General features: G+C 36.5%; 1 protein-coding gene and 1 pseudogene across 1 annotated transcript; both read right to left on the reverse strand.

Moving 5' to 3' along the window:
* Nucleotides 1-93,919: 93,919 nt before the first annotated feature.
* LOC110218587 (ATP synthase F(0) complex subunit C2, mitochondrial pseudogene) lies at nt 93,920-94,340 on the reverse strand (annotated as a pseudogene).
* A 45,504-nt stretch (nt 94,341-139,844) lies between these two features.
* Nucleotides 139,845-483,106, reverse strand: NDST4 (N-deacetylase and N-sulfotransferase 4). Its single transcript, XM_078148164.1, has 13 exons — nt 481,873-483,106; nt 369,218-369,305; nt 340,985-341,139; nt 297,508-297,693; nt 293,754-293,882; nt 213,142-213,324; nt 182,468-182,564; nt 170,945-171,068; nt 168,737-168,911; nt 159,116-159,286; nt 157,437-157,546; nt 147,303-147,405; nt 139,845-144,686 (listed from the first exon to the last, which is right to left on the reverse strand). The coding sequence occupies exons 1-13, from the start codon at nt 482,851-482,853 to the stop codon at nt 144,567-144,569; spliced, it is 2,622 nt and encodes an 873-aa protein (XP_078004290.1). The 5' UTR covers nt 482,854-483,106; the 3' UTR covers nt 139,845-144,566.
* Nucleotides 483,107-576,716: the final 93,610 nt, after the last annotated feature.

Here is a 576,716-nt window from a genome sequence, read left to right on the forward strand (position 1 = left end):
CATGGCCTACACTAGATTGTGTTCCTCTCTCACCTTACTGCAACAGACCTTTCCTGCCGACCTGCCAAGTTGTCCTGGGCTGGAATTTGTTTCACTCCATCTTTTTGTGGGTTCTTTTGCTCTAGAATTTGTTTAGAGTCTTTTTTTCAGCAATTGGGGTTAAGTGACTTACCCAGGGTCACACACTAGTGACAAGTGTTTGATCTGAGGCTGGATTTGAACTCAGGTCCTGCTAACCTCAGGGCTGGTGCTCTATCTACTGTGCCACCTAGCTGCCCCCAGAGTCATTTTTTAAAGGTATTTGGAGGGGTTTGGGGGAGAGCTTGGGCAAGTCTCTGTCTTTACATTCTACCATCTTGGCTCTGCCTCTGGTAATAGCATTTTTAGGGGGCACATGTTGTGAGCTGGATGTTTACTCTCTCACAAAAAATAGAAATAAATAAGAAATAGAAAGAATATGGAAATAGAAAAATAGAAAGCGAACTTGGAAACCTGAGAAATAATATTTCACTTCTACTTGCCAAAATAAAGAGGGGGAAAAAAGACATTAAAAGGTTTTTACCATTTTGGAAAAGCTGAAACCAAGGAACCAGTGTCCAGTCAGAAACTAGCTCTCCTAGCTCAGCTTTCATACGTAAGGAAACATTGAAATGAGGTCGAAAACACGGAGGAAGTCTGGCTGCAGTGAAGTGACATATTGGTTCTGCAATTTTGGTGCAATTAACACTTTCTACCTCTCTCCAATCGATAGTGAGGTGTTTATACTCCTCGCTGTATGGCCCCGAAAGACTTCTAAGATTGATTGTGGGGACAGGATCCCAGCTCAGCACATGCTCTAAATTGTAGAGGTGAATTCTCTGGTTGTGTGGAGCTGGTGGGTGCTTAAGTGATTCTGCAAAGGCAAGTGAGAAACTCAGGCAGCAGCAGCAGCAGATGGGAAGCATCTGGAGCGCAGTGGCCGGACCTGCCCAGCGGGCCTTCTCCTGGGGGCCTGGTAACCAGGCCTGCAAACTCTTACTTAGAGACAAGGGCAAAGCCACGGAGCCAGGGAACGGGGAAGGGAGTCCATCTGCCTCCTCCACGCCCTGCCCTGAGATTTTTTTAAAAAAATGATTTTAAACAGGTAGTGCAGCACCAGCTATTAAAACTTAGAACTTCACTAAGACTTGTGTGTGTGGATAGAAAACATGACTGAATATATGTATATATGTACATATATGCATATATACACATATATGTATATATGTCTGTGTTCAGTCATTTCAGTTGTGTCTGACTCTCTGTGACCCCATTTAGGGTTTTCTTGGCAAAGATATTAAAGTAGTTTGCCATTTCCTTCTCCAGCTCATTTTATAGATGAGGAAACCGAGGCAGAGAGAAGTGTCTGATCCCAGGGTCACACAGCTAGTTAGTATCTCAGGCCAGATTTGAGCTCAGGAAGATGATTCTTCCTGACTCCAGGCCTAGTGCTATATCCACTGTTCCATCTAGCTGCCCTTTGTGTGTGTGTCTACACTATACACACATATATGTGTGTATATATATGTTTTTTATATATATATAATGCTTATGTATATATATATATGTATATATGATTTTATACATACATAAATATCAGTCCTAATAAGCTCAAACTTGACACATTTATACTTTCAAAAACTAGATGAAATATCTAAATTTTATTTCTTTGAGATACCTCATACTATACTGGCAAAAATGGAATTGTGCTCAGTATAGTGTCTGACATAGAGTGAGCACTTCATCAGCTGTTGTTGACTTGACTCAATTAAACTGTGCGCTATGATGAATTTAATCATCATATTTAAAGTCTACTACTCTGTTTTAGACCTATATATTAATAGGACTACATTATAAATCTAGTACTCTTAATCTTCAAGCTACTTTAGCAAGGCACTGTCTAATACTTAACTGAAGCATGGCCTTAAGCCTAACATTCAGGGTCTTTCCATAGTCTGACTCTGCTCCTTTAATGAACTTCACACTCACTGCTCACCTATGTGAGCTCACGTTCACATTGTCTCTTTCCTATCTATCACTTACTTTCCCACAGTCTACTCCTATTTTCCTCAGCTTCCTCAATATATATTTGTTGATTTATTACTCAACCAATCTGTTTTCCACCACTGACACTGTTAAGAACTATTGGTTCAAAGGCCCATGATGACCTAATTGCCATATCACCTTTTTTTGTTTCCCATCCACCTTGAGCCCTATGTAGCACTGGGCCTTCCTCTTTTGATGATTTTATTCTCTGTTTCTGTGATATGAGTCTCCTGGTTCTTTTCCTACTACTGTCAACATTCCTCTGTCTCCACTGAATCTTTTTTCTCCTCTACTCCCCTTCAAGTAGACCTTCCAACAAGCCTTTATTTTCAGTTTCCTCTAAGCTGGCTTTATTTCCATTGTAGGCATGGGTGAGGTGGATGTAAAGGTGACTTTGGAGCCAAGATGAAGGGCCTTGGATGCATCCTTGCTTTGTGATTCTGAGCAAGTTACTTGAGATCTCAGTGGTCTAGGCTACTCTCTTAGACTTTAAGTTTCAGGGAAGGTACTAGTTTGCACTGATATAGAGAGTATTCTCATGTAGGAATTCACTATGCCAATGAAATCACCAGTCCAATCCCTAACCCTATGGAATAGCTTCATCTTTAGAGGTGATTCCCACATCATATCTCCAGCCATGTTGTTCATCCTTTGTTCTCAAAACCAATGACATCAACAGGGTAATGTCTTGACTTGCAAGTGAATTGCATTTAAGTAAGGCAGAGCCTTGCAAAGTCATCAGCCTCACTCTCTCCACCAGTCGTTGGAATCCAGTGGCAAGACATAGGTGAAGACAACTGGTGATGGCCCCAGATGCAGTGGGAGACCTTGGTCTTTTTAGGCTAAGGGTTTTTCCGAGGTCCCGGTTCATCTGAGGCAATGCCCATTCAGTAGTAAAAGGCTAGGTAAGAATTGAGGTAAAAGATGGCCTACTTTGCCTTCATGAAAGAGTCAATCTGGGGAGGGGAAGGCCCTCAGGGTTTCTGGTGAGAACAGAAAGAATTGCTAATTACACTCATGCTGAGCCATCAAAACTCAAACTATGAACAAGTGAGACCTATTATTGGCCAATGAGAGTGTACAAATGGAAGTAATGTGTAACAATGGTGGATAGATAAGATGGAATCATAGTGGGAAGATTTTAAAATGCCAATCGGATGAATATGAATTTTATCTGAGAGTCAACAGGGAGGCATGGAGCTTCTTGAGCCAGGGAGTGACATGGTTCTAATATTACGTGCTTAAGTATAACACTGCATCACTTTATTAAACACTTGTATTATGCCAGCCAGTTTTTAACTAGATAGGTGAAAAAGATATCAAGGATTGATCTGTATTTCATAGGATTATAGATATATACCTGAAAGGGATCTTAGCAGTGACCTAGCTCAACCCCCTGTTTATCTAGAAAAAGAAACTGCAACCCATGGAGGTTACAACTTGCTCAAGGACAAGTATGTAGTTAAGTAATAGAGCCCCAGAATTCAAACTCAGGTCCTGTGAATCCAAATTCAGTCTTCTTCCCATTGCACCATATTTGTCCTCTAAATATACTCATAATTAAAAGTTTCACCAAAAAAAATCTCCATTTTAAAAACAGTTCTAAAGTTTGAGATTGAGGCAGTCACTCTTTGCTTTCCCTCTCCTCTTTCCTCTCCTCTCTTTTCTTTCTCTCCCCTCTCTTCTTTCTAGTCTATTTCTTCCATTCATATATATATATATACATATATATAGGCATTATATACACATATGTATTATATATACACATATATGCATGTACATGTGTATACATGTGTGCTGCATAGATGTCTATGCACATGTATGTGTCAGTGAGAATATATGTTCTATTTTTAAACTTTCTTTTACATTGGAATCAAATGCTTCTCTGTATGTTGCCTGGTTACTTGTTTCTAAGTTCCTTTGCAGAGGGAGGGGAAGGTATATGAAGGGGAAAAGAAAAAAAGAGTTAAAATAGGAAGGTAGAATCTTCAAGTTAAAAAAAGAATTAAAACTAACAAAATCTACTCAACAGAAATTCATTCAACAAACATTTGTCCAGAACCTATTGTGAATAAATCACTGTGCTAGGTGCTGAAACACTTAGTCACCTTCTTGTCCTCTTTCTAGTAGTTCTTCTGACCCTGAGCACAATTTAGTCAGAGACTAATTACCAGAGAGACCTAATTAATCAAAGAACATTAAGTACCTTTTGTGTGCCAAGCACTATGCTAAGTGCTAGAGATATAGACAGGAATGTGGGATGATTCCTGCCTTCTAGGAGTTTACATGCTACTAAAGGAGTATAAAACGGCCACTGATCAATAGATGCAAGAAACGTGGTGTCCCAAAAGTCTTAGTGCAGTTTTAGCACTAAGACTTTTGGGACACCTTGTCCATACAAATTAAATAGAAAGTAATTAGAAGTGAAAAGTACAGAAACAATGGAAGGAATCAAGAAAGGCTTCATGAAAAGAGGTGGCATTTGTGTTAAGCCTTGAATGGAGGTAAGGGTTCCAAGAGCCATAGGTGAGGAGAGAGCACATTCCAGGCCTGGGAAATGCTTTATGCAAAGATGCATAGCATGTCTCTGGTTCATAAAAGGAAAGAAGCAAATGTCCCATGCTAAATATCAGGACGTTAGGAGGATAATTCCCAGTGAAAGAAACTGGGATTGGGGCTCAGAGTTGGTAAATTTTATTCTTCTCTGCTTACTCAACAAACACTTATCAACTATCTATTATGTTCTGAGCATTATCCTTATACTATTGTTGATTTATCAGGATAGGATTTGGCCTGAAAGGTAGGGATGGAAGCTTTTGGGGGGTAGGATGTGTGGTTTGCATCGTTCACCTTTGCAAGAGTTGTGGAAAGAACAAAGTCAAGGCCTGTTCTCCTTTTTAATATAAGTGGGAATACCATACAGGGTAATGATTAAATGAAATAATTATACAAAAGCACTGTTGTAAATTGTAAAGTGCTATGTCGATATATTATTATCCCTCCCTTATCTCCCAAGCTAGTTGGACTCCTATTTCATACTTTACTCCCCTCCTTGACTTTATCTTTATCTTGACTACAATATTGACAATAAAAATTTAAGGTCTTGTGTACTCTACTGAGTCATGGTGGTTGGACTGTGAATTTTATATATCATACATTTGAAAGCTGTTCCATAGCACATAAGACCATGTGATTAAAAAAAAAATCTTTTGGTTCCTGTGAAAAGTATAACAGTTAACAAACTCAAGCATCCATGAGGCAACTGTCTCAGAAACTGTAACCTTTACTATAGATAGGCATGTACGTGGACACCCAAGCCCTTGTCTGCTTCAATAGGACTCAGTAATAAATTTTCATTTGAAAATGTGAACTTAATTTTCAACAAACATACATACAAGTTGTAAAGAAAAACAAGAAAGTGGATATTATAAAAACAACTTCTGTTCCAGAGGTGTTTTTTTAAATAACAAACATATAGAAGTGTATTAAATTTAACAATTAATATTTAACAATATTATTCTTTATTTCCCTTCACTTTTTTCTGTGCATTTTAAAATGTTTTATTGACATGCTCTTTATTTTGTATTTCCATTACTACCCACTAATTTCTCCTCTACCAAATAAAAGCCCTCCATTAACAAATGTGTGTGTATCTTGCTTGATACCTGAGAAATGCAGAGGTCTGATTATTTTTAAAAAAATTTCTACAATGTTCAGCCAATCTACTTTAAGCACCTGTTATGTGCAAGGCACTCATGTTAGGTACTAGGGTTGCAAAGATGCAACACTTCTGCCTCTTAAGAAAATTACATTCTGGTGGTGTGAAATGCACTGGCCCAATTATCTATTATAAGAGAGAAAGTCAAATCAGATCAAGGGGGAATAACATCGAAGGAATAGTTAGGGAAGTGCAAAGGATAGGTCCAGAGAAAGCTATGAGCAGTTTGGAGAGGGAAGGACCACTTGCATCTGGGAAAGGAAAAAAAAAAATCAGAGAAAGCTCCATAGATGAGGTGGCATGTGATGTAAGCCTTGAAGAAAGGGAGGGACAAACAGAAGTGCAGGTAGAGCAAGAAAACACAGGGAGATGGAGGTGCAGATAGAGTGTAATCTGGAAGTCACATGAGTACAAGAGATAAAGAAAAGTCAGGAGAAGACGAAGAGAAAACTGCTGGAAATATAGAGTCTATGAAGTAGTTTGTCTGGGATGGAAGATTGAAGGCAGATTGTAGAAGGCATTAAATGCCAGTCAGGAATTTACACTTAATTCAATTGGCAAAGGGGGAAGGGCATTACCAAAGTTTTTTGAGGAGAGAAATGACATGAACAGAGAAATGTGTTAGGAAGTTTATTAGAACAATAATGCGAAGGGAAAGTGGAAAGGGGATAGGTGGAAAGCAGGAAGACCTTTAGAAGGCTATGACTAAATAGGGGGGAAAAACATGGTTGTAGGAATTGAGAAAAGGATGCATATGTTACAGAGTTAAAACTGGCAGCAAGTTTGGGGGCAGGTGAAACATAAGGAGTCAGAAAACAGGAAAGGAGCAGTTGAAGAAGTTGGCAGAGAACCTGTAGAGCCCAGTGTCATGGAAGCCCAAGGAGAAGAGAATATTCAAGAGAAGGTAGTCCACAGGGTCAAAAGGAACAAGGAGGCCAAGCAACAAACCGGTCATTGAATCTGAGGTAGGATGGTCATTGCTGTGGACAAAGCTGTTTGAGTAGAGTACTGGGAAATGGAAGCCAGATTATGAAGGGATGAAGAAGTTGGAGCGCTACTGTTTCTAGATTGTTGGGCATAAAGGGAAGGAGGGATATAGGGCAACAGCTTAAAGGAATTAAAAAAAAAGTTTTGTTTTACTTTTTCTTTTAGGATGGGAAAGCTTGATCGTATTTGTGGATAGAGCTGAAAGAGCCCATGAAAATAGAGATATTGAGAATGCCTGAGAAAGAGGATAATTGATTAACAAGGAGATGGGATAAAAGGTGCAGGTGATCAGGTGAGCATTGTCAAGGAAGATTCCCACTCATCTAGACTAGAAGGAGGAGGGGATGGGGTGGAGATATGAGAGTAAGATAGGAATTGAAGGGTTAATTAGTTCAAGTAGAATAGCCAGGATCTTTTTTAGAGGAAGTAAGGAGGTAAAGTTGGAGATTTGAGATAAAAGGTTTCAAACAACCCAAAATGTGTTTTGACCGTAGGTTTCAAAAATGTATGTTCTCCTGCCTCTTAATAATTTAAATTTTTTTTATTAAAATCAAAATAATTTTAATTTAAAAATTGATATAGTATTTTTGCTACCATATTATAGTAAGAAATGATCCCAGCTCTCTATCACTTACAAGAGAAAATACTAGTCACCATCAGCACACCTCATTCACAGTTATCCTGAGGAAAAATGGATAAAAACTCTGAACTGCTTGGTAGACACAACGTCAATAAAGGAACAATTGTTATCATTCCTGTGTGTAGGACAGATTTTTTTTAACTGAACGTGTGATTTGGGATCTGCTCCAGATCAGCATTTCCTCTGAAGCTTGTGGGCTTACCGAGATACCTTGGTACACGGAGAGTTAAGTGACTTGCTCAGGGTCTTACAATGTGTGTTGCTAGGGGACTTGAACCCAGGTTTTCCTGACTTAGAGCCAGACTCAGTATCCATGATTCCATGATGCCTCTAGTAGGACCAACATTACTTAACAAAAGCTAAGACCACATACAACTGACCTCCTTGACTTCCTTTAAGTCCTAACTAAAATTCTTCTTTCTACAAGAAGCCTTCCTCAATCCTTCTTAATTTCAGTGCCTTTCCCCTGTTAATTATTTCCTTTTTATCTTGTATATAGCTTGTTCTGTGTGTATGTGTGCATGTGTGTGCATATGTGTATGTGTGTGTAGGTATGTATGTATTTGCATGTTGTCTCCCCATCAGATTGTAAACTCCTTGAGGACAGGAACTATCTTGCCTCTTTTTGTATCCCCAGCACTTAATGAATGTTTTTATTGATTGATTACAAAGGGGATAAACTTCCAAATGAACCATTTCTGACTCAACTTCCAAATAAGATTTCTGGAAACCTGCTCTATTTGACCCTGAAATTCTTACCTGTGAGAGTCTTTATGAATGAGATGTTTAACTTGGTTTTCCCTCGAGGTGTCTCTGAATCCGTTGTATCTTCTTCAGGAATTTGTGAGGTTGATTCTGGCACTGGTTTTTAAGGAGAATACAAGTATAATAAATAATTCTGATTTGCAAAACCATACAAAATAAATATTCTCACTCTGTTTATACTGAGGCCCAGGAGAAATAAAAACAGCCCTAAAATATAACCCTACTGAGGCTTTCCATGGTCCAAGCCAGTGACCTAACAAAGTGCTTACTTTCCAAATTATTTGTTTGTAAATGCTATGAAACAAAGTCCTGCTCCAAGGCCTCATTGTGTTATGGGTTGCTGTCTCTTGTGGCCTATGCCGGCTGAACACAAACTCCTCCTACACTGGGCAGATTCCTAGAATGGTCTGAGGACTAGCCTGGATGAGGTAGAGCTGTTGCTACAGAAGGTTGAATACTGAGCAAAAATTACTTTGCCTAAAGCAACTCAATTATTTCATCCACTAAGACAGGGTAGTGATCTTATCTGGGTAAGGTACTTCCACATGGATGAAATCACAGATCCCTGAGACATCCAAATTCTTGGTCTCCTAGAGAAACTTTATTCTCTCCAGTAATGGCCATCACCAAATACTTGGTAGCAATGCGTTTGGAAGACTGGGTGATCTAACAGAACACCCAGATTGAGGGATTTGTTTTTCCTCTGTTTGGCGTGTCTTCATAACCTGGCCCTTTCCTACCTCCCTGACCCCTTCCTACCTCCCTGCCCCCTGAAGACTGGGAAATCAAATCAGTTCAACAAGCATTTATTAAGCACCTCATATGTGCTAGGCATTGTGCTAAGCATTCAGGACATAAAGTAAGGCCAACAACTCCATACAAATAAGATACATAAAGGATAAATTGGAGATAATCGCAGAAGGAAGGCAGTTGCATTCCTGCCTGCCCTCTCCTGGTTCTCCTTGGTTGGATCCTCACCTAGGTCACCACTGCTAACCAGGAGTGTCCCCCAAGGCTCTGCTTTGGGCTCACTTCTCTTCTTACTCTATATCATTTTCTTTTGGTGATCTCATCAGCTCCCATGGATTCAATGATCATCTTTATGCAAATGATTTTCAAGTGTTTGTCCAGCCCTAACCTCTCTCCTAACCCCCAATCTCTCATCGCCAACTGCCTGTTGTACATCTTAAACTGGATGTCATGTAGACAGTCTTAAACTCAACATTTCCCAAGTTGAGCCAATTATCTTTTCCCCCTGAACATTCCCCTCTTCGTTACTTCCTTATTACTGTCAACGGTACCTTCATTCTCCCAATCCACTCCTCTACCCTGAGTGTCATCCTCTACACCTCCCTCTCGCCTCTGAACCAACCAAGTTGCCAAGATCTGTCATTCAGACCTTGGTAACATCTCTCACACATGCTCCCTTCTTTCCTCTGACACTACCAGGCCCTCATCATCTCATTGCCTCATCCAATCTATTCTCCACTTAGAAGTCAAATTGCTCTTAAAGCACAGGTCATTCCATGCCACCATCTTATTTAATAAACTCCAGCGGCTCCATATTCCCTCTAGGATTAAAAACAACAAACAAAACTGTATTTGGATTAAAGCCCTGTTCATGCCCTGGACCAGTCCTACCTTCCTTTTATCTTCTTAAAAAAAATTGTTAATGAGATTTTTTTTTGGTAATGTAAAAAAATAGAATTGCAATCAAATTTATTTAGAAAATAGATCAGGGGCAGCTAGTTGGCACAGTGGATAGAATACTGGCCCTCAAGTCAGGAGGACCTGAGTTCAGATCTGGCCTCAGACACTTACTAACTGTGTGATCTTGGGCAAATCACTTAACCCCAATTGGAAAGAAAGAAAGAAAGAAAGAAAGAAAGAAAGAAAGAAAGAGAAAGAAAGAAAGAAAGAAAGAAAGAAAGAAAGAAAGAAAGAAGGAAGAAAGGAAGGAAGGAAGAAGGAAGGAAGGACGGAAGGAAGGACGGAAGAAAGGAAGGAAGGAAGAAAGAAGAAAAGAAAATGAATCAGATCAATTGCCTTCTGTATGGCACCTTTTCTGGTCCCTCTCTTGGTCCCCTTCTCCCCCTCCCCAGCTGCTGGTGCCTTCCCCTCTAAGGTTACCTTGTACTCACTTTACCTTTTGTGTATGTATTTGGCTTTATATATATTTCATCCATGCCTGTATATATCCATATATATGTGTGTGTGTGTGTGTGTGTGTGTGTCCTCTTTTAGATTATAAGCTCCCTGAAAACAAAGCTTCATTTTTTGTCCTTGTATCTCCTCTAGTACTGAACCCACAGAGGACCCTTAATAAATGTTTGCTTGCTTATTTTCTTGCTTTCTTACTTATTTGATTCAAACAAGTATGTCTTTGCATAACAAACAGTTTGAATAATTTATTTCGACTATTAAGGCCTTATTTTTGGTTTGTACTTAATGGTGTCAAATCCCAATTACTTAGTTCACAAGTATTTCACAAGAATAAAATGGTAGCATTGTTAAAGGACTTTATAAATAAATATTAATAATATTAGATGTCCCTAGTAGTATTTAGAGAGGTAGGTTGATTGGTGTGAGAATACTTGAGTTTTATGTACCATCAGCAAATGATAAGACTATTAAATTTGAACTTAGATTATCTAGGCTTGAATCCTGACTCTGTAACTCATTTTTTTGTGTGACCTTGGGCAAGTCATGACTTCTCAAGCTATAGCTCTTTGGCTGTAAAATGAAGGCTTCTAAATCCCTTCTATCTCTAAAGCTAAGATCCTTCTGGGTGCTTTTGTTTCTGTATAATGCACTTTATTTGGGAAAAAAATGTACTGTTCAGCACAACCCAACAGGATAGCCAATGTTTGCATCATGTTATTATGCTAATAAGGTATTTTCACTAACATGAACATTTTCCACATACCAGAAATGTCATAATTTGGGCTGGATTTCATGAAAGGCAGCCATGGAGTAAAGACTTTCAGTTTCGTTTTTTGTGAGGGATTAGCTGGTGAGAGGTATGGTCCGTCAGAATCTGTACTGGTGTGATTCTTGGAATCTTCCAGAAAGTAGAAGCCATCTTTAAGATGGGAAATCTGTTCAGAAGCTGTGTCCAGGCCCTAGGAAGCAAAGAATTGTATAGGAAAAACAAAAAGGTCCTAGAAATAGAATTACCATTAGACGTGTTCTATAATATGAAGATGTGTTTCACTATAGATAAACAATTTTTTAATCTGTTAAAAATGTTGAAAAACAATTTTACCCACATATGCTTAGTGTTTCCTTTATCTTTATACTTTGGGTATATCAAGCATATCAATAATTAGTGATGGAATTACTTTCATGGGTGGGAGAGGTTTTTTGTTTGTTTTTTGTGCCGTTTTTATTTTTGCCCTCTAGTCAGTGAAAATTAGGACATTTCATTTTAAAAATTATACAGCCAGCCTCATCAGAATTTTTTTTCAAAAAGTACGGTTATCACCACTTTACTGCATTTGTTTGTTGACACAGGCTACTAAAATGAAAACCTTTATGATTTTAAAGGGGATTTTCCTAAACCAGTACTTCAGGTTAGGTTTAACACTGCTGCAGAGGTTAAGTGACCCAAGGATATCTTATTTTGAAACATAAGTCTTCAGTGCCATCTAGTGGGAAAAAAATAAACTGACTCTATTCAAGAAAAATATTAGTTAACGAGGATTTTAAAGAGAACCACCGTGTCACCAAACGATATAAAGACTCTTGTTTTGTTAGGAAGTAATACATAAAAAAGGGGGGAGAGGAAGATGCTTTCCTTATGTAGTACAGAGAAAATTAGAAAGTCTGGAAGCTAATTTCATAAGATCATAGATTTCGTTTTGGAAGGCTTTAGAGGCTAGCTCATCTAACCCAATCGTTTTGCAAAGGAGGAAACTAAGGCCCAGAGAGATTAAATAATTAGCTAAAGTCACCCAGCTAGTAAGTGTTAGAACCTAGATTTGCATTCAGGTCCTCAAATACCAAATCCGGCAATGACTTGCATCTTTTTAAAAGGATTTAAATTATGAACTTAACATTCATCAACAAACAAACATTTTAACTTTTGTCATATCATAATTTAAAGGCATTTCTCTTTAGCCCTTTTTATTGTCTACATTCAGGTGAATTCTTGTGGTAGAAGAGGACTAGAAGTATAGGAAATGTGTCCCATTTTCTCCCCTCGTAAAGGAGCTATGTTGATAGAAACTACTTCCTTTCACTTTTCACAGCAATCAAACAATGGCTAGATTAATATTGATGTTCTCCCCTTTCGTTAAAATAATAAATGACTCAGTGAAGAGAATGTTGGATTTGTAGTCAGGCAGACCTGAGTTCAAATCTTTCCCAGATATTTACTATCTAGGTGAGTCTGAGAAAGTCACCTAAACTGTCTTGGCTTCAGTTTTCTGATCTGTTAAAAAGAAATGATGACAGTTACTTCCCAGTGTTGTGAGTATCTATGCAGAGAATTTTATAAACTTTAAAGGGCTATATAAATGTCAGTGGTAATAGTAATAAATTGCCACTTTGCTCCTAAATTATTACTCCGTTTATAATCTTTCACTGAACTGGGTCTCTGTGTCTCTAGGGCAGTTATTTAGTAGGTCAAGTTCTTGCTCTTAATCCTCAGAAAAAACACCTCTAAAAAGTCAGGTGCCATCATTCACCCTTATTTGCTTTGTTAAATTCAGGTTCTGTGGATGGGCCCAGCTTTCTTCCAAAAATTGAGATAAATCTGTTTCACTTAGGTTCCTCTTTTTCGTGTTAGAAGACTGTTGGGCAATTGCCAACCAAAATGCCATGGATGGATTGAAAAATTGGGAAAGAAAGTACCTTTCTACCTCTCCATCCCATTAAGTCTTTCCTCAATAATGGAGTGGGGTTGATTCAAAGCTTCCTTTATGTAGTTTTAAGGAACTGCTATATACCATATATCCACCTGAATGTAAGCCAGCCATTCAGCCTCTCTGTCACACAAAAGCAGAATTCAAGAGCAGCCGATCTTGGTGTCCTTGTGTTCTCTCCAAAATAAGATTTTCCTAGTTGAGGTCTAAGGCTTTGGTTGTGTATTTAAAAGGAAAAAAGAAAAACAACTAAGCAGAAAATAAACCTTAATATGAATCCACCGTTAGTGAAGATCACCCCCTGTTGTAAGCAATAGAATGTTTAATTATGTTTCACGGGTACAAGCATTGATTTATTTGTTTGGGGAAGTAGGCACAGACATTTTTCCTTCTTCTCCCTACACAATCTCATTATAGTTCTTCACATTCCGTGAATTCTAAGCACCAGGGAGTACATTTTCCTTCCTCTAATTCAATGTGGTTTGCATTAATACTTAACAGATACATTATCATCTGCAGTGCCCTTCTGTTTAAAGCTTGAGAAATCTCTGTGTCTCTTCCTGCTACGTCCTTTTCAAAATAAACAAATGGCTCTCTGAATGGCGGTGGGGGCTGGTAATTATATATAGCTTCCCATTGAGTTATTATCCAGTTAAAAGATCAATCCTCTTCCATTATTAGCATCTACAAAGTACTGACCTCTTCAAGGTGTTTTTGAAGGTTGGTCAAAGCCATGGTGGTATTTTCCAACTGTTTCTCCAGTATGTTCAGTCTCTCATCAACAAGGTGCTGTAGGCATTGAAATACAAGAATCACACAGAGGTTTGGGCTTTGTTACAGAATATAGACAGTCTTATCAGTGGATGAGGAGTCTGTCAGGTTATTCCAAACAACTCTGTTTCTGAGCCACTCATGTATTAATCAAGTTCTCCTCTTCAATGTACTAGCAATGGAGTCCATCGTACTAGGAGATGGAGCAACACTGACATCAAATGGAGAAACAAATTGAACTAGTTTTTTTTCTCCTCCCTTGAGAAGAACAAGAGATTTTCAAGCTGTTCCACAGAATGCATCTTAATGGAAGGAAGTCATCCGATTTTGTAGTATATGTGTTCCAACTGTCCAGCTTGAAAGCTGTACTGTAATGATCATTTTAGTCATATAAATACGTCAACATCAAGTCCCCGGCTGCAGTGCAGGTGTGAGGATCTTGATGAATACAAAGATGGTGCAGAGGAACATATTTCAATCACATGTTTCTTAGCACAGTGGGATCTGTTCAGCAGCTAACCAAATGCCACTTAATTATTGGCAAACTGTAGTCATGACCTTAAAGCAAATTTGAGACATGTTAGTTACAAGAAAGAAGTTCGTAACTGTGGGTTTTCTTAGTAATTTCATACGGACAGCCTGAGAGAATGTTCCATTGGTTTTGTATTACCGTGGAACCAATATATTTTAGCAATAGTAAAAAAGGCCAACCTATAGAGCTTTTGTCCTAAATCATAGCTTTGCCTATGCATTTCCTGTTTATGTCTAGAAAACCATTGAAAGCAAATGCAAATCAGAATCCTAATAGTTTTCCTACCAGCAGAAAGTCTACAGGTTATTAGTACAAGTATACTAAAGGAAAACAGACAGTTTAGGAATTGTATATTGAAAACTCAAAGGGTGATTAATGGGAGAAGATTGGTCAAAAATAAAATTTGAGGAGGTGGGAGTGATTTCATCATTGTGAAAACTCCTTCCATCAATGCAGATGGGCAACTTGTCTGCCAAAGTGCTCAACATAGTGTCTGACATATATTAGATGCTTAATAAATAATTTTGGACCTGACTTAACAGTCTTTAGAAAATTGTTAAACAGGAATTCAGTTATCTAGTTATCCTAGTTATGGCCTATGAGTGGGATGGAATACTGTAAGATGTGATGAAAGAGATGATTTCGAAGAGACAAGAAAAGACTTTTATGAGGTGAGCAGAACCAGAACAATTTATATCATAATAATATTGAAAAATGAACAGTTTTGTAGATTTTCTGAACTAATAAAGAATGAAATAAGCAGAACTGGGACAATAATTTGTAAAGACAACTTTGAAAGTTTTTAGAACTCTGATCAACACAATGATTATCCATGATTCCAGAGGATGATGATGACACATGTTATCCACCCCCTAAAAGAGAAGTGTTGGACGGATTCAGGGTACGGGGGTGGGGGACCTGTGGCCTTGAGGCCATATGTGACCCTCTAGGTCCTCAAGTGCAGCCCTTTGACAGTTCTGTGAAGTTTAGATTCAAAGTGGTGCACTTGAGGACCTAGAGGGCCATAGTGTGGCCTTGAGGCCGTGGGTTCCCCACCTCTGAAAGTAAGCTATATATGCATATATATGTGTATACACATATACGTATATGTATATATATGTGTGTGTATATATATGTATTGAATGTAGCCAAGGAGAGAATTTGTTTTGTCTGACTGTATATTTGTTATTAAGGAGTTTGGTTTTTTGCTCCAATGATATGGAGAGAGGGAAAGAAAATAGATTACTGTAAATTAAAAAAGAAATTTAACAACAACAAAAAATGGGGCTCACCAGGGCACACCCCTGTTTGAGAAGTCAGTGGCTTCTAGTTGCTGCCTGGGACACTCAGGTTAAATGACTTGTCTCGGGCTGTAAAGCCAATATGTATCTGAGGAAGAACTCTAAATTCATGCTTTCCTGACACCAAAGGGGGCTGCTGTCCACTGTACTACGCTGCCTCTCACAAAACAGTCTCACAAACAACATTTAGGCAAATCAAGTTGTAGAAATAAACTAAGTCCTTATTCCAGTCCTGAATATGTCTTTGGTGCTTCCTAATGAGTGCCCTTTGAAAATGAAGGACAATCTATACTCTCTCTTATCCATGCAGAAACCAGCGTGATATAATGGGGAAAAAAAACTCTAGGCAGACCATCAGGTCCTGCCCTGCTACTAACTTGCTACAGAGACGAATTCAAGGGAAGGCAACTAGATGGGGAATTGTGATTCTAGTCCCAAACGTCATTAATTTGTTCTGTGACATTTTACCTCTCTAAGTTTCAGTTTTCTTATCTTTTAGTTGAAGTGTTTAGCAATATGACAACTTGGAGGTTTCTTCTAGCTTGAATTTTCTACGATTTGAAGCAACAGATTTTTAGTTATGTATGCCTTGGTTTCCTCAGCTCTAAAATGAAAGGGTTGGATGGTGCTAGATTAAAGTATGTAAATGTTGTTGTTTTTGAGTTGTTTCAATCGTGTTCGACTCTTTCTGACTCCATTTGGGGTTTTCTCAGCAAAGATACTGGAGTAGGTTGCAGTTTCCTTCTCTAGTTCATTTTCCAGATGAGGAAAACAGTATTAAATGACTTGCCCAGTTAGTAAGTGTCTGAGACCAGATTTGAACTCACGATGATGGGTCTTCCTGACTCCTGCCTGGTATTCTATCCACTGCTCCACCTAGTTGTCCCAAAGTATACGGACTAGTTCTAAAAAACATTTTAGTTGAGTGTCACATCCCTGACTGCTATAGTATTTGCCTCAGTGAGCAAAAGCATCTACATAATGCCAAGTGAGAGTTTTGTGGCCATCTGGTAAATGAAACAACTAATTGGTTGGACTTCAGCCCTTAAGTGGAATGCACTGGTGTGGTATAGATGCACTTTCAAAGTTACTATGCTAAGCATCATATGTATATATGTATAGATATACACATTTTCATACATGCATGTATACATATACATATGTGTATATATGTGTATATATGAATTTGTATATGTATATATGAATTTTGTATATATAAAATCTCAATTGGGCATCTCAACAGTCCTTAGATGTAGATGCTATCTTTCAGACTAGGAAACTGTGGCAAACAGAGATTAAATAATTTGCCCTGGGTCACGCAGTTAGCAAGTATCTGAAGCTGGATAGGATTTGAACTCAGGTCTTCCTGACTTCAGACCCAGTGCTCTATCTGCCACTTCACATAGCTGCCTATGGTAGGTGGGTGGGAGGTCCGAGTTTAGTTTTCTATATGTTGACTTCGAAGTGTTAGCAGGACATCTGACTGAGTTGTCCAGCAGGCAATTGGAAAAAAGAGACAAGTTCAGGGAGCTAGAGGTTAGAGTTAGAGATACAGAACTGAGCTGATCTGCAAAAAAGGTGACAATAGAATTTACTGTAGTGGATGAAATTGCCAACGAAGAAATTGTGGAGAGGACAAGAAGGCCAATATCTGAGTCTGAGGGGTGGGATAACAGAAATGGGTGCCCACACAAAAGGGACTAGATAATTGGGCAATATTTTGATAAAATACTTTGATAATCTTGTATTTTGAGAAGACTCTATCAAAGCATAGCAATTCTAGGTTTCTCTCTCTCTCTCTCTCTCTCTCTCTCTCTCTCTTCTTTTAACTTTGCAGAAAAGTATGAATAAGAATAGTCTTCGGGCAGCTTCCTATATCAAAGTATTGTATCCCCAATGTTAACGAAAACAGTTAAAATCTTTTTTTTTACAATGGATAAAACTTTTGAATTAATAAATCATTCAGTGGGTGACTTTATATTGCCTCACAATCCAAAACTCTTTTTTTCGGTCATCTTTTAGGATAACTAATCTTTACAACTAACCCTCAACTAGGATCCATTCTAGTTCTACTAAATGAAAGGAAGTTTGGGTTCTGGAAGGCAAAGTCGTGTTGGAAATACCTTGGGAATGGTCTCTATATGAAGTCTGTAGTTAGAAGACCAGCCTTACCAAATATATAATAGTTCATCACCAGAAGCTTAACTACCAGATGACCATTTATTTGTTTGTTTTGGCCGTGACAGCTCTTAGGAAGTAACTATCTGAATGAGTGAATAATGAAAACATTAATGTTCTAAATAATCAAAGTAGTAAAGAGTTAAGGAGGGAGAGAGACAGGGAACATATCTCAAAGTGAATGGAAGAGAAAGAAGACTCCAGGTAATAACTTTGGTACGTGCAAGATGGCAAATTATTCTCTTTTGTCACTGATTGCCGATGGCATGTAATAGGAAATCATTAGAAATCATGTCACAAACAAAAGGCAATACATGAAAATACGTACCTGAGGATCGCCAGAATGGACCAGAGACTCAATAGTAGTTTCCATAGAAAGAAATTGGTCTGTTAAATTGAGTAAATGGTTTTGCAGTTGAATGATTATTTCTTCAGTTTTGTGGAGCTCCAGATTTGTGGACATATTTAATTTATAAACACACTCAAGAACATAGGTAACTTCCTGTATAAAAAATGAAGGGATGGAGGAAACAAAGTGATTAAATTAAGAAAAAGACAGTCTCCTAATGTCTTTCTTGGAATTGACTAAGTTGCAGACTGAGGAGGGAGGGAGAGAGGGGAAGGAGGGAGGGAGGGAGAGAGAGAGAGAGAGAGAGAGAGAGAGAGAGAGAGAGAGAGAGAGAGAGAGAGAAGACAGTGAGAAGATAGTATTGTACCTGAAGAACTCATTGATATAAGCAGAGCTGATTTTTAGCAGAATGAGTGGCATTTCAGTGAAATCAGCCTGGTTCTATTTTTGTTATCCCTGTATAGTAATAACTCACTAGAAAACCAGATCACAAAGGGAGATATTTTACTTCTCAAAATGGCAGTTGTTTTGAAATTTGAGCTATTGCTTTTTTTCCTCCTTTAAGTACTTGTAGGTATGCCCCTTGTTAAGTCAATCACAAAAATCAAATAAATATGGGCAGGAATCAAACCGAAAAACTCCAGTACTCATCAAATGGTAGGGTGGAATTTCCCCCTGAATACATTCAAGTGAGTCTAGTGATTTAACTGAATCCTTGAAATTTCTGCTTTTGGAGTTAAAATGTGAAGAGATGTCATCCATGCTACTCATTTCTCTCCCCTTAAAAAATTAAAATAGAATAAACCATCTAGATATTGTATGAAATCACATGTCTAGACCAAGTATTATTATGCCTGGAAAATAATAACTTTTATTTTTCTTTCCTTTTCATCACAAACTTAACCATCAACAAAAATAAACATTTCAATATACAAAGGAAAAGGGGACACCGATTGAATGATAGTTTTCTTAAAGAATACTATTGTTTGTTTTAAATGTTCTTAGAGTTGAAATAAAGGTTTGGTTACCTAAATACAACATGTTTTCTGTAAGTATTATAAGCTAGTATTATTTCATAAGATAATAGAATTAAGGCTGGAAGGGACCATAGAGATAGAATGAATCAGTGAATCAAGAACTGTCTCTCTTGAAAGAAAATTAGTCTTGTTAAATGACTTTATAAATAAGGAAGAAAACATATGTAATTAAGTAGCAGAGCTGGAATTCAAAGCCAGGGCCTTGGAATCTATATCCAAGATTCTTGTCATTATATCATAGTTTACACTGGAGATGAGAGATGAATGAAGGCATGTCATTTTTATGAGTTTGTAGGCATGCTGTCTTCTTTGGCGGTGCTAATGGTCTCCATTACCGTTATGGACCAATCATTTCACCGATATTGGGAATTCTTGGAGAAAGAAAATACATTCCCTCTACCGATGCAGATCAGTTGCTTCTCTGCACATACACTCTTACTTAGAGACTTGTTTAGAGCCTCCAAAATAGGGGTCTTGGCCTGATCTCAAGGGATGTATGATCAGCCTATCAGAAGATGGGAAGATATGTCATGTTCCAACTTTCCCTGAGTTGGATCTTATTTTCAGTACTGCCACATCTTCCTTTATCCCCCAGCATTCCTCTATTCCAACCCTTTTCTTTGCTGTGTAAGCTTGTCTCTCCCCTTCTGAGTCAGGAATAGGTGTTTCTTTTTTTTTCTTTTAAATAGTATTTCTAATTACAAATAAAGACAATTTTAAACATTCGTTTTTCAAATAAAATTTTGAGTTTCACATTTTCTTCCTTCCTCCTTCCCGTCCTTTTCCCTAAGATGGTAAACAATTTGATGTAGGTTATATATGTGCAATCATGTAAAACTTATTTCCGTTATTAGTCATGTTGTGAAAAAGGAAACAAAATAAAAGGAAAAAAAACTATGAAAAAAATAAAGTGAAAATAGTATGCTTTGATCTCCATTCAGACTTCATCAGTCAAGAATAGCTGTTTCAGGTTAATTTTAACCTGCCCACTAGCTTCGTACTCAAATTAGGACATTGGTGTCATTGAGAGAATCACCCCACCATATTCACCATTTGTAAAATACCAGAAGAATTACACAGACCTCACCCCTCCCCACCATATTCACCCCTTGCTCCCCAGATCAAATGGTGGCTGAGCCAGGTATTCTTCCTTGGAGGGTTGGCTCTGTACTCTAGGACAATTATCAATGAATAAGAGCTACCTTCCCCTTTTTCATTTTGGGTGGGACCCAGAATTTCATAAGAGGACCAGGTAAGGATGGATTGCCATTTGCTTTGTAGATCTCAATATATTTTCTTTTCCCGCATACCCATCTCTCTTCCCTATTTTTGTCATGCGTACCACTATCCTCCCAGTCATCAGATATCCCAATCTCTACTGTCTTTAACTACTTATTTTCACCCCCTCTAAATGAATGAAATGGCTGCATATCCTATGAATTTATGTTCCACGTTGCTAATTCCATCATTTGCCTCCTCAAGGTATACCTGTGGGCCCTCCTTTTGGTTAGTTAGTTTTCTTTTGTCTCCTACTTCCATTTAAAGCATGAATGTATAGATGAATACAATTCAATTCAAGAATGTCTAGATTGTGCAATTTAATTCCTTCATTAGTATATCTACTTAATGGTCATTGGATGAGGATCCCTATTTTGTGTACCAACAGCTAAGTGAATGTTCATGGTGACATAAAAACTCTGTAATTCTTAGCATTCTGTGCCCCACCCCCACCCCAAAGGGTACTGCATAGCACTATGGCCCACTTTGTCTTTCTTTGTTTGTTTGTTTCACTGGTCTCTATAGAAAAAAAAATTCATGACCAAATGACCAGTCCAATGGTGATGAGTCTGTTTGTACTTAATTAGGCAGGTGTTCAGGATGCAGACATATTCTATGGCCAGGACTATCTATGCCCAGAGTCTTTAGTACATGACAGAAAATGCCAGGGTTAATAATCTACTGGCATGCACTTCAAGAATCCAGGATAACCCATAAGGCATAGAGTAGATCACAGAAGGTAAAATGAACAATTTTAATTATCTAAAATTAAAATATGTAATATAACAAATTAAAATTTTGTTTTTGCAAAAACAAAACTGATGCAATTAAAACTATAAATGGAAGAGGTAATTAGTGAAACATCTTGGCAACAAGTTTTCTTATAAAGAATTCATTTCCAAGACCTATAAGGAGATGATAGAAATGTCTAAACAAGGGCCATTTCCCAATACATAAATAGTCAAAGGATATGAACAGGCAGGTCTCAGAGGAAGACAAGCAAACTACAAATGGCCAAATTTTAAAATGGTCCACATCATTAATAATTAGAGAAATTCTAGTTAAAGCAACTCAGGGGTTCCAAGTCACACCTACCAGATTGGCAAAGATGACAAAAAAGGAAAATGACACATTGGAAGGGCTGTAGGAAAGCAGCCACATTAATGTGCACTATTGTTGGAGCTGTGAATTGTCCAACCATTCTGGAAAGCAATTTATAATTATAACCAGAAGTGTACTAGTAGATGTATAAGAACTAGCACTCTGGGGAGATATATGCATACACACGTATGTATGTATATACATATATTTGCATATATACACACATATGACACACTTTTGAATGTAATCTGCATTATTCAAATGTTTTCCATCACTTTCTTAAGCTTGGACAATTAACAGTGCAACAAATTAAGCTGTGATCTGAAGTGTTTGCTAGTTTTCAAGGTGTAGCTGACATTGAAAAATTATCAGCTCTGTCTCGTCAGTTTGAGCTAGCTCCTGCACACCTCTGACTGTAATGCCAAAGTCACTAAAGTACACATATCCTTTGACCCAGCAGTAACACTGCAAGGATTATTCATAGCCAATGCAGATCAAAGAAATAGGAAAAGGAGCTACATGGTCCAAAAATATTTAAGTTATCTCTTTTTGTAGTAGCAAAAAAAAAAAAAAAGGAAACTAAGTAGGTATCAATCTATTGAGGAATGGCTTAAAAAATGATGGCATATGAGTACCAAGTACCAGAGATAGAAAGACAAACACAAATTACCCTTGTTTTCAAGGGGCTTACAATCCATTGGGGAAATACTCATTCAGGTAAATACAAATATATAAAAAGTAAATACAAAGTATATTTAGGGGAACACAGCTGAAAAAGCTGATGTCAGAAGCAAAAAAAGGGCTTATGTAAGAGTGGTTTGGACATATGGAATTCTAAAAGGTGGAGGTGAGGAAGCAATGCATGGAGAAGTGCCTGGGAGATGTGGAACTGAAACATTGAATGTAGAGGGCATTTTAGATGAGTTTGACCAAGAAAAGAAGTGGTGTAGGATTAGAATTTATATGGATGATCAAATGAAGTTTCTTAAAGGATGAGCTTAGAAGAGTGCTGCACATAAAGTAAATGCTTAATAAATGATTTTTCATTCATTCGTATGGAAGATGGGAATGTTTGTAGGCAGTGGGGAAAGAGTCAGCAGATAAGGAGGATTGTAAATGAATAAGAGAGAATCAATCAACAACCATTAAGTGCATATTGGAAATGATCAAAAGAAGAATCTCTCAGAGGAGACTAATGAAAATGGGAGATAGCAATGTCACATGAATGAATGAATGAGCTTTTTATTAAATGCTTATTATATACAAAGCCATATACTTAGCACCAAGGATAAAAATTTAAAAAAGTAAAAAAATCCTTGCTTCAAGGAGCTCAGTCTAATGGGGGGAGATAACATATATGGGAGGTTTCAGCCACAGTGTTGGTGGACAACTGATGTGTTGGCTGGGAAGCTCAGACTTCATGATACCACAGGGCAAACATCTCTGCTCAAATTTAGGGAAAAAAAAAATAAAAGTTATTCAGTCTATATAGGATAAACTGTAACTCCAGGGCACTTTAAATAATATGGCCCTAGATAGGTGAGATATACTTATATGGTGGATTACACTTAAAAGCAGACCACTCAGTGATCAAACCAAACCTATAGCTCACGCCTGAGCCCATACCTGAGCCTATAGCTCAGTTTACCCCGCACTGTAACACACCCTTATTTATAGAATCATGGGATGTCCCAGGAAGGAATTCTAGGAGGCTTCTAGTCCAACCACTCTGCAAGGTGGTCATTCAGCCTCTACTTAAAGACCTCTAATGATAGCTAACATTTTAGATCACTTTGAGATTTGCAAAGTCTTTACATACCATATCTCACTTAATCATCACAACAATGCTGTAAGGTAGTTACTATTATTCTTATTTTACATATGAAGAATCTGAGGTAGATGGAAGTTAGCGTCTGAGGCTGGATTAGAACACTATTCTTCCTAACTCCAAGATCAGTGCTTTGTTTACTACATGACATAGAGAGGGAGAAACTATCTCTACTTCTCTTTTAAAAGCCTCAAATTTGGGGTCCTTCTTGAGCTCCCCCTCAATAAATCTCCTTGAAGAAAGTAAAAACACTCATCCTGACCAGGTGACTGGCTTTGCTCATTTATAATTGCTTCTACACCCAGCTTATGACAGTGACTAAAAAGTAAAATGGCAGATTTTTAGCATGCCAGAATTTGTATATCCAAATTAGTGCTGCTTCTTTCAAACTCCCATCATTACTCAAAACATCTGAGGCGCTTTTCTTTTGGAATTACCTTTCAACCTTAAGGTGCATATCCGAGGGTTGCAAATGTTTCTCTTTTGAAGGTGAATTGAATTTTTTGAAACATCAGAAGTTGCAAGATTGTGGATCAGGATCAAGAAGGGATCTTGGAGCATCTTTCAGATGAGGAAAATGAAGCTCAAGGACAAATGACTTGCTCAAAACTACAAGGTCAAAAGACATTAGAGAGGCAGCTAGGTGGCACAGTAGGTAGAGTACCGGCCCTGGAGTCAGGAGGATCTGAGTTCAAATCCAGACTCAGACACTTGACAGTTACTAACTGTGTGACCCTGGGCAAGTCATTTAATCCAAATGCCTAGCCAAAAAAAAAAATCTATATCTATCTCTATATCTATCTTTATATCTCTATCTCTATCTCTATCTCTATCTCTATCTCTATCTCTATCTCTATCTCTATCTCTATCTCTATCTCTATCTCTATCTCTATATCATCTATATCTATATCTATATCTATATCTATATCTATATCTATATCTATATCTATATCTATATCTATATCTATATCTATATCTATATCTATATCTATATCTATATCTATATCTATATCTATATCTATATTAGAGGAAGTATTAGAACTGAGATCATTTACTTCCAGAGTTTATGCTCCCAGTATACCAAGCAAACAACTCTAATAAAACAAAACAAAACATCCTTAAACTAAGTTAAGAGACCTACCTGAGTAACAGCATTTTTGGTCAGGGATATAAAGTAGTAAGAAATTTGTTTGCCTCTCCATAGCTAGTTCTAAAGGAGGAGTCCTAAAAGCCTCTTGAGCAATAGCATCTAAGTTAAAATAAGAGACTGGAAGATAGTCGTTTCATTTAGCATTCACTCATTCACTTCTGAGGAATATACACTTCGAGAACTTGGCACTTCTGAGTATCAAACAGAAAAAGATTATTAGAATTAGTTTTCGTAAGAGTATATCTTCCAAATATATATGTATACACATATATATGCACACTGACATGCATATCTCATACACAGATACATACATACATACATATATACATACATACATACATACATACATACATACATACATATGTATATAGCATCCCCCTGCAGTTTTAGGCTTTCATATACATATATGTATGTTCATACCTGGATACACACATAAGCAAACATAGATGCCATCCAGTTCAACCTATGGTTGAATGAGAATCCTTTCATCAAAACTGCTAACTGATCATTCTCTTTGTTTAACTTTCAATGAGTTGGGTCTACTACCTCTTGGGGCATTTGTCAGAGACAAACATCTTCATCACAGTAGCTTTAAGAGAGTCTGAATGTTTTCCTCCCTCTAATTTTGTCAGGGATGATTGGCACATTTACAGATAGACTTGTCTGGTGCGAATAGGCTATTTTGTGTATATGGGTGTTTTGAAACCCCACCAGTCATTTGGAATCAAGCCTAGGGATTTAGCTTTCCTGGAGGTGTCTCTTTTTTCTTTCATAAAAAAAAAGACACCTGCCAACTGTAAGGTGTTTGGAGCAATATTTTGATCTTAATGAAATGAATGGGATCAAAATATCAAGCAGGGGGGAAAAAGGGATGAGAAATTGTTATCGCTACTGGGAAGATCCTAAAGCATGATTTTTTTTTTCAGGAAGACATCTGTTTCCCTGAGTCTCCAAAGACTTTTCCATAAAAGGTGACAAAAAGATCGTAGTCCTTGTCTTTTTTTAGCTATCAATAAATAGTCAACATGCCTCCTGAAGAAAAATTCAAATGGAAGTACTTTATCTATAAGGACATAGTTTTCCTCTTGCCTAAAGTTTCGTGTGTACTCGGAGTCATAGTTGAATGTTTTTTCATCATTATCAGTATTTTTTTTTTAGGCAACTGGGGTTAAGTGACTTGCCCAGGGTCACACAGCTAGTAAGTGTCAAGTGTTTGGTCTGAGGCAGGATTTGAACTCAGGTGCTCCTGACTTCAGGGCCAGTGCTCTATCCACTGTGCCACCTAGCTGTCCCTCATCATTATCAGTATTAACAAAGCAAAACAAAACCTCACTTATCGAGTACCTACTAAATTCTGTAAAATATGAGGTCCTCGAAAGTCAGGACTATTTTCATTTTTGGTTATTAACCTCACATAGAGGCAAAAGGTGGAAAAAGCAGATAGAGTGCTAGACCTGGAGTCAGGAAGACTCATCTTCCTGAGTTCAGATCTGGCCTCAGATACTTACTAGCTGCGTAACCCTGGGCAATTCATTTAAACTGTTTGCCTCAGTTCCTTACCTGTAAAATGAGCTGAAGAAGGAAATGGCAAACCACTCCAGTATCTTTGCCAAAAAAACCCAAATGAGGTAACGAAGAATTGGACACAACTGAAAAAAAACAATTGAACCCTCACACAATGACTAGCACATAGTAGATACTTAATAAATGCTTGCTGAATTGAACTGCTTTGCAGGCCACTGTGCTAGGTATCAAGAACACAAAAAGTTCTATTGTATCTGTCTTTAATTGGCTTATTGTCTCTCTTGGGTCCATGAGGACACCATAATAACCCAACCACAACTGTAAAGACTATAGAATGTGCACATAAGTGAAAAACCAGATAATTTCTACAAATAGATATGAAATAATAACTCTCTGAATATTAAAATAACACAAAACATCAGTGCAATGTGTTACTAATGAGAGCTTGCATAAAGCAAAAATATCTTCTCATAGATTTTGCATTAATTAACCAATAATATCCATCCATTTTTGTTAAGGGCCCTGGCATACATGTCACTATCTAACTTTTTGCTACCTTTTCCCCTGAAAATAAAACTGAAGCCCCACTAATTCAGACTAATTGGGGAAAAGGCCAGTCAGAATTGAATAAAATGTCTAAATTATAACCTAATGGAATTAGGTTATAGGAACAGCAGTTCAAATGTGGCTAATAAACAATTTAAGCAGAGTACTGTAGAATCACAGAATTTCAGAGTTTGAAGTAACCTCATTGACCATCCATTCTTTATCTATGGATGAAGAAGAATCCTCTCTCCAAACATGGCAGCTGGTCCTCTAGCGTTTGCTTACAACTTCCAATGAGTGTGAACCTACTTCCTCTTAAGGCACCCCATTCCACTGTTAGATCATTCTAATTATTAGGGAGATTTTCCTTATGTTTAGCCTTAATTTTCTTTTTGCCACTTTTAACCCATTATTCGTAATTCTACTGAGTGTAGTCAAACTCAGTCTGCCAACAGAAGAGCCCATCAGGGTAAAATATTTTGAACTGTCTATAAAAATAAAAATCAAACCACATGTCACATTAACACCGAAATCCAGGGGAATAGTCTCTGTGGGGAGGTTCATTTTAGTCAAACCAGCTGAATGATTTTTCATCCCCCAGCAGCAGGGGCTGCCGTGTGGCAGATAGGGACTGCTGTGGGGTTGGCAGGGCCCTCTGTGTGACTGGCAGGGGCTGCCATGTGGCAGCTGGGATCACCAGGAAGCAGCTGTGGCTAGCATGTGGCTGGCAGGGGAGACTGTGAGGCTGCCACCTGGAACGGCTGTTGCCAGCAGTTACCATGCCGAGCCATTTCCCTCTCTGTGTTCTCTGGGGTTAGAGAAATAAAGGGTTGGCATCAACTAATTCTAAAAATATTCACATGGGCCATGGGGACTAAATACACATACATACACACAAACACGACCTTTGCGTGCTGGGAGCAGAATGTCCTATTTCATGGCTAATAAACATTATTTCCTTCCTTTCCTTTCCCCTTCCCTTTCTCTCTCTTTCCCTCCCCTTCTTTCTCTTCTCCCCCTCAAATATCTTGCTTTTCTTAAAGTGAGAAATATATCTGTGAGTTCTGTACAATAAAGAGCCGTTTGCCTCCACCCCTGTGAGTATCTGATTCAATTCAGGGGAACGATTTTAAGTGTTAAGCAAGGTATAGGTTGGTGATGCACAAAGGTAACTTTCGTTTTATTGAAACAAGGCTGTAATCTACTATTAAAGGAAGGTCATGCCCTCAGCACTGAGAGCCTATATTGTGCCTTGGCAGTGGTTTTGATAGCGAGTACATCCAAATGAATGGGATGTCAGGGAAGCCAAGGCTGTTGGGCTCATCTTGGGGAAGAAAACAAACAAATAAATAAAAACTCCCCCACAAACAAACAAAAACAAACTCATCAAAGTGTTTCTGGGTATACCAAATGGAACATGCAAAATATAAATAGGAGAAAGGGAGAATGAAAACAGCAGGCATTTTTTGTTAACCAGATTTGGTAAATGTCGTTGTGTTTTTGTTTCATTTTCATCTTTATACCCCCAGCATCCAGCGTGGTGCCTAGCACAAGGTGGGTGATTAATATATGCTGGTTGATTGTTAACTGCGGTACTGTTGGCTACTATTATCAAAAACAACTCTGCACCCGGACCCCCGCCTCCAACCTAGTATGGATTAGCAGTGTGGCATGGTGGAAAGGATCTTATTTCTAGAATCTAGAAGACATTGGTTTAAACCCCACCTCAGAAGCTGTGCTCCCCTGTATGTCCTTGGTTTGGAGAATCCATTTTACAGGCAAAATCACAAGCAATGTTTAGCAAATTGAATTGAATCAAACCACCAAAGGCATTAGTTTCCTCATCTGTAAAATGAGGGCATTGGTTAATTGGCCTCTCACTTCCCTCCCAGACCTAGATTGAGGAAGCTGGGATTTTCCATTCTGACAATGATGACCCCCAGGGAGATTCTGGGTTTGTGCTAAGGGATGGTTGCTGCTGAAACAACAGACCCTCATGGGGGACGATCATTGTGGCTTTTGGCTCCCTTTCCTCTCCCCACTGTATGCCCCAGGTTTTCTGTTAGCTAGGGGCAGCTAGGAGGCACACTGGATAGAATGTAAGGTCTGGAGTCTGGAGGCCCTGAGCTCAAATCCAGCCTAAGTCACTTACTAGCTGTGCAAATCACTTAACTTTCCTCAACTGTAACTTAGGAGATAATAACCTACCCCTTGGGGTTGTTGTGAGAGTCAAATGAGATATTTATAAAGCTCTTAGCACTTTAGCAAATTATAAATATGTAATAAATGCTTATTTCTTTCCTTAGCATCATGTTAGTCGGTCTACATTGACTCTACTCTATTGTCCTCTCCTTTTTTTTTAAATTAGGGAAACAAAAAGGGAAATAGGAATTCCATTTATTAATAGCATGAAATTCTTGCTTCCCTTTTAGGGATCAAGAAAGTCATGAGAGAAATTGAGGAATTTTTAATTTTTTTTTAGAACCATGTCCTACATCAGGGCTCTTAACCTGGAGTTTGTGAACTTTTTTTTTTTTAACAATACTTAGATAACTGTATTTCAATTACCATCAATCAATCAATATTTGTTAAGCATCTACTGTGTGCCAGGCACTGTGCTAAGCTCTAAGGATAAGGCAAAAGAGAAATTCTAAAGGAGCAGAACCCACAAAAAGACAGAGTGAAACAAATTTCCAGCCCAAGACAACCTGGATGGCTGATCAGAAAGGTACATCGGGCTGGGCTGTGAGAGGAGCACAGAGCGGCATGGGTGCGCAGGCCACAGTCAGAGGACTGAATCGCGGGCAGCTGTGGTGGCTTCCAGACTTCTCAACCCATGAACAGCAAAGACAACTTAGAAGGTCAGTGGGAAAAGTCTGTTTTGCGGTGCCGAGAGAGGAGCGCTTGGTCTCAGATCCTGTTCCCCAAGAGCGCAGCCGTGGGGGGGTGGGGGCAGGTGCCTCCTGAACTTCCGGCCCACAGACTGAGGGGGAATCCAGCAGCTGATCAGAGAGGGATTGCAGGGATCTCTTTGCCAGTGTTGAGGCAGGAATCTCTTGCCTTGCCTGTGCTTGGATCAGGGTCACAGTTCTGGGTGGTGGTCTGGGGAGGAGGAGCACTGTGTGGTGGAGCTTGTAGTGGCTGTGGAAGAAACCCTCCTCACAGTTCAGGACAGAAAGGAGTACTTGTGGTCACTCACAGGCACAGGCCAGGAAAGGAGTAAACACCTCGCCCCTTATCATCTCTCCTTGGAAAAACTGAAAATTTACACATCCCTACAAGTGTCTCTGAAAACAGCTGTACAAACCCCTGAAGTTTGGGACAGTACATTCTCCACATTGGAAGCAGACTCTTACCTTAACAAAGAGTTTAAAACTCAAGTAATTGGCTGGGATCATGAGCAAGCAGCAAAAAGAGTCAGACTATATTATCTTACTTTGGTGAAAAGAAGATCAAAATATACAACCAGAAGAAGACAACAAAGTCAAAGCTCCTACATCCAAAGCCTCCAAGAAAAATATGAATCAGTCCCAGGCCTTGGAAGAGCTCAAAAGGGATTTTGAGAAGCAAGTAAGGAAGTAGAGGAAAAACTGGGAAGAGAAATGAGAGTGATGCAAGAAAATCATGAAAAACAAGTCAACAGCTTGCTAAAGGAGACCCAAAAAAATGAAGAAAATAACACCTTAAAAAAGCCTAACCCAAATGGCAAAAGAGGTCCAAAAAGCCAATGAGGAGAAAATGCCCTAAAAAGAAAATTGGCCAAATGGAAAAGGAAGTCCAAAAGATTACTGAAGAAAATACTTCCTTAAAAATTAGGATAGAGCAATTGGAAGCTAGTGACTTTATGAGAAATCAAGACACTGTAAAACAAATCCAAAAGAATGAAAAATTAGAAAACAATGTGAAATATCTCATTGGAAAAACAACTGACCTGGAAAATAGATCCAGGAGAGAGAATTTAAAAATTATTGGACTATCTGAAAGCCATGATCAAAAAAAGAGCCTAGACATCATCTTTCAAGAAATTATCAAGGAAAACTGCCCTGATATTTAGAACCAGAGGGCAAAATAGAAATTGAAAGAATCCACAGATCTCCTCCTGAAAGAGATCCCCAAAGGAAAACTCCTAGGAATATTGTAGCCAAATTCCAGAGTTCAAGGAGAAAATATTACAAGCTGCCAGAAAGAAACAATTCAAGTACTGTGGAAACACAATCAGGATAACACAAGATTTAGCAGCTTCTACATTAAAGGACTGCAGGGCATGGAATATAATATTCCGGAGGGCAAAGGAGATAGGATTACAACCAAGAATCACCTACCCAGCAAAACTGAGTATAATCCTTCAGGGGAAAAAATGGTCATTCAGTGAAATAGAGGACTTTCAAGCATTCTTGATGAAAAGACCAGAGTTGAATAGAAAATTTGACTTTCAAATACAGACTCAAGTGGAACATGAAGAGGTAAACAGGAAAGAGAAATCATAAGAGACTTATTAAGATTGAACTGTTTACATTCCTGCATGGAAAGATGATATTTATAACTCATGAGACCTTTGTCAGTATTAGGGTAGTTGGAGGAAAAAAATTATATGTATGTAGATAGATAGATAGATAGAGGGCACAGGGTGAGTTGAAGATTAAGGGGTCATATCTGGAGAATAAAATTAAGGGATGAGAGAGGATTATACTAGAGAAGAAGAAAGGGAGAGGTAGAATGGGGTAAATTATCTCACAAAAAAAAAAGAAAAGAAAGTCTTTACAGTGGAGGGGAAACAGGGGAAGGTGAGAGGGAATGAGTGAATCTTATTCTCATAGGATTTGGCTTAAGGAGGGAATAACATACACATTCAATTGGGTATGGAAATCTGTCTTACCCTACAGGAAAATAGGGGGAGAAGGGGACAAGAGAGAGGGGGATGATAGAGAGGAGGGCAGATTGGGAAAGGGGTAATCAGAAGCAATACTTCTGAGGAGGGACAGGGTCAAAAGAAAGAATAGAATAAATGGGAGGGCAGGATAGGATTAAGGGAAGTAGTTAGTTTTTCACAACATGTCTACTGTGGAGGTGTTTTGCATAAGTGCACATGTATGACCTGTGTTGAGTTGCTTGCCTTTTCAATGAGGGTGGGTGGGGAGGGAGGAAGGGAGAAAATTTGGAACCCAAAGTTTTGAAAACATATGTTTAAAAAAAATGTTTTCACATGCGACTGGGAAATAAGAAATACAGGAAATGGGGTACAGAAGTTTATCCTGCCCTACAGGAAAATAGAAGGGGAAGGGGATAAGAGAAGGGAGGGGGGAGAGATAGAAGAGAGGGCGGACTAGGGGAAGGGATATTCAGAATGCATGCCATCTTGGGGTGGGGGAGGGGCAAAATGGGGTGAAAATTTGGAACTCAAAATCTTGTGGAAGTAAATATTGAAAACTAAAAATAAATAAATTTATATTTAAAAAAAGGCAAAAGACAATCCTTACCCTCAAAGAGCTTACAGTCTACTAAGGGGGAAAACATGCAGACAAAATATACATATTTATATATATATGTGTATATAAGTTACATACACGATAAATAGGAAATAATTAGCAGAGGGAAGGCATTAGAATTGAAGAGCTGGGAAAGGCTTCCTTGTAAAAGATGAGATTTTAATTGGGACTTAAAGGAAGCCAGATATTCCTTTGGATTCCTTCATAATCCTATGTATTTTATTTTATGCATTAAAAAATTATTCTTGGAAGCAGTGCAAGGGCTTTGCCAGATTGACAAAGGGGTTCATGATCCTCAAAAGGGGAAGAATCTGTGGCCTAGAGAATGCCTGAATTCTATTCCTACTTAGGCCACTCACGGATTGGATGTTTTGTGCTAGCTGTAAGATTTTTTTTGGCTCCTGTCCATGACCTACAGAGGGACAAATAATTCAGTTGCATTAGCTTTCTGTCCAGCTGTATTCCTAGCCTTCTTCCAAATTTAAGTACCATTTGTTCAGGAGGTTTTTCCTAATCCCCCCAGCTGCTCCCTCTCTTGGAAATTGCTAACTCAGAATGCAGTTACCATGGTTTGCGATGCTGATATTAAAAAAATGCTTTAAGATCAGGTAGCTTTTTTCCACCCACCTTTTTGGGATTAGAAGGAAAGAACGGTTTACCATGCTCATTTGAATCAGAATAGTTTTGGATGTGCTGTGATCTTGTGTCCTCATTAGACACTATTTAGCACCTCCCCTCCCCACCAAAAAATCTCAGATTACCTTTGTATGTTATAGCCAGCTCCTGATCAGAGTGAATAAGGAAACCCTGAAGTCATCACTTTATTTGAATTTATATGACATATTTCCATGGTCTGGAACCAATGACCATATTTTACATAATTATAGCTTCAAACAGTATGAATTCTAATAAATGCAATTCTAATAAATGGTTGGTACCTACGTATAATTTGTATTTACTTATATGCATACACATAGTCTCCCTGATTGAATATATCATGTGTCTGAGGCCAGATTTGAACTCAGGTGCTCCTGACTCCAACAAGCATTTATTATGTGCTAGGGACTAGGTATACAAAGAGAAAAAACATAAATCCCTTCCCTCAAGGTTCTTATAATCTAGCTAGGGATGTACATACAGAGAGATATATTCATTTTATCTATCTTAAAAATTCAGGGGTTGGCATTCAAGATTGGTTGGGAAGAAGAAGTCTTTATATAAATTTCTTGAGGGTAAAAGAGTGGGGTAATGTGTTTTTTTTTTGTCTTTTATCTGGTACATAGTAACTACTTAATTAATACTTGTTGATCAACTGATTGATTAAATCCAAAAGTTCTTTGAAATCTTATAAAACAGCAACTTGATCAGACCAAGTAGTCATTTGTTCATGCCCCATCTCCCTTAATACCTTCAATATTATATCATCTTTCCCAAGTTTCTTTTCTTAAATTTTCTGAATTTTAATCTACTGTCTTTTACCAGCATGTCCATTTTGATTTTGAATATGTACGTCAAGAAAAGAACAAAGTAAGGATTAGCCTTCAGAATTCTGATGTCAATTTCTTTTTCCCTCAGAAAAATTACCTGGTTCACAAATGTGAGCACCTGGACTTTTTGCCTCAAGATTTTCAGCTTTACATTGTTCTCAGTGTATGCTGACTGAGACTCAGTTTACCTAAAAATAATCATCTCTGTGGAGTTAATGTCCTGAAGGAAAGTTTTAGCTAAGCTATGACAGAGTACAGAGGCAAAATAATTTGTGTTTCTCAGAAAGCCAAGTGGTCGCTTCCTTAGCATGAACCCTGAGAGGTCAAAAAATTCCCTCTTAGACTTGTTTCTTTGTGCCTTTGGACCTTGAAGGTCAATTAGCCTGGCATTATAAAATAGAAGGAGACCTTCCTGGAATCGAATGACAAATGGGAATCGTAGTTAGATCAATCACAGAATTTTAGGTTTACAAGGGTCCTTGAAGGTCATTTAGGCAACCCCCTTATTTTACAGATGAGAAAGCTCAAGGGCAGAGTGGTTAAGGGACTTGTCCATGCTCCCAGCTAGTGCCACAGGTGGGACTCAACCCAGATACCCAGCTCCTAGTTTTATGCTAGTGCCGTCTTGACACATTAGATAGAGTAGGTGCTGTTTCTGAAAATATGTGAGTCAGGTGTGTGGTGGTGAAGGCCTGTAATCCCTGCTACCTGAGCAGCTGAGGCAGATGGATCTCTGGAGTTCGAGGTGTTCTGAGCTGCAGTGGGTTATGCCAAGCAGGTGCCTGCTCTAAATTCAGCATCTAATATGGTGACTTGTTGTATGTGTGTGTGGGGGTGGGGGTGGAGTGGTGGAGACCAGGTTTCTGAAAGGGTGAACTAGCCCAGGTCTGAAACACAGCAGGTCAAAACTTCTATTAGGAGGAGGTTGATGAGGAAAAAGGAGGGGGAGAAAAAGGAGGAAGAGGAAGAGGAGAATGAGGAGGAGGAGGGAAGAAAAGAAGATATATGTAAATATTCAAATGGATCTGTGATCCAACGTAAATATTCCCTGTAATAATAGAGATCACAACCCATCCGTGATGGCCCATGCTGTGTGACTCTGCTCACATTCTTTCATTAGTTCAATACAGGGGCCCATCTAATGCTCTGGGAGCTTTCTGAGAGTGGTGTTGAAAGGATGCCAGTTGAATAGGTAAGCTGGCTGCTAGTTATCACTCTCTTATCTAGTTTTACTTCTGATACTCATTTTTAATTTTGTGAAAATATATAATCATAAAATGTGATAGGTGAAAAGAGTATTGAATGTTGATAAACCACCAGCACACACACACAAAAAAGCATGAGTCTCCTTTACCATGTTCTGGACAAATGTTCATCTAGCCACTGCTGTCTCTTTCTTTCTTTCTTTCTTTCTTTCTTTCTTTCTTTCTTTCTTTCTTTCTTTCTTTCTTTCTTTCTTTCTTTCTTTCTTTCTTTCTTTCTTTCTTTCTTTCTTTCTTTCTTTCTTCTTTCTTTCTTTCTTTCTTCCTTTCTTTTCTTCTCTTTCTTTCTTTCTTTTTCTTCTTTCTTCCTTTCTTTCCTTCTTTCCTTCCCTCCCTTCCTTCCTCCCCTTTCTTTCCTCCTCCTTCCTTCCTTCCATCCTCCTTTTCCTTTTCCTTTCTTCTTTCCTTCCTTTCCTTTCCTTTTCCTTTCCTTTCCTTTCCTTCCTTTCCTTTCCTTTCCTTTCCTTCCTTTCCTTTCTTTCCTTTTTTTTCCTTTCCTTTCCTTTCCTTTCCTTTCCTTTCCTTTCCTTTCCTTTCCTTTCCTTCTCTCTCTCCCTCGTTCCTTCCTTCCTTCCTTCCTTCCTTCCTTCCTTCCTTCCTTCCTTCCTTCCTTCCTTCCTTCCTTCCTTCCTTCCTTCTCTCTTTCTCCTCTTCTCTCCTTTTCCCCTCTCCACCTCTCTCTTTATTCAGATATCGGGTCTCCCTATCTCAGCCAGGCTGGAAGTGCAATGGTCATTTACGGGCCTCTCATCCCATTGCTGATGGGAATAGAAGCTTTAGCCTGCTCTCTTTCTGACCTGGGCTAGTTTACCCCTTCCATTAGGCACCCTTTCCATATGCATTTCATAGGGCTGCAATGGAATACTATGTTCTTACAAAAAAAAAAAAAGGAATGTGAGAATTCAAAGAAAAAATGATAGACTTTTATAAAATTATGCAAAGTGAAGAAAATAGAACCAATCGACTATACAGACATAGATACATATATTAAATTGAAATAATACAGAGCCCTCCTCATCCCCACCAAAAAAAAAAGAAAAGAAGAAAAAGATTTTTGAAACAATTTTTAAAATGCATACAAGAGAACAGAATGAAGTTCAGAGAGACAACAAGCAGAAAAGCTTTGAAAGTAAAATGTTGAATTTATTATATTTTTAAAAAGCAACTTGTATGTAATAGAGATGAATATTTCCACATATAATCTGCCTTTTGTGTTCTACTTTGTATATTAATGTGCTCTTTTTGGATATTGATTAAATTTAGAATTTTAAATAAAAAAATCTACAGATCAATAATGTAAATGAAAACAACACTGATTGATTCATCTGAACTGAGTGGACTTTCAGCATTGCTTTTAACATATCATTAGCTCAAATTGAACTTGTAGTTAAAGCAGAACCCTCATTCTTTTTCACATGAATTGATGTCTAGCCATGTCTTTCTTATCCTGAGCTCATGTAGTGGTTTGGTTTGGTTTGGGTTTTGTTTTTTTTTTGGTGTGAATCTAAGCACTTTAGGAAGCATAGAATGTACATATACAAGGTATTTGTTATTGCTTCTATTTATATTTTAAGTAGACACAATTAAAATCTTTTGCCACCTCTGTAGTTTGTACTATGTTTTCTTATCATTCCTGCTGAGCTGATGCTGGTTGCTAGCTAAGATGTAAAGCAGCTGTGTGGCATGGTGGAAAGAGCTCTGAGCCTTGAGTCAGGAAGACTTGAGTTCAAAATCTGGCCTTAGACACTAACAGGGTGACCCTGGGCAAGTCACTTAAACCTGTTTGCTTTAGTTTTCTCATCTGAAAAATGAGCTGGAGAAGGAAATGCCAAATCACTCAAATGTCTCTGTCAAGAAAACCCCAAATGGGGTGGTGAAGAGTTGGACATGGCTAAGATGGCAGAGCAGCAAGCTTGATAATCTCTACTGAAGAAAAAAATGGTTAAGTTAGTTTGCTTGTCTTAACCTGAGAAAGTTTTGAACGTCTTAATGACAGCCACATCACTGATCCCATCAGTCTTTACACTTCCAACATGTTTGTAGTCTTTGCCCAGGCACAACTTATTCATGTACTGAGAAGGAAAATGAAAGTTCAACAAAACCAAGCAGTACACCACCCTCGTCTGCAAGCATATGCAGTGTTACGCAGCCGTTCTGCAAAGGAAGATGACTTCCTGAGTCTTAGACAAACAAACACACAAAGACCTCCTTGAACAAATTATATGAACTCTGTAAATGAAGAAAGGAAAGCAAGGGAAATGATAGGCACAATGCCTAAATTAATACAAGATAAGACCACACCAAAAGATAGAAGTCAAATCAAATACAATGAGTGATGATGGTTCCAGCTGATGGATGAGAAAACATGCTTCCTTCCCCTTTTCCATGAAATGGTAAACACAAGTGTGGAATGTTGTATACCCTTACAATCTTTATATCAAATAATGTTTGTGTAACTTTTTTGGGTATGTGTGAGGAAAGGTAGTCTGGGAGTTCACTGGGAAGTTATCTTTGTGTAAAAAACAAAAAGTTTCAATTAAATGCTTTTCATATGTGATCGTGGGTAACTCACTTATGCTGTCAGGGCCTCAGTTGATGGGAGTGGATTACAAGATCTCTAAGGTCTCATAGGCCTAGATCTATGTTCCTGGAATATAGATAGGAGGATATTTTTACATATACATACACACATATACTTATATTCTATAAAATTAACCAGTTAACACCTACCCAGCCAAAAGAACATGCTTTTCTCCACAAATTTCTTTCCTAATCACTGTCAGCCACACATCTCCCACCCCTGCCTTTTTTTTTTTTACATTGCAGAGTTTTTAGCAAAAGTAGACAAAGCCATCATCTGATCATAAGTGGCATACCGATTCTTACTGAAAGTATTAATGGTAACTGGGCTGAGGTGGAGAAGTAAGCTATTTTAATCACATGAATTACCATTCTGTTGGAAACTCTGGAGAGGGGAGCCAACTCTCGTGTGCTGTGAAAAATGATTTTTCTTTGTAATCATTATCTTGGAGACTCAGGGCTTGCCCAATCCCCCTTTCTTCCAAAGTTCAGTTTCTTCTTCAGAAGGATATTGAGATCTAATCTAAAGGGTCTATTCCTGCTCACTGTGTTGCCCAGACAGGTCTGGAGAAATGTTGATTCCTCCCTATTGTGAAGATGAATGATAGGGAAATTGATGTCTCTTTGACCCAGATCATGACCTAGTGTCCCATACCCCAAGACCCTTATTTTAATATAGGCCACCTCCCAGTGTGTTGACCAATCAGAGTTGATTAGCACCCCTTGGGAACACCTACTCTTCGAAGGGCACACCCCCAAACCCCAAATTAGCCAGTTCTGGACTGGCTGGCTCTCTTGGGGAGCCCAGTTCTGGACTGCAACTGCCATACGATGCATGTGTGTCGCCAGCTTGAGAGAAGTTAAAAACATGGACAAAACCTAATTTCGTTGGTCTTTCTTAGAGCAAACTCTGAGAGGTTGATAGTGCCAAATAGAAAAGGTAAAAAAAAATCAGAAGGGGAAGTAATGTGATGGGATGGGATGTGTGTGTGTGTGTGTGTGTGTGTGTGTGTGTGTGTGTATGTGTGTGAAGGAAAAGGAAAGCAAAGCAGAAATGAAGAAAAGTGCTCTCCGGTTCTCTGGAATGGTTCTGTTCAGCACATGCTCATCACCAATACAAGTGTGCCAGACTTTTTTCCCACAAATTCTTTAAAATAACACTTACACTTCCTATTTATTCCCCTCAATTGTGTCTTCTGCCCTACCTGTGGTTCTAAAATCCAGATCCAGGTTTGGCAGGCTGTGAATCTCCCTTTACCTGCTGGTTTAAGTGCCTCCACTTGGAATCCTTCTGATCCTGTCTGCTGTGATTTGTTTCCTCATTCTTCTGCTCTCTGGCAATGTCAAAAGATCCTGTTCCATGCAAACAAAAACACGTACTGTGTGTGACATCATGCCTCAAACATGCTTCAGCTTAGGAGCACATTTCTTTGTTTAAAATATGTGTCTTTTTAAATGAACGAGTGGTAGAATAGGTACAGAGTTCACCTCAAATCTAGGAAGAACCGGGATCAATCTTTCCTCTGTTACCTCAAAAAGGCACTTAACCTCTCAGTACTCTAGGCAAATCTCTAAGAGCATAGATGGCATAAAAGGTGCCAGCCTGTGTTGGTAAAGGGAGTTTCCTCACCCAAGAGTTCCCTATATGGATGAAATTTCAGATCGGGTCTATATTCCTATTTTAGAAAGTGTTATGGACAGAAATATGTGCACCTTACATTTATTTAGAAATCCTTCCCAACATTCCCCTCAAAAAAAACAACACCTAAGTTTATTAAGTTTAAGTGGAATAAGGGTTATATGGTCAGATGGTGGCCAACCTTTGTGTGAGGAGCTCTTCAAAACTTAAAAAGGTTTGTCTTTGACAGTCATATTCATTATTGGCCAAATGAGGAGTGGAAAAGAAGGAAAGGAACAAGCTTTTATTAAATATCTACTGCATGGGGCAGTTGGGTGGTGCAGTGGATAGAGCACCGGCCCTGGAGTCAGGAGGACTCAGTTCAAATCCAGCCTCAGACATATAACACATACTAGCTGTGTGACCCTGGGCAAGTCATTTAACCCTATTGCCTAGCCAAAAGACAAATAACAAAACAAACAAATATTTACTGTGTGACTGTGCATATAAATACAAGCAAAAAATAGATCATTCCTGTCTTCAGGAATATTACATTGTAATGAGGGAAGACAAAACAAAAAAGAAAACTTAAAAGGGTGAGGGGTAGGATGAAATCACCAGGTACAGGGGCATGGTTTTGAAATATAGAGAAAGTCAGGAATAGGGCAAGGAGGAAAAAGAAGGCAGGCTAGCCTCGATTCCTCCAAAAAATTGAGGCTTAAGCAGGAAACCATTAGTGGGACAAGGGGAGTGGGTTTGTGGAGGGGTATTTCATGGTGAGTGGGCCATAGAGGTGATATACTGTTCCAGGTACTGAGGGAAGTTCTAGGATGAGCAAGCAATAGAGGGGGGCATAGTTTTGAAGTCCAGAGGAGATCAGGAACAGGGCTGGGAGGAGAATGAAGCAATAAGATACAACAAGTGATATATTTCCGGGATATTAAGACTCTCAAAATATGGTGTTCTGAGGTCCACACCAAACTCTGAGTGACTTTTTGCCACTCAAGAAGCACTATGTTCATCTATCCAAATGCATTTCCTGGAGTGTTTATCTTCTATTATAAAATGAATTCATAAATAAAAATAGAGCTGTCAGATGCTCTGAATTTACTGAGCACAATTGATATGACTTTAATGACATTCAATTGAGAAAGCTGGAGCCTCTGGATAATTTTAATTAAAATTCAAAAGAGCTCAGTGGGTTCTACCATTACCCTATCAACCTCTAGAGTCCTAGGTTCACTTTTTAGGTCACTGTGGATAACAAGCACACAGCCATCTTTATACACCTCTCCAAACCATGGCCTGGTTTACAGTAGGATCTGGCAATTGGCAGGCACTTCCAAATGAGAAGAAAGGGAGCAGTGTTGTAGGTCAGGGCTGTAGTGCATTGAAATAGCTGTGTAATAAAGAAAATACAGCCTTAACTTGTAGTCTTTGTGATTGAATTCATTGTTCTTGGACCCCAACTGAACTTCCCTCCTCCCAAGCATTACACTGCATTTTAAATCAGTATCCTAGATATTTGTACTGAGCCCTTTGATGTTAAGGATTCTTGTGAGCAATGACAGAGTGATGATGATGATGATGATGATGATGATGATGATGATGATGATAAATATCACACAAGTTAAAATACAGGCCAACAAAACTGAAGTATTTCTGCTAGGAGTTGCTTTCACGCCATTTTCCAAAGTGGCTCAGTGTATTGTTGTTAATTGCTTCAGTAACATGGACTAATAACAGATAACCAAAGCTTGCCCACAGAGCAAATAACATCTGCTGATTTTTGAAGATAAGCTGAAATGGAGAGTCAGTGAGGCAGAGTTCCCACATCTTTTAAATGGGGATGATAATAATAGCACTTACCTCCTAGGTCGATCAATTGAGACGATAATTGTAACACTCTTAGCACAATGCCTGGCACATAATAGGCAATATATAAATGTTAATTCTTATGTTACTTTGGAAAACTAATGAAAAGATACCTGTCACATAAACTGAAAAATTCCAAACAGTCCAGTGAAGAAGAGAACAGTATGGTATGTCTAGCAGCTAAACTTTAATTGGCCTTCCTCATGTCAAAGGAAGTCATTTCCCCACTTTAGAGAGTGTTATGGGAGCCATAGCTTTTTGCATACTCTGCATAAGGATAGTCATATGCAGACAGACAATGTAGGGGCCGCTGGGTGGTGCAGTGGATAGAGTGCCAGGCCTGGAGTCAGGAAGACTCATCTTCCTGAGTTCAAATCTGGCCTCAGGCACTTACCAGTTGTGTGACCCTGGGCAAGTCACTTAAGCCTGTTTGCCTCAGTTTCCTCATCTGTAAAATGAGCTGGAGAAGGAAATGGCAAACCACTCTAGTATCACTGCCAAGAAAACCCCCAATGTAGTCACAAGGAGTCAGACACAACTGGAACAGATGAACGAGGAGGCAAGTTAGACCGAGCCTTGAGTGCTTAGTGTAGGGAAGGGCTAAGAGCTTTAGGCTTTTGGCTAAAAGCCTTTTTGTTTAAGGAGACTCTTCACCTACATCTCAGCCAGAATTTTTTTCTTTTTTCTTTTTCTTTTTTCGGCTAGGCAATGGGGTTAAGTGACTTGCCCAAGGTCATACAGCTAGTAAGTGTTATGTGTCTGACGCTGGATTTGAACTCAGGTCCTCCTGACTCCAGGGCCGGTGCTCTATCCACTGCGCCACCTAGATACCCCAGATTTTTTTTTTTTAATAAGTCATACTATCCTCTTTACCCAGGGGCACATCTCTTACATGGACCAACCAGCTGGACAAACCTTTCCCAGCTTCATTTTCCTCATCTGTAAAATGGGAATGATAATAGCAGCTACTTTACAGGTTGTTATGAGGACCAACAGACAGAATATGTATAAATGCTTTGCAAACCTTGATGAGCTAAATCAATTGAGCTATTTTTATTATTAATGAGACAAAAGCTATCAGAGTTCTTCTAATAAAAACATTCTATTACCACCTCCACTATTTTGTTTCCTTTTGGGCAGGAAAAAACAAGGTTCTTCTTGGAAGCAAGGCTTCCTGTGTCATAAATTCGCCCTCAGAGACTTCCATTTTCTCTCCCTCCTGTGCTCTGCCTCTCAGTTTGCATTTTCTAATTGATACCAACATGAGTCTTAGAGCACAGAACATGTAGGCCAACTGGGGTCAGCCACTTTCTGATTTTACAACTGACAAAGGTGTTTCTCCTATTAGGGGCAGCAGCGGCAGCTTTGACAGTGGCCATACCTTCCTCAGAGAAGAAGGGCTGTGTGCTTGTTATCACATCCCCCAAAGTTTTGCCCATGGTAAGTGCTTAATAAATAGGGATAGGCACTGTATCTGCGATTTCATTGATACTGGGAGCTCCCGAATGAGGAAACTTCCTCCCGTTAAGGTCTGCAAAGTGTAGCACATACACTATTTCATTTAATCCTCACAACAATAGCATGAGGTGGGCGCTGTTACCACCCCCATTTTAGAGATGGGGAAACTGAGTCTAAGAAAAGTGAAGTGACTTGCCCAGGATCATGCATCTGATAAACTTCTGAGGCAGGATTCAAATTCAGGACTTCCTGATTCTGCTAGCTTTCTCCATGAGATCATGCTGTGACACTTGAGATGTGGAGCAAGTTCCTGAGGAAAACATTTGACTGCTTTACATTGGTCTCATCAAATTTTAGGGACCTGGTGCATTTGTCTGGGACTGTATATCCCAAGTGCAAATTTCTCCCTCTAGAGGTTTCCCTTTTAGGAACTTTAGTAACAACATAATTAAATAGCATTAACCACATTTTATCTATTTTTTACATAATCTATGTAAAGTATATTTGACCATGACACATCCTTTCCTGATGAACCTTGGTGTTCCCCTATTACCTCCAGAATCAAATAGAAAATCCTCTATTTGGCTTTCAGAACTCTTCATAATCTGCACTTCACTCTCTATCATGTACTTTATGATTCAATGACACTGGTCTTTCTGGTTCTTGTATAAGACGCCCCATCTCCTGACTCTGCATTTTCACTGGTTATTCTCCAACAGCTAGGTGGTGCAGTGGATAGAACACCAGGCCTGAAGTCAGGAAGGCTTCAGTTCAAAGCTGGCCTGAGACACTAGCTGTGGGATGCTGGGGAAATCACTTAATTCTGTTTGCCTCAGTTTCTTCATCTGTAAAATGAGCTGGAGAAGGAAATGGCAAACCACTGCAACATCTTTGCCAACAAAACCCCAGATGGCATTATGAAGAGTCAGACATGACTGAGATAATGGCACATTATCCCCCCCCAATCAAAAATCAAAGTAAAATCCTTGTTATACACACACACACACACACACACACACACACACACACACACACGTATTATTTTTTCAAGCAAAACAAGGTCCCTCATTGGTCAAGTCCAAAAATAAATCTTATTCTGCATCTAGAGCCCATCACCTCTCTGTCAGGAAGTGGGTAGCATGTTTCATCATCCTTGAAAGTTACATGATAAATTATGTACTTAAAAAGAAAAGCAAGCCCCACATAATAGAGATGCACTATTTCATGTACAATCCTCTCTGTTTTACAATGTAAATAGACATGCTGATTTTAGTTGGGGTTTTTCAATTTCAAAATAAACTTTAAAATATATATTGTTGAGAAGCATTTGGGAGAAAGGAAAGGAATCTTCCTTAAGGAACAACATAAATTAAGTAACCAGATGGTTTTGATGCTACAAATCAACTGAAAATGACTGAAATAGGGTTAACTTACTTAAGACTTACTATATTTTGCTGTCTAAGTATTGCACAAGAACCTTTTTAAATTTAAGACAGATAAAAAAATCTATTTCTGAAAGACAATAGAATTTAGAAATAACATCACTTACTTGCTTTCCTTTAAAAATAAAAATTCTTTGCTCTAGAAATCTACACTCTTGATAATAATAACATAAGAATAGATACCACTAATGATGAGTTTCTTTAATCTTTTATCCATTTGCATGGCCTGTTCATTTTTTAGTCATATCTGATCTCCATGACCTCATTTGGGGTTTTCTTGGCAAAGAGACTGGAGTGGTTTGCCAAATTTCCTTCTCTAGCTTATTTTATGGATGAGGAAACTGAGGCCAACAGGGTTAAGTGAAGTGTCTGAAGCTAGATTTGAGCTCTGGTCTTCCTGACTCTAGGCCAAGTCCGCTATCTACTGTGCCACCTACCTGCCATTTGTACGGTCTACTTTTAAATAAGGAGGAAAGCTATCTCCAACTGTCTCTCTGATTAGGAAAGAGTGAGGAGTCTATAAAAATGGGAGCTGGTGTGGTGGAAAGGGCACTTGATTTGGACTCAAATAACCTGACTTTGAATCCCAGTTCTATTACCTTCTAGCTCTCTGACCTTGGTCAGATCATTTGACATGCCTGGGCCTCAGTTTCCTTATGCATAAAATGAGTGTCTTAGACTAAATGGCTTTCAAAGTCCACTCCAGTGCTAGGTCTATGACACTATGCTGCCTCAGCATGGAAAATGTCATATATTTTTGAGAAGCAGACCATTTGCTTTCGGAAAGAAGGAAGAAAGAAATGACATATACACAGTAGAAGGGAGACATGAATTGCAAATCAGAATACACTGCAAATGAACAAATGAGGGCAGATAGAAGGACAGATGAATAAATCTGCTAAGAGTCTTTTTCTTGAGTGCTGGCATTAAGCCTCTCTCCAGCCCCCATGACTGAGTTTGAATCTAATATACTCTGTACTTTACAATACACGATTGTGGTTCATGTCAAGGCATGTTCTTAACTGTGGGAGAACTGAGCAATTGGCCTAAAATACTCAGGGTAGCACTGAGGGGGGAAAATTTCCATAAATGCACAATCGGGGAGAAAATAACATTTGGGAGGAACTCATGGGGTATTAAAAAGTAACCATCTCATTAAGATGGAGATACTCTGAATTTCTTTAGAGCTGAATATCCTCTTCCAAATGTATTTTTCATTACACGTGTTACTAAGCAAGCATAGTCCAGTGATTTTCTCTTATAAATCGGACTTGAAAGACCGTATGAAATATAACAGAGAGAAGCTGTGGTAGGAATTGCCCTGTAGCCCTCAGTGGGGTTGTTGAAACTAGTGGGCAGGGTTTTGCTCTGCTCCTTCATAGCTGAAGGTAGCAGCCTGAGTGATGGAGATTAACAGAAGAAGGAGTTAAAAAGGATATGACACTGATAATTAAGGAAGGAAGGAAGGAAAGAAGGAAGGAAGGAAGGAAGGAAGGAAGGAAGGAAGGAAGGAAGGAAGGAAGGAAGGAAGGAAGGAAGGAAGGAAGGAAGGAAGGAAGGAAGGAAGAAGGAAGGAAGGGAAGGAAGGAAGGAAGGAAGAAGGAAGGAAGGAAAGAAAGGAAGGAAGGAAGGAAGGAAGGAAGGAAGGAAGGAAGGAAGGAAGGAAGGGAGAAGGAAGGAAGGAAAGGAAGGAAGGAAGGAAGGAAAGGAAAGGAAGGAAGAGGGAGGGAAGGAAGGAAAGGAAGGAAGGAAAGAAAGGAAGGAAGGAAGGAAAAAGGAAGGAAGGAAAGGAAGGGAGGAAGGAAGGAAGAAAGAAAGAAAGAAGAAAGAAAGAAAGAAAGAAGGAAAGAAAGAAAGAAAGAAAGAAAGAAAGAAAGAAAGAAAGAAAGAAAGAAAGAAAGAAAGAAAGAAAGAATTCTTCCTGGCTTAGGGCAATTTTTACAGGCTGCTCCTTAAATTACATCCATTGTGTGATTTCCAGGGTGCCTCCTTTTATCTGGAGAGCCATCTGGACCCAAACAGTAACCACCACTTTTTTGACAACCGCCTCAAAGCAGGCTCTGTTCTCAGAGTCCATTCTGGATTTCTGCTTAGTCACAACCGGGTCACAAATGAATTGAGGGAAAAACATGAACCATTTTCAGACTCCAACTTCTCTTTTTGGTCCCTCTTAATCAAGGCTGATGGGTGGTCCCCAAGCTATTTCTAGTGTTTCTGCTATTGTGGGAATGTACCAAATCACCGTCATTTCTGCCAGCATCACCATGGGAACATGTTGACAAGAGAAATCGATGCAATGATATATATATATATATATATATATATATATATATATATATGTGTGTATACATATATATATACATACACACACACACACACACACACACACACACACACACACACACACATATATATGTTGCCCAGTAGCTGGAATAATCCAAATAATTTTTTCAGCTGTTGAACATCTGGAATATACCAAAAACAGGGAAGGAAGGGGAAGGAAAGAAAAGGTTCCATTTCCCTTCTTGATTACCGCTGCATCATAGATTTAAACCTGGAAGAAACCTTAAATACCATCAAGTTCAACTCTCTTATTTTAAAGATGAGGAAATCAAGGACTGGAGAGATTCGCTCAAAGTCAATCAGAAAGCATTTATTAAGCTCTTACTCTACGCTAGGCACTGAGCTAAGTGTTGAATATACAACAAGGTCACATGGGTAATAAATATCAGAGGTAGGATTTAAACTCAATGCCCTCTGACCCAGTGAATTTTTTTTGTGGTACCACATCTTCAGGTCATGTATATGGAGTCAGCTAATCTTTGATGAAATCATCTAAGATACAGAAAACTGGTTGATTTTTTTCTAGGCCCCTTGGTGTGTGATAGTCCAAAAGCTTCCAACATATTTTTATTCAACAAAGATAAAGGCAAGAAGAAAATAAAAAGTTGTTATTTTTCCCAAGTAGCATTATTTGTTTTACCCATCAATAGACATGGGATTGGGGAGAAGGCCATAGGATTTAACAAGAGCAGCCTTCCGGGGATTTACTGAAATAATTACTTAAGTGAGGAACTTCTCCAGTTGGTCAATTCTTTCCATTGGTAAGAAACATTTTAGGGTGGGCTTTATGAGAGCACTGGGCAACTTTTGGAGGCCAAAGCATCCCTCCAACAGCACATCATTAAGGTCTCAGATCTACAGAAAAAGAGCACTATGACCTAGTATCCTTTCCTCTTGCTAATACTTTAGGCTTTACCTGATATTACTTATGCCACCCAGCTGTGCTGTGAAGGAAAGGCTCTATAATTTAAAGACCCACCAGTAGCAGGTGCCAAATGCAGCTTGTCAGAGTTACAATGCTCAGTGATATCCTGTTCGATTGTCAAAATATTAACAGATTAGTTACTCATGCATCAGATATGATCTGGTGAAAGCACCCAACCTCCATTATTGATGGCATGGCATTGGACAAATTATTCCACCATCCTGGACTCAGTTTACTCATTTGTAAAACCAGTGGATTGGATTAGATGGCCCCTGTGGTCCCCTCCAGCTAGTTCTAGCTCAGTGATGTTATGATACTTTCTCTATTCCCAAAGATGAGCCAGTGACCGTTAATTCCTTCTTGCCTCTAGGATAAAATACTAACTCTTCCATCTGGCATCTAAAGTTTTTCACAGTCTGGCTGCAACCTATCATTCCAGGCCAATTACACTGCACTCCTTATCACAAGCTCCTACACTGAGTCAGACTGGTCTTTGCTCTTCCTCATTTGACAAGATACAATCTCCCACATCTTTGCCTTTGTACAAGCTGTGTCTCCTTCCAAAACTCAACTTCTCAAAAGCTCAAGGTGACTGCAAGTTTAGGTTAAGAGTCACCTGCTATAGGGAGCCTTTCCTGATTTACCCAATTTTAGTGCCACCCCCATGGCTTTGCAATTGTCATGCACGTATTTGTATTTATGTGTGTACACGTTATATCCTCCCAGTGGAATATTAAATCCTTGAGGGCAAAGACTGCTTTATATTTCTCATTGTATCCCTCGCACCTAGCACACTGCCTGGTACGTAGCAACTACTTAATAATGTTTGTCAAATTTCATTAAAATGAACTGTATGATTGAAAAAAGCTCATCTGTGACCAGTTATGACATCGTTGATTAGTTATTGATAAAAGGAGTAGTTATGTTTTTTTTTTAATACAAAAAGACATTGCTGATCATGTATAAATAAGGAAAGTGTTTTGAGGTTCTTCCCCCAGTGTTAATGATTGATTTGTGCTGATCTATTTACATTTTCCAGATCTTTCCTTGCACGCTGGGTCCCATACGTGACCAAAAGAAAACAGTGAAAAGTTAATATGCTCCTGCAGGAATTGACCCCTTGACTTGGACCTTATTAGTATAAACTTGAATTCATTGAAGTAGAGCTAACTACTGTATATATGACACTTTTTTTTTTTCTGGGAAAGAAATCTCTGTCTTCTAGACACTTCCATTTTATGGGTGAAAGTTATATATTCAATGGGATTAATAAGAAGTGAGCATGTTTAAGGTAATTCAACAAACATTAAGCACTTAATATCTGAGGGACTGTGTTAGGTGCTAGACACACAAAGATTAAAAAAAAAGATTCTATTCACTCTTAAGAAGCTTACATTCTACTGAATGCTGGAATATAAAATCAGCCTTTTGATGAATGATTACTACAAGCTCAGGGTAGAGACTGGGGCTGAGTATATATGCTTGTAATTCTGCTACATAGAAAGGGTCATTGAACCACTGGAAGCTGATGAGTTCATTTAGGGAGGCAGTATACAGAGCAGTGAGCCCTGGGGCACCCACACTGAGAACATGGGAAACGCTGAGGAGGATTCAGACAGCTAGGGGAAGAATTACAAGTGGGCTATGGCATAGAAACCATGGGAGAAGAAAGTATCCAGAGAAAGTAGCCACAGTGTCAAAAACTGCAGTGAGCTAAGAAGGATGAAAAGTAACACACAATAACTGGTTTCATCAGTTAAAGAGTTATTGAATTAACTTTTGAGAGAGCAGTTTTAATAGTTTCTATGAGGAAGAAAGGAAATAAGTATTTATTAAGCACCTACCATGTGGTAGTCTCTGTGCTAAGCACTTTACAAGTAGTTTATTGTTTAATCTTCACAGCAAGCCTGTGGTAGGTGCTATTACTATCCTCAATTTAAAGTTGAGGAAACTGAGGCAGGCAGGGTTATGTGACATGCCAAGGGTCAGACAGCTAGGAAGGGACTGAGGCTGGATTTGAAATCAGATCTTCCTGGCTCAAGGCTACCTAGATGCCTATCAGCAGCTCAATTTCAAGTTGCTGAGAAGTGAAAACGTGCATGTATTTATCTTTCATCACCTAACCCTTGTCTCTAACTCTTTTTAAAAATCTAAATTTGTCAGTGAGTACTCTTGTGTATTCACATTCCTTTCCATTTAGATAAATTGCCCTTTTCTTCCTAACTGTTTCTATTTGTGTCTTCAGCATTTTATTTTTCAAGACTTTTAAGACTGTATTGTGATGACTTCTGTAGAATTTTGTTCCCATGGGATTCTACCAATTCTTCCTTTGAATGATCAAAATTTGATTTCCTTAAATCTACATTGTGCATCAGACTATTTTGGGCTTTCCTGTCTTCTCTATCACAAATTTCAACTGGCATATTCATATCCCCTGATAGTTCCCATCCCTTTCCCAGCCAGTTCTCCTTGATGATCAGAATTTGTTTCTAAAAAGTAATTCCATTCATTGCCCATAGTTGGTGCTTAATAAATGCTTGTTGGAGTTTAGCTCCTTTTTTTTTCTTTCCTATTTTGGAGAACAAAATTAAAGGATTATATGATCATAGATTTAGAGCTTAGAGTTCATCTAGGATAAGCCTCTAATTTTTATAGACGAGGAAACTAAGGCTTTGAGATATTAACTATCTTTCCTAGGTCTATGAAACTCATAAATGTCTTGAGGAAGGAAATGAACCTAGGTCTTTTTGATTCCAAGTCATGTAACCTATCCACTGTGCCAGGTCAAGCATTTATGAGTTTCTTTTCTTTTGTTGGAGAAAAAGTCCAGATAATTGAAGTGTCCTATCTTTACTATATCATACCTCTGTACCATATTTGTGACATTTCCTGAATTTCTCATTTCTTTCTTCCTTCCATAAAATGATCTGTTTTATATTTACATAACAATATCACTTCTGTTTCTCTTTCCAAAGATTCTCACCTAAATGATCTCTCCTTATTTTCCTACCTCCAGTTCATGATTTAGAATATATGAGCACATTAATTTTTCGCCTATGTTGTGCTTGCTATCCCAGTCTGTTTTCTGACTTAGCAGATGTCTATAAAATGAGATGGTTGGTCTTGATGACATCTAAACTTCCTTCTGGCTCTAAATATATGATTGTATCCCATATATTTGTCAGCATTTTCCTCCCTCCTTCTCCCTCGTCAGTTAAAAGCTCTGCGCATCCAGGTATGCAAGATTTAAGACCAAACCTTCTTAACTCTTTTGTGTCACGGACCCCTTCAGCAGTCTGGCGAAGCCCATGGATTCCTTCTCAGAATGTTTTTAAATTCACAAAAAGAAACCAATTACATGGAATTACAAGTTCACAGATCCCCTGAAATTTATCCGCAGACCTTGGGATCTGTGGACTCCAAATTACAAATTCCTACTTTAGGCAAATATATGTTTTACCAGTGATTGTTAGGTGTATGATTGGATAAGATTTAATCATTTGAATATTTTAAGCTATAAGTTAAAAAATCCCAATTCTTTTCTCCTATTAGATCTTTTTAATAAGCTCTTCATTTGCTCAAGTTCTGAAGTGTCTGCTTTCAATAATCAGTAACAGCCCCATCTGTGATCCCAAGGACTGAAGTCTCCAAGGTTCCTACAATACGTTGTAAGCTCCTTTTGACACTTGTCTCCAGATGAATCACCAGGAGGTGATAGTGATGACTGGGTTTGCTAAGTTAGGAGGTTTCCTGGCAGGTTCAAAATATATGCCCCGGGAAGACAGCAAATCTACCTAAAATTTTGGTTCAGGTTTATTGATAGCTACTTCAGTACACCTGAACAGAGAGTTTCCAGCTCTTACTGCCCATTTCTTCTTCTGTATTTGATAATACTTTTGGATTATAAAAGCTACATCATCTCAGATAGTCTTAGAGGGTCTGAGATCCTCATACCCACATATATCTAAGTGTTCAGTAATCTTTTGCCTTTTCAGTTTTCTTTGTGACTTTTTCATCATTCCCTTTCTTTCCTGACATATACTAGAAGCTCTCTTATTGGAGCATGTGATTTGGCTCCATTGAATATGGAACAGGGATTTCAACTCTGATAAAAGGCAGACACAACCAGAGATTTCTTAGTGGTCCCCATACGTTCTCCCCAATGCCATAACTGGGGTCTATATGGAATATGATTATCAACTGAATGGCAAGTGATATCCACTCAATAGACTTTGAAAGGAGAAACGACTTCTGCTTCTTTGTCTCTGTCTCTCTGCTTGTCTTTCTCTCTCTGTCTCTGTTTTTTCCTTCTTTCTCTCCCTCTCTCCCTCCTCTTAGCAGTCACTCTGGCTACAAGAAGAGTGATAATATCCTGTGACAGAATATTAAGTTTCTAGCTACTTCTGCTTTTCATTTCTTTACCTGAACGTAGGTGACTAAAAGGGGATTTTGAGATAGATGTGTTGCCTAGGTGGCAACATCATGAGCTCAATAGGTCAGGAACCCCTGGGTCCAGGTGTTATTTGCTCAGAATGAGGTAACTTCCATAGCATCTCAGAGAAGAAATGACCACCACTAAGATGATACTTTGGATAAAAGGACTAAGAAAGTCCAAGCCAGACTATGATTGCCAGGAGATAAACACTAGGCAGTTGTTCAGACAGAGAAGTCCCAAAGTGAAATTCAATTACTTCTTCATCTGTCCCACAAACTGTTTCATGTTTTCATATTTTAAGTGTCAGCCTCTCATGAGAATAGAATAGCAGTGATGGGTGACTGTTTCATGTTTTAAGGATTTGTCAATGTGTGCTTATGAGTCTTTCCCAGTTTATGCATTTCTTTGGTGGTGAAGAAAATAAATACCTGTGCTTATCTATTTTGTGCAATAAGTACCTTTCTAGAAGAAACCTTATAAGTCCCTCTGGGGAAGGATCCTGGATTTGAGCCATTGCTAAACTTTGTTTTAGAGATTTTTTTCTCTGTAGGTTTCTTCTGGGGGTTGAGGATAATGAGCCAAAGAGTTAAATAAAAACCTGAATCCTCTCTTTGAGGTCAAGTTATCCCAGAACTGAGCCAATGCCATATGAGTCCAGAACTGAGACTTCTTTGTGGGAAGACGACCATCCTATCTTTTCAGGGTATCTGGTCCAAACAGCTATAATCCTCTCCTGCCCCTTCAGGTTTTTTCTTTGAAGCACTTCTCTATTATATTTGAGAAACATTTCAGTCCTTCTGATGTTTTTGAAAAGCAGAGAAGAGAAAAAAATTCTAGCTCTTTAAACTTCTCCTCTGGTATGAGACTACTCTGGTCTTCATGCACAAATAGTTGTTACTTGTCACTGGCATAAACTAAATCTACTCCCTCTTCAGATCACTAAAAACATCCTCTTGTCTCCATACGTGCAGGAAGAAAACTTCTCACTTCTCTGCCCTGACTACTGAGCTCATCACGAATTCATAAAGGTAAACTTTGATGACAAATTGTCATGCTCATTCATGATGTCAGGTGACTCAGTCACTGGGGGCTGTTGAATGAGGCTCTATTTACAGCGGGTTTCTTGACTTTTAGGTGTGATAACTAACTTATTCGGCTCCCTTTAATTGGCAATTAACAAATATTCGATGAGCCTTAATATAAGGAGACAGTTGCCCTTAGCAATCTTCTGTGAGAGGGTCTTGAGTTAGAAACATAATTATCTGGCACTTTGCATCTTTTCCAGCTACTTCTACCTCTTCTCCATCCTATTTTCCTCTCCTCTCCCCACAGACTGACTTCATATACCACTTCCTTTTTTTGTTTCTCTATTGTGACCTTTTTCTGAAAAAAAAATGTATTTACCATCTTTCCATATGCTGCTGTGTGCATTTCTATATGCCATCCATCAGACCTGAGACAGAACTGTATTTAGACATTTAATCACTATGTGCCTATGAGCGAGTGACTAAAGCTCTTTCAACCTCAGTTTCTGCATCAGTGAAATGGAAATAATAATAGCATGAACTCATAGGAATTCTGTGAGGCTCAAACTTTGAAGATAGTATATAAATTTTATCCAAGGTTATGCTGGGAAACATTTAACAATCATCCCTGAAAAAGCAAGATCCACTTTTAAATTTGATCTGCATTATTGTTATGTTCCCCACAATTTTTAAAGTCTAATTAAGAAATGGATAAATCAAGTATTGATTTGTAGCATTTGAGGTGTAAATGCTTACATTGAAAATTTAACAATCTGTTTTTGAAAGCCTGCATGAGTTGGCTCTGGCATATCCTTCATCTTCGTTGTCATCCACTCATCTTCATTATTTCTTCAGCAATTCTGATGAAGAGAGTGTCTTAGTTTAGTTTGAGTGAGGTTCTGGGTATCAAGGTGTAATGCTAAGTGTAGCACCCCCAGACAGGACTAAATAGGAAAGGGGAGTCAGAAGAGAGAAAGGAAGCAAGTCATCTTTATTGAGTAGAGTGCCCCCAGGGATTTGTGGTTGGCTCTGTGCTGCTTTATACTTTATCAATAAAGGTATAAACATCACGGTTATGCATGTGCGATTGGCACAAAACTGGGAGGGACTATTGGATGATAGAGTCAGGATCTGAGGAAATCTCTATAAATTAGAACATTGGATTGAATTGGACAAAAAGGAATTTACAGGAGATTCATTGTATTTAAAATCTTACACTTGGGTCCAAAAATTAGTTTCATGAGTGAAAAATAGAGAAGTGGTGGCAACACAATAATTTGCCAGAAAAAAAAATTGGGGAGTCTTAATGGATTGCAAGCTCAGTATGAATCAATCATAATATGACAGCCAAAACAGATTCTGTGATCTGAGCCCCATTAACAGAGGAGGAACAGAGACAAATTAGGTGATCACGCATAGTGTTCTTTCCCAGTCAGACCATATCTAGAGTATTATATTCACTTCTAGGCATTGCATTTTAAAAGGGTAATCATAAATTTGCAGGGAATCAGAAGTGAAGAATGAGGACGAGGAAGGGACTCAAGAAATAACATAAGAAGATACATTTTTTAAAAATCAGAAATGAAAAAAAGAAGAGTTGGAGAAGAGGAGAAAGCATGGTAGTAGTCTTTGAGTGTTTCAAAGATAGTCTGGTAGAGGAGAGAAGAGATTTGTCCTATTTATAGTTCAAGGGCAGAACAATAGTGTGAAATTGCAGAAAGGCAGATTTTAGCTCAACAAGATAAGGGGACAAAATTTTTTTTCTAACAATTACAGCTATCTAAAAGCAGAATAGACTGTTATAGGAATGTGGAAGAATATTTAAACACACTTCATTTCAACTGAAAATATTAAGAATTAACTATCTTTCCATTCTAAAGTCCTTTCTAAATATAGTTGAGTGAAGGAAACTTTATCAATATTTAAGCAGACTTGTCAAGAAACAATCCCCACTTCTAAAATCCCTTTTCTTAGATCTAACCCCTTTTCCTTAGGGAAGCATGTACAAGAACCCTGGAAAACAGGTTGTGTGATAAACAAATTCAGGAAAAATATCTCTTGTCTTATTAGGACAATTGATCCCCTGAAGGCATTTGAGTTTTTATCCATCTAAGGACAGCAACCTCTTTTTGAATTTCCCAAAAGGCTTAAGGTATTGGTCAGAGGGAAGAGGCTGTTTAGATTACATGTGGTCCCCAGTGAGGAAAAGCTTGTTGGCCCAGTGGATAGAGCACGGACCTTGGAATCAGGAAGACTCATCTTTGGATCCAGTCTCACACACTTACTAGCTGTGTGACCCTGGGCAAGTCACTTAACCCTGTTTGACTCAGTTTCCTCATCTGAAAAATGAGCCGGAGAAGGAAATGACAAACCACTCCAGTGTCTTTGTCAAGAAAACCTCAAGTGGGGATCTGGATAATCTGAAAGGGAGAGTTTTAGGAGAATGTTTTTCCTGGGATATTCCAGAAAGATCCAGTGATTATTGTTCTATGAAGAGAAAAAAAAAACCTGTTAACCCCACACTGTGTTTTATCTGATAGTAACATTTTCCTTATTCAAGATTCTTATGCATTGCTTCCAAATGTTCTGTTTGAGACAGATGAGAAAGGGTATGAGGGAACTCTGCAACTTTGTACGTTTCTCTCTATGCAAAACAGTGCTTGGCTTTAGAATAATGTTAAATTGATTTTTAAAAAAATTATCTGAAAGATTCATGCCCAAATGTAGAGAATGATATTATTATTATTTATAATTATAATTATAATTATAATTATATTTTTATTCAACAGTTAGTATGTTCTTTGACACTGGAAGTCTTCAAATGAAGGTGGGATAGCTTCTTGTTGGAGATCTCGTAGAGGAAATTTTAATCAGATGTAGACCAGACTAAATAACTCCTTTTCAATCTCTACAGTATTACAAATATGTGAATTATTTCTACTGGTCAAAATTGTCTTCCTTTCAGCCTAGCATAGATGTTGTGTTCTCCATGTAAGTGTTCTCCATGTAACTCTCCCCATTCCTCCATCTAGAAGTAATCTCACAGTCCCAGACTCTGTCATCCTCCACATGCTTAAGTATATGCCATTGAATCATGGTTACTGTCTTTGTATACTCTGATCTCCCCTATCCCTCATACTTTTTAACCTTCCAGTATACCACCCTGGACATAGTGGGCGCTTAATAAACTATTTGTTGAATTAAAGTTTTCAGGTTATTGTGGGGACCCAGATGCTTTATTTTAGAAACATGTCTTACATATCGGTGTCTCTCAACCAAATACAAAAAAAAGAGATAGATACAATTACTCCCTTTTCCTATACCTTCATCTTAACCCCAACAACAGCAAAACTGATCAATCTTAGTCCAGGTGTTTTCTTAACCATAAAACCAGCCAGTTCTAATGTCTTTCCTAACACAAGCTCTATTCTGCTCCGCGTAGCATACAGATTATCATCCTTTTTGGTCTTTGGATCCTTTAAAATTTATTGAGGACCCTTGCCCCATGCCAAGTGCTTTTGTTTATTTAGGTCATAGGTATCGATATTTTGTATCATATCAATATTTACCATGTCAGACATTAACACATATTAAGATTACTATACAAATAATTCTGACTTCATGAAAGCTCTGAAATGGTCTCAGAGACACCCAGGGAATCCCAGACCATTTTTTGATAACCAGTGTGGACCTTCATTTTCATTGGTGAAGGGAGTCTTCTGTAATTTATCAATTTAATGAGATGCCCATGAACACTGAGAGGTTCACTTGCCCCTGGTCATAAAACTAACATGTGTGAGTGGAAAGACCTGAATTCAGGTATATCTAACACCAAGGCTAGCCTCCTGGCCACTATCCTCCTAGTTCTCATTCTACACCTAGTAAGTTATTCAATATATGTTTTTTGAATTGTATTTTATGGTATTCTAGTCTTCTCTTATATAACACTCATAATGTGTTTGCTATTGTTTTAAAAGTTTCATGCAGAAAAACAGTGGCATAGGGGAAATAACGCTGACTCTGACACTTTGCTTGGCCATGGATCAGTCACATTGATTCTCTGAGTAAACTTCCTCTTGAAATAAAATAGGTATTATAATACTTGCACTATTTACCTTAACAGGGTTGTTGCCAAGAAAGCTTCACGAGCTCATATTATTAAAATTACATCTGTTTGTAGACTTCAGATTCCTAGTTGTGTCCATTGAAAGAGGATACCTCTTATAGAATTATAAGAATTTGTTTGTATTCTTCTTTTGCATCAGATAAGAAACCAGTTTACTGTGTTTTGTGATGGACTCTCCTTTCACAGAGAGACAGAAGCTGCTGTATCTGTAATTGATCTCTTTCTTTCTAGGCAAATAAGCATGCACTTTAACATAGATTCGTAGCAAGGATTCTTAATCTAGGATATGTGAACTTAAAAAAACGAAAACTGTATGACAATATACCTTTGCAATCCTATGTACCTTATAGTATACATTTAAAAAAGCATAATTCTGAAAAGAGGTTAGATTCACCAGGCTGCTGAAAGGGTCCCAATAATACAAAAAATAGTTAAGAATGCCTGCTTTATAGGGTTAGGGCTATAAAAAACTTTAGAGGTCATTCAGTCCAACTCTTTTATTTTTTAGATGAGAAAACTAAGGCCATTTGAGGCCTTAACAATTTGAGGTTAAGCAAATGGTCCAACGTCATACAATGTGTGACTAGCAGAGCTGCGATTTAATCCAGGTTTTCTGATTTCATATTTGAGGTGCTTTCTACTATTTTACAGTTACCTCTCAAAGCTTTGGTTGTAGATAGTCTTGCTGGTTGTGTCTCTGGAAAGAGTCGGGGGAGAATAGAGAAGATTGCAATAGGGTGATTATGGTAGACTTGCATAGAATCATAATGGTTAGGTATTTTAGGTTGTGTGCAAATATCGTCAAGTGACTAAAGACCATTTTGTTGTTAGGGCAATTGTTAGATGGTGTTTACATTTTTTTGTACACACACACATATATACAAAAAAATATATGTAAGTGTGGGAGTTTAGTTAAGATAAAAGTCATAACTCTAGGCTACTGCTAGAGGATATGATGGGTTTCTTTGTATTACAACGGAAACCAGTCCTTAGTAATGGAAGAATCACCGACTCCTAAAAATACAGGACAGTAGAGAATTAATTCAACAGCTAAAGTCAAAATTCCAGGCTCACCTTACTTACAGTTCAACACATGATGAAACTGAAAACAAACAAGTCTTCCCCCTCCATTTTCTTACCATTCTTTTGTATGGAAGCTTCTCCTTGCTTACATGTTTCCAACTTTTGGTGCAGTTTCAGGACAAAGAGACTCAAAAATATCTGGGAAGTTATTATCAGTAGGAGAGAAAAAGCAGGGCAGAACCACTGGGACTGACAGCAGGTTGAAAACTTCTTAGCGTTTTGACTTCTTGAGTATGGTTTCCTGCTGAAATATAGACAATGTGTTATATTAATTAACTTGGAGGTACTTTGTACCCTTGTAGCTAGAGCACAGCTGTACTTCCTTCCAGTGAACTGTGAAACTGCTTTAGACATATAATATATAAAAGAAAAAATATTGAAAAATAGAATAAGTTGAATTTCTTCTCCATGCAGCAGAAGTGTGAGTTGAAATGTATAATTTAGATATGATTGGATTCAAATATGTTTTGTGTATTTGATAGATAACTAGATCTGCTTTTACAGGATATTTGTTTTGTGTGCATAATGAACATATGAAGTCAGATATTATAATTAACAGAAGATGATCATTTCTGTGGGTATTAACACCTGGTGGATAATTCAATTAAGCAGAAATCCATTGTTTTTTGCAGAGTCTGTCATATACAATCAACTTTATTATTGAAAATTAAATAAGCCCAACTCTTTTGCTGGTCAAATAACCATGGAGAGATAACCTTGGTTACTTTTCTCTTTACAAATGGATTGTATTTGTGAAGTTGATTAAAAAATTATATTCATATATATATATGTATTCATATACATATATATATACATGAACAGAGATGATAGATAAGATAGATGATCGAGATAGATATGTTTATTTGTGTTTGTGTTGGAATGACAGGAGAGGAGTGGAATGTGATGGGGTGATTAGCATCTTAAGGAGTAAATGGCTGGGTTCTTTTTCTATCTGTCATATGTGACATAGTGGCTCCATTTAGAGTAGCCAGAATATTATATAATGCAATGAGAATAAGCTAGATGCACCCAGTAATGCTGAAGGGAGAAAGAAAAAAATCTTTTATCTCTTTCCAAAAGGCCAATAAATTGTTTCCTTTAAAATCAAAGAAGAGAATTCAATAATTTAAGAAGAGCGAATAAAGTCAATATTTATGTCTCTTGCCACATTTGGCTACTAGCACCAATTAATTTAGGTAATTTGTTTTGTCCTAATGCAATTCTTCCATATAAGAAAATTCCACTATATTTAGCTATTTATCTAATCTAAGAATATACTAAATTCATCAGTGAAACTGAACTTTGTGTAGACAGAGGTATGAAATACTAATAGAAGTACATACTTAGGCAGCTATAGTAGGTAACATACAATTAGACAGAGACACTAACTTTAAACAAGACAACCAAAAGTTAGCAGTGTTATGATCTCTATGTCTTTGTCAAGTGTAGTATCATAAAGATGTGGTGTACTGTCATTTGATCATGAGATTCATAATTGCTCACTTTGTCCTATCAATAAAAGAAAAACAAAGTGAATAAAGTATTCTATTGTTCATTGCGTAGACAATGTCTATATATTGCACATTGTCTCATGTACAATGGATTGGACAGTCTCTAGAGTTCACCTATCATTAGCTATATCTCAGGCAGACACTACCTATAGACAATAATTTGAGCCCAGAATTGAATTTGAGAAAGAGAGTAGGTTGTGTTGTCCTTAGGAAATTGCAAAATCATCTTAATGACCACAAACTTCTTCCTAAAACATCTTTTTAATATTAATATTCTTCTGGTGTTATAGATGGTTGCAAAACATGTTATAGTCTCCAAAAAACTGAAGGTGATAATCACCCAAAGGGCAATAGAGAAGCACATGGTGACATGAGTAGACTGTGGGACATTGCAAACAAGAAATTGCAAAGGGAAAGCAGTATAAAGGATATTAATAAAAATGTGCAATCAATAAAGAAGGGCTGGTAATGTGATAGGAACAAATAATATCTGGTATATAGTTCATGTGTTCCATTCCATATAGAGTCAAGAAAACTTGAGAAAGGACTCAACAATGTTGGGAAACTACCCCATCCCCTCACCACTGCCATACCCAACCTTATGGAGGATTAAGGGGAGGACATGGACATGAGCTACACAGGTTGAACAGGAAACTGTGTTATTGTACAGAATGTCTATATTTATAACCTCATTGGAGTATTCTCCTGGCAATGGTACATAGTAGCAAATTATGGAACTCGACAACCTCAGAAAGTTCAAAAATATAGGTGACTCAAAATACAGTGGAATAATTCATTGTGGGTCTAAGTAGGGAAATCATTTTTACCAAAAGTGATGTGAGCAACAAGTGAAGTAAAAGACATGATCCAGGACATAGATGACAACAAAAGAAATAGGCCAGCCATATAGTGAAAATAAGAGAATTCATTGAAAATCCGATTGCTGGGTTGGTGTTCACAAAACATTTAAAGCATGACAATAACTTCTGCAGCATGTCAGATAGCTCTTCTATGGAGAATTTACAGAAAACTGTAGAATCGCATAGATTGAGAAAATATAGATGAATTGTGTCTAGCAGTTTGCTTGCTAGGTGTTGAGGATTTTAAGAAAAGACGAAACTTCCCTTGCCCTCAAGGAGCTTACATTTAACAGAGGATAATAAAAATGTACACAGATATATAAATGCAAAATATGTATAAAGTAAATACAAAGTAATTTGGTAGAGAACACTAACATATGGTGGGATTAGAAAAGGCCTCATATAAAAGATGAACCCTGATCTGAGCTGAGGATGGACCTTGAAGAGAGCTGAGGTCTTCAAGAGTCAAAGCAGAGGAAGAGGGGCATTGGGAACAGCCTGTATGAAGGCACAGAGGAGTGATAAGTCTAATGGAAAAGTCACATTTCACTGAAATTTAAATTATGGGAGGGAGACTAAGGTAAAAATCAGTTTGGAAAGATAGATTCAACCTAGATTATAAAATTTATTGAAATAAAAGAATCTGTATTTTATCATAGAGAGGATTGGGAGCTACTGAAGCTTTATCACCATATTAGACAGGAATAACTTTATGAAAGATGAAATTCCAGTCTTTAGTAGCATAAATAGGGAAGTGTTTAATTCCATTGTATTTAAAGGAATTTATCCTTTTTATAATGTAAACATTTATAGAAATAGTAATAAATAAATGAAAAACAATTAAAGGGATCCAATCATAAGCATAAAAATTAAACTTTTAAAAACCTAAATAGAAAAATTCATACATCTCAACAACAATAATAAAATTCATTTGCTGTGTCCTCTTTTAAATTCATCTGTGTGACAACTTCTGTAGTTTAAAAAAACACCATGATTTTAATATTTTGATTATTAAATGATTAATATAAAAATGCAATAATTTAATTGCTAACAAATCAACACAATAGTATTTTTATTTTAATTCTACTAATTTCATGTTTTACTGTTTCATATGTCTTTTGTATTTGCCCTTTTATTCATCTCATTCATCATTTCTGGTAACACAATTAAATTAATATAGCATAATTTAGCCGTTCCCCAATTGTTGGTCACATAGGCTGTTTCCAGTTTTAAACTATTTTAAATAAAGCAGCCATGAATGTGTTTTGAACAGATAGTCCTTTCCCCCCTTTTAATTATATCTTTCGGTAGGATAAAGTCCCAGCTAGGTCAAAGAGCATGATCAGTTTTATGCATCATTAAATATTGTCAGATTGCTCTAAAAAACATTTACACCAGTCTATGCTCTTGTTAACAATGTAAAAATGTCTTTTTTCCTGCATATCTGCCAAAATTAAGTTTTATTTTATTTTACTTTTTTATCTTTTTGCCAAATTATAGGTTATAAGTTTATATTTTAAAGCGTCCTAATTTGCATCTCTCTGATTAAATTAAAATTAAAATAGTTTTTTATGTGGTTATTAAAAACTCATTCTTCCACTTTCAAAATTGCCTTTTTATATGTTTCTAATATTTCTCCACTGGGAAATGAAGTGTTATTATAGGTATGCATTAGGTCCTTATAAATTCCAGATTTCAGACCTTTCTTTGATATATTTACTATAATTTTTTTTTCCTAATCTGTGCCTTCTGCTTTCATGTCAGGATCATTCCTTTTTGTTGGGGCTAATAATTTAACTTAATAAAATCAAGCCCACTGATTTAAATTTCAACAATTTCTTCCATTTGTTTGATTGATGAATGCCCTATTTGACCTCCTCTATTTCTGCAGAGACTAGGGTCAATTGGTGAAAAAAGTTGCCAAGGATCACAGGGATTTTGGATCGTCTATAAACTTTAACTTAGCTATTTGTTCTCTCAATTTGAGATCCTTGTTCAATCAGCAAAAAATCATACTGCTAGAGGAACATGATCATATCAATCTTAATATTTTGTCTATATATGAAAACAGAAAGAAGTTATAGCTAAATGGAAGAATCAGGTCTTCATCAGAAAGAAAAAAAAAGAGGTTGCTTTTATCATGCATACAAAGAAATGTAATTTCATGGGAGGTTTGGTTATCTGTTGTTGCAGTGTGTAGGACAAGTTTTTGAAAAAAGGCTGCTATGAAAATATTAATACATCTTCTACCATTGTCTATTGGAGGGGCTGAAGAGGTAGGAAATTATATAACAAATTTAATAATACTCTCCAAATTAAATCAAATTTGATACTTGGTGACCTGAATGCAAAGGTGAGAATGTGTGAAAATGGTGACTGATATATTGAGAAATGTAGATCAGGAATAAATCAGTTAATAAGGAAGTTTAAAGGCCAAAAACTTACAGACCTATCCTGAAAACTGATGACTATACATCATGAATACTTTCTTTGAGAACAGAAGCAAAAAGCATATAGTAATATTATGCAAAGTTCTTTAAAAGGCAGGACACCAGAGCTAAGTTTGTTCAAACTCTGGAAGACTGTAGAACCTTCTAAGAAAGATCTTAATGCGTTTAATAGAATCTTACCCGCTTAAAAGAAAAAAAAAACCAACCCCCAAACTAAACCAAAACAAACAAAAAACCCAGAGCTAAGCAATTATTATTGCTCAGATTGTGACATGCAATTAGAAAGACAATCTATAAAGCTAACATAGTCAGCATATATATCCTGTACTGGCACAACTGATGAGTCGACACAGAATTTAAAAAGAGGTATAAATCAAGCCTTTGGGGAAATCACAATGTTCTTTTAATGCTTTTCTTTCTTTTAACCATCAGTTTAATCTGTGAGGTAGGTGCTATGACTATCCTCATTTGCAACTGCAGAAATTGGCTTTGAGAGCTTAAGCACAGGGTCACAGAACTAGTAAATGTTTGAAGTGGGATTCCAAATGAGAGTTTTTTTGTCTTGTTTTGTTTTGTTTAATTCTAAGTCTAGACCTCTATCTACTACCTCATCCTGCTGATTGCTTTCTTGGTATTAAACATCCATTCTTTGCAGTTACAGATTCTACCTGGTCACTAATAATTTTTAAATGTATTGCTATATTCATCAATTTAATATAAATTTAATGTTTGTATCTATTTTCACCAATTCTACTGTTGTGTGATTTTTTTCAAGCACAATTTTAGTCATTTGGTGTTCAAAACTACATTTTCTTCACAGAAGTAATCAGTAATTGCTATAATTCTTTGTGGTTTTTAAGGAATATATATACACATATATGCATACACACATACATGTATATGTGTATATGTATACACACATATATATGTATATTGTATATATGTACACACACACTCTGGAGCAGTTAGGTGGTACAGTGGTTAGAGCACTGGGCTTGGAATCAGGAAGATTCATCTTTATGAGTTCAAATCTGGCCTCAGATTTTTATAGTTGCGTGACCTTTGGTGAGTCAGTTAACCCTCTTTCCCTCAGTTTCCTCATCTGTAAAATGAGCTGGAGAAGGAAATGGCAAACCACTCCAGTAACCTTTGCCAGTAAACCCAAATGGGGTCACAGAGAGTCCGATATGACTGAAATGATTCAACGACAACATATATGTGTGTGTGTGTGTGTGTGTGTTGTGTGTGTGTGTGTGTGCACATGCATATTTTACAACAAATAGATGAAATAATTAGTTTGTGAATCTGCCTGGTTCTGGTGTCTGTTTTCAGAGAAACTAGTCTGTCATTCCTATTTCTGGGTTTCATCTATTTTGGTTATTCACATATTATTTTGTCAATTTTGATATTTTCTACTTTCAAATATTCTTAAATTTAAATTAATTTAAAATAATTTAATTTTTAAAGTTTCAAGCTTAATTCCATAGAGTTATAAGTGGTAAAGGAAGAGAATTTATATAGCATATACTATATGCTAAGCACCTTTTACAAATATTATGATCAATTGATCCTCATGACCACTCTTCAAGCTAGGTGCTATTATTGTCTCATTTTATTATTTTCTTATCCTGAGTTGAGGAAACTGAGGCATTCAGAGGTTGTGACTTGCCCAGGGTCACACAGCTAGTAAGTAGCTGAGACTACTTTGAACTCAGGTCTTCCTGATTCCAGGCTCAGGGCTCTATCGACTACCTCTAAGTAACTAATAGACTGGAAATTTTCTTGCAAGTCACAGATTTACATTTTTTTATTTAGATAATTTGTTCTTTCTTTAGCTCTGCCTAACAGAGTTACTCTCTTCCTTCTTCACTGTGATATCTTTTGTGATTCCTCCAACCACTAGGGTCCTCTCTCAAAAGCTATTTAACTCTGAAGTATACTCATTATTTAACTACTGAGTATATACGTTCTATACTCTATACTTATGTACTCACCTCACCTATTTGAATGTATGCACCTTGCAAGTAGAGATTGTTTCATTCTTTGTCCTGTATTCCCAGAGACTAGCACCTTGCTTGCAACTCAAGCAGTAGGGACTCAATCAATACTTTCTGATTGATTATTAGACTAGTTATTAACAATTATTTTGATCTTTTAAAATGATGTTTGATTTATTATTTAAATTTTCAAATTTTCCAACTTGTTCAGCATTGCTCGTGTTTGCCTTCCACCTCCTTTTATGGTTTCTGTTGTTATATTCATTTTTTTCAAAAATTTTTCAGTGGTGAGTCATTTTGTTAAGTTTCTCTTTTTCAGTGATGTAGGCCTTTAGCTATTTAATTTGCCTCTGAATATTGCTTTAGCTCCGTTCCTTTGATATTCATATATACTACTTTATACCCTTTATCCTCGGTATAATCCACTTTTTTAAAAAAGAAAAATTATATTATTTAATGTATATATTATTTAGTTACTACTTAGTTTATGTAGATGTGAATGTTTTGTTTACAGCATCATCATTTACTGTAAAGTTTATTGCATTCTGATAAAAAAAAAAGAGCACTGTCTGGAGTCAAGAAGACCTTAATTAAAATTTGACCTCAGACACTTACTAGCTGTTTGATGCTGGGCGAGTTACGTAAGTGCTATTTGCCTCAGTTTCCTCCACCGTAAAGGTATGTACCTTTCGGGATGTTATGAAGATCAAATAAGGTAATATTTGTAAAGCACTTAGCACAGGGCCTGTCATGTGTAGGCAATTAATAAGGCTTGTTCCTGCCTTTTCCCTATTTTATCAAATGTCATCAATTTTATAAATGTTCCATGTATTTTTGAAAAAAGAATATCCTCTACTTTTCTCATTGAGTCATTTTCATAGAACTATTAGATCTAATTTTCTTAATATTCTATTTAGCTCCATGATATATATGGCATTTATCACTGCGGGACTTATCATATTCTGATTAGTGGGACATTAACATTTCCTATTATTGTTAAATTTTACAATATTTCTTCTTACAAGACTTCACATCATTTTTGGGGGCAAATTTTACCATAAGTATTTGGTGCTTCCATATTTTAAATTAATGTTATCTCTTTTTGAAGAGAAACTTTTAGCATGAAATAATTTCCTTGCTTAGCTCTCTTATTACCATTTTTAAACAAATCCCCTTGTTCTGATATTATCTTTCCCACTTTTCATGTATTAAGAGTACCATGACTATTTTTAGCATATTTTTTCCATTCCAATCTAAGCATCCATGTCTCTGTAAACAACATGTTGGATTTTATTCTTTAATCCATTCCTTAATCCTTTTAAAAATTTGTATACTTCAGTATAATTATACTTAATTGCTATAATTGTTACATTCATTTTTCTATCATTCTTTGTGAAATTACTATTGCATTTATTGGAATGTGACACTGCCTTTATTATGTTTATTATTACTGTAATCAGCTCCAAACTTAATAAAAACACACTAACCAAACTTCTTATATGATATACTATTAGTTTTGTTTATATCTTAATTCAGAACTACTACTTTATCAATGATAAACACTTCTCTTTGGATTTTATAGTATCCTTCCTTCTTTATTTTTTTTTTTTTATCTGAAACACCCTTCTAGAATAGTTCATCATTTGACTATTAGAGTCTGAATGTTTTTTCACTCATTTTTATACTGATTTATTGGGCTTTGCAAATGTCACTTGTTCTTAATATTTCTATTATATAGCTTGAAGGCCTGCTGATATTTCAAAGGCAGGTTTAAAGTGAATGTATTTTTCTCTTCAGAATCTGAGTAATTGGCAAATATCCATATTTTAATGTACAGATGATTTTCCTGTGTGAGTAACTCTGGGTTGGTGTTTCTCAATTTTGCACATGAAAGATGATGATGACTATTTATATAGCACTTTAAGATTTGCAAAATACTTTACTAATTACAAGGACCCTGGAAGCTAGGTGCTATTATTATCCCCATTTTATAGATGACTTGCCCATAGTCATACCACTAGTAAGTATCTGAAGCCAGGTCTTCCTAACTCCAAGTCTATCGCACAGCATCACTGAGTCACTTAGCTGTCTTTTAAACTGTGATGCTACAATTCATCTCATCATGTTTGGTTTGCGCTTACTATGACCAGTAAGGATGTATATAAGTATGTTTCCTTCTTAGAAATGTTTACCTTAATACCTATGGGATACATTGATATTATTTTCTATAAATGTATATAAGCAATGACATATTCATACACGGCTATAGCAATGATTGAGAGGTAGGAAGACTCAGTAGAGAGCAAGCTGGCTTCGTAGTCAGGAAGCCCTGATTTCAAATCTTCCCTGTAGGGACAGCTAGATGGTGCAGTGGATACAGTACCTGCTCTGGAGTCAGGAAGACCTGAGTTCAAATGTGGGGTCATACACTTAGTAGCTATGTGACCTTGGGTAGGTCACTTAACCCCTTTGCCTCTCTTCCCAAAACAAAAACAAATCCTCCCTGTGCGTGCTAGGGTTACATCACTTACCCTCTGTACACCCTAGACAGCTCTCTAAGAATTTTCATCGTGGAGCAAGTACTGAACTACACTGAAAGAGGGAGTTTCCTGACCAGTAAACTCCCTATATTAGTTAAGGAAATAAATGTTTGTATAGTGCCTACTTTATACCAAGAACTGTGCTAAGGACTATTTACAAATATTATCTCATTTGATCTTCAAAACAACCCTTCACAGTAGGTACTATTATTATCCATTTTGCAGTTGAGAAAACTGAGACAGGCAGAGGGTGAGTGACTTGGGGGAGTGGGGAGGGGAGGTTACATAACTACTAAGTGTCTGAGGATGGATTTGTACTCAGGTCCTTCTGACTCTAGTTCCAGTGCTCCCAAATCAATTAACAATGAAGAAAATTGTATTGAATATTTACTTTGTGCCAGGTACTGTGCTAAACTCTGGAAGTACAAACGAATCCATGAAGAAAATAATAAATTAAATCCTGATTTTAAAAGTCTGCCAAGGTATAAGGGCTCGCATTGAAAATTTAACAATGAATTTTCTGACTCCTCGAAGCTGGCTCCAGCACAGCCCTGGGTGGAAGTCATGTGCAATGTGTGAATTTTGGGGCTAGAATGAGCTTCCAGCATGAAGAGGCACCTCGCAACAGTCACTTGTGCCTAAATGACTCCATAACTCCTCAAATCACAGAGATTTTCCTGTCTCTTCTTTCAGTAGATCTTGAGAGTAGATGGCTGCAGGGGTGGGGAGTTGGGGTGAGGGAGGGAATTCGAATCCTATGCCACTCACCCTGGTCAACTAGTTACAAAGCTCAACAATCTTAATGTGTAAGCCTGGAAACAGAGATAACAAATTCACCTACCCATCAATTCGCACTCTGGAAGTCAGGAAAAGTGACTTTCCTAAACACCTATCAAAGATGAGATATTTTCTGTACAGAAGAGGGAAGCTGGGAAGCTGTCTTAGCAGGTCCCATATCATGGCCCCAGAAGGAATGCAGACTTGAAGAAGTGCAATGTCTGGGGCAGCTAGGTGGCCCAGCAGATAGAGCACTGGCCCTGGATTCAGGAGGATCTGAGTTCAAATCTGGCCTCAGACACACATAACCCTTACCAGCTGTGTGACCCTGGGCAAGTCACTTAACCCCATTGCCTAACTAAAAAAAAAAAAAGAAAAAAAAAGAATTGTAATGTACCTCCAGGCTTTCTGAGACTTCATTCAGTTGTGTAGAATATCCTTGAATAAATTCGTCTCCCTTGGACACTTTTCAATCTTGTTTTGAGATTTTTTTTTCTTGTTGCTTGTTTAGTTTGCATGCCAATTTACCATTCATCTGGAGGGGCCTTTGCCACCCAATACAAGACTTGAGATCAATAGAGGAAACTGACCAAATCTCTTTTTTTAATTTTCCATTTATAGAACTCAGAGGAAGAAATTAAAATTTTGTTGTTGTTGTTGTTGTTGCAATGAGGGCCTCTGATTTTAGCCCGTCGTTTTCCAATAGCTCTCTTCATTTATGGTCTTCCTGGGGAAATCTGCTATGACTCTGATTGATGTCCCTGGAGTTGTCATACCTGTCTTTGTTTTTGTAGGTTGAAGAATGTTTTCCTTGGGTCGTAGCTCAACCAGATCGTGTCTGGAAGAGTTGAGTTTTATGTTCCTGTGGGTCCTATAATTTATTTCTACTTATAAATTATTGCTTATTTTGTATAATTTATATAATGACAGGGTATTTCTTTGATTGATTTCAGGGAATACTGCGGCCTGATTCTTTTTTTTCTCAATTTTCTGGGATGTCAGTAATGCTAACATTACTACATATTGGCTTATACTCTATGTATGTCGCTCATGTCTTTATGGCTTCCAATTTTCTCAAAGGATGGATTATTTTACAAGCTTTTCCAAATGAATTTGTCTTGTATACAAATTTTGTGTTTTAGCTGCAATGAGTCTATCCTTGGGTTCTTTTATTGGTATTTTCAAGTTTTTTCTATTATAGTCTTTCCATTAGTCACTTTTTTCCATTACTTCCTTTTATCTTTTAAAGAATCTCAGCAAATGTAATTCTATCTGCGAGGCTACTGGTATAAACAATTTGCCTTAAAACATAAAAGTAGTCTGGAGTCCCCAAAATGAAGATGTCAGTGGGTTCCTTTAATGTTAATGTGGATAGTCTTAGCTTAAAATTTTTAATTTCTAAACATTCTAATATCTTCAATCCCTGTAAACATTCATGGATAATTTATAAATGTTTATGTAAAATACATAATTGTCCACAAATAATCTATAAAGGACCTTCTAACTCAGGATTCAATGTTGGGATTAATATTTACCTAGTAGCACTGTTCAGTGCATTCTTTGCCAATAGACCAGGAAGAAACTATAATCTAAACTGCAAAGCATGTAATAGAAAAATAAATAACAGAGAAAATGAAACAATAGAATCGTTCTCAGCAACCTCTCCCCCACCTCTGTGCTGGAAAAGATTCTTATGCCAGTAGGGAAGCAAATAAATCCCCAGAAAGGGTTGTATCCATGGCTCCATCTTCAAGGGGACCAGCTGTGCCTCATGGCTTGTTGGCTCTGCCTCTTTCTACCTTGATACCACATTTTAAGACCATCTCTTCAATTATCATCTGCTGATGCTGAATCCTCTGCTACTGTTTTATAGCTCTGAAGCTTCTTACATCTTCTCTGACAAGCTTCACATCAATATATGTATGTATATACATACATACAAACACACACATTATATATATATATATATATATATATATATATATATATATTATGTTTGTTTTTTGTTTTTGTTTTTGGCTAGGCAATGGGGTTAAGTGGTTAAGTCACACAAACATATAATTTTAAAAACAGACCTTTAATTCCATTGTTAAGGGGGCTCTCAATGAGAAAATTCTCTCTACCAATACATTGCTTGTTTTGTGATCTGTGGTCTAAGAGTTGCTTGGGACATTAACTGTATAAGGAGCTTGAACATGGGTTATGGAGCCAGTATGTGTCAGAGATGAAACTCGAATCCTGGTCTTTTTGTCTGTCAGGACAACCATCTATCCACTATGCCATGCTTTCCTCTAACATCTAACTCTAATTATTCCCACACTAAAATTGTTATTTATTATAATTTATTTATGTTATAAATAGTACATAATTTATATATTTTATATTATATAATAATATTATATTATTATAATATAATATATTATAATATCATGTTATACTTTATTATAATATTTATTATAATGTTAGTTATTGTTCAACGATTGTTAAATAGCATCATTAAACTGGTCAACTGTTCCTCTTTACAAGACATGGTATATGATCGTAAAGGAATACTATAATGCTATATAATACTATAATAATACTATAAGCAATGATGAACAGGATATTTTCATTAAAACCTGGAAGGATTTGCATGAACTGATGCAGAGTAGAGTGAGCAGAATCAGGAGAACATTGTACACAGTAACAGTAATATTATATGAGTATCAACTGGAATGACTTAGCTATTGTCAGCAATGCAATGATCTAAGACATTTCCAAAAGACTCATGATGAAAAATGTTATCCACCTTCAGAGAAAGAACTGAAGGAGTCTGAATGCAGATTGAAGCACACTATTTTCCACTTTATTTATTTATTTTATCTGTGTTTTCTTTCACAACATGACTGATATGGAAATATATTTTGTGTGATTACATATATACGATAATTCATCCTGATTGGACCTGTCAGGGTTCAGTTCCAGTTAAAAATAGGCATTCTTACAGGAGCCGTGTTAAACTTCTATTATGATTTAGGAGCTCCACTGGTAATATTCAAATTTAACCTTGTATTTAGACCCCTTTTCACCCCCAAGCTACCTATTCTATCTTATATGGTTACAGAATTTTGAAGTCTTATGCAATTCATTTTGATTTAATATTTATGAAGCCTTCTATGTATAACTCTTTGTTCTAGGTACTAGGTATACAAAAGCTTTAAAATAATAGGCCTTGTACTTTAAAATATTATAGTTTAATTAAAGGGATAAGACAGACACCAATAAGTATGACACAAAAGAGAAAAAGGCAAGAGGAAAAGAAACAAACAAGCTTGTTTAAGAGAATTTGAGGAGGGGTTATTTTTAGTTGTTATCAGAAAAAGATTCAAGGAGAAAAGGTTTTTAGGAGATAGAAAGGTATTTTAAGAGTAGAAATGAAGAAGGAATATGTTCCAGGTATGGAGAATGCCTGGATGAACATATGGAAACCGGAGAACATAAAAATGAGACCAGTGAACAGGTGGTAGTCCAGTTTATCTGTTTGACTAGAGCTTAGGGTATGTGATAATTTAGTAAAACATATGCTGAGTTTGAGGTTCTAATGGAAGACTTTTGCAGAGGTGGCCAGCAGGAGGCTGGAGGTATAGGACTGGAGCTCAAGGAAGAGACCTGGAAGAAATCATGGAAACCATGGAGTAGATGAAATAGACAAATACGTAGAGAACTGAATCAAATTTCTAAGAATACAAGTCATCCCCCAATTGATAAATGGTCAGAGGACATGAATGGCCAGTTTTCATATAAATAAATCAAAACTATCTATAGTTATATGAAAAAATACTCTAAATCATTATGGCTTAAAGAAATGCAAATTAAAACCACTCTGAGGTACCACTCTACACCTATCAGTTTAGCAGGAAAGGAAAATGATAAATGTTGGAGGAAATGTGGGAAAATTGGGGCATTGATGCACTGTTGGTGGAGTTGTGAACTGAGCCAACCATTCTGGAGGGCAATTTGGAACTATGTCCAAAGGGCTATAAATTTGTGCATACCCTTTAATCCAGCAATACCACTACTAGCTCTGTATGCCAAAGAAATTTAAGAAAAAAAAAAGGAAAGGAAAAGGAACTATTTATACAAAGATATTTATAGCAGCTCTTTCTGTGGTGGCAAAGAATTAGAAATTGAGAGAATTCCCATAAATTGGGGAATGGCTGAAGAAGTTGTTGTATATGATTGCAATGGAATACTGTAACACTATATAATGCTGTAATAATGCTATGATGCTATAAGAAATGATAAGCAGGATATTTTCATGAAAACCTGGGAGAATTTATATGAAATGATGCAGAGTAGAGTGAGCAGAACCAGGAGAACATTGTACACAGTAACAGCAAGATTATATGAGAGTCAACTGGAATGACTTAGCTATTCTCAGCAATACAGTGATCTAAGACATTTCTAAAGGACTTATCATGAAAAATGCTGTCCTCCTCCAGAGGAAGAATTGGTAGAATTTGAATGCAGATCAAAACATACCACTTTCCACTTTCTTTGTTTCTTTATATTTTAATCTGTTTTCTTTCACAGCATCACTAATATGGAAATATATTTTGTGTAATTACACATGTATAACCTGCAACAAATTGCTTCCCATCTCAGACAGGAAAAAAGGGAAGGGAGGGAAATTTGTAGCTCAAAATTTAAAAAAAATGTTAAATTTGTTTTACATGTAATTGAAAAAATAGAATATTATTCAAAATTTTAAAAAAGTAAATGTCCACTCTGAACCTACTCAACTTACCCTCTTCAAAGTCCCTCAAATCTGCTTTGGCTTGGCTTTATTTTCAGTCTCTCTTTCTATCTCTGTTTCTCTCATTTTCAATCAGTCTTCAAGTCTTACTAACAACTATATTCTATGTACTAGAGAGGTCAGAGTGAGAAGAGAGTCTGGAAGTTGGATACAAAGGAAACTTCAAAGCTTCAATCTTTAGGATTTGGAAACTGATTAAATATGTGAAGTGAGAAGAGGGAAGAGGTGAGAGACAGCCTTCACAGGCATCAGAGAGAAGGGGAAATTTTGTTCCCTTGCATGAAATTGGGAAACCGGAATAAGGAGAAGGTTTAAAGTGGAAAGATTAGCTCAATTTGAGGTATGTTGATTTTAAGGTATTGCCCAGATATATGCATAAAACCGATAGTCAGTTGGATATTCATAATTCAAGCATAGAATGTCTAACTCTATATAGTCAGGACTTGAAGTAATGGTTTCAGAATAATCTGTGTCAGGGCAGCTAGGTGGTACAGCAGATAGAGCACTGGCCCTGGATTCAGGAGGACCTGAATTTAAATCTGGTTTCAGACACATAACACTTATTAGCTGTGTGACCCTGGGCAAGTCACTTAACCCGATTGCCTAGCCAAAAAAAAAAAAAGACTAATCTGTGTCGATAGAATTGGCAATGGAAATGAATTTGCCACAGAGAGTGAGGAAGAGGACCAAGGGCAGACATTATAGGAACAAACATCAAGGGAGAGGAAAGGTGATGAGCAACCAGTGATGGAGACACAATAGTGCTTCAAGAGTAGGATAACCAAGACAATGTGGTGCCTCTGAAACCAAAGGAGGAGTGAAGGAGTGAATGGACGAAAAAACCATTTATTAATCACTCACAATACGCTAAGTCTTGTCAATGAAAATAGACAATCTCTATTCTCAAAAAAACCTCATTTTAATAGGGGTGAAAATTCATATCAAAAGATGTCAACTCTAAGTTGGATTGAAATGCCCACTGGTCCTCAGGGTACAGTAGCAAAGCAGATGGCAACGTGATTTAAAGTTGCTTCCACTGACAAAACAAATTCTTTTTCTAAATAATTTTTTTTTCAGTTATCCAACATTTATTTTTTCTCCCTCCTATCTCACCCTGCCACTTCAAACAAAAAGAAACACAAAACCCTAGTAATAAATGTTGTCAAGCAAAATAAATTCTCACACAGGCCATATTCAAAAATGTGTGTCATATTCTGCATATTTAGTCCATCACCTCTCTGTCAGAAGCTAGGTTGCATTCTCCATTATCTATCTTCTGGAATAACTTCATCTATCAGAATTCATAAATCTTTCAAAAGTATTTTTTAAATATTGTTCTTCTTAGAGTATAAATTATTCTCCTGGTTCTTTTCCCTTCACTCTGCATCAGTTCATGCAAGTCTTCCCAGACTTTTCTGAAACCATTTTTTAAGAGTACAATAGTGTTCCATCACATTCATATATGTCAGCCATTCCCCAATTGATGGGCAACACACACACACACACACACACACATACACACATATACACACATGTATATATGGTGTGTGTGTGTATGTGTAAAACACATGAATATGTTTTTCAATGGAAGTATTACTGTGCAGTTGTTTCAGTCATGTCTGACTCTTCACGACCCCATCTGGGGCTTTCCTGGCAAAGATATTGGAGTGGTTTGCCATTTCCTTCTCTAGCTCATTTTACAGATGAGGAAACTGAGGCCAACAGGATTAAATGACTTGCCCAGGGCCACACAGCTAGTAAGTGTCTGAAGCTGGATTTGAACTGAGGAAGATGAGTCTTCCTGACTCCAGACCCAGCACTCTATCCACTATACCACCTAGCTGCCATGATATTCTTGTCAATATTACTTCATATTGCTAGTTACCCATTTCCTCCATATATCCTGTTTTCCATCATAAACACCTTGAGGTCAGGGACCATGGTTAATATCTCTTTGTTTAGAAGCTCAATAAAAGTTGTTGATGTCATGTCAGGCACTATCTTCAGGATTTCCCCCATCTCACAGTGACAATCTGAAATATGTTAAGTATCAAGATAAAGTGAAGTTTGGAGTGTAAGGAGTCCTGAAGAGCTCTTGAGTCAGAGAACCTGCAATCAGATCTCATCTGTGATGTTTCCTAGCTGTGTGGCCTCAGGTAAGTCACTTACCTCCCTGGGCCTCTGTTTTCCTCATCTGTAGAATGAAGGATTTGGGCTAGAAGGCCACTGAGATCCCTTCCCTTTCTAGATTTACAATGATTGCTCTCCCCCGTGCAATGCTATTCTACTGAATTGTATTGTGTTCATCATATAACGCTGGCATTAGGACAAAACTTACACCTGGCTTTTACATAAACCAAGAAATAAAGCTCTCCACTTTACCTTCAACAACAACAATAGCCCAAGTACTTGGGGAACTGGAGCTCAGCATTTAGGGGGCCTCTCACATCTAGAATGTTAATCATTGTGGATTTTTTTCCTGTCCTTTCTTTGAGCCTTTAATAGACTTTTAATTCTCCCTGACAAAGATATTGATAATTCTTGTCTAACTGGGGAGGGGAGAAAGAAAGAGAGAAGGGGTTCAGAGTGGAACAAGGAATAACCTCTTGTAAATATTGTTTCCCTCAGTTTCTGAATTTATCTGGGAAACTAGTATATATCTACTCTGAAATCTGAGAAGATTTAGGTTTTTCTCCGAAAATTGCAATCACCAGCCTCTGTCAGCAGTCCGGGTATTAAAATAGGGGCTGAAATGAATAGAAAATACCTCCACAGAAAAGGAAACCTGAAACTTGTAAAAAGGGCTACCCCAAGTGAGGTTTGGTTATTATTCTTTTAGTAACATCAGCCTCCCAGACGAGTTCTAGTTGCCAAATTTGTGCTGGTAGTGCAATAGAAATAAGAGATGAATTGTAAATTGAATTCATATCTAAGTAAACAGATCTGAAGGAAAGAAAGAGAGACAAAGAGGAAGAACAAAGTGGAAGAAAGGCATAAAGAAAAAGAGAGGGATTGAAAATAAGAGATAAAAAGAGAAAAAAGTAAGAGAGGAAGAAAAAAGAGAAAAGAAGAAAAAAGGGCAGGGAAGGAGAGGTAAAAAGAAAAGGGAAGGGAAAGGGGAAGGGAAAGGAAAGGAAGGGAAGGGAAGGGAAGAAAAGAGAAGATAAGAGAACAATTTATAAAATTTAATAATTTAAAAATTTATAAAATTTAATGAAAGAACATTTTCTTTTGGGAGGATGGAAAATTTCCTGTTCCAATTATTCAATGTCCACCACTGTTTCTTGTTTCTTTTGGCTTTTCAAAATTCATCAGCAGACAAGCATAGCAGCAGCCTAATATACTATGACTATGGAAGGAAGGCAGGAAGAAAGAGAAAGAAAGAAAGAAAGAAAGAAAGAAAGAAAGAAAGAAAGAAAGAAAGAAAGAAAGAAAGAAAGAAAGAAAGAAAGAAAGAAAGAAAGAAAGAAAGAAAGGAAGGAAAGAAGAAGGAAGGAAGGAAGAAAAAAGAAAGAAAGAAAGAAAGAAAGAAAGAAAGAAAGAAAGAAAGAAAGAAAGAAAGAAAAATTTCACCTGTGAATTCCTTCGTAGTTATCTATGCCCAATGGGAAAAGAATCTGGATTTTCTAGTAGAGAAAAAAAAGGATTATAAAATGACATTTTTAATTGCTAGTGTGATATGTTTCAGAGATACTAGAGAGAATAGGGAATGCAGTGATTCCCATTTTAATCTCTTTTACAAAAATGTGTCTGACTCCTGGACCAGGACACAAAACACTAATTCCCACTTCCAAACCTTCTCTATGTTCTTTTAAGAACCAACATTATACCTTATGAGTATTATTATGTTGCCCATCCCTACCAATAAATTCCAGTGGTTCCCTGTTCCTCTAGGATAGAACTCAAAATTCTCTGCTTGACCTTTAAAGTCCTTTGCAACGTGGCTCCAACCTATCTTGTTGTTTTTATACATCACCCTTTTTCATGCACTCTGTCATTACCAAAATGTCCTTTTTACTCAACCATGGTGGTTTCTTTACTGCCTCTGTTCTTTCAACTGGCTCTTTTTCAGGACTGAAATTTATGTTTTCCTTACTTCCACTTCTTAGAATCTCTATTTTCCTTCAAGACTCAGAACAGATGCTACAGCTTCTTCATGGAGTCTTTCCTAGCCTTACAGTTCCAGTTAGCTGCAAACACCACCTCCCAGAAAAGAGTACCTTATATCAATTTTGCAAATGTATAAATGCATGTACATATATACATATATGTATACACATGCTCTATAGGCACACCAATTTTGTGAATGGTTTCCTATGCATGTACACATACAAACATGTGTATGCATGTATATATATGTGCATATATGTCTAGCCATGTGTTTGCATATATAAGCATTTATAAAATTGATATTATACACACACATATATATTCTATGTATTTATTGTGTGTGTGTATACATGCATATATGTGTGTGTGTGTGCATGTGCGTATGTGTGTGTATGTATATATGTGTGTATTATACATGTTTGCTACCCTGCTAAATCATAAGCTCTTTGTTGGAAGGGGCGTTTGCCTTTTAAGTATCTACAATGGCACATACTATGTACTTAATACATACATGGTTGTCTGACTTGAATTTTTTCATCTCTTAAATGGCATTATCTAAGACTCAATGTAGGCTAATTATCATTGTAAATCAATGATTGTCCTTACATTTTAAGATGCTTGTTAAAGAAAAACATTCAAATATAATAAGGCAGGCCATGAATCCCAGGGCAAGTTGCTTTACAACGTCCTCGAACAGCCCAGTTTTCTCTCATTGGCTCACATTTGGTTACACAGACTTGTTTGTGCTTTCCAAATAGAATAGTGCTTTTAGCTAGACTTTTGTTCAGAGATGATTGCTCAAAGTAGATACCTAGCCACTCTAGGGATGATGATTTGTGCTTCCCTTCAGTTGCTTACAGGGATGTCCAAATGTACATCAAAAGCTTAGCAAAGATAGTAGAGGGCACATACAGCTAACTTCTAAGAAGCAGCTCTACCCATTTACTATAGTAGGTAAATAGGCACATTTGTATTTCTCTAATTAAATGTAGGTCCACCACGAATCCCCTAGAAGCTAAGAATTAGAAGTAAGTTGCCCTATCTACAGAATAAATTGACTCATCCTTTCTTCATTTTAATTTTTCTCTCCTGTTTCCTTGTTGTGGCCTTCATGCTAAATTCTTCCCTAACCTTGAACCCTCTGCTCTGAGTATTCCAGTGATCTAAGGTCAAGTGTAATACTAGTTTTTGAAACTGCTCTATTTTTCCCTTTTGGAGCTAGTTTTCAAATTGGTAATCACTTTTTAAGGGAGAAAATAAATTTAGGATGCAATGATAACTATAATGCTAACTTAAATTTAGAGATTGCTTTTGTTTTAAATCATTTTAGAACATTTCTGCGATGTTTGTAGTGTGTGGCATTATCATCCCCATTTTACAGGTTACAAAAATGATGCTCAGAGGGATTCAATGACTTGTCCACAATGCCGCACATCTCACAAGTCTTAGAGCTGGTGCTTGAATTGCACTCTTCTGAGACCAAGGCAATCTTCCCTTGTTTCACAGTGTGTCACCAAAGTAGGAAGATGACTCTCAAAAATATTTGGGATTAGAAAAAAATCATTAGACTATGTAAGTACCCAAATATGAAACTACAGAGACAGTTAGGTGTGACGGTAGATTGTGGGCTGGACTCGGAGTGAAGTAGCTCTGAAATAAAATCCTTTCTCAGACACTTACTAAGTAGTTATCCTGAGCAAGCCATTTAATTTCTCTTGACCTCATCTGTAAAATATAATAATATAATAATAATATCATCTATCTATTGTCATGGGATTAAGGGGGCCAAATATAACCATGTAAAGTGTTCTGCAAACCTTAAAACATTATCATCATCATCATCATCATCATCATCATCATCATCACTTCACCAGTATCATTAGAAAATCAATAATGGGACAACACATAGTGGAAAGAACCTTGGTTCTGGAGACAATATTGGGTTCAAATTCTGCACCTGTTCTACCTCTGTGGCCTTGAGCAAGGCCCTTAGCTTCCCTGGGCCACAGTTTTGTCATTTTTAAACTCATGGGGTAAAAAGACTTCTGAGGTTACATCTAAGCTCTACCTCTATCATTTTATAAATACTCTGAAAATTTTTAATTGCAATATTTAGTGAAATAAAAGAGCTGAAATGCTCTATTTATTCTAAAACATTAATCCCAGAATCTACAATTATATATAAATATAAAATATTTCTTAATATCAGTTCCACCCTAGTCTATTCATAATACTGTGATTTTGACAAAGTAAATGAAAGATGCCTACAGATCAATCTTTTTAAAATGACCTTATTTATAGAGAATCAATACGTTACAAAAGATGCATGATTTTTTTATCTTCTATACAGTGTCCTAGATCCTCAGACTCAGGTCAGATGATAAAGTAAAGGTTTTTGAGCTTAAACATCAATAGCAAATCTGCCTTTAGGTTCATTGATTCCTTTCTACTAAGAAATAGAGAAGTTGATTCACTTTGATCAATTATAATTACATCTTCAAGACCATTAAAAATTAGTTTGTAATGTCTGTCTGTGATGGAAAACCAGGTTCTGATGCAGAAGGATATTAACAATTGGCTATTGGCAAACTGTCTTCTGATGTAAAAAATGGCTGCCATTGGGTATTGGTAAATTATGTTCTTTTTCCCCTCCTTTACCTTACATGTAGTATCTTTGTGTCTTCTGATACCATGGTTTTCTTTAAAACAGGGGTTCTTAATCTTTTTTTGGTTACAGACCCCTTTTGAAGCCTCATGAAGCCTACAGATGGACCCCTTCTAAGAATAATGGATGTCATCCACATTCAACATTGAATTTCAGTTAGAGATTAGTGAAAATAAAAATATCTTTTTCCCACTCAAGCTCACAGACTCCCCAAAATCTATCTGTGCAGACCCCAGGTGAAGAACTCCTGATTTAATGTAATAGGGTAAAAACAATTCAAGTTTATTTCATAAGATTCCACAGCAGCCCTCTGTTCAGTTTGATGCAGTAAAGCAATTTATGTCTTTCATTCTCTATCACGAGGTAAGGCCATTCTATCTTTTAATTTTTATTCATTCCATTCCATTCCCTTAGGTTCCATCTGCCTTCAAGTATGTGTGAACTCACACCACAGAGACCCAAGTAAGTAACTGCAAATGATACACTATGAGATGGTGCAAATAAGTCTTTTTTCTGTTACAACAAAAGCATCCACTTGGGCTCAGCCTACCCCCAAACTCACCCCTCTTGAGGATGGTGCACCAGTGACGCTTTATTTTTCTCACGTTCTTCCCAGTCAGAGTCGGTGTTCAAAAGGATATACTTTTCCTGCTTGTCTGTTTCCATTATTTTCATCTTGGGAAGCCTGAGCTGCAATAGTTTCCAGGAAAAGCTGTTAAATTCCATCTTACTTTTCAATGGGCGAATCACAAAGTTGAGTTACCTGCCCTTTGCTCCTATGCCGTATTTGATCCCCACCTTGAGGGCAGATGCCTTCTCACCTGGAGTTCTCAGATTGACACTGGGTTGGCCCGCTGAAATTCCCCCCAGGAATGGTTGGGCTACCTCCTAGCTGTCCTGCTAAATAATTTCTTCTGTTTTTAGGTTAGGTTTCCAGCTCCACCCTCAAGGGACATCCGAGCAGGGAACAAGTCAGCCCAAACAAAGAAAGCTTTTTCTTTGGGATCTGAAGCTGGGGGGTCAGAGAGGGAGGGAAAGGAGCAAGGTAGATCTAAATGGTCCACTACCTATGTCATGACTTTATATCAAGATGCTTGGGGAAAGCAAAACCAGAGCATGAAAAAATAATGTTTCATTAGTGATTTCAGGTTGAGCTTTTATGTGTTATTGGGCAAAGGATTGAAATCAAGTTTAGAATAATGCCACACCCGATTCAAGATTTGTTTCATTGCTGCTAAGGCTGAAGGGACCTTGGCACTGGGAACTATGCCCTTCAGTGCCATTGAGAAGTATCACATTAGTCTCTTGTGGGCAACTTCAGATGAGTAAGTGGGAGTGCAGATAAGGATAAAGTGGGGTGAGATTTTAAAGAATGAACCCTGTTCATTGTTAAGGCAGACTGGAGACAGAGATCATACGGTTTTTAAAAAGTTGAAGAACTGGCAGACCAAAATATTCAGCAAGTTTGGAATGGGAAAGACTGTAACCCAGGTGCTAAAATTATTGAGAAGAGTGAGTTAGAGGTCAGTGATGACAGCAAGAAGGATCGAGCCAGCATGGAATAATTTTTATAGGAGGGGAAGAATTTGATGAGTGGCAATGGCAAAGGGAGGGTCTGAGAGGGACAGTGAGGAGCAAGGAGTATGCAAACCCCTCCTCCTGGCTCTGTGTGTCAGGATCATAAGGAGATCAGGGAACCTTCGAGGGGGTGGTGAAAAGAAAAAATGTCTTCAGGAGAAATGTAAGTTTCACTAAGTACAAAAAGATGGAAAGAATGTTAGAGGAAAAAATCTAGGATGGGAGGGAATTTGTGAGCAATAGCTAACTTCAGAGGCTCAGTGTCTGCTAGTGGCCCATGCTGCCTCAGCAGAGATGTTTGTCTGTGATGATCTAGAATTTCCTGCCAGAACAAATGGCCATCATTTCTTTGGTGCCTTTTAGAATGTGTGAGCTGGAAAGGCTCATGAAGATTACTATTCTCTTTGCGTTCTCCTACCTCTCGAACCTTTTCTTCCTGATCACTATGATTGATCATAGTTCCTCGAGTTTCTAACTTTTCTGTCTTTACAGTATTGTTGTTATTGTATAAATTATTTTCCTGGTTCTGCTCATCCCATTCTTTATCAGTTTATAAAAGTGGTGCGTATGAAGGATGCAGAAAGGACTAGAACCTCTGGTGTGAGGGCTTACTGAGCCCTTTTCAGGGCTGCTCATCCACTTTTGGTGTCCGTCTGCCAGCCAATTCTCACCTGTGGCTCCGAGAAGCTATAGCATGCACAGCGGCCACAGCCTATCTTGGCAGACGGGCTAAACTAGGTGAAGGGTAGCCAGGCCCCAAATTGTTGGTGAGTTGGGGGGATGTCTACCCAAAGCGCATGAAGATTTCTCCTGGAAGAATGGGTAGATGAGAACAATTTGTTTCAACAGCCATGAAGGCAGCTGAAGCAGGTGCTGTGGAGTACTGAGTGCTTGCTCATACATCGAAGATCCCGTCACCGATTATCTTGGCTTTAGTCTCGCCACTGGATTTTGATGCTTTAAAAGACGGAGTGAGGCTGATGACTGTTCAACTCTGCCTTGAATCTAATTCACACATGAGTCAAGACGTCACCCTGTGATGTCATTGGTCCTCTTCAAAAATGTAGGATGAACAACCACAGTTTGTAAAAGTCTTCAAAACTTTGCATTTAAATAACATGGGCATTATGATATAAATTGTTCTTAACAAATGGTTCTGCTTATTTCACTCTACATCAGTTCACACAAGTCATCTTGAAATGATCTATTTCCTCATTTCTTATAGCGCAATTATACTATCCATCACATTCACAGACCACAGCCATTCCTGTAGTCAGCCATTCCTCAATTGATGGACATAACTTTAGTATCTAGTATTTTACCATTACAAAAAGAGATTCTATAAATACTTTTATAAATAAAAGATCTTCTCTGTCACTCACCATAGTTGGCTGCCTATTCCTATTCAATCTACAATATTCCTCAGATATTTCTCCTCCAATACACTCATGTTTCCATAAATGAGAATTCAAGCTCTACACATCTTCTTCCACCTGGCCCACTTTAATAATCACTTGCCTGATCTCCTTGTCCCCACTGTCTCCCTACTCCAATTCATACTTCTTTCAGAACCAAGGCAATTTTGCTGATATGGACAATTATCTATATTACTTCCCTGCTTAAAAGCCTTCAGTAATTTCCCATTGTCTATAGGATAGAATTATAAACTCTATAGTCTGGCATTTAATCCCATGTACCATCTGCCCTCAGTTTACCTTTTCAAATTTATCTCAATCATCTCTCCTTCACACATTACTTTCCAAGCAAACAGAATTTTTTTCAATCTGTCCCTGCTCTTTTCTATCTCCATCCATTGTTGCCTTTCCCCATTAGAAAGTAAGTCCTATGGGGTGGAACTAATATGGCATATTTAGCAGAAAGCAGTACAGCATCTTCCTCCTACCCACCAAAATTCCTCCAAATAGATCTAGAAATTCTATCACATTGAATCATGATGGTGAAATGGAAAAAAAAAAAAGGAAGTATCAGTGAGTTATTTTTTTCCAGCCCAGGTCAGCAGATGAAGAGAGATAGATAAAACTGTGGACAATGTGTCCCAGGTCTGGCCAGGAGCACTTGAATGCAGACCACTCCTGTGCCCAGGGAGAGGCTGTACCAGGGCGAGAAGAAGTCCCATATACATACTGGTGGACAGCAAGATCAAAGCATAGGTGCCAAATGCAACTTTGTCATTCACTACCCAGTTCTCGGTCACAGAAGTGGAACTGTATCCAGGGGTGACACTCCAGAGCAGGGAGTATCTGCAAGTTCCAGACTGAAGGGAGTAAATTCAGAAACAAACAATAATTGTGTGACTCTAACTTTAGGAGCAGAGCAGAGTCTTCGATCAGATTTTTTTGAGAGCTTTAAAAGCTTGCACGTCTCCAGCCTGAGCTGTCCCTAGATCCTGGAATAACATAACATCCCATGCCCCAAGAAAGCAGTAGAAAGACCAGCCCAGATCTTTCCTGAAGAAGTTCATGAGTCCAGCCCTAACATCAAGGCCAACATGAGGAAATAGTTTGGAAGAATGAGTTAAAAAAAAAGAATCTCATCATAAAAGTCAATTATGGTGACAGTGGCACTAAAGACACAGACCTAGATGTAGAGAATGATTTCATGTACAAGCCAAGCCTCAAAGAAAATTCAATGAGCATGAAAGGAATTAGAATTCTTAGAACAGATGAAACAAGAGTTAAAATATTTTTATAAATGAAATGAGAGTTCTAGAGGAAAAAAATGGAAGAGAAATGAGAATTATAAAAGAAAGGATTGGGAGGGAAAGTAATGGCTTACCACAAAACATATTAAATCTTGCCCAAGCATCAAACTCTCTGAAAATTAGAACAGATCAAAGGGAAACCAATGACTTCATGAGACAACAAGCAATATTAAAACCAAGTCAAAAGACTGAAAAAAAAAGAGAGAGTATAGAGCATCACATAGAAAAACAACTGACCTAGAAAACATAGAGAGAAAAAACATTAGACTCATTGCTACCTAAAGGCCATGAACAAAAAAGGGACCTAGACATCCTATTTCAAGACATCTTGAAAAATGTGCAGATCTTTTAGAACACAAGGGCAAAATAGAAATAGAAAGACTACATTGGTTACCTTTGCAAAGAAACCACAAAATAAAAACTCCAAAAAATGTTATACCCAAAGAGCTTCCACGTCAAAGGAAAAAATAGTGTAAATAGCCAGAAAGAAAGAATTCAAATATCAAGGAGCTATAGCCAGCATCACACACAATTTAACAGCCGCTACCATAAAAAAGTGGCGATGTTGCAATACAATATTCCAGAAGGCAAAGAATATGGGCTTATCGCCTAGAATAACATACCCAGTAAAATTAGTCATAAACGTAGAAGGGAAAAATAAACCCCAAACCTTTAATGAAATAGAAGATTTCAAAAGTAAAGCAAAACAAAACGAAGACTGTAGAAACTCTGAGGTTCTAACAAAGGAGTTTAGAGAAACATCAAAAGGTAAACGTGAATGAACAATATTAGAGCACTCAACAAAGACGAACTGCTTAAATTTGAATGGGGGGAGAGGATCCTTATATTTCCTCTAAGCCCTATGCATCATCATTAGGGGTCGGAGAGGGAGTCCAATTAGACAGAACCTGGGAGTGGCTCTGTTATGTGATGTTAAGATGATCTTAAGAGAAGAATAAAAAGAGAGAGAAAGAGAAATATACTGAGGGGAGAGGTGAAAGGAAGGTTAGGAAAAGTTATCTTACATCATGTACAAGTAGACATCTGTAGGGAAAAAAAAGGAAGGATGAGGGAGAGTGGCTGACATGCGAACTTCACTTTCATCTGAATTGATCATAGGAAGGAAGAATACACACAAGCACACATATACACGTATACACAAAGAGCTGGGTACAGAAATATATTTCACCCTGCAAGGAAAAGGGGAGATGGGAATAGGGACAATTAGAGGGATGGTGTTTTTGAAAATTTTAAAAATTAAAAAAATACTAAGTAAAAATAAAAGATTGTGAGCTCCTTGAGAGTAGACACCATATTGTTTTCTTGTTTTTGTTTCTGTAATGCTTGGCATGGTCCCTGGTACATAGTAAGTGTTTAATAAATGTTTTAACTAATCTGATATCTAATCTCTCCTTCTTTATTCACTTAGATTTCTTTTAATTTTTTTAATCTATAGCTTTAATTTATCTAGGTTTCCTTATACTTCTTATGACCAGGCCTCGAGGAATAGTTGTGGAATTCTTCTCTTTTGAGTATACCTCTTAGCTGCCTCTTAATTCACAATATTTCTTCACTGAGTTTTTTCTGTTTACTCATATCTTTAGCCTCGGTTCCTGGTTTATAATTTTGTGCTAAAGTCAGGCTCTGCCGCCTCCCATACTTTTGAATGAGATAGTCAATTCAATTAAATAAACATTTATTAAACACCTACTATATGCCAGGCACTGTGCTAAGTGCTGGGGATACAAAAAGAGGTAAAAGACAGTCCCTGCCTTCAAGGAACTTGCAATCCAATAGTCATGAGGTGTTTGGTGCTCTCCTCAATTTTCAGAATTCCTGTCACTGGGTTTCACCAGTTAGGTCTACATTCAGAGGGTGAGCAGGCTTCAAATCCTCTTAGAATATCCCCAGTCAATACTGTGGGCATCAGACTTCCTTTCATCACTCCTGGTTTGAGCAATGTGGGCTTTCAACATCCCTGGAATGTCTCAGTCAGAAAATGCTGTGGGCTTTAGCGCTCCCTGAAATCTTCCTCATCAGAATGGGGTGGGCTTCCCTCCTCCCTCTCCAGTATCCCCGATCAGTATTGGGGGTTCCAGGTCTCCCTCGAGAGCCTCTTGTCAGAACACTCAGGTTGGTTTCTCTGGTGGATCTGTTTAATATCTCAATGACAACAGGCTTCTGATTATCTTTTTTTCATGAACTCTTGGGTTGCATGGAAGAGCTTACCATTATTTTTTCATTATGTTAATTATTAATGATTTAATCTAGTGACATTTTTAGATTTTTGTGGGAGTATATTAGAGTTGGTCTGGCTACTCTGGGAGTTTTCACACTCTACCATCTTAACCAGATGTTCAGGGTATTCTATCATTTCAGGTACCAGAGGGCACACCAAATTTGGGCTATACTAGTTTAAACAAACTGAGCATGTGCAGATGCATCTCCCAGCCTCCAGACCATCCTTAATACTCTATGATAAAAAGTAATTAATTTCCAAAAAAAAAATCACAACTTTCCACAATGATTTAAGCCTTGACCTACTTGGGGCCCCTACTCTTGCCTCTTTACTCAGAATAGCCCCAAAGCATTCAGTGACTCAATACATAGACTAAATGATTTTTTTAAACAGACCTATGATTTCCGTAACTGCATGGGTAGATGGCCTTCCTGGTAAGAAATGCCCTGTAGCAATGAAAATGGGCAATTCCTCTATAACTTCTAGTACTAGAAAATTTTCTAGGGTCATTAAGAGGTTAAATTTGATTGACAGCCAATATTTGTTGGAGGTGGAACTTAAACCCAAGTTTTTCCAACTCCAAGGTCAGCCACCATAACATGCTACCTCTCAAACGCAATTTCCTATCAGGAAATCAAAAAGCAAAAGCAACATGTAACAGCAATAAAATCCAAAGTGTTTTGAGTGGTCCCAGTTTTTTTCCCATAGTGGAAGATGATCTCTGATTTTCTACCCTTTATAATAGCTGGAACTTATGTAGTGCTTTAAAGTTTGCAAAATACTTTAGAAATATAATCTCATTTTATCCTTACAACAGCCTGGGGAAGTAGGTACTGTTATTATTCCCATTTCACAGATGAAGGAACTGAGGAAAACAGATGTTAAATTACTTGCCCAAGGTCAAATAGCTAGTTCTGAGGCAAAATTCAAGTTCAGATCTTTCTAATTCCAGATTTAATGCTTTTTCTCCTGTACCAGCTCAATGACTAGAGGGTCCTCTTTTCTGTGCCTGGGCCTTTTTCCTCACAGCTAAAAAAAGCCAAATCTAAAGGCTTTTTATATTTAAATACTCGATGTCCCGTGAGTTCACCATGATCAAACTCCCCTTCTTTCCTTTTTGCCTTCTTTCCTTCTATTTTGTTTACTTCTTGTCCCATGATCATTTATTCCAATTCAGATGTGTTGCTTCCTTAGAGACTACAGCTTGACTCCTGGTCAGCCACCTAGTGAAACCAGCACCAGAACCTCAGCAGTCTCCTCTGAGGAAACACCACTTTTCTAGGGGCACTCCTTCCCTGAATCTCTTCTCATTCTCACTGCATTCAGGGCCATCTCCAGTCATCCTGATCTATGTCTGTCCACTGGACCCAGATGGCTCTGGAGGAGAAAGTGAGGCTGGTGACCTTGCTCACCCCTCCCTCACTTACATCCAATTCACTTGCTAGTCATGGTATCACCTTCCTGATGTCATGGTCCTCTTGGAGAATGAAGGACAAAAAGCAACCTCATTGTGAAACATATGAACACTAAGTGTGTGTGTGTGTGTGTGTGTGTGTGTGTGTGTGTGTGTGTGTGTGTGTGTGTGTGTTCTTTGATGGCAGGAATTCTCTTTTGCCTCTTTTTGTATCCCCAGTTCTTAGCATAGTGTCTGGAACATAATAGGCACAGAATAAATGTTTATTGATTGATTGAAATGGGGTTTATATGGCCATGGAATGGATACCAGGGAAGGGAGAAAGGAATAAGCATTTATATAGTACTGTGCTAAGCATTTCACAAATATCTCATTTGATCCTAACAACAGCCCTGAGAAGTAGATGCTACTATTTTCCTACTTAACAGTTGAGGAAAGTGAGGCAAAACAGAGTTAAGTGACTTTCACAGGGTCATGAAGCTAATAAATGCCTGAGGTTGGATTTGAACTCAGGTCTTCTTGACTTTGGGCACATCCTTTAACCACTGCACCACTTAGCCACCAGAAGGGACTGGGAGAATCTGTGCCTGGGAGTCCAAACTGACCTGCAGGGTTCAGCAACAGAGCTTGGGAAAAAGTTTGTCCAGTGACTCCTTGTGGCCTCTAGAATCAAATATAAAATCCTCTGTTTGGCTTTAAAGTCCTTTCTAACCTGCCCTTTCCTAACTTTCCAGTGTTCTTACATGTTATTGTAGTCCACATGCTCTACAATCCAGGGACACTGACCTCCTTGCCATTCCTCTCTCCATCTCCAGACATTTTCACTGGCTTTCTCTCATGCCTGGGACCTCTTAGTTAATTGAGTCTCTAGGATGGCTTCAATACCTTTTAAGGAAAAACAATTCAAGCTTGCATGGGAGGGGTTTGAGTAATAGGTGAGTGCATAGTGAAGTATGCAAAAAAAAGGCATCAATAAATCTTATTTTTAAACAAAAATACACATAAAAGTGCAGAAGGCAAACAACAGCAATTTGTTAAACATAACACATAATACATAAAAAGCATACAGATCCATATGTCATATGCGTATGTATACATATATGTGTTATCTTTGTATTTTAAACAATATACATAATAGAAGTTTCCAATTTCTTAGGATCATAAAATCATTGATTTAGACCTGGAAAGAAACTTAGAAGCAATCTAAGCCAACCCCCTTCATTTTACAGATGAGGAAAAAGAGGAGTAAAGTGATTTGCCTAAGCTGATAAAAGACTCAACTGTCTCAGCTAGGATTCAAATCCAGTTCCTTAGGCTTCAAAGTGGATTTTCTTTCCACCATGTCGCAGTGCCTTCTCTTATTCTTTCTTGTTTTTTTTTGTGTGTGTATTTAAATGTGTCTTCATTGATGATTATTAAATTTACAATAATAAAGGAAATTTACTGATTTTAAAAAGAAATAAAACAAATAGTATGTATGTGTATAGAAACATATACATCATATACACATGTGTATATGTGCACACACATATGTAAATATGTGTAAATATAAGATTTTTAAAGGACATATGCCCTCTCTTGTCATTTATAATTATGCATCAGATCCCACCAAGTAAGTCTTAGCAATGCACATGAGAATGTGTCATTTCTTTATATTTACCTTCTTGTTAAAATGTCAAATTGACTTCATTTATTATCCATACCCCATATATGGGTATATGGACATCCGAGACCATAAACATTGACGTTAACCTGTTTCCCCAGTTTGTTTCTCCCTCAGATTACAGGATTTCTATTTAACTAATATTGCTTCTTCTATGTCATACCTACTGCCTTCTAGTTTTGTTGTGTAATCTACACATTTTCACTTTAAACTCCCTTTGATTGGGATAGTGAGTTTCCAGGTAAACATTTTTTGTCTGGAGTCAGGCACAGTTTCTACGGCAATGTGGATGACAATATTCAGATAAGGGGGTTCTGTAGGCCTGGAGGATCACAGACACACCTTCAGTTTAGAGCATTCTATTCCCAAACAAGATTTTTCTCAACCTCAAAGTCAAATCTATGACTAATTAAAACTTTCAATTTGTGCAAAAATAATCAGAAAGTATTCTGAGACAGAATTTTCCACTCAGCTTCTATTTCCATTTTTCTTCCTTTTGAAACTCTTGGCAATTCATCTCAAAGAATGAATTTATGTTCTTCTGTCTGCAGCTTCAATGCCCTCATCATTGTCTCCAGAAATTCATTTTCCTGCAAGATCACATCAGCTCTGAAGCTTACAACTCCTCCACCTTTCTCTGATTGGACGTCAGAGCTCTTCTCCCAGATCCTCTGTTTCAAGAGGAGGTCCAAGGCAGCTGTCTCATCATTTCCCACCTGTGGCTACACTTCTGGATTTCATCATGCCCTGCCGGATACCCTTCCTCTCCCTCTGTCCCCACCCCACATTTCAATTTATGTATGGTTTTCCTTCACTAGATTGTGAGTGCCTTGAGAGAAGAGACTGTTTTTTGCCTTTGTAGCACCAACCACTTAGCATAGTGACTGGTTCAGAGTACATGCTTAGTAAATGTTTATTGACTGACTGTAGTATAACCCCAAAGAATCTTTCAGTTAACATCATCTAAACTGGCTGCCATTTTTACCATTCTTTTCATGATTCTCTCTTCATGTGTGCACATTCATACAAACACGCATAAACATATATACATATGTGTACGTGCATGTACATATGTGTACACAATCACAAATAACAGGTCTATCAATGCATATAAGAATACAATATATATAAATATGCATATATGTGAACGTATATATACAATCACAAATCTCAGGTCTATCCCTCTATCCATGCATGTGCATATACACATATACATACACAAAACCTATTTTAATATGCACACATATCTATATGTGTATATAGGTATGTATATATACATACACATAAATCACAGGTCTTTCAATCCATATAGCTTCATAAGTGTAAATATATTGATGTTAATGCAAACCATAATGCATATATGTAAAATATATATACAAAAATCTATTTTGCATCAATATCTCCCAAAAATAAATAGATTAATAGATCAATCAATAGATAGATAGGTAGGTTGATAGATTTGTAATTTGTAACATAGTGCATATGGATTTTGCGAGATTTTTCAGCTGTCCCTATGTCTAATTCCTCTTCCTTTCAATTTGGTCCTCTTCTCAACCTCAGTCTGTTATTCCACCTTTCCCCACTTTCCCAAGCCATTACCCTTCTTCTAGCCTCCCTTCAAAATTTTATTCTTCAGTTAAAAAGTTCAATATTATCTTGTCTCTTGTCCCATTACCATTATTACCAATCATGCCTTCCCTGGTCCATACCCTGGCTTCCTCTCAACATCTACTTTCTCAGTTCCTGTTTATTTGCTGCTGAAACTCAACTAGAGGAATGAATGAACTAACAAACAAATCCATGAAAGAATGAAGCATTTATTAAACACTTACTATGTATAAAACACTGTGCTAAGTGCTGGATTTACAAATAGAAAAGGAAGACCATCCCTGTTCTCAAAGATCTCACCTTCCAACGGTAGAGACAACACATAAGGCAGGTTTTGGCTGTGTCAAATGGGAAAATCCCATAGTCCTTAAGGCTAAGAGGCAAAGCAGATGGCAGTGCTTATTTTTTTAATGTCATTTCCATTGATAAAATCAGATCAGGTTCTGCTGTTGAACCATTTGACAGTGTCAGAGACTTTGGAGGCAAGAGCTATCCTTTCTAGGTCTTCATTAGTTGTGACTATGGCAACTTCAGGAGCAGTTGTCAAGGAACACCTTCCCAGGAGGATGGCTGAGAGTACTGGGCTGGAAGAAATGTTCCCAAAGCTCTTCAATTCAAGGTCCTGGACTGTCTCCATCAGGGTCTGAAGGGAGGTGGTGGTCAAGTTGATGGTGGTGGTTTGGCTTGCCAGAACATGCTACCTTCTATCTCTCCCCCAGGGTACCCTGCTGCTTGTCAGTTCATTGACAGCTCTTGAGGATGGGTGTTCCCTTCTCTGTACAAGGTGCCTCCCTAGATGGTGACTGGGCAGGCTGGACTGGAAGCATGGTCAGTGGTCTTATGGATGCTGCCACTCCCAGGGCTCCTGTGCATATGTGCTAGTTAGTGGCAGTCATAATAAGCCACACATCTTGCCTGGATCCATAAATTTGTGTCATCCAGTTTCAACTGGACCTTCACTGATGTACACTCATCCTTTTACTCTTCCTTGAACCATTCTCTATTGCTCTCTCCATAGGGGCTGTAAGGAAGTTGACAGGAAGGAGGTTTTGCAGTACCAGATCTTAAATTATATTATAAGAAAGTAATTATCAAAACTATCTGGTACTGGTTGAAAAATAGAAAGCTAGATCAATGCAACAGAGTGGACATACAATCTACAGTAGCAAATAAACATTGTATTTGACAAGGATAAAGACTTAAGTTTTTTGGAATAAGAGTTCATTATTTGGTAAAAAAAATTGTTGGAAAAAAGACTATGGCAGAAATTGGGCATAGAACAACATTTTACACCATTTACCAAGATAAGATCAAAATGGATACATGACCTAGGTATAAAGAGATATTATGAGAAAATTTGCAAAATGTGGAATGTATTACTTAGCAGAATTTCAGCTAGGCAAACAATTTATAAATAGACAAGAGATGGAGAACAAAGTGAGGTGTAAAATGGATAATTTTGATTACATTAAATCAAAATTTTTTGTACAAATAAAACAAATGTGGCCAAGATGAAAAAGAAAGCAGAAAATTGGAGGAAATTTTTATAAACAGTTTCTCAGATAAAAGTCTCATATGTCAAGTATATAAAGATATTTGTCAAATCTATAAGAATATGTCATTCCCTAACTGATAAATGGTCAAAGGATATGAACAAGCAGTTTTCCAATGAAAAAATCAAAATAATTTATAGTGATATGAAAAAGTGCTCTAAATCATTATTGATTAGAGAAATGCAAATTAAAAGAACTTTGAGATATTATTTTTGTACCTATCAGATTAACTAAAATGATTGAAAGGGAAAGTGAAAAATGTTGGAGGGCATGTGGAAAAATTGGGACACTGTTTCAATGTCGGTAGAATTGTGAACTGATCTGACCATTTTGGAGAGCAATTTGGAATTATGCCCAAAGAGTTATTAAATTGCCTATACCCTTCAACCCAGCAATACCACTACTAGGTCTGTTTCCCAAGATGATTAGGGAAAAAGGAAAAGAACCTGTATGTTCTAAAATATTTATAGCAGCTCTCTTTGTGGTAGCAAAGAACAGGAAATTGCAGGGATGCCTATCAACTGGGGAATGGCTGAACAAGTGGTATATGATCGTGATGAAATACTATTGTGTTACAAGAAATAATGAACTTGTCAATTTAAAAAAACATGGATAGACTTGCATGAAATAATGAAGAATGAAATGTGCAGAACCAAGAGAATGTTGTATACAGTAATAACAATATTGTTTTAAGAACAACTGAGCAATTAAGTCATTTGGATTATTATAAATACCCCAATTAACTACAAATGACATTTGAAGACTCTATCTGCATCCAGAGAAAGAACTGATAAATAGCAGTATGTATAGAATACTTTTATGTATACATATGTGTGTATATTTATATAAACATATATTTGTGTCTAATAGTAGCCATCTTTATGGTGGGCGGGAAGGAAGGAAAAAAGGGAAAAAATTTACATGATAAATTTATTATATATTTAAGAGGAGTAGCAAGTTGTACATATAATCATCTTTTTATTACTCTACTATGTTATGGAAATGCTTGTTTTATTTTATAAATTAAAAATAAAAAATTCTAAAAAATTAAAGTAAGACATGTATAAATGTGTAACTTTGAAGAGAGCTTCAGAGTAAGCATTTCTTTCCACAATAAAGTAAAGCCTCACATAAAATGATACTCCATTGCCTCTTTTATCTAATTTGTTCCTTTGAATAATGTATGCCTTTCCATTGTGGTATTTTAGTCATGGGTCACATCCTACCCCACTCAGTCTCCATGATAGTATGAGATTATGTTTACATTGTTACAATAGGATATCTTACTCATCATGTTTATTACCCACACTTTGTGCATTTATCTATAGTCATCTGAGGCCATTATTACTACCCCCCATCCTGTATATTGTCTCCTATGAAATACTGGGCAACTATCACACTGGCTACTTTTTGTGTTACTTGGCATAGTGTGTATTTAGGGACAGTTTTACTTCTTTTCTTGCTTAATGCTTTTTTTTTAAACAGCTTATTAATACAGTATTTATTTGTCTTTTCTCTGTCAAACTCTGAGTCTATGGCTTTCTCCAGGGCTGCCTGGTAAGATGGAGGAGGAGGTATACACAGGCTGGAAGAGACATGGAGGGACCAGGACGACAAGGAGGAACATTCAGAAACATTGAGGGATAGAAATGGCTCCATCACACGGCAAAGAGGGTGAGGAATGCCATTATCGGGCAAAAATCCCCATGGCCTCAGATAGGACAAAGCCAGGATGGTGTAGGAAAAGAGCTGCTGCTTCAGGGAGGGGTTCCTACCATAACCAATGATGAGACTTCCAAACACAGTCCCAATACCAGCTCCAGAGCCGGCCACCCCTACAGTGACAGCCCCAGCCTTGATGGACATGGCTGCAGTGTCAATGGCCCTTGAGACAGCGCTAGTTTGGAATCCACATCTGGGGACAAGTGAGGTCAAGGCACCTGATGCTGCCGAAATGCTGAAGTTATCTGTCCGAACCTCTGGCCGTTTCTGCACCACCGCAGATAAGGGTCTACTCAGCGGCTGAGAGGGGCTCCTCACAAGGGCAGGGGTGGAGATGAACTTGGCACAGTGGTACATTCTCAGGGGGCAAGGGGCAAAGCTGAAGAGCTGCGGGCAGAGCAGAGAAGACAGGGGAGCTTAAAGCCATTTTCATCGGCTCCATAAATATTTTCCATCCTTCATCAGAGGTACTTTATCTACGGCTAAGAAGAGATCAGCTTGTATATATGTTGTCTTTAATTGTCTATGTTGTATAGTGATTCCTGCCTGAACAATGAAAACACCTTGAGGGTAGGGACAATTTCTTTTTTTCCCCCTATTATTATCTTCTATGTCCATCTCAGTGCCCAGCACACATTATGTCCTTGCCAACTACTTGTATAATAAAATTTGAACGAGAATTAAAACTAACATCATTTCTTCATTTTAAGTTCTGATTCTATTCCCTATCACCATTTGTTTTTCCACATCCTCTTTTGCTTTCTGACACCCACATCTTCGAACAATAACAGTAATTAAAAAAACAAACAAACAGGAAGAGGGGCAGCTAAGCAGCGCAGTAGTTGGAGCACCGGTCCTGGATTCAGGAGGACCTGAGTTCAAAACCGGCCTCAGACACATAATGCTTATAGCTGTGTGACCCTGGGCAAGTCACTTAACCCCATTGCCTAGACAAAAACAAACAAACAAAAACTGGAAAGAATAAACAAACAGACAAAAACACACTGGCTCTAAAGCTATAGAAGTACATGGTTTCAAGATGTGGCTGACATCTGCACATTGAAGGGAATACTTACACGGATGGAATCCCAGTTCCATGACAATGTCTGTTCCTCTCTCCCACTCCAATACCTATATACTTTGTACATAGGAGCCTCTTTAGCTAGCGACTTTCTGTTGAATGTTACTAAGGACCATGTACTCTAGCATTTCTCCATTCTTCTAAGTATTGATTGTAAATTATGGAGGAAGATAATACAGTATACATTAGCCCAGTACATTTTTATTGTTTTTGTTTAATTTTACACATTACATTAGCTGTGTTTTTAGATTATTTATTGTTTCATAGCATAAAAAGTGATAGACATGATTTAAAGAACTGGATTTAAAAATTAAGGATAAAACACCAAATGTGAGGATAGGCTGGGCTGAACCACCTGAGTCTACATGATAGCGTACTAATTTCCCTTGGCATAGCCACAGTGAACGAAGTTCTAATTCTGCCACACCCCCAAACTCCTATGGACTCCCTACATTTTCAGTCCTGTTGGATAAGGCATTGGTGGTGTTTATAAAAATATACATGCTGAAGTTTGAGGTAAAGATGTTTCTTTGGGAATTAGAAATAGCCTTTCTTGTTCTCCTTTTGCCCTTACGAGGGAATGTGAGCTGAGATAAATTACAACTTTCCTGGGCCTCTCGGCCTTCATCATGAAAAATGAGATGACTTGAACTAGTTGATCTTTTGAGTTCCTTTAACTTTGAGACATGAGACACAACACCTTTAACATTTATAGATCACAGAGCAGGGAACTTTCAATGGGGAAAGGGGCAGATGGAAATGAAAGTTATAGAATATGTGATGTGGGCCAGAAAGGTGAAATCTTAGTTAGGTTCCTGCAATGGGGCATACATAGCTGTGGAATGGCATCATGGCCTTAGATGTTCAAAGGAGGCAGCTGAGGTAGAAGGCTCATCCCAGATTTCCCTATTTTCCCTAGGGCTTGCCAGCTTTGTAAACACAAAGTGGTTCAACTGCTTGACTAACTGATTTATTTATTATAAACTGATTATTTACCAACTTGATTAACACATAACCTTTATCTTAATCGATCTTTTGATGTGAACATAATATTCCCAGGATTTTAAAATTCAGTAATTTACCAAAATGTTTTTTTCTTTCATTTTCCAAAAATCTGTGCTCAAGAACTTTAAGGAATTGCTTACTTTAATTGCACAGAGAGGGAATTTAAAATTAACCTGCAATTTATCTTATTTGAAAAGAGCTTTTAAAGTCACAATGAATTTAAGATAACAAGTGATACAACTATTACCACATAACCTTGCAAACTGTAATATTCAGATATTCTTACATTAAATTTCTTTATTCTAAACTTAAACACCATAAAAATAGTGCACAATAGACTACAACAAGAAGATTCAATGTGAAAGTGGGAATCTCCATTTCATAGCATTTGTTTGAAAAAAGCTTAAAGTAAATTGTACAAATTACTTTAAAAACTGCCTTTATTTATATGTGCTTCCTTCTAAACTTCCTTCTGTTCTCTTCTGGGCATTTAAAAATGTTAAGGGTCCTCTTATTTCTTTTCTTTTCTTCTCTTTTCTTTCTTTCTTTTTTTTTTTTGCATTCACTATTGCTAACCCTCCCTAATCTTTCTCCACAGCCCTCTATTAACAAAGAGAGAATAAAAACAAAACACAAAACAAACACACACAAACCCTTGGAACAGAAAGCATGGCCAAGAGAAATGAATGCATATCGTGGACAGGTGCAAAAATATATGTCTCTGTAGTGTCACCTCCTTGTCGGGAAGTGAGTAAATAACCAGCTTTGAGATAGGTCCTCTGGAGAGCAGAATTCTCAAGTCTTTCAAAGTTAATTTTTTTACACTGTTGTTGTCCTTATATAAATTGTTCTTTTCAAAAAATAATTCTCATCTTACTGTATTTATTAATGGTACAAAGACAATTTTGCTGTTCCTAAAATATTATTAATATTACATAGGAAAGTCCATTTTTCTCCTTCCTTCCTTTTCCTTTTACTCTTCCCCATACTGCCTCTCGCCATCAGAATTATTGTTTGGTACATTGCCTTTGGTTCCAGCTCTCTGCTACCTAATCTGATAAACGACTGTATTATTACTAATAACAATGAAAGACAGTATGGTGACATGGAGAGAGTCAGCTTCAGAACAGGGATAATTTGGGTTCTAGTTCTGCTTCTGGACACATAATGAGTATGTGACACTGGGAAAGTCATTTAACTTCTCAGTGCTCTAGATAACTCTCTCCGTATGTGTCTCTCTGTCTGAATCTTTGTCTGTCTGTCTCTGTCTCTCTCATTTTGTTTTGCTTCTTTGACTCTGCATTAGTTCATACCACTCAGTATTCCTCTGAAGTCATCCCTTTTATCATTTATTGTGCGATAATATACCTTCACATACCAGAATTTGTCCAGCCATTCCCTAATTGTCTAAGACTCAAATGACTCTCAGAGAGTGTGAAGCTGGTGCACAGCCCTCCCTCACTTAAATCCAATTCACTTGCAAGTCAAGACAGCACCCTCCTGATGTCATTGGTCCTCTTTGAGAATGAAAGATGAACAACAACAATCCTCTTGAGAAATAAACTGAAATATTTTACAATCTAATAATTCCCATTCCTTCTCCTCCTCCCTCCCTGTGTGTTTTTTCATCCTCTCTTTAGAATCAAGGCAGTTATTAGCTTGTAAGGATTCCCTCTCTGGTATCATCCCTCTTAACTCATCCTCAATTTCCCCTTGTTTCCTACTGAATTTGATGTCTTTCTTCACCAGACTGTATTAGTGTTCAACTCTCCTTTGCCATTTCAGAGAAGAGTGAGTATCATTCCAGGCCCACATTCCATTCCCCTCCTCCATGTCTGTATATTTGTTCTGCTCATTAACACTAATTATGGGAAGTTCCAAATTCTACTCTTTCTTCTTCCTTCCTTTACTAGTGTATTCCTCCCATTACCCTCTCTCATGTTTCCTCTTTCAAAACCTTCACAACAGACCCAGGACCCGGGACTTCCATTTTTCTTATTTAATTCCCTCAATACACTTTGAAGACACTAAGGTACCAAGAAGACGTTTGTTTCTTCTCTCCTTATTAGAATTTTAGCACTACATCATCATGTAACTCTTTTACTTGCTCAAAGAAATGCATTTTTCTAGCTTTTTCTGGACTCCTATGTTTGTGTTTCAAAGTTCCTACTCAGCTCTGTGCTTTTCATTGTACATACTTGAAAATCCACTGTTTCATCAAACCTTAATTTTTGCCCTTGTAGGGCTGTATTCAGCTTAGCAGGGTAAGTTATTTTTGGTTTTAATTATGCAACTCTTTATATGTCTTTTTGGAAAACTAAATTCCAAGATTTCTTCTGTCTTTTGAAGCTGCCAGGTTTTATGTGATCTTGACTAGTTTCTTGGTTCTTGGACTTCCTTCTAGATGCTTATGGTGATCTTTCTTTGATGTGAGAGTTCTAGATCTTGGCTAGCATATTCCTAGGACTTTTACTTTAATCATTCCTTTCAGAAGGTGAGGGATTAATAAATTCTATTTTTATTTGGTCCTCTTATTCCAATAGATTTGGACAGGTTTTGTTAATGATTTGAGATACAATGCCTGTTGTTTTTTTTTAATCAGGATTTTCAGGGAGTTTAATGAGTCCTAAATGATCTCTCCTGACCTATTTCTCTCATCATTTGTTTTTATATCAGATACCTTATACTTCCTTCTGTTTTTCAGTCCTTTACTATTTTTCTAATATTTTTGCCTCCTCATGATTTTTCCTTGGTCTATTCTAGTTTTCCGGGATTCCATTTCTTGAGTAAGTTCTAGTACCTTTTTTATCTTTCCAATTTTTCCACTGCTTTTCTCAAGTGCAGAATATTTCACTTTTTATCCTTTGCTTATTTTCTTCTAGGTATTCTTGAAGTCCTTGTGGAAAATTACTTTTTTCCTGTGTCTTTATTTGCAGTTGTTACAGAGTCATCTTTGCCACAATTTTTGATACTGAATGGTGTTTTCTTTGATTTATTCATCTCTCCAGGTTTGATTCCTGGTATAGTGCTTTGACCCAGTCAGGCTCTGACACAACTGTACTTTTGAGTGCAGTGGTCAGCCATGCTTGGTCTTACCTTGGGTTTCTTAGGTTCTTGCATTGACCTCCACTTCCTGGGATCTTCGTGACCCTTTCTGGTGTCTCTTAGGAAATTCAGAACCCAAGAGCCCTGTCTTGGTCTGAACACTATGTCACCATATTGGTCATCAATGCCCCTCACCCTGGGGCATTCTCAGGAGACCCCTCTGCTCTTGCTACCTCCAGATATAGAACATTACAGGCTGCAAAGGTCTGGGGTCATTCCTGATCTAGCTGACAGATTAATCCATTCTGGAGCTGGCTTTGCTGGTGATGATTGTCCCTGCTGACATGCACAGTTTTGGGGTGGAAAAAGACACTTTAGTCTCACATCAGACTTCTTTATTGTTATATGACCTGCTGAGAATTTTGGGGCTTTGCTTGAGTAGGGACACAAGATTTGGGTTGTGTGCCTGCCTTTCAGGTGGCCATTTGTTAAAAAGTCCTCAGGTGTTCTTGCTTAATGGAACAGATCTGTTCTAGGACCAGAAGGTATAAAATGGATTTGTAAAGAATATTCTATGGAAAAATCACCAGTTTGAGAGTTAGAAGACCTTCTTGGATCCTGGAATTGCTACTTATTAACATTATTAGGGTGATATTGGATTAAGCACCTAATTTCTCTAGTCACTGGATGTAATCTCCTTCATCAGTAAAATATGTTTGTAATAGATACTTTCCAAGTTGTCTTCAAACTCTAATGTTGTATGAATCTTTGATTCTCATTGGGTTCCATTTTCAGATAAAATGTTTATTCCACTAATTTTTTTTTTAGCTCTCGGTTATTATGAAATCACACTCTGTGTCTTAGTAGTTAAACCCAAGAGATTAAACCACTTCTCCAGGGTCTTATAGCTAATTTGTGCCAGGAATGGGATTCAAATCTAGAATCTTGCTGATTCTAAGCCTAGCACTTTTTCTACTATGCCAAATTGCCTGATCCTTTGGTTTCATCAATTTAGATGCAGCTGCAGCCCAGAAACTCCCTCTTCCAGGTGAGCAACTCATATGCAATTTATAGACTTAGGAGATTGCTTAGGTCACTTAGAGGTTAAATAAGTAGCTCATACTCTCATTCCATATACGTTAAACTCAGTACCTCACTTCAAGTCTTTCTAACTCCCAAAGCCAAACGTCTACCCACTAAGACCCTTCTCCTTTTAGAAATGCTTTGGGAGAAAAAGCAGCAATGTTAAAGCAAAAATGATAAAAACAATAAGACTTAAACACTAATAATTGTGTCATGTTCTTAAAATGTCACAAAGAATAGTGCAAGCAAAAATATAACTCTGGCCAGAAACTTAAAAGGCACAACTGTCTCTCTTAGTCTGCCACATATTCTACTTTGCTCTAGAAGTATTAAGCCTTTGAGACTTTGATCTTTGTTTCTTTATCAGGCATAAAATGGTATCAGAATATCTCTAAATTCTATTTCTCAGAATGGATTTAAGATTTAAGCAATTAATTCATTATTCAGAATCATGTTAAGTGAGTTTCTGTTAAATAAGTCATATATATTAGGATCGTAGAAGCTAGAGTTGTGATCATCTTGGGTTCTCAGAGTTGGCCTGGGGGAAGAGTTGTGCTGTTAAATGTTTAACAACCTATGGTCCAAGGAGAAATATGCACATGACACACTTTGACATTTAATCTGCATTATGAACATTTTTCCCCATCACTTTCTTAAGTTTAGACAATCAAGAAAACAATAAATCAGCCCCTGATTTGTAGCAGCTGCTTGATATTTTAGTCATTTTTTTTAGTCATTTAGTCATTTAGTCATTTTAGTTACATAGTTTTAAGTTTTTATTTATTTTCTTCCCATTTGTAATGTTTAGTCACTGTATATAGTTTCTTGATTGTTTACCCCACTCTGCATCAACTCATGTAGGTCTTATCATGCTTATCATACTGAGGTGTAGCTGCTCATAAAGTAGGAATTTAATGATGGGCTTTCTCCAGTAGGTCTGAGCTGGGTCCAGCACATCATTTCTGGGAGGTCCCCAAACCACTTTCAAGAGATCCATGAGTTCTAAGGCACCTTGAAAAGTCTCATGATGGAAAATGCTATCCACATCCAGAGAAAGAACCATGGAGTTTGAATGCAGATGGAAGCATACTATTTGCTCTTTTTTTCTTTTCTGTTTTATTTTATTTCTTCTTTCTTGTGGTTCCTCCTGTGGTTCTAATTCTTCTTTACAACATGACTAATGTGAAGATATGTTTAATAGGAATGTATATGTACAGCCTATATCAGATTGTGCACCGTCTTGGGGAGGGAGATGGGGAAGGAGAGGGAGAAAATTTAAAAATCAAAAGATTATAGAAGCGAATGTTGAAAACTAAAAATAAATTTAAAAAAAGAGAGATTCATGAGGTCAGGAACTATTGAAAACTTGGTATTGCTATCAAACTATTTCAAAACGATCAAAACTATATAAAACTTTTCCATAGTAATACTAGAACGTTTTAATTTCTATTATGGTAAATATTTGGTAGATATGTCCCACATCAACAAAAGCTCTTTGGTGAGTCCTCAATAATTTTTGAACATAAAGTATCCTGACACCAAATACTTCTTATTTTATAGGTGGGAAAGTTGAGACAAGAAGTTAAATAATATGCTCAAAGTCATGTATGCAGTAGAGCCCAGATTTGAAATCAGGTCCTCTAACTTCAGAGGTCACGTGTTTTCCACTGACCCTACATGCCAAAGCATGGAAGTAGTTTTAAAGAGTTCCTTGCAGTGAAACCTAGCAGTTTAAAGTGTTTAATCTTATATTTATTGATATATTTTATTTTTATATTATCTTTATTTCCAAACATTTTCTTTTCTCCTATTGGTGAATCATCTCTTGAAATAAAGATGAAAAAAGACAGAAAAAAAACCCCAACAAAAGCAATTCAACAAAACTAACCAACACACCGACTCTTTCTGGCAATAAATTCGATTACCTGACCAATAGTTACCCACCTCTGCAAAGAAAGGAAGGAGGTGCAATTTCTCAATTCTTTTCTAGAACACGATTAGTCATTTTAGTTACACAGTTTTGAGTTTTTATTTATTTTCTTTCCATTTGTAATGTTTAGTCACTGTATATAGTTTCTTGATTGTTTAACCTCACTCTGCATCAACTCATGTAGGTCTTATCATACTTTTCTAGATTCTTCATATTTGCTATCTCTTATGGCACATGTGTATTCTGAGATTTGTTTAGCCATTCCCCAATTGTTGGGCATCTATTTTGTTGTCAATTCTTTGTTACTGCAAAATGTGATGCTAAGGATGTATCCGTATATGTGGCATTTTGAATTCTTTGACCTTTTTGGCATATATAACAAGCAGTGGGATCTTTGGGCTCTCATCATGTAGACATCTTAGTTATTCTTTGCTTTTCTGAGTGGTTGGTCGAATTCACAGCTCTACCAACAATAAATTAATAATATATATCATATTAATTAACAATATTAATTCATTTGTCATTCTGCAATCCTTCCAACTTGAATATTTCCATCTTTGATCATTTTAGACAATTTTCTAGGTATAAGGTAAAACCTCAGATTTGTTTCAATTTTCTTTTCTTTTATTATTAATCATTTGGAGAAATTTTTCCAATGGTTGTTAATATTTAGCTATTCTTCTTTTACCAATTTGAACAATCCAAATATCATATAGAATAGAAACTACCTTTCCCCTTTTGAAAATACAAACTGAATTCAGTGACACATAGCTAAAAGAAATTTGGTCATCAAAATAAGATTCAGCTTGAGACCTCTAATAACCACAGTTCGTTAAGACTTCTTCCACAAACAATCACCTCCTAACCATTGTCAAGCCACAATGCAGGGACAGAAGGAAAATACCTTAATCACTACCTTTAAAGTAGATTTCTGAGTGTGCCTGATATGCTTTTATTTTTAATGTATATAACACCTGGCATTTTTATTTCATAGGTGCCTTTCCTCTGAGAAGCCTTCTTTGCAAAGTCGATTGAGGTTGGTTAATTATCTTCATCTATTTTATTTTGCTTCAGGAAGGCAGTTTATGACAAGGTAACAAACTTCCTTTTATTGATAATAAATTGAACAGGCTGTCATCACACTGAATCTTTAATGCTTTTATGTTTTTGAAAGTCTTCACTACAAAACTAATTTCCAATACATACACTCACACAAATAACTCCTTTAGTGTTTTTATTTTTTCTACACTTACTAAATCTCAAGATGTCATATTCTCATTGCTAATAATGAGGAAAAGTAGCATTTACATTCTCTGCTTTAACTCAGGTAGCTGTAGCTTGTTAATATCTATGTGACTCAAACTACATGGCAATACTTTTTAAGTGCAAGGGCAAGAAAGCAAAGCCCAAAAGCCTTGTTGCAAATTAGGTCATGTGCTCAGCATTGCTACTGCCATATAATATATTACCCAGAATACCTGTCTATTCTTGCAATTAATGAGTCATTAGAAACTGCACCTGGACTCATTTTTCTGCCTCACTCTTTTTTCATAAGACTTTTAAGTGCTTTGTATCAGGAAAGCCAGAAAAAAAATGCCTTCCACATTAGCAACAACACACCATTAGCATGTGAACTGAATTAACTAAGGAACACACTCTGTAAGAGAATGAAAGGGTTAAGCTGCTATTTCTAATTCACTATTTTGAATGAGAACTTTCTAGTAAGCACCAGTAAGAAGAATAGGCAAAGTTAATGTCAGTAGGGAATGAATGTCCTTTTAAATCTCTGAAATCTTCCCATCTGAATAACTGTTTTTATCCATTTATAATGGCTGCCTCTGGCAACGAGGTGGCACAGTGGATAGAGTGCTGGGCCTGGAGTCAGGAATACCTAAGTTCATATCTGGCTTTAGACACTTACTAGTCATGTGACCCTATACAAGTCACTTAACCTCCTTTGCCTCAGTTTCCTCACCTGTAAAATGAACTGGGAAGCGGTGAACTCTTCCAGTATTTGCCAAGAAATCCTGAAATGGGATGACAAAAATATCAGATATGATTGAAAGACCTGAACAACAAGGCCTGCTAAATCTTGTGTTATCCTGCTTGTGGCTCCATCATACTTGAATTTTTTTCTTTCTGGCTGCTTGCAATATTTTCTCCCTGACCTGGGAGCTCTGCAATTTGCCTATAATATTCCTGGGAGTTTTTATTTTGGGATCTCTTTCAGGAGGTGGATTCTTTCAACTTCTATTTTGCCCTCTGGTTCCAGAATATCAGGGCAGTTTTCCTTGATGATTTTTTTGATTTGATGATGTCTAGGCTCTTTTCTTTTCTTTTCTTTTCTTTTGATCTTGGTTTTCAGGTAGTCCAATAATTCTTAAAATATCTTTCCTGGATTAATTTTCCAGGTCAGTTGTTTTTCCAATGAGATATTTCACATTGTCTTCTATTTTTTTTTCATTCTCTTGGTTTTGTTTTATTGTTTCTTGATTTCTTATGAAGTCATTAGCTTCCATTTGCTTGATTCTAATTTTTAAAGAATTATTTTCTTCAGTGAGCTTTTGTACCTCTTTTTCAATTTAGCCAATTCTACTTTTTAGTAGTTTTTTTCTTCAGTGAATTTTTGTGATTTCTTTTCCATTTGGCCAAGTCTGCTTTTTAAGCCATTCTTCTCCTCATTGGCTTTTTGTACCTCTTTTACCATTTGGCTTAGTCTGTTTTTTAAGGTCTTATTTTCTTCATATTTTTTTTTTTGTGTGTGTATGTGTCTCCTTTACCAAGCAGTTAACTTCTATTTCATGATTTTCTTGCATCACTCTCATTTCTCTTCCCAATTTTTCCTCTATGTCTCTTACTTGATTTTTTTTTTTTTGGGTGAGGCAATTGGAGTTAAATGACTTGCCCAGAGTCACACAGCTAGTGAGTGTTATGTGTCTGAGGCCAAATTTGAACTCAGGTCCTCCTGATTCCAAGGCTCGCACCAGCTGCCCCTTACTTGATTTTCAAAATCCTTTTTGAGCTTTCCATGGCCTGAGACAGATCTTTTTTTGGAGGCTTTTTTTTTTTTGAGGCTTTAGATGTAGGAGTTTTGACTTTGTTTTCTTCTTCTGAGTGTGTGTTTTGATCTTCTTTGTTACCACAGTAACTTTCTATGGTCAGAATTTTTTCTTTTGTTTGCTCATTTACCCAGTCTATTACTTGACTTTTAACTCTTTGTTAAATTAGGCCTTTCTGGGACAACTAGGGATAGAGCACTGACCTTGAAGTCGGGAGGACCTGAGTTTAAATCTGGCCTCAGACCAAACACTTGAAACTTACTACCTGTGTGACCCTGGCCAAGTCATTTAAACCCAATTGCCTCACAAAAAAAAAAAGAAAAAAAGAAAAAAAAATAGGCTTTTCTTCCAGGGTGGAGGGCATACTGTCCCAAGCTTCAGGGGTTTTGTGCAGCTATTTTCATAGGTACTTCTAGGAACCTGTTTTCAGTTCTTCCAAAGTGGTATCATCTAAAGAAAGGTGTTTACTGCTCTTCTGTCCTGTACTCTGGTCTGTGAGTGGCCACAAAAACTCTTCTGTTCTGGAACTGTGATGAGAGTGACCACTCCATTGTAGCTGCAAACTCTGGTGTGCTAGTGTGCCTCCTTGCCCTCAGACTACCACCCGGAACTGCACCCCAAATCTGAGAATGGGCAAAGCAATGGAGTCCTTCCCCTAGTTCCAGCAAAGAGATCCCTGTAATCTCTTTACCCATCCCCTTACCATCTGTGAGCTGAGAGATCTGGAAACCACCTCTGCTCCCATTGATTTAGCCACCCTGAGGCCTGCTCCTGGTTTGCTGGGGCCCAGTCTGTGCTGAGTGTAACCTGTGCTGGGCTATGCCCCTCTCTCAGCTGCGTGTAACAGCTCCTTCCTGCTGACCTTAGAAGTTGTCTTAGGCTGGAAAATTTTTTCACTCTGTCTTTTTGTGGGTTCTGGTTCTCTAGAATTTGTTTAGAGTCATTATTTAGAGTGGTTTTGGGGAGAGCTAAGGTGAATTGGCTCTGCCTCTGCAGCTATATTTTTTTAAAGAATAGGTTCTGTGTCAATGTTTCCACAAAGATAATATAAAGAAGTTTCAAGTTTGTATAATATATTTACATAGTTCCTGTATATGGCATGTGGAATTTATAATATCATTAAAGGTTGTATAATCTACTTTTTTTTTTTTTGCTTAGGCAGTAGGGGTTAAGTGACTTGCCCAGAGTCACACAGCTAGTAAGTGTCAAGTGTTTGATCTGAGGACAGATTTGAACTCACGTCCTCCTGACTTCAGGGCCAGTGCTCTATCCGCTGTGCTTTCTAGCTGCCCCTCAACTTTCTGTTTTTAGAAACATTTTTTTTTTGTAATCTGAGCTTGATAAATACCAACAAACTTGAGGATTTCATTATTCAAAGAAGAGGAAAAACAGGATTACACACACATGAAACCAAGAAACTGTTACATACTGCTTGCTTTTTGAAGTATGAAATAAATACAACATTATTTTTAAAACTCTCCTGCTTCTTTGTATTGTCCCCTGAACTTCCTTGTGTTCTCTTCTATGAATTAAAAAAAAATGTTTCAATGACTCTCTCATTCTCTCTCTCCCTTTCCCACTTCCCTTTCTCTCCATGTCTCTTTTCCTCCTACCTCTCCTCCTTCCTGTCTACCTCTATTTCTCTCTATGTCTCTCCTTTCTTTCTTTCTCCAAATATACCCAGCCCTTCCCCTCATTAAAAAAAAGAAAATCCCTTGTAAAAATACCTCAAGCAACACAAATCCACATATTGGCCATATTTGAAAATGTATAGTTCATTCTCTACTTCTTGTCCTTCAACATCTCTGTCAGGAGGTAGGTAGTGTGCTTCATTATCAGTCTTTCCTAGAGGGAAGAAGTAAATCCCCATTTCATGCTGTTGCCTGGGCTTTTGGTGTAGCTACTGGCATTATATTCACTTCTTATTCATGCCTTCCATGTATTAGTTGAAACTAGCATCAAGAGTTAGGCATTTTTCTTTTTCTTTCTTTTTTTCCCCTTTTTAACATTCATTTCAAAAATTTTTGAGTTCCTAATTCCTTCACTATTCCCTCCTTCCAGCCCCTCCTCCACCCATTTAGAAGGCAAACAGTATGATATGAACAATTATACATACAAAGTCATATAAAATATAATTCCATATTAGCCATTTTGCAAAAAGAAAGCAAGAAAAATAAAGTGGAAAAGTATGTCAAGCATTTTTCATAAACTGCAATGTCTTCATCTTCTAAGCACTTGAAAGTGTCCACAAATAAACCAATAATGAAAAAGTAATCCATTTCACCTAATGAAATTTAATTCAATTATATACAGTGGAAAAGCTGAGATTTCCTGAGCATAGTAAGGGGTAGAGCTCGAAAAAAGATGGATGATGCAGGAAAGAGAAAAAGAAAGGGGAAGTTCTGGTTTAAATGTTATCACTAAGTGGCTGTCCACAATTTAGAACTTGATAACATAACAGGGATGATGGGACTGAATGTGCGTCCTGGTCACATATTATTGGCTACATGGTTGGGCCACTAGCTGGAAGTCTGAGAAAGCATTTATATTCAAAAGATCATAGATTTAAACCTGGCAGAGACTTGGGGACAATCTAGTTCAACCACTGTATTTTACATAGGAAGAAACAGAGGCACAGAGAGATTAAATAACACTCCCAAGATTGTCCCGGTTGTAATCCCCTAAACGTGAGCTTCTGTTAAGTAATAAAAAGGTCACACATTTTACACACACTTATGAAATTAATACATATCATCTTATTATTTCTTGCTGGTCGGTGAACAAAAATGACAATAAAGCTAAGAGGCCCTCATTTTAAACAAACAGATTATCTTAATTTGCAAGAGAAATATGTCTAGGTAGAGAAACATACAGAGGCAGGATTTACCCTGTTCATCTAATTCTAGAATTGATGCTCTTTCCAGTTGTATCCTAATGAAAAGCCTGCCTTGAAAAACACTAGAAGCCATCTCTCTGTACTTGTTAACAGAGAGAAGCTCTCCCTGGCTCTGTCCTTTGATAAAGGATATGCCCACCCAGTCACTCCTGGTTGGTTTTTGTGCCCCTGTGACTGGGTACTGCATTAAAGAGGATTGGTGAAAGAGCCAAGAATAGCCACTCCTGGGACTACAAGGAGTTAACAGAGAGGGTCTCTTACCTCCTTTGAAACATCCTTTTGTAAAGATAGAGCCAGTATCTTACTCGGCATTATATTTCCAAAGAGTTGATGTGCACATGGCCCACTGGAAGTGGCCTGAGTATAATCTCAGTATTATCAGCTTTTGTACTCCCCAGATTTCCTTCCTCTGAGTATTCTTGTTGTCATCTCACCTTAGACACAGACAATTCTCAGCTAAGAGTAGAGGCGGGGAAGAAAGAGAAGGAAAAACTATGCAGGAATTTAGTTAGTGAATTAAGTTCCAGAGGGAGATTAGAACACAAATCCTCAATTTTTAAATGTGAAATGGACAATGATCATACTCCTCGTTTTGAAAGAATCCTTTCTGTAAATGATAGGCAAAACAGATTTTTTTTCTTCCTACCTATTATTTAGAATTAGAAAGTGCCATAGGCAAGAACATTTGGTTTGCTATCCTTAAAATGGGAATACCATCAACAAATTCATTAATTATTTAGTAATGCCACTGAGAAAGATAACAATTAATTAAGTGTGCTAATGAATTTAAAGGATACACTTTGCTAGAAATTGTCGTTCTTTAAAAATCCCCTATGAGACTGTGCTAAGTAATAAAAAGATTACGCCATGTATACAGACTTATGAAATTCAAGCACATCATCTCATTATCTCTTGCTGACCACCAAACAATAATGACCATAAAACTAAGAGGCCCCCAGTTTAAACAAACAAATTATCTTAATTTCCAAGGGAAATATATCCTTAATTAGAATCATAAAATTTTATAGCTTCAAAGGGAACTTGAAAATCATCTAATCCAGCTCCATCATTTTAAAGAGGCAACTAGAGAAGTGAAATAGTTTGTCCAAGGTCAAAAAGCCAGTTCTTTTGCAGAGTTGGGCTTAGAACCCAGGGACCCCAAATCTAGTATTAGTTCCTGACACCACATCATAGAAAATGTGCTATGTTTCCATGGATTGTGTATGTTAGCCCAATTGACTTGAGCTGCTGAAACTTGTGATATGAATGTACCCAAAGTAGGAATAAATCTTAGCGCTAAAGGCAAAAACTGACTACAACCCAAAATGACTTCAAACAAAAAAGGAATGGATAATATCATCTACTGATGTTGGAAGTCCTTTACTTGGGTTGAAATAATTAACTTTGCACAATCCAGGATAAAGAAGATTTAAGAATAAGAGGGTTAAATGGCCCAGTGGATAGAATATTTGGCCTGGCATCAGGAAGACCTGAGTTTCTTGTCTCAGTCAGACATTTACTAGCAATGTGACCCTAGGCATGTCATTATTCTTAATCAGCCTCAGTTTTCTCAACTGTGAAATAGGGATAATAATAGAAGCTACCTCACAGGGTTTTGTGAAGACCAAATGAGTTAACATATGTAAGTACTTTATAAAGCTTAAGGTACTAAATATTATTAATTATTATTAGATAGAGCAGTTTTGTTGAAAAAGAACAAATGGTACTTTTTGTGAACTACAAGCTCAGTTCAAGTCAACAGTGTAACATAGCATTAAAAAAATTAATAAAAGATGATAATATCCTTGATTAGAAACATAATACACTGAATAAACTGGCAATAGTCTTGTTGCCCTCTGCCCTGGTCAGACCATACATGAAATATGGTGTGTGGTGACACATTTTAAGGCCTTTGTAGTCTCGTGTCCTTCTATAAGAGGGTGGCCAGGGTGAATGGTGAAGGTACTGGAGACCATTCCATAATAGAGATTGAGTAAAAGAACTGAGAATATTTAGCCCACAGAAGAGAAGACCAGAAAAAAGTGGGGGAAAAACACAAGAACTCTCTTGTAGGATTTGAAGATTTGTTATATGAAGAGGTGTTTGACTTATTCCAATTAGTCCTAGAGACCAGAATTGGGAGCTATCACTGGAAGTGTCTAAGAGGCTGATCTGGAACCAATGAAGAGTGATGTAATAGAAAGATGGCTGAAAATTTGAGAAAGGAGAGAACAAAATTGGAATCCTGTCACTGATAACTCAGTAGCTATCTTCTATGAGCCTTGGTTTCTCCATTTTGAAAATGGGGTTAATACCTACTGTTCCCATCTCATAGATGGTTTTATGAATCAAATGAAATAACATAGAAAAAGAGCTCTGTAAACTTCAAAGCCCTATATCAATACTATCATTATTATTTGATGGGAAGAAAAACTTCCTGACAGTGAGAATTATCAGAAAGCATCGTAGATTTAGAGTTAGAGGGCTATTAGAGGCTAAAGTCGGATGAGAGACTTGGGGAGATAGTTTCATTTCTTGATTGATAAGTCTTTAATCAAAGGTTGGATAGCTATTTATTGTATAGGGGATTCTTATTTAGGTTTCTATTAGACTAGATAACATCTGAAGTCCCTTTGCTATTGTTTTAATGTTCAGTGTTTAGGCTGCAAGTGATTTAAAAAAAATATTTTTCAATCATTTTGTGTGTGTGTGTGTGTGTGTGTGTGTGTGTGTGTGTCCTGAACTTAGTTTTATGCGATTACCCATAAATGCACTCCTACATTTAAAATCTTTTCTTCCTCTCCCGACCCGTCCCCCCTGTCTCCCTGTTCTGGAGTTTCTGGCTCTCTCTGTGTATCTGTTTCTCTGTGTCTCTGTCTTTCTGCCTGTCTCTCTCTTTCTCCATCACTGGCTGCCTTTCTCTCTTTTTTTTCTTTTTTTCTCTTTTTCTTTTCCTCTTCTTCTTCCTCTCCCTCTCCTCTTTCCCTCTTCTCATTTCCTCTTTTCCCTTCTCTTTTTCTCCTCTCCCCTTTTCCTCCCTCTCCTCCTCTATTCTCCTTTTCTCCTCCAGTCTCCTCCCTTTTCCTCTCCTCTCTTCTTCCCTCTCTTTCCCTTCCCTCTCCTCTCCCCTCTCCTCCTCTGCCCTCTCCTCCTCTGTCCTTTCCTCTCTTCTCCTCCTCTTTTTAACCTCAATCATTATCGTAGAGAATGTTCTATGTAAACACCAAATAGAAGTAGGATTCCTTAATTATTACAAGGCTCTGTATATGTTTCTGTTTTCAGATTACAATAATTTTATTGCATCAAGCTTCAACATAATAAATATCTTCTTCAGTGAGATCCAAGACCATTAAAAAAAGATCAGCATAACCACCAACACAGCAAAGCCAAATTGGATGAAAAATGAAACTTGCTCACATTATGACATGCCTTTATATGGGGATATGTGGATCACACTGAGATAGCCAATAGATAAGCTATACCTAGACTTCACCTATTCCTATATACATAAATATATAATTATATATAGTTGCATATAATTAGACCATAGTTTTTGTTACTATGTTTATAACTACATATATAAACTTTCTATCTATATATGTATATATGTATGTGTATAGTGCATCTTTATGAATATATACATACATAGTCACACATACACATATACCTATATTACTCTCTCTCTATATCTCTACCCAAAGCTATCATCCATCCATCCATCTGTCTGTCTATCTACATACATAGATATATCCATATGTATATATATGCACACATACAATTGTATGTAGTGTAACTATACTATAGTTATGTATCACCATGTTTATAACTATATGTAACTTTCTATCTAGACATCTATCTATACATATATGGATATTTTTATGTGTACATACAGTATATGTATCTATATATACACATTCACCCTTACACATATATCTATATATTTATGTATCTCTAGCTCTGTCTTTCTATCCAAAGCTATCATCTGGTGTCTATGTATCTGTGTATCTATCTACATACATACACACACACATACATACATATAGACATATAACTGTACATAGTATGACTCTATAATAGTTATACATTACTCCTATCTTTTTATCTACATGTATATAGATATACAATATGTCCATATACATGTATATACACATAGATGTATATTTATACATTTATATCTCTCTATTGCTGTCTCTCTATTCAGAACTATCATCCATCTCTGTCTGTCTGTCTGTCTATCTTGGGACAGGTATTACAGATTGACAAATTGGCTCTAAGGTTAAGTAGAATCAGATCAGTGGGATTAAATTTGAGAAATCATGCAATTCTTTATTAATAATTAGCTTCTCACTCCTACCAAAGTTACTCTTTGACACCAGAATTCTCCCATGATTCTATATGACTATCAAGTGTAGAGCACCACAATCTCTGAAGAAACTAAATTTTGATGTAAGACCAAGAACAAGCAAAAGATTAATGATGAGAGTTGTGAAGTAATGTATAGTTTATTAGCAATGATTCATTGGGTAAAGATATCAGAAAAAACATACTGGATTGGAAAAGTAGATAGTCCAGGCAAGCATGGAATATAAGGGATTATATAGGTGAAGAAGCTTGATGCAGCATTAGTAATTGTTAAGATATTAAGCAAATCCTCCAGTGCACTATATGGATCCATCTGAAAGATAATGGATGAAAATTGCTCAGGAATGCATGTAGAGGTTTAGGTCTGTATCAAAGGAACACCCACAAAGATGAGATCACAGGCTCCTTTGAGCATCCAAGTGTATTAAACTTCAGAGATATTTTAAACATCTTTCTGAACCCACATAAAAAAGCAATATTTTTTTTCCTTTTCAGAAATCCTCCCGATACAAAACATTGCAACATTAGCTTCCTCATCTGAGAATGTGGATGTTGAGATTTAATTCTCTTTGATAATTTGTAGAAATGTTCATGACATTTACCGTGATCAAAATGCTTAAAAAATAGGCATTTTCAGTCTATGGATGTTCTTGCATGTGAAATAAAATTATTTTACTCTTTGGCATTCTTAATCCAGAGATCTGAGTTTTAACGTTTTTAGTATAGTTCTGAAAAGTGTACACCTGGTGCTCAGTAAACATGAGCACATTTTATGGCCCCTTTGGTAGCGTACCTCATGTTTGAGATTCCACAAAGAAGTCTTAAAATATAATGTCATCATTGAGCATAACTGCATTTGGAAGTCAACCGAATTTGAAAAAATTGCAGGCCTCTTCTTCCATTGTCTAGACTGATTACAAATTCATCCATCCCAAATGCACTTTATCATTACCTAAATGAATCAATTGTGAGGCAATTTTTAAAAAAATGCCCTTCGGTGAAAAACCATACTTAGTGGTCTGGAGGGAAGCACAAAATAAGGCATTTCACAAATTGTGTTTGTGGAATTTTTGCTTCAAGGTAAAGTATTAACCCAAGGTGCTCCTACCATTTTTTCTCTTCTGATATTTGGAGCAGCAAAAACTATGGATTAAAAACAAAACAAAACTCCTCCCCCCTGCTCTGCCTTTTGGCCACAGTTTCTAGACAGCTGAATATTTGATTATTTTTAATAATCCTATTCCTTCCTGTTACTTGTGTATAGCTTTCAATATTTGTCTTAATTGAACTTAATTAATAGTGTCATTGCTGCTGCGTTTGCTATGGTTGTGGTAGCAAAATTAAAGTTGAGTTGCAGGAGAAGTTTGTGTCTGTAGGAGTTTTATTTTTAACCTCTTAAACTCTGCACTTTCAGAACTTAACGGTGAAGTTTCATTCTAATAATATGAAAGCTCTGGAAAAAAAAATAAAGATCTGTGTTCATCTTGCAACTCACATCCCAGGGGGTCTGTCCTATATCCTAACCTCTCTCAAAAAGAATGCTATATCTACAATATGTCTCTGGCCAGGTTTTATTGCTTAAAAATGGTGAAGGAAAGAGATGCCACAGGCTAAGGAAGCTGACAAAAATTACAGAAACTGGGAATAACATTGAATAGCCACTTGCTAAAATGGGTCATGTTAAACCACATCCTTTTAGTGTGTGAGCTGTACCTGGGGAGTGAGGCTGTTTCTATACAAGGCAAACAAAAAGGATTAAAGCCTGGGAAGTCAGGTCAGGGTAGTTCAGTCTTCTCACTGTTACTGAGTGATACAGCTGTGTTGAATCAAATGTCGTAACAAGAATTGCTGAGGTTGGGAGGGGTACTCAAGTGACGGTAAAATTGCCTACCTTATAGTTATTTTGTGTGTATGCTGTATATTTAAGTGTAAGGTTCCTTTAGCGGCCAACCTTAGGGAAGCTTAAATTTCAGAGATGAACGTGGAAGCTTGGGGTGGTCTTGCTTCTGCAGATAGCATGATGGCATGGCCTTTCCCCTCTCTATCCTCTGCCCTACATCCTGCCTACAAAACATTTACTATCACTTCTTTTCTCTCTGCATTGTCTCCAAGTCTGAGGTTCTACTCACATTGTCAGATTTTGTTTCCCCTAACCTGTTTCATCTTGCCTTTGTCTTCTCCCCCCATATTGAGTGGATGGGAAAAAAATTCCTGGGATGACAAACTGTCATTCCAAATATACACTTTAGAGTGAGCCCTAGTTGTCTGTGCCTAGGCCTATGCTTATATACATGTTGTCTTCCCTCTTAGAATATAAGTTCCTTGAGGGCAGGAAATGATTTGTTCTTGACTCTGTGTCCTCAGCACTTAGGACATTTCCTAGCACATAGTAAGAAGTAAAAAAAAAAAAAAACAAGCCCTGTAGCATATGTAATAGGCACACCTTGGAAAACATCTTGGAAGATGGGCTAAACCAGGTTGAGGGTAATAAATAGGCCTCAAACTCATTGATGGGTTGAGGGATTTCTATCCCAAGCATGTGAAGACTTCTGGGAAATGGTCAGATGAGAACAATTTGTTCCAATGGTCATGCACATGGCTAAAACAAGTACTGTGGGGTGCTGTAGAGCTTGGTCAAACATTGAAGACACCAAGGTCATTCACTGCGTCTTAGACCATCACCAGTCATCTTGACTTTTGTCTTCCCACTGGATTTTGATGATTCTGGAAGAGAGAGTAAAGCTGATAACTTTGTGCAACTCTGCCTCAGTTAAATCCAATTCACCCATGAATCAAGGCATCACTTGTGATAACATTGGTCTTTGAAAGTGAAGGACAAAGGGGCCGCTAGGTGGCTCAGGGAATGCAGCTCTGGACTTAGAGTCAGGAGGACCTGGGTTCAAATCCAGCCTCAGACACTTAACACTTACTAGCTGTATGACCCTGGGTAAGTCACTTAACCCTAATCACCTCACCAAATAAATAAATAAAATTTTTAAAAAAAGAAAGTGAAGGACAAGCAACATCTATCTTATCTTATCTTATCTTATCTTATCTTATCTTATCTTATCTTATCTTATCTTATCTTATCTATGTACCTTTTAGCAATGAAACCTGTTTGAGAAAATAAAAATATGAGAATACATATATATCAGGCAATGCAAAGTAAAAGGACTCTCCCATTGAAAGGTGGTGAGTGGATTCTTTCAACTTCTACTTTGTCTTCCAGTTCTTAGATAATTTTCTTTGGTAATTTCCTGAAATATTAAGTCAAGTCTATTTTTCATTCATGGCTTTCAGGTAGACCAATATTCTTAAATTATCTCTCATAGATCTATTTTTTCATGTCAGTTGTTTTACCTATATTTCACATTTTCTCTTATTTTTTTCAGTCTTTTGACTTTGTTTTATCGTTTCTTGATGTCTCCTGGCATCATTAGCTTTTATTTGACCAATTGTAATTTTTACAGAGTTATTTTCTTCAGAGAAGTTTTTTACCTCTTTTATCATTAGGTCAATTTTGATTTTTAAGAAATTATTGTCTTTAGTATTTTTTTCTGTCCTTTTGCCAAGCTAGTATTTCTCTCTCTCTCTCTCTCTCTCTCTCTCTCTCTCTCTCTCTCTCTCTCTCTCTCTCTCTCTCTCTCTTTCTCTCTCTCTCTCTCTTTCTCTCTCTCTCTCTCCTCTTTCTCTCTCTCTCTCTCTCTATATATATATATTTTTTTTTTTTGCATAGGTCTCATTTCTTTTTCCAATTTTTTTCTATCAATCTTTGATTTCTATTTTTTTCTTAAATTTTTCTTTTTTTTCCCCCAGTTCTTCTCTGTATTCTTGTTGATCTTGTGTCCAATCTACATTTTTCTTTGAGGCTTTTCTTGTAGAGGTTTTCACATCATTGTCTTCTTCTGAATTTGTATCTTGAGCTTCCCTGTCACCATGGTAGCTTTTTATGGTCAGGTTCTTTTTGTTGTTGTTTGCTCCTTTTTCTAGCCTACGTCCTAACTTTGGGCATTATGATACAGTGGGGCTCTAGTCATCATAACAGAGGGATTTCCAGTATAAACTTCTGTCTTTTATATATTTCTGTTTCTTTCACAGCTATCTTTGGGGGTACCTGTATGTTTTTGGTACTTTCAGCATGGCGTAATCTTCGGAAAGGTCTTTTACTGCCCTCCTGGTCTGTACTCTGGTCCTGACACAAATAGGACTTCTGCTCACTTGTGACTACCTGCTGCTTTTCACCTTGGAACTATGACTAGGTAATGAGAGACAGAGTCACCAAATGACACTCAGTTCTGTACCTAGTGCTAGTACAGAGTCCCCTGGGATCTCTTTTTGCCCAGATTTTCATTCCTTTTACTGTATTTGGAGGGCTGGGTTGCTCCCCACCTTTTCTACTTCATCCAGAGCCATGTGTTTCTACCACTGCTGATGCTGCTTCACTTCTGGCCATCTCCCCCCTGAGTGAACTCAATGATCTCCTTCTGTCTTCCTAAGCTATCATAAGCTGGAAAACATTACTCACTGTGGCTTTTTCTTAGATTTCCCCCTTAGTTTGCTCTGGCACATTTTCTATAGTTGTTGCAGAAATGTTCAGTTTTGGGAGCCTTGGCAGCTGTGTTCTCTCACTTCACTGTATTGATTCTGTCTCTTATGTGGTGTTTTTTTTTGTTGTTTTGTTTTGTTTTCATTTTTTTTCTGTTTAAGGACTCCTATGAGTCTTTTGCATCTTCTGCCCCTCATTTTACACCCACCTTGCTACTCTGAGTGCTCATATAGTAACTGGGAAAAGATAGATAGTATGCCAAATATAAACTATATTTAGTAGTTTTCTTGGAGTAACTCTGTAGAGACAATGTGTCAAAGTCAAATCAAATCAGCAAACACCAGCTGTGTTCCAGGCACTGTGGGATAAGTTTTGGATATCAGCCCCCAAATATCAGACCTGGTCCCTTTGAGCCCAAAGGCTTTTGTGTGGGCTATATTTCTATGTTTATAAATTGATTCTCCCCAGGAAAATGCAGACTCTTTAAGGATAGAAAATAATTTGTTTCTTTATCTTTGTGTCCCTAACACCCAGCACAGAACTTGGCATTTACTAAGGTTGTGTGCAAATTAACTAGGACAAAGTAAAATAAATTTATTGACAAATAATACATTTTATTACTTTATGTAAAACTTCTAATATGTAATATATCCTTTTGCCACCACCATTTGTTTTATATTATTTAGTATTGAAGTTCCATATTCTTTAATTCTTTCTTTGGAAAGTACACAACACATTGACTAGTAAGGGTATCTTTGATAAATAGCCTATTTTTTCAAGCCTGGTCTTAATTATAGCTCAGATATTTTCAATAAAGTTTAAATAAAGTGAGTTTCCAGGCCATTAAATCATGTTTATCACCGTATTTTGGACATATTTCTTAATGTTTTGTGACATTTGACATAATGCATGGCCATATTGCAGTATTCCATCTCCATTTGGTAATCTCTGTAATTCCAAAAAAAAAATTACTTGTTAGCATATCATCATATTTATCAGAATTTACATTTTTGAAGTCCAGAAGCCAGAAAAAAAAGGGTCCAGAGGGGAATGGAGACTGGCTTGGGCTGCTCGACAAAATGGAAACTCCAGGATGAAGTCATCAAGAAAGGAGTGAGACTGAAAGAGGGGTGTACCAAGTCAAAAAGGGTTGGGGGTGTGTGGTTAGGTTGCATGTTCCAGTGGAAGAAGGCCCAGGCACTGAAGGAATCTCCAGAATAAGACCACATGGTTTGGAAGTAAGAGATCCTGGAATACGGCTGGGATAAAATAAGAGGTAGGAGGGGGCCAGTTCGTGAATGACTTTGAATCCTAATATGATTTTATGTTTGATCCTGAAGGTGATATGGAGTCATTAGAGTTTATTGAATAGAGGTAAAATTTGTATTAAGCAAAGTGATTGATGCATTTTCTTTTGTTTGCTGTAACGTTTCATACCATACCAAGTTTTGTGGCCCACCACAAAACTTGTAGCTCACTAGGGAGCTGTAAAGGGTATCAAAGGGCCCCTTTGAGAACCATTGTCCTTCTCCTGCTGCATAAAAATAGTACACAATTCTCTAGGTGTTTTAAATAATGGCATTTATTTAAAAGCATTAAAGGAGAAATGCATTGACATGAAGAAAGTAAAAAGAATCTCCCATCATGAGTCATTTCCACTCTTAAATAATGGTATATATATTAATGGTCAACTTTACACCAATGCTGAAGGGAAAGACAGTGGACTTTGGGCATAAGAAAGACCTCCACTGGCATCATTCCTTGGGTGTTATTTTGCCATCCATGAAAGGACTGACTTGGTTTGGTTTCTGAGAATGTAATGGGAGGCTATGTACTCAGGAGCACATAAACATTACACCTAATACTTCTAATCAGTTCAGCAGAATACAAAATTCTTGAAGGCAGGGATTATGCTGTTAAAAAATGTCCTCCCAGTGCCTGGCACAGTGTCTTATCCAAATAAGGCTCTTTATTAATGTCTACTGAATTCAATTCAACTGTAAAACCTGGATGTAGTTTATACTCTGTGTCTTCCTGGGATGGATACCAGCACTGAGAAGGACACCAAGGAGAGCTACCATCGTGGTGTTATCTGCAATTTCCTCTTGTTCCTTTTTCTTAGCTCTTTAGTTATGAGAAATATATTTACTTTTGTTTTAGGTAAATCTTTACTTTCTAAAAAAGTACCTGAAGTCATCTTGAGAGGAGATCCCCACATAGACTGCGAGCCTTGGTGAAATAATTTGAGAGTATGGTATACAGAGGTCTTCATCCCCATGCAATGCCAAAGGGAAGAGAAAAGGAGTCCTCTTAGAGGTGCAGGTATGTATGTTCTAGGAAGGTTTGTGAGTCATATGATCTTGGATTTCCAAGAACACAAGGATAGGCTGGAGGGTATAAATAAGCAAGGAGAAAATTCATTGGTTATAGAGGTCCTAGTGAATTCATGATAATTAAAAGGTGAAGGAAGAGTAGGAGAAGAAAAGGAAGCTAAAATATAGAAGGAAAAGAGCACTTGTACTTAAGACTGGAGCAACTTTCCACAGTAGACAAGAAAATCTCAGGATTCAGCTAAGAGGGACTAGCCTTAAGATGTAAAATAAATCTGTCCTTAAGCTGGTTACCTATAACTTAGATAAGGGTTAGAACATGGCAGGGAGGGACTTATAAAAGATAATTTATGACTCTGAAGGACCTCATATAGCCATGAAAAGAATAATATGCCATAGGTGCTGAATGACTGACATATGTTGTGAAAAACTAGATAAATTCATCATTCATATAAAAATGAACTAAGACTTTTGGAACACTTTTGTTCCAAATATACATATACACACATATATTTGGGTATATATAGAGACTATATATATATATATATATATATATATATATATATACACACTTTCTTAATGTTTTGCGACATAATGCAAGGCCATACTGCAGTACTCCATCTTCATTTGGTAATCTCTGTAATTCAGCTCTCTCTCTCTCTTTCTCTCTCTCCCTCCCCCTCTATTTGTGTGTATATATAACGATAAAATCAGCAGCATAACACAAATGCACATATATGTACATGTATGTATGTATGTATACATATTTTTTTTTGAGAGGGGTTAGGCAGTGCAGTTAAATGACTTGCCCAGGGTCACACAGCTAGTAAGTGTTACGTATCTAAGGCTAGATTTGAACTCAAGCCCTCCTGAATCCAGGGCTGGTGCTCTATCCACTGTGCAACCTAGCTGCCCTATATTTATATTTATATATATATATATATATATATATATATATATATATATATATATATATATATATACGTGTGGGTGGGTGGGTGTGTGTGCGTGTGGTTTACATTTATATAGGAGACAGTACCCTCTCTCAGGCAAATGGTTACTTCATGATTAGATGAAGCTTTATGGTTAAATCTCTTGTATGTGTGTTTATAAAAAAAGGGTCTGTGAATTTCATGTTTAAGAGGGTACAAAAGGGGATAATTTCTTTTTGGGAAAGCAGGGTATCTTCCTTTAGCAGATTCAAAGTTGGATTAAACTTGGAGAATTCAAAATGAGATTAGGCTTTGGATGTGTGTGTGTGTGTGTGTGTGTGTGTTTGTGTGTGTAAAAGCAAATTCTACTGGACTAAAGCAGAAAAAAATAGGAAAAACAATGTCCATGCATTTGAATTGGAAATTCACTGGCTCATTGAATTAGGCAATTGGAAAATTAGTTTTTGGATTATGAAATTTCTACTGGTTTATCTTCTTATGCCTGACCAACACTGTATGATAGGATTCAACCACTAACCAGATATTGTATCTACAACATTCCTCTTTGAGAAAAATACTCAGTTCCTTTTGTTCAACATAGACATTGTAGTTTAGGCACAGGACATTCAGATAGACGATTCAAGTGGGAAAAGATGGCCTGTGGATTTCTGGGATAAGTCAATCCTGGGGTATAGTAATTTCTTTCATCTTTTCCCCCACACAATCTGCACTCCAACTGAAATTTTTTGAGTCTCCACTTGCTTTTCTGACTCCCATTATGTATTCTAGCAACATGTAAATTGCCTTGAAGGTGTGATAAGTCTCAAAATGGCCTTCCAACTTTGAACATTATGAAGGTACTGGAACAGTGGAGGAGGAAAGGCAAAACTCATGTTCCCTCTGCATAAATCTATGCTAGCATTCTTCTTGGCACTTTTTCTAGGTAATAAGTGCCCCACTATAATCTTATTTTGTTTAGCCTTTCTCTTATATTAATGGTATTAGGCTAGATATGCAGGTAGTTCTTTTTTAGATTTACCCAAATGATGTCAAATCCCCATCTTTTGTTTTAATCTTTCTTCTGGGTTCTAATTCTGAATTGTCACCAGCTCACTTCATATGTCCACCTGTTTGTCTCAGTAGAACCACATATATAATATACTTCCTACTGAACTTTCTATCTTTCCCCCAAAATTTCCTTCTCTCTTTCCATTAACGGCATGAACTAAACCTCTAGGCTTAAAATCTCAGCTATCTTTGACTTACTTTTCTGCCTCACTCCTTTCCCTCCAAGTGATTGGCTTGTAACACCCCTAAAAATGGTGCTCTTTTTTTTTTCACTCAGGTGGAAATGTTATATTCAGAAGAAAAGTTATATTAAGAAAGGATTATGATTGGAGAAGAAATCCCTTTCAAGGAAAGAGTGAAATGGTTTTAGTAAAGATTAAGTGACTCTTGCTAGTGACTGTAACTCTGAGATGTTAAGCTCAAACTGTATTTTAACATATTACAACCTTTTCCTTGTTCAGGTTTCCTATAAGGAAATTATCTTGAAGAAGATCACAGAGGGCATGGGGAGTGAGGAACTATACTGGTATGGATAGTTCTCTCTTAGGCTACAAATGCTTGGACTTAGAAGGATATTAATAAAATTCTTTCTGGCAGACTTGTTCCTAAAATACAGAAAATTGTATTGTTTTCTTTGACCCTAAGATCTATTGATTCATCTCTTCAAGTCTTTCTCCAGCCAGCACTGCACCATCCATACACAAAACCATAGGTCACAGCAAAATGGAGAAATTTTGAATGTAGAGAAGTTCACTTACCTTGGCAGTGTACTTTCCAACGACATACACATAGATGATGAGGTCGATGTATGCATTACCAGAACTACCTCAGTGTTTGGGAGGCTCCAAAGGAAAGTGTGGGAGAGAAGAAGTATTAGGCTGCCTACAAACTGAAGGTCTACAAAGCCATTGTGCTGACCTCATTGTTGCGTGTTTGAGAAACCTGGACAGTTTACCAGTGCCATGACATGGATCACTTACATCTGAATTATCTTAGGAAGATTCTGAAGATTACCTGGCAAGATAAGGTACAAGACACTGAGATTCTTTCTTGAACTAAACTACTAAGCATTCAAACTCTACTGCAGAGAGTGTAAATCTGATGGGCTGGCCATTTAATGCCAAATGTACATTTGCCTAAAAGACAGTTTTATGGAGAATTCCCACAAAGCAAGCACTCACACAGAAGTCAGAAGATACCAGGACACTCTCAAGGTCTCTTTAAAGAAGATTGGAATCAATTGTGAGACATGGGAGACACTTGCAAAGGACTGCCCAGTATGGCATGCCCATCAAAGAAGGCACTTTGTTTTATGAGCAAAGGAGAATTGCAGTGGCTCAAAAGAAACGTTGGATACACAACTTTAGAGACATCTCCACAAGGTTCACATATACTATTTGTGTCCGGCCTGTGGTACAGCCTTCTGAGCTCATGTTGGCCTCATCAGCCATGGTGAAACACACTATACTTTGACCTTGACATCATCATGTTGTTTTGGTCCTCTTTGAGAACAAAGGACAACAATGATGATAACAACCACAAAAGTCTCATAATTGTCTCTTTCTGTCTCCATTGTTATTACCTTTATTCAAGCACCTTTTTGATTTTGATTCTTCAATAATCTCTTAACTTCTCTCCCTTCCTCCATTTCTTTCCCAACTCTAATCCATCCCACTAATATGACAGGGTGATTCCAAGACATTGCCTTAACAGGTGATTAATAAAAGTGTTGATTATTTGATGCAGTTATTTTGATCATAGCAATCTGTTGCTCAAAAAAAATTTAATGGAACTCTACTTTCCATAAGATAAATATCACATTCCTTTGCCTCTAGCCGCAACCCTCATTTTTAGCTTTTTATTCCACTCTTCTTTTGAGAACCCTCTCCTCTCTTTCAAGGAAATTAAGATATTTGCTATCCCCTGAACATATCTTAAGTTTTACCTTCTGCCAACAAAAAGGTGAAACTTAGAACTGCTGAATACTCATTCTTTAGTGTTGCAGAATCTTCCTCACGGTTACTAGGAGTTATCTTTTGACTACAGTGACATTTGGATGAAGTAGAATGTTATCCCATGGATGCGGTGTTCCTGGTAGTAAGGAATGTTTAGCACTTATATTTGTAAGGTGTATGCTTGTGTGACCCATATATGTTATGTTTATATACACATGGATATATTTAAATGTGATTCATAGGGAGATATGAATAAATTTTTTGTAAAATCTTGCTCACCCTTCTACACGAGAAATTTGATTCTTCACTGGAGAGAAGAGGAGATTGGGGTAACAGGACTGGCCCTCTCTGTTCTCAGATAGGGAATACTGAATTAGAATTATATCTGTCTATCTCCCAAATATTGCTAGACTACTGGAAACAATGTTTAGGGTCAATTTTCTTTCTTATTCACTATTTCTTATTGGAAAAGCAGTTCTCCAAGATACACTTGCAAACTAATTAGATAAAGATCATAACAAATGATGATAGAAAATAAACCCATTCATCCAAGGTAATAACAAATAGTACTTAGATAAGTTATAAAGATTAGTACATATTAATAATATACATGGTGAATGAGCTCTCTTATTAGGAGTGAGAATCTCTGAGAGAGAGAGAGAGAGAGAGAGAGAGAGAGAGAGAGAGAGAGAGAGAGAGAGAGTCCCTGATTTCAGTGAAGGGGAGATTCCCCAAAGTGTCTAGTGTGGCAAACTGGGAATCATTTTGAGGGGCTGGCTTCTCTACATGTCTGTTTCTTCTGAAATTCTTTTACTCTTTCCAGAGATGTCCGCTAAAGAGAGAGGGATCAGATTGTTATGTATATGTAAAAGCCAGAAGCCAGAAGAAGATTTCTCCTTTCCTAAGCTCTTGCCATTTCCCCCCTCTCAGTTATGGAGTATCAAGTAATAATTCTCTTCACCAATGAGGAGTGCCTTATGCAAATGCACCAGGCTTGAACAAAGCCTACATATTTTTTATGGAGAAAGATTCAGATTTTTGCCAACATTCTTCAGATGAGAATCTCCAAGATTTTCCCCCACCTCAGTTCTCTCAACTTTATAGGAGAGAAAAAATCTAAGACAAACTTGGAAGAAGCATGGAAATCCATACTAGTTTTTAACATTGTTGGAAGAGCCTGGGTTTGACTCCAGTATTCAATAGATGAGCAGAGATAGTAAAAGGGTTGTTGGAATGACTATGTTAGTGCTGTTGGCAAATGAAAGGTGAAACCACTCTCGTATTTATCATTATAGGTATAGAGAATGGCCAATAGGGAGATCTTTTAGAAGTTAAGCATAGTCCCGGAGCTGTAACAAAATGACTACAACGAACTTGGGAAGGATATTAAATTAACCTATGTAGGAGCCATAGAGCCATATTGTTTAATGAATTACCTTTTCTATGTGACCATAGTTGCCAATATTCTCAATTTTAGCATGGGGTTGATATAATGTAAACACATTTAACATTTAGTGATATATGAATCCAAAAAGAAGAGTAGCTCTCTTCCTGACACAGAAATAAACAGAGCTTTTTTCTCTAGTTAGGTATTTCAGCTCAAATAGTGTTATTTTTTAAAAGTGGTAATTAGCATAACATCACCAACAATGTAATGTGTTAAAAAAAAGTTTTTTCCTATGATATATTGTTGCTAAATTACTTTTTAAAAAAATGTTCTTAAAGCTCTTCAATTAGCATTTTAATTAAAATTCTTTACTTCAATCATCCAATTAAAGTTTACTTTCCTGTTTGCTTTGAGAAAATGCTTTAAGTAAATCCAATAAGGAGAAAGAAGCAGTGGTTTTTAAAGAAGCATTCTTTATTTGTATTTTTTCACCTGCCTTACCTACACTTAACGCCCTTTTGAATTGCATTATTGGTTGCTAAATTATGGCTTGATAAATTATAACATGTGGAAGCTCACTCTGATCTATAATTCCCCAAATACATACTGTTCTCTTCTATCCTTTGTAGTATATGTTTAAATGGCTCTTTTTGGACTTGCCCAGCAGCTGAATTGAACCAGTTGGGCACTTGCTTTTTCCCCTGTTGATCTAAATCGAATTCTGAGAAATATGTTGACAGAACTCTTGCCCTTGCAGAGTTAGGGTTTCTGGAAACAGTAATCAGTGTCAGTGTGACTGCAAGTAATTAACAGCGTCACCAATCAAACCCTCTTTGGATCCTGTCTAATAATAACAGCAACAACAACAAAATAATCCCCATCTAGAGTTTAACAGTTAGTAAAAGAAAATAGCAATTTTGTGTCTCCTGCTTTCAGATCTCTATAGCTCCACCATAGTGTAAAGAAATGGTCTGCTCTCCACGTATTTCTTTTCAGTATTCTAGGGCTTCCCTCCACCATGTTTTAGGACTGGCCATTCTAGTGATTCCCCAGCTCTCATTCAGACTACTCTCATGGAAGGTCTATTCCCTTCTGTTTACTTTTATTTTTTTCTTGTTTAATCCTACCCAGGGTTTCTAAGGCCAGCATGTGGTCACAAGACATAAACAGAATCTCTTAACACGCCCCATCACCCCCATCAAATGAGCCTTTCTGAGTCACCGTTTTCTCCCATTGTTCTTTTTTTTTTTTAAATCCAATAAGAATCTTGTTATTTTCGTGGCATTGCAGTTTTCTGAGCATCTGGTTAGGGAGGCAGCCTCAGACTATCTTTAAAGAGAGACTTATGTTGTAAAAGAGGCCCCCTGACATGTCCCCACACAATTCAATCTGCAACCTCTGCTGGGGGTTTGGGGGTAGAAGATGGGAAAGGGAGGGCAGGGAGTCGGGAGATGTTGTAAATCTATGAGGCTTTCAGCTGCAGCCTTCAAATCCTATGAACGGTCTCTGGGCAATTTCCTTAGGTTTCCTGTGGGGATCTAATTCATTAGAAGCCTGCTGGAAAAATGTATGCCACAGCACCTCATGCATCAAGTCAATCAGGGAGTCTTGGTGTGGTAGAACCAGGCTGGAGGCTCATAAAAGTTCGCCCATAGAACAAAGATTTATTCACTGCTTTGCAAAGATAACTGTTTAGAAAGATTCTTGTCACACCTACCAAACCAGCAGGGCTTCCTGGGCACCCTGTATTGATGAACTCTTGTCACTGGACTTAAATTTTGGCCAGTTGTACTTGGGAAGGAGTAGATGTGCACAAGGGGCAGTCACTGTGGCTATGTGAGGAAGGAAGGAAGAGAGGGAGGGAAGAAAGAAAAGGAAGAAAGGAAGGGAAGGAAGGAAGGAAGGAAGGAAGGAAGGAAGGAAGGAAGGAAGGAAGGAAGGAAGGAAGGAAGGGAAGGAAGGAAGAAGGAAGGAAGGAAGGAAGGAAGGAAGGAAGGGAAGGAAGGAAGGAAGGAAGGAAGGAAGGAAGGAAGGAAGGAAGGAAGGAAGGAAGGAAGGAAGGAAGGAAGGAAGAGGAAGGAAGGAAGAAGGAAGGAAGGAGGAGGAAGGAAGGAAGGAAGGAAGGAAGGAAGGAAGGAAGGGAGGAAGGAAGGAAAGAAGGAGGGAGGGAAGGGCAGGAGGGAGAAAAGAAAGAAAGAAAAAAGAGGAAGGAAGGATTAAGGGGGGGAAGAAAGAAAAAATGAAGGAACAAACAGAACAAGCATTTATTAAGCATTTTCTATGTGCCAGGAATTCTCCTAAACACCTTACAAATATCTCATTTTATCCTCACCTCATCCTGGTAGGTAGGGGCTAATACCTTTCACATGAGGACAATGAAACAGACAAAGGTTAAGTGACTTGCCCAGGGTTACACAGCTAGTGCCTGAGGCTGGATTTGAATTTAGGTCTTTCTTACTACAGACTCAGCACTCTATCCATTGAATTACCTAGCTGGGGAAGCCCACTTTAAGCATGTGGGTAGGGTTTGATTTGGAATTTCTTAAGTCAGCTTGAGCCTTAAGTATAGAATCACAGATCTAGTGCTGGAAGGGACCTCAGAGCCCTTCTAGTCCAGTCTCTTCATTTAGATAAGGAAACTAAGGCCCTGGGAGGGTAAGTGATGTACCCCAGATCATATAGATCATCTTATTTATCTCTATAGACTTTGAACATGACCCCTGGCAGTGTGTTGAGGGATCTTTAGACACAGTTAAGGCTGATCCCTGAATGAAATGATTGGCTTGGAACTGTACTTGGTGTTCCTAGAGGATTAGTTTCTCTGATGGTGGTTCATCCCAGAAGTAGTTGATTAGTTCAGACTCGGGAGATAGACTTTTTGTGGGAGCAGTCATCCTTTATGTAACAGCCCATGAAAGGGAGTTTACATAATACTTTGGGCTTTTTAAAAAACTGTTCTTTTTTCTTCTGATCTCCTTTTTGCAACCTCCTCTCCCCCCAGGAAATATTGATGATAGCCTTGGAGAAGCAAATGGTAAGGCAGATATGTGCTCCCTTACATAGCTAGCGAGGGAGTTCTGAAACCTTGTTCCTAAGCTCCAACCTCCCATTTAGGTGAGGGGAATTTCCTAGGCAACATAAATCTAACCCTCCAGTCAGGGAGGGAGGATGTTTTCTGGGCAGCACAAGACTTGAGGGTTAACTTGTGATTTATTTCAAATTGAAGACTTTGAAAATTCAGACCTCTCTAGAGGAGAATTTCCCAAACCTTGCATTTAATCAAGAAAGAACGGAATCACGCATATGGTTTCTGGTGCTGAGTAGAGAGGTAGGAAATGACCCCAAAACATAATGCAAAGGAACAAGATTCCAGGACTTTGCACTATGTTAATATAGCAAATTATTTTGACAGTACGTGTTTGGTGGAAAGGAGATTGCCTTTCAGCAGCCCCAAGTGTGTGTCCCATCCAGGGCCGTCCAAGCCGTCAATGAGTCTCTGTGGGCTTAAGATATTACTCAATAGAATGTTGGCATATTAACCATATTAGTTTCTTTCCAAGGGAAATCCAAACCATGGAGCATTGCTATATCTGGAAGATTGTGGTGACCAGTGGAAAAGTGGAACTCACCAGGAAAGAAAGTTATTTCAGTTGCTTGTAGGCTATTTTCAGTTTTGTATGTTTTCTGTATTGAGTATAGGAATCTGATTCCATTGCATCTTCCTCATTTTCTATGGCATAAAATAAACTCTATCCTGATAAATGTGTTTCCTTGAACACCTATATGGGAGCTGACTGGGGCTGCTATTACTCACATCTAGAGAGAACTAGGCAACATATGTGGAGATATCTCAGAGTAAACTCTGAGTGGTAATAATGTGAGCTGAAGAAAATTGGATATTTTAGAGTTGCCCCCAAGATTGGACTCTGCCCACGTAAGTCCAGAACTAGAGGATCGCTGGACAGTGAGCTTCATAAAGACTGGAGACGTTGTCCACTTCTCAGCTATCAACCAATTTGCTTGTATTGAAAGTTCATTTCCATCTTTGATAGGAGCAGCATTTCCCAAATGTAACTTCTTTTTTTTTTCCCTACTCACAATATGGGGAGGTTTTATTCAAAAAGATGAAGATTTCCCTGGGACCTGATGCACCCCAGACTCCATGATTCATTTTCCTGGTCAAAAAGGAACAACCTCCCCCCCCCCAATTCCCAATCACATGGAGTCTAGGCCTCTTAAAATTAGCGAGTGCCCAAGACCATGAGAATCACCATGCCCTGATGAGCAATTGACCAAATACGTTTCCAGATGGAGATGAGGGGGCTCACTTGTTGAGAAGTTAAGTGCTATTATATCCTTATTGCATATTCTTGCTAGGTTAGGGAAAAGTACAACTCTTTTTCATGAATTTATACTTATTTATTTATTATTTTTTATTTGTAGGTTTATTCTTATTTATATCTTTATTTTTATATATTCACATATATAATTATAATATTTATATTTGTAAATGTCATTTCATTTCAACATTGAAACTGAACTTAGAGGGCATTAGTGTCAAGAGTTGCACCTCCTCCTGCTCCTTTACCATCTGTTTGATTTTGCAAGAGGAAATAGAGAACATAGTGTTGTAGATTTTTAGAGGTGGAAAGGACCTTAGGGATCCCTGAATCTAACACCATCCTTTTGTAGAAGAAGGAGGGTAAGGCACAGAGATATTAAGTAACTTGTTCAGGATCACATAGCTAGTATAAAGTATTAGAGGCAGTGATTAGAGTGCTGGGCTTAAAGTCAGAGTCATCTTCCTGTGTTTAAATCTGGCAAACCCTGTTGGGCTCAATTTCCTCATCTATAAAATGAGCTAGAGAAGGAAATGGCAAACCACTCCAGTATCTTTGCCAAGGAAACCCCAAATGGGGTCATGAAAAGTCAGACATGACTGAAATGACTCAATAATTAGGTAGTATAGTGGGTAGAGTACCACAGTAGGAGCCAGGAAGGCCTGAGTTTAAATTCAGCCCTTTACTTTCTTACTAGTTGTGTGAACACGAACAGGTCACTCAACTCCTACCTGCCTCAGTTTCATCATCTATAAAATAGTGGTAAGCACTTACGTCTCAGGGTTGTTGTGAGGACCAAAGGATATAATACTTGTAAAGCACTCTGCAAAGCTTAAAACATTATATAAGTGTAGGTCTGAGTACAGGGTCCAATCCATTGCACCACCGTGTGTCTTTTGTAGTACTGGAATTGGACTCAGAACATCTAAAAGCTTACTGTTACCACCTGTATGGCCTTGGACAAGTCATTTTCCCTTTTCTGGGTCTCAGTTGCCTCATCTGTATAATATTGGATGATTTCTGAGAGCCCTTTTTGTTCTGAGTGTATGACCTTGTGAGCCTTAGCTCGATAACTGAATTCCTAAGTATGATTGGTCCTTAAACTATGAAACAATAATGGGATTCTTCTAGAGAACGTGAGCAGCTAGTTTCATTTTCAGACCACATTGAAATCCTTCAGAAGAGAGCTGGGCACTCTGTCCATGCTACACTAATCTAGACTCTAATGTACTCTACTTTGGCCATGATGTACTTTGATTATAGAAGTGTCAAAGGAATTTTATGTGCTCCCAGCCCTCCAGGCTACTTCTATACCTTTAGTTCAGCTACCCCACCAAGGATGACTTGCTTGAAATAAAGAATCAGAACTCCTAACCAAACTTCTATAGAGTACTGAGAAGCTGTGATTTGCCCAGGGTCACCCAACCAGTATGTGTCAAAGACAGACCATGGGCCTGGTCTTCTTGTTCCCAAGACTGGCTCTTCATCTAGTCGCCATGTTGTCTCTCCATACAATCGAAAAAAATCAAACTTTATTAGTAAGATACAAGTCTTTTCTCATTGATTTCTGGAAACTTCTTTTTAACCACAGGAAGATTTGAAGAGTACTGTTTCTTTTCCCTTTAATTTTGATGTTTCACTAAAGCCATTAGATCGCTTTAACTTAGAATTGTTTTCTTAAAAAATTACAAAATTGGCATCAGTACATTTGGTTGTTTGGTTAGTTAGACCTCTTCAATACTTTAAAATATTAGTTATTTTATCATAGGATCATATTTCTAAACCTGGAAGCAGCCTTAGAGACCATGTGATCTAACCTCCTTGTTTTTCAAATGAAGGAACCCAGAGACGATGAGGGACTTGCCCAATTCTATACAAATTGTACATAGCAAAGCCTCATTTGAACCCAGGTCTTCTGACTACAGATGCTGCTTTCTTTGCATCTCACCACACAATCTCCTTATTCTGGCTTTATTTTGCTTTTATAGGCATTCTGATTGAACAAATACAGGTATTCAACAGATACCTTTAAGTATCTATTGAAGTATGAAGTATCTATTTTTATGTATGAACATTACTTTGAAGTCATTTGTCAAGTACTTCAGATATTAAGAATATCTAAGAATTGTTATTGGTAAAAAGAACTACCAATTTAACACTCAGGATTTAATAGACAATATTTTTTACCACAGATGAAATGGAATTGTGGAAAAATAATGTGTCTTTGTCAAATATGTCCTTAGAAATAACTGACTTACTTTGTGAGGGCAGTTGCTTTTGGAAAGCAAAAGATATCAGTCATTTGAGAAGACTGAGGATGGATGTGATTTATATTGAGTTCTTCAGAGCAGAGAGGATATGAATCAGATGAAAGCATTTGCAAGGCTTAGATAGACCATTGTCATAAGAATAAAATGAGATGATGTCATTTTAGGCTGCGAAAATTTGGTGTTGCCTATTTATTTGAAAAACAGCAGTAACACTAAACTTCTGTTGGAAGTTGGAAAAACATGAGATTCTGAAATGCTTTACTCTGTTCTTTGGTTAGAATACATGGTATGTTTGAGCTGCCATTCTAACCCTTTTCATAATTTTTTTAACCAAACTTCCACCTTTATCATTCCTAATATGCAAAATCCCTATATTTTTATATTAGAAAACAAACCTTGTTTTCTCTCTCTCTCTCTCTCTCTCTCTCTCTCTCTCTCTCTCCTCTCTCTCTCTCACACACACACACACACACACACACACACACACACACTGTCAAGTATCTTTTTGTATATAGTTTATCTCTCTATCTAGATTGTACTCTCCTTGAGGGCAGGGAAATTGTGTAATCCCAGAGAAGCTAAAATGAATTCAGAGGAAGGATAATAAGACAAAAGAATTGGAAATCATGACATGTGAGAAGCAATTGAAAGAACTAGGTGGGTTAGGCTTGAGATTTAGGAAGAACACAGCAACTGGATGTGTTTTTCAGTATAAAAAGGACCACCCTGTGTTCTACTTGATCTCAGAGGGCCAGACATTATGGGTAGACATTTCAAAGAAGCAAATTTAATTTGGTATAAGGAACAAGATCCTGATAACTAGAGCTGTCCCTAGTGTTGAATGCTGCCCTTGTCATTCCGCAGAACTAGGCCTCCTATGACCTTTGGGATTATATTTTGTGACCAAAATTGTATAGTTAATTTGTTCAAAATAGTCATTGTTTTAACAATATAGAAGTTGCTTTATTCATTGTGGATGCCTAATGAATGCTTGCTGAATTAAATTAAACATTTATTAAGGACTTAGTAATAAGCCTTGGCATAGAAATATTTTTGTTTTTTATGATGACATGGTCATTAGGGATTTAAGATGCTTACATTCTAGGGATGGGGGAGGGAGGAGGAAATAAACGGAATGTCATAGGGTCAAAGGAGTGATGGGGCAAATACTTTAGGAATAGAGGAATAGAATTTTTTGAAAGAATAGAATTTTTTCATGTCCTTTAAAAATAAAAACATTTATTGATGCCTTTTGTTTTTACATCATGATCATTTCTAAATATACTCCATCTCTTCTGCAGTGTAGCAAAGATAAACACAATAACAACATAAACAGTCCAGACAAACCAACTGACACATTTATTTCTTTGAGCAATGCATGTAACATTTCATACCTGTATTCCACTTCCACCCCCACTGCAATAAAATAAGGAACGTACATTAGAGAGAACATTTTCGGACCATTTGTTTCAGGCATGAGAAATTGTGAAGAGGGTCATGAAGAATTCAAAGTGTTTCCAGGCCACAAATATTTCAAGATAGCTTAAAAAGATGTGTCAAGAGTTTACTCACTTTATTATATTGAAGTTGAATGGTTAACTTCAGCATTCAAACTTGGGTTGGGAGGGGGAAGAAGAAGGGGGAAAGAAAAGCTTTTAAGGGCTGTCCCTAGTTAGGACTGTTCATGCAACCGACCATGTAGTTGGCATCTACCTCCAAATTTCCCTTAATTGGACAAAGGACAAAGAGACAAAAAGAAAGATGGAAACTGCACCTTATGAGAGGGCAGCATCATTTGAATGGAGAGGCTGCCAGGTTGTACAGGGTTTAGAAGAAAGGTGGAGAAGTGGAGGACAAATTGCTTAGGCCAGAGGTGGGTAACCTGTGGCCTTGAGGACACATGCGGACTTTTAGGTCCTCAAGTGCAGCCCTTTGACTGAAGCCAAACTTCACAGAACAGTTTCACAGAACAAACTGAAGTCTGGCTTCAGTCAAAGGGCTGCACTTGAGGACCTAGAGGGCTGTATATGGCCTCGAGGCCGCAGATTCTTCATGCCTGGACCCTAGACAGCTTTCCTAAGTTGTTTAGCCACAAAAAGAAAGAGATTTATGACACCTCTCCTCCCGAAGATGGAGCATCACAGTCGGCTTTTAATGGAGATATGGGAGAAAGGGAAAAAGAAACAGAACTCTACAACAACAATCAGCACAAAATAATTTGGCTTTCTCATTTGCCTTTAAATTCCTTTGGTCCTAAGTCGGATTTGCAAAACTGTGTTGTCTGCATTGTGAAAAAGAATTGTGTGAGAAAATGTCACCCCTCTAAAATATTTCATATGAAACAAATTATGTATCCAGATTCCTATGTGTGAAAATTTCTGGTATTTCTCCAAATTTCCCTGGATACTCTTCACCCCTCTCCTCCTTACTTAATCCCTAAAAGGTACTTCAGACCTTTCAGACTCCCTGGATCCATATTTATAGTTTGTATCAATTGATTTTAAACCCTGAAGTACTTTATGGTTAAATTAGTTTGGAAGATGGTGCAAACTTAAAGGAAGTATCTCAGTACATTATAAACAGTAAATGAATAATGACTGATGGTGTTTAGACTGCTTCTTACATTTTCCAGATTCTACTGAAATGATCATTTGGCAGAACGTTTTGATTAGTTCATTTGTTAGGTAACATGCTTCATTACTTTTTAGGAAATCACGGATTTGAAAGAATGCCTGTTTCCCACAAGCCAAAGGTAGACTAGTCTATGCCTCATATACACTGGTGTCCTGCAGCTGGCTCATACTAGTTAAGAGCTGATTATTAAATTTGCACTGTGAAACCGCCAATGCTACAAATCAGGGCTTGATGTATTGTTTTGTTGAATGTCTAGACTTAAGAAAGCAACAGAGGAAATGTTAATAGCACAGATTAAACTTTAAAATATTTTGTGTGTGTGTATATAATATATATATATATATATATGCACATATACACACAAATGCATATACATAGTTGAGTATATATGTATTTATACATATATAGGTAAATATTTTAAAACTAGCTTTCATATATATACATGTGTATGTATGTATACATGCATGCATGTATATAGAAGCCAGTTTTTAAACATTCACCAACATACCCCTGCTCATATATCTAACTTAGTTTGCGTTGGACTACAGGTGGCTAGAGACTATATCCTGCTTCTTGAACCATCTGTGTAGATACTTAATCTCTCCAGAATAAGATTTTCATTTTTCCCATAAGATCTGGAAATTGACCAGCAACAGGATCAGGAGAATAAGAGAGGCAAAGACGGTTGGCTTCTGTAGTCTCACTTGCCTACTTCTTACTCGGTTCTTCACACCTACTGTCTGTTGCCTTGTTTATAATGATTTATACTTAGGGAGCATTTCTTGTCATGCCTTTAGGATTCCTTATGAGTAGAACTGGTTAATTCCTAGCAAATATTGGTGAGAATAAAGTCTAACTTCATAATATTAAGAAGATTTATGAAAAAATGTTATAAGCAGCCTTAAAATAATAATACAAAAATAATTCCACACAAATGCAATGTAGGATTTGTTTTTAGCTCTACCTGAATGCAAAGATGCCAGTTCTTTGGAATTTTAACTATTTCCATATTATTATTCCTTTGGCTATGCCTACACATACATGTTTTAAGAAGATCATAAAACATTTAGAATTATTCTCTGTCAGCAGGAGGAATAAAGCAGAACACCACATGCAAGAGGACTTAAGGTCAAATATCAAATCAAATATCTTTTATCCTCTCCTAGGTGTCAAGCTTATTCTCATTCAGAGCCATGCACTTTCTCTACATTATGAACCCTATAGAAAGGCAATTCTTAGGTTTGTTTTGTTTATAAAAGGCCAGAAGAAAATCTAGTCTACTAGTACTAGGAGATCTTAAAAGCTACATGAAGTAGGAATCACAGAAACAAGTTCAATTCCAAAGATGTCTGAAAGAAATGATTCAAGGAATAGTTAGCTGAGTTGGAGCATGATGCTAAAGGGTTAGGGAACCAAGCCTTATTATTCCATGAATTCATTCCCTCATATTCTTCTATAGCACAGAGAATAATACACCAAATCTGGCCAGATCTTAAAAATGCATATAGTGATCCTAAGGGAGGCTGCAGAGGAGAAAGTGCAGTGGCTCTGAAGAACGCCAGGCTATGGGAAAAGAACACAAAGCTTGTGGTCTACTGACATCATTATAATTTTTTTTTAAATGAAAAGTAATATTGTAGGACATACAGTTGAATGGGCACCATAGTCAGAGCATGAAGTGAAATTTCTTTAAAATGCACTGCAGATAGATACTAGCCCAGACCTCATGTACAAGAGGAAGAAATGAGCTTGATTTCATTTGGAAAGTTCTGTAGCAATTTTAATCATCCCAATCTGTTGTCATTCTCTGTCTCTCTGTCTCTGTCTCTCTCTCTCTCTCTCTCTCTCTCTCTCTCTCTCACACACACACCACACACTCTCCATGCATATACAATTGTATTTATTTTTACCTTAAAATTGTAATAGATATCTTATATCTCACATCCCCTGCACAAAAAGTTATTCTGTATAACAAACAAACAAAAAAGAGGAAGAAAATATACAGCAAAACTGGAAAAAAAATTTCAAAAGGTCTGAAATTACATGTAATGTTCTGTAGCCAAAATTCCCCATCTCTGCAGAGAAGTAGAGGGAAAGAAGGGAGAAAAAGGGAAGGAAGGAAGAGAAAAATGAAGAAAGAAAGAAAGAAAGAAAGAAAGAAAGAAAGAAAGAAAGAAAGAAAGAAAGAAAGAAAGAAGGAAGGAAAGAAAGGAGGGAACGAGTTAGGAATGAACAAAAGAATGAAGGAAGGAAGGAAAAACAAAGAAAGGAAGAGAGGGAGTGAGGAAAGAGGGGAGGAAGGGAGGAGGGAAACAAAGAAGGTTGGAGGAAAGGAAAGAAGGGAAAACAAGTTATCAGGGAAGGAAAGATGAAAGAAGAAAGAGATGGAAGGAGGAAAGAGGTAAAAGGGAGGAGGGAAGAAAAGAAAAAAGGGAGAAGGGAAGGGAAAAAGGAAGGAAGAGAGGGAGGCAGAAAGGAAGGAAAGTCATTTATTAAGCACTTACAAGGTCCACTCACAGGCCAAGTACTGGGGATACAAGCACAAGAAAAAATGAAGACAACTTTTGCTCTCAAGGAATTTACAATCTAACAGTGGAAGACAGTATACAAAAGGGAACTGAAAAGCTGGAGTGGCAGAAAGAATGAAAGAAGAGGAAGGGGCTCCTCATGCTTCTTCTTTTGGGAAAAGCTTGGTCATTGTAATATCACAGCATTCATTTTTGACTGAAAACTCAATCTTTTTAAGCAACAGTATTCTTCTAGTGATGTTATATAGTGGCAAATTATGGAATCCCACAATCTTTGAAGAATTGAACTTGCAGAAAACCCATAGGTCAATGGAAAGTTCTATAGTGATATAGGTAGGGTATGGCCTATTATTCATATATGAAGAGTGGTCTCAAAAATATTATCTAGCTAAGGTATGGCTCAGAAAAGAAGGGAGATTGCTGATATTGTGCAGTTAAAGGTGAATATTTGGAACATTTGGAACACTGGAGGCTATAGAAAAAACCTAAGCCAATGCCTTAGATAATTGGGTAGATCTTCTTTGGAAGATTTCTAAGAGGTTGTGGATGAGAATCATATTATGATGAGAAGGCATGGGTGAGCTGTACTCTGCACTGTTGGAGAGAGTACCCACATGGATCTGACCATTGAAATCCTGAAGTTTAAAAAAAGACAGTAACTCAAGCAATGACATGTTGGCATGGCCTTTTGGGTCAAAGAGCAAATTAAAGAAAATAAATGAAGAAGGCCAACACTCTACTGAAATTTGGAATACATAGGCAGAATTAAAAGACCAAACTGACTTGGTATGAACAAAGTGTAGTAAACAGCTAGGTGTTTAGAACATAGACTGCATTTTCAAAAAAGAAGAGGTTATACATGGTAGTTAGTTTCTAAAGTAGCCCATTATAGATTTTTAAACTTATGATGTGGTTGACGTATTTTCTTTCTTTTTTTTTAAAAAAGGTTTTTACTGGTATTTTCTGTTTCTTACATCACCATAGCATCCCATTCATCTCTCTCCCTCGACATCCCCAAGAACTATTCCATATGACAGATAAGTAATTTTTTAAGAGAGGAATAAAAAAAAAGTGAGCAAGCTCATATATATACACACACACACACACACACACACACACACACACACACACATATACATATCATGTTTTTATATATTTATTATACATTATAAATATACCATATTTATTACATTATAAATACATCATATTTATTACATAGTATAAATACAATCATATTTGTTATATATTATAAATATGCCATGTTTATTATATATTATAAATATATCATATTTAATATCTTATAAATAAATTATATGTGTGTATGTATATATATATATGTGTGTATGTGTGTGTGTGTGTGTGTGTGTGTGTGTGTGTGTGTGTGTGTGTGTATGTATATAGTCCAAAACATGTACCATGGGTAACACTGTAGATCTCCCAAAAGGGTAGGTTGGAGCTATCTTCTCTTACCACTTCATTTTAGTTCCACTTGATCTTTATAGTTTGGTTAATTTACTTTTGGTTTGTCATTGTCCTTTCCAATTTACAATGTTGTAGTCACTGTGTATATTGCTTTCTTGGCTCGGTTTACTTCATTCTGCCTTCTTTCCTTGGCTCTAGCAGTTCAGAACTTTGCAGCACTGGTGCTTTTGGGTTGCAGGCCCCATCAGGCTTTTGCTTCTGAAGGACTGTGGTCAAGCTGGCTGTTGAGACCTGAGCAAACTTCTACAGCCTGGAGCCCAGCTCTCAATGCACTGGAAAGATTAGGCACAGTGGTGGATTTTAATGTGAGCCTGGGTTGTATCTTTGAATCTGCTGGTCCAACCTCATTGCTGGTAGGAGTAAGATCAGGGTGAGGGAGCATCAGTTCTAGGACTTGTTTCAACCTTGTTTTGGATTCTTTGTGTCCTAGCCCATGGAAACAATTGGAATTGCTTTAACTTTGGTGCATAATTTATGTTTTAGAGAGGTTTAAGTGATCTTTGGGGTCATGACATTGACATACACTTTCAATGAAAACTAGTAGAAATGTATCAATATAATACTATTAAATTAGATTGAAAATGATGATTCTTGATTGATGGTGCTTGAGGAAAAGCTTATTGAGAGCCTGGTGAGGAAGTAGACGATTTATGGAGATTCTAAATAGACTCCTGAGTACTCTTCAGGGCTCCAGAATTGCTATGAGTGATCTTTATTATATCTCATTTTACTCTGTTTTTTCTTTGCCTTAATGTAAGTCTTTCACCTGTATAAGAGAAGGACAACTTGACATGGATGTATAGTTGTATAGGTTAGTGGAAGACAGGCCCTCTTTAGTTCTACCTCTTAGAACCCCTAGATTCTTTCAAGGCTCAGCTTAGGTGCCTTTTCTGATCCATCACCCCCTATCACCCTACCCCAAACTCCTCAGGCTTCCTTGCTCCAAATTACCTTATTTTTTTTATACACATTTCTTTTGCGTATACTTTTGTTCACACATGTCATCTTCCCCATAAAATATAAACTTCTGAGGGGCAGGGACTTTTTCATTTATATCTGTATACCTATATAACCCAGAACACTATGTTCTATAGTGCTTAGGACAGAGCAAGAGATTAACACTTGTCGATTGATTAATAGTGAGCCATGCAAAATAGCTTACTTCAACTGGCAGCTCCAAGATAGTAATCTAAGAACAGTTGATAAATCTGTGATAGTGTAAGCAGCTCCTTCACTGAGAGTTCCCTTCACCAATAAAATCACAGGCCTAAACTCACCTGTCCTCCCAGCCCCCAAATAAAATGTGTTTAATGCTATTCTTACCTTTATTAGCTATGTTTAGGGACTTAGGATTGCTTAGGGACTTAGAAACTTAGTAGAGGGGAAAGGGAGAGGATGAGAGAGACAGAGAAAAACAGAGAGAGACAGATAGAAACAAACAGAGAAAGACAAAGAGATAGAAACAGACAGGGGGTCAGGGACAGGGAAGGAAGAACAAGGAAAAGAGAAAATGTATACTTCTTGTCGAAGGAGAAGGTGAGAGATTGCTTGAAGAATAATGAAAATGATGATAATGGTGATGATGATAGAGTGATAAGAGAAGAAAAGGAATAGAACTGAGTGAAATTCAACCCTTTACCTAGAAGGGAAAAGAAAGAAAGCGCTGAGGATGAGATACTGTCCCATGGTTACTCTTATTGGCCATAAAGTGACATTATCATACCAGATCAATTCAGTCAGTTCTTGAAACATTTTATAAATAGGCAGGAGAGGAAAAGCAGTCATCAGTGAGTAAGTATGGAACATTTCTAAGTCAGGTGTTTAGAACTCAGGAGATATCTGTTCATTGAAAAATGTATACCAATAGAATTTCATCTAGTAACAAGAACTTGCAAGTTTAGAGGAAAATCAATAAATGTACTCCCATGACATATTAATAGAAGTGTTTATTCTGAAGAAGTGAGAACCAATAATAAGTTGTATAGAATACAGCACTTATTTTAAACATTTTCAGTAAATACATATCTCCCCCCCACAAGAAAAATACTTTGAGTATCAAAACTTAAGAACTGTATTAGACACTTTATATGTGTACATCCATTTTTCTGCATATATACACACAGACTGTGAATATGCCTAGGTATGCTTGGAATTAAGTTGCGTTTCCATAGTCAATAGAAAATCTTGTAGGAAGCCTGTTAGTTCACGTCTAGAGTCTTTGCCTAGCATTATTTTTGAGGTACTTCCAAACAGTGCTGCCTAGATTTAATAAAATGTCCAATCCCTGGAACAATGAGCACTTGAGATAATATTTTGTTTCTCATATAAAATTTGGTTCCATATGTATATGTATGTATTTCTACATATGCATATGCACATATATATATATATATGAAAACAAATTATAAAATTTAGTTTCACATACTTTATATACATATGATATAAACATTATTTTTATATATATGCCTATATATGAAACTAAATTCAATGAGGAAACTATATATATTCAATCCTTATGATAGATGGTTTGGATACTTATGGACACACTGAAATGATGAATTGGAACTACAAGAGGATTGAAAGATAAAACAAGCAGAATAAAGCAATATAATCATTTTAACTCGAAAAAAATGCACATTGAACTAAAAGTCGCCTATAGATTTTAAATAGGCAAATGATCTTCTTTTGTAAAAACAAAAGAAAAAAAGTAACTACTCACACAATTTTCATTTGCTTTCTCTATGTTTGTCCTTTATGTCACATCCCTGGAGTTACTTGACCAAGAGTTAGGAGACATTTAACCATAACTTTTGTCTATTACATCATAACATCATGTGATGCCTTAGAGGTGTCTCTAAGAATTTGGAGTTAGACCATCATACATGTGATTAGGAATATTATCCCCCTTTCCCCCCACATTTTTCCTCTTTCAAGCAACTTCAGTTTTTTTTTTTTAATTTAACAAAATTTAGAGAGGAAGAGTAATCAAGACTGTGAGGGATTGTTGGTCGATTTTCTCTGGAATGTAACTATGATTGAATCAAGGAAATGGACTAAGGCTTGTTTAAAATACTAATAATCACTTTAATTTCCCTTGAACTATGCAATCTTGAAATATCCAATGAGTAAAAATTATAGTGTCCTGACATTTCAAAACACTTGATTAACTGAACTTGCAATTATTTTGTGTCCTGTTACAAATCAAATGAAGGCTATGCTGAATATCTGACAGAGTTGGGAAGAGCTGTTGGGGTAAATTCACATACCGGTTATTAGCCATGTGAACTTGGCAACAACATGACCTCTCGGAGCCCTCTCTTAAGACAGGAGTGATAATACTGGTATTGCCTATTTCACAGAGTTTGTGGATTTTAAGTGCTATATTAAATGTAAAATAGAACTTTCATAATCTATGTACAACACTAATAAAATGTTTTTTGGGTCTGTTAATTGCCAAACAGGATGTATGTATGTACACATCTGCATACATATACACATATACATGTATATATAAACATATATATGCATGCATATTTATATATGTATACTTACACATATATTTAAACCTAGAAACTTTCTGAGACGATACAATGATAAGGGCAGGCAATTTTTTTCTTAGATTCCATATCTGAATTATTTCTTATGCATTATTTTTTCAAATAAAAAAAACCCCACTGAACTAGAGTGATTTATATCCTGAAACAGGTAGTGAGTTGAAGTTATTGAGTTAAATGAAGAATATAGAAATGAATATAGGTACACTACATATATGTATATATATGTTTATATATATATGTATATATATATATATATATATATATATATATATATATATATATATATATACACACACACACATATATTTGTGTATATGTAAAGGTTTCCTCCCCTTCCTCCCTTATTGCTGTAATATAAAATATGCCCTTTTTCCCATGTGGGAAAAAAATAGTGACCTCCTTTTCATCAGAAAAAAAAATTATAATATGATTGCGAGTAGAGTTGACTAGCGAATCAGTCCATTTAATCCTAGAAACATGAGGGCAGAAATACATGAATTAGAGAGTGGCGGAGTCCTGCCAGGTGATTGCATTTGAGTTAAAACAATACAATGGAGAGCAGCTAGGTGGCGCAGTAGATAGAGCTCAGGAGGACCTGAGTTCAATTCTGGCCTCAGACACATGACATTTACTAGCTGTGTGACCTTGGGCAAGTCACTTAACCCCGATTGCCTCATCAAAAAGCAAACAAACAAAACAAACAAACAAAAAACCCCACAATACAATGACAGTCACCCAAGCTACTGCAGGTGTATAAATGTGAACCTTATGTTTGAGCCACACAGCAAAAGATGATAAACAGAAGAGAGCAAATCCTTGGGGCAGCATGGTACAGTAATACAAGGAGTTCCAGAGTCAGATAACTTGGGTTCCAATCCCACCTATGATACTTAGTATCTGTGTGACATTAAGCAAATCACATAGCCTCTCTGGGCCTCAGTTTCCCTATTTTTAAAAACAAGAGGTTTGGACTTACTGGCCTCTAAGTTCCCTTCTAGTCTTGATCTCTGATTTCTGATTCCACACCTTCTAATTCCTACCAGCTACTTGGCAGGAAGAGACCACGTCTTATTCATCTTTATATCCTTTAGCATCTGCTATGGTGAGAAGGTATTCAATATATATATTTGCTGAGTTGAAAAAAAAAGCACAAAAAAAACCATTAGAATTTCTCCAAAATATCAGAAGCTTATAGGTATCACTAGATAGCATGGAACAAATAAGGAGCCAAATTCTCACCCTTCTTACCCCAATCACAATGAAATGGAAATGCATGGTATAACTTAGAAATTAAGTCATGATTAACTCAAGGGAGAAAAATAAAATAAATACTAAGCTTGACCATTTCCTATTAATAAATGGTCTGGGTTTGTTTCTTTTTTAATTTGGTTGAGTTCTCAAAAATGGGTCTTTCAAGTTCCCAACAGTTACATAATCAGTAACGTTACAAGCAAAATTACTTAATTTGTTTATAGGATTAATGAAACCTAGTTTCAGCCAATGTAGAAAAGTCTTGGCCCACAATAAAACTCTTCTGCATAAAGCCTGTGTTGATGGCTAATGTTACCAAAGCAGTCCTGCTTTGTTGGCCTATGGTAATTTTATCCGTAGGGTAGCACTTTACAAATTGACAAAACCATATTAAACTTCAGCTGACTAGTGGGATTAAAAGGAATCTCTATGATAGGTAGAATAACACCCATCTAGAATTTTCAAGGAACAATGAAACCCTAAATAGAAAGGGCATATCTTTGATCTGGTATCAGAAACAAGGCATTTGGTGAGAAAATAATTTTTAAAGGGGCAAAGTAAATAGATATATTAGGGTATTTTCTTTCTTTTTATAATCAATTTTTTTCAGTGAAGAATATATGTGGTGAAGCTTGCTGTTTATAGATTTGTAAAGACAACAGCAAAATAAAACACAGGGGAGAAAAAAGATTCATGTTTCAGAATTTTAAAATCCAACAAATTTAGAGATGACAAAGGATGTGTGTGTCTTAGGATACTTTTAAGCAGATCTAAATGTCCTCAGTCTTTCCAAAAAATTAGATTTGGCTTCTGTTCCCCTCCTCCCTCTCCCCCACGTCACTCATACATATGCCACTGTCACTGTGCCAATAACTAGGCTAATTGCTTGGTTTGGTTTAGGACCCTTTTAATGATTGTCTTACATCCACCAGTGACACTATGACAAAATATTCCATGTAAAACCACATCTCAAACCATGATCATGATTAATGGGGGGTCTAGACAACCATGATGAAATACCTCTTCAAGAGTGGCAGAAAAAAAGCTAAAAAGCAAGAGGAACAGCAAAAATTACAGCACTTTCAGCAAAGTTCACACTGGTTTTGATCAGCCTGCTTCCTCCAAAGGCAAAAGGAGAAAGGGATCTTTATGTGCTGGGTCTACTTCACATAAGTTCACTTCACATTCTTCAGTAAATCAGCAGAATTCATTGAGGGTCTCAAGCTACTCTGAAAGAAATGCAAAGAACTAGGGAGGCTGGTGACCATAAATCATGGAAGTTTAAATAAAACAAATGGAGTGCAGGAAGATGTTCTTTCTTATACCAAGTTATACTGAAATTGGCTAGATAATATGAAGGAAAAGAAATAGTGAGCCACTGAATTCAGACATTGGGTTATTTTCAATCTCAAAATGCATTGACAGACATTTCGGGCCCTTGCTCCTAGCCTGAAAGATTGTAATTGGACCTTTAGAAATGATGAAGGTTATCAAATGTACATTCAATTTTGGGAATTTTCTGGTTAACAGAGAAACTGGAATATATCATAAGTCCCAGATTTGGATATCGAATAATGCCATGTTAAGTCTGCATTGTTTCTAAAAGTTGACACAGTGCTAGTAATTGTCAGTGTGTCATGTATAGTAGATTTTCTTTTTCTTTTCTCTTCATCTCTTCTTGCCTCTTCTCTTTTTTATCTTTTTTTTCAGAAAGAGAAAATGTTTCACAAAGTGCTCTACTGACAATCACAAGTGCATTGAGAAAGTACAAGGTGTAGATTGGTTTTTGTTCTTGATAATAAAGGTAATTGTCATATGAGACTGGGGTCCTTCTTTCCAGTGCTATCTTACTTTCTGCAGTTCCTGTCTCAGCCATGATGGCAGAGGTTGCCCCAGTCTGTGCAGAAGTTTGGACAGTTCCACATTATGATCTCGGTAATAACTGGAGAGGAATGCTCTAGACTGAGTGATAAGGAAACATACAAAGTAAGACAAAAACAAAGTTATTAGTTAGGTGACAATCTAGATTTTTGTGGAGGCTCTAGAAACCTCCAAATCTCTATATCTGATTACTTTTATTTGCTACCCTCCCCCTGCTTGATTTTCCTATCCGTAACCCTACCCCCATTGCCCAACTTTTCCCTTCATTCTATTGCATATTGTGTGTGTGCATGTGTTAAAAGAGGATTCCCTGATGCCTCACTGGCATAAATGTTAACCTTCCTAAGTAAGTTAAATTATCTACTTCTACATCATTCAGTCAACAGTATCCAGTGATTCCTTAAGGAGTCAACTAATGGCACTATCAGTCCGTAAGCATTAAGCATTTTTCAAGGGCCGAGGCAACAAGATAGCTTTTAAATAAAGTCTTCTCCATAAGTCTTGTGTGTCAACTAAATGAGCAGGAATAGAGTATTCATGGTGGGAAAGATTGGAAGGAGCGTCACACTAGGAATGAGTGTAGAAGGAGTCTGGCTGAAGGGACAGAAGGGGAAACTGGTAACAAGAAGAGGAAAAACTTGTATGTCTTTGGGAGACAGGCATTGACAGTAATACTAGTTCATAGAGTGAAAGTACTATATATAATCTATTAAAATGGAATGGGATCAGTGATCTAAAGCAATTTAAAATGGTACAGGGGTAGGGGAAGTATTGTCTGGTTTTATAACATCACATTTTCTCTCTCACTGTTTGGTTTCTGTAGCTTGTTTCTTAATACTTGAATTTTATCTTATTCTAGCTAGATAATTTTTAATTGCTTGACTCCCCTTATCAGATAAGGAAGGTTGAGAATGAGATGGCAGCATGTAATAATGATACCAAAGTCATACTGATGGATTTTAGTAACACGGATGCTTTGACCAAATATTTTTGCCTTAGTCTATAATTGATAAATAGTTTATCAATTTCTTGGTTTTCTTAATTTAATTGTTATGGTGACATTTTGCCATAAAAGAGCATGTTATCATGGATATGGAAATGGAATTTCCCCTGAGCTAAATGACTTAAGAGTTAGGTGTTTGGTCAAGGATGTTTCTAGATCATCTTGATGAATTTCTAATCTTTTTTTTGGGGGGGCTACTTGTGGATAAAATTAAACCTTTGATAGCATCTCCCATAAAAGAGTATGGCTTTTTCTCCAGGCACTTTGTCAAAAGAACTAAAGTCATTTCATAAGTCTCGGTGATCAGGACCAGTGGAGAGACTGCTCTTGGGAGCTCTCAAAAACTTCTGAAGAGAGTAGGGTTCAAGAACTCTTATTGTCCAGCCATCTGGGTGAGAACATATAAGAGATTAATAACCCCAAAGCTGTCATTAATGGCTCCCTCCTTTCTGTACACATTCCTTCTTCAGTTCCCACTCTCCATCCCCTTTTCCTCTTCTACTCCTAGTTCTTCTTCAGAAAAAAAGTACAAAAAGGAAAATAAGAGCACTAAACAGGCCTGTGGACTGCTTTTCATAGGCTAGCACAAAAGAGTGGCTCCTCTCAAAGGCTTCCATCTTCCAAAGTATCTGTGCCAATCAGCTCATCTTGGGGTCATGGTCAAGCTGTGAAACCCATTCCCCTCAAAAACCCAAGCCACCCACTTACTTTTATGGCAGCCCCATACTGCAGACTGAATCAGATGTCTTTAATTCTCTCAACAAGGTACCAATGAGCATAACCATATCTTCCACAGGAATGTCTTTAAAAGTTCTAAAGATTCGCTCCATCAATTTGAGCAGGCAACTAACTACCTTGAATAATCCCTATAATTCAGGGATTCTTAATGGGGAATCCATAAACATGGGCTTAATTATTTTTGATCATTGTATTTCAATATAATTGGCTTCATTTAGAGTGCCATGTATTTTATTTTATACATTTAAAAACAGCATTCTGAGATGGGTTCCATAGGCTTCACCAGAATGCTATACACAAAAATGATTAAAACACCTGGCTCTATATGGATTCTTCAGGTTCTTCAAGGTACAGCCAAAGTCTCCCACTTCTTTGAAGCCTTTCCTGACTGCTTTGGCTCTCACTTCTCTTGTATTTCTCGTCTATCTTCCCACAATTTAGTTTTATTAAATGTTATCCTCTGTCTGTCTCTAGTAGATTAATTATATTTATCTTTCCAGCTAGACTGCAAACTTTTTAGAGGCAAAAAATGTTTTAGATCTCTCTTCTGTCCCCAAATACTTAATAGAGGACTTGAAACATGTTGGTTGATTGACAAAACTTCTGAAGTCTTCCTGAAAAAAAATAAGATTTTAGAAAGAGTATAGGGGATTAAAATATTATTTCTATGCTTCTCCCTGAATTCAGCCTATTTGGTAAATGTCTAAACCATAGCGTCGTTCATACCATAGTTTTATGTAACTTTAAAGAAAATATTTTAGTATGTCCAGTATTTGTATCATCAATGGTAAGTTAGAAAATCATTTTAAACATGTCTTTAAATCTATCAAATTATTGAAAACTGACTAAGTGTAATAGGAAAATCACTATACTATCTTTGTAGCATCCTTTCCCTGGGGATGTTTTTTTTAAAGAAAATAACTCAAAAGCTGGGCAAAAACAACAATGACCAGTACCTCTAGATCCATTGGTGGGTATTTTCGGCCTTTACTTTTCCCAAGGCATTTGGTTTTTCCTCCTTCTAGTAGCTGACACCAAAATCCCTTTTGAGGGTCAAACCTACAAAGTGTTAAACCAGTAATTATTCCAAATTATATAAGGATATTTTAGGCAGAGTCTCATTAATGAGACTCTAAGAATACTTTCAGGCACAGAAGCATTAATATCTTTTCTAACTACCTAACTTACTATATACAAAAGTGTGATCAAACATATCTACTCTAATAAAATATCTCTAGGTTTTTATCCTAATTTTATATTAAGTTAATTCTCACTTAAGTCCTGAAATTTACTCATTCATTAAAAAAAATATATAGGGCTCGCTAGTCAATCTCTTGGTTTATCAGTTGTCATTGTTGTTATTTGGTCGAGACCTGTGATATCATCAAAAAGAGGATCTGTTTGCAAATGGCCTCTACCAATTCAGATCATTTGTAAAATGTAGGGGTTGGCCTAGATGGTGTCTAAGGCTCTTCCTAGATCTAAGACTATGATCCACAACTCATTTGTCACTCAGGAAAGTGAACTCTGAGGCCATTTAATCTAACTCCCTTATCTTTCAGGTGAGGAAATTGAGTTCCAGGGAAGCTAAATAAGTGACTTACCCAAAGTCACACAGGTTATAAATGGTGGGATTTGAACCTGGGTCCTCTCACTCAAGAGACAGTACTTTTCTTTTGCTTTAAGTCATTTCCCTCTAAGAGAGCTACGTAGTCTTAGTGACTTGCCCATGTTCATAACATGTTAAAGGTAGTCTTCTTAACTCCAAATCTTGACCTCTATCTATTATATCATATTACCTCTCCACAGATAGTGTATGTTATTATTATTTCCCCTTTTTTTGAGATTAAAGAATGCATCTGTGGTATGAACTTCCTTAACATTTGACTGCCACAGTCATTTATATATGTTTTTTCTCCCATGGGATTTAATGTTGCTTGTTCTCGGGGCTTACATCACATCTGTTGCACCATATCACAGTTTCCTCATCTGTAAAATGGGGGTAATAATAGTACCTACCTCCCAGGGTCATTGTAAGGACCAAATCAGATAATACTTTAAAATCACTTAGCACAGCATCTGGTACATGGTAAATGCTACATAGTCATTATCTATCCCTGTATGCCAAACACCTAGTGGAATGTTTTGCATGTAGCAGGTACTTAATGTATGTTTAATTAAACTGAATTGAATATTAGAATAGTCATTTTTACAAAATTTAAAAAAATGGTAGAAAAAAATTTTAAAAATCACAAAGATATCTCTCATAGGAGTTATCATGACCTTCAACAAGTCCTACTGATGCCATATTTTGATGCATATATAAGATGACTGATTTAGAGCTAGAAGAGACCTTCAAGATAGAATCTAACCCATTTATTTTACAGATGAGGAACTGAGGCCAAGAGAAGTTAAGTGACCCAGGTCACTCAGCCAATAAGTTGGAGGAAGGATTTTATACCCAGCACTCTTTTCTAGTGCTCTCTCTGCTAGGCCATACTAAGTTAAAGTGACTTGAAGGCTAAGTCATTAAAGCATGAGATCTGGCAAGCTTTATCATACTGGAAAAGACTTCCAGTGCAGTTCTGGTGAAAAGGCATGTCTACTTTCTAAGGATTATCATTAGTAGGCTGCCTACTAGGCCATGAATTCTTTGGCCATGGCAATCCATGAAACAAAAATGGTCCTGTGTGGTTTCCTTCCTCTTTGTCAGTGAGGGCAGAAAATGAAACAGAATGTGCTAAAGGCCGCGTGGTTTTTAAATTGCTTCTACAGATTAGCTATGACTGCTCTAAAGGTGAGGTTCATGGCCAGGCTGAACAAATAGATTGCCTGAGAGCCAAATCTAGCTCACCACCTGTTTTTTTGCACAGCCTGAGAGTCAAGAATGGTTTTTGTATTTTAAAATACAATAAAACTTTATTTTAAAATGTAAAAACAAAATATTCTTTGCTTGCAGCTGAATAAAAATGGGAGCAATTTTGGTCTGAAGGCCATAATTTGGCAACCTCTGAAATAGATGTACATCTGGAGGATATTCTTGCTATAAGTGAAACCAGAAGACAGAAAAAAAGTTGCAGTTGAATGCAAGGGTGGGTAAAAGGGAAGGCAGCAAACAATATGTTGGAAAATATGCTTTAGAGGAAGAAAGAAAGCAGGCCAGAGTTTTAAAGGCCTCTTGCCTTTAAGTGACAGTAATAGCTAAAAATAGCTAGCATCTATGTAGCAGTTTAAGGTTTGAAAAATGTTTTACATATGTTAATTTATTTGATATATGTAAAAAAAATCATGTAATATAAATTGCTTAGCTCTTCGGACAGATCTGTGATTTCGTTGATGTGGGTATTTTCTACATTGCTGCATGGTGGCAACCCATCCCTGCCTGTGTACCCTGTGCAATCTTGTCCATGTCCTTCCTTGAATCCTCCAAGCAGGTCTACCTAAAGTGGTCAGTCTTCCTCTAGATCTCTTGATCTTGTCTATTATTTTGGTAAAGTACACAAGTTATCCATCAGTTACACTTCAGTCTTATTATGTGACCAGCTGAGTTTTTCCCTCCGGTCATACATCTTTCTGATGATATCTTTAATGTCCTGTGCCTGTAAAGTTCTCTGTTTATCATTTGTTGCCTCCTGCTTACATCTACCACATGAATCTCTATTGCTTCTTTGGTGACCTTTCATTTTACTTCTTCAGAGAATACGCTATTCTAAAATGAGGAATGCAACAACATCACCAGAAGATTATTATTGTTAAAATGATGGGTATTTGATTCTCAGAAAAGACTGAAGAAAAAAAGCACCATGCATTTTCCTAAAGGCAATACAATTCATTCTCCTCCTCTTGTTCACCTCTGGATCTGGCTCATTTGTCTATTGGTATTATCTGTCCAAGACAATATCTATTGGTGGATTGGTTATCCATTGAGCTACATCTGATAGGATTTTTCCATCCACTTGGTTTTTCAGATAAACGGCTAAATGAATTAAAAAAGAATTTATTAAGCACTAAGTACCAATCACTGAGCTAAGTGCCTAGAATATAAACACAAAAATGAGACAATCCTTGCCTTCAAGGAGTTTATATTCTACTATGCATGAAGGGGACTGGTATCCAGGGAAGAAAGATTTGATCTAGGAAGCAACAGAAATGATGAGATAGGCCAAAGGATAATTAATTCAAGCAATCTTTCTAGAAGCAATGCACTGTGATTGATTACCATGCCAATAAACAAGAGGTGAAAAGTGCAGAGAGAGAGGAGAGTGGGAAAACGGGGATGAAAAAGGCAAGGCTGATTACGAGATGGTCCAGGTAAAATGGGAAATATATGGTCTTGTCTGAGGCTGGCTAAATGTAGCAGCATAGGTATTTTTATACTCATTCATTCACCATTCAAGGCGACTCAGCCACAGGATGGGATTTCCAAAGATGAGTGGAATATGTACCCCTAGAGACTAGGGGCACAGTTTCTAGAGGTCCTGTCAAGAGAGTGTGGTTAATAATAAATAATAATAAATGGTGCTTTAAGGTTTGTAAAGCATTTTACAAATATTATCTCATTTGATCCTCATAACTACTTTGGGAGGTAGGCACTATTATCATCCCCATCTAACACAGGAAAAGACTGAGGCAGACAGTTAAGTGATTTGCCCATAACTAGTAAGTGTTTGAAACTAGATTTGAACTTGGATCTTCCTAACTCCCTAGTTCCAGATGGGAAAGTGGGATAATAACAAAGTTAATGGCAGGATGACTTAGTTAAATAAATGATGAACCTTTTTTGAGTGATCATGGATCTCGTATGAGGCTGTGTAACATCCCACATGGCTTGATATAACTAAAATAAATTCTTCCACAAAGAGATAAAGCCGAAGAACTTTGCCATCTATGAAAAATTCCTCTTCCATTTGGATTCCATACTGAGGTTTCTTCCATTAGGGCAGCCAACATTTTTGGTGAGTAGAAATTCTCTCTATTTTATGCCTAGCTTGATATCAATTAACTCTACGTCATCAAACTGAATTATCTGTTAGATCTTTATGGTTTTAACATGCAAGGGAGAATTTTGGAAGAGAGACTTTAAGGTGGTATTTTGCTTTACTGAGTCAATTTTGTTTAAGTAAATAAGAAATAAGCACAACTAAACTTTGTATTTCTTATACATTTCAGTCGATTGTAAAGGTACTAAACAACTAAATCACTTGTTAAATGTGGCCTTTTATTAAGAATGAATTTCATGTGTGTGTAATCTCATAAACATTGCATAGAGATTACCACTCCTTTGTTTGCCTCTCCAAGAAGCACCTGGCAGCCATCTCTCTATGTGGCAGCAACTTCTTTTGTTTTCTGGTTTCATTTACAGCAAGAATATCAAGACTGATATAATTAAGTTCTTCTACTAATATGTTCACTTGTTGGTTACTAGATAAGAGTCAGTGGCTTAAGTTAACATTTGTAGATAGCTTACACAACTGCAGTTCTTAGGATTCTTTCCCTTCTTTTGTGCCATCCCAGTAAGCCATCACAAAAGGCTATTTTGTATTTTTGTTTGTTTCGTGGGTTGCCATGGCCAAAATTTCACCACCAATCAGTCAGTCAACAAGGATTTATTAAGTATTTACTGTGTTCCAAGTATTTTGCTAAGCACTGGGCCTACAAAGAAAGGCAAAAAGAATAAGCCTCTGTCTTCAAAGAACTTGCAGTGTAATGAGGGAAACAAAATGCAAACAATTATGTGGATATATAAATTATATACAATACAAATGGAAGATAATCTCACAGGGCAGGCACTAGCTATAGAGGGGGGACCAGAACAATTAGCACTAAGTCATGAAGGAAGCCAGAAAGTGGAAGAGCAGAGGGAGATCATCACAGGTATGGTTGACGGTTGTTGGAAAGACAGAGTAGGGAGGTGGAGAGAACAGCAAGAAGATTATTGTCATGGATCATAGAGTATGTGAAAATGAGTAAAGCATAGAAGATTGGAAATGTAGGATGGGCCCATGTCATGAAGGACTTTAAAAGCCAAATTGAGAATTTTATACTTGCTTGACCCTGGGCTAATGGAGAGCTTACTGGGTAGAGGAATGACAAGGCAGCTAGGTGGTTCAGTGGAGAGAGCAGTGGGATAGGAATCAGGAAGATTCCTCATGAGTTCAAATCCTGCTTCAGACACTTACTGGTTGTGTGATTCTGGCTAAGTCATTTAACCCTGTTTGCCTCAGTTTCTTCTTCTATAAAATAAGCTGGAGAAAGAAATGGCAAATCAGTCTCTTTGCCAAGAAAACCCCAAATGGGGTCACGAAGAGTCAGATACAACTGAAAGGACTCATCATAGCAGTATGATGTGATCAGATCTGCACTTGAGGAAGATTACTTTGATAGCTGAGTGAAGAATTGACTGATTAGAATGATGGGAGAGAATTGAGGCAGAGGCCAATCAGCCCTTAATTTCAATAGTTTAGTCACGAGGAGAGTAGGACCTGTTGGGTGAATGGAGAGAAAGGGAAACAAAGGTGTTGTAAAGGTCAGAATGACAAACCTTGGCGACAGATTGGATACGCGAGGTGAGTGCCAATCAAGAATAGAGGTATGACACTGAGGTTATGAGCTTAGATGATTAGGAGAATGGGGTTTCTGTCAACAATGAAAAGGTTGACTCATTGCAAAAGATTTATTAGACAATCTGGACAAGAGCTGAATTGGGTGATATGTAGATGGGTTGTGATCTGCGCATTTCACGCTCTGTCCCACATACTCTGTGATCTGTGACAGTGACCTTTCTACCATTCTCTCTCAATTTCTGTTTGTCTGTGGGCTGTATGTTTATTGGTTTGTTTGCTTTCTGATCCCATGAATGGCTGTGTCCATATAATAAAAGAAAGCAAGTAAAGATTGACAACCCCTTGGTCATTGGTTCAATGGGAAGAGCCAAACTTGATAATTTAGCTTTATTTAATTTTGCTCTATGCGGACATGCTTTATTTTATTTTGTTTTATGCAGATGTACTCAACGTCGCTTTTGTTCCAAAATGTACGCTCAGTATCAAAAAGGAAGGAATTTTACTTTCTTCCTTATGTGGCCTGATTATCTCTTCCAAATCCCTGATATGTCAGAATTTTCGATTAAGACAAACAACAACAGTAAAGCAAAAAGAAAAGCAGGAACCAAATGAGAAGGTAAGTTTTGAATTTATTGCTTATGGGACCTGCTGCATGCATAAAACATTGAAAGGGTTTGCATTTTTGCTGCTCAGCAGATGTTTTAGAAGGATGAAGTATAATTGGCTGGGATGTAAAGTTAATTAGTTGCAGAATATTTTGTTGCCCTGGGCCCATTTCTATAATATGAGTGCACCTGCAATTTGCTACAACCCATATGTGAACTCATTTAGGAAAAGGGAGAAATTTCCTTCATAGTTCCCTGCCCAGCCTATTAGCAGAGACCTAATCTTTGCAGCCGAGGTTTCCTAGTATTTGTATCAATTAAAATTAAATAAATCACTGATTAAATGGATAAATTGATGGTGGAGTCATTTCCAACCTGGACTTTTCAATCTGCTCCTTGCCGTGTGCATTGCTTTCCCTTTCATTAATTTCCCAAGGAGAAACAACTCAGCTAATACAAGAAGAAAAGCATTGCAGAACTATGCCCCTAAACAGCATTTTTCTGCCTCAGGATGAGTATATTTAACTGAATTAAGGTAAAAATATGGCACTGGAAACAAAGCCAGGAAATTGACACATAGGTGGAAAATGTCTCCCTTGCACTCAGGTAGAGGGGGGTTCTCAGGAAAGAAAGTGATCAGTGATTGCTCTTTGCAGCAGCTTCTCTGAGGCAGAGCTTACAACAGCACAAATACTCAAAGGGGGAAGGTTGACCTGACTGGCAGAAGTCTTTTTGGAGGGTGGGATTGCATAAACTAAACTTTACAACCTCTTAATGGTTTCATTTCCCTCAATGCACTGGGAAGAAAAATTAGTCAATCAATCGATACTCAATTTATTAATCACTTAGTGCCATTTGCTATGATGGTGGTCGATGGACATAGGAAGAAAAAAAACGAAAATTTCTACCACAAGAAGCTTATATTCTCTCAGTGGAATGGGAAATTGAGAAAATGAACTCGCCTCAAAAATTTGTCAATTCATTGTTTTATAGCTATAGTTTAAATATGGTATTAAGTGAATCAAGGACTAGAGTCTTTCCAAAATGCATATTTTAGACAAGAATCAAGATGTGATGTACAGGGAAGGCTATCTTTATTATCTCCTATATTATTATTAATTAATTTTTGCTCAGGAGAGACATATACTGAAAATGATGTTTTCTCCACTAAATTATATTCTCTCCTCCTCCAAACTGTGATTTTCTTTTATGTTTACTGAATATCAAACCATTATATAGTAAACATGGTGGGCACATTAAAAAAAAGTAAACAAAAACAGGACCCAAAGTACTGCAGATGGGCAAAGACAGGTGTCCAGGCATCAATAAATAATTCAAACATTTTTTGAAAAAATTACTGAGAATGTTTTGTCTAAAGGCCTGCCAAATTAGTCTAAGCATGAAATCGTTCATGTAGGAAAATCATTCATAAAGGAAATGCTATGTGAAGAACTACAATCCTTTCTCTTTTTAGAAGAGTGATATAAAGTGATATAAGAGTGGTATAAAAAGGAACTAAAACCAAAACATTCCTTCCTTCTAGCAGAAGCTTATATATACTTATATATGTCACACACATGTTATATATGTTATATACATGATATATACATATGTATCCTTGTATATAATATTTATTAAGCCTGCTACATTCCGGGCACCGTGCTAAGTGTTGAAGATGCAAGAAGAGGTAAAAGACAAATTCTTGTACTCACAGAGCCTATATCTACTATAGGAGGCAACATGCAAGCAAATATATACAAAGCAAGCTATGTAAATAGGATAAATATTTAAAAGTCTATTTTAAAGTCAGGAGATCAGTAGTTGGAGCATAGATGTGAGAGAGTGTTCCAGGCATAGAGGACAGGCTTTTAAGCATTCAGTCTATCAACCACCCGTTTTCCCTTTTGCCAACAATTACATCTCTGCCTCAGAGCAGCTGCTACTAAGAGCAATCACTGATCACTTTCTTTCCTGAGATCTCTGCTCTACCTGAGTGCAAGGGAGACATTTTCCACCTATGTGTCAATTTCCTAGTTTTGTTTCTAGTGCCATATTTTTACCTTAATTTGGTTAAATATACTCATCCTGGGGCAGCTATGTGGCGCAGTGGATAGAGCACCGGCCCTAAATTCAGGAGGACCTGAGTTCAAATCTGGCCTCAGACACATAACACTTACTAGCTGTGTTGACCCTGGGCAAGTCACTTAACCCCATTGCCTAGCCAAAAAAACAAAAACAAACAAACAAACAAACAAAAACAAATAAAAAAAATATACTCATCCTGAGGTAGAAAAATGCTGTCTAGGGGCATAATTCTGCAAAGCTTTGCTTCTTGTACTAGCTGGGTTGTTTCATCTTCCTGACTTCAAATCTGGCCTCAGACACTCACTAGTTATATGACCCTGGGCAAGTCACTTAACTCTGTTTGCCTTGATATCTCCATCTATAAAATGAGCTGAAGAAGAAAATGGCAAACCAATTCAGTTTCTTTGCCAAGAAAACTCCAAATGAGTTTATGAAGAGTCAAACATGACTGAAAAAACGACTCAACAAAACTCCCTAATCTTAAAAACAAACAAAAACAAAAACTTCATTTGAATGATCCTACCACCCATTCAAGCCCAGTCCTATATCTTTTCACTTTAACAGCCAAATTTTAAGGAAAACAAAATAAAAAACTACTTTCTTTCCTCTACTTCTCTCCCATGAACTTCTCAGTTTTTTATGGTCTGGTTTCCCACCTTGCCACTCAACTGAAACTGCTTCTATCAACGTTTCAGTGACTTCATAATTTTTAAATCTGATGTCTTTCTTAGTCATCATCTTTCTTGAACTCTTTAAGTCACAAGTGGGTCCCCTCTTCATGACGCCTCTTTCCTCCCTTCGTTTTTCTGACCTGTTCACATGATGGATGGCTTTCTGGATCCTCTCCCATATCATTATTGATTATTTTTTCCATGTCTACCCCCTGAATAAAATGCAAGCTTCTTGAGGACAGAGGTCATTTTTTTTTCCATCGCTGTTGTACAACACTAATATGCTGCTTTGCACAAAGTAAGTACTTAATAGATGCTTGGATTAGATTGGAATGAATCCATGATTTCATCAAAGGAGTTTTCTCACCATTGATGCAGATTATACCTTTGTTAGGTCATCCTCGTGAATTATGTAGCCCCCTATTAATTCCAGGATCAATCTTTTTACAGTAAACTCCTAAGGCTCTCCAGCCTCCATGATCTAGTATACAAAGTGTTCTATTTGTCTTCTGAAGTCCTTTTGTGGTTCAAACTCTGACAGGTTTCACCAAGCTTTGAATAAAGCTTTTTCATATTAGTAAAAAGTTTGAATTCCATTGGCATTTCCTAGAATCCAAGGGCACTTTTGTACCACAATGAGACATCAGAAGAGGACTTAGGGAAGATTTTTCCTGTTACATAGTTATATTTGTGGTGGAACAGACTGTTGAACTTGGAGCTGGGAATACTTGCACACAAAGCCCTACTTTAGACACTTATTATTAGTTGTATCACTAGTGTGTTACAAGACACTTAAGCACTTTCACTCTCAGTTTTGCCATCTATAAAATGAGAATACTGATATCCTTAGAATATATCTCATTTGGCTGTTCTTAGGAATAAAATGCAATAATGTTGGCAAAACTTAAAGTGATATGCAAATGGAAAATTATTATTATTATTATTATTATTATTGTTATTATTATTCCAAGGGAACTAATAGTAACTCATTGAAAACCCTTTTTATTTCAAAGAGAGATACTAAGTAAGTAATGGAAATTGTTGTTTTTGAGCAGCCTACTGAAGTATGAATTTCTGGCCATTATTAATGATGTTATGTCCACATCTACCAGTGATAATTTATGTTCTCAAATAACAGATGAAACCATTCACAGGAATAGACTTACGTTAGAGCTTCTGAGTAGTTATAATGAGGAGTAACTCCCAGAAACTTCTGCACTTCATCCATCACAGTAGCTGGGTCAGATCTCAACTGTTGTCCATCAATAATCAGCAACTAGAAAACCCAAAATAGTCACTTTAAGAACAGTAAAATCCTAGATGCTTCTCTTGCCATGTCATGAGACAAAAATAAGTCACTGAAGGATCAAAAGAAAGGGGATGTATACTGCCTAGAAAACCAGGGGTGCATGAAGCTTTTTTTCAATTTCTAGGGAGAGTATCTCTACCTTGGGGATTAAACATCTTATTCCAAAATTTCAAGACCTCATGCTGGAGCTAATTGTGCACTTTTTTATTTCTCACAATCCCATGACCAGGTAGGAACATAAATATGAGCTGGAATAGTCCTTAGAATCCATTTGGTCCCAAGTCTTCATTTTACAGTTGGAGCAATAGAGGACAAGAGAGGTTAAGTGACTTTTCCAAGGTCACACAGTATTTGAAGCTAGGTCCTCAGAATCCCAAACCAGTGTCTTTTGCCACAGTACTCTCTGCCTCTACTCTCTGTTCAATGGCAGTGCCCTTTACTCCTCCCTCCCTTCCTCTCTCTCACTCTTCTTTCTTTTCTTCCCTTCCTTCCTTCCTTCCTTCCTTCCTTCCTTCCTTCCTTCCTTCCTTCCTTCCTTCCTCCCTCCCTCCCTCCCTCCCTCTATCCTCTCTCTCTCTCTCTCTCTCTCTCTCTCTCTCTCTCTCTCTCTCTCTTTCTTTCTTTCTTCCTTTCCTTCCTTCTTTCATCTGTCTCCCATCTCACCCAGGCTAATAGTGAAGTAACCAGTTATTGGCCCAATCCTACCGCTAATCTGTCCAGAAGCTTTGACTCACATTTTGGACCTCATCAGTTTGCTCCTCCATAGGCAACCTGGTGGTCCCTCTCTGTCAGGATTTCACCATACTATTTCCAGACTTAGTGCTGAAATTCAGTTAGCTTCAGTTCTCCTGAATCTCAGAACCCCTAAACTCAGGTAATCTCCCAGCTTTAGTCTCCCTCAGTTGTAGGGATTAGTCATACACCACTCTACCTGGCTACTTTCCTAAATAATCCCAAAGCATTTGGTTGTTATCCTCTAAACGTTATTGTGAGACTGCTTAATTACTAGTTATTCCTTCTTGATTTTGAAACAAATTGTGTTTGATTGTGTGGATTTTGCCATGAAGATCAGGTACTTTGCAGGACAGACTAATGAGGAAGACTAGGAACCTCCTGAGAAGTGTTTCCAAAACAAGGGATCCTAGAATCCAATAGTTTATTTAGGTTATTCCTATCCTGAAGCCAAGGGCCTGTTTAGAAGAGTCCACCTAATGTTACCCTGATTGACACGCAGGATTCAGATTCCTGCTGGTCAAAGGGACATCATCATCATCTAGGTTGAAATATTTTGGTCTCAAGAATCTTTTACACTTTTACAATTACTAATGACTCACACTCCCCCTAAGAGCTTTTGTTTATGTTGGTTTTATTTTTCAATATTTATTGCATTAGAAATTTTGAAAAATCTTAAGAGTATTATAAAATAGTTCTGGCATCCTGGATCCCCTGAGGTATCTGGGACCCCTAAGAATCCCTGGACTACACTCTGAGAACTGCTAATCTAGGGAAATGGTTAAAATGATTTCAAGATATTACCTGAGAAGTAGAAAAATAAGTCAACCATCTCTCTATGTGGACTGCATACCATCCAGGGGTCAGGCATCTCTTCTGTAGCATTTTTAATTCAGATGGGGCCCAATGTCCTGTTGTAATAACTTCATAGAAATTAAACCTCAAGGCAGCTGGATCCTCATGAGATCGCTGGTGCTTGAACAAAAAAGTTAACCACAAAGTGAGTTTCTGCAGCAGAGGAATATGTAATCTATAACAGGAGTCCAAGCCTTCACATGGACACAGAAAATTTCATAAATTGATTTCAAGCTCACAAATAGGGCATTAAGCATAAGCTCTGATTGGAAATTTAGACCAGGATTTATTTGAAAATATTTTTACAGTATACACCAAGTAGTATGAGTGCAAGTAAGCCAGATACATTCATCATTGTTTTCCTCTCTAAATAATGTTTCCATACAAAGCAGAGGCACGATTTGAATGATGTCAGAAATGCCATTAGATGTCAGGCTGACAATGATGCATATACAATGAATTTGATAGAAGGAGAATGTAATGGGTATGAGCACAGCTTCCATGACTGCCTTCAAGTATCAGCTAAAATCCTATCTTATTCAAGGAGCCTTTACTGGTCCTCTTTCCCCTGAATTTACTTTCCATCTACTGTGCCTATATTTTGTTGTAGCTCCCAACAGAATGTAAACTACTTGGGACTGTTGAACTACAAGGATTATTCCTCTTCTTTTCCTTTCTTTTCTTTTTTCTTCTTTTCTTTCCTTTTCCGTATTCCTCGTAGTTTAGAAGTACCTGACATAAATTCTTATCGACTGGCTGTGTATTACTATGGACCTGATTATAGCCATAACTTCTACTGAGGTATGTGTCCTCTCCCAGTGGTTCAAGAGGAAGAGGCTAGAAGGAGGGCAAGGGAGGGGAGAGGTAGGAGTGCAGAGTGACCTTGTTGTGTTGGGGTATATGTCCTCTCCCAGTGGTTCAAGTGGAAGAGGCTAGAAGGAGGGCAAGAGGGGAGAGGCAGGAGTGCAGAATGACCTTGTTACTAGTGCCTAGCTGTCATATATTTGAGAATACATGAAGTTACTAGTTCCCACTCCTCTTATTCTTAGCATTTAGGCCCAGTTCTAATTACCAAAAGATACCAAAAAGGCAATAAGGCAAAACTGTTTTGGGTACACCGACAGCTGTAATTTGTTCAATAGAGAGAAATGTCCAAATATGAAGGGGCAACAAATTATATTTTCACATAAGCGGGGCCAGTTTACATAAGGGTATTGGCAGGAATTTGCTAGTTTGCTACCATAGAAAATAAGAGAGTAGTCCCCCCATCTAATAAAATTAGGAAAAATCCAAGGAGGTATGGGGAATCAGGGTAAGCTTTCTATACTCTTGGGGTTCTTAATCCATAGTCCGTATTCTCCTTGACTAGATAAGATTTCAAGAGATTTATGTCAGTATGTGTGTGTGTGTTGTGTTGTGTCTGTGTCTGTGTGTGTGTCTGTGTGTGGGGGGGGGGTATGTAATTTATTTGGAAACTTGAAAAGCTGTTCAAGACAACCTAAGTCTAAAAATGAAGAAACAGAGAAAAAACTACTGGTATTTAATTGATAAGCCAGAAGCCAGAAAAAATACCAGGTATGACAAAGGAAGAAGAATATAAATGGAAAAATGCAGTAATTTTCCAGAAGAGAATATTAAAATACTGATAAAACTTGTGGTCTCATTTCTGTTATAAATATAAGTAGTATGACTAATACACAAATTGAATTGGAGAGTCAAGGAGATAAATTTGTCTGCCAAGGTATCATTGAGGTTTGGGGTGATATTACTCCTAACTGGAATATAGGTACAGGAGGACATATTTTTAAAAGGATGTATTAGGTAAAGTCACATGGCAAAGAAATCCATAAATGAGAGGCAGAAAGCATGAGGGAGACCATTTGGGTGAGGGCCAATGGAAAGAGGAGAAAAACCAATTTTGTCAGAGACCATATTACAGATATCCCAGAGAGCAAGAGGAAAGATGTTTTTAGTCATCGACATACTGTAGAGGATGCAGAGGAAAGGTGACCAGAATTGTTAGTCTAGAAACTGTCATACAAACATTGCTTAAAGGAAGTGGGGATAGTAAGCTAAGAGAAGAGAAAGCTGGGGGGGAGGGAGGGTGGCAGATGTTACTTGTAGGGAGTCACCTAAAGAATTTAAAATATTAAGAAATAAACTCTAGACCTTAGTTGCGAGCAGGTGTTCTCCCAGTTGCCAAAAAATCTCAGAAGGAAAAGACTGATTTAGGAAGATTTTAATCTCCCCCTCCATGTGCAGGTCACTTCTTTAATTTTGTAGGCCTGTCAGGTGGAAGATTAAGAAATGCCCTGATTGGTCCCGGGTGCAAAATTAGGAGTAATGAATGGAACTTTCAACTTGAGTTGATGTAAGAAAAAAAAATTCTGAACAATAGAACTGTTCACAGGTTGAAAGGGCTCACTTAAGAGATAGTGAATGTCCCATCACCGGAAGTACTTAACTAGCGGCTTTGTAAAGATGCTATGGAAGAAATTCTTATTCAGATATACATTTTGACCAGAGAGTTAAGTAGATCTTAGAGACCGTTGAGTCCAACCCTTCATTTTACATAAGAGGAAACTAAGAGGCCGAGAAGCTGTTATTTGTTCAGGATCACAGATGGCAAATATTTGAAGTGGGAGTCTTCCTGATTCTATGGACGATTCTAGGTGGCTCAGTGGGTAGCACATTGCCCCTGGAGTCAGGAGGACCTGAGTCAAATCCAGACTCAGACACTTACTAGTTGTGTGACTGTGGGCAAGTCATTTCACCCTATTTGCCTCAGGGTCCTTATCTGTAAAATGAGCTGGAAAAGGAAATGACAAACCAATCCAGCATCTCAGCCAACAAAATCCCATATGAGGTCATGGAGAGTCAGGACTGACTCAAACGATGCCACAGCACAAGAACTTACTAATTCTAAGTGCTTTAAACTCTATCCGTCAATACTTTCTGCCTCGAAGGTTTTGAAGTTGGATAATCTAGTTTTGAGTGCCAGCTATTCTCCCTGTTTACCTGAGTGGCCTTGGGCAAGTTGCTCTATCTTTATGAGGCTCAGTTTCCTCACCTTTAAAATGAGGAGGTTGAGCTAGGTCATTTCCAGCACAAAATCTACGATCCTTCCTCTGAGGCTTCTTCCAAATCTGAGATCTGTAGTTCCAACATGTGCTGCTGATACGGCTTTGAGGTCCTCACCTCAAACCATCAGTCAGCAGAGGCACAAAAGGTATTTTATTTGGATGTGAAAATGGCTAATAGAATGGTTAGGCATAAAGTAGATACAAAAGGAAGAGAAGGAGCAAGGATGGATTGATACTACATAGTAGTGGCATTGATTAGGGTGGGCCATATAGTAGAAGAGATAGTGACTTGACAGATTTTGGTTTTCTGTCTGACAGTTTCTCTCTATTAGTGCAGTATTTACTGAGCACCATGTATGGAAATGCATTGTACTATGTGCTTTGGGTAATATATATATGTGTGTGTGTGTGTGTGTGTGTGTGTGTGTGTATATATATATATGCATATAATGTATATACATATGTGTACATATATTTATATGTATATTGTATACATATGTGCATTTATATATGTATATATGTCTACATGTGTGTATACACGTGTATATGTATGTATGTATATATACATACATATACATATATACACATATATATATATATATATACGTATATATATGTGTATATATGTATATGTATGTATGTATATATACATACATATACATATATACACATATATATACGTATATATACGTATATATATGTGTATATATGTATATGTATGTATGTATGTATATATACATACATATACATATATACACATATATATACATATATATATACACACACATACACACATGTATATATGGTTTGGATCTATGATTTCATTCATTAAGGATTCATGCTATCCAAGATCTGTCGCTTATAATTTTAGTGAATTTCCTGGAGCAATGAGAAGTTAAGGGTTTGCTCATGTTTATATAACTCGTACATGTCAGAGGCAAGATTTAAGTTCAGCCCTTTCTGGTTCAGAGGCCAGCTCCCTATCCCATTACATCATACCACCTCTTCACACAATACATACAGTTAGCCCAAATGTGGAAGTGACGGATGACCCAGTCAGTGCATACAAATATCAATAAAATGTAAGCATGTTATGTTAGTTCAAAAATTCTTAATTTTCTATCCCCTGGAGTGATAAATAGGAAATAATTTAATATATTTGAAAAATGGCCAAAGTACAAATATGTGTAGAAGGTTCACGATGTGAGATGTACAGAAAACAGTATTAAGCATTTACTCTGTTTTATATTGCTTTGAACAAATTCAACATAAACGTTTTTGTGGGGGGTGAGGCAATTTGGGTTAAGTGACTTGCCCAGGGTCACACAGTGTCTGAGGTAGGATTTGAGGTCAGATCCTTCTGACTTCAAGGATGGAGCTCTATCCACTGCACCACCTAGCTGCCCCTCAAAATAGACTTAAAAATAAAACCCTTTCTTCCATAAAAATGAATCAGGAAATTAGCATGTCAAAATAATAATATTGAAAATTTATAATAATATTATATATGATATAATAAATGATATAATAAAATATTATGTTATATATGATGTAACATATAATATATTATATTATACAATAATATAATATATAAGTTTGCACTTTTAAACCTCATAATAATCCTGTGACATAGTGCTATTATTGTCCTCACTTTGTAAATAAAGAAACTGAGGCAGAAAGAAAGAAAGAAGTGATTTGCCCAGTGTCATACAGTTAATAAGCACCTGAAGCAAGATTTGAACTCTGATCTTCCCATCTCGAGGTCCTCTATTCTACCCACTGTGCTACCTAACTGCCCCTTTTACAGGGATGTGAAATAACAATGGGTAGTAGTTTAGAGGAACTGTACCTTTATAGAATCCCACTCTTGTTCATTATGAAGATGTGTGCCCAGTATTTACAACAGCAGTGGACATTCGTAAGGGCCTGCTCTAGGAGCCTTATTGAACAAAGAGCAAATTTACCCTATTTACTGAGCAGAAAGGAATGGGTTAGACATTATAAGTGGGGGCTGCATAATTTTAAAATGTGGAGCTACTATCTCATTCTGCACTGAAGACTATTATCAGTTTAAAATATCTCCTTCAAAACATTCTCGTTCAGGCTTTTTACCTAAAGAAGCATCCTACATATGTGAATTTACTTCATTCAAGCTGCTCTTTGGGAAAAAGAGAAGGTTGCTTTCCTGCTTCCACTCCCTAAGAGAGCACTCTCTACCTTTTGCATGAAAGCATCCAGAATTCTTTCCTGAAGGTTTGACTTTAAACCTGTTTTCCTGTGGTTTGGGAGCTCACAGGCTCAACGATTATTTTACTTAACTCACTTTGCAATATGAGAGCCCATATGGTTAGAAAGGTACAGTGTTATGTCCTCCTTGCTCTTTAAAGGGCTTTCGTTGTGGTAGGTGATCGAGGAAATCCGGCAGATGCCTGCCAAAGAGGCTAAGAAGTGACATGTGGCCAGCTCAGTTCATGAGGACTATTTATCAAGTTTGAGGATTATCCTTGTTCCTTTAATCTTTCCCTGTAGGCTGCTGTTCAGATTTCCAGAAGCACGTGGTAGTCCCTTAACACCTTCTCAAAGGGCTGGGACCTGAGAACATTAACTAGTATTTTTTTCTATGGGCTAGATGGCTCCAGCAGAAAAGGGTTTTGGGAAAAAGATTTAAACTATTGGCTTAAGGGGTTTCTACATTATCTGTTAACGATGGGCTAATCTGATTTTGATGAGTACAGAAAATTGATAGGTGACCTTTCTTCTTGGTATGGATAACAGAAGAAATAAATTTTTTTAAATGCAGTGAATTAATTTTTATTCATTTACATATTTGGCAGTGAGATTCCAATTTTGTTGTTGTTTTTGGTGAGGAAGCTCCTTCTTCTATCAACACAGACCAATATCTACTCTGCCACATCTAGTCTTAGCTGCCTGGAGATGTTGAAAAGTTAAGTGACTTGTCTAGGGTCACATGACTAGTATAGAGGCAGGACCTGAGCCCAATTCTGCCTGGTTCTAGTGCTGGTTCTACCGGTTCTAATATGTCTTATTGCTGCTGAAGCAGAGGAATAGGGACTAGATGGACCTATGGTTTCATAGGTATAAGGTGTGCCCCAGGGTGGAAATTCACTCTACCAATGCAACTTGGCACATTTTCTGCAATTTTTTGTTTTATAAGAGAGTTGCTTAAAACCTTAAAAAGTCAAATTCTGGGTCATACTGCAAAACGTATCAGATGCCAAACCTGGACCTTTGTCAGATGCCAAGCCCATGCCTTCATGGCTTCTAGGTCAGCCTTTCTTTCCATTGATAATAATTGAAGAAAGTAAAATTTTCAAAATGTACCTTTATTATTTAATGATAACTAGTAATAATGCAACAATCTATATGCATTATTGCTAGTTATCATTAATTGATAATAATAATTATTATTTTTATTAAACTCCATGACGTATATCAGAAACGTTGGGAAGATTCCCCAGCTCTAGAGTACCTCCCTGCTGTCTTACTTAAAATTGGAACTCTACCAGAATAATTTATTTGGCTTGAGCTTTTATCCCCTGTTAAAATGAAAATTTACCCTAAAGTGGTAACATTTTGAGTTTTATCTGTGACTAGCACGTTAGTATAAATAACAGCCAGCCTGATTTGGAAAGCCATTGGCCCTTCGGGCAGAAGACTTCGGTATCAGTCAGGCATTTACCATTTAATTAATCTCTGATCCCAAGGCCAAATTCCCTATTTCCCTTGGCCTCAGTCTCTTTACCAATAAAATGGGAATGATAGCCACAGCCACCTACTTCACAGGGCAATATGGGTAAAGTACTTTTTAAACGAGAAAATGGTATAGGGAGCTTCTATAAGGATTACTGGATCTGTCTGGTGGGGGAAGTTGGGGGAGGCTAAGTTGATTAAAAGGAACAGGGCAGAGGAAAAGATGAGGTAATGGTAACCTATCCTGCATAGGCTTGTGGGTGGTGGTAAATGTTATAGAGATCCCTGCAAGAATCAACAAAGCTGACCCAGCTTTGGAGCATAGCCCACCCATTCCCTTGCTGGGCCACACACTGAGTATGGAATACAGCTGTATAGAATAATTATATCATGAAGCATTCAAGTTATTCTGTGTCCCTAGAGCCAAGAGCAGAGAAGGGGGTGAGAACTAACGATATGGTTGAATGAGGCTTCTTAAAAGCCAAATATAATGACAATTAAAAATGGAAAGTTGTATTTTACCATAAAGTTCCCATAAGCCATCAGCTGAACTAACAATAATATCTTGAATTTGTATGGTTTATATTTTTCAAAGTATTTTCACACATTTGATCTATACAACTGTACTTTAAGGTTGTCATAAAAGGCAGCAAAAACGGATGTTATCACTACTTTTAGATTTGCTAGTTTCTTTCAAAGCTCAGTTCCAGTGGCGCTTTGCACGTGTGTCATTTCCTGTCCCTCTCAGATGGTTGACTTTCCCTCTAAAATTATCTTGAATTTACTTATATATTTTACATCTACAGATTTGGGTGCATGCTGTCTTTCCCAACAGAATAGAAGTTCCAGAAGGAACTTTTTTTTTATCTTAGCATCCACACCACTTAGCACATAGAGTAAGTGCTTGTTAACATTTGTCTTGATTGATTATTAACATTTACTAGATGACAGAACGGAGGCATGAGGAAAGTTAAATGACTTGCATAAGTTTTCATGATCAGTAATGGAGCTGAAACTTGTATCCAGACCCCCTGATTCCTCATGGTTGTTCCATTATAATAACACTAGCCATACAATTTCTCAACAAAAGTAACTTCAGCTTTATTTCCTCCCGCCCAACACATATTTTGATCCTTTCTTAAAGACAACAGCCACTCATAATATGCATCCCTTCCTTATAGACTTTCATTCATAAGAAGATGAACTAACGTATTTAGAGCTAGAAGAAAACTCCAGTTCCCTAGTTCAAGTCCCTTATGTCAGAAAGTCCTTCAGATATCTAAGACTTAGCTGACTTAACACTGGTCATTCAACTAAAAAGAAGCCATGTGTACTCACATTTTAAGGAAAAATTGAGGACATTTGCTGTGAGGTTTGTCTTCTCTCTTTCTCATTTCCTGTCACTCAGATGCCTTCTGTCCTGATCTCTTCCTTCACTCCTGGCTGTCTTGTATGATGAAGTGGTCTTACTCCTTACTAAGACTACCTCTCTACCTGTTCAAGTGATCCCATTCCACCCCATCTCCTCCAACAGATTGCTTCCTCTGTCATTCCCATTCTTTCACTTATTTTCAATGTTCCTCTGTCTACTGGCTCATTTCCTACTGCCTACAAACATGTCCTTGTTTTCTATGTCCTGAAAAGACATTTGATCCTTCCATCCCCACTAATTGTCTTCCCAAACCTCTTCTTCCCTTTGTAGCTAAACTCCTTGAAAAGGCCATCTACAACATGTACTTCCACTTTCTCTACTCTTATGCCCTTTTTTGACCCCTCCCTTACAATACAGGTTCTTACCTTATTATTCCATTGAAACTTCTCTCTCCAGTGATCTTCTAGTTTCCAAATCCAGTGACTTTTTCTCAATCCTCCTCCTTTACCTCTCTTCAGCCTTTGATGCAACTGATCACCATCTTTTTTTTTGACATTCTCTTCTGTCTTGGTTCTTGGGACACTACTATTTCCTGGTTTTCCTCCTACCTATCTGGTCACTCTTTCTCACTATCCATGCCGGATCTTCATCCAGATCACATGCTTTAAAAATACATCCTCTTCAGGGTTCTGTCATAGGGCCTCTTCTCTTCTCTCTCTATGTAACTTCACTTGGTGATCTCATCAGCTCCCAAGGCTCAAATTGTTACCTCTATGCCAATAATTCTCAAATCTATCTGTCTTGTCCCAAACCCTCTGCTGACTTCCCATCTAACATCTCTGACTTCCTTTTATACATCTCATACTGAATGTCCAGAGGCATCTTGAACTCAACATGTCCAAAGCCAAACTTAGAATCTTTCCCCCTAAGCTTTTCCCCTCCTCCAACCTTCCCTTTTACTATAGAATGCAACACCATCCTCCTAGTCCCTAAACTTCACAACCAAGGGATCACCCTAGACTCCTTGTTATCTCACCCTCCCTGCCATATCCCATCTGTGGCCAAGACCTGTTGATTTCACCTCTCCAACATCTCTCATAAAGCCTTCTCCAATCTCTCTTAATTCCAATCCCTTTCCTCTGTTAATTTATCATGTACAAAGCTTGTTTTGTATATATTTATTTGTATATTATCTCCCCATTAGATTTTAAGTTCCTTGAGGGAAGGAACTATCTTTTGCCTCTTTATATCTCCAGCACTTAGGATAGTGCCTGGCACACTTGTTTAATACATATTTATTCATTCTTGACTGATTATTATTTTTATTTGCTTTCATTTTACATAACACTCAGTGAATCTTGACCACAATCATTCTATATTTAAAGCCTTAGAACATTTTAATACCTGGTACCAGGAGTATGCTCTGTCCGAGGGGTCAATGAGAATGGTGATGATCTTGGCCTTGGGAACAAGAGATGCAGCTCTCCTGGGAGCTTCCTCTGAATGGAAGTAGTTAGCGCTCTTCTCAAAGAGAAAATCATTGGTAATATTGGAGGGGATGGGGAAAAAATCCATATACCTGGCAGAGGAATGAGACAAAGAGCAGAGTCAGATTATGAACTCTTTCATTTTCTCTGTAAAAGTTCTAGCCCTTTGATTTTCAAGTTCAAATTTTACGTAGGGTCAAATTTTAATCATTTGAGGCTAATCCTTAAGTCAGCAGTTTTCCTTGAATGTAAAGAAACAATGTTCAAAGTATTCTAGTGATTCAATTCATTGGAAAAAAAATACTCCTGGCTCATGAGTCAGTGTTATCAAAAGCTAAATCAAGAAAACTAGGCTTATCATGGTTTTTAAAATGAGCCTTCCTCAGAAGGCATTTTTAAACTGCAAAATTATATGTGTGAACTTGAATGTAAAACTTCCTAAATTAAGATTAAAATGTTCTTGTAAGAAAGATGTGGAACTCAGAATAGCAATAAGATACTAAAGAGATTAGAGTATAGTTGTTCTTTGCTTTTTTTTTTTAACTTTTGCATAATTTGTACTATGTAAAGCAACATGGACACATTACCGTCTATCTAAAGTAATTAAGGAAACATTTCCTGCTGTTTTGATCCCATGGAGCCTCTGTAGGTTCACTCTTCCTTATGCCATATAAATGTTCCTCTTTGTTTAGATTATGGAGTTAGTAGGCTCTGAGGTTACACAGTGCAGTGCTTGAATTACATTTGAAACCCTCATAACTGCTCCTCACATCTGCAATCCCCAGGTGTTCCAGAAATAAATATAAGGGGAACCATTCTGAATCCATCTAAGGCTCATTTCTTCCTTGGAAACTGGAGATTGCGTTTTGCAAATGCCAACGTGAGAGGAGCCTTCACTACCTCTCTGCCCCAAATTTAGTTCTCAAGTTGGGCTCAGACATAAGAGAAAACCACTCTTTTCTAATCTCTAGGTCTTTAATGGTGACTCTAGTGTTTTCTAGTGGTTATGGAAGAGCCAGAGAGAATCACATTATCATGATACAGAGTAAGGGCATCACACACATTTAAGAATGTCCAGCCTTGCTCACTGACATCCTTGTCCCTAATCCAGGACTAGCCATGCTCACCAATGGGGATTCAATTAGGGAATTAAGCTTTTGTGTGATGTTAACTCACTGAGGCATGGCATATAAGTGTATGTATCCAAGGAAATTCTCTTCACAGAATGCTCCTTCATTTATTGAGGAATTGGGGGTATCATGCCAATATATACTTAAAATGGTTGGAATCCAAATAAATAAATTAGAGGAGACTTCAGAAGATCAGTGACAGCATCAGGTACATTCTGTTATACTCTAGAAGAAAATATGCATGTCAAAGCATTTTTGGTGATATTGGTTTGCACCATTTATGAGATGCAGCAACTATTTCTATTAAACTATGTAGCGATAATGTGGTTTTGTCAATGTTCTGTTATAATATGAATGTTGAATATCAATGTATTATAGTGCTACCTGTACAGTGTACATTAGGGACAAGGATGTCAGTGAGCAAGGCTGGACATTCTTAAATGTGTGTGATGCCCTTACTCTGTATCATGATAATGTGATTCTCTCTGGCTCTTCCATAACCACTAGAAAACACTAGAGTCACCATTAAAGACCTAGAGATTAGAAAAGAGTGGTTTTCTCTTATGTCTGAGCCCATTAATTATTAAAAAAATTCATATCCTCCTAGTTTCTCCAAGTATCAATAGGAATATAAATAAGAGAAGTGACTATATCTTTAGCAAAAAAAAATTTTTTTTCTAGACAAAATCAAATAACATACTTTAGAAAATTTAAATAACCTTATTAAATATTCTGATGAGGAATATTCCATGTTCTTTATTCAATCATATTATTTTACTAGAAAAATATTATCATTATTGTACTGTCCAAATAAAATTATGGGCAACGCTGATTAAATGTCTCATCATTATGAATTAATTTCTAATTCATTGTGATAGCACTGAGCATAACAAATTAATCTGGTAATTATGCAGATGTCCTGCATACATCTATAATTGCTCCACTGTGATTTAGCGTGTATTAATAATATACTTTCTTTTTCTTATTCTTCTTACCAGTCAATTCCCTTCTGATAGTTGTTTCCATTAAAGAACTGAACTTCTTCAAATGTTTTTGGACTGGGGAGATTGCTGATGATGGAAGGATGCATAAGTAGAAATAAATAAAGTGCAGTTGTCCCTACAGCAAAGAAGAGGAAAAAGGATTATGGAACATAAACATTGAAGAAAGGAGATGTCTCAGCTTTTACTCAAAGCAGTATTTATCAAAAGAAAAAAGAGGGGAAAAAAACATTAAGCAAAACAGTTCTCCCCAGTGTCTCAATGATTTCTTGGAGATGTTCAGCATTCTTAAACTAGCAATATCCTCAATTATAACTTGTTGGACTCAACCAACATTGATGTGACTTCATTTTTGATTTAATATGATTGTAACTAATTTATTATCAAAGAACAACAAAAAATAAGAAATTAATTCCTAAAATAAAGCTAAAACTGAGACAGAGACAGAGATAGAGAGACAGAGAGAGAGAGAGAGAGACAGAGTGGGTGTTGGAGGGAGGGAGAGAGGCAGAGGGAGAGAGAGAGAGAGAGAGAGAGAGAGAGAGAGAGAGAGAGAGAGAGAGAGAGAGAGAGAGAGAGAGAGAGAAGAGAGAGACCAGGTCTTTGTCTTTGTTGTTGCTGTTCAATTGTTTCAGCTGTTACAACTTTTTTCATGACCCCATTTGCGGTTGCCTTTAGGCAGGTAAATAACAACTGATTCCCCCGCCTCCCAAATCTCTAGAAATGGATACTCCATTATTTTACTCAGCAGTGTATTCTTATATTTCAACACTGTGCTGGATAAGAAGTTCTAAATGGAGATATTATTTTTTAATTCACCTTTTCTTTTTCTTTTTCTAAATCTTGACTTGTGTGATAACATCATTTTGGAGAATTCCCAATGTAGAAGTTCACTTCAACTTCCTCCAACAATTCAGATCAACAACTTCTCTGTTATGAGTCCCATTTTACATTTGTTTTAGAACATCAGTTCTACAAGTGAGCTATCTCGACAGGTAAATAGGATAGTGAAAATTTCCTTGTTGGTGTTGTTGAGCCATTTCAGTCGTGTCTGACTCCTCATGACTCCGTCTTGGCAAAGAAACTGTAGTCATTTGCCATTTCCTTCTCCAGTTCATTTTACAGATGAGGAAATTGAGGCAAACAGAGTTAACGGACTTGCCCAGGTTCACACAGCTAATTAGCGTCTGAGGTCAGATTTGAATCCTGTCATTCCGGACTCCAGGTCTGGGGGCACTCTATCCACTGAGCCACCTAGCTGCCCAGGGAACTTCCCTAGCTTACTATATATGGCTAGCTCCAAACCAGCTCATGCTTCATATCCCATCTGGCCACTCACCTGGATCATCCTGCCAACTGCCTGAAACTGTGTACGTCCTCTTCTGCCATGCTTTTCTCCTGTTTTCCACTTCTTACCATGATGTCAGTAAATCAAACCAATACCTTGGGCTTTACTCCCTATTCCTACCTCTTTCCAGTTTGGTCAAGTGTTGTGTCCCCCTATTGAAATATAAGCTCTCTGACAATGAGGAAAAGGGCAAGGACAGATAAAGTCTGTCTGCCTTTTGTATTTTATTTTCCATGTCTCTTATAGTACCTATCACATAGTAAGCACTTAAGAAATGATTTTTCATTCACATGCATGCATGCATTCTTCATTCATTCATTCATTCATCCACTTAGTCTACATGTCAAAGATGTTATTAAGGAAACACATCAGGGAAATTAACTTAGGCTCTTACTTTGGAGCTAGCTCAGTACTACTGCTGAAGGGCAGAAAGGAACTCGAAGAAGAACTGGAGGAAAAACACAAGATACTGCCCTCAGATAGGTGTATATACCAGTTATACATCTCTCTGTGTCTCTTTCTGTCTGTGTCTCTGTCTGTGTCTGTGTCTCTGTCTGCCCGTCTGTCTCTCCCTCTCTTTCTCATTTCTACCTATCTAGGCTAGAATTTTATGAAAGAGGGAACTCCCTGTGAATAGTGTGCTTCACCAGTGCAGATCATCAGCTTAGGTGCAATTTCTAGTCTTATAGGGTTGTGTGAGAGAATTGCCACTGAGAAATTATGTGACTTGCCCAAAGCCAGACAGCCAGGTATATTTCAGGGATGAGACTTGAGCTCAAGTCTTTTGGTCTTTGAGGGTAGCTTTCTCTCCACTTTCCCACCTTGCCCCTTATATGTTGTATTTGCATACATATAATATCACTCATAAGTTACCCCCTAGACAGGTGGAACAGCAAATAGAGCTCTGGGTCTGGAATTAGGAAGACCTGAATTCAAATCCAGTCTCAGACATGTATTAGCAGCATGATCCCAGGCAAGTCAGTCTGTCTTAGTTTCCTCAGCTGTAAAATAGGGATAACAATAGCATCTACATCCCAGGGTTGTTGGGAGGATTAAATGATATAATATTTGTAACATACTTAGCATAGTCCCTGGCACATAGTAGGTGCCTAACAAATGTTTGTTTCCTTTCTCTCCTTCCTCTACTCCAGTTGCTGCACATTCTACATTTTCTTTTTGTGTGTGTCTTCCTTTTTGCTTTAGGACCTCCACCGAGTTCATTTTGATGATGATTTCTTCCATATGACAACATGGGGGACTGGGAAGGCATACAATGTGCCATGTCCCATGGCCATGATCCCTGCTGGGCCAGTCCTGGTTCTACCTGATTCCAAATAAGGATTTTCCTGTTCTGATGCATATTAAGTTTATATATATATATATATATACACACACACATATATATACACACACATATATATATATATATACACACATATATATATACATGTAAGCTTTATATATGTGTGTATATGTGTGTACATACATGTGTGCGTATGTCAGAAAACAGTTCATGACAAATTCATCTCAGTAAAAGTTAGGAGGAGGGGAAGGGGTATATGGAGATCAGAAATTGCTCAGGATTCAGCCTTTGAGCTGCTAGGGAATAGAGAGGTTTGCCCGAGATCACATAGCCAATGTGTGTCAAAGACTAGAGCTGAACTCATGTTATTCTGATGGAGGCCTGCTCTTAGTAGGATTGTAGATAGAGCTGGAAGGGAACTTAGAGACCATCCAGGCCAACCCATCATTGTCCATTTGAAGAAACTGAGGCCCAGGAAGTTACTGTGATTTTCTCAAGGTTCAGAGGTGACACAGGATGGCAGAGGGTGGTTTCAGATACCCTTTGCATTTCCCAAGGTGTCGTGTGACCTTGTACTTTATCAGCTGAAATGTATTTCTTTTATTGCATCATCTCAATCCTTTTAGAAGTCAGACCTCTTCTATTTAGATAAAATTGAAAACTGAAATCTGATATGTGATGATGGAGCATAAAGGGATAAGGGTCTTTGAGGTTATCTAATACAAACCCCTCTTTTTGTGGTTGAAGAAACTGAGATCTTGTCTAAATTTGCAGCATCTCTGCCACAAAATGATAAATGATACAGCCGTTTCCTTCTCCCTCCCTGTCTCCTTTTCTGTCTCTGCCTGTCTTTCTCTCTGTCTCTGTCTCTTCTCTCTATCTCTTCTCTTTCTGTTTCTGTCTTTGCGTCTCTCTGTTTCTCTATCTCTGTCTCTCTTCTCTCTCTCTGAATCTCTGCATTTCTTTCTCTTCCCTTCTTCCCCCCCCCTTTTGTTCTTGCTCTTATTATAAGGGGTGGCTCTTTGGAAGGGGGAAAAGGAAAAAAAAAGATAATATAAAACCAAAACATATTGATAAAATATTTTTAAAAGAGGTGTTATCAAGAGTTGCTAGGGCCCTAATACTGGAATCCTTTTCGCTGCTATCTGACTAGGTGATGAGTTGGGTTCCACAGATACCTTTCAGGAGGTCTATGAACTTAGGTGGGAAAAAATACACCCTTATTTCAATATAATTAGTTTCCTTTGTATTTTATGCATTTAAAAACATTATTTTAAGAAGGGATCTATAAGCTTCACTAGTCTGCCAAATGGGTCTCTCTCTCTCTCTCTCTCTCTCTCTGTCTCTCTCTCTCTCTTACACACACACACACACACACACACACACAAACACACACACACACACACACACACACGCAAGCACACATGCACTATTGGACTAGGATTTTCAAGGGGTTAACACCTTTAATACTAGAGGTGTCAGTCTTCTTAACTCCTTCTGCTTCCTTCTTACTGTCCATTTATCCCTCTTAGCTCTCTACTTCATCTACCTGTGTCTGCCTTGGAACATTGGAAAGGTCAGAAGTGACAACTTTTAAAAGCTATTGCCTTTCATTACTACCTCAGGGTGCTACTAAATAAAATAATTTGGGAACCATTAACTTAATTGTTGACATTTACATTAAAGGAAGCTGGACTTCCTATAATAAGAGTTGATTGGGTACAATTCTTCCATCTCCTGTGAAATGTCTCCATTCCCCCAGTGAGCATGCCCACTGGTGTCAATGGGCATCACCTGCCACTGAAGGAAGAGGAGGCTACAGAAAAGACTTCACCTTAAACTATCAGATTCAAAGGGGATTTAGACATTTTCACATTTCTCATGTTATAGCATCATTATCTGAACTCTGAAATAATTTATTCTTATAGAATATATTTGTGTTAATAACATTTTTTATTTTTTTTTATTGTTTTTGGCAATATTTCTGATTTCATTGCTACAAGGAATCCTGGTGAGAAACCTCCTATCAAATCAGATTTATCCCTAATTTTGAGTTACCTGAGCCAACAAAGGGTTAAGTGACTTACCCGGGTTTATATAGCTACTAGAGCCATTAGTATGACTTGGACACAAAGGTATTAAATTCTTATTAGAATGTAAGCTTTTTGTACAGGAAGCACTTCATTTATTGTATTTTTATCACTGGTGCCTAACATAGTGCTCGGAACAAAGGTAGTACTTTATGAATGTGTAGGGATTGACTGATTCCTTACCGACTTCTTTTTTGTTACATCATTTTTAAAATTATTTATTTATCTACTTTTGCTAGGCAATGGGGTTAAGTGACTTGCCCAGGGTCACACAGCTAGTAAGTATCAAGTGTCTGAGGCCAGATTTGAACTCAGGTCCTTTCCAGAGCCAGTGCTTCATCCACTGTGCCACCTAGCTGCCCCTATCATTTTTTTTTAAAGAGAAAGTTAAAGACTTACATTGTCATCATGAGACCTTTGACTTATGAGTCCTTTCCAAATTTCAACATCATGACTCATCTTGTGGCCTCCCTCAGTGCCTACCGCCTTTTCACTGTAGAATATCCATCCAAAATGCCAGTTTCCTCTCATTGGTGAGTTTCTCCAGGAGGCTTCATTTTGGAGAAGGGCCCAAGCTAGCCAACTTTCATTACCCTACTGGCTGGGCTTCTGAGTTTCTGGACCATGCCTCCATTTGGGTACATCTCCCCTACTCCTTTTCAGCTCCCAATTATGTGTTATATTCTCCCATTAGAATGTAAGCTCTTTGAGGGAAGGAACTTTCTCTTTTTCCCCATTATTTATGTCTTCATTGCTTACTATAGTATCTGGCACATAGTAGTACTTTATAAATGCTTGTTTTTTTGCCTTGCATTTAAGAGGCATCATGTTATAACTGATAGAGCTCTGGACCTGGCATCAGAAAGACCTGAATTTAAATCCTACCTTACGTACTTGTTAACCATGTGGCCCTTGGCAACTCATTTAATTATTCTTGTCTTCAGTTTCCTCATCTGTAAAATGAATGGGTCACAATCACCTCTAAAGTCTTTTCTAGTTATTAATCGGTGGTCTTATGATAAATAATAAATATAATTTCTTTCTCCTATACAGAAGTAAGCAAGCAGGGGAAACCTTTTTCCATCCTATAATTCTGTAGCAGGCAATAACAACAACAAAATGTGTTGCATGACAAATGGTACAGAGTCTATTTTAAAATTAAATTTTCAGCACTTCTCTACAACTTCAGCATTTTTTTTTTACATATTTAGTAGGCTTGTCTCAGATCTGGAGCTGAAAATGACTTGGGAAAGTAAGTATATTTTAAGCCAAAAAAAAAATGAATATTTCTGAAGCTACCTAGCTGTTTTCTTACTTCCCATATATATGTATATGTATGTATGTATAAAACATGGTGTCAATCCAGGTTATATTTCTTTAGGGCAGTGGAATTTCAGCAACTGATGTCTAATAACCTAGAAATTTTGCCCCAAACCTTTAAAATGATCTACCTTTTACATAGTAACAAAACCCTGGGATGGGTCGTGTTTATTTATTACGATTATTTGTATTATGCTATGGTTTGTGAAGTCACTGATAAATCAGAATGCTTCTATTCAAATCTAGTGAATTCCAAACACATCAAGACAATAAAAACTTTAATTAATCACTATGTGAGCAAAGTGTATAAAACTTTCACATACTGAAGAAAGTATAAAATACTCTAATTGAAAGTGTCATCTGATCAGTGAACTACTTTAATTCTGTTTTTACCACAGCCTTATACTGTGTTCCTTTAGTGACTGAGAAAGTACAAAGAAAGTATTTCTGTGCCCAAATGTGTTGGGGACAGGAAGTTTAAAATGTGTCAGTGAGTTTAACACACTCCCTTCTCTGTTCCTGGTGACAGTAACCAAAAATATTAAACAATATGTTCTTCTTCTATTATGGTTGAAATAGTGGCATTTGTCCTTGGCCAATCTCAGTAGAAACTACCATACCAAGAAGGTTAGCATCCCTCCTGGGTCACTTTCTTATCCCTGGCTCTTAACAGTATTGTGTGCTTAAATAATTTTTGTTGAATAATCACTAGTAGGGTGGAGGGATGACCGTAATGACCGAAACAAGCATCCTGAAAGAATCTTCAAGAAGGGCTTTTGTTCTATGCTGGGGATGATTCAAGCCAGTTCCTTGGTAGTTTAGATTCTATGGTGGAATCAAAAGAGATACTCTAAAGTCATTCAATAGTTAACACAAAGAGATTTAGTTAGCCATTAAGCTGATTTAGCTGAGTGAATCTGGTTTTACATAAAATATTAAAATAAAAAAAAGAAATATAAATTAAAATAACTCTGATGTACTGCCTAATATCTACCAGAATGACAAATGCTGGAAGGAATATAGGAAAATAGATATATTAATGAAGTATTGGTGTAGTTGTAAACTGGTCCAACTATTGTGGAGAACAATTTGGAACTATGGCCAAAGTGCTATAGAACTGTTCATACCCTTTAGCCTAGCAATACCGCTCACCAGGTCTACATTCCAAAGAGATCAAAGAAAAATGAAAAGGATCCATATGTACAAAAATATTTATGGCAGCTCTTTTTAGTGGTGGCAAAGAATGAGAAATTGAGAAAAAGTTTATCAATTGGGAATGGCTGAACAATTTGTGGTATATGATTATGAGGGAACGCTATGCTCATCCAAATGACTGGGGGCATGGTTTCAGAAAAACCTAGAAAGACCTAAATGAACTGATGCAAAGTGAAATCAACAGAACCAGGAGACCATTTTACACAGTAACAGCAATATTATAATGATAATCAACTGTGAAAGACTTAGCTACCCTGATCAATACAATAATCCAAGACTATTTAGAAGGACTCATGATGAAAATTGCTATCCATCTTTAGAGAGAGAACCAAAGAACTTTGCATACAAATTGTAATATAATTTTTTTTCACTTTATTTTTATTGCTTTTTTGTGGCATGGCTAATACATGATTTCACATGTATAATGGGTATCATATTGCTTGCCTTCTCAGTGGGTGGGGGATGGGGTGGGAAGGAGGGAGAGAATTTAAAACTCAATTTTAAAAAATGGTTTAAAATAAAAATAATAAACTAATACACACACATATAGTGGAGGTGGAAAGATAGATTTGGGCTAGAGGCAATAGAAAGCTACTGAGCTGACTGAGTAGGGGAATCACATGGTTAGGTCTGTGTTTTTGGTTAATTGCTTTAAGCATCAGTGTGTAGAATGGAATAGAATTGGAAGAGACATGAGGCAGGGGGATCAATTAGGAGGCTCTTACAATAATGTAGGCAAGAAGTAGTGAGGACCTGGATTAACATGTTATCTCCAAGTGGAGAGAAATTGTTGAAAGAGATGTTGGGAAGACAGAAATGGCAAAATTTGGTAACTGATATGTGATGAGAGAGAGGAGCCCAGGATAATGTCATCATGGGAGACTGGAAAGATGGTGGTGCTTTTGACAAATAAGGGAATTTGAAAAAAAAAAGCAGAGTTTGGGAAAAAATAATGAATTCAGCTGGGGACATGTTGAGATTAAGAAACCTCTGATTTATCCAGTATGAAAGGCTCAATAAGCAGAAAATGCCTTGGGCTAGATGCATAGACATGGGAGACACCTGCATAGATACAATAGTTAAAACCATGGGAAGTGATGAGGTTAGATAGAAAATGTAAAGGGAGAAAAGAAGAAGGTGTAGGTCAAAAACAGGACCACGCTCCCTAGGGCAAGCCCATTCCATGTTTGGACAACTCTAATTGTTAGGATGTTTTCCCTCATAACAACAAATGCAATTTCTTTTTTGCATCTTCTTGGTCCTTGTTCTTCCTCTGAAGCAAAACAGAACGAATCTTATTCTTCTTCCACATGACAGCCTTTTAAATAGTTGAAGATGACTGTCATATCTTCCCTCCCTCAAGCCTTCTCTTCTTCAGGCTAAAATATCAACAATTCATTCAAACAATCCTTCTATTGCACGCTCTCTGTTTGTCTTACTATCCTATTACCCTCCTCTGAATGCACTCCACTTTATCAGCATCCTTCCTAAAATTTGGGACCCGGTCCTAAAACCAATCCTGTCTGCCATGCCAGACATTCATTGTCTAGACCTAGATACAGTGTTCAGCATGAGAGGCATCCCCCTCTTTCCAGATCTTATGCCTCTTTTAATATAGTCTCAGATTTCAACGGCCTTTGTCTTTGCCATATCATACTTGATTCATATTGAACTTGAAATCACCAAAATCTTCAGATCTTTTCCAATATTAATTGTTTCCCAGTTAAGCTTCCCCTATCTTGCCATTATGTTTTTTTAAATTCAAGTTTAAAATTGAAGACTTCATATTCACCTTAACTAAATTTATTCTTACTAGATTTAGCCCTGATTCTGTCATCCAGCCTATTAACTATCCTTCCCAAATTTATTATCTATAAATAAATAGCCATCTATGATGTCACACATATCATTAATAAAGCTGCTGAGCACCTTAGGGTCAAGGATGGATCCTTAGAACAAATTAACCTATTGTGTCTAAATATTCAACCAGTTCTGAATGAATCAGACTGTCCTATCATCTACATGACATTACTCCATCTTGTCCACAATGATTACATGAAGGATTTTGTCAGATACTTTGCTGAAATTTCAGTATATGTCCTTGGCATTCCCCTGATCTACCACTTTAGTAATCATATCCAAAAAAAGAAAAAAAATAATAATTAAAGATAATCTGACATGGACTGTACCTTATGAAGCCATGCTGACTTTTAGTGATCATTGCTTCCATTTCTAAACATTCAAAAAATATCACTTTGACAATATGTTCTATAATGTTGCCAGGAATAAATCAACAAGCATTTATCAAGTATCTACTATGGCTAGGCACCATAGCCACAAAGACAAAAATGAAACAGTCTCCGCCTTCAAGGAGTTTACATTCTATCTGAATGGAAGCCAAATTCGCTAACTTAATGACCCCATTCTTTTTTTTTTTAATTCAGGTAATATTTGCCAATCTTTGGTTCCTTCTCACTTTTCCCATTTTCAATGACTTTTCATAGATCACTGAGACAGCTTAATAATCTTACCCACCAGTTCTTTAATTGCCTAGGACCACAGTTCGTCTGCATCTGTTAACAAGATGATTATCCAGCATCTCAGTTTGTAGTTACCTCTTTCCTTATTTTGGTTCTTGACTCCCTGCTAATTGTTTCTTTCCTATCCTTCTCAGTCTACAATTCATTCTTCTTGATTAAGAGAAGCCTATCATCTTCTCACTTTATAATGGAGCCAAAGAACTTATACGATATGCTTGGGTTCACCAATCAGTGACTGCCAATCAGTGACTAAGCTCAGGTCTCTTTCCATTGTTTTCAGTTAAGTTTTCTTCTGTTTCCTAAAATAATATTGCAAATTAGTTTGTCACGTATTATGTGGACATTCTGAATGGTAGTTCTTAGCCAGTCTAGCAAACGAGCAGGTCTAGTTTAGTCAGACTATAAGACATAAAGAATTCATTCCTAAGCAGTTTATAGTCTTGGTAGACATCCTTCAGTTTTTATAGGATCCAATTTTTGTAGAAAGAAAGTGAAACATAATTCAGAAGATTCCAAAGGAATGGCTGTTTTCTAAAAGCAGTTATCGAACCCTATGGTGACATGTCTCAACGCATTATCATTCTCTCCTAGTTTTCTGAAATGCTTTTTATCGTGTCTTGGTCTTCCAAAATTTACGTTTGTTTTCGTATATTTCAGGGAATACTTCATTCATTTCTAGGAAACAAAAAATCTGAAGTTTGGGAAAAACAATAAATGATCAGCTAGTCTAATATTTGTTCTTTTTTCAACAAGTACTGTTTTCAAAATGCTCCATAGAACTGCAGGGGTCTATAAAGTATCAATAAGAGTTTCTTGAAAGGAACTGGGAGCCTAGTAGATTCATTTAATTTAGGTTCACATCCACACCTCCATGTCCCACTCTTACATTGCTCAAGCTGCTAGAGTTCAGAGGTAAAGACAATAAAATAAAGAATTTCCAAAATCGCACACTGTTTGCGAAACACTCCTCTCAGCCACTCCCCAGTCAGAATCATGATGACCTCTGCAGAGAGCTGTCAGATTTCTTCAAGCAGCACAATGGCTAGAAATGGATATTTTGTATGCTTTGCTAATATGCAGTATCAACAAACCTCCTACATGATAGTTTATTTTCCTCTAACTGCACAAATTTAAAATGGAAGTCTTTAAACAAAGGACTTTCAAAGGAAGGGGTGGATTGCTAACTTTCCAGCTGTGCCCACCCCAAAAGAAAATTACTACTGAGTGCCATGAAACAAATACAAATAGGTTTAGCAAATCATTAAAAAAAAGTTCACAGGGAGAGCCTTTGATGTATGAATAATGCACTGCCAATCAATTGTGAAGTCATTTGGATTCAAGTGTAAATAAAATGGAAATTGATGAAAACTCATATCTTTCTAGCAGCTTGAGTAACTAATGTTTGAGACCATGACATAAGCAAAGGAAACTCTCATTCTCTCATTCACTTGTTCAGTTATTGTTTCATTCAACAAAAACATAACCATGCATTCCTTATGATTCTATGTTTGTTGGTATAATAAAAATAAGGTATATGGATATGGTAGGGGAGGTGGGGCTAAAGAAAAAAAATACCAATCATTACCCAACCAAGAACTTGAAGGGGAATATAAATGTTTCCTAAAGACCCCATAAACCATCTAAATACATCTATGGCATTTGGCACAGATGTATGGAAAATGCACATGTCACCTTTCTCACCTGTTTTCTGAGGTCCTATCACAAGGAATTTTGGTAAATGGTCACAAGTTTTGTCTCTGGACCAGATGTCCCTGTGTCGTTTATCATCACATGGATTCTGCAGGGAGAAACAACAGTCATCTTTACAGATATCTTGCCTGTTAACGTCCCTGAATCAGTTTATGCGTGTGTATGTGTATATGTGTATATTATATGCATGTATGTGTATATATATATATATATATATATATATATGCATATATATATACACACATATGTGTGTATTAGACTTTAAGATTTTTGTGGGCATGTGGACTACATTTTAAATCATTTTTAATATTGTGAGGTGATTAGTGTTCTCTTCCCTTGACAGGAATTATAACTGCCACACCTTTTATGTTTAAAGTATTTTCGATAATGTAAAGGTATGAGCATAGTGTAAGAGTTGCCATTTCATTTATGAATGGGGATAAGCTTGGACCATGGCCTCTTCTTGTGAAGCTCCTTGATAAAGGGTATCAATATCAGAGGCATCTAGTTGGTCTGCCAGTGCTCTTATTCCATCAGGGTTAGGGGAGGGTCTGTGTCAAAAATGATTGGCCAATCAGCATGAAGAGGCTTCTACTCAATGGACTTTAAAGGGAGGGGCAAATTCCTCTATTCTTTTCCAGAATGGGTGGCTCAAGCCACTTCTTTGGATTTTCTGTGGCAGGGAAGAAGAGATTACTATCCTCTCCCCACTTCCCTCCTACCTCTCTCTACTGCAGCTGTTCCTACATAGCAAAGAGAGCTTGTGATGGTCTAGTTAACTTAAGACTGGGCTTCAATTCTTTGGTTTACTTTTCTTCTTTGTGCTTCTTTCCTGGAACAAATTGTAAGATAACTATATCTATATCTATTTATATCTGTATCTATACCTATATCTACATCTATCCATATCTATTGATATCTATACATACACACATATATAAATGTATATATATATGTGTGTGTGTGTGTGTGTGTATATATATATATATATATATATATATATATATACACACACACAGGGGTGTGTGTGTGTGTGTGTGTGTGTGTGTGTGTGTGTGTGTATTTCTACCCTTGGTAGTAATCTCATGAGTTCAAGAGGTCCAGAGCTTTTGGGTCAAAGTACTGGTTACCAAGTAGGAAGGGACCTCTGAAATCACTTTTCAAAGGAGAAGATTAGACCAAACCATAGACTGGTTTGCCAGAAGATATGAGCATTGAGTGAGTTGCTTGGATTGTGAAGACTAGAAGTAAAGATACAATTCCTGTTTGACAAGGCCACTGAGTATTTCACATTTATTGTTCTGAGTATCAAATTTACAAGAAAATATAATGAGTATAGTTTGCTGTATCCTGTTTCCAATATTTATCAATGAGCTCCTTTGACAAAGACTTCTGAGTTTTGAACATTTCTTTTGTGACAGAAGAAATAAATAGCTGTCCTATTTGATATACTTGTACACTTAGTTCATTCTATAAAGGGCTTTTGAAAATTCCTTCTAGGTATTAAAATACTTTCTAGGGGAGATCTTAAACATAAACTGAACCTAAGATTTAAGAGATATTCCCTGTTATTCTGGGGTGGTATTGAGTAGAGACTATAAGAAGGGCTTGGCTTCCCTCTCTTTGGGGCCAGGCTTTCCTAGAATTTAACCTGGTCATCCAGAGACCAAATCTGGATCCTGTTTGTAGGAGAAGGTTCCCTTGATCAACCAGGTGCTAGCTTTATTTCTAGAAAACCATTCCTTGAAGGACATTGAAGAAAAAGTCATTAAAGAAAATTCGAGGACATGGGTAGAGCTGGTGATTTGAACCAGGAAAGATTTTCTTATTCACTATTAGGCATAGGGTTTGTCAGGCACCTTTACTCTGGACATCTTTGAGCAGGAGGCTCCTTTAGATAGGAAATAGGAACACAATGAAATGCCCCTAAAAGGAATATGGGTTTTGAAAGAGAAAGAAATAGGAATCTGTTCCTGGAGTCAGATAGCTAAGAAATGATGACATCTATTACTGAGTTCCTATGGCTATTGGGGAAGGAAAGATGACATTCAGTGATGGGAGCATACAACAAAAGATGAAGAAGCTAACTCAAATTCACCTTAGGCTAGCACTTTTAGACTCTGTGTATGGAATTCAAATAGAGAGCTCAAGATGAGGAGAGGGAAGTGGAGGCTGTCACATAATTTATATTAATTATTAACTAGGTATTGAAATTTAGAATGAAAAAATTATAATAAATGAATGCATTTGTCTCTTTGTTTCTGTGTGGTTTGCATTTGCCTTTTTTTTTTCATTTCCTAGTAAATGTTTGCTTTAAACAAATGTTTTCCTTGTTTCCAATCAACTAATGCAAAAATAGTTATTTTTTTTTTTTAATGCCAACATCAGTAATGGAAGGCGGTGGGAGGTGGGATGTGGAGTTCAGTGTCTTTTCATGATTATTGATTGCCTTCATGACCTTGGGCAAGTAATTTACTTTCCTGGATCTCAGTTTTTTAATCTGTAAAAAAAGAGGGGGGTTGATCTAGAGGGCTTCTAAGGCCCCTCTAGCTAGATCCATGATTCTAAGGCCCTCTGTATGCTACTATCAGCAGTAGTGGAAAACCTCAAAGTTGGTGGAGATACTGGAAGGGACCATGGGAGGTACTGAGGTGTGGATAGATGAGCATGGAGGGCCTGACAGTCATTCCCCTTCAGTGTTTAAAATAAGTATTAAAGTCTTACAGGCCTTTAAGAAATGACAGTTACCTGCCTGGCTTTTTTATATCAGTCAGTCAACAAGCATTTATTGTATCAGGAAATACTAAGTTCAAAAGCAGTCTTAGACATTTACTAGTTGTGTGACCCTAGGCAAGTCACTTATCTTCTCCCTCAGTTTTCTGCTCTGTAAAAATGGAGATAATAATAGCCCTTACATCCCAGGATTGTTGTGAGGATCAAGTGAGATAATAATTATAAAGCACTTACTACAGTGCTTCACACATTGGCTATCATATGCTGGATGCCATGCTAAGTGCTAGGGATATAAAGAAAAGCAGAAACAGTGCCTGCTTTCAAGGAGCTTATAATCTAATAGGAGAAACAACCTGCAGATAACCATGTACAAACCATAAACAGGACACATTGGATCTGGGCACCTTGAATAACTGCTTCCTGCCTGGAAAGTCATTAGCTTTATCATAGGTTAGTATCTAAATAAATATACCAAATAACTGTAATGATTTTGGATCTCTTGTGACATGTGAATTTAAAATGATTAATAATCTCTTATTATGAATTGGTCGTCACACTCATTCTGAAATCCATTGGCCAAATCGAACAAGACAAAGAGATAGCTTTTATTAATTAATCATCGTTGACAATTATAGAACTCAGAATTCATGCGTGGTTCTATGAACTTACATACTGAATAAGTTTGATTGTTTTGATTCTAGAATCTACTCTGGGCAAAAAAAAAAAAATCCTTTAAAATAACATGAGCACCAAATTGCTTCATCAATCAAGATATGACATATGACTAATTATAAAAATGTTGATCTTTGATTTATACAAATACTAATAGATATACAAACTAAAATATTCAGAAGATCAAAGGGAATAAAAGTATAAATTTAGCAGAGTATATTTGAACTTACTGAAATTATGTGTTGAAAACAATGATTTTGGGGGTTTACAATCTGAATAATCTCATGCACATGAAAGCTATTCCCCATAATTAAATTTATTAACTTTGATGAGTCATTTAAAAAGACAGTTATGATACAAAGGGGACTTGGAAAAATGGACACTATACAAAAATGTAAATATGCTTTTTGTCACAATGAATTATGCACCTAATAATCTATTGTGAAAAAAAGGTATTCAGAGGAAGGCAACCAGGATGGTAAAGGGCCTTGAGTCCATTTCTTATGAGGATCTAGGAACTGCTGGTGGAGAAGAGAAGCGAAGGGGTAGATGAAGGGGAGGCACATGATAGATGTTATCGAGTACTGCATTTGAAGGACTGACAGGTAGAAATGGGATTAGACTTTTCTATTTGACCACAAAGGGCAAAGCCAAGCACTGGTGAGCAGAAGCTGCAAGGAAATAAATTTAAGTTTGATGCCAGGGGAGAGCAAACAAACAACATTTCCTAACAATTAGAGCCGATGGCTGTCCAGGGGTGAAGTGAGCTGGCTGTAGTGCTGGCATGGCCTTTCATTAGAGATCTTCAAGAAGAATCTGCATGACCACTTGCTATGAGTATACTTGTGAGGATTCTTTTTCAGGTATAGTCTGGAATAGATGGTCCCTGGTGACCCTTCCATTGCTAATATTCTCTCACTATCAAAAAGCTCAATTTATAACTACACTTATGAATAAATAATACTTGCAAAAGTTAGGTTAAAAAGACAGAGAAAGTCTATATGTTCATAAATATATGTTTATAAATATAACATGATTTGTGAATATGTAAATGCATGTTTATATAATATAAATTATAAAGACATGGATATATAAATAAATATGTGTTTATAAATATATAATATAAATGTATAGTATATAAATATATACTCTAATTTGTAAATATATAACCAAAACATATTATTCATAAATATATAACATATAATAAATGTTTATAAATATATATTATATAAACTATAAAGATATGGATATGTAAATGTTTATTAAATATATGATACATATATATTAATATATTACATACTTTATAAGCCTATAAATAAAATATGTTAATGAATATATAAAATATTATATGTGTGTATGTCTTCTTTAGGAAAACACATCCATGAAGCATGGTATAATGGTTAGAGAGCCAGGTTTGAAGCTACAGAGATAGGTTTGACTTCTGACAAATATTTGTCTTGCTTCCCAACAAGTCATGTAATCTCTCAGCACCCAGTACAATTCTTTAAGAATCTAAGTTTTGGAAAGGACGCCGATCTGTATTCATAAGGGGATTTTCTTCCTTGGGAGTTCCTTGTGTAAATGAAATCACAGCTTCGGTCCCTATTTCTATGAAGACATGAATAAGATGTAAGAGTTTTGAGCTTGGAAAAATGAACTTTAATTGTATGTCACTTCAGTATTTACATATCTGAAATATTATTTTTATAGGCATTTTTATGCAATATTTTAATTGGATATTGTCTTGATCTCAAAGGCCACTATATTTTGAAGTTACCATACTCTTTATTTTAACAAGTATTATTAAGTAACTACCATGTGCAGAACACCATTCAAGATATTAGGAGTGATCTATTATTTGGATAAAATATGTTCTCTGTCCTCATGGAGCTTATTGTGTGGTAGAGGGAACTGCATTTTTATAGTTAGCTAATTTACAATTAGTATTTTCCACCAGCTGTGGTCCTTGAATTGGACTCCACCATGATCATATCTCCAGAAAAACTCATCACCAGAGAACTCATCATTCTATGGGATTACATCAGCCTTGATCCTCACACCTCTTTGGGACCCCCAGTACCCTCTGCCTCTCTGATTGGAGGGCTGGAGGGCAAAGCAAAAACCCTTTCCATAGCCTCCACTTAAAGAGGTCTTCTAAACCAGCCAATTCTTCACTTTCTATCAGCTATACTCCTTGGACTGAACTTCATCTGAAACCATAAAAGGTATTTTCTTCCCTCCTGCACCTCCCTTCAGCTTCCTTTTGTGTGCTATCTTCCCTTATTAGATTGTTAGCTTTTTGAGGGCGGGAAAGTTATCTTTTTCTTATTCACATTACCAGGATGTTGCACAGTCTTTGCTACTTGGTGTGCACTTAATGTGTATTGACTGATTGAATTAGCTCTAATGAACAATATGATAATGAACTGCATGATGAATTCACTAAAGAAGTATTTTTTTTTTTAATCATACTCTGTGAGGCTAGGAAAGTAAAGTTGTCCTAGAAAGTTGAGAACAGGGATAGCTTTAGGGAGGAGGTAGCATGTGTTTTTTGGTTAGAAAGAATGTACAAGAATTGAACAGGTGAAAAGAAAGAGGAAGGGAATTCTAGACAACTTTTTGAACAAAGGCTTAGATGTAGGAAACACCACACATGTGGAGCGGACAGAGAAAAAAAGGTTTCATTTGATAATTAAATCATTGTTGACCATTGAGATAATAACTTTAGTAGAATATCAGGAGAGGAATCTAGATTGCAAAGGATTGGGCAAAGAGTGGGCAGTGAGGAATGGTAGCATAGTTTTGGATACTTTTTTCAAGAAATCTAGCAGCGAAGAGGAGTGAGAAGTGATGGTAGCTAGGAGTTAGATGAGTCAAAGGAAATTTTTTGTTTTATTTTGTTCTATTAGACTGGGGACAGGGGAGGGCCATTATGGACTAGAACTTGATTGAAGGCAGATGGGAAAGGTCCAATTTGAACTAGTGAAATTAAAAATCCATGAGAGCAAGGAGATGACTATTAAAACAAAATGAAAGAGGAAGAGGCAGAAGTTGGATGAATGGTAGGATAAAGAGATTAGACTTTGTAAGGAATTGGGACATCTCTTTTACTATGGCCACAGAGAAGGAAAACAGTGTGAGTGATGGTGGTGAACAATTCTGAGCTAAGGGAGTTCACAGAAGCTGGTGTCAATATCAGTAAAGCAGGAGGCTAAGTCATCTGCTGTGGGTGTGGGGTTTGGGGGTCCCCAGTAGAAACACTGTTCTACCTAACCAAGTTGATCTCTTCAATGTTCAACAAAGACATCTTACTCATTCTTATGTATCTCTTCACTGGCTATCCCCCAACGCCTTGGAATTCCCTCTCTCTACATCTCAGCCCAAATCCACCTTCTTAAAGGAGTCTTTCCCATTCCTCCTTAATGTTAGTGCCTTCATTCTGATATTATCTTCAGTGCATCCTGTTATTTGTACACAGTTGTTTGCATGTTGTCCCCTTTATTAGTAAACTGCTTGGGCAGGGACTAGGATTTTGTTGTTGTTGTTTTTGCCTTTCTTTCAATCTCTGGTGATTACTAGAATGCCTGGAACATAGTAGGCACTTAACAATGTTTGTTGAATTATTACTTGTTTTTTGCTTGTATTACTTTTCCATAGGATACCCTCCTTTCACTTCTCTTCATAATCAACATTTATAATTGAAGCATTAACACTTGAAGGTCCATCTCTTTAATGAAGGCTATCTCAGTTCATCCTGCATTCAACCTTTGCACGTTTGAACATCTACAATATTTACTATCTATACTACCCATGACGGCATGTATCAGGGTGGGGGAGCCTACAGCCTCGAGGCTACGTATGGCCCTCTAGGTCCTCAAGTATGGCCCTTTGACTCCAAACTTCATGAAGTCAATGGGCCACACTTGAGGACCTAGAAGGCCACATGTGGCCTCAAGGCCACAGGTTCACCACCCCTGAGCTAGCTATTTACCTCCTCCCTCATTATATATAGATGGTTCATGTGTGCAGCTCCCCAGCTAAATGTTAAGCTTCACAAATACAGAGACTATGCTTTATATTTCTTTTGTAGCCCCCGTAGAACAAAGCTATTGTGGATAATTATAATGCATTTAATCTTATTTTCCTGCCTAATGAATCAAATAACAATCTGATCTTTTTTCAGCCATAAAGACCATCTAATAAATTGGAAAAGGGATGAGGGTCTACATCAATTGAGGGAGAACACACACTAAAAAAGCTGCAGATACTGGAAATACTTAATTTGTCTGTACAACTCTTTAACTGAAAGTGCCAGTAGGAAGCAGGTGTCTTCTATTTCATTTTTTTCTTTCTATTCATTCATACCACACGTCCATTGCTATTGTAGTATAACCTCAGGTTGGGCTACTTTTCCACTTTCTCCTTTAACTGTGACTCATTTATGGGCAAGGTGAGAGTTGTAAATGCAAGCAACAGAGACCACCTATGTCAGGATATCCAGATGGCCTCTAAAATAGGCTCTGTAACTCATGCCTAAGATACTGTGCAATTGTCCTTTCTTCAATGGACAGAATCCCAATCTAATATTACTGGCTCCGAGATACCATTCTGGTGGGAGTTGGTAAAATCTTGCACTGGGGAACAGTTCAGTAGGAATGACATTTGCTACTAGTTTGCTTTTATTATCAATCATACCGACAATTTGGCTTCAGTTTCTTCCAGTCATGTATAATGCTCAATTCCATTTCCATGATTTTTGCCAGCCTGAGTTTTCTCTTTTTTAAGCACATGCGTTCTCTGTCATGACATTTTAGGACTTTTCCCAGGACTGCTTTAGAATTCCATTTTCTTTTGAAGGAATAATCTCATATTTAGTAATATGATTGATAGAAACATAACACTTCCTTTAGGTTTTTTGTTTTTTAAGTATTTGATTTTCTTATATTGGCTTATACTTCCTTACCATTTGTATTTGGAACAAGTAAATTTTTTATTTGTCTCTATATTTGCTATAACTGGTTGATGATGATTCCCAAGTTCAAGGAGACTTCACGAAGAGAAAAACAATATATATATGTATATGTGTATACATATATATGTGTGTGTGTGTGTGTGTGTGTGTGTGTGTGTGTGTGTATGTTTGTCTTTTCAAATGATCTTTGTTAGTCACTAAGTCCTTTTCAGTTCTTTCTTCATCCTCAGGCTCCTTGAATAATCTGAAGAGCCAATGAATACAACTTTTGTTTTTATTATTGACAATAAGTACATATCAACATATTAAGAGAGATAGGGATCTAGTAAAAAGTCAGCAATTTGCTTAAGAGAACTTGCAGGCTGTCTAATTCAAATACATGTGATTCTGTACTTGGGCAGGTAAAGGTGATGCAGGTAGTTACTGAACTTGGAAAGGTTGATGGAACAGATGGTTTTTTAGGTTCTTTAAAGGAGAAGAGCCAGGTGGGCAGATGCTTTGTAAAGGAGATGAGTAAGAGGCAGGGAAGGAAGCCTGGCTCTGACTGAATCACACGCAGGCTGAGAGGAGATAGAGCCTAGAGAAATGCATTCTGTACTAAATCAACCTCATAGATTCATAATTATGCTAGAAACCCTTTTTTAAAATTTTCTGCTAAGAAACTCTTTTCCCTTATTATGTCTCTTACACATCTTCTACTGACTGACACTATAAGTGATAAGGCAAAGATTGCGAGTTTCCATCCAGATCACATGGCTACTCCCATATAAGTAAGAAATATCTAAATCTTAGTATTGGGAACTTGTTAAATTTCTAGTAGTCAGCAAAAAGTATTACTTCGTTAATTTTATATATATATATATATGTATGCTATGTATATACATGTATATAAACATATACACATACCTCAATGAGTTTGAAATACATATGCATACTATATATAAATACATATATATTTCAAATCGCATATGTGTGTATATATATAAATATATGTATATACATGTATGTATGTTTGTGTATGTATAAAATTTCAAAGTTCATTGATTTCTCCTTCCCTTGCCTTCTGCTGTTTGAACTTAGTTTTCACAGTAGGATATTTAGAAAGAATATACTTAAGTGTTTTTTTCACTGAGTGTTTAATTGAATTATGACACGGAAAAGAGTAGAAGGTACCCTTGGCCACATCCTGGTTGGACTAGATAACTTCTTAGGTCCCCTTCAAATTCTTAAATTCTGTGGTTCTGTATGGTGTTTAAAAATCTTTCTATATACCATGAGTCATCTTGTATATGAAAACATTTTATTCCTTCTCCATTGAAGTTTCTTCTTCTACTCCTTCTGACTCATGGGGGTAAAATGGGATTAGGTGGGCATACTTCTTGTTCCTATCTCCTGATTCCTCTCTATTTCTAGACCTTTGTTCCTGCCACCTTCTCTCAGAAATCTTTTTTGAAGTCCATATGATCTGTTTATACCACTTCATTCTTGTTGTAATTGTCAGAAAATATCTGGAATATTCTCTATGACTTCAACACCTGGCTTCCAGTTTTTCTCCTCAAACTTATTCCTTGCCATCATCCTTGGTGACTATTTAAACACCACAGATTCTTAGGTGCTTAACCTCTTTGATTCCACTTCAATACTAATAACCATAAGCATTGTTGCATCTTCACCCTATCATATTGTTCCATTATCAATTTATTTGTCCCTCCCCCTACTTTCCCAGCCTACGAAATCATTTCATTTCTTTTCTGGCCCTTTGATCAGCCATTTCAGTGATCTCAAAAATATCTTCGATCTCAAATTTTCAAAGTTCTCAAACTTTTTCACAGTGGCAGAACCCTTCAGTTTAAACAAAGCATTAAGAGAATTCTTATAGAAAATCCCTTTATAAGTATTTCCAATGCCTATTAACAAACACATAGGTTCATTAAAAAGAATAAAACAAATTTGGGTTGTTTCAGGGTTGTTGGTAGCAGTTGGAGATATACTACCCCAGATCATTTTGCCTCATGTCCTTCTGATGTACCTTGTTTAATAATTCTGAGCCCTTGACTGACTCTCATTGTCCTGCTTTTAGTCTACTAAGCAATGGAATTTCAGGAGGGAGTGGTAGCAAGGCGTCACTTTGCACAGCGAACTCCAATTTCATTCCTTTCTCAGTAGTAAATGCAGAATTTCTCTTTCCATTTAAAGCATTTCTGCTTCATAGGAAAGTTAATCTAACACATCAGAAGTAAAACTCCTATTTTTGTCCCCCAATATCCAAACCTTGAATTCATCCTTAACTCTTTCTATTCCCTCAACTCCCAAATCTAATGAGTTGTCAAGTCTGAATTCTCCTTTTTCTACAGAGTCTTTCTCACATCTGCCCCCTACTTGTCACCCACACAGCCTAGCCTAGTTCAGATGCTCGTCAGCACTTACCTGGACTAAAGCAATGCTCTGCCGATTGTATTATGGTCGCCTGTCATTCCCTTTTCCAATCCATCCTTCATTCTGTTACTGAACTGATATGGGTATGATCATATACATACATATACATAAACTTAAGCATAGGTATGATCATATCACTCCCCAGCTCAAGGAAGTTAGTGATTCTCTGTTGCCTCTGGTATAAAATACAATCTTTTCTATTTAGCATTGATTTTGTTGTTGTTGTTCAGTCATTTCAGTTGTGTTCGACTCTTTGTGACCCTCTTTGGAGTTTTACTGGCAGAGCTACTGGAGTGCTTTGCCACTTTCTTTTCCAGTTCATTTTACAGATGAGGAAACTGAGGTAAATGGGGTTAAGTGACTTACCCAGTGTCACACAAGTAGTAAGTGTCTGAGGCTGAATTTGAATTTAGGTCTTCCAGACTCCAGGGCCAGAGCTCTATTCATTGCATCACCTAACTGCCCCATTTAGCACTGATAGGCCTTTATCATCTATTTATCTTTCCAGATTGATTTCATAGCATTCTCCCTTGCATGCTCTGTTCTAGTTGGCCTAGAGATGTTCATTGTGATCTTCCATCTCGGGGTTCACCTCTTCAGCTTGGATTCTCTAGCTCCATTCGAGACCCATCTTGAGTGCCACCTCCTTTATGACACCTTTCATGATTGCTCCCCCTTTTCCTGCCTCAATTGCTTTTATTTTAGTGTTTGATTCCACCCTCTGAATGCAAGTTCTTTGACAGATAACATTATAGTTCTTTTTTTGTTTTGTTATTGTCTCTGTATCCCCAGAGTATAGCACACAGTAGGCTTTTCACTGCTAATTAATTGAATTGAATTTAGTTATTGAATATTCTAACAAACAAAACATTTTCTTATTCTGATATCATTTAAGATCAAAGCGATAATCAATACAGCATGTGGAATTGTAATCAGCCATTGCAATCCTCATATTCTTAACCACCTTTTCCCCAATAGATCCATTTCTCATAGCTAGTGCCTAAGGCACCGTACTTACACATTTCTCCCTGCCCTTTCTACCTACCTAAAGATTATCCACCTTCCCAGGACCACCTGCTCCATATGATCTTCCCTGTCTACATCAGTTCTCCAGGAACACTATTTCCCAATACTTTCCAGTAATAAGGACATTTACATTATTTATTCTATTAGTATTTATTGATCAAGTAAATATTGTACATAGTGACTAAAAGTTCTTGTGAAATGTTTTTAAATGGATATCTATTTTATTACAACAGCATCCACATACTTATAGACATATGCATAATTACCTGGGTGACCTTGGATAAGTCCCTTATCCTTTCTGTCTCATTTCCTCCTCATCTGTAAAATGAAGTGGTTGGACTAGATGACCGCTAAGATCACGTCCAGCTTATTCAGTTTATTGATGATATATTGTTTATGGATTTATATAGAAATTCCTTAACCTTTTGCAATAACTCTTTACCAGATTAGGAATGCCTTGTTACCTATTAGCAAAGGTAGCTGTATTGTAAGATATTCTTTTACATAGATGTCCTGTTTCCCTAAATAGATCATAAGCTCACTGAGGTCAGCGACCATTTCTTACCTTTCTTTGAAGCCCTGGCATTTAGTTAATACTAATGCTAATCTAGCTAATGCTCCTTTTGGAAACAAACAAACGAAACAATTACTTCATCTTTGCTATCTAAATCTTGTATTTGTTGTTGTTTGTCCTTGTTCCTAAAGAGGACCAATGTCTTGACTTTGCAAGTGAATTGGATTTAAGTGAGGCCGAGCTGTGCAAAGTCATCAGTCTCGTTCTTGCCTCCAGAGTCATCAGTGTCCAACGGCAAGACATAGGTCAAGATGACTGGGACAGCCCAGGATATAGTAGGGGATGTTGGCTTTTTTTTTTTTGTTTTGGATGTTGGCCTTTTTAAAAAGCTTTCCCAAATCTCAGTGTGTTTGAGGCAATGCTCATTCAGTAATGGAAGTCTAGGTAAGAACTGAGGCAAAAGTTGGCCTAGTTTGCCTGGGAGTGGAAGGTACTCAGAGCCATCAAAACCCAAACAAAGAGCAAGTGAGGCCTGGGCTGGGGCCTATCATTGACCAGTACTGAAAGTCAGAGTGATTTGGGTTTATAGGCATAGTCAAGTAGCCCCATTTGAATCCCAATGGGCTTTATCAAATATGTTACATATCTATCCACATCTTCCCACTAGACTGCAAATTCTTAAAGGGCAGGGATTATTTTTTTTTTTTTTTACTTCTTTGGTGTTTTAGTCTTTGTTACTTCTTTTGAGTCTTGCATATCACCTGTTGAATTACAGACCAAACCATCCACACAATTCCTTTGCATTCTAATGAATGAGACTTTTCTGAAAATAACATGTAAAACAGCCTCTAGTGCCCTTTCACATGAACCTCAATAAATGTTACTGGTGGTGGAGGGCTGTTTTTGTTTTATTTTCTCTGAATCTAGAGAAATTTACTTATGCAGATTGAAGGTGATCTATCCATTCTTTCAACTGGTATTTCATTTTCTATGTTAAGAAGTTCTGGGCAATTCTCTGCACTACGATGTGAAGGTATTTTGCGTCCTTTTTTTATGTTATATTCTTCTCAGAGGCCTATGACACTTGGGTTTTTTCTACACATCCTATATTTGAGAATGATATGTTTTATTTGGGTGGTGAGTATATTTTCTTTTAATATTGTTGTTTTTTGCTTCTTTTCTTCTAGGTTGTCCTTCACTTTTCTGTATTTGCATTGCCAATCTATTCTCTCTTTTGCTTCTTTGTTGAGACTGGCCATTAAAGATTCCAGATTCTGCCCACGATTTTTTACTGTGCAGCCATAATTCTACTCTCATAATTTTCATTTCTCTTTCAAACCACTCAGGAACAAGATGTTGTAGAGACATGTTCTCCTCAAATTACACAGGGCCTCCTGTCTCACTTTTCATTGTTTGCAGCATTTGTTCATAGACGCCTGAACCTGTTTACAAGATCTGGAAGCCGTATTTCCTTCTCCTATTAATGCTTTCTCTGTTGATTTATCTGTTTGTGCTCAAGGTCTTTGAATTTTCTTCTTTACGAGATCTTAAGTAATTTCAGTCTCCCCATCCCCCTTTTACTCTCCCCTTTTGAAGAATTGATGCCAATTGGGTATTGAGCTCTTTTCTTCAGGGTTAGTGGTGTGCTGCAAAGCCCCCACCATGTATGGCATCATGTCCCACTACCTCTCTTCGTCAGTTCTCTGGTCTGCTCAGAAAGCTGCCATGTTGAGGTGCTTTGGGTTTGATTTCCTTAGTTTTGGTCTCCAAGTCTCTGGGAGGAACCAGGGGTAGGAGTTGAGCTCCATTTCAAGTTTAGACATATGCCCTGCTCCTTTCCCTCTGTTTTTGCAGCTTTTGCAGAGATTTCTTGCAGCACAGAATAATGCCCTCCATGGAGAAAGATGGCTGTGTGGTCCCAGCAACCTTCTACAGCCTGGAGCATTGATACTGTGCTGAGGGTCTGTCATGAGCAAACTTAAGCAGCCTTGAGCTAGAAGCATCATGGCACAGGAAAGAAGGAGGGGTTCTGAGGTGTGTGGAGCTGTTTCCTTGGGTCAGCTACTGATACTGAAGAGTGTAGTGGGGGAGAGAAGCTGAGTGAGCACAGGGTAAGTGTCAGTTAATTTTTTTTTATCTCTTTTTTTTTTAACTGTTTTTGGATTCCAGGTGTCCTAGACCACGAAGATAGATGAAGTTGCTTTGGCACATAACTTCTGCTTTGTAAAGGTTTGAGAGGTTGGGGGTTCACACAAAATGTCTAGGTCTGCATCTTGTTGATCATGTGACCTGGATGTCATACCCATCAAGACTGGAAACTCATCTACAATAGTTTCATAGAGTTGCCTGGTGATATTAAGAGATTAAATAACATGTTTTCTCACATCTAAATTCTTTCTAGGGAACTGAGAAGTAGGTGGGAGTAGAACCTTTTTTCAGAGTTGCAGTTCAGTGATAATTAGATTGCATTTATGAGGGGCGGGGTGAGGAAAGAGGTGACATTAGACAACCAGAACACATTTCCAATTGATTGGCAGAAAAAAGAAACCTATGACTTAAGCCACCATTTCTGAACAGCAGGGTATCTGACAGGCTCGCACAATCAGGCCAGCAAAGTAGTTCAGTGTGAAGCAGTGAATAAATAATCATCAGAAACTATCTACGTGCTAGAAAAGTAACCTTAAGGGCACACAAAAAAAGGCATTTTATCAAAAAGATGTAAAGGAAGGTTCACTTGAGTAATAATAACAAAGACAATTTAAAGATCAAGTTTCAACTTGTTAAAAAGACAAAATTATTATATATAAGATTAAATTCAAAGAAGTGTTAAACATAATTAGTCATTGTGATCCAGGTTCTAGAGATCGATGAGAAACAGAAGAAGATATTGTCTGTAGCTTGATTATCTACTATTAGAAAGATGGGAGTTTAGTGTGGGATTTAACTTAAATTTTCTGAACAATTAGGGATTCATGGGGTGATAGAGTCAGAGATGGAAGGGATCTTAATGGCTATCCAGTCCAAGTTTGTTTTAGAAACCAGGAACTGAGACCTAGAGACGTGAGATGACTTGGTGTAGCTATGTGATTTGAACCCTGGTTCTCTGCTTCTACTTCCATGTCTATACTCTTTCTAGACTCTTAATACAATCAGTAAACCATGGCCTCAGATTAGACATTTTGATCCTACTATGTTGAAATTGTGATCTTTTGTCAGGGTTTAGGCCTGAGGTAGAATGTGAATAACCCAATATGTCCTCCTCCTGCCTCCCTCACTGAGTGGTGTTAGGTAGGCAGTTTTATATCTCTCTGCCTCTTCTGGGAAAATGTTGGGAAAGGTGAGAGTTATGCTGATGAGAGTTATGCTGACTACTTCACCAAAGTAACTGAGGGGCCAATCAAAGGAAGGGATGCAAATTGAGTTTATAGATCTCTCAGACATTAGAGTCATTTTGAAACTTCTTTCCCTCTGTAGCTTCATATCTAACACATAACGGCTGTTATGCTGACCTCACTGTTATATGCCTGTGAAACCTGAACAGTATACCAATGCTGTGCCAGGAAACTGAATCACTTCCATTTGAATTAGGAAGGCTCTGATACTTGGCGGGATAAAGTACCAGTCACTGAGGCCTTTCTTGGGCTGAACTGCCAAGCATTCAAACTTTACCGCAGAGAGTGCAACTCTGAGGGGCTGGACACATTGTTCCAATGCCAAACGTGTGTTTGGCTGAAAGACTACTTTATGGAGAACTCACACAAAGCAAGCACTCACATGGAAGTCAGAAGAAGTGATACAAGGACACTCTCAAGGTCTCTCTGAAGAACTTTGGAATCGATTGTGTGATATGGGAGGCACTGGCAAAGGACCGCCAGCATGATGTGCCTACATCAAAGAAGCACTGTGTTCTGTGAATGAATCAGAATTACAGTAGCTCAAAAGAAATGTGAGACACAAATTTAGAGACGTCTCCATTCCAAATGTTCATGTGGACTGTTTGTGCCCAGCCTGCGGTGAAGACTTCCAAGCTTGTATTGGTCTGATCAGCCACAGTCAGACATACTATACCTTGACTACAACACAGTGATGTCATCTTTGAGAACAAAAGATGACCAAGTCCTACTTATTTCTTCTTGACAATGAATTTTGGGCCCATTTTCACAATCACGAATTCCAGTTCATCTAATTCCATCCTAGTTCCCATCACATCAAAGATATTATTAATAAACTTCCAGAACCCTTGATTTACACATTTTCCTTCTTCATTTTAGTCTATAAAGGACTAGAATAACAATCTTCAAATGTCATATTTAAATATATTACTCTTCTTCTCAAAAGATCATAATGTCTCCCCCTTACCTGGTGTTCTAAACCCAAATTCCTCTTCTTGACATTCAGAATCCTTCATCACCTCTTTGGCACGGCTTTCAAGTTCATCTCCAATCTGACTCCAATCTATTTTGTCAGGCTGTTCTCAAATTGTATCCCTTCACACAGTCCACACTGCAGCCAAACTGATCGCCATCTCACAAATTCATCCTCTCTTTCCTAAACCTATGCCTTTATTTATACCATCTGTGCTGTCTGGAATTAATTATTAAGAAACAATTGAATAAGCACATATTAAGTGCTTACCCAGGCACCGCGGATACAGAGATAAAATGAACACACTCTCCGCTTTCTAGGAGCTTACATTTTAACATGAGAAAAAAATGGTTAAACACAAGTAGAAAGGATGTGTGTGTGTGTGTGTGTGTGTGTGTGTGTGTGTGTGTGTGTGTAAAGAGAGAGAGAGTCTGAGGATTGGTGTAGCCATTAGCAGCTGAGGAAAGTATTCTTTCTTGACTTCTAATCTTCATCTACGGAAACAATTTCAGTTCTTTAATTAGAAAACTGAAGTGTACTACCTCCAGAACTAATGCTTTAGTTATTATTATCTGGGGGACACTAGAAGCAATATAGGAAGTGTAGCCAGTAAAGCTTAGGGAGAAAGACCATGCTTTATGCTTCCACTGACTGACTATCGTGGTACTTAGTATCGTGGGGAGTATATGAGAAGTAATTAATTAAAAAAAAACCAGCTGGGATACAATGTAATAGCAATAGAAATGAGAATAATTTAGGAGAAGAAAAAAGATTATGGTTGAAGGAGAAAGGAGTTGGGAAACATAAAGAAAATATGGTAATCAGAAATACAATTAGACTATAACAAACAGAAAGTATGGTAGACATTTAAGAAACATAGACAAATGAAAATTTGACCCAGGAAATTGGCCATTGCTGTCCTACATTTGGCCTGGGGAAAGGAGTGTTCCATCCCCGGGGACTAGTTCTAGTTCTTCCAATACACATAGCCCCCTGAGTGGAAAGGATAACTTCTTTCCTGTTCCAACATGGCCTGGATTAAATGTCCGTTACTTTAAATGTCTATTGCCTGTTTTTTTTTTTTTAGAGGCAGAGTGGCATAGAGGCTTTGGAGCTAGAACACCTGGCTTCAAGTTCCTTCTTTATCCCATACTAACTGTGTGACCCTGGGTAAGTCATTTAATTTCTTAGTGTTCTTGGCAACTCTGGAAGATCATAAATTATGGAAAAGGTGATAACTTGCTTTGGTGGAAGGAGTTTGCTTGTCTGAGAGATTCCTATACCAATGAAATCACAGGTGTAGCCCTCATCCTATTTCTTTTTTATGAGTCCATGCTCACCAACCATGAGAAAAAAAGCATGGGAATAGAAGACTGATCTTGGAGTTGGGAAGTTCTGGATTCAATTTCTGCTTCTGACACATATTAGCCATGGGTAAGTTACATAACCTCTCAGTACCCCAGGCTACTCTCTAAGAGTCTAAATTATATACGAATTGCTGATTTGGATGATGTTTAGGAAATCTTGACCTTGGAATTTCTGCACAATGAAAAAAAATACAGTTCTGGAAAAAAAAAAGGTCATCTATCTTTGTGATCTCTAAACCAACTTCCTAACTGGGTCTACCCACATAAGAGATTCTTATTTAGAAAATTAGTTGCAACAGTTCTCAGGTTGAGTATATTATTGTCATTACCAATGAATAAATAAGTTTTCTGGTTTGCTGTATTTTCTCTGAGTCTGGAAGTTATGAGACTTTGGATAGTCACCAATTTGATTACCCCTAGGGCTAGTGTTCGAAATCTGAGGTCGGTGAACTTTATTTTTTTTTATATTTGATCACCATATTTCAATATAATTGCTTTCTTTTGTAATCCTATTTATTTTACTTTATGTATCTAAAGACATGATTCTGGGAAAGGGTCCATAGACTTCACCAGTCTGACAAAAAGGTCCATGACATGAGAATAGATTAAGAACCTTTGCTCTAAGGGAACTAACAAAATTGAATTTGTAGACCTGAAAAAAATGGGAATTAAATTTATGAGTAGACTATAAAAATAATATAAACAGAAGTTTTCAAAATGTATTTGAAGGATGCAGAGGGATTCCTGTGACCCTTTCAAGGGATCCATGAGGTTAAAACTATTTTCACAATAGTACTAAGACATTTTAATTTGCAATTTGATAAATACTGATCAATATCACCCTTATTTAAATTTAAAATATCTTTGGGATTGTTAATCATTTTGAAGAGTGTAAAGGAATTATGACACCAAGAAGTTTGAGCGCTACTGATCTAGCTATTCAATTTTCTCCTCCCTCACCACCAACCAATTCAACTGTTAGAAACAGAATTACAGAATCTCAAACCTAGAAGGATTATTTTAGTCCAGCCCATATGTCAGCAACATTTCTGAAAAGTAGTCATCCAGCCTTTTCTTTTAAAACCACCAGTGAAAATGGATGCATTAGCTCCTGAGGCAACCCATTCCAGTTTGGATTTTTTTTGTTACAAAATATGTTTTGTTTTTGTGTACATCAAGCCAAAATTTGTCCTAGTACAAATTTTTTGTGCTAGGACAAAAACACTTGTTTCTCATTCTTCCCTCTGTGATTAAGCCACAGAGAAACAATCTTGCTTCTACCTGACAGATTTCTCAGTGTTTGAAGATGGCTAGCATTAAAGTAATTGGTTAATATTTCTATTGAGAATGTCTTCTCAGTCTTGGAATACTCCATATTCCATCACATCCTTCATGTTCTTCAAGGACTAATTCAACTTCTAGTTCCACCGTGAAACCTTCACGCTGCATCCTCTGCATTGAATTTCTTTTGCCACAGAAGCAATTAACACTGCACAGATGAGCACTTCATTGTTTATTTAATTGCTCTACAAGTATTTGTTTTGTTACCATCTGGCCACCTTACTAAGGAAAAGGGACCACATCTTGCAGTTCTTTTGTGTTCCCAACCCTGCTTGTGATGCAGAGGATTCTACATAAATATTTGTTGATTGAGTTACTGGTGTTAGATGAAGCCCACTGTTGTCTTCACTTGGCTGTAAGCTTTAGCTATCCATATAAATTTATATTTAGACATAAAAGAAGTGCTTACATTTATAAAGAAAAGTCACTTTATAAATCTTAGAAATTATACGTGTGCGTATGTGATCTCCTCCTCCTTTTCCTTCAACCACTAATATTTGGATGCATTTCTTAAACTTTGCATTTGCAAGCAGAAGACTGATAGCCCTAGGGCTACCATGCTCTACCTTGAGCACATTATGTACCTCCTGGTGTCTCAGTTTCTTTATTTGTACAATGATGTAATTGGACTAGATTGGCTTTATAATCCCTTAAAATATCAAAATCTTAAGACCTTTATTATTGTTATTTTGGCTAGGCAATGGGGTTAAGTGACTTGCCCAGGGTCACACAGCTGGTAAGTGTCAAGTGTCTGAGGCCAGATTTGAACTCCGGTCCTCCTGACTCCAGGGCCGGTGCTCTACCCACTGTGCCACCTAGCTGCCCCTCTTATGATCTTTATAATAAAACTTACTAGTGTAAAGCATCAGTCCATTTTCATTTCATGGACCTTTTGGCTAGCTAAACTGATTATGTGGAAGAGTGCTAATGGGAGACAAAAATGATGCTCTTTACTGCTAATCTATGAGAGTTCTCTTTCCTTCTGTTCAAGAGGCCAGCATGTGATAGATCTTCTATTTACTACTTGCATGACCTTGGACAAGTCACTGATCTTCCTTGGGCCTGAGCTTCCTCATCTATGGGGAGAGGGAGGGAGGAGGATGGGGGAAAGTTAGCCTAGGTTGTCTCTTCCAGTTCTAAATCCATGATCCTACAATTCATTCACTAATAGGATTTGAGCATTTAGGGATGTTTGATGGAGCACAAATTGTTCTGAAGAAGAAACTTGGAAGTATTGTATGGGTAAGTTTTATCTGTAAGGTAACCATGGTGTAATGGGTAGAGAACTGGGCTCCGAGAAAGACAAGACCTGCCTTTGAAATATACTGGATATGTCACACTCCGTAGTTGACTGAAGTTCTCAGTATTCTAAGTAACTCTTTAAGATTATAAATTTTAGGGTACCTAGGTGGCACTGGCTAGTAGAGTCAGGAAGACCTGAGTTCATATCCAACCTCAGACACTTACTAGCTATATGACCCTGGGCAAGTCACTTAACCCTGATTGCCTCCCCCAAAAAAGCATATTTTTAGAAAAAGATTATAAATTTTAGAGCCTGTGCTGATCTGTATGGATAGAAGTTTCTTTACTGAGTTCACTATATTGATCAAATCACTTATATTTGATTCATAAAAATGTATGGTTATATTTACATTAGTATTTATTTAATCATTTAACTAATGTTAATGTAAGACAATAAAGTCAATAATTTGTTCATATGTTCACCATTCCAAGCTAACCATCTTTAACTGATGCTATTTGTTGTCTATAGACTAGAATGTGAAAAAAAAAAGTGTAGCTACATTCAAAGGTGTGCTGATAAATGTTTAACAACCGGTTCCTCACTCCCCAAAATGTATGCAATACATTATAAATATACTTTTTCTCCATTACTTTCTTAAGCCTTAAAAATCAACGAAATAATAAACCAAACCCTGATTTGTAGTATTTGCCTGGTCCTAAGGGGTAAATTTAACGAGTGGCTCTACTGGTCTGGTACAAGTTGAGTCCAGCACACCTCTGCCTACATTCAACCAGCAAATGGTCATTTATTTTCCTACTTCTTTATTTCTGGAGATCCTATGAGGAAAAGGGCAGATTGATTACATCAGGAGTCAGAAAAACATGTCCTATTTGGAAAATCACTGGTAGCAAAATTGGGAGTGAATTTTTTAATGTTGTGTTGTATTTTCATTTATTTTGTTAAACATTTCCCAAATACACGTCTAATCTTTTATTTTTTCCAATCACATGTAAAAATAATTTTAAATATTCTTTTGTTTTAGGGGCAGCTGGGTGGCGCAGTGGATAGAGCACAGCCCTGATTCAGGAGGACCTAAATTCAAATCCCGCCTCAGACATATAACACTTACTAGCTGTGTGACCCTAGGCAAGTCACTTAACCTAGTCAAAAAAACAAACCAAAATATTCATTTTTATTCTCCTGCCCTCCTTCCCTTCTCCTCTGTGTGAATGAAATTTGAGAATGAACTAACATGAGGTAGGTAGGTGGTGCATTTCATAGTGTGGAATTTGGAATCAGGGATATCTGAATTCAAATCCAGGCTCAAACACTTAGTAGCTTTGTGATCTTGGACCTAGTCACTTCACCTTTCTTAGCCCATTTTCTTAACTGTAAAAACAGGATGATAATAGCACCTGCTTTGCAGTTATTTGAATAATAATACTTATTATTCATGAGATAACATATTCAAAGCACTTTGCTAACTTTAAAGCACCCTAGACTAGTAATTGTTAATTGTTGATAGCTGGAGAATTTAAAAATACTGTTAAGTCAATGCAGAATAAGAACGACCTTCCAATTGCTCTTGTAATGTGTCAGGTGAAACTAAAAACAGACTTTGGGAGACCTGTTCCTTCTGAATGCTTTGTATTGAAATAAATCTTCTATTATAATAGTTTAGAAGGTCTACTAAAAACTATTAATGAATCAGGAGGACCTAACAAAATCATACAAGTGCCTTACTGACCCGAGAGTGAATTAAGGATGTCCAACTACCAGAGCGGTGGTTCTGTACATACAATTAATATTTGTTGTCTTAGGAAGTTTCTTTGTAAGAAACATGATGATTGTTATACTGACCCAAAGCTGGTGCTGGGCCAGATATTCATATTACACTTTCAGATTAGGTGACAATGCAGCTTCAAATATAAGGTAGTTGGTGCTAATTAAAATTTACATAAGTCACCAAGAGAAATGAAAGCAAAAGAAGTGAAGGGTGTCCTTGGGCACCTTCCCTTTCTATTTGTAGTACTGTAAAAAGCAAAAGTGTGAATTGGAAACCTAAAGAAAAATAACAGTTAATTCACTCTTATTTCCAAAGCATTTGTCATGGAGAAGTTTATTTTATATTTAGATTGTAGAGGAAATATGTTTAATTTTCTAAGACAGTAAACTGAAGAACACTTTTGCCTGCTTTGCTGGTGATATAGCTATATTGATGGTAAAAGAAATAACTTACAATCAAGCTTGGCCAATCACTCTTTGATGTTTGCAAAAATGAACCTAACTTCTGGAAAACCAAAGATAACATGTTGACAAATATATGTAGTCATTATAAATGCATATTTAAGCATGTGTATCATATATATCAATACACTCATACACGTATGTTTCTGTGTATATAACAGTACACATACACAAACGTTTGTGTGTGTATGTGTGTATGTATGTATAATGTTTACTGTAGGGCAGGTAGGTGGTGTGGTGGATGGAACATCCAGCCTGGAGTCAGGAAGACCTAAGTTAAAAATATGATTTCAGACACTTACTAGTTTTGTAACCCTGAGCAAGTCACTTAAATGCTGCTTGCCTCAGTTTTCTATCTGTAAACTGGGGATAATAATAGAACCTACTTCCTACCACTGTTGTTAGGATTAAGTGAGATCATAATTGTAAGGCACTTAGCACAGGGCCTGGTACATAATAAGCACTCAATAAATGTTAGTCACTATTATTATTCCTGTGGTTTCATTGCTATAGAGAATTCCTGATTAAGAAATGCTCTCTACCAAAGCTGATATGTTCCTGCTCTGCAACTTATAAAGTCATCCAAGACAACTGAGAAAGATGAGGTGGCTGCCCCAACACACTGTGTGTGTGTGTGTGTGTGTGTGTGTGAGGATTTGATCCAGAACAAAACAATGTAAAAGCAAATGATGGCCAGGAAAAAAATTCTTTAGTTTATCTTGATCAATATGCTTTTGCCTTTCTTGAGTAAAAATATTAGGCAGTCTTCTAATTCAGTTTGAAAAAATATATCAGGGGGCCTTCATAGAATGGCTAAACAGATTACGGTATATGCATGTCATAGGCTATTACTATACTTTAAGAGACAACACATTTTGGAAATTCAATGAAACATGGGAAGGCTTGTATAAACTGATATAGAGTGAAGTAAGCACACTCAGGAATATAATATAGGTGACTATAACAATGTAAATGGAAAGAATAAAAAGTGAAATTGAAGGCTGGGTAGTTTGAATGACCTACCTTGGCCCTGGAGAAGAAAAGAGAAAATGGACACTTCCCTCCTTTGATTGCAGAGGTGGGGGATTTTAGTTATAGATCAGCATATATATGCTCTCAGACATGGTCTATTTTGGTTGATTTTGTTAAACTTTTTTTTTTCTTTGTTATGAGGGAAGGCCTTACAGTGGGATCTAGAGGTGACTTAATCTAGAAATGACAGTGATGTAAAAAAGACATCAAGAATATATATATATATATATTATATATATATATATATATGTATATATATATATACATATATATATATATATTTTTTTTTAAAGAATAGGTCTGCAGGAATGTCTCTGAGCAATGTCCCCATTTCTACCTAACACACCCATTTTTCTTTTCTCCAAGCTATGCCCCTTTCCCAAAAAAGCTCTCTTCCTTCATAAAGCTTTTGTTGCTGTGGAATTGTTTCAATCACGTCCCACTCTCCATGACCCCATTTGGGGTTTTCTTAGGAAAGATACTGGAGTGGTTTGCCATTTCCTTCTCTAGCTCATATTACAGAAGAACTGAGGCAAAGAGGATTAAGTGACTTGCTCAAGGTCACACAGCTAATAAGTATCTGAGACTGGCTTTGAACTCAGGCCTCCTGACTCCAGGGCCAGTGCTCTATCCACTGTGCCACCTAGCTGTGCTTACAAAGCGCTAGCTAATTTCAGTGGACTCTGATGACTGCCTGAGGTCTTATCTATATCCATGCAGCAATACACACACACACACACACGTATATATGTGTGTATTTGTATGTATGTACACACATATAGATGTGTATGTATGTAGGCATGATATATGCAAATATACATGCACAAGCATGTATATGTGTATGTATGCAAGTATATATACACATACATATATATTTATACTTGTTTATGTTTTAGTTTTGTGCAGTCAGATCCCTTTCAATATATGAGGATGCCTTTTGGCAGACCAGTCAAGTCTTCTATTTCTTTTGCACTTATTTCTTGCACCTAGCACTGGGTTCTGTACTCAAGATAATGCACTGTTATTGACTGCTGTTAGGACTGGCTATTGACTCACTGACTTCTTTAGGAATAGCCCGAAATGGAGAGAGGGTAAAGATTCAGCTCTGTGTCTGATTTCCTTTGATTTAAAGCCCTGGATTTAAAAGCAAATTAAAATTTATTTACTTATCCATACTTAAAAATGAGAGTAATTTCATAAGATTCGAGAAACAGGTGGGTGATAAGAACTGATTTCTCACTATTGATTTATTCATTTAAAAATTGTGTATGGGTTAACAATACCTCCTCTGGGTAGAACTGTATAGTCTCTGGAAGAAATAGAAAAGAAAGGAAACCTAGGTTCACAGATCCTCAGTACTAAAAAGTCCCTAAGAGGGTCATCTAGTCAATCTGTTAACAAACCATGTGCCAGGCACTGTGTTAAGTGCTCAAATGATAGTCCCTGCCCTTAAAGAGCTTACATTTTAATGTAATCCATGTTGGTGGTGCAGTAAATAGAGTCTGTGCCTGGAGTCAGGAAGACCATAGTTCAAATCCTGCCTCAGACACTATCTGTGTGACCCTGGATGAGTCACTTAACCTCAGTTTGCCTCAGTTTCTTCCACTTTAAATGGATAAAATGACAGCACCTACCTTAGAGGGTTATTGTGAGGATCAAATGAGACAATATTTGTAAAAGCACTTAGGCAGTCAGGTAGTGTGTGCGGTGGATAAAGTGTTGGGCCTAGAGTCAAAAAGATCTGAGTTCAAATTCAGCCTCAGATACATACTAGCTGTGTGACCTTGGACAAGTCACTTAATCCCTCTTCGCCTCAGTTCCTCATCTGTAAAATGGGAACACACTGGAGAAAGAAAAAGCAAACCGCTCCAACATCTTTGTCAAGAAAACTCCATGAACAAGTCCATGGGGTCATGAAGGGTCAGGCATGACTAAACAACAGCATCAAAGTACTAAGTAAAGGCTTATTCCTTCCTCTTCCTCACCCTTAATTTTGCAGATGTAGAAACTGAGGCACAGGGAAACTAAGGAACCGGTCTCTTCTGGAGCTTACAGTCATAAGACCATAGAGTTGGAAACTGATGGGGACTCCGAAGCTATCTAGACCAATCCTCTGATTTTTCAGATGAGGGAACTGAGTGCTCACAGAGTCCACGGTTACATACAAGCCTCAAATCTAGTGTCACACCTTTTAAGAAGTCTGTGCTGCTATCCCTTGCTCCTAGAATTCTTCTCTATCATCCGGAAGTCATAACGTATGCATCGTGCTCACTTACAGAATTTCACTTTTGTAGAAGTTGGAAAAGAAGGAACGTGAACCAGTAATTATTGATATTTTCTTGCCCATCACTATTTTTGGACAACGAAACCTCCTTTTGTTCATTATTTTGAGAACCGATCCCTCATTGCCCTCACAGTTGTGGCACCTCTAGTATGGAATACCTCAGTGTATCCTTGGTTTGATCGGCAATTGATAAGATCCCAAGAACGGAGGGTCATAGACAGAGCTAGATAGCACCTCAGGAGACATCTCGTGCAGCCCTCTCAACATACAGATGAGGAAAGTGAAGCCCGCAGATGGTTCAGTGACTCATCCAAAGTCACAAGTCAACATTGTTTCTTCAGTGCCATTCTCACTTGCTCATGTGCGTATTAGGAACTGTTAATTTATAGTCCAAATATGGCGACTTTATCATCATTGATTAAGAAAAAAAAGTTTATTATAAGCATTTCTATAGCTTTCAGAATTTTTGCCTTTATTGCACTTCCATCCTTGGTTGGCTCTTGTCCTTTGTTTTCGAGGACCAAAATGACATCACTATGTCGGAGTCAAGGTACAGTGTGTCCAACTGTGGATGATTAGACCAATGCAATTCCAGAAGGCCTTACCACAGGTTGGGCACAAAGAGTTCACATGAACATTTGGAAATGTCTCTAAATTTGCACATCTCACATCTCTCTTGAGCAACTACAACTCTGCTTTGCTCATAGAACACAGTGCCTTCTTGATGTGGACATGCCATTCTGGGCTGTCCTTTGCCAGGTTTCACAATCAATTCCAAAGTTCAGATCAGGTAGCTTCATTGAGTTTCTTGCCAATCTTTCTCTAGCTTGCTTTTTCTCTCTACTACTTAATGCTCTTTTATGTGGCACTTTTGCTCATAATTTTACACCATCTTCCAATATAATATTTTACAAATAAGTTTAGATTTCAAGCCAGGATTGCCTTTGGCTACCATGTCTCTCTACTTGGCAAGGCTTTTCCTACTGTTTACTGGCTGAGGCATTTTCTTGGCTCTCTCTGAGGCAATTACTTTACATCACTATGTTACTATATTTCTGCTTATTTCACTACAGTGCTATATTTTATTATGTGGAGGTTGCATGGGGTAGTAGAAATAGCATTCAAATTGGAGTCAAAAAGATCTGGATTCAAATCTTGCTTCTCACATTTACCAGCCACATGACAGTGGCTGTCACAATCTTTCTGAGCCTCAGTCTCTTTATTTGTAATATGGAGATACTAATACAGTACATACATTATAATGCTATCATGAGGATCAAATGCAATTATATATGTATATTATATATAATCTCTTTTGATTATATCATATGTATTACATATGAACGTGTGTGTGTGTGTGTGTGTGTGTGTGTGTGTATTCTTTGGAAGCCTTAAAGCACAATATAAATGTGAGTTATAATAGTTATTTAAGAGAGGTCCCAATTTGTACAAATAATGGGACCCATGAAGTAGATGCATTATTCAAATTCATATTGCGTATTTCCATTGGGCTGGAACAAGTTACCTGATTTTACATAATTATAACTTCAAATAATTTTAATCTAAATACATGTGACCACTTCAGGGGATTTTTTATTTGCATTATTTGGGATTTAGCTATATTACAAAGCAACATTCCAACAAATACAAAGTAACAGAGTACATCCTGAATGCTTGAGAGATAAAGAACTGCAAAAATAAAGAATAATTCACCTAACAACAAATATTTGTCCCTGGTCTATCACTAGACACTTTGGGCAAGTTATTTAGCTTCTCTGCTCCTTAATTTGTTCATCTGGAAACTATAGGACTGAATGATCACTAAGAATCTTTCAATCTATAATCTATGAGGCAGTTAGGTAGTACAATAGATAGAGCACTGAGCCTGGAGTTAGGAAGACCTCTTTTCAAATCCAATCTCAGACATTTACTAACTGTGTGACTTTGGACAAGTCACTTAACCTCTGTCTACCTCATCTTCCTGAAACGTAAAATGGCAAGAGTGAAAGAACCTATGTGCCATGTTTGCTATTTTCCATTCATCCTGTAACTGTATAAGCCTAAGCTTATTAAGCACCTAATATATTTAAAGAATAGCACTAGGAATGGTATTAATGATCTTTAATTAATTAATCAAACATATATCACACAAATGTCAAGTACCAGGGGTGGGGAACCTTCAGCCTTGAGGCCACGTGCAGCCTCAAGGCCGAAAGTTCCCCACCCCTGCCATATACTAACAATTGTGGTATTGACAGAAGTCTATTTTGAACTTGATTTTTCTGTATGTGCTGAAATGGACTAAAAGACATGAGCAAAAAGGCAATTTCCCTACAATATGATAACCTCTGTGAAAGCAGAAAACATCTTTTATATATCAATATATTTCTGTAAGCCCCTAATACAATGCTTTGCATTTGTGACTCAATAAATAAATGAAGGGATTCCTGGCTGGTATCACTGATGGGATGTAGCATATTATGGGTGAAATGGCAAGTGGATTGCACTAATGATAATCACAATAATGGTAATACAGCAGTTTGGCATAGAGAAGGCACGAGTTTATACCCTTCTTTGCTGTTTACTTAATCTATGTGACTCGGCTATATCTTCGTCTATGTCATGCCCACCAGCAGAGGCGATCTCAACATGCTGTCCTGGGCCTTTTTTTCTTTTTCCTCTATATTCTCTATGTCTGTGTCACTTAATAAATTCTACTGGCTCTGTCTGATCTCCTGGATCCAGTATAAAATCCTTTGTTTGCTGTTTAAAACTCTTTACAACCAGGACCCTTCCTTATTTCCTAATTTTTTAAAAACTTTACTCCGCCTGCTAAACTAGCCTCACCTAGCATTCTCTCCCTCATAACCTCAGCCTTGTAAACTCTCTTATTACCTTTAAGACTCAGCTGTCAGGCCATCTCTTACAGTAGCTTTTCTCATTCTCCCACATGCTAGTGCTTTACCATCTAAGGCTATCTTCCATCTCCTCTGTATTTATCTATTATGCCCTGAACTAAGTATATGTTGTCTCTCCCATTACAATGTAAGCTTCTTGAACGCAAGGACCTTTTTTTTGGGGGGGGGGAGCAGGAGGGAAGGGGAAGATTCCAAGTGTTCAGCTGAACGTCTGATTCATAGTAAACATTTAATAAATGTTTGTTGATTTATTTATTAGTTATTTAACCTCTATGGGCCTTAGTTTCCTCATTTTTACAATGAGGAATATGGAACAAATAGCCTCTATGATTCCTTTAAAGCTGTAACTCTATGTTGCTGTGAATACTGACGATAGTAATGATGACACTTTGCTCTATGTAGCATTTTATAATTTTACAAAGTGCTTCCATGGAAACATTTATGCTTGATCTTGGCCTTAGTGTGTGTTGTATATTCCCAAGAGATACTCCATCTCCAGACTGAGGATGTTTTCACTGGCTGTTCTCCATGTCTGGAAAATTGCCCCTCCTCATTCTGCCTCCTGGCTTCCATCAACTCCCAGAAAAAATTTCATCTAAGAGGAGGCTTCACTGATTCCCCTCAGTGCTAGGGCCTTTCTTCTATTTCTTTTCTCCAATTTATCACACACGTGCACGTATGTCTGTAGCTCTACATTTTGTTCTTTTGTACATTGCTGTTTCCACCATTAGACTGTGCTCTCAAAAGCAAGCTCTTTTTGTCTTTCTTTGTATCCTTAGTGTTTCTACAATGCTTGACATGTAGTAGGGGTTTAATAAATGCTTATTGACCGACTGAATGACTGACTATATGAGAGGGAGAAATCTAAAATGGCCAGTCATAGTGATTACACACTAATGAGGTTACTACTTCTGTGCCAGCTGCTTAGTGGGGGACCCCACAATCTGTTCTTTGCAAGCAGTTTATTGATTGTATGGGTCAATAATAATCTAATGAATCAAGAACAATGAACATCAAAGGAAGTGAGCTTTTTCCTAGATAAACGGTAAAGTTGACAACAGATACGGCCTAGTCAAACAGTCTCCATAAGGAAGGATACTATTCACAAAATCTCTTGTCCTTTTTGGACTGTCTTACAGCTGACAAATCTCTCCTTTTTGGATGACTTTATTCCTAATTCATCCATTTATAGTTGAAGAAAATGAAACATATACTAAAGACACTAAAGGCAAAGTGCCACAGGATGAAGTTTTCATTGGTTAGTTTTTTGGAAAGCACCCTCATTTCTCCTTAATTTAATGGACTGTTAAAAGGTTTGTATAGCATGGTGACTCTTTCCTGTCACTGTCCCAGAATACTGCATGCCCACAGGAATTCCAAACTGTTTCACTGCTTTGTATTACTTACAACCGATGAAAGCCACACTGACTTTGTTAGGTAAGGGGAGAATCTGGTGTTTTCTGTGGTTTTCACAAATTTCAGTGTCCCTTCTCCCAATGGAACATTAGTTGTTACCTGCCAGAGAGGGTCTTTCTGCTCCGGGAAGAGCTCAAAGTACTTGTGAGCCAGCTGCACTGGAGGAAGAGTCTGCAGTCTCAGGTTTGTCCAGCTCTGCACAAAGTTGGCCAAGTTCACAAAGGTATATAACCCCAGGCGGTCATTCCCGTAGTTGGACAAATGGGTCATGAAAATGCTGATCTGAAAGAAAATTTAAAAGATTGAAAAACAGATGTTAAAATCCCCAGAGGTGGCAGGAAATTCTCTTGAGAGATTATATATTGGAGTTCCTTAGGAAAGAGGCAGATGAACTAGTGGTAGGACCAGGAATCAGAAAATCTGGATTCTTTTACCAGCTTGACCTATTATTTGTGACAGTAAACATATTGTAAATCAGGGTAGTTTTCCTATTGGCTTCACATTGGTTTGGCTGGCTTCTGAAGAGGTTCAATCAGCAAGGAATCCTCAAAAATAAGGGAAGATCCAGTTTTACCTGTTCTTTGAACTGGGACAACTATTCTAGATTCTTCCCAACAGGGCACAATGGAAAAAAAACTGGCTCTAATCAGAGAACCTGGTTGGAAATTCTACCTCTGATACTTAACTGAGTAGGTGATCTTGGGCACATGTTTTAAGCTCCTTGGCCTTATTTTCTTCATCTGTAAAAGGAAGAAATTGGACAAGATGGTCTCAGAGGTCCCTTTTAGCTAGAGAATTCTGATGTTATATATCCAGAAGACTAGTCTAAAAGTGGACTAGCCTTTGGGATAGTAGAATGCGGCCTTCTGTGTAAGTCTCCTGTGTATTTGCTACATAATGTTTCTCATCTTACAATCTTCATAATTAAATTTAGTGTTTGCTTCAAATTGCTTACATGTCAGACAAACAATAATATAGTCTCTGATATATTTAGTTTCCTCTTTCTATCACTCACATCTCAATACTAAATTTGGAGTATCGTTCTAGTTACTCTTCTCCTTACTCAGGAAACTAAACAGAGACTAACGATGGAATTCAATGAATGGAAGCTCCTCAATATATACTCACCCTCCCCCCCAAAAACAACCTGCTATAATTTCATGCACAGCACGATTATCTCATTGCATCAGTGGGTTGTTTAAATTTGTAAACAAAGTATGAAAATGTAATAATATATTTTAATTGCTAAGATATTTACATAAACAAAATAAAGCTTTACATTTGAAATTAGAAATTTATAGAGAATAAAAGCGAAATAAAAAACACTGATCTAAATTATAATTATTACTTGTAATGAAGATATTAATATGACATATGGGCAACTTTTCAATTATTTTCCATGTTTGGTCTTTAAGCTTAAATCATTTCTACACATCAACCTTGATTATTTCACTTGACATATAGATATATATATGAATGTATATGTACGTGTGTGTGTACGTGTATGTGCATATATGTATATATGTGTATATGTATATATATGTGGGTGGTTGTGTATATTTTATATATATGTATATATATTTTTTGTTTATATATGTATGCTGTTTCAGTTGTATCTGACTCTTCATAACTTCATTTGGGATTTTCTCTGCAAAGATCCTGGAGTGGTTTGCCATTTCCTTCTCCAGCTTCTTTTGCAGATTAGAAAACTGAGGCAAACAGGGTTAAGTGACTTGCCAAGGGTCACACAGCTAGTAAGTGTCTGAGGCCAGATTTGAACTCAGGAAGATGAGTCTTCCTCAATCTAGGCCTGGTACTCTATCCACTGAACTATCTAGCAATTTATAGCACCCTAAATGTTGGTGTTAATAGACCTTTTGGCCCACTGAGGGGAAAAAGACTGATATGAGAAAAATAAGCAGAGGTTATAGAAAAATATAGTACTTTTCATAAATTCATAGAGAAGGAAATTAATGTACGTACAGAAGATTATTGACTCTACAATAAGGATTTCATGTTTTTTGAAAAAGTTTATCAAGTTATAAGACCATACTAACATGATTTTAAGTTCTTGTCCTATGATTTTGCCATGAAGCTTTAATTATTAAACTTTTAATAGGGTCTATGGCCACAAATATACTTCATATGATATAGATCCACTTTTGATGGATTATAAAAGAAACAAAACTATAGCTTTGCCTTAATTATTAATGACAGAATTCAAACACAAGAAATATACTAAAGCTGAACTCATTTTCCCAAAACAATTATGCAAATTGCTGATTTATTTTGGTTTATGCATATAGTGAAAGTCAACAAGTTAAGTCAAACAGCATTAATTATGCACCTATTGTGTGCCAGGAACTTTATGGAAAGGCTATTCTTTCAGTAAGTTTTACTCTGAGAAGCTTAGGCTGATGCAGTGAGAAGAGAATCATTAAAAGTAATGAAGGAAGACACTATCTGAATCCAGAGAATGAATTGATAAATAGAAGTATGTATAGAATGATTTTACATATATATGCAAATTTTTGTCTAATGATAGCCTTCTCTAGGGCAGGGATGGGGTGGGGGAAGAAAGGAAAAAAAAGAAAATAAATCACATAATAACTTTTTTATATATTTAAAAACAACAGCAAGTTGTACCTAATAGATTTGCAGCTTCATGTGAAATCATTTTGTATTATACTATGCTATGGAAATGCTTATTTTATTCCATAAATTAAAAATAGAATACATTAAACAAAAGTAATGGGAACAACCTACCAATCCACATGAGTATGAAACAATCTATGCACTCTTTAATATCTTTACATGGCATCCTGCATTGGTGAGATCACTACCCTAAAGTATTGCTAATTTATTTATTTATTTTTTGCTTTCTAATATTTGAATCAGGTGTGTTTCTTCTGTACCCTCTGCCCCAACATCCTCCTCTAAAAACAAAAGACAAATAATAGCAATTGGGGGAGGGGAGTGGAAAACCTGCTTTAAAGTGTTATCTTGGCAATATATATTTTTCCATTTAAAAAACTGACATGGCAGAAGATAAATTCTTTCTGGAAGCTTAAATAAAAAATTTTGAGCCCATGTAAAATTGTGATATCCCAAAGAGACTATTGCTGATAGACTGAAAATTTCTCCTGGATGGTATTATCACTCCTATCTTATTTCCAGTCCATTTTCTCCCTCAGGTGTAATCATAGATTCTTATTCTAAAGGTTAAAAGGTAATTGGCTTTTGCAAAGAATATTTTTAAACAACGTTTTTATACAGAAAGTTAAATTCCCTTCCTGAAATGTTCATTGATTTAAATGTTGTTAATTCAAATCTACAGAAAAATCACTTGGATCTATACAGGATCTGTGTGATGCTATCTTTCAAATTGTTAGCCAACCTATAACTGCTCTGTTAGCTTATTATGATCTAATAAGAAGTACTGTATTCACAGAGGTTAATTTCATACTTTCCAGAATATAATATGGTAGCAATAGTTGGTAACTTAACTGTCATTGTCATCATGAGAACTCCTATGAAGTTACCCCAAAATAATATGCAGCTGATCTCAGCAAGTATGCATTTAACTCATGTCACTCCTGTAATTACTACTTAATTACTATTATTAATTAATTAATACAATACAATAAAATAGTAATATTAATATAATAAAATAATTAATTAATATAATTAATTATTACTTAATTACTGCTGTAATTAAGAAATAAGACATTCTAAGCAGTGGGTTTTGAGGTAATTATAGTATCCTGGGAGAAAATATTGTAAGACATCAGGCTACAAGCTGAATGACTGAAACCCTGCAGAAGGTAATAATGTCCTAGAAATCTATTCCTTCCATGATGGTGTTGTGATTTTAAGTCGGAACTTTTGATAATACATATGGAATGCTAAAGGCTGACCGAATGACAAACTGCTTCATTGGTACTGGAAAAGTTAGTCCAGAAAGAAGGATGTTATCATGGTATTGCAGCTCTTTTAAAATAGTCTGGGGCAGACTTCTAAATCTGAGTCAATTTTTTATATAGGAATTTCCTTAGAGAAATAAGCTTTCATATATATGAAAACAGGGGATGTGATCCAGAAGGAGATGGAGATCAGCATATGAAAGGAGAACAGAATATTGAAATGTTACATGGCTCTAAGAAGAGTCATGCTTATACATTAGAATTTCCCTTTGCTGAAAATTGAAGAAAAAAAAGTACTATGGTCATATAATTGCAATCACTGTCATGTTTCACTGCAGTGGGGTGGCATGTGTCTGTGTCTGTCAGGAAGAATTAATGCAAGTACATTGGTGAATTGATGACATTTTAAGTAAAAAAAATCTGCAAACACAGCTTAACTGTGCACACATGGTTTGCTAAAAGCATCTAATTTGCAGACAGAGCATTTTAGTTTGGCTAGACAAATGGATTCATTTTTTTTAAACTAATGTAGACAACATGGTAAGGATAAGACATTGTGAACAGACATGCTTGGGTTCAAGACAGGCGGTGCTGTAAAATATGAAATATGAGACAGTCAGTTGATTAATTTGCACTGTCTTTCACAAATCTGCAATGAACCATTACTTTCTCACACAGTTGTGCCTCTTTACTTTCTTTGGGAGTTTGGCTATGCATGTTTCTGTTTTTATCACTATATGCTTAGGGACAGGAAACAAATGGCCTGGCTGTAATACTCCTAAAGGTAGAACATGCATGGAAAAAGTACAAATGTGTTACATGAGAGCAGCTATGTTATAGATGCAACTCACTGGTCCTTGACATATGTCAGCTTAGAAAGTAGGTACTAATTCAACCACAGAGAGGTTTTATCTTTCACATGAAAAATCCAGGCATCTAGCCCAATGGCCCAGAAAATGATGAGGCACTACCAATCATTGACAAGCTTTATTTCACCTTCATCAAGTCTTGGGATGACCTGGGACCCTTTGTTATTGGCAGGTATATCTCTGTCAGTTTTTCTCCTCTCCTTGGTAAATCTCCAAGTGTGTGTTGTGTGTGTGTGTATATGTGTGTGTCCACCAAATAACATACTCTGGGCCTCTTAATGCTCTCAACAACATACCTTGTTTTAAACTCTCAGTTTAAAAAAAATGAAAACAAAATGAATTCTCAGTTATTAAAAAGAAATACAGAAAACATACTCAATAGCATTTTAACTTTTCATTGATTCAGTTATCTGACTTTTCCTCATGCTTAAACTTAGATAAATCGGAAAGCGCACAAATGTGGGCTCTTCCTGCACTGTAGAAAGAAAAAGGAAGAAAGGAAGGATAGAAGGAAGAAAGAAGAGTGGGAGAAAGGAAGAAAGGAAGGAGGGAAGAAAGGGAGGAAGTAAGGGAGTGTTGAATGAAGGATGGAAGATAAGTACTAAGTGCTTACTATTTGCCAAGCATTATGGGGATATAAATACATAAGAGATTCAGTCTCTGCCTTCAAGGAATGTATTTTTCAAGGAGGAGAAAGCACACATAGGGAGGTAGTGGTCAAGGCACAAGTCATGGAGATGGTAAACCAGGACTAGGGAAGACAATTGCATACTCTTTCCATAGGCATGACCATATTGATTTGACTATGGTTGCTCTAGTAATGGATTGGAAAAGGGGTTCGGTGTATGTAGTGTATATATGTTTTGGCAGGGCAGGGTGGATGTTTGGACAAAATGTGAAATATAGTCTGGGATCTGGGACTGCCTAGATACTGTGGGTCATGTTAGCATGCACCATCTGACTCACCAATCAAGATTATTTGGCTATTGACCCCAAACTAAGTGGACGGTGTCACCTTAGGTATGGTCTCTGACAGACCATACTCTGAAGCCCAGGAGATGTAGTAGTATGAGTGGATGGCAAGAACAGGGTCAGGATGGTGCAGATTTTAACCTGTCTACACCATCTTAATCACTCTGATTCTTGTCAGTGTTTTCCCACAAATGATTGATAAGCTACCCAACTTGCTAAAGTTCTTCTTTTAGGCTTACTTCTTCTTTCTTTCATGCTTTGTGGACTCAGGAAGGATTTAGACTATCCATCAGCTTTGCCTTATTCCTACCACATGATTAATTTACCTCCTATAACTTTAGTAACTCTATATGTATATATATATATATATATGTATATATATATACATATATATGTATATACATACACACACACAATTAATTGTTTCCTTTATTAGAGATAAAATGCTTTGTGAAATCATCAGGAAAACATAGTTCTGCATACTCATGGAATAGGTTGCCTCAGGTGTTAGTGACTCCTCCATCACTAGAGGTCTTTAAGCAGATGTTGTGCGAACATTTGTCACTGATGGTGAAGTCAAGTTTCATGACTGAGGAGAGGTGAGTCTAAAAAAAGTTTTGAGGTCCTTTCTCACTTTTAAATCCCATGACTCTTAGTTTGGGTAATCATTCCAGTAAAATCATCATCATTGTTATCACAGTCATCATCATCATTGCTATTGTTGTTGTTCTCTGTTACATCCATATATAAGAGATATTTTTTTCAATACTTTAGGGATTTCTGATTTAGTCAGTATGGGTATTACTTGGTATAGTAATCCACTAAACAAAGGCAACATAAAAAAATAGTCCTTGGTCTGGTTCAACTCTCTTTAGTATCTACAGTGACTTTGGTTGAGTGTCAGAAGAGGTGCAAAATTGTGCTCAAAATCACACATTTTTAGACTACTTATTAAAAAATTTAAAAAAAAAACCAAACCTGTTTACATGCCAAATGTGACACCTTTATTTGATTACCAATGTATGGGCATGCTAGTGGAGGAAATGAATAATGCCAACAATAATATTCTCATTATTTGTGAAACCAAAAGGCAACAGAAGTTACAGCTTCATAGAAATATGGCTCATATAGTCTCACTTGAGATGCAAATGAAATGGCCGGTGTTTTTTTTTTTAATCAAATGCAACAAGAAATATTGTTTCATGGAACATTTAGCTATCTCATTTTACCATGCTCGTGATGAGCATTAATTAAAAAAAAACTCCATGAAAATAATTGTGACTAATGAGCTGACATATTGTAGAGGGTAAAAAGTTATTGGAATCCTATGATGAAGACTATAACACCCCCTCCCCTAATTAATCAATGTACACTTTAATTTTTGGTGAATTAAAGGCATAGGTGGGTATAAAAAGTGAGGATAAAGGAGCTGAAAAATACGGCTTGGAATTAAGAAAGCAAAGAGTTCTGTAAATTATATAGAAATTTCACACATACATATTCTAAGAATATTTTTCATGAAGAATTGAAAAGTATTAGAGATAGGAAATATGAAAAAAATTACAAAAACTGAAACTTATCACTTCTCATTGGTCAAGAAACAATCAATCACTTACATCATAGTCATTTCCAATTCAGTGTCTTTATAGAGTAAGAAAATTTACTTGCTAAAAGAAAGATCAACATCAATACCAAATTAGAAGAAATAATAAACATTAGAAGATGGAAAAGGTCTAAACTGACCATTTAAAAAGGGTATTAATGAAGAAAATGGTAAATAGATAAAAGAACAAACATCAATATAGGTTTATCCTCACTTCTTAAGAAAGTTTAAAGATGAACATCAATGAGCACAACAAAGAGGTTAAAAAAGAAGTTAAAAGCCACCTTAGTGAGCACACAGTTAATCTATTTCACAAGCAGATAGACTTGGCAGTCAATGAGAACATTAATTTTTTCAAATATAAACTCATTTGCAAATTTTATAGAGGAGGATTATGGAAGATTATGAACCATATTATGAGAAAAGAGCAAGAAGTGAAAAAAGCAAGAAGTTTATAGAAAGCCTGGCAAATGACTTAATTAAATCACATTATTTGATTGCTTTTAAGGATAAAACTCAAAGGAGCAAAATAAACAGATAAAAATGGGAAAAATCAATAAGCATTTATTCAGCAACTACTATCAGCCAGATACTGTTGTAAGTGTTAGGGGAAACTATGAAACTGTTTCATCTCTCAAGGAAATTGCATTCTATCAAGAGACACAATATTCACATATAAGTGCATACAGAACAAATACAAGATAGTTCAAGGAGCGGAAGGCACTATTAGGTGGGGGCAGTAATGGGGAGTTACAAAGAATGTCTGTATTGAGTCTTGAAGAAATTCAAGGTTTACATGAAGTAGAGGGGAAGAGGTGAGCATGAGGAATAGTCACTACAAAGGCACTGTGAAAAAGAGATGTGAGATGGTCTGCCAACTATGAGAGACATCAAGAAAACCGGTTGGACTATACTGAAGAGGACAAGAAACAAAGTAATATGCCATAAGGATGGAAAGGTGGAGTGAGGTTGTGAAGGGCATCAAGAGACAAACGACATAGTGTATATTTGATTATACAGACAATAGGGATGCACCAGAATTTGTAGAGTAGGTGAGTGACATAGTCAGGCCTGTTTGTGGAAGATGGATTGGAGTAAGAGAGAGAGAGAGAGAGACCTGATACAAAAGCACCAATCAGGAGGCCATTGCAACAGTGGAAGAGAAAGGCGATGACAGCCTTTACTAAGATAATGGCTAGGTGAGTAGTGAGAAGGGGTAATAAGTGGCAGAGGGGAGAGTGTTGAACATGAAATCAAGAAAACCTGAGCTCATATCCTGCCTCATATACTAACTAGCTGTGTGACCTCGGACAAGTTTCTTAACCTGTCTGTGGCTCAGTTTCTCCTGAACATTAAATAGGGGAATTGAAATCAATAACCTCTAACATCCTTTCCAGGTCTAAATTTATGATTCTATATATATGAAAGATGATGAAGAGGAAGGAATTGCAATATTTGGCAACTGGTCATATTTTTGGAGTGATGTGGTCAAGGATACAGCTGAAATTCCAAACCTGACAGACCGGAAGGGTGCTGATATCCTCTACAGAAATAGATTTCACATCTATTTCACAATAACAACAGCTAAAATTTATATAGCACTTATTATGTTCCAGGTAGTATTTTAAGCTCTTGACAATTGTTATTTGGATCCTCACAACAACTCTGAGCATCTATATTATTGTTATTGTTGTTATTATTATTATTATTATCCCATTTCACAGATGAGGAAACTGTGGTAGAGGTTAATTGACTTGCCCAGCATCACACAGCTAGTATGTGTATGATTGACCTCAGGTGTTCTTGACTCCAGACCCATCACTCTATCCTCCACACCACTTAACTTTATACAAGTCCTTTCTTCAGAAAGAATCAGTAGGTGCTAGATATGGCAAATACCAAATAATCTGACAAAAACCATCTCATTACATCTTAGCAGACAGAAAATGGCTGGTTACTGATATGAGAATAATTTCTAAAGCAATCACCTTTGAACAGTTGGACAATGGCCTTAGTAGAAAGAACAATGGCCCTATCAAATTAGAATTTGCCAAGAATATCATACTAATTTGCTAAGGAAAGTCAAACCATGACATTTAGACTTGATTATCACAGTCTTCCTGTGTTATAAAGAAGTAGAAAAGTGCTAAAGAAAACAATGATGGTAAGAGTATATGGAGGAGGTCTCTGTTCAAATCAACATTGTTTTGAGGCACTGAGCAATTTAGTTCTCAACATATCATGAAGAGGAGAGGATGGAGAAAATAATTGGGAAAAATAACTGTTATTATTACCAAAAAAGTGACAAAAATTATCAACCATAGGCTTGAATTCCAAGATCTACATAATCCTTATGAAAATAAAATCTTCATGGACAGCATTCCCTGAGAACATCTTTAATGAATTATAAGAGTGAAATGTTCAAGATTCCCAAATCATTATATTCAATTGAATAAAAAATATAAAGAATACAAGATTCCTTTGTGTGTTGTTTTTTGACCATAAAAATATAAAAAAGATACCATAGAATAAAGTCTTTGTTTCAATATAGTATGTTCCAGGCATATGTTAAAATTAGGCAACAGTTTTTAACAGATGAAACGACACAAGCAACTTTCTGATGACTGTGGCTATTCATATCATGCAAAGAATGAAATGAGAAACTGCATGTTCCCCAAAGGTGATTGTGACCATCAAGGAGAACATATAAAATGTGATTCAAATGGAGAGGTCTTCCCTAGAGATGATGAAGTACTTCAGATGTTCCTATTTGCAAATGATATTCTGATCATTGTTATCAAGTTCAGTAGATCATTGCAGAGCCTTTTAAATTAGATCTATAATCATTCCCAAGTATCTGAAGAATATCTATTGTATAGACTATGATATGAAGTTGAATGGAGGACCCAGAAAAGTGGTTCATTGGAGTATATCTTGAATACATAACAAGCATAGATAATAAATTGGATGCAGAATTGAATAGCAAAAAGAGAATGTTTGACTGGGAAATTGCTCAGTGCTTTTAAATATCATAAATTTGTCCCTCAAACAAAATCTCATATTTTAGTCTCAACAAAAAAATAGAGATGACAAATTTTTTTAATCATACACAATATTAAGCTACAGTGACAACAAAATCAGTTCAAATGTCAAGGGATTTCATGGCACAGATAAATAGAATGTAAATTCATTTTTGTTCTCAGTCAGGAAAGTCTTGCAATAAAAGATTAAATGTCCTATATTATCCAGCAGGAAGAGATAGAAAGAGAGTTTCCATTGAAAATAACTGTAGATGATATAAAATATTTAGGAGTCTACCTTCCGAGACAAATCCAAGAACTATGTGAACATAATTACAATACACTTCACACAAATAAAATCAGATCTAAACAAATGGAGAAATATTAATTGTTCATGGATAGGCTGAACCAATATAACAAAAATGACAATTCTATATAAATTAATTTACTCCTTCAGTGCCATACCAATCAAATTACCAAAAAGTATTGTACACAGTAACGCTAATATTGGACAATGATGAACTGTATAAGACTTAGCTATGTTCAGCAATAAAATGATCTAAGATAATTCCGAAGGATTAATGGTGAAAAATGTTATCAACCTCCAAAGAAATACCAATTAAGTCTGAAAACAAATCAAATCAATTTTACTTACTTTCCTTATTTTTCTTGTTTTTTGTCTGTTTTCTTTTTTAACACACCTAATATACATATATATTTTGCATGATTGCACGTGTATATATAATCTACATAAAATTGATTGCCTTCTGAAGGAGGGAGGAAGCAAAGGAGGGAGGGAGAGAATTTGGAACTAAAATTTTGAAAAGAATGTTAAAATTGTTTTTATGTGTAATTGAAAAAATATAAAAATTTAAGAAAAAATATCCTATATCAGGGAGAAGTCAAATGGTAAGTCTGGGGAAAGTCCTATGTGAGATGGAACAGATGAGTCCTGGACCAAGTGATATCTGCTTGAGATGCTATATCCAGATGTAACTATGGGTCTGACACTCCAAGCACATTTCTGCTTGGTACCTCTGGATTGTCACAGTAAATCTACTTGAGGCTTAGCCTCATCTTTCTCTTCTTTCCCTTCTGCCTACACTTATATTTAATTTTCTACTTGGGTCTTTTAGGAGGAAATTAAAAATGATATGAAGATCAAGAAAACAAGCTATCTTTTTAATATTAATATTATTCTCATAATATTACATAGCTACAAATCATGAAATGTGACAGTTTACAAAGAATAAATACACAGTTGGCATAACCAGGTCGTGGCCTATTACTGGATACAGAATTGTCCAGGAGATGTGGCATAATGGATTGTCATTACACAGATTTATATTTGAAAAAACAACAACAACGACAACTAACTGTTCATGAAAAAATTAGGAGGGAAGGGGGCATAGCTTTTAGATCGCAACTCCTGCTATAAAACCATTTGGTACTACCAAAGCAAGGTAAGTGGAATGGATTAAATTAGGCAGGATCAAGAATAATCAGACTCAGTAACCTACATTTGATTCAACAAAAGAACACCAAATCTCAGTTAAAGAACTTCCTTTTTGCAAGAACTGCTCAGAAAGTTAGAGAGCATGATGACAAAAAAAGTCTATCCAATTCCATATTGCACAATATTATGCAAATTCAACTTTAATATAAAATGTTATTAAAAAAATAATAAGAAATGGCAGTATCTTACACAACTATTACTAAGGAAAGAATTCCTAACCAAATTAAGGAGAGAAGAGATCACAAAATGATAAAATAAGTAATATTGATTAAATAATTTTAAAAGCTTTTGCACAAATGATATCAATGCATCTAGCATAAGAAAAGAAAATGTCTATTGAGGGGGGAAATTGCGTCAGGAAGGAAGGAAACAAGAATTTATTAAGCACCTGATATTTGCCAGGCTCTCTGCTAAATGTTTTACATATATTTTCTCATTTGACCTCACAACAACTGTGGGAGGCAAATGCTCTTATTATCCCCATTTTACAGTTGAAAAACTGAGGCAGACTGACGTTAAGTGATTTACCCATGGTCTCACAGATAGCAAGTATGTCAGCTGAAGATCCAAGTGCTGGGGCCTTCCTTGCTCTAGGCATCTAGCTGCATCACATACAACTAAGTGTCTGATACCAAAGTCATATGGGAATTTAACACAAATATAAAACCAAGAACTATTCTTTAATTTATAAGTTGTCAAAATATATGGAGAATAATTCTCAGAGGAACAATTTTAAATTATTAATATCAATATGAAGGATGGAACCAAATCTCTAATATTAAGACAAACACAAATTTAAAACTGTGTTTGAGATTTCACTTCACACCCGGTAAGTTGGCAAAGAGAGCAATGGACATCAGTCAATGTCATAGGGGTTGTGCAATAAAAGGTAAATTAATATACTGTTGGTAGCGCTGTGAATTCATCCAGTCACTCTGGAAAATAGCTTGGAAATATGTAACTAAAGTATATAAAACTCCCTTACTCTTTGACCCAGGCAGACATCTCACTGACACACCCCAAGGAGGTCAAAGGCAGAAGGAAAGATTTAACATATACCAACACATTTATTAAGCCCTTTTGTAATAGCATAGAACTAGAAACAAAACAGATGTCTATCAAATGCAGAATGACCAAATGGTGATACACAAATATGATAGAATATCATGGTTCTGTAAGAAATAAAAGAAGTGGAGTATGTCATGATGGGCTGAGAATTAGGAAGAGTGGGCTCAAGGCCTACCTGGATCCTGCCTGAACAACTTACATAAATGACACAAATATCTTATGTTTACTAGTTATGTGATCCTTGGCAAATCACTGCTTCTTGGTGTTCCCAAACAAGTCTCTAAGATTATAATTTGAAGAAAGGTGGCAACCTGCACAGGTAGAGGGGGTTTTCTCATTGGAATTTCTGTCATATTAATGAAATCATACATCTGGTCTCAAAACAAAAACAAAAATAAAACAAGAAACAAAGAATATGAGAAACAAAGGAAGACAAAAAATAATAGAGTAAAATAAGTAGAGCTAGGAAATCATATGTACGATAACTACAGCAATGCAAATGGTGCAATAAATAAACACTGTGGACTAGAAGGATTAAGCTTGAAGCCAGAGAGAAGTTGAGAAAATGCATTGAAGAGGATGGAGACTGGCTATGGAAGACGGCAAACAATGTCAGATGGGATCAATGTATTAGGTGGTTTTGCTGAACTGCTGCCCACCCCACAACCTTTTCTTTTAAAATCTTCATTACCAGAGATGGCTCATTGCATAAAGAGAGGGAAAGAAATGGGTTATGTTTTTAAAAATCAATGAGATGTTAAAAAAAAGGGCATTAATTAAAAAGGAAATATTTGTAAACCAAGTTTTTGTAAAAGAGTAAAAAGTAATGGACAGCTTGTGCCCTCCCCTGTTGACACAATAACAAGAGATCTAGAGGAAGGCCTCTGTCATATTGGGTTGGCCCCACATAAAGTATATATAGGAGAAAACAGACAACGGTTCCACAGAATGAGGTCTGGATGGAATGCAGTCTGCTATTTTGTTTTTAAAGAGGCACAATGACATTGTGCAGCGATGTCATGATTTGCACATGATTTGGATTTAAGTGAGGCAGAGCTGCCCAAAGTCATCAGCCTCACTCTTTCTTCCAGAGTCATCAAAGTTCAGTGGCAAGACAAAAGTCAGGATGATTGGTGATGGCCTGGGATGCAATGGATGACCTTGGCATCTTCGATGGCTAACCAAACTCTAGTGCTCCATAGCGCCTTCTTCAGATGCCTTCATGGCTGTTGGAACAAATTGTTCACATCTGCCCATTATGCTGAGGGGAAGTCTTCACGTGCTTGGGGTAAACATCCCCTTAACTCACCGATGGGTTGAAGGCCTGTTGGTTATCCTCATCAGAGAAAGTAACCATACGGATAAGATCACAGCCATGGAATCTTGGGACAATAGACTAAACTAGAGCTAGAAGGGCACTTCAAATATCATCTAATCTAACCTCATTTTACAGAATTGTTGCTCAGTGAGGATAATAAGTGATTCAGGTAATAAAAAAAAAATTAGAGGTGGAGTTCATAGAGCCACAATAGAATTAAAGAATTAATTTCTAAAAAGGAACAAATATATAGAAAAATATTCTTTAAGCACATACTATGTGCCAAGTACAGTACTAAGAAACAGAAGGAAAAAAAAAAGCAAGATAGTATGTGGTTACTCTTTTTTCCCATTCCCATCTTGACCTCTTGCTGAATCCATTCAACTTTACACTATTTTCTTCTCTCAAGTCCTTTGCCCCTTTAGTCTATGTAATATCTTGTACTGACAAATCTCAGTCTTGGTTTACTCTTACCATCAACTGCCTTTTACTTTTATTCATTTGCTGGTAAACAAAGTTAGAGAAAATCACGAAACTGTTGACTGGGTCCACTATGAATTTATGTTTTATATCTCAACTAGTCCTCATTGTAGCAGGGTAATAATTGTACTTCTCTCTGATAGATTCACTATCTTACAACAGCTTTTCCAAATGTTTCATCTCTCCTTAAACCTCTCATAGCTCCCTCTCATCTGAGAACCTTGCCTTGTTATTTCACTGAAAACAAAACAAAACAAATAAAAAAGCTAAGACCATTCACTGAGAACTTCCTCTTCTCCCTTCCAGTTCATCTCATCACTCAGATGCCTTCCACTACTATCTCTTTTATTTCTCTTTCACATGAAAAGGGTTACTTTCTCCTTGCCAAGGCAAACTCATCTCTAGGGACAAGTGACTCGAATCTCATCTTCTCCAGCAGATTTCTCTCTATATCCTCCTTTCTTTTTCACTAATCTTCAATCTCTCCTGACTGATTGCTGTCTCCCTATTCCATTCCAAACACTCCCAGCCTCAAAACAAAACAAAACAAAAAACCCCCCCAAAACACGTTTGATCAGTCCATCCCCACTAGGTACTGTCCCATATCTGTGCTCACATTATGGCTAAATTCTTTGAGAAGGCCTTCTACAATAAATTCCTCTATTTCCTTTTCGTCTCACTCCCCTCTTAACTGTCTGCAGTCTGGCTTCTGACTTTATCATTCAATGATCCAAAGTGATCTCAATTAATAAATCTAATGGCCTTTTCCTCAAGATTCATTATTCTTGATCTTTCTTCAATTTCTGACAATGTCATTCACTGCCTTCTCTTTCATACTCTCTTTTCTCTAGGTTTTCATGTTCCTACTTTCTTCTAGTTCTCCTACCTAGCTGACCACTCCTCAGTTTCCTTTGTTGGGTCTTCATTCCTCTAATAATAAGTATTCCACAGTCCTGTTCTGGGATCTCCTTTCTTCTTCTATATAATTCCACTTGGTGTTCTCATCAGCACCCATACATTCAACGATCATCTCTAAGCTGATGACTCTCAAACCTTCTAATCCAGAATGAAACTTTCTTCTGACCTCCAGCCTTACAGCATCAGTTGGGACATCTTGAACTTGGTGTCCCAGAGACATCTTAAACTCAACGCATCTAAAACTGAATTTATCTTTTCCCCCAAATCCTCCCTTCTCCCCAGCTTCCTTAATACTTTCAAGAGCAGTACTAATCTCCCAGTTACCAAAGCTCATCACCTAGGCATCATCCCTAAATTCCTCATTCTCAAATATCCAATATGTTTCCAAGCCCTGTCATTTCTACCTTCACAAAATTTCTTGTATATACCTCCTTCTCTCCAAGGACATTGCCACCATCCTGGCGCAGAATTCATCATTTCGCTACTGCAGTTGTCTTCTGGTTGGTCTGCCTGTCTCTTTCCACACCAATCAACACTCCATTCAGCTTTCAAATTCATAATCCGTAAGCATGGGTCTTACCATAAACATATACGACCATATGTCACCCCCATGGTCAAACCACTCCATTGGCTCTCTATTATGTTCAGGATAATATATAAAATTTTCTATTTGTCTTTTAAATCCCTTTACAATCTGGTCCTTTCCTACCTCTTCAGACCTATAGTTTACTCCTCTCCGTGGATTCTGCAACCCAGTGACACTGGCCTCTTTACTGTTCCTCAAATGATACTTAATCTCCTGCCTCTAGGCATTTTCATTGACTATCCCCCATATTTGGAATTCTCACTTTCCTTGTCTATCTCTCTTGGTTTCCCTGGCTTGCTCCAAGTCTCAGCCAAAGTCCTTCTGCAAGCAAAGTCCCTTAGCTCTCTCCCTCTGAGATTATACCCAATATAATCTGTATATATCTTATTTGCACATAGGTGTTTGCATATTGTTCCCTCATTAGACAATGAGATTCTTGAGAGAAAGAACCATGTTTTGCTTCTCTTTGTATCCCTAGACCCAAACCACAGTGCTTAACACATAATAAATGCTTAGTAAATGCTTCTTTACTGGCAGACTTTCTTTTAATGAGCTAAGACCCTCATTGAGGGAGATGATAAATAAAAGAGTTCCATTGCAGGGTGGATGGAAAGACATGGGAGTCCTAAGGATGTTGCGGCTAGCCAGATAAGATGAAAAATTCTTACGGTACATAGGTAGGTCAGATGGCCTTTTCCCTGGTATCTAGAGAGTATAGAGGCAAGCCAGATAGTAAGACCAGGAGGATATTAAAATTTGGTGTCAGGGAGGATATGGCAAGGCCTTCATCTCATTGGGAACATTAGAGTTGGCAAATTCCATGTCATCCAAGTGATATAAGCATCTATGCTTATGGGGTCTGAATGGTGAAGGAAAGGAAGGGAACAAGGAAGTCCTTGGTCGGTAGTCTCCACTCTGCAGCACAGATGAAGTCTTGATGGAAAGGTTCAGAGAAAGGTGAAATAGGAATACAAGCTGAGGTGATGCACATGTAATTCTTCCCAGAAATCTTTCTTGTCTCAGAGAATTTTCCTTGACCATATCCTATAGGCCTACATAATAGCGTGATTGATGGCAATGTAACTTTAGTAATCCAGTGCTTAAAAACATGCTTTCAAAATTTCAATTACTTCTCTGAATATTATTGTTTGTGATATTTAATGAATATTAGTAGACTAGATCTCTGCATTTATAACTAGATCACTCTTACTGTAGTCTCACAAGGAGGCAATAGGCCCACAGAGCAGGAAGGTGTGCAGCATCTTCTGAGGCTGTTCACCTCATATTCTAACCACAGCATGGTACCTTTCAAGATAAACAGTGCTTAAGAGCAGCCAGCTTCCATTTCTACTTCCCTGGCTCTGCCAGTGGGCCACTTTTCAGAACGGACCAATTGTGTTTAAAAATATGTCCATTAGTTTGTTAAATTATTTATTAGGCTTTTAGCCCTCATAAGAGGTGAAGATAGATGGAACGTAGGGGAAAGTGGTCCCGATAGCCCATCTGCAGGGCTTCAGCTTTGCTCTCACTTCATCCCATAAAAGGTAATTTAGTCTTTTTATTTTGTTCTGAGCACAGGTTAGAAACTGTAAAAGAAATTCTATATAGGACAAGGCTTAAAATCACCACTTTCAGTGCTGACATACTTTTTGATTTAAAATCATTTGATATAACTGGTATGCATCAAAGCATCTAATTCCAGTGCATTATAGGCACATCTTGCAACACCTCCTTAGTCTCAGGCTTTTAATAACTCAGTAAATGTTTGAGTCTATGTACTCAGCTTGCACAGGTAAAAAGCCCCTCTATCCACCAGAGCCAATTATATTGTAATTTATTCTTTCATATAGCTCTCAAATTTTGTCATCAACTTTGAATATACTATTTCTACGCAGTGTGGTATAGAAAATTACGCTGGTTTTGGAACTCAGAGGTCCTAAGTTCAAATTTTGCCTTTGTCACTTATAACCTGTATGACCTTGGCCAGTTCACTTCAACTCCCTAGACTTCGGCTATAAAATGATGGGAGTTGGAATAGATGGCCTCTAAAGACCCTTCCAGCTTAATCTGTGATCCTATGCACCTGTACATCACTTACTGAAAATACAAGCATTCACCTCACTCTTCTCTTTGCAGAGCTGGGGAATTATGGGTCTGGAGTGATGTATGTAGTGTCAGAATGGAGAGATGTATGGATTTGTCTTGGTAAACTTTTTTCCCCTTCTTTTTGAAATCTTTGTTACAGAAGATGATCACTGAATAGTGGAACGGAGAAGAATTTATTCAGAAATGAAAACGATAGGAAAACAAAACATTGCAAGCAACTCAGTGGCACAGTGGATAGAATGCTGGGTCTCAAGTTGAAATCTGGCCTCAGACCTCTTACGAGTTGTGTGACTTTGATCAAGTCACTTAACCTCTGTTTGCCCCAATTTCCTTAGCTGTAAAATGTTGATAATAACACAATCTACCTCCCAGGGTTGTCATAAGGATCAAGTGAGAAAATAATTATAAAATGTTTAACACAATGGCTGGAACATTGTAAGTACAAAACAAGGATTAGCTGGTGCTGTTATTATTATTATTATTATTATTATTATTATTATTATTATTATTATTATTATTATCTTCTCTCTTCACTCTACATATCCAATCTATTGCCAAGATTGTTTTTACCTTTACAACATCTCACATATAGGTGCCTTTCTCTCTTCTGACACTGCCACCACACAGGCCCTTATTATCTCATGAGCCTAGACTCCTAGCATAACCTTTGGATTGATTTCTCTGCCTCAAGGCTTCATTCATTTCAATCCATCCCCAATTTAGCTACCAAAGGGATTTTTCTCAAAGCACCATTGTGACATTGTCTTCTCCTACTCAATAAATTGTTGATGAGTTGTTTCAGGAGTGTTTGACTCTTGGTGACCCCATCTGGGGAATTCTTGGCAGAGCTACCAGAGTGTTCGCCATTTCCTTCTCCAGCTCATTTTACAGATAAGAAAACCAAGGCAAACAGAGTTAAGTGACTTGCCCAGGGTTGCACAGGTAATAAGTGTCTAAGGCCTTCCTGACTCCAGGCCTGGTGCTCTGTCTACTGTAGCACTTAGCTGACCCCAAAATTAAAGAAAAAAATTCTCAGGGTCTGGACCAGGTGAACTGAATTTAGGAAGACTTCTTGATCTGTACTGCTCACAGAAGCTATTGCAAATCTCCATCCTACTTAAGACCTAAAGCCTGGTCCACTAGACACTCTAGGAAGATGAATTCATCTCCGGTTTTACTGCTGAGCTTTAGCGTGGAATGACCCCTCTTGTTTCAGTCATGTCTGAATCTTTATGACCTTGTGGACCTTAGCATGACAATGTGTCCATGGTGTTTTCTTGACATAGATACTGGAGCGTTTTGCTATTTTCTTCTCCAGTGGATTAAGGCAAACAGAATGTAAATGACTTGCCCAGGTCATACAGCTAATAAATATCTGAGATTAGAGTTGAACTCAGGTCTTCCTGACTCCAGGCCTAGCACTCTATCCACTACATCACTTAGCTGTCTGTCAATAAACTCCCTATTACCTCCAAATCAAATATAAATCTTCTGTTTGGCTTTTAAAACCATTTCTCAATATACTCCAATGGCTCCTTGTTACCTTCTGGATCAAATGTTGGGCATTTTAAGCCTGCCCCTCTTTTCCCATTACTTATTTCCTTGATAAAAGGGATCAGGCTTACCTTTCTTCTTTTTTCCATGTTTCTGACTTTCTGGACATCAAAACCATGACTACTGTTCTTCCCCTGATCCTTGTTGTCTTGTCTTCCTTAATTAGAATGTAAGCTCTTGGAGGGGAGGGACTGTCTTGTTTCCCCTCCCCCCCGCTAAGCTATGCTTAGCTTTGTGCCTGGTACACTGCACACATTTAATAAATGTTTATTACCTTCCTTCTCATATTTCTTTCCTTCCTTCCTTCCATACACAGCAGTCCTCCTCCCTGTCCTGTGCCTTTTCATTGGGGCTTCCTGGTTGCTCCCTCTTCTCACTAAAACCTTGTGGCTTCCTTGATTTACTTTTAAATTCAACTTCAGAAAAGGAGCCTTCCCTCCAGTTACTTTCCAGCAATCTGCATATATCTCTAGGAGGCACAATGAACACAGCACAGGATTTAGACTTAGGAAAGTCTGAGTTTGAATTCTGCCCCAGACACTTACTAGCTGTGTGATCCTGGGCAAGTCCTGTAAACCTCTCTGTGCCTCAATTATGTATAAAATGGGAATAATAATAATAATAATAATAATAATAATAATACCTACCTTACAAGTAATTATGAGGATCAAATGAGTTAACCTAATGTAAACTATTTTGCAAATCTTAAAGCTCTATATAAATGCTAGCCATCATTACTATTACTATATAGTTATGTTGTCTCCCACATTAGAATATGATGTTCTTAAGGGCAGGGATTATTTTGCCTTTTTTTTTTTAATCTCCATCACTTAGCACAGAGCCTGGTGCAGAGCAAATGATCAATTAAAAAAAATGCTTGTTGACTTGATTTCATATCAACAAAAATAAGCTTAATAAGAGAAAAGAAAAACATTCATCTGAAGGATTACTAGAGAGCAACATCTCCCCAAGGAACATCTTTTATTTTTGATGAAAAAATCCTACCAGCTGCATGTAATGATATTTGGGCCCACAACTGTATGAAACCCAAACAACTTTCTCTTTTCCTCCTACTTCTGCCTTTGCCACCTCTATGACCAGGTAAATTTTGCAAAGCTGGAAAAACCTCAACTGCTACGTTCTGTATTCTGAGCACCTCTTCTTGCTCAGGCTGCTTCCTCTGTTTTGTTCCATTTAAATCACAGAGTGGCTTTACAGTTCATCCCTATAAGCATGTGTCATGAACTAAGATTGCAGAGTTCACATTTGAGCTCACTGCATTCTTGCCCCTAGGCAGGCAGTGAGGTGACACAATGGATAGAGTGCTGCACGTGGAATCAGGGAGATGAATTCAAATCCTGCCTCAGACACTTACTAGCTGTGTGACCCTGGGCAAGTCATTTAACCACTGTTTGACTCAGTTTCCTCAATAGTAAATGGGGATGATAGCACCTACCACACAGAGCTGTCTTTCTAACAGAGACCTTCGGTCCCCACAGGCTTTGCTAATGAAGCACAAATGTGAGAGGTCCCCTAAACTGGAAAGGCTTTGAGTATAATCTGGTTACAGACTCTGCATCTGTCTTCCAAGGACTATTTGAACTAAATTTAGAAAAGATCACCAGAAATTGAAATTTTTTTTAACCTATAGAAACTCATGAAATAGTTCATTTTCTGAGTAGTTCTGATATGCACATTGGTAAAATCATGAATGTTTTGAAATGTTGAGGAAGCATCATTAACAATGTCCAGATACTCTAAAAAATATATTCAGGGTGGGTCTTGAAAGAAAGAACATAGACCAGGATTCATAAAGGTGATGATAGATTAGATTCAATCTGTGGTCTACTTGTTAATACATTAAAACTTTAAAAAATTTCCTGGTATTAGTATGCTCCTAAACATTAGTTTTGGCATGTGTGTATGTATGTATGTATGTATGTACACACATATACACAGTATACATGTATACAATATGTGCTTATACATACACATATGTATATGCATATAGGTATATTTGTATATATGCATATATATACATCTATACATCTATATCCATATCTATAGCTATATCTACGTGCAGTATCATTGAGCTGACCTAGGTTCAAGTCCTGACTCTCATGTATATTAGCTCTGTGACTGAAAGCACATCATCACTTAACCAATCACTAGGCAGTACGCTGAGACTTTTTCTTACAGATGAGCTTGCCAACCTCCATCAATAGAGGTAGTTCTCAACCTGGAGTTCTAGCAATAAATAAAAACACAGATCCAAATTTCTTCTCCACATCTACATATACGAGCGCACACACACACACACACACACACACACACACACACACACACATGCATAGTAAAAATAAATCATTTGCATATGTGTACTGACATTTGTTAGATTTGGCTGTATATTAAATAGTTCACATTAGTCAGGTGTTAAAAATTCTTCACTATATAAGAAGTCAAAGGCAACAAATTCTTTTGTGAGTAATTTGGTGCTCTTTGGTTCAGCCAAAATGCCAGCCAACAGGTAACTGAACTGAGAATCCATGGACACAGTGTTGGCTTCGAGGATTCTGGCTGATGGCTATTTCATTTAAACTGGGCACAGAAAGATAAATTTCAGCCAAAAGTGAATTGGGCCAAGTTTGGCAGCTGATCTGAAAAGCGCTTTGGCTGCTTCTGTGTGAGTGTTATAAAATTCACCATACAATTTGTGTCAATGTTTCTTATCAATGAGAACCACTATAGAAGGTAAGTAAGCAGATTGTGTTATCATTCCAAGAACTGCAAAGAATAAAGTCTGGGAGAAAGGAATGGGGAGCAGATGCATTAATTAATGAAGGAATGCATGAGAGGAAGAAAAAGCTATGAGTGCAATGTATCAGGACTGTGCTAAGCAATGAACACTAGACTAAACGGTGTAGTGGTGTTAATTCTTTTTAGCTTGTCATCACTCTAATGACCCAAAACCTGTGTAAGTGACTTCTAAAAAGATGTCTAAACTGGGGACCCATTTGAGTTTGGGGTAGATGGGTGCCTCACATTTCCTTTACGTTTTTTTTGTTTTGCCAGCAATGATCATAAAATAGCCAAATTGCTCTTCTATTATTGCCTTATCTATATAGAAGAAATAAAGAGATGGAAATTCCCTTACTCCTAACACTCTGAAAGCAGCTGTGCATTTAGAGCAAAGCTATGGATCGTTAAATTATATTCCAACCCCCCCCTTTTTTTTACATTTCCATTAGCAGGCTAAATGCAACAGAAGTTACTTCCTGCATCTGATTATTTACCAGCCTCCCAGCTTCTCAGTCATAATATTTGGTTAGTGAATTATTAACAAATCAGAACTGTTTTGACTCAAGATGGATGAGAGTGTAAACACTGATCTTTCTGAATAAAGAAGCAGGGCAGTGACTTCATCATTGCAGCACTAACAGGGCAGCTGTTCTAACAGAGAACAGAAGGCACCTGCTATATTTCTGGGAGCAGGATCTTTACTGCCCATTTTTCTTGCACATTGATAGAGGCCTAAGTCATTAAAAGGCAACACATGCTAACCATCATGGTGCTCATTTTATTGCATGCATTTGTATTTTACTTTCTTTTAGGTAGGAGGTTTGGCACAGAGGTATAGACCATAACTGTCATCTCTATTCCACTGTTACAACCCTATGTTTTTCAAGACACCTCTAGCATTGGCATTGGATACTGTGAAAACCAACCAAAGATCCCCTCCTATCCAGAGCTGTAACTAGGGCAAGAAGATTGGGACTTCTTTCTAGGAGTTTATTTTAGTGGGGGTCAAGTTTAATGGTGTGATTCTAGACAAGTCATTTAACTTTTATCTGCCTCAGTTTCCCCATCTGAAAAATGGGGATAATAATAGCATTTATCTCCCAGAGTTAATGTGAGGCCAAATGAGATAGCATTTGTAAAGTGCTGTGTAAACTTTAAAGTGGTATATAGATTACCATCATCAAGTTATGGCCAGGGAAGAGAGTTTTGGTTTGGGGAGTCACAGATATGATGAATACAGCCTTAAAGCAGTTGGTTACCATGCCATGTTTAATAGAAATAGTAGCATTGATTCAATTACTTTTCCTAAAGCAAGATATGGAGAGATGGTGGGGAGGGGCAGGTCAGATATCAAGACGTCCACATACGTCTTTGTTTCCTGATATATGGCTGGATAGAATATGAAGCACAGGCTAGTTAGATATAAAGAGTTTGGTGAGTTGGCACTTAACTTCTAATCAAGGCAGGTCAGATCTTCCACAGCTGAGTGCATTAACTTGGGTTAAAGTGGGAATATACTCTTTGGAGATCAAGTCCTTAAAGAAGTCTATTCCAGGCAGAGAGGATTTCAGTGGCAGGGGAGATGGAAAGATGGCAGCATAGGCACTAGTTTTTTTTGCTTTATTGGCTGGTTAGGGACATAAGGATGGTCTGGGGAAAGCTAGATATTATGGGTTACAAGACGTAATTTTCTCACAGCAACCCTGTGAGGGGAGGGGGGTGACATGAATGTTCTTTTCCTTATTTCATGAACCAAGATTCAAAGAAATAACATGATTTGATCATGTTCACACAACTAATATATTTTTGAACCTGAGTCTCCTGAATCTAAGTTCAGCAATCTTGCTTCTACAACATATATGTAGTTTGGAATTTCCAGGAAATTTTGTGAGATTAAAGTCCCAGAAAGAAAGGCCTGGAATTGAGGAGTGTATCTATGGATGAAGGCCTCTAGCTCTGATCTGAACTCTAAAAGGTCCCCTGTCATAGGACCACAAAATCATCCGAATTGTCCATTTCCACACACCAAAATAACTCCATCTTTGGTTAGCCATCATTGCTGCTTCTTTTGCCCCTTTTTCAGTTTTGAAGGTTTAAGATGTGCCATATCCTGACAGTCTACCATTACAGATTACAGTGTGCTATTATAGATTATAAACTATAGTCCATTCAACGATGTTGCATCTCTGGAACATTTGGACCCCACGACTCCACAAACAGCTGCACTAACACAAAGGGATTGCTGAAACTAAGGTTTTGTGTTGACAGAGCACTAATTTTAATAATGACAAATTGTCTCTCTAGAATTCAGCACTATTCATATTCATGACCCTTCTGCTACTGAAGCAAAGTAATTTATGGGCCTGAAAATTACTCCCGTCCTCTAATTTGGTATCCTTATAGATAGCTAGTGTTTATATTCTATCAAATCTGATAGCATTGTGAAATGTAGTCTTAATGATCATTCTCCAATGAAGCCCTTCATTGGGGTAATATGTAGAAAAAAGAAGTATTTGCCTATTCAGTTGAGGAAGAAGTAAAGTGAAAAGACCCTGACTTATCATGGGATCATAGATTAGAGCTAGAAGGAAATTTAGAGTTCACTGAATCCAAGCCAGTCATTTTACAGAGAAGGAAACTGAGGCTCAAAGGGACAAGCACAGTTAGTAAATAACCCACGGCTTCCTGACTCCAATTCCAGGGCTTTAATTACTATACCACATTGTCACTACACGTAAAACTTCTCAGGGATCATATACTACCAGGAGAAAAAAAAAAGGTTGCTTGAGGATAAAGAAATAACATGGAGAAGGAACACTGGACAAAGAGCCGTCTCTCTCATTTACCTAGGATCATATAATTTTTAAAGCTTGGAGGGTCCTCAGATATTCCATATTTAGAAATGTGACCAGGGTAAGGCGGGCAGAGTTTTATTCCAAGTGCCAATATGAAGGGCATGCTTCCTCTTAGAAGCATCCAGAGACCACTCTGCCAGTGACCTGCCAATTCTCTGGGATTTGTGAACTTGCTTGGGTTTAAAGGGGGGAAGGAGGTTTCCCAAGGCGACTACCCTAGATCAGATTGGTGCTCCCTGGACCCCACTTGTGCTACCACCTTCCCTTCCATCTGCCTAGGTGGCATAGTGGATAAAGCTCTGGAGTGAGGAAGACCTGAGTTCAAATTCAGTGTCATATATTTACCAGTTGCATGACCTTGGGCAAGTCACTTAACTTTTGTTTGCCTCATATTTGTCATCTGTAAAATGGGGAAAATAATAGCACCTACCTCCCAAGATTGCTGGGAGGATCAAAAGAGATAAGATTTATAAAGTACTGAGCAGAGTGCCGGATGCATACTGAACACTTAATGAGTCCTAAGAAGTCTTTCCTTCTTCCTTCCTTCCTTCCTTCCTCCCTCCCTCCCTCCCTCCCTCCCTCCTCCTCCTCCCTCCTTCCCTCCTCCTCCTCCTCCTTCCTCCCTCCTCCTCCTCCCTCCCTCCTTCCCTCCCTCCCTCCTTCCTTCCTCCCTCCCTTCCTTCCTTCCTTCCTTCCTTCCTTCCTTCCTCCTTCCTTCCTTCCTTCCTTCCTTCCTTCCTTCCTTCCTTCCTTCCTTCTTTCCTCCCTCTCTCCCTCTCCCTCCTTTCTTTCCTAGTTAGAGTTCTGTCTCTTGTCCAACATCTTCCATCTCTGCCCTGATCTGTATCTGGACCCAGGTGGCACTGGAGGAGAAAGTGAGACTGGTGACTTTGCATAGCCCCACCTCACTCAAATCCAATTCATTTGCAAGATATGGCATCATCTTCCTGATGTCATGGTCCTTTTCCAGAATGAAGGACAAACCACAACCACACAACAGAGAAACTTATGCCTAGAAAGGTTAAGTTATTTACATGGTGTCACACAGTTAATTAATGGCAGACTTGACATTTTAACCCAGAGGGTCCTCTGATTCTAAATCTTTTCACTATGCTATATCATTACATGTCCTTACCAGGACAATTAACCTCACTAGGTTTCAGCTTCTACAATCATAAAATGAGAGGTTTAGAACTCCAAGATGCCTCTAATCCTAATAGTTAATGATTCAAATGACTATTGTCTCTCTTAGAGCAAAAGAGATTGTCTATGAAATTTGGAATTCAACAAAAGGATTTCATTGATATGATGAAGTATATCTACAGATACTCTAAACTACTAAGCTGACTATTTCCACTCCAGAAAGGAATGTTCCTATGTTTTATCTATTTACAAGAACCTTTTTTACCTTTGAACAATGAACAAAATTAAAAATATCGAGACTCTCAAACAGCAGCCTATAACGCTTCACTGTTTCTTCTTGATATTTCAGAATCAAACAACTCTTCTCAAGTAGCTTATGTACTCCATGGTGAGTAGTGATATCTGGGATACAGTTGAATAGTGGAAAGAAAGAACACTGAATCTGAAATTAGTAAACTTAGGTTTCAGTTGGGGCTCTTGTACCAATTAGCTATATATTACTGGTCAAATCACTTAACTTTTCTGAGTCTCAGCTCTACATTTGCAAAATGAAGATAATAATTCTCACAAAAACTACCTGAAAGACTTGCTATGAGGATCATATCTATCTATCTATCTATCTATCTATCTATCTATCTATCTATCTATCTGTCTGTCTGTCTGTCTGTCTGTCTGTCTGTCTGTCTGTCTGTCTATCTTTGAATTTGATTTATCTTTGATTGGCTTGGCTGGGTGATACTGTGCTCTTTTTAACTAGAGTGTTACAATACTATATATATTTATGTTTATGTGTGTTTGTATATATATATATATTTTTTTTTTGCAAAGTACTTTTGTAAGCAATAAAGTATAAACCTCCCAGATTGACCCCACCCCACCCCTACCCAATATGTTCTCTGTGGCCAATTTACACTGGCATTGTCAGGCTGGATTCCCAGATGGGCAGCTGCTATTCCTTATAGTTTTGGGAGTAACCTTGTGAATACTATTTAACCAACACTAGCTCACAAACCTCAACCAGTGTGCTTCACCTTAAGAGTTGACCAGTAAACTCAATTCTTCAAGAGAGGCATTTACTCAAATATCATCACAAGAACAGTAGTCACAAAATATTTCTCCTCAAACCAGGCTCACACTTTCCCACAAATATACACGGAATCAGTGTGGGTGGGGTGGGAGTTGGGGGTGGGAGAAAGAGTTGATATGACCTTAAAGAATGATGGTAATGAGGCATAGGTATTGAGAGCACACATGTCAAAGATAACACCCAACTCTAGAACTTCTGGACGTCTTATGACCTTTCTTGCTCTGGAATGTCTTCACAAAGTTTGCTGGTGGCATGATTTGGATGATGGAGGAATTATTCTCTTTGTCATCCTTGACCTCTCGGGGCATGACGTCTGTGGAAGTTGGGTTTACTTCTTGTTGGGCTCAGTGTCTTTGCTGGGTGAGTCAATCTGCTACTTGAGTATAATAAGTCAGCTCCTGAGCTAGCTCCTCCAGCAGCTGCCCTGCCACTGGGCATCTCTTCTGGACATATTGATCTGCTGGACTTCCAGGGCTTTCTCGTTGATTGGCTTGGCTGGGCGGTCTTTTTAACTAGAGTGTTACAGAGCTTTTTATTAGTTGAATTGCTATTCTGTTTTCTCACCTAGGAAAAGGACGCTTAGCTTAGAAGTAGAAACGAGAGAAGTAAAAAGCTATTATATTTCCATATAAGGAAATCGAGAGAAGAGTAGCTCTGGATCAGGAGCTTCAAGAACTAGCTAAGGTTGGGTGAAGCTGGTTGTTTGATTAAAGAGGCTGGAAGTAGGACAAGGGTTAAGCTTTACTTAGAGCGCTCATGCTTGAAACTTACCAAGGGGAACATATGATGAGCATTTCGGGAAGTCTATGACCTGTGCTGACTTCTATCAATGAAAGTCAGCTAGGAGGGACTTGCAGCGTGGAATAGGGATATAAAGATTACTAGATGTGTGCTTATTGCAGGTCCTACACGCGCTTACAGGAAGCATATGAAAGGTTTCACTGCCTAGCTCATCCTGAGTCTGTCTAACTTACTGTGCCTGCTCGGGCACTAGAAGTGTTTCCATCAGAAACATCCTTTTTGAGTCTTCCAGGGCCTCAGCTCTGAGGTTTGTCATTTCCAGGCAGGAAGTAGGAGAAGCCTGCCCTCTTCAGTTTGGTTAAAATCTAGTCTCCTTTTCAAGATAATCCACTTTAGCATCCAGTGAACCACCCCAAGAAAGCTACTTCCCAGACTCCTTTTGGGATCTTTAATCATGTGAGGGGCTAGGGACAAAGGAGGCAAGTTCATTGTCTTTATTGGTCTTTTTATAGAAAGTCAAGCTATTCAGACCTTTCATAATCTGAGGGATTTTTTATTTTATATGAGAAACCTTTTACATTTCAATGCCTTTCTTTTTTCATCCTTTACAACATTTACTGAAGTATCCTGGAGCAACTTATAACTTAAATATTAGCTAGTCTTCTTATTTCTTCTATCATAATTAAAATTTTGTAGAAATATATATATACCAAATGCAGTAGACACAGCAAGGAATATAGTACTAGCTTCTGTCAACATGTAGTAAATCAAATCAATTTTCCATGCTTCTGCTTTTCTTTTTAGAAATGTCTATGTAAATGAGGTTGACTTAGTCTAGACTTTCATAATGGGTTTTATTTGGGGAAGCTTGTTTTGGTCAATTTTGTAGTGGGACCTTGAGACATTAGGTTTTCCATACCTAGACAAGTAAGAAAACTTGAAGTGAATTGGATTGATTAAATGTTTTGGTCCCATACTCAGAATTAACTTAAATTTTAAATTCATATTCTCTCTGTTTACTAGCATTAGCAGAGAGGAAAATACTAAGAAAATGGGTCTCAAGAGATCAAGCTGGTATGGATCATTATCCAACGGTTTCTCTTTAAGAATTTAGAGTTTAGTTACTACGTACAGTCATGCACTCACATTTGCTATAAACATTGTTTTTCTAGACAAAATGAACAATGGTATCACCAAAAAGCAAAGGGATACTTTAACAAAAAAAGTACTAGAAGCATGATACTTGGAAAATAATAGCATTTTTTCAAAGGAATATATATGTGTGTATGTGTATACGTGTGTATATGTACACACATATGTACATGTATCACGTAGATGTCATGTAGACATTATACATGAAATAGGGACAAAGTCAGCTAGGTTACAATGGTTAGAGCACTGAGTGTGGCCTCGGGAAGACCTGAGTTCAAATTTGGCCTCAGACACTTACTAGCTACATGGCCCTGGGCAAATCATTTAACCACTGCCTGCCTAAGCTTCTTCTTCTGTAAAATGGAGATAATGATGGCAACTACCTCCTAAGAGATGTTGTGGGAATCAAATGAAAAAATAATTATAAGCATTTAGTACAGTGCGTGTTACATAGTAAGGACTATATAAATGTCATTTATTATAATAATAATTATTATTATATCTTTATTTGGCCATTGTCCTTATATGAGTAGGCTATATAAATACAGCCTTTGCTGTATAGATCTCATACAGATTTTAGGAATATATAAAAAGAAATCATGTTAGAATTTATATGAAGAAAAAAAAGTCCAAGAATATTGAGCCATATTGAAGAGAAGAGGTGATAAATTCCTGGACTTTAAAACCTATTATAAAACACGTCACCCAAAATATTTGATATTAGATAAATCAGGAAGTAGATCAATGGAATAGGATATTATATATATACCAGATAGTCAACTACAAGTATTCAGAAGATTCACATTGATAAACCTCAAAAAAATTAAAAAAAAACCAGGAAAGGATTCATTATTTAACAAATGTTCCTGTGAAAACTGGTTGGCAATCTGGCAGTACTCCATGGAATTCCAAGTGAATGAGAGATTTAAAAATTAAAACAGTAACAACACTCAAAGATATCAAGAGAGAGGTATGTATTGATATACACATTCATACACATATGTACATATACACATATATATGTATGTACATACACATATATAGGGATATCCCAGAATAAGATATTTATCTTATTGTATCGTATATTTAGACCTGGAAGGGATTTTTAAGGCCATGTGATCTAACTAGTGTCAGATTCCATATTATGAATACGTACACCTACTATCCTTTTTTCTTTACACTATGCAAGCTGCCTTGTTGCAGAGGACAGACACTTTGTTTCCAATGCAACAAATAGAATGAACTCTTAGAGTTGAGATAAAAGTGTTTGTATAAAAGGAAAAAAGTATATAATGGAAAATATGGTTTAAAAAGAGAATAGGAAAGTATAACAAATCTGAGACATTAAAATGATATCTAAAGTATATAAGGAAATGTTAAAAGAAAAAAGTCCCAGTAATCATTTCCAATCCACAATCAATAAGTGGTCAAAAGCTATGAACAGCATGCAAGAACGTGCTAGAGTCAGCTCATATTGCTTCCAGTGAGACAATTGTTAAATTTTCAGTGTAAACATTCATACCATAGATATCAGTGAATGCTATAAATCAGGGCTTGATATATTGTTTTATTGATTGTCCAGATTTAAGAAACTGATAGAGAAAATGTTAATAAGGCTGATTAAACTTTAAGTGTGTCTTAAATTTCCAGAGATCCAGTTATAAAACATTTATCAAAATAACAAAGTGAATGCTATAAATCAGGGCTTGATTTATTGATTTATCGATATTCCAGATGTAAGAAACTGATAAAGAAAATGTTAATAAGACTGATTAAACTTTAAGTGTGTCTTGAATACCCAGAGATCCAGTTATTAAACATTTACCAAAGAAAGTAGAAAAATATACATACACATATATGTAATATACACATATGTATAGGTGTGTATGTGTCCATGTATATGCACATGCACATACATATTTATAGCAACTCTTCCTGTAGTAGGTAAAAAACAAGAACTAGAAATTAATGAGCTGTCCTTTTATTGTGGAATGACTAACCATACGGTGTTATATGAATGGAAGTTTGTTATAGTGCTGCCATTCCAGTCATTTCTGACTGTGACCCCACTTGGGGTTTTCTTGACAAACATACTGAAGATACTGAAGTGTTTTGCCTTTTCCTTCTCCAGCTCATTTTACAGATGAGGAAACTGAGGCAAACAGGGTTAAGCAACTTGCCAGAGTCACAGAGCTTTTAGTTGTCTAAGGTGCCAGATTTGAATTCAGGAAAATAAGTCTTCCTGACTCTAGGCTTGGTGCTATATCCACTGTGCCACCTAGCTGCCCAATGTAATGTTATATCACTGTGTCATAAAAATGATGAAATGGATAACATCAGAGGAAATTGAGAAGAACTTTATGAACTGGTAAAGAGCAAAGAAAACAGTTTATACAATGATAACAGCATTATAGAGAAAAAAATTTTAAAAGACTTTAGACACCTGATGAATGCAGTGATAAACGATTAGGCCAAAAGAATGAAGGTGAAACATGAAGCTTGACTCCTATAAGAAAAGTGATGAGCTAGAGATAAAGAAAGAGACATGTGTTTTCAGACACAGTCAATGTTTGAATTTGTTTTGCCAGACTATGAAGGTATGTATTGAAGAATTTTTTTCTCTTAAAATTTCTAAATGATCAGGGAGATGGTGGGAAGAACAGAATGATAAATAATGCTTGTTATTTGAAAAGAAAAGAAATGATAGCACAGGGGGAAAAATAATGTGGTTGACTAAATTCTAAAAACCAAAGCCCAAAGAATATGGATAGGTAATTTTTGAAAGAGGAAATATAAATTGCTAACAATCATTTGAAAAAAGGTTTCCATATCTCCAATGATAAAACAGCTACAAATTTAAAGAATTTTGAAGTTCCACTACACACTCATTAAATAAGCAAAAGTAATTAAATAAATTAAATAGAAAGTAAATAAAAAGGAACAGGTGCTCTCATTCATTGTTCACACAATTTCTAGAGTCTTTATGGAGAATGATCTGGGAACACAAAATACAAGTTAGAAAAATAAGTATGCCCTTTGATCTATAATTTTATTGTAAATTGTTGGGAATGTATTCTAAAAGTATAATTAAAAAATAATTATGTGTTCATATATTTTTATTGCAACATACTTTTTAATTGACCAAAAATAATTGGAAATAACTTCAATGTCTAGCAATAGTGGAATGGTAAATAATTTGTAGTACATTAATGAAATATAACACCATAACGCATTTAAGAGAGACAAACATGGGAAAAATGAAGAAATTGATAAAGATTAAGTGAAAATAATGCAAAGTATTAAAAGCAGAACTAAAAAATAAGTACACAAGATATATGACCGTGGGAGAGAAAAAAAGTGAATAAAGAATGCACAAATGTTCCATATTTTGGATCAAGGATGAGTATGGAAAAAAAAACCTTATTTATTCATTGAAACTAAATAATTTTCTGTAAGAAATAATGAGCTTGATGATCTTAGAAAAACATGTGTAGATGCACAAAATAATGGAGTGAAATGAGCATAACCAAGAGAATGTTGCATATAGTAACAACAATATTATTTTAAGAACAAATTTGAGAGAATAAGTCATTTCGATTATTATAAATATTCAAATTAACCACAAAGGACATATAAAGGAAGATGCTATCTGCCTCCAGAGAAAGAACTGATAAATAGAAGTATGTATAAAATAGTTTTATACACACACACACAAATATTTTATATATTTATATATATGTATTTGTGCTTAATGGTAGCCATCCCTAAATTGGTGGAATGGGGGAGGGGAGAAAAAAGTGACATGATGACTTTATATTTAAAGGAACAACAAGTTGTACATAGTAGATTTGCAGTTTTATGTACAATCATCTTTTTTTTCCCTATGCTACTATGTTATGGAAATGCTTGTTTTATTTCTTAAATTCAGAATAAAATAAATACAATTTTAAAAACTAATTAATTTAAATGTAAATAGTTATGTAATATTAATTAGGCATATTGATGTTTAATGTCAAGGTTTTAAAAACATTTTAAAAGGAATACATGATGAGATCAGTGACAGACTATAATATAGAGAGACAGATAGATAGATGATAGAAAATAATTGTTCAAGTAGAAGTTTGAGTTCCAATTATGTGAGTTCTTGTTCAATTTTAATATTCCCTCTTTTTTTGTTCTCAGATATCTACTGTGTTTAAGCAATTTAGTAAAAAAAAATTAACTAAACCATATTAATCTTTCTATCTAGAAACACTATTTTACATTTGAATAATTTTCTAGAACTAGAGGAGAAATGTTGAACAATCTTTAAAAAAAAAGCGTCCTGGAACATTGTTACCTGATAGCAAGAGTGCTCCACCAACTTGGCTTTTACCATATAGAAACAACATTTGCCATTCTGAAAACAATATAAACAAGATCTCTAAATGTCATCCAATAGGTATTCAGTATAATTTTCCATCTTGTGTAATGTAATCAAATTGCCGCCAGCCATTGAATTTCTACTTCACAAATCAATTAATTGCCCAGCCTTCCAGATTGTGGTAACTGACACATGGAAATTTCAATAACCTTGGAAAAATGAGATAAGTGAACAATGCCAAACATAGGATGAGGCAGTATGTATTTGATTATATAAAGAACAGCATAAACCAGTGATATCAAACTCAAAATAGAAATGAGGGGCTACTAATTCCTACCTAAGTATCCCTGTGGGCAGCATATTGACTTATTTTTAAAATGTAATGTTATTTATGTTTTATTGTATTTTTATTTATCTTATTAAATATTTCCCAATTACATTTTAAGTTGTTTCAGGCCAGACTTGGTAGTGGTGTGGGTTACCTGGGGACCTTATGTCATACATTTGACACCTCTTTTACACCACTATCTTCCTTACTCCCCACCTCCACTCCCCAGCCCTACCCTCAACAACAATCAGTACCAGTCCCCAGGTCCAGACTCTCCTCTCCTTTCCACCAACGCCTGACCTTGCTAAACCCAGAAAAGAATGCTATAGAAACCCACCAGACCTTACTGGTTTTGGGAGAGGATGTTCCATTCCCTCCAGATCTCAGTGGCACATAAAGGTTTCCCACGTCCATTCTCCCTGACTGCCTTTCATTTTGTGAGAATCTCCCATCAATAATGTTACCTTGCTTTACTGTCTTGTTGTGGGCTCCATATATCTGTGTACTGGCCTTTTGGTATTCTGAAACTTTGTAAGTCTGCTTTAAGACAACATAAAAAGCTCTCAGATACAGTAACCTTCTAGGCTTATGATTCTGACACTGAGAAGACAGAAAATAAAACATTTTTCTGGACCAAAGTTCAAGTTAAAGACCCCAAACAAAACACAAAGATGTGCGATTCACGAAAAGCCCCTTTACTTAAATGATCAACTAGGTCTAAAGTGGGTCATTGAAGGAACAAGGCCAAGCCTTGTATTTTCTTTGGGTTAAGAAAGTGATAGTTTCAGAAATTAGAAAAGAAATAATCTCTTTATAAAAATAGAAGCAGAGTGTCTAGAGAGACTAGGCTCTGAGTCAGGAAGATGAGTTCAAATACCATCACTTGCCATACTGGTTGTATGACCTTGAGTAGGTCACAACTTCTCAGTGCCACTAGCAACTTTTTAAAACTATAAATTGCAGAGAAGATGAGGATCTGCAGTGATAGAGTGAGTTTCTAACCAGTAGATGCCTACATTGATGAAATCACGGTTCTACTTAAAAAAAAAGAGATCTGGTGAATCAGCATTTGAAGATATTATGGCAGCTGAATCGTTTCTGGGTCAGTCCGTGAGACTCATTGCAGAGAAGGATTAGAAACCTGAACAAGTTTTAATTGCTGATGAGACAGAATTGTTCCATAAGAAGTTGCTTCTATGAACATATTTCTCCAAGAAAGAATATTGGATGGTAAGACATAGAACAGCAAGGAAATACTGACCATCCATCTCTGTGGCAATGCCCAAGGAGTGTGCATGATTGAAAAATAAGCACACCTATGTGATATTGGCAGGAAAACAAAAAAGACCTGGATCACTGCTGCACAAAATTCTGTGGATTAGTTTCATATATTTTTTAATGAAGCCATAAAGTATTTAGCTTAAAGGAATTTGGCATTTAACAGACTAATTTTAGATAGTGCATCTGGTCTCCTGGGCAGTGCTATATTTACATATTCAGACACTGAGCTTTTCTTCTTTCTCCCCAATACTTCAGTTTTCCAAAATTTGGACTCAAGTATGACCACTGCCTGTGATAAAACAGGGGACCTTGTGCTTCTGCCAAATAGATTCCCCTTTGCTGCCACCATAAAAAAAAAAGGGTTAAAAGGAGGAGAGAGCGACTCTATACCATGAAAGCCACATCCCTGTGTCACTGATAGATTTCTCTCCACTTGTTCTTTGGCTTTTAAAGTGGTCCCTCTGTTTTTTGTCCCTTGTTGTACAACATGCACAATACTTATGTAACACTAATCACTATGCCAGTAGGCATGTATGTGTGTGTGTTGGGGAGGGAATGTTATTTCAATATACAAACTCTATAAGAGTGGAAAGAATATGGATTAGGAGTTGGAAAGACTTGCCACTTACAATCTATGTGACTTTAACCTCTTGAGATCTTAGTTTCATCTTTGTATATAATGAAAGAGTTAGATCAAGTGATCTCTAAGGTTTCTTGCAATTTAATATTCTTAATGTTGAGTTAAGGGGAAAAGAGTTTCCTCTTCCCTCCCTCATGAATTTGCTTGTCCTAGGGGAATTAGTCCTTTCTTTCCTGTCTAAGCCATGAAAACCAGAGCCTATGAGGAATTGGTGATCTGGAGATTTTAGATTTTAATCTTACAAGTGATTTTTTTTTTGGAGACTGGGTCTCATGTAAGTTAGATTACAGTAACTACTTTGAACATGACCCTAATACTCTTTTTTTTTTTGGTCTAGTTTGCCCATCCTTAGGCAGCCTGGCGACTCCCCACTCCTGAGGGTTCACCATATTAGTGCTAGACTTATTAGAAACATCCAGTTGGCATTAACCCTACTGCAACTCCGAACCTCCATACTCAATTAACCCAGTAGCTTCATCCTAAAGCCTGAAATTGCTTTTATTGCATTTCATGGTTCATGAGTACCTCCTTGTATTCTCATCCCAATTGTGAATCATCAAACTGGCCTAATTATAGGATCATAGATTTAAAACAGAAAGGGATTTTAGAGATCATCACATTCAAATGATTCTTTTTACAGATAAGGAAACCAAATCATTAAATGTCAATGGAATAATTAAAACCCAGATTTTTCTGATTCTTAGTCTAAAGTTCCATCTACCACATCCTTCCGCCTCTCATCTGAGTTAGATTATGCCCAGATTGACATATTTTTAAAGAAGTCATACTAGTGCTAGATCAGATTCAAGAATATCCAATTGTTCTCTTACAGGCAATAACTTCTGCTACTTCTAATTTTGATATGGCATCCCTTCTTTATTTATGCCTAAATTGCAGTGATATCACTCACTTCTTTCAACCATTCAGCTGGTGAATATCTGGCTTTAGCTCGATCTCCTCCATGGTCTTGCCCTTTTCCAAGGTTTGGCTTAGGCTGAATGCCACATGGTCTCTTATTCTACAGATGTCATTCTACTCTTTACTTCTGTGCCTACGTAGTTTGTTTTCCCTCTTCTTTTTCTCCTATCCTCCTTGCTTCTGCTCTCCTTTCTTTTGTCCCCAGGTTCCCGAGTTTCCATCTGGGATGTCATCTGCCTACTTCTACCCAATTGTCAGTGCCAGCTGGTACACTTAGCCATCCTGGATACCATCCTGTGTTCTCTAAAATAGCTTCTTTGTTGCTATACAATACACAGCTACAGTTCTAAAACAACCTGATAGAAATATTAGAGGAATTCAGAGGCTAAAAAGCAATATTTATATCTGAAAATGGGCAATTCTAATTTTCTACATCACATGCCTCATCCATCTGTGGTATCTCCCACAAAACTCACAATCTTTGTCTTGAGGAAGTGGTGGTTTTTAGCTTATTTGTCTTTATTTTTTCCCAAACTGCTTTCATGTGAAAATAGAGATATGTATACTAACAAAGGTATTCAGTATTGTCATGGAATTGTATCTTGCCCAAGGTACAGACGAAGGTGGGGTTTCCTGTGAACAGTGAGGCCTTGTGGATGCTTCTATTTGCAGATGATATTATACTGATTAAAGAACCCCAGAATATTACTTTGCTTCCTCAAGAAAATCCATGGGTATTCAAAATAGGAACTGGATTAACAATTCATTAAAAAAAATGAAATGGATGGAAAAAATGCACATTATCTATGTTATTATATGCATTTGGATGGTAAAAACATTGAGTCGGTATATCTACACATATATACATATATACATGTGTGTATGTGTGTATAAGGATAGAGAATAGACCTGTGATTACATTGATATGGAAACTTCCAGATGAGAAAATTTCCTCTGCTATTGGAGGAGGCTACCATCTCTGCAACTCAGAGATTTGCCTGGAGTGATTTTTCAATATATCCAGCCATTTTAGGGGAAGGCAGAGGGTAAAGGCCACAGAAAGTGAAGGCAGTGGCTCTGAGATAGCCTGACTCCTAATTTTCATTGGGGCTATCCTTGCCCAAGAGAAATGCCTTGACAAGACACTTCCATCTTTGACCTGGAAAATGAAGGGGTGGAAGGGAAGGGAAAAATGAAGAATGAAAGATGATGTTGGCCAAAAGGAAACTTTTGGTTCATTAGAATGCCAATGAAATCTTTCATTTGCACGCATAACTGAAATTAGGCCACAAAATAGTCACTGACCGGGATGGCTTCTGTCTTAGCCAATGAATAACCTCCGTGTCAACTCATAGCTAATCTCTGCTGTGTATGTCTGTGATTTGATCTCTGTGAGCATTGCTTATATTACTTCCTCTCTGTAAAACCTGCCAACAATGATGGTGATTAGTGTAGCTTGTAATAATGACTGCTTTTTGAGAAAATGAGGATCTCATCACCTGTCTCTAAATCACTTGCTATTGGCAATATATAGAGATTTAGATGAACACCTAAGAATTTAGATGTTTAGCTATGATACGTATGAATTATTCAGACCACATGCAAATTGGTGATAGGAATCTCAGGAGAACAGACTTTCCTGAAGGATTTTCAGTACCACCTGCTTCTGATTCACCTAGAAGTGCCAAAAGAACAGTTTTGTTTTTGTTTTTTGTTTTTTTTTTTAATTATGACTTTGACATCTGCTCCTAGTCTTTGCCAGAAGCCAATCATGCCCAGGTTTATGACAGGTGCCCCAAATACCAGCCCCCCCCACCAAATGATACAAAACATTCTCCATCCAAGCCCACAACAACATAGAAAATGTGCTTTAAACTTCTAGAAACTTTGGTTTGAATTTTGAGGTATTTATTTTGCTTTGTCTTGGTGCCAGACACCTTGGAATAGGGAACATCTTAAATTCTTAGGTGGCTATCCAAAATGAAACTCTCTAAAAGCTAGAATTTTAGATGTGCCTAATACATATTCTCAATGGATCTGCTATTAATGAATAATCCAATGGAAAAGGGCAAAGGAATTCTTCAAGGAGTTAGTGGGAGTTTGCTAGACTGGATATCTTTTACTTTTCAAAGTTATATTCCTGCATCAAGGAAAGCAAAGGAAACCAATAGGGAACAGGCCACGTAGAGCTCTTTCTTTCAAATGTGAATTAACTCATAATTAATTGCTGTCATTCCTTTTCCCATTTCTCAACACCCCCCCCCCAAATAAAATACAGCTTTTACTTCAGCCTATTTCTCACAACTAAGGAATTTCATATCGTGCCAGTAGGAGGGATTATATGCTCCTGGGATGATATCCTAGTATTTTTATCAGTTTGTTGATACAACTCTAAAAACTCCATTCTTAAAAAAAATACTTCATCCTTTTAATAGCTGATTATGTCCATTTGCATAAGACTTTCCTCATTGGTGGATAATGATCAGTTTATTCTGTGCTTGCATGAGGGGTAGTGCTGGTGAGGATTAGAGTTGGGTTAGAAGAGATCCTTATTCTTCTGGCTTTTGGCCCCTCTACATTTCTTTTTCCTGGAGTCTGGAATCTTTCTCTCTCTCCAGGGACTTGTCCCTGAAGAGCACTTAGGACAGCATGTGTACTTTCTTGAAGCTGTATACATATATGCACAGCCACATGTATGTGTGCATATATATTATATGTGTACACACATATATATTTGTGGGTGCATGCATATATGTATATGTGTGCGCACACACACACACACACACACACAGAATATACACATTAACCTTGTCTAAGAGAAATGCCCCAATAAGATACTTCCTTCTTTGTTTTGGAAAAATGATGGAGGGGGGCAATGAAGCATGATATTGGCCAGAATGAATAACAGAATACTAATTAAATCATTCACTTGCTCATATAACTGACATTATGGTATAAAATAGTCACTAACCATGATGGCTTCTGTCTTAGCCAATGAATAACTTTTGTGTCAACCCATAGTTAATCTCTGTTATGCCTGTCTGTGATTCAGTATACAGACACACATACTATAGCTGTCTTGTGATGAAAAGACAACATCAATTTGATTGTGGGAACTTGAACCCAGGTCTTCTTGATTCTGAGGCTGGCTCTTTTAGCATGATGTCACTGTTACTTTACAGTGTGGTACAGTGGAAGATTGCAGTCAGATGCAATTTTTTAATCAAATCTGGCTTTCGCTACTTCCTGTGTAATCTTGGATGATCCATTTTCCTTCCTTGGGCCTCAGTTTCACCATCTGTCCAGTGGACTTGAAAACTTCCATGGTTCCTCTGAGGTCTACATCTACAATCTCAAGTGCCAGAGCTAAGACTTAAAATCTGGATATTCCAAGTCCAAGTATAAGACATTCTCTTTGTCCCAGAGCATCCTACCTCTATGTAATGTGGATAATTATTGGAAAACTTAATTAAACAGAAGGATATATGTGAATAACAATGGACTTTGCCTTGGAATATATGATGGCCTGCTGTTCTGTTACAAAGAGGTTGGAAAGAGATGACGCTTATGAGAAAACCGACTGCATGTCTGCCAAACGCCACTGCAACCTTTCATTAGATGCATAAATCATGTACTATTTTGGATAAATGTAAACTTCACTTAGGCCAATGAGCAATGGTTTAAGCAGTGTTGTCCAGAGCCACACTCAATGCATTAACTTAGGGCCAAAGAGATCTGAGTTACACTCCTATTTGTCCCACTAATTAACATCCTCAGGCTATCTAGACACTACAGAAATTCTCCAGATGATCTAACATTTCTCTGAGAATTTAGTTGCTTTGTGCCCCGCTGAATAATTCATAGTTAATTAGAGAAGTGGGTTGACCCCATTAAGGATGCTTTCATTTTGGAGGATTTTTCCTCTTAAGTAGTACAGATGTGACCTCCAAATTTCTACACACTGTAGAAGGTACCTGAGGCTTTGTCTACACACATAAGCAGTTTTGAAAATGATTACAATATTGGGTTCAGTCAATGACCTGGACTCCACATTCTATATTCCCTATGGTAAGGACCTCAATAGACTCCCTGACTGCTAAATAAAGAAAAGAAGCATCTTGGGAGACTGAAATCCACCAGCCACCTTGCTGTCATAAAGACTGAAAGCTTACTTTCCTGCAGTTGAGGGAGTTTGAACATCAGCCAGCTGCCAATTCACTATAGTTTATCTCCCACCTTAAATCAGCAACCTTGATTTGAAAGTTGTTCTGCAAACCAGGTCCAGGATCGCTGTTCCCTCCTCTATTGCCTGATCCTGTTTGTTCCAGATAAAAACACTATAAAAAATATCATTAGAATGTACATGTGTGTGAAAGAATTTCTGGTAGAGAAGAAAGAACACCAGCTCTTGGAATCAGAAGACCTAAGTTCAAATCTCCCCTCTACCAGTTATGATCTGTGTGACTTGGAAACATTGCTTAACCTCTATGGGCTTTAGTTTACTTAACTGTAAAATGAGCACTAGATGGTCTCTGGAATCCCTTCCAGATTGAAATGTATGATATGATAGAATTCTATAAAGTATATATGATTATGGGAGTGGGAAGAGTTGGGAGGAGTATTCAAATGAGCAAGACTTAACAAATTCTTCCAGTTCTTAGAGAGCACCAGCTCTGAATCTCTGAACTGTGATGTAGGGATCAGCTTATCAGCAGCACACACAAAAAGCCTTAATCTGCCCCTTAATCAGCCCAGCTTTACAAGAGTGAATGCAGGTTTGTCTTTCTTTCTTTTTTTCTCCTACTAAGAATGTTCACATTTTAATGAAGTGAGAGAAACAACAAGTGGAAGAAAGGAAGGAAGAAAAAAAGGGAGGAAAGAAAGAGAAAAAGAGAAAGCAAAAAAGAAAAAAGAGTGAAAGAAAGAGAAAGAAGGAAAGAAAAAAGGAGGGAAAGGAGGAAGGAAAGAAAGGGAGGGGAGAGAGAGAGAGGAAGAGAGAGAGAGAGAGACTCTCAGTTGAGAACTGAAACAGAAAATATCCTTAGCTGGCTTCCATAACTTTTCAGATTGTTTCTCTAAAGCTGTACGAAATGCCTATTTTGTAGTCTGAAATATCTGGAAGTAACTTTTGATTTATCCATTCTAGATTCCTACTATGTACAAGCAAACCTCTGAGGAAATTAAATTCCTGTCTTTGGTTTTTTGTAAAATAAAACATATATCCTATCCACTAGAAAGGATAGATATAGGGACTAGATCTATGTTTTCATTTGTATAGGGAATTCTCAAGTGAAGAAACCCTTTATCAATCTTAGGGCAGCATTTTCTTTGCAACTTTTGGCATGAAAGAGTTGCATAGAGTATTAAAAGGTTAAGTGACTAGTCTGGGGTCACACAGACAGTATGTGAAAGAAGCAAGACTTGAATCCAGACCTTCCACACTTTGAGGCCAACTTTCTAATTACTAAGTCATTGTACTATGATATTCAGAGGATAGATAAAATCTTCTCAAATCAGATCAGCCATTTTGCACATAAGTTTATTAGAATGACAGTTGCTATTTTGCTCTTGTCCATTTGCTTCTATTAACAAGTCATTTTAGGTAATCAGAGAATTATGAATCAGTGGTGACTTTAAAAAAAATTAAAGGTTTGCTTCTGACACTTTAATAAACTGTCTTGGAGTACACACCTGGAGCTAACTGAATTTTTTTTTCCATCAATGATCCTCTGGTAGAAGCCTGCTCATTTATTACTATTTCTGCCATCACCTGACACATTGGAGGCTAATTCTGATGAAATGTCTCCAAGTGAGCATAGCTATTAGTTTATAAGTTTTTTTTTTAAATCCTGTGGAAAAGCATCTCTAGAAAGAGAAAAAGAAAAATAAGAACCTAGAAATAATTTGACCCACTATAAGTCATAAAGTAATTAGTGCAAAATTATGAAGGTTCTGAACACATTGATCATTGTAGATGTATTTTGTTATAATTCTAGTCTTCTCCTTGGTTAGGGAGTTGGGGGGGGGCAGGGACAAAGTGCAACAGGGGAAGAGAAGGAGAGAAGGCCGTGACACTCATAGTCACATTTGAGAAGAAAAACTGAGCAAAAAAAAGTTTGAGTTAGGAAGAAATAGATCTAATCATACATCTGGAGTTGGGTGATAAAAGTGGTTTCTACTTTTATGTTTGTTCTGTAATTTTTCTATCATGTTATCAGCACCAGCAGGCCTTCTTATTATGAAAGGAGGTATTTTGGAGTGTGATTATTCTACAGATAAGAATTCTTTTGTAACATATCTTCTAGTACAATTGTAAGCTCTGAATGAACATGCTGTGGGAGAAGTATAATACAGAATAAATGAAGGCGGATAAGACCAACAATAAAAAAGCCTGTTAAAAGGGTAAGAGAACTGGATTTCTAGTCAGAAGACATTGGTTCAAATCACAACCTTGCCCCTTGTTTATTAGCAGTCTGACATCAGAACCTCTCTCAGCCTCAGTATTCTCTTCTGTTAAATGGAGATAATGATACTTGCACTGCCTCAGAGATGTATGTAGTTCAGAAGCAATGAATTGCGTAAAACACTTAGAAACTGTAAAATGCTTCTTAAATTTGTTATGGTTATTTCCCCTCATTTCATCCTACCTTTTATTTAGATTAGTAGAGTAGAAAGAGCACTAAATTTGGAATTGGATTTTCTAGGTTCAAGTCTTGGCTTTGCTACTTGTATAGACAAAATATCTATAATTTGGGCTGACTGAGCCTCAGTGTGCTCATCTGTAAAATGAGGGTTAGGAATGAGGGTCAAAAATCCCCTTGGGAAAGTCACTGACATTTGTTCAGCCTCCATCTGCTCATCCGAAAAATGTGGGGATTGGACTGGATCATCTCTAAGCTACCTTTCAGATCTAAATCTTACAAGCCTACTAGCAGTGATGCTGATAACGTAATTTCCACATTCAGTTTGTAGGAAAATAATTTCTTTGATACCTAAATACTTCAAAAGTCTGTGATTCCATCAGCATGGGCACTCTGCCAACTTATGATTTGCTAGATCATCTTTGAGAGGGGCAGTAGCATTTATCTAAATCTCTCTCTTTATATATGCATATATATATATATATATATATAATATACATACACACACACACACACACACACACACACACACACACACACATATATATATATATGCTACAGGTGAGCCTCTTCCAATTTCCTAGGTGGTCTTTGGATGAAAGACATACGATTTGTCACTAGGCAAAGGACTGTGACAATTTTTTGTTAAATAAAAATTAAATTCAGCAACTTGTAGCATGTCATAAACTCATGTCCTCATTCAACCTATTGAACTCAATTCAACCAGAGTCTTAAGTACTATTATGTGCCAGGCCCTATGTTAGCTGTCTGAGAATAAAAATCCCTTGCCCTCAAAAAGTTCACATTCTACTAGCATTCTACTGAGGAGGGGGATGCATGACAATAAATAAGAAGCATCTGAGGCCCAGAAGAGTTAAATGACTTGTCCCAAGTCTTGCAGGGTAAGGAGCAGAGGTGGAATCAAACCCAGAATCACTAATTGCAAATAGAAGATTCTTTCTACTAGACCATGACATCTCACATTATTCCTTAAGTTTTATCCTTATTAATAAAACAAACAAAAAAGCATTATCCCAAACTTGGATGCAAGGTATAACTATAAAGTGATGAGGCATTTTTGTGCTTATCTGGTGGAAGTACTTTTATTAATTTCTATAAGCATGCTTCACATTTGACCTTAGATTATAGTAGTTGCAAAGTAGAATTTTTAGCAAGCTGGGAATTAGGATGTCAGGCTTCCTTATATATATAAATAAATGAGAAAAATCACAGTGAAACTTGCTTGCTAAAACAATAAGACTTAACTAAAAGTAAAAGACTAAAATATTTACTGACCTTAAAAATGTGAAAACATCTCCCCCTGGATTAACATTTAGCACATCACAAGCAGTTCTCCTGTTAAATGATTTGTGCATCAACAGTGAACAGGAGAACAAAGGGCTTTTCTTCTTTGAATCCTGACTGATACCGCACAAAACATTTATCTTCTAGAATAAGAGGATTCGACCAGATGGCCTTTTGAGGCACAGGTGTACTAGGTAAATGTTTAACAACCAGCTTGCCAAATAAAATGTGCGTGACATACTTTTAAGTTTATTCTGCATTATTAACATTTTTGGGAAATTGGCCTTAGAGATTTTACCAGAGTTCCTTCTATCTTTGGGGAAAGACTTTCTGACACGGTTGGTGCTTGCTATGGTAAATGCAAAGGCAGAGAGAAGTAGTTTTTCCCATGTGAATTAGTACCTTTTTAACCTTTCATAATGGGAGTCTGGTGCATGACCTCATCAACTTGTTTAGATGATGTCTTCACATGCAAGTAATGGGAACATTGTCCAAGAAAGCCATGAAGATGTATGAGGGAAGTGCTTTAGAGAGACTAGAGAAATTCTGTGACTGGTTGTGTTTGGCTAATCCACACAGTGAAGGCTGAGCTATTTGATTGGCTTTGGAGGCATTCAAAAAGGCCTTTCAGTTTTGGTGGCCTCTTCCTTGCCTCCTTGGCCTCATTGTCTTTAGGTAAACTCTGCTTGTGATGTTGTCTGGTGAGATATGTTTTAATACCTTTCCCTTCTGAGGCCATAGGGCCTTGGAGAAACAGGTCATCTTTGGAATTTTTGTTTGTTCTTTTCTGTCCTGGATTGAGGGCATGACCTTGAGATGACCTTGTGACTAGAAATTTCAAAGGCTGGATAAAGAAGCCACAGGAATATGGGAGTTAGAATCCCCAGTTTTGCAACCAGTACAGGCCTTGATGTCCCAAGGAGTAAATGCTTTCAGTGCTCCAGTACAGTAGTGATGCTGCCTTTGGACAAGAATTTCCTGGGACCAATGCTATGTAGGAACTGAGCTAAATTATGAACTTAATTCCTCCTCCTACTCAAAAAAGAATTGAGATGGTATGGGAGACTTATGCTCTCAGAGAAATGAGGGGAAGTTGTTTTGTTATACCAACAAATATCCCTTTACATAAACCAATCAACATTAAGGGCTTAAAGAGAACTTAACTATTAATCACTGCCCTTCCCCGTACCAAAACTGAGAGAAATATAGCTAAAGCCAGTAGTAGACAAAAGAGTCAGTCCAAACCCTTCAGGGTACCCTAGAACCCTGGGGCAATACAGCCCCACTGATCTTGAGAATATACATGTCACACTTCAAAATTTTGCCCCTTATTACTAATAATTTTATTGCCTCTTATATTACAAGAATGTCTTATTGCATTCAAGTCTTGAGCCTGAATCACTGGACTGACCTGAATTCAGACAGGCTAGTATACTGAAATATCTATGACATAGATTGTTGTGAGGCTATATACATATACATGTATATAGGTCTATATGTCTATCTCTATCTATCTATCTATCTACGTACACATTTCAATATAATTGGTTTCCTTTGTCTGTTGTTTAGTCATTTGTCTTGTCCAGCTCTCCATGACCCCATTTGGGATCTTCTTGGCAATACTGGAATGATTTGCCTCTTCCTTCTCTACCTCATTTTACAGATGAGGAAACTGAGGCAAACAGGATTAAGTGACTTGCCCAGGGTCATGCAGCTAGTAAGAGTCTGAATTTGAATTCATGAAGACCAGTTTTCCTGACTCTAAACCTAGTGTGCATTGCACCACCTAGCTGTCCTGATTTCCTTTGTAATCCTAATGTATTTTATATTATGCATTTAAAAACATTAATCTGAGAAGGAATACATAAGCTTTATAAGACTGCTGAAAGGATCTATGATGCATGAACCAAACCAAAACATTAAACTTTAAACTATATAAAGTATGGCTTTGGGGCAGGGTTTAGTTTATCAGGGTGTTTTGGTTTGTTTATTTGTTTTGTTTTGTTTCTGACAAGCCACCTCAAAGCTAATTCTTAGGAGCTGGTTTGTTAGCACACTGACTATCAGCTGTTGACTGGAAAGGCCAAAGTGATCTTGTAACAATGACCTTGAGCTCACACCTTTGCCCCAGCCCCTCTCTCATCAGCAGATGGTTAAAACTAATGGGCACAGAAACGCTTTGCCACATTTCTGACTACAAATGTATCCTTTTCTCTACCCTAAAATCTTTGATTTCCCATTTCTCTTAAAAATCCAGTCTCTCCTGGGCTAATCAGAACCAATTACAATGAAGGACTCCAGACGGGAATTCTGTTGAGAAAGGAACAGTGATATGAGACCCAAAGGGCCTGACCCTAACACTCATTAGTGGGCAGGCAATCCTCCAAGCTTTTTAATTATCTAGATCTGACCTCTCACACTTTCAACTCTCCTCATCCTAGGTATCTAATGTATTTTTTTTAATTGGGTAAGAAGAGAACAAAAGACTACAGAGAGATAGACTTTCTAGTCCAGTCACCCATATTTGTAACCTCGGAGTCATCTTCAACTTTTCATTTTCCCCATGTCCTGTATATAAAATCAGTTGCCAAATATTATTTATTCTACTTCCAGATCTTTGGCATCTATTTTCTTCTCACTTCTCACATGATCAACACCTTTATTCAAGCCCTCATAACCCCTTTTTTGTATTATTGCAACAGCCTCTTCTCCCTTCCTCAAGTCTCCATCCACACCAATCCATTCTCTACTTGGCTACCGAAGTGATATTCCTATAGTACAGTTCAGATCATATCAGTTTCTTGATCAATAAGCTTCAATGATTACCCATTGCCTCAAGGATCAAATAGAAAGCCCTTTGCTTGGCATTTAAAGGCCTTCACAAGTTGATTCCAACTTACCTTTCCAGTGTTATTATTCATTCATGGTTCAATATGAGTGGTTTATTGGCTTTCCTGATAATATTGATTTCATCCCCTATCTCTGTGCCACCTATTGTGAGAATACCCCAATCCCTCCCTGATGAGGATGGGATCTAGACCCCAAAAAGGAAGAACACTGGACTTTCCCACAAGGCCAAATCTCTGGCTTTTGCCTGAAGCTATAATCCCATCAACCAGCCTTTCATTGTGGCTACACCCAATCTCTGTTACCCTTAGTCCTAGCTAGGCTCCATTCTTCCTTGGCCACATGGTCCAGGTCCCTGGCTTTCTATTATCTCACAGTCCCTACTGAGTCCCTACTGACTACTTGGCCACTCCTAGATCAGTTACCATAGTCTTTCTGTGTATATAAGGTCCCTCCATTGTCTTACTTCTCTATAGCCCCTGGCCATTTCCCACCCTTAATCCTATCTAGGCCATTAAGGTGCTTAGATTCTTAAAACCTAAACACTGCTTAGATTCTTAAAATCTAGCCAATAGGTCACTAACATTCAGATACCTTAAGAGTCTGCCCAATATGACTGATGTTCTAATAAACCTTGTCTTTGGCTTTAAGAAGGCTTTGGTCGAATTCTTTCGGAAAGGACCCGCATGTTGTGGTTTTGGGGTCCCAGCACCCCTCATCATCCCTATCTTCACCTCTAATTTCTAACTTCACAGATCATCTCCATTAGATTGTGAACTCCTTGGGGGCACTGATTTTGGTCTTTTGCTTCTTTTTGAATCCCCAGTACTTAGCACAATGCCTGGCACTTGGTGCTTAATAAATATTTATTCACTAACTAATCACCATCTCCTCTTACATGAAACCTCCTCCAAATGCCAAATATCACTATTCCTCTACATTGCCTTGAATTTTCTTTGTAAATACATTGTACATTCTTACATGTATATGTGCAATGTAAACTCTGAGGACAGGAGTCACTTTTTTCCCCTTTGTATTCCTGGCACCTATCAGAGACCCTGAAATAAAGCATATGCTTAATAAATGCTTGTTGAACAATTTATTGAGAAAATGAAATTCATGTCAGATACAAAACTACAAAACTTGCTTATAGCTTAACTCCTTTATCATCTTGCAGTCTTCTAGTTTCAAAAGTAATTTGACATCCTTGAATAAAGAGAAAAATACATAGCTAATTGTAATAAAATATATGAACCAATAAGTTGATAAAAGCAGATTCCCTTGAAAATACCATGGTGAAAAGATAATGATGAAAAGTACTTAACTAGTATTTTTCAGAGTTAATGGCACCAAACCTACTGACATATCGTGAGCTATTGTTGTTGAACCTAATTTTTAGAATCACACAATCATGGAAATTCAAAATTGAAGACAGTCATAGAAAGAAAGTTCTTCAACTCTATCATTTCACATGTGAACATACTTTTGTCCCCTAATAATAAAAATGAAAATTCTGCCTAAATTAATTTGCGTCTTCAGTGCCATATCAATCAAATTGCCAAAAAAGTATTTGATAGAGCTAGAAAAAAATAATAAAATTTACCTGGAAGAACAAGTAGTCAAGAATATCAAGAGAATTCATGGAAAAAATGCACAGGGAGGTGGTCTAGCTATACCAGATCTAAAACTGCTTTATAAAGTGGCAATAATCAAAACTATTTGGTACTGACTAAGAAATAGAGTGGTGGATCAGTGGAATATGTACACAAGAGACAGTAATAGATGACTATAGCAATCTATTATTTGATAAACCCAAAGACTCCAGTTTCTGGGATAAGAAGTCACTATTTAAAAAAAAACTGCTAGGGAAACTAGAAAATAGTATGGCAGAAACTAGGCATAGACCAATATCTTGTACCATATTCCAAGATAAGATTTAAATGAGTACATGATTTAGACATAAAGAGTGATACCATAAAGAAAGTAGGAGAGCAGGAAATAGTTTACCTGTCAGATCTATAGAGAAGGGAAGAATTCATGACTAAACAAAAGACAGAGAACATTATGAAATGCAAAATGGATAATTTTGATTACATTACTTTAAAACAATTTTTGCACAAAGCCAATGCAATCAAGATTAGAAGGGAAGCTGAAAGCTGAGAAATAATTTTTACAGCCAGTGTTTCTGATAAAGGCCTCACTTCTCAAACACATAGAGAACTAAGTCAAATTTATAAGAATATAAGTCATTCCCCAATTGAAAAATGGTCAAAGGTTCTGAACAAGCAGTTTTCAGATGAAGAAATTAAATCTATCTCTAGTCATATGAAAAAATGCTGTAAATCATTATTGATTTAAAAAATACCAATTAAAACAACTCTGAGGTGCCACCTCACACCTATCAGATTGGCTAAAATGACAGAAAAGGAAAACAATAAATGTTGGAGAAGATGTGGGAAAATTGGGACACTAATGCATTGTTAGTGGAGTTGTAAAGTGATCCAAACATTCTGGAGAGACGTTTGGAGCCATGCCCAAAGGCAATCAAACTGTGCATACCGTTGGATCTAGTAATACAACTACTAGGTCTGTATTCCAAAGAGATCATAAAAAAGGGAAAAGGGCCCGCATGTACTAAAAATCTATGTATATATTTATAGCAGCTCTTTTAGTGGTGGCAAAGAATTGGAAATTGAGGGGATACCCCTCAACTGGGCAATAGCTGCACAAGTTGTGGTATAGGAATAAATGGAATACTATTATGAAATGATGAGCAGGCAGATTTCAGAAAACATATGGAAAGACTTACATGAACAAATGCTGAGTGAAGTAAGGAGAACCAGGAGAACACTGTACACAGTAACAGCAACTATGATAGACTTAGCCCTTTTCAGCAATATAACGATCCAGGACAACTCCAAAAAACTCATTATAGAAAACGCTATCCACGTCAACAGGAAGAACTATGGAGTCTGAATGCAGATCAAAGTGCACTATTTTCTTTTCTTTTTCTTTCTTTCTTTCTTTCTTTCTTTCTTTCTTTCTTTCTTTCTTTCTTTCTTTCTTTCTTTCTTTCTTTTTCTTTCTTTCTTTCTTTCTTTCTTAACTTTTTCTTTCTCATGGTTTTTCCCATTTGTTCCGATTCTTTCACAATATGAATGTGGAAATATATTTAGTATGATTGTACATGTAAAAAAAATCATTGGCATGCTGTAACTACATATCCAACTTTGTGAATACATAATGCCTGGACTGTCCTTTCTCCCATGAGCTATGCAGTGACATTATCTGCCAGAACACCTCTGAGGATTGAGTTATAAATTATTTTTGAATTATAGTCTATTTTTTATTTATTTTAACAACATTCAAGGTTAAAACTGTCTCTTGTACAACTAAGCTTAAAGAAGATTGAAAAGAAACATGTTCACTGTGGAGAAAATGAACTTAAAAAGCTTAAACAAAACCCAAATCTCTATTTTGGGGAAGATACATTAATACCCTTTAGCATCTTCTAAAGCAATATAGAGTTTCAGTAATTGCAGAAAAGAAAGGGCACTCTGGCTTGCAATTGCATATATGTAGGATTTGTCTAAGTTAGATCCCAAATTGAATATGGACAATAATTATTGAGCTAAGTGGTGTGAAAATATAACTAGACAGTAACTTAAAGTTGTTCACATGGGCTCAAATACAAAAGCCAGCAATTTCAAAGAAATGATTTTTAAAATAATTTTGAAAAAAAAACTGCTTAAGGGTAGCTAGGTGGCTCAGTGGATAGAGCACGGGCCCTGAACTCAGGAGGACCTGAGTTCAAATCTGGCCTCAGACCAAACACTTTACATTTACTAACTGTGTGACCCTGGGCAAGTCACTTAAACCCAATTACCTAAAAATAAAAAAATAAAAATAAAACAAAAATAAAAAAAACTGTTTAGAGTAAAAAACAAGATGGAATGATAATGATCTAAACAAATCAGCCTCAATTATTCAGATAATTTCATAAGAAATTAGGCTTTGGTGGGAGCCCAATTGTATCAGGCTTGGCGTTATGGCAAAATTTCCAAGAAATTTTTCTGGGGACACATGGGAAATGTAACTTCTAAACTTAAATCAAATTAATAGTAGTTGGTGAAAAATTGAATTTAGATTTGTTTTAGGTTATGTGATTAAATTCCTTGATCACTGTTACATATTGCTAAGTAGAATTTTAGACATTACTGTTTGAAATAAAAATGTCTGAACAAATTGTGAAAATAAGAAAAAATTCAGAAGTGTTATCTTGATTTGCAGTTTTGATTTCCTCTTTGACTTACACTAGCTGGCCTTATAAAGAGCTTGGCATAGACAGTGATTCTGGGACAAATAATTCTTTCACTCTTATTTGTGAGAGGATAATGTTTAGAGCTGTATTTATTAGCTTATCTTGTCTGTTAAACATTTATGAGCTTGTTCTTTATGGTCCATGAAGCAAAGGGGTAAGAGACATGAGCTGGTAAAAAAAAAAAGATACTACAAGATCTTGTAGGGGCTGAAGAATTATGATACACAAACACACACAGATGATGATGATGATGATGATAACTGATAATAGTATCAAGCATTTATATAGTACTTTAAGGTTTGCAAAGTGCTTTACAAATATTATTTCATTTAATTCTCACAAAAGACGCTGGGAGATAGCTGCTATTATTATCTCCCTTTTACAGATGAGGAAATTAAGGTAAACAGAAGTTAAGTGACTTACCCAGTGTGACACAGCTACTAAGTTTTGGAGGTAGAATTTAAGCTCAGGTTTTTCTGACTCAAGGTTCAGTTCTCTGTATACTGTGCCATCAGGCTTCCATCCTATCTCAGCCTGCCTTCAGTATGTTGGAGTACATCCCCTACAGAGACTACCCATAAGCCTTGTTGAAAGAGAATGGTGAGGGGGGCAGCTAGATGGCCCAGTGGATAGAGCACTGGCCCTGGATTCAGGATGAACTGAGTTCAAATCTGGCCTCAGACACATAACACTTACTAGCTGTGTGACCCTGGGCAAGTCATTTAACCCTATTGCCTAGCCAAAATTTTAAAAAAAGAAAGAGGATGCGGAACCTATAAGTACTCAGTGAGATGTTAACTATAAGTTATAGCAAGAGCAATGTTTTAAGGTCCTACCTTTTCCTCCCCACCCCTCCTGGCTGTTTTATTTTTTCTCCCCAGATCGTACCTCTGACGTATGCTACCTGTGTTACATTGGGCAAGTCACAATCTCCTTGGCTCTCAGGTTCCTAATTTGAAGAGTGAGAAGGTGGTATTAGATAACATCTAAAGCCCTTTGCAGCTGTTGATATATGATCCTGTGGTGTGATTTATCCTCCTGCTATACCTGTAAAACCCAGACAAACCCTGATAAATAAAGGAATCAAATTACTAATCCAAGGTCTCGTGTTAGGTGAGTAGCACAGTTACAACTAGAAACTGATTCTTCATCTTTTCAATGAAAGTCCACTTTCTATAACAAGTGTTCTTGAGTTTTTTTTTGAGTCATGAACCCCTCTGGAAGGCTAGAAAAGCCTATGAACCTCTTCTGAGAATAATTTTTTGTTTTGTTTTGTTTTTAGGCAGTTGGGGTTAAGTGACTTGCCCAGGGTCACACAGCTAGTGTCAAGTGTTTGGTCTGAGGCCAGATTTGAACTCAGGTCCTCCTGATTTCAGGGCCAGTGCTCTAAGAACAATGTGACAAATAATATTTTTAAAAGCATAAAATAAAATACATAAGGAATAAAAAAGAAATCAATTTTATGGAAATATAATTATCAAAATATGCTTTTTAAATCCACAGATCTCTTGAAATCTGTCTTAGCCCCCTGAGAATATCTGTTCTATATGAAATCTTTCTGAATTTCTTCTACCTTATTACCCTGATGCTAATGTTTCAAAACTCTTCAAATTACCTTTTTTTTTGGGGGGTATATAATTGGCATATATTTTCTTTTTAAAAATTTTTCTTTAATTTCTTTTAAATTTATGGAATAAAATATTTCCACAACATAGTATTAATAACAACAATAAAGATAATTGCACATGAAACTGCAAATCTATTATGTACAACTTGCTATTCCTTTTAAATATATAATAAAGTGATCATGTGCATTTCTTTTTTTCCCTCTCCCCTTCCCATACATATTTTCTTTTTCTTTTTTTATCTTTTTTTTAAATTTTTAGGCAGTTGGGGTTAAATGACTTGCCCAAGGTCACACAGCTAGTAAGTGACAAGTGTTTGGTCTGAGGCCAGGTTTGAACTCAGGTACTTCTGACTTCAGGGCCAGTGCTTTATCCACTGTGCCACCTAGCTGCCCCCCAGATATATTTTCAATGATATCTTCATAGAGTGACCCAGGGACGGGGAATCTGCAGTCTCATGTGACCTTCTAAATCCATAAGTGGGCTTTTTGACTGCATCCATATTATGGGGTGATGGAACCTGGACCCCTAAGAGGAAAAGACCATGCCTTTGAAAGCAACCCAGTCCCTGAATTTTCCCATCCATTTCAGAAGCCCAGATCACTGGTGCCTCTGCCCAAGGCAACTGGCCCAACTCAGCCCACCTAGATCACCTAATTAGCTTACTTGATAATCCTTTCACTGTTTCACCTGGCCCACCCCAGACTACTTACTATTCCTTAATCCCATCCACATCCTTTCACCTCCATTAAATTGCTGGTTTCCTGCCAGTTTCTATTGGTGTTACAATAAATGTTGTCATTTGATTAGGCGATGGTTTGAGTGCATGAATTTATTCCAGGTAGACACCACCCTGCACCTTGACATTTTTGGGTTCCCAGAAACCCTAAAACACATCACAAATTTTATAAAACAAATCCCCTTAATAAAAGATTTGTTTTGTAAAACCTGTACTCAGTTAAAAAGCCGCACCCAAGGACCTAGAAGGCCACATGTGGCCTCAAGGTTGCAGGTTTCCCACTCCTGGGCTCTTTAAGGAAGGGATAATGCCACCTTTGTCTTTGAATTCCCAGGAACTGGCAGGGTGTGTGACCCATAGTAGATGCTTACTAAATTCTTGTTCATTGATTGAAATGCCAAATAAGCTTGAGAGGGACTTCTTACCTTTGCATTTCAAATAGAGTAGGAAGTCTTGATGAAATAGCTAGGCTGCTTATGGCACACTCTCATCACTCTTAGAAAGGGAATTCAACTGGGAATCACGGCAACACTGGCCTTTCACCATCAATAAGGTTTTTTGTAAGTTCCATGGGCACTTAAGCAGTCTTGGCACCGACCTAAATTAGAATTTTGTAATTTCCTCCTGTGAAAGCTGAGGTAGCAGGAAATTAAGATGTGTACCACTTGAATGTGCAGTCCTTGCTTTTAATCACTGTCTTTTGTAAAGGCAAGAACAGCTATTTGCTTCCCTTTAATGTTTCATTAAATTCTTTTCATTCTGGCATTGCCAGGCACAGAGTAGGTACCCTGGACTTGAGACAGACACGCCTCAAGGGTATTTATTTCTTTATATCTCTTACTGTCACTGCAACTGTTTTTCTCTTCAACATATTGTCTTTATTTCCTCTTAATATATTAACTGCCACTGCTTCTTAAACTCAGTGACTATCTTTTATGAAATTTAATTCAAAGACTGCTCCTGAAAGATGTCAGATATGAGCTCCAGAAAGCAAAGCCTTTAGAAAAGTTGCTAAGCAGAACATTTCAAGGAAAACTTTGTCACCAGCATCACCCTCTTCCTAAGGGATCACATCTGGCGACTCAGAAACCAATCATTTTGGTCTGTGGCTTCTGTTCTCAGGCTGTAAACAACCAATCCAATTAACCTGCTCATTTCTCAAAAATAGAATCAAATCTGGTTCATTGTGCTTTGCCCATCACGCTGTTACTGAACAGATTCTGGAACTTAAATCAGTTTTTCATCAAGGCCAAAGAGTTCTGTCTTTTCACTGACATAAAGCAGAGAACACAGAGTTTAACAGTTCTAATTAATGCTTAAGATCTACATAGCACACTTATCCTTTGTCTCTTCCCTTTTGGCCATCTACCTTAAAACCAGTTAGGAGCTGGTTTGAAATGACTTTGCTTTTGTCAACAAAAGGATTTCTAAGATTCAAAAGTTTTCTCTTTGTTGTGTGATCAGGTGGCTAATTCTTGGTTAAGAAGTCCAGTTAATAATGCATAAACCTTTCCTTTGTTTTCTGACTGCAGACTATGTTTTTCTCTCTTCTTTTAAGAAGCTGAAAAGGGCAGATACTATACATTCTCCTAAAAACCAAATCATTCTAAAAATCCACTTCAGTGGATCCTAATGAAATTCCATTGCTGTTATCATTAGATATGACATTAAAAGTCAGGGAACAGTATAATATTGCTACATGGGATTTTGTGATCTAATAGTATCATGGTGCCAGGAATAATAATTTGAAGCTACTTGTTGCTGTGGGGTGGGGTGAGGGGAGAGAGAGACAGAGAGACAGAGAGACAGAGAGACAGAGACAGAGAGACAGAGAGACAGAGAGACAGAGACAGAGAGACAGAGAGACAGAGAGAGAGAGAGAGAGAGAGAGAGAGAGAGAGAGAGAGACAGAGAGAGAGACAGAGAGACAGCGAGAACATAGCTTCAAGATGGTGATATATCCTTGATTTGCTACACTTTATCTAAAGTAAATTAAGGATTCTGAGACTGGAATCAGCTTGGATAAATAGCCAAGGTTCAAATGGTTACACAGGCTGTCTGGATCATAAAACACAGCCCAAGCCATTTTTGGCTTCATAAAGGATATCTTGCACTGTCTATTCTGGTACTAACCGTAGCTAACATTGATTGCCACTTCTGTTTCTTTCTACCTGCATGACCTCAGGCAAGTCAATTCCCCTCTCTCCCAACTTTTTTTTGAATCTCAGCTTGTTTATCCTTTAAAGAAAAGGGTTGAATTTGATATTTAAGGTTTTTTTTTCCCCAGCTCTAAATCTAAGATCTTATGAACCCTACACATGTACACAGTCTACCATTTTTTTTTTTTTGGTGGGGGAGAGTGTGGTGATGATCAGAAGCAAATTCCTATGCTTTCCAGAGATGGGAAGTCTGGATCTGAGATTTCAAGTGTAAGTGTGTCCCCAGTGTGGGCACAGCCTCTACTTCTGCAGATCAATAACTCATCTGTAATTTACAGTCTTAGAGAGTTTCCTGGGGCTGAGATATTAAGTTACATGACCATGGTCACAGACCTAGTGCGCACAAGATTCTGGGGTTGAATCCAGGTTTTCCTGACACTATATCTTGTCTCTGTCCATCATACCACACTGCTTCTCTTTTTGTGTGTGTTTTTTTTAATTCTTAAAATTAATTTAGTGTTTTATTTTTCCCCACTTACATGTAAAAACAATTTTTAACATTTGTTTTTAAAACTTTGAGCTCCAAATTCTCTCCCTCCCACCCTAATCCTTCTCATGGAGAAGGCAAGCAATTTGATATAGATTATGCGTGTGTAGTCATGCAAAACATTTCCATAATATTCATGTTGTGAAAGAAAACATAGACAAAAACAAAACAAAACAAAACAACAACCCTCAAGAAAAATAAAGTAAAAAAAAATGCTTCAATCTGTATTCAGACATCATCAATCCTTTCTCTGGGTATGGATAACAATTTTCCCATAAATCCTTCAGAGTTGTCTTAGATTGTATTGCTGAGAATGACTAAGTCATTTACAGCTGATCATCTTACAATATTGCTGTTACTTTGTACACATTCCATTTCACTTTGCATCAACTACAAGCAAGTCTTTCCAGGTTTTTCTGAGAGCATCCTGTTCATCATTTCTTATAGACATACCACAATTTGTTAAGCCATTTCTCAATTGACAGGTATCTTTCAATTTCCAATTCTTTGCCAACGAAAAAAAAAGCTGCTATAAATGCTTTTGTACATATAGGTCCTTTTCCTTTTTTTTTTTAAATCTTTTTTGGGATATAGACCATTATAATAGTGGTATTGCTAGGTCAAAGGGTATGCATGGTTTTTATAGCTTTTTGGGCATAGTTACAGATTGCTTTACAGAATGGTTGAATTAGTTCACAACTCTAACAACAATGCATTAAAGCTTCATTTTTCCCCATACACCCTCCAACATTTGTCATTTTCCTTTTCTGTCCTATTAGCCAATCTAATTGATATGAGGTAGTAGCTTAGAATTGTTTTAATTTGCATTTGTCTAATCAATAGTGAGTTAGAGCATTTTTTTTCATATGTCTATAGATAGCTTTGATTACTTCATCTGAAAATTGTTCATATCTTTTGATTCATTTATCAATTGGAGAATGACTCTTATTTTTATAAATTTGACTCATTTCTCTATATGTTTGAGAAATGAGGCCCTTATCAGAGAAACTTGCTTCAAAATTTTTTGTCATAGTTACTATTGCTAACTGTATTTCCCTCCATCCTATTCCCTTCTCCCCCCTTTATTCTATTATCTCTCTCCTTTCATCCTGTCCTTCTTTAAAAGTGTTTTGCTTCTCACTACTCCTTCCCCAATCTGCCCTCCCTTCTGTCACCTCTTCCTCTTTCCCCCGATTTTCCTGTAGGGTAAGATAGATTTCTTTACCCAATTGAGTGTTATTATTAATTGTTATTCCCTCTTTGAGCCAATTCCTCTTATCTCCCTCCTCTTCCTCTCCACAGTAAAGGCTTTTTATTGCCTCTTTTGCAGAAGATAATTTACCCCATTCTCCCTTTCCCTTTTCCCAGTACATTCTTCTCTCACTTTTTAATTTAATTTTTTTTTAGATATCATCCCTTTATGTTCAACTCACACCTATGCCCTCTGTCTATATATACTCCTTCTAACTGCCCTAATAATGAGAAACGTCTTATGAGATATAAATATCATCTTCCCATGTAGGAATGTAAACAGTTTAACCATATTAAGTCCCTTATGATGTCCCTTTCCTGTTTATTTTTTTATGCTTCTCTTGAGTCTTGAATTTCAAAGTCAAATTTTCGATTCAACTCTGGATTTTCATCAAGAATGCTTGAAAGTCTTCTATCTCATTGATTATCCACTTTCCCCCCGAAAGAACTATACTCAGTTTTGCTGAGTAGGTGATTCTTGGCTGTAATCCTACCTCCTTTGCCCTCTAGAATATCATATTCTAAGCCCTCTGCCTTTAATGTAGAAGCTGCTAAAACATGTATTATCCTGTCTGTGGCTCCACAATACTTAAATTGTTTCTTTCTGACAGCTTGCAGTATTTTCTCCTTGACCTGAAAGCTCTGGAATTTGGCTATAATATTTCTGGGAGTTTTAATTTTGGGATCACTTTCAGGAGATGATTGATGGTTTATTTCAATTTCTATTTTACCCTCTAGTTCTAGAATATCGGGGCAGTTTTCCTTGATAATTTCTTAAAAGATGGTGTCTAGGCTCTTTTTTTGATCATGGTTTTCAGGTAGTCCGATAATTTTAAAATTTTCTCTCCTGGATCTATTTTCCAGGTCAGCTGTTTTTCCAATGAGATATTTCGCATCGTCTTCTATTTTTTTTCATTCTTTGGTTTTGTTTTATTGTTTTTTTGATTTCTCATAAAATCATTATCTTCCATTTGCTACATTCTAATTTTAAAGGAATTATTTTCCTCACTGAGCTTTTGGACTTCCTTTTCAGTTTGGCTAATTCTGCTTTTTAAGAAGTTTTTTTTTTCAGTGAATAGTTGTGCTTCATATCATCTAAGAAGAGTTGAAAACTTACTGGTCCCTAGAAATATCTCTAAAAACAGTTGCACAAAACCTCTGAAGCTTGGGACAGTGCTTGCTCCGCCCTGGAAGCAGAGCCGTACTTTAACAAACATATCGAAGTCAAGTAATAGGACAGGAAAATGAGCAAACAACAGAATCTATCCATAGAAAGTTTCTGTGGTGACAAGGAAGAACAAAACACACTCAGATGAAGACAACAAAGTCAAAGCTCCTACATCCAAAGCCTCCAAGAAAAATATGAATCAGTCCCAGGGCTTGGAAGAGCTCATAAAGGACTTTGAAAATCAAGTAAGAGAAGTAGAGGAAAAATTGGGAAGAGAAATGAGAGTGATGCAAGAAAATAATGAAAAAAGAGTTAACAGCTTGGTAAAGGAAAACAAAAACATACTGAAGAAAATAACCTCTTAAAAAGCAGAATTGGCCAAAAAGAAGCTTTGGTGTTTGTTGGCTGAGAGGTCTGGACACTGCCACTGCTGCCACTGATTCACTGACCCAGAGTCCTGCTCCTGGTTTCCTGGGGCCTGGTCTGCGTTGGCATGGCCAGTGCTGGACTGAGCTCCTCTCTCACCTTGGTGTGATGACCTTTCCTGCCGACTTTCCAAGTTGTCTTGGGTTGTAAATTTTTTCCCTTAATCTTTTTGTGGGTTCTGCCACTCTAGAATTTGTTTAGAATCATTATTTAAAGGTATTTGGAGGGGTTTGGGGGAGAACGCAGGCGAATCCTTGCTTTACTCAATCAAAATGTCTATTCTTTCCTCTTTTTGTTTATTGTTCATTTGTTTCAGTCATGTCTGACTTTTCATGACCCCATTTGGGGTTTTCCTGGCAAAGATACTGGAGTGGTTTGCCATTTAAGGATACTGAGGCAAACAGGATTACTTTACTTGCCTAGGGTTACATAGCTAGTAAGTGTCAGAGGTCACATTTGAACTCAGGTCTTCCTGACTCCAGTCCACACATTCTATTCACCTGCCAACTAACTGCCCTTTGCCTCTCTTTAGGGCTTAAACAATAGTGCTTAAATACTACTTCAATATTTGCAGCTCTATAAAGAACAAAGAAAGACATCAAAAGGTGAAAGAGGTAATACCAATCTAATTAATCAGTCAGGGCAGCTAGATGGCTCAATGGGCCTGGAGTTAGGAAGATCTGGCCTCAGACACTTACTAGCTGTGTGACCCTGGGCAAGTCACTGAACTTCATTTTACTTTAATCCACTGGTGAAGGAAATGGCAAACGTCTCTGGTATTTTTGCCAAGAAAACCCCATGGCTAGTACTCTCTACAAGGTGACAAAGAGTTGGACATGACTGAAAAATAACAATAATAAATTGAATTAAGGAAAGGTGGATATCAATACAAGCTTTGAAGGGGTTTTTGTTATATATGCCTAAATCAGAGAAGTTACTTTAAGGAGTTGTTTATCTTTTTATTCTTTTTGTCTTTTTAGTTATAGAAATGTCACCTCCTATCTTGGGAAAGAAAAATATTTATAAAAGTTGCATGAGAAAAAAATTGTCCAGAAATGTGCGTATATACACATATGATATATGCACCTATATATACATATTACATATATGTATACATACACACACATTATATATATATGCAGAGAGAGAGAGAGAGAGAGAGAGTATTCACATATGCACACATATTATTGTTTCCTTATATAAAGAAAATGACACTGACAGTTACTGTTTTGCATACCTGGTGGTAATAAGGATTCTAAAAAGATCATGATAAAAAACTCACATTTCTACAAAAAAGCGTTATTCTTTTCAGTCACTACATATCACTTGCCCATCCCATATCAATTGTATACTCAGCATAGAATGATAGAGAAACCCATGAAACAAAGACGGAAGAGTCTGTCCTTCACCCTCTTTCATCCCCTACCTTCCTAATGGGCACATCTATTGATGGCTGCATTAGTGTTTAGAAATGTCTACCTACCTACTTTGTGCAGATGTTGAAGTGAGTTAAAAACAGAAGTTAGAGAACTTCTATTGGCATGTATTTTTAAAAGAAGACTCCTTTTTGAAAGGAAAAGTTAGGGTCAGGCTTACTATGGGTTAGTGGATTATGTTTCCTTTGGGGTGTATTCCAACATCAAATTTTCACAAATTACCCTATTATAGGGTAAGTATGCCTTATACCAGTGGATAACCTCATATCAGTGGAAAATAGCCATTTATTTCTTGGGTTTCTAGCACAGCCTTACAGGAAACAAGGTATCTTTTCTTTCCCTTTCCTTCCTTTATTCTAGCATTCAAGAAAACATGCATAAATCTACAAAGAAAATTTTCATGACTTCCTTCCAGCTACCCATCTCCTGCTAACAGCATACAGGCATAAGTCCACACACATAGGGACACATTTCTGCTTTAGGTAGTACATTTTCAATCAATTTATTCTTATGACTCAGATTTTTACTTGAGTGAGAAAGAGGAAACTTTGAAAAAGTTGAGTTCCTTTGCTAAAAGCTGCATCTTGGCATTTTACTGAGTATGTTTTTAGATTTCAGAAAGACAGAATCAAAAAAAGTGGTGATATTTCCAGGTGAACTAATATATCGTTGTTATATGAGCTAATCCTTTTTTTTTTTTGCCTATGCCTGGGTTTTTCTTAAAGATTTTTAATAAGCTAGGCTTTGAGCAGATCACGACGCTTACTTAAGGCAGTCTCAAAGTTTTCAAGGGTCAGATTGGTATTACTTCTAGCTTTTTGCAATGGTGTGTGCATTTTATTTTCTTTCTTTGAATGCCTTCACCTTTCTTTAAAGCATTTGTGATTATGGATATGATGTCTTAGGTTATGTAGGAGACTCTATCCTCATAGATTTGACAATTTGTATAAACTGTTTAAATGAGCTTCAGAATGGACTCCTCAAAGACATTTTAGTCTTAGAGGGATGGTAATTTTCAGGTAGCATCTTTTATTCACTCTTGATTTGGATGTGTACTTGTGTGTGAAAGAGAGTTTAAATGGATGTAATAACACCCTCGAGAAGGAGCAAAAGCTTACAACTTCCAGTTTATTACTGAGTGGCATTATTGAAAACCTGAAATTGTATTTAAAAGGTAACCATAAATCAAGAAAACATTTCATGCTTTGAAACCCTATCTTCTAAATTGTCCAGGCTAGTAGTTTTCATATGCCTTCTTGTGGAAGATGACAAATTTCGTGTCCTCTGAGTGAACAGGAACACAACCTTTTTTCACTTTTAAAGTTTTTGATGCTTCTTAGTCCAAGTTCCCATGTTGGGGTAATTGACCAGGGAGCATTGGGTTAGGTGTAGAAGGCAATGAAAACACACAAATCCATAGGATCAATGGCCGCGGAAATGAAGACCATCTTATTCTCTAGAGACCAGTAATGCAATCCAGCTGTGTGTTTGTCATTAGGTCCCTTGGTCTTGGGTAACTTATTTCTGTCAAATTCAATTCAGTCACCTAAATTATCTAGGACTGTCTGACTCTTGGGAAGGTGGCATTTTTTTTCCTCCTTCAGCTTCTAATTTATAGGAACGAACTTTGAGATTGCTGTGATTTCTGTTTGTAATTCAAGCAAACTCTCCCAATAATTTCAGTTGATTAGCTAAACAATGGAAATTAATGACATTCTAAATAGTTCAAATTTATATGATGAATGACAACAATTCATTAGCATAGTATTTCAAAATGAGTAATAAAAATGGAAAGTTACCAGGAAATGACTAATAGTGACCTTGCATAATAACATAATGATTTAACATACTCGCTTTTCACATCTGGAGGTCTGGATTCTAGTCCAGAAAAAATCATGTGGCACAGATAATGATTTTATTTATCTTATTAACATTATATTGTCTAAATTATCATAGCTGATATATAATTTATCAGATGACTGCTAACTAAGTTTGACAACACAAGAGTAGCTAGAATGGAACTATCCTTTAGGACAATTCACTGTATGTCAGGGCTCATATATGACCACCTCAGACCTGACCAAGCCAGGATTGTTACCAATAAAGTTCATTTTAGGGCAGTTGGACCATTAAGACAGTTTTGAGGCATGGGCTGAGTATGATAGTTAGGCACCATCTTTCTTAATAATTCTTAGAATTTAGAATATGGGCACAAGTTACATAGAATGGGCAGACATGAATGAATTATAATTTATATCAATCTAGGTCAGAGGTTCCCAAATTTATCTGGCCTACCACCACCTTCAAAAAAAAAATTACTCAGCACTCCCTTGGAAATCTACTTTCTTTAACCCTTTAAAGTTTTTTTTTTTTGAAATTTGAGTCATTTCAAAAAAAAATCAAGTACTTTTTTAAATGACACATCTTAAATTTAATAATTTATTTTAAATTTGTTTTTTTCCTGCACTGAAATTTTTGTGATATGATATTGCATCATGTAACTGTATATTATTGTATTGTAAACAAGTCATTACACACACATATTCCTGCTGATGCAGGCTGTACTTCCTGACAATGCATGATCTACTCTTGTTAAGTCATGTCAGCGGATTTGGCCGTTGATCAGTTATAACTTGTGTTTTATGTGCTTATTTGGAAAATGATGTAGTCACTCTGACTTTAACTTTGTTACACAATAGATGAAACTTGTACAAATGGTTTTTCAAAATTTTCTTCTTTCCCTATGCTTCCACTGCCCCCTTATTTTTATTCAATGTCCCCCAATTGCACCTGAGGCTACTACCATCCCTCTGGATCATTCCAGTGCTCCACAGGGGGTGGTATCATCCACTTTGGGAATCTATGTGTAGGTGAAACATAGATGAGATGACAAAGCCATGGAAATATTGAAGCAATCTTAGAACTTGGGGACAAAAGCCGAGGTGCACAGAGAGAAAAACAAAATCATCTAGTTCTCAACTTCCTACTTCTTAATATATTATCATTAAGATTTCATTTCCACAAGCAATATATTTGGCTAAGCCACTTCCTTAAGAACTAAGAAAAGAGAGACAAATTTTCCATCTTTTTAATAGCTTCTGTCACTTCAAGATTGTGCAGAAGTTTGATAACAAAGATAAAATTGTCTTATAAAACAACGTATGACATTATTTAAAAACACTTTGCTATTACTAGTGTGGTACAGTAGAAAATGGACTGGATTTTGAGTCACCAAATTAGGGATCAAATCTGACAGCATCCTTAAACCTTGTGACTGTAGACAAAAAACTAAGCCTCTCTGGGTCCAGTTTTCTCCTCTAGAAGCAATCATTCCAACAAGCAATTTGTTAGGTTTCTCCCATGTGTTAAGCAGGGGATACAAATAAAAGAGTGATATAATCTTTGCCCTCATTAAACTTCTATTTTACTGGAAAATGAGGAATATGAGAGATGATCTCTCAGATTTCTATCAAATCTAAAACTTTATCCTATAAACTGATATTTATAGAGTCCCTTAAGGTTTAATGAGAGAAATGATTATTAATAACCAGTTAATATGGGGAGATGCAAGGTTTTTTTCCTTTCCGTTTCCTCATTGAAATGCCTCTCTGAGGCATTTCTGACCTTGCCTAAAGAAATCACCCCCCTCTGACTTATCTTATCTAGGTGGAATTCTTGCCTCACAATTGTTCATTTTCATTGACTGGGTGGATAATAGATGCTTTTGTATAGATTGCCTGAGGTGAGAATGGTTTGGCTTAAGATGAGCCTCTCTTTGTCTATGAGTGATGCGATCAAAATCACCCCCCCATATTAGAATAAGCCCACCTCTCTTTATAATGTTCATACTTTCATTAATTGTTAATCAATCAGAGTTGATTTCCACTTTTTGGGAACATCCACTCTTCCAAAGGCATATAAGTCTTGAGTGGCCTCCATGATTCATCTTTGGTTTATGACTATTTTATTAATTATCTTCTAGCCATAATTAATAAAAATTAATTATTAATTGCCCAGATATTATGTCTCTCAAACTTTTCATATGTCTTGTTACAAACTATTTTTCTCATCACAACCTTATGAGGTAGATGGAGAAAACAATATTATCCCCATTTTAGACATGAGGAAATAAAAGCTCAGAAGTTAAGTAACTTGCCCATGACCATACAGCTAGTAAGTGTTGGGCTCAGGATTCAAACTTAAATCTACCCTATGATGTCTTAATTACATGATTTATATGTCTATCTGGGATGGTAAATATAAATAAAATTCAAGTTCCTCAAACAATCTCATAAACAGGTTCAGACATATGTATTATAGCATAATGCCTTGCACACAGGTCTGTGTCTTACTAGACAACAAGAAAAATCTTGCAATCAACCCCATCTGAGGTAACCAGGTGGTTGGAAGACCTGCCACAGGGGTATCCTAACCACTAGTCTTCCTTTTGACCCTTTTCTGAATCTGTCACCCAGACTCTCTGAAAGTCACCACCACTAATTCTTCCAGTGAGGTGGAAGACCACCTGGTTTTACTATCTACCCCTGCTATTGTGTCCTAATATCCTCCTGGCCTTAACATTTTCTCTCCTTCTATATATTCTACCAGGGGTGGGGAACCTGTGACCTCAAGGCCACACATGGCTCTCTAGGACCTCACATGCAGCCCTTTGACTGAATCCAGACTTCACAGAACTTAGTAAAAGTTAAGGGGATTTATTCTGTGAAGTTTGGATTCAGTCAAAGGGACACACTTGAAGACCTAGAGGGTCACATGTGGCCTCAAGGCTGCAGAAAACTTCCACCTGGCCTATTGACATGCCCTAAGAACCACTGGGCCTTACCATCTGCCATTCTTCTATTCACTCCAAATGCTAGGGAGATATTTTGTAGGACTAAGACAGAAAAAAAAAATCTATCCTCTACTTGAATCCCCTGTTCCATTATCCTGTAGCTGCTCATATCTTGCCAAACATCAACCTCCTTCTAGGATCTGCTTCTTCTTCTCTTACTCAGAGACTGGTGAACGGATCTGGAGAAGTCATGTAATTGTGCTTACTGGTCCACTACCAATTTATGTTATCTAATCTCTGGAGTAGTTAATCTTTGGACCCTCACTACAGCAACTTTATCCTTCTCTGATTAATTCTTTCTCTCACTTTCCACATTGATAGTTCAAAATTTTCTCTTCAAAGCTATATTCACAAGTGACTTTTAGAATGAAATTTATAAGTATGTTTTAATAAAGCTCAATTGTTCACATCTATTTTCAGTAAAGAAGCTGGACAACTCCTTCACATTAAAACATAAATAACCAATAGGTTTTAGTGTGCTTACCCCTTCCATACCTACTGAAAAGAATGATTGCACAATTGGGGTGACTCGAAGGATTGACAGCTGCGTGAAAGGTTTTTTGTTTGTTTTGGGAAGGGTAGCTTCCTAACATCTCTGAAGTCATGTCATCTACTTTGTCCATCTAGCGAGTAAACTGGCATCTATTAAGCACCGATTATGTACCAGGTACTATGTTAAGTGCTGGCCCTCAATTATTTTCTGTGCCCATGTATCTAGCAATGTACAATACATTTTGCTCACTGTATCATAATTACTAAAGCAGTTGATCACCTGAATACTAGAGTGATTGCAGGGTTCTACTTTATAAGAAAACCTAAATTTGAAGTTGAGAAAGACATTTTCAAAAAAAAAATGAAGATGCTATTTGTCATGAATAAATCAGTATGATCAGAATCAATAGGATTACAATGTGGGTATAAAAGAAAAAAATTCCTAACCATGGCAACTAATTATTAGGAGCAGATGCATCAAGGGGAGCATGCATAATTTCCATCACTAGGACACTTTAAATTAGACTTTATAAGAAACAATAGATGTTCCATAGGAAGACATGTCAGATATCTGACTTGCTAAGAATTTTTTTTTAATTTCTAGGTTTTCTTTTTCTGATTAATAAGTGATGAGTTTATGTATGATTTTCTGACTCTATCCTTTTAAAACTTGATGACAGCCTCCTAAGGTGGTCTCTGGAATCACTATCCTTAGATATATTAAAAAATTGGATTCACTTTCATTTCTATTGCACAGCTTCGGAGTTCAACTGTTCTGTATTTGAAAGTCATAATTATCTTTGTGCCCGACCTCCATTTTTGTGCCTGAACCCTCTTCTGGTTATCTCTGATCTTTTTATTCTTTGACTTCTTAAAACTTTTTTTCTTATCAATTCAACTTATTCATTTTAATGTTCACTTTGAACTCATTCTGTGAAATTACGTGAACTTTTAAAAATATTTGCAACATGTCCATTATTATATTCTAATAGGACTTTATCATACAGTTAATATAAATTTGATTATAATTTTGCCCCTTTACCATTTCTCAAATATCCTAAATTTGATGACAACCACTAGGTTCCGGATCATTTAAGTCAGCAATTCCTATTGAGAAAGGGATTGACTTCTTGATTTGTTTTGTCCAAATAAGCCTAATGATTTAAATTTATATAATATGAATAACATCAAATGACATTTTGAAAGCAGAGTTTGGAATCTGTTAGTCTGATATTCAGATTTTTCCCTCTTATTTTTAATAGTTTTCTTCTATGACCTTATCACCTATTGATATTTTTCCTGAATGACTGCTCTTCATTTATCCAATATGAACACATATTTCCCTGGTGCCAGATACTTCCTGCATTTTCAATACTATTTTTGTTCAGATAGAAAGAAATATAATTTAATCCTGTGTGAGGCAAAACAGCACACAGCAGGTAGCCCTACATCATTCAAGTCCAAGCATTGCCTTATCAAATATGCAGCAACAAAAAAGCAGAAAACAAGGTTACAGCCTCATCAGCTGAGTATATAGTATACAGTTAACTGAAAAATCTTGAAATTAATGTATCCTGCTGGATTTTAATTTTTTTTCCAACTCCTATTAATGTTATGCTGCACATAGGCTGTGAGAATAGAATATTGTGATGCCTTGACTGAGATGTGTTTGAAAATGCTTAGGTTTTAGGATGCTTTAATATGGCATTGTTGGAGCTGTGCAATCCACTATTTCTTCTCAAGTACTGGGTAGCACCCAGTCTCTACAAGCACTTGCTTATTCTATTGGTCAATTGCAAATTCATCTGAATAAAAAATGTGGGCTTGAAAAAGAGGTGTACTTGAAATTGACAGTAGAATATAATGGAACTGCAGTGATATACTTCTCAGGGTTCTGTCTCCTAAACTTTCATACACCTAGGCTAGTTAATGAGCTTTCCTTCTCCTTGTATATCAATCTCTGCCATTCCTGGAATCTAATAACAGGTGCAGTACATTATGATTAGTATTTGCTCTTCAGATAGATTACAGAAGAGTCAGCTTCCTCCACAATGCACAGGAAAACATATCAACGTGAAATTACTCAAACCCACAGTATGCTTTATTTTTTGGGGGGAGGTTAATGCAGATATAATCCAGGATCAGAAATGCAAGATAATACACAGATACATATTATATGCATGAAGTAGCAGCTAATCAAAATACAGTAGCCCAAAATTGCTAGTGGTAGATTATAAAGCTAGGATGTTTTAAGATGCTTCTTTGTATCCTCTTTTCTGCCTCATCCCCTCTATCCCATTAAGAATGTGTTCCATAGAACATGACAGAAGTCAGGATATAACATTTATATCCATATGACTTTTATTAGAGTCTCTTGGTATGCGAGAGAATAGGGTAGGTCACCAAAGTCTTTCACAGCAATATTTTCATTTGACTTTTACATGTATTCCAGCCCCCATTTTATATTCATGGAAATTGCCTGGTGAAATCTCTAGCATACAGAGTTCTGTTCCACCTCTGTGTGGACACTTGGAAGTAATTAGCACTATTAGGAATTCTTGGCATATAACAAAGAGGGCAAGTCCCATCTGGGAGAAGAATACCCTCTTATGGAGAAGATAAAGTGGGAAAATTCTATTTCCACTCACTATAAGACCAATAACTGCCTCTTTTTCCCTATTTTTCTTTATTTAAAAAAAGATTTTCAGAGCTGCTATAACAAAGAAAGGTTTTACAAAATGACCTGAGTCACTCCTTCCATGGTGATTCACACTCCTAGGAAGGCATGAAGAAGACCTTTGTCAAATCTTTTTGAGTCAGTTCATCTCAACGGTCTTATGGTACACTATACTGTTCTTTCTCCAGACACAAAAACTGACTATCAGAGTCTACATAGGGGTGGTGAGAGCTTTGGCGGGGGAGGGGGGAAGCATTTTATTCTACCTTTTGTGTAACGTAGTCTACATTTAATTCTCAATGGCAGGATTCACCCAGAATTGAGGCAACAGGTGAAAATGAAAAGTGCAGACAATATAAATCATACCTTATAGAGTGACAATTTATCCCAGTGAACCCAAACACTGTCTTGAAGGCAATTTAGCTATCATTATATATATATGTGTCTATACTTGTGACTATCACATATAAAATTCAGGCCCTGGAAAATCCATAAAGTTCTATTACTTATATTTTTATTCTGATAAGAAGAGAAAGGGAGCTTTATGTATTACCTTTTCCCAAAGCCTCTGAGAATTATGTTAAAGTTAATGAAATAATTTTTGTTTTTAGCATGGAGAGAAATGTTCAAGTAGGGAAGTCTATCATTTTCTATATCTTTAAAAATGAGTGGTAGATAAGTTCCTATTTTTTTTTCTCATGTATTTTGGGGCTTCTAGGGCATAAATAAAAATATGTAATGCCCTTGACATTGAAGCTTAGGATAGAAGAAAAATCAACGATTGCAGAGGAAGAGAAAAAATATCCATATGAATCCATATTTACAATGATTAATTTTGTTTAAAGTCAGAAAAAAGTGACTACATGAAAGAGAAACATTTGTTTTGGTTTCCTTTTAATTTCCAAGTTTCAAACACCTCACCTTATCTCTCCTATTCCAAATCTCAAAACCCCTCTTCATCATTCCTTCTACTTGTGCTTGCCTCCTATTTCCTCCTGACACTTGTCTCCTGGTTTTTCATACCCATCTAGATTTCTTATTAAAATTGTAGGATCATCTTGCAGCTTGCAGCTGCTTGTAAGTGTGAGCATTCACCCAAGGATGTCCCCTGGTCTCTTTTCTCTCTCTGTATCATCTCCATGAGTCTATGCTTGTTCTTTTTGGCTATGCATTTATTGGGAAATAAGTGGGAGGTGACTTTTATTCTAATACTTTTTTATGCTGTAACCTTTTCTGTTTGGGTTATCCATACATTTTAAGCTTATCATTATATGGGATTATAATGTGCTTATCTACAACTAATTCCTGCCCAAATGCTTTCTAGTTTTCCCAGCAATTCTTTTCAAGAAGGAAGTCTTCATTTATGTTTCTGTGTTTATCAATCACTTCACTACTCCTTCTATTTCTTCTGTTTCTTGCTTATCATCTGTTTCACTGAAATACATTTCCTTTGTTTCTTTTAACCAGTAGTAAATAGCTTTGATAGTTGCTAAGTTGTAATATAATTCGAGTGAGGTCTTTTAGCTTTGGTACCTTCATTTTTTTTTAATTATGAAAAGTCAATTTATTAAATACCTGCTAGGTGCCAGGCACTATGCTAAGCTCTGTGAATACAAAGACAAAAGTGAAGTAGTCATTCAAGACCCTTACATGTCAATGAGGAAGAAAACACATACATATTTAAGCATATACAAACTGTATAAATCCTAGGTAGTTTGGGGAGAGAGGACACTAGTAGCTAGGAGATCAAGCAAGACTTTATGTACAAGGTGGCACTTGAGTCTTGAAGGAAGCCAGGGTTTTGAGAGGTGAGGAAGGAGATTATGCTAGCCATGAGGGACAATATATGCAAAGGCACAGAGATGGAACATCTTGTGCATGGAATAAGCCATACACCATACTTGGATCACAGAGTTCCTGAGCTGATCTAACTGGAAAAGTAGGAAGGGAACAGATAGTATAGAGCTTTAAATGCCAAACTGAGGACTTTTACTTGAACCTAGAGGTAATAGAGTGCCACATGAGCTTATTAAATAGGGATGTAGACCTCTGCTATAAGAAAATATCTTTAGCAGCTATGTGGAGAATGCATTGGAATGGTGAGAAGTCTTGAGGAGAAAAACTAAAAAGGAGGCAATTGTAATAGTCCCAGAGAGAGATAAGGGAGCTGGTTGTGTGAATGGATTAAAGGTTGGGCATATGTGAGAGGGGTTGAAGAGCTAAAACCAGCAAGACTTGGCAGCCATCTAGCTAGGGAATAGAACACATTTAATCTTCTGGTGAAGATGGGAGGGGAGAGAATCAAATGTATATAAAGAAGGGCTGGCCTTGGTAAGAAGGGCTCCCTCTTTCTACTGAAGGAAAGGAAAGAATGGTGGAGAAATTATTTCAAGGGATTGTGAGATAAGAAGAAAGTGTTGTAAGGTAAAGAAGAAGAAGTGGGTGGGTTGGTAAATGTCTTGTTTTCTCACTAGGAGTCAATAGAACTGAAAGTGTTGGAGGACAGGGTATTGTGTGAGGCTTGGGTAACCTAAAGCAACAAAATTCTATTAATAGTTTAGAAGGAATCAGTCCCTCACCATAGCAGCCATTAGGAAGATGATGGACATAACAGATGGCACTAGGTGGGTGGGGACAGAGATAGAGCAGAGATGGTTGCTGAAATGGGAAAAGATGCTTCAGAGGAGAAAGAATTATGTAGGAGAGTGTTTGGGGCTCTGATGTTAAATTTTATTTATTCAAAAGTCTACATAGCACCAAACCTGTCTTCAGTTTATATCAACTAATTTTTTGCATCCTAAGTTGTTTTAAAACTATAATCAACCAATAAATATATCATTAAAAACCTTTTTTCACAAATTAGATCTTTATGATAAGAAAGGAAAAGCAAAGCAAAAGTATTTTATTTCTCTCTCTTCTGTCAAAGTCAAAGATCAAATTACCGACTTCTTCTTGCATTATTAGAGGTAATGCCTGTGGTGCTGCCAGATTTTATTTTTTGTAAACATATTTTTCTTATTTCCATGCATGTACTGATGGGCACCAAAGCAAAGGACAGTTGGTGGGATCAAACATAGGGACAGGAAATGATCAGATGGCTAATACAATCCCTTCAGTCAAAAGCAGTAAGAGAATTTGGTTGAGAAGCCCATACAAGGATGAATAAGATATGAGAAAGCTACCCATATTGTCATTGAAAGAGCATTGGACTAAGTAAGAATCAGAAGCCCTTACTTCTAACTCTGGGTCTGTCATTAACTAGCTGAGTGACTTACGGCACAGATGTACCATACACCTTAACTTCCTTGTGCTAATTTGGTAAAATGAAGAGATTGAATGAGATTAGACTAAGGATACTCCCCAAACTCAAGATTTAACATATCATTAGTCCTTTGAGGTATGTGGATGACACTAAGCTATATGGCTGTACTGAAACTAAATTAAATAGCTCCTTTATCACATGACTGCCTTTTCCAATGATATCAAAATGTAGCTTAAACATGGTAAGTGTAAAACTTTGAATTCACTTCAAGGAATGATGGAAACTTAAGGTGTTGAGTGTGGCCCTAAGGACTCACATTGAACCAACCGATGAAAGTCATACCTATAGACTGATACCTATAGCCTACACTGTGAATTTTACCACTGGATTGTGTCTTGGATTTTTGTTTCTTGTGAATTTCTGTGTCTCAGCTGTTATTCTTAGAATAGCTTAGAACAGTGTCTGGCACATAGCAGGTGCCTAATAAAAAAGCTTATTGACTGACTGACTGAAAAAAGCAAAGCTCAAACTTCTAGGTCTCAGGATTCCTTCATACTCTTAAAAATGACTGAGACTCCCATAGCTTTTATTTATATAGATTATAGCTATTGAACTTTATCACATAAGAAATCAAAACTGATGAAATTCTATAAAGTACATATTCATAAAAATAACCTGATTACATGTTAATATAAATAATGTATTTTTATGAAAAATAACTGTTTCCAAAATTAAAAAAATGAGGACTTGCATTGCTTTGCTTTTTTTTGCTTATTTCTTTAATTACTCACTTAAAAGAAGACAACTGAATTCTCCTATCTGTCTCTGCATTTAATCTGTTCTGATTTGTTGTTTTGGTTGAAGTATATGAAGAAAATCCAATTATATATCACATTATGTAATTAGAAAATAGAATAGCATTTTAATAGGCAAATAGTATTTTAGTATTATTATGAAATGTTTTTACCTCATGGACCTAGTGAAAGGGTCTTGTAACCCTCAGGGATCCTCAGATAACATTTTGTGAATGATTTGACTGTGGTGTCTAACTTTAGGTATCTATAGGCAAGCTTTTCTTTCCCTCAATATTTTTTGTTTAAAGCACTGTAATTCTCTGACTTTATAGAAACATGATGAAGTATATATCATTGTACCATCTTGTATATCATTAAAGCTGTCACAAAATGGTTTCTGTAACCCTACAATTAACTTATATATCAATAATTTTTTTCAGTCACAAAAAATAATCATTTTTGTCCATCTTCACAATACTCCACATAATATCAAACAAAAAAAAGTACTATTGGGGATAGAAATATATCTCAGGATTATTTTATATGATTAACATCAAATGTAATGATGATAACAATACTTTAAGAGTTGCTAAAACATTATAAATGTTATCTTATTTGCTCTTTAAAACATTCTTAAATTTACTTATTTGAAAATTCTACCTATTGTTTTGTTTTTATCTTCTGCGGTGAAGCAGAAAAAGTCCAATCTCTCTTCTACATAACAGTTTTTGAAATACTTGACCATATCTATCATATCTTCCCCAAGTTTTCTCTAATTCAGACTAAACATGAATAGTTCCTTCACCCAATTCTTATATGACAAGAAATTCACACATCACATTATATTAATTGCTGTCTTCTCAATTCTTCTCAGTTTATAATGTCCTCAAAATATGGCACTAAACACAATACATCTGATGAAGTCTGGACAAAGCAGTACAATGAGGCTCTAATTTCCTTTTTTCAAGAAGCTATCCCTTTCTTAATGTGCATCCTAAGATCACAGTGTTGACTCATATTAAGCTTGAAGTCTTCGAAGATCAAGGGTAGCTAGGTTACTCACTGGATAGAGTGCTGGGCCTGGAGTCAGGCCCATCATCTTGAGTTCAAATCTGGCCTCAAACACGTACTAGCTGTGTGACCCTGGAGAAATTGTTTAACCCTGTTTGCCTCAGTTTCTTATCTGTGAAATGAACTAGAGAAGAAAATGCAAACCACTCCAGGATCTTGGCCAAGATAATCCCAAATGGGATCATGAAGAATTGTACACAACTGCAATGACTAAACAACAGCTACCATGAAGACCCCAAGATCCTTTTTATCTGAAAGAACTAATTTCTAGACAATCTCCATGATCCTTTACTTGCAAATCGCATACTGTGAGTCAAGATATAAGAGTTCACACTTATCCCTATTAAATTTCATCAGATTCATTTAGCCTAATAGCAATCCTGTCAAGGTCTTTTTGAATCTTATGCTATTTTATCTGAGTCTAATCTTTTATCATTCCATCTTTTCTTCAGCCTTATGACACCCTAATCCTCTTGTCTTCACCATTATCTACAATTTCTCCACCCCTAATTTCATTCCCAAGCTATGCACATCCCCCATCCCCATCCCAGGAACTTTACACTCTTCCCTTCCCTATATTGATCCTTGATCAACCTGTTCAATTCTACCTTCTCCTCTACATTCAAGCCCCTTGCTACTTTGTTTTATCATAAACATAACTTGAAAAACTCCAGTCTTAGATTACTCTCACCATATGCAACCATCATTCCTATTCATGTGCTGCCAAATAATAAGAGGTGAGGAAGAAGGGAAAATAGGGAGCTCTCAATTAATGGCCTCAATGAAGTATGAGGCAAGGTTTTCTGCTGAAAATATGTGTGTGGAGAGATGAAAAGGCTTGGAAGTGCCACTGTCCTGAGTGGGATAGTAAACTGATTAAGGAGGTGTAAAAATATTTTCCTGTTGCAATAAGATCCCAGTTGAAATTGTATAATATACATTTATGATGAATCCAGGCAGCGTGGTTTCATGCCTTTCTCCAGCTGTCTTGGTCCCTTTCAATGCTAGAACCTTTCTTATGAGATCATCTCTACATACTCTTTATATATCTCGTAAGTAACATAGTTGTTTGCATGCTGTCTCCCCCATTAGAATGGAAGGCTACTTGAGGGTAGGGATTGTTTTAGTCTTTCTTTGTACTCCCAGTAGCAGTGTCTGCCACATAATAAATGCTCACTGACTTGTTGACTGTCATTCAATGTGTTAGCTATCCCTTCCAGTTTTGAGTCATCACTGTCAAATCTGAAAAGTATGCCATATGTGCTTTATCCACATGGTTAATTAAAATGTTAAATAGTGTAGTGTCAAGCAGCAATCCTTGGTCCCTAACATCATTAGGGACCTGCTTTGATGGTGTCTAGAAGTATTAATTATTATCCCTTGAGTTTAGCCACTTTTTCAGTTCTGAATTTATATAATCATATTATTATGTAGCTTACCCCTCTCCGTTTTCTTTTCTAAGAATGGCGTAAAAGGTTTTGTCACTTGCATTGCTACAATATAGGTAAGCAAGAGCTATTACATTTTTTCTGATCCATCAATTTAGTAAGCTAGTAAAAAAGTACACAAAATTCATCTGACACGATGTGGTCCTGATGAAGCTGTTCTGTGACTACAACTTCTTTTCCTGGATATTCACTCACTATCCTTTTAATAAGACATTGTAGAATTTTGTCAGACATATTGAATTACATTTACTGGCATCAAGTTTGCAAACTCCATTCTCTTCCTTAAAAAAAAATTAGGACATTCACCCTGCTCAAATCCCATAGTACTCTCAAGTTCTCTACAGTTTTTCAAAGATCATTCCATGCCTTTGGCACAGCAATCAGATCTACCAGGTTTTTCAGTAAATAAGGATATGCTTGATTTGGGCAAGATGGTTTCATCTCACCAAGGGCAGATAGTTGCTCCTTTACTATAGAACCTTATTCATCTTGGCTATAACTGCCCATTAGCCATTTTTATTCTGTCTTTTCCAGTACAATGATTATTCTTCCTGATAGGAAAATAGTCAAATAAAAATTAAGTATCTCTGTCTTATTTGTGTCATTAATGTTCACTATTCCACCAATCATTCAACCAACTAATATATATTAGGTGATATGGTATATAAACACAAGAATCAAACAATCTCTGCTCTCAGGGATCTTAGATTCAATCCACTTCGAACAGTGTTTCTGTTTCATCTTTGATCTCTTGGTTCCTTAGTATAACTTGGTTAAAAAAAAAAGCCCTACAGATATAACTTAATATTTGGGGAAAATGTTACTTACATATATTAATTGCCAAAGGTCACACATCACAACAGTCTTTTTTTTTTTTTTTGGTAACCCAGAGCTCTTGTTTCCCCATCTGACATTACTGTTACTATATAACACCCTCCTTGTTTTGGGATATGTTTTCCAAGCTTGAATTAATCTTTATATGTTGTTATTATGATTCAGACTCACATTTAATTAGTTGACCTATGGCCTCCTTATTTCTCTTTTTTTGACATTAGAGTTTTGGGGAAATTTCTTGTCAACACTTATTTCCTGGTGATTCATTTTCTCTCCCTCATAAACTTACATGCATTTGTCACCCAACTCAACTGTCATTTAACCTTCTAATAAATTTCAAGCATTGCAATTAATTAGATCTACCATAGTTATTGTTTAATCTCTTCTGGTGTTTCAAAACTGACAACATAACTACAGATTTGATATTGGGATGATTTACTTTCTCTGAAACATGACAAATTTATTAAATGAAATAATATTCCATACTGTGTGACACCTCGCAGGACACTTTATTCCATAATGTAGGAATTCATTAGATACTAGGGGCACATAGATGTCTCTGAGATCTCCGAGATTTAACCTCTCCCTGGGAAATTCTAATGAGGTGAATTTCATTCAGGCAAAGTTGAAAACATTCTTCAGTTAATTTTGCTTCAGTGGCTACTAGTATAGCTATTATAGCTTTGCAAATATCTTTAAGTATGTGATTAAATGGCTTTAAAAAGATTATGTCACAAATTTAAAAAAAAACACCTTAAATTCTCTGAGGAAAATGTTACAGTGTCATTCAACAGATATAGAGCTAGAAGGTATCTTAGAGAATATTAAGTCTAACACCATCATCTTACAGATATGGAAACTAAGGTTAAATGGATTACTTAAGGTCATACAGGTAGTAAGTTTCAGAGGTGGGATTATTGAGGTAAAACAAGAGATCTGCTAAACACTCTAATATTCAAAGGTAATTAGATTATAGAGATGGAATTGCATGATGATAATTTTATAGGGAATCACATACGGACATACAGAAACAGACATGCACACACACACACACACACACACACACACACACACACACATATATATATATATATATATATATATATATATATATATATATATATATCTGAAGCCCTAAGTATAGGAATTTGTCCATTAGCTTTCTTTTCAGTACCAAATCTTGCTTATCCTGTTTATAATTGCCCTGTAGTCACCCCAAAATCCATATTTAAAGAATGGGGTTCCCTTCTTCTCTGCAGTGTTTTGTGCAGGAAATGATGTTAGCAAACTTGAGAGGCAGACAATGAAGAGGACGGTTGTATAATGGGAGGCTTTAATTAAGAAACTCAATCCATAAGTAGGAGGGGAGGAGATTAAGTAAAGGTGGGGGTGAGGGGACTAACAGAAGAGAAGGCAGATTGGGGGAGGCAGTAGAGAGAAGCAAAACACTAAAAGGAGACAGGAGGAAAAATAAGATGGAGGGAAACACACAGCTAGCAATCATAACTGTGAATGTGAATGAGATGAACTATCCCATAAAATGGAAAAGGATAGCAACATGGATCAAAAAACAGAATCCTACAATATGTTTTTTACAAGAAACACACTTGAAGCAGAGACACACACACAGAGCAAAGGTAAGAGGCTGTAACAGAATCTATTATGCTTCAGCTGAAGTAACAAAAGAAGAAGAAGAGGAAAAAGAAGAAGAAGAAGAAGAAGAAGAAGAAGAAGAAGAAGAAGAAGAAGAAGAAGAAGAAAAGGGGTAGCAATCCAGATCTCAAAGGAAAAGCAAAAATAAACCTAATTTTAAAAAAAGATAAGGGATAAAACTACATCTTGCTAAAAGGTACCATAGAACAATGAAGTAATATCAATACTAAACATATATGCACCAAGTGTATAGCATCCAAATACTTAAAGGAATAGTTAAGTGAGTTATAGGTTCATGAGAAAACAAGCAATAGAAAACATTATGCAGTATAAAATAGATAATTTTGATTATATTAAATTAAAAAGCTTTTACACAAAGAAAACAAGTACAACAAAGATTAGAAGGAAAGCAGAAAGCTGGGAAAAATCTTTACAGCAAGTGTTTCTGATAAGGGTCTCATTTCTCAAATATATAGACAAGTGAGTCAAATTTATAAGAATACAAGCTATTATGTAATTGATAAATGGCCAAAGGATATGAACTAGAAGTTTTCTGACCAAGAAATCAAAGCTATCTATACACATATGAAGAAGTACTCTAAATCACTTTAGATTAGGGATGTGAAAATTAAAACAACTCTGAGGTACCATTTCACACCTATAGTGCAATTGTGAACTGATCCAAACATTCTGGAGAGCAATTTGGAACTATGCCCAAAGGGCTACAAAAATGTGCATACCCTTTGATCCAGCAATACCACTAGTAGTACTGTATCCCAAAGAGATCATAAAAAAAGGGAAAAGGACCTACATGTGCAAAAATATTTATTGCATCTCTTTTCGAATGGTGAGAAAAATTGGAAATTGAGGGGTTGCTCATCAAGTGGGGAACAGCTGTGGTATATGAATGTAATGGAATATTATTGTGCAATAAAAAATTTCAAACAGGCAGATTTCAGAAAAACCTGGAAAGATTTGTACAAACTGATGCAAAGTGAAATGAGCAGAATCAGAAAAAAAACCCACAATATTATACACAGTATCAGCAACATCATGAAATGATCAACTAGGCTCTTCTCAGCAGCACAATATTCCAAGACAAGTACAAAGGATTCATGAAGGAAAATGCTATCCACACCTGAATAAAGAATTGATAAACTTTGAATACAGATCTAAGTGTACTTCTTTCACTTACTTTATTCTTTTTCATGTTTTTTTCCTTTTTGATCTGTTTCTTCTTTCATAACTATAACTAACATGAAAACATTCTTTCTATGATAACACATGTAATAAAATTGTCTACTATTCTTGTAAGAGGGGAAGGAGGGAGGGAGAGAGGGAGAAAAATTTGGATCTTAAAGTCTGATAAAAATGAACATAAAAATGGTCTTGACATATAATCGGGAAAAAATTAAAACACTATTAAAATAAATTTGCAAATTGAAAAAAAAGCCTCAATTCATACCTAAAATAAGTTCCTTGGTGGGCTAGTGAACTTTTAAGTCCTGGTGTTATCATCATCACCATCACCACCACCATCATCATCATCATCATCATTATCATCATCATCATCATCATCATCACCACCACAGTAACAGTAACAACAACATACAGGACTTGTATAAGTATTTAAAGTTTGCAAATCACTTTTCATATGTTTATCTAACTTGGCATAAAGATAGCCTAATAAAAATGAAATCAAGATAATGTGAAACTGTATATTTAATTGTTCTATTCCTTAGGGAAAAGCAGAACTCCACACTTTTCACATGCCCGAGGCTCATGAAAAAGGTGTGTGAGTAATTTCTACAGCAAAGACAATGTTTCCCACCCACATTGCTGGAATAGACTCACACTGATATGGAACTAAGTAAGGTTCAATTTGATGTTATTCTTGGAAATAAGCACAAGAGAAATACATACGGGATTCAGAAGGATAGTGAGAAAAAGTTCTCCTCCTTGGATACTTTTGTCTAGTTCTTGAGGCCCTCCTGGGTACTCCTTATAGAAAATTGTGTGGGTAAATAATCCACACGTCTGTCGAGGGAGCACCTAAGGAAGAAGAAAAAATATGGAACGCTGAAGGGTTTTGCTTAGCTCTGCCACCACTGTCCCATTTCTTTGGAGACTGCACGCTGAACCTTCACCATGAGAATTTCTGGGTTGTTACAGCTTTGGTATTATTCTAAAAACAAGTTGATTTAGGAAATGGTTATGCAGCTGTTGGATAGCAGCAGATGCCAACTGTAGGGCACTAGTTTGTAAAATCTTCACTCATATCATTCTAACCAATTTCACACAGCAGCAACATTTTTACGGGATTATGAAAACAGCTCTTAACTTTAACAACATTAGTTTATTAAAACATAGAGCTCCTTAGAAGTAGCATATTTTCCTTCTACTAAGCTATTAATTCCCTTATTTCTGAGATATATCCTTGAACTGTATTTAGTTTCAAGCATCCAAAAAAAAATCATTATTTCTTTCACCTTGGAATTAAAATATGACTCCAGGAATGAAATATATATTAAGCCTGAAATGATTATGGATCTCTATATTCTTTGGTGAACTCCTTTGCATGAATAAAGATTAATAGGAGAAAAAAATTAATGATCTTCTATGTCAAGTTCTCCAAAACATTTATTATTTCTGCAATAACAGTCATCCAATTGTACTCTGTAATTCTTTTAATTGCCAGAAGAGTTTAGTCTTTTGCATTAAATTCAAAGCAAAGACAACCTTATACTGGTTTGGTAATTCAGTTCTATTTTTTATTTTGATGGTCATTTTATAGCTAGTCAGGAGCAGCTAAATGGTGTAGATAGAGTGCTGGCCATGAAGTCAGGAGGACCAGCCTCAGACACTTACTAGCTGTGTGACCCTGGGCAAGTCACTTAATCTTCTTTGCCTCAGTTCCTCATCTGTAAAATGAGTTGGAGAAGGAAATGGCAAAGAAAAACGCACCCCCTCAAAATCCCAGAATGGATTCAGATAGTCAGATGTGACTGAAACAACTCAGCAACAAATAATAGCTAGTCATGTGTGCAATGGATTACATGGAAAAACAAAAGATTTTCTGAACATTTATTGAAAAAAGTGACTTAGGTAATTGCCCAGGGATGGCTGACTCATACCATAGAAGTACATGTATATCTTTTAAAATTATTCCAAATATATTTTTACATATAAACTGGATTATTAAAGACATATACTATTATATTCTTTACCAGAGCCTGCATTTAAATTCAAAGCCTCCTCTGCTCCTCTACAAGTTATTTGTAATTCAGTAAATAATGTGTTAACAACACATTAACAACAACAAATATTTCCCAAATGTCTTATGTTGTGAGTAATGTAGGATTTAACTTGAGAAGACTTAACTATATCTGAATGAATATATTCTCAGAGTGATTAAGTGTATTTTGTAAAATCACTTTAGAAAACAATCAAATGAAAAGCATCTCTAGAAGACAAGTATACCTTTCATTATTCAAATTTTCATATCAAATTTCTGTTCTATGTAAAGGATTCGGTCATTTAAAACTTGGCTTCATGAAATGATATTTGAAGTTATCACTATAGGTTACCTTGGTGGTTAGATAAGAAGCCTCAGCTATTACTTATAAGTTTAAGAAATGCAGGTGTGAGAAGAGAAGGTATGGAGCTGTTCCACATCTCTCCTCCAGAATATCCTTCTTAGGCTTTGAAGAAAAAGAGGCATGAAATTTTATATTTCCTAGGTAGAGATGTATGTTTTCAATTTTTTTTTCAGGGACAGAAAGGATTTTTGATTTATCAGCTAGAAAGGTATGCATAAGCATGTCACCTATATCTTTCTAGTCGGTTTTCCTTCCAACTCTTGAGAGAGGGAGAAACTAGGAAAGAGAAGGCTTTATATCAGAAAAAAAAGCCATGGAATGACACACAAATGCCTTAGGAATTTATTTGTTTGAAAAAAAAATGCCTCCAGAGTGCCATCTTTCAGCATAGTAGTTGCTCAAAATTTGTTCACGTTTAACTTTTGAATAAAGAGGGAGACTTTTGAAAATAAAAATTGATTTTTTCAGGTGAACTTGAATATAATAACACTATCCACTTATATCTATCTGAAGAAAGCCCATACTTTGCCGCTGAATCCATGATTTCAACATGTAACAGGCAGTGTATTTGAACTACAAGGGCATATCTAATGAGGCAAACAAACCCTTTTGAGGTCTGATTATGCAGAAAGAAAGAGAAGGAGGTGACAAAGTTTTAACATCACTATTAGAAACAAAAGGCAGTTTGCTACTACTGGTGGGATAAATGCTGATCAAGTTAATTTGTGTGGATCATATTGCTGAAAAAAAAAAGATAACTGGACCAAGTATAGAAAAAAAATCCTTGGCATAGACTAGGGACTCATTTTCAGTATTCCTTTAAAAAAAGTTTATAAACATATTTGCATATTGAAGAATTATTGTATTCCCAAACTTAATTTGAGAGTGCCATTTGGAAATGAGCTGTGTCCTAACCAATAGAATTGATCTAAGAATCAATTTTGCAGGCATAAACAGAAAATGTGCATGTGCAGAACTTTGCATGGCTCCTTTGGAAAATACTTAGCTTAATGGAATTTCCAAAATAGATAATTGCAATTCAAGATCCATGATGTCAACTTTGGGTTCCAAGGAATTATTTTAAACTGCACATAGTTTTCACATTTCTAAGAACTAAGAACTGGAACTTATTATAAACCATTCCAGCAGCTCTTATGTTTTTTCACTCTCTGCAAAAGATTACATGAATGGATATTTCAATGTAAAGCATCGTACTAATAATAGGGAAAGTATGCACTCCATTCAAGCAGGTATAGTGGGCAAGTGACCAAGTGGGCAGCACAAAGAACTCTTTGGCAATAACAAAGTGCTGTTCTCCAAGGGACATCAAATTCCCCACTGCCCTACAAATCACTGCCAAGCAGTGTTTTCTGTTGCTATCGATTGATGTTCTGAGTTCCTAATCTGGATGTTACATCTCTGAGAAGGGTCTGGATAAATTTGTAGGGAGTTCACAGCTGCTTTGAGGAGACACTGGGTTTGTTCCTAGTAGAGAGGACACTCAGAAGATTTTGGAATGAACCTTTCAAGCATCCTGGAACACTGAGAAGTTCACAAAGGAATGCTTACAACCCCAAGCTTAACCTCATAGACCCACAGGTCTATAGATTTAGAGATGGAAAGGAACACAGACAGCATCTAGCTAACTTCCCCCACTTTACAGATGAGGAAAGTGAGTCCCAGAGAAGATAGGCCATACAGTTAGCATGTATCAGAAATAGAATTTGAACTCAATTACTCTGACTCTAAATTCATCATTTTTTCCATTGTGCCACACTGCTTCTGTGACACCGATGATGAAGAGCGTGGCCTAGACAAATCTATTTTTCAACCCACACATTGGGAAAGAGTCTTGATCTTCCAAGAACCTCTCTGTGGTCCAGATATATGGACCCTTGTCCATTAATGGTCCAAGCACAGATTCTAAGTTATCAACTTTCCCTCTCCCTGCCATAGTTGGGGTTGTTTCTAGTTCCCATGGCAGCATATCTTAAAGGTAAGCCCTGAGAGATAATGAAATGGGTATCTCTTCAATACCTGCAGGCTGAAATCATTCTATGGGAATATCACGTTCTCACCATGATGCCATTGTGGATGAATCCTCGTCTGTATCGTGCAGGTTTAAGATGTGGATACTCTTCTGTGCTTGTGACCTGGATACCCCAGACTTTTTTCCAAGCTTCATAAAGTTGTATATGGACTGGGTAGACCCCTGAATGGTGTGGGGCCACTGCATAGCCCATGTTGATAGGAATTCCATGCTCCTAAAACAAATTCAAAGGGACACGCTTGAGCTTGGTCAAATACATTGACTTTCTGTGAGCCAAGAACAACATAATAACAACATTTACATAGCACTTTAATATTTCCAGAGCCCTTTCTTCATAATGAGGTGGGTAATGAGGTTCTTATGTTTAATTTACAGATAAGGGAACCTGAGATTTTGGGATCTTGATCAAGTCAACAAGGATTTATTAAATACCTAATATGTGCCAGACGCTGTTGGGGATTGCCCAGTTAAAAAAAAAGTGTGTGTGTGTGTGTGTGTGTGTGTGTGTGTGTGTGTGTGTGTGCATTAACAGTACCTGTTCTGAAGGAGTTCAAAGTCTAAAAAAGGGAAACAACATAAAACAACTGTATAAACAAAATATTTGAAGGACAAATTGGAGATAGTCTCAGATGGAAGGCGTTATTAATGAGGTAAGCAAAGATTTCTCATAGCAGATGAGATTTTTGTTGGGGCTTGAAGGAAGCCAGAGAAGCCAAGAAATTGAGATGAAGAGGTAGAGAATTCCAGGAATGAGGGATAACCAGTGAAAGTGCAATCAGGACATAGAATGTGTTGTGTGCAGAACAGCAAGGAGGACAGTGTCACTGGATTTACAGAGTACATGGAGTTGTAAGAAGACTAGAAAGACAGGTGAGTGACTTCCTCATGCTCACCTACCTAATGAACGTCTGAGTATCTGATAGAGAGTTTAAATCTAGGTCGCCTGAGTACAAATTCCATCCTCCAGTTACTTTGCCACTAAAAGTAACTAACCTCAGCTGTTCAGTTAACTCTAAAGGAAAACAAGTAGACATGAAGCCAAACTATTTGGAACTCGAGGGTGAAAGAGGAGGCAATTTTATTAGGTCCATGAAATGGATTTGGAGCTTTCAAATTTCTGCTTCTTTCTATGACTTGCCTTAAATGGGATATCTGGTTTATATAATTTCCTTGCTGGAATGGGATTCATCAATTGAGATTACGGATGATGGTGCTCAGTCATCTCAGAAAGCTCATTGGATCAATAAACAGAAAACTAAACATGATAACTTGGCAATTGCCATCCCTATGTGCAATTATGCTCTATAAAGCCCAGGAAGGGAATTCAAGTTGATATAATATGCAAGCAGCATATGTCACCACATATCCACAAAATCTAAGTAATATGCACACTTAAGCTCAGAAAATAGACCCTCAATATCTCACATGGCATCATTATTCTTCTTCCTTTTGAGTGTCCCTCACTCTCTAGCCCAACTCACCTCTCTTTTATGGACTATGTGGTTTTTGACACCTATTACTATAAATAACTCTGTAGAGGGACTGAATGATGAAATCAATGTTATAAAATGAGCTTAATTCTCCCCTGTGCATTCAAGGAGATGAACTTCTCTGTGTATAAGGGAAAAGTGTTTCATACCAAAACTTTGATAGTTACTCAAAGTAAACTGTAGTAATTCTAGTAATACTAGATTATTCAGCAGCTACCAGAGGTGATTATTAGCTAATTCTTTTCCGTACCTTGGGACATAACATAAACCCACATGTACTACATAAAATAAATGACACAGAGGATCTGAGATCTAGAGTTTGAAGTGACCTCCGATGTTAAAGTGCCAGTCATCTCCACTGGCAAATGCTTGAGTATCTTCCACAATATTTTTACCCTATCAATTTGCCATCTAGCTTCAGAACTGCTCTCAGAGGTTGGAATATCTCTAACTACTGGCATATATGTAACCTCTAAGATATGTATGAAAAGGTGGCATCTCACAGAATAGGAGGCTGTTCTTTTACTGTGTACCAGGAATGTGGGGAGGCATGGTCTCTGCTGTCTGAAAAATGGTGCTGCTAGAAAAGTTGGATTTTTATATTTTTAAAAAATTGTGTCTATGTATGTTATCCAGACTAGATTTAATTGATATGCATGTTTCTAAACAACATACACACACACGCACACATGCATATATATACACAATGCACACAACGTGCATATACACATGTGAACATGTACATGTATACATATATGTATATTTATACATGCATAGATGTATACAAACACACATGAATAAAAATACAGACACAGAGAGGCACATTTATATTGACCTGACTGCTCATCGTTTTAGGCACTCTGCCTCTCACCTCTCTGAGTCTTCCTCATTTTTGGAATGTCTAGTTTTCTTCAGGGCTCAGCTCCAATGCTACCGTCGACGTGAAGTCCATTCCCCAGACCTGCCTCAGTTATTTTCTTTCTATTTTTTAGTTTATCTTATATTTACATGTATTTATCCATGTTGTCTCCCTCAGTTAGATTGCAAGGTTCTTAAAGGCAGGAACTGTTTCACTTAAACAAACTAGGCACTTAAAAACAATGTTCTTTGAGTATGTAGGTAACTTCAGTGTAGAAACTCCTTCTATCAACGCAGCTTGATGACACTTTTGTAACAATCTTAGGAGGTTGCCTGATTCAGAGATTAAGTGGCTTGTCTGTGGTGTCATAGCTAGTATGAATCAAAGTGAGAACTGAATTCAGGTCTCCCTGATTCCAAATATGATGGCCTCTTTACACTATGCCTTTTGACCTCTTGTTGGGGGACAAATTCTTTTGTTTCCTTGTAACCCTACGGAGGCCTTGCCTCTAAGGAGTTGGTTTTGATTATTGTTTGTCCTTCATTCTCCAACAGGACCAATGACCTCATGAGAGTGAAGTCTTGTATAAATAGCTTTTATGATTTTAAGAATTAAAAACTTAAATATAATATGAAAAGTATTTTTAAAATTCCACATCATCTATTATAGTGATTTTTTTTTCTGAGCACCTCAGTTTTGATTAATCATTTCCTATTGTGCCTCAAATCCGAGGCCTAGTTAAGTTCAGAAAGTAAAAGCAGCTCCCGACATGAGAAGATATAAAATAGATTTGTGGAAGGAAGGGAGCTATCCAGCCACTGTATCTCTTCAAGAAAAAAAAGACATTTCTCTTTTGACAGGTGATAAAATGAATTGTAGAACCTTCATGAAAAACCAGGTAGTTTAAAAATAAAAGTAATTGATTTGGTGAGAAGAGAGGGAGAGGCAGTTAAAAAAAGTTTTATTATATTTATTGATTTCTACGGCCTTAAGGCTTTGATGCACATAAGGTCATTTGATGACAGCAGCAACTAGTGCTCAAGCACAATGGTAAATCACATTAGATAATTATCACTTCCCACTTTTTTCACCTATATTGTATCATAAAGTAGAAAGGGATCCTTTTGGTTCTCTTTTTTTTTTTTACACACTTACCATGAGGGTTAGTTAAGAGTATTAGAACCCTTTAGGCACCCACTGATCAGGACTTAAAATCAGTGGCTACCATCGAAGACAAAAGTGTGTCATTATTTTGAAAGTTCCACTGAACTACGCCTATTGTGGTGCCTGGAAAACAATAGCTGCTTATTATTACTTGTAAGGGCATCTTGGTGGTGTAGTGGATAAAGCCTAGGGTAAGGACGACTCATCTTACTGAGTTTAAATCCATCCTCAGATACTTCCTGACCGTATAACCCTAGGCAAATCACTTAACTCGGTTTGCCTCAATTTCTTCATCTGTAAAATGGGCTGGTGAAAGAAATGGAAAATCACTCTGGTATCTTTGCCAAGAAAACCCAAATACGGTTATGAAGAGTCAGACATGACTGAAAAACAACTGAACAGCAACAAAATACTTGTAGGTTAAGAAGCACCCAAAGTTGACTGGCATCAATAAGGTTTGCCAGGTGGTAAAAAGGAGTTCAGAATGTCCTCCTATTGATCTTTGCTACCATTTAACCAGATAAACAACAAAAGGAAATGCCAGAGAGAAGGAGAGAGAGAGAGGGAGAGAAAGGAAGGAGAGAGAGAGAGGGAGAGAGAGGGAGGGAGGAAGAGAGAGGAAGGAGAGAGGAAGGAGAGAGAGAGAGAGAAAGAGGGGGGGAGAGAGAAAGAGGGAAAGTGAGAGAGGGAGGGAGAGAGAGGGGGGAGAGAGAAAGAGGGAAAGTGAGAGAGGGGGAGGGAGAGAGAGAGAGAGAGAGAGAGAGAGAGAGAGAGAGAGAGAGAGAGAGAGAGAGAGAGAGAGAGAGAGAAAACTATGCATACTGAAGAACTAACAGGCTTTTGAAAGTAAAAGAGCTGACTTTGGATATACCAGAAAACCACACCATAAGGAACCAATCCACCTTCCCCTGCCCTAGTACAAAGCAAAAAAGGCCTAGGAACAAAACACAAATTTTGTTCAGCATTGATTGTCACAACCAATCCCTATTTCCCTAGTGCCTATCCATTAATGGCTTTAGGATATCTGAGATATTAAACAATTCCATTCCTCTTTTAACAAAATCCTGTGTCATTCCCCCCCCCCCCAATTAGAGCTGGCATTCTTAACCTTTCTTGTGCCATGGACAATGTTGACAGTGTATTGACTCAAAATGGACCCCTTCACAGGATAATGTTTCTAACTGCGTAAGACATAATATACAGGATTACAAATGACTGCTATCATATTGGACTATAATTTTCAAAGTATTAAAAAAAACTTTATAGACTCCATGTTAAGAACCCCTGAATTAGAGTAAATTCTGGTATATACCAATTAATTGAAGAAGAAGGTATTCTATAATAATGATGATGATAACAATAACAAGTAATATTTATTAAGTAATATTTATTAAGGTTTGTGAAGGTCTTTATACGTGTTTTCTCATTTGATCCTCAGAGTAATCCTGCACTAATAGTAAAATAGATACTATTATCCCCATTTTATAAAGGAGTTATTTTGTTGTTGTTGAATTATTTCAGTCATATCCAACTCTTTGTGACCCCATTTGGGGTTTTCTTGGCAAAGATATTGGAGTGGTTTGCCAGTTCATTTTACAGATGAGAAAACTGAGGTAAACAGGGTTAAGTGACCTGCCCAGCATCACTCAGCTAGTAATCATCTATAGCATCATTTCAACCTGGGTCTTCCTCTACTTACAGCTCTCTATTACATATACCTAAACAGAATAATTTTTAAGCTATCCATTTATAGATTGGCATTTATTTTTAGAGAATCAAATGTAATAAAAAGAAGACTTCAACATTCAAATCAGCTATCAAATGAATTAGACATATATTGACCATTATATAATCTCTTTTGATGATTCCACTTCAATATCTTTCAGTTTCTCGAGGTTATTTTTCTTATGGATACTTACTATCATTCAAAGTACTATATCTGTAGATAGTTTCACAGACCAGTGACTTGGAGGCTGATACTATATTAACAGTAACATTTTAGGTGTATGTATACCAATGGGACTTTACCTGTTCTGAAATCTACAGGAAATACAGAAATGTGGACCAGGCACATGACCACAGCTGTCAATGCTAAGTGCAGGTCAGACTTCCAGTAAAACATCCCTATCTATCTGGAGAGCCAATGAAGCAAAATCTGCCTAGTTATATGAATCTGTACAACAAAAATCAACAGGTGGTCATCCTAGAGCTGTGGAGTACCTCTGAATCAGGACTGAAAGCTGAAAGAGCTCCAGTTCCAAGACTCTAACAACAAAGGATATGGTAGCAGAGACTGGAATATAGGCCTGGAATATGTAATCCAGATCATGTCATCCAGATCTGGGGGAAAGGAGGTCACAAGAAAATGCCCAGGTATTGCCTCAGAGTCTAGAAGACCTGGGTTTGAATCCTATCTCTGACACATCTTGGCTCTTTGACTCAAGGTAAGTCACTTAATCTCTCTTATATCTTAATCTCTTTAATGAATCTCTAAATATCCTCTGGTAATTTCCTAAATCTACAAATTTTAGAACAGTTGCCAATCTCCATTGGTAGAGAGGGTTCCTGACTGCCTTCTCTTTCACCTCAAAAATCTGGGAAAATGGGAAATACACTGTGATAAATACATATAACTGAGGAAGAAACAATGGACAGAGCATATGGGATAATTACTATTTGTGTTTCTTCTGACAGCACTAATGATAGGGCAGGATAAGGGAGTCACTGACCCAGTGACAAGATGTTAGTGAACTCCTCACTTAACCTTCCCTCTAAGTATTCAAGTGTAACTTGAGGTCAGAGATAATGCTATGGTGTCAACTGTTAAAAATGCCAAGATCTGTTTTTATTCATGATATTGAAAACAATAGCTAATAAGAGCCAACTTCAGAATAAAATGCCTATGGAATAAGTCATTCATCAGCAGGAAATGGGTAGACAAGGCAATCAGTACTATGAGACACATTCAAGACCAATGAGGTTATTATCATGATAACTAAACGTCTTGAAATAATTCTTTGTCTTAATTGATATGCAATTCACATGTCATGACACTGCCAGGGGTGAGAGAAGGGGGGGGGGAGTGTGTACACAATACTAGAATCTAGGAAATGAAAAAAAGCTAGAAACAAGATTAAAATAATTATTAAAAACTGAGTTTCTTTTGAAAATTAAGATTGGTTAATTCATACATCACAATTTAATACAAAATAATATAATAATTCCATTCAACAAATGAGTGGAATATTCAGGATGTGTTATATCTATGAATTAAGAATAGATATAAAAAAGTCAGAAAGGAAGGAGAATATAATTCAATTACCAAATAATCTAATAGTATTTTCCAGTGTTTCAACTTCCAAATTAAATATTATTTTGAAAAATACTAGTCATCTTTAGTTACTCAACTTGGATTTAGCACAAAAAGATAATTGATCATAGGATTTAGAGTTGATATTGACCTTAAGGAACATGTAATCCAAGAAAAGGAACCAGCCAATAAGCATTTATTAAGCACCTACAATTATTAAGCTAAGCAAAACCTAGGTTTAGAAAGATCCAGCAGCTTGCTCAAGGTCACACTACTAGACCTGCCATTCCAACCCTGGTCCTTTAACGTCAAATCTAACAGTATCTACAGTTAACCATGCAAAGCCCTTCCCTGGAATTAAATAAGAAGGTGATAAAGATAAGAGATAGTGCAGTCCTAATGCATTAAATGTTGCCCTAATGGATTCAAAGCATTAATACGGTCTCTTAAGAATGTAACAATTGCCAAAGACAAAGAACTGTGGAGATTAGAGACCATTATTTATTTTGCCTTTTAACAGTCTGAGATTCATATAGTCAACTCCATGAATGATCCTAGCACCATTGATTTTGCACTGTGTCTTTTGAGGCTGAAATTGTCTTGTGTTTTCATAAGTGATAAAAGCAATGGAATACCTGACCCTGGAAATTGACTGGGTCACTCCTGCCACTTTTTGGACTCCAGCCTAGTAAATGGTGACAAATCTCAAGTGGGCTCTATGGTACAAATGGATTTTTCTTCTGAAAAGGAAATGGCACAGAGATGGAGATGGTTTTGTATTGGTCACCCTTCACAATCCTAAATAGAACTGCTTTGGGAGAACTAGCTACCCTCATTCCAAGATTCCTGACCCTGCCAAATGCTAATGTGGCTGCCTTGTGCTAAAAGACGATGTTAGGTAAAGCACAAAAGCCTGGTTTGGATTCTGTCATTGGCTTTGATTGGACACTTCAATAGATTCCGAGTTGCAAAAGTAAAAACTGAGAACTGTTTATGCTCAAAAATTTAATTCTATTGATAAAGAGTCATCCTTTCCTCTTTAAAGATTTTGCCTAGCAAGGCTTCCTGGAGATTCAAGAACTAAGTTCCTGAGCATTGATGACCCTTGAACTGAAAGAATCAAGTTGAATTCACTGATAATGGAGCAGTCCTAACAGCCTCTACCCTCTTTTGGATGGAGATTAGTGTTGGATAACAGGAGAAGCTATTTTCCGGACATACAGAAATCTGCCCCCTGCCCAATTCTTTAATTGTTTTTTTTTCCCTGCCCTCATTTTTTCCCCCCTGCATGCATTATGGGGCACAGAAGAGAAGGAAAGAGGCAGAACCCAGCATCTTGTTGGCCATGCTGGTCATAGAAAGTGACCTTCTTCCATAAAAGTTGAGACTCAGACATAAAACCCAAGTGCAAACTGCCATTTGTGAGTCAGGACTTCAGGGATTAGTCAGGACCATAGCAGAAGTGGTTTCTGAGGTGGCTTCAGAGATGGTTACCATTTTTGGAGGGCTTTGTTTTGGCTAGTGAGACTGGACAACAATCTCCCTCCTCCCACAGCATCTCCTTTTCACAGTTGATAAAGGCTTCCGACTCAAGAAAACATTATCCGAACACACTTAACTCCTGCACCTAAAACATTTAGCCAGGAGGAAGTGAGGAGGACAATGAGAAGATGATTTTTATCTAGAAAACCATCCAGAGACAGTTTTCTTGTTCTTTTTGTTTCATACAATGAAAGGGTATAGCCTCAGGATGACTTTGTGAAGTGATTGAAAATACAGAATGTTGATTGAATTAAACAGAATCTGAAAAACAGGATGGGGAAAGGGCCATGAAGAGTCCTAGTGAGAGTAGGGACTGTTTCATTATTTGTCTTTGTATTTTCCTATCTCCTAAGACAGTTCCTAAAGCATAGTAGGTGTTTAAGAAATACTTGCTGATTGATTGATTCGATAATTTTAATGTTTCAGAGCAAGATTCCACTTTCTTTTCCCATTCTAGATCAATAGTGAATCAAGTCAGAAGTGCCACCTTACCAGCATGGAAAGATTGGAGTGCTAAGAGGGGAAGTTTAACCGTTTGCCAACAAGCAAACCAGCTCTCTGGTGGCAATGTGTCAACAATGAAGTTTTTGAGTTCATTGGTAGCAGCTACTCTAATGAAACCAGTAGGTTAGTGGCTTAAAGGTCATGACACCTGAGCAGCTAAATGGTGAAGTAGGCCTGGATTTAGGAAGACCTAAATTCAAATGTAGCATTTGACCCTTACTATCTGTGTGATCCTGGGTAGGTCACATAACCTCACATTTCCTGCGAAATGGGGAAATGACACAACCTATCTTAAAGGGCTATCAAGAAGATCAAATGAGATAACATTTGTGAAGCACTTAATATAGTACCTGGCACATGGTCAGAATTTAATAAAAGCTTCTTTCCATCCTTCTTTAGGTGGCTAATCAGTTAACTGAGTTTACTTTTAGATAGGTGGCAGAAGGCAGAGTAATTAGCCATGTGTGGGCCAGTAGTGAGACACTAGCACCTACTAAGGGTATACTTTTATGATGAGTAAATGCAATAAAGGTAGACTGAGGTACAGGCTTTGAGCTAGATCAACTTATTAACAGTGATGTGTATAAATGTTAACGAAGTGGGTCACTCTGGCAACCTCAGCAAAGCCAGTGACCCCCAGGGAAGGAGGGGACCCTCTTTTATTAACATACAACAAAGAAGGAGTCTTAGTAGGCATGGAGAAAAAGTGACAGGTTGTAAGGAATATTATGATTGGCTATACTGAGAAAGGGGGGCTGGCATTCAGGTAAGGCCCCGTTCCAACAATTAAGGAATGTTAATTATTTTATGGGGCCCATCTGTATCTTCGTATCTGTGTCTTTGCTAGGGTATTGTAACTTGCTGTCTCCTTGGAAGATATCAAAAACTCCTTTAACTACACAAAAACAGAAAAGACAAACAGCATATCATCTGTGGATGGTAATTTTGTGGGGCTAAACAGGTGGATATCTATGAAGTATCCTAGGGAATACCAGCATGAGAGATAACAACCTTTCTCTAAACTAACTTTCAAGTAGCTCAGCTGGATTCCTGACCTCAACTCAAGACAGGTGGATGCAGACCCAGATGTAAAATTAAGACAGCATAAAATCAGGAATGTTGTAGAATCAATACGCTAGAAATCAATATGGAGGGAATCAGAGGTAATATTAATTTTGATCTTTTCACCCTTAAGCCACATCAACATTCATATAATCATAAAAGTCTCTGTAGTAGGATAGGAATTTCAAATCTCTTGACAAAGCCCATTATTCCGTGGCTTTCATCTGAAATAAACTTGGATCCCCAGGTTCACCATACAGTACCCAGCCCACAGCAAGCACTTAGTAAACACCTGTTGACTGGCTGATGTTCTTTGCATTTTTAGTTTGGGGTTGGCTTGCAACAGGGATCACAGTTTCCATGAAAACTTTGTACTTATTTTTATGCTGATGAAAACAAAGAAATATAAACACAAGTGGCTCGAGTTATGTTGCTTCACTTCTAAAAAGATCTTTATAAAACCTATATTAGTTATTTTCTAAAGACCAAATCTCTCAGTCCACTCAGTTATGACTTCGCAATAAGCTAAGAATGATGTCAATTTCCCAACACATTTTTTTCCATGAAAGCTACCTCCTCATATGAATGTATACAGTAGGCATACAGTAAATGTACACTGTAAAACACATGTTACTGTCTATGATCAGAGAGAAAGAGATTTGACAGCTATTATTTTTTACGTTACAATCATTTTTTTCTTCCTTTCAAGTGGAAGAATGCCAGCAGTTCCTTTGGCAGTGCCAAGCTAGAAGACACATCAATTACAGCCACTTTGAATGCTTCTCTGAACTTTTTTTGATCCTGTCACAGGAGGACAGCTGGAGCTGGATTCTGCACATTTGTCACCTCACAGAATTAGAAAATTTGCATAAGCTATTACCTTCCTTTAGCAATGAATATATTTTTTTCTAACATTACTGTTGAGGCAGACTAACATTTCCCCTTGGAGACTCTTTTTTTTTCTGTGCATGTGTTAGCTTAAAACATTTTTTAAAAATAAAGGTTTCATTTATTTGGTATATGTGTTTGTCATCTCCGTAGTTTTTGATTCTCCCAAGACATTTTTTAAAATGAGGTATTATATTTCATCCATCCATGACATATGATGATTAAAAAAAAAGAATTAGTAGTCTAAGTTATATTTCTGAATCAATTTCACTAATTTTCTGGTTAAATAAAAACTCTTCATAAGTCATAATATGTTTTAGCATAAAGTCCACTCAAATGTTTCTAAAACATATCTAATCATAATCCCTGACCAACTGGGTGAAAATAGACACATGACTTGTAAAAAAAAATCTCAAAATATTTTCTATGTCATCTGACAAATTTAAAGTTTACTCTTTCTGTGTATTATTCTAGTAAAATATTAATCATAGGATGATAGATTTAGAGCTGGAAGGAGCCTTTCAAGCCATTTCATCTTGTTTTGTTATCATAGAGATGAAGCTTAGAGAGGTTACGTAACTTACTAAGAACCACCAAACTAGTGTCTGAGCTAACAGTTGAACCAGCTGCCTATTAGACATCTCCAACAGGATGTCCAGTAGGCATCTTAAACTCAACACGTCCAAAACTGAACCCATTATTTCCTCCCTTTCCTTCCCCCCACACCCTGCCCACATTTACCTTCTTTAGTGTTGCAGAAGCTAAAACCATCCTCCCAGTCCCTCAGGTTCACAGCCTAGAATTCATCCTGGATTCTTCACTATCTCTCACCTCCCATATCCAATCTATCAATTTCACCTGTATAATATTCGTGAAATACATCCCCTTCTCTCCTCCAACTTCATTACTTCACCCCTGGATTATTTCAATAGCCTGACTCTAATATCTCCCCACTCCAATCGAGCTTCCATTCAGCCACCAAACTGATTTTCCTGAAGTGCAGGTCTAATCACGTCACCCCCATCCACTAGTCAGTAAACTCCAGTGGCTCCCTATTTCCTTCAGGATGAAATACATAACACTCTGTTGGCATTCAAAGGCCTTTGTAACCTGGCCCCCTTGTACTTTTCCAGTCTTCATATACCTTATTCTACATAAGGTGCTCTTCGATCTTGTGATGTTGGCTTCTCTGTTATTCCACAAACAAGGCATTCTACCTCTGGGCTCCAGGCATTTTATCTAGCTGTAGCCACGCCTGGAATGCTCTCCCTTCTTCTCCTCCACCTACTGACTTCCCTGGCTTCTTTTGAGTCCCAACTAAAATCTTATCTTTTACCAGAAGTCTCCCCAACCCATTGTAATTACAGTGCCTTCCCTTTGTTAATTATTTACAATTTACCTTGTATGTATTTTGCTATGTAAATATTTTTTGCATGTTGTCCCTCCCTCCATTAGATTGCAAGCTCCTTGAAGGCAGAGATTATGTTTTTACTCTTTTCATAGCCCCAGTGTTTGGCACAGTACCTTGCATATAGTAGGCACTTAATATATATTTACTGATTGGCTGAATGATTGAATCCAAGCCTTTCTAGTGCACGTTCATCACTATATCCACCCACTACACTCTCCTGCCTTTCAATCACTCAACACTGTGTTAGCCCGTGGGGATACAAAAACAAAATAATTCATTCCTGTCCTCTAAGAACTTATGTTCCATCAACAGAAAATAGATCACCATCACAAATAGCAAGCAACGTTATTGAAAACAAAGCGAAATGTTCTTGGACTGAGAGGTACTTGTCCTAACCACACACTTATCTGCACTATTTGAATATATAGCTATTCTCCCTTCATTGTCAACGTGGCTGGATCCATTTTCCTAAGGCTCATTGGTTCTAGTTAACGCAGAAGGAGAGTATAAAGACTGACAGCACAGATCATGAACAGGAAAGGCAAAGTGTTGACAAAGACAATGAAATGCCAACGAGAAAGTGTGTTAGGATCATAGATCCAGAGGTGGAAGGAACTTCACTGGGCATTGAGTACATTGAGTACAAATATCTTGTTTTATGGATGAAGATACAGATGTGGCCAGTTTAGCATAAGGGAAGATCCTTGAAGTGATGGTGTATTCATTGGTTTGATGAAGAACTGGGCTTTGAGCTCAGGTCCTCGTGTACAGCACCACTTCTCTTCTGACTGTACCGTGATACCTCAGTGCTACATCTGGAAAAATTTCCTGGTCATCTCAGTGAGGGTCATCCCTTTGGTTCTTAAATCACCACATGTACACTTAATAAAAATGGTAATAAACATAATAGCACTTTGAGCTTTCCAAAGCACTTTGCAAATATTATCTCACTTTCACCGTCCCTTCCCACAACAACTCAGTGAGGTAGGTGCTACTATTATTCCCATTTTACAGATGAGGAAACTGAGGCAAACAGAGATTAAGTGACTGGTCTAGGATCACACAGCTTAGTAATTTTCTGAGGCCAGAGTTGAACTTAAGTCTTGCTGACCCTAGGTCAATAACTGTCTCTTAACCATTTATTTACATGTTATATCTCCTTATCCCTAGTTAAATGCAAAAGAACAGACTATTTTTATTTTGCCTATGTGTCCCTAGGACCAACCACAGTGCCTTGCACATGTTTAATAAAAGCTTCTGGGATTGTATAAGAAGAATGATAGAAGATTCAAACTGGCTCAAACATCAAAGAAGATAACTAGCAAATCCTTCAAAACGGGCCAAACTAGCTTGGAATGGTGTGAGAGCAGAAGTCAAATAACGTACCAGTCTTGATTTTTGATGAAAAGCCAGGCAGTTTAATTTGAAAATTATTACTAGAGCTATGAATGTCAAAGTTGTAGTTAGGAAAGAATCAATTAGGTCATTATTGATTATGATTACATAGGCAGCTTGGTGGAACCGTTAGAGTGCTAGACCTGGAATCAGGAAGATCTGAGTTCAAATCCAGTCTCAGATATTCACTAGCTATGTGATCCTAGGTCAGTCACTTAACTGCTGTCTACCTCAGTTTCTTCATCTGTAAAATGGAGATAATTATAGTATCTATTTCCTAAGATTGTTGCTAAGATCATATGAGTTATTACATGTAAAGCACTTTGCAATTTTAAAGTACTATATAAATGATAGCTATTGTTATTGTTGTCTAACTATAACACTACCAATATTCTCATCATAGCATCATGTCTATGGGGAAAAGTCTAATGGAGGAACAACATGCTGGACTACTGTGTAACTGTCACTAATGACACATAACATCGGAATGTATGGACACAACGAAACAGTGTAAGAGGAACAGACATAAAGATCTTCCTATGAATCCTCAGCAACTAGCACCATGTCTGCCATTAGGTAGTACCACCATAGCTGGTACCTAATACATGATTACTGATTGACTAATGGATGAAATGACATCAGGGGCACAAAATTACAGTGTGGACATGCTTTAAAGTTGCTACTCTTCCAAGAGAAAGAAATGCAAGTGTAAGAGAGGTATGTGACACTTAAATGTAGGACTTTGAAGCAGGAGGTTTATAAATAAAGGAAAGTTTTGAACACGGGAGAAAAGGAACAATGATTGGAGAAGGAGGGAAAATGGTATATCAAGAATTTAGTAATTGTTTGTACTTCCTTTTCTAAGAGGAGCAATGACATCATGGTGTGATGTCTTGAATTGGGTGTAAATTGGATTTAAGTGAGGCAGAGTTGCACAAAGTCAACCCCACTCCCTCTTCTAGAGTCGGTGAAGTCCAGTGGCAAGACAAAATCAAGATGACTGGTGATGGTCTGGGATGTAGTGGATGACCTTGGTGTCTTCAATGTCTGACCAAGCTCTAAGTGCTCCACAGAACCTGCTTCAACTGCCTTCATGGCCATTGGAAAAAATTGTTCTCATCTGCCTATTCCATCAGGGGAAGTCCTTATACCTTGGGGTAGACATGTCTTAACTCACCAATGGGGTTTGAGACCCCTCAGTTACCCTTAACCTGGTTTAGCCCATTTGCCAAAATGGCTTGCTGGGCCAAGGCCACTGCACATGCTACAGCTTCTGGCAGCCACAGGTGAGAGTTGGGTGAAAGGAGACCAAAGGTGGGTGTACCAGAAATGCTAGTCCTCACTGAATGCAAGGGTCCTTAACTCAAGGTCCATAAACTTGTATTTAAAAATATTTTGACAAATGTATTTCAATATAATTGGTTTCCTTTGTGATCTTATATACTTTATTTTATGCATTAAAACTATTTGGGCCTAGATGATTCACCAGGCTGCTAAAGGGCTTCATGACACAAAAAACATTAAGAACCTTTGGTCTGGTTAGAAGCATATGCTAAGATTGAAGAATTAAGCAGAAATCATGATATCCCGTGTCTTAGATACTAGAAGGACAAAAAGTCCATACACAAACACACACACATTTTTTCAACACAAATCCTCCACTCCAACCAGTCCAGTTTCTCTCTTTACCCTCTAAAAATTAGCAAGGGATCCTATAAATACTTATCCTAAAGATTGGATTCAAAGCCTAAGTTGGCACTTACTAGCTGTGTGACCCTGGGCAAGTGACCACAGTTGGAATAATATAGGGATAAGAATAGCACCTACCTTCCAGGTTTGTTGAGAGCTTCAAATGAGATATTTATAAAATGCTTAGCACAGTGGCTGGCACATAGGAAGCACTTAATAAGCACTCATTCCCTTCCCTTTCTTTCCCTTCATTTATAAAATAGGGCTGGATTATACTTGTATTCCCTGCTGTATGGGGTAGTTATGGGGAAAGTGATGGGAAAAGTGCCTATAAGCATGCCCGTTGACTTCCCTGTTAGAATGCAAGCTTCCTGGGGGCAGGCCAAGTTTCACTTTTGCTTTTGTATCCCCAGTGATTAGCACAGTGTCTGATATGTAGTAGGTGTTTGATGATGAATTATTGATTGTAAACCTCAAAGCAAGGTTATATAAAGGCAAGTTACTATATTAAGCTCTATGAAGGCAAGCACTCTCTCTTTCAACTATATTTGATGAGTAAATAAGCATTTTCCAGATTTTCATGAAAAATCCCTTTGAATATACCTCCTTCTGGATCATTTCTTGGGAGATGAACAACTGTGAATAAACATAAGTTCAAGCCCCATCTCTGACACAAACTGGTTATATTACTTTGGGCAAATTATTTAAATTCTTGCCTCAGGTAATCCTCTGAGATTATAAATTATGGAGGAGTTATTAATTTGCATTTTGTATTATCCCACTGGGACTCGCACCCTTCAAAAAATAGCAGCAATGGACATTTCATAGGACATAGTCCCCTGAAAAATGGACATAAAATCTTGGAGATGAAAGTATTAGACATTATTTCATCAGCCCTTTCATTTTACTGATGAGGAAACAGGTGAGGTGAAGTCCCCAAGATAGCACATCAATATACTGGAAAGCATTATTTGGGGCCATTATCTGGGTGCTATTTTTCCTTTGAAAAGGAGGGCACATCATTAGGGAGACAGAGTACTTCACAGAAAAAATATGACAATCAGTTCCTATGTACTGCCTTTCTATGTGACTGAGCAAATCACTTAATGTCACTGTGCCTCAGTAACTCCTATAGATGGAACAGTAGTGTCCCATAAGGGGATACTATGATGAGTAATTACATAATGGAAAGTACTCTGATCCCAGAGAGGTTGAATATGTCTTCATATCCTATCATTAATATTTATGAAAATAAAAATGTGGGTATCTCTTTTTTTTAAGTGCAAAGGCTTTTGGTCTTTACTATTCCCCACTGTATAAAAATGAAGAAGGGAAAAGAGAGGCAAGGCTATAGAGAGACAACATGCTGTAGTGGCTAGATTGAAAATCTTGAAGCCAGGAGGACCCGGACTTAAGTCCTTCTGAACTTCTCAGAGTTTCTTAATCCAATGAAAATGAATGAATAAATGAATAAAGCATTTACTGAGTGCTTAGCATGTGCAAAGGACTATATTATGTCCTGGGGATACAAATAGAAATGGGCCCAATTCCTATCCAATTATTCATTCATTCATTCATTTATTTGTTCATTTACTTATTTTTTTCCCATTTATTTGTTTCCTTGTTTATGTAGCTTAGCGTAGTATTTTAAAGAGAGCAATGACCACTGGTTTTCCATGTCTTATTCAATGCTCATTAACTTGTGGATGCTTAAATGTTTTGCAGAAACAATGATGGGAAAATATCAATAACAATAATGAACCTCAAAACCTTCTGAAGACAGAACAGAGTTTAACGGGTTTTTTTTTTGTTTTTGTTTGTTTTTGGTGAGGCAATCGGGGTTAAGCAAATTGCCAAGGGTCACACAGCTAGTATTACATATCTGAGGCTGGATTTGAACTCAGGTCCTCCTTAGTCCATGACTGGTGCTCTATCCACAGTGCCACTTAGCTGCCCCATTAATGTTCTCTTGACCATTTTTTTTTAGCAAGAAAATCATATAAGACTATTCCAACCAATTTACTACTTTTCTCCTTAGTACAAACCAATGAATATATTATTTCTATTTATTCAGTAACATTTGAAAATTATTGCATGGGAAACTTGTAGTTAATTTTGAAGTCATTTTAACCAATCGTGGCTCCCCTACCCTCTAACTTTATTCTTTTGGGTTTTTTTTTTTTTTTTGCTTTTTGGCTAGGCAATGGGGTTAAGTGACTTGCCTAGGGTCACACAGCTAGTAAGTGTCAAGTGTCTGAGGCCACATTTGAACTCAGGTCCTCTTGACTCCAAGACTGGAGCTCTATCTACTTTGCACCTAGCTGCCCCAATTTTATTCTTAATGGACTCTTATTGAAGGCATCTAGATAGCATAGGAGGCAAAATATAAGACTTGGAGTCAAGAAGACCTTAGTTATTAGTTGGGAAGTCCCTTCAGCTTTCAGTTTCAGTTTTCCTACCTATAAAAATGGGGAAAATAGTGGCACCTTAATTCATAGGGTTGTTGTGAGGACCACATGAGATAATGTCAAGTGATTTGCAAACTTTAAAGTGCTAAAAAATTGCTAGATTATTATTATTGGTAATTTGAATGCCTACTGTTCAACTGTGTAAAGTGAGAAAGGCAGAAGGGATAAATAAAATGGATGATTTACAAGTGAGACAGAAAGGCTTCCAGCTTATCCCCACAGTGGTAGTAAGTTGTCCGAGCACAGAGCTGTGAGTCCTGGTAGTTTCATATTAATAAATTTTGATTGATATGGACAGTTCATTTCCTTCGGTTATTGTTTTCTATCACTAAGTTGCATTCTGCTGGTGGTGTTTATTCCTGTGGGCTTAAAAAATGTCAAAAAATAAAGGAGATGAATGATAGGGAAGAGAAGCTGAAATTGAGATGGAGGTAGGGTGAAGGGAGAGGAGAAGGAGGTATAACTTGGGTGGTATTGCCAGCTACAAGGCAAGACAGATAGATAAATGTATATTGTAGGGATTTTGTATCCTAAGGAAATTCTCACTCACATGCTATATACAGACCAGCAAGTTAAGGTCTTGACTCAACATATTAGAAGAAAGCTATATTTCTATTAGCACATTGTAGGCCAAAGTAAAAACAGCCAAAATAATACAGTATTTCTATATTATTTTAAGGCTTGCAAAGTGTTTTACATGTTATCTCATTTAATCACATTATCTCATTTAATCCAGAACAACTCAAGGTCCCATTATTGTCTCCATTTTCTAGGTTAGGAAATTTAGGCAGAAAGAAGGTGAGTAACTTGCCTGGGGTCACATTCTATATTTTGAAATTGATTAATGTTATCTCTAGAATGTTCTATTGTTTGCATTAATTGTCAATTCTGAGTTTTATTTTTTTATTTTTAAAGAATTCAGCAAACATTCATTAACTTTCTGCTATAAATAAGACCCTTGGTGATACAAATAAACAACAAACAAAAAACCAAGACAATCATCCCTGCCCCAAGGAGTTCAAATTCTGCCAGGTAGATATGACATGTAGATAGATAAAAATACACAAAAGATCCAAGAGAATGAGGATACTAACAGCCAGAGTGTGATAAACAAAAGTAGCTATGCTTTGCAGGAAGGGAGGATTTCGAATCAGTGTTAAGATTTTTTTTTTTATCCAATTTTACTTTTATTTTCAGGTCCAAATTCTCTCCTTCCCTAAACCCCTTCCCCATCCATTGAGAAGGCAAAAAACAAAATACATATCCATGAAGCCTAGAAAGAACTAATACTGTTTGAATATGAACTGAAGCATGCTATTTTCACTTTCTTTCATTCTTTTTCTTCTTGTGCAAAATGACTAATATGGGAATGTCTTATATGATTGCACACATAGAACTTATATCTGCTTGTTGTCTCAGGGAGGAGGGAGAAGGAAGGAGGGAAGGACAGAATTTGGAACTCAGAACTTAAAAAAATAATGTTAAAATTGTTTTAATATGTGATTGGGGAAAATAAAATATATTAAAATGATAAAAAGAAAGAAAATTATGCTTCAATATGCACTCTGAGCCCATCAGTTCTCTTTCTGGAGGTGAATGACATTTTTCATCATAAATTATTTTTTGGAATTGTGGCATTTATCAGAGCTATTAAATCATTCACAACTGATTATCTTTTCAACATTGTTGTTACTTCAGACAATATTCTCTTGGTTGTGCTCACTTCAATTTGTATCAGTTTAAATAAATCATCCCAGGTTTTTCTAAAACCATCCCCTACATAATTTCTTACAGCACAATAGTATTCCATCACATTCATATACTATGACTTCTCCAATTGATGGGGCGTCCCTCAGTTTCCAATTTTTTTTTTTTTGCCACCATAAAAAGAGCTGCTATAAATATTTTTGCACATATGGCTTCTTTTTCTTTGATCTTTTTTGGGGTATAGACCTAGTAGTGGTTTTGCTGGGTAAAAAGATATGTACAGTTTTATAGTCAATGTTAAGTTTTAAAGAAAATGTTAAAAAAAAAAAGAGAGAGACACCAAGGAAACTGTCTATTGTTGTATCATGTATCACTCATTAAAGAAGTGAAGTACTTCGATTTCCATTCCTAATTTTTAAGTTGATTTTGAGCCTATGATCACTCCTTTCAAGAGCAGATATAAATACAAGAGCAGAACAAAATTGAAGGTGCTCTGCTCTTATCCAGATGGTGTTTATCTGATGACCTCATCAACTCTCCGGAGCACAGCTGAGACCCTAACTACAAATAACCTGTGTCATTTGGACTTGGACCCTAGTCAGGCTGCAATTGGGAAGACCTCTTAATAAATTGTTTCGGATCATTTTGCACCCATCCTGGTCCCTCCAGGGAGCATCAATGCAAGGCAGTGCATTTGCCTCTATTGCTTTTTGCTATCTCCAATGAGTGGCCTCCTCAGTAGGAAAGTGTTACAGTTCTCTGAACTTTATAAAGATGGCAATTTAGGGTTATGCCAGGGGAAGAAAAAAGAAAAAAACTCCCTAATAACTTAAACTGTCCAAAAATGGAAGGTGATGCCTCAAGAGGTAATGAGTTCCCATTCCTTGGAGGTCTTCAAACAGATACTGGATGACAACTTGTCATAGTATCATAGTAGGGATAGCTTTCACGTATGCATTGAGCTAAATGGCCACTAAGATTCTAACTCTAGAAAAAATTTCAGCAATTTTTTAAAAGAGGTAACGAGAGTAACATATAGCTAGACTATTCAACATTTTTTCAAGGAACTATGGAGTATTTAGGTCACTTAGTCCATCCCCTTATTATTATTATTTTTTTTTGTTAGATTCCATTTCAGAGAGACACTGGGTTAGGATGCTTTTAAATCATTTAACCTATTTCTGGTCTTTTCACTCAGGTCCCCTATTCTAGCCCTCAACGTGCACACACACACACACACACACACACACACACACACACACACAGCTTCTCTAAGAAGATACAAAAATATCTAGTTTCATTCTTCTCAATCAAAAGTTCCTCTACCCATCCCTCACTCCAGGCTGGTAGATTTCCCTCTTTCTTTTCAAAATGGTAAGTTTGTCTCCCACTCAGCACTTGGAAGGCAGAGATGAAAAATAAATTGAGATCCTTTTTGTTTTCCATCATCCTATTTCTCCCTTGCCTCTTACTCCCATTTCCATAAATTGTTCCACATTAACTTTATTTCCTCTGAGACTTAGAGAATTCTCAAGAAAGCACTAGGAGTATTGAAAGGGGGGAGGGATAGAGCTGGGGGCTGCTTGAAGGCAACTGTTGTGGTGATAAGGATGAGCACATACCTTAAGTGAGCTAAAAAGATCTCTAATCAGCGAAGATAAATGTTCTAAGCTCATATACTTTGCTCAGAAGAGTCTCCTAGACTCTCCCATAGATACTTTATTTTGTTTTGACATTTTAATAAGGTTTGTCATCTAATTTCCCATCTCATAAGGATAAGGGGCGCAATTGTAATTCCATGGGTACAGAGAACTCCCAGCTTAAAAAAAAATCTCTTTGAAACTGAAGAGAAATACATAGAATACCGAGAAGTTGGACTTACCCAAGGTTACACAGACAGTAAGCTCTAGAGGCATGACTTGGACCCAAGCCATTCTGATTCCAAAGCTGGCTATCTATCATACTATACTACACTGTACCATACCATACCATGCCACACTATACCATACCATGCCTGCCATGCCATGCCACACCATGGCCATGCCATAAGATACGATACAATAGATAACGATATGATATTGTATGGCTTGGCACTGCACCACACGGTACTGTAACACACCACACCATACCACACATCACACCACACATAGCACACTGTATCATACCATACTATACTATATCTCTATATATTATACTCTCTATCTACTAGATACTTATACACTTCATGGATAGCTCGAAAAGATTAAAGCCAGCCAAATTGCAGGAAGAAGAGGATGGAGCTCATAGGCTCATCCTTTCACAGAATAATCTTAAAGATTATCTACTCCAATCTAATCACTTGATAGATTAAGAGCCTGGATGGCTAGAATTAACTACATGGGTAAGCAAAGGAAGTGCCAGCTGCTGGCTAAAGCCAATGAAGAGAGAGCCCCAAAATGCTCTAAATAGCAGATCTAATTTTTTTTTAAAGCATAGGAGTCTGGAACCATTTAATTTAAAGGTAAACAGCTGCCTAGGCTTTTTTTGACAGTCCCGGAGAGCACCAGCATATTCCAGCAAATGTGACAACTGTCATGCACCATGATGATCTTGAATGGCCTACCAGAGAAAATGTTGGATTTAGGAGTGAGGAAAACACTAACAGTTAAAAACCTCCCTCAGAAAATTATTAGCTATAGTAACCTGGACAAATCATTTAACTTCTCTCCTACTCAAAAATGGGGATAATAATTGCATTTACCTCACAGATCAAATGAAATACAATAGGCTATCCCAAAAGTCAGTGCAGTTTTAAACTTCAATAAATTTAGAAGTATAAAGGTTACAAACATATAAAATAATCATTTGAAAGTTTATTTAAATTTCTTTTTCATTAATATAGTTTTATGAAGTTTGAATGATAAATCCTAAATTTTAATTTTGACAGAATGGGACATTTTGTCGTTGTTCATTGAATGTGTGACAGTTTCTGGATGATATTTTCTCAGATCAGTGGATATGTAGAGGAGGTCAGTTCTCTAGCTTGGTTCCATCTGTCACCTGATTTATCTCCATTAGCCTTTTTTTTTTTCTGGAGTCATATCCAAACCTCCTTCTCTGAATGATAGTAAGGCTAGGATTACAAAGGCAATTCTTTCAGTCACTGAGCAGGATCCAATGAAAACTTTTAAAAAGTTTGATAATTGACTACAGTGATGTACAGCAGAAGACAGTGGTTAAGTTGAATTTTAATAAGAAATATCAATATTTAAAACATTTAAACAACCATGCTTTGAATGCTATTTTTCATAATTGTCTACTTTCATACTTCTGAGGTCATTAAACCTTAAAACTGCACTAAGATTTTACGAACACACTACATGAATACTAGCAATTATCATTCATTATTCCCAATATACTGTTTAAGGTAGCAAGAAAATTTAAAATACATTTGATAAAAATATCGTCCTATTTTTTTTAAAAAACAGATTCTTGAAGGGTTAAACTCTAGTTATTTAGAAAAGTCACTTGTATGAAACAATATCTTCTATTGTAATGTCTCGAAATTAAGTGTTACTCTGGATATATCATTGTTAGACTTCTATACTAAAAAAATTAGAAAATTCAGATATTAGAACTCACAGCATCACATAATTTGAAATCTAGAGGAGTATTAGCAGCCATGGACCCCAATTCATAACCCTTATAATACACCTTACATACTTGAAGATGGGAAGCCATTACTCTTGAGTCAGTCCATTTCACTTTTGAACTCTCTAACGGCGAGGAAGGTCTTCTTGACCTACAGCTTAAATTTGCCTCTTTGCTATTTGTGTGGCTCTGTTGCTTCTGCTACTTGGGGGTGAAATGGAATAAGTCTCATCCTTCCTCTATATGATAGCCTTTAAAACACTTTAAACAGTGCTGTCACATCCCTTCCATTTCCTTCAAATAATTCTCATGAGGCATGATCTCCAAGTTCTTCAGAATCTGAGTTATCCTTAGTATCCTCAGTTCTCCTTAGCATCTGGATGCTTCCCAGCCTATCAATGACCTTCCTAAATGACTTTCCTGTGACATTCAAACTTGTACAGAAGCCTCCGTTGGTGTTCCAACCAAGGCAGAGAAGCTACATCTCTCAGTCCAATACTTCACTGGCTTTTTGGGTTGCCATATCACCCTTTTGCCTCATAATGAGTTTACAGTCTGCTAACCTCCTACACATCTCTTTCTAGATACATTATGTGATCTTGTAGTTGTAAAGTTTCTCCTCCTCTTCCCTAGGTATAAGAGTTTACACATAACCCTACCAAAATTTACCTATTTAAATTCAACCCAATGTTCTAGCCTCTCAGTAACTTTTTTGGAGGGATCTTAAACGTGAGCAGATAGGTGGTACAGTGGATAGAGCACTGGGGCTGGAGTCAGGAAAACCTGAGTTTAAATGTGGTCTCAGATACTTCCTAGCTGTGTGACTCTGGACATCACTTAACCCTGTTTGCCTCACTTTCCTTATCTGTAAAAATGAACTACAGAAGGAAATAGCAAACCACTCTAGTATATTTGCCAAGAAAATCACAAATAATGTCATGAGGAGTTGGACATGACTGAACAACAAAATATTATTCAGTTCATTACTTATCCCTTCCAGCCTTGTGTAAAGGTTGGTATGCCCGTGTGTGTCTTCCTGTTATAGAATGTAAGCACTTTGAGGTTTCCTTGCATGCTTACATTAGTATCCACAGCCTTTAACACACAATAAGTGCTCAGTAGGTTGTTTGGGTGTTTTTTTTTTCTTAATCATTCATTCAAGCTTAATGAGCATGCACTATCTGTCTAGAACTTTGACATAACACAAAGGGATCATGATAGAACACAAGGATGAACAGGAACTTAGGGGCCATCGAATTCAATAGAGGAAATATTCCTGGTGAGATTAAATGACTTGTCCAACCTCACAAAGCAAGCAAATTTCCAGGGCAAAATTTGCACTCAGATCTTCCTTACTCCAAGCCCAGTGTTTTATCTATTTTACCAGCTAGCTGCTTCCCAAAGGTTTACAGCTGGAAGTTACTTCAATATGCATCTGGAAAAGACTTTAGAAACCATCTAGTCATGCCACCTCCAGCCTCTCATTTTTACAGTGGTAAACTGGGGCCCATGTAGATGACATAATTTGCTCAAGGTCATTTTCATCCCTTTCAATTCTAAAAAGCTGAATTTATATACGATTCAGAGTAGAACTAATCAAGAGACTTAATAATGGAGACTTAATGATGCCCAAATGAATGGATTAGAAACCTTTATGAAATGTCATCTATAAATAAAAGCTCCACATGTAGTAACAAAATTACTTAGGGCTCATTGTAGATGGGCTTTGAGTTTGCCGGTTGGCATTCCATAATTGACCCACTGTGAATTTATTACTTTCTCTCTTCCCAGGACCACTCATCATAGTTTCTCTATAAGTGGAATTAACAATGCTCAAGTCCATTTTCAAATCATCCGACATAGTCATTGCCTTCTCTTCCAGGAAAAGGCCATTGACAATTTATTCAGCAATTTAATAGATTATCCCTAAAATGTTTTTTCCCTCCTCTTTTACATAAGAAATACTAATATATACCACACACACACACACACACACACACACACACACACACACACACAACTTTACAGGTTCTTTCTGAGTTGCAGACATAATACTTTGATGTATTAATAAGGGCTGACCCACTAACCATTTATAGGGTAATGCGTGCTTAGGGATTTTTTTAAAAATGGAAAATGCTTGCCCTGTTTTTTTTAAAGGACCTTTGAAAGGACCTTATGGGTTATCAAGTCCAACCTTCTTAATTTATAGATGGGAAACTGAGGACCAAAGAGATTAAAGTGACTTAGCCAGGTACAAGCAGCTAGTGTTTGAGGGAGACTTGAAGTCAGCTCTTCTTGACTTCACGTTCACTGCTGCCTTTACAATCTGGTAAATTATAAATTGTTGCTTCCCCTGGTGGCAAGTGGCTAGCTCACCTACAACCAGAAAATTAATATTCTTCTAAGAAGCTATCTCATTCCCTTCTCACTACATTAGGAGGCTGGGTCACCTGAGGTTGAAGACACAGTGGCATCCAAATTGTTGTGTTTTATCATCATTACATGACACCAGTAGCAAGATAGCCACTGGTGGAGAAGGAAAGGCAAATGTTTTGTAAGGCATTATTTTCTCTTTTCAGCATGACATGTATTTTCCCTGTAAAAATCTCTATGCAGATGTTATCATTAGTGATTAAGGTTTGTGTTTCACCTATATTCGATGCTATGTGCCATAGCTTTATAAGAGTGATCTTGATAATCTGTCTTCTATTTCTATTAATCTTACTACAGCAAAATGTGCTTTAGATTGAAAACAAGTGATTTTGCAAGTGTAATTCTGAAACATAACCTGTTCATAAATTGGTGATTCCTATAACAGGATCTTACCAATGTCAAACTTCAAAAAAAAATTCTGCCATAGATTTTGTTTTTGTATTTTCAAGTCCATGAAATGATGTATTTTGGAATAAATTTTGAACTTTCTTGTCCCAAGTGGGGCATGACACCAAGAAAGACATATCTTTCAGGTCCTCCAGAGTATTCTACCATTATAAAGTAAAATTGTGCTGTAGGTCTTCCTTTCTTTGTTACTGACACCAAGAAACTACCTATTCTAGTTAAAAATAACAGAACTTTGTTGCTTACACTTAAAATTCTTAATAAAATTTTTAGTGAAAAAATATGATTAATAAATGTTTTTTCAATCATTCAAGCTTGATGAACATGCCCTTTCTGCTTGCTCAGGTTTTTTGATATACTACAAAGGGATCATGAATTGGAACATGAATTGAAATGTAATAAAAGGGCCATCAATATACATTATTTTTTAAAATCTTGGTTTAACTCTGTGATAAAATGATTCAAAAGTTTAGCTTGGAATTGGTTATTTTGATTCATTACTACTTGTCCTGGCTGGAAAAGATACCTCACAAAGAATCTCAGATACCTAGGAGAAATGTATTGTTAACTGAGCCTAGTAGATTTAAACATCGTTATTTCAATCCCATCCACAAATTATGCAAAGATTTTTGTTAAAATTCAGTGAATTTCCATCTGCCAATCTGTCAGTCAGCTGTTCTTATACCGATCAGAAGGTTTAATATATATATACATATGTATATGTATATGTGTATATATATGTTTTTTTTTTTGGTTAGGCAATTGGGGTTAAGTGACTTGCCCAGGGTCACACAGCTATAAGTGTCAAGTGTTTGGTCTGATGTTGGATTTGAACTCAGGTCCTCTAGAATCCAGGGCCGGTGCTCTATTCACTGTGCCACCTACCTGCCCCTTAAAATATTTTTTGAAAAATATGTTCACAGCCCACTAAATAACTGTAAGATTTCTGCATTGGAAAATTCTGTTCCCATAGTTCATTTTTTTTTTCTTAAAGAAAATGTGGAGATATATATTTTTTCTAATTTTTGGCAACAAAACTTAGTTTTTAAATGAATTAGTAATCATGATGACTTCATACTATCATTAGCTAATTTCTCAAACCACAAATACACTTAAATTTCACAGCTATGAGTAAGAAATACATTCTTAACCAAAAATGGAATGGAAATAAAAGATAAAAGATAACATGAAATAGGAAAAAAAATAAAATTCATTACATGAAATAGAAAAAGCTTCTGCGCAAGTTAAATTAATATACCTGGATTATGAATGGAAGAGATCAAATGGGGAAAATTCTTTTTACCAAATTTCTCTAAAGGTTTGGTATTCAAGACATTAAAAATTAAAATATATACATATATATTTTAGTATATATACATACACAATATACCTGTATATGTAAATGCATGTGCATATATACATACATATGCACATACACACATGCATGTATGCATATTCTTTCCTTCTTTTACCAGGTGCATTGATTTAACTTGTGCAGAAATTGTGCTTTGTTTCATGTAATAAAATTATCTCTTTTATATATAGTACATATGTTGCCATATATGTAACCATTTCCTGGTAGATAACCAGCCATAGGATATGAAGAAACAGTTCTCTAAAGAAATGTAAATTAATATGAAAGAATGTTCCAAATCATTAGTAATAAGAGGAATGGAAATCAAATTAACCCTAGGGTTTTACTTCACAGTGTGCAAGTTGGTGAAGATGACAAAAGATGATATGTGAGTGGATAGGCACACCAGTACATTATTGGTGATGTTGTGAATCAGTACAACATTTTGGAAAGATCTGAAATTAGGCAAATACAATGTCACACAAATATAGTGTCTAAAATATCCCTGCTCTTTGACCCAAGAAATCCATTACTTGATTTACACCCAAAGGAGGGCATGGATAAGGAGAAAGTCCCCATATTTATAGCAAAAAGAAAAGAATTGGAAACAAAGTAGAAGCCCATCATTTGGGGCATCGCTAACAAAATTGTGGTACATGGCCACAATGAAACATTACTGTGCTGTAATAAATGGCAAAAATGATGAATGTTAAAAGCATAAAAAGATCTATTTGGAACGGATCCAGAATGAAATAAGCAGAACCAAGAAACTAATGCACACAATGACTGGCTGCTTGCTTGTTGTCCTGCATTTCTTGAAGAGGACCAAAATGACATCACTATATTGGGGTAAAGGTGCAGTATGTCCAACTCTGGCTCATCAGACAAATACAAGCTCAGAAGGCTCTATCATAGGTCAGGCACAAATAGTCCATGTGAACATTTCAAGTAGAGTTGTCTCTAAATGTGCACATCTCATATTTTTGTTTCATTTTGTTTTGTTTTTTGAGCTACTGCAATTCTACTTTGCTCATAGAGCATAGCATCTTCTTGGATGCAGGTATGCCATGCTGGTCAGTTTTGTGCCAGTATCTCCCATGTCACACAATAGATTCCAAAGTACTTTGGAGAGACCTTGAGAATGTCTTTGTATTGCTTTTTTCTGACCTCCACGCGAACATTTGCTTTGTTTGAATTTTCTATAAAATAGTCTTTTAGACAAATGCAGGTCTGACATTTGAACAATGAGACCACCCCATCAGAGTTGCTCTCTCTGCAAAAGAGTGTGAATACTTGGTAGTTCAGCTCCAGAAAGGACCTCAGTGTATTTTTTGCCAGGTGATCTTCAGAATCTTCCTAAGACAATTCAAAGGGAAGCGATTCATTTCCTAGCATGGAGCTGAATATTGTTCAGCTTTCACAAACATACAACAATGAGGTCAGCACTGTGGCTCTGTAGAGCTTCAGTTTGGTAGGCAATCTAATACTCTTCTCTCCCATGCTTTCCTTTGGAGCCTCCCAAACACTGACTGGCAATGCATGCATCAACCACATTATCTACACGTACATTCCTGGAAAGCATACTGCCACAGTAAATAAATTTATCCATAGCATTTGATATTTCTCCACTTGCTGTAACCAATGCTTCCATGTATCGATCATATGGTGCTGCCTGATGGAGCACTTAGGTTTTCTTGATGTTAATTAGCCAAAATTAGCACAAGCAACAGAGAATCAATCCATATTTTGTTGCATCTCAGTCTCACAGGCTGCATTATGTGCACAGTTATCTGTAAACAAAAAGTCACACACCAACTTTCCCTCCACTTTAATATTGGCTTGTAGCCTTTTCAAGTTAAATGATTTACCATTAGAGTGGTAGTTGACCCTGACATCATTTTGTTCCTCATTGAAACATTTCTGAAAGACAGAAAATCCTATTTCAGCAGAGGCAAAGAAGGGAGGGGGGTGAGCATTGTTTGAACCTTACTCTCATCAGATTTGGCTCAAGAAGGGAATAACATAGTCAGTTGGGTATAGAAATCTAACTTGACCTATGGGCAGTGGGAGGGAAGTGGGGAAGGAAAAGGGAGGGGGGATAGAAAGGAGGGAAGAAGCAGTAAGGGCAAAGGGGAAGAAAAGGGAAAGAGATAATAGAAGGGAGGAGAGACTGAAGGAGGTGGTGGCCAAGAGCAAAACACTAGTGAGGAGGGAAAAGGAGAAAGGAGAAAGAAAAACATAAACGGGGTGGGGGGAAAGGATGGAGAAAAAGACACAGACAGTAACCATAACTGTGAAAGTTGAATCGCTATCTTTTTTGTTTTCTCTTCTGTGGGGTCTTGTTTCCTCTTTCTGATGGTTCCTCCTATTGGTTTTAATTTTTACTTACAACCTCAGTAATATGAAAATATGTTTAATAGGAATGTAAATGTATAGCCTATATCAGATTGTGTGCCATCTTGGGGAAGGTAATGGGGAGGAAGGGGAAGAAAAATTTCAAACTCAAAAGCATGTGGAAGTGATTGTTGATAAATCAAAATAAATTAATAAAAAATAAAAAAATAAAATATTACTGGAACTCATCTAAAAAAAAGAAAGAAAAAAGAAACACCTCTGAAAACATCATGCTAAAAACATGTCAGCAAGCATATAGCCCTGTTTCACTCCATTGGTGATTGGGAAAGTGTGAGAGTATTGTCCATTATCTAGAATCCATGCAAGCAAGTTGGCATGAAACTGACATACAATACTAACAAACTTCTCTGGAAAATCAAATTTTGCTGTGATCTTCCACAAGCCCTCATGACTGATCACAGTATCAAAGGCTTTGGTCTGATAAACGAACATTGTGTATAGCTGTCTGTTTTGCTCCTGGCATTTTTTCTGGAGTTATCAGGCTGTAACACCATATTGACCATTCCTCAGTCCTTTTCTGAAACCACACTGGCTTTCAAGCAGATGGCCATCTTTCATGTGAAGGATCAGCCTACTGAGGAGGGCTCTAGCAAGAATATTGCCAGCAATGATGAGGAGAGAGATGCCTGTGATTGTCACAGGACAACCTATTTCTTTTTCCAATGACTGTCCTGTAAATGGAAAGGATCACCAAAAAATAAAATCAAAAGTGAATGCCGAAAATTACAAAGAACAAATATGGCTGAGAAAGAAAAAAAAAACAATAAGAAGAAACCCTCCCCCATCTTTTTCTGGATTTGGGAGGTTTATGAGTGTGGTACATAGCATATATTTGCTGAGTTTTGTTATGTAATAATCAGTTTTGCTGATTTTTATCTTTTTTTCTTTAAAAATATGATTTATTATTTGGGGTTGCTCTCTGAAAAAGAAAAAAGGGTAATATTCTGGGAGAAATTCTGTTGGTATAAAAAAGGATACCAATAAAATTAATTAAAAAAGAAAATACACAGATATGAGGGTTTTTTTATAGTCAACATATTTTTTGGTAACAGAAGCTTAGTTTTTAAATTAATAAACATGATGACTTTATACTATCATTTGCTAATATCTCAAGGCACAAATATACTTTTAGGATGAGATTCAACTGAATATATTAGATTAAATTCATTATATCAAGTAATATTCTTGGCCATTTTGAATCTTGTTTACCAACCTCTTGTCAGATATGATTTGATTGTCATTATTTTTGCCTTGTAACATGGCTGACAAAAAGTTGTATTAGTAGAAATGTTAGCTTTGGTATTTTCTTGATAGGTTGTGCACATGTAATTAATAGTATTTCTAATCCACAGTTTATTTGAAGGTATCTTACAACAATTGTACATTGTGTGAGGGTTAATTTAGTTAAAAATAAATTATATAACTTGCAAACTCAACTACCTAGCTATATATAAATCCTAATGGAAATCTAGTTAGTGCAGTAAATAGAGTACTGGGTATGGAATCAGGAAGACTCCTCTTCCTGAGTTTAAATCTGGCCTCACACACTCGCTAGCTGTATGTGTGACCCTGGGCAAGTCATTTAACTCCGCTTGCCTCAGTTCTTCATCTGTAAAATGAGCTGGAGAAGGAAATGGCAAACTATCCAGTATCTTTGCCATGAAAACCTTAAATTAGGTCACAAAGACTCAGACACAACTAAAATAAATGAACAACAACAAAATATATCCCAATACATTGGAAGCAAGTGAGTGAGGGAAGACATCATTATCACCACCTCCACATTATAGAATTCCAACTCTTTCCTCAGGTTCCCTAATGGATCTTATGTGACTTTCTGACTCTGAGTATACCAGTGTCTATGCACATATTAAATATTAGTAAAGCTTAATTTTGTTATTTTTAAAAATAACAAAAAATAAAATTTTTAAAAGTAAATGAAATATAAATAGTTCTAATATTTTCTTCCTGTCATTCCAATCAATCATCTTATATATTCCCTGGAGTGCATGTTCCCTGCTTTGGATACAACTGATGAAAAGAACTCATTTTCTATATTGAATTAAAAAAAATACAAAAGCTTATGAAATACATGTTTGATGTGCTCCTGACAATCTGTGTGACTCAAACACATGACATAAAATTCCTCACTGCACCTACTTCACTTGAGACTGACATCCAACTTGTTTGCAGGATGGCTGAAGAAAAAGCAAAAGCAAAAGCAAAACCCTTTTCATTATTACCAGTCATCAGAGATTTAAGGATCAGAGACCACTGAAATTGTTCTTACAATCCCTAGCTGTCTTCAAAACACGTCAGGTACTGTCTTCTACATGAAACCTTCCCTGGTTTTCCCCATTGGAGCTACATCTTATATGAGAGTTTTGTTCTAAAGTTTGTTCTGAAGTATAAGGTAAAATCTCATACAGTCACAATTGCCCTTGAAAATCCTTTAAATCCCTGGCTTTGAATTCCTTTTCATCAGAAGGCTATACCTCTTCAGCAGGAGCATGGAACAGTTTATTGAGGCTAAGAGGCTCTTCTCACAATGTGTTGCCATCCACAGGCACACATTCATGGGTCACATCTTCTAGACATAAGTTTAATGCTTTTTCAGTGCTCTATTAATGCCTTCACTACTTCTAATTATCTAGAAATGTCATTACTTTCTCATTTTGGTGGAACATATCTTAAAGGGGAAATTCCTCCTGCACAACCCAGTGGCTACCCTGGAGAGATTGAAGAGCTGAGCAAGAATTTAAAGTAAAGGGAAGACTTTCATTTTAACTGCTGACATTCAGAACAAATAGTGGGTCCCCAGTCATTACATCCTTGCTCCAAGGAAAGAAGTCTGGCTCTTTTTCTAAGAGAAGGATTCAATCCACCAGTGTCCAGAATGAACATTTCCCTAACTCACAATGGCTCCAGAAAAAAAAAAGGTGGTGGCAAGAAATATCCACAATATCTGGAGCATATTGTGAAATCCTATCCTATCACCCACTCCCATGAAAGTGAAAATACACCCATAACTATTGCTGGGAGAGCAATTTATGATAAAGAAAAGTTAAAGAAAATAGGATTAGAAAGTCAATCACATGACAGCTAACATTCTTTCCTATGACAACATGTCTATAAGACAATAGAGTCCCTTTGTCAGAATGAGGATGTTGAGTGGGGTGACTGGGTCCTTGACTCTGGCCTTCTATGTTGGAGATGGAGAGTTAGGATCCCTTCCATTGCGTTCCAACCAATTTCTATGCCCTAAGCCTTTCTCTTTCCTTTCATGGGTCACCTTTCTCTGTTTCCATGTTCCTTGATATCTGATCCTCTCCCTTTATCCTCCTTTTGGGGGTGGGTGCTATCAGCTGTGCCACAAATGCCAGGGCCATTTCCTACTCTATCTCAACTTTACCAAATCATCATCCTCATAAGTCTCTGACCACTCTTGATTTTTCCTAAAATGCCAGATTTTCTAGCTATGACTCTGTTGTATGTATTTCATTACATGAAGGCTCACAATGCCCTTAGGAGTGTGTAAAGAGACAGCCTGGGGGTCAAGAAGACCTGATGCAATCAATCAAGCTATCAAAAAACACTAAGCACCTGGATCCTAGACTCTTAAAGGTAAGTTTTTATCTTATTTTGCCCAATCTAGACCTCATAATGCCAACAGCAGGTGATCTCTAAGACATTCTGCCAATACTCTGGCTACTTCTTCCACTTGAACTTGGACTCCTGCTCCAGGAATCTGGGCTCTTATTGGTGAGTTTCATCATATCTGGCCTCGTCCAGGTTCCAATAGGCCACTTCTGGCTATGTCTGAGCCATGTCTCACGCTCACCCTTTTCAGCACTAGTTCTCCCCTTTTTTCTGTTGTCTTCTTTTAGTAGAATTTAAGTTTCTTGAAGTCAAAGACTCTTTTGTTTATTTTTTGATCATTACTGCTCAGCACAGCATTTCCACATAGTAAGCATGAAATAAATGGTTACTTTAGTGATGTAATGTCACATAATAGAAAAAAAAGCATTGGAATTTGAATCAGGTGATATGTAGTTCAGCTCTCACCTCCAATACTTGTTAGTTGTGTGACCCTAGTCAAGGCTTTGAATTTCCCTCTTTGAACTTCAGTTTCCCGTATCTCCAAAAAGCAAAGCATAATACTTTTAAGCTTGCTGTGAGGCTTAAAGTAAGTAATAGGTATAATGTGCTTTCTAAAACTTAAAGTATGACATAAATGTCACTTATAATTATGCTTTTATTTACTAATTTTTTTCAAAGTAGTGGAGAGATGATCACCACTTTCTCCAATTTTCCAAACTTTCCTTTTATTTAAAAATATCAACAGATCATTCTCTTAGTGCCCCCAAGGCAGCTCTCTTACACTATAAGTTAGAGTTGAGTTTAGGCTCACCATTGGTGGAAATACTTTCCATACTGGGAGTGTCCTATATAAATAAAACCTCAGGTCCAGCCCTTCTACCCAACCCCAACACAAAAACCAAAAATAAGGTAAAATTCCACTTTAAAAACAGCAAAAACAACAACAGCAAAACAACTCAGTCTTTTAAGCAGCTATGTAGCTATCTTCTCCAGGTTTTTATCTCCTGCTTTCTTTTTGCAGTGCAGAATAGTATGCTATGCTATAGTCTCAATAGTGCAGATTTTAATGACAAGCTTATCTCCCAGTTCCTCTATGCTGTTCATTCCATTCCCATGATGCTTTGCTTTCATTACTAAGTATACTATTGTGCTGACTAAGGTTAGCATCCTCTAAGACTCTTGAGCCTTTACTTTAGTTGTCTCTTATTAGGTTTTCTGAAAATAGGGACAATTCAAATATATGAAATAAATTGAAGCATTTATTATATATTTATTAGAACAAATCTCTCATTCTAAGGACATAGATACATAATAGTTTTCAAAAGCAAAATTACAAAAGCCAATGTTTTTATTTTATTGCGTCTTTCATTTTAAGTTAGTCATGAATAAGACACAAGCCTGCTCAATAAAACATCAAGCAAACCTTGTATTATTGTCGAGGAGGAAGTCAGCCCTTCAGAATACAGTCATTGATCTTCATTGCTTCAGGTTATTCTACATTCTGCTACTGTTAATGGATCAAACGGCACCAGCCACTTGGAAACTAAAACGAGTCTGGATGTAAAACTTAAAACAACAAAACACTATTTCTTGCTTCTTTGTTGCCAAGTCTAGTGTGGAGTAAGAATAAATTATTTAGGTCTAGGCATGTTTCAGGCACTTTTCCTCTCCCTCACTGAAGAGGGATTAGGTTAAAATGATAAGGTTCTAATTGACTTTGTTCATCATAAGCTCTCCTTATCAGGGTTCTAAACATCTCTGTTTTTTCTTTGCCTTCTGTCATCTTGAAGATTTTCCATGTAGTGACAAGCTAGAAAACTGACATTTGAGCCCCATGATTTGCTGAAGGAAAGAGAGACAAAAGTCTCTTGTTTTTTTGTTTTTTTTTTTTTTGTCCTTGGTGCCAAACGCAATGCTAAGGAAGTGTCCTTTCTTGGCAAACAGGTTTGTAATATTACACCAATCCCATCCACACCCTATACTTATGAATGAAATAGCTTACAAAAGCAGGGGCTAGACTGAAAACCAGCAATCTGGCTTTGGATCTATTAGGGGCATTACATAGTAATAGAAATGTGAAGGCACAGCCTTATTGGAAATAAAAATGTTCTTTCCCTCACTTAAAAAACATCTCATCAATCTGTTGCAGGAACTCCAAATAATTCCTAGGAGTCACTGTTAGAATTGGGAAAAAAACCCCACAACTATTCTTGTGACACTTTAACATTTATTCTGCCATTCATAGCCACAAGAAGTATAGATAGTGAGAATCTCAACTGGCTGATTGAAGAGAACCCCAAAGTGTCGAACCTGTACCAGGCCAGAGGGAGATCTGTAGTGGATTACCATATGACTCCACTTTGGACTCTCTCTTGCTCAAAATCTTTATTCATGACTTAAAGGCATAGATAACATGCTTACAAGATTTGCCAACAGCAGGGAGCTGAGAATAAGTTTGTATGTTTTAGGCAATAGAGCAGAGCACCATAATTTTATTAATAACTTGAAATGATATACAAGCTGATAAAATGAAATCAACTACAAATCATATATAAAAACAGAGAAAATTCTGTCTACATAATAATTTGTATGAAAAAAAGACCTGTGGTATTTAACAAGCTCAATATGAGACAATGGTGTGACATAAAAGACCAAAAATCTAATGCAATGATGATGATGATAATAATAATAATAATAATATGAGAATTTGTAGAATTCTTTAAGAGTTGCTAAGTATTGCTAAGAGTTTTACTATAATAAAAGTTACAAGAGTTTACAAGAGTTACTGTTTTACATTCCTTGTCTCATTTGATCCTTAAAAGCAACCTTGTGAAGTAGGTGTGGGTGATTATTTTACAAATGAGGAAACTGAGGGTGTGAGATATTAAATGAATCAGATCACATGTTTGTTATGTGTCTGAGAAAAGACTTGAACTCAGTCCTTTCTGATTCCAAGTTCAACATTCTAGGCATTCTGCCACTCAGAAGTCTGTAATAATAGAAGTGTGTGGTTTAGAAAGATGGAGGTATCAGTCCCTTTGTACTCTTCCTTGGTCAGCACATCTGAATCATAGTGTTTAGTTTCTGACTATCTTATGTCTGGAAAGATATTGAAAATCTTGAGTGTCCAACACAGAGCAACCAAGCTGTCAAGAGCACTTATGAAGCCATGCCATATGGAAATCTGTTCAAGGAAATGGTCATGTTTACCCTAGTGAAAAGACTAAGTGGGATCATGAAAGCCAATCTCACATACAAGGGTTATCCTGAAAGATTAGACTTGTTCTATTTTACTTAAATAACGAGGGACAATGAGGGTAAGTTAATAAGAAGGAGATTTTCAGAGAAGCAGAGGTGGCCAGGTGTAACAAATGGACAATGTTCCTGGTCTAGAGTAGGAGAAAAAGATAGGGATGGCTCACATTCGGGAAATTTAACAGTTTTTTAAGTGATCCCAAATTGGTTTCATTAAAGAAGATCTCCTTAATACCAATATTCTCCCAGGAATGCTATATAGTGAAGATCATGAGGGAACCGTCTCAGAAGACTTAAAATAGTTCATAAAAACACTTGAAGAATAACAAAAAGGCAAATGGTAAGGCAGACTGTGGCATGTTACTAGTTATTATTTGTGTGCAAGAAGAAGTATAAAATACCTTATCAAGAATACATATGTCAAGCAAAAAAAGTAGGCTGGATGTATATCTTCAATAAGAGACCACAATTTGACACCTAAGGAGTATGTTGGTACCTCTAAGCTATAGAGTCCACAAGCTATTAAGAAGAAGTCATTTCAAATACTGGGAGAAAGAGAGAGCAGGGGAGAGAGAGAGAGAGAATGAAAGAGGGAGAGAGAGATAGAAACACAGAGAGACAGAGACAGAAAGAGGTACAGAGACAAAGAGATGGAGAGAGCCTTTATTAAGTGCTTACTCTGTGTCAGACATTGTGGTTAGAACTGGGAATATAAATGTGATGCATCTATAGAAAAGCTTGGCAACAAATTGCATATGAGGGTCGGGAGAGGTGACAATATGCACTGATGTTAAAAATAACTATAGGTGAAATCATGACTCCAACAAAATACTATCAACTTGAATTTAAAAAGTTACAGTAATATTTAGAATGATCATGCAAGGTTTAAGCTGGAAAGGATCTTGCAAATCATTTAGTTAAATGTAATTTATGAATGTGGAATATGATGTGGTGGAAAGAGTATCAGGTTTGAGTCAGATGACCAAAACTAGACTCCTGGTTCTGCCTTTTGCTATTTGTGTATTAATCTATTAAGCACAAGTATTATTTTGCTTAAATATTCGGAGTCTCAGTTTCTTCACCTGTAAAATGAGAGTTTTTACAGCACTGTGTCTACTCTAAATCTCTGGCTGTGTTAAATATTATGGTGTTTATAAAATAAATATTTTGGTAGTTGGTATTATAAAATAAATAAAGAAATTAAAGCAATGAAGTCTGATGACTTGCCCAAGGTTATATTTAATTATTGGCAGAACCAGAATTAGAACCTGCACCTCCTGACCTCTAGTTCAATACATTCAATTATCCAACACTGTCCCTAATTTGTTTTAATACTTATCCCTTTAATGAAGATATATTTCCTAGTCCTACTCTTATTGTTATTTTTTTTTTTGCACTGGTGGTATAGAGATCTCTTACTGAGTAAAAGATTCCCTAAATTTTTTTATTCTGCCAGACTACAAGATGAATGAAATGATGCTATTATACTGTGTGTAACTGACTTAATTGTTGTAATATTTTGATAGTGAATTACATGATAGGATCCTATCAAAAGAAAATATTTATAGACTTCAGTTCAGTTCTTTATCATTCTGACTAACCAAGTCTAATTGCTCTGGATGGACTCTAAATAGCTTTTGACATTACATTAGAAAGCAATTATATCCGAGTCCTTTCCAAAGGTTGAGGCATAGCTATTGGAGAGGTAATAGTACAAACAGGTGAACTCAGCCACCATTAGGTGTCAGCTAGGAAGAGCAAGATTAGGTTTAAAATGAACAAAGCTGAGAAGATGAGTCAAATGACTATCATTTATGTTGAAGGTAACTTTCCCAGATGAATAGAGGTCAAGCTCAGGAAATCCCTAGCTAAATGAGAAACAGTGGCTTTAATTTACAATGCATACCTCATGTTGGCTGATACTAAGTGTTTTCTGCAGCAGCCTCTAAAAATGCAAAATTCAACCAACACTGTTGAAAAGACAAGCTTATGGAATTCAAGGAAGACAGGGAGAGATTTCTATGAAATTGCACTCCCCAATATCTCAGTAAATAATAATTGGCAGAAATACAGGAAACTCATAGATAACAACAGAATATAAATGAAAGGTAATTGTTATTAAAAAAAAAAAGAAACTCTGAAAGCCAACTTAATTAGCTCTTCCCCCTCCCTCCTTCATCTTCTTTCTCCCCTGCCCTAAGTCTTTGTGTTGGCCTGGGGCAGCCTTATCACGCTCATGGATATTTTATTAAGCACCTGTTGCGGGGGGCAGTATGTGAAATTTCATAGAGGTTTTGGAGATCTCAGGGCTCTAGGTGGAAGTTCACTCATGCCATCCCTCTTGCTTCTATCTACCGATGCTTACTTTTTGAACGCTGGATCTCAGTGGCCCATTATCTACTTGGTAGGGACACTTTTAGGTGCATTTGAATTGAAACTTCATGCAGTTTCCAAGGAGGAATTCTACTAGGAGAGTGAATTTAGAGCCATGAATCCTCAGAAGATGAAAAAGGGTTGGCTGTGGAGGAGTGTGGAGCCCAGGAGTCAGGAAAACAGAGGAGGGAGTAAATTAGACATGCAACACTGATTAAAATTAATTAATACAGCATAAGAGGGAGTAGATATCCAGTAGGAGTGAGAAAAAAGGTGAAGAAAATCAAATAAAGGCTCCTTCACCCCTCTCAGCCGGATGCCAGACCATTTTCAGGGAAAATGGCGGAGTAAACAGAAACAATATCATTAACTTCTTAAGAGTCTTATTACAGACTAGCTTACATCCCAACCAACTACCCTCCTTTCTCAGGGAAACTGAGAGGTGTGCTGAAACTCAATGTTAATTTTTCAGTATTAGCATTTATATCTCAGATTTGATTTATTGTTCCGGTGATTGTTTGGATTTAAGAAAGTGTTAATAATGCAGATGCAACTTAAAAATGCGTGTCTATCAATCTGTCTCTGTCCATTATCCTTTCATCCAACCATCCATCCATCCATCCATCCATCTATCTGTCTGTCTTCCCAGGCAGGTTGTTAAACAATTACCAGTTTACTCCAGCATTGCTCTATAAACATTGCTTGAACTCATCAGGAGTTCGGTAGAAGGCTCAGGTGGTGCAACGGATAGAGTGCTGGGCCTGGAGTCAGAAGACTCATCTTAGGGAATTCAAATCTGGCTTCAGACACTTGCTAGCTGTGTGACCCTGGGCAAGTCACTTTATCCTGTTTGCCTCAGTTGCTCATATGTAAAATGAGCTGGTGAAGGAAATGGCAAACCACTCCAGTATCTCTGCCAATAAAACCCCAAATGGGATCATGAAAATCAGATATGACTGAAAGACTTAAACAAAAAGAAGCCTCAGGGAGTAAAATCACTACCAGACTGGAGGCCTTCTGACTGTATAATAATAAAAGTCGCTGGCATTTATATAGCACTTCATGTTTATATAAACTGGTATTTACATAAGCACTTTACATCCATTATCCTATTTGAATATCACACTCCCTGAAACTGATCTCATTAGAGAGCAGAATACAGGAAGAAAATGCTATGTCTTCTGAAGGGAAGGATTTGCAGTACCTACCTTCTCAGTAAGGACAACATACAAAAATGAGCAGAATAGCTGATTAAGAAAGACAAGAGAAAACTGAGGAGCAGAAATGAAAAAGTATCCAAAGACACACGAGTGGACAAGTGCTTTACAGCAAAGGAAAGCAAGTCATGATCAACTGAAGAAGTCAAAGATTTCATAAGAAATTATGTAAGGCCTGCTAAAATGTCAATATGATAGCTAGAACAACCTCAAAAATGGTCGAGAAAAGCAATTTAAGAATTAATAAAAAATATCCAACAAATCAGGCTAAAAACTAGAGTTGTCAAGAAAGAAATTAATGTCAGATCAGAGAAATGTAAATTTAGAACGAAGACAGAAATAATCTATATAACAGTAGATTCTCTGAAAAAAGATGAACAAAGTTGAAATGCAGAAAACATAGAAATGAAAAGAAGCATAATGGATAAACAAAAAAGAAAAAAAAATTATTGAAAAAAACAGGAGAATGTCTTGTTTGTACAAGATGCCCCAACACCTACTCAGGAAAGGAAATATAAACCAAGCTGAGAAATGTTTCACTTTTGATGCTGTATCATCCATCATTACTTAGAAGAGTTCCTACCATATATTAGGTTCTTCAAAATGATGATGAACCAATTAAATGGGGATAACTTTTTGTTATTCAGTTATTTTTCAGTAATGTCAGTTTCTTTGTGACCAAGTTGAGAGTTTTCTTGGGAAAGATACTGAAGTGGTTTGCCATTTTCTTCTCCACCTCATTTTACAAATGAACAAACTGAGACAAACAAGGTTAAGTGACTTGCCCAGCTAATAAGTATCTAAGGCCAGAAAATGAGCCTTCCTGACTTTAGCATTGGCCAAATATCTGAGGAGCACACAACCATGATACAGCATTTATAAATATAATATTTATAAAAATACAATTAAAATATTTAAATAAAAAATGACAAATTATTGGAGAAATATTTACTGCTCATACTTTGTCCATGTCATACAATAAAAATACCAATACTCCATGAATTCATTTACAAATTTTTTTTACTATAGCTATCAAATTACTAAGTGATACTTTTTTTAAAAAATCTAGACAAAATAGTAACAAAACACGTTTCAGAGTTTAAACTCTTTAAGGGAGAATAACGAGTAAAAGTGCAAATGAAAGCAACATAATAATAGACCTCAAACTATATTACAAAGTAGTAGTCATTAAAAGTATTTGTTATTGTTTTGGATAAGTAATAAGTAGAATTGAACAAATTAGCAAAAAAGAGGAAATAAACAGGGAGAAAACTATTCAATATTTTTTTTTTGGATGAAAACTGCTGAGAACATTTGGAAACATTTGGGCAGAAATTAGGGTAAGACCATCATTTTATACTTCTTATCACAACAAGCTCACAAGGAACACATTTATTAAACATGAAAGGTTACACCATTAAAATTAGAAGAGGATGAGATCAGGCACATTTCATGCTATGAGTAGATAGAGAATTATTAACTTCAAGAGGGATATGGGAAATGGTAAAAAGATTTTAAAAACTGACTACAGAAAAATACTTTTTTCATTAATAAAATCAATGGAAATATAATTAGGAAAAAACAGTAAAGAAAATTATTATAGAAAACAAAAAAAATTGCAGCAAATATAGAAGTCTGAAGAAGAAAATATACAAGATGTTCAAATTTGTACAAATGGACAAATGCTAGGTGATTCACAAACTATTTCGCCTTTCCTTGCTGTCAACCAATTACTAATCAGCAGAAAAACTCAAATATGCTTCATAGAAATCCTGGGTTAAATCTTCAAAGTGAAAAAACAATTCAAATTCAAATAGTTATGCTCTAATACATAACACTTTGAAAATTCAGATATCCCATAAATTTGATAGTTTTAAGTAGGACACTTTGAATCCCTGTTAGAATAGAAGCTCCTTGAGGAGAAAGAGACAATTTTATTTTTGGTTTTGTATCTTTTGTGCCTAGGACAATGCCTGGAACATAGTATGGTACTTAATAAATGCTTGGTGATTGGCTCTTTTATATTAGAAGAGAAATGATGGATGCAAAAGAAGAGTCCCTAGGGGCAGCTTTGTGGCCTAGTGGATAGAGCACTGGCCCTGGATTCAGAAGGACCTGAGTTCAAACCTGGCCTCAAACACATAACACTTACTAACTGTGTGACCCTGGGCAAGTCACTTAACCCCATTGCCTAGCTAAAAAAAAGAGTCCCTGTAAGGAAAGCTAGGTGATACTATATGTAGCTATCAATGGGCCAGGTCGGCATCAGGTATAGTTAGTGGGAGTAGTAGCAGTAGGGCTTCCAACAGGGCCCATGGGTCAGGCAGTAGATGCTGGTTTCTTGCAGTGGTCCAGCCCAATAGCAGAAGTTACTCATGATGTACCTTCTATTTGTTGATAGGCTAAGGAAGCTACCAGACTCACCTCTTTTGGTTATTCAGATATTAGATACACCATTATAATATAGGCCTTAGCTCATCATATTTCATAAGATGATGATCTTATCTTCTAAGTTCTGGCACCTTATTAGAGGCAGTATGGTACAGTGGACAGAAGGAACATGACCTGGAAGCAGAGCACTGAAGTTTCATTCCCAGCTCTGCAGCAAGCCACTTAGCTTCCTTGGCTTCTGTTTCATCTATCTAAAGGAGTGGTGTATTAGATGTCTTGCAGGGTCCCTTTGCTCTAAATCTGTGATCCTAAGAACCTTGGAGTTCCTTTCCAGTTCTGGGTCTATGAAACAATGATGGGGAAAAGCAGACACAGTGTGGCTTAATGCGTAGACTGTCAAACTTGGAGATGAGAAAGTCTGGCTTCCGGTCCTGCTTCTAAAAGCATACTATCTGACCATAAGCATAGTCAATTCACACAATCTCTCAATGACACAGGCAATTCCATCCTGAGATTTTGCTACACTGACAAAATCATAAATCTCATGTTCCACCCCATCTCCCAACCCCTAAAGAATTGATAGATACATACTAAGCTGTCATGGTGAGAAGGAGAGAAGGGGAGATATCTTCTCCTTTGAGGGATTCATTAATTGCCAAAATTACCAAGAAGTACAAAGTATCTGGGTTTTTTTTTGTTTGTTTGTTTATTTTAACACTTTCACTTATCTACTGGTTAATCCAGCTTATATAAATTAAGCAGAACTTTCCTTTGGAAACAAAAATCTGGTACTTCATAAAAGCAACTCTAGTTTTAATCTGGCTAGCTTTGCCAAGCAGTATATTTTCCCAACATGGCCCATGATTTAAATTTCTTGAAGGTATCCCTCCATATTGAGGTGGGTCATTGGATGCAACATCACCACCCTATGGTTGGTACTCACTAGTGCAAACTCCTTGTTGAGAATCATCTGCTCCACCAGGGATGACTCGTTGTGGAAGAGATGGGGCTGCATGTGACTCCACATATGAGGAAACCACCAGAACTCATCCACAGACCCCAGCAAGAGGTCATCCCCTTCATCTTCCTCTTCTGTTCCTATGAAATAAGTGAAAACTGGCTTCAGGAACAGGCAGAAAACCAGTAGCCTGTTCTGCATTTCCTACTGTTGCTATGAGAATAGATCCAGCTATTAGTTCACCTTCAATCACAAGAATGGAGTTTACATATCAAGGAAGTATAATATAGAAACAAAATTCCACTATATATTAAAACATTCATAATAGTCTTCGTTTTCAGCAAAAAGATTTTTTAAAAGTATGTATTTGACAGTCATCAACAAACATAAACACTTGCACATACAAAGACATAAAAGAGGATTGAATATGAAACTATCAACTCAATCTACCATGTACAACTTTTTTTAAAAAAAGAATACATTAAATTAACATGGTAGGACCAACAGTTACCATATTTTCTGTGTATTTAAAATTTTCATTAATGCTCTTTTTGCATTTCTGTCACCCTCTTCCTCCAATAAAAATCATCTCTTTTTAACAAATAAGTATAGTCAAAGAAAAAATGTGTTGTATTGTTCTTGTCTGAAAATGTATGACTCATTTTGTACCTCTAGTCTATTATCTCTCAGCCAACAGGTGGGAAAGTAGGAATTATGCTCTATCATCAATCTTTTGGAGTTGTGGGAATTGATCAGAGTTCTTAAGTTTTTCATTGTTGTTCTTTACATTGTTATTTCAAGGCATAAGTTGTTCTAATTCTGCCTCTTTCACTCTTCATCAGTTCATTCATGTTTTCCCTTGGGTCCCTGAACAGTTCATTAATTAATTAATATTTCATTATTTTTTATTGTACAATAACATTCAATGATGTTCATATATGAAAGGCACTCCTGAACAAAAACAATTTTCAGCCATTCCCCAATTGATGTCCCCACCGCCTTCCAGTTCTGTGCTATCACATGAAGTGCTCATAGCAGCACTCTTTGTGATAGTTAAGAACTAGAAACAAAGGGGCAGCTAGATGGCGCAGTGCAGAGTGCACTGGCCCTGGAGTCAGGAGGACCCAAGTTCAATTCTGGCATCATACACATAATACTTCCTAGCTGTGTGACTCCTCCGTACAAATCACTTAACCGCAATTGCCTCACTAAACAACAACGAGAGAGAGAGAGAGAGAGAGAGAGAGAGAGAGAGAGAGAGAGAGAGAGAGAGAGAGAGAGAGAGAGAGAGAGAACTAGAAACAAAACAGTTGCCCCATAAATGAAGACTGTTTGAGAAAACTATAAAATATGTATTTGCAGTAAGAAATCATGAATATGAGGATTTCAAAGGAACATTGGAGGATTTTTATTACTGAAGCAAAACTGGCAGGACCAAGAGAGCCATGATCAATGCACAATGAAATGACGACAATAATACAAACAGGCATGAATAGAGATTGGGTCAAACATTTTGATACATCCTAGGAAAGCATTCTCATTGGCTGTTGCACCAAAGTGAAAAAAAAGGGCCAATGTGAATGCTCTCTAGGGCTATGCCAGTACATGAAACTCATATTCTATGAAAAGATCATTAAAAGAAAATGTAATCTGAATAACTGAAAAACCACTGAAGATTCTTGGAAAAAGAAAACCATAACATTTATGTCTCCCTTCATGGTACAGAGAGGTAGGGCACTATTATTCCCCTAGTCCTACTAGTGTAAAATGTATTCATTGTTGGATGTTACTATACTGTGCATTTTTGTTCATTTCTCTTTTCCACAAATCAATCTATAGGAATTTTTGAGTTTTGTCCCAGAAATAAATGACCATGATATTTTTAAATCCACCAGTACATTTTTTTCATAAGTAATTTTAAAATCAAGATGGTAATTCAAAAAATTGTATCACAGTGCTCAAATTTTATTTTAATGACCTTTGCAAATAGTTCACTGTTTTAAATTGAATTTAAATGGTTTCAGCTATCAGCATTGGGAATTCAGCTGTGACTTTGAACATCAAGCACTAGGTTTTTGCGTTAGAGAATCACAGATTTAGAGTTTTCGGGGCCTTCTGAGTCCAATCCCCTCATTTTATAGATGAGGAAAGTGAGATACAAAGAAATGAAGTGACTTGTCTAGGGTCACCCAGCTGGTAATTGTGTGAGACAGGATTTTAATTAAGGTCTTCCTGACTTCAAGTTGAGTACCCAATATACTACATCATCCTACCTTTAAAAATTAAAAAAAAAAAGTTTGAAAGCTGGGAAGCCAAGGGGCACCTGAGCAAAGCTTATATTTGGCAGGATTTGCATCTTATGACACCTGTGTCCTTTAACTGTGCAGTCATCGTTTAGCATTTTTCTGCCAGTGCACAAGCCAGATGGAACCCAATTTGACCTCCTAGTACCAACCTAGCTTCCCATGTTAACACTACTAACAGAGGTAAAAATGTGTTTTTCTCTGGAAGACAGGTTAACATAACACCAAGACAGAAGGAGAACAGATGTTACAAATGAAAAAAAAAAAGACTGCTTTAGCATAGACTGATTTCTAGTAATAAATACAAAGAAAATATATTCTGAATCAACATGATAGAAATCTGTATCCTTCTGTTGTCTATTGACTATTATCTAATAATTAACATAATGCAACTCTAAGTATTAGATTAATATGAAACTGAGATTAAGAATGTCATATCAGTTCAGAATGTCTTTTAAATAAAACTTTGAGTAAACATTAAACAATCTTCCTGAATTTCCCAGTTGATTATATTTCCTTCAAACAAATCACAGGTCCTATAGGCAACTAAATTAAGCAAATGTGTATTGTGTATCCACTATGTTCAGTCAGTGTATGAGAGGACTGCATATAATAGATACACCAAATATTTTTCTCTCTAAGATAGAGGTTCTTAACCTGGGGTCTATGAATTCTGTTGTTGTTGTTGAAATTTGATAACTATATTTCAATGTAATTAGTTTCTTTTTATAATTGTATGTAATTTATTTTGTGAATTTAACTAACTTATTCTGAGAAGGGCTCCATACATATAGCCAAAGACACACAAAAAAGTTAAGAACTTTAGCTCTTAACAGCTTACATTCTACTTTGGGACATAACATGTACAGAGATAATAAAAAATAAGATAATTTGAGGAGGGAAAAAGCTCTGACAACTGAGTAAATTTCTAAAAAGCAAAGAAAAGGAAAGAAAGAGAGAGAGAGAAAGAAGGAAAGAAGGAAGGAAAGAAGGAAGGAAGGAAGGAAGGAAGGAAGGAAGGAAGGAAGGAAGGAAGGAAAGAAGGAAGGAGGGAAGAAAGAACAAAAGAAAGAAAGAACAAAAGAAAGAAAAAAGAAAGAAAGAGAGAAAGAAAGAAAGAAAAAGAAAGAAAGAGAAAGAAAGAAAGAAAGAAAGAGAGAAAGAAAGAAAAAGAAAACAGAAAAGGTTTAATGGAAAATGGGGCCCTTGAGCCAAATTTGGAAGGGAAATAAGCTTCTGAAAGGTGGAAGGTAGGGGGGAGGGAACATTCCAGGTCGTCAGGATGACTTGTGGGGAATGTACAAAGACATGAGATTAAATACGGAGCTCGGGGAATAAAGAGTACTGCAGTTCAGCTGGAAAGAGTGCACAGAAGGGATCAATATGAAGACAGCTGGAAAGATACGTGATGGCTTGTAAAGGGTAAGCAGAGGATTCCTTGTTTTAACCTAATGCCAGAAAAAATAAGGAGCCTCTGCTGGTGTTAGAGTAGGGGAATGAAATGGTGAGTCTTCTGATGGGGAATTGGTCTCCCGTGTGTGTGCACATGTGTGTGTGTGTGTGTGTGTGTGTGTGTGTGTGTGTGTGTGTGTGTGACTTCTAAAGCTAATCAGTTGTGAGGTATCTTTTATGGTATGGATTGGGCTGGGTAACTACTGATGTCCTAACTCTGAAGAGAATGATTTTATGCTTCTAAAATATTATTTTAACAAGAATGATTTAATAGAAATTATAGGATTATTTTTTTTAGTATTGATTAGTGAAAGGCTGGAAGCAGGAAGAATCTAGTTCTAGGAAGCTATTAAAATAATCCAAAGAGCTGATGAGTTATATTCTATACATTTGGGAAAAAGTCTGTAGAATGTTGATATCAGTATGGTGTTAGATTCTTCACAATCCGTGAAGGATCTTAGATTTATGTTGCCCGCAACCAGATTGTACACCGAACGGAGAGGCGTGAAATAACTTATGACATGGGCCAGGCCGAGTAGAATTACTGACTCAGTTTATTCATCTGAGGGCACAGAATATATAGGGAAGATCTAGCCTAACTTCAAAGAGTCTTCCCCGTGAGATACTCCCCAGAACATCTGCTGAGGAGGTAACAATCATGAATTTCCTCCTTATCAGGGTTCCTAGATTGGGCTGTAGATTCCAAGGTTTTCCCAGGCGCCTTGGCGCCACCTGCATAGAGGAGTAAATACGTAAATCTAAGGTTCAAAGAGAGAGAAGGGATGTCTCAGAGACCTCTTTATCAGGAAGGAATTGGGGAGCCTTACCACTTAATCCCTGAGCCCTTTGGGGTGAAAGCCTGAGCAGAGGTCAAACTCTGCCTTGGATCTTAAACCTTTATCAGACTCTTAAGATCGGCCCTCAACAGATTTAGAATTTCAAAGGGACTTTTGATCAACCCCCTAATTTTATACATGGAGAAATTGAGTCAGATGGGTAGTTTGTCTTTGATTATAAACTCCAAAGCAAAGATTAATGTTTAATTTGTGTCTTCCAGCACCTTAACACAGAGGCATCGTTATGAAAGTGTTAGTATTAGCCGTTGTGGGGGTCAGGAGAGGCTTCCCATTGAAGGTGGTTCTTGACCTGAGTTTTTAAAGAGAAGGATTCCATGAAGCAGAGGCAAGGGAAGGAGTGAATTCCAGACAGCGGAGATAGTCAGTGCAAATGCATGGAGTTGAAAAAGGGAGAATCATTTGTGAGGAAAAGAGACAAAGCCAATTTGGCTAGATTGTAGAGTACCATTCTACTTCCATGAACAATAAATGCTTTCGTATGTGTTGATGATATTAATGCTACTTTAAGACTATAAAAGGACATATCAGAAAAGGGTCCTATCTCAGTAGATGAAGAATAAGTATGTTTGTTGCAAACAAAGATTTCCTTACAAATGGTAGCTAGATGGATAGAATACCAGGCCTAGAGTCAGGAAGACACAAGTTCAAATCTGCCTTCAGGAGTTTACGAACTCTGTGGCCCAGGACAAATCACTTAAATTCTCTCTGCCTCATTTCTCTAAGCTTTTAAAATGGGGATAATAGCATTTACCTTGAAGGGTTGTTGTGAAGATCAAATAAAATAATAATTGCAAAGCACTTAGCACAGTACCTGTCGCATACAAATATTTTCAAAAAATGATTGTTGACTTTATCCTACCAATTATATTTTTAAAAAAATCACTGTCAAGTACATTTCTCTTAAGGCATTATGGATATGTGACATTGAAAATAAAATTTTTACTACTCTGACCATCTAATCACTATAGAAAGGAGAAGGAGGAGAAGTAGAAGTAGGAAGAGGAGAAGGAAGAAAAGGAGGAAGAGGAGAGTAATAATGCTTCTGATTTGTTGTTTCTTATTCTTAACTTGACAGAATGAAAAATAACCTATTAGTTATTTTATAATATTTGAATGAATAATGGTCAAACTAATTTCCCTATAATTATTCCAATCTATTCTAAATATCCCACTTTGAGAAAATGTTTCATTTAATCCAAGCTCTGTTGCTCAGTGCTAGAAATGATGGAAGGCACAAAAGCTATATATTTCACCAAAAATTAAGTCATGATTTGATTTTGAAACCCATTTCACAGCTTGGCCCAAAAATATGGGTCACTGATGATGAAGTGTTAGACAGAATTATTTTATTAGGGTTTGGGTTAATTCAGATGCATTCCCTGTGAACTTGCAAACAACACTTAAAACTTAAATGCATACATCACTACTCATGTTAGACATTGTCGTACTATATACAGATCATAAAGCAGGAATTCACGATCTATGTTTTTTTTTCTTTAGGTTATAGATGTGCAGTCATGTTCAACATATTTCCACATTAGTCATTTTGTGAAAGAAGAAACAGAACAAAAGGAAAAAGTCATAAAAAACAAAAAAAAATTGAAAATAGTATGTTTCAATCTGCATTTAAATTCCATAGTTCTTTCCCTGGATGTGAATAGCATTTCCCATTATGAGACTTTTAGAATTGTCTTGGATCATTTTATTACTGAGAAAAGCTAAGTATGTCATAATTAATCATCGCATAATATTATGATTCCCGTGTACAACGTTCTCCTGGTTCTGCTCACTTCACTCAGCATCAGCTCATGAAAATCTTTCCAAGTTTTTCTGAAGTCTGTCTGCTCATCATCTGTTATAGCTCCATAGTTTTCCATCATATTCATACACCACAACTTGTTCAGTCATTTCCCAACTGATGGACATCTGCTCAATTTCCAATTCTTTGGCACCACAAAAAAGAAGCTTCTATAAATATTTTTGTACATGTGGGTCCTTTCCCCTTTTTTATGACCTTTTTGGGATACAGACCTAGTAGTGGTATTACTGGATCCAAGGGTAGGGATAGTTTGATTGCCCTTTGGGCATACTTCCAAATTGGTCTCCAGAATGGTTGGATCAGTTCACAACTCCACCAACAATGCATTAATGTCCTAATTTTCCCTCATCTTTGACGTTTTTCATTTTCCTTTTCTGTCATATTAGACAATCTGTGTGAAGTGGTACCTCAAAGTTTATTTCAATCTGCATTTCTCTAATCAATAGTGATTTAGAGCATTTTTCATACGACTATTGATAGTTTTAATTTCTTCATCTGAAAACTGCCTGTTCATACATGATCTATGATCTATGTTTTTGGTGGGAAAAGTGCCTTAATGAAAAATACTAATCTAAGGTTCACTGATGGACTATAATAGAACTAATATTTCATTTGATTAACTAAAATTTAATACATGAGATCATTACGTTACTATATGACTTACCACACCTTGCTTCAATGAACAAACACAGTTTTAGAATTAAAATGTGATAATGTGGAAAAAAAAAACTTCTGGGGGTGGAGCCAAGATGGCAGAGTAGACAAAGCACTGAGCTGAGTTCTCCCAACATTTACCTCCAAATTACTTTATAATAATGCCTCAGACTGAAGTATGGAGTGATAAAGCCAACAAAAGTTGAGAGTGAGATATTTTTTCCTTCCCAAGGCAGCTTAGGAAGCAAAAAAAAAAAAAGAGAGAGAGAGAGAGAGACAGAGAGATATCTGTGACACAGTGGTGGAGGCTGGCCCACAGTCAATAGGAAATAAACAACAGTGGCGGAACTAGCAGCAGCACCTTTGGAAGTTTTCAAGGTAGAGATGAAAAAAGAGAATCTGGCAACTGGTCAGAAAGAAATTATAGGGGACCATGTGCTAGCAGTGGGTAGAGGACCAGATACTGTTTGGCAAATTCACTGCCTGCCCTTAGTTCTGGATCAGACTACAGGGGCAGAAAGGAATACTTTTGCTGAAGAGGGATAGGGAGACCTGAGGAGCAGCATTGCTTGCCAACCCAAAGCAACAGAGTCACTAAGGGGCAATATCAATTGCAATCCCAAAGGATAGCCCATGTGTAGGGTCCAGATCCCACCACCTTGGAAGCACTGAAAACTTCCAAATCCTGACAACTTCTTCTGAAAACAGAAGTGCAAAAAACAAGCTTGAGAGAGTACACACAGCCCAACATTAACATAAAGTCTAAAATTAAAAAAAATAGGGTAGAAAAAGGAGCATGCAATAACAGCAACAAAACCCTACTGTGAAAACTACTATGGGGAGAGGGAGGACCAAGACACAGACTCAGAAGAAGAAAACAAAGTGAAAACAGCCACAAACAAAGCCTTAAAGAAAAAAAAAATGAATTGTATATCAACAAGAATTCCTAGAATATCTCTCAAAAATGATTTTCAAAATCAGATAAAAGTGGTAGATGGAAAATTACATAAAAATAGTGCAAGAGAAGAAAATTATGAAAAGAAAATTAACAGTTTGGTAAAAGAGGAACAAAAAATACTGAAGAAAATAACACTTTAAATAAAACCAGAATTGGCCAAATAGAAAAAGAGGTTAAAAAATTTACTGATGAAAATGACTCCTTGAGAAGCAGAATTGGCCAAATGGGAAAAAAAAAAGAACAAAAGCTCACCGAAGAAAATAATTCCTTTAAAATTAGATTGGGCAAGTGGAAGTTTATGACTCCATGAGCTATCAAGACACAATGAAAGAAAGTTAAAAGAATGAAAAAAAAGAATAAAATGTGAAATCTTACCAGGTAAAAATAGATTGAGGAGAGATAATTTTAAAATTATGGAACTACTTGAAAGCCAAGATAAAAGAAAGAGTTAAGACATCATATTTCAAGAAATTTTCAAGGAAAACTGCCTGGCTATCTTAGAACCAGAGGATAAAATAGGAATTGAAAAAAAAATCTATCAATCACCACCTGAAAGAGACCTCCAAATGAAAACCGCCAAGAATATAACAGCCAAATTACAGAACTCCCAGGTGAAAGAGAAAATACTTCAAGCAGCCATAAAGAAACCATTCAAATACCTTGGAGCTATAGTCAAGATAACACAAGGTTTAGCAACTTCCATGTTAAAGGAGAAGTGAGACTGGAATATGATATTCTGCAAGGCAAAAGAGCTGGGATTACAGCAAAGAATGACCACCCAGCAAAAATGAGTGTAATTCTTCTGGGGGGAAAATTAATATTTAATGAAATAAAGGATTTTCAAGCATTCTTAATTTAAAAAAAAAACAACTGAGTAGAAACTTTGAATTTCAAATACAGTATTCAAAAGAATTTTAAAAGGTAAATATGAAAGAGAAATGATGAGGGACTCAATAAGGCTAAACCATATGCATTTCTATACAGAATGATGATTCATGTTACTTCTAAGAAATTTGGCATTATTAGTGTAGTTCAGAGTCTACATAGAAAGAGAGGACAGGAATGAATCTTTGTGTTGAGATGATGCAAAAAATGGATAGGTGGGAGATGGATGCCCTGGGAAAAGGGGGAAGGGAGAGGAAGAATGGGGAATTTTTTTTTTCATATAAAAGAGACATGCAAGGAAGAGCTTTTTACATTGGTTGGGAAAATGGTGGGGGACAAAACTGAAACCTCACCCACATTTAATGTACATATATATGTACATACATGCATAATTGGTAATAGAAATCTATCCATCTTACCCAACAAAGAAACAGGAAAAAAGGGGATAATAGAAAGGAGGGGTTATACAAGGGAGGACAGATAAAAGAAGGCAGTGGTCAGAAGCAAAATGTACTTTAGAGAAGGGACAGGATTAAAAAAAAGAGAGAGATAAAGAGAAGAAAATAGGATGGAAGGGGAAAAATGCAAAGTTAGTAATCATGTGTATAAATGTAAATGGGATTAAATCACCTAAGAAATGGAAGTAGATAGCAGAATGCATCACAAACCAGAATCTAACCATATGGTGTTTATGACAAACATACTTGAAGCAGACAGACACACATGCAAAGCTAAACTAAGGGACTGGAATAAAATTTGTTATGCTTCAGCTCCTGTAAAATAGGCAGGGGTAGCAATCATAGTTTCAGACAAGCCAAGAGCAAAAATAGACCTACTTAAAAGAGATTAGCAAGGGAAATACATCTTGCTTAAAGGAATCATAGACAATGAACAAAACTGAACATACATGTATCAAATGGCATAACATTCAAATTCTTAAGGTAAAAGTTAAATTTATTACAGGAGGATATAAATAGTAAAACCATACTAGTCAGGGACTTCAACTTTACCCTCTCAGAGCTACATAAATTTGACCAGAAAATAAATAAAAACAAAGTTAAAAAAGATGAATAGAATCTTAGAAAAATTAGATGTGATAGACCTCTGGAGAAAATTGAATGGAAATAGAGAGGACCATATCTTTTTCTCAGCTGTACATGGCACCTTCACAGAAACTGACCACATATTAGTGGTTAAAAACCTCACAACCAAATGTCAAAAAGCAGAAATATTAAATATACTCTTTTCACATGATAATGCAATAAAAATTACATTGAATAAAGGGCTGCGGAAACAGAAATTAATCAGAAGCTAAATAATATATTCCTGAAGAATGAATAGGTCAAAGAACAAATCATAGAAGCCATCAACAATTTCATTAAAGAGAAGGGTAACAGTGAGAAAACACTCCAAAATTTGTGAGATGTAGTCAAGCAGTGCTTAGAGGAAAATGTTTATCTTTAAACACACACATTAATAAAAAAAAAGAGAAAAAAAGAAAGTCAATTAATTGGGCATGTAACCAAAAAAAACCTTACAAAAAGAACAAAATTAAAATCCCCAATTAAACACCAAAATGAAAATCAAAGGAGAGATCAATAAAATGGAAAATAAACCCATTTAATTAATAAATAAAACTAGGAGATGATTTAATGGAAAAATACACAATCCACTGGTTAATTTCATCTTTTAAAAAAAAGAAAACCAAATTACTAGTATCATAAATTAAAAGGCTGACTGTAACACCAATGAAGATGAAATTAAAGTGATAATGGGTGCTATTTTGCCTAATCATATGCCAGTAAAACTGACAATATAAGTGAAATGGATAAATATTTACAAAAATATAAACTGCCCAGATTAACAGAAGAGGAAATGAAATACTTAAATAACTCTATCTTAAAAAAAAGAAAATGAATAAGTCATAAATGAGCTCTCTAAGAAAAAATTCCCAGGACCAGATAGGTTCACAAGTGAATTCTACCAAACATTTAAGGAGCTAAGTTAATTCATGATAATATTATATAAACCAGTGGAAAACTAGGTAAAGAATGGGTCCTATCAATTCCCTTTTATGACAAAAATATTTTTGATATCTCAACCAGGAAGAGCAAAAAAGAGAAGGAAAACTATGAACAAACTTCCCTAATGAAAATTGATGCAAAATTTTTAAATAAAATACTACTAATGATATTACAGCAACATATCATAAGGATCATACACTATGACCAGGTGGGATTTGTACCCATAATACAAGGCTGGTTCGATATTAGGAAAAACCATCAGCATAATTGACCATATCAATAACAAAAACAATAAAAATCATATGATTATCTCCATAGATGCAGAAAAACTCAACTTTCCATGAGCCCTTTTGAGGTTTTCTTGTCAAAGTTACTAGAATGTTTGCCATTTCCTTCTCCAACTCATTTTACAGATGTGTAAACTTAAACTAATAGGGTTATGTGGCTTGGCCAGGGTCATGTAGCTGCTAAGTGTCCGAGGCCACATGTGAACTCAGGAAGAGGAGTCTTCCAGACTCCAGGCCCAGCATTTTATCCACTGTGCTAGTGAGCTGCCTTGCAAAAATGATTACAGATAATATAAAATAATTGGGGGTATACCTGCCAAGACAAACACCTAATCTATACAAACAAAATTACAACCACTTTTCACACAATTGAAGACTGATCTGAAACAATTCAAGAAATATTAATTGCTTATGGGTAGGCTGAATCAACATAATAAAATGACAATTCTGTCTATGTTAACTTACTTATTCAATGTCATTCCAATTAAACTACCAAAGAATTATTTTATAGAGCCAGAAAAAAAATAATAAATTCATGTGGAAGAACATCAGGTTAAGAATATTAATGAATGAAATCAATGAAAAATATGGGAAAGAAAGCAGCCTCATAATTCCAGATTTCAAAATATATTACAAAATGGTAATCATCAAAACAATCTGGTACTGGCTAAGAAATAGAGTGATAGATCCAGTGGAATAGATTAAGTAACCAATACATCACCACAGTAATCTAGTGCTTGATAAACCCAAAGATTCATGCTTTGGGGGTAAAAACTCAGCATTTGACAAAAATTGCTGAGAAAACTGGAAAGCACTTTGGCATAAACTAGGCATAAACTAACATCTCATACCATATACCAAAAGAAGATTAAAATGGATAATCTAGACACATAGCGTGACATCATAAATTAGTGAAGAATGAAAAAAAATCTCTCAGATCTACAGAAAAAAGAAGTTTGTGAAAAACAAGAGATAACAGATGATCATGAGAAGTAAAATGGATAATTTTGATTACATGAAATTAAAAATAGCTTTTGCACAAACAAAACTAATGCAGCCCAAATTAACATGGAAAACAGGAAACTGGTAAGAATTTTATACAGCAAGCTTCTCTGATGAAGACCTCATTTCTCAAACGTATAGGGCACTGAGGCAAATTTATATTAAAAAAAAAAGTAAGAGCCATCCCAGTTGATAAATGGTCAAAGGATATGAAAGGGCCATTTTCAGAAGAAGAAATCAAAACTATCAATAGTTACATGAAAAAAAGATTTCATAAATCACTACTAATTAGAGAGGTGCAAATTAAAACAACTCTGAAACACCACATGACACCTATCTGATTTGCTAATATGACAGAAAAGGAAAATGACAAATATTAAAAGGGATGTGGAAAAAACTGGGACAGTAATGCATTGTTGGTTGAATTGTGAACTGGTCTAACCATTCTGGAGAACATTTTGGAGCTATGCCCAAAGGGCAATAAATATGTGCATGCCCTATTACTCAGAAATACTACTACTAGATCTGTATCCCAAAGAGGTTTTTAAAAAGGGATAAAAGACATATTTGTACAAAAATATTCATTGCAGCTCTTATTTTTGGTGGCAAAGGAAGAGAAATTGAGGGAGATGTCCATAAGTTGGGGATTGGCTGAACAAATTGTAGAAGATGATTGTGACAGAATACTATTATGTTATAAAAAATTGTAAGCAGGACAGTTTCAGAAAAACCTGGGAAGACTTATATGAACCTATGTGAACTGAATTGATTAGAATCAGGAGAATATGGCATATAGTAACAGCAATATTCACTGGAAGGGCAAATGCTGAAGCTGAAGCTTACTTTGGCCTCAAAATGAGAAGACTAGACTCATTGGAAAAGACCAATGTTGGGAAAGTTTGAGAGAAAAAGGAAAAGGGTATGGCAAAGGATGAAATGGATAGATAATATGGAAACAATGACTAGACTTCAAGAGATAGTGGCGGACAGAAGGATCTGTCATGCTATGGTCCACAGGATCATGAAGTATTCGACATGACTGATCATCTCAAAAACAACAACTACAACAATTACAATAATACAGCGATATTGTAAGGATGATCAACTCTAAAGACAGTTCCCCTAGACAAGACTATTTTAAAGGACCCATGATGAAAAATACCATCCCCCTCCAGAGAGAAAAAAATGATGAAGTCTGTGTGCAGAGTGAAGCACACTTCTTTAACTTTCTCTATATTTTTGGTGTGCTTTCTTTTGCAACATGGCTAATATGAAGTATGTTTTACATGATCACCAGTTGATTATACTTTATATCAGCTAGCCTCAATTTTTTTTAGAAAGATGTATTTACTAAGATGATATAGTAAGTATAGTTGGTTCAAAATGTTCCCCCCAAAAGAGGGTAACACATTCTTCCATCAGCACATAACAGAACCCAGAGGAAAGTAGACTATAGCTTAGGGAGCACATGTACCAGACAGATAACTCACAGCCCTTGGCAACTGGTAGTCTTTTTTCCCCTTTGTGGGGAGCTCAAGAGGTTTTCCTTAGGTATGGTGTAGCTTCTTTGCTAGGATATTTTTAGTTTTGCCAATCAGCATCTAGGCTGCACTTGGCTTATGGTACAAATTTTAGGGTCTTCATTCTCTTTTGTTTGAGGTAATGATACTAGGACACTGATCCACGGAAAATCTAAAAACCTTTCAAATGCAAATGTTGCAAGGTCTTCCTCCAGCCAAGGTATTCATGAGAGAGGGAGAGAGAGAGATAGAGAGAGAGAGAGAGAGAGAGAGAGAGAGAGAGAGAGAGAGAGAGAGAGAGGTGGAAAGGAGACCAAAGCTAAGACCGGACTCTTCTTCCCTCTCCTCACCCCCCAAATGATTTCTTCTTACAGGGTTTAGCCAGAATGTTCTCTTATTTCCCTGGTTTTGTACTAGTCTCTTATTTTGTTGGGCACTGGTCTACTATTTTAAGGAAGATCCGAAAGACATGACCAAGTTTTCTCAGCTAATTCAAGCACCCTTCCCGTGCAATCTTTATTCCAGTTTAGTCTATGGTTTATCTGTGGTCTCTTATTTGATCAATACCTTTTCACACTTAGTTGGAATAGCTTTGATTGATTTGATTCAATGAAGACAGGTTTCACTTAGTTTAGGTGGAGTGGGGCCAATTTGATTGATTTACCCTATCAAAACCACTTTATATTTACACATGGAAAAGTTATATTTATTCAACAGCAACCTTAGATGGGAGATGATACCATCTTACAATTTTTGTGGGGGTAGCGGTGGTAGATATTGTTATTTTTACTCAATCTAGAAGTGTTTGAAGAGCTCCTTTTTAACTTAAAATTGGGAAGTCAGCTTAGCTTATTTCAACACACCACCATAAATACCCCCTTTCATTCCAGATCTATTATGCCCTTAAAAACTTGTATTTTGAATCTTTCTTAGAGATACAACCTTGTCAATAGAATTTTTCATAACTTTTTGTGGCTTCTAGAAAAAAATATTAATGAATAATATTTTAGCAACTCAGTTCAAGTAAAAAGATAATTCCCCCCCTTTTTTTTTAATCAAGAAAGTAGGAAATAACCTCAGTAGCTAGAGCTATTATTTGAGAGGAAAAGATTGGTAAAATAATTAGGTCATTAGAAAAAATATGTAGAATTGACCATGTATAAGGAAATCTAACTCACATCTCCAGGTCTGGTTTTTATCTTTATACAAATTCATGAAAATATGTTTAGGAGTATCTACATAGAGGCATTAATTTCAGACCACTAAATTTCCATGACATAATTAAAAATCCACTATTGAATACGTGGTAATTTTTTCAATGTCCTCAAAGGTTTAAGCTGCAAATAAGCAAAGCTTTTATAACAGATTTTCAAACAAGTCTCAAGATGATGGGATTGAGTGTGAGACAGGTGCATCAGATATGCAGCACTAGGTTGCTTCATCACCATAGGCTCAGCTAATATCAGAAGATTGACTCTAAGCCAATAGGAGAGTACAGTGAGTGTCATAACACACAAGATGCTGTGGGAAGGGCATATATACACACATACACTCATATACTCTTCCCCTGGGCTCCTTCCTAGGGTCAGATAAAGAAATGTACCATGAATGAGAGAAATGTGTTCAGGATAAACTTAAGTGTTATATTGTGGAAAATTCTCTGCTGTGCAGAGAAGTGGCATCAAAACAGAACAGTTGGAAACATAAATATCTTTCACAAGTCAGAAGAGGTACAGAGTGAGCCATTGTTGCTCAGGATACAGGTAATTAAATCCCTCAGTACAATAAGGTGATGAGTCAGAATATTTATGTGTTTATTTTCTCCTCATTCTTCTTGCTACAATTTGACTCTATTGACCACATTCTCCTCTTGGATACTCTGTCCTCTTTTGGGTTTTTTTTTTAACGACATTACTCTATTATGGTTCTTTTTCTACCAGTCTGCCCACATCTCAATCTCCTGTGCTGGATCAGTCACTCAGTTGGTCAACAAATGTTTTCTAAACATTTATTATGTGCCAGACACCACGTTAATAGCTGAGGATAAAGAGAAAAGCAAAAACATGATCCTTGCCTTCAAAGAGTTCACAGTGTAATGGGGAAAGCAATATGCAAATAACCATGTGTATATTACAGATATATATATATATATATATATATATATATATATGTGTGTGTGTGTGTATATATATATATGTATATAGATAGATAGATAGATAGATAGATAGATAGATAGATAGATAGATGTATAGGTAAATATTTACATATACATATAGATACACACATATGTACAGAGATATGCATACACACAGACACACACATATTATCCAATTAAAGATACCTAAGAGGCCTCCATTGAGAAGGTGAAATTGGAACTCAGGAGACAGATTAGAGGTGGATATATAAATCTGAGATCTTATGTATAGGGATAATTGAACTCAGTGGGAGCTAATGAAAGAGAAGAGAAGATGGCCTAGAACAAAACTTTGGGTAACATGGCTAATGGGAATGACCTTGATGAATATCCAACTAAGTGTCTTGAGAAGGAACAGCTGGACAGGTAGGAGATGAACCAAGAGAAAAGTATAAAAAAAAATAAAACAAAACAAAAGTAGAGAGAAGATCACGTGCAGGAGAAGAGGGTGACCAACAGTGTAAAAGGTTGAAGAGTTTCTTTTCACTCTGCAATCCTTAAATTGGTGGCTTCATTAGCTACCATGAGTTCAGTTGTTATCCCTTTGTAGATAATGTATATATTGTTAGCCCTACTATCATTCTTGAGGTCCAGACCCATATTACCAATTGATTTTTGGATATCTTGAAACATATATCTCATAGGTGTCTGGAAATCAACCTTTTTGATACCTTTCCAGTGTCACTGCACATTACTCCCCTCCATGTAAAACAACAATTCAGTAATATTGCCTTTCTTACTGTTCCTCAGATATGATGCCTCATCTCTCATATCTATACCCGGACTGTCTCCCACACCTATACAATGTTTCTTCCTTATCTGTACCTCTTGGCATCTCTGGTTTGTTTGTTATAATCAACTGAAGTGTCATCTTTTGAATGAGGCTTATTCTCATCCTAACAGTTGCTACTGTTCCCTTTTTGTTTACCTTACCAATCTGTTCTATGTATGTGTATAGTGTTTTCCCCATTAGAATGTAAACTCAGGGGTGATATCTGGAGGATAAAATTAAGGGGTGAGAGAGCATTATACCGGGAGAAAGAGAAAGGGAGAGGTAAAATGGAATAAATTATCTCACATAAAACAGACAAGAAAAGGTTTTTACAGTGGAGGGGAAATGGGGGGGGGAAAAGGTGAGAGGGAATGAGTGAATCTTATTCTCATCGGATTTGGCTTAAGGAGACAATAACATATACGCTCAATTGGGTATGGAAATTCATCTTACCCTACAGAAAATAGGAGGGGAAGGGGACAAGAGAGCAGGACGATGATACAGGGGAAGGCAGATTGGGGGAGGGAGTAATCAGAAGCAAACACTTCTAAGCAGGGACAGGGTCAAAAGAGAGAATAGAATGAATAGAGGACTGGGATAAGATGAAAGGAAATATATTTAGTTTTTCACAACATGACTACTATGGAGGTGTTTTGCATGACTACACATGTATAACTTGTATCGAGTTGCTTGCCTTCTCAATGAGGGTGGGTGGGGAGGGAGGAAGGGAAAAAATTTGGAACCCAAAATTTTAAAAACAAAAGTTAAAAAAAAATTGTTTTCACATACAACTGGGAAATAAGATATACAAGAAGTGGGGTATAGAAATCTATCCTGCCCTACAGGAAAATTGAAGGGGAAGGGGATAAGAGAAGGGCGGGGGGAGATAGAAGGGAAGGCAGATTAGGGGTATTCAGAATGCATGCCATCTTGGGGTTGGGGGGAGGGACGAGATGGGGAGAAAATTTGTAACTCAAAATCTTGTGGAAGTGAATGTTGAAAACTAAAAATAAATAAATTAACAATAAAGAAAAGAATGTAAACTCAATGATGAAAACTGTTTGCCTTTTATATTTTATGCCCAGTTCCTGGCAAATAGGAGCTACCAAATAGGTGTTTCATGATTAATTAGTTGTAAAACCAGGTTATCACATGAGACATTTAAATGTCTATGGATTATCACAAATTCCACACAGGAAAAAAAAAGTCTTTAGTTCTTTTAATTCAAATCTCTCTGTAGTGAAAATCCAAAATTAGAAATGTATGAAGTATATCCCACTACAAAAGTTGCTTTTGGGCATGGGGAGCAGAGGAGGTAATACAGTGACTTGACCACAGCAGAGAAGTTTACTGGGCTTCTGTAATGCAGTCACATCCTTGCTGAGCTTCTGAGTGTCAGCTGGGTAGAAATCACCTTTTGGAGGCAACTGAAATCCACACTGGCCCATATGGTCATGATGACAGCACACTCCAGATCATCTGTAACACTCTGCTCTGACCCTTACAATGGCACTGACCCAAGTCATAGCTTTCAGACTCCCTGTAGCCCTTGTCTAGAATGCTGACACAACTAGTATTATGAAGTCTAGACCAAAAATATGATTTTTTTTAAAGAAAGAAGTTTCAAAACTAAAATTTGTGGTATGGCATAATTCAAAGCTTATTATATTCCATCTCATTTCAACATACGCTATCCTATTTTGCATTTGCTATATGTACAAATTTGTATAGGTACAAAATATACCTGTTTAATTTACATAGTGCTAAAGTGCTTTATGGGCACAGTAGATAGATTGCTGGGCCTGGAGTTAGGAAGACTCATCTTCCTGAGTTCAAATCTGGCATCACATAGTTACTAGCTGTGTGACTCTGGGCAAGTCACTTAACCCTGTTGGCCTCAGTTTCCTCATCTTTAAAATAAACTGGAGTAGGAAAGGGCAAGCCACTCTAGCATCTTTGCCAAGAAAATCCCCAAAAGAGTCAGACACTCCTGAAACAACTGAATAACAACAACAACAAATAGTGCTTTACAAAATACAGTAGAGGAATGAGTGCAAACTAATTGCTTTGCTGTGATGATGATAATGACAAATTACTTCTTTGATGACTTGATTATAACTACCCTCCGGATTGTAATTTATTCTCTCACTGACCAAAATTACTTGGAAAGATGAGATGATGTTTTAGATATCATATGTATGACAGTATTACATCATGAAAAAAAAAATACTGGCCCTGGAGTCAGACAGCATGCATTCAAATCCCACCTCTGATATGTGTGACCACAGTTTTCTTATTTGTAAAATGATAGGTCGTCAATAGACAGTTTCTGAGGTCCCTTTCATTTAGAGAATTGTGGTCCTAAGTATCTTATAAACTGTAAAGCACTATACAAATGTAAGGGCTTATGTAGTTATGGGTTGTGGGGAGATTTGGATTAAGAGGTTCTAGATTTGGTCTTGGATCTGCTATTTATTAGCTGTGTGACCTTGAGTGAGTCACCTAACCTCTGAGATTCCTTTGTCCATTTATTAAATGGAGATAACAATACCTGCCATACATATGACTCAGGGACATTGTAAAGATCAAAATGAGATAGTGTATGTGAAAATAATGCATGCTATGATGCCTGATATTATATAAAGAATAAAGTTAACTTTTCACTTTTTTATATACCAATGAAGAAGAACAAGACTAATTCCATCATGGAGCAACCTTAACAATCAGAACTAATATAGGGCAGCTAGGTGTCACAGTGGATAAAGCTCTGGCCTTGGAGTCAGGAGGTCCTGAGTTCAAATCCAGTCTCAGATGCATGACACTTACTAGTTGTGTGACCCTGGGCAAGTCATTTAATCCCAATTGCTTAAGCAAAAAAAAAAAAAACTAATATGAAAAATATATTCTTGTGAAGTCACAAAGATGTTTAGGAGGACTAATTATTTTAGAATGTAAAAGCACAGATATCACATTTTTATAATATAAACATCAAAAGTGCAAAATATTATAACATTCTTAACATTTTCCGCTTTTACTAATCCATTCCTTTTTTAAACTTATAAAAATATAAGTCTGTACCCTATAGAACTGAGAACAGAATTCTGGCAATTTGACTCAGTTTTCCTTTGTTTTAAACAAGTATCACTTTTGGGCTTATGCAATATACTTGGTCTGATTAGTTTTGTGTGTGTGTTTTTTTTTTTTTTACAACCAGGTTGATTATTGTAATTATTTTTTAGAAACTGGTGTGGGGAAAACCTCAAGATTTATTCATCTAAAGTAAATATTGATCAAAGTAAAGTTAATTGATTCACTTTAACTGCCAAAAGTAAAAATTGTTTTCACAAAAACCAATTCCTATAAAGGAGAAAGGCTATAATCCCAAAAGAGGGAAAAAGCAATAATGTAATCTTTTCTTAATTTCTTGCCAGAAATATATCAAGTGCTGTAGAAAACTTGATATTTTGCTTGTGTGTCTCTCCCCTTGGGTTTATTTTTTTACTTAGACTCAAAAAAGGAAACATTTCTAATTTCATTCTTATATCTATTACTATTAACTTTACTTTCCACTTGCTACTTTAAATATGAAAAAATATATCAGTCCAACTCTAATTAAGTGCAACGAAGCATTTAGAACTAAACAAATACAACAATATTGTTAGGAGAATAGTGTTTAGGAATATTTTAACGCTATTACCTTATGGTACATAGCATTTGAAGGATGAAAGCACAGAGAAGCTTTACTGTAAAATAACAATGGTAAATCAACAATGGATACAATAAGCTGTCAGATAGGGAACCAATCATTGCTCAGGGTATAGGCCATTAACTTGCTTCATAATAATAAGCATTGTGAATCAGAAAGCTTATGTGTTATAGAATTAGATTATCTTGCAAAGGTTTTACGAGAGTTACTTTAACAGAACTATTCATGTCATCACAAAGTTAACACAGGAAATAGTAATTGTCTAGTAATGTTTGCAATGCAAACCAAATGTCGGTAGTTAAAATTCCAACCAATGGGCAAATTGTATAGAGAATTGAGGAGATGAATCCTGCATTTTAGAAATTCACATCAAAAGGAAAAGGACCTATATGCACAAAAATATTTACAAAAAAAAGTTTGTGGTGGAAAAGAATTGGAAATTGAGAGAATGTCCATCAAATGGGGAATGGATGAGCAAGTTGTGGTATATGATTGTGATTGAATACTATTGTGCTATAAGAAATGATGAGCAGGATAGTTTCAGGAAAGAAAAAAAAACTTGGGAAGATTTTTATGAACCGATGCAAAATAAAGTGAGTAGAGCAAGGAGATCATTGTACACAGTAACAACAATACTGTAATGGCGATCAGTATTGTAAAGACTTACCTACTGTGATAAAGACAATAATCTAAGAAAATACCAAAGGACCAATGATGAAAAATGCTATCTATATCCAGAGAGAGGACAGATGAACTCTGAGTGCAGACTTCATGAAGTACACTTTTTCACTTTCATTATATTTCTTGCTTTTTTTCCTCAGCATGGCTAATATGGAAATATGTTTTGCATGACTTCACAATTAATATCATATTTCTTGCATTCTCAATGATGGGGGAGGGAGAGAATTTAAAACTCAAAATTTTAAAAAAGCATGTTAAAAGCATACCAATACTGACAAATGAAGTCATTACTCTTAGTTTTCTTACAAATGAAGCTATTTTTAAAAGAGTTCATGGGGACAGAGCCAAGATGGCAGACTTATTTGAACTCTTCCCCAAACCCTTCCAAATACCTATAAAAATGACTCTAAACAAATTGTAGAATAGCAGAACTCACAAAAAGACATAGTTAAACAAATATCCAGTTCAAGACAATCTGTAAGGTCAACAAGAAAGGTCTGTTGCACCAGGCTGAGAGAAGAGCTCAGTCCAGCACAAGTTGCACCAGCACAGACCAGGCCCCAGCACACTTGAACAGGCCTTAGGGTTCTGAATCACTAGCAGCTGTGGTGGTTTCCAAACTTCTCAACCCACAAACGGCCAAAGATTACTTAGAAAATCAATAGGAAAGGTGGATTGGACCTGGGTGAGAGAGGAGCCCAGTCCAGCTCTGGCCCTAGCACAGCCCTGGAATGGTGGCAATGGCAGTGGCAGTGGCAGCAGCTGCAGCTGCTTCTGGAGCTTTCAGTCCACAGACCATAAGGGGATCAAACATCTGATTAGAAGGAAATTACTGGGGTCTCTTTGCTGGTACTAAGAAAAGATTCTGTTGCTTTGTCCATACTTGGATCTGGGTCATGGTCCTGGGTGGCAGTCCTGGGGCAAGGAGGAGTACCGGCATAGCAGAGTTTGTGAAGAGAGAACAATAGAGAGGGAATACTCCTCACAGTTCCATGGCGGAAAAGAGTGCTTGTGGTCACTCACAGACCAGAACACAGGCCAGGAGAAGAGTAAACAGTTCTCCTTACACCATACCACACCACCTTGGAAGAACTGAAAACTCACAGTTGCCTAGAAGTATCTCTGAAAACAGCTACACAAAACCCTTGCAGCCTGGAACAGTATGCCTTCCGCACTGCAAGCAGAGCCCTACCTTAACAAAGAATTAAAAAGTCAAGTAATTAGCTGGGAAAATGAGCAAACAATTGAAAAAAAAACACCTCAGATTATAGAAACTTTGGTGACAAGGAAGATCAAAACATATACTCAGAAGAAGACAACAAAGTCAAAGCTCCTATATCTAGACTTCCAAGAAAAATATGAATTGTTTTTAGGCCATGGAAAAACTCAAAAAAGGATTTTGAAAATCAAGTAAGAGAAATGGAGGAAAAACTGGGAAGTGAAATGAAAGTGATGCAAGAAAATCATGAAAAAATGAGTCAGTAACTTGGTAAAGGAAAACCAAAAAATACTGAAGAAAATGACACCTTAAAAAATAGACTGGACCAAATTGTGAAAAAGGTCCACAAAATCAATGAGAAGAATGCCTTAAAAAGTAGAATTGGCCAAATGGAAAAGGAGGTCCAAAAGCTCACTGAAGAAAATCCTTAAAAATTAGAATGGAGCAAATGGAAGCTAAACAAAACCAAATAAATAAATAAATAAATAAATAGAAGACAATGTGAAGTATCTCATTGGAAAAACAACTGACTTGGAAAATAGATCCAGGAGAAAAAATTTAAAAATTATTGGACTATCCGAAAGTCATGTTCAAAAAAATAGACTAGACATCATCTTTCAAGAAATTATCAAGGAAAACTGCCCTGATATTCTGGAGCCACATGGTAAAATAGAAATGGAAAGAATCCCCGGATAACCTCCTGAAAGAGATCCCCTAAAGGAAAACTTCCAGGAATATATAGCCAGATTCCAGAGTTCCCAGGTTAAAGAGAAAATATTGCAAGCAGCCAGAAAGAAACAATTCAAGTACTGTGGAAACACAATTAGTATAACACATGCTTTAGCAGCTTCTACGTTAAGCAAACAGAGGGCTTAGAATATGATATTCTGGAGGTCAAAGGAGATAGGATTACAGCCAAGAATCACCTACCCAGCAAAACTGAGTGTAATCAATGAGGGGGAAAAATTTGACACTAAATGATGTAGAGGAATTTAATGCATTCTTGAGGAAAAAAAACAGAGCTCAATAGAAAATTTGACTTTCAAATACAAGACTCAAGAGAAGCATGAAAAGGTAAACAGGAAAGAGAAATCATAAAGGACTTACTAAGTTGAACTGTTTACATTCCTACATGGAAAGATGATATTTGCAATTCATGAGACGTTTCTCATTATCAGGGTATTTGGGGGGAATACACACAAACACAGACATATATATATATATATGAGAGAGAGAGAGAGAGAGAGAGAGAGAGAGAGAGAGAGAGAGAGAGAGAGAGAGAGAGCGAGCACAGGGTGAGTTGAATATGAAGGGATGATATCTAAAATTAAAATTAAGGAGTGAGAAAGGAATGTACTGGGGGAAGGAGAAAGGGAGAGGTAGAATGCAGTAAATTATCTCACATAAAAGAGGCAAGAAAAAGCTTTTACAGTGGAGAGGAAGAGGGGGTAGGTGAGAGGGAAAAAGTGAACCTTGCTCCCATCAGAATTGATTTAATGTAGGAATAACATACACACTCAGGTGGGTATAGAAATCTATATTACCCTACAGGAAAGTAGGAGGGACGGGAATAAGAAAAAGGGTGTGTGTGATAGAAGGGAGGGCAAATTAGGGGAGGGAGTAATCAAAAGCAGTTTTGAGGAGGATCAGGGTCAAAAGAGACAATAGAATAAATGGGGGAGTGGAACAGGATAGAGGGAAATAGTTACTCTTTCCCAACATAACTATTAAGGAAAGGTTTTGCATGACTACACATGTATAACCTATATTGAATTGCTTGCTAAATGAGGGTGGGTGGGCAGTGAGGAAGGGAGAGAATTTGGAACTCAAAGTTTTAAAAAGAAATGTTAAAAATTGTTTTTACATGTACCTGGGAAATAAGATACAGAGGCAATGGGGTATAGAAATCTATCTTACCCTACAGGAAAATAGAAGTGGAAGGGGATAAGAGAAGGAGCGGTAATGATAGAAGGGTGGATAGACTGAGGGAAGGGTTAATCAGAATGCAGGCTATCTTGGGGTAGGGGGGAGGGGAGAGATGTAGACAAAATTTGGAGCTCAAAATCTTGTGGAAGTGAATATTGAAAACTAAAAATAAAGAAATTTTAAAAATAAAGAAAATAAAAAGTGTTCATTTTGCTAGCTATGTGTAGAACAGATTGGGGTAGGGAAAGATTTGACACAGGGAGACCAAGTAGGAGGCTATTGTTTTACCCTGTAGTGTAGGTGAAAACGTGTAGTCTGCAGCAGGGCGATGAGTATAAGAGTAGAGATACATTTGAAAGATTTTGGGAAGTGGTAATTACAAGATTCGTATACTAATTTGATACAGTGGGTGAAGTGAGGAGTCAATAATGACAAAGAGTTTGTGAACCTAGGGATCTCAAAGGATGTGGATGGTGATGCCCTTGACAGAGATAACATCTTTGTTTATCTGGAGAATTGACTTTTTAAAAATTAATATTTACCTGGTATCATTTACTCCTTAAAGAGAAGCTAATGCAAAAGTAACTATGCTTGAAATAAATAGCCTAGGCTCACAGAAGCACAGAATTTGACAGTTAAAAGGGACTGTAGTGTTCATCTAGTTAAAATTCTACCTAAAAGGAAATTCCATTTAAACATGCTTGAAAACTAGCCCCTCAGTCTTTAATTGAAGACTTACAATTAGGAAGAACCTCTTACCTCTGGAGGCTTTCCTTTCCACTTTTGCATAACTCATTGCGATAAACATTTTCTCGACATCAAGCTTAAAATATGCACTTTTCAGTTTCCACCCTTCACTCCTTGTCTGCTCTTTGGGACCAGAACATGTCAAATTTATTTTCCCTGTGTTGACCCATAAGATACTTAAATATGGTTATTCATGTGATAAGGCACATAAGATTTGAATAAGGTTGTCTAGCTTTTAAAAGTACTTTTCAACAATTACATTTTTTATTCAAGGTTGGATACTTTTCTGTTCAGCATAAATGATAGTTGCTTTATTTTCACAGACACCAGAAAAAAACAATTCTATAAATAATTCAATAAATCTGATTCTCATCCTCACATCTGAATTGTACAAACATAAACTACCTCTGTTGATTTAATGTTCCTTGTTTTAGTATGGGTCTGGTTAACTGCAATTCATATTTAATCTAAATGTGATCAAAGAAAATAAGTGTGGAAGGTTAGAACTTGGGATAATAAAGCAGATGGGAATAATTTCACAATTTCCTATAGTGCAAGTGAAAGACAAATTATTAGTGTATAAACTGTACATCAGCTAAGAGCGTTTACTTACAATGTTAAAAAAAAACCTTCTTAAATTTGTAGCCTTTAACTCCAGTAAAGGGGTTCTTAACTTAAGGTACATGAACTTAAAAAACTGATAACATAATTCAATATAATTGGTTTTCTTTGTTATCCTATGTATTTGTATCTTATGCATTTAAAACCTTATTTTGAGGAGAAATCCAAAGGTTTCATCTACCAGACTGGCACAGGTATCCATTTTGCTGCTGTTCAGTCATTTTTCAGTCATGTCTGACTCTTCGTGACCCCATTTAGGGTTTTCTTGGCAAAGATACTACAGTGGTTTGCCATTTCCTTATCCATTAGACAGATGAGGAAACTGAGGCAAATAGCATTAAGTGACTTGCCCAGGGTCACACAGCTAGTAAGTGTCTGGTGCCAGATTTGAACTCAGGAAGAATAGTCTTCCTGACTCCAGGACTGGCACTCTATCCACTGTGTCACTTAGCTGCCCCACCATACACACACACACACACACATACACAAGTCCTTGCTATAAAGCACAGAGGAAACTGTAAAGGCTTCAGATGTGTATTACTCTTTCCCTTTGAGTAAAACTATTATTTAGTGAGTAGGAAAGCATATAAAGTATAGGTTGCAGTCATAATCATACAGGATCTGAACCTTTGATTTGAAATAATAACCCTCAGTCCTGGAGACCAGGCATTTCTTGATGCTTTTATGACTTACCGGTAGAAGTATGCTATACATACATACATACATACATACATACATACATACATATATATATAGATATATATATAGATATATATATAGATATATACACTTTGCCTGGAAAATGATAGCTAGATAACAAATAAACAGTATTTACCTAACAAATTATTAAGGTAGAGAGTTGTGAATACCCAGAAAATGTGTACAAATCAAAAATGAATGAGGTGACAAAAGTTCAGTTTTGCTTGAAATATACAGATAATTAAGGTCAAAGGAAGTAGGCTAGCCTTTTGAAGGTGAATTTGCATGTATGTGACAAGGGAAGGGTGAGGAGAGAGGAAGAAAGAGACAGAGACACAGAGAGACAGAGAATGGAAAAGAGATGGAGAGAAAGAAAGGGATCTGCTCTGATCCTCCCTTCATTTTGCATGAATAGATTTTGCCTTTAGTTCTAGAGTCAGATATTCTTAACCCTAAACTATTATCTCCTTAAGAGAATATTTCAGAACAGCAATTTCTTTAAAAAATTCCTAGTTTCAAGATTCTAATAAGCTCTCATGGCCTGTGAAGATATGACAGCTTACATCCTTGTAGGTAAAATAGCATTTTATGTGTGTGTGTGTGTGTGTGTGTGTGTGTATATATACATACACACATACATACATACATATATATACATATACATTTATGCACATATATTTAATTTATTTAAAAGCCAAATAATAATTTCACCATAATTGTTTTAAATGGATTTAAGATTTTCAAAGGAGAAAAATAAAGGCATAAGAGAAAGGGCAATATAATATTCTTCAGTCTTGTAATAAACCACATTGAACAGTTTATATTAAAAGCCTCTTTGGGAAAATAAGCTGCAAATATGGCAATTAAAGAATACCTTTGCATGTGTTATTTATAATGAGTCCATAAATTATATGCAAGCATGAAAAACACTGAAATGTTTCCACTAAGTTAACATGATAAAATAACAATGTGAGCTTATAAATGAAACACAGAGCTCTGAACCCAGATGCATTGTTGACTACAAATTGTAAGAAATACCTCAATATAATCACTGATGGTCTTGCTCTATTTCAGAAAATGTTATGAGTCACTTGATACTATCCACATACACAGTACTTCTCTACAGCAGCTCCAGAAATTAGATTGCTAATGTTCAGATCACAGAAGTTAAATTCTGGAGGCTAAGTGGATGTGGTAGTAGGAAGGAATGGAGGGTAAGAGGGACATTCAGTTGGAATGTGGAGAGAGAGAGAGACAGAAAGACAGAAAGAGAAATGGAGGGAGAGAGGGATGGAGGGAGGGAAGGGGGAAGAGAGAGAGAGACAGAGAGAAACAGAGAATTTTGAGAATGCTGAGAGTGACTGTGGCTGAAAAGACTCATTCATTTCAATGTAGGCTGGTAAAAAGTAGAGATGACATGTGAGAGGAGTAACTATATGCACAAATGCAGGATAGACTATATGACCTTCTAGGCCCATTCAATTTCTTTGAGTCTATAAATCCTTACCCCATTACCAACTGTTTTCTCAAGATAAATTTATAAGAATATCTATCACCTCTGATATCTTAAAGACACTATGTTCTTTTTACATTTCTTTTCACTTCGAATATGCCTAGAAAGACAAGTCATACAGCTGTGCACAGAATAGTGGCCGTGGTTTTTTTGACTCTAGAAGAATCATTACCACTGTGCCCCTCTAGGCCTCAATGCTAAGAGCTTCTCTGCCAAAGTAGACAATCCGCTCTGGCTTCAGAGCCAAGATTGCCTTGTTTTAAGGAGAACAGGCCCTCCCCATTAAAACTGCAGCTATTCTCTTTCTGCTTATGGAGTGTTATGTTTAAAGTCCTATGACCTATTTGTAGCTGCCTGAGAGCACAAAGTTCCTTCTTACCTGTGTGGTAAAACTTCCCTGAAAATCCAAGGTTGAAGGTAAAATTTGCAACCTGAGTGCGCAGTAAATTTTGAGTCTCTAGTAATGCCTGAAATAAATAAGAAATTAACATGGGTTTAGAAAAATAAATATGAAGTTTTGGAATGCCTCTATTTCAAATGTGTGTGCCTGAGTGAAACAAATTCATACGGGCATTAATATTCTCCGAGCTTGATGGAAATTGGGTGTGTCATTCTAGGCATACTGTGAGCACCTAAGAGACATTATTTCCCCAAAGCATAGCACTATATACATTTATTTTCATTACAGGCTTGAGACATTCCTTGGATTTCAGTCCCTGGAACTCCCATTCTTACAAAGAGAAACTTTCCATGGTGATGGATATAATCCAAAACCAATGATATGGAGAGAGGAGGAAGACACTTTCAGATACTTTCTTATGGATCTGGATGTGAAATAATCTGGGATATAAGACTACTGAAACACTTTTTCTCCCATTCAACCCCTCCCTCAAACCAAACTACTGTATTTAAGCCAGGTAGCTTCCAATTGATCATGCCTAATTAAAAAAGAAAACAAATATATAACTTAAAGAACACTTGTCCCTCTAGACGTATGGGCTTGGATGAAAGGAAAATGTTAAAATAATGTTCTTGAATCTACTTACCTGTAGAAATACTTTCTATGAATTCTATACAGTATCAAAATAATTTTGAGATATTTATAATCCTATGAAGTCTTAAATTTATCAAAATTATTTTCCCTCAATTTCTTATTTACTGGAAAGATCAAAATAGATTTGCATCAGTCTTTTCATTTATTGTCTGCTTCAGAAAAGGCATTGTAGTCGGCTTCCTCACCATTTCTTCCTCTGACGTCTATTTCAATGTCTACAGCATAATTTGATCTCTGAAATGTTGCTATGTGTGTATACAAACATACACATGTACATATATGTGTATATATTTACATACATACATACATACATACATACATACATACATGCACGCATGCATACATATACATTTAAGCTACCTTATGAACTCATGGCCCATACAGGAGTCATTCATCATTTTCTGGGTCATAATTAGACTGGCAATTTGCAGAGAAAATTTATTTGAGGATGTCTCACCCCTAGCTGGTCATGGTCTTGCGGCTGACTACATGCGTTTTTATTCCTGACAGCTACGTGTGTCCAAAATAGTGCAAAATTCCTGTGCATGCATCTGCATTTGTTTGTTTGATTAAAAATGTTCATATACTATCCAAAAGAATCAAGATGATAGGATCAATAGGACAAAATCCACTGAAGGGATAAAATATTGTCGAATTTAATTTTAATTACTATTTAATTCTATGATGAAGATGAAAGTGGGGCCATTATATTACATTATTTCAAATATAACTATTTGACATTTAAAAACACACCTGTTCTCAACTAGAATAAATTATAAAGAACTTTTACAATGAAGTTTATTGGATGGGTCTGGTTGGTAAATATCAGGAATAATACTACTACAGGTAGAATTACATAAAATGAAAAACCCAACGCATAACAAGAAATTAAATCAAATTAGTTGTCATTCATACTCACATTCCCAAATGGATCTGCAATTTCATTTCCTTTGATGATACAGCTTGTAAACTACCCACATCTTTCCATCCAGGACAACTTGATTGTATGCAATTCTCTAGACCTTTAAGCAGGTGGCCTCGAGGCTCCATGTGGCCCTCTAGGTTCTCAAGTGTGCCCCTTTGATGAAGTTTGTATTCAGTCAAAGGGACACACTTGAAGACCTAGAGGTCCACATGGAGCCTTGAGGCCATAGGTTTTCATCCCCTGTTATATAGACTCTATCTGATTGAGCATTGAGAAAACCTGAGTTTGAATAGTACCTCAGACACTGTCTGTCATTTAACCTTTCTTTGCCTTAGTTCCTTATCTATAAAATTGGGATAATAATAGTATGTCCATAGGATATTCCCCTGAAATTATAACTGAAGCATGCAAGCTATCTATCATTTATCCCTTTCTCTTGCTTTCTTATCAGCCAATATCCCTTTTCCATAATATATTCCCTGGATGACATCCTTTTCTCCAGTTCTTATTAATATTTCCTTATTTATTGTGTTCTCCCTATGAGAAGCAATCATGTTTAGCTCTTCAGAGAATGTTGTGTTTAGTGACTTGAAACTATATAGCACAGATAAACTATTGGTATTAAGTAGATGCACCTTTGTTTCTGCTAGAAATTGCTAGTCATTAGTGGAGCTTTGCATTTTTTTTTAAAGGAAATCTAGCATGCTATCGTCTTCCTGTTTAACTTTTAGATCCCTAATCATCCATTTATGTTGTTTGTCTATGATTTGTATCTATGCATTTAAATCTATCTATATCTACATAATGAGCTATAGTTATTCCTTCTATAAGCACATATGGGAATGTAATGTTAGTATCTAACTACCTAATAATTTTACTGACCTTAATTGTGAAAAAAAAAAAGCTTTGTGGAAAAAATATTTGCAGATCATTCCCATCAATCTTCTATTTTCTGACCTCCTTCCATTTTCATATTTAAATGACCTTGGGTTTCTCACCAAGCTTTGTTTAAATTGTTTTTACCTTGTCCTGCTTCTCTCTTTTAGAGGGTGATACTATGCATGATCTTCTATCCATATTTGTAAGCTACTTTAAATTACCTGATAGTCTACACTAATGTGGCCCTTGGTAAAGAAGTCATTTTGTGGATGTTGGTGACTAAGTATTCTATGGGGTCTTTTGATTTCCTTGTAATAGAAATTAATCACACAGTTAAATTTCTGTATGGAATTATTTTACCCTGTAACTATACCCTTTCTTCTATCCATATTCCATGTTTCATCATCAATAACTTGTCTGAAGACACCAGGATTGGGTTGTTTCAATGGAATGACATGCCATAGAATTCATCGTCTTGGTCAGCCAAGATATATTTTAGCTGTGTCAGTCCTCCAAATGCCTACTCATTTTACCACCACAACCATATTGAATCTTTCCTACAACGGTAGATCCATCCAGAGTTTGTACCCCGTAGGGATAGGCTTTGACAAGCCAGAATCACCTCCACAGAAGGAAGTGGCAATTAAGTGTTCTTCACATTGTTTATCATGGACACCTTAGAAAGTTTATTGAGAACTATGGACCACTTCTCAGAATTATGCTAAATTGCATTAAATTTAATTACATTAAATAAATCACATATGATTACCAAATATTTTGCCAAATATAAAAAATATTTTTTAAATTATAAATCCTGAATTAGGAACTCCTACATTACAGCAAATCTTTGTGGAGGTTGTCCTTCTTTCTACTCTGAAAACTATTTCAAGGTTTAAAATAATCAATACATTAAAATATCACCCAATGAAAAAAGTTCTTGTCAATCAAATAAATAAATAACAAAATCTCTCTCTCTCTCTCTCTCTCTCTCTCTCTCTCTCTCTCTCTCTCTCTCTCTCTCTCTCTTTCTCTCTCTCTCTCTCTCTTTCTCTTTCTCTCTCTCTCTCTCTATATATATATGTATATATGTATATGTATATATATATATATATATATATATATATATATATATGTATATTTCCTGATCCAATTTTTCCTGTTCACATTTCAAAACAAGAATTTGTTACAACTAGGTATTATTAGTCATGGCTCATTTTGTCCAAAAATTAGCACCCTTAGACAAATTGTTATGAAAACAAAACAAAACGAAATCTAAAACAGTGCTGAACTTGGCTTAGCTAGTCTTCAGAAAGAAGCAAGTTGACAGACTGAATCTGAAAGCATTTGAGTGTGGTTAAATTGCTAGGATTTTTCTACTGTTAGCATTGTCTTTGAGATCTCAGGATCACCTGAATTCTAAGAGATAAGAAGATAAGTCTTCCTTTGGTCACAATTAGCTAAATTAAGAACTTGTTAGACCCTTTCCTTTAAAAGAAAAGAATCTAATTCTATATCTGTAATTTCTGAAAAGCACATATTATGAAATGATTATATTTTATGAAATGTTATATGTTTTGAAATGATTATGAAAAGTTGTGTTCTATAAGATCAACATAACTCTTCAGATGTGTGCGAAAAAAATTTCTGCTTTCAAAAAAATTGAAAGAGGATGTTTCAATCTTTGGGTACTAAGAAAGGAGAAAAGAGGAAGGAAAAATGAATATAGAGGGTAGTGAAGGCCATAATGATAGCTGATAATTTGTAGAGCACTTCAAAGTTTACAAAACATTCTACATATTTTATCATATTTCATTTTTATACCAACCTTATGAGATAGCTATTAGGTACCACAGTCATTGTCATTTTTTGATGCTCAGAATGAAGCTATGGAAAGTCAACTTTCAAAACTTTAAGTGATTTTCCTATGACCACACAAATGGTAAGTTTCTCTCATGGATTTTGAACCTGGCATCTCTCCTGATGTCAGCTCTAGAATCCTTTCCACTACAGCACATTTCCTTAAGAAGAGTAAGTTAGTCAGAAAATATATTTTGAGGGAAAAACTACTAGGATAATGAAGTTAGCAAGAGTATAGAATATCATATGTGCATATATGTATTTAATCATGGGAAGAAATGAAAATATGCTGAAATAGCAGGGGGAACATTAAATAAGAAATTATGGGCAAGGAAGAACAAAAGGTAATTAAACCAAGAGGGAAAAAAAAGAATCAGTTATTTGTTTTGAAAACTAAGAGCTGAATTACTTGAAAAATTAAATATCTTAAATTGCATTAAGGCAAAAATCACATATGGACACAGATTAGGAAATTAAATTTGATGACAAAAGTCATTTTTAAAAAGAATTTGATGAGGGAATGGTTGTCTAAATACAGGCTAAACACATATACACACACAATTTGAAAATCTAGTTTCTCAAGACAATTATCCTATAAAACTTTATTAACTTGTACTTCATTAATTTGGAATTCATTAAAGATCAACATGCCCTTTGTTTAATAAGAAAATTAATAGAGTAAATAAGATTGAAGAAGGGAATGCATAGCCTTTTATAGAGAACATATTGTTTTTAGCTATTCAGTATAATCAATATACCACAACTGATAAAAAAAATCTTATTATTCATTAAAGCAAGATGGTATTGTTTGCATAACAGAGCAACCCTGTATTAACCATTACAGATGCTTTTATTCATTTCATGTATTTTTATGTTTATATTTCAAAATAACATCATGCATTTCTTTAAAGATACCATGTGCTCCAGATCCTTCTCTATTGTAGGCTCATTATTTCCAAGCATTATCTCAAGTAGTAATGTTTTACAAATGCATACATACATACATATATACACACACAAATACATATGTACATATATGTATTTGTTTATGTATATGTGTGTATATACCCACACCCACACATATACATACACATATATATGGTTTTGCTAGAACCTGCATCTAGATAATATAATAACACTCTAAGTGTGTACATGAGTTTTCTTTTTGGAATTATGAAGTGCTTTTTTCTAAACATTTTAATTCTTCTAACAAGATTACAATAAGGTAGGCAGGAAAATGTAATCAATGTTCTTTTTTTATACATGGAAAAATGCGTTGATGAAAAGGTTCAAGGCCCAGACACAGAGCAAAAATTTTAATGTACAAAGATGCAAGATGTGTGTGTTTGTTGTCTTTTGTTATTTCCGGTAAATGTTACACTAGAGTAAAACCATCATGCTTTGATCCAACTTTTATTCAAATACAAAATAAAAAACAAGGTAGGTCACACAGAGGTATATGATCATAGGATATAGAGCTGCAATTAATTTTAGAAATCATCCATGTGTGGGACGGCTAGGTGGCACAGTGGAGACAGCACTGGCCCTGGAGTCAGGGAGACCTGAGTTCAAATGTGTCCTCAGACACATAACACTTACTAGCTGTGCGACCCTGGGCAAGTCACTTAACCCCAATTGCCTCGCTGTAAAACAAAAACTAAAACAAAAACAAAAACCTATCTATGTTCATGCTCACATCTTTTATGATTAGAAAATTGAGGCCTCTAGGGCTATATCCCAAAGAGATCATACAAATGGGAAAAGGACCCAAATGTACAAAAATATTCACAGCAGCTCTTTTTTTATGGTGGCAAAGAATTGAAAATGGAGAGGATGCCCATCAATTGGGGAATGGCTGAGCAAGTTATGGTATGTGAATGTAATGGAATACTATTGCGCTATAAGAAATGATGAACAAGCTGACTTCAGAAAAACCTGGAAAGATTTGTATGGTCTGATGCTGAATGAAGTGAGCAGAACCAAGAAAACGTTGTACACGATAACAGCCACATTGTGCTATGACTAATATTGATAAACTTCACCCTTCCCAGCAATACAAGGATCTAAGACATCTCCAAAGGCCTCGTGATAGACAACGCTATCCACATCCAAAGAAAGAACTATGGAATTTGAATGCAAATTGAAGCATACTATTTGCTATTATTTTTCTCTCTTCTGTTGAGTTTTGTTTCCTCTTTCTGGTGGTTCTTCCTACCGGTTCTAATTCTTACTTACAATATCACTAAAGTGAAAATATGTTCAATAGGAATGTATATGTATAGCCTATATCAGATTGTGCATTGTCTTGGGGAGGATGGTGTAGAGGAAGGGTGAGAAAAATTTTAAACTCAAAAGCATATGGAAGTGATTGTTGATAAATCAAAATAAATTAATAAAAAAAAAATTGAGGCCCACAAAGGTAAAAATGACTCGTATAAGGTCAGTTAGACAGCTTCTATTTGGGCACAGATAAATAGTAAAAATAGTAATAATATTATGGAGTCAGTGAAATTTGTTGTTGGCATCATAAGGTACCCTTCTCTATTCCACTTATTTCTTAGTGTCATGCCCTTTTTATCTCCCCAACACATGGTCTCTGATTTTCCAGTCCTTTTTCCCTCAGCAAGTTATGAAATTAGCCAATATCATTTATATTTGATTGTATCTCATTTAGACCAATGCATTCATTTTCCAAAGTATTATTTCCCTTTTAAACACTGTATTTCTAATTTTGGAATGAAAGGATGGATGGCTCTCCCATTGAAAGATTTTTATATAATATGAAACAGATAAGGAATACTTTAATTTTGGAAGAATTTTCTTCCTTATCCATGAATCTATATTGCATGTAAGACTATTCCTGAAGGTGGAGGTACTAGTTACCCTTGACATTTACATAATGTGTTAAGGTTTTCAAAACCATAACAATCCTCTCAGGTAGGAAAGGCAAATATTATAATCTCTTAAATTGTAAACTGGTTCTTTGAAAACTTTAGTCTTCTGTTCATGATTATACAGTCAGTAACTGTCTGAATTAAAATGTGAGTCTTTTGTTGTTGTTGTTAATACTTTGAATTATGTTTTTTCTGGATGTACTTCAGAAATGGAATATGTCCAAAAGATGTCTCATGTGCTTCCAGTGCTGGATGGAGGAGCGAGGATGTCCCATATGCCCAGGGTATGCTTTGGCCAAGGGAAAATAACATACATTTCTCTTTTGCTATGGATTCTAACTTATTCCAGATAAAGTATCAACTCAAAATGTCTTATATTTCTTTAGAGACTTGAACTGTCCGAAGGTGACTTCAAAATCCTCTACTCAACCAAAAATACAAATGACAGGCAGGTTATTCTCTCAGTAATTTTATTAGTTGTGTGACCTCTAAAGGTTTCCCACTTTGATCTGTAGTTGCAGAGAAGTTCTATTCTCTCAGAATTGGTTTGAGTCATGTTGGTGTCTTATGATGAGATGTTTTTATGAACAGTTCCATTGTGTGGGAGGTATACAGTTACCTACCACTCCTGCTCAAACTTATTTACTTTAGTGAAAGCTGGAAGGATTTTCTCTTGGTGTGGATTGTTTGCCTACTGAGTAAGATATTCCCAGCTGGATATTTTCCTGTTAATCATGTTATTCTTCAAGTGAAAATATTTATGCTTATTAATACACACACTCATGTCTATCTCATCCTAAAGTTTTGACCATCACTGCTATATAGATGATTCCCAAGATCAAATCTCTAACACTTTTTTCTTACCCAGTTTTCAAATCTTTTTCTCCATCTCTCTACACATCTTTACTTGGGTATCACATTGCCACCTCAAATTCAACATCTCTAAAGTCAAACTTGGCATATCTTTTCCAAGAATCTTTTCTTCCTTCTGATTTCAAGATTTGTCAGTGGCCTCACTCCCAATTTCTAAAATTTTAGTATTCCTTTTGACATTGTATAAGTCTAATCTTTAGATAAGACCTGAAGGTGATTTGTGGCAAAAAGCTCATTTGCAAATAAGCAACCTACCTGAGGTAGGGCCATCTCAAAAAAAAAGTGTGATAATTTCTAAATGGATTGAAGAGACTTGCTGAGACATGAACTACTAGTTTCTATGTTTTGTGTGGATTTTTTCATGTATCTGTTAAGCAGGAATCTTTTAATTTCATGAACTTTTAAAAAATTTCACTTAACACAGATAAAAACTGGCAGGTGTGTTCACTTACACTTGAGTTTTGAAGTATGCCTCATGAAATATTTTCGAGAACTAAATCTTAAAATTGTGAAACCATTTCAGAGTGTGCTCGAGTTACTTTTAACTGGCATGGGCCTGCCAAATGTTAAATTTTCACTGTGAGCATTTACACTTCAGAAATTAGCAAATGTCATAAATTAGAGCTTGGTTTATTGTTTTGTTGATTGTTAACTTGAGAAAGTGATGAAGAAAATGTTAATAATGCCGGTTTAACTTTAAAGTGTATCAAACATGCATTTTTCCTCCCAGAGAACTAATTATTTAACACTGACCAGCACATCCATTTATGTATTTTGTCTCTTTAACTACTTATTTGATGCTTAAACTATATGCTTTAACTAAATGGCTTAACTATTATTTAATGCTAAATAGTTAATTAGTTAATAGTTAATGCTAAAACAGTTATCCTGTGATAAACCCAAAATCAAGAAACAAGGATAAAGTATGATTATTCATGTTCCACATGCATACACAGAAGTCATGAGACGGCCCACAATGTACTAAAAACTAAGTTGTGGTGAAGAATTTTATAATGAATAGACATTTCCAAGTGGTAGAAACATCAGCTTTTAGCCTCTCTTCAGAACCTGAAGGAAATAACAATAATAAAAACACTCAGTTGCTGGCCACCTCCTGTGACCCCAGCTCCATTTTGAGGAGCAATTATAATTCACATTCACAAGTAAATAGGGATTAGCATCATTTGATAAACACCTACTTCCCTACCAACTCCTTCCTCATAGATGAAAGGGAAGCTAATGAGACACTCACATTACAGGAGAAGTGAACTCACGAAATGTTGCTATGTTACTTCTCTAAATGGCTCCCATGTTTGCAAATTACTGGCTGACAAAAAGGAACACAGATTTTACTAGAAACATTCTGTACTCCTCTAGGTATCTTTATTTAAGTGTAAACAAGAAATAAAGAATTCTCTTTTGTTACCACCTTAAAGGAGATGCTAAAAAAAAGTGAGGCTCTGGGTTAAGGCATGGAAATGGAAGCCCTGAAGACTTTTAATGTCAACATCAATGCCTCTCTTTTCTGGTAATTACCAAGAACCTTTCTTCTAATCAGAGGTACATGAAATTCACTAACTCTTCCCAACCTCCAGGGTACCATTTAGTAAATTGGCTGAGTCTACATGAGGCAAATGTTTCCAAAACATTGTTTGGCTTGAAACATTCTTTCTCTGCTCTGCATTTGTCTCAAAATTATAGAAGATTGTAAAGCTAGAAAAAGCCATTTTTTAAATAAAGGTGAACAGAGGGTGGAATTGGTTTTGTGTTCCCCAAAAACTATCTTCAGAGAATGACACTATTTTGGGAGGTGAAAGACTCCTTTAAAGATCATCTAGAGCCTTCTTAGTTTATTAAAGAAGAAATTGAGGATTTGAGAGACTGTGACTTGCCCAAAGTCAAACAACCAGGAAATGGAAGAGTCAGGAACTTAAATATGGTCTTCTGAACTTCCAAACCTGGTGCTCTCTTCACCTGCTCACAGTTTTAAATACATTTTAAATAAAGTCACTGGAGATTTGGGCTGTATATAGACCTGTGATTTCACTGATATAGTCTCTATCCCCTTTATTACTTTCATTCTTGAAAGAAAATTACCTTAACTGGTAGTGCAATGAATGGATAGAGTTCTAGACTCAAAATTTGGAAGAAATGAGTTCAAATGTGACCTTGGTTACTTATGAGCTGTGTGACCCCTAAGCAAGTCATTTAACCTCCCTTTCACTGTCTTTAACTGCACAGTGGAGTTAGTAATGCTAACTACCTTGCAAGGTTGTTGTGAAGATCATATTTTAGCACAGTGCCTGGCACACAGTAGATGCTCTATAAATGCTTATTCCCTTCTCCTTTCCTTCTCCTATGAAATGCATGCTAAATTTCTCAAAGTATTTTTTAAACAGAAAAAAAATCATGTGCATTACCAGTTTCTTTGTATAAATATTTTGATATAGTAATTCAATTAAGTACAGGCAGAATTTTTACCTCTTTATTCCACTCATTTAGCATGTGAAATTATAATAAAGTTGCTAATTATGATTTTACTGATTTATTTAACTTTATATTATGAAAAAGCTTCACAAACTATTCAGGAAAAGCAGCAATCTTTATACTACTGCTACAAATGAACTGTCATTTAGAAAAAAAAAAGTTCTCAGGCATTTCTTGCTCAAGAGATGCGTAATTGCCCCCAAATTTGGTTTTCATTTTATGGCCCAACTCTCTACTTTGACATTGCGTCCCCTCCTTTTCTCCTCATACCATTGATGAGAAGTCATTTTTGGAATCTTGTTTTTACTTTGTACCCTACTTTACATCAATGTGTTAGCATTCTTTTGAGTTGCCTTGTCTTTATCCTTCATAATTGCTGCTTCTATTAGGAGAGACTGATATTTTCCTACAATGTCCTCGTTAATTACCACTGCATCCTTTCATTTGCATAATAAACTTTTTTGGGGCAACTTCTTTGGCAACATTTCATGGCTAATAGGAAGCAATTTGCTTTCCTTTATTAAGTACATTAAAACTTCATGCCCTAGACATCATTGACTGTAAACATTTGATTCTGCTCAAATTGAATGCACCAAGGCATTTTGCTGTGCGGTATTAAGTTTATTTATGTGCTGTGTTCTGCATTGTTAGCTGCTAATGAGACTTCAGCTCTTATTGCTTGAAGGCCTGAACACTAACCTCATTTTAATGAGTTCATTATTTGCTGTCTTCTGAAAGGAAGACAACAAATTTTCCTTTTAATTAAAGGTCAAAACACCTCTGGCAAAGGAAAGTGTAGAGGTTATCAAACCCTGGAAGAATCTGAAAGAGGGGGAAGTTCATTTAGTTTTCCAGACTGAGCTGAGTTCCAGTGGGCTGAGGCAGGCAGGGCTTCTCAACAGCCTATATAGACTGGCCAGTCTCTAAAGACCAGAGCTGTAAATTTAGGCTAAGTGATAACAGACACTGAAACATGGTGGCTGGAGTTCCCAAGATGTTGGAAGAATGAGAGTCAGCCAAAGTAATTAAAGAGGCTTTCCTCGTAACCCAAAGGGCCATAGGGATGAATATTGCTGCTGCTACAAGGTCCCTTGTTTGCATTTGGAATGATTTATGGTGTACACATGACAGATGCCAGATTAACTGAGCCAACAAAAACTAATCTCATATTTCTTATCAGAGAAAGTGAGACAAGGGCAATCACTATTTTTAAAGCTGGTTTTCAGTAAGGCAGTAATCCTGGATGGGTTGGTGGGATTGGGTTGGAGTCCTTCTGTTAGGCTTTCCATGTCTGAATGATGTAACATATACATAGATGTAGACATTGATATAGATATGGACTACTCCTCCTCTTCACGCTCTCTCTCTCTCTCTCTCTCTCTCTCTCTCTCTCTCTCTCTCTTTCTCTGTATCTCTCTCTGTCACACACACACACAGACTTAGAAATAATGGCAGCTAGCCAGCACAATAGAGTGATGAACTTGAACCCATGAAGATCTGGGTTCAAATCCTCAGGTCCTTTAGTATAGTTGTGTGACCCTGGGCAAATCCCTTGACTTCTCTCAACCTCAGTATCATCATCTTAAAAATGAGGATAATATATAAAAAAAAGAAATGAAAATAATAGCAATTATCAATCAAATGAGATAAAAATGTAAAGTGTTTTACAAATCTTAAAGTGCAATATACATACTTAATAAAGAGAAGATTGATTTTAAAAATTAGTCATATATTGCCCTCTTGTACAAGGCATGAATTGGTAACTGGATTCAAAGCAAGTCTTACCTCAAAATGATTAAGGGAGTGACTCCATTTGCCAAATGGTTAAGCTATATTAAAATGACTTCCTTTACTTGGGTAGCTTCTGAATAGTTAGCATACATTTACCAATTAATATTTAAGTACTTGTCAAATTAATTAATCAATATATTTAGGTCATTTTTAAAGCATTGTTGTTTTTTGTTGTTGTTTTTGTTTTTTGAAAAGAGAGGGCAGTATAATACAGTGGATAAAGAGTTGGCCTCAGATCCAGAAAGTTCTGAGTTCAAGGTCCCACCTCAGAAACATACTGGCTGTGTGAACTTGGTTCAAATCCCTTAACTTTTTTGTGCTGTAGGCCACTGCCACTTTTAGTCTTTGAGAAGCTGCTGGCCTGCGTTGATTAAAGGAATTTCCTCACCTGAGAGTTTTCTAGACTAATGAAAGCACAAATCTATACCCCATTCTCTATTTCATTTAGAATTTAAAAATTTGTTCATTTTAGAACACAGTAAGTTCTACAGGAGATACAAGAAAAATATAATTTGCTTAACATAAGTATGAATTATTAATCTTGTTGGGAACTGTTAGCCCTGTGTATGTTTAAATGTCTTATGGAATCTTGTCAAAATATTTTTTCAGATGTTATTCTCTTTATCTTTTCCTCAAGTCCTCCCTCCTTCTAAATTTCCCTATTGGTCTCCAGGGTACCACCATCTTCCCAGTTACCCAGTTTTACAGTTTCGGTGTGAGCCTTGACTTCTTTCTTGCACTCATTTCACATATATGATTTGTTGTCATACTTTGTAGTTTTTCCTTTCAGAAAATCCCTTGTATATGTCTCCTCTCCACTCAAACAGCTACCACTCTGGTAGGGTCTCATCACCTCACTTTTGGGACTACTGAACTAACCTTCAGGCTGGCTGTCTTTCATGCTTTGAACACACTTGCTCCTGACATACATTTGTCTTCTTTGACTTCCTTCAAGACTCAGATTAAATCTCAACTTCAACAGGCCTTCTCATCTCCTCCCATTCCCCATTGGTGTTTTCCTTCTGAGATTAAACTTCTATCTCCTCTGCATATTGCTGAGGTGGACTAAGTCATTTGCTTCTTGGCATCCCCATTAGAAAATAGCTCCTTGAGATCAGGAACCATGATTTAGTCTTTACTTGTATTCCTACTAGTTGGCACGGTGACTGAAATATAGTAAGCACTTAATAAATGAGCATTGTCTAACTGTTTGTTGATTGACAGGGTAGATATTTATGAGGAAGGTTCCTAGCACACTGGGTATACCTTCTGTAGAGAATTTAGAGGGGGAATGGGAAGATGAGAAAGAATAAGCAGGCATGGATTGCTTGCAAATTGTTTGCTTGGTAGGAATTATCTGCACCAGTGAGAACAGAGTATTTGAACATATTCTTGAATTTACAGAACAGTGGTATTCCACATCCCATTTGAGACAGTTGTTAAGGGCATCAATGATACATGGATAGAAATCAACGAGTAAACAAGTACAGTGTTAATATTATAGCACCTACAGGAGCTAAAGAGCAAAAATTCAGAAAAAAAGACATTCAAGTAGCTGTGGAACTCCCTTCTGATAAAAAACAAAAAAGATCCTCAGAGGGAATCACACAGATGATTTGTATGATTCTTATTTTCTCCCTTCAGATTTTTACCACATCACATGTGAAGTTTCCCTAGATGTCTGAGGAGAAAAAAGCTCAGAATTTTGGAAAAATTGCTTCAGTAATTAAGAAAGGGAGAGGGTGAGACAGTAAGCATGCCTGGGAATCAGGAAATGTGGCTTCTCCTTTTGGGTCTGGGCTAACATTATAAAAGTCAAAGTCTTTCTGGGCTTTGATTTCTTTATTGCTAAAATAAAGCTATGGACTATCCCTTCCTCTTCTGACATAGGACTATAGACTAAGAGCTGGAAAGTATCTAAGAAGGCATCAAGGCAACCTCTCTCATTTCATTCATTTATTCATTCATTCATTTATTTGGATGAACAGTCCAGAGGCACTAAAAGACTAAAAGGAGAAAGTTGGGTTAGATATCCTCTAAGGTGCCTTGTAGCTCTTGCACTATGATCCCATGCCCCCTTCCTAGCTCTTAGTGCCTTCCCTTTTGAGATTACTTTCTATCTACTCTTGTCTCCATTCTCATTCTCATTCTCTCTTTCTTTGTCTCTGTCTCTCACTGTCTCTCTCTCTTTCTGACTCTCTCTGTTTCTGCCTGTCTCTCTCTTTCTCTCTCTCTTTCTCTCTCTGTCTCCCCATATATCTTGTGTCTCTCTCTGTCTACATATATCTCTATATCTTGCGTGTACTTAGTTATTTATATGCTCTCTTCCCCTTTAGAATGTGAACTCCTTGAAGGCAGATGCTGTTTTCGCCTTTCTATCCTCATCACAGCACGGTGCCTTACACATTTAATAAACAGTTTCTGATTAACTTATTAATTGATACGGTTCATCAGTGGCAGCGCTGAGATATAAACTCAGGTCCATTGGCTCCAAATCCTACACAAGATAAATTGACCCAAAAGTTTTGAAGGACTAGGTCTTTAATTCTAAATAAAATCAGAGAAAACTGAGCCTGATGCAAATTAATTAAAACAAATACTTCAAAAGGAGTGCTAGTAGTAGTTTAACAGACAACTTTCTGAAAGATGGGGCATAAAGTTTAATCTGCATAAATAACATTTTCTCTATCACTTTCTTAAGTCTAGACAACCAACAAAACAAAACAAAAAAAGCAAGTCCTATTTTATACTGTTTGCCAATTTCCAGAGCAAATGCTCATGCTGAAAATTTAACATTCAGTTCTTCCAAACTGGTCTGAGGTAGCTTCAGCAAACCTTTACGTCTTCCCTTAAAATGGAAGGTGCTGGCTCTAACTCTGTATCCACCATGCCATATTAATTCTCCTTGTAACAATGTTGCTGTTATAAAAACAGACTCTTCTTTCTGAGAGAAATGCGAGTCATTTAGAACACCAAACAATTTTCAAACTCAATCCAGGTTCTTCCTTTACGATTTGTGTCAGACTAGTTCATTGCGCATACATATTTGTCTATGTAGTGATGGATAGTACTATATGTTCTCTATCATTCTTGGAAATACACATTTTTTTCACATATTTTGCTTTTCCAAACAGTGTCTCGATTATGCTGAACTCTTTTGAGTGATTAAGGATCTCCTTTAAAAGACTATTATTCTGGGGATTTATCCAATCAGTGTAATGTCATCTACAACAAGGAATACAGAAACAGAACAAATACAGAAAACAGAGAAACAGAACAAAATGGAATCTTAGAGGTCATCCAGTCCAATAGCCACATTTTACAGAAGAGAAACTGAGGACAAGAGAGGTTATGTGACCTGCCTAAGGAAAAGTGGGTAGAAAGGGGCAGAACCAATGTATGAACCCAGGTCTTCTGACAGCAAATTCAGCACACTTGCCATTGTTCCATGTGGCTTCTCCCAAGGATTTCATCTGGAAGAACTCACCATCAGGGGGGAATTCCTCTATAATTTAGACTCTGAATTGGGTATCTTACATGATGTGTGAAAACACCTTTGCTGAGCATAGATAGTCCTGTTTTATGTTTCACTTGATATTAACAAAGGGCTGTTGAACAGTTATCTCTTATCATCTCTTTTGAATCAACAGACATTTCTTAATCTTCTATTATGACGCATTGTACTAAGTGCTAGGGATACAAAGACAAAAACAAACAAACAAAAAACCAAGTAATTTGTGCCTTTTAAGGACATCTTGTTGGAGAAGAGACTTGGGATTGACATTCTGATTGACCAAATCAAATTCTGATATGCAGTAGATATGAAACACAGTGGGATCTTGTATTTTCTTAACCTTACAGTAAATTGTATGACTGTGAAAATAAAGTCTGCTACAAAATATTGCAAAAGCCCATTTTCTTTTCTTTTCTCATGTCTTCATCAAGTACATAGCCTTCTTTTCTGTCTCAATGTATGTGTGGAATATTCTCATAACATTTTTTGGAGTGGTGGGAAAATAGATACAAAGGTCAATAGGTCTAATTTTCTCTAAGTCATCGCAATTGAATATATACCCAGAAATGACTTGTGTATGCTTTCTGAGGTCCAATTTGCTATGGATGAAAAGGTTCATTATGCGTAGAGTGACTATCTAAATGTCCTGCATTGGGCTTGACTCAGACAAGTCCCCTGGCAGTTTATGTTCAATACTGGTATTAATGAGACAGTCATAAGTCATTCAACAGCTAACAAAATATTCACTTAGTCCTCATAGGAAAATATTCAACAAGTATACACATTGAAGACACCCTGAGTTGATGCCACTCGGAGAACATCCCTACCTACATTAACCTTCATGGTCCACTAGCTAAGCACACCTGGAGTACCTCCTGGCTGTTTCACAACCAGAAAATGTTGTCAACAGCCTGAGCCTTTAGTCCCCTAAACCAGTCTTGTCTCAAGGAAGATTTCAAAATATTTCAAAGAAAAACTAGTCTAAGCTCCATGGGATTAGGGGTTAAGATATTGATCCCACCACAATGATGATGAATTCTTTGGGTAAGTTAACCCAAGAAATAAAGAAAAATGCAAAATGACTTAATCCTAGTGTAGGCTTCTTCCTCATTTGTGGTATTTCTGACAGTATTAGGAAAAAAATGGGTGCCAAGAATCACTGATTTAAGAAAATATAAAAACATTAATTTCCCCCTCCTCCTTCTTACTTCTTCCCCCTCCTCCCTTGGGTTTCCTCATCTCTTCTAGGCTAAATGTACTGTGGTTACTCACAGGTACAGCAAAACTATTTATTTCCACAGGAACTTTGATCTGATCTGTTTATGACATGGCCCTCCTTGGGCAATCAGGTAGCCCCTTGTAATTTCACCACCCTAATAACATATTTAATATGGACTCCTGATCAGTACATCCTAGTGCAGCTCAGAACTCCCTGAGCTCAAGAGAGGCACCAATCTCTGCCTTCTCAGCCACAGGGATTACAGTCTTGTGCTATCACCCCACCTAGCTTAAAAATACTTAACTGTTAGTATTCTAAATATGAGGTCCTTGTGACCAAGAAGCAGATATATTTCTAGAAAAAATTGATTGCACTAGTCTTGATTTAAAAACTACAAATAAAATCATAAGATAGGAGGAAGCTGTACCTAAATGAAAAGGTGCCTTGGAGAGGCAAATAAGGGATTGGTGATATTGCCTTTATCATGCAAGATCATGGGGCAACTAGGTGGCACAGTGGACAGAACCCTGGCCCTGAAGTCAGGAGGACCTGAATTCAAATCTGGCCTCAGACACATAATACTCACTAGCTGTGTGACTCTGGGCAAGTCACTTAACCCCAATTGCCTCACCTAAAAAAAAAAGAGGTCTTGATAAAATGTTCCAAAGTAAATTAAGATATACTTTTATAACTTCGTAAACTTTTGTTAACTTCAAATCAAAGGCCCAACAGAAGATGGTGAAAACATGTTGGGCAATATGGTTAAGGGACAAGAAGTGACAGAGATCAAAAGCTTATATACTATATAGAAGCTTCTTGCCTGCTTATTAGTACTTTCATTGAGAATAGAGATGGGTGGTACTAGACACTGTGAGCATCAAGTAAAATCATACAAAATAAACCAAATGAATTATGTTTCAACAGACTGGTTGCCAATGTGAGAGTGATTTCCAAATCAACTATCCCTGTAGAGATAATATTTATTTGCAAGAAGAAAGATCAAAGTCCAGATCAAATTATAAGAAAAAAAGTTGACAAGAAGTCACCTCCATCCTGAGATATTTGAAGATACTGTCCCCAGAACAATGGGAAATGGATAAAATAACGTATACAAACACAGGTTGTAATCATTCCCTGTGTAAGTTTAATGGACATAGGTCCATTACCATAATGAGAAAGATAAAAGAACCCAGAAACCATGTGGGGTAGTCATCATTTGAGTTTCTTGACAAGTAGAGAGATTTGGCAACCAAAAGCATTACTGATTTAGAACATAAGCTAAGGGGCAGCTAGGTGGTGCAGTGTATAGAGCAACGGCCCTGAAGTCAGGAGTTCCTGAGTTCAAATTTGGCCTTGGACACATAACACTTACTAGCTGTGTGACCCTGGGCAAGTCACTTAACCCCATTGCCTAGCAAAAAAAAAAAAAAAGCTAATTTATAATACCTTATGGAGGGAGGAGTAAGTAGGGAGGGCTATAATGGAAAAAGTAGGAGATGCTAAAAAAATTAAAAATAAAATTTATTTTATTTAAAAATATGCAGGGTGTTTTAAAAGTCTATGTAAAGATTTAAGCTTTAATAGATTAATTATGTATATTGCCACCACCATTCACATACACACACACACACACACAGACACACACACACACACACACACACACACACACACACCTCAATATCATAGAAGAAAATGGTGGATGATTATATGTAATATTGCCTCATAAAAAGTGAAACACTATGAATGAAACAAATACATAAAAATTACAGAATAACCCAAAAAAGTCTGATTATCTTGAAGAGCTTTAAAGATGAAATTAGAAGGACAATGAATACATAAGAAATGGAAAAGATCTTTAAAGATTATCATAACAACCTTTTTCTCCATCAATGACAATGGAGCCTCTCCATTCAGCCTCCTGATGTGCTATGGCATATGAGAAAGCAGAAAAGCATTAAAGAAAACTGCTATAAGAAAAACAGCTGGACTAGACCAAGTCCATACAGAGGAAGTGACTTTGAGGGATTGATTTTCAAGGGATCTGAAAAGTGGGAAAATACTAAATGCCTGGTGGGGAAAGGAATTTGAATTTTCTTTAATATATAATTTGATGGGAGAAAGTACTATATTTTCTTGATCATGACCATAAGAAGCCTAGGTACCATTATTCACCTAGTGGCATTTTATCAAATTGTAGTCAAAATATCTTGAATGAAATGATTAGCTTATATTTATAACTTCTGGAGCACTCACCTTATAAATCCCAATTTATAAAGTGATATAAAATGTCACATGGCTTAAAAATAATAAACATGAATTAGAACTAGTTCTCAAACAATAAAACAGAGAATTAATTCAGTGTCTAAAGTGTATGGTATAAGCGAAATGGAATAGATTAAAAGGCAGTGAGATAGATAAGTTCCTGTATACTTGGGGCATTCTTTTTTTCACTAAAAAACACTTTTTTCTTGGTATGGATATGGTTCTAGATTCTAGAAAGCTATCTCAGTAAGGTGCAAGCCTGGCAGGTATTGATTTATTACTTGTAAAGTTTTGAGAATTTGGCCCTAGTATATTTTTGTATATATTGTATTTATTGTATATATTGTATTTCTGAGAAGTCTCATTACCAGGTGATACATTTTCTTGACTATATTCTCCTAAGGTGTGGGACATAGCTAATTTAAGAAACAACTGAACAAACATTTATTAAGTGCCTACTACATGGAAGACACTTTACCAAAAGTCAGGAATAGAAAGACAAAAAGAAAATCAAATAGCTCCTGACGCACTTTAGATAGACAAAAAAAATACACAATGATTTGAAGATAGAAGGCACTAATACATGGGGAAGGTGGGGAGTGGGTAAAGGATATGCCATGGAAAGATCTCACTTAAGGCAAGCCTATAAGGAAGATAAGAATACTAAGAGATGGAAATAAGGGACTGGATTTCAGGAACTTGGGAGCCGGAGGATGGAATGAAGAGTTTGGGTAACATCTGGTAGATCAGTTTGGTTCATATACAATGGGGTCCAGATTGTAAAGGACTTTAAATGCCAGATTAAGCTGTTTGTAATTTTGCTACAGAAAAGTAGGGAGCTAGTGAAGGTTTTAGAGCAGGAGAGTGACATGTGATTTAAAAAACTTTTTTTTTGATAGTTGTGAGAAAGGGGAACTGGAAATGAGAATACAGTCAGGGAGAACAATTAGAAAGCTATTACAATAATACATGTAAGAGATAACAAAGTTGGATTGCAGCAGTTATGGAGATAAAAGAATTTATGTGAGAAATGCTGTGGATATAGAACAGATTTGGCTTGCCAGATATTTGGATGGGGTGAGGGGCATTTAGGGAAAGGAGAAAAATCTAGGATGACTCCAGCGTTGGTTACCTGGGTGCCTAGAAGCATAGGAGGCTCTCAAGAAACAGAAATAGGGAAGTTTGAAGAGGGGTAAGTAGATTTGGGGTAGGGCCAAGAAAATCAGTTTCATTTTGGACGTGTTGAATTTGACACATTGCAAGACATTTAGTCTGAGGCTGATGAAGTAATACTGAATTTTAAGAAAGAGGATATATATACCTATAATATATTGCATATATATGTAATATATATTATACACACATACACACACACATATATGTGTATATATATATATACATATATATGTATATATATATGTATATATATATATATATATGTATATATATATGTATATATATATACATATATATATATATATATAAAACCATTTTCAAATATGTGTATGTGTGTTTCAGAGTCATCTGTGTGGAGACTGAACACTTGAGAGTCAATGATATCATTAAAAGAGAGTGCAGGGATCAAAGGGATGAGATAGTAAGAAAAAGAATAAGGGAATTATATGTGTACTATGTGCAGATACTGTGCTAAGCACTTTTTAAAAAATCATTCGTTTGATCCTCACAACCACCTTGGGAGATAGGTGCCATTATTATCACCATTTAACAGGTGAGGAAACTGAGGCCAACAGAAATTAAGTGACACGCCCAGGATCATGCAGCCAGATTTGAACTCAGTTCTTCCTATCTCCAGGACCAGAACTCTATCCATTGCGCTGTCCACTGCCTCATTGCACCCCCAGGGAATGCCCATACTACCCGTGAGGGGAATGGATGGTAACCTAGCAAAGAAGACTCGGAAGTGTTGGTCAGACACATAGCAAGAGAAATAGGAAAGAACAGTGTCATGACATTTGTAGGAGGAGATTCAGGAGAAGTGACTTGGTTAACAGCATGGCAGAGAATGAGGAATGAGTATCCTTAAAAAGAGACTGATGACTACAACGAGGCTATTGAATTTGCTGATTGAGTACCTTTGTAACCTCTGAAAGAGCAATTTTGGGTGAATGGTGGTGTCAGAAGCCAGAGAGCAGGATGTTAGGAAGCGAGTCAGGAAGTGAAGGCAGAGGATATTGATTCTTTCTGGGAGTTTGGCTGTAACAGGGAAGGGAGGTGCAGGATGACAAAAGGAGGGCAAGGGAATGATGGAGGACACCTGGGTATGTTTGTGGGCAGATAGGAAGGATCCAGCAAGTTAGGTAAGATTGAAGATGACAATGCATGCTCAAAGAGGCAAGCTTCCAGAGGAGAAAACAAGGGAAGAGATCTAGAGTTGGAAGGGACCTTGACCTTCTAGGCAACCTCACTTCTCCTCTCCCATTTTACAGATGAGGAAATAGAGGCTTGGGGGGGTAAAATGATTTGTCTACAATCTTTTGGATAATAAGTATCAGGGGGGGTATTTGAACCCTTTACACTCTCCAACCAATGGTCTTTCCATGGAAGTTGGATGCCTTGGGAACAAAATGACCCAGTGACCTTGGCAATGAGGAAAGAATACAGTATTGCTAGAAACAATAGGCATTTTTTATCTAAAATTTCAATTGTTATTGTGGGTTCTCAGTTTCCTATTGTTTGGGTATTAATGAATACATAGCAATTAGTTCACTTAATATGAGCTATGAACAATGGGGAAAAAAACCAACTTTTTCACATGCCATATTTGTTGCTGTGAAGGTAAACACATCAGAAAGTGTATATAAGGAGACAAATAAGTAAGTTACCTGTGGTGACCAGTCTCTGCAGTTGCCGGATGCTGTAAAATAATATTAATGTCAAGAAAAACAAATGTACATTTAAGTTTATGTTCCTGAACACCTTTACCCATTCTGTCAAAACCCAGAAGCTTCTTGGCAGGTTTTGACATCCACTCATTTCTAGTGGGTGGCTCCTTTCTGTTGTTTTAGCTTGAGCTGCCTTCCAGACATAAAAAAACAGGTTCTCCCTCTTCCCTAGAACATTGATATGTCTTATATGGTTCAAAAGATTTGCAGTGCTCTCTGAGAATGTGGCTAAGAAAAAAGAGATATTTGGTAAACATTGTGAAATGCTTTTCATTGTGTTGTCTTCTTTGGGGAAGCTTATGAAAAGTTCCTTGTTCAGCAAATCTGTGAAACTTTGTATTTGGAGATAATTGATTTTCATGTGGGATTGCACATTATATTTGAGACTTGTCTATATGGCACCAGAGGGAAGCAAATGAAAGTACATTGCTTGTGCCTCCTCAGAAACCAGAGAACTTTTTCTTAATTTGGTACGAAGACAGAAGAACAAAATACATCCCTGTCTGTTTGCAGGGGATGGCAAATTTCAAATGGAGAAATGTGCAACCAGGGTTTTAAGCATGCCAAATTTGCCTAAGCAGGGCCTGGCAAGTGCTCCTACCATGTGGGTAACATAGCCTCCTTTGATTGACTGCCTGCATCTTTAAAACTGGTGGGACTTCAAAACTGGTGCTGTCTTTTCACATCTCTTCTTCCAAGACTCTTATCTGCTGAGCCCAGAAAGATACACTTGTCTTCCCCCCTTACCTCTCTTTTATCTCAGTTCCAATAAATACGTCTTAGGCTCTTTCTGTTTTGGATTTTTTTCAGTTTCAGGTACTGGACACAATCCCCAAAGGACCTGGTAGCTAGAGCCTGACAACATTGGAACTAGGATTTCAGGCAAGATGCTGCACCCTAAGAGGCTGATAATGGAAGTGCTGAGAAGCCAGGGGACTCAGATTCAGGGTTTTGGACTTGGAACTAAGGTGGTGATCTATGAGAACAGAACTAAGCTATAAAGCTAGGCTCCTTTCTCTCCCCAAACAGTAAGGTGGTTCAAAGGCGGGGGGAAATTATGCCTCCCATGTGTAGGAGGAAATGTGTTCATATGTTTGTAGTTATCTTTTGAAGTAAATATTACTCTTTGTAAAAGAAAAAAAATTACAATTTAGTCTCTTTCTAACAGAGAAACATCCTGATAGGAGGTCTATCATGATAGGAATGATGGGGATCACATTACTTGATCTCCCATAATATGTTTATTTTGAAAAGTTTTCAGTTGTCAAACAACCATTTTCTTTATATCTGCAGTGGCAAGATGCATGATTTGTTATTTTTAAAAAAACTACTTATATTATTGTGTGGTAACCACTAGAAGGAAAACATTAGTATTAAAGTGTCCATTATGCAATGTATCAGAGTGAAGCAACTCCAAGTAAAGATTTAACCAGTTGCAGTTGAGCATGAAGAATCCTGCTTCAACACACACCAGGTTTTCCTGAGCTACTGACTGATCGTGCCATTTTTTTGGTCTTGAGAGCAGTGACTGGAAAACCTGATGATAATATTGTAACTAGAATAGTGAGGGCTGGAGAAAATGCTAACCACCTAGTGAATAAGGAAGGTTAAAAACTCTTATTTTCCACTTGAGTTATTCATTTCCCTTAATTAGCCTAGATGCCAAAGCTATCTTGAAATCCATGAAGCTTATTAAAGCATTTACAAAGAGTAGGTAGGCCAGTCTCTTCAAAGAAAGGCATCAGCTGTTTACACATTTTTTTAATAGGACACAGAAGAGTGAAAAGGAGATTCTTGAAGAAGTGATCAGCTTTCCTTAGTGAGGGTCACACAAGTTATAGTGGCTTAATATGTAGTAGGCATCCCACTGTGAAAATAATACACTCATAAGTACTAATGATATTTCATTTGTACTAAACTGCAATGTTTTATATATGTGTGTGTATGTTTGGGTATATGTGTGTATATATATATGTGTATATATATGTATATATATATATATGCACATACACATATGTATGTGTGTGTGTGTGTGTGTATATGTATAGATGCATATATATATAACCATTCTCACCCAGAGATCACTGGATCATAAATTTAGAGTTTGAGAGAAACTAAAGTGCCATCTAACCCAACTCCATCATTTTATAGTTGGAACAACTGAGGTCTGGAGAGGAAAAAGAAGCTCCCCAAGGTCATACAAGAAGTGACAGAAGTGTGATTTGAACTCAGGTCTTCCGATCGTGAAGACAATGTTCTTTCCACTGTACCACACTGCCTCTATAATAATGAGAGTCTACAATTTTAGAATATTGTATTATTAAGAAAAAATTCTTTGTTCACTGAAATTTTAAATAAAAGCTTTTTGCCATATTCTGTTACTGATTCTCTGACTCTATCTCTGTCTCTGTCTCTCTCAAAAAGTACTGGCCTTGAAAACAGGGAGCACAGGGCTTGAATTCAGGCTCAAAAATTTACTAGCTGTATGAACAAATCACTTAGCCTGCTCTCACCCTCAACGCCAGATGAAAGTGTGAAGTCTCTCCTCAAATTTCTCCTGATATTTTGTCTTTTCCACTCATTCTGCCTTCGCTTGTAGTTATTTATATGTTGATTATTATACTCCTTATTATATTGTAGATATATTGGGGCAAGAAAAGTCTTCTTTTATCTTTGTATTATTAATACCAAGCATAGTGTCTCAAGCTTGAAAAATTGTCAGCCAAGAGTGAGACTTCATTTGAATCAATTAACAGGCATTTAGTAAATGCCAACTATAAGTCAGACTATAATGTTAGGCACCAGGGATACAAACACAAAGACTAAAACAATCCATACTCTTAATGAGCTTACAAAATGTATTTTCTGCTTCTCTCTAATGCTAAGTAAGGCTACAATGCTTACATTCCAATAAGGGAAGGTTATATAAATGTCTCCTCAGAACCCAAGCATCATCAGGGGTCACAGAGGGATTTAAATAAGACAGAGGACCTGGGAATGGTTTAATTACATTTGGTGACCTTGAAAGAAGAAAGAAAAAGGAGAGGGAAAGAAAAACATTTTTAGGCAAAAAGGCTGGGCAAGGGTGAGAGAAATTATCTTGCATAATTTTTGTGCTCAAGCGGAAGACTGTACAAACAAGGACGAAGTAACAATGGAGTCAGCAGAAGCAATAGCACAACAAATCCATTCGCCTCTTTGGAATCTCCACTAACTGTTCTCAGTTCTGGTCTGGGGGAAGGGGGAGGGGTGGGGAGACACATAACAGGTGTAATCTGTCGACCACTTAAGGATACTATAACATAATAAACATAACAAACAATCCTCCCCTTCCCCTCCCCCCATTCATCTCTTTTCTAGGCTAAACATACTCAGTTCTTTCAACTCATCTTCATATGACATAAACTCATGGGCCTTCGCCACAATGGTTGCCCTTCTTTGGACACCATCCAGTTCATTTAGGTCCTTTCTGTTGAGATTTAGGGGTGCTAGGACCCTGAAATTCAAGAGCAAGTGACACAGGTCCTGCCTTGAATGAATTCTACCTGAGCCTTCTTTCAGCCAAAGACAAGGTTTATTAGGACACGGACAGAGGTGGGCAAGATCTTAACGAATCTTAAGGAAACAACACTTTAATGGAGGCGAGATACATCTTTTTATACAGAAGACTGTGTGAACAGAGAAGGGATCTAGATGGAATGAAGGGTGGGAATTGGCCAGAGCCATCTGGAAGTAACAGACAATGAAGTGCTGAGCTAGGTTAGAGGTAACCGAGAATTCAGAGATTGGGTGTAGGCCACAATGAAAAGTAAGTTGTGTGTGGGACAGCTATCCTTATTTCCAATAAATTCAGAGGCTTCTCCAGGTAGAAGGCAGAAAGGAATTTTTATTACGATCTCGCGAGAAAGGGCCACCCGCACTGAAAAACCTCTCAGTGTCAGGGCGCGCTGAACATAGATACAGCAGGTTTTTATAAGGCCCTCCCCAACAGTTCATCTCCCCACCCCCCCAAGCCTTGAAGGTAAATCTTCCCGGAGATAGTGACAAACAAACAGATGTGGTTATCTTGAAATGTTTGAATTCTGCAAATCCCTGCAAAATTCCTGTTCCCACCCCCACCCAGGGTCCCCTGCAGACGCGATACAACCATTTGTTCACACAGTTGGGCAAAAGGCCTGTATTTTGAGTTTAGATTTTGTGAGGGGTTTTCACCACATTCCATTCAGTTGGGATGGGTCAATGCCTCAGGAGAATGCCAGAGACTTGGCCATATGGGAAAGTTCAAGCAATTTCAGAGAAGGGGGGTTTCTCAAGGCTTGTACCCATGAGAACCAAATACGATATTCCAGAGGGTCCAACCTGGGGGGAGCATAAAAAGATTGTCACCTCCTTCACTCTGGGTCTGTTTGTTTCTCTTAATTCCTGAAAAGTATAAAAAACTTTTTGTTTTCTTGTGCTGACATGGAGCACTATTGTTCCAATCCTCTAAAACTCTTTAATTAATCCACCAAAATTTCTTATTAGGACTTAGAATGTACCATGCACTGGGCTAAGCATTGGGGATACAAAGAAAAACAAAACTCATCAGTGACTTTGAGAGGCTAACATATTAATGTTAATGCACAATATGTAAATAGCTACATATGTAAAAGTTATATACAAAGTATAATATATGTACATGTATGAAATAGATGAGAGAGAGAGAGATGATATGATAGATAGACAGTAGATGGGAAGTGACATCTGAGGGGGAGGCAGTTGAGGAGATTGGAAAAGGCCCCCGAAGGAAATAGGAATTGAGGTCAAAGTGAGGAGGGGAAGTATTACTGGCATAGCGAGCAGTGAATGCAAGTACATAAAGACTGGAGATGGAACATTGTGCAAAGAACAGCAGGTAGATGAGATTGGTTGGATTGTAGAGTAAGTAAAGAGGAGTAAAATGCAAGTGGACTGAGGAGCTAGGAAGGAACTGGTTGTGAAGAGCTTTAAATGCTCTTTAGGACACTTTGTTTGATCATGGAGGTAATAAGGATCCACTTGAGCTCATGGAGATGGGGTGTATGTGATTTCAACAGGCTTAGACTTAAAGAATATTCTTTGGCAACTGAATAGAGAATGAACTGAAGAAGGGAGAGACTTAAGACAGAGAGCCTAATTCAGAAGCTATTCCAACAGTCTCGATGAGAGGTATCGAGGGCCTGAATGAGGACGGTAATTGTGTGAATGGGGAGAAGGTGGCAAGTAGTAAAGGTGGCATGAAGGAAGAAAGTAAAAGGTCTGGCAAAATATTTGATATGTGGGCCAAGAGTCAAGAGTTGAGGACAACATCAAGGTGGTGAACTAAGGTGACTTGGAAGATACTAATGTCATCAATAGTCATGAGGAAATTGGGAAGAAGGGAAGGAGTGGGGAGAAAGATAAGGGGTTCTGTTCTGGACACTTTGAGTTTGAGATGCCTATGAAACCTACAATCTAAATTATCTAAGAAGAAGATGGTAATGCTGGAATGAAGGTCAGAAGAGAGGTTAGGATATATACACATACACACAAACATGCATATACATATATACACACACACACACATATATACACACACACATATATATGCTTATATACACACATATGTATATACTCACATGTGTATGTACGGAAATCTGCTGGCTATATATACATTTATATTTCTAATTTACTTATTATTTAATTATAAATTATAACAGTATAAAACATATAAACTATAATAGTATATACCATATATTATATTTATATATATTATAAATACTATATACACATATGTACACACATGCATACATACACACTCATATATACATTCATACACACATCTATACATAAACATATGTGTATACATATGTATATGTAATGTGTATGTATATATGTGTGTATGTGTGCATATGTATATGTATATGTATATGTATATGTATATGTATATGTATATGTATATGTATATGTATATGTATATGTATATGTATATGTATATGTATATGTGTATGTATATGTGTATGTATATGTATATGTATATGTATATGTATATGTATATGTATATGTATATGTATATGTATATGTATATGCATGTGTATATATCTGGTAGTGGTCTCCATAGAGATTATAATTATTTCCATGAAGGCTAATGAGAAAAAAAGAGAAGCCCCAGGTCAGAACCTATCCTTAGCTGCCCATAGATGAAGAATCAGCAAAGGGGGCTTAAAAGGAGCCATTAGAAGGAAGGGAGATAATCAGGAGACAATCATGAAAACTCAAATTGGAGAAGGTATGCAAGGGGAGAGGTTGATCAAGGATGTTAAATGCCACAAAGAGGTCAATAAGAATGAGGATTGAGAAAAAAGCATTAGCTTTGGCAAATGAAAGATCATTAGCAACTTTGGAGGGATCAGTTTCATTCAAAAAATGAAAGTATAATCCAGAAAGGAAAGGGTATAGAAGAGATTAAGAGGAAAAGTCAAGGCACTTAGTGTCAACAGCTTACTCAAAGAATTGAGGAGAGAGGAGATATGGGACTATTGCTAGCAGAAAGAGTAGAATCAAGTGAAGGCTTGTTGTTTGCTTTTAGGGTGGGGAAATCATGTTGGTAGGCAGCAGAGAAGAAACCAGTAGATAGGGAGAGACTGAAGGTGAGAGAAAGTGGGGTTAATAATGGGAGCTTTTTCCTGAAAAATCTAGGAGGAGATAGGATGATATAGACAGACTGGCCTTGCCAAGAAGGGCCACCTCTTCAATTGCTATCAAAATCACCAAGTTGTTATCAATTGCAAATACTTATTGGTCAATAATAATCCTTTTTTATGCCTTAAGTACATATTGTTATGAAGGAAAATGTAGCTAGAAATGGCAAAAGTGAAAACTCTTCAGAGCTCTTGCAGTAAACAATACAACAGTTAATCCACCCATCAATCTTTATGATACATTTCCATTACTAATAATCATCGTACATTTTTATTTCAAACGTTATGGCTCAGAATATCTTGATATGACAAGAATAAACAAGAACAAGGTTAATAATATTAATATATTCAATGACTTACTTTAGCATCTCTAATTACAAATCCACACTTTCAGTCTTTGACCTCTAAGCCCATGCCTTATGTAAAAGAGCCCAATCACCATGCTCCTTTCAAAAAGGTAATCAGACAAAAATGTATTTTTAAATCCGCCATTTTTATTATGACCATCCCAGTAGGTTATTAAAACAAAACCAATATTAAAAACCCAGTTTATATTCAATATGCATCCATTTACTACGGCGAATTGGAAAAATCCAAATTACATTTGTTATGCAACCCTTCACTCAGGGAAAAGCAGAAACATATTGTGGGCATTTTCACAATCAGGTCTCCAAAACCAGAATTTGTAAAAGTAAAGTTTACATTAAAAAAAACTCCAAAAAACAAGTATTTTTATATCAATGATATAAGGAACTCTTTAATGAAGAGAGCTTTTATACCAATGCCAATTAGTACCTTCTGTGAAACTTAGAGAGGAACTTTCATCATTGAGGGGATAAGTGACTTGCCCAGGGTCACACAGCTTGGGTGGGGGGGCAGGACCTGAACACATTTTCCTGAGGCTGAGCTCTTTGTTCACTCTATCTCAGCTTCCTCTTTTTGATTCCACTAACCCCCCCCCCCGAAATGCCTTTTATATTCAGAAGCTTCATCTTGAATGGAACGCTAACTCATGTGACTTGGCAATGCTGGAATTAGGAGATTGTTCCATTTGGACATTGACTCTGTTGCGATCTTGCTTTCTTACCATTGCTAATCAGCTTAGTTACACATGACAAAGTTTCTAAAGAAATTGTGGTCCTAAATAAAAGCAGGATAGAACAGATAGAACCATTAAACATTCTAAAACATGTTCAACCTCTAATTACCTGGCTTCCGTTCTAGAAAAGGGACACATCATCACTTTTGTTGTTGTTGATCAGCGGTGTCCAACTCTTTGTAACCCAATTTAGGGTTTTCTTGGTAATTGCCATTTCTTTTTCCAGCCCATGTTACAGATGAGGAAACTGAGGCAAACAGGATTAAATGACTTACCCAGGGTCACACAGCTAGTATGTTTCTGAGGACAGATTTGAACTCATGGAGATGAATCTTCCTGACTGCAGGCCTGGCACTCTATCATCACTGCCAAAACTAAAACTATGAAGGGCTTGGGAAAGTTTGGTAGCCTTGCAATGCTTTTTGCAACTCTAAAGGTTAAACAAAAACAAAAACAAAAACATTTATCTGAGAAATGCATTATAATAAGGTACCACGGTGAACTGGTCTTTAGTTACCTTGGAAACTACCTTCTGATCTCTGAATGACTTCTTATCTAAGATGTTATTGCTACCAGCATTCGCTGTCTTTAAGATTTCTTGATTTAAACTCAAAGTACCCTAGGAATGGCATGCTCAGGATAATCATTTTGTTTACCGATCCACCACAGCAACATGCACTTTGTTCTCTCACCTAAGCTGTCGTAGAGAAGTTGATGTATTTGTATGAATTCATGTACTTATATTTATTCATACTTTACATATTCAAATATGTGTGTGCTTTTACTATTAACCATTTTTTCCCCCTGTTTAAGTTCTTAGATGGGTACAGCCAAGATGGCAGATTAGAGGCAGCAACATAGTCAATCTCTCCCAACATTCCACTCCAAACAACTTTGAAATAAGACCTCAGATTGAATGCTGGAGGTGCAGAGCCAACAAATGCTCAGAGTAAGACATTTCTTCAGCCTAAGACAACGGGAGAGGTCTATGACATCAGGGTGGGGGCCAGCCCAGAGAACATGTAGCAGCAGAACCATCAGCAATCCTTGAAGGAGGCTGCATCAGTGGCAGTGGCAGCAGCAGCTTCTGGAGGTCTCAGCCCAGAGACAGCAAGGAGGTCAGAAACTGGTCAGAAAGAAATTATAGGGGACCCTTTTCAGGTACTGGGTGCAGCTGGTGCTGCTTGGCAACTCTACTGCCTATAGACAGTCCTGGGTCACAGTTCCAGGGCAGAGGGGAGGTCTTATTGTTGGTCACAAGGGAGCAGAGGTTCTTGATGAAGTTCTAATGCAGAGAGAAGCGCTAAAACTTGTGGAAGCAGGACAGCAGAGAGTCTCAGAGCTAAGAGGAGAACTAATGCCTGTGACTACAAGATAGCAGGGGCCTCTCTGGGTAAAGACCAGAGTGCAGACCAGGAGAGCTGTAACCACACCTCTCCCAGGATAACACCACCTTGGAAGCACTGAAAACTTGCAGACCACCAGAACTAGTTCTGAAAATTGTAGCACAAAAAAGTCCAAAGCTTGAAACAGTGCCTCCCCACCCTCAGGTGAGCAGAACCCATTTTTTAAAAAATTTTCTTTTTGTGTTTGGTTTTTTTTGGTTAGGCAGTTGGGGTTAAGTGACTTGCCCAGGGTCACATAGCTAGTAAGTGTCAAGTGTTTGGTCTGAGGCCAGATTTGAACTCAGGTCCTCCTGACTTCAGGACCGGTGCTCTATCCACTGCGCCACCTAGCTACCCCAGCAGAACCCAATTTTAACAGAAAATTCAAAGTCAAGAAATAAGCTGGAAAAATGTTCAGACAATAACAACAAAAAGAACTTGACCATAAAAAGTTCCCTATAGTGACAGAAAAGACCAAAACACAAACTCAGAAGATGACAACAATATGAAAACAGCTATAACCAAAGCCTAAAAGAAAAAAAAATGCCAATTAGTCACAAACCCAACAAGAATTCCTCAGTGAATTAAAGAAAGCAATGAGCAGCAGGAAAAAAACAACTTGGGGAAAATGAGAATGATACAATAAAATCATGAAAAGAAAATTAGAAGCTTGGTAAAAGAGGCACAAAAATACTGAAGAAAACAGCACCTTTAAAAAACATAATTGGCCTAATGATAAAAGAGGCACAAATAAAGGAAAGAACTTGGGAGAAGATTCTGGGAAGATGGTAGAGTAGGTCAGAAAATTCCAAGCTCTCCAGATTTTCCCCACAAACAAGAAAAAATAGCACCTCAGGGCAAACATAGAGTGGTTAAAATAAACAAGAGTTGGGGAAGAACAGTGGTCCTCCTGGGACAACCTGAAGAAAAATCCCTAGGTTTGGTCTCTGTCAAGTGTAAACACTGTCAGGCTAGTTCTGCTCAAATAGCAAGCCCTGGGGCTAACTGGTTTGGGAGGTAGCCTCAGTCCCAGCCACAGGAATTTTCACCTCCAGGACTGTGTGGGGAGTTGGGTATCTGAGAAGGGGAAGATTGGGAGAACCTCTGCTAATAAGGGTTTCTAGGCCCAGCTGTGGGTGAAAAGGACCCAGCACAGGTGAGTGCAGAAGCAGTGGGGCGATGCACCTGGCTGAACACATTAAGGAGGGCAGAGTTCTCGGTTCCACTTCCAGTCCAGAGGGGAGAACTGAAGGAGGATCTGAGCCAGAAGCACTATCCTCCATACCCAAGGACTAGCAGGCGAAGGAGAAAGATCACAACTACAGAAAGTTACTATGGGAATAGAGAATATTGGAGTTCATCTTTAGAGGAGGATACTGAAGCAAAAGAAGCCTCTCCTACTCCAAATGGTAACATCAAATGGTCACCTGCCCAAAAAGAAGTCATAGAAGAATTAAAAAAAAAAGACTTTAAAAATCAAATGACAGAGATTGAGGAAAAACAAAAACATAAGAATAATCCAAGAAAAACAAGAAGATTGTGAAAAGAAAATCAACCAATCCGAAAAGGAGATCAGAATTTTAAGGAAGAAAACAATTCCTTGACAATTAGAATTGGGCAAGGAGAAGCTAGTAAAATTATAATAGAACAAGAAATAGTAAAACAAAATATAACAATGAAAAAAATAGAAGAGAATGTGAAATATCTCATAAGAAAAACAACTGATCTAGAGAATAGAGCAACAAGAAAAAAAAATCAAATATACTGGAGCCACAATAAGAATCACAGAAGACTTAGCAACAGTGACACTAGAAGACCATAGGTCTTGGGACACTATATATCAAAGAGCGAAAGAACTGGGGTACAGCTGAAAATATCATACCCAGCAAAGTTAAGCCTAATCCTGAATGGAAAAGTAGACATTCAATGGATTGTCAGACTTTCAGGATGTTGTTGCCAAAAAAAACCAAACCAAAACCCAATAACAGCAATAACAACAAAAGAATTGAATTCCATAGAAAATTTGACATATAAGATCTGAGAGAAATATAAGGTACACATCAAAGATTAATTACAAGAGACCCAATAAGGACAGACTGTTTACTTTTTATATGAGGAAATGCAAAACATTATGTCTAAAATTGTTAAAACTGGGTAGTTCGAAGGAAAGATTGGGATAGATCTGAGTATGATGTGATTCAAAAAAAAATTAACCATTTAGGGAAGGGTAAAAAGAATAATTTTCTAATACAAATGAGGTGCAAGAGGAAGAATTGATACAGAGGAATTAGGTGTGGGAAGAGGACTGTTAGTTCTGGAACCCTATTCTCATTAGGAATGGATTAAAGAGGCAACAATACACATCTAGAAAGGTATACAATTCTTCTAAATTTAGAAAGAAAAAAAGCTAAAGGGACAGGGAGAGTGGTTCTTTTTTGTTTCTGGTTTTGGGTTTGTTTGTGGGCTTTTTTGGCCGTTGGGGTTAAGTGAGTTGTCTGGGGTCACATAGCTAGTAAATGTCAAGTGTTTGGTCTGAGGCCAAATTTAAACTCAGGTCCTCCTGACTTCAGGGCTGGTGCTCTATCCACTATGCCACCTCGCTGGACCAAGATAGGGATTTTTAAAGGGAATCCTACTCACATCAGATCTGGATTAAAGAGAGAACAATATATACATTTAGAAGAGAATAAGAGTCTTCTAAATTTATAAAGAAATAAGAGGGTGAAGCAATAGGATAAGGTGGGGAATAGAAGAGTGTTTAGATTAACCAGAATGGGAGGATAAGGGAGGGATCTTGGGAGGGGGTTAGGTTAAGTAATAGGAGGGCAAGGTACTCAGTAGAAGTAAAGTAGAGGAATCAGGACAGATAGGAAATAAGAGATACACAGAAACATAAAATAAAGATTAAGAGTAAAATTTATTAGGAAAAAAAGCGGGGGAGTAATCATGATCTCAGATAAAGTTAAAGCTAAAATAGATTTAATCAAAAGGGAAAAATAAAGAAAATATACTATATGTCAGCCATATTAGTCAATATTGTTTTAGACTATTTAAAATAACTGGACAGTATAAAGTTAGAATATTGCTGTGGTATAGGAAATGATGAGTTGGTGGACTTAGAAAAATATGGGAAGACTTATGAAGGAAGATGTTATCCACCTTCAGAGAAACAGAGGACAAACTGGTATAGTATGGTCTTACATAGCTGCATATAAAAGTATATGTCTATATGAGTATAATTATAGATATACAAGTATATGCATGTATATGTGCATATACATGTTTGTATATGTATATATATGTGTACATATGCATATGTGTGCATGCATATGTATGTATATACATATATACATATATACATATACACATATACATATATTATTCATATATCTGTGTGCGTGTGTGTATATGTGTGTGTATATACCTGTACTTAATTGTAGCCTTCTTCCTTCTTGGGACAGGGAAGAGGGGAGGGGAAGGGGGAAAAAGAACAAAGTAAAAAGTGCACAGAATAGAACAAATGAAAACTTACAAGGAAGTAAACAAAAGATGGAAGAGCTAGAATGAAGAAAATTATCTCAAGTAAAGTACCCAAGGAGGAGCTTTTACGGTGGTGGGGGTGGGGGGAGATGGGTTGGAGGCAGTGCTTGAACCTTACTTTCATTGAATTTGGTTTAAAGGGGTAGGACTACATATATTCACTCAGTTGGGTAGAGAAATCTGTCTTACCCAACAGGGAAATAAGAGGGAATGGGGATAAGAGAAAAAGAAAGGATAATGTTTTTTTTAAAGGGCAGATTAAGGGAGGCAGTGATCAGAAGCAAAACAGACTTGACCAGGAACAGTATAAAAAGAGAGAAAGAAGGATAAGCAGAAGAACATAGAAGGGAGGGAAATACATAGTAATCATTGAATGTGAATGGAATGAGCTAACTTACAAAACAAGTAGATCACAGGATGGATTAGAAACCAGAATCTAGCAAAATATTGTTTTACAGGAGACATACTTAAAACAGAAACACACACATAGAGTTAAAAAAAAAGGAGTTGGAGCAGAATCTATTATGCTTCAGCTGAAGTAAAAAAGGCAAGGGTAGCAATCATGATCTCAGACAAAGTAAAAGCTTTTAATTAAAGGAGACACTCAGGGAAACTAAGCTTTGATCAAAGGTACCATAGACAATGAAATAATATCAAAACATTTTACAGAAAGTTTCCATGATAAAGGCCTCTTTTCTCAAATATATAGGGAATTAAGTCAAGTTTATAAAAAAAAAATCAGAGCCCTTTCTCAATTGATATATTGTCAAGGGATGTGAACAGGCTGTTTTCAGATGAAATCAAAGCTATCTGTAGTCATGTGAAAAAATTCTATAATTCACTTCTGATTAAAGAAATGAAAAGTAAAACAACTCTGAGGTACCACCTCACACCTATTAGAAATTACAAATTCTAGAAGGGGTGAGGGAAGCATAGTTAGACTAATTAAGTGTTGGTGAAGTTATAAACTGTTCCAACCATTCTAGTGAACAATTTGGGACTATGCCTAAAGGGTTATGAAACTGTTCATACTCTTTGTCCCAACAATACCACTACTAGGTCTGTATCCTGAAGAGGTCAAAGAAAAAGGAAAGGACCCACAAATACAAAAATATTTATTGCAACTCTTTTTTTGTTTTTGTGGTGGCAAAGAATTGAAAATTGAGAAGAAGCTCATTAACTGAAGAATGGCTAGTCAAGTTGCGGCATACGATTGTAGTGGAATACTATTTTGGAAGAGAAACGATGAGAGCGATGGTTTCAGGGAAAAAAAAAACCATGAGAATACTTAAATTAACTGACACAAAGAGAAGTGAGTAGAACCAGGATATCATTGTACACAACAACGTACCTGGGGCACAAGTGTAACAACAATATTGTAATGATGATCAACTATGAAATAATTAGATACTCTGATCAATGCAATGATCCAAGAAAATTCCAAAGGACTCATGATAAAAAATTATACCCACCTCCAGAGAGATAACTGATGAGCTCTGAGTGCAAATTGAAGTATAGTTTTCTAACTTTCTTTACTTTTCTTGCTTTTTTGCATGATATGGCTAATTTGGAAATACGTTTTTCTGATTTTGCACATATAATTAATATAATATAATATTGGCTGTCTTCTCAGTGAGTAGGAGTGAGTTAAGTGGGAGGGTGAGAATTTGGAACTCAAACTTAAAACAAAGAGAATATTAAATATTTTTTAAAAGTTCTTAGGCCATGTGTTAAAATGCCTCATTATTTTTCCATATCACCTTCTATGGACTCTGATAAAATCACAGGAAAATAGATTTAAAACCAGAAAAGACCTGAGAAGTCACCCAGTCCAACTCAAAAATTTTGCAGATGAGGATATACATTCCCATAGACATCAAACGAATTGACGACATGCACACAACTATCTAGTGGAAGGGCCAATATTTAAACCTAGGTCTTCCAATTTCAAAGCAACTTTTCTTTCCATAGTACTATATTTATACTATGAACACATATTAATTAAAAAGGAAAAATAAAATAGCTATGTAACAACAATTTCGTCTACTATGCATGGATTTGCTTTTTAGTCAATTTATAGCTTATATAAGCTTTAGTCAGCTTATAGTTTTGAAAATTTCATGGAGACTAATAAATGGAACTGTATCAATCAATAAACAATATGTAATTACAATAATATCTACTCCAAAGCATCCTATTTTTGTCAGTCTCAATATAAATATCAAAATTAACATCTTTCTAGAGCACCTGCAAAAAGTGCTAATTAAATTATCCACTTCTATTTCTTCTATTAGATGAGACATAATTATATTGCTCTCAAAGTTTTAATCTAATAGAGTGATACATAAAAGGTCATATATTTTTGTGGCATAATGCATATACAGTATGATTATTTTCAAAATTTACATACCAAGACATCAATTTCCTTTTAAAGATTTTGACAATTCTTTTATACTAGCTGGGATCATTTGACATTAACCAGTAGTTGATTAGAATTTTATGACAACTTAATGGAATGATATAAATGAGGAAAGAAAGGTAATTGAGATCTACTGGCAATGTCTGCCAAGAAAGAAAGTTTCTTCATTTTGCATTTTGTCACCTAACTTCTCCAACATTTTAATCTTTCCTTTCATTGCCTTATGGGAGTGTATGCTCAGAAGTCATAAAAAAATCTTCATGTAGAAATGAATGATGGCAACTTACAGAAGTAGAACTGAAAGAGGCTTTAGAAGGCCAGCTAATTTCTTTGAATTCATAAAAGACTACATTTATTGATTTATTTCCAGAGAGAGTTGTTAATATTTCCCTAAGGAAATCTCCTAATACAAAAATCTGTCAGCCAAATGAGACTGTGGACCAAATGCTGGACCTGGAGTTAAAAAGATAGGAGGCCAAATCCTGTCTCAGACACTAACTAGCTGTGACCCTAGGTAAGTCGTTTAACCTGTATCTATCTCAGTTTCCTTATCTGTAAAATAAGGATTATAATAGCATCTACATCACAAGATTATTGTGAAGATAAAACAAGACAATATCTGCAAAGTATTTTGTAAATTTTAAAGCCCAATTTAAAGACTAGCTATTATATCCTACTTCCTAGAATCTAGTCTAAATTCTTCTAGCTGAAATATAAGCATATGCATTTAAAAATAAGAAAGCAAGAACACTATTAAGTCCAACATTTATTAAGTGTGTATACAAACCACTTTTCACATTACACATATGATATTATTTTAGCTGTCCTCCTCAATTAAGAACAAAATGTTATCATTGGTCTCTCATAATTCACTGATTTTACAATTACCTTCTGATATTCATGGGTCTCTCCTCTTGTAAAAGAAAGCAATTTTTTTCTCTATGGTCTTTTCTACACACACATTTTCTCAGAAAACTCATTTCCATAATTTCAAGTAATAATTCCATGCTTAAAACTCTCCCAAATATTTATCTTCCATCATGACCTTTCATCCAAGCATCTTAAATCTAATCTCTCAATCTTTCTACTACAGATTTCTCCTTGAGTAGCTTTCAAATTCAATAAATCTAGATCAACTCAATATCACCCTCTCCAGTTGGACCAGGCATGGTGACACACTCATAATCCCTTCTACTGGAGAAAGGTGAGGCAGGTGAAATTCTTGAGCTGCAGTGGACTATAGCACTTGGGTTCTGTAATTACTTCAGCACCAATATGATAAGCTGCACCCCCCCTCCACTCAGAGTGGGGAGGAGGTAGGAGAGTCACTAGGCTTCCTAAGGGTGGACACACCAGCCTTGGATGGAAAAGCTGGGCAGGACAAAGCTTCTGAGCTAATTAGCACTGGAATGAGCTGATTGTGCTTTGAATGAATGGGAAGGTCCAGTTTCAAAATAAATAAATTAATGAAACAAAATAAAACAAAATGAGGGCGTTGGCCTATATGACTTCTAGTTCTAAATCTATTATCTATATATTATAGTCTCTCACAGCCAGCATGAGGATATAACACATTGCCATGTCATTACATCCGTTTCTCACCTACATGTACAAACTCATAGAGGAAAAGTAGATAGCATATTGTACTGTTTAGGCTGATGAAATTTGCCTGTTAGCTATGCCATAAACTTCAAGCTTTCAGTTATTGTCAGATGAGATCAAAACAATTTCCTTGATCTTTACTGTTTTACTAAATTATTTACTGTAGCAACTTTGCTATAAGAATTTGTAGAAGAAGAAAAGAAAACTCATAAAACTCACTGAATTCAAAATGGAATTCTCTTGAAGGTTCTTCTGTTAACAATTGATTCATTAGTATTAGGATATTGATGTGAATATGTCACAGTGAGTTTAAAAGTTTGAGGGTTTTATCCCATTAAAATGCTAAAACAAACTGATGTTTCAAATACATGGCCAAATTTGAATTTTATGTATTGCTGTCATCCCCACAAACATTTATTATTACCTGTTTATATATCATGCATGGTATAAAGTTAGCTAAGTACACAGGGTCCCAGAACTTTATTCAAATACCAGCATATCTTAAGGACCCACTGAGCGATGAATAAACATTAAATAGGTACATAAAATTTTAAAACAATGTCTTATGTGCAAGCAAAGAAAAAAGTATATTTAGAAATCTAGTCAAGTAAGGAATTGTTCAGGAAGACTGAAAAATTACCATTTATTTTTTAATAAATAGAGGGGAAATGATATTTCAGAATGTGGAGGCTGTGTCTATGCATGTGAACAATCGGACTGCATTGGAAAATAAAAATAAAATAATACTGAAAATGTCCTCTCTCCATAGAAAATTTTAAATTAATCAGTTCCTGGTGTTTCACTCTGTCTCCTGAGAGCTGCTGTAGTAGCTCTGAAGCAGCCTTTTAAACAGAGGTCTTTGCAACTTTGACGTCTTCTTCAGCTCAACTAAGTAGCTATAGATTGTGAAAAACAGATGTTATCAGTGACTCAATCCAACAAGTTGAACCTATTTTTCGAAAAGTACTGTGCTAGATAATTGGTGATAGCAAGATAAATGAGGCATGGCTGTGCTCCCAAGGATTAAAGTTTAATATCAAAGGGATGGCACCATACTATTAAATTCAGTGAAACAAATATTAATTCCATACTTGCTATGTACAAGACAAGAACCAATGTTGAAAAGTGGTTAGGGAGTTAACCATAGAATCATGATGACTGGTCTCTTACACACACTAGTTGTGTGAACATAGTGAAATATCTGTCTCTCTCAAGTAATGCAGGAAGCTTGCTAAAACTCAAAAGTAAAGACGGGTTGCTCAGTTGTAGTCCTGGAGGGAGTTTCCACACTGGAAGTTCTCCAAACCAATGAAATCATAGGTCTGAATCTAAATAAAATAATTAAAGGCAATGTGCTAGGTGCTGGAGATACAAAACCAAAAATAAACTGTCCCTGATTTTAAGGAATTTACATTCTATGGAGGGGATACAACATGTACAGAGAAACTATAATAATAAAAAATGGAAAGAGATAGGTATCGCAGTGGATAGAGCACTGAACCTAGAGTGATATCTGAGTTCAACTCCTACTATTAGGCATGTGACTTCAGGTAAGTCATTTAACCTCTCCTGGCCTCAATTTCCTCATCTGTAAATGGACACAATAATAGCACCAACTTATGAGGATCAAATAAGGTATGTGTAAAACACTTTGCAAACTTTAAATCACTAGATAAAGTTATATGTTATTATTATTATTATTATTTATTGTAGTGCAATAAAATTGAGAAGGGAGAACATAGTAACAAATGTAGTGGTTAGATATATCAAGAAAAGTTTCACAGAGGAGTTCATGGCTGAGGGTTCAATCATGAAGGATTTTGAGAAGTATAGATGAGGAGGGGTTGCACTCCAGGAATATGTTAACAGTTTGTGAGAACGTGTGGAGGTGGAAAATAAAGTTCCATATTCAGAGAACTGGTAATGCGTTTTGACTGGTATAAGGCAACAGAATGAAATGAAGAGGCAACGGTATGTGAAAATTATAATGTAGATGACTTTAAATGACAGGATGAGAGAGGAGGGTTTTTTTTATATGTTTCCCCCCATAAGCAATAGGGATTCAAGAGATGATTTTGAGCAAGGGAGAAACCAAGACAGAGCAGTGCGTTTACAAAGATTGTTTTGGCCACAGTGTATGGAAGCTAGATTGCAAAGATAGGATCAATTAGGAGACAATGACAATAGTCCATGATAGACTCAAATTAAAATACTTTTTTATTATTAAAAAAAACTTAGAAAATCCAAACGCATTTGTCATACTTTTTTCTTATTTTTTTAATTTTAGGAAATGTGTTATGATAAAAGAAAGTGTGAACTACTTTTTGTTAAAAAATCACATCTATTTTCTTCTAAACCACTTTTAAAGATTCAATTGTGAATAATAACTTCCCCCTCCCACCACTTCTGAGATATCATCGATTAGTTAATACATTTTTTTAGCCAACCTATCTAAGAATACATTACAACTTTGATGTTAACTTGTTCTTTACAAAATTTAATTTTGAAAGAAGTTAGAGCTCATAAAGCAAAAGTTGCATCTGTCATGGTGATAACAACAATGCTGTTTGTGTGTGTATATATGGGTGTACATGTACAGATGCACTGCTTGCTGTGGTGAGGGGAAAAAAGAAGTATGGTGTAGCAGAAAAAGCCTTAGATCTGGAGTCAAAGGAGCAGTATTCAAATTCCACTTCTAACACAAACTATTTAAATTAAGCTGCATCTCTTAATTTGCATGGACCTCAGTTTCTCCATCTGTAAAATGAAGAGGTTAGACGAGATAGCTTCTGAATTCCTTTTTAGCTCTAGATTTATGATTCTATTCTTGTAAGAAAGAAATAGGATAGGGGGCAGCTAGGTGCTGCAGTGGATAGAGCACTGGCCCTGGATTCAGGAGGACCTGAGTTCAAATCCGGCCTCAGACACATAACACTTACTAGCTGTGTGACCCTGGGCAAGTCACTTAACCCCAGTGCCTAACCAAAAAAAAAAAATAGGATACAAGCATGTTCATTTGTATCCAATTTGGTTTTGGAGGTTGAATACACTATTTGTCAGTCATTCTCTTATCTCATTCTGCCATAAGATTTACTTGTTCCTTGAAGAGTTCCTATTAGTCTTTGTGTTCTACTTCTATTGGCACAATAAGCAATTACCTTGCCCCATTTCTTTTTGTCCTATTCAGGTATTTTATCTCCAGTCTTGACTACAACAAAAATCTTATCATTTATCTTTCCAAATCCTTCATCCAAGTCTCCATCTTTTCAATTTTTCTTTATACCCTTCATTACACCATTGGTGCCTACAAAGTCTCTAGCTTTAAAGCAGAATCTTTAAATCTATTTTAACTCTATAGTTAAGAAAAAGTAATTATCTTCATATTCTATCTCTTTCCTTTTATAAGTGAAAGAATATTAAACCTCTTTCTGTAGGTTCTGTGGATGCCCATATAAATGATCCTTATTTATGCAAAATAATTTAAAATGCAGGAGACTGAATATTCATATACGCTACTAACCATATATAAGCTATTGGTAAAGTCTTTGTTGAAGTCAGACAGAATCAGAAGAAAAGACCATAAGGTAGATAACTCAATCTGCTAATTTTCAGAAATGCATATGTTCTCAAAATTTGAATTGACCTTGTTTATGTTGACTATTACTTCCTTTTTCTATGCCTTCTATGCTTCCTTCCTTCTGCAGACCAACTTTATTAGCCCAGCAAACTAACTCAGGATTTCCCTATAAGCTCAAATTCCTCTTATGTGTTCAAGAGAGAGAGAGACAGAGAGAGACAGAGACAGAGAGAGACAGAGGTGTTAGAAAGGAGAAGCCAAATAGATTGTATTTGATGTATGTGCTTTTATTTCCATATAGCTTGAAACAAGGGTCTGTGCTGATTTTCATAGGAAAATAAAGGCTACATCTATTTTTTATCTCAAAGTATATCTCACAACTGGCACAATCTAAGGATAATTCTGATTCCCTAAAAATATAAATTGAGCTTCATTTATTTCAATTTTCTAAAAGAATGGGGATTTCACTTATGTGGATATTCCCTTGGCCTGTGTGGATATCAACTGTTCACCATAGCAAATGAAACTTAATTAAAGATTATTACCTGAAAAAAAAATTATCATTTTGATGACAAGACTTTTTGAACTCAGACCTTCTCCCTTGGTAACAGATGCATACATCTGTTTCAGGACTCACTCTTAAATTTTGCAGACTTGGTCCCAATGCTTATTTTTGAACTACCCAACACCCTTGCCATGGCCAAGTAAAACAAGCCTCATCTTATTATCTCATTACAGCCCATAATAAATGATTAAATAATATGCTGCTTCATTTGGAATCATGTCCTCCCTAAGTCTTTTCTAGACTAAAATTCTGGAATAAAATTCTTCATGTGTTTGAGAACATATACATTTCTGAAAATTAATAGACTGAGTTATCTACCTTATGGTCAATTTTACCATTTGTCCTATGGCTTTGTTTCCATCCCCCTTATACTGCTGGTCACCCTCCCCTAGATGTGGGCTGATCTATCAGTGTCATTTCTAAGATGCAGTGCTCCAAACTGACAGTTGTGGTATGACTAGGGTAGCATACAACAAATCATTGACTCCTTCTTTTGGGATACTGTTTCAAGTTCAAAAAGCTTTTTTGCCTGCCACACCATAAATGCTGCCATATAATTAGCCTGTAGTTGACTAAAACTCCCTGATGCTTTGAACATGAACTGTTATATAACTTTATTTTACCTGTTCTATTTTTGTGAAGTTGATTTTCTGGAACCAACTGTATAACTTCACATTCATCCTTAGTAAGTACTGTCTCATCAGATTTTGCGTATCATTTTAGCATTTTGATATCTTTCTAGATAACAAATTCTACCGCCCAACATGTTGACTATCCCTCCCAGGTTTTTTTGCGATCTGCAAATGCAATAAGAATGAAACCTCTGCTTTTATGGAAGTTACATACTATATATAAGTATATGCACATACATACAAAAATGCATATATATGTATGTGTATGTGTATGTGCACGTGTATACATGTATATATGTGAGTATATACATATACATACATACATACGTACATACACACATACATATACACACATGCCAAGAATAGATCCCTAGAAAACCTCCTTCCCAGGTTCCATTGATCAATTACTAAGCATTCATTAAGGAATCAGATCACCCAACCAGTTCTGAATCTCCTTATCATAATAATTTGTGGCTTTTCTTTTTGTCTATAAGGATATGATAAAATACCACATCAAATCCCTTGCTAAAATCTAGGTATATGATATTCATGATGTTTCCCTCGTGTGTTGTTTTTGTAAACACATTAAATAGGAAAGGTAGTTCATCTGCTATGAACTGTTTGTGATACACTCATACTAGCTCTTAGTGACCATGACTTTCCTTCAGAAATATTCAGATTATCCCTTTAATCATATACTCTAGAATTTCACCAGGAATTGAAGTCAAGCTCACCAGCCTACAGTCTGAAGAATCCACCTTCTTCCCCATTTTGAAAATTAGGACCATATTTGCCCATCTTCAGTCCTGTGGCACCTCTCCCGCTCTCCAGGATTTTTCAAACATCGACAGGGGCTCTGTCCTTGTGACTTGACCTTATTGAGGAAAGCTAGAAGCTCTCTCACTATCTCCTCACTTATCTTGGCTTTTTCAATTCCCTTTTAATCATTTTTTGTTCTATACTTCCCAGTCAGAAGATCATTGTCCCTGGTAGAGAAAACAGAAGCAAAGTAAGAATTGAGTAGTTCTAACCATATCTCCATTATCTATTATAATCATTCCATTCACACTGAGCAACAGTCCTATCCCCTCTTTTTGATCTTTCTTTTACCACTGGAATAGCTTTTAAAACAAACAAAAAAGCCCTTTTTCTCTTTAGTATTCATTATAAATCTCAACTCATCCTGGGCTTTAGTTTTACTGATAGTTTTCTTACAGGTCTTTCTTTTGTGTCTGTCATCAGTTATCTATCCTCAATCTCTTCTTTAGGCCAAGAAGAAAAAAGGCCAAGAAAAAAAAATTTGGTTGTTGAGTTCCCTACATATGTGAATTAGAATCTTTAGACAGCTTGCCCTTTTCTTTATCACTAGAATTATTTGTATTTTTGTCACCAGAATTATATTTTTAAGAGTATCTCATCCATCTTGACTTCCCATTTAGAATTTTAGGAACTTACTTTGTTTCAAATCTGGGAAATCCACTATCCTAACATCTAGGTTATATGTCACCCTTCCTATCAAAATTCAAAGATGAAACGGTCATTTCTTTTCAAGTTTCCCGTTATTTCTACTTTGGTAAGCAGTTCCTAATACAGGAATTGTCTGAAATAGCAGTTCCCTTTGTTACTGACACTATCTGTAGAAGAATCATGTTATCATTTAGGTTAATCAATAATTTATCAACTGCTGTACCTGTAGCATAAAGGGAACTTGAAAAGTTGTCTGTGTAAGTTAAAGTTCCACCAAGAAGCAATATCATTACTCATCATTTGTCTCTTTTAGGAATTCATCATCCAATTCTTCCTTTCTGGCCTGTTGGTCCTCCTACGATATCTCTACCCTTGACTCTCATCTAAATACTTTCCACCAATGAAAAGCTCTCTCTAGTTAATGGATCTCATAGAAATGTATGTTTTTAACATACATTGATACTCTATGGTCTCTTCTATCTAATTTGTGCTGTCTGAATTCCCCTGTCCCCACTTTTGGCAAATTATAGTCCTTAGTCTCATCTAACTAATTCTCAGGAATATCTATCCAGTCAAATTTATATCTTTGTCTTAAAAACACATAATTCATTTTATTTATTACCCATATGTTGCATAATTACAAGTAGATACCTGAGGCCATGAACATGATTACTGTCCCTTTTCTTGGATATTACCTATGTGAATTAACAAGCTTTTCAATGATACTTTTTCCTATGAAGGTTAGCTGAAGGAACTGATATATGCTCATTAAGGTTAAAAAAAAAAGAGAGAGGGAATGCATAAGAGCTTTATTCAACATTTACTGTCAATTGAAAGAGAGATTGAACTTATTCTTTTTCACCCTGAAGCAAAGAATCAGAAGCAAAAGGTCTAAGTTGCAAAGAAACAAATTTAGATTTGATGTCATTAAATCTTCTTGTCTAGAAAGAAGTGGACTGATTCAGGTAAAGCCAGTTTTCTCTTATTCAGAAGTCTTTAAGCAGAGATGGTTACTTAGTCTAGGGCTTCATTTATGGTATGGGTTAGATTAAATAGTTTTAAAATCTATTCCAACTCTAAAATTATGAGTCTATGTTATCCCTGCTAATCTTGACTATGTAGTCCGGTGGATGTCAGTTACCCTTCCTCCTTCATTTTCATTTTAAAACCCTCTTGATCAATTCCATTCATTTCCAGGGAAATCTTGTCTACACAAACTATGTAGATGTATTCCATCTGTAACCAAGAGCCTATCATTCCTATATATAAATCCAGAAATCCAAATCAATTCCTATCTCTGATATCTTCTTATGTAGCTGTTCATTTACAATATCTGTGGCAGCATGGATGACAATACCTGGCATAATTTCTTACCAAGGATACCTTATTTCCTAGGGATACTCTCCAGTTTTTTTGGTGCTATCATTTCTCCTTAAGCTAATCAACAGAAGCATGTAGTCTTCAAAGAGTTTGACCAATCTCAGGGAGTTCTGTGTCATATTGCTGGTACCAGCCTCAGGAAGATAGTGTACCTCTCAATTATTCTTATCAGTTTGACATACAGATGTCATCAGTGTGTTGCCAACCATCCTGACCACTTCTCTTGTGAACTTTCTCAGTATTGTCTATTTAATTAATGCTTATGCTTCATTATCATCATTGAGTAGGGCATATGATGTTGCTTACATTTAGGGGTGGTGGTGTTTACTTCTAGCCTTCATGTAATATGCTTTAAACTTAATAGATAGCTCCACAGGTTCAATGGCCCTTCCTCTTTCCTTCCTTTTTTGGTATTTTTTTTATTATCTATCATTCAAATCCAAATTTGGAATGTCCACGCTTGAAATTATTTCTTCCCATATTTAACCAGTTGAAATTTTTTCTTTCCCTCAAGGTCTAGTTCAAGTATGGATGCCTCTTTTTTTTTTTTTATCATGAAGCCTTCTCTGATGCTCTAAGTTATGTCATCTTTCTTTGGATGAATTTCTTTTGTTTTGACCTGTTCTGGGTATTTATCACAACATTATTTATCCTAGAGTTATCAGTGTATTTTTTAAAAATTTCTTCTACTAGGCCATAAGTCCTCTTGAGGCCTAGGGCTGAATATGATTTCATCTTTGAATCTCCAGTGTAAGCATAGACTTTTGAGACTAATAGGTAGCTAACAGATATTGACTAAATAAAATATTCTTTCATTTTAGATTTCTTCAAAATTAGTTAGATTTCTTTTAAATTAAGTTTGTATTATCTCAGGAGAAAAAATATACCAACATTTAAAATTTTTGTTTCTGTACGGCTGATTCACACTAAACAAACCAAGGAACCAGGAATCAACTGCCTTATAAGGGTTATGAAGAAATCTATCATCTAATCACAGTGGTTTCAATCACACTTGCTCCTATTGCAATCCTTTCCCTTTGATTAAAACTCGGATCACTAATGTGTTAGAAGTGTCTGCTTTTTCTGTAATCATTAAGTATCAGAATATATTTTAATCTTATTTTCAACTACACAATTAACATTGCCAGACAGACTTGCTTCACTAAGTTATTGAGTACCTTATCAAATTATCTGCACCCTTCACCATCTTTAATCTCTCTGTATCCGCTGGTTCCTCTTATGCATACAAATACATCTTCCTTATGTTGAACAACCACAGCAAGAAATGCTTTTCTTGATTTTGTTGTCAGGAAACTGATGTACAAATAGGTTAAAATGCCTTACTTACCCAAGGTCAATGCCAATCTTCCAGAATGAATGGCCTGTTCTCTTGCTCCATTTCCTGGCCATTCACTATTTTACTTCTTAGCCTATAAATTGTCTTTGGTCCTAACCAATCTACTGAAATGGCTCTCTCAAAATCCACCGAGGACCTGCTAATAATTAAATCTAATGTCATTTTCACAGCTGTGCAAGAGGCTTTTCCCAAGCCCTATAGTTGCTAATGCCTTTCCCTCTAAGCTTGCCATGTATCTATCTATCTATCTATCTATCTATCTATCTATCTATCTATCTATCTATCTATCTATCTATTCATCCATCTATCTATCTGTTTATCTATCTATCTATCTATCTATCTATCTATCTATCTATCTATCTATCTATCTATCTATTCATCCATCTATCTATTCATCCAACTATCTATTCATCCATCCATCCATCTATCAATCTATCTATCTATCTATCTATCTATCTATCTATCTATCTATCTATCTATCTATCTATCTATCCATCCATCCATCCATCCATCCATCCATCTATCTATCTATCTATCTATCTATCTATCTATCTATCTATCTATCTACCTAATAAAAGAGGTAGTATGTAATAATAGATAAGGAGCCAGTCTCACGACTAGAAAGATCTGGTTTAAAATCCCATATCTGACACACTCAGATTATGTGACCATGGGCAAATTATTCAGCCTCTCAAGGCCAAAGGCAGTTCTCTGAGATTATAAATTGCAAAGAATGTACCAACCTGCACTGATAAACAAAGTTTTCCCTTCCAGGGAGATCCTATACAAAAAAAAAATCACAGGTTCTATCAAAGTGAACTGCTATGATATGTATGTATGTATGTATGTATGTAACCATCTACCCATCTGTCTATTGATTGATCAAAAAAAAGACTTAGGCCACTACTGTGCACATACACCCACCCACACACATACATATACATACATACAAACAATGTACACTACTTCTCTTGGGATAAAAATGTATAGAAAGTGCATTGAAACCTTAAAACCTTAAAATTTCTGTAAATGTCAGTGATAATTATGTCATCTTTTAATTCTCTGGATCTATGAAAAAGCCTGCTTCAACTACATGAATGATAGGAGCTAAGTATAGAAAAATGATGAAAGTGATCTTTGTTTTCTCATTGGTATCTAGTTCACTCTGTAGAATGAAATTCATTCTCTTTTTAAAGAAATCAACTCCTTTTGCTGACTAGAAACAATATGCCACCGTTACCAAGGAGTGACTTAAAACTAAGAAGATGATTATTGTTCACTGTACTTCCTGGCCCCAAAATTTTAATGAGACTTTGCAAGTGCTTAAATCATAATTGGTAAATTTCTTAGCTTTTTTGGATCCCAAATTTCTATGAAGTGACACTAATGAGTTCCCATTAATTGAATATATTGTTTACTTGAGGGGAAAATCAAAATTTTACTATAATTTTAAAGTCCTCAAAACAATTAAGAGCCCATCTTTTATAAACTAACCGAATATGCGAGCTGATGCCTTTAACAATAACACTTAGCAAAATAACACTTAAATTGATTATGTTCTTTTACTTCCCACAGCCTTAGCTACACACCATTGCCTTTAAATTGTTTGCTCATGAAGAGGGTAAAAATGAAGAAAGTCAATTAAGATTATAGATAGCATGTTTTCATAATTATTCTATTCAAAGAAGCAATTTATCAAAGAAGACAAGATGGACTTAGAAGATTCCAATATTCTCTCATAGTACAGAGAGATTCTTGTTTCAAATGACATTACAATTTGTTGAAAGCTCAAACTGAGTCACAACAAAGTATTATCAGATTATCCCTAATGATTAAGAATTTTAAAGTAGGTATAAAATAAATGGTAACTTCAGGGCCCATGAATATTTATCTTAAATGTATATCCTTTGCTTACTTATTTGTTGGGCTGAAGAAAATGAAATCATTAGGACAAAAACAAATTAGCATATATAAAACACTTTGCAAGCATTAAGTGTTGTATAAATGTTGTTGTTATTATTATTACTTTTGAGTTAAAAATAACTCTCTCCTATTTACATATAATTCTTTGTAATCCTCTGACCTCATCCCACAATCACACTCACAGATATTGAAATTTTTATATAACTGATAATCTTGTTTCCTCTGTTTTTTAAAATAATATTTGATAACCATCCCCAAGTTCATTTTTCTGTGCTTCATTTTTTCTAATCATATGTTTTCCCCCCTCTACCAGATTTCTACTAAGTTCTTTAATTATGCAGTAGAAATTAAACTGGGCTCCTTTAAAAAAAAAGTCTTTATTTTTGTTTTGTGTTTTTGTTCTTTTTTGGTATGCCATCTTCTCTTCCCAATGAATATCAAATATGATAGTATTTGTAAAAAAAAAAGTACTTAGCATAGTGTCTGGCACATTGTTGACTCTATATAAATGCTTATTCCCTTTCCTTCCCTAATGTTCCAGCCATTATTTTTTACTCTTCCCTTACTTCCATATCCAGTATTTTATATATATTGTATTATATACTATACATATATATGTAATATTACATATAGTTATATATGTTATATATAACATATGGAACTCTTGGGATAAATAGAAGAATCCCCATTTTCCATAAGTCAACTGCAAGAAAATGGACATCTTGATTGACATGAAAGGCCTGTCACAACAACTTGTCACAAGAAGATCTATGAAACACTTCTCAAGATATGGTTCTCTTTTTATTCAAGACAACCAACCAGGTCTATCTTTTAAGGCATAAAGAATTACAATGTGTGACTATAGAAGAAATATTCATACTAATGAAATCATAGACATAACTAAATATTCAAATATGTAAACAAAAAAGGGTTAAATCATTTTCCAAGTCAGATCACTCATTCGTGTTAGGATCATGTTTAGAGTTATAGGTTAATGCTTAGATTTATCATTAAGCAGATCCGACCTTAAACACACACATACACATACATTTGAAACTAATGATCATTTCTTAACATTTGGCAGACAAGTGAATTACTGGTGGTTGTAGTTTTTTCCATACAAACATTCTCTGACCTCTTCCTAACATAATAAAATTTACATTCCCTTTGCAAAGCATTAGGCTGGTCAATAATCCATTTAAATGCATCTCTAGCAGCTGCATGCTCATTTTCTATGATAAAACAAATTGTATAATTGGCTCCAATGATACATATTGGCTCAGATTACCACTGGGACTTGGAAAGGAATTCATGTTAGAAAAGTTTCATTATTGCTATGGTCTTCTTAGGAGTGAACTTTGATAGGAAATATTGATGTAATAACATTATACATTTGAACTTTCATCTCTAATTGCTCTGGTCCAAAGCAGAATTATAGAATATCAAAGTTGGAAGGGACCTCAGAGGTCATGTGCTACCCCTTTCACTCCTAATTTTTCCATTGTGAAGTAATCAAATAAACAGTTCCTTGTATTGTCTATTTTTCAGTTAAACTTATATCAAAGAACATGTTTTACTTTAAAATTTATTTTATTATATAAACCTGGAAAATTGAAAGAAGTTTTCTTAGAAACCTGAAAATGCTTCCCTTTCTTCTGTAGTATATTTCATTTATAATTGTCAGTATGCATTAACTTCAGATAACAACAGGGTTAGCTTTTTGTAGCTAATTCAACATTTGCAAATTGAAATAGCCTATACGAAAGTGTAGCTAAAACTATGTTGAAAGGAAATGAATTATATTGTAGACAGCATGAATTTTAAAAACATTTTGAAATATGTATTTTCCTAAAATTCATATAGACTTTTCTAGTAATGTAATTAAAGATGTATTAACATTTGTTGCTCCTCTAAAGAAAAAAAAATATTTTAAAAAATAGATCTCATTATTTAACACATTGAAAACCCAACAGGAAAACTAGATAAATTGATCCATAAGAAGATGAACACATGAGAAACAAAAAGGAACATTTGATAGGATAAAACAGTTTGTATCATCAAATTTATTACAATACTATTATATTACATATAGATGAATGAGGTTGGGAAATAGTTTGCTTATATGGATTTTTTCCAGAATGTAAATGAATTCTCTTTTATTAATTCAGGCAGGAATATTTCACAGTTTGTTTTTAACTTGCCGGTGCAGCTATCTCAACATTGGATGCAAATGACAATACAGGATAAGTGAATTTTTTCCTAAACACAGACTTTACAATCCCCCTATCAACCAACAGTTTTCTGGATCCTTATAAATAGGATTTTCCTCTTTTACTTCTGCAAACTTCTTTCCTTGTAAGGGTCCTTCTACATAGTGAAAGAGGAGGTTTTGAAAATGCAACATTTAAATGGATCTAGGAGCAATCATAGCATCGCTTTGTTAGAAAGCATGGCGATAAGGGAAGATTTTAGAGGATGAAAGACAGAAAAGAAACTCATTCAGATGAGATTATATCTTTGATGGAATTAGAAATGAGAGATGATGGTGATGATGTAGATAATGATGACAATGATATGTTATTGTGTGTTTAGGGATTGCAAATAGACCTTTCCCTACAGCTTTAGGAAAACTTTAGAGAAAACTGCTAGGAGCAGGACAACAATCTAATCAAATCAGGTTAAAGATAAGGGAAAGATTGTTTCTTAATTCATGCTCATCCCTATAATAACCCTATAAATATTTCCTAAATGGGAGATAAGTGGTCATCTTTCTACCCGAAATTCAAAATCAGAGTTTATTCTTTAAGTAGATTATTGAATTATCTCCCTAGGCAAGAATAACTCAGATACTTCATACGGCAAGATGTCATAGTTAATAATAAAGAGAAAAAAATAGCTAAAAGGACTATATTGTGGTTCTTTTGTAGGAAAAGTAAGTGAATGCCTTCAAATTTCTTCCTACCTTACAGCAAATAGCTATTATGAAAAGGTCAGATTTCCTTGAGGAAGAGGATGGTAGGAAAAGCTGCTTTAGATTTACTTCCTTTCCCCCTGAACTCAAAAAACAATCCATATTGAGGGCCGATCTTTACTTCCAGAAATAGTCTTCGTAAATAAATAATACAAAAACAGGAATTCTATCAAACAATTTCTTATCTTAAAAAGAAATTTCAACCACACCTTCTCTGAAATATTAGAAGACAGGTTCAGAAGGTTTGACAGTGCCAAAAAGATACCATTCAAAGCTTGTTTGACATCTATCATTCCATACAACGGATGCATGCTATAAATTTAATCTAAGGAATGATTCTCAAAATTACATCGTTTCCCCTCTGACGTTGCCTTCCATCTACTCCGTGTTGCTTATGTGTACCAATTTATGTATGTTTTGCCTCTCTCGTTAGAAGAGACTTGGGGGCAGAGACTATTTTTTTTTCTTTTCTTTTTATGTCCTGTACTCAGATAAGCCCCTGGCACATTGTCAGCTCTTAATAAATACTTGCTGAAAGTGATAGGATCATAAATATTCAAATATACAATTTAATTAGATGTAATTAAACTATTTAGCACAAAAAACTAATGTAAAGATTAGAAGGGAAACAAATAGCTGGGAAAAATCTTTGTTTCAATCTCTGTAATCTTTGATAAATATCTCATATACAAGGTGCACAAGGAACTTATTTAAATGTATGACAATGTAAATGACCAAAGGATATAGAAAAACAATTTTCAAAGGGAGAAATACAATATATCAATAACAACATATAAAGATGTTCTACATTACTTATAATTAGAGAAATGCAAATTAAATCCACTTTGAAATTCCACCTCACACTGAACATACTGACAAATAGGACAAATGTTGAAAATGACAAATGTTAGAAGGCTGCAGGAAAAGTCAGTAAACAAGCAATTTTTAAGTACTTACTATGTGCCAGGCACTATGTTAAATGTACGAGCCCACATTCTAATGGGGGAGACAACATGCTCACAGCTATGTATTTACAAGATTTCGTATATATATATATATATACATACATACATATATATATATATGTGTGTGTGTGTATGCATATATATATGTATATGTGTGTGTGCATATATACATATGTATGTATACATACACACACACAAGATATGGGGGAGGGAATAATCTCAGACAGCCTTAAGAAAAGGCTTCTTGTAGAAGCTAAGTTTTAGTTGAGACTTGAAGACAGAGGAGGCGGAAGGCAGATATGAGGAAAGAGTGCATTCCAGGTATGGGGAAAAGCCAGTGAAATAGTCATGAGACAAAATGTGAAAAGGCTGGAAAGGTACAAAGGGAGTAGGTCAGGATGGCCTTTGAAAGCCAGACAGAGGATTTTATATTAGATCCTGGAAGGGAACCACTGTAATTTATGGAGTAGAGCAGGGGTGAGGTGAGATGGATTGGTGACATGGTTAAACATGTGCTTTAGGAAGATCACTTTGGTGGCTGTGTGGAGGATAAAATTCAGTGGAGAGAAACTCAAGACAGAGAGACTCACTGATAGGCTGTTGCAATAGTCCAGGCACGAGGTGATGAGGGACTACATCGGGGTAATGGCAGAGGAGAAAAAAGGGGCTATATGAGAGAGTTAGAAAAGCAAAATTGATATAGTGTTGGTGGAGCTGTGAATCGGTCTAACCATTTTGGAAAGCAATATGAAAATATATAAATATAAATAAATGTGTGTATCCATATATTTATGTATACATACACATATTCCATATTGCTTCATCTATTATTATATATGAGTATACATACATTTCTGTATACACACACATATTACTGCATTTGTGTGTGTATATATACATATACATACATATTTACATATTATATATATTTTATCTTGCTTTACATCACTACTTATTGGATTATTGAGCAAAATTATTTATGTGGTTAGATTGGTCATAAAAGAGTACTGGTCTTAATGTTTTAGAAAACTTCTTATTTGAGAATTGCCTTTAAAGCTACCTTTTTTTTCTACTAAGTCAATTAAAAAAATAACAGAAGCAAAGACATTATTAGTCAATTACTTATCTAGAGAGATGTGGGCTGCCTGCTTGCTTCTCAAATTTTCATCATGGATATCATTAGCATATGCATATGCATTTTCATAAAGATTTCATGAACATGGAAAAGTGAGCATATCATATTTACTGATGTCTTCTCAGTTGTCTTTTAATAGCAGAATCGTATAAGACTGCCCCCACCCTGTATAGAGGGTAATATTCTGCTTTTTTTTTTTTTTTTGGCCAGGCAATGGGGTTGACTTGCCCAGGGTCACACAACTAGTAAATGTCAAATTTATGAGGCCGGATTTGAACTCAGGTCCTCCTAACTCCAGGGCCTGTGCTCTACTCACTGCACCTAGCTGCCCCAAATATTTTGCTTTTAAAAGTACCTTAAAATATCAGTCTCTGATATTTAATAGTCCTGCCTCCAGTACGAATTCTTCTGTAATTATTTGGTTAGGTTCAGTCACTTTTTAACCTATTTTTTTCTTCTCATGTGTGATTACTGTTTCCTCACATAGCATGTAGGGTGCTGAAGTGATGGAGTCCAAATGTAGTAATTTCCCTATCTTTGCTCTTCTGTGAAGAAATCTCTGGGGATTTCTTATTGGGTCTGCCCTTTACCTCTTTATAATTTTTTGTATGATGGCTCACGTAGTTGTAATATGTTGATAAATTGTATCAGCAATTGGCTTTGTTAATTTTTAAACATTTTTTTCATATATATATATATATATATATATATATATATATGTATGCATGCACATGTGTGACTGTTTTGCCCTTTCTTTTTGGTGTTGCTATTTTGAGGAGTAGGGAGAGGCATGGAAGAGTAGAGCAGGCAGGGACTGATTCTCTTCAATAATCTTTTTGACATCTTGGGTCAGTCTCTACTCTCACTCCAGATGAAAATAGATTGTAATAGAAACATCAGCAAATCTATTCCATTTCATGTCAACTTTTCCTCCTTCAAATTTGAATGACAAGTATCCTCAGGATCATTTTATTTGGCTAGGTTTCATGACAAGCTTTCCATTGGATCATTTACCTCTTCACCACTTTTGACTATTTAGTGAGGCAATATAAAACATTAACATTCCTTGTTGCTCTGAAATGCCTTACAAACAGGTTTATATTCTAAACTGGTGTTGGCTATCATGTCTTTCTGCTTGGCAAAGAGATCCAGTGTTTGCTGGTTGAGATTTCTAGTCTATTCTTCCCCCTTGTTGGTATGGTTCTTTTGCATTGGTTAAATTTCTCTAAAAAGTTATGCTATTCACTTTATTTCTTCACATGTTACCCTATCTCTTCCCATTTTTCCAAGGCAAAGGTTTATTTCAGAGGTGGAGCTGGAACAGTAGTGATCATGACATGTTGCTTCATCTACTTCAGTATTGATTCTGTATTTACTCTCCCAAGTCAATGATCTCACTGCTTCTAGTTGTTTCTGAAATGATTCCCACATCAGTAACCAGCCATTTCCTGTCCATCAAGATGCAATCAATTTAGTTTTTAGGGTGCTGTTTTGGTGCTTCATATCTGCAAGACTTGCTGAGTATTCTACAAGTTTGGGGCATCTCATTTCTTGATCCACCAACTACAGTCCTACCTCCCAATTTTTTGCCATACTCCCATGTTCTTACTTTGTTCCCTGAGGGTTCCAAGTGTACACACACACACACACACACACACACACACACACACACATACATACACACACACACATTCACAACAAGGGTATATCTTAACAAGTTCTTCATAGAATTTCTCTCTCTCTCTCTCTCTCTCTCTCTCTCTCTCTCTCTCTCTCTCTCTGGTCCTCTGCAACAGATGTTGGCACATGAGGTATACCAACCTCCTTCATAATAACCACAGTTATCAATCAGTCAATACACAAGCATTTATTACTACTATGTGCCAAGCACTATGCTAATCTAGGTCTACAAAAATTAAAAATAATGTTTTCCTTCAAGGAGCTCACATAAGGGAAAACATGAAATAACTAGGTACATGAATGGTATATACAGAGCAGATAGAAAGTAATATGAGGGGCAAAGTCACTAAAAACTTGAGGAAAGAACTCAGTCCTGAAACAGGCAAGAAAATGAAGTATAGTCAGAACATTCCAGGTATGAGGGAAAGCTAGTAGAAACACATGGAAATGGAATATAGAGTGTCATGCTTTTATTTCAAGGCTTATTACAAAGTACTTTCCTCACACAAAACCTCTGTGAGTTGATACTGGTTTTTTCCATGTATTCATCAAGGTCCTTACAAGGTAAGATGAGATGAAATGACCAAACATTTCAGGAAATGTTTTTTTGCTGTCTTTGTATGTGTAATAAAACAACAACTCTCACTAGATGGTACAGTAGATAGAGAGCTGAAACCGGACAGGAAGATCAGAGTTCAAACTTGGAGGGATAATTCACTTAAACTGTCTGCCTCTGTTTCCCCATCTGAAAAATGAGGAAAACAGTAGCACTTACCTTGCAGGCTGTTGTGGAGATTAAATGAAATAATATTTGTAAATTGCTTTGCAAACCTCAAAGTGCTATATAAAAGTTAAATCTCCAAGGAGCTCCTGTGTTCCATTCTTTCATTTAGCAATAACTTCTTTGTGTCTTTTTGTCTCATTTGTAATGAGAACTTCAGTATAGATACAATGATGCTTCCTCAGTATTATGTCCAATATCAAAATTAATATTTGTAGATGATCTGTAATGAAATGGTTCCTAGTATTTTCTGACTCATTTTGACTGTGGATCCATTTTGAATTTTTTCTGTTTTATTTGTCATGATGACCCCTGATTAGATTATGAATTACACAGCTCTTTGGAGAAGAACTTTAATTTTTAAAGGCTAGAAAACTGCAAGCTTTGACAGATTCTACAGAGCTGGAAAGGTTTCTAAGTATGTCCTTAATGACCTATCCGTTGTCCAAGGACCAGCCTATCTGATTCAGCACGGCAGTACTGGAAGAACTAAGTAGTATAAAAGAGAATCCTCAGTGCTCAGCACAGTGCGTGGCACATAACAGGTGCTTAATAAATGCTTATTGACTGACTGGCAGCATAATTTTGATCCAGTATTCTTCATTCAGCAACACTGGTTTTCTAGTCTATTTCTAAACCCTCACCAGGAGTGCGAATACACACGTTTGTGCATGCAAATCTTGTAGATCTGCAAACAGATACCTAAATGGAACATACAAGTGCAAATCCACAGGAACAAAGAGGCAACATGTTTAAAAGGGAAGTCAGCTGGAAATATTTTAAGAGGGTAATACATTTGTGTGTCATTTTGACTGATAGGTTGCATCGCTTTTTGCATGTTAGGAGGTATGAGTCTGTATACAGCTGCCAAGTGGAGACGCGTTTATTAGTGTTGGATTAATGGGGTTGTGGCTGGATAGCTCTCCCTCCTTAAATGAGCATTCCTTTGACAGGAACATTGACCAACAGCCATCTCTGAATGCAGATAAAAGGCTGCAGTTGAGACAATATGTTGAAGCTTCCCAAAGCATCCAATGTGGTTGATGGAAGAGAGGGAAGAGTAGAATGGTTTTGGCAGTAGAGGGTAGGGGAGAGTGATTAGAGAAAGGGGGAGAGACAGAAGACAAAGAAACAGAGAGGAGAAAAGGGGGAAAGGAAAAGGTAAATGTCCTTTTGTGTAATAATCCTAAATATAAGATGATAGGAATGACTCACATTTATATAGTCATTTATATTATGCTTGCTTTTTTTGTCTCTATTTCTCTGTATCTCTCAGTTTCCCTTCTTTACAATAATCCTGTGGGATAAGTGGTCAATGAATTATTATACTCATTTTATGGATGAGGAAACTGAGACTTAGTGATTTTAAATGACTTGTCTCATGTATCACGGCTAGCACATATTAGAGCCAGTATTCAGACCTGATGCCAAGTATAGCATTCTCTCCCTTAGATCCCCTCTTAGATAGGATGTCATGAAGAGATAGATATCAAATCTGGACTGAAACATCAAGCTATTATTATAAACAAAGGGCTCGGGAAAAGGGGCTTTGGGGACAATTTGTGTTTTCAAATCCCTTGACAAACCTAATACTGAAAATTTCCTGCAAATTATTTTGAAGGATATTTTTCACCTACAACTGAGCTTTAGATTAGAAGTCAAATCTGAAGAGTGAAAGAAAAAGTAAGAGTTCTCTATTTGGAATTTTTGTTGAACCATATTCAGATCATTGGACTTAGAAATAATTTCAGTTTGAGGTCAGCAGGTATAGATTAAGGTTGGTCCAGTTATCTGTTCTGATAGAACCTTGAATAATCTGAATTGAAACTCAGATGTTATACAGTTGACATGATATTGATAGAAGGCTAACTCTTAAGTGTGTCTAGGCTTGGGCAAACCTGAGAAGTAGTTCTATCTTGGACCTTTAGCCTAATCCTAAACTCATTTTAGAATATGCTTGATTGCTTTGTAGAAATGACCCAGAACTTATCCATCAGTGTGGCTCAAACTACAGCTGAAGTTTGAGCTTTCTCTTGTTATTAAAGGTAATTATTTGATTCATGTCATTTCATTGTGCAACTTCAAATATCTTGCAATTTGTGTGTGTGTGTGTGTGTGTGTGTATGTGTGTGTGTATGTGTGTGTGTGTGTTTCTCTTTAAAAGAACCGTAAAGAAAGCATAACCTCATTCATTGTCCTGGACCAAGTTATACAAAGAATAAAAAAAAGGCATTGAGAGCCATTTCCTCTAGCTAACTCCAAATTACCAGGAAGACTGATCAATAATTCCCTTCAGCCAATGGAGGTAATGATAGGTTAGCTTTAACTTCTCCCTTGAGATAGATATACTCCTAAGTCCTCAAGCAAGCAGTACCTGCAGGGAAAGAAGTTTATGTATCTTTCTGAGGAAGATGATGATTCACCTGGGTTATTTAACAAATGACTGGCTTTGTGCTTGTCTTTCTCTTTCTCTGTCTCTTTTTGTTTCAGTTTTTCTCTGTATCTCCCTCTCCTTTTCTCTCTGCCTCTTTCTGTTTGTCTGTCTGTCTACATGACTGTCTGCAGGCCTGTTGCTTGCCTATCTGTCTGCCCGACTGCTTGTCTGTGTCTCTATTTCTGTCTCTTTTTCCTTTGTCTCTCCCTTTCTCCCCACCCTTTGCCTCCCTTCCCTCTGTCTGTCTCTTTGTCTGTCTGTCTCTGTGTCTCTGTGTGTGTCTGTGTCTGTGTCTCTGTCTCTCTCCCCACTTAATTTCTTTGTCATGTTCCTGTATTATCCCATCAGAATTCTCTTTCCGTTTACTACAGGAAAATAATCATGGATTTTTAAAATTCTAAGTGTAAGCATGGGAATGATACAGATCATTTCAAGGTGATTTCTAGGGGATAAATAGTCTCTGAACAGATTAGCTGATAACATACTTTCATAAGGATTACCTCTGAGTGAAAGTACATTATTGAAACATGAATGAAAATAAGGGAAATAAAAACTTCTTATTTTGACCTAAATTAATCAGGAGCAGGAAGAGAAATGGAGATGAATAACTTTTTAATTTTTTTTTTCTCTTTGGTTAAGAGGTAGATAATTTTGCATTCCTCATGGAATTCTGAACCTTACCAAAACTCTTCACTCCCTCAAAATTGTCTCTGTATTCATCAAGCTATACAAAATATTACAAAATACAAGTATCACCATATTACTATTAATGTCTATTTGGTTAGCTTTTTACCTTTTTCCTTCTATGCCTTTTTATGTACTTTTGTAATATGTAAGTCACTGTTTATGGGTTTGAAGTGTCTCCACACCCTAAAAAGAGAGTTGGGTATCCTGTTAAGGAGTGTTATGGAGTCCCTTGACCATGTCTTTTTTGAGTTGCCATATTTTCCAGAAATACTGGACCCAGAGCATGCAGTTGGCCTTCAGTGCGTCAAGGACAAAGCCCTTGTTTGTTATTTGTACCTCAAGCTGGATTCCCTGTGTGTCCTTGGGAGGTAAGACAGGTACCAGCCAGTCTGTGCCATGCTGGGAAAATGCTGGTGCAGCTGTGATCCTTCACAGATAAGCAGATCCCCCATATTTTCATAGTCTTGTGGTTCCCAATGGAAAAGAATGTGGCTTTTGTCATAGCCTTGCTCCTCCCCTTAGGGAGGGGCTTTCTCCTTTTTCCCACCTTTACTGTACCTTTCACCTCCCATGCCATGCCCTTTCCTGTTTTCTCCTCCTTCTTTTGTTGTACTGTCATTAATATGCAAACATCTGTAAGGATTGTGAACTCTTTAGGTTCTACACACATGTTCATTTTTCTTGTAATAAACCCGGTAGGCAGAGGCAGGCATTTCTTATTTAGCCTTAATCACTAAATGGGTATTGCCTCAGTCACACTGAGACTTGTTAAAGACCTTAGGTTGAGAGGTCTCCCACTGCATCCGAGGCCATCTCCTGATCTGTATCTTGCTACTGGACCCAGATGGCTCCAGAAGAGAAAGTGAGGCTGTTGACTTTGCCCAACCCTCCCTCACTTAAATCCAATTCACTTGCAAGTCATGGCATCACCTCCCTGATGTTATGGTCCTCTTTGAGAATGAAGGACAAACAACAACAATAAACTGGGCTTTCATACAAGTCTCATGATGTTGTGATTGCCCGTGGACAATCCCCATGAATTGTTATTGAAATTCATGCAATCACTACTATGTAGCACTGTTCTCATGGATAGAAAAGACTTCAGGTGAAATGCTCAGTCTAGGCACTAATTCCAAAGACATTCAATTAATATCAGTTTTGCTCTTTTTAAATAAGATAGGCTGATTAAAATGTTAATATTAATAAACCTATACTCTATAGAAAAGTCATAGGTAAGCCATTAGCTTAGAGCAAAAATGAAATAAAAATAAATTCATGTGCAATTTGTTATGTCATCAACTACTTTATGGTGGTTTCTCCTTTTTTCATTGATTTTAGTTTATATCTAGGACTATTAACTTTCTCCTACCCTTCCTTTCCAGACCTCACAGTGTTCTCTGCTCAACCAGCTGATTTATCTTTCTAGAGCTGCTGTTCCCCTGTTGTGATATTGCCTTGAACTTTAATTAAAGTATTGCAAAGACACAAAAGCAAGTTTATTCTCCTGCTCCTCTGCCATGAATCTCAGAGTGCAAAGTGACCTAGGAGTTCATCTGATCCAACCCATACTGCAAAAAAAAATCCCATCTACAGTTCTGCCAAGTGGCCATCTAACTTTTGCTTGAAAATCTCTAATGAGGGACAGCCCACTACCTCCCAAAGCAGCTCATTTCAATTTTGGATGGCTCTAATTTTTAGGGGGCTCTTTATTCTTTCAAGCCCAAATTGACCAGGAGGTTTTTCCTCAGTATGATGACTTCTACCCTTACAATTCATTGCACTAATCAAGGAGCACTTGAACTTGTCTCACGATAGCAATACAACATTTTCTGCAGCTACTACAAGTCTGCTGCTTGGGCTTTTGCAAGGTCTTTAAACTTCTATAATTTAGTTAACACTCATTTAACCTAATGACTCACTTGCTAGTTTCTTAAAATTAAGGGATGTTTTAAGGATATGTTTTAATCTACTCAGCCAGGGAAGTTTTTAGCTCTAAGTAGCTAAACTACTTTACCTAGTTCCATTTCTAGAAGATTCCTATGAATATACACACACATACATGTGATATATAAAACATCATAGTATCTTCCAAGCATAATCTAAAATAGCAAAAAAAAAAACAACCCAAAAAAACCAACTAAATTAACTTGATAAAGAGCTGATTTCCAACAATTTTATTTCTCAGTCAGTTGGGTATCATCATTTATGCTTCATAACCATAGTGACCTTTTATGAATAATGAAAGGGAAAGAGAAAATAAAAAATTGTTCATAATGGAACCTGGCCAGTTATGCCCATTTTAGAAATAACATACTCATCCCTATTCCTTCTCATATCTAGACCCTTGAGTGTGAGTCTAATCCTGAAAACATCTGAAATGTTACTTTTTGTTTGTTTGTTTCAGAATTAAGAAGTTATTCACATAATTCAGGAAATCACCATCAAGATGCAAAAACAATAATTTCAACTACCTTTGGGTATTGGTTCATACCATGCCTTCACTAAGCCTATGTCTATGATGAGATAACATCTTTTTTTTTTTAAACAAGCATTTTCATTAGCATCATTTATGAACCATCTGATAGAGAAAAATAATTCATAGTGAGGTTCTGAAATGACTCTGACAGACTCTCAAAAAATTGGTTGAAGGACAGTCTTACCAGATGTGTCATAAGCATAGAAAAGTGACAAGTATATAAATAATAACAATTGTGCTAAAGAATTGAGGCAAGATTAGCATAGTGGCTAGTGATGTCTCCTTGAAACCAGGAAGACCTGGGTTCCATTCCTACCTCTGACATATACTGGCTTTGTTTCCCTGGGCAAATCGCTTAGCCTCCAAGTGGTCTAGATAAATTTCAGATTAGGTGCTGACCTGCAGCAGTAGATGCCTAGATGCTTTCACCATTCATCCCAAACTGGTACTAGTGCTTTATAGGTTTCACAAGTCCTGAGAACAAAGTCCAATTATATTTTCCTTTCAACACTCAAACTCACACAGGGATCTGAAAAGCCCAACCTTAGTATTTCTTAATCTATTCTCATAACTCACCCAGTTTTCTGGAAGGGGTTCTAAGACTCCCTTATATATACCAAACCACTGCCTCATTTAAACTATGAGTCTCTTTTCCCCATCTTCTCAGAATACTCCTCTCTCCCTTCACTCAACTTTTCTTCCTTCTCTAACTCTCATTCACCCTGTTGTTCTCTGCACTAATGATGTCACTTGGATTCTCAATTTCTTTCAATATATCCAAGGCTGTTCTTTACAAACCAGAAATCAACAGCATAAATAAAATACCCTGAATTCTGCAAATATGCTAGCAGAACTGCAGCTATCTGTCTCTTGGCACAGCATTACAATTTAGGTAACTCCAGAGTCAAACAAAAGGAATACAGAAGGTTTGACACATACTGGTCTTTTTTGATTACATTTACATTTAGAATGAGAAAACTACAGCAGCTACTACTTACATGTAAATGTTGACAATATAATAGTAACTAACTCAAATTTCCTTAAGGGGCATGCTTTTTAATATGTATTATTATCTTACTGTTTCAATCAATGTTGCATGTACCACTAAGTCTGAAATGTAAAAAGCTTCACATATCATGAATCATTGTCCTTATTACCTCCTTACACATTTTTTTCCTTCTGCCTATATACTCTTTTCTACTTTTTACCTCCAAATCATTTCAAGCTTTTCTTGCCTGGATAATAGAGACTGCATGTTTTCCTTCACAAGAAAGGGAGTTGGTATTTTGATTCCTGCTCTACATAAAGGTCTCAAGGGATTAAAAATTCTCTGAGTGTAAATTATCTATAATCCAAAGTAACCTTTACAAACCATGCAAACACACAGTGCTTTATTTAAACAAGCACAGAATTTTCATGACTCATTTCCAAAATATTTTTTTGTTGTGCAGGAATACCCTTAACCAGCAGTGTTCAAATAAAATTCTATCCCTTTTGAATAGAATTTCAATCTGTTTAGCCTACTCTGAAATATTTAGAGCATCTATAGAGAATTTCTATTCCCCAGCCATACTCTAACAATATGCTTCTAGTTTCCCCAGAAATAATGATGGCATCATATGGAAAACTTTGCTCCCTGCTCCTATAACAAATAGAAGGGAATCATACTGCATATTATCATAATCATACCTGGTTATTGTGTACATGAATCTCAACAGGTCCTTTTGGGAGAAGACCAACACAGCTTTCTATAGTTATAAAGTATTCATACCCCTTAGCTACTTGTTCTCTCCCCAAAGGACAATTAATTATTAGCTATATTTCTAAGCATGCATGGTATGCTGTTGTTAAATTCTTATGACTGCAGCAATAAAGTGAATATTCAAAAAAATGCACAAAATAAGAAGCTACTTTAACAAATAAACAAGTATAATGTTAAGAATCTGTAATGGAAGTGTGACCTAGTCACTATATTCATTAGTAATTTGTTGTCAGACCTAAATAGTGATTCTTACAGGTCTCATGCCATCCTTCCCTGTGAACCTCCTCTAATTTAACCTATACGTGACCTTACAACATACTAGGAGATGATGGTGTCAGACCAAGGAAGATGATAGCACTGCTGTTCTCTGACTTAACATGGAATATTATGTTCAGTGATGAGAACTGGAGAATAGTGGGTTCAGGCTGTATACCATAAAATCAGAAAGTCTTGAGTTTAAGACCTGCTTCTGACCAATATACCCTGTAACAGGTTGTACAAGTGACTTAGTGCTTCAATGTCTCAAGCAACTCTGTAAGATCAACTTATTACAAGACTTCCCTTTGAGATGGATGCCTGAATGGAAGGAAGATTGCACAGCTCACCCCAACATTGAATCTAGCAAAATCGTGATATTTGCACCGGATTGAATAATAAGCAAGATGACCAATGAAAAACTATAGTAACATCTTCTACCCCAGATCTGTACAAGAAGTTAGCCATAAGTTCACAGACAAGAGATAGAGAGCCCCATAAACAAAAGGAGTGCCTGCACAGCTAAAGAAACTGGACACTTGCAGCTTGCAAAGTTTGCTCTTAGGAGGCAGAAAGCAAGAGTGAAGGGCTCCCTTGAGAAATACCCAGGGTGAGCGTAAAATCCCAAGCTTGGAATCTTGGAAGCCACTGGGAATGGTATCAAAAAGTCTTGGACTGGAAGAACTCAGACTTTGACAAGTTCAGAGGCTCTGAGGGCCATAACACTTCTGTACTGATATGCAAGAGAAGGACCTGAAGACCCATGACTCATAACATCAAAAGTCCAGCATCCCTAAACTTGGGAGCTATGTCAGTGTAAGAACCAAGAAGACCCCAGGCAATGAATACCAAAGCAATCCAACCACCTCACCCTAAAGTGCAGAAGGTGGTAGAGACCAACATGGCACACAGAGAACAAATTCAGGAACTACAATTAGTGAGATAATTAAATTGACAATAATTATTATCAAACATTATTGCAAAGGTAACTCCATAACAATTACAAGCAAAGAATTAGGGAATTAATAATTAAAAATGAAAGAAAAGAAACCAAGGAAAGGATTGGGAAGAAGAAAATAGTAAATTTTACTCAAAAAACAGAATCTCTGAAAATGATAGTAGACCAAATAGAAATCAATGATTCCTGGAGACAGGAAGAAAAATTAGAACAAAATCCAAAGATTGAGAAAATAAATGATAATGTAAGACCTCTGATATTAAAAAAGAAGATAATTGATTTGGAAAACATGGCTAAAGGGAGATAATTTAAGAATCACTGGACTCTGAAAACCATGCTATTAAAAACCAAACAAACTGGAACACGATATTTCAAGAAAATCATAAAAGAAAACTACAAAGATCTATTAGAACCAGAGAGCAAACTAAGATAGAAGATTCTACCAATCACCTCCTTAAAGGAATCCCAAGAAGGAAAGTTCCAGGAATGCCATATTAAAAATCCAAAGTACCTTCATCAAAAGAAAAATGCATACTATGAGTATCCAGAATGAAGCAATTCAAATACCAAGAGACTAGTTAGGATCAAATAAGCCCTGGAAGCTTCTACTAAACATCAGAGGAGATCTTGGAATGCAGGTTCTGAAAGGCAAAATACATATTACCCAAAATAACACCCTGAAAAGCTGAATATAATCCCACATGGAAAAAATAGACCTATGTATTTCAGGCATTATTTATGAAAGTCCAGAGGGGAGTAGGAAATTAGAAATACAAACACAAGAGTCAAGAGAAACCTAGACAGGTAAGTTTATTTGAACAATTAGAAGGTGCTATATGATGACGAATTACTCACATTCTAAAAGGGGAAATGAAGCAATAATCCCTTCAGAACTACCTTAATGTCTTCCAAAGATATTGAGGGAATTAAGAAAGAAAGAAAAACAGAGATCCTAGGTTGGTATTGATCTGTTTACAGGGTTTTAATAGTGGAAAGAAATGAATGGATACAAAGGAATATAGAAAAGAGCAAGAAAGGTGTGGAACTTGTACTTTCTGTAATAATTGATGTGTCAGAATATATATATACACACACACACACACACACACACACACACACACACACATGGAAAAAGGAACATAATGTGAAAGTGCATCAGATGAACCTTACTTTTATATGAAAGACAAAAGATGGTTAAACACATACAATCATTCAATTGTAAATATACATCAAGCAGAAAAACAAATTCAGGTACCAAGTGGAGGTGTTAAGGGGTTAAGACAGAGGATAAGGACAGTTGGGGAAGGAATACTCACAAGTAAAACAAACTTCTTGGTCCTGAAGCAAAGAGACAAGCAAAGAATTAAAATCTTAAGTTCGTGCCTTTTAGACAGTTATGGAATGGCTAAACAAATTGTGGCATATGAATGTAATGGAACATTATTGGGACAAAAGATAAAAACTGAGGGAATCTTAGGTACTGCAGATTGATAGAGAGTGAAGTGAGAAGAACCAAGAAAGCAATTTATATAAGGGCAAAAAAATTGTAAGGAAAAATGTTAATTTTTAAAAACTCAATTACCAACCATGTCTCCAGACAACTCGTGGGGAAGCATGTTACCACCTACTCCCAGGTGATAGACACAACATGTGGACATACAGTTTTGGACATGGTAACAGTGTGGATTAATTTTGCTTTAATACATATTATATATGTGTTGTATACAACATTTTAATTATGTATCATAGAATATATATTATAAACATAATATAAAATTATATATGCATATATTTGCTAAAAAATATTCCTCCTTTTTATTTCTTTCTCTTGCTTAAGAGTTGGGGAGGTGGGGAGTTATCAATATTTATGCCAAAATGAGAGTTACTGAAACTTTTTGTTTTTTTAATTCAGGAAAGAGAACAGAGGAAGTTCAGAAGGAAGGATAGATAAGCAAGAATGTTTTAAAAGTAGTGTATAGGATATAGTATATACTTTCAATAAGTAGTATGAAATTGAGATTTGTGGCTTCAGATACTATTCTCTTTTTGTGGTTTGTATATATGAAAATACTCCTTTTGGTTTAGTTCAGAAGACATTTTTAAAGACTATATTATCAATGTTACCAATTTTGAAATTGTTTTAGTCTCTTTGAGCTTCAGGTCCAGAGATACACAGACATTCAAAACACTGAAAGAAGCTAGGTTTCTGATTCCAAGCTAAATAATATTCATAAGCAGAGGTGAGGCGAGGGGACATCAACTACCGGAGTTTTCTAGTTTGGGAAATTTTTGCCTTCTCTCCCTCTCTCCACTCACCAATGTTTTCATGGTGATTTATTGGATGGCACCAGATGGTGAGTTACATTGTCAGATATTTTTCAACATTTACTTGCCTGCAGCTTAATTTCAAGTTTTTGCCGACATTACTATGAGGAGTGAGTTGAAACTATTGCAAACTGTTGTTTAAATCTCATTGCTTTTTCATCATATTAACTCAGGTTCATAACAAAGCCTATATTTCTGCAGATTATTCACTGAAATTTGTCCTTAGTTTATAGAAAAAGAAAAAAAAGATCAGTTGGCTTACCAATTAAGTAAATCTGAAACACAGAAACTTAGCTATCTCTTGTTTAAAAATAAAACTACAAAAAAGAGTGCAAAAGTAATTCTCTAATATCTAAGAAGTGGATACATATGTATATGTATGTATGTGTGTGTGTGTGTGTGTGTGTGTGTGTGTGTGTGTGTGTGTGTTCTACAGTGAGAACCAAAGAAAATCTCCCCATGATTATGTCATGAGACAGTAGTACCATAGCCTTAGAGCTAGAAGAGAGAAAGGGCCTCAGAATTCATTTAGTCCAAATCCCTGATTTTACAAATGAATTTACAAATGAAAAGATAGCAGCTTAGGGAGTTAAAGGGACTTGCTCTTGATCACACAGATAAGTAAATACCGTAGTGGTATTTGAACCTGGGACTTCTGACTCTTGACCTAGTACCACACCGCTGCTCTTTCAGTGGAAAAAAAACCACACAAATACTTTAATCCTGACGTTTCCTAAAATGTACCTCCTATAAAAGGTCCATGGGACTCCACTAGGGACATTGAAGAAAAAGCATTCATTGATAAGAGTTCTTATCCCACTGGCTGGCCAAGACACAGAAATAGCAAGTTCATTATATCCCTGTTATCATATTTATTCAGGGATGTTTAGAACTAGAGAATAATTCAAAAAAAGTAGTACAGTGAATTTGGAACTGCTGGTGTAGTTGCATCCACAAAAAAGGGCATGTTGTTAATGATGCCATCAAACATATGAATAAGATATAAGAACACCAAATGAAAGTCAAGTGTCCTGCAAGCTCAAAATTATACTGGTGTCATGCTGCTGAAGTGATGGGGTATAAAGAATTACGGGGATTCTAGGACACAATAGAAAACACGGTGGCTGCCAGCCGACATGGAGCAGTAAATAAATGGAGGCTCCTGACCAAGCTGATGCATAATGTATTGACTGAAAGTAAAAATAAATGAAAAGCCAGATTCTTGCAGGGCCGTGGAACTGCGGCAGAAGCCAAGCAACTTAAACAAGATTTTATTTCCTAAGCCTAAAATGTCTAGTTGGTAACCCCAGCTTAAATCTTCTAACCACTCACAAATAGTTGGGTGTTTTCAACACAAGTTCAGTGGTTTGTTTTCATGAACTGCTAATACACCGTAGGCCTAAAACACAAGATATTTAGAAGGATTGAGAGAATCATCTCTGGACTCAGGATTCTTAGTTTTCCTGAGAATTTACTGTTAGATTCCTTCATTAAAGTGTTTTTTTTATTTTTGATTTTCTTCTCCCCCAGAGGAGCTATTGTTTCTTACATTTCTTTGATCCTACTCGTGTTAATGGCACCATCATCTAACCCATCACCAAGCTCTGATGTTTCCCTCACCTTCATCCCTTCTATCTTAACAGCTGCCAAGTGCAATAGGTCCTGCCAATCCTGTGTCTGTCCTCTCCAACCCCTTCTCTTCACTCATAATCTTACCTCATTACTTCTCATTTAATTGTTCCCTCTCCCTTACTTCAGTCACTTCCCTCTGCCCTTACTTCAGTCACTTCCCTCTGCAATCCACCCTGCAGGAAGTTTCCAGTTCCATTTCCCTAATCTATAGGAAGCTCCCTAATTCTTGTTCAAACACCCAAACAAACCAAAAAACCCCCCAAAAACAAACAAACAAAAATACTCTGGGGTTCCTGGTTCCCTTTAGAATAAAATATAAACTCCTTCGCATTTAAGGTTCTACATAATTTTACTGCAATCAGTGTCTTCTGCCTTATTTTATTCTAGCTTCCTTCATGCATCCAATATTCTAGGGAAAAAAGATTATTTTTTAAATTAATTCCCCCAGTTTTATCTTGCCTTCTCCCAAATCCTTTCATTCCGTAGCCTGCTCAGAATGCTTTTTGTCCACATCTCTGCCTTTCAACATTATTCTCTTCTCTTAAAGGTACATTTCAGGTATCATCTCATCCACAAAGTCTAACCTCATCCCCCTAATTAAGTAAGACATCCCCTTCCATGAGCGATCAACAGCAGCATCTCCTTTGCCATTACCTTTTTTCTTTTTTTCTTTTTTTACTAGACACACAATTTCTTGGGTCTAAAGAATATTGAGTGAGGAAACTGCCTCTACTAATACTTATTAGAAACTATTCTACAATTTATACTCAGAGTGCTGCATTTTAAAATGTAATTGGAAAAAAAATATTTTAATAGAGAGCTGCACGAGGGTCAGTGAGGCTGAAAGACCTACCCAGGATTTCATAACTTTTATGTCAATGGTGGGACTTGAATATAGTTCTTCCTGACTCCAAAACCAGCTCTCACTATGCCTCCCTGATTCTTTTGTGTGCGTGCCCTCTCCCCCTTTTTAAATTGCAAACTTTCTGAGGGCAGGGACTTGTCATATACATGCATACCTACACACACATGTATGTATATGCATGCATGTGTATGTATGTGTGCCTGTGCATGCATGTATAGATATGATATGGTATGTTAGAAATATGTGTGGAATGATTGCATTGAATACATTATTTCTGGCAGTGAATTATTCTCTGGAAACTCAGAGGAATTGATGTACTATGTCATTGGAAAAATGCATGACATACACAGAACATATCAGTGGACTCCAACGTCATGAAACATGTTTTTCAGAATATAAAAATGTGGTAGATTTCTTACCAAAAACCACTAGCATGGTACACAGTAATAGTTACTGGACCTGTGAGTTCATTGGTAAAGGGAACTTTCAGATGAGGAAGATTTTCTATCAATGTGGTTCAGCACCAATGACTTACTCAGAGTCACAGGTGGGACATGAATCCAGGTCTTCCTGGATCGGAGGCTAGCTCTAGATCCACATATACAGAACCAGCATGCATTTATATTCTGAGATTGGGACTCTATCTTTGCATGACCTCAGTTAAATCACTTAACCAATCTGTGCTCTACTTACAATTACAAAATTAGGTAATTATATCTTCTCCCTCATACTTTGAATATATAGCTATAGATACATATATAGATATTCATTTGTATCTTATAATGTTTTATTCATATAAAACAATGTCAGTTACCCATATGTCTTCTGAAAATGTGAAGTAGTCACTATATGTGAAATCATAGAATTTTAGTGTTGGAAAGCACTTCAGTGGTGATCTAGCACATCTTCTATCTAAGCACCTTGAGAGGAAGGATTTTGTTTGTTTGTTTTTGTATTTTGTCTTTGTGTCACCAGCATAATAAAGTGCCTATCTGTGTCATTATTAATGTTTGTTACATGTTTTTAGATTGATGCAGGAAACTTCTATAGCATCCACACAGACGGTCATATAAGCCTCAGTAACAATGAACTAAAGCCTCAGTGACAGAACACTCAGCCCCTGAGAGAGTTCATTCCCATTTGTTTAACAGTTATATTAGATATTTCTTCCTTTTGTTGAGCACAAATCTGTTTTCCTATCACTTGCTATCAATATTGGTTCTTCCCTAAAGGGTCAAACACAATAAGCCTAATTCCTCTTCCACATGGAAAACCAGTTATTCTTTTTCTTCTTTAAAATTAATTAATTAATTATTTTTTAGTTTTAAACATTTACTTCCATAAGATTTTGGGTTATAAATTTCCCCCCTCTCTCCCCTCCTCCATCACAAGATGGTGAGCAATTTGATATACGCTCTTCATATACATTCATATTAAACATATTTTTACATTAGTCATGTTGTAAAGAAGAATTAGAACCAGTGGGAGGAACCATGAGAAAGAAGAAACAGAGAGAGAAAGACAAAGAGAAAGAGAGAGAGAGAGAGAGAGAGAGAGAGAGAGAGAGAGAGAGAGAGAGAGAGAGAGAGAGAATGCAAACAACATGCTTTGATCTGCCTTCAGAATCCATAGTTCTTTTTCTGGATGTGGATAGCATTTTCCTTCATGAGTCTTTTGGAGTTGTCTTAGATCCTTGTATTGCAGAGAAGAGCCAAGTCTATCAAAATTAGTCATCGTACAATGTTGCTGGAGTTTTGTACGATGTTATTCTGGTTCTGCTCATTTCACTCAGCATCAGTTCGTGTAAGTCTTTCCAGGTTTTTCTGAAGTCTGCCTGCTCATCATTTCTTCTAGCACAATAATATTCCATTATATTCATATACCTTTTTCAGCTGTTATCCAATTTATGGGCATCGCCTCAATTCCAAATTCTTGGCCACCATAAAAAAGAGCTGCTATAAATATTTTCATACATATAGGTCATTTTCCCAGTTGTATGATCTCTTCAATCATAGCCCTTTAGGCAGAGTTCCAAATTGTTCTCCAGAACAGTTGGATCAGTTCATAACTCCACCAACAATGCATTAATGTTCCAGTTTTCTCACATCTTCTCCAACATCTATCATTTTCCTATTTTTGTCATGTTGGCCAATCTGGTAGGTGTGAGGTGGTACCTCAGAGTTGTTTTGATTTGCATTTCTCTAATCAATAGTGATTTAGAGCATTCTTTCATATGACTATAGATAGCTATAATTTCTTCATCTGAAAAGTGCCTACTCATATCCTTTGACCATTTATCAATTGGGGAATGACTTGTATTTTTATTAATTTGACTCAGTTCTCTATATATTTTAATATCTCCCATTTTATGCTACGGGACTGTATATCTGTTGTTTTGTATAGTTTGCTCCCTATTCCTATGAGTAGTCAAAGGATCCCATGAAGGAAGTGCATGATTTGAATTCACACTTCATATTTCCACTGGGTTGGAACCTGTTACTACATTTTCCATGCATTAAAACATTGACTGATGTGACCACTTCATGGTATTCATCATTCGCACTATACATTGGCTTGTTATAATGCAGTAAATGACAACACTAGCTTTTTTGACTGCCATGTGACACTACTGTCATATTGAGTTTATAGTCCACTAACACCGTCAGGTCTTTTATGCACCTATCCACCTCTTCACTATCTTGCTATTCCTGGAGACAACAATGTTAATTTTGAACATAAACATCATGGAGAATATTAGAAAAAAATGAGATGCAAACAATAAGCCCCATAAGGGTTACAGAGTAAAAAGAGCACAGAAATGAGCATCAGAGACAGAATGGTTTTCCTTCATTATCTGTGTGACTGGGCAAGTCATATCACTTTTCTCATCATATTTTTTTTATTTGTAAAATGGAGAAAACTCTATTACAGAGTTGTTGTGTTGAAAGCAGTTCCTAAGCATCAAAACACGACAGTACAAATGTTTACTTTTTGTTCATTTTTGGCAACATTTTTTGATCACCTAAAATGTGTTCAAATAACTGGAGTTGCCCAACTTCCTTCACATCCTACCTCCAGCCATGTATAACTACTTACTACTTTCACCATCTAAGCCTCAGTTTCCTCATCTGTAAAGCAAACCTCTAAAGTCCATTATAGTTCTAAAAGGTTAGGATTTCATTACTAGCCCATATAGTTACAAATGTTTTTTGACTCCTAACTCTCTCTCATCCTACATATTAGTTCTCAAAACTTATAGTTTCACTTCAACCACATCTCTTAAAGCCATCTCCCTCAACATGTTGCCCTAAGGGTGAGGGTTCAGGTCCTTATTACCTTTCACTTAGCATTATTTCAAAAATCTCATAAATGTTCTGTCTAAAGTCTACCTACTTGAGAGAAGAGACTGTCTACATTCCTGCCAAAGTAACTTGATTTAAATGAATATTTGATCACGTACTTCCATAATCTATAAACTCCAGTGTTCTCCTATTGTATCTAGAATCAAATATAAAATCCTCTGTTTAGCTCTCAAAGCCCTTTACACCTAACCACAACCTTGCTTTCCAGCCTCAATGCCCATTATTCCTCCTATAACCCTATGTGATTCTAGACAAAATGGTCTTCTCTCTGATCCTCACCCATGATCCTCCAGCTCCTGTTTCTATGCCTTTGCATTGGTCCTACTGACTTATACTCCCCTCCTCACATCTGCATCATAAGATCTGCTAATATGCACCTCAACCACTACCTTCTAAATGGAGCCATTCCTGATTTCCATGAGTGGTAGAGCCTTCCATCCCAAACTATCTTATATGTACTTGTACTTGTTTTCTTTATATTTATTCTGTTTATACATATCTATGTCTATATCTATCCTTGTTGACTCTCCATATTAGAATATAAGCTGCTTGGCCACAGAGGTTGTTTTAATTATTATTTTTTCTTTTTTTTTGTTCATTTATTTTCAGTTTTCAACATTCATTTCCACAAGATTTTGAGTTCCAAATTTTCTCCCCATGTCTCTTCACCCCCACCCCAAGATGGCATGCATTCTGAATACCCCTTCTGCCAATCTGCCCTCCCTTCTATCACAATGCTTTCTCTTATCCCCTTCCCCTTCTCTTTTCCTGTAGGGTAGGGTAGATTTCTATACCCTTTTGCCTGTATATCTTATTTCCCAGTTGCATGTAAAAACAATTTTTAACATTTGTTTTTAAAACTTTGGGTTCCAAATTCTCTCCCTGTCTGCCCACCTACCTTCATAGAGAAGGCAAGCAATTCAATAGAGGTTATACCTATGTAGTTATACAAAAAACTTCCTTAATAATCATGTTGTGAAAGACTAACTGTATTTCCCTCCACCCTATCCTGACCCTCATATTTTCTATTCTCTCATTTGACCCTGTCCCTCCTCAAAACTGTTTGCTTCTGATTACCCCTCCCCCAATCTACCCTCCCTTCCATCATACCCCCACTCCTTATCCTCCTCCCGTCTCTTTTCCTGTAGGGTAAGATAGATTTCTTTACCCAAGTGAGTATGTACGTTATTCCTTTCTTAAGTCAAATTCGATGAGAGTAAGACTCACTCATTCCCTCTCACCTCCCTCTCTTCTCCTCTACTGTAAAAACTTTTTCTTGCCTCTTTTATGTGAGATAATTTACCACATTCTAACTCTCCCATTCTCCTTCTCCCATTACAATCCTCTCATATCCCTTAATTTTATTTTTAGATATCATTCCTTCATATTCTACTCATTGTGTGCCCTCTGTCTATATACATGCATACATACATATCTATATCTGTATTTGTATTTCTTCCAACTACCCTAATATTGAAAAGGGTCTCATGAGTTACAAATATCATTTTTCCATATAGGAATGTAAACAGCTCAACTTTAGTAAGTCCCTTATGATTTCTCTTTCCTGGTTACCTTTTCATGCTTCTCTTGAGTCTTGTATTTGAAAGTCAAATTTTCTATTGAGCTCTGTTTTTTTTTTTCCTCAAGAACGCATTAAATTCCTCTACATCATTTAGTATCAAAATTTCCCCCCTCATTGATTACACTCAGTTTCGCTGGGTAGGTGATTCTTGGCTGTAGTCCTATCTGCTTTGACCTCCAGAATTTCATATTCTAAGCCCTCCGCTTGCTTAATGTAGAAGCTGCTGAATCTTGTGTTATCCTGATTGTGTTTCCACAGTACTTGAATTGTTTCTTTCTGGCTGCTTGCAATATTTTCTCCTTGACCTGAGAACCCTGGAATTTGGATATAATATTCCTGGGAGTTTTCCTTTTGGGATCTCTTTCAGGAGGTGATGAGTGGATTCTTTTCATTTCTATTTTACCCTCTGGTTTGAAAATATCAGGGAAGTTTTCCTTGATAATTTCTTGAAAGAAGGGACAGCTAGGTGGCGAAGTGGACAGACCACCGGCCCTGGAGTCAGGAGGACCTGAGTTCAAACCCAGCCTCAGACATATAACACTTACTAGCTGTGTGACTCTGGGCAAGTCACTTAACCCCAATTGCTTTACAAAAAAAAAAGATAATTTCTTGAAAGATGGTGTCTAGGCTCTTTTTCTGATCATGGCTTTCAGGTAGTCCAAAAATTTTTAAATTATCTCTCCTGGATCTATTTTCCAGGTCAGTTGTTTTTTTCAATGAGACATTTCACATTGTCTTCTATTTTTTTCATTCTTTTTCTTTTGTTTTTTAATTTCTTGATTTCTCATAGAGCCATTAGCTTCCATTTGCTTTATTCTAATTTTTAAGGAATTTTTTTCTTCAGTGAGCTTTTGAACCTCTCTTTCCATTTGGCCAATTCTGCTTTTTAAGGCATTTTTCTCATTGGCTTTGTGGACCTTTTTTGCCATTTGGTCTAGTCTATTTTTAAGGCATTATTTTCTGCAGTATTTTTTGGGTCTCCTTTACCAAGCTATTGACTCATTTTTCATGATTTTCTTGCATCACTCTCATTTCTCTTCCCAATTTTCCCTCTATTTCTCTTACTTGCTTTTCAAAATCCCTTTTGAGCTCTTCCATGGCTTAAGACCAATTTGTATTTTTTCTTGGAGGCTTTGGATGTAGGGGCTTTGACTTTGTTGTCCTCTTCTGGTTGTATGCTTTGATCTTTGTCACCAAAGTAAGATTTTATAGTCTGTGGTTTTTTCTAGTGTTTGCTCATATTTCCAGCCAATCACTTCACTTTTTAAGCTTTGTTAAGGTGGGGCTCTGCTTCCAGTGTGGAGGGTGTACTGTCCCAAGCTTCAGGGGTTTTGTGCAGCTATTTTCAGAGATACTTCTAGCTACCTGTAAATTTTCAGCTCTTCCAAGGTGATATGATCAAAGGCAAGGTGTTTACTCCTTTCCTGGTCTGGCCTCTGGTCTATGAGTGACCACAAGCACTCTTTTCTGTCTTGGAACTGTGAGAAGAGTTCGCTCTACACCACCCCCTTAAGCTTCACCACACCAGAGCTCCTCCTCACCCCAGGACTGCCACCCAAGACTGCAACCCAGATCCAAGCATGGACAAAGCAAGAGCATCCTGCCTCAGTGCCAGCAAAGAGATCCCTGCAGTCCCCCTCTGACTAGCTGCTAGAGTCCCCCTAACATCTGTGGGGCTGAGAGCTCAGGAAGTTGCTGTCACCCTAGGGCAGTGCCAGAACTGGGGCAGACTGAGTTCCTCTCTCACTTAGGTCTGACAGACCTTTCCCACTGACCTTCTAAGTTGTCTTTGGCATTTGTGGGTTGAGCAGTCTGGAAACCACCACAGTTTCCCATTATTTAATCTCCTGAGGCCAAGTTTGTTCTGGACCTGTCTTTGCCTTTGCGGCCCATGCTACATTGTGCTCCTCTCCCAGCCCTGAGCAACAGACCTTTCCCATCAACCATCCAGGTTGTCTTGGGCTGGAAATGTGCTTCACTCTGTCTTTTTGTGGGTTCTGCTGCTTTAGAATTTGTTTAGAGCCATTTTTTACACGTATTTGGAAGAGTTTGGGGGAGAGCTCAAGAAAGTCACTGCTTTTACTCTATCATCTTGGCTCCTTTCCCTGATTATTTTATTTTTTGCATTCATATCCTCTATGACTAGCAGAGTGCCTGGCACATAGTAGGGAGCCATAAATATTTATAGTAATAATACTATAATATTACATATAATTGTGATACATAGCCATAAAATGTATAATAATAACTGCTTCTTGATTGATTTCTCCATTATAGAAAAAAGCTTACTGGGTTTCCTGGACACAATCATAAATAAATAGAATGGCAGAGAAATAATAAAGGGCACACACAGTTATCTTATTATTTTAGTTCCTGTAATAATAGTGATTTATTGACAGTATTGTAAAAACAGTAGCTTTGTCCATGTATTATATATATGTATATACATGTGTGTGTGTGCGTATATATATATATATATATGTATATATATATATATACATATATATATATATATATATATTTTTTTTTTCCCCCCCAAAAAAAGTGTCCTTATAGCTACTCCAAAACTTCAGGCTTAATTTACATATGCCACCTTCATTAGGAACTCAGCTTACCTTTCTGGGACCTGACCAAGAATAAAATTAGCAACTGATACCCAGTTTGTTTTTTATCCTAGCAATATATAATATTGATAAATGAGACTTGCTGTAAAAGCAAAAAAATCCCCAATAGTTTCACCCTTTCCTCGGGTAGCAATGATCTTGTAACAACAATGGAGATAGTGATAGGGTTAACTAAATGGTAAAAAAGAAAACTTGATTTACTTTGGATATTCCTTGTCATTTTATTCAAGGTTTTCCACTGGGGAGCAGCATAACTGATTTGTGACTTCATAAAGCATTTAGAAAGGGACTATTTCATTGGCCATAAGAAAAAAATAGGAGTCAGAATCAAAGTACCTAAAGGATGATTTAACACTACTTTTTACAACGCTCCCACCAACATTTTATTACAAATTGTTGTATCAGTCTAAAACTAAATGCTTCACTCTATTTCCAATCATGCTTGCTGAACAAATATTTAGACAGGAATTTAGGTGTGGCTTTTAGGTTTTAAAGCTCAGCAGTTTTTTGTAAACTGATTTCTTCCTTCCACCTAAAAATGTCTAATTGATCCCCTTCCTATGGCCCTATGTTCCTATTTTAGTTGTGTGAATTCACTAAGATTTTGAGGTGTTGCCAAAGCTTCTCTAGTAATTTCTAGCTTTAATTGCAAGGGCTGTTTTTTTTTTTAATTGAAGATTGGGAGAGCTCCAGACCTATGATTTCAGTGGCACTGGGTATGTATTCTCCTCTGCACCTTTATCGTTGTCTGGGTATACTGGAAATTTAAGTGATTTGGCCAGAGGCACACAGCCAGTAGATGTCAGTGGTAAGACCTGAAGCCATATATCTTGACGCTAAAGTTTATTCACTATCCACTATGATATGTTGCCTCTCAATGGTATTGAACATTTGTTAAGTGTTTTTTTTTTGTTTGCTTTTTTGTAAAAAGGTGGAAAATGTTTTTTTCCCCTCTTTCTTTAATTTATCCTCTCTCCTCTTATTTACACATATTCACATACAGGTACATACACACACATAGACACATACCCTTGATCACTTCATAGTAGGGACAACAATGTGACTAACTGGGAAATTCACTTTTAAAATTGAGTTAAATTTAAAAAAAAACAAATCACAAATATCAGGTTGTAAATTTTTACTAAATTAACCAATGGTCTTAGGGAGGGGGGAGGAGGAGAAAATTTAGAACTCAAACTCTTATGGAAGTGTTGCTGAAAACTAAAAATAAATTAATTAATTTAAAAAATAAATTAACCAATGAACAAATAACCTATTCCCAAATTTCTATAATAGCTTACCTTGATGGAACTACTTTAAAATAAAAAAATATAAAATATTTATTAAGCTCTTACTATGGGCTAGATACTATGCTAAGTGCTGGACAGAGAGAGAGAGAGAGAGAGAAAGAGAGAGAGAGAGAGAGAGAGAGAGAGAGAGAGAGAGGAAAAGAGAGAGAGAGAGACTGTGACTTCAAGTAGCATGCAATCTAAAGAGTGACAACACAGAAAAGGAGACAGGAAAGGCAGGAACAAGGGGGCACCAGGGGATACCTGGTATTGGAGTATCTTGTTCCATTGAGTTGAAACCAGACAGAGTAACAGATGCAAAGTAGAGTGAACTGAGAGTCCAGTTTCTGTCCTCTATAAAAGAAGGCATTAAAAGGAGCTTGGTACTCCACTCTCCAGCTCTCCAATCAGAGGGAGAGAAGCCTGAGGGAGATGGTGCCAATCAAGGCTTGAGTTAGAAGCACAGTGATGAGATTAGAGTTGATGAGCTTATCCTAGGAGGGGCATCTTTTTCCCTGTAGCTAAAACCAGGCAGAACAGCAGGTGCAAAGTGGGGTTTGAAAAAAAAAGTGTAAATATTTTATTTTATTCCACATTTTGAATAGATCTCCCTTTTGAAAACATACTTGGTAATTTTTGAAATGAATTACCTTCCCAAAAATTGTTTTTATAATTGATAATGTGGCTAATTAAAAAAATCACAAATGGCATAAGTAAGAATGGGTCTAATGGGAAGTCAGGTACAATACCCAAACCTCAAATATATTGGAAAATCAGGTGGAGGAGGATTGGGAAGAAGAGGAGGGTGAGGAAGAAGAGGAGGATGAGGAGGAGGGGGAAGAGAAGGAGGAGGAAGAGGAAGGGGAAGAGGGAGAGGATGAGGAGGAGGGGGAGTATGAGGCAGAGGAGGAGAAGAAGGAGGAGGGAGAGACTTATTTTTTCACCTCATAGCATTTTAAAACTAGAAGAGATTTTTAGAGATCCTAATTTTACATCATGAGGACTTTGTTTTGTCTTTTAGCAGCAGTTTTAGACTAGAAATCAGATCTCAGAACTAAGAATGTTCTCACAGAAGGTCTGGTCAGTTTTTTTTTTTTAATGTTGTTTCTTGCATTATGGTGTTCAGAGTTTTTTATACTTGTGTTCTTTTGGAAGATCTATAATCCTTAAGTTTTCCTTATGCATTCTGTCTTCAAGATCAATATGTTTTCCTTGTACGGAAATACTATTTCTTTGAATGTTATTGCTTTAGCTGTTGTTGTTTTTCTTTTCACAGATTATCCTGATTTCTGTGTGTTTGCCTTCCCAATAAGTTACTCTATGAGTTCAATGTCTTTATTCATTTAGCTGATCTGGAGGCCATATTCCCATCTGTTACTAATTTTGTTCCCTGTTGGTTTATCTGCTCATGCTCAAGGTATTTAGCTGAATTTTCTTTCTCCTGAGGTCTTTGCTAATTTCTGTCCTTTTCTCTTGTATTCATCTATTGCTCACTTTCCTACTACTTTCCCCTTGGTTGTAGTTTGCCTGGGTGATGGACCCTAAAGCCATCTCAGCATCATCTCACATTGAGTAATTCATAATTTCAGGCCTCAGTGTCTGTCCCAAGTGGCCACAGAACTTGCCTCAGCTGGATGGTGGGCTCTTTCAGCTTTATTGAAGTGCCATCCTGATCCAATTCCTTCTATTTCTTAGTTCTCTGGCTGAGTCTGTTGCAGCAGAATGTTGCCATATTACTATCTTAAAGTTTTTTGAAGAATTTTTTTTTTGCTTTTTTGAAGAGAAAAGAAATGCAAACTTTTGAGTTTTTTTGTTTTACGTGGAAATAGGAGGAGGAAGGATAGATTTGAATAAAGTATGGTGGGCATTGGAAGAGGAGCAGGTGCTGAATGAGCATGTTAGGGATAAGGAATTTGCCTTCTGTGTTGTAAATTCAATAGTTTTTTTCTTTTAATTTGTTGTTTGTTTGTTTTTTGGCCCCCTTAAAGTGCTTAGTGTCCTAGACCATGTAGAAAGCTGAAATTGCCTTATCTTTTGCACATAAATTAGGTTTTAAAGCTCAAGGCTCTTAAGCTGATTTCCTCCTCCCACCTCTCTAATTTGAAGAAGTTTTAGAGGGTGTGAAGTTTGGAGAAAATGTCTAGTAATCCTTGCTGATCACATGATTTGGAATAAGACTATGATATTAGAATCCAAATATATTGATCTGTCTTTAATAGCAAAAAGTAGTTTATAAAAAATCTTTGCAGTTTCCATTTTTCATCTCTATGATGTCTTCTAATTTCATTCTTAAAAGTCTTTTAGATGATTTGCTTGTGGTTCTATTGCAAACCATTATTTAAACATGAGTTTTCCTTCCTTTGTTTCTCTCTGTGTCATAAGGCAGTATTAATCATCACCTCCCACCATCTTCCTTCATGAGATTTTACAAATGAGCTTATATTCTAAACTGCTATTGCCATGAGGTGCATGTCTTTCCACTTAGCAATGCTTTGCACATAGCAAGCACTTAACATGCTTTTTCATTCATTTATTCACTCACTTATTCACTCATTCATTCATTCATTCATTCATTCATTGTCAAGCACAGCTAGTGGTATCTGGCTCAGACAATCTATATGTTCATTTGGTCTCACCAGAGGAGTAGAAATGAATCAGTTAAATTTCTTTAAGAAATGGTTATAATTTATGTCAATGTTCAGGCTTTGATCCATTTCCCAATTTTCTCATTTTTTTTCTAGCTTTTATGTTAGTGTTTTTACCTTACTGCAACAAATTGGTGGTCTCACTATATAGGCGGGCAATTCAGGAATGACTCCTACATCAGTAATGAGTTATTCCCTGTCAAATCACTGCCCTGTTTTACATGATATTACTTAGTTAATAAGCATGAGGTTTTCCTCATTCCTTATTGTTTAAGTATATTTTCCAATATATTTTTCCATCCTTTCTTACTTCCACCTTTCATTAAAGTCTCCAATTATCAAAGTATACATTGATTTAATTCGAAGGATCTTGAGATCTTTGTAGATTTTTCTTTTTCTTTGCAACAGATATTGATAGATGAATTGCAATACTACTCATTGTGGTTGCTCTGCAAATACTTATCATGGACAATGCAATATGGGACAACCAAATTTTCCATGCCTTTGGGTGAACAATAAAATTAACTCTTCTACCTATCCATGTAGCAGTTACTTTCTTTTATCTCACATCAAGATGAATATCATTCTATTTCTCCAATATCATGTCCCCTTTTTGGTCATTGGACAAAATGTCACACTTAGAGTAACAATAATTATCTCTGGTTTAAAAACTGGATGATTTTTAGCATTGTTTGCACCTTTTTCCACTACTAGGTCATCACCACAGTAGAAATGGAAGTGGTTGGCTTAGGATCAGGGACATTTAATTTTTAAAATTTGTTTTATTGGTCAAAGAGCTCATCAAAAAGTGGCCAGGCTATAGGTAGTGAGCTTCTATGTACTTAGCTATGTAGTTAGTTTTGACTTGGAATTGTTTGACGGTAGAACCATACCTGTAACCTTTATAGTATGGTTGAAACTGCCTAATTTTGGAGTTTTATGGCAGACCGTTCAAGAACCTATAACCACCTCCACATGTGATGAGGCATTGGAATAAAATTTTATCATAGATCTATCATTTGGGTCACGAAGATCTTGTTTAATATATAGAGACAACTTCATTGTAAACTCTTTATAAACTCAGAGAATGAGTCACTGTCAAAATATTCTAATATTTTGCTGCATAGCAGAAACACAGACATTACCTTGACTACAACAGTCCATATAGCCAAAGCTATGGTTTTTCCAGTTGTAAAGTATGGCTGTGAGAATTGGACTATTAAAAAAATGAGCACCTCAGAATCAATGCTTTCAAATTGTGGTGTTGAAGAAGGCTTTTGAGAGTTCTTTGGGTATCAAGGAGATCAAATCAGTCAATACTTAAAGAAATTAATTCTGATTACTCATTAGAAGGACAAATACTGTAACTGAAGCTGAAATAGTGTGACCACATAATGAGGAGATGGGACTCATTGGAAAAGATGTTGGGAAAGATTAAAGGCCAAAGGAGAAGGGGATAGTGTCATGGAAGCACTGAATGTGAGATTGGACAGACTTCAGGAGACAGTGGAGGACAGAAGGGCCAGGAAAAGTCAGATGTAAACAAACAAATGAACAACAGATTTTATTCCTGAAGCAGCTTATATGTTCTTTTTCTATATATTGCAATAAAATTTAGGTTATGTTTCATGTTTCTGTGTTTTGTAAAGATTGAGACTCAAAAGTAAGTATTAATATGCATGGTCTATAGATCAAATCTACTGAATAATTAGAGCTTTCTAAACCTCTTAGATTATCCTCAGCTCTCTTTCTCTTGATGAGGCTTTCTTATTCCTGAACTCTAAAACAATCTTGTGCATTTGCTATAGTTCTCAGCTGCCTGATTAATGAAGAAGAGTTATTAAGGTAATTGTTTTAAATTTCCTTGTTTATATTTAGCAAAAAGGAAACATTATTCTTCAAATATTATTTTTCCTTTAGGAAACACCCATTTTAGTTTTGATATCTCCTGTGTGTTTAGTACATATCTAGTATGAACCATGATGGTTGGTTAATGACATTGCTGAACATTCATATTCTATACTGCCTCCAGTCAAGGGATTGCAAAGTGGTTTACAAACAACAAAGCCTCACAAAATCCCTGGAGGAAATCATCTTTGAGTGACAGAGAAATATTCTCCACTCTGTCTATAAACTAAGCCAATTCACTGGCAGTGACAATTTGCCCAACAGTTCCACAAGAACAGCGGGGATCAGTAAAGCGACAGTCCTAGAAGTGATGCCATCCTCAGTAGGGAGTAGGCCCCATAAGAGCATAAGAGTGACACAGTGATGTGACACCAGAAGACATCACTGCTTCTTGAGTATTAAAGGTGTGTTGCCATGCCCCTACATGTGTCCCCATCATTTGTGATCTTTATGAGTTTTCATTTTCCCATTGATGGTAATATGTACATACCTTTGGAAGAGTGTGCCTTAGTTTTAAGGAAGGAATAGTATGCCACAAATTTTCTTATTATGCAATTTCATAATTTGCTTTAGACTAATTATGCCTTCTTTCTGGCTAGAGAAGGACCTGTGAGATATGGCTTCGAGTTAATGTTAACTCACAGACTACCTCGAATAGTTATTTTGGGAACCTGTACATGGGAGGGAAGTGCCCCATGGGCTAAATTTGAACATCCATTTTACCTCCTTACACTTTTCTGAGGACAACATATTCCTATGAATAATCCCCAGGAAAGGATTCTCATTTATCCATTCACATTGACTCGTAGAGTTAGGAAGATAAGAAAATCTGTTCCATGCTCTTCTACTTTCTCTTCAAGATGTTTTTTCTATGATTGCTTTCTAACCTTTTCAGTTTTTAAAGATCATATAATCTGATTATATGACTTCCTTCACGATGCACCAATTGGATTGCCGACTTGCTACTTCATTTCCTGGTATTCATCTCAGTAGCTTCCATATTCATGGTGATAGCCATTTTAATACCTTAACCTCACCATTCTTTAACTTCATCAAGTCTAATGATAGCAACTTCTGTTCCCCTGCAGTGGAACCACAGACCTCTTAGATCTCAACTTCACCATCTCACAGGATCATATACTAAAGTTAGAAGGGGATTGCATCCAAACCATTAATTTTATATGTGATGAGAGGTGTTCTGCATCTCAACCCCAAATAATATAATTAAAGAAGAACTAGATATTTTTATTGAATCAGTCTCAAATACATGCTGTATTAACAATATATACTGTCGCTATTGAACCAACCAATTCATCAAAAGTGTAAATTGGTGTGAATATGTTCTTAATCAATGTGAGAAGAGTGAAATAACATAGTTTTATCACTGGATGAAATCATATAATGTCACACAGAAAAAAATATAGGTTACCTTAGTGGGAGCAATGAACCCCTTGAAATTATTGCAAGTATTAGAATTCTCACTATTTGGAGTTATAACTATATAAAATATGGCAACTGGTTCTAGCTCAATGGAAATATGAAGTGAGAATTTAAATAATGCAACTACTTCAAGAGATTCAGTATTGAGCTAATTGGAATCTAGCTGTATTGTAGTTGGTTGAAAGAGTTTGGCACATTTCTGACCTCATATATATATATATATATATATATATATATATATATATATATATATATATATATATATATATATATTATAGCAGGTCAATCAGAAAATTTTATTCCACTAAGAGTATTCTGATTAAAGGCCAGTCTAGAGCTAGTAAAGGGTATTGGCCTATGGGAAGGGTGGGTTCTTGTGCCATTATCCAGAGGATGCCTTTGTGACTTTTACAAGATCGAAAGATTTGTACTCCCCAGCAGTATTGGCAGCTGTGTCCACTGGAGCCGTTGCTAATGTCCCTGGAGCAGCAGAGTTTGATAACAGTGTCTGCAAACTAGACACACCAAGGAAAGGCAGTATTAGAAGTCTTTTATGAGCACAGACATTTGTATCCCAGCAGAGAGGTACACATAAGGGAAACATCATGAAGTCCTCAAAAAACACGAAAGGCATTCTAAGGAACTAGTTGCTGCACTCCTGATTCCTTTGCTGCATGTGCCCTCTAAGCTTGAGCACATTTTCCCAATGGACCTTGTGTGCAGTTGTGGAAGACTATGCACCAGACTTTTGAGGAGCATCGTTTTTTTTTAGCCAACTGTCTGCAATAGCACATTGACTTGTTCTAAAAGATAATTAAATGTGACATAAACATTAAAAGAAGCTCACTTTATGGGGGCTTGTGAGTTATAGCATTAGAAATCTCTTGATATTTTGGTTTACTCCTGGAACCCTAGTAGGGGAGAAATAATCACCCTCTGGGAACCTAGGCCAACAATGGGACCAGTAGTTGGAGAGATAGCCCAGGATCATCGAACTGAGAACCAGAAAAAAATTGTGACTTTCACAAGGTCTAACAGATAATGATAGGGACACTAAGTGGCAGAGACAGGAATTAAACACTAGTCCTGTAAATTCAAAGATGTTATGTTTTTTAGTTACTTGTTTATTTTTTACCACCCTTGTTCTGAAATGTGAAATTTCACATTCTGACCAACTCCTCTTCCCAATCAATAAAAGAGTATTTGTTAATCACCTACTATGTGAAAAATAGTATGCTAAGTGCTGAGTATACCAAAACAAAAATGAAACTTGAATATTGTCAGGGATTGTCAGCTACCATACACATCTCTCTCTCTCTCTCTCTCTCTCTCTCTCTCTCTCTCTCTCTCTGTCTCTCTCTCCTCTCTCTCTCTCTCTCTCTCTCTCTCTCTCTCTCTCTCTCTCTCTCTTTCACCCCCTCTCTCTTTCTCTTTCTCTCTCCTTCCTCTCTATCCACCCCCACACTTTTTTATTATACATGGTGGTATTTGTGGTGAACTTTGAAGGAGGTAGAAGTAAGGAGGAAATACCTTCCAGGCAATAGAGAGACAGTCTGTAAGAAGCCTTGGAAACCAGATCTAAAGTGTTACGTATGGGGTACAGCAAAAAGGTAAGTCTAACTGTACTTCAGAGTGAATGAAGAGGAGAAACATAAAATAGGGTAAAAATAAAGGTAGGCTGGAGCCAAGTTTTGAAGGGATTTAAATTCAAAACAATAGCATCCATATTTGTACCTGCAGTTAATAGAGAGTAAGTAAGTAAAATTGATTAGAAACAGTGTAGTATAGTAGAAACTATACTGGATTTATACTGTGGGGACCTGGGTTCAAAACTGCTTGGCTATTCATTATCTGTGCCATCCTGGCTTTAAATCCAGCTCTCTATCCAACATGTACATGGCCTCTAACAAAAATGAATATATGTGTATATATATATACATATATATATATATATATATATATATATATATGTATATATGTGTGTGTATATATATATATGTATGTGTGTGTATGTGTGTATATATATATGTGTGTGTATATATATATGTGTGTGTGTGTATATATATATATATATATATATGTGTGTGTGTGTGTATCAAGTAAGGCCTTTCCTGATTCCAGATTACTAGTACTACCCCCCCTCAAATACCTCATACTTCCTCCTTTGTGTATATATTGCATCTCTCCAGCAGAATGTGAATTTTGTGAGATGCTGGACCAGGGATGTGTCAAAGCCAGCACTGTCTCTTGAGAGTTGATACATTTTCAGTGTGAGCACCAGCACAAAAAACATCAGCAAATGCTGCAAATCATGGTTTGATTTATTGTTTTGTTAATTGTCTAGACTTTAAAAGTGATGGAGAAAATAGTAATAATGCAAATTCAACTTAAAAGTGTGTTATAGGTACCTATTCCCCCACACACACTTCTACCAGGAAAGTCAGTTGTTTTACATTTACCAGCACAACCTTGACCTGAACTACATATTTTCTTTTGATCTCCAGGATGCCAAAGAGGCAGCACGGTGTGCAATAGAGAGAATGTTGGTCTTAGAATCAGTAATACCTAGGTTTAAGACCTATCTCTGACATACACTACTTGTATGATTATAGGTTATTGAATCATCTTTGTGCCCTTAAGCAACTTTTGAAACTGAGTTATCGATATCGTGTACTGATGAAGTCACAGGTCTGGATGAAAAAAAAAATCCCATGAGTCTAGTGCATAAGAGCGCATAAGAGTACTTGTTAAATATTTCAAATTGTATTGAATTGAAGCAAGTTTATGCAATCCTTCTATAAAATCCAACCAGCCAACATATTACAAAGCTGTTTTAGTTCACAGAAAAAGGATGAGGGGAAAAATATCTTCACCTTTCCATATCTATCCATCTACAAGAATGAATGATGTCACTTTGTGAATATTTTTTAACAGTTTGAATAACGATGATGACTTTAAATTGTTTTATTGCTCTAATTGCTTTTTCTCCTGGGGTTTGGTTGACAAAAGCATATGTAGAGTGGTGTAAGTAATTCTTCGACTAATGGAAATGCATTATATCTGACAGCTTTTGTGATATGTTTACTGCTGCACCAAGGACTTTCAAGGAAATAATTATGTGACTCTCTCTATATTCAGGTGACCTGGATTTTCTACTGAAATACTCAATCAGATTCCATTTCCCAATCTAGTAATCTATTTCCTTTGTTTCCTGCCAAAGTTTATTGTTAGACATTGAGTTTTAGAAAGGTCACTTAATTTTCTGACTTTCATACCTGGAGCCACTAGTATTTAGGATGACAGGGTTCTCTGGTCGGATAAAATGGTAAATGCTGCACTCATATCAATACAGCATTTTCAGAAGTATTTCAATTTCAACAACCATTCCAGGTTTTATTTCATTATAGAGGTAATGGTCTAAGGTGAAATTGTACTCCACAGGAGCTCAAATCCTTTTGAATATACAGAAATGAAAGAGTTCAAAGATAAGCATTTACTACATATTTGGTGAATTGAAAATAAATGCTAAAAATTGAGATGGCAAGATTGACAGGAGGGTTTCAATCAGGCATGGAAGGTGTGATAGGGCTCAGGAAGGTGTCATACTTTGGTCATCAATCTGACAACCACTTGTCATTAATAAGGAGCTTTTTCTAGGTACTCGCCAGTATGTATGATTATTTAGACTATGGGCTGATCACTGGACACTGTACACAGAGAATAACATAGAGAGAGCCCTGACCCTCTGGAAACTTAAAACCTGATAGACAACATTGATAGGATTGTTTTCATGCCAAATTAAATTACTCAGATAAAGGTTGTAAAGATTTAATAGTGAATATATGTCTAGGCAACTTAGAATAAGTAAATAGCTAGGACAGAGTGAAATTAGTATCATCCATAAACTTTGTTTTTTTTTCCTTTTTTTTCTTTTTTTGTTAAAGCTGTCCGCCTTTTCTTTACTTCCTTGTATGTTTGCTCTTCCACTGTGCACTTTTTCCTTTATTTTTCCCCTCTCCCTTCCAAGAAGGCCACAATTAAGCTTGGATGTATGTGTGTGCACACACACACGCACACACACACACACACACACACACACACACACATACACTATATACTCAAACTCATATACGTAAGACCATATTATGCTTATTTCCACTGTTTCTCTATAGGTGGATAGCATCTTCCTTTATAAGGACAGGTCTTTCCACATTTTTCTAAATCTACCAGCTCATCATTTCCTACACCACAACAATATTCTGACCCAATCACATTCTATCTGGAAGACTGTCCCTGAGAGGTTTTTTGGGTTTTTTTTGTTTTTTTTTTCCCGTTTTTCTTCATTCCCTCTATTCTTGGCTAAATAGGTTTTATTTATACAGAAAAAAAATAATTTAAAATAATCAAAATTATCCTTTTTACACTTCAACATTGATCTTACCTTATAACACGGTTTAAGGTCTGATACTACTGAATCTACCTCCTTCTCACCCTATTCCTATCCTTCCTCACTCCACTTTACTTCTATCTGCTATCTTGCCCTCCCATTCCTTAATCCACTCACCCTCCAAGAATCTCTCCGTTATCTTCTCCCTCCGCCCTATCCACTTACCTTCTCATTTCTTAATTTAGAAGATTTTTATACCCTTGCAAATATATATGTTGTTCCCTCTTTATCCCATTCCATTAATCTACACACACTTCTCTACCCCCCTTATCGTATTCCCTATTCCTCTCTTATACTCACCTCCCCCTCCTTATCCCCTTGCCCCTTTGTTTCTTTCTGCATTTAGAATATATATACATACATATATATATATATGTATATATATATATACACACACATATACATATACATATATATATTTTTTCCTCCTTAACCCATTCCCTATGAGAGTAGGGTTCCAGAACTATCAGCTGTCCTGCCCCATCTAATTCCTCTGTATCATTTCTTCCTCTTGAACCTCATTTATATGAGAAAATTAATCTTTTTGCTTTTTCCTATATCATTTTGCTTTTTAGAATCACATCATACTCAGCTGTATCCCATTCTTTCAAACTACCCAATTACTAATGACAGTCTTAGACATACGATTTACATTTCCATGTATAAAAGTAAGCAATTTGTTCTTATTGAGTTGCTCATAATTAGTATTTGATATTTAGCTTATATTTCTCTTGGATCTTTATCAAATTTTCTATTAAGTTCTGTTCTTTTGCAATAAAATCTAGAAATTCTGTCAATTCATTGAATGTCCATTTTTTTTCCATTCAGGATTATACTCAACTTTTCTGGCTACGATATTTTCAGACATAATCCCAGTTCTTTTGCTCTTCAATGTACATACAGTGTTCCAAGACCTGCAGTCTTCTAGCATAGCCACTGCTAGGTCTTGTGTAATTCTAATTGTGGCACTGCCATATTTGAATTTTTTTTTCTTGTTGATCATAATATTTTCTCCTTGAGCTGGGGATTTCAGAATTTGGCTATGATATTCCTTTGGGTTTTTCACCAAGGATCTCTTTGAGGTGGTGATCAGTGGATTATTTTCTCTTTGTACTTTCCCCTCTTGTTCTAACACTTTAGGGCAATTTTCTGTAATTATTTCTTGTATTATTGTCTCAAGATTCTTTTTTTTTTTTATCATAGCTTTCAGGTAGTCTGATTATTCTCACATTTCTCTTCTTGATCTGTTCTCTACATCAGTTGTTTTTCTTATAAAAAGTTTCACATTCTCTTCTATTTTTTTATTCTTTATATTTTGTTTTATTATTTCTTGGTCTCTTATAACCTCACCATCTTCCCCTTGTCCAGTTCTAATTTTCGGGGAGTCATTGTCTTCCATAAGATTCTGGATCTCTTTTTCTAGTTGGTTGACTTTCTTTCACAATCTTCTTGTTTTTCTTCCTCCTCAATCTCTCTTATTTGATTTTTGAAGTCTTCTGTCTTGAGTTCTTCTATGCACTCTTTTCGGGCAGGTGACCATTTGATGTTAGTCTTTGGGGTAAGAGAGGCTTTTATACTTCAGTATCCTTTTCTGAAGATTAACCCATGTCTTTTCTATTCCCATAGTAACTGTTTATGATTGTATTCCTTCTCCTTTGTCTACTCATCTAAAAAAAAATAGCAGCTTGTTATTATAACCACTTTTAATCCTGGGGCTTAGGGGGATGGTGCCTCTGGGGTAGAGGATAGTGCCTCTGGTCCTTCTTACTGCTATTTTTTGAACTTTGTTCTGAGCCTAACCTCTGCACTCCTTTCCCTCTCCAAGTCACAGCTAGTCCCCCACGTCCATCCCCCAGCACACTATGCTGGAAATGCTCTTGCTCCCTGAGAACCTTCCAGTGGCTATGAACTTCAGTTCACAGAACTACTACTGCACACACCAGGCCTGTGCTGGCTCCTTCTCCCGGAGGACTATAGCTCAGCAGCACGGTTTGGCTTGGCATCCCTTGTCAGCAGAGGTTCTCTCAATCCTCCCCCACTTAGACACCTGACTCTCCACACTGTTCTGGAAGTGAAAATTCCTGTGGCTGACTTCAAAGCTACCTGACAAGCCAGTTGCCCCCAGGGCTCACTGCTTGCTGTTTCAGTGGAGCTAGTCTGGAGGTGTTTACACTTCATTTGGCCAAAACCTCCATCCTGGAATATTTCTTCAAATCTCCAGTTGTCCCAGGAAGACCGCTGTTCTGCCCCAACTCTCGTTTATTTTTGTCACTCTACTGACACCCTGAGGCATTATTTTGCCTTGGTTGTGGAGAAAATCTGAAGAGCTTGAATTTTCTGACCTACTCTGCCATCTTCCCAGAATCCTCTCTCATCCACAGACATGTGTGTGTATGTGTGTGTGTGTGTGTGTGTGTGTGTGTGTGTGTGTGTGTGTGTGTTTGTGACAGCTGGGGTTAAGTGTTATGTGTCTGAGACCGGATTTGAACTCAGGTCCTCCTGACTCCAGCGCTGGTACCCTATCCACTGTGCCATCTAGCAGAATAGACTTTCAAAATTTAAAGGGGCCATGGCCTGCTATCTCTCAATCTTACTATGTCCAATTTCACAAACATTTATTATGGAACACTTGCAAGAAACGGAAGGGAGGCAGTGGGACCTCAGACGACTTTTTTGAGTAGAAAAGAAATGAACACTTCTTTATTTTGGGAGAAAGCCAATTTAATCTTCCTTAAGTACCACAAAACCTCTGATTGGGATCAAATAAACTGACTCAGCATTAGTGACATAAAAAATACAAATGAAGACAGCTGTACATATCCAGACTTCATTTTCAATCAAAATATGCCAAGCTATGGTTTTAAGACCTGAAACTCATAATTTATGGGAACTTTATGGAATATTAGGGAACAAATATTCAGGATCTGGCTCCGTTCCCTGACAAGTACTTTACTTGGGCCAGTATGCAACAATAGCAACCTACATCTTTGCTATCAAAAATATTCTAAATGATCCAACATGCTCTATGAACCTGGGATGGGTTTCCCCTCTCATTATGCAGCACTGAAAAGAGAAAGGGTTACCTAGGGGAAATATAAAAAGCTTCGATGAATTAAAACCAATAGTATATTACACAAGGTGAGTATGATAGGCTTTTTCTTGTAAGGTAATTTTTTTTTGAATGATTGTTACATAGGGACTTGAGGATGAAATGAGATTTGATACACAATTGTAATCTGCAAGGGATATGTCTATAAAAAAGTCTAAGAGTTGGAATTTTTTTCATTTCTCTTTAGAGTAATGGGCATAAGTTTAAGAAAAATGTGCAGATATAGAAGGGCCTGTGGAATTTTCTGCTTTAAATCCAAAAGGAGATCACATTGTTTATATGTTTGTGTACCTGATTAGATATAAAAGTAAGAAGAGGAGGAACTACAAATTACAGTGTCTTTGAATAAGGAAAATAATGCTTTGCTCTTGACATTCATCTAGAGATCTCACTCCTTTACTTTACCTATATTAATTTTTAAGTAATTTGTCTTGGGAGTCCTGCTGTGATAAATTAATCTTATACGTCAGATTATTAAGAAAGGAGAGTAAAATATATTTCACTCTACATAAAAACTTTTGAAAAAGTTCTATTGGGTCAGAATTATTGAGAAAATACAAGTGTGTTTATTTTTTTATTCCCATTCCTTTGGTGCTTTGTAAAATGTAAAGTCCTGTTGTAAAGGAAAATTGATTTATCAGATTTATGAGAAAAACTCATAAAGCTTCTTGGACATCAAATAGCTTTTTAAAATGTCATTTTGAAGAGTAATGTGCAAACAAATCATAAACATACAGATTATATTTCAGTTGAACTACATTCGGATCTCAAATTAAAAGGAATGATGCTTAGAAAAACATGCTTTGGCTTTCTTCAAAGCCCAATTATTTATACACACACACACACACACACACACACACACACACACACACACATGCACACACACATATGTATATATATATATTATATATATATATATATATATATATATATATATATTATATATATATAAAAGAAGTGAGTAATTAAAAACTTAGATTCTTTCCCCTATCATTAAAACACACACTTTGTTTTTTGTTTTTTGTTTTTAACAAAGTGGACTTCCAGGATGCAAGATGGTGGAGTAAGAAATAAAAAACCCAGAAAATATCACCCCAGGAAAAACCCTGGAACAGCTGAGCCATAGAAAGATGGGATGCAGCAGTCTTTTAACCTGGGAGGCTTGGGGGATTGACGGGAAAGGTCCCTCTCACTTTGGTGGAAAGCACAGTAGCACAGAACAGGAGGGTCCTAACAAGCCAACTGCAAACCCCACCTTGGCAAACCAGAGGGAGATCCTGAGGCCCAGGGTGGAGGAGCAGGCAAGTGCCAACTCTAGGACCCCCTGAATACCATGGCAGAGGCAGGGGAACCAACAGCCAAACCTCCCCGTGCTTCAGCACGACTCCAGGAAACACAACTCCAGTAAGACAGGCTTCCTCTAGCAGCCAAAACTTCTGGTGCTTTAGAGCAGCTGTCCCTCCACCATGGAAACTTCATTGCGGCTGATCCCAGCTCAGCACCAGCTATGCTGTCAGACTCCTACAGCCTCCAGGTGCCAGCACCTGAGGTCCCAGCACAAAAAGCCAGTGACCAGGTGACCAGGCCCCCAACACAAGAAGCCTGGGTCACTGCCCTCTGTGCTCTAGCAGGAGACCTGAACTTTAAAATCCGGGAAATAGGCAAACACCATGAGCAAAAAGCAGAAAGAGACAATGACCAGAGATTCTTTCTATGGGGACTGGGAAGATCTAAACAGAAATTCAGAGGAGGACAGCATTGTCAATATACCCACATCTTAAACATTAAAGGGGAATATGAACTGGTCTCAAGCCCAAAAAGCTTTCTTGGGAGAGCTTAAAAAGGAATTTAAAAATCAAATAAGAGAGGCAGAAGAAAAATTGGGAAAAGAAAAGAGGTATGAAAGATAGAGTCAATAGCTTGGAAAAGGAAGCACAAAAATTGAATATAGAAAAAAATACCGTAAAAAATATAATTGGCCAAATTGGGGGTGGGGGAGTCAATTGAAGAAAACAACTTAAAAAGTAGAATTGGCCAAATGGAAAAGGGGACACAAAAACTCACTGAGGAGAAGAACTCCTAAAAAAGTAAAATGGGCCAAATAGAGAAGAAGGTACAAACGCTAATTGAAGGAAATAACTTGTTAAAATTAGAACCGGGCAAGTAGAAGACTAATGAATCTATGAAACATCAAGAATCACCCAAACAAAATCAAAGGAATGAAAAAATAGAAGAAAACATCTAATACCTCATTGGAAAAACAACTGACGTGGAAAATAGATCTAGGAGAGATAATTTAAGAATTATTGATCTACATGAAAGCCATGATCAAAAAAAGAAGCTGGACAGCATCTTTCAAGAAATCAATAAGGAAAACTGCCCTGAGATCCTAGAACCAGAAGGCAAAATAGTCATCAAAAGAATCCACCAACCACCTCCTAAAAGAGATCCCAAATTGAAAATGCCAAGGCATCATAGCCAAATTCTAGAATTATCAGGTTAAGGAGAAAATACTGTAGGCAGCCACGAAAAAACAATTTAAATATCATGGAACCTTAGTCAGGATTATGCAAGACCTTGCAGCTTCTACATTAAATGATAAGGGCATGGAGCTTGGACTACAACCAAGGATCAAACTACCCAGTGAAATTGAACATAATCTTTCCTGGGAGGAGATGGACATTCGCCAAAATAGGGGACTTCCAAACCTTCCTGATGAAAAGACCAGAGCCCAACAGAAAATTTGATCTTCAAATACAAGACACAAGAGAGGCATAAAAAGATAAACAGGAAAGGAAAAAAAAGTTATTCAATAAGGGCAAACTGTTTATATGTATACAAGGGAAAGTTATACTTGTAACTCTTGAGAACTGTATCTTTATTAGGACATTTAGAAGGGGTACACATAGACAGAGGGCATAAGTATAAATTGACTTTGATATGATGATAAAAAATCTAATTAAGTGGTGAAAAGGGATTATACTAGGAGAAGAGGAAAGGAGGAGGCAGAAAAGGGTAAATTGTATGACATGAAGAGACACAAAGACCAAATACAGTAGAGGGAAAGAAGGGAGGGAGATGAGTCTTGGTTGAACCTTACTTTCATCAGATTTGGCTCAAAGAGGGAATAACATACTCAGGTATAGAAATCTAACTTACCCTATAGGAAGTAGGAAGGGAAAAGGGAAAGAAAAGGTGTGGATAGAAGGGAGGGAAGATGTAATAAGGGAAAAGGGGAAGAAAAGGGAGGGAGCTGATAGAAAAGAGGATGGATTGAGGGCTGTGGTTCTTAAAAACAAATCTCTAGTGAGGAGGGAAAAGGAGAAAGGAGAGAGCAAAGCATAAATGGTGGGTGGAGGAAAGGATGGAGAAAAAGACAGATAGTGATCATAACTATGAATGTGAATAAGATGACTCTCCCATAAAACAGAAGCAGATAGTAGAGTGAATTAAAAACCATACTCCTACAATATGTTGTTTACAAGAAACATTTGAAGCAAAGAGATATACACAGGGTAAAGGTAAAAGGCTGGTGTAGAATATATTATGCTTCAGCTGAAGTAAAAAAAAGCAAGGATAGCAATTCTGATCTCAGACAAAGCAAAAGAAAAAATAAATCTAATTAAAAGAGATAAGGAAGGAAACTACATCCTTCTGAAAGGTACAATAGACAATGAAGTAATATCATTACTAAACATATATGCACCAAGTGGTATAGTACCCAAATTCTTAGAGAAGCTAAGAGAGTTACAGGAAGAAACAGATGACAAAACAATAGTGGGGGACCTCAATCTTCCCCTCTCTGAAGAAGAAAAATTAAAGGAATTAGAATTGGCAAAGAAGAAACAAAACTATCACTCTTTGCAGATGATATCATGGTACACTTGGAGAATCCTAGAGAATCAAGGAAAAAAACTACTTGAAATAATTAACAACTTTAGCAAAGTTGCAGGAATATAAAATAAACCCACATAAATTATCAGTATTTCTATATATTACTAACAAAGCCCAACAGCAAGAGATAGAAAGAGAAATTCAATTTACAGTAACTGTAGGCAATATAAAATATTTGGGAGTCTACCTGCTAAAACAAGCACAGGAACTATATGAACACAATTACAAAACACTTTCCACACAAATAAAGTCAGATTTAAATAACTTCAAAAACATCAGTTGCTCATGGGTACAATGAACTAATATAATAAAAATGACAATTCTACCTAAACTAATTTACTTATTCAATGCCATACCAATCAAACTACCAAAATTTATTTTACATAGCTAGAAAAAAATAATAATGTAATTCATCTGGAAGAACAAAAGGTCCAGAATATCAAGGAAATTAATGAGAAGAAATGCAAAGGAAGGTGGCTTAGCCATACCAAATCTTAAATTGTATTATAAAGCAGCAATCATCAAAACTACTTGGTACTGGCTAAGAAATAGAGTGGTGGATCAGTGGAATAGGTTAGGTATACAAGACACAGTAGTCAATGGATATAGTAATCTACTGTTTGATAAACCCAAAGACTCCAGCTTCTGGGATAAGAACTCATTATGTAACAAAAACTGCTGGTAAAACTAGAAAACAGTATGGCAGAATCTAGGCATAGACCAACATCTTACACCATATACTAAAATAAAGTCAAAATGGGTATCCGATTAAGAAATAAAGAATGATGTTATAAGCAAACCAGGAGAACAAGGAATAGCTTACCTGTCAGATTTATGAATAACAGAAGAATTTATGACCAAACAAGAGAGAACATTATGAAATGCAAAATGGATGATTTTGATTATATTAAACTGAAAAATTTTTGCACAAACAAACCCAATGCAACCAAGATTAGAAGGGAAGCAGAAAGCTGGGAAACAATTTTTACAGCCAGTATCTCTTACAAAGGCCTCATTTCTATAATATATAGAGAATGGAGTCAAATTTATAAGAATAAAGTCATTCCCCAATTTAATAAATGGTCAGATGATATGAACAGGCAGTTTTCAGTTGAAGAAATTGAAGCTACCTATACCATATCACACCTATCAGATTGGCTAACAAGACAAAAGAGGAAAATGCTAAATGTTGGAGAAGATGTGGGAAAATTTGAACATTAATGCATTGTTGGCAAAGTTGTGAACTGCTCTAACCATTCTGGAAAGCAATTTGGAACTCTGCCCAAAGGGCTATAAAATTGTGCCTTCCCTTTGACCCAGCAATATTACTTGCAGGTCTGTATCCCAAAGAGATTATACAAAAGGGAAAAGGATGAATAAGTACAAAAATATTTATAGCAGCTCTTTTTGTGGTGGCAAAGAATTGGAAATTGAGGGGATGCCCCTCAATTGGGGAATGGCTGAACAAGTTGTGGTATACGAATGTAATAGAATACTACTGTGCTATAAGAAATGAGGAGCAGGTGGACTTCAGACAAACTTGGAAAGACTTATATGAACTGATGCTGAGTGAAGTGAGCAGAACCAGGAGAACATTGCACACAGTTACAGCCACATTGTGCAGTGACTAACCTTGACAGACTTAGCTCTTCTCAGCAATGCAAGGATCTAAGACAACTCCAAAAGACTTATGATGGAAAATGCTATCCACATCTACAGAAAGAACTTTGGAGTCTGAATGCAGATGGAAGCATGCAACTTGTTCTTTTTCTTGTTGTTTTGTTTTATTTCTTCTTTCTTGTGGTTCCTCCCATAGGTTCCAATTCTTTACAACATGACTAATGAGAAAATATGTTTAATATGAATATATCAGTACAGCCTATATAATATTGCACACCATCTTGGGGAGGGAGAAGGAGAAAATTTAAAACAAAATCTTATGGAAGTGAATGTTGAAAACTAAAATTAATTTAAAAAAATAAATATTTACAAAAGAAACACACACACACACACACACACACACACACACACACACACACACAATATAGCCAGCGTAGATTTTGCTTTTTGTCATAGAGTTTTTCCCTAGAATAGTCATCTGTCTTTCTCAAAGACAATGCTTCATAATTGTCAGTGTCCTGTACTATGGTGACAATTTATTTTGGGGTCTTTAATTTTTTTCAGAACTTGTGGCTGACCTTATTAGTCTCTTTGAATTTATTAATTATCAATTATATAATATATAATAATAATATAATAATATAATTATTAATTGCAGAAATCATTGCAATATTTAATATTTGACCATAATATCCATCAATATTTTTATTTTTGTATTTTGAAACTTAGGTATAAGTTTGTAGATCTTTCAAAAGTTTGTGCTACAAATTGGTATATTGTGGACACAGAAAATTTGCATTTTATGATAAGAAAGACAATCCTATATGTGTAATAAAAGCCCTATCAGATGTAGCTATTCACCTTCATAAGAAGCACTAGGATAGAGTTCTGTTTTAAGTGTTGGAATGTTTTTAAGAACCTGAGATTTGGGTAAAGCCCATATTTTTAACACATATTTTCCCACTGACATCATATGACCATGAATCATGGAACAGCGACCCCTACAAAATCAGAACGTTGTAACATAAGGGGTAGACTAACATACATTGCCAACAATGACTTATGGTGAGGAATGGTTTAAAAACTTCATGAAGGACATGTGTGTCCCCAAAAGAAGGAAAGACAATCATATGGTAAGAGTAAGAATTACAGATGAATAGCCAGAATGTCATACTGGTATATTAAAACTCTCAGGGAGGTATTTCTACCAGGTTGGAGGATGAACACATGAAAAATGAAAGGGCACAAACCACACAAGATAAAAGCGAATAGATGGACTATATGCAGCAACAATCCAAGGATCTGATGGCATGGATCTAACAAAATAGTAAACTATGAATGCCATTCTGCAAAGTGGGAAACAAACAACCAAAACCAAATGAAACTTTTTCATTATTTGCCATTTTAGCCATCTTAAATTCTGAAGCTCTAAGAACCTATTTCATGTTGTGGACCTGTGCCTTAACAACTCTTTGTGAAATAGTAACTTTAGATTATTCAAAGGATTAAAAAATTAACTGTTCAAAAATTATTTTCTAACTTACTTTTTTTTAAAAGCAAAGGACTTTTCTCAAATTAGATTCATAAACCATAATTCTATCTCTGCACTTCTGAGAGCAAAAAGAAATGGTATGTCAAAATTTATGAGAAAAATTATAAGATTTACACCAGTAACTTCTATGATTCCTTTTCCTCCATCACAAGATAGGTATTCTTTTGGCCATGGTAATAGAGGTCCATTCTTTTATTTATGCTTAAATATGTCCAAAAGAATGCTCTAGAACACCATTCATCAAAAGTAGCAATAAAAACAAATTTATCAAGTACCTACTATGTGCAAAGATCTGTTTTAGACATTGCCGATGCTAAGATAACACTGATAGAATACTTTCATTCTAAAGCTTATATTCTGCTAAAGGTTAAATTTAAGTAAATAAGAGAAAAATAATAATGATAATTGGAAGGATGTGGCCATCTTGTGTCCTTCACAAAAATGAAACACTTCAATATATCTCATTTGTCTCCTTTGTTAGTAATTTAAAACCTTATGAGTTTTTTTGTCTAATCAAATGGAGATAATTACTTCATATCCTTGAAAACAATATCAGTTCAGCCCTCCCCCTTCTCATTTATTATTATAAATCACTAGATGTTTTTCATCAATGGTCCTTTTTTTTCCCAATCCTGTAATTATTTTCAAAATGTCCTCCAAACTGTCCTATTAGAGCTTTATGTAATGAGGCCCCAGGATAGAACAGATATAAGGGCCAGACCAATGCCAAATAGCTTGAGCATACCTTTTCATACCATGTTTACATTTTTAACAAGATAGCATTTCTGATAAATAGTAGTTGAGATTCAGGATTCAGGAAATCAGTTATGGGGAAGGCATTTCTCACTAAGACAACTACAATTAATAATAATAACAATAACAACAAAACATATAGTCCATAGATGCTTAACTTCACTATTTCCTAGGTATAATGTTGTAACTCTTTGTACCCAATTTATAGAAGAAGCTGAATCTAGAACACTAAGTGATAATAATAATAGTTTAGCATTTATGTATCATTTTAAGCTTTGCAACAGCTTTACAAATATCTCAATTTATACAAACAACAATCCAGGAAAGTATATGCTATTATGATGACCACATTTGAAATGAGAAGGCAGACAGAGGTTAAATGAATAACATGATAAGAGTCATCCTACTAAAAACTGTCTTAAGCTAGATTTGAATGCAAGTCTTTTTGGATTTAGGTCCCTTACTCAATCCAATGAGCCATGTACCTGCCTTTATTTTGATGGAATATTCTGTACAGAGGAAAAAGAAAAAGTTGTATGTATATTTAAAGTCTTGCCTAATCCCAGGCACACAATAAACACCCAAAACACTTAGTTGTTGAATTTGGTTACATAAATAAAGCACCTATAAAGTCCATGCCCTTTGACCCAGAAATTAAACTAACATATATATCCCAACGATATTATTGACAAATAGAAAAGTGCCACATAAAACAAAATACTTATGACAACTCTTTTCATGATACTAAACCTTGTAGATGGATAAATATTGAAGGATGGCTAAGTAACTGTGCTACATGAATGTAATGATACGTGATGTTGCTATGAGAAATTATAAGTGTGATAAATACAGAGAAGCTTAGCGTGACTTAAATACACTGATGCATATTGAAGTAAGCAGAGCCAAGAAGACAATTTACTCAATGACTGCAATAATATAAATGGAAAGAATAACCACAGAACAATTTAAACTGAATGTGATGAAAATATAAAGAACAAAGTTGGTCACAAAGAAGAGATAAGAAGGACATCTGCCCCTATTCCTTTGAAGAGATGTGTGTAAGTGTGTCTGTGTGTCTCTGTGTGTACATGCCTGTGTATCTATGGAATATACAAATGTGAAACATTGCATAATACATCAGTTTATTTTGATATGTTGATCAATTTTGCTGATTTTGTTTTCTTCCTGTTTAAAAAAAATCTTTATTATAAGGCATGATCTTCTGGAAGGAGGAAGAAGAGAAATCCAGGGGATTGAAAACAACAAAAAAAACTATTTTAAAAATATGCAACTTTTGAACCAAACTGGATTGAAATACCTACACCCACAAATAGACTTTTTAAACTGAAAGTTCCCAACTATCTTCCTCCAGAATGTACAACCAAGTTACCATCTTCCATGATGATTTCATTGACTTTTGATTATGCCTGATTTTTTCCACCAGAATTATACTGCTATGGCAGTCATTTAATTTTCTCTAGTTAAACATGAAGGCTTTTCTGTATCTTTTGAAGATTATCCTAACAAAATCACAAAAACCTCTAACTTCTTATCTGAACAAGGATTACAAAAAAAGCAAGCCAAAGACTTAAATAGCCAGTCCATACCTCCAATATTCTCAAAGAAAAACAGCAGAGATCCATTGAACAATAAGAAGATGGTTCCATAATTTCATTGAGACTTTTAAAACACCCAACTAAATACAAGTGAGGCTTTGTGAGCATTAGGATTTCAGGAAAATTGAACAAAGGGACTGCATTGTGATTTAGCGTTGCTGTAGCTATTACCCATCTGAAGCAATTATTATATTGCACTGTTGCCTTGTTGTATGCTTTTATCAAGACCAATTCTCATAGGTTCCTATTTCTTATTGAGGTAACTACTTTAACTTACTCATGGATGTTTAATTACATTCTTCCCCAGGTATATTGGAAGACTGCTGTAACTCTCAGTAATTATTCTATGGTAGACTATGTAGACTAACCAGTACTTTAATTTAGATGTTCTATTCATTACTAGCTAGCCTATTTGAAATGCTAATGTATTCTGGAAATGTCCACTCTCTAAATAAAGGCTGATTTGAATAGTGAATTCTTGAAAATACTAAAGGAAATGAAACCTTATCTGGAAACTAATTTTAATCTGAAAATTTCTTATTTAACATTTATTTTATGGAAAACAATGGATGGTCACATAAAGAATAGCTCTTAATGCAAAATATAAATTATGAACACTTTTGATCCCACTTCTGAAATCCTTTTGTTCATGAAGAGCACTGTCATCAAGAAATAAAACACTTTTAGTAGAATAAAAGTCGGTTGATGGAATAGGCTGAGCAGAACATGATTTCTAGCCAAAATAATTAACAGAGAAGATTTAGATCCCCTCTTCTCTTGACACTTACTCCCTACACATCACTTCAGTTTTCAGAGGAATTTAAGATGGTGTCATTTAACACACATCACAGTTAGATTATGCTACTCCTGCTATAGACATCCCAAAAGAAACTTGCAGCATAGTGGAATCCTAAAATATAAAACATTAACCAATAGGTTATACAGAGCAAGGAACTGTGTTTAAAGGGCTTTATGCAATATGAATAAATTTATCCTTTTTACGTATAGCTGTTGGTCATGGAACACAACACTCTCTGAAGAATCAAAATTGAGGACAACTCAAAAGTCAATAGAGTGGTGCATGGTGGATATGATGATTCTTCAATGCATTAGAGTCAAAGGATTCTGAAGGAGAAGTGAACTTATGAATGTTACTAAAGAAGATGGGGCAGGACCTCCAGGAACCAAGACGGCAGAATGAGTTGTAAAGTCATGTAACTCTCCCATTTTCATCTCCAAACAACCATGAAATAGTGCCCTGAAACAAATCCTGGAACAGAAAAACCAGCAAAAAGATGGAGTGAAATAATCTTTTAGCTCAAGAAACCTTAAAGATCACCAAGAAAGGTCTATCTCACTTGGGTAAAAGGGAAACTCAGACCAGAACGGGGAGCATCCTAGCAAGCCAGCAGCAAGTCCACTTCAGCAAACCAGCCATAGATCCTGAGCCCCAGTGTAGAGGAGAAGCAATGGCCAACACCAGGACTACCCGGATGACTCAGGGAGGCCAGAGGAGTGGGAAGACACCAGGTCTGAGAACTGCCAAGTGCTTCAGCACAGTCCTGGGCAAATAGGCAGTCAACAGCAGCCAGATCACCAAGTGCTTCAGTGTAGCCCCGAGGAAATGCAGAAACACCCTACTAGCTTCAGCACATGCCAGACACCATCACTAGGACCCCAGCTCAGCACCAGGTAAGCTGCCAGACCCTTATGGCCTCCAGCAATGCCACCCACCTTCCCCACACTACACCTTAGCTCAGTGCCAGCCATGAAAGTCCCCTGTGTGCCTCAGGGCAACATCAATGTAGCATAAGGTGAAGAGTTAATGCCTGCAGTCCCTGACAGAAGACGCCTGAGACAATGCCTCTTCTACCCTGGGTGCACAGCTCAAATTTAAAAGACAGGAAAAAGGCCAAAAAGATGAGCAAAGAACAACAACAACAACAAAAAGAGTCTGACGATAGGAAGTTATCATGGTGACAGGGAAGATCAAGAAACAAACTCAGAAGAGGACGACAATGTTAAAATGCTGATGGGTAAATCCCCAAAGAAAAACAGGAAGTGGTCTCGAGCCCAGAAAGAACTCATGGAAGAGCTCAAAAAGGAGGTTAAAATCATATAAGAGCAGCAGAAGAAAAATTGAAAAAAGAAATGAGAGTGATACAAGAGAATTATGAAAAAAAGAGCCAACAGCTTGGAAAAAGAAAACTGTTCAAAAAGTATAATTGGCCAAATGGAAAAGGAGATACAAAAATCTAATAAAGAAAATGACTCCTTAAAGAGAAAAACTGGTCAAATGGAAAGAAAGTACAAAAGCTAATTGAGGAAAATAACTCCTTAAAAGTTAAAATTGGACAAATGGAAGCTAATGATGCTATGAAACATCAAAAACAAATTCAAAAGAATGGAAAAATAGAAGATGTAAAATACCTCATGGGGAAAAACAAAAACAAACAAACAAAACTGACCTGGAAAATAGATCCAGGAGAGACAATATCAGAATCACTGGATTACCTGAAATTCATAATCAAAAGGAGGACCTGGACTGCCTCTTGCAAAAAAAATCAAGGAAAACTGCCTTGATGTCTCAGAACCAGAAGGAAAAATTGGCATTGAATGAATCCACCAATCACCTCAGGAAAGAGATCTCAAAATAAAATCTTCAATGATCATTGTAGCCAAATTTCAGAACTATCAAGTCAAGGATAAAAAAAAAATATTTAAAAAAAGCAATATACAAAGAAGATGGGTTAGTCACAAGGTAAGAGCAAGAGGAAAGCAATGGAAAGTCTAAATGTTCCAGTGGTATTCTTCTAATGTCAAGAGGAAGCAAAGAAGGTGAACATAGATTTGGCTATTTGAGTAGATGAAGATATTTTTGACATTAAGGTATGAGTTTTCAGTCACCTTTTAAAGAATGGTAATAGATTGCAATTATCAAACCATAATTTCTTCTTTTAGAACCAATGACAAGCACTTTATGACATCTACCTTTGGTTAGGAGTACAATTTATGGCTAAGGAACTGTTGACTGCTTCTTTATAAAAGCTAACTTTGGCTTCTCTGAAAAAAAAAGTTGTAAGCAAGTGGATGAAAAAGTTCAACCAGGTTTAAAGTACTCATGTAAAACGTTATCCAGTCTTATGATCAACGTTGGCCTGAAATAATCTGAAAGTGATGCCTATTCCAAATAAGTATATCCTGTAGTTTCCTATAACTAAAAATCAAGACAATATGAGTTTGGGATTCTGTTTTCTTTTAAAGTATAATATGCACAAGAATATAGATGAATCCCTCCCTAGGATTAATGGCTAATTATAAAGTATTGATTTAGCGAATTTGTTATAATAGTATTTGTGGATGGTATATGGCAAATATTTCCACTGATTTCATGGTGATATGTACTGTCTTATATAGACTGCAGGACTGAAAATAATCTTGAAGAATATCTATTCCATTTTTAAAAAAGAGAGAAATGGAAGCAAAAAGGTGTTAAATAATTTCCACAAAGTTATATCAATTAATAAGCAATTATTTAACATCTGTTTTGGGATAGGCACCATTCTAGGTTAGTAAGTAGGACAAAGGTTAAGCTTTGCTTAGAGTGTGCGTGCTTAATAGGCTTATAAATATTAGCTTCTCCACCTCCAGGAGGCGCTAAGGTGCCATTTTTTTTTTAACATGAAACGTATGAAGGAGGAAGAGTAACATGTCAAGGAGTAGATGTGTAACAGACATACCAGAAAGTTGTACACTCTGGAGTATTTAGCCAATGAGGAAACAGAAGAGGGACTTGGGGCTGGGATTAGAGATAAATAGTGAGCTCCTACTTTGGTACAATGTGTCCTAGGCTGTAAGACACCCGTGGTTGCAACTGTGTAATAAACTGGGCTTTTAACTTCATCCCTCCTGAGTCTGAATGAGTTCCTTCTCACAAGTGATAGTAGAAGTAGTCCTGCTAGTACTGGTACTAGTACCAATAGTCATAGCAGTAGAAATATGGAGAACAAAAAAGTCAGTTGCTTGGAGTACAATGAATGGGAGTGACACCCAATAAGGCTAAATAAGTTGGGGCAAGTTGGGGTCAGATTATAAACAGCTTTAAATGTCAAACAGAAGAGTTCGTATTTAGTACTAGAGGTCCCAGGGAGTCATTGGAATTTCTTGAGTAGGAACAGAGCATGGTCAGACCTTTAGGAAAAGCAAAGGCAGTAAAGATCTTTAATTATAACATAGAAGACCTATGGTGTGACTTATTTCCCCTTCACATTGCCCAAGTGAACATAACAACAGAGTTCTACTGTATTTAAGGGCCACTAAGTGGTACAGTTCATAGAGTGCCAAGCCTAAATTCAGGAAGACTCCTCTGTGAGTTCAAATCCCCCTTGTATGATTAATAGCTATGTGACCTTGGGCAAGTCACTTAACTGTGTTTGCCTCAGTTTCCTCAGCTGTAAAATGAACTGCAGAAGGAAATGACAAACCACTCCAGTATCTTTGCCAAGAAAACCCCAAATGGAGTCACTGAGAGTCAAACATGACTGAGAAAACTGGACAACCCAACATTGTATTTACAAATCAAGGGTATACATAACAGTTTTCAGGGGGCAGTGTGGTATTATAAAGAGAGAGAGAAAGAGAGAGAGCACTGGATTCATGCTTAGAAGATTGAGGTTCAAATCCCAGCCCTGTCACTTATCTCTGACCTTGAATAGGTCACAGCCTTTCTGGGCTTCACTTTCTTTATCTATAAAACACAGGTTCCCAAAGTGGGTGATGCCATCCCTTGGGAGATGCTGGGGGGCAATAGTAGCCTTGGGTGCAATTGGGGGATGTTGAATAAATATAAAGGAGTGGTGAAAGCATAAGGAAAGAAGAGAAGAGAAGAAAACTTTTAAAAACCACTCATACATGTTTCATCTGTTGTGTAATGAATTAAAGTCGTAGTGATTACATTACTTTCCAAACAAACACACTAAACGCAAGTTATAACCAATCTGCGGTCAAGTCTGCCAACAGCAGGTAAGCATGTCACACTTTGTTGGGAAGTCCAGCATGCATTGACAGGAATATGTGTGTGTAATTTACAATATGGAACCATGACACAATATTGCATCATCAAAATTTCAATGCATAAAAACCCCATAAATTTACAATAAATTATTAAATTTAAGATGTCATTTTAATATATATGTAAATATGTTATATTATATATATTTGAAAGGGTACAAATTTCAAAAATAGCAGGAAAGGATTAAATAAAGTAGATTTCTAGGAGAGCACTGAGTAATTTTTTTTTAAGGGAACAGTAGGCCAAATAAGTTTGGGAACCTTTGATCTATAAGATGAGAGGACTAGACAAGATTACTTTCAAGTTTCCTTCCAACTCTGTTCCTTCCTGTTATTCATTGTGCTATGATGTTATCAACTATATTGGTCTAAAACTATATGAAATATTGTTAGTACATTATTAGAACAACACTCCCCCCCCACACCCCTTAAAACATTGATAGCACTAATTCACATTTGACCATTTGAAATTGTGCATGTTCCTCCTATCCAGGTGACTAAGATGTGTCTCAGTTAACTCGGGTTAACTGAGTATTTGAGTATTTACACACTTTCTCCAGTAATCATTGGCCAATCATGTCCTTCCTCTTTTAAGAACGACACTTTAAGTAACTTTGGCCATTTTTTTAAATGAAAGAAGGACCTGCTTGATATGCAAAGATTTTCTTTGCCGTGCTTCAAAATGGGCATTTTAAAAAATTTATTTATTTTGCCATTTTCTAGAAGCAAGGAGGACAATATCCTGAATACCAAACTTAAATTTCCAATGATGTTTAAAAGTTTACCATTATCATCCATTCACATCCTTGTCTATCTCTCGTATAGTTACTGTGCCATTCTGACTGGGTACTGAGGGTTATCTGTGGATCTTTTAGAGTTAAATCTATTTATAATACTCTTACTTCAAATTCTATGTGAAAGAAAATATGAAACATTTAGGAAAATGCCCCAAATATTATATATGGCATTTACTTTTACAGGCAAATTCAACTTGATTTACAAAAGTGAATTTTTGGACATAGATAAATTATTACATGGCTTTATTCCAGCTGGATATAAACTCCTCTGATCATAAGACAGTATCATAAATCTAGAAGCTGGATGAAACCTGAGGCCATATAGTTTAGTTCCTTCATTCTAGAGTTGAGGAAACAAGGCTTATGGAGGTTTGTATTTATCTAGCATCAATTACTAATCAATTTATTTTATAGTTTGTTAAAATATAATATAGTTATGCCACCAACCTTTGAGATTTAAGAAGATAGAAGAGAATGAAGAGGAACAACTAGATGGCTATTGAAATATTAAAGGTAAGAGAAGACTTGGATGGTGGCAGTTAACATGTTAAAAAAGGGAACAGATGCAAGAAATATTGTAAAAAAACCTGACTTTTTGATTTGATTGTGGTTTGGGGAAGAAGAAAGAAGTAAATCATTAGTGCGGTGTAAGGGAAAGAACATTAAGCTTGGAGTCAGGGATTTACATTTAAATCCAGGCTCTGCCAATCAATAATTTGAACAAATCCCATAACTTCCTTGAGCCTGTTTCCTTTGCTGTCAAATGAGGGGGTTAGATTAGATGACTTCTAAGGTACTTCTCAGCTCCAAATCTATGTCCCTATGAGTAAGTCTAGAAAAAGAAATAAAAATTTAAATATAAAATAGGCTTTCATCTGGCCTATTTGTGAAAAGATGATGAGTTTGATGTTTCAACCCTGTTTCTACTTATGTCTGCTTTATATGTAGAGAATCAGGTACAGCTTAAGAAATTAACTCAAGGATAAAGAGTATTATTTTTCTCATATCAGGAGAATTGTGTATATGCGAATATTTATATATTACTTAGATGCTACTGAAGGACAATGAATATGGTCCAAAATTCATTGCAACAAGGAGATCAGGTTGGATTGTATATATAAAGTTGTGTAGTCAGGTAGTGATCTCAGGTGCCTTACTATCATCAAAACCTATCTCTTTGACACAATATTTTACTGGTAATGCATTGTGGCTATAAATGATGGCATATCATCATCCTGGAAGAATTAAAATTGCAAAAGGCAATAGAAAGGTGAGTAGTGAGTGGTAGCGGGCTGTAATGATTTTACTAAGGACAACTTGGACAAAAGAAGGTATATGACACATGACTGCTAATGTTGATGACCATAAAAGAACATGGAGAAGTAAGTGGCAAGGATGAAAGAAATGCGCTGGTATCCCTGAATTACTAAATGAACCAGAGAAAAGCTTCAAAGCTATTTGGTAGATCCTTTACAGAGGTTATATGAGACAACTTGAACAAGAATCACAGAGGATGGGAGGGTATTAAGGAGGTATGATAAACATTAGTGTTTTGGAGGCAATCATAGAACATCAAAAATGCCAAATGTTCTAAAGTAGATTATAAACTCCTTTATGATAATGCCTGTATCTTACTTATCCCCTAATGCCTAACCCAGCAACTTGCAAACACCGCATATTTAATAATTGTTTGTTTTTTTCATCAAATGCAATGTTCTTGCTCCAGGGCATTTTGTTATTATAAGCTGAATCATGTCGTACAGTTTAAATGTTCATTGGCAAATAAGATACCGTATTAAAGGGTGCACCACTTATACGGTGGGAAGAGGCATAATGAACAGTAAGTCTGGCTGCCAAGTCATAAACTTAGGTTGTGCCATCTCTGACACATACTGTCTGTGTTACCATGGGCAAGTCACCCAGCCTTCAATGTTCCAGGAAATTCTCTCAGAGCGTAAGTTGTAGAATAGCTATTGACTTGCAATGGAGGATAAAGTTGCCTCATTGGTAGTTTCTTACAATGATAAAATGACAGGTCCAGACCCTCTCTCCATCTCATTAAAAAAAAAAGGCAGGGGGCAGTAATGGTAGGTGGCTATTTTCTGTTCCACTTAGAAAAGATAAGCAGGGAAGCATTTAGAATGCCCACAGAAATATTTAATTTAGAGATTAAAAGAATGTTTTGAATTGTTACAATGAGTTTCAAGTAAGTTTATAGAGTCTTTTTAGGGACTTTTTAAGATTTTTTGAAATCTTGCTTTGAAGCAAATAACTCACATTCCATCAATTCTTTACTCTGCAAACCCATTTCTAAGTTTTAATATGTCCTTGAACCTCTTTCATATGATTCAATAGGAATAAATGCAAACTTTGGAATTTGAGTTGAAAAAATCAAAAATTCAAGTAAAAAATAAGGGAGACATTCTTCACATGAAAAATGACTATGGAGTTGATATGAGGCAACAAGGATGCAGGGGAAGCTAGAAAGTCTAATGAGATGTTAGGTCACATTAATAGAATTGTAGTGACCAGAATAAAGGAGGTCTCACAGTAGGCAGCTGTGATCAGAGCATATATGGAATGTCATGTAAAGGTGTACTTAGAGATGCAATGACATATATGAGGTCCCCCTACCCTAAAGAAAGGATCTTAGGTTTATGTAGGAAGATAATATGCACATAAAGAGCTTGGACTATGAAGTGGGCTATCAGAAATTCACACATATTGATCATGTATGACATACCCTTTTCCTGGCTTCCACCCTCTCAAAGAACATTGACTTTAACAAAAAGCAAATTGTAATACCAACTATAAGTTTGCTGCCTTTCTTAAGGCTAGAATGTAATTTCCAATTCTAGGCATGCTGGCAAACCCTCTTGCTAAGAACAATATACAAATCTATAAGCACACCATATGTGTATCTCAATATAGCTCTATTGTTCTTCCACAGTTTGACCTTGCTCCACTGAAATGGGTCTATTTTCTGTCTCCTGGACCTGCCACATGCTTTCTTGCCTCTTTTCCTTTGTATACATCATTCCCTATGCCTTGAATGGTCTCTCCTCACAATTCTGACTTTGAATCCTTCAAGAACAAACTTCAATCACTACTTCTATTAATTTCCAAGTTGGATAAGGGTGCATTGAGAACATGCAACAATGGAGAACAAGGGTTTACAAAGGGTATCTTTGGATTATGTTGTTCTAATGGTTCAAGGAAAAGTCTTTTAGTTTCGTACCATTTTCATTGGCTTTACGGAACTGATTATGCTAAAACTATCTTCCACATGGTTCTCTTCTAAAAGCTCTTGATTCCATGAGCCCATGATAACATACTTCTGAACACTTCCATAGATAACAGAAGTACATTTTCCCTTTTAATTAGTGAGCCAGTAGTGATCCCTTTCCCCTCCTCTGATCTCAGAGCACTTTTCTGGTACCTTTTTTTAATGAAATTATGATATTATTAGATGCAATGCACTCACTCACTGGCATGTCATCATTTATCTTGGTTTTGAAAATATTCAAGGATAAAGATCATGTTTTATGCCTTTCTCAGTACCTAGGATAATTCACTACATACAGGAGGTCCTTAATAATCTTTTGTTCAATGAATAAATGAAGCAAGACATTCTGTGCATCTGAAGTTCTTAAACATTTTGGGGGGTTTACTGCCTTGTTCTCCTGTCAACCTCAGCTGGCTTCAGAAAAGAAATAAAAATTAGGATAGCTGATTGATAAAACCCTTTGGATGCATCCAGTATATCATTCCAAACTGTATGATGTGGTCGTAAAAATAAGACAAGGTACTGTAGGTCCTAACAGTGCTCCCTGGATAAAGAGGAAGGATAGAAGGTTTATGGACCTCTGTGAGTTTTTGGTATATTTGCCTCTTTACATGAATACATACAGGAAAGCATCTGTGAGAGGAAGGTATGTCTGGTACAAGATCAAAAACAAACACATTAATATCTTTCCAATCTAATTGTTTCATGAGTTTTTTTTTAATATCTTCTAGTAGTAGCTGACTCTAAATTATCTCTCATGAACATTTTTAAACTGATGAGACAAAAAAGCTCTATCTACGACTTTTCCTTACCTTTACATCCTTGATATTCATCCTTGTTCCTTCCTTGCCAACAAAGATGTCATCAATGTCAACAAGGATATATCTGTCCAATGACAATGTGAGCTTCTTTCCTGACAGGAAAGAGATGGCGTCTATGAAAATGAGCTTGTGCAGCCAAAAATTCAAGTTGTTTCCAAAAAGGACACGCTGAATCCCATCATGAAGCCCCAAATCCTGAATCACTGTAGCATACAGATTGGTACTAGACAAGGGAACTTCAATGGGCTTTGAAGTCTGTAACTCCGTTAAGAGAACAGGTTGATAGGTTGAATGATTGAATTGGAAAATAGTCCAGTCTTCTCCAGGCAGTGGGCCTTTCTCAACCCTTGGTGCTTTGGTAATATGCAACAAAGGAGACTGAGGGTTTACAAAACAATCTTTTAGGGCTATGTTATTATAAAGGTTCAGGGGAAAACCTTTTAATTTTGTACTTGGTAAGCTATTCTCATTGGCTTTATGAAAACCAATTATACTAACACTGTACTCCACACAGTATTTTTCCAAAAGCTCTCGATTCCATGAGTCCATGGTAACATATTTCAAAACATTTTCATAGATAACCAATATATATTTTCCTTTGCCATTATCAGTAAGAGGAGGGATGTCTCCCTTGCCTGGAGCAATGACCATGTGATACTGAAATTGACTGGACTCCAAGATGGCTACAATATCTTGGCCAAGCTGAGAGTATTGGCTTTCCACAAACAAGAGAATTGTCGGGTCTGTCTTCGATGTATCAATAGGTTTGACTGTCTTCAACTCCATTGACCGGTAGGGTAGAAGTTTGAGGTCAGCACATTCTGCCCCTGTGGTGGTTTCAATAAGTGTCACCTCTTGTTTGTAGCCCGTGTAGAGAAAATAAGCAGAAATGACAATGCTTACCAAGCAGAAGGTGGCTAAGAGAAGAATCAATGTTCGAAAGCTTCTTCGAACCTTCACAATAAGATTCATTTTTTAAATTAAAAAAATTATTTTAAAAATGCTTTTGAATATTATCTCCTAAAGTGCCATAGTGAATAGAAGTTGATATGGTGCAAATACCACTCCTCAGGAGTTCATGTGACCATTTCAAGGCATGTAAGAAAGGAATATAGAGTCACAAAACAGTTAAAACTGGAAGTCCACAGACCTTGAGACACAAATTTGTAATAAGCTTCTTTGAATACAGCCAAGACCAAGGACTGATGTAGAAGCGTCTACACATTATCTATAAAAGAGAAAAAAAATAGTAAATAAAAATACATATATGCTTTTGTTTAGTCTATGTGTATAAAGATGTATGAGTGTATAACAACAGGAACCGTAACTAGCATTGAGAGTGTTTTAATGTTTGAAATGTGTTTTACAAATATCATTTTATCCTCACAACAGACATGGGGAAGTAGGTGCAATTATTATCTGCATTTTGCAGATGAGGAAATTGAGGTACACAAAGGTTAGGTAATTTCCAGAATGCCACAGAACTAGTAAATGTCTGAGCTCGTATTTGAACTCAGATCTTCTTGACTCCACATTCAATGTTGTATCCACTAAGCCACAGAAAGACATCTAAACACACACCAAATATTTTGCCTGTGTGCTAACAAATAATTTGATATTTATGGTTCTAAAACACTAACATGATTTAATACTTACACAGAAACATACCACTAATGGATGTCTTACACAGGACTTAATTTTCAAAAAGTTCTATAGAGGTAGGAAAACACTGTCAACTAAAATCATCTCTCAAACTCTTTATCCAGTGAAATGTGAAACACTGAGAAATAAGAAATATGTGAAACAAACTTTGGTGGGAAATGAGAAATGCAACAAACTTAATTTTAAAGCATTGGAAGGTGACCTTATAAAAAATTAGCAAATGTGTTGCACATGTGTTTTATGCATCTTAAAAGCAAAAATTAAAGAAACAAATTTGTCATGAGTTTGAAAGACAGACAGTCCTCTCAATATTGCTGGTTTTTTTTTCTCCTAAAGCCTCAGGAAGTTTATCTTTCTTCTGTAGTGGAAAAAAAAATAGCAATGGGATGGATACAGGCTTCTCTGGGTAGAGCAAGGCTTAGAATATTTTGAGGCCATTAGCTAGTTAAGATTTTGGGGTAGAAACAATTTCTGTGGAGAACATCATAGAAGCCATTTGAAGCAGAGTGGCCAGATGGAAGGCAACATGTGAACTCAATTATCACAGCATATATTTCTAAACTTGTATTTCTAGCTTAAATTGGAAAATCTAGTTTTCTATTAATTTTTAAAGCTACCCTTTTTTGTGCCCATCTTGATTTTTTTTGTAAAAAAAAGCTTTAATTGATCAATTTTTTTTATGTGATCAGTTTCCTTCAGTTCCCCTCTCCCTCTTCCTCCCAGAGAACCATTCCAGAGAGCAAATAATATTTAGAAGGCAAAGTATGAAACAGAAGACACAAAAGTAATCATGTGAATAATATGTTGAAAAAAAGTGTGAAACTACTTGCAATGTGAAGTACCTGTGTACTTCCTACTCTGCAAAGGGGTGGAGGAGTAAGAGGGTCTTCTCATATCTCTTGTTTCAAGCCATGTTTGTTTTTTGTAATTTTGTAATATTTACTTTTAATATTGGGTGTGTTATTTTCTTTTATATTGTTGTAGTCACAGTGTATAATGTTTTCTTGGTTCTGCTTTTTTTATTCTGCATCAGTTCATGCCCATCTTCTGATGCTTCTCTGTGTTGATCACATTTGTCCTTTCTTGATGCACAACAATATTTCATTACACTCATGTACCATAATTTATTTAGCCATTTCCCAATTAATGGTCGTTTACTTTGTTTCCAACTCTTTATCATCATAAAAAGTGCTGCTATACATATTTTGGTGTATATAAGGATTTTCTTCTTATAAATGGCCTCCTTGGGGAATAAGCTTTGTAATGGAATTTCTGAATGAAAGAGTGTGGACATTTAATCATTTTATTTGCATAATTCTAAATTGCTTTCCAAAATGGTTGTGCATCGGCACGCAACTCCACCTACAATGCACTAGTGAGCCAATCTTTCCACAACTACTCAACAACATTGACTAGTCCCATCTTTTGCCATCTTTGTCATTTTGCAAGATGTGAAATAAAGCTTCAGGATTGTTTTGATTTTTATTTCTGTCATTAGTGATTTAGAAAATTCTTTCATGTGATGATCCTATTTTATTTTAAGGCAGCTAGGTGGTACAGTGGATAGAGTTAGGAAGACCTGAATTCGTATCCTACCTCAAATAATTATTAGCTATGTGACTGTAACTTCTCTGAAGCACCTACTTCACAGAGTTTTTGTGAGGATTAAATGAGGTAATATATGTAAAGAGGTTTGTAAATCCTAAAGGAATAAATATATTTTTATGATGTTATTGTCTGTTTTTAAAAGATAAGAAGAAAGCAGAGTGTGGGGCCAAACTTCTAAAATTGTCTCATGCTTTCAGTAAGTGCAATATATCTATACATTTTTTATGAAATGCATATGTGTATCACTTAATGAAAGATTCAATTGAAATACTGAGGGTAAAACAATAACTTTTGCATCTCATTCCTAATGGGGAAGTTGAAAGCATTATCAAACTCTCATATTGTCTTGACCAGAATTTACTGACATTTCACCAAATAGTCCAAAGATTGTACATATGACACAGATTTATAGGCTTATTGAATTCTGGAGGGTAAAGATGATAATGAATTGAAAGCTCTTTCATAGCTTAATTATTTTGATGGTATTAATTATCATTGGTGATATTTTAAAATTATGAGAGAAACTAGAAGAAGAATAAATAAATGGAAATATGTAGGCAAATTACTTAGATCCATTAGGTTTTTCTATAGAACAGAGCTTGAATAGCATTAACTAGTCTTATATCATTTATAAAAAAAAATGAATGTCCACATGTTAATTATATTTTGACTTTGTATAATAAAAAAGATAAATTACTAATATAAAATAACCATTTAAATTTCATCTCCTTTATCCATATTATGAAATACATAATTTACCATGATATTTAAAAGAACAAACTGACAAAATATTATGCTGATAAAATGTTTTTGCTTAAAACTATCTATAGAATAGCCCTCAGACCACAGGTGACTGACACACCGGGGCCCCTCAGTACCCTTGAGTGAACCTGAACTATATTAAAATGTAATTGGGAAATGCTTAATAAAATAAATAAAAATACAATACAACAAACGTAATGTTAATTTGTGGTTTTCTAAGTCAATATGCAGCCTGCTGGGATTGTTTCTATCTGAGTTTAACAGAACTGCTTCAGACCATACATTCATTCGGGATTAAATATTATAACTACTCTATACCCTTAATTTAATTCTTGAGAACCCAAATATATAAACCTGGGTGACTTTTAGTCTGTTATCTATGTTGTACGAATTTAGAATATGATGGTTTGACCAATATTGGCCCTAGAGAAGAGATGAAGAAATAGTTTCCTTCTTTTGTTATAGAATTGGTTAAGTATGGGGGTGTAATGTGTATACATGCTAAAAGATACAAATAATAGATCAGCTGTTTTTGCTCAACTGTTATTTTATTTTTTCTTATAAGAGAAAGCCCACTGCAATAGGGAATTTAGTTGTCATATTTTGCAAGGAATGTGATAGAAAAATAAAAAAAAGCATTAATAAAACATTTTTAAAGACATGTTGAAAAAAAATAATCATGGGTGCACCCTCTTCTTTATGAAGCTTCAGTTTCTCACGCACAAAATTCAGTTCATGTGTTTGGGATTCCTTCCCATTTCCATTACCAAATATCATTCTTTGAGAGAACTCTTGCTTTCAAAAAGCCTCTTTCTTGAGGATTTTACAAGTCTTTTTCTTTAAGAGACTGAAATTGAATTTTATTGAGGATAAATTAACTGTGGCAATAAAAACTATTGGCTTGATATAAACAATGAACACATGAATCTTAAAAGGATTTTGAATTTTGTCAAATATACTCTCCCACCTCTCTGTTATGACTGGGGATAGCCTCCACTGAGTGTGTGAATTTGTTTTTAAAAATTCAGTCCGGTCATAATGAAAGATTATCAATACAAAAAGACAGCTCATAAACTATATTATTTGGAACATCACCTAATTTTTGCCCTTTTAATTTTGAATGTGGTATAATAGTCTACAGTAATAGTCAACAATGAAATTCAGCAAGAAATTTGTAAATTAAGGTAACAGAAGAGGAAAAATAAGAATAAAATTTATTTTTAAACCATATCAATTCCAAAACAAAACAAAACTCCATTTTCAGAACAAAAAAGATATCTTTTTACACTTTAAGAAGCTAGTCTTACTACGTAATGGTGAAAATAGAGCAGCATTCCTATATGACTAGAGTCTGCCATTGCTACAAACACAATAATTATTTAATATGACATTTATTTGATATTAATGTACTCAAATTTCTAAGTATGAAGGATTTGCATTGTCATGACTGTTTTACATATATATATATATATATAATATATTATATATATATATATATATATATATATATATATATATATATATATATATATATATATGTGGAGAGACAGGGAGAGGGAGAGGGAGAGGGAGAGGGAGAGGGAGAGGGGGAGGGAGAGGGGGAGAGAACAACGGTCACTTATTAAACACTTACAGGGTGGAGGTTTCTGGGAAGATATTGGAGTAAGTCAGAAAATTCCAAGCTCTCAAGACTTTCCCCCAAAAAAGAGATAAAACAGCACTCAGGGAAAACAACGATCAGTTAAAAATAAATAAGAATAGGGACACAAAAGCTGTCCTCCTGGGACAATCCGAGAAGATTTAAAGAAAAATCCCAGTTTGAGGTTTGGTCCCAGTGAAGAGTAAATACCTGTAGGCTAGGGTCCCTTTTAGCTTTAACAAGCAGCAAGCCCTGGAGTTAGCTGGGTTGGGAGGCTGCCTCAGCCCTAGCCAAAGGAATTTTTACCCCTGGGAGAGTGAGGGAGGTTGGGCATCTGAGCCAGGGAAAATGGAGGGAACCTCTGCTGACAAGGAAAGATAGACCCAGCTGTGCTGCGGTGGGCACAGAGGAGAGAAGGAACTAGCACACAGCTGTAGGAACTCACTGGAGGCTGGAGATTTGGCTTTGATTCCAGGCTAGAGGGGAGAACTGAAGATCTGAGGCAAGACTTACCATCCCCAATACTCCAGTACTAGAGGTGATTACAAAAAATTAGGTTTCTACCACTAAAAATGCATGGGCAAAGGAGAAAAAAATCCATCCATAGAAAATTATTATAGGGATAGAGAAGACCAGGGTTCATCTTCAGAGGAGGATATTGAGAGAAAGAAACTCTCTTCTACCCCAAAGAGTAATGTTACATGGTCAACTGCTTAAAAAGAATTTATAGAAGAACTTAAAAAGGACTTTAAAAATGAAATGAAAGAGATTGCAGAAAAACTAAAAAAATATAAAAATAAAAACAATCCAAGAAAAAAATAAAAGATTATGAAAAGAAAGTCAACCAATTAGAAAAGGAGATCCAGAATCTTAAGGAAGAAAACGACACCCTGAAAATTAGAATTGGGCAAAAGGAAGCCATCAAAGTTATAAGAGACCAATAAAAAGTAAAACAAAACATAAAGAATGAAAAAATAGAAGAGAAAGTGAAACATCTTATAAGAAAAACAACTGATCTGGAGAATAGATCAAGAAGAGAAAACATAAGAATAATTGGACTACCTGAGAGGTATGAACAAAAAGAGAATCTTGACACTATTATGCAAGAAACACTTAAAGAAAATTGTCCTGAACATTAGAACAAGAAGGGAAAGTAGAAATAGAAAAAAAAATCCATTGATTACCACTCTAAAGAGACCCTATGAGGAAAACTCATAGGAACATTATAGTTAAATTCAGAAACCCCCAGCTCAAGGATAAAACATTAAGAGCAACAAGGAAAAAAAAAATTAATTACAGTGGTGCCACAATTAGAATCATATAAGACCTAGCAGTGGTAACAGTAAAGAACCACAGGTCTTGGAGCACTGTATATGAAAGAGCAAATGAAGGGGGCTTCTGGCCAAAAATATCACCCAGCAAAGTTCAACATATTTCTGAATAAAAAAAAAATGGACATGTGATCAACTGTCAGACATCCAGGTCTTTGTAAAAAACAAAAAATGAAACAAAACAAAACAAAACTTCGATTTAATATAGAATATTTGACATACGAGAGCCAAGAGAAACATAAGGTATGTAACATGGATTACAAACATGAGATGGATTACAAACAGCTCACTAACAGACAGACTGTTTACCTTTTATGTATGCAAAATGTATGTCTAAGAATGTCATTAGTAATTGGGTAGTTTGTAAGAAAGATTGGGGTAGACCTGAGTGTGATATGATTTTAAAAAGTAAAACCATATAGGAATAGCTAAAAAGAGTAATTATCTTATACAAATGAGTTGCAAGAGGAAGAAACTACACAGAGGAATCAGATGAGGGTGGGTAGTTCTGGTAACCTTTTGTTGGGTTCAAAAGAGAAATACACACACACACACATATATGAGTATATATATACATATATATATACACACACACATATAAGAATATATACATATATATGAGTATAAAAGTCTTCTAAATTCAGAAGAAATAAAATGGTAAGAGGTTGGGGGGGGAGGATAAGGGAAGGATTTCTAGAGGAGAGGGTGAGGGAATAGGTTAAAGGGGGCTATATCAATGGGAATGGGGAGGACAAAGGAGGGATTTTAGGGAAGATAAAGGAGGTGTTTGTAGAGGGGAGGGTAAGAGAATAGGTTAAAGGGAGGGTTTAGAAAGGTGTTTAGATTTATGGGCATGGGAGGATAGGGGAGGGATCCTTGGAGGCGGAGGGTAGGCTTAGTAATAGAAGGGCAAAGTAGCCAGTAGAAGTAAAGAAATGTTGATGGGGTTGAGATCTGGACCCCAGAAAAGGAAAAACCCTGGACTTTCTCACATGGCCAAATCTCTGGCCTTTGCCTGAGGCCATAATCCCATCAACTGGGATTTCACAATATTTCATAGTGGCTACACCCTATCTCCCCTCCATTGTCTTACCTCCCTATGACCCCTGGCCATTTCCCACAGTACTTCACAATACAGAGCCAATACTTCACAGACTCTGAGATTCCTCAAGAGTCTGGCTACTATGGCAGATCTTTAATAAACATTGTCTTTGGCTGAAAGAAGGCTTGGGTCGAATTCTTTTGGACAGGACCAGCATCTTGTGATCTCGGGGTCCCAGCACCCCTACACCTCTAGAGCTCAGCAGACTCAGCAGGGATAGGAAATAAGAGATATGTACAGATATGAAAACAAAGATCAGGAGTAGAATTTGTTAGGGAAAGTATATATCTATATATGTATGCATGTCTATATATGTATATGTATATGCATATATCTATATCAATACCTGCACTTAATCGTAGCTTGGGCCGTGCAGAGGTGGGGAGGAGGGGGAAAAAGAACAAAGCAAAAAGTTCACAGTAGAGACAACAACAACAACAAAAAACTTACAGGGAAGCCAGGAAAAGATGGACAGCTCTCAACATAATGTGTAGTACAGGCTTTCTTGATAAGGAAATTTATTGTGATATAGTTAGAATCCTCTCTTATCTTCCGCTATGCATATGACATTCTTTTTTTTTTCTTTTCTTATTTTGAATTTATTTCAATATTTAAGTTTTATGATATACTTCTTTTTCTTTTCCCTATTCTGTATATGGGTTTTGGTGTTTGAGTCCAAAATTTAAAAAAAAAAGAAAAGAATGGAAAAGTAAAAAGGGGCAGTGAGGTGGCACAGTGGATAGGGCACTGGCCCTGGAGTCAGGAGGACCTGAGTTCAAATCTGACCTCAGACCAGACACTGGACACTTAATAACTGTGTGACCCTGGGCAAGTCATTTAACCACAATTACCTCACAACAACAACAATAACAACAACAACTTATGCGAACAGATTATAGGATATAGGATTACAGGCTGGGAAAGAAAGACTCATTAAGTCATAAAGTCATCCTGCTGTCTAGGATGTCATAGACTAGCAAAGGAAAAATAAACCAGCATAGGCAATTATAGTACACAATTGTGTAAATTAGCTCTAGGTGAGTTCAGAGGAAGAAGGTTATTTTGACGTTTTGGGGAGGGGAATCAGGGAAAGCTTCCTTGGGAAATTGACATTTGAATTAGGATTTAAATGACGAATAGAAATTCAGCCTGTGAGAAAGAGAAAGCTATTATAGTTCCATGGAACACTATAAGCAAAGGTGTAAGATTATGAGAGCACAGCTTAATGTGAAGGACGGAGGACCATCTAGTGTGACTAGGGCGCAGAGAGCGGTGGCATAGTGGGTGGGGAACCGGATTTGGAATCAGAAAAACCCGGGTTTGAATCCTACCTCAGAAACTTCCTACCTCACCGTGTAACTCAGGGCAAGCCGCAACCTCTTCATGCCTGGTTTCTCACCTGTAAAAGTAACAGATTTGACTTGGCGGTCTCTGTTACTTCTAAATATGTGTTCCTATGAACAAAATTGCGAAGGCAGGAACAAACATACTGTGTGCTAGGGACAGTGAACAGAGAGGCTGGGCTCAGACCCACTGATAAGAAAAAAGTACCAGCTGGTAACTAGTTATTATTTTTCTCTTAATTAGTTGATTGAGCCTCTTCCTGCCTCTACAATCCCCCTCCTCCAATCACATACTCCTGCTGACTAATTAAATAGGGCAATGTTACTCCTCTGCTCAAAAATCTTCAGTAGTGCTCTATTTCCTACTAAGCAAGGTTCGGTGTGTATGACATTCAAGGCCCTCCACATTCTAGTAACATATCACATTTCTGGCCTTGTCGTAATACTACTGAGTTGCCAAATTGGACTACTCATAGTTTTCCTTACAAAATCCTGGGTTTTTCTGCTGCTGCCTGGTATGTCTTCTCCTTTCTTTCCTATTTCACATCTGTTATAAGCTCCTTCCCCTATTCAAGTCTTTACTTAGATGTTACATTCTTCAGGAAGTCTTCTTTGACATCTTCCTACTTATCCTTTGGGACCTCACACAATTCCTTTCACGAAAATCATCTTAGTATAATGGATAGAGTCCTAGACTTTCAGTCCAGATTCAAATCCCATCTCAGATACTTTCTGGCTATGTGATCATGTTCAAGTTAGTTTCTCTATGCCTCAGTTTCCTCATATGTAAAATGATGAGATTGGCCTCCAAAGGGCCTTCTAGTTCCACATCAATGGACTTGTGCAATTTGTACTTCTCATATAGACTTAGCAAGTATTCATCTCAATGGTATATGTGTCAGAAATAGGAAGGTAAAGATGGAAGCCATTTTTATTATTTGCTCCAACATTGAATCTGGTAAGAGTAGTCAAGAGTTAAAGCATCTATGTTTCAAAGTACAGTACTTGGACTGACTGAGAATTTTGATATCTAAAGTAGTCATCTTAACTCTGTATACTCTGGCTCTTTTAAAAATTGATTTGTTTTATTTTTAAGTTATGGAATAAAACAAGCATTTTTCTGGCTTTGAAATCTATGCTAATCAAGAGATATTTTTAATATGTGGAGATCACTTTGTCATTCGGTATCATAAGAGTGATTATATTTTAATTTTGATAGGATCTAATAAATCTGAACTCTAAAAATGGTTGGGTAAAGAGAGAGAAGGAATTTTAATTCGCTAATTTTTTTTTCTTTTCTACGTTGCCCTTTTGTTTGCATTTTTCAATTTATACATATTTATGGTAAGTAGAAAATGTTAATTACCATAGCCTATTTTGTGAGATGAGATTTTATCAAAAAATCACAGAGACTCCAAGTTAAGGAAAACATCAGGGGATATCTAGCCACATATGTAAATGGAAACGATTTTGCTCAATAACATAGCAGACAAACAGTAATAGTGCCCTAGTTCCACATACTTGGGTGAGGGGGAGCCTATGACTCCAGTTTACTTTGGATGCCTAAAGCAATCATTCTTGGGAAGGTTTTCCCAACACCAAGTCTAATTTTGCTTCTTTGAAGCTTCCACTCACTGCTTATGGTCCTGTCCTCAGGAATTAAACAGAACAAATCAGTCTATCTTCCACATGGTGGTCCCTCAAATACTACAATGTGCCTACTTTTCTCTTTTTCAATCTTACTAGTTCCTTCATGTATGACATGCCCTCGAGGCCCTTCATCATCCTGATTATCTTCCTCTGATCACGCTTCAGCACATCCGTGCTCTCCTTCCCCCAATTGACATGATACTCTTGATGTGTTCTGAACAAGAACTAGGACAGTAGTGCTACAACCTCCTAATTATGAAAACTATACCTCTCTTAATGCACCACGCGATTACACTAACCCTCTGGGCTACCATATCATATTGTTGACTTATATTGAGCTTGCAGTCCACTAAAATCTCCAGATCTTTTAATAATAATGATAATAGCTAAAATTTATATAGCATTTTAACATTTTCAAAATGATTGTCATACATTCTTTCTTATCCTGTCAACAATCTTGAGAAGGAGGAAGGAAAGTTGCATTTATCAAGTACCTACTACTACATGCCAGGCATTGTGCTAAATGGTTTCCAAGTATTATTTCATGTGATCATCACAACAACCCTGGAAGGTGCTATTATAGACCCATTTTACACTTGAGGAAACTGAGGTGCACAGAAGTTAAGCAACTTGACCAGGGTCACACAGCTGGTCAATGTCTGAAACCAATTTTGAACTCAGATTTTGGCTTCAGGTCTGGTGCTCAGCCCACTGTGCCACCTAGCTAATTTACATGAATAATTATTCAGTGATTCCTAACTAACTTAGTATCTGATGTTTTTTCTTTATCTCATCTGTTTTTACCATCTGGTTATAAAAACACTTTTTCCACTATCTAGCTAAATTAAATAATCTCAAGGAAGAAATTAACCCACCATTCTTCTATAAAGGGCATCTCGAACCAATTCAACCCAATGTTAGGGTCAACAAATATCAAAAAAGGGTAGAATTGAATGGGGAACCACACACAGGGATAGTATTCTGTGAAACTGCCAAGATTATAGAATTTAAAGCTAGAAGGGGCCATAGAATTAAATTATATTAAGATTTAAAGCTACAAGGGCATCTAAGTGGTGTGTGGATAGGGCTCTGGACTTGAATTCAGCATAGACCTGAATTCAAATACTATTTCAAACTCTTCCTTAGCTGGGTGACAGTAGGCAAGTCATTTAACCTCTCTTGACCTCAGTTTCCTAATCTTTGAAAATAGGGAATAGCACCTATATTACAGCATTATTTTGAGGTTTAACTAACATATGACATGTAAACCACTTTAACATGTAAAGTATCAGATGAAGTATATAAAGTGTTTTGTCAGCCTTAAAGTGTCATATAAATAATAATAATTATGATGATGATGTCACTTTAAAATGATCTAGTCTAAACTTTTTCATCTTACAAAAGAGGAGACAGGCTTAGAAAAATTTAATAACTTGCTCCATATCACATAGATAGTATGCTTTGCATTTGAACCCTACTCTTCTGGCCCCAAATCCCATGCTGTAATACATAATGCTATCTCCTATAACATTCTGATTAATGGACCAGTTTTCATTTTAGTTTGTCTCTTAAAAATCCTTAAGGTTCTGGGTCCCTTCACATTGTAGGCCTCTTTTGGGTATAGCTATCCTTCAGTTTCTCTGGAGAGGCAGCATAGAACTGTGGATAGAGGGCCAACCTCAAAGGAAGAAAAACCTGGGTTCAAGTCCTACCTTGTAGTGTGACAGGTTATGGGGCAAGTTTTTCAATCTTTTTTTCCACCATTGGATAGTTATCTAAGATTGTAATTTGCAAAACAAATGTCCACCTAAATCTCTAGAAGAAATTACCTAACAAGGTTTTCAACAAAATGCAATAACAGGTCTTATCTAAAGTAAATTTTGAAAATGTAAGAACTCATTAAAATGGAGACTGTAATTGCAGTATAGTCATATTCCTTAAGCACCAGAATAAGGAGATGACGATAATGCTTTTTTAGAAAACTAATACCTTTAAAACTTAAGTTCATAGATTGAGAGGTACTCTTACAATCTGAATGTTAATTTTTCCAAAATGTATTTCTGTCCATATTTCAATACTTAATATGCTACATCTCAGCAGCAAAGGGTGTTTTTTTCAAGTATGAACTCCAAAAAAAATGACATTTCAAATACAATGATAGCATCAATACCACTCTAATAAATTGTAACATAGTATAAGATTATATTGGCAGTTCTGAGCTATCAACTGTATTCAGAAAGCATCATGGTAACCAGAGGAGTAAAAACCAGGTGATTTATTTTAACAGCTTCTCTTTGGAGTTGTGTATATTGCATTCTTACAATTTTCCCAGGCCAGTTTCTGAAAGAAAGGATATAACATGATTTTTTTTTGAAGAATGGTTCATTTTTATTAAACCACATGGCAAAATTCCTGTGTTTGTTGTCTTAGAAATGTAGTTCATGAAGAGAACAGAGGGACAGGAAGGGGAAAATGCTAAGTGGGTTTTGTTCTGCTTTCCATTTTAACTTCACTAAATTCTGGCAACTAGAATGTTACTCATAAAATGTTGCCATTGTGGTCATGTTGAGAAGTTAGAAATATGTTCCCATGCTCCCTGTATTTATTGTCTTTTTGATATTGTGTTGCTCTGTTTATGCTTGCAAATATTAATATAAGAAGAGCCTCACCAAAAATTATGGGCTTAAATGAAATAGAGTGAAGCAGCTCTGAAGCATTTATGACCATTCTTGGAAATGCAGCATATACTTGACCCACCTAGTCTGATGCTCTGCAATTTAGGTGTCTTCTTCACTCTGGGATGCATAAGACTGGTCTTGGCCTATAATGGTCCCAAAACTTAGTCTAGAACAAAGAATGCCCCAAACTCCTTTTTAAACAGGAAAGAAGTAGGAGCTACTCAGCATCTGAAGATAACTCGCAGGCCCAGTTACATTGAGACTTCTGTCCTAAGAACCAGGTAGAAAAGAACCGATATGTGGAACAATGAAAAATCTCAGAAATTCAGCAAAATAGCTAAGTTTTCCCCAATACATGTTAAGGACAAAATTTGTTGTAGAGAGACCAAGTGACCTATACAAGGCCACAAATTAAAGAGCCAAGACCTAAATTTCCACTAACCGAAAAATTAACAATTAACACTTAATCTTGAAAGATGTTTTAGAGAAAAATTATACTACAACATCATTTCCTATTATATAAGCCTGAATATCATTTTTTCCTCTGTAACAGGAGTTTTCATTCAATACACACACTATATGACCAATTGTCTCTTTTACGCTTTGTTATTTATATTCTCTTGGACAATACAAAAAAATGGAAAAGATTATAAATGATACTTTTATCCAATAAAGGAAACTGAGAAAATATTACCAACTACTAAATAACATGGTCATATCTTTAAGGATCTTCAAGAAAATGGTCTCTACATGCACACACCGAAGGTGTCCTTGAAAAATATATGAAAATGAAACACAAGTTTAAAAAAAAAAACATGCTCAAGAAAGGGATAGAGATTAGACCTATGACTTCATCGGTAAAGAGAATTCCAAGATGAAGAAATTCCTTCTGTACCTTCTCAGTGAGAATCACCTAGAGCAATTGAGACATGCATTGATTTGCTCCTAATTATCAGTAGTACGTGATTTTCCCAACCTTGAATCTGGTTCTCTATTCATTAAGTCATGCTGCTGCTCATATTAAAAAACAACAACAACAGCAACAAACTAATACACAAATAATCAAAGCAAGCATGGAATAAATATTCAAATACGTCACTCAGATTCAAACTATATTTTATTAAGATAAAACACAAAATTTCAAACATAATGCAGTTATTCTGTGTCTCCCTCTGAAGCTATTTGTTGTCTTTTTAAACATATATAATTTTAGGTAATCAATATACTATGTTTCACTTGATCTTGATTTGCATAGTATTTCCCCAAGTGTATCTCTATTTTTCATATTTGTGATTTTATATACATTGTTACTATATTAATATGCTAGAATTTATTCAACCTTTCCCCAATCTGAGATTATAGGTTATTTCATTTTTTTTATTATTATAAGCAATGAGATTATGGCTATTTTTATAAGATAGGTTTTTCTCCATTTAATGATATGCAATATCACTAGTTATATTAATCAATAAATAAAATATTATTAAATACCTACTATATGCCAGGCACTATGCTAAGTTTTGGGGATGCAAAAAGAGGCAAAAAATATAGTCCCTGCTCTCAAAGAGCTCATAATCTAACAGGGGAAACAACTTATTCAAAGGAAGTGATTAGCTTTTGGATTCACTGTATATATCAAAATTGCTTTCCAAAAGACTTGTACTGATCTGTAATTCCCCTAAAAATGTATCAAGTTGTTTATCCCTATAAGCTTATCAACATTGAATTCAAATGTGTTCAAGTGTTTTTGTTTGTTTGTTTGGTGTGTATGTGTGTGTGTGTGTGTGTGTGTGTGTGTGTATGTCTGTCTGTCAGTCTGTCTGTGCCTGCACATGCCTATTTGAATTAACTTGATGTTTATTTGATTTTTTCTGATTATTAGAGAATTTAAATAGCCTTTTTTGTGGTTCTTAACTTATATTTCCTCTTTCCACAAAGAAAAAAAAAAGGTATGTTTATATCTTCTGTGTCAGGCAATGAGTTTTTACACTGACAGCTATGTAACAGGCAACAGGAAGGCTCTTGCAGATAGGTTCCTGCCATGCACTGTATCTACATTTGTTACAGGCTCTCTGATGCCACCACCCATCTTCCCTTGATACCCATTCTCACATTTCCCCAACACTTCAATTCCAGCTAGAACTCAGACCATCACTTTCTACCTCCTGACCAGTCTCCCAGACCCCCTGTTTCTAACCAGCTCCAGATTCCTAACAAACCACAATACCACTTGCCATGAGGTCAGCCCTGAACCATTTAATCACTTGTGTATTTCAATTGACCTTTCCCAAACCACTAGCTCTCCCCATTTTACAATGGTTAGCCCTATTCCCACTGTCTTTTACTCATCCCATCCCATCCCAGTGATTCTGGCTCTTAGTTTCTTCAGCTTCCTTCAAGACTCAATTCAAATGCCACCTCCTACATCAAGCCTTTTCTGGTCCCCCATAAACTGTTAGTAGCTTCCCCTCTAAGGTTATCTTCAACGTACCCTTTCATATATATATATATATATATATATATATATATATATATATATTATATATATATTATATATATTATATAATATATATATATATATAGATATGTATATTTGGTCTTTCTTTGCATCCCCAGTGCTTAGGACAATACCATACAAATAGAAAATCCACAAAAGAGTCTTGTTGATTGATTCATTCATTTATAGTCACAGCTGACTGAGAACATGGACAATGAAAGATCCCACTGGGCCATTTGTTTGTTGACTTCAAAAAAGCCCTTGACTTGGAAGAAAGAAGAGCAACTTCAAAAGATCACTTCAAATAAGGAATCCCTCTCACATGTGCAACCTCAGAAATAACCCGACTGCTAACATTAAGGTAGGAATCAAAGAAAGAGCCAACCTCACTCAAAGGGTTGCCATGCTCATTGTCATGAAAGATTTCTTGCAGAGATTAGAAGTAGAAACTACATTATTAACATATTTTATCCAAGATCAATACAATATATAGTTTCTCATTCAATACCATCCTATCCTCCGCACATCGTATACATAACCACTACATGGAAAATACATCAGCACATAGTTAACAAAAGACATAATTCATGTATAAAATTCTATATGTACAACTATATTAATAATGTGTATACAAACATTGTACACCCACTAAAACATATTTCAACAATAAATGGTATAAAAGGTAACAAATTTTATACAAATACATTGCATACATAAGGCTATGGAAATTATGTTCCTAGATTAACTTGGTGTATCACACAATAAGTCTAAAACCTGGATGAATACATTTTACACCATTAGCCTTAGTTTCCCAATATATATCTTTTAAAAAATTATTATTATTATTATTATTATTATTATTATTATTATTATTATTATTGGCAGTAATGTATGCAGCAGCTAGAGTGCTGCACACAGAACTAGGAAAAACCTAAGTTCAAAATCTGTCTCAGATGTTTGATAGCTGTGACCATGGGAAAGTTATTAAGTTTCTGTGAGCCTACTTTATGCTCTTCAAAATAGGGATAATATGAGTATCCATCTGACAGGATTGTTAAGAAGATCAAATAAGAGAACACATGTAAAGCACTTTGCAAATCTTAAAGTGCTATATAAGTGATGGCTATCATTTTTATTAACATTATTATTATTATTACCGTAATTAACTAAAACTCTGATTTTACAGATGGTTCATGCTGGCTATCCCCTTATTTATGCACCCTCTTCTTTCTATACAACTGAGATTAAAAGTAAAATGAAGTCACCTTGAGGCGAAATCCTCCTTCATTATCCAAATTTATATTCTCTCCAACGATTATGATACATGTGGCTGAGTTTTTCACATTCTGTCATGGATAACAATACATGATCTGATCCCCATCAGAGTTACAGGATTTGTTGTTGTTGGTTTTCTTTAGCTCATTTTTTTTTTTATTTTGCAACATATGAATAAATTCTTCTTCACCCCCTTCAAAACTATTTAGTTGGCAGTAATAGAATAAAATGCAATCCCTTTTGATAGAAAAGTTTTCCAAATGATCTTATTTATAAGTGGCAAATTTATTGCATCTGGCTCTAGAACAACATATAAACTCAGTGAATTTCATCGTCTTCTGAAATCCAAGCTCTACCTTCTGTTGTTATTCAGTCCTTCGGTCATATCTAACTCTTCGTGACCCCACGGACCATAGCATGCCAGATTCCTCTGTCCTCCGGTATCTCCTGAAGTTTGACCAACTTCATGTTCATTGCTTCCATGACACTATCTATCCATCTCACTCTCTGTTGCCCCTTTTTCCTTTGGCCTTCAGTCTTTCCCAATATCATGGTGTTTTCCAATGAGTCCCATCTTCTCATTATGTGACCAAAGTATTTAAGCTTCAACTTCAGTATTTGACCTTCCAGTGAATAGCCTGAATTAATTTCTTTTCAATATTAACTTATTTGATCTCCTTGCTGTTCAAAAGACTCTCAAAAGTCTTCTCCAGAACCATGATTCAAAATGTTGATTCTGCAGAGCTAAGCTTTCCTTATACACTAATTATCATAGCCATACATTGCTATCTCCTCTAATTCCACTGTAGTTGAATGAATAATTGTGAAATATCAATTTCATTGTATTGTACCTCTGCTCAAAATTCATGAGTGGTTTTTTATTCACCTGAGCCTAACTAATGTATAAAATATTTATAGAATTCATTCCCCTCTACATATGATAGCCAGCATTTTTATAGTGCTTTGCAAATATCTCATTGTAGCCTCATAACAACCATGAGAAATAGCTGCTATTATTATCCCCATTATGCAAGTGAAGAAACTGGGAGAGACATAGATCAAATGCTTTTACCGGGTCACACAGCTAGATTTGAACTCGTCTTCCTGATTCCACCTCTATAGTGTGATCTGTTGCATTGGCCTAGCTGAGTTCCTAATCTATCTGCCTATATTTATTTCTCACTAGTACCCAGTCAGTCTGGTTTCTGAACTGGTTTTACCTTCAACTCATCCAGGACCATTGCATTCATCCCTGCCTCCACACTTTCATTCATACTATTCTTCATTTGTACATTACAGAGCTGAAGAGCTCCTTTCTACTGATCCACACAGTTACTACCAATCCTTTTCATCTTCCTCAAATTCAATTTTTTTTCATAAAACTATGTATGATAGCGCAAGTAACTTGGGCTCTCTGGAGCTGTGTCCAATTGGTCTGACTATGACAGTTTCCTACTCAATAAATTGTAGTGGCTTCCTATTACCTAGAAGATTAAATATCAGCACTTCTGTTTGGCATTTAAAGTATTCACAGCCTGGTTCTTTCCGACATTTCCAGTCTTATATATTATTTCCCTCTACAAACTATATACTATAACTATATTGACCTTCTTTCTGTTCTGTACTCAGGGAATTACATATATGGTTCTCAATGGCTTTGCACTACTGTCCCCCAACCCTAGAATTTATTCTGTCCCCAACTCTATCTTTTAGGCATTCCTAGCTTTTCTTCAAGGCTCAGGTCAAATCTGACCTTCTAAATGGAACCTTCATGATCCCCTCTATCTCCTCCCTCCTAAAACTTCCTTGTTTCCATGTTGCATATATTCCACATATAGTTATGTATTGTATATGTTGTTTTTCCTCATTAGACTGTAAGCTCTTTGAGGGCAGCCACTGTTTCACTTTTGTTTTCCTGTTTCCAGTGTTACAGGACTGGGGAGCCTGCAGCCTTGAGGCCACATGTGGGTGGCCCTTTAGGACCTAGAGGCCCACATGTGGCCTGGAGGCTGCAGGTTCCCCACCCCTGTTAGCACAATACCTGGCACATAGTAAGTACTTACAGAAAGCTTGCTGATCGATTAATTAATATGGAAATTACTCCCAAAGTCCCCTTCATCTTTAATATTCTACAATTCAATGAATATCCCAACCTTCCCTGACCCTGATTAACTTTAGCAAAATTTTCCTCCTAGCACCTTATGATTCTGTATCTCCATGTCTATGCTTTTTCTTTCAGAAACATGTTACCTGAGAAGATACCATTCAAATCTTATGTGTATTTCTATCCCATAAGCAGAAATAGGCACTCAGTCTATTTTGCTAAATTAAACTGATTAATCTCTTTCAATCTATCAGATTATCCAATCAGAACAATCTAAGAATGTCATCCTAACTTTTTTTTAACATGTTCATAATTACAATTTCTTTGAGAGGCTGGGTTTCCAAGATCATGTGCAATTTTAGGCTCCTATAAAGTCATATGCTTTATGCTTTAATGAGCATGTTTTCCTCCAAGAGAAGTTGTAGATAAAAATGTAATTGTATCAATTGGCTTTTAATGAATGGATATCCAAAGATTAGAGAATGTAACTAAAATGTATTTATGCTGGAATATTCATTTTTGTAAAAGTGTGTCCTTTTTTTTTTAATTATTGCTTCTTTTCTAAGAGTAAAGTGGGATCTCTCTCCTCTCTTTCCCTCCCTAACTTCCCCAGCAACCCCCTCCCCCTCCTGCACTTACATTTCTCTCTCCCTATCTAATCAGTCTTCATTGTAAGAACATTCCAGTTATGTGAATGTTTACTTTAGTCCATTCCCTTTATACTTAAGACAAAAATTCTGCTTATAAGAGTTGAGGAATTCACATCCCTAAATGATTAAGTCACCTTGTCAACTAAGCAACCATATGCCGTAGAATTGCTAAGGTACAACCACTAACCAGTATCTTTGTTAAATAATAAAGATAAAATTTCATTTGGCTTCTACAACGATCAGTTTCAGTAAACAATTATTAAGCACTTGCTGTGTGTAGAGTACTGTGTTCAGCATCCAGGGATATATAGAGACCCTGGGTCTCTGTCCCCCAAGAGCCAACCACGTAGCAGAAGAGATAGGAGGTGTGTATACACACACATATATGGTAGTTACAGAAAAAAAATAAAGACATATCAATGTATGTGAGAGATCCAAACTACTATGAAAATTTGAAGCAAGGATGGAGAGATGAGGAAAGGCTTCAGCTACAGCCCTTGAAATTATATGAAGAAGAAAAGTCATTCTTCAAACTGAGAGAAGGAATTATTAATATGAGTAAAATCACAAAGTCTCAGGGTTAGAAGGGAGCTTTAGAGACCACAGGTTCAACCTGTGGTTGAAATTAATGCATAAATACTTGTGATTTCTGTGGCATCATCATTTTGTAAAAACACTATCCTACCAGCATGTCTTCTTTGTGACCCAAATATCTTTCTTGAAGTTGAGATGTCCACACAGTACTATAAAATTGTATAATTTAAATTCAGACCTCTCATCTCCAATTAAACAATTCATATCCAAATGTCTAACCCCATACTAGGGCTTCACAACTGTCAAAAGATTTGTTTTTGTTTTGTTTTTTGAGAAGGAAATAGCAAGCCACTCCAGTATTTTTGCCAAGAAAACCCCAAAAATGGGGTCGCAAAGAGTCAGACATAACTGAAAACAAGTGAACAACAACAAAATTTAAGTTTTTACAAAGATCCCAGTGGCCTTATTGTGACTGCATAAAATGCATCCACAACCAAAATACTGTTTGTGTTGTTTTTTTTTTTTTTTAAAGTACATTCTGGTTTTGAAACTTTGATATAGTCAACTATTTCTTTCTAACACTAGAGGGCGATGTTTTCTTGCTTTTTGGAACACAAAGCCCAGCAACACCTGTTCTCTTATGAAGAAAGGACTCTACCATTTCGATAAGAAGGTCAAGGCAATCTGTGCTAGCAGGTAGAAAATCATGTTACTGACATTAATGCAAAAGCAATTGGGGCATAGGTGTTAATAAAACGAATAGCACCACCATTTTCCTATTAAATATTTTTGTTCAATTCTATGCTGTGGATAAACAGAACCCATTTTGTATATTATGTCTCTATTTTTTTTCTTAGCTTTTGCTATACAATGTTTTATTTGCCCCTTAAAAGAAATCTTTTTGGATCCTAATCAAAAAGTGAATGGAAAATACTGAGGTTCATGAATAAGTTCTAGCACAAAAAGGAGTAAGAAATCAGCTAGATCAGCCCTTTAATTGTAAAGATGAAGAAACTAAGATCTACAGAGATTAAAGTGACTTACTGGAGATGACATAGATTCTAAGTGGCAAAATCAGTGTTCAAAACAAGGTGCCCTGATTCTGATCCTAATGCCTTTTCTGAGACATGCCAGGCTGCCCCTAGAGACGGACAAGAGAACATTAAGCTATCTGAACAAGAACAAAGCCAAAGGATAGATTCCTTTTGATTAGGAACTACTCTCCTCCAGGAGTAGATTTAGAATTAGCCAATCTAAACAGTTCAGTAGCATGATAGAATGAAAAGAATTTGTGTTCCAATCCTGATTGCTTTAACACTTTTTGTTATTCAACAATGGGAAAATCAGCTCATTTCTCTGAGTTTCCATTTCATTTAGATGAATAGTAGGGATGATAACATTTTCAATACTTGTCCTGAGATATGTTTTGGGGCAAATTCTTTTTTAAAACAGTGATATATGGATATGGTGGCATTATTTTTTATTTTAAATTATTTTATTTTTAATTTATGGAATAAAACAAACATTTCCATAACATAGTATAATAAAAAAGATTGCACATGAAACTGCATATCTACTATGTACAACTTGCTATTCCTTTTACATATATAATAAAGTTATCTTGTAATTTTTTTCCCTTCTCTCCAACCTAGAGATGGTTACCGTTAGACACAAATATGTATGTATGTGTATGTGTGTGTGTGTATACATATATGTATAAAAATCATTCTATATATGTATACATGTATATAAAATCATTCTATATATCTATTTATCAGTTCTTTCTTTGAATGCAGATAGCATCTTCCTTCATAGGTCTTTTGTAGTAAATTTGTGTATTTATAAGAGTCAAAATGACTTTTTCACCCAAAGTTGTTGTTTGTTTTTTTGAGGCAACAGGGTTGGTTAAGTGACTTCCCCAGGGTCACACAGCTAGTAAGTGTCAAGTGTCTAAGGCCAGATTTGAACTCAAGTCCTCCTTGACTCCGGGGCTGGTGCTCTATTCACTGTGCCCCATAGTGACCGCCAAAAGTTGTTCTTCAAACAATATTTCTGTTACTGTTCTCTTGGTTCTGCTCATTTTGTTTTTAATTATTTTGTGCAAGTCTTTCCATGTTTTTCTAAAATCATCCAGCTCATTATTTCTTATAGAACAGTAGCATTCCATCACAATCCCATATCACAACTTGTTCAGCCATTCCTCAATTGATGGGCATGCTTGCAATTTCTAGTACTTTGCCACCACAAAGCTAGAGCTGCTATAAATGTTCTAGAATGCAGGTTCTTTTCCTTTTTCCCTAATCATCTTTGCAAATAGAACTGGTGGTGATATTGTTGGATCAAAGGGTATAAGCAATTTAATAACTCTTTGGGCATAATTCAAGACTGCTCTCCAAAATTATTGTATGAGTTCATAATTCCACCAACAATGAATTAGTGTCCCAATTTTTCCACATCCCCTCCAACATTTGTCACTTTCCGCTTCAATCTGAGCTAATCTGACTGGTGTAAAGTGATATCTCAAGGTCCTTTTCATTTGCATTTCTCAATCAATAATGATTTAGAGCATTTTAAGTGTTGTTATGATTAGCATTATTCTATCATTCAACAAACATTTATTATGTGTCTACTATGTGTCAGATCCTGCTAACTCTGGGAATAAAAAGAGCATGAGTCCTTGCCCTCGGGGAGCTACATTCTAACAGGAATGACAATAATAAACACTAGTAAATAAACATGTATTAAAAACCTGTTGAGTGCCAGGCACTGTGCTAAGCACTGGGGTCATGGGAGAAAAAAAAGACAACTACTGCTCTCAAGGAGCTTACAATCTAACATAGGAAGACAATACAAAAAGGCTAAAAAGTATGGAAGGAAAGGTACCTGATAGGGGAGCATAGTGGAGAAATTAGAGAAGTCCCAGAGAAGTGCAGCCAGGGGAGAAATAAGAATGCAATGTCTAAGCAGAACTCCCTACTTAAATGAAGGTACACATTTATACACACATACACACTTTATACATGATAGGTGTATACAATTCAAATGCAAGGTAACCTTGGAAGAAAAGGACCTAGCAGCCCAGGGGTGGAGGCGAATGAAGATGGGAGGGTGTGAGGAGAGGCATCCCACAGAGAGTGGGAGCTATGTCTTAAAGAAAATAGAGTATTCTATGAGATAGAGAGAAAGTAAGAACATTACAGGCATGGAGGAAAGCAAGCACAAAGTCACTGATATGAAAGGTTTGAAGCACAGTGTTTAGAAATTCAAAGTTAGTCTATATGGCTGGACCACAGAGGGCACAGAGGTGAGTGATAAACACAACATCTCGGCCTTCTTGGTGACATTCTAAGGCTAAGCTATTAGAGTTTAAAACAGCACTAAGACTTTTGGGACACCCTGTATAAGAAGATTATAAAGGTAAGAAAAGCCCAGGTTGTGAAGAGAATTACAAGCCAAACAGAGTTTATATTTGATCCTAGAAGCAGTAGGGAGCAAATAGATTTTACTGAGGGGAAGCTGGGTGACATGATCAGACCCACACTTTAAGAAAAATACTTTGGTGGTTGGGCAAAGGATGGGTTGGCATATGGAGACACAAGGTAATGGGGAACGTGGAAGGCTATGTAATAAATCTAGGTGAGAAGTGATGAGAGACTGAAGTTACTGTAGTATAGTAGAAATGGTACTGTTACTGAAGTCAGAAGATCAGGAATAAAATCCTTTCTCTGCTATTTATAATAAGTTTGACTTTAGAGAATTCACCAGAATTCTGGGCCTTAGTTTCTTCATGTGTAAAATGAGTGGGTTGGACTACTTCATCTCTAAAATCTCTTTCAGCTTTATAACTATGATCCTAGCTTTAATACATTTACTTGGAAAGTAAGTAGGTACTAAGGTAAAATTCCATGGGGGTAACTAAATGGCTCAGTGTGTAGAACACTGGACCTGGAGTCAGAAAGACCTGAGTTCAAATCCAGCCTCAGACACTTACTAGCTGTGTAACCCTAGGCAAGTTATTTAACCTCTTTTTGCCTTGAGCCACTGGAGAAAGAAATGTCAAACCGCTCCAGTATATTTGCCAAGAAAACTCCATGTACAGTATGGTCCATAGGGTAACGAAGAGTAAGACACAATTGAACAATAATAACAAAGATGAAATTAAATGGGAGTAGGACCCCATGCAAGATGCTGCTTCTGTGGGGAATTAGGTTGTTGCACATTTTTACATTTCCCATTTTCCCAATGTATCCTGTGAATGCATTTTTAAAAAGTTTGAATTGCATATGGATTCCATTTGATGAGTTTTTAATATCCTTCAGGACCAAGGACAATTTAAAAATCTTTTTTACCTGTGGAAGAATTCCTACAAAAAGAACCATAAAGACTGAAAAAAAAACTGTCCTTGTAGTTAAGACCCCCACTCCTCTTCCCCCGATCTCCACCCCATGGACATGACTTTGTTGAAAGCTTATTGGGGATAAGAAACGTCATATCCTCCAAACTCTTCATCACCTTTCCATTGAGCTCTAGTTGTCAAATGGTAAAACTTGAAGACAAAGATGGAAAAGTAAGGATTCAAATCTTTTTCAAGTTGGAGTTAGCTAGTATTTTTTTTTTTGAGGCTGACACTATGACTTAGGTGCCAAAGCATTACCATTTATTACAACCTTTTTTTCTCATGATCACATATTGGAATTGTCATATTATCGGACCTGGTACTATTTATCAGTTACCTGAGACACAGTGAAAATACTTGCTGCATAGGCAATTTCTGTGCAGATGATATGAAGGATAATGGATCATTAAGAGGTAGCATGCTCATTGAAATGTTTTAAAATAAATCATCTTGACAAAAGAACAGCAAAGTCACAAAGGAATCAATTTTTATTTTAGTGGTTGCTTTTTATCATGTCCCCCTCCCCCAATTAACTAATTTAGTTAGTAAAATAAAATTCTAAAACATGGCACTGGTCTTTTACGGGTGTATTTTCAACAACAATCAACAGAACATATTATAAATCAATGCAGAATAGCACCACTGTGATTGTCTAGGCAATGATATAATAGTAGGGACGACTTTTAAGAAACTCAATTTAAGAGACAAGTTTTAAATTATTATTTTTCCACACTATACAACTATACAATTAACTCCATGGTATAGTGGGAAAAAATAGATTTAGGGTCAGAGGGCTAGGTTCTATTGCTTACTATCTCTCTGGCCTTGGGCAAGTTATTTCTTTTCTCTGGGCCTCAGTTTCATCTGTAAAATAAGAGAGTTGGAAAAGATGGTCTCTAAATTGGTGCTTTTGTAACAATTCTAAATACACTTGAAGCATTACTAAAACTACCATTTTTAATTGATTCCATTATGAAGTTGGTAGAGAAGGTTAAGAATCTTAGCTCTTCCCAGTTAGGTGAATTCAAACAGGTCACTTAGCCCATCTGAGTTTCATTTTCCTTATAGGTAAAATGAGCATAATAATGCTTGTGAATCATAGTTTTAAGTGTATTGGTCTTAATTCCCCTAGTAGATTATAGTGCCAATGTCTTCTTCCCATATGAATCTATTCTTCAACCCCAATTCAAGTTATGAAATGAGAATAATCTGCAATTCCCCTGAAGGATCAATTTAGTTATTTCCAAATTAAAATCTCTATATTAAAATCTATCTTCCTCAATATCAATCAGTATCTTGCATATATATATTACCTATTTGTGGAATGAATAGATATTCTGCTATAGTAACCCTAATCTTAGAGAAAGCAACTATTTACTTATATAATACTCATTTATTAAGACTATTAGAATGTAAACTCCCTGGGGGTGGAGATTATTTCACTTTTGCCTTTTCATCCCTGAGGGTTTAGAATTGTGCCTGTCACACAGCAGTCACCTAATAACTATTATTATTATTTATTATTATAAGAATTAAAAGTATTATTAAGTATTTATTATAAGAATTACAATGTATTATATAAGAATTAAAGTACTAGTATCATTATTTGTTCTAATTATAAATATTGTTATTGAATATTTATTATATTTGTATTTGTTTTTATTATAGTTTCATTCTTTGTAATTACATAGCTCTATAACCTTTATAAATATACTTAAATTTGCTAAAAATTGTAGAAGGCTCATTTGAAAAAAATACATTCTTATACATTGCTTACCAGGTGATTTCTAAATAACAATTACTTACACTTTCCAAATAGCTTCAGTTACATTTCCAAATAGCTTCTCAGATAGATAGATAGATGTATATGACATATGTATGTGTATGTGTCTATATGTACATGCATGTGTATGTGTATTGTGCACATACACATATACACATGTGTGTGTATATGTATATATGTTAAGCTGTTTGGAAAATTTCTTTTTTTATACATACATATGTATGTATGTGTATATGTGTGAAGCTATTTGGAAAATTTCTGTTTTTATACCTACATATGTAGGTATGTGTATATATGTGAAGCTTTTTGGAAAATTTCTTTTTTTAGACATATGTATGCATGTGTGTATATGTGAAGCTATTTGGAAAATTTCTACATGTCTATGTTTAGAGTACATATGTATGTGCATATGTATGTTTATATGTATGTGTTCATATCTGATTCAGAGAGTCTAAGTGACCTATCACTTAGTAGAATCACATTATGTAGAAAGTAGGTCACAGAAGTAGAAAGATCAAAATTTGAATCTGGAACTCCTTGTCTCTAAGTCCAACATTCTAACCACTAACCACAAACAACTGTGTACAAGCAAGCTGTGTTCAGGACAAATTGGAAACAACCAAGAGAGGGAAGGAACTACAATTAAGAGAGATTGGGAAAGGCTTCTTGCAGAAGGCAGGATTTTAGCTGAGATTTGAGGGGGCCATGCTACCTCTGTTGCAAGCAGAAATAGGAATGGGATCTCTGGTATAGCTTGATAACATTCAGCATTCTGCCAACTTAAATAAATACTGGTGATTTTCAAAAATGACAGTGGTACAGACAGGGAGATACAAAATGCTGAAATGCTGCTAGAGTAGAAACGTCATTCAGTCTATTTTGTTTTCTGCTGTGTTTCCAATATCTTTCCTGATGCTACACAGCACAATGTGGACTCTTGGCTTCAGTTTAAACATTTGGTTAATTTCTTCAAAGCACAGTCAATAATGGCTTTAAAATCTTTCTCTTGGGTTCCAACTGAACTCAGAAGCCATCATATTTTAAGCATAGGGGGGATAATTTCCCCCAAAAATATGCTGCCTAATACCTGCCCAAGTTGATTCTCATTGTCCACTTTTTTTGCTCACTCACACAATTTGAAGAAATAGTACTTCATTTTAATTACTGTCCCTTGGGCACTAGTCTACTTGTCAAATTAATGTCATTTGCAAACTTTCACCATGAACTCCCTCCCACAGATCATTTATGGACATATTAAATACCCTGCCAGAGGAGTGATGCCTGGGGCATCCCCCCATTATGGATGCTTTATTCAGAGAATTGTCTTTGTCCATGCACTGTGTCCCATTTTGAAGTTAGTTTTCTTTAAAAAAAATTCTCTATAATTCTGTTAGGGAGAATACGCCATGACTCACTGCATTAGAGTTTCATATATGTGGATTTTCAACCTGCTTGTTGCAGCTGGATTCTAAAAATGGCGTTTCCTATTTAAGGACACGGAGCAAGTGCTCTTAACGTGGCGTCCAAGAATTTGTTTTGAATGTTTTTATAATTCTACTTCCATAGAATTGATTTTCTTTGTAATCCTATGTATTTTATTTTATACATTTAAATAAAATTATTATGAGCAATCCATGGACTTCCCTAGACTGCCAAAGGGATCCATAACACACATACATATGCATACACATATTCACACACATCTGCACATAGAAAAGGGTTAAGAATCCATGCCTTAAGTTGATAAGTTTTAGACAGTTGCCATATTAGAACTTCTCCTAGAATGATACCTAAGTGTCCTCTTTATCACACCCTTCACCTTTACCAGAAAACTGACTATCATTTGTAAAAGAAGTATTAGGTGCTGTCAAAAGAAAAGAAAAAGGAAAGCTTACACAAAAAGGACACATGAAAAAAATTTAAACAAAACTGCTTTCCCCCTCTATATCTCCTTATTAGATGGCAGCCTTAATCAGGCATACAGATACACACCCATATTAAAGAAATTTATTAGACTCAACAAATAATGCAGCCCTTTCCAGGGATACTTAGGTTTGATTCTTTCTCTTCAAATAACCTAAGCTGTTCTAAGGCACCAAAACTGGCAGGGATAATTAAATCATTGGCACCGCCCTTCAGGCTAGAACCATACTCCAACTAACATTCATCCCCCCTCTCTCAATAGATGGCTACACTATTTTTGGTGGGGAGGGGAAGAGCAGAACCTGTGATTTCATTGGTTTAGGGGACCTGGAGGATGAGGAAACTCTAGCCCCTAATGCTTGGTCAGCACCTACTGTACAAATTGCATAGTCTCAGAAAGTTGGCTGGTTACAGAGTTTAAATAAGTTACTCAAAGTCACGTAGCCAGTATGTATCAGAGGAATGGATTTGAACCTAAGTTTTTTGTTTTGTTTTTTTTTTTTTGTTTTTTATCTGAGGCTGGCTCTCTCAGCTACAGCTTGTTGCATCAGCACAATTATTTTGGAACAAACTTTACTCAGAATGTATACAAGAATCAGAGAGTAATATCAAACAAAATACAAAAGCCATCACAAATCTGGGTCATTTTCACTGGTTATCCCTAATGCCTAGAATTCTCTCACTCCTCATATCCGTCTCCCTTCTTGCTTGGCTTCCTTTAAGTCCCAGCCAAAACCCCAGCTTCTACAAGAAAGCCCTTCCTAATTCCTGTTAATGCTAATGCCTTCTGTCCATTGATTATCTCCATTTCATCCTGCATATATCTAATTTATACATAGCTGCTTGCATGATGCCTCTCTCTATTAGACTGTGAGCTCCTTGAGAGCGGGGGCTGACTTTAACGTTTCTTTGTATCTATAGCACCTAGCACAGTGTTTGGCAAACAGTAGCTGTATAATGAATTCTTGTTGCTTTGACTTAAGTTAGTATGTAACTAACTCCCAAATAAGTAAGTGAAAGGCTAGGAATTTAGAGGAAGGAGGTACTGCTGTAGGAGGGAGTCACCAGAGTCTTCCATGAACTGTATAGCACTTGAACTGAAAGCCATGAAGATAGGCAAAATTTAGATAAAGAGAGGAGCACGGGAAGGCTGTGCTAGAAGGGAGAACTAGAATGACTTCTTTATATTCAGTCTTTACTAGTTATTGGAGCATCTCCTTCACATATGGCAAAAGTGAATCAAGTATTAGTTTGAGAACAGCTCTTTCCTTGATCGTAGTCAGAAACTTAGAGGTCATCCAATTCAGTTCTCTCATGGTCTAGATGAGCAAATGGAGGCTCAAAGAAGTTTAGATGACCTATTAAAATTCACAGAAAGGGAATTTTAATGTGGATGCCTCAGCTTCAGATCAGGCATTCTTTCCCTTACATACCACCGCTATCTCTCCAAACAAACCATAGGACCATAGATACAGACTGGAAGAGTCCCCAAGTGTCATTTAATTCAACATGATGATGATGATGATGACGATGATGATATGATGATGATTAATTTTTCAGAACTAGAGAGACTAAAGCTGAGGGAGGGTACTAAGTGGCCAACAGTAAGTAGTGACCATAAGAGATAGGGTGTGAATGGACATGCTGTGATTCTATGGCCAGTGGTTTTTACTCTACTTCACAGCTGCCTTTCTAAACGACCCTAGTTCATTTCAAGAATTCAAGTTTATTAAGTACCTACTCTGTACTACAAATAAGAAAAAGCCATCCCTGCCCACAAGGAGCTTACAGTCTATTGGGGAAAGATATCACACAAGAAAAGGAAGCTGAAGGGGAGGGGGCAGGGAAGAAGTCGGGGCAGGGGGGAGCATGATAGAATCCAGTGCAAGAAGTGCAGCTGGTAGGAAGTAAAGGATTAGCTGGCTGGGAGTTCTTTTTAAGCGGAGGCTTTTGGAGAAGTTCTTCGATGTACCCTCCAGTCCTCTGGAAGAGCAGAGGGTACTGAGGTACTGATGAGGTGTTATTGTCTACTCACCACCTTGCACAGTACCTGGTGTATAAGTATATACAAAATAGATAGGAAATGGTTTTGGAGAGACGGGAACCAACAGTTGGGGAAAGAGAGGGGAGGGTGACAGGATCCCAAAAGATTTCATATAATGAAGGACACTGAACTGAGTCTTAAAGGAAAAGAGAGACTCTAAGAGGCGGGGTTAGGGAAGGAAGGAGTGCATTCTGGGCATGGGGAACAGATGCAAAGGAAGAAATGGAATGCCATGTAAAAGGAAAACTCTGTTACAAATTTTGAAAATCCCCTTATTTTGTTTAGAAGAGCTACTTCTTGATCCTAAATGATCATTAGTAGTAATATCCAATCTATTACCTGGGATCAGGATTAGTAATTGCAATTCATTTGATTCTGGCTTCTTTATTTAAATTAATTTTTATCATCACTTTATAAAGAATTACTTTTCTTATCTAGTGGAGCCTATTGTAGCCAGTAAGTAAATGCTTATAAAAAAAAATGGAGAGGGGCCGCTAGAGGGCTCACTGGATAGGGCATTAGCCGTGGAGTCAGAAGGACCTGAGTTCAAACCTGATCTCAGACTAGACACTTGACACTAGCTGTGTGACCCTGGGCAAGTCACTTAACCCCAATTATCTCACTTAAAAAAAAGAGTTTTCTTCAGTAGAAATCAAAGATTTTTATGCTATTTATAATGTAGCCTTCTGAAGTTTTTAGGGTTTAATTTTTCTTATGATGCCTGCTTAATGAATGCCATTTGTGACTCTCCATGATTACCAAAATTAACTTACTATTAAGTTTCAACTATATACCATGTGAGAAGGGCTTTCTTAAAAGGATAATCTGCCTTGTATGAGCAACTCTGAGTACTATTTAACATGATCAGAAATGAAAAATCTATACTAAAGATTTTCATGCAAACAACAACAGAATAACACAATCAGGTGATATACTATTATCTAAGGAAAATGAAAACAGAGTTCTATCTTGACTCCAGGACAGAGATCAGAAGTGGACTTGTGATTTCAGTGGTATAGGGAGCAAAACTCCCTCTAGGAAACAAGATGGTGACTTCACTGCAACTTATAGGCTTAAAGACTTGAATTCAAATCCAACCTCAGACATTCATAAGCTGTATGACTCTGGGCAAGTAACTTAACCAGTTTGCCTCAGTATCCTCAACTGTAAAAGGGGGCATTAATAGCACCTACTGCATAGGGTGTTGTAAGCATCATGCAAGTGTTTAGCACAGTGCCTGCCAGTAGGTGCTTAATAAATGCTTGTTTCCTTTCTTGCCTTGAGAAGTGACTTGACCAGGGTCATACAACCGGTATGTATCAGAAGCAGGAGCTGAATCCAAGTCTTTCTGGCTTTGAAGCCAGCTCTGCATTTACCATACTGTACTACTTCCCTCATTTAACATTAATATAGCCAGACAACCCATTCAACTTGATTTGTACGCTTAACGTGTTTAAAATAAAGTGGCTGGCACCTTTCATGTACCGGATTACTCCATGAATATTTGTTGAAAGGAATTAAAATTCATCAACCCTTTTTTATAACTTCCAGGTGTATAAAAGCTGGTAGCTAAATGAATTATTTTAATTCCCCATATGCAACCATTCAAAGGAACCACTCTAATATTGTGGTATTAATGTTCCCTTTTGAGGGATAAGGCACTTTAAAAACTATAACTGTTCTATCTCTTGCCCTCTCCCCCAACAGGTTGCAGAGCTAATGAACCCTAGAGATAATTTTGTTTGGCCCCCCTCAATTTTGTGATGAGGAATCTTAGAAACATGGGCAGCTAGGTGGTTTTAATGGATAGAGTGCCAGGCCTGGAGGGAGGAAGACAAGTTCAACCAGCCTCAGATACTTGCTAGTTCTGTGTGATCCTGGGCAACTCATTTAATCCTGTTTGCCTTAGTTTGCTCTTCTGTAAAATGAGATAGAGAAAGAAGTAGCAAACTACTCCAGTATCTCTTACCAAGAAAAACCCAAATGAAGTCATGAAGAGTTGGATATGATTTAAAAAAAAAAAAGCCTGACTAAACAATCTCAGTCCACAGCTAGGTTGACTTGTTCAAGGTCATATTAAATAGTATGGGAAATGAACTCAGTTCCTCTGACTCTAAACACATTATTGTATCCATTACTCCAAGGAATAGATCAAAGTAAAAAGCAAGTTTTCCTAGCTCCTTCTTAATGACCGTCCTCCAAACTGTGCTAACCAGTAAAATCTTGATCACTGTAAAATGAATCAAATAATAAGAATCATTGAATTGTCCAATTTGTGTTGAACACTCCCAGTAATGGAAAACAAAAGAAATCAGAGTATTTGGGCTAATGAGTTACAGCTTAATTGGATTCCACTGATAGTTGGTTTTATTCATGCCTTTAGACAAAAAAAAAGTCTGAAAGGTAGGGGACACAACAGCTCAATGATTCCTGCTCTGGTTTTGTGCCCCTTCCAGGAGCCCTACCTTTAGGAGACTACAGTGAGGGTGCAGTGTTTCTAGTCTGGGGATACTTTTCAATTTCAGAGGTTGCTGAGGTCCTGGACAAGTTGTGAGGTCCCACAACGTTTGTGCGAAGGGAAGGGAGGTTGAAGGCAAGGTAGACCAAACAATCAGGGAAAACAACAACAAAAACAAAAGGAAAGAAATCTTATAAACTAGAAACAATGCCCTTGGACCACTGCCAAACTGCAATATACAATCATTTCCCCCTCTTCCTCACCAAAACACAATGATAATAACAAAACACCCATTCTGGATGTATAAAAATCTGTGTCAACTTCACTTTAGCCCCCCCACCCCACCCCCTACCAAAATAAACAGCAGCAACAATAAACCCTTTGCCAGTCCTCAAACCTTAAAGGCTGGTGACTGAAATGTGAAAATGTCAGGAAGCAACTCAGATTGGAAATTGTATTACTGTCACTCACACTGAAGAAAAGAGAGCGTCTTGGGACCTGGGATGCTGAGAGAATCTGTGTAATTCCCTCACGCCCACCAACCTCCTTGGGACAGTCTGCTCTTCTACGCTGATGATCTCATATTTCGTGGTATTGTTAGATTGGGGTAAAGGACCATAGGCAGCAGTGAGGGATGGGGCATGTATGAGGTGGGGAGGTTGACTGGAGCCGCACTGTGTTCAGCTCTCAGATACCAAGGGTGTATCTGCATACTCTGACCCGCTACGCCCAAGTCCTCAAGTGAACCCTGAATCCTATTTCTAACTAACCAATCCAGGATGAAGGACTTAACTAGAGGGAAGGAGGGGCAAAGAAGAGAAAAGAGCCAGAGACTGAGAAAGAAGGAAGGTGAAGAGGGCCCTCAGGGGAACAATGGGGTGTGGTAGCTGCTCAGATATTAACTCCAGGCCTCTTCCTAACTCTGTTCAGTCTATTCCCAACAGCCTTCCCCTCTACACTTTCTCAACGCTCTTTCTTTCTCTTTATGCATTCTAGCTTTGCCACTTCAAGCCTTCCAAGAAGCTGTGAATGGACCCAATGAGATACTGAAAATAGGAGGGGGTGGCTGTGGTCTTCAATTTATTTCAATTGAATTCAATTTAATTAGCAAGCATTTGAGTATCAACTAGGAAGACCGTATTATGCCTAGAGTTGGGGGTGGAATGGGGGGAGGGGAGGAGTTGCACAAAGAAAACACAATATTGTTGCTGCTTTAATGAGGCTTATAGACCAATAGAGGAATTTTATAAATATAGACATAAATACAGGAAATTTTAAAAATCACAGTGCAGTTTTATGCTTCAGTAACTTTAAACTCCACTAAGACCTTTGATACACCATATAGATATCTATATAGATTGCTAGCTGTGATCCAGATATCTACATGGACATACAGATTACTAGCTGATACATACAGATATATCCATAAAAAGAAGATAGATATATAGATGGAAAGATAGAGATAGACAGATAGATACATACATGCATACATGCATATATCCATAGATGGGGCAGCTAGATGGCTCAGTGGATAGAGTGCTGGGCCTAGAGTCAGAACTTACTAGCTGTGTAACTTTGGGCAAGTCATTTAACCTCTGTTTGTCTTAATCCACAGAAGGAAATGGCAAACCACTCCCAGTATCTTTGCCAAGAAAACCCCATGGATAGTAAGGTCTGTAGGGTCACAAAGAGTTAGGCATGGCTGAACAATAGTATATCCACAGAAAGAGATATCTATATACATACAGATATACAGACATATATGTCAATATCCATAGATACAGATATATAAAATTATATTTACATATGCATACATATAAATGTTCTTATGTGGGTGTTGTTACATCTACCAACTCTCACCTGTGGATCCCAGAAGCTGTTGCACAAGCAATGATCACACACTCTGGCAAAACCATCTAGGAAGATGAGCTAAATCAGGCTGATTTAAACCAACAGGCCTAAAACCAATTTGTGAGGTAGAGGAATGTCTACCCCAAGCATGTAAAGACTTCCTCCCTCAGAATGGGCTGATAAAAATGATTTATTCAAATGGCCCATGAAGGCATCTGAAGGAGGTATTGTGGAGCACTTAGTCAGACATCAGAGATGCCAAGGTTATCCACTGGATCCTGAGCCACCACCAGTTGTCTCAACTTTTGTGCTGCCACTGGACTTTGATGACTCTGGAAGAGAAGGCCTGATGACTTTGTACAACTCTCCCTACCCCACTTAAATTCAATTCATGAGCAAGTCAAGACATCCCTCTGTGATATCTATTGGTCCTCTTTGAAAATGAAGTATCAACAACAACAACAATACGTGTGTGTGTGTGTGTGTGTGTTCACAAGTGGTATTTCATTGCAAAAGAAAATACTTCATCAGTTCTGAAGGAGAAGAGATTATTACCAAATTAGGGGCTATGAAAGTTTCATGGGGAAGGTAACTATCTGTACTAGACTTCCAAGCAGATAATATAGAGAAAGCTCCTAAGAGAGATGAAAGGATAGAATCTTGGTGTACTACACCCTTCTTACTGACATGGAAAGCCATCCAAGGAGGACAGCTGGAAAGTGGAAGGAAAATCAGGAAAAGGATAGGGAACTTTTTTTCAGAAGTTCAGTACTGAAGTGCAGGAGAAGGATATGTTGATGCAATGGAAGACTAAGGGACATTAAATGCTCTTTCTATGGCACCATGCTGCTGATTCTCTAATAAACTGTATCCGAAAAAGTGCAGAAAAATAATGCCCAAAACAATCCTATAAGCTAGAAAGAGAGAGAGAGAGAGAGAGAGGAGAATAATAAGTTTAAAATCCCCTTTTATGTAAATAAGTCAAGTACTTGGGTTTTTGTCTGGTTGAGAATTCCTAATGTGGGAACTCCCTCCACTGCTATACATTATATATGGTGTCACAAAAGTCTCAGTGCAGGTTTTAAGTTGTAATGGCTAATAGTCTAAAACTGTTCTATGACTTTTGGAACATCTTGTGTCCATTTTTAGTTGTCTAAATCTCAGAGAGGTTAAATGATTTCCCCGTGACCTCACAGCTAGTGTCAGAAATGGAATTTGAACCCAAGTGTTCTGAATTCTAATTCCAGTACTCCACCACAACATGGTACTTCTAAATATGTCCTTTTCATCAGTAAAATATCTCATTGATTGAGATAGTAATACTGCTGGTCCTCTTTTAAATAGAGAACCCGTACAGGTAACTGACAACCTAACCTTTAATCAGCAGCACACATGCAATAAAATTTCAGTCTGTATTTGAAGCCAATGGTAAGTCTTGAAATAAGATGGATCCCAGAGCCATGGAGTCATAGTTGTGAGCTTGAAGGCACCTTGAGAGTTATCTTTAACTATAGAGCTAGCCCAAACTCCCATTTTTTTAGATGAGAAAAGGAGACCCCAGAAAGATTAGATAACTTCATGAAAACAATAAATGTGAAAACCAGCTTTTGAACCCAAGTCTTGTGACTCCAAATTTTAGCAATTTTTCAACTACATTTATTGTTTTCCTCATTCTGCAAATGAAGAAACCTAGATAAACTGAAGCTGAGAGATTATGAGATAATATGTGCAGAGTGCTTAGCACAGCGCCTAGTGCATAGCAGGCAATTAAAAAACGCTTGTTCCATTCCCCTTTCCCAATATTACCCAGCTAGTAAGTATCTGAAAAACAAAATTAGAATTCAAGTCTTCCTGATGCCGAGTTCAGTACCCTGTCCACTAACACCAACCTGCCTGCTGCAAAGAAGGCAAGTTTGTTTTTGTTTTTCTCTCTATGACCTCCTTTATGTGATTCTCTCCTGCCTTTCCTTTTTCCATTCCAATATGCTAGAAGAACAGTCAATAACATGGTATCAATACTACTTTAAAAGTTCTCCACCATGGCCAAGGGTGTATTAAACATTGCTGACTCAAAACAGTTAGCTACTTTTATATTGGAATTATTTAAAATTCACATTGTGATGAGCTTAAATTTTAGTTTACTAGATCAATTTGCCAAATTGAATCCCTGAAACTTATTCTTAGAATCACATAATTTCAGAGTTGGATGGAACCAGAGCAACTATGCAATCCTAACTAAGACATCATTCTTGAAAGTCATTTTCCAGGATTTCTTTGAACTCTTTATTCTTGTCTGAAGCAGGCTTTTAGACATTTCTATTCATTGGGAAGTTTGGCTAATGTGAATAAGACCAGCATTCCCAAGATTTAGCTTCTTTCCTCCCACCCACAATATGGAGGAGAAGACAAAGCTCCCCCGAAGCTGATTAGTCTCAGATTCCATGATAGTTTCTTGGTGATGTAAGGGCGTAAAAGGTCTCAGGCACTTGGAATCTAGGCCCGCTAAGGATTTGGTGGATTTCTGAAGAAGATGTGAATGATCATGTCCTTCACTACACCCTGTCTCAAAAAGCAGGCTCAGTTTCATATGAAGAAGAGGGAACCATGTCCAGAGAAATTAGGTATTAGTGTATCACTTGTTGCATATCCTTGTGATGTCAGGACAAAATAAACCTTTTTGTTAAACTGTCCATTGATGGGGAATGTCTTATTTTGTCTCAACCATGAATCGGAACTGAGAATTCTGGCATTAGAGCTGGCTCCAACATTTAACCAATAGCACAGAAAAAAATGGAAACAACATAGTAGACTATCACAGCTTCACATGATGATGGTGTTCAAGTGTAGGAAGAATATGGCTAACTCTCACTGGACATCTAGCTAGAGTTACCCTAAACTGGTATAATAAAAAAATGGGAAAGATATAGGGTGTGGTCAGAATAAATTCCAATTTGTTTGTCTTACAGATGGGCTTTACCAGCATGGTTTATAATTTATCCTTGAACACAAGCAATTCTATTCCAATTTAAAGCTTCTGGGTTAACTGGAGTCTGAAATGTCTGCCTTCTTTATTCATCAAGTCCTTACCTAGCATGCTTCTTAAATAGGGTCAAAACAAGAATACCAAGGATTCCTTAATTGGTGTGATCTAATCTCTTTGTTCCACTCCCTTCAATCATCTTTTTCCTCAAGCAATCAGCAGTACTCTTTCTTTCCAGAATCACAAACTTTCAGAGCTGGAAAGGGCCATTTAACCCAATGCATACCTGAACAAGAATTCTCTACAATACACAGGATAAGTGGCCATCCATCCTTTTCATGGAAACCTCCAGTGAAGGTAAAACCAGGAACTTCAAAGGAACCACATTTCATTTTTTTGACTAGTTTGCTTGGTCCATTCTTGAGCTGTAGCACTGACTAAAGGGAGCAGAATCTCCACTATGGAAAATGTACTCCCAAATCTTCATACAACCTGCTATTCTGAGAGCAGGAAGGAGGTCATTCAGCTGCTTGGTCTTTAGGGATTCTATAGTAAATAGACATATACCTTCAGAAGATGAAATAGACAATTAAAATACATGATCACAAGTTAAGCCACTCACAACCTTCTAATACCTTCTGAAAAACACCTACAGATGAGCAATGATGTAGGACAATTTTATTATTACTACTGTCTTATCATTTTACTTTTAAAAGTCATACCTACTCTGTATAGCTTGCTCTATCTATTGTGCACATCTGCTAGATCCTCCATAGGTCAGACTCCTCTCCATTAGGGCTGTTAGCTCATTGTAGCAAAAAGATTATGTAGATGATTCCTCACCTGATGACTCCCCACCTATAACAATTTATCTCCTCAAAGAGAAGTTGAAATGGATTTTCGAAAGTAGATCAGAAGATCATCTCCCCACTTGTATCTATTTTTCTATTTAAATGAAACAATAGTGTAACAAGACAAAAACTGTAACCCCAACTAAAAGATATATAGTGTTAGTCTGAAAAAAAAGTAGACATATATGTATATGTCCAGAGAGAGCAGCTTTAACATTGAGTTTAAACTCACTGGACTTATAAATAGACTTTACCATTTCATGAGTCAATTTTCCAAAAGCAACTCCACAGATAAAGATATTGAACTGCTAAAGAACCGTTAAATGCCAAATGTATTAAGCAATGTCATGCTAAAATGAGTAGGGATACAAACTAGAACTGTGATTTCATTGGTACAGTGGACTTTTGAATGAGGAAACCAATTCTGATTGGTACCTTTAGTATAATCTAAAGAGTCTTAGAGAATTGTATACATCACCCAGAGGTCAAGTGATCACACAGTTAGTATGTGTGAGAAGCAGAACTTGAACCCTGGTCTCACTGCCAAGACCAGTTTTCTATTTTCTCTGTCACACAAATTAAATTATTCACAGAATCATAAATTTGGAGTGTTGGAAGGGTCTATCTAGTTCAACTAGCACATGAAAGAAATGTCCACTATAAAACATCAGACAAATGATTACTTATCATCTGCTTGAAGACCTCCAAAGAGGGAAAACCCACCACTGCTCTAGATCTCCCATTCAACTTTTGGCTAGGGAGATTTTCCTGATTTCATAGCTAAATTTTCATCTTTGTGACTTTAACACATTGTTCTGCCTTTGGTGACAAATGATCTGGAAAAGGAAATGGCAAACCACTCCAATATCTTTCCCAAGAAAACCCCAAATGGGGTCATGGGGAGTCAGACATACCTGAATAATTACAACAACAAAGATTAAGTCTTATCTCTTATCCATTTGATATTATTTCAGATACCTGAAAATATGACTTCTTCAGGCTAAATATTTCTAATTATTTCACCTAATTTTCCTATAAGGCCCTTCATCATCCTGATTTTCCTCCTCTAGACACTCTTCTGATTATTGATGTTCTTCTTAAGCCGTGGTATCCAGAACTGAAAACAGTATTCCAGGCACATAGTTCTGCTGTTTTTAATGAAGCCCAGGAAGAAAAAAATGACATCACAAGGATATGCAACAAGTGATACAGTAATACCTAATTTCTCTGGACATGGTTCCCTCTTCTTCATATAAAACTGAGCCTGCTTTTTGAGACAGGGTATAGTGAAGGACATGATCATTCACATCTTCTTCAGAAATCCACCAAATCCTTAGGGGCCTGGACTTCAAGTGGCTGAGATCTTTTACACCCTTATTTATGCCCCCCCCCAAAATAATGATTACCTTCTCTCTCTGTCTCTGTTTCTCTCTGTCTCTCTGTCTCTCTGTTTCTCTGTGTCTCTCTCTGTCTCTTTCTGTCGACTTATTGCAGCATTCAAAAGACTGCCATTAGATTGACATGTTAGTGAAAGTTTCGGCAGAGAAGAAAATGAAATTTAAATTCTGATTCTAAGAACTTATTTGTGATTTTGGGCAATGAATAGAATTAGGACTCATATATGCCTTTGTTGTGTCATATGCATCTCTGCATCTGTTTCTCTTTCTTGTATTAATCTTTCAGAGTTGCTATATTTATTTCTGAGGTTTAAATTATTTTTCTGTAGGAGTGAGAGACTCTATTCAGTACATCAAGTTGAAGAACTCTTTTGAGATTTCTGATGAAATATGACAAATTCCATGGATCGGCACTCCAGAACAGAGTTTCTGCTTTGGGGATGGATTCAAGCCAAAGCTTCTTAATGTGCAAAATAACCCTTATACACCCCTCCCTTCCTCCCACCCCCATTATTCTATGCTAGTCTGACAGAGCTTTTGAGATGTTTATTAATGTTAATGTGTTTATAGAACCAAGTCCAAAAATGAGTTATGGGAATTTACAAAGCTCAAGAATTATTTCAATCCATTTATGTATTTGCCACCAAATAGCAGCCACTTCTCAGATAGGATGCCATACCTCTTCCCACTCCCACAATGGCAGTAGAAGTTTATGGATGCAGAGCAAAAGACTCCACTTAAATGAATTAAGTAAATTAAATGTAATTACCTAGGTGGGAGAGAAGCCAACATTTTAAAGCTTACATCACCACTCTTGTGACCTGTATTTCTCTCATTCCACCTTGACTGTCATTCCCTCTATCATCTGTGCCATGAACATTTTTTCCCCTTATGTCCAAGCCTGGCTACTAGATTAAAAATTGTTAAATGGAACACAAGGGAGTTGTCCCAGAGGAATGTATGAGATGCCACTGCAGCTATACTGTTCCTTGTTTGTTTGCTTTTCTTTAAAAGAAAATGTGGAGTCATTGATCTAGAACTATACAAGGAGCCATCTAGCCTAACCCCTTCCATTTGCTGATGAGGAAACCAAGGCCCAGGAAAGTTAAGTGATTCACCTAAGATCACAGTCAATAAGTGACAGAACTTGGATTTGAACTCAGATACTGTGATTCTGAGTTCAGCACAATCTCTACCACACCACACTGTCTCTCACTTCTTGGTCTTTAGGTCTTGTTGTCAGGGGTGCAGAACCTGCAACCTCAAGGCTGTAGGTTCCCTATCTCTGGACTCTTGCCTAGTCTTGACCCTTAAGTCTACCTTTTTTCTCAGTTTTTCACATCAACAAGGAAATAGATAGATAGATAGATAGATAGATAGATAGATAGATAGATAGATAGATAAATAGATAAGGCTAAGATGACTTTCACCTAGGACTCTTTTACTGGTTCGATAGCACTTGCCAAACAAGTGAGAACACAATTTTAGCTGATCTTTTTTTCTGCACAGCATGAGCAAACAATATGAAAATAACAAGAGGAAGAAAGGGCAATATTTTATTATGTGTATTGTTCTTGCTAAAAAGTATCATACCCATTAAAGTGGTCCAAAGCTTAGAATACACTTTTTCCTCATCATAATCATCCATTTTTTCCAGCTGGTTCAGTTTTGATGTCATATATGAATCATCACTTTCATTCTCCTAAAAGTGAGGACTATATTTTCTTCCAAGTCAAGATCACATTTCCTCCTCAGACATTTATATATAGTTGTCATCAGATCTCTCTCTCTCTCTCTCTCTCTCTCTCTCTCTCTCTCTCTCTCTCTCTCTCTCTCTCTGTCTCATTCTCTTTCACCCTCTTAGCTACAATTAATTAATTACAAATGTTCTTTTTAGAACTCTAATAAGATCCTAATCTGAAGAGGGTTGAGAAATGCTTCTAAAGCTACCTATACTTTCAGATTATTGGGATAATTCATGTAAGAAACCACCACTTTTGCCTGAAATATCAAAACAGTTCAGTACAAATTGTGTACCTTTCTCTGGACCTAGAGGCAGGAATATCTAACTTCAAATCCATTCTCACACACTTATTAACTGTGCACCACCCCAGGCAAGTTCTTTAGCTTACCTCTGTCTGCCTCAGTCTCCTCATCTCACCTACTTTTCAGGGTTGTTGGGAAGATAAAATGAGATAATGTTTATAAAGTGCTTTGCAAACATTAAAGCACTATGTAAATAGTAGCTAATAATAATAATAGTTTTATTGTTAATTAACTGGATAATTTGTACATGCAATGATAACCAGATTATTTTTTTTTTACTTGAGTGAACATAACCATCCATTTACTAGAGGGGTATATGTGTGTTTTCTTTTCCTGGTAAATGAGGGGAATATTGAACTAACCAGATTTACATTTGAATTACCTACCAGCCTTGTTCTTCCAAAGGACATATATGTTTGAAATTCATTATGGTACCTTTTATGCTTTCAGGAGATTTGGGTATTAATTAACTCTACACTGAATGTCCAAATGCTATATCATCATTGCAATAGTTTATTATTTGAAGGTGAGAATAAAAGAAATAGAAAAAAGAAACAAATGTTTATTTAAAAAATCCAAACTGCAATCTCCACCATGAACCTTTGAAGGGGGGAAAAGGCAGTGCACTTAACACTCTTAGTGACAGTACACTTGGGAGTCAGCTGAAGTGTTAGTTGGGGGAGGAGAGTTAAGGTTACTCTCTGATGGCTGAAGGCAATGACATCGTGTCTGCCACCCACAGACTCTTCTCACTCCATCTCCTTAAAATAAATCAAAAGACATTGCAAAGTATTTCTGTTTCCTGGTGATGTGGAGGACTTCTTGGGAGACAGTTTACCTTCTGAGTATCTTCCATTAAATGCGCTCTCTCTTTATAAGATATTTGCTGTGCTATCTCACTACTGTGACTTTTACTAAGCTAGAGATTATCACGTAAACTTGGGGTTTCTTTCCTTTGGTGTGCAGGAAAATGGGAGATTTTCTCATATTTCATTCTGATAAGAATCCCTAAGAGGTAGGTAAGAAATAGCATATCCATTTTCCCTCCCTCTCCCTCAGATCATGAAAATTCAACTCAACAAAAACTTATGAAATATTTACTATAGCAAGGCAATTTCTATATGAGAGGGATTCAGAGATAAGAAACCAAATGGTCCTTGCCCTGGGTGAGCTCATAGTCTCTGAGTCCATAGGACCATATATCAACAGCTAGAAGTGGTCTTAGAGGCTATTGAGGTCTAGAACTCATCTTTTACAGATGAAGCAACTGAGGCTTCAGAAAGCTAATTGACTTGGCCAAGAGGCAGCATAAGAATTTAGGTTCTTTGACTTTAGAGCCTTTGCACTGTATCAAACTAATATGACATAGGCAAAAAAAGTAGAATGTGATAGAATCAAATGCTTATTAACCTTTTTTGCTCTAAGTAGGCAATATTATTTTGTAAAGAATGTTTTAAAAAAAAAAGAAAGCATGAGAATCCTAGGATTACAGATCTACAGAGAGAGGAAACCTCAGCGATCACCTAGTTCAAGCCCTTCATTTTGCATCTGAGGAAACTGAGGCCCAGAGGGGTTTGCCCAAGGTTACAGAAGTGGCAGAAATAGGATTAAATTAGTCAGTCAGTCAACAAACATTTATTAAGTGCCTGCCAGGTACCAAGGATTGGGTTGAATGCTGGGGATACAGAAAGAAGCACAGCTCACAATCTAATGGGGACCCTGACAAGCACTTCAACAGATCAGGAAAAGGAAATCCCTGCAGCTATCCAAATGTTCTTTTTAGAGGAAAAAAAACCCACACAATTAAGATTGGACTTTATTTAAACATAATACTCCCTAAATGAATTTCAGCACAGATAGAATGAGCCTTCTGGTGCCCAGTTTCCTAGTACTGGCACCCAGCCATTGACTGAGAGTCTCCATTTGTTGTGTGAGGTTTACCAACTTCTTCCCAAATCTGGGAATGTGGATCCAGCCATAATCTTCCAATTGGAAGACAGTATATCAAAGCTTATCTATGAAGCACAGGAGGAAACTTTTCTGTCCTCTTTTTATTCTGAATTAAACCTTCCCTACTCTCATAGTTTGCATCTAGAATGCTGTGCACTAGGAAGGCTTATTAAGTTAAAAGAATTGAATGGGGATCTACAAGGTAAAATTCAATATTGTATTTGGAAAAGAAGTGGACCCTTTTTTTTAAAGTTAACTCTTCCATATGTAATATTAGAAAAAAAAAATGTCTGGAAGAAAATCCAATTATGGTTCTTGAATGAATAGTCATAGAAATCAGATAAAATTGGCAGTATTTTCTACCCTTGTTCTGACCACAATGTGGGCTTTTTGCATTTCTATTTTGCTTATCAAATTCAAGAGGCTCCATGTTTTGGTTTTATCTCTTACTGATATAGAATAAATTGTGTACCTGTTGTTGTTGTGGTTGTTGTTGTTTTCTTTCAGTGTTTTGGAACAAAAAATATCCCAAAGAGAATAGTTCTTAGACAAGAACTCTGTTTAATCAATAGAGAGCTGATAAACCACTCACCTTTCTTTAAAGTAAAGAAGGTATTAATATATTCATAAAGATTGCTTTCTTCTCATTGGCAATCACGATCAAGGTTACAAAAGTTCTGCTGTATTTTCCTCATTTGGATTGTGTCCATAATATGACTAATAAGATTTCACAATTTTTCAAGGTCCTCCCTGTCATGGTAATCCCAAAAGACATTGGACTATCATTAATTACAACCTGAAAGATATAATCTAAAGCTTATTGTTCCATTTGAAGAATTCTACCAATTGACTTACTATAGAATATCAATCTAAGTACAGTGTCCAATCCATCATCACAAGGACAAGAATCACCAGATGTCTAAATGAAAGCTATCAAAACTTGGTAGCAGCTACTAGAATTACGTTTGTACAGAGGGAAAGTTAAGGCGACAAGAACTCATTGTTTCTAAGCCACTACTTTTTTCTGAAATACACTGAAAATTTTTGTTTGACTCAATTCAAACAACTACAATAAAGAGTAGCTGCTACTGTATAAATAAACTTTTCAGTCTTGAAAAAAATGACTAATTCATGCCAACTTGGCAGTTTGCTCACTTAAGACAGACACTTAGCATTTTAACTTTTGTTAAAATTGTTTTGAATCTTGGGAAGAAAAAAAATATTTTGGCTGTTAGCCATTGAAAGAATGGTCCAAATGTAAGTTCTTATATCTTGAAATCTTCCTTATAGAGCTAACTGGACTAGCCATCACAGCAAAAGAATCACATTACTTTAATGCTCAAGTAGTGAAAGAACTGGAAAGATCATTTTTTTTTAATGAGTTGAGTAAAACTTGACAAAATATTTTCATCTTTTTTCTAGAAGAAAAAAAAACTTTTTGAGGCACTTTATTATTTTAGTTAAACTACCATTACTGTTAAGTTTGCCCAAAGATATTCAGATAGCAGGTATCAAGTACTCAGGCCCAGGTTAGTTGGAACAAGACTTTGGCAATGTAACACCATTGAAACTTTGCAGAGATTCATTAGATGTCAAATTACAATCTGCCATTGTAAACAAAGTCCAGTGCAAATGGAAACCAGTATTTTGTTATAGGAACTTTGACAATTTCTAGTGCTTTAGCACTAGAAACCAAATTAGGAGAAGAAAAATATCTGTACCCTTCATTCTATTTAGTTTCCTCTTGAGAGACAGTACTAGGCGAATGAGAAAAATTACATCAAAGAATGCTTCTTTGAGGACTCATTCTGGCCAGCAAGAACTTGGACTCACACTTTTCCAGCCATCCACAGAGATACTGTTGATCTTATAGTTGCCCCAACCCTCCAGCATTAAAGAGTTTATTGCTATGAAGCCTTGTTTTAGGAAGCAGATCTTGACTTTTAGCTTTGGGGGTTCCATTTCTTTGCAAAGTAATCCACAACCATATCATATAGTTGCCAGTGTTTCTGACAGCTACTTTTAATAGGCTCGCCTGAACAAAATACATCTGTAAAACTCAGTTCTGAATGGAAGGGTTCCCATCGAGAGGAATTTGAATGGCATGCTGTCAGTACCACTCATTCAGCCTTCTTCCAGTTAGTTTGGGACATGGCTTTGCAGAACTAGAGTGACACCAGGAAAAAAAAAAGTGGGTTTTTGTTTGTTTGTTTTTTGTTTCTCTAAAAAGTGTTATGAAGAAATTCTTTCACTTTAACATTAACCATTCTTAATGTCTAGAGGTGAGTCTTACCAGATAACTGGCTCTATTCTCCACTTACAGTACAAAAGCAACTTTGTAGATCCATGCTAGCTAAGTACACACAGGCTGAAAGAAGTAAGAATTGGTTTAGAGTTTAATTAGACCTAGAGTTTTAATATTAAAAAAAATTAAGTATTTTTCTGAACACTTGTAATTTAAATAAAGCACTACTGTGCATGACTTGTCCACATGACTATACAACATACACTGACTTATTTTGCACACCTTCATGGTCACGAATCAATCAGAAACTTACCTAGAGAAGAAATGTTCCCTCTTTTCTCCCCCTGCCTTTCTAACTTGAATATGTCCAATGTTTGCAAAAGACAGCTCGACTACCCGGACTCCCTTGAGTCCAAGTGAAGCAGGAGTAGTTTACAGTTCCCACCATCTGTCTGAACAACATCCCGGGAAGACTCTTTCAGCTCCTGCTCCTTGTCACCGAACTCTTCCTGCACCATCTCCTTTTATTTATTCACACACATTGTCCCTTTCAAAACAAGCAGCCAGCTGGAAGGATCCAAACCCCTATTGAGCACACCGTTAAGTGCAGCTTCCTTCTTGGACAGGCAAATTACACCAGGGAGCATTCAGAGTACAGCAAAAAGCCTATGAGAACTCTTTAATCAACCGGATCCCAGCTGCTGTCGGTGCTGCTGTCGCTACTGCTGCTGCTGCCGCCGCTGCCGCTGCGCCTCCTTGTTCAGCTGTAGTCAGTCAGTTTCCTTAGTCTCGCCCTCCCGCCCTCTCTCCATCCCCCTCTCCCTCCCTCCATCCCTCCCTGTCTCTCATATCTCCCGAACTCTAAAGGCAGCCTTGCTGGGTTATGATTGGCAGAAACAGCCCATTCCTCCTGCTAATCACCCTCAAGACTTTCAAGGACTAGGAGCTGGTGTGATGTCATTCAGACAGTGGGATGTTACACATGAATACATTCCAATAGAAACTAATTCCGGGATCAGCTGTATTCCTCTCACACCACAGTGATTGATTAGAGGTTCCTGAAGGATTTGCATAATCTGTCACTGTACCGACAACCCCCTCCACCCCCAACATCTCCTCTATCAGCCACTCGGAGTCTACCAGGCTGCAGCAAAGTCCACTTTGTGTCTGCTGATACAGGCACCTAAGGGTGTTATTTAAAACCAAGGAAAATAGAGAAAAGTTCAGGAACAGGTATTCAGAGTGTGCAGCAGTGAAACAAGCAGAGAGAGAGAACCGGAGGTAAGGCTGCATGACACTGCAGCTCCCCACTTCCTCCTTGATGTCAAGTAAAAGAGGTGACAAGATCACATTTAGGGGAGGGGGGGAGGGAGAAGGACTGGGAGAGAGAGAGGGAGAGGCAGAGAGAAAAAGGGAGAGGGAGAGAGAGACAGAGAGAGAGACAAAGAGAGAGACACAGACAGAGAGACAAAGAAAGAGAGAGAGAGAGACAGAGACAGAGACAGAGGGGGAGAGAGGAGAGAGAGGGAGAGAGAGAAAAGAGAGAGACAGCTTTTTTGTTGGTGGAATTTTTTTTTAAAAAAAGAAAACACTCTAGTTATAAACAAGTGTTAATGACAAGCAGTGTGATATATTGGAAAGCATACTGGATTTAGAGTTATAGACCTCAATGCAAATACCAACTTAGAAATTTAAGAGTTTTGTAACTATGGACAAAATCACTTCACCTCTCCCTTTCCTTATTTTCCCAGTGGAGATATGATCGCTGAAACTCCCACCTTATAGAGTTGTTATGAGGCTCAAATGAGACAATATATGTAAAACACTACACAAAATGCCAATTCTTATTATATATGAATTCAGTCAATTGTAATTAAGTATCCTATACTGGTAGAGGAAATCTCTTCCCAGTGGTTCCCTATACTAATTAAATCATAGATCTGGTTTAAAAAAAAAGTAAAACCAAATTCATCTAAACTCAAACATTATACAATGGATCATATATTCCTCCTCTTATTTATGGTGCAGTGGTGCAGTGAAGAGTGCTGGAACTGAATACAGGAAGACCTGAGTTCAAATGTAATCTCAGACACTTATTGGCTGTGTGCGACTCTAGGCAAGTCTGCTTCAGTTTCCCCATCTGTAAAATGGATATCATAATAGCACCTTCTTTCCAGGGTTATTGTGAGGATCAAATGTATGCACATCACACATTGCTTGAAACATAGTAGGTACTATATAAATGCTTCTTCTTTTCCCCTTTCCTTTCTCCTTCCTTCCGTTCTGTAATTAGGTGCAAAGCCTACAGGACGCTCTTTTATTGAAGTTATCTCTGTTGATATCTCTGAAGATATCTGCAGTCCAGATGTTTATTTAACTTACACCTTTTTTTTTCAGTTTCTCCCTCCACAGAATAAAGAAAATACTATGTCTTCTATATATAGTGAAGGATAACATAATAACTATTTTAGAGTTCATAAATTGCTTTCCTTATGTGATCTTATTCAGTTCTCACAATAACTCTTTGGGGTAGGTACTCTCATTAGAAAGACTGTGAATATAGGTATTGCCATTCTCATTTTACAAATGAGGAACTGGAAGCTCAGAGAGTTTACTTGACTTAACCAAGCTCACACACTAAGCACCAGAGTTAAGGTTTGAACTCATACTTCTCCTGGCTTCCATTTCAACTTTCTCTCCATCACACCATTTTAATATGCATATCACTTATCTCTTCAAATAAGATATTTTATCTCCCATCTTCATTCTTTTGCACTGAGTGTCCTCCATAATTATTAGGCACTCCTTTTTCACCTCTTAGAATGCCTGATTGTCTTCAAAACCAATCTTAGCTGCCACTCCCTGAATGAAGGTTTTCCTAATTACCCCAGTGGTTAGTATCCTGTTTCCCCAAACTGCTTGATTTATTTTATATATATTCTCTGTGTAGGATATAATGATATATAAATAGGTAGATAAATATAAAAACAGATAGCTATGCAGATAGATAGATAGATAGATAGATAGATAGATAGATAGATAGATTAGATAGATAGACTGACAGATACTTGGACAGATTGGCAAGCAGGCAGACAGACAGACAAACCAACTGACATAGATGGATGATAGATAGACGGTTTTCTTCTGCATGAGAATGTGATCTCCTTTTTGGAGAAAGAATGTTTCACTTTTGTCTTTGTATTGCCAGTGATTAGCACAGTGCCTGACACATAGAGTAGCATTTGGTGTTTGGATAAGTAATGCTAGCTGGAGCATTGAAAACATAGAGACAAGATTTTAGACTTTAAAATTCAAACAAATCCAATGCCAGTATTATCAGATATATCACTTTTGTTTTCTAGCTCTGAAATTGTTTCAGTCCATGGCATTATCTGCCCGCAGTACTTTCTGGTCATTAGACTACTTTACTTGAACATGGGTTACAAATAGCATCAAGACTGAAAGCATGATTTCATTATACTCTTCTTAGCATTACCTAGAAAATGCAACTTCATAGGATGCCCTCAACCCCAGGGTCCTACTTAATATAGAGTATTGTATATATTGTCTCTAAGGAGACAATAAGCCCATCATGACTGTTGGAAAACAATGGAGGCAAAGACTGTAGCAGATCTTCTGTTGTAAGGCAGTAGTGCCATCTTTATATTTGAAGATCATATGAACATTTCTAGCCACATGACCCTAAGTGATTGACTATAGCAACAATGTGCCTTTTTTTCCTGTGGCTGATTTATTTTTCCAAAAAGCTTCAATTTACACTCAAGAGGAAGGATGTTCTCTACATATCTACATGAGAAAGAGTTATTCTCTGACTGCTATAATATGATCTGTAGAGGATCTTGTATTTAACTATTGTTTAATTGTGAGTGATTATAGAATATGCAGATTAGTAGAAGAAAGAAACCTTAAAGCTACCCTATAGTAGTCCAGGAGAGAACAGTAATTAGATCTTATTTTTGTGCCCAGGGAAATAACACAAAACATGCAAGTTGTCAAGAAACATGAAGAATGCCATCAGTTGGGGAAGGAGAGACAGATCAGGAAAGGGGAGGAGTTCAATTTAGCTAACAACCACTAACTTCCTATTTAACTAATTATTTTCTCTAATTAGTTGTTATGCTCTTTTCTTTGTACATGGTAGGTATACAAATTGGATGAATATAGAATATGTCGGCACACTCTACATTCAACATAGTACCAAAAAGTCCCACTCATCCCACCTAAATAATGGTTCTGATCCAAGAATTTTGTAACTTTTGGAATTAATGCATTACTAAGTGGCTTATCTGAAGGTCTCCGGACAATTTTTACTGTTTATATACACTAATTAAAAATGATTCACAAATCAAAGTCAGGCATTTTCGCTAACGTTCTTGCCAATGAGACAGATAAGATAACATCCACAGTGTCATACCAGTGGCTAAAATCTTAACATATCCTCAGCAAGGCAACTTCTCAACAAGATGTAACTGAAATTCATAGTGAAAATTAAAAAAATAATCTCTTCACAATTTTAGTTTCCCACCTATTAGTAACAATAGAAAATACCATGAAATCAGATTAGTATACTTCATCAAATGCAAATGAAAAAATTCAGTGATCTTTATGTCCATAAAATTAACTTTCAGTGTATTTTGGAAATTAATGATCTAACCTCTACATGTTGATGCCCCCCTTAGACCATGAGCTTTTTGAGAGCAGGGGCTATTTTTTTGCCTTTCTTAACACATAATAAGTATTTAATAAATTCTTGTTGAGTTACTGATATTTACGCTTCTAAAACTACTAGCAAATTACTAATGTCTATTTTCACATTACATGTAGTTAAAGCTGAAAGAGACCTCCGTTATCTTCTAGTCCAACATACCCATTTAAAGATGAGGAAAATGAGGATGAAGAGGAATTAAAAATCTTGCCCTCTCTCACATAGACAGTAAATGTAACAGCCAGGACTTCTCAGTCCAGACCCAAATCCAGCACTCCAGCCACTATCTTTTGTGGCACATTATCCGCAGGTTCCAAAATCACCCTCATTCTAAGAAAACAACTCCCCTTTGGGTATTTAGAGGATCAAAAATATAGAGCTGGGAAGAATCTTCTGAGGCTATCTAATTCAATTTCTTTATATTACATGTAAGGAAAATGAGGCTATCTCTAAAATGCTATCTCTAATTTACTTCAAGGCTCATCTCTATCATTTTCTGAATGGAGCCCTTCCTAAGGTCCCCTCCCTCTACTTGTTAAAGTGCCTCCTCCCAATTTTCTGGTTATCTAGTTAGTGTGTGTGTGTGTGTGTGTGTGTGTGTGTGTGTGTGCGCGCACGCGCATATGTATATATCTATGCATACATGTATAATATATATACACATACATGTACATATGTAGTAGCACATATATCACACACATGTGTTTCTGTAAATATAGCCCACATATTTTGATATATGCATATATATGCATATATATCTATGTATACATACATATGTGTGTATAGATATGGATTCAGATATAGATGCACACATATACATACTTATGTAATGTGATCTCCACTGTGCTGCTAGACTAGAAACTCCTTCAAGGCAAGAAGGATTTTATTTGATTTTATTTTTGCCTTTGTATCCCTAATGCCTAGCACATAACAGACATTTAATAAATGCTTGATGCTGTGATTGTTACTGTGCTACTACAATAAGAAAGAACAATTCACCTGGAAGTTTATTCATGTGCCTTTCCCATTTCCTCCTAAATTAGGAAACAGTGAAATAATGGTCTGGTGGGAGTGGGGTGGGGGCTGTGTGTGGGACTTCATTACCAGAGTGATGAAGACAGGGGCAGGGGAAATCATTTGCTCTGTATCATCTTCAGTATTTTTAAAACCAATATCACACGTATCTGTAATACATTGGCACAGATCTATAATCTGAGCTGATATCTGCCCAGTGAGCTTGCAGTATGCCAGGAATTTGTTTGAAGTATTTAAATTGCACGAATCCTAGAAAGAAAGAAGTACATTTATTCTTCTGACACTCTACACAGTCCAATGCAATTTATTCTACATCTATTAAAATAAGGGAAAGTGAATGCATACAGCAATAAAACTTTGGTATGGCATTCATCTTTGTCTGCCTATTGTCATCACTTTGGGGAGCAGATGCAGTAGCTGACCATGATGCTGATTATCCCTCATCTCTCTCCACCTCCCTTGGCAAGGGACAGAGAACATTTCATCTGAGTGGTTTTTATTGAATATACAAAACGGGGCCTGATGTTAAAGATTCAAAAAGTGCCAAATGTGCCATTACCAAGATAAAAATCAAACATCTGTGTTAAAAGAAAGCTCACATTGTTTCTAATGACCAACTGAGAGTAAAATGTGGATGACCCTCAGCTTCTCCCTAGTAGTAACTGGGCCCCAGCTCCCTTCTCCCCACATCTTTCCTTGCTTTCAGTTGTGGAGATTTGAAATGATCTCAGAATAGCCAATCAAATTGCATCTGAATTTTTGATACATGCCATATGCCAGAGATTTAAAGTATAGAAACTTGAAAAACAAACAACTCTCATATATCTTCTAAAAGCTGTACAGTATGCATGCACTGAAGTGCACTGAAAACATCTTTGCTATAGCTACTGTCTTCTCAATCTCAGCTAAGGCCTCAGTGGGTGAAATACTGTTTTAATGTTATCCTTCCAGTAATAATGTTCCTTGGTTTCAAGGTGGTCTTCTTCTGGTCCTAAATTCCATGCTATACAAGGCAGCTACATTATAATGAGGCTCTTACTGGAAAAGACTTCAATGGTCTTTGAAGAAAAATATTGGGAATTTTTGGTCAAAGTTTCATATATTTTACCAATTGCAACTAAAACCAACCCTTTGGTCAGTTTATTAGTCAATAGCATTTATTAAGCACCTACTATGTGCTGAGAGTTTGAGATACAAAGAGAAGCCAAAAAAAAAGTCTCTGTTCTCCAGGAGTTCATAGTCAAATGGGGGTGGGGGGACATGCAAAAGTACGTATAAAGAAGATGTATACAGGATAAAATGTTGAGATTATTGATGAAGGGAAAGCGCTAAGGTTAAGAAGGATTGGGAAAGGCATCTTGCAGAAGGTGGGAATTAACCTGAGACTTGAAAGAATCCAGGAGGTACAAATGAAGAAGGAGGGTTTCCCAAATATAAGAAATTAATAATGAAAAATAATGATTTGTTAAATAACTGTTCTAGCCACATTTGTGAATTACACGTCAAACATAAGTTTATTTTCTTTTAAATAAAAATAGCTTAAAAAATTTTTTTTTCCAGGTTATATTCCTTCCATGTTCCAGCTGCAAAATTCACAACCTACGATTCCTATAAATTTTTTTTTAATTGATTTGAATGTGATCTCTTGAGTTGTGGAAGCCTGCACACTTGTACCTTTACTCTCATCATATTTATTGTTGTTGTTACTGTTTTAGTTTTAAGTTACTATGATTTCTTTACCAAGAGCAAATGCCCACTTTCCCCTAATATTATTGCTTACTAGCTATTTCTGAAAGGAAAAAAGAATTGGGAAGAGGAACTGCTATGTTGTTAAGTGCTTTGAGGAAAGGAATGAAGCTGGGCTAACTGGGCTAAGTGATTAAAAATACTTTTTTCTTCTGTCCTTCCTTCCTTCCTTCCTTCCTTCCTTCCTTCCTTCCTTCCTTCCTTCCTTCCTTCCTTCCTTCATTTCTCTTTCTTTCTTTCTTTCTTTTTTCTTCTTTCTTTCTTTCTTTCTTTCTTTCTTTCTTTCTTTCTTTCTTTCTTTTTCTTTCTTTTTCTTTCTTTCTTCCTTCATTTCTCTCTCTTTCTTCCTTCCTTCCTTCCTTCATTTCTTTGTCTTCCTTCCCCCTTCCTTCATTTCTTTTTCCTTTTCTTTCTTTCTTTCTTTCTTTCTTTCTTTCTTTCTTTCTTTCTTTCTCTCTCTCTCTCTCTTTCTTTCTCTCTCTCTCTCTCTCTCTCTCTCTCTCTCTCTCTCTCTCTCTCTCTCTGTCTGTCTCTCTCTCTCTCTCTTTTTTCTTTCTTTCTTAGGAAGATCTTCTATGGGCCCTTAAAGGTAAGAACTTATAAGAAAAAAAAAAGAATGAAAAGTCATTTTTGCTTTCTTGGTATCAAAATTGGTGAGAAAAACCTATCATACACTCCCTCATATAATATATGGTGTAGGTTTTTATACCATAATATAAGATATATAAACCATAATATGTATGCCATAATATATGCCACATATATTTATATACCATAATATAATGCTATTACAACAGTATACACAAATAATCTCTTCCTTTCTGTCTTTCTCAGTCTTTATATGTCTCTGCCTCTATCTTTGTCTTTCGATATGTGTGTCTCTGTCCCTCTCTGTCTCTATCTCCCTCTCTCTGTCTGTGTCTTATCTATCTGTCTTTTTCATCTGTCTGTCTGTCTCTGACTCTGTCTTTTCTGTCTCTGTCTGTCTCTCTGTCTCTGTCTCTCAATCTCTCTCTGTCTCTGTCTTTCACTCTCTCTCTCCTTTTCTCTCTCTCTCTCTTTCTCTTTCTCTCTCTCCCCCTGTCTATCTCTCATAGCCTACTGATCATTTGAATATCTTGGTAGGGAAGAGTAAAAAGGAAAGAAGAAGAAAACTGAGAGTAAGCGTCTCATTGCCTGTATCACAGACTACAGCGCATTGTTTTAGTAATGGACAAATCATCACTGTCAATGCTTCAGATCAATTCTTTGAAGATGCAGTACTTGAAAGTCAAAGTCAGAGAACAAACAGACTAAACATTCAAATTCCAGTTCAGCTCAAGCTGCCTAAAGGCACATGGATTTTAATAAATGGGAATCAAAAACAGCTGTTGGCAAAACCACCCTCCCATCACAAAACTTTGTTCTGTAGTGAACCAGTAGCACAAAAGTGAGGGGAAAAAAAAAGAAAGGGAAACTGTAAAAATTAAGCTCATGGCTCTTGTGTAAATGGAATTTCTGGATTGAGGACTTTGGGGCCTTCCTCTTTTCCAAGCTCTGCTAACATGGTGAAAGAGTTCTTAAGAAGCCAAGAACTCAGTTCCAGTGGGGTCCCCCTCAACGTATCTTCAGAGAAGAATCTTTAAACACTGCAAGCCCCTTCCGAATCAAAGATGAATCTACAAAGGGTAGTTGTTTGTTTTTTTTTTCCTTTTTCTCCCTTTCCATTGCAATGCATGTATCAACATTTCATGTTTTACAGGCAGTTCCCTTCCGGGCTGGGTCTTACAATCCATGCCATTTCATATACTTTAAATTCAACTCCCCAAATCCTCAAAGTAGGGGAAAAAAAGCCACTTAAAAAACACGAAGCCCAGCACCAGAGTGATAAATTTGTAAAGACCAAATCTGTCCTATAGGGTATTTTGTTTCATCTGTTAGCAAATTCCTTTTATCTTAGGAATCCCAATATCATTTGTTTTCTGTCTGTTCCTGTCCTACTGGGAAAGGCATCTCATTTATGAGCTACTCCTGCTAATGCTCTGATCAGCCTGGGGAATCTTAATGTTGCACTAAGCTCCTGTAAATCAGTTTCTGTCCTCCTAGGTACTAGGCTCTGCTGTAAATTACCACTACTCTGAGGTAATGTACTGTATACTCAAAGGACCCCACTCTTTCTCTGGTTTTGACAAAAGGATTTCAGTTTTGTGGCTGATAGGGGAGTGGAACAGAGGTAGAGATGGGAGTGAAAAAGAAGTCATTTGTGGATATGGACATTACAGTGGTAGCCACAATGAATTGAAAGGTTGCTTGTCATAGAGAAGAAACATAAAAACATTCTCCTAAAGAGGATACAGATTGTAGCATCAATAGCGAACATGACAGCGAGAGGTCTTTGGTTACCAACACCTAGACAGCTACTGTGTTCCTGCTACCCTAGATTCCTGTAATAGAAAGAAACCTAATTGTGATCCTCCCTCCAAACTCTGAGAAGTGGTAGAGGCCTGTATTAGAAAACAGAATCATTGACATGCCCCCAACATCGCCTCCCCACCTTGGCCTTTGCTTAGTCAAAAGTTCCAGGTCTATGAAGTTGTAGTTGAGGTAGGTTTCTTTTACTCCTTTTTCCCATAGGGAAAAAATATGAAACTGTGTATTTTAAGACAAGGATTATGCAGTATTCCCCTCCAGAGACTATGCAGTACAACATGACTGAACTAGCATCACTCTTTTTGAGGAGAAGAGGGGAGGAAATTTCAGGCCTGTGATTCCAATAGCATAGGTAGATTCTTATGTGGAACGTCCCTTCTCAAATGAAATTTCATTATATTAGATGATCAACTAGTTCTTGAGAAGGTAGTCTAAAAACTAAATTATTGAGAAGGTAGTTTAAGGTCTTTTGAAAAGAAATGTTATTTTAAATATATTGTCTTCTGTTTAGATGAGTTAGCATGCTTTTTATCTGTATAAATAACAAAGTAATCAAAATAGAAAACATAAGCCCTTTTGTGAAAAAGTATGTATTTTCCTCCACATAACTATCGATTTTATGACTTTAATTGAAGCCTGTCCTTTTCTAAACAGGAGGCAGTCTAATTGAAGATACTTAGGGCTAATCAGATATAAAGGGAGTCCCCAGAACAAGAGAGAGCTATAACTCCACATTGGCTATACAAAAGCCCATGTGCTAAACAGAACGGAGCATATGATACATTCACGTACTAGAAGCCGACTAAGTAATGAAGGGATAACAGGCTTGCCAGCTCAGCTGTTTATTCTTATTTGCCAAGGATAAAATTAAGAATGACAAACAGGTTGCTGCAATATCGGTAATACAGGAGAACAAGCATTTCACTTTGTTATGATCTCTACCATCTTAGGCTCCCATAGAGGGCAATATTGTATAAAAGATTGACTTCTCCAGATGAACTCCAAATCTGCTAATTCATCTGTGGCTTTGTGCTTTAAAGAAAACTGCTATTACCATCAATTTGATGTTGCATTTCCCCTCAAACTACGACTAATACATACAATAATGCAAACAAAACCTCTGTAATAGAGCTTCATTAAAGGTGAAGCAAATTAATTCTGTAGCATCCTCATTAGTGTGTTAGCATGAATAAATGGTCCATTTTATCTTATAATTTTGACTCAAAATTTGAACCTCAGACTAGGAGATTTTTATTTTTTGTATGCAATTTATTACATAAGCCAATAAAAAAAATCACACCTTATTCAGTGACTAGAACAGAAACCCACTCTTCAAAGACAATGAAAATCTCTTCTATTTTTCTAAAAAGTCAATGTGGAAAGCTGTAACAGCACCATTAGACTTCTGGGACTATATCTTGTTTTGATTTAGTTATGGAGTGGAGAATGGAAAGAATGCAAAGTGATCTTTGGGTATTAATGGGAACGTATGTAAATAAATTGGGTACACAAATAAATCTTCAGGTGAGAATGAACGCCTCTGTCTGTCTCCTCTTTCTCTCTCTCTCTGTCTCTGTCTCTCTGTCTCTATCTGTCTCTCTATCTGTCTCTCCCTCCTCCTCCCTCCTCCTTCTTCTTGTCTTTCCCTCTCTTTACAAAGAAGACACACTCCTGTTCTTAAAGAAAAATCTGCTTTGTAAACAGCTCAGACAAAAGAAATCTATGAAGTAGTAGTATAAATAATGATTTCAATAGACTTAGTGATTATATATGTGTGTGCACAAATATGTGTGCTTATATGTGTATGTATATATAATGCTCAGAACTGGCAAATAATAATATTAACAGTAATAATAACAACTAATATTTTTAAATGCTTTAAGGTTTGAAAAGTATTTTACAAATATGATATTTTTTTTATCAGCCCAACAACCTTGGAAAGTAAGTTCTATTCTTGCTTACATTTTACAGATGAAGAAAATGAGACAGAGAGAGGTTAAAGGACTTGCCCGGGGTCACATAGCTACCAAATGTCTGAGACTGGATTTGAACTCGAGTCTTAGTGAATCCAGGTCCAGTGCTCTATCCATCTTACCCTGCTGTTTACTTAGAGGTCAGTTAGTCGAATATTCTGCTTTTACAGATGAGGAAACAGGTCTAAAGAGATGTATCATTTGCTGAAGATTACAAAGGTTTCAAATAAACCAGGATTAAGGTCTTCTCATTTTTACGTCCATGATCTTTCACCCAAATCATGCTTTTCTGAAGCTTTGTCTTTAAAAACAAACAAATAAACAAACAAAAAATCCTCTATGTTTGTCTATAACATCGTATAGGACATCAAGAGGTTGTTTCAGAGTAAGAAGATCTGAGTTCAAGTCTCCATGATACTGACTGCATGACTCTGGGAAAGTCCTTTATATGAATTGTTTCACATACAAATAGAAAGAAGGACAATTAAACCATACATAAAGATCTCTGTTCTGCATATTGACTTATAAAGCCTATTAATATTGTTTTTGTTCTATTGTATTTTTACTTATTAAAAAATATTTACCAATTACATTTTAATCTAGTTCAGGCTACACTTGGGAATATTGTGGGCCCCATGCAGCCCATGGATAGTGTGTTTGATATGTCTGCCCTTCTCAGAGTTCCCACACTGAAGTCTTCACAATATGTATATGTATATATACATACACACACATACCTACAACATGTGTATATATAAAATATATACACACACATATTAGACACATGTATATATAGAAATTATCATACATAACACACACATATACATATATGTATATTTGTATATATATTATATTTAGTTTGCAGAGAAAGCATAAACCTGCACTGGTCACTGGGTCATTGGTGTGGACCTGGAAGGAATCATAGAGAGCAATGATTCCAAACCCATCATTTTGTAAATGATAGAAAGCAAGGCCTAGAGAAATGAGATAACTTGCTTCAATCACCAATCAGCAAATACAGGAATGGGATTTGAACCCAGCTCTTCTGTTTCCAAATCCAGTTTCTTTTCAAATGTATGCAGGGTAGACAATGTTCTTTATAGGTAATTTCTTACAGCAATGAAATTATAGATTCAGTTTAAGAATAAATTGATACATATGCATGCATTTTTTTTAGGAAAGGGTCTAGATCTGTGATTTCATTGATGCTTATCTCTGTAGCCCAAAATTCAGTGTTGTCCAATGAGTTTTACCTCAGGGTGCCAGCACTTGGGTATTGTGCTTCTTTTATGAAGAGGGAGATACATGTTTTGCAACTCATATTTTTCCAGTATCCAGTGCTAAATTATGCCCACACTAGTTCACTTGGGATAGAAATATCTCCAGTAGAGTTTTACTGCTATGCCTCCAAAGGCCTGTCTTTTCTCTCAACCCCTGAGGGGTACTAGTCAAACTATGAGGGATCTGAGGATATGGGGGGCTAAGGACACCCTTTGAATGGTCACCTGGGGTCTGACTGGCTTCTCTACAGCACTCCACCTCAATTGTTTTGTTTTGATTTTATACTAGGTTTAAAAAGAATAGTTATAGTGCTGCATGCTTATAAAATACATTGTCAATTTGCTGCAGTTGTTTGCGAAGGCATGCTTGTTTACTAGCCAATAATACATGAAAAAAAGTCCTGGGATTATGGTAATAATGGTGCTATTTCAGTGAGATTTTTGACAACATAAATTATCTTGTAAGGCAGATTCAAGTCTCACAATACCAGAAAACACAAACCTGGTGATGTTAAATAATACAGTATTCTGCATACAGAGGTTAAATTACCTCTTAGGGAAGACTATTCAACACATTGGTCCCTTCAAATGAGGAAATAAGTCTTTGAAGGGCTCACCAAGTAGTGAAAACTACATATAGGATCCTTAATATTCTCCATTATTCATAAAGGAAATCAAGCTGAATTCTTTGGGGGTGTGTGTGTGTGTGTGTGTGTGTGTGTGTGTGTGTGTGTGTGTGTGGTATATGTGGCCACATATGTGAATTTAATGAGCAAGTGTTCTGTTTAATATAACACGTGAGACTTGTAGATGTCAAAGCATGTTGGAAAGGACTAATTGCACTATGGACAATGGTCACTGATATTTGATCTACCTCTTACATGTCTATTACTACAAGATGCTGCTACCTCTGTAGTCCAATATTCTATATCCAAGAACTATTGGCAGTACATGGTTTCTTTTTTTCCCCCTTCTTTTTCCACTCTTCTTTTTTTCTTTCTTTTTTTTTGTGCTTAGATTCCTTCAATCCTAGTAGTACCTTAGAATAAATGAATTTGGAGGAAGCCTCATTTCATCCTAGAAGCACCTCAGAGTGAATCAATTTGGAAGAGTTCTCATTTGGTCTAAAGAATTTCAGTATATTAATATATAACTCACAAGATTAGGGTTAGCCACCAACATGATGGAGAATTTAGGTTTTGTATGCTTAGTGGAAATAACAGGTGCTTGATACTTTGCAGTCAGGAGGTACTTTTACTTGAAATAACCAAAACATATAAGTAAGGAATCATTTTGTGCAAATGAAATAAGGATGAAAATAATATTTAAAGGGAAAATTCAGCCATTGAACTAGAAAGAAGAGTCTTTTTCTAAGAGTATGGTTGAAATTGGAATAAAAATATAAGTAAAAATTATTTATTCTAAGGATTTATACAATGAATACTAAGATACATTAATATTAGGAATACAGTTAACGAAAGTGATTGTCTTAAAAATTAAAAAAAACCACTGGAAACCACAAGATCATATCAATAGATATAAGAAAAATCCTTTAAAAAATGAGACATTTGTTTATATTAGAACAAGCAGACAAAGAATATATAGGATCTGGAAAGAAGGGTCATTTAAGATTTTCTTTAAAATATATATGTAGCATTATTTGCAATGGAGAAACACTGTATTTAATAAAGCAAGAATGATCTCCATTCCATAATCCTAGAAATGTTACCAATAGCAAAATGACAAGGGAAAGAAATTAAATGTAGAAAACTATAACAACAACTAGAATTTATATAGCACTTTACAAATAGTTTATTCTCACAACAGCCTTGGAAGGTGCTATAATTATCTTCATTTTACACTCAAGGACACTGAGACAGAGGTTAAGTCACATAACTAATAAATGTCTGAGGATAGATTTAAAAATCGTCTTTCTGTCCCTGAGACCGGTGCTCTATCTGCTGTTCACTGAGCTTCCAAAAATGAGAGAAAATCATCCCAGGTTTACTATGAAAACTAAAGAGAATTACCTTACAAACTGAGAGAGATTCATTAAATTCCCATAAAAAAATCCACAAAATCAATGGCATATCTATGCAATGATTAAAAGAAAAAGGATATAATAAAAAAGGAGTGCCAATTCAAAATAATTATGAAATTAATAAAACATTTGGGAGTCAATTTGCCAAGGTACACTGAAGACATATAAAGGCAATTATAAAACACTCTCTGAAGAAATTAAAAATAACTTAGATAATTTGAGTGATATTAATTGACCCTGTCATAAGAATATAATAAAAATGAAATTGCCTAAATTAATTTATAGATATAATGGTATAACTATCAGACTACAAAAAGGATACTTTATAGAGCTAGAAAAAATAATAGTAAAAATTATAGGTAAATTCTTAGGATATATATAAGGACTAAACTCTCAAGGAAATAATGCAACAAAAAAGTAGGAATGGAGGGGGACTAGAACTTCCAGACCTCACTTTTTGCTATAAAATGGTAATAAAATGTTTTGGGGCTAAAAAAATAGAACAGCAAATCAGTGGAATGGATAAGATGAAGTAAAATCAGAAACAGTCTAATAACTCGGCTGTTGCTAAACCTGAGAGCATAAACCACTTAGAGGAGAGCTACCTGTTTGACAAGAGCAGTGTGAAAACTGGAAAAAAAAATTAGCAGCAATTTAGAACAACATCTTATAACATATCACATACTATATAAGGTTGAAATAGATACACGACCTGAATATTAAAGGTTACACCCTCAAAACTAAAAAAAAAAGAGAAGTATATTATAAACTTTTCCTCTTTAGTTGATTCTAGCTTTATCAGCATCATAAATATAATTTAAATATTAGCAAAGCAGTGAATATTCTCCTGTCCTCCCAGCAACCCCCTCCAATCTGTCACAAGCTTTGACTATGTTACCACACTACTCAATAAACAAGACTTTTTGTCTTCAGCAGCTACAGAATTAGCCACATGTGAATATACTTTAAGGAAAATACCACTTTCTGAGTGTCTCTAAAACCTCTATCTGCACCTTCTTAAGTCTGGGCTGTGGTTCTATCTCTTCATCAAGTTGTGATCATTGAATGATACAATATGTAGAAATTAATAATAGTAATAACTAGTATTTATAAAGCTCTTTAATGTTCACAAAGAGCTTTACAATTATCTCATTTTGTCCTTATAAAAACCTGGGAGATAGGTGCTATTATTATCCCCATTTTATAGATGAGAAAACTAAAGCACACAGAGGTTGTGACTTACTTGCCCAGAGTCACATAGCTAAGTATGTTCCCGAAGCTAGATGTGAATTCAAGGCTTTCTGACTCCAGGGCTGTAAGACTCTATCCACTACCTAATTGCCTATATAGAATAAACTTTCTAAATAATTTCATTTAATATGTAGTATGATAAGTACAGTATTCAAAAATATCCCACACTTGATTTCAAAATGTCATAACCTCAAAACACATCAGACCTTGAAGTTGCAAAGAACTCAGCAAAATCAGCTGTTCTTATTGAAGGAAAACTGTTTATGTGTGATTTTCCCAAATCTTCCATAGTACTGCCAACTTAAACGTTAATGAGTCCCATGGCTAAGAATGCTGTACCATGAGCAAAAAATGGAGAAGAGGATACACAAAATTAAATTTCTTTTCAGCATTTGGATTGGCAAGGGTGATGGCAAGCTGGGCTGATCTTTCAGCAATGACTTTACAATTCTTAGAGGCAACTTTTGACCAATCTTTTAACAGTATGATTTGTTGCCCATCCAGAGCATTTGTCTTTGACATTGTGTAGCAAATATTTCCTGAATCCAGTAGGGGTGCACATGTTTTCTATTCTTGTTGCTTCAATAAATGGCATCAAGATATGTCCCTTGCATCATCTTGACACCCTGTTCCCAATGACTCTAGGTTTCTGGCAGTTTTGCTTGATCTTTCCATGTTGACTTGACTGAAAAGATGATTTTTTTTTTTGCTTTTCCTCTTGACTGTATTAAAATTTATGAGGGGTTTGATGACAATAGGTTGCTGAGAGAAGATGCTAACCAACATGGGGTTCAGAGTGAGGTGAGGCAGACAGATGCCCCAAGAAACTCAACTTCTTTTTTCTAAAGGACAAAGCAGAGCCAGAGAGAGAAGGGGATCTGTCCAGGGTGGCACAGTTGAGACAAGAACTTTGGTCTCCCAAAATCTGGTGAGGTACACTGTTCCTCCTTCTTCTCTAGCCCTGCTATTGCTGTTAATACAACTGTCATCACTATGATTCCACAGCATTATAAGCAAGTTTGGCCAAAGAGAGTTAGGCTAATCTGTTTCAAGAATGAGAGAAAATGAGAGAGGTGGTCAGCTGGACTGCTACACTGATATTCTTGAGACTTGGAATTAGGAAAGACCAGTTCTTTGGGTAGATACGTTGTGGAGTATTTAAGGAAAGAAAAATGTAAAAATCATATAATACCAAAAGGTTTAGAAGAGTTTTTTATCTGCAGTTTTGTAGGAATATGGGCATAAGTGGCACCCCAAGTCCAGCAGTATCATTATTTGGTCTTCATTATTGCCCTCCATAAAAATCCTACTCTGATGTTTCTTTGTGGTATGGAGGTGACCCTGGGTTCTTCAAGCTTGTGCCAGCAAAGCACAGACTCTGTTAACCATGTGTAGGCCAGCTAAGCTAAGTGTGGACAGACTTATCTTGGTTTATTGGTCATTAAGTGGTGAACTCTTTGGCCAAAGGACTCCATGAGACAAAATAAAAATAAATAAATAAAAACAAAAAGATGCTTTTCAGTTTTGAATGGTTTTTTTTAGCAATAAGTTTTAGAATGCCACAGATATTATTTCTCATGCTTAAAAGAGATATCTAATAATCTACATACAAAAAAGAGATGAAAAATATTATCCGTGTCGTGATATATAGTTGGAAGGCCATCCTATGGGTTAGTCTATCAGTACCTATATGTGAGTCAAGTACTATAGATATGCAATGATCAGAGCCCAGAATGGGGGGGAGGGGAAGGCAGCAGAAAATAGATTGGATTGGCTATGGATGGGTTGTTTTACACACCACATGGGAGACTTACCCCAATCACTCAGATCATTGATCCTTTGAAGTGCTAATATGTTCTTGTTGCCCCATTTTACTGCTAACACATTTTCTAGAACTCACATCCAGAGTATTTAGTACAGTGTAAAGAGAAAGAATTTCAGCTTTGAATTTGGACTATAGAGATGGTGTTTATACTGTGGAACTGGAATTATATTTCTGGTCACTTTATGTGGTTGCCGTGAGGATAGCAGCCATACTTATATGTGCAAATGCAAAGTACTATACCAATACTTTGGAATCTATCCACAAAGAGGAGAATCTGTTGTCCTTTTTTTTTTTTTTTTTTTTTTTTTGCTAGGCAATGGGGTTAAGTGAATTGCCAAGGGTCACACAGCTAGTAAGTGTTATGTGTCTGAGGCTGGATTTGAACTCAGGTCCTCCTGAATCCAGGGCAGGTGCTCTATCCACTGTTCCACCTAGCTGCCCCCAAAAATCTGTTGTTCTAAAACCATGAAGCAGAAAGTAATTGATGTCCTCTTATATTTTAACTTGGGAAAATTGAATATTTATATCCCAGACAGAAAAGTAATATATAATCAGCTTCAGAAGGAACTTCAGAGGGTTATCTTGTCCAACATGGACCTGAAGAGTAGCAGTAGATCCCAGGTTCTTATATAAACACCAAAATTTCAGCTTGTAAATTGGCTACTAGCATGCTACCTGCTAAGAACATTTTAGTGGTACTTTTAAAGATTAAACACTTTTCTCTGGCTACCTGGGCTACCAGCAGCCATAAAGTTCCCTATCTTCAGAATATAGAAATCAAGAGGAGTGTTTCTTCCTTCTGGGTCCAAGAGGGTCCTTGAAAGATAATCTCCTGGATACAGAAGGGGAAATGGAGTACAAGTGCTAACAATAATTACAACTTTCCTAATCATCAAAGTCTCTCCCATGTCTTTCAAAATTAAAATTCAATTTATTCTTCATTTTTCTCACCAGCTCAGAAAGACTATTCATTTCTCTAGGGCCAGCAAATTTTGAAGTTTTACTCTAATGTATTTTAGTATAGCCAATTTCAACAGGGCAAGCTTTCTTTTTGCTCCTTGAAACAAATTTGGCATATCATTACAAAAGTGGGGATGTAGTTCAAAGTAGAAATATAATGCATGTTGTCAAATGGAATGGATTTTATAACACAGAAAGGAAGAAGGAAGTCATTTAGGAAAGAAAGCGGTGGGAAAAGAATGCCTTTAGGATATTGGTTTAGTATATGTGAAAATTAAATTTCATGGATTAAACCATTCCAAGAGGAGTCCGAAAGAAATAGGATTCAAATAGCATTTCATATGTATCTTTGCTATATGACTCTGAGGACATAGTTTAACCTTTCTGAAGGCTAGGTTCCTCATCTGTAAAATGGGCATAATAATTGAACTTACATCATAGAGCTGTAAGGATGAAATGAGACTACATACCTAGATCACTTTGTAAACTTTAATGGGATATATAAATGTGAGCTAATATTATTACAGGATGAAGAAAATTCATTTGTGCACTATAATAGATAAATCAATGATATTTTATTAAGCACCTACTATATGCTTAATAGACCTTGGAAAAGTTACTGTTTTGGTGGTTCTTTTTTCCTCTCCATCTACAAAATCATTCAATCTATAATATTTATTCAATTATTACTGTTTCTTATGAGGTTGACAATCCCTCTGAAGTTACAAATACAGAAATAAGCCCCAGAGAGTACAAGTAATATATAATACTAGAAAGTAAATCACCCTTAAGTGATTTATTCTAATTCTGATTTTGAATTCTATTATTTTTTGATTCTATAATATAACAAAATCCATTTATAACAGCAGATATACAAGCTTAACTTTTCACATCCTGATTGACTATGTCAATTAATGTAAGTACAAATGAACACTTTAGAATTCCCAGTTTCCAGGATGTTTTTCTTTGCTTATTCATACAATATAAAGGTTATAATGCAATCTTGATATTTTAGGGTATGCTTAGTTAGTTTGACTTTGATATTCCCCAGAACTTCACAGAGACCCTGACGCATTGCAAGTGTATAATATATGCCTACAGACTGATGGGTTTGCTTTTATTTTATCTATCTATCTATCTATCTATCTATCTATCTATCTGTCTGTCTGTCTGTCTGTCTGTCTGTCTGTCTGTCTGTCTGTAGTCTTGGGGACTACATCTCCCTATTATGTTTTGGCTGGAAATGCAGTCACCACTCACAGGCCTGACCGATGCTGACTGACATGGAAGTTTTGACCCATCCCTAATGGTTCCCCACTGCCAAAGGTTCATAATATTGGCTCCTGACATAGTGTGGGCAACCTATTGTCTTTAGCCTTACTACAGCTCAGAACTCCAAAGTTTAAGTGATCCAGCAGCCTCAGCATCCCCAGCAGCAGGGATTTGGTGACATAGTTTGTCACCATCACTGATCCTTCCCTTAGTTTTAAAGCAGTTGTAATGAAGTTATTTCCTTTGCTTCTCTGGTCATCAGAAGTAAACAAAACAAAACAAAACAAAGCAAAACAAAACAACAACAAAGTAAGGGCTCTTGGTATGCTATGAATGTAACCTAGAGTAATCCCTTCAGTTCCTGACCAGGATCTAGGAATAGCTCAAGCTGACTTTCTTTCCTAAGCATACCTTTGAAATTTAACATAAAGCTTAGTCAATGCTCACAATGGGACTTTGATTAGTTAAAGTGGAGGTACTTAGTAAATATGGTTGTTATTTATCTTCATGCTGAGCCTTACTACATTTATTTAAAAGCTTTTAGAAAATCCAGACACCACAGGGAGACGAGAGTTGAGAAAAAAATGATATGAAAAGGGAAAAGCAGGGGCCGAAGACAAAATAGTATTAATCTGTTACTGAACAGGAGGGAGATATTTGCCACAGAGAAGGAAAAGAGCAATGAGGAGGGGTGGACGTGCAAGTCTTCTGCTTTCTTTCTATGCACCTTTTAGTAATACTACAAATTCCTCCCAGGGTTTATGACTCACATCTTCTGATTCATTAACCATAGAGCAGTAGTAGAGAGGGAAGCAAAGGGAGACCTTTAATGATAATTGAAGCAAATTTACAAGCTCTATTCTGACATAAGGAAGAGATACCCTTGCAAACACCAAAGGCAATGCACTGAACAAAATGAGAGCAAATTAAAATGAGTTGTGTTGACCAATCTTACCAGCTACCCTGTAGCTGTGGAGGTGGCAAAGTTATGAATTTCCCAGTTAAACAGTAGTGGAGGACTTGTTGTCTGAGGATGAGTGGAGACAATGTTTGAGTTCCGGCATGCTCCTAAGGCCTGGTACTAGATCCTTTATTCCTCGTTTGCTTGCACACATAGGACTAAATGCACACCCACTGAGGTTTAGTCACGACATTGACTCAAAGATGCAGGGAAGACAGGATCCTGCTGTTAATTGTTTGTGAGTTACAAAAAAGCATTTGACTTCACAGAGAACAACACAGTTTTAAAGTTTCTCCCCCAACAAGAAAACTCTTGTGCAGATGCTAAAATCACACAAAATTCCTTGAAAGACAATGCAATAAGTCACTTTGTTCAGCCCTCTCACTCTCCCTCAAACAATGTTTCATGTTTTTGACCCACTTGGTTGATGGAACATGGCTATGAGTCATGCAATACTATGCACTCTGAAGAATTAAAGTAGGGAATTAGTCAAAGGGTGATGGAGAGGCGCCTCATGATTGTGAGCAGACCGCAACACTTTACAAACAAGAAGCCATTGAGGAGAAGTGATATAAAGGTCACCAATTAAATTGAAGGACAAAAATAAGGCATGGCCATGTAATGAGATTAAGGGGTTATCATTATGCAGCTCACATGCACTCTTGGTAGTCACACAACATCAAGAGGATGAGAAGAAGTCCACCACAATGTTGGGTGCACTCTCTTTCCTATGTTAGGACTTGGATGAGAGTCTCAAAGTATGAGTGGGAATAGATGGATGGTCATCTGTAGCATTGGGGCCAGTACTCACAATGACAAGGTCAGAGATCCATGTGGGTGTTGGAATAGAAAACTGCAAAGTCCCCCTGTTTAGAGTGAGATCCTGACATTCTCAGTACTCTTCTTCTCTTTCTGATAGGTACTGTGGTCTATTTCTGTATCTAAAGAGTTCTGGCAAACTGCTATCATATATGACCTACCTGCTTATTCAAAGGGAGAGCAGGAGGGTACATCTGAACACATGATTTCGTTGGGGAAGGAATTTTTGATGAGAAAACTGCCTTTGCAAAGCAGATCAGCAACTGATGTGCATCTTAGTAAGCTACCTGGAGCACTGAGAGGTTAAGTGACTTGCCCAGTGTTACATGGCCAGAATGTGTCAAAAGTGAGAATTGAATCTAAATGTTTGTGTCCTTGAAGCTGGTTCACCATTCACTATGGCAATGCTATATACCACTTTGCACATCACTTAGTGAATGGTAATTGGTTTGCATATGACGGAGGAAACAAGATTGACAATAGATGAAAAATCAAATAGAAAGGTAACATCTGATAGTGGCAGCACAGAAGAATTCACCAAAGTCACCAAACTTCAGGAGTTGAGAGATCAGATTCCAGGATGGCCACAATAAGATCAAACCAGCTCAGACTAGGTTGGAGAAACCAGAGGATGAATTGAATTTGCTAGGACTAGCACATTCCCTAGGACCTATCACTAGGATAAGAGAGGAACTAACATCGCCTCCTCATAGCCCATCCTTACACATAACTTAGAGTAGACAATCTATCAATGCATCCAAAAAAAAAAATTAAGCACCTACTATGTGCCAGGAACTAAGCACTGAGGACAAAAAAGAAAGGCAAAAGGCAGTCTTTGCTCTCGAGGGGCTCTCAATGGGAGCTTGTTTTGGATGCATGCAGGACTAAGCCAGTGTCATCATAATAAAGGTAATCCAGTAGAGAAGGGATAACCAGGGCATGAATGATATTTAGAAAGTTATAGGGAAAAGGGCTGTGTTTTTCTGAATACAAAGTCCTATAGTCCTAGGCAAAGCTAAACAAGAATCACAAATCGCTTTAAATGAAGGTATCTTGCATAAACAAAGCCAATGCAACCAAGATTAGGAGGGAAGCAGAAAATTGGGAAAGAATTTTTACAGCCAGTATCTCTGATAAGGGCCTTATTTTTAAAATATATAGGGAACTAAGTCAAAGTTATACAAATACACATCATTCCCCAATTGAAAAATGGTCAAAGGATATGAACAGGCAGTTTTCAGATGAAGAAATCAAAACTACCTATAGTCATATGAAAAAATGCTCTAAATCACTATTGATTAGAGAAATGCACATCAAAACAACTCTGAGGCCACATCACACTTATAAGCTTGGCTAATGTGACAAAACAGGAAAATTTTAAATGTTGGAGATGTGGGAAAATTGGAACACTAATGCAATGTTGGTGGAGTTGTGAACTAATCCAACCATTTTGGAGAGCAATTTGGAACTCTACCCAAAGGGCTATAAAAATGTGCATACCCTTTGACTCAGCAATACCACTTCTAGGGGCTGTATCCCAAAGAGATCACAAAAATGAAAAAAGGACCCACATGTATAAAAATATTCATAACAGCTCTTTCTGTGGTGGCAAAAAACTGGAAATTGAGGGGATGCCCATCAATTGGGTAATGGCTGAACAAGTGTGCTATATGGATATAATGGAATGGGAAAGCAGACTTTAGCAAAACCTGGAAAGACTTGTATGGACTGATGCTGAGTGAAGTGAGCAGAACCAGGAGAATCTTATACACAGTAACAGCCACATTGTGCAATGACTAACTTTGATAGACTAACTTTTTCAGCAATACAAAAAATCTGAGACATCTCCAAAAGTCTCATGATGGAAAATGTTATCCACATCCAGAGAAAGAACTATGGAGTCTGAATGCAGATTGAAGTATGCTATTTGCTCTTTTTTCCCCCTACTGTTTTATTTTGTTTCCTCTTTCTTATAGTACCTCCTTTTGCCTCTAAGTCTTCTTTAAAACATGACTAATGTGAAAATATGTTTAATAGGAATGTATATGTAGAGCCTGTATCAGATTATATGTAGTCTTGAGGAGGGAGGAAGAGAGGGAGGGTGAGAAAATTTAAAACTCAAAAAGCTTATGGAAGTGAAGGTTGAAAACTAAAAATAAATTAATTAAAAAGAAAAAAAGATGAAAGGTACCCAGAGGTCATCTGGCCAAACCCCCTCATCTATAAAATGAGGAGACATAGTCAAGACAAAGTTACAGGATACGCTCAAGGTCATGTAGTGTCAGAGGTGGAATTTGAACTCAGGTCCAGTAATGCCATAGCTGGTGTTCCTTACATTATATCACACTGCCTCCCTATGGACTATGCTTGCACAGCAAACCCATGCAGAAAACTTGTAGCCAGAACAATATGAGCTCAGTAAACTTCTCTGATACTGTAAATGAAGCTTCCTTCTATGTTACTCCAATACATCAAAAGACCATAGTGAAAACAAAAGTACAGAAGCAACAAATGCAAACAGACACGGAAAGCTGATATGGGGTGCAGTAGGTACAATGCTGGGCCTCAATTTATATAAAGGAAGTCCTGAATTTAATGTGGCCTCAGACACTTACTGGCTGTCTGACCCTGGGCAAGTCACCTAACTGCTGTCTTCCTCATCCATAAAATCCATAAAATGGGGGTAATAATAACTACTGCCCATGGTTGTTGAAGAGAATCATGTGAGATAATATTTATAAAACATTTTGCACTCTATAAATGCTAACTATATTATTATTGAAAGAGGAGTTATTATTGTGAGAGGAGTTGCCAGCTGTACAGCAGAAAACTAGAGTTGGCATCATGAATGACGAAAGCAAAGAACTTTCTCAATGAAGCTCTCAGAATGAATAATTACCAATTATTCTTCTAGAGTCATTTTTAGTGACACTAGGAAAGGCTTGGTGTGTGATTTATGAGAGCTGAGGGGGACAAGATCTCAATTGGAATCGGTATAGAATACATACACACACACACATAGTGTGTATAGTGTGTATGTATGTGTATGTATATATATGTATATATATGCATACACATATACATGTATACCCATACAATATTCATATACATATACACATGTATATATGTATGTATATATACACACACACATATGCCATTCTACGTCTTTGTTTTTTGTTTTCTTCTTTTGAAATGGCACATTTAAAAGCTGAAAAATATGTGTTTCAAAGGATCAGTCATTTAATTTTTTTAATCAAATGCTTAAAAATTATGACTAACAGGACAACGACTGAAAATTCAGAAAAATGTTATGCTATATTCTTGTATAATCAAGTGATTTTCAAACAGAGATCATGTGTGTTCACACGTCTAAACTTTGTCCGGTTTTGTGCAGTGAAGGGTGGGGAAAGGCATGGAAAGAGCAAACTCTTTTATTTGTATGGACAGATATCTTTATATTTCTACATATTCATTCTCTCTCTCTCTCTCTCTCTCTCTCTCTCTCTCTCTCTCTCTCTCTCTCTCTCCCCCCTCTCTGTGTCTGTGTCTCCCTCCTTCTCTATTCTCTTTGCATTTTCTCTGTCTCCCTCTCTCAATTCTTTCTCTATTCTCTTTGTACTTTCTCTCTCCATGACTCTGTTTCTCTGTCTCTCTCTCTGTCTCTGTTTCACTCTATCTCCTCCCTTTCTCTCTGTCCCTTTATCACTGTCTGTCTTTATCACTATCGATCAGTCTGTCAGTCTCTCCATTTTATTTGTTTGATTTAACATGCTATTGCATCACAACTGATGAAGAATATAAGTAATTGGGGGGAAAGACTTTGTATGAGCAAATTAAGAGTGAAAGCAATGAGACAGTGAAGAATAGTGGATAGTGTGCTCAATTTGGAGTCATAGCAACAAAATTCAATTCCTTCTTCTGCCATATACTAACTGTATGACCTTGGGGAAGTCTCTTAAAGTCTCTCAAGCTCAGTTAAACAATCTATAGAAAGAGAGGATGGGACTAGATGATAACTATTGTTCCTTCTAGCTATAGAATATGATCCTATAATCCTACAGATATGAAGCAGACTCAGGAAACCTGCCATGGTTATGGTTTATGCATATATACTCATCCATAAATACCCACACACCCACACATATGCACATATAAATATATATGCACCCACATATGAAATGATACTGAAAGACTGCAAAACTCTGATTAATTGCAATTTTCAATCACGGTCCAGAAGAATGGATGAAGAATCACATTCCTTCCCCTCCCCTCATCCCCATTTCAACACACACACACACACACACACACACACACACACACACACACCCAGGCAGAGGACACTATGGACATAGAATTGTACATATGGTGTCAGGAGGAGTTGCTGTTTTGATTAATTTCATTTATGTTGTTATACTATTTCTCTGTTTCCTTGTTTCAAGGAATAATTCTTTGGGGAGGGGGAGAAGGGAGAAGATGGGGAAAGAGAGAAGATAGATTTGATTACAATATGAAAATAACAGATATTAATAAAAATATTTAAAAATAGAACAAAATAATAATAGCCAAGGCCATTCAATGATAACCCATATTTCCCATAATTGCATAATCTTCAACACCTGATAGGTCCTTCATAAATGCTTCCTGATAGATGGACTAAAAGAAATGATTATTTCTCTCTCATATTAACAGTCAATTATTAAAATAGAAAACTAAAGTAGAAAACTTAATCATAAAGCAACAACATCGATGGTGCCAGTGTATTAAATAGAACTATGGAGAAATTAACACAGCTGTTCTTTAAAAAAAAAAAGCTGTTCAAAACTTAGTTTAACGTTCTTGCGATCTTCAGTGAAGAGAAACAAGGGAGGAGGCTAGATTTGAACTTAGATCCTCCTGACTCCAGGCCCAGCACTCTATCTGAAGAAGGCAGAGGTCAGTGAATAAATTCAAGGTTTTATTGGGTTTTAAATCACAGGAAACAGCCTTACCAAGAAATGAAGCTAGGTAGCATAGTGGGTAGAGTGCTGGGCATGGAGTCAGGAAGATCTACATTCAAATCCAGCCTAAGGCACTTACTAGGGGTGTTCCTTAACCCCTGCCTCAGTTTCCTCATCTATAAAATGAGTTGAAGAAGGAAATGGCAAAGTACCCCAATAACTTTGACAAGAAAACCCCAAATGAGGTCACGAAGAGTCGAACACAACTGAAAAACAACTGAACAAAAACAACTTATATAGTAAGTACTGTTTATGTATTATGCTACAGAAGCACATTACTTACGTATCAAAATAAATCATTTAATCACTCTAGGCTTCACGTTATGCCTAATATAGGCAGATAGGTGGCACATATCTGCACTTGGAGTGAGGGAAACCTGAACTCAGATCCTGCCTTAGCTTTGTGATCCTGGATAATCTTTTAACATCTCTCAGCTTTACTTTCCTCATTTGTAAAATCTGGGTAATAAAAGCACCTACCTACCAGGGCTGCTGTAAGGATGAAATGAAATAACATATGTAAAGTGCTTTGCAAACCTTAACATGCTATATATGAATGCTAGTTGTTTGGATTATCTATTATTATTACTATTATTAATTATTGCCAGAAGGGCCTTTAGAAGCTATCAAGTTCACTTTCCTCGTTTTTCAAATGAAGAACTTTGATTTAGTGGGGCCAAATGACTTGCCCAAGGTCATAGAACTAAAGAGTGCCTAAGGAAGGACTTGAACCCATGTCTGCCTGACTATAAAGATAACACTGTATCACTACTACACTCTTTCTCTCTAAAGATCCTTGTAGCTCTAGATCCTATTATGTTAAGTAGAATTGAGCAGTTTTAAGTATAAAATCCTTCACTTAAGTTAAAACAAAGTCAAGAGCACATGCTGGGATTTCAAGATAGGTTAGAACAGGGTTATCAAACTCAAATAGAAATAGCTCCCTGCAGGCCACACATTGACCTAGAAAACTACATATTAATACTATCTATGTTCTACAGTATTTTTATTTATTTTGTTAAATATTTCCCAATAACATTTTAATCTAGTTCAAGTCCTTGGTGGTATTCTCTAACATTCATTGTGGGCCATATATTTGATACCTCTGTTTTAGGTGTCTATAAACTCCACATGCAAAAAGAGTACCATAATGGCTAATCCAACTAAAATTATCTTGTGCAGCATTTATAAAAACTTTCAGAAGAAGATTATAGGCTTACTGTCCACAAAAGAGAGATTAGGTGTTTTCCTTCTTAACAGACTTAGAAAAAATGTTTAGAAATTTCTCTGAGCTGCCCAATTATATGCTTACTGACAACGTAAGTAAAATGGATGAATGTTCACAAAAATATAAATTCGTTAATCTACGAAGAGAAAACAGAATACTTAAAGAACCCTATCTTAGAAAAATAAACTAAACTAGTCATCAATGAACTCCCAGGAAAAAATCTACAGGACAAGGTTGATTCACAAGTGAATTGTACCAAACGTTTAAAGAACAATGAATTCCAATAGCATACAAACTATTTGGAAAAATGAGCAAAGAAGGATTCCTTCCAAATTCCTTTTGTAACACAAATACAGTGCCAACACCTAAACCAGGAAGAGCAAAAACAGGGAAAAAAATGCCATGGACTAATGTCCCTAATAAATATTAATATAAAATTAAAAAATATATTAAATGAAATGACTACAATATATCACGAAGATCATATACTATACTACCAGGAATGCAGGGACTGATTCAATATAGGAAAACTATCAGCATAATTAACCACATTGATAAAAAAAACCGACAAAGTCATATGATTATCACAATAATGGAGGAAAAACTTCTGACAAAATACAGGACCCATTCCTATTAAAAACACTAGAAAGCATAGGAATAAATGAAGCTTTCCTTAAAGTGATAAGTAGTATCTTCTAAAACCAATCAGCAAGCATTTTTTGTAATGGGAATAAGCTAGAAGCCTTCCCAATGTGGTCAGAGGTGAAGCAATGATGCCCGTTATCACCACTATTATTCAATATTGTACTAGAAATGTTTGTTATAGCGGTAAGAGAATGAAAAAAATGAAAACAATCAAAAGAGGCAATGAAGAAACAAAACTATCACTCTTTGCAGATGATATAATATGTTTAGAGAATCCTAGAGAATCAACCAAAAAATCTAGGAGAAATAATTAACAACTTTAGTAAAGTTGCAGGACATAAAATAAATGCAATAAATCATCAGCATTCCATATATTACCTACAAAGTCCAGTGGCAAGAGGTAGAAAGAGAAATTCCATTTAAAATAACTGTAGACAATATAAAGTATTTGAGACTCTACTTGCCAAGCAAACCCAAGAACTGTACGAACACAATTTCACGCAAATAAAATCAGATCTGAACAATTGGAAAAATATTAATAGCTTGTGGGTAGACTGAACCAATATAAGAAAAATGATAATTCTACCTAAATTAATTCACTTATTTAATGCCATACCATTCAAATTGCCAGAAATTATTTCATAGAGCTAGAAAACATAATAACAAAATTAATCTAGAACAAAAGATCATATTTATCAAGAGAATATATATACATATATACACACACAAATACACATGTATACATATATACATATACATACATATATACATACACTCACAGACACAGACATAGGCACACACACACACACACACACACACACACACACACATATATATATATGTGAAGGAAATTGGTCTTGCTATACCGGATCTCAAATTATATTATAAAGTGGTGATCATTAAAACATTCTGGTACTGGCCAAGAAATAGAGCGATGAATCAGTGGAATAGATTAGGTACACTGTAGTAGTAAATGGCCATAATAATCTAGTGATTGATAAATACAAAGATTCAAGGTTTTGGGATAAGAGTTTGAGATAAAACTTTCGTGCAAACTGGAAAACAGTTTGGCAGAAACTAGGTACAGACTAATATTTTACATTGTATGCTAAGATAAGGTCAAAATGTGTACATGATTTAGATATAAAGTGTATACTATAAGCAAATTAAGGGAACATGGAAGAGTTTACCTGTCAGATCTATGGGAGGGAAGAATTTATGACCAAATAAGAGATAGAGAACTTTATAAGATGGAAAATGGATGATTTTGATCATATTAAATTAGAGAGATTTTGCCCAAACAAAACCCATGCAGTCAGTATTAGAAGGAAAGCAGAAAGCTGGGGGAAATTTTTACAGCAAGTATCTCTGATAAAGGCCTAATTTTTCAAATATATAGAGAACCAAATCAAATTTATAAGAGGACAATCATTCCCCAATTGATAAATGGTTAAAAGATATGAACAGACAGTATTCAGATGAAGAAATCAAAGCTATCTATAGTCACATAAAAAACGCTACAAACCACTACTGATTAGAGAAATACAAATTAAAACAATTCTTAGGTACCACTGCATACCTAACATTCTGGCTAATGTGACAAAAAAGAAAAATGATAAATATTGGAGGAGAGTTGGGAAAATTGGAACACTAATCTACTGTTGGAATTGTGAGCTAATCCAACCATTCTGGAAAGTAATTTTGACCTGTGCCCCACGGGCTATAAATCTGTGCATACCTAGGTCTTTATCACAAAGAGATAAAGAAAAAAAAAGAGGAAAATGACCTATTTATGCACAAATAATTTATAGCAACTCTTTGTTTTGTCATGGCAAAGAATTGGAAATTGAGGCTTTACCCATCAAATAAGGAATTCTGAACAAGTTGTGGCATATGATTGTAATGGAATACTATTGTACTGTAAGAAATTATAAGCAAGATGGTCTCAAAAAAACCTGGAAAGACACACATAAACTTTTGCAGAACCGGGAGAACAGTGTACACAGTAACAACAATACCATATGATGATTAGCGGTGAATGACTTAGCTATTTAATGATCCAAGACAATTCTAAAGGACTCATAATGTAAAATGCCATCTACCTGCAGAGAAAAAAACTGATGGAGTCTGAATGTATATTGAAGCATACTATTTTTCACTTTATTTTTTTCATGTTTTTTGGGGAATGGGGAAGGGTCTGTGTTTTACTTTTACAACATGACTTATGTGGAACTATGTTTTGCATGATTGCACATATATAAACATATGATCTATATCAAACTGTTTGCCTTTTCAAGGAGTGGGGAGGATGGAGAGAGGGAGAGAATTTGGAACTCAGAATTTATTTAAAGAATTGTTAGAATTGTTTTTCATGTAATTAAAAAATAATAATTTAAATCCTAAAGCTGAAGGGTTGAGGAAAAAAAAAAGAAAGAATTTCACTGAGGCACATTTAGGCTCTTTGCTAGGAAATACTTCTAACAATTATATCTATCCAAAAGTGCATTCCCCTTCAATGGAACTCTTCCAGTTAAAGCTGGATAACATTCCTTGGGGTTGATGGAGGTAGGATTCCTGGTCCAGTATTGATTGGATTATCAGACTCTTAAGGTCCCTTCCAAGTCTTAGATTCTGTGGGTGGAAGTTGAAGAGAGGGAGACAGAGCTATATAAACCAAACATAGTGGTCAGCATTTTATCCATGGAGATCTTTAAGAGGATGACCATCTCTAAGGAATATTATGGAAGAAATTTTAACTTAGATTGTATGACCTCTTATCCTCTCAACTCTGAGATTTTTATCGTTTTTTTGTATTCACAGGAATGTTTTTTTTTATTTAATTTTTTCGTTCTAGGAAATACATAAAGCGTTTGGTTTGAAATAGTAAATTAGCCTTGATGCATAAGGTTTATCATTATTATTCTTTGAAATGATAATAACACTTTGTATAGTGCTTTGGGTACCATAATTAGAGATAAACTCCTTAAGTCTCTGGTGGGCAAAGTGACCCCTGTTAAGAGTAGAAAGGCAGGGAGGTTCAGTGAAATTTCAAGCAGCATCATAAACCAAATGCTTTAGCCTACACTTTACAGCCAGACAAATCTTCCTACAGCACAGGCCTTGTCAGGTTATTCTCTTGCTTTAAAGGTAGTAATTTCACGTTGCCTACCAAACTAACTCTGACTTCTATAGTCAAGCATTCAATACCTCACCTTCTTTCTCTCTCTCTCTAACCTATTGTCCTATACTTCTTTATTTCAGCCAAATTGCATTTTTCACACTTCCTTTAATGTGTTCAAAGTTTTTCCTTCTCTCAAGCTTTGCTCTTTTCCATGACTGAGATGCCTTCCACTTTGATCTCTGTATGGTGGTACACTTGATAGAGCACTGTACTTGAAGTCTAGTGGACCTGAGTTTGAATCTTACCTCAGACATTTACTAGCTGAATGCTTCCAGGGAAGTCATTTATTTTCTCTCAGCCTCAGTTTCCTCATCTGTAAAATGGGCATAATAAGAGCAACTAACTCATTGGCTTTTGTGGAGTAAATGAATGAATAAAAAGCTGTTATTGACTACAGCATAGCAATCATATGTAAAGCATTCTGTTAACATTAAAGTCCTATAGATATGGTAGTTATTATTATTAGTATTATTATTATATCCACACTTCAGATCCAAGCTCCAAGGAAATCTCCTTCCTGATTCCTCCATGGATCCTCTCAAACTAGATTGATTGTATTTTATTTATCCCTTTCTTGTGACATTTATTAGTGATTACCTTATATCATAGGCATTCATAGCATTTTCATTCTCCTTTATAGAATGTAAAATTCTTGAAGTATGCTTTCATCACTTTTATATACTCTGTACTCACAGAGACATGCACAGGTTAACCCTCAATATATACAACTATATATCTATGCGCACAGATACAGACATATAGATACAGATATATCCTACCATTTTGAGGAAAAAAAATGTGAGTTGGCATACACATTTGAACACACGTCTGTATACATGCATGTCTAAATATATGTGCATATCAAAATCATATAATTGTAGAACCTTATCCATGACATAGCTCAACCTGACTAATTTTGTAGGAAAGGAAATTGAGGTTTGGAAAGGTTAATTCATTTGTCCAAGATTACAGAGTTAGTTAATGATAGGTATACAGGTTGTGTGATAGGTGACCAAGTCATCTAACTTGTAAGTGTTTCAGGCAACTCTCTATTAAAAGATTATAAACTACAGAACAACTTTCTGATTCATGTCAGAAAAAATAATAGTTTCTTCATTGAGAACTCCCTACAAAGAAGTAATTACAGACCAAAATGCAACATGTGTATGGTACTTTGCACATAAACACAAAAAGGAAGCTATCCCTACAGTCAAGGTGTTTACTCTTTACTATGTACAATACATGGTTTATACATTGGTTCAAAGTACAAAGGAAAACATAATGCTAGTGTTATCATGTATTCTGATTAATTTGCAATTATCCAGCATCTAACTTTCCAGGTAAACAGGAGGGCAAACATACCTGAATCATGGTATTTTATTGATTTCTTATAAATTCCATCTTTCATGTAGACACATAAAAATGCTTTGCTCCTTTGCTCATTCTGGATGCTAGGTTCTCTTACCACACAGCAGATCCAGGCATTGGTAAAAGACAGTCATCAGAAATAAGAGACATGGAATTAACTGTTCTTACCATCCCTCCCCTTTTCTTCTTTCTTTTATGAAAACTCAGTTTCTTCCTCCTTCCCTCCTCCACCTTTATCCAAGCAAAGAAACAGACACATTTTATGTGTGTACATTATATCCGTGAAAGGAAAGCAGGCATTTGAATCACAATGCTCTGTGTTAAATTAAATGTCCCTTCTAGATGGTCCCCCAAGCGCTGCAGTGTACACTGAATAAATAGTAGGTTTAATTCTTGGTGAATGAGGGTTACAATGAAATTGTCAGGAACATAACTTCCTGGCCCAAATTTCCCTGAATTGTCAAGGGGATTTTTCTTAACTGTGAATTACTCAGACTATCTAGCCTGGCCTAAAGCATTTATTAAATCTGCTCTTGTCCTCTAAGTAGCAGGTTTAAATATCAAATTGCATTAAGTTATGTATCACATCCATAAACATGTACACTTGTATGCACATGCATATGTATACCCACATATGTGTATTTGCGCAGGTGTGTACACAAATATATTCTTGATATATACATATATGTATATATCCATACATTTATGTGTGGATATATACATATCACACACACACACAATTAACTTGATTTTTTGGAATTTTGACTTTCTTCTTAAGTTAAACTGCCCCTTTGCTTGTCAGTTTAACTCAGTTGATGGACTAGTGGTTCCAGTGAGATAAAGGTGTTGATTCCAGTTGCACAGCGTGTCAACTAATTTTCTTTTGTCTCATTGACGTAAACTAGAACCACATCTACTCTCTTATAAGTAGCTATCCTTGTACCTAACAGGTGAATTTGTCAAGAGAATACCCATAAATGCAAATCCATTATCACTATAAGAAAAACAACAAATCATAGTACTTAACTGAAGGCAAGTTAACCATTCTTATTTTTACACAGAAAAGGAAAGCACATTATCAACCTAGAAAAATTCCAAAACATCATTATGATCCATAGAAACAAAGCATTTAAGGACTTTCTTTTCAGCTTTTATCATAGCTTAGAATCAGAGCTCATTTAATATTATTGACTACTCCAGACCAATCATATGTAAAGCAAGTTGTTAACCTTAAATGCTATATAAAAAATGATAACAATATTAATAAAGGTGATTATTTTCCATACTTCAAGGGTGAGCTGAAAAAAATAATTTCCTAATGACCCCTTCCTTGATATCCTCAAACTAGATGTACTTTCTCCTTCCTATGAGGGCAGAAGTCACCTTACAGAACATCTAATCTAAATTTTTCATTTTATAAATGAGTAAACTAAGAAATAGGTAGTTAGAAGACCTGACAAAAATTTAGTATCTGAATCCAATACTTAAGACTACAAATTAAAAATGTGTGTATAGGTATATATATGTCACACATGTGTATGTAGATGTGGATATATACAAATATTTATATGTTATATATATGTGTGTATATATGTCATGTATACATGTGTATATAGTGTATGGGTATATATATGTATGTATATATAAATATACCCATGTATATGCACATGATTGTATGCATGTATGCATGTATGTATGTATGTATGTATATGTATGTTTCTGAAAGCCTTATTTGGTTTGGTAATGATGTGTTGGACCTGGAGTTGAGAATACCTTAGTTCAGTTTCAAACAGTTAGTAGTTGTGTTCAAGTAATTTAACCCCTATTCACTTCAGTTTCCTTATCTTTAAATTGGAATGATAATAATATACCTACCTCCCAGGGTTATTGTAAAGATAAAATAAGATAACATTCTTAAAGTATTTTGTAATCCTTAAAGTTCTATGTAAATGGTAGCTACTATTATTATATCACATAGGAGTCATAAAGTGTATCTAGGTGCATGAACAAAATTCAGGGCTTTTTTTCACCGACACGTGCTCATGTATGGAAAGAAATTTCACATGACTTTGAGCTAAAGCCTTTAAGACTAAGCCTGATAGATTTCTGTCCTATTTAGTATTATTTGCAAATATTATACACTGCACTAACAATTTATATATGTGACAATCTACAAAGCCCTGCTTAACAAATGAGAACTGACAACTGATCTGAAGAGACTATTTTCACAGCACAACAGATGTACAAGTGTAGTCCACAGGGAAATGCTATATCTTCTTTTTTAAATAAGTGTGATAACTTGAATTTCAATCAGATATCAATGTCCTAGCAAGTATGGTCTTCATTATTTAATTTTGGTACTTCCCTAGAAAAACCTATTAGTTTTTAGAGGGTCAAAAGTTTAGCTGCATTGCCTTTTTCCTAATGAAAATATAAGGAGATGGTTATGCATTAAAATCCATTTGAATGCATACATGTATTTACTTTCTATACAAGTCATAGTTACTTCCATATGATGAAGTGTTTTTTTTTTCTCATAGGAGTCATTTGGATTATGACATTGCTCCATCGTCCAGCCTGAAGGATATTTAAGTTATTTGGAATTCTTGCCTGGCCAAGGGAAGGTGAGAGGATCTGTGCACTCTAGACAAAGAAGCACTACTAGTATAATGTGTTCTCTTTAATGATATTAATTTCTTTGCATAAAATGAAGCCCACCATCTTGGATTTTCAATCCCATTGACATACCATCATATTTTTTTTTTATAAATAGTAACCCACAGGCTTTTAACATGTTCTAATAGAGTTGAGATATTGGGTACTAAAAATGAAAAAAAAAAGGGGGGGGAATGATGTAAAGTCAGTTGCAGAAAAATAGATAGAAGAAAGAATGATTAAAAGTTTGCAGGATATCTAAAAGGGACTCTAAAAATCTAACATTATCATGTGTTGATGTTAGGTATACTCCCTGTGTAGCTTTTATTGGAAAACATGGATAAGAGCATCACATGTTGAGAAAGCATAGATACTTATCTATGATAAGTGAACTTAAAGCCCTTGTAGGGAATATTCACAAAACTGAGATTGTAGATTCATGGAAGAACAAAGGTATTAATGTATGCAAAAGCATTTTTACATGATAAAATTGACATAATTCTGTAAGAGTATTCATTTGGAGATATCTTAATGGAATCATTTAAAAAATGTTTGGAAGCTGATGTTTGTTCACTTATGAACTATACCAGTATGTAAATGATCTATAAATATCCCTCAGGCAGAAAACAACAGTTGGGAAAGGTCCAACAAAGGAGCACAAACTTTGAAACGAGAACTTCCAATATGTAGTGTAGAAAGCAGGCTACTTTTGGCCCTTGGAGGAAGGGCCATAAGTTATGTTAAGCCATAAAATACATAACTACTAGGAAGACTAGACATTGATGTTAGCTTAGAACAAAAGATTAAGAAGCTAAGTTTCATGTAAGAGCAGAATCAAACTTTACAACTGGTTAATTAATCTGCTTTGGTTAAACCAAACAGGAGGGAGAGAACTGGAGAAGATATGAGTTGGAACTGGGATAGATCTACTGAGAATGCTAGGAGAGGAATAGAGAATGTAGAGAGAATATACTATCTGTCAGTACAGAGCACTCTGAAGCCAAAAGGAAGAATTTCCATTTCCAGATTTAAGTATTCAGTCCCCTTAAACTTAGTTTCCATCATTTGGGAAATGGCTGAACAAAACATGGTGCTTGAATGTTTATGGAAAGAGCACCATTTTGGATTTCCAATCCCACTGACATTCCACCACGTTTCAATATGGTAGGAAACTATTGTGCCATAAGAAATGAGTTACATGTCCTAAACTGGATTCATGATCCTCATACCCTACTTCCAAACTTCCCTATTACAGTTGAATGAACTATTACTCCATCATCAGATTTGCAACAATGGAATTATTTTATAACATTTTGATTCCTTTACCACTTATATCCTATAAGTTGTCAAGTATGGTTTGTTCAACCTCCATAGAATTTCTTGCATCCATTCTCTCTTCATTTTCACTGAAAACCTCCCCCTTCCCCCAATTCCAGTTGAGTTCTTCATCACCACTTGCCCAGATCATTGTAGTAATTTCCTGATTAGCCTCATTGCCTCTGATGTCTCTATCCCTCAAATCTACCTTTTATATAGTTGCCAGAACAGTCATGGTCATCATCATCATCACTATCATTATATCAAGCATTTAATGTAGTGCTTCGAGATTTGCAAAGATTAAAGGGAAGGGAAAAACATTTTTTTCTTTCAATTAACAGATTTTTAAAAATTAACATTTTTTCAATTAACCAAAAATCTTTACATGTTATCCCATTTGATCCTCACAAAATCTTGTGAGGAGCATGCTATTAGTATCCCCATTTTATAGTTCAGGAAACAGGTTCAAAGACCTTAAGTGACTTGCCCACGGTCACATATCGTAAATGTCTGAGGCAATGATTTAAACTAAGTCTAATTTTCTATCTACCATACCACCTCGCTACTTTTTCCAAGGCAAAATCCACTCATGGTGCCCCAAAACATTACTTCCATTAAAAAATACTGAGTCTTAATCTGACATTTAAATTTTCAGTGTGGTTCCAATCAACTATAGCATCTCAGCCTGATTTCACATTATACTGTTTCATGATATCCACTTTCCAGCCAAAATGAGCCAATAGGAGAATGAAGCATTCATATTTAGTGCCAGAGGAAGGATACAGATTTTGTTGTATTCTTGGCATTAATAATAATGGGAAACATTTATGTGACACTTTACTTTTTGCAAATCCCCTTACATGTAATCTCATTTGATATTCACAACAACTTTATGATGTAGGTGCTATTATCATCCTCATTTTACAAATGAGGAAACTGAGGCTGAGGAAAAGTTAAGTGATTTCTGTAGGATCACACAATAATTAAAAGATTGAGGCAAGATTTGACCTCAAGTATTCCTGTCTCCAAGTCCAGTATTCACCTAGCTGCCTCAGAATATAAATGCTAGCTGTCACATTATTTCTAAGGAATAACAACTAAAAAATATAGGGTCTAAGAGGTAGGGGAGATCATGATGAACTGGGGTGGTCATAGAATGATGAGATAGATTTGAACAGATAGTATCAGGTCTAATATACTTTAAATTTCCAACAGACATATTTTAGTCTTAAATATTTCTTCTCTTGCAAATACTCTCCTTTGAAAAAGGGTATTCTAGCTGAAAGTCCTGGTAAAAACAGGAATACACAAGATTTGAGTGTGTCTATTCAAAATTATCAGGCTATAAGTCATGACCCTATCTTCTGATGGGTCAAGGGACATGACAATCATAACTTTTAATAGCAAGGTAGAGAAAGATGTGGGATTTGGAAGGATTGTAGATCCAAGATTCAGTCCCTAATATCTATTAGCGTAACCATAGAAAGGGAAGCATGCCATTTGCCAATGCTGACCATCCCATTGTGATGTCTATATTATACTACAGAGAATAATCTTTTAAAACTTGCAGTAGTAATCACCATTCGATATAATATTTTCCTCCTTTCCCCCACTCTTGCTTTTATAGAATTTAAGATCTGTTTTTTAACACAAAAACTGATAACTACTTCTATTAAAGGTTTAAGAAATGAAAATGATTTCTGTTTAAGACAGAATTCATCATCACTTTAACTTCACTTAAAATATTCTTTTTTCAGGTCAAGCCACAATGAGTAAAGGCACATGTGTTGAACCATCCCTTTCATTTCAGATCACTGGTTTTCTTGTTATTTCCTCAGTGTTAATACATAAGACACAGCCTTGGGTTTATAACATTTTGTGTTGGTTTTCCCTGAACCAGGGTTCTGCTTTAATTCCTTTAACTCAAAGCAGCCTAAGCCTTAATGAAACCCAAAGGAATATTTAGCCCACAGTTGTTCTACAGATCAGTGATCTGGTTAACTTTCAATCAGATTAAATGTTATTTTTTAATCCCAATGAATAGAATCTTAGCCCCTTGATACTTCAGTTGAAAATTTTCCTTTAGAACCCAGCAACGTCATATTAACAGGAATTTTCCCCTGAATTTCTAATAGTAAGGAACAAATTTTGCAAAACTGCATAGAATGCCTCAATCTTAACAGTTCTATTCCCCCCCCCACCCTTGGGTAACTTTGCCCTTGAATAACATACCTGTTTAGGGCAGCTAGGTGGCACCATAGTGCACAGAGAACCAGACCTGAAGTCAATTCATCTTCCTGAGTTCAAATCTGGCCTCAGACACTTACTAGCTGTCTGACTCTGCACAAGTCACACAACACTGTTTACTTCAGTTCTTCATCTGTAAATGAGCTGGAGAAGGAAATGGCAAACCACTCCAGTATCTTTGCCAAGAAAACACTAGATGTGGTCATGAAGAGTCAAACAAGACTGAAAAAATGATTGAACAACCACCAAACACCTACTTATCTATCTACTGTCTCAATATTACATGAATATTCATAAAATTATATATAAAAATGTATGTAATGCCCTAAAATCTTAGTGTTCTTTCAAGCTTATGTCCTTGTTGTATATTTTATTTGTATTATATAGTTCTACTCTTTCTATTTCTATTTATCCAACTATGCATCTTTCTTCTCTCTCTCTCTCTCTCTTCTCTCTCTCTCTCTCTTCTCTCTCTCTCTCCTCTCCCCCTCTCTCTCTCTGTCTGTCTGTCTGTCTCTGTCTCTCTCTCTGAGTTCAGTAGCACATTTTCTCTTAAGGTTTTCCCTGAACTTTAATACCTCACAGTGGGGTTGAGACTCCGCTGTTCTGAAGGCCAAAGGAATAGAAGCTCTATAGCTTTCAAAATCTTGAGAGGGTCTGGGTACTCCCCTAGCAAGGCTGGATATCAAAGGATTGCTTCTGTAGCATCTGCCACCACTTCTCACACAGAAATTCCAGCCATTGATGAAATTATGGATCTTTGAAAAATTGAGGTATGTTTTATATGATAAAGGAAACATATTTAATATTTGTTGAAATGAATATCACTTTTATGAATTTGGATCTAGAAGATAATGGATCATTATATGCTAAGTATAATAAGTGTGGAGCAATAGAAAGAGCATGGAGCTTGGTAATTCAGAGAAATTCAGATTTTAGTTCTCTTTCTGACACTAGCTCTGGGATCATGGAAAAGTCATCATTTCTCTGAGTATTAGTTTTCTTGGTGGAATTAGAGGACCTGGGTTCAAATCTCACCTGTGCAACTGTACGACCTTAGACAAGTCACTTCGGATCCATTTCCACACCAGTAAAATGAGGCTATTTCACTAACTGGCCTCTGAGGTCCCTTCTAGCCCCATATCCACGATGTTATGAATCTGTGGTTTCTACCTTATAAAGCTGTTGTGACCATCAAATGAAATAATATGTGGAAAATGCTTTGTATGTTTAATGCACCATGTAAATACTGACTCCTTACATTGAATACACTGTTCTATTTATACATTTATACAATGGTGTCTAAGAATGAAAACTCAAAGGTGAAAATTATACTATTCCAAATGGATATTATTAAAAAACCTGAATTTCCCATTACCTTTTGATAGGTTCAACTGACATTTATTTCAGATATCTGTATCAAATGTAAATAAATTGGGAGATCAAAGTGCCATCTGTATGAGGCACTGAGGCTCAGAATGGTCACTGAGACCTGTTCAAGGCTATATAGAAATGCAGTGGAAGAACCAGGATTAGAATCCATATTTCCTGACAGTGCTTTCTCACTCTGCCATTCTTGTTCATGTCCCATATTAAAAAAAAAAAGGCCTGAAGAATTTTTCCCTTGAATACCACTATCTACATTATTGCAAGACTTTGTGAGTAATGCCTTTCTTGTCCTGCACATCCAGAACTCGGTTTTGTCAGACATGGCTTTCTATTTTTTTACCCCATGAACAATGTTTAATGCATGATTTATGCTGAGATTCTTCTCTACATTCCAGATTGCAGTATGTATATACACATATATACACATACACATACACATATACACCCACATATGCATATGCATATACATATATGTACACGTATATGCATATATATACACATAAATGCATATATATTATATGCATACTCTATATATACATGTATGTACACACATATATATACAGCAAAGAATGAGAAAACAAATTTCATTATACATGTATGAAAAGGGGCAGGTAAAAGTTCCACAATGTTGGCCTTCCCCATCCCCCCACTCTCCTTCTTGGGTATACTGCCTTTAATCTTACCTTAGCATAAGTAAGAGATTGCTTTCATCCTGGCAAAGACCAGGTAAAGCATTCCTTCTCCTGCAGTTTGAGACAGGACTATAAAGCAAAGAAACTTTAAAATGAAATAAAATAAATTCAGCAATGTTTAGCAATCCAAATCTGTGTTCTATTCCAAAGTAGTTACCTTGAGAGGATAAATTTGTTCTGACATCACTTCCATTCCTGAATTTCTTTTAACTTCTCCTTTGAACTTGCTTTCAGGGCTAGTTTTTGGAGCACCTCAAGAAAACCTGGTTCCTACCTTCGTAGCCATACCTCATTTGTGATCAAATATGGTTTTATACTATTAACCAAATAGTTAATTCACTGAACTTAGTATTGAATATAACTGTAAGTGTAACATTTTTGTGTTAGAAAAAGTGGCATAAAGCTTGTCCTTAGAAGTTTGACATCACCCCCATGGTGTCTCTAGCCCTAGGACATCCACGTGAAGCTGCTTCTGGAGAGCACTAATGGGGACAGGGATCTCACCCCAGTTTGTCATCTGGTGGCTTCCTATTTTTTAAACACATTTTAAAAAATTTTGTTGTTGTTGTCATATCACTTAGATTTCCTATCCCTCTTCCTAGAAAGTGATCTCATTTAAAAAAAAATAAAAACAGAGAGAAAAGAAAAAAGATAATCACAACTAATAAATAGATTGATAAATCTGATATTTTGTGCATTGTTCCATACCCACGGACCACCCCCTTGGTGAAGGAATGAAGGAAGGTACCTTTATATAGCACCACTTTGGAGCCAAGCTTGTGTTTCTTAATTTCACAACATTCATTAGAGGCTGTCATATCATGGTTGTTCTTTACATTTACACTGTTGTAACTGCTTCTCTTTTTTAGCAAAGTAGTGTTTCTATCTAAATGCTAAGCTCTGTCTTTGCTGAAGAGCTATAAATTCTGTCAATGCCCTGTAAATTTAGGACCTTTTAAATTTGGCACCTTGAGATAAAGTCCTGATCACACCACCTTACTTATGGCTTTGGCTCTGGCTCAGAATTGGTTGCTGTCAAAAGTCAGCTCAATCATCAAAAGATGATAGTATATGAATTACTTGAGGTCAGACAGAAGAATGACCTATAGGCTCTGAAGGAAAATTCTAAAAGAGGACTCCAAACAAATATTTTACCTAACCTCAGCATTGTTTTGAACTGCATAGTCTTTCAAGGTGACTACTTTAAAAGAGAGAATATTTGATTAGGCATGCAAGTTCTAAAATGCCTGTAAATGCCAAACACATTACCATATAGTTGCTCTTTTTATGTCATTGCATTATTAAATTGTGTTTAGATTGATGAGTAAAAAGTGAAGTAGAGATCAGAGTAGTGACATAGCTGAGGGAAATGGCAATAGAAATCAAGTGAGAAGAGATTAAGAAGTAATAGTGACCCAACAACAGAGAAAGAGAGAGAGAGAGAGAGAGAGAGAGAGAGAGACAGACAGACAGACAGACAGACAGACAGACAGACACACACACACACACAGAGATGGAAACAGAGAGAAAGAGATACAGAAAGACAGAGACAAAGAGATACAGAGAAACAGAGAAAGACAGAGAGTCAGAGAGACAAAGACAGATAGAGAAAGGGAGAGAGAGACAGAGAGACAGAGACAGAGAGAGATTAAGTTACCCATGCTGTGAATGATTGATTCAGTTTTTTAGAGCAGAATGATTCTTCTGAAGTTTCAGATCATCAAGTTGTTTTTTCTCCCAGAAAATTTTCACCCTTCAAAGTTCCAAGTAGGTGAAGAAAGTAAAAACTTTATTGTTTGCTAATATTCCAACTAAAAATGGATCAAAAGCTAAAAGAGAAACCAAATTTAAAGAACTGGAAACTATTATTGGCTTCAATATATCTTAAAAGGAGAAGCTAATCAGCAGAGTATATTTTATTAGCGTAATAAAATATTAAAATATAATGGAGATGTGGCTACAAACAGAGGATGTGATAATGCAATATAAAGCTATATATACCTAGGGTTAGGAATGAGAAACAAGAAAAGGAAGTATTCAAAGATAATAAAAGGAATGGTAATCTGAAAGAAAAAAAGAGTTATACATATAGTATTATTCATGAAGTATTCATTAAGAACAAATTCTTAGTGTTTAAGTTAATTAGAAAATGTAATATTTTACATAAAGAAGGAAAAATAATAACATCATTGGAGGTATTTAACAAAAAACTAAAAGCATGGAAAATCCAGCATCACCAACAATTGGGGCTAAAATTGGAAATGAGTACATATTACATATTTATGAATATAAGTATATTTGAGCATTTGAAATTATTATTCTAATGCTTTCTATAGCATTGAAAATAAAGATTGCAGCCCAACTGCCCTGAACACAGATGTCTGTCACACAGTTAATCTTCCTTATCATTTTCCCCTCACCATGTATGAGGATCATGTGATCACAGAGTTTTAGAGAAAGAAAGCACCTTAGAGGTCCCCAAGTTCTATGGTATTCAGAATGTGCAGTTTAATATAATGAATAGCTAGTAGACTAATTATAGCTATAATCAGTATTATGTGCCTTCATATTTCTGTTTAACATCTGTATAGGACCAACTGAGACCAATTCTCTTGGGTTATGCCACTCTGCAGGTTAATTACTACAGATGGCTTCTTTCTCTTTCTTGGTTACCACTTAATGTTCTACAACATTGACTCATAGATTTAGAACCTTAAAAGAATGTAGGAGCCAACTCCAACTCCCACATGTTACAAATGAGGAAATTGAATCACAGAAAGGTTAAAGGACTTACCTGGTGCCACACAACTAGTACAAATAATGTGTTCCCTGAAGTGGTCATATAATTTTAATTCACACTAAATCTTTTTTTACTGGATCAGAACCAAATATCGTATTTTATGTAATTGTAACTTTGAAAAGTGAAAATTTGAATACATTCAGCAGAATTTAAACCCAAGTCTTTCTGACTTCAGGCCCAGTGCCTATCTCAGAACCTTACTAAATATTTTCCTAAAAGTATTTTTTAAGTACATTTTATTGATTCTTTAAAAAAACCTTAGATTAAATTTCCTCCAATATCTCTCCTCTCTTTTCCCCCAGGGAATGATCTCCTATAACAAAGGCTTCTTAAAAGTAGAGCAGCACAGTACCCTGCATGTAGAAGGCAATCAATAAATGGTCAAAGAAAGAATAAATGAATGAATGAATGGATGGATGAATGGATAGAGGCAGGGAGAATTCACTTGGCTTCAGGATATTTACATCAAAACATTACCATATCAATTTCAACTCTGTGGTCCTTACATCACTCCGTAAAATTAAAGGATTGAAATAGATGATGATGACGTTACTGCTGCTGCTACTGACTTTTAAATAATGCCTACATCAAGGGTGGGGAACCTATAGCCTCAAAGCCTCTGGGAAGTTTGGATTCAGTCAAAGGGCCTTACTTGAGGACCTACAGGACTGCACGTGGCCTTGAGGCTGCAGGCTCCCCACCCTTGCCTTCTATCTTACAAAGCACTTTCCTTGTGACTGGCCTGTAAGACTGTCATGTTATCATCCCTAAAGTCTTTTAAAGGTCAATGATTCTATGATGAATAAAATTTAGTTTCAGTATCTTTAATACATAATATTTTGCAGCTATTATTGATGGTAAAAGTATTTTTTAAATTCTAATGGAATCAAATCTCTAGTGCCCTATAGCTTTCCCCCTCCCCAAGAATGGGATGAAATAGAATTGCTATGCAAATATGTCCTTTGTTTACATTCTACATTATTCAATTTCCTGAATGAAATCACATTTAATATCTAGAACTACTGAGGCACTGGTGGCCACATTTCTTGTACTCTGATGACTTTACTTTTCCATAAATAATCCATATTCTCTGAGGTCTATGTCTCCATATAGGTTTTTTCCTGAGCCAAATATATATCAGAATGATCTACTCATCTGTACTGAATCCTAACAATGGCTTTTTCTTTTAGATTTATAAGATGTGGATTTGAAATTAAATATCACATCACCAGAACAGAAAGCAAACATCGTGTTAACTTGACTTTGCCCATAAGAGAGCGATTTAAGACCATGACAGATTCAGTGATTAATTTGTGATCTGTGATTTAGAAAAATAAAAGCCTGATTTATCTAACCTGATCTAACAGAAGAGATAGTTTTCCATGTTATTTGTACTCTCTCTCTCTCTCTCTCTCTCTCTCTCTCTCTCTCTCTCTCTCTCTCTCTCTCTCTCTCTGCAAGTATATTATACCCACATCTTCTCATAATCATTACTTGGTAACAGTCTGAAAAAATTCTAAGTGCCAAAATACCACATTTCACAGGATCATAGTTTTAGATCTGGAAGAAATTTCAGAGGCCACACGACCCAAACTCCTCATTTTATGGGCAACAGAACTGAGGCCCATGAATATTAAATGATTTATTCAAGGTCACACAACCAGTACAAATTAAAAGCGGGATTGGAAACTAGGTTCTCTGTGTTCACAGACAGTTTTATTTGCATTGCATGGTGTTGTAGTAAACAGTATCTTTAGCAGCTCAAACAAACTTTACCTCAATTGCATGTAGTGTCATCATAAGAAACTTGGCCAGAAGTTTGCATTATTAGTATTGGAAGCTTTTTGGATTAATATCATTTCTCTTTAATGATCTTTCTTTATTGTTCTCTCTTTAAACAAGACGTTAAATACTCTGAGGTCTCTTCTAGTTGTCTCATATAATGTCCAGGTATAAAACTTTATCCAACTGTGTTGATGTCCTTGCCCACCTTGACCTTCTTCTGTCATATCCCCAAGGCCAGGTTATATGGTACATCTAGATGTGTTCTATGGGCATGACCCATTTGGATGGTTGTAGGAGGAGGTGTGTATGAGGGCAGAGGGAGGCAAAAAGGAAAAGAAGGGTAGAATCTATTTGGTCTGGAAATGGAAGAAAGCAGTATTTTGAAATTGGCTTTAATATGAGAGTTGACAGTTTTGGCACCAAAATGACCAAAATTACGTTGTCATCAAATTTCATTAACTATGCAGGAAATATAATAATTTTCAGGGCAATAAAACTAAGGAGGAAGTGAGGGTAAAAAACTGAACAGAAGCATTTTTAGGGGGGACATTTTCTTCCTTCAAGTAGTGACATATGTACCATACAATGTCAATAGGTGGTGTGTCCCAAGAACAACTCATGACTCTCCTTCTGTCCCTCTGGGAAAGTAAGACCTTTCCTTTGGGTGCTTGCCTTCATTTATGCTGAGCTAGTACACCACAGAACAAAATACACTGCCTGTCATAGGAGTACTGTGTAAGTGGAAATATAAAAGAAACCACAGAGAAGTGAAATGACTTCCCAAAGTCATTAGTGAGCTTGTGGAAGAGCTGAAAATAGAACCCAGACTCTCAAGTCCATGATTACATCACTAGATTGTACTTCTTCTGATGAGTCTTGGAATTACTAATAAGATTATGGATTCAAATGTGTAGAGAAAGTTTCCTTTGCAGTCAAATGATCTGAGCTGAAAAAAATATTGGGAAATTTAATTCTTAACGAAACCACAGTTAACTAGCATTAAAATTATATTATTCCTGAAAAGTAACATCTGTTCTTACAGAAATACTTTATTATAAGAAATCATTGAAAAAAAATCCATTAGCATGTGGGTTCAGGGTCTTGAGTTCTAATGCTAATGTTGATAATCAAATTTGAGTTATCAATTCTACTTATTCGTCTAATTGTTTAGGACTCTTTATTACCTTGGCCAGAGGATAAATGAACATTCAATTAAAAAAAAAACTGCCATTCTGTATTGTAATCAAAATAGCAAAATGTAGCATTGTTAAAAAAAATTCTTAAGCATGGACTGAATGACTTTTGGAGGATGAAAATTTAGAGGAGAAAATGTGAATGACTTACTGTCTATTCATAGAAATGTAAAACATGAAGGACTATTATAAAGAGGATCATACAAGAATATATTTTGTATCATAAAGGATATTAGCAATCATTTAATTAGAGACAACAGGTAATTCAGTGGATAGAACAT

The sequence above is a fragment of the Phascolarctos cinereus genome, unplaced genomic scaffold (genome assembly GCF_003287225.1).
Source record: "Phascolarctos cinereus isolate Bilbo 61053 unplaced genomic scaffold, phaCin_HiC Scaffold_9;HRSCAF=440, whole genome shotgun sequence".
NCBI lineage: Eukaryota > Metazoa > Chordata > Mammalia > Diprotodontia > Phascolarctidae > Phascolarctos > Phascolarctos cinereus.

Bases quoted from the DNA above. Each gene is read 5' to 3' on its own strand.
- NDST4 (XM_078148164.1), bottom strand. From the start codon at position 482,853: ATGAATCTTATTGTGAAGGTTCGAAGAAGCTTTCGAACATTGATTCTT. The intron at 297,694-340,984 runs GTGAGTACCAAC...AATTTGTTTTAG, and splicing joins TCAACAAGGAGTTTGCACTA to GAGCATGGAATTCCTATCAA. The intron at 213,325-293,753 runs GTATGTATTTCT...ATTTTCTTTCAG, and splicing joins TCACTATCCTTCTGAATCCC to ATCAGCATTTTCATGACCCA.